The sequence below is a fragment of the Monodelphis domestica genome, chromosome 3 (assembly GCF_027887165.1).
Source record: "Monodelphis domestica isolate mMonDom1 chromosome 3, mMonDom1.pri, whole genome shotgun sequence".
NCBI lineage: Eukaryota > Metazoa > Chordata > Mammalia > Didelphimorphia > Didelphidae > Monodelphis > Monodelphis domestica.
Window position 1 is genome coordinate 255,387,761 of NC_077229.1, and position 576,716 is coordinate 255,964,476.

General features: G+C 36.5%; 6 protein-coding genes, 1 long non-coding RNA gene and 1 pseudogene across 16 annotated transcripts; 3 read left to right on the forward strand and 5 right to left on the reverse strand.

The window, feature by feature from the left end:
* Window positions 1–27,374: 27,374 nt before the first annotated feature.
* LOC130458379 (vesicle-associated membrane protein-associated protein A-like) lies at window positions 27,375–35,984 on the reverse strand (annotated as a pseudogene).
* A 127-nt stretch (window positions 35,985–36,111) lies between these two features.
* PSMG2 (proteasome assembly chaperone 2) lies at window positions 36,112–52,662 on the reverse strand. The gene is made up of 7 exons (XM_001365504.5): window positions 52,357–52,662; window positions 47,503–47,674; window positions 45,674–45,732; window positions 44,005–44,123; window positions 42,349–42,522; window positions 38,789–38,909; window positions 36,112–36,641 (listed from the first exon to the last, which is right to left on the reverse strand). Exons 1-7 carry the CDS (start codon window positions 52,411–52,413, stop codon window positions 36,546–36,548), a joined length of 798 nt encoding a protein of 265 aa, XP_001365541.1. The 5' UTR covers window positions 52,414–52,662; the 3' UTR covers window positions 36,112–36,545.
* A 300-nt stretch (window positions 52,663–52,962) lies between these two features.
* On the forward strand, window positions 52,963–77,585 carry CEP76 (centrosomal protein 76). Of its 4 annotated transcripts, none has more exons than XR_001628899.2 (13): window positions 52,963–53,096; window positions 54,620–54,772; window positions 56,318–56,396; window positions 56,967–57,191; window positions 58,496–58,681; window positions 60,888–60,985; window positions 62,413–62,541; window positions 65,620–65,808; window positions 67,800–67,966; window positions 69,168–69,501; window positions 70,435–70,652; window positions 73,920–74,123; window positions 75,340–77,585. XR_001628899.2 is itself a non-coding variant. In XM_001365434.4 (12 exons), exons 1-12 carry the CDS (start codon window positions 53,034–53,036, stop codon window positions 74,056–74,058), a joined length of 1,980 nt encoding a protein of 659 aa, XP_001365471.1. In that variant the 5' UTR covers window positions 52,963–53,033; the 3' UTR covers window positions 74,059–77,585. The 4 variants fall into 4 exon arrangements, 2 of the variants coding, with proteins under 2 accessions (XP_001365471.1, XP_056679599.1); XR_001628900.2 differs by having other exon boundaries at window positions 75,379–77,585; XM_001365434.4 differs by having other exon boundaries at window positions 73,920–77,585.
* A 47,581-nt stretch (window positions 77,586–125,166) lies between these two features.
* On the forward strand, window positions 125,167–407,515 carry SPIRE1 (spire type actin nucleation factor 1). Of its 4 annotated transcripts, XM_016431690.2 has the most exons (18): window positions 125,167–125,943; window positions 165,887–165,921; window positions 249,248–249,481; window positions 292,748–292,873; window positions 334,270–334,347; window positions 338,234–338,398; window positions 354,164–354,250; window positions 358,019–358,148; window positions 367,938–367,979; window positions 373,709–373,878; window positions 386,810–386,900; window positions 391,309–391,451; window positions 394,990–395,163; window positions 399,584–399,721; window positions 400,265–400,335; window positions 400,860–400,887; window positions 400,982–401,118; window positions 403,663–407,515. In XM_016431690.2, exons 1-18 carry the CDS (start codon window positions 125,505–125,507, stop codon window positions 403,919–403,921), a joined length of 2,547 nt encoding a protein of 848 aa, XP_016287176.1. In that variant the 5' UTR covers window positions 125,167–125,504; the 3' UTR covers window positions 403,922–407,515. The 4 variants fall into 4 exon arrangements, with proteins under 4 accessions (XP_016287176.1, XP_007487799.1, XP_007487801.1 ...); XM_007487737.3 differs by lacking the exon at window positions 367,938–367,979 and having other exon boundaries at window positions 125,190–125,943; XM_007487738.3 differs by lacking the exon at window positions 394,990–395,163 and having other exon boundaries at window positions 125,202–125,943.
* Window positions 407,516–423,068: 15,553 nt separating this feature from the next.
* Window positions 423,069–462,161, reverse strand: PRELID3A (PRELI domain containing 3A). Of its 2 annotated transcripts, XM_001365367.3 has the most exons (7): window positions 461,761–462,134; window positions 451,702–451,870; window positions 451,392–451,481; window positions 446,457–446,527; window positions 446,242–446,344; window positions 442,157–442,269; window positions 423,069–434,447 (listed from the first exon to the last, which is right to left on the reverse strand). In XM_001365367.3, exons 1-6 carry the CDS (start codon window positions 461,790–461,792, stop codon window positions 442,216–442,218), a joined length of 519 nt encoding a protein of 172 aa, XP_001365404.1. In that variant the 5' UTR covers window positions 461,793–462,134; the 3' UTR covers window positions 423,069–434,447; window positions 442,157–442,215. The 2 variants fall into 2 exon arrangements, with proteins under 2 accessions (XP_001365404.1, XP_007487797.1); XM_007487735.2 differs by lacking the exon at window positions 442,157–442,269 and having other exon boundaries at window positions 461,761–462,161.
* Window positions 462,162–476,980: 14,819 nt separating this feature from the next.
* AFG3L2 (AFG3 like matrix AAA peptidase subunit 2) lies at window positions 476,981–526,433 on the forward strand. Of its 3 annotated transcripts, XM_007487734.3 has the most exons (18): window positions 476,981–477,072; window positions 477,170–477,414; window positions 484,825–484,924; window positions 488,096–488,173; window positions 489,072–489,172; window positions 489,387–489,539; window positions 493,938–494,012; window positions 494,308–494,432; window positions 495,380–495,653; window positions 497,096–497,233; window positions 498,863–499,016; window positions 501,806–501,913; window positions 502,002–502,127; window positions 505,438–505,548; window positions 512,128–512,243; window positions 519,715–519,915; window positions 523,736–523,930; window positions 525,515–526,433. In XM_007487734.3, exons 2-18 carry the CDS (start codon window positions 477,265–477,267, stop codon window positions 525,761–525,763), a joined length of 2,454 nt encoding a protein of 817 aa, XP_007487796.1. In that variant the 5' UTR covers window positions 476,981–477,072; window positions 477,170–477,264; the 3' UTR covers window positions 525,764–526,433. The 3 variants fall into 3 exon arrangements, with proteins under 3 accessions (XP_007487796.1, XP_001371403.2, XP_056679602.1); XM_001371366.4 differs by having other exon boundaries at window positions 477,061–477,414; XM_056823624.1 differs by lacking the exons at window positions 476,981–477,072; window positions 477,170–477,414 and adding an exon at window positions 483,232–483,250.
* Window positions 526,434–528,367: 1,934 nt separating this feature from the next.
* TUBB6 (tubulin beta 6 class V) lies at window positions 528,368–543,168 on the reverse strand. The gene is made up of 4 exons (XM_001365295.4): window positions 542,834–543,168; window positions 541,850–541,958; window positions 539,328–539,438; window positions 528,368–529,669 (listed from the first exon to the last, which is right to left on the reverse strand). The coding sequence occupies exons 1-4, from the start codon at window positions 542,888–542,890 to the stop codon at window positions 528,606–528,608; spliced, it is 1,341 nt and encodes a 446-aa protein (XP_001365332.1). The 5' UTR covers window positions 542,891–543,168; the 3' UTR covers window positions 528,368–528,605.
* Window positions 543,169–543,732: 564 nt separating this feature from the next.
* Window positions 543,733–545,258, reverse strand: LOC130458380 (uncharacterized). The gene is made up of 2 exons (XR_008917661.1): window positions 545,017–545,258; window positions 543,733–543,803 (listed from the first exon to the last, which is right to left on the reverse strand). It is a non-coding gene; the product is annotated as an uncharacterized LOC130458380 (long non-coding RNA).
* Between the last annotated feature and the right edge of the window lie 31,458 nt (window positions 545,259–576,716).

Consider the following 576,716-nt stretch of genomic DNA (forward strand, 5'->3'; position numbering starts at 1 on the left):
TTCCAGGAAGGGAAAACTCCACCCATTGCGGATCAGTTATTTCTCCAGTGAAGGAAAACAAGGAATGTGGTTTATTTTACCTAGTTCCATTCTTGAGTGCAAGGCTGTTGGCCTCATGCGGACAGACTTCAGTTCTGGGATTCTATTATTTTCTATCATATGTATTCTGTTATTTTATATTATGTATATTGTTATATTATATATTCTGTTATTTTATATCATATATATGCTATTATTTTACATTATATATTTTGTTATTTTATATTATATATTATATTCTCTTATTTTGTTACATATGTTTTATTATTTTATATTTTATATATTTGGTTATTTTATACTCTATAATATATGTACTATTTTTATATTACATATTATATATAGTCTGTTATTTACATATGCATTTAAATGATTATTTTAAAGTATATATCCATGACAGGTAAATTCATGTATAGTACTTGAGAAAAATCAGAGTCATAAGTGAGGTTGAAAATTATAGCTCAAGTAAAACTGAAAAATCATTTTCTGATTCTACAAAACAAGGTATCTGTAACCTCTCTTGTTAAAGGTACCTGGACAGCAACGTCCCTTAACCCCAAGTAGCTTGTGGCCTTCCCTTCCGCCCCCTCTAAAATAATATTACATATTATATATATATATATATATAATATATATATACATACATATACATATATATGTATATGTATATATATGAAAAAATGTATATTTGTGTGCTTATTTATGGGCATGATGTCTCTTTCTCCTAATAAAAGTTACTTGAGAATAGGCAAGGAATATGTCATTTTTGTCATCCTATCCCCAGGGCTGACATTTTTTGTTGTTCAGTCATTTCAGTCATGCCCAATTCTCTGTGACCCCACTTGGGGTTTTCTTGGTAAAGATACTGGAGTGTTTTGCCATTTCCTTCTCCAGCTCATTTTCCAGATGAGGAAACTGAGGCCAACAGGAGCAAGTGACTTGCCCAGAATCCCATCACTAGTAGCTGTCTCAGGTCAGATACAAACTCAAGTCTCCTGACTCCAGGCCTGGCACTCTAACCACTGTGAAACCCCACTGCCCCTGCCATTACATGCATTCCATGGCAGGCACTTTGTTGACTGATTGATCAATCAGTGCCCCTAAATGAAAACCTGATGCTCATAAGTTTTCTCATCTGTAAAACGGAGTGGATGGACTCAATGCTCTCTAAGATTCCTTCCAGTTTTAATATCTTGTGAATGTGAAAATAGACATCAAGTGTGTATTAAGTGATTTCTGTGAAACAGTTGAGGAATAATTAAGGTAACTATGGGGTAGATGGAGAATCATTTTTTTAATTTAAATTTATTTATTAAATGTATTAAATTTAAATTATTTAAAATAAAAATAAAAATTATTCAGTTATTTTATTTTACCAGTTACATGTAATAATAACTATGAACATATGCTTAACAAAAAATTATAAGAGCCAAACCTTCTTCTTCCTTCCCTCCCTTCCCCCCACTCAGAGATTTGATCTAGGTCTTACATGTACTATCATACAAAACACACTTCCAAATTGGTCATTGTTGTAAGAACACACTCATACAGAACCCAAACCCCCAAATTAAACCCTAAATACACTGATGTGGAAGATAGCATGCTTTGCTCTGCAATGGAGAGTCGTTTTGAAGCACAAATTATTTAATATCCAAATGGGACCTTGGAGATCACCTAGGAGGTCAAAAACCTGGTTTTACAGGAGGAAACCAAAACCCACAAACACATGAGCTCTTCATAATTGAGCCAAATAATGGTAGATTTTATTTAGGCCATAGAAATTACCACAACTTTTATTCAGCAATATTTTTTTTAAAGTCTTGGGGGATGGGGACGGACAGTGTGGAGTTCCTCTTTTTCATAGTCTGCACAATTCTGATCTCAGACTGAAGGAAAAATGCCGGAAGTTTAAAATGTCTCCTTATAACCGAATTCCTCTTTGAAGTAATGAAATCCTGGTTTGCTGTTCTGGCAAATTCTTGTATTCCAAGGCCAGCGGGCCTCTGCCCTTAAGTTGTTGTCAGGCCTGTCAAGGTTGGTTGTAGAGACCCTTAGGGAAGTGATAATACTTGAATCACCTAGGCAAATATTGCCTTTCCTAATTTCTGAAAAAAATTAGGTTTTCCAAATACCGCTGTTAGAAAAGAATATGGGTTTGGAAACTAGCCATAAGAAAGGAATGATCAAGTATTTATTAAGTGCCTACTAAGCTTTAGGCCCATGATGGCAAACCTATGACACGCGTGTCAGTGCTGACACACGTAGTCATAGCCATTGAAATAACAATATTAATTTGGAGGGGTTTAGGATGGAAAGCACAGAGGGATTAACATACAAATATTTTGTTTTATTCCACAGAGAGGAGAGGTTTGGGATAGGAGGGAGAAGGAGGTCTTACAACTTAATCCCTTAGTTTAAAACTCCTAACTAATAATCCTACCTTATCTTATCTTATCCTAAACTCCTAAGGGCCAGTCCAAACTAAAGAGCAGAGATCTTACATATAGAGTCTTTTGGCAAGTAGAGGCTAGAGTCCAGATGAGGAGTCCTAGATGGTCTAGAGAATGGCTGGAGCTCCCAATCTTTCCCCAGGTCCACCCAAGGGTAATTGGGACATTCCTCTCCACTCTTGTCCAGAGGGCTGCTTGCAGGATGATCCAGAGATGTCCACAGGAGCACAGATCTGTAACCACCAGCTTCTTTGCCAGCTGCAAACCCCCAAGTCAGTCCAACAGTCTCCTCAACGGTTTGGAACCTTTTCCTTGCCAGCTCTGGAGATTCTCTGCCTGTCAATCGTTTTTATGCACTAGGTATTACATTGCAACACCATTTTCAATGACACACGGCTGCATGAGGGCCCAGCATGCCTCAGGGCCAGGAATTGCCAGGGGAGCTGCCTACTGGTAGCCTGGCTTTGGCCATACCCTGGCTGGCTGCTCCACACGTTGGCCGCAGGGGAAGGGGTGGGTGGGTGGGTGGTGAGCAGCCAGCATGCACCAGATGGCTGGGGCTCATGGGGCCCCCATGGGGTGGGGAGGAGGAGTGCACAGGCAGGCAGGCAGCCACAGATCTTTTTTTTTTCCTTTTAAACATTATTTTATTTGGTCATTTTCAAACATTATTCCTTGGAAACAAAGATCATTTTCTTTTCCTCCCCCCCTCCCAACAGCCTTCCCATAGACGAGGCGCGATTCCACTGGGTATCACATGTGTCCTTGATTTGAACCCATTTCCATGTTGTTGGTATTTGCATTATGGTGTTCATTTAGAGTCTCTCCTCAATCGTATCCCCTCAAGGCAGCCACAGCTCTTGCAGCACCCCTGGGCCAGCCAGCTAGGAGGGGCAGAGCAGGGTGGGCCAGGCCTGGGGAAGACTGGGAGGGGCTCCGGCCCACTTGCAATGGAGGAGTGCCTGGAATCTATTACCAGACACTTTTAGCACCCTGAAAAATATAGCAATGGCTTTACTCACAATTTTTCCCTCTATGTACTTTTGTGAGACCTTATTCTCAGTAGTACATATCAAAACCAACAAAAGAAACAGATTGACAGATGAAGCTAGTAGTGCTTGCTTGGGCTTGAAGTGTACAAAATACCAACCTTTAATTGAAGATTTAGCCAATGAAATTCAGCAGCAAAAAAGTCACTAATAGGCAGGTTAGTTAAAGAATTACTCCTTCTCCTCACTTATCTTAGTTCACGGCACCCCACACAAGTTAAATAATATCAAGACAAACAAAAAAAACTGACTGACAGATGAACAAAGAAGTCCCTAAGCAGGTAAGTTAATTAGTTTTTGGTTTATTAAATACAGTTATATATTAGTTATACATTTTTGTTATTTAAACTATAAATATTGTACAATTATGTTTTTTTTTTTCCTCAAAGTGATACACCACCCAAGTTATGCTCGGTTTTTTGGCGAATTTTGACACACCAATATTAAAAGGTTGCCCATCACTGCCTTAGGCACTGTGCTAAATTATTTACAAATATTCTCTCATTTGATCCTCACAACAACCCTAAGAGGCTATTATTATTCCCATTTTACAGCTGAGGAAACTGAGGGATTTGCCCAAGTATCTTAGTCTGGATTTTAACTCAGTTCTTCCTGACTCCATAACTCTATGCTGCCTCATTTGTCATAACAACATCAATATTCTTAAGGAAGAGTACTTGCATGACCTTTGGCAAGTTATTTCTCTTTCCAGGCCTGTTTTCTCATCTATAAAATGAGTAGAGTGAATAAGATGGTCCCTGAGGTTCCTTTTAGCTCTAAATCTCTGATCCTGTGATTCTAAGTGAATCACTCTGCCCTATTTAGCAACAGTGAAAAAAGAAGGCAAATTTAGCAAAAAGTCAAATTCCCATGAGGGAAAGTTGATTTGTAAATGAATGCAAGATCAGCAACTGAGAATGAGAGAGAAGACTTTCATTATTTTGCATAATAGAAGAGAATTTACTGCAACATTCCAAATGGAATATCAATGTGTGTGAAAAGAAAACCTTTTCAATATTTTCCAGTTTCTTATTCAGACACAGTTTAAGCTATTTAGTCCAATTAAAACCATTCTCACATCCTTACCTCTTGATATTTCATTCCCCTTATCTGAACCAGAAGATCCTTGGTACTTTTTTATCATTCCTGGAAGTTCTTGATGTACATAAATTGATTAAAATGTAATATACTTAGTGAATTTTTTTAACAAAAAATATTTGTTTTTCCAGTTGTTTGTAGAAAAAAAATTTTGACAATTGTTTTCTGTCATTTTAGGATTCAGATTTTCTCCCTCTTTCTGTTCCCCCCTCTTCCTGGTGGTAAACTGTCTGATACTCAATATATTTTTAAGGCTAAAAAAGCAAAAAACATTTATTTTCCATCAGTGATCTGGAGCACTTAGAGGTGCCATCAGCAATTATCTCCATGGTGCATTCAATGCAAACCTGGAATATTCCTGGTATAGAATTGAACCATCACTTTTAAATCTCACTTGAAATTCTGCTGGGGAAAAATATGCTTGGCACCCATTCTGACAAAAGGTGGTCCCTATGGGATAGCCCAGCTTAATGGATCTAAATTTTAAAAAGCTCCTGAGAAAGGTTTTTTTTTTAATTTAAAGAAAAGACCTTTTTGCAAATATATCCAAGTAGATCACTACCAAAGAAGGACTTCTTTTTGTAGGACAGAATATCAGTTTTCCAGTTCTGATGAAGGTGTGGATTCCCTAGAGGCATTTACACATATTCTGAAGCTGATGGAGAAGTCTCAACCATGCTCTCTACCAGAAATGCAGCCTATCTTGTCTCAGAAGACCCTGTCTTTGGAGTCTCATTTGTTCTATGAAATCTACTTGCAGCTAATGAGAAAGTGTCATGGAAGAGCTTTAAGTAAAACCCTGGATCTGGACAGGTTACCCTTGTCAAGAATGATAGACTCCAATAACTAGCTTGAAGATAAAAATAGAAATGTATTAATTTGGTAGTAATGTTGAAAGGTCGGGAGACAGACGCAAGAATGGACACTGTTTCCTAGAGGAGATGGATTCTGGGCTTCTTATACCTTGTAGACAACAGGGGCTACACGACCAGGGATGAGGGGATAGAATGAGGTTAGGCAGAAGTGGGGGATGTTTGTCATCTGACTGGGGCTAAAGTGATGTTTTGTGTCCTGAAGACACAGGGGATGACTGGGAATAGTTTAGGGGACAAGTAGATGTCCTAGATACAGCCCGATGGTTTCAGAGCATAACCAGGAGATGTGTATCTGTGTTCACCTCAAAATCTAGGAGAGAATCCAAGGGCAATATTTCTCTCAGTGCTCTTTCCTTTTCATGGGTCTCTAATGTCCAGGGTCACTTTTCCTCAGCACTACAAGAATGCAAGGAAAGAAAGAAATTTTCCTGCTTTCCTTTTGACCTGAAATACTTCTAGAGTTTGGGGTGTCCAAGGTAAACCCGGAGTCCCATGCCAAAAACACACCAGATGTCTAGAGACCTGGCCAAAAAAAAAAAAGTAAATGAGATTAATCCAGCATGACTTGTTTTTGATGATGCCATGCTAGTTCATTTTTCCTTTTCTAGATGTTCATTAACTACCACTTTAATAATTAGAGAATTTTGGAGGTAGCTGGGTGGTTCAGTAGATAGAGAGCCAGCACTAGAGATGGGAGGTCTTGGATTAAAATCTGATCTCAGACACTTCCTAGCTGTGTGACCCTGGGCAAGTCACTTAACCCCCATTGCCTAGTCCTTACCTATCTTCTGCCTTGGGACCAATACACAATAGTGATTCTAAGATGGAAGGTAAGGGTTTTTAAAAAGAGAGAGAATTTTGCCAGGAAAAGAAATCAAACTCACTGGGTGACACTTTGAAAACCCTTTCCTTTATGAAAAACAGGAATATTTGTTTCCAGTCCTAGACTGCCACTCCCATTCTCCACCATTTTTCAAGATCACTCACTGACTCTTCAATCTCATAAGTAAAGCATTTTGCAAACTTTAAAGCTCTACATAAGAGCGCGATTTATTATGATGATAATGTTGGATGAGGAGGACGAAGATCTAACCCTTCTTTTAGTACCTTGAGATGTTTGTTTGGGACCAGTGACTTGAACTCATGAAAGGCATCTAAGAGTTTTCTTATCATTTCCTTATTTATCTTGCTTTGTAGATTTTAGTGTCTGAGCTGGAAAAGCCTTTAGTCACTTTTGTTCCATCTTTTCCAGGTCAAATACTAGAGCAAACAAGCAAAATAAAATGTTAGTGGCTCCATTTTGCATTCCATCTACAATAAGAGTAGATGGTCCATGGAGGACCAATGAATGAAGCCTACTAAGACTGACTATCCCTGACTAGTAGCTGAGGGCAGTGACAGGGGTCAGTGATTGATGAGGCCTGGCTGCTGAGAAAGGACCAATGGAAGCCTGACATACCGGAGGAAACCTTGACCTTGTCCCTCCTCTCTGCCTCCTACTGTGGCCTCTTTCAGATCTCAAGTCCAGCCTTCTGCAGGGACCCTTTCCTAAGCCTCTTAATGCCCAAATGCCTTCCCTCGGATGCTTAACTCTATTTATCCCCCATAGTGTTCATACATAGCTGTGTGGTATTGTTTCCCAATTAGATTGTTAGCTCCTTGAGAGCAGGACTGTCTTCTCCTTTGATAACTTCAGGGTCTAACGCAGTGTTCGGCACACAGTAGACACTTAACAAATGCTAGTTTGCCACTTGGAGCCCCATCCAGGAGAATGCAGCAAATCCCAGGCTATACAGGCCTCCAGGGGGAGACCGTTTTGACAGCTGATGGGCACAGATGCTTACTATGTATCAGGCACCCCACTAAGTCCTGCAGATACAAGAAAGGGCAAAAAAACAGTCCCTTCCTCTAAAAAATCGCAACAGAAGGGGAGAGACTACATGCAAACCGTGTATAAACAAGATGTACCCCGGATAATCGGAGACGATCATAGAAGGAAGACGCTAGAAGTCACTGCGATGGGGATAAGAGGGGCGGGGCCGAGGTTCGTGCTGGAAAAATCTTAGAGAAGGTGGGATTTTCGCGCAGACTTGAAGGAAGCTAAAGAAGCCAGGAGATATAGATGAGGAGGGAGAGAATTCCAGACATGGGAGACAGCTGGGAAAATGAACAGAATCTGAAGGTGAGGGAGGCAGTGAATAGAGAGCCAGACCTGAAGTCCAGAGGATTTGGGTTCAAATTTGACCCAAGTTACCTCCTAGCTGTGCAACCCTGGACAACTTACTTAACCAACATTACCTAGCCCTTACTACTCTTCTGCCTTGGAACCAATTCTAAGATGGAAGGTATAAAAATGGAGATTTGAACCCCGGACTTCAATTCCCAGAAGTCCTTGGTAGCTCCCAGTTTCCCATAATCCCAAGTGAGGTCCTACCTGGGCCGAGAACAGAAATTGTTTTAAGCTGACTCTCGGCCTACTTAAGCTCTGGAGGCTTCCGTTTCTAGGGACAGGCGGCTCTCTACCTAGCCTGCAAAATGTTGGTTGCACGTGCTTTCTTATTTTGTATTTTCTTTATTTCTTAATCTCTAATAAACCTCTAAAAATATAACTTTTAGCAGAGAAACACATTTTAATCTTAATAAAGGTAAGGTTTTTTATTTGTTTGTTTATCTGGTTTTTTTTTTTAAGAATCTAAAGATGGAATGTTGACTGTAAAGAGCAAGTAGGTCACTGTCACTGCAAAGTAAAGTATATGGAGGGGAGAAAAGTATAAGAAGGTTGGAGCAGCAAGGAGGAGCCAAGCTATGAAAGGCTGTAAAAGCAATTCAAGGATGCCATGTTTGATCCTTGAGGTATTGGGGAGCCACTAGAATTTACTGAATGATAAGTGGGGGGGGGGGAGAAAGAAGAAGTAGAAGTAGGAGAGGAGGAGGGAGAGGGAGAAAAGGAAAAGAGGAGGTAGAAAGGGAGAGGAGGGGGGAAAGAGAGACAGACAGACAGAGAGACAGAGCACAGTGAGGACGAGAATTGGGGCAGAGAGACCAACCAGCAAACTATTGACATAGTCCAGATATGAGATGATAAGTGTCTGCAATGGGGTGGTGGCAGTGTCATGAGAGAGGAAAGCTTGTGAAAGCAGAATAAACTCAGAAATAGACTGGCTATAGGGTGGGTTGGAGAGGATGACATCTAGATACCAGGTTTGCAAACCTACAGGGAGGATGTGGTGCCCTTAGGAGTAAAGGGAGGAGGAAGAGAGTTTTTGAGGAGAGACAACTGGATAAGAAAAGAAACTATTCATAGGGGTAGGAGGAGAACCATGACATTAAAGTGTTATAAAAGCCAAAGAAGAGAGCTCTTCAAAAAGAGGTAGGCACAATGTCTTGATATTTGCCTTGTTAGAAATCAAAATACCTTACTGTTATTATTAAAATAGTTTTGACCTCACCCCCCAAAAAAATCTTGAGGACACTTTGGGGTCCTTTTCAGAACCACAGCTGGAAAGCCTTACTTAGATAAATGTAAACAGTTATTATTCTACTGCACTATGCCTTGTAGGCAAAATTCAGCAATAGTTGTGAGCCATGAAATTCTATGACTGTGTGTCTGGGTTTCCCCTCTACACAGGCTGGTAAATAGCCCCCGTTTTCCTCAGCTTTTAGCACTGTGCTGACTCTGCACAGGGATTTCTAATCTCTCGGATGTTTTCCTCTGGAGAGCACTGTCATTGACATCCAGCGCTTCCTGGAAAGGCTGTCTCAAGGACTTTTGATGACGCTGGCAGTCTATTGCACAAGAAGAGTTTCTCAGGACCTAGATTGTCTTTACAGCCTCCAGCTTCCCTTGTTATATCCTCTTGAGCACAGATATGTGAAATAGTTTGAATTAAAAGGAACATTTTGGCAACCAACTAAAGCCTGCTGATTAAACAGGACTCTGACTGCTCTGAGGAAAACAGCCTTGTCGTCATACAGAATCTAAGAGTCTCAGAGAAGCTTCTGGTTCATCAAGGGATGGAACAGTGGAACAGAGAAAAGGGCCCCTCCCTATATGTGGAATCTGACAATCTGGGTTAGCATCCAGCTTGGCCACTTACTATGACCTTTGAAAAATTAGTTTGGGTCTCATATTCCTCTCTGAAAAGTGAAGAGGGTTAAAACAACTGATTTCTAAAAGTCCCTTCTGGATCCCATTCCTATGGCCTCTTTGTAAGGAGTGTGTGTGTTTTGGGTGGGAAAGGGGGACAGGGTATAATTTGGGTAATCAAATGATCAAATTATCTCACCCGCACCAAAATGTGAGCCCTGATACATTAACCAAATAAGAAAACATCCCAATCAACCATTCAATCATGGGCTTTAGACTAACTGTGCCACCAAAAAGTCCTTAATCAACTGCGATGTAATTGCATGAGAAGAATGCTTGGATTGGCTGAGGAAACTTGGTCATGCACTGAAGAGCTCCTGTAAAACAAGGGAGCTAGTTCTAGTTAGTTAGAACTAGTTCATGACTGGACTCTAGCTAGCACCGAAGAGAAAGTGTTCCACCTAAACTCTCAGCCCTTGACTGGAAGACCTCATGAACTTCCGATGCCCACAGGACTTCCCATTTTCCCAACATTGCCCTAAAACAGCCCTGGGCCAGTTGATGGCAGTGTCAGCAGTTCTAAGTACTTTGCAATTATTATATCATTTGATTTTCACAACAACCCTGGGAGTTAAATGCTATCATGATCTCTATTTTATAGATGAGGAAACTGAGATAGAGGTTAAATGACTTTCCCAAGGTAACACAGCTAGTAAGTATCTGAGACTACATTTGAACTCAGGTCTTCCTGACTTCTGGCTGGCACTCTTCATACTGTATCACTGAGCTACCACACTGCCAACCCCTTAGGGGCAGCCCTGGAATCCCAAGAGGAGACATAGCCAGCCTTACTCCCAATTTACCAGTGTGAGTTGAGAGTTAGGAAAGTAGCTCTAGAGCTATGTTGGTAAAACCTATGGTACATGTGCCAGAGGGGGCTGCAGGCTGTTCTCCTTCCCCTCTCCACCATGCCTGAGGACATTTCTCATTTGCCCTGCCCCTCTGCCCAGCAGCCAATGGGAGCACTTCCTCCTTCCCCCTCCCCCATATGGGGTAAGGTAGGGGACTCACATAGGTATGAGTATTGCAATTTGGGCACTCTGTCTCTAAAAGGTTCACCATCACTGCTCTAGAGTGTGTTCTCTGTTATCAACAAATACCTACAGAAAGTCAAAAGCTGCTAAAACCTTCTGCACACAGGGAACCTTCTAGTAAACCTTTCCTAATTTAATTCTCTGAGCAACTGTCTTGCTAAAAGAGGTTACTTTGCTTCCAAATGAGTACTAGCCAAATAGGCCAGATTTCCTTTAAGGAATTAACTTTCTATTCCAGTGGTATTTTGGCCTTATTAACAATTAGCAAAGTGCCTGGACAGTTTCTAACATTATAAGTCCTTGCAAACTGGAACAAAATTGAATTTAAAAGTAAGATGATCTACTTTAAAAAAATTATGAACAAGACAAACACCAACAAATAAATATTTCAGCATATAAAAACAAAAGAGAACTGACTTGGAAATTGAATTTTTACTACATAGCTTTTTAAAGTGCATATTAAATTCAACATGAAATAACAAAACTGCCTTGTTTGTCTGTGACTCCTTCTGAACTTCCTTCTGCTTTCTCATGTGTAAAGTAAGGAAAATGTTTCATTGCAAGTCATCAAATATTTATTAAGTACTCACTATGTGCCTGGTATTATCCTCAAAAAAGGGCCAAAACAGTCCCTGCTCTCCTGGAACTTAAATTTTTAACAAAGGGGAACAATATATAAATAGACATAAAAGTATATATAGGGTAGATAGAAGGTAATCTTAGAAGTGAAGGCATTAAGGGTAGTTAGGTAGCACAGAGATAAAGCATCAGGTCTGTAGTCCAGGAGAACAGGATTAAATCTATCTATGTGACTCTGAGGAAGTCACTTATTTCTGAATGCCTAGCCCAGTGATGGCAAATCTTTTAGAGATGGAGTGCTGGGCCCTGCCCCACCCTGGAGACGGCATGTCATGCCCCTCTCCAATTGAGTGTTGGGCACACTCTGACCCTCCTTACCCTACACAGGGGACAGAGGAAGTGCTCCCATTGGCTGCTGGGCAGAGGGGTGGGGGATGTGAAAAAAATGTGAGTAGGCACTGTGGAGAGGGGGAAGGGAGCAACTTCCACCTGAGTCCCTCTGCCTTTCTGGTAATGAATTCAAAGGGGGGGGGGGGAGGAGCATACACACATGCTCACAGAGAGCACTCCGCATGCCATCTTTGGCATCCATGCCATTGGTTCACCATCACTGGCCTAGTCCTTGCCACTCTTCTCTGTTGGAATTGATACTGACCCAAGATAAGGGTTAAAAAAAAAGTGAAGCCACTAATAGTTTGGGTGAATTGGAAGGATCTCATGAAGAAGATAGGCTTTTAATTGAATCTTAAACAAAGCTAGGGACCCTAAGAGGTGGAACTGGGGCGGGAGGGAAGGGGAAGAAAGGACAGTTACTATAAAAACATGGAGATGGAAGATACAGAGAGCTGTATGTGAGGAATGTCGAGTCAGCCAAGGCAGCTGAATCAAGAGTACAAGGAGAGGAATAAAATATAAGTCAAGTGGAAAGATACAAAGAACTTTAAATGTCAAAGAGAACTTTAAGTTTGATACTGGAAGTAAGAGCCTTTGAGCTCACTGAGCAGGGAGAAGTTCAGGGTGGCAGGGAGAGAGAGTGACATGGTCAGAAGTATGATTTTGGAAAATCACTCTGACAGCTGGATAGAAGATGATTGGATCAAGAAGTGACTTGAAAGATTCTCTTTTCCTTTTCTTTTTTCTTTACATCATTGTCTCTATCCACCAATTCCTCCTCCTTCATAGAAGCTTCTCTTGTAATCATTAAATATACAAGTGAAACAAATCAATACCTTTCTATATCTGTTGATATATCTCTTTCTTTAGTCCATTATCTCTGCCAAACATGTTTCATCATCAGTCTTCTGAAGTCAGGATTAGTTGCTTCACTAATCAGAGCTCTGAAGGTTTTCAAATTTGTCTTCTTTTATATTATTGTAGAAATTTTGTAATTTGTTCTCTTGGACCTGCTTACTTCATCCTATATCATTTCATATGATCTTCCTAGATTTCTCTAAATTTATTACAGTTTTTTTTTTTCAAAACATATATTGTCCCAAGAAGCTATTGAAGGAGAAATTCATTCCTGCTTGCTCTGACTGGTTTCCAAACTTTCTATTTTATTCATGCTTGAGGATCAGACAGGGAGTTAAGTGTTAAAAAAGAACTAGTTAAAGAGACAATGAACTATCCGCATTGTACTGATGTGGTCTGACCAGGGCAGAGTGAGGGTTTCATTTCCATCATATTATGTTGTCTTTTGCCATGTGGAAAAGAAGAAACTATTTATTCAAGTCTGACTCTTTGTGACATCATTTAGGGTTTTCTTGGCAAAGATACTGGAGTGGTTTGCCATTTCCTTCTCCAGCTCTTTTTATAAATGAAGAAACAAAGGCAAACAGGGCTAAGTGATTTGCCCAGGATCACACAGCTACTAAGTATCTGAAGCTGAATTTAAACTCTGGATTTTTTGATGCCAGGTCTATCTTTCTATCCACTGCACCCCCTAGCTGCCCATGCAAATGCTAGCTATTATTATTCAGTGCATTTACATGGTTTGTCCTCTGTGCTTGAAATAATGCTCCCTTTCCAACTCTACTTCTTAAGAACCCCTACCTTCCTACAGGACTTTGTAGAACAATTATCTCCTTCCAAGATTCCCATAATTTTTCAGTCTATAAGTTCCTCAACTAGTGAAAATTAGGACCAGAAGATTAATTGTTCCTGTTACATTTTCTATCTTCTTAATTTTTAAATATTTTTTATAAAATCTTACCTCCTGTCTTGGATTCAATACTGTGTGTGGGTTCCAAGAATTCAGAGAAGTAAGGATTAGTGATTTGCCCAGGATCACACAGCTAGGAAATGTCTGAGTTCAAATTTGAATCCAGGACCTCTATCTCTAGGACCAGTTTTCTATTCACGGACTCACCTAGCTGCCTCCCTTTTTCTATCTTTTAAAGAAATGAAATTTATAAATATCAAAAATTTATCAGTTGCCTTCTGCTCTGATCAGAAAGACACATTAATAGATGTCCAGATAACTGAAGTCCCATTATAACTATATTCTTCTCTATTCTCTAATGAATAAGTGGCCAAAAGATATAATAATAACTAGTTCTGGGGAGAAATACAAATTATTCATAACCATCTGAAAAAAATGTTCAAATTCTCTAATGAGCAGAGAAATGTAAATTAAAACATTTTCTAGATACTACAGTATATTAGTTACATTGGGAAAACCAACAAAATTCAGTGTTGACTATGAGTAAGAGGCAGGCTATTACTCTATTGGTGGTGCTATGAAGTGATGCTATCTTATTGGATAATAACATGATATCATATGACAAAAGAACAAGGCTGTTATACCTCTTCCATTACTAGGATCATACCATAAGGTAATATATTGACAGGGGGGGAAAACCCATCAGTATACAAATATTCATAGTGTTATATAAATAGAATGGAATGTTATTACTTCACAAGAAGCAACAAATATAGAGACATTAAAGAAATACGAGATCTATGTGAAGGCACATGGGTAAGGGGCAAATCAGAATAACTACCCTGGATAGTTTGTGAAATCATCCAAGGAAAGGGTGTAGAAGAAGAACAGAAGAGGGCCCAGGTCAGATCCGTGGAAGAAAGCCCACACTTCCTGGTATAGTGGAGAATGATAATCTTCAAAAGAGACAGAGTATTGGTCAACCAAGAGAGAATAGTGTCACAGAAGCCCATAAACTAGTGCCTGATAGAAAGGTGGGGTCAACAGTGTCAAAAGTACAGAGGTCAAAAGGGGTGAAGACTGAAAAGAGGGCAATGGATTTAGTAATTGAAAGAATAAAAATAATCTTGGAGATATGTTGCACTTGAGTGATAGGGTTGTCAAACAGAGTACAGGGAACTGTGAGTGTGGACCACCTTTGCCTGCAGTTGGTCTGATTTCTTGTTTATTTATGAGAAAATACTCAGTCCAAGGTCAATAAGATAAGTTTGAAGATGTCAGTCATCCTGTAAGTAGTCTTACAACTAGCGGTGTGCTGAAATGAGCTGGTTGTTAAATTTTCAATGTAAAAGTGGACACCTTGGAAATTAATAAGTGTTATGGATCATTGTTATTGTTTAGTTATTTTTAGTCATATCTGATTCTTTGGGACCCCATTTGGGTTTTTTTTGGCAAAAACACTAGAGTGCCATTTCCTTTTCCAGTTTATTTACAGATGAGAAATCTGAGGCAAACAGGGTTGTGACTTGCTAAGTCACACAGTTAGAAAATGTCTAAGGCCATATTTTAATTCAGAAGGATGAGTCTTCTTGGCACTCTATCCATTGTGCCACCTGGTTTCCCTATAGATAAGGGCTTGATTGTTTTATTGATTGACTCCAGAGTGCCTTACCAACACAATGCTGCATAGCTTATAGCACTGGAGCCATGAGAGGTCCTACCTCACACATGCTTTGGTCATACATATTCCAGACTCTCCTATGTGCTTCCATTCTCCTGGTTAATGCTAGGAATATTTCTGAAAAATCTTCCTTAGATTTATGGGGGAAGATGATTTCTGGTGTTGCTTTTCTTACTATATAATGTTAGTAAATGCCTTCACTTTAAATTAATTGTGTGTTCTGGTTTATTATTGAAGGACAACACAGCTTTGGGGGCTGGTAAACTCTAGATATAGGAATACAAACTCAGAGTACTTTGAACCTTGGGTAGCTATTCTTTTTTTTTTTTAATTTTTAAACATTATTTTATTTGGTCGTTTCCATACATTATTCACTGGAAACAAAGATTATTTTCTTTTCCTCCCCTTTCCCTCTCCCATAGCCGACGCACGATTCCACTGGTTATCACATGTGTTCTTGACTCGAACCCATTTCCCTGTTGTTGGAATTTGCATTATAGTATTCATTTAGAGTCTCTCCTCAGTCATGTCCCCTCCAACCCTGTAGTCAAGCAGTTGCTTTTCATCGGTGTTTTTACTCCCACAGTTTATCCTCTGCTTGTGGGTAGTATTTTTTAGATCCCTGCAGATTGTTCAGGGATTGCATTGACACTAATGGAGAAGTCCATCACCTTCGATTGTACCACAATGTATCAGTCTCTGTGTACAATGTTTTTTTGGTTCTGTTCCTTTTGCTCTGCATCACTTCCTGGAGGTTGTTCCAGTCTCCATGGAATTCCTCCACTTTATTATTCCTTTTAGCACAATAGTATTCCATCACCAACATATACCACAATTTGTTCAGCCATTCCCCAATTGATGGGCATCCCCTCGTTTCCAATTTTTGGCCACCACAAAGAGCGCAGCTATGAATATTTTTGTACAAGTCTTTTTGTCCATTATCTCTTTGGGGTACAAACCCAGCAGTGCTATAGCTGGATCAAAGGGCAGACAGTCTTTTATCACCCTTTGGGCATAGTTCCAAATTGCCCTCCAGAATGGTTGGATCAATTCACAACTCACTAGCAATGAATTAATGTCCCGACTTTGCCACATCCCCTCCAGCATTCATTACTTTCCATAGCTGTCATGTTAGCCAATCTGCTAGGTGTGAGATGATACCTCAGAGTTGTTTTGATTTGCATCTCTCTGATTATAAGAGATGTAGAACACTTCTTCATGTGCTTGTTAATAGTTTTGATTTCTTTGGCTGCGAACTGCCTGTTCATGTCCCTTGCCCATTTATCAATTGGAGAATGGCTTGATTTTTTGTACAATTGATTTAGTTCTTTATAAATTTGAGTAATTAAACCTTTGTCAGAGGTTTTTATGAAGATTGTTTCCCAATTTGTTGCTTCCCTTCTGATTTTGGTTACATTGGTTTTGTTTGTACAAAACCTTTTTAATTTGATGTAATCCAGATTATTTATTTTGCATTTTGTAACTCTTTCTAATTCTTGCTTGGTTTTGAAGTCTTTCCCTTCCCAAAGGTCTGACATGTATACTATTCTGTGTTCGCCTAATTTTCTTATAGTTTCCTTCTTTATGTTCAAGTCATTCACCCATTTTGAATTTATCTTGGTGTAGGGTGTGAGGTGTTGATCTAAACCTAATGTTTCCCACACTGCCCTCCAATTTTCCCAGCAGTTTTTATGAAATAGTGGATTTTTGTCCCAAAAGCTGGGATCTTTGGGTTTGTCATATACTGTCTTGCTGAGGTTGGTTGCCCCCAGTCTATTCCACTGATCCTCCTTTCTGTCTCTTAGCCAGTACCAAATTGTTTTGATGACCACTGCTTTATAATATAGTCTGAGATCTGGGACTGCAAGACCCCCTTCCTTTGTATTTTTTTTCATGATTTCCCTGGATATCCTTGATCTTTTGTTCTTCCAAATGAACTTTGTTATGTTTTTTTCTAAATCAGTAAAAAAAAATTTTGGAAGTTCCATGGGTATGGCACTAAATAGATAGATGAGTTTGGGTAGGATGGTCATTTTTATTATATTGGCTCGTCCTACCCATGAGCAGTTAATGTTCTTCCAATTGTTCAAGTCTAGTTTTAGTTGTGTGGAAAGTGTTTTGTAATTGTGTTCATATAGATCCTGTGTTTGTCTCGTGAGATAGATTCCTAAGTATTTTATTTTGTCTAAGGTAATTTTGAATGGGATTTCTCTTTCTAGTTCTTGCTGCTGAGCTGTGTTGGAATTATATAGAAATGCTGATGACTTATGTGGGTTTATTTTGTATCCTGCAACTTTGCTAAAGTTGTTGATTATTTCGATTAGCTTTTTGGTTGAATCTCTAGGATTCTTTAAGAAGACCATCATGTCATCTGCAAAGAGCGATAATTTGGTCTCCTCCTTGCCTATTTTAATGCCTTCAATTTCTTTTTCTTCTCTAATTGCTACTGCTAGTGTTTCTAATACAATGTCAAATAATAGAGGTGATAATGGGCATCCTTGTTTCACTCCTGATCTTAATGGGAATGAATTTAGTTTATCCCCATTGCAGATGATATTAGTTGATGGTTTTAGATATATACTGTTTATTATTTTTAGGAATGACCCTTCGATTCCTATGCTTTCTAGTGTTTTTAGTAGGAATGGGTGTTGTATTTTATCAAAGGCTTTTTCTGCATCTATTGAGATAATCATGTGGTTCTTGTTGCTTTGCTTGTTGATGTGGTCAATTATGTGGATAGTTTTCCTAATGTTGAACCAGCCCTGCATCCCTGGTATAAATCCTACTTGTTCATGGTGGATGATCTGATCACTTGCTGGAGTCTTTTTGCTAGTATCCTATTTAAGATTTTTGCATCTATATTCATTAGGGAGATTGGTCTATAATTTTCTTTCTCTGTTTTTGGCCTGCCTGGCTTTGGAATTAGTACCATGTTTGTGTCATAAAAGGAGTTTGGTAGAACTCCCTCTTTGCTTATTATGTCAAATAGTTTGTATAGTATTGGGATTAACTGTTTTCTGAATGTTTGATAGAATTCACTGGTGAATCCATCAGGCCCTGGGGATTTTTTCTTAGGAAGTTCTTTGATGGCCTGTTGGATTTCTTTTTCTGATATGGGATTATTTAAGAAAACTATTTCTTCTTCTGTTAGTCTAGGCAATTTATATTTTTCTAAATATTCATCCATATCACCTAGGTTGGTATATTTATTGCCATATAGTTGGGCAAAGTAGTTTTTAATGATTGCCTTAATTTCCTCTTCATTGGAGGTGAGATCCCCTTTTCATCCTTGATGCTGTTAATTTGCCTTTCTTCTTTCCTTTTTTTAGTTAGATTAACCAGTACTTTGTCTATTTTGTCTGTTTTTTCAAAGTACCAGCTTCTAGTCTTGTTTATTAGCTCAATAGTTCTGTCACTTTCAATTTTATTAATTTCTCCCTTAATTTTTAGGATCTCTAGTATGGTTTTCTTCTGGGGGTTTTTAATTTGGTCGTTCTCAAGTTTTTTGATTTGCATTTCCAATTCCTTGATCTCTGTCCTCCCTAATTTGTTAATATATACACTCAGGGATATGAATTTTCCTCTAAGTACTGCCTTGGCTGCATCCCATAAGGTTTGAAAGGATGTTTCGCCGTTGTCATTTTCTTCAACGAAATTATTAATTGTTTCTATGATTTCTTCTCTAACTATCCAATTTTGGAGTATCATGTTATTTAATTTCCAATTAATTTTTGATTTGGCTCTCCATGTACCCTTGCCGATCAATATTTTTATTGCCTTGTGATCTGAAAAGGCTGCAGTTATTATTTCTGCTTTTCTGCATTTGAGTGCTATGCTTCTATGACCTAGTGTATGATCTATTTTTGTGAATGTGCCATGTGGTGCTGAAAAGAAGGTGTATTCTTTTTTGTCCCTATTTATTTTTCTCCATATGTCTATTAACTCTAATTTTTCTAAGATTTCATTCACCTCTTTTACCTCTTTCTTGTTTATTTTTTGGTTTGATTTATCTAAATTTGAGAGTGGTTGGTTCAAGTCTCCCACTAATATGGTTTTACTGTCTATTTCCTTCTTCAATTCTCCTAGTTTCTCTATTAAAAATTTGGATGCTATACCATTTGGTGCATACATGTTGATTAGTGATATTTCCTCATTGTCTATACTCCCTTTTAGCAGAATATATTTACCGTCCCTATCCCTTTTGATCAGGTCTATTTTTGCTTTGGCTTTGTCAGATATCATGATTGCCACTCCTGCCTTCTTTCTATCAGTTGAGGCCCAAAAGGTCTTACTCCAACCTTTAATTCTGACCTTGTGAGTGTCAACCCATCTCATATGTGTTTCTTGAAGACAACATATGGTAGGGTTTTGGGTTCTAATCCAATCTGCTATTTGTCTATGTTTTATGGGTGAGTTCATCCCATTCATGTTCAAAGTTATGATTGTCATTTGTGGATTCGCTGGCATTTTGATATCTTCCCCTAGTTCTGACCTTTCTTCTTTAGCTTTCTCCTTTTGAACCAGTGATTTACTTTAGGTCAGTCCCCTTAGTCCCCTCCCTTGAGATGCTTCCCTTTCTAGCCCCTCCCTTTTTATGCTCCCTTCCCCTCCCCCCTCTCCTTCCCTCCCTTTTTATATTCCCTCTCCCCTCCCCCTCCTTAATTTTCCTTTCTTTCTTGCCCTAATGGATAAGATAGAATTCAGGATCCCACTGGATCTAGATGTTCTTCCCTCTCAGATTTGATTTCACTGAGAGTAAGGTTTAAGTAATTCCACTTCACGCTCTCTTCGTCTCCTTCTCATATGAGAGTTCTTCCCCTCCCCTTCCCATGTGTATCTTTAAATGGGAAAGATTATTCTATTGAGTCCCCCCTATTTCTTGAAGTTAATCTTAGTATTATCGACGGTTCCCCCCTCCCTTTTCCTTTCTTTGCCCCCACTTTCCCCAAATCTTCTTAATGCCCCAATCTTTCCCTATGCATGTTTCTTCTAACTACTCTTATGATGCTACAATTTATGAGAGTTACACAAAACATTTTCCCCACATGTTAATATATATAATTTGATGTAAATGTAGTCCTTATAGAAAAGAGTTTGACTTAAAGAAAAAGATAATATTTATCTCCTTTTCCCTTTCTTTCATATTTACCTTTTCATGTTTCTCTTGCTTTCTGTGCTTGGATATCGAACTTTCCACAGAGCTCTGGTCTTTTCTTAGCAAATGCTTGGAAATCTTCTATTTTGTTGAATGCCCATACTTTCCCCTGGAAGTATATAGTCAGTTTTGCTGGGTAGTTGATTCTTGGTTGGAGACCCAGCTCTCTTGCCTTTCTAAATATCGTGTTCCATGCTTTGCGGCCTCTTAGTGTGTTAGCCGCTAAGTCGTGTGTGATCCTTATGGGAGCCCCCTTATATCTGAAGCTCCTCTTCTTGGCTTCTTGTAGGATTTTCTTGGAAGCTCTTGAATTTGGCAATTACATTCCTAGGGGTTGTCTTTTGGGGATTTAGTATAGAAGGTGTTCTATGAATCCTTTCTATTTCTATTTTGCCCCCTTGCTCCAGAACGTGGGGGCAATTTTCTTTTATAATCTCCTGTAGAATAATATCGAGTTTATTGTTTATCTCTGGTTTTTCTGGGAGACCGATAATTCGGAGGTTTTCTCTTCTCCCTCTGTTTTCGAGATCGGTGACCTTCTCAGTGAGATATTTTGTTTTCTTCTAATTCATTAATTTTTTGGGTTTGCTTTATTGATTCTTGTTGTTTTATCATCTCGCTTTCTTTGAGTTGCTTGATTCTGGTCGTTAGGGACTGGTTTTGCTTTTCAGCTTTGTCTGCCCTTCTATTGGATGCTTCGAGTTCTTTTTCCAATTGAGCAGTCTTATCTGTCAGACTGCTGATCTCTTTCTCCCATTTTTCTTTCCAGGTTTCCATCTTTTGGTTAAGTTCCAGTTTGAGATCTTCCAGAGCTTGTTGATAGTTTCCATTTTGGGAGGCATGTTCTGATTTTTTTGGATTTCCTCCTCATTCTCCTCTTTTCCTTGGGTACTTCCACCATAAAAGTTTTCAATAGTCACTTTTTTCCCTTTCTTCCTGGAGGCTTGATTTTGGGCCATGTGAGCCATCCCTTTGGGGGTTTTATTCCCCTTTCCTTTTTGGTCTGGGGTCTGGGTTATATGGGCAGTTTTTCTGTGAATTTAGGTTGCTTCAGACTAGTTCTTCCCAGCCTCTGAGGTTTCTTAGAGCGCTGGGTCCCTGATCACAGCCACACTGCCCAGGTGTTCAGCTCCGCCCAGATAATCAGCACGTGGTCCACCCCTGGTGTTTAGCTCCTCGGAGATGTTCAGCGCAGCCGCCCCAAGTACAGCTCCACTGTCCCCCGTAATCACGCCGGGTTCTCCAGTGAAACCGCCCTGAGACGTTTTTTCCTGGCAGTCCCCGGATCCCAAGGACCCTGGAGTGCCCCCCACCCCCACCCCAGACAGAGACGTTCCCCACTCACTCTGGTAGCTCACTCTGGTTTGGTGGGGGAGGTGGGGGGGGGGGAAGGGCGGCTCAGTTCACTTTTCTGTGCAAGCTTTTCCTCCTTCTTATTATAGTGTGGAAATGTTCAAGCCCCACGTACCTTTGCCTCTGTGGAGTACTGGGGAGTACTGGAGTGTCCTTCTGTTCCTCCAAAGGTGACTTTTATGCTCCTTTGATGTAGTCTATTTCGTTTGGTGCCGGGGAGAGGAAGCATGTGGCGTCTAGATTGCAGCCATGATTACCCGGAAGTCCTCAGGTAGCTATTCTTTGAGGGATATATCCTGCAAGTTTTCAGGGGGTTCTACATTGTGACTTAACAAAAGTCACACAAGTTGTAATAAAATCTAGTGTTTATATAGCACTTCCAGGTTTAAAAAGCACTTTACATATATTATATCAGTTGGTCTTCACAATCCAATAAGGTAGGATTTTACATTTTATAGATGAGGGAACTGAAGTTGAGAGAGGTTAAGAGGCTAGATCCAACAAACCCAGTTAATAAGTATCCGTGGCAGGATTTGAGGTTGGGTCTTCCAAACTACAGTTCTAGAACTGTATCAACTCTACCATCTAGATGCCTTAGAAGTTGCTGAACAGAGGTGTTATCTGTAGTTAAGTCTCCCCTTGGTACCATTCCTCAGGTCAAAGAAAGGAGTCAGTGGCTTTTTACTCTAGGGCAGTGGTTCTCAACCTTTCTAATGCCGTGACCCCGCAATACAGTTCCTCATGTTGCGGTGACCCCAAACGAAAAAAATTATTTTGGTGGTTACTTCAAAACTGTAATTTTGCTACAGTTATGATTCAGAATGTAAATACTTGATATGCATTATGTATTCTTATTGCTACAAATCAAACATAATTCAAACATAGTGATTAATCACAAAACAATATTTAATTATATGTTGAGAAATATTAATCCAGTAGGAGGCAGCCTGAGCACTGGGGAGGGAGGTAAGTCCTGCCTGGGGAGGGGGTCCGCAAACGCTGCCTTCTTCCTCCTGTCGTCTCCCTCCAGCTTGAGCTGAGGCTTCACTTTGCTGGGGTTACTGGGCTCTGTTATTGTGCTCCAGGAGTTATCTGCTCCAGAACTCGTTCTTAACCCCTCTGGAGCTAGCACCCAGGTGCTCTCTCTGGGTCTCTGTTTGAGTCCAGTCTCCAGGCAACAGGACAAATCCATTGCCCCTCATAGGGGGAGGGCTGCTGATAGGTAACTAATATTAGTACAATATGTGGGCAGTAGGGTCCCTGTTCTTTCAGAGATCTTGCTGTAAAGTAGCATGATTTCTCAGAGGCTAAAGCCATCGGAAATATGTATTTTCCAATGACTTTAGGTGACCCATGTGTTTTGGTCGTTTGACCCTGCCGGGGTCACGACCCACAGGTTGAGAATCACTGTTCTAGGGTAAACCCTGCAGCTCCGATTCCAAAGATTCTTTTCCTTTATTCTAGATAGTCTTGATTTTTTTTTCACCTCCTCAAAAAGAGAACCAGAACTGGAGATAGGCAAGGTAGACAGTGGCCTAGGGCACAACATGGAGACATGACTGAATTGGACATAATGAGAGAAATTTTCAGATATGGATTTCTGTAAAGATACATTTTTCACATTTAAAATAACATTTTATTTCTTCTCAAGTATGTATAATAATTTTTAAACATTCATTAAAAAAATTTTGAGTTCCAAATTCTCTCCCTCTTTTGCATCCTCCCTCTCATTCCTCCAATCTCTCTGAGTTGGTAAGATATCTGATAGAGATTTTACATATGTGATCATGTAAAACTTTTTTTCTATATTAGTCATTTGTGGAAGAGTTCTCAAACAAACATATAGTATGCTTCAGTCTTCTTTCAGAGTCCATCAGTTCTTTCTCAAAGGGCATCATTAGTCTGTGGAACTGGATCTCAAATCACTAGATTACCGAGAATAACTAGGTCATTCACAGCTGTTGATCAAAAAATATTGCTGTCACTGTGTACAGTGTTCTACTGGTTCTTTTCACTTCACTTTGTATTAGTTTGTGTAAGTCTTTCCTGATTTTTCCAAAATCATCCTGCTGAAGACACCCGTTTTTAATGTCTGAAAAGTATCTTATCTGTTGAGCAAAGGTTTGTATTTTATTTATTTATTTGCAGTATGTGAAATTGCATACATTATGGTGAAATGTTCACAATCCCTAGTAGGTGCGTGAGGTTGAAACTAAGAGGTTGCACCATTTTTGAAAATGTCATACCAAGCAAGTTTAGTTTCCTTTCCTTGTCTATGATGTTCACAACTCACTTCTTAAAGAAGAATAGTATATAGTGCCTTGAGCATGGTAAGCACTATATAAACATTTGGTGAATTAATTGAAATATGTTCAGGTTATAATCTAAAATTTCTTTCTCCCCCATCTGACCTGATTTTGATGAGAATGGATGGGTCATAACAGCCTTCCTTACTTAGGACAATGAAAGAATGTTTCTAATTTCCTAGAGATCTCTGGGAAATCAAGTATAAGGAAGGTTTCTATAGCCACCGTTATCTTTTTTTCTATCTTTCTTTCTGACTTAGTAAGGAAAAAGTTAAAATATTGTACATTAAACCATGAAGTTGTTATTTATAGTAGTATATATATATATGTATAAACATTTAAAATAATATTGCTTTTAACAAGAAAGTAACACAATTGCCTTGCTGTGTGTGTCCTCTACTGAATTTTTTTCGTTTGTTTGTTCTATGGATTTTTCAGGATTTCGTTACTGTTGTTATTTTGAGAAAGAGCCAGCCTTAAAGCCAAGAAGACCCAATCAGGTGTCATCTCTAACTGAATGACCTATACTGGATATGCAATCCTTGGGAAGGTCATATAACCTCTTAATGCTCTAAGCAAATTTCTAAGTATATTGAAAAAGAAGTTTTCAACCTGAACTGGTAGAAGATATTTCCTTACCTGAGAGTTCCCAATACCAATGAAATTAAAGGTCTAGTCTGTGTCCTTATCCTGTGTGAAAATTAAATTACCTCTCCCCTGTCCAATTTCTATATTTAATCACTAGAAGTGTAAACACCCTACTTTACACTTGAGTGGGGGAGGTGTGTGACCCATGAATGTGATTGTGGGTGATGAATCAGAATTGACTGACTGCCCAGGGAGTAAAGCTTGAGCTGTAATTGGTACATGTAAAAGTGGAGGAAGGCACAGGAAGTGATGCAAAAAAAGTGTCTTTAAAAATGAGTTACAACTTCCTGTGGGGAGTTCTTCTGGAATTCTGAGTTTGAGTTGGAGGCTGATGAAGAATCCGCTTATTGGCCCTGAGACCTTGGATTTGGTGAGACTGTTTTTAAATCTCTCCCTTTGGACTAACACGTGGTGAGTGAAAAAGGTTGACTCCTTTCCTGGATTTTGAAGAGACGAGCCTCAGGAGAGACCTACCCTCTTGAGAGAGGCTTCCTGCATCCTCAGGTCCTTGAGCCAGGGGCCAGAGAAAAATACTTAGTGTGTAGGTTAGATATCTTACCCTATCCTCTCTCTGATTTTCTTACTTTAACTCTTTCTATATTTTACAAATAAATCTCCTTGGAATTAATTAAATTCCTGGCAAACCGATTCTTAAATAACCCAGTCCAACTTTTTATAAAAACCCTTCACATTTCTACCCCTTATATTTGTTATTATTTATGAGAATCAGTGTGGCATAGAGGATGGCAAACTATGCTTAGAATCAGGTGAACCTGAGTTCAAGTTTCACTTTGAACATATATTGGCTCAGTGATCCTGAACAAACATGTAAATTCTCACTGCTCCTGGGCAGCTCTCTAAGACCAAAAGTTGCTGGGAAGGCTCTGATTTGCACTGGAAAAAATCTCCCTTTATTGAAGAAAAGACAGGTGTAATATTTTAGCAATGATTTAGTTATGTGTATTTTTCCTTCTTTTAAGTTCTTCTTTCTTCACTTTGCATTCCTTCCAATATTTTTTTGAACTCTCCATTGCAATCACTGTAGCCTTTACTTCATCATGGAGCATGGCAAGGAGCTAGATTTGCAGTCAGAGGGCTTGGGTTTGAATTCCTGATCTGCTACTTACTACTTGTGTGACCTTGGGCAAGACTCACTTAATTTTGGTTCCTTAGCGAGTTCTAATTTAAGGCTCATGGAAGAGGAAGTAGCTAACCTTTGCTGAGCTGCTATCAGGAAAACCTACCCAAGGCCTTTGCCTCTGGATTACATGGGTACCTGGAACAGTTTTTTTGTATCTAATCATGTACATGAGGCAATGAAGTAGGGCAGGGAGAGCTCAGGAAACCTTGATCATGAGGTTGGGGATATTCAGTGGAATTTTTTAGGTTAGAGAAATAATAAAACCAGTGTTTTAGGAAAATTCATCTGGAAGTAGAAATTCAATCATTGATGTCTACTGGCTCTATAGACCAACATTCAATTATTAGATGACAAGATTAAAAATTCTTAAAAGATTGAACATTAAGAAAATCAGATACAAGGAACATTTAATTTCCTTTAACTGAATCTGGTATCTGATTTTTTCTTCGGAAAGGCACTGACAAGCCCTGACAAGGACTTTTTGGTTGGAAAAATGCTGACCACAGCAATGATGTAGAATATTAAGAGGATGGAATGCAGGGAAATGATATGACTCTAAAGGGGATGTGGAAAACCATAGTGGGGATGTGGATGATAGGAATTGAGGGAAGAAACCACATTGTTGGCTTTTTTTTTTTTTGGTGAACCACTGCTTTTCCTCCCTCTTCCAAAGTTCAATGAAGAATAACTCCTCAGAATGTTGATTTAAAAATTTTAACTACTGTTTGTATAGTGGTTAAACATGCAACAATATGCAAAATAGTCCAAGAAACCATGTCTAACCAGTGCCAAAAAGTATTTGCACCTATGTCTACTTTTAAAGTTTAACATTATGCATCAAGCAAATAAATATAAAGTTATTTACCTACAAAGATTATGCTACCCATGTTAATACAGCCAAAAATAAATCATTTTTCTAGACATGGTGATGGGTTGAGTTTATGCTAAGGATAGTCACCCTTCATGGGCCAGTACCTCTTATGATCAGTATCATGCATCTTAAATACCATGAGTAAGTGGAATTATGGGTGCAATCCCTGACCTCTGAACTTAAAACTTTTGTGTGAGAAACTAACAGGCCTAGACTATGATCAAATCTCTTGTAAGTTTCCTTACCAACGTCAAGATTGAGCAGCATCTGGAATGATGACTCATCATTGCTTCCTAGTTCTCCATTTGGAACCTAACTTAGGTTCTTCTCTTGTATAAATAGTCTATAATCCCCTAATCAGTGCCTGCCACAATTTCTGGATTCCAAATACATAAGACCTTCTTTCTCCCCATTGTTGTAATCAAGCACATTCTCTTCACTTTTTCCACTAGCAGCTCTTCAGATGTACCATGGCAACTTAAAGAGCTGACAAATGGTCAATGGCAGTGTTGGCAAACCTTTTAGAGACTGTGTGCCCAAACTGCACCTTCAAGCCACCTGTGAGCCCACGCATTGCCCCAGAGAGTGGAGGGAGGAAATACTTGCATTGGTCTGTTCAACAAAGAGACAGGGCATGCAAAAAATGTCCTCAGGCATAGTGGAGAGGGGGAATGGAGTAGCCCTTCTGGCATGCCAGGGCACATATGTCACATCTTCATCAACACAATTCTATGGCATTTAAGAAAATAGAAAAGTCTACTCTAACCAGCCCAATACTGGAAATGTTCCTTATACATGTAGGCTCAAATGTTGTGAACACGGTACAAAATTATGTTCTAGCTAGATGTGCAAATGAGCTTTAGACAAGACAGTTTTCTTGAATGGACAAATCACTATTATTCAAATCAGCAGGAACTATAGTAGAAATAGAATTATATATTTTTATTTATACATTGTTCATTTTTATAAGGGAATAATCATATGAAAACAAATCCCACATAAATTAAAGTGAAAAACTATATGGTTTGATCTGCATTTTGACTTCAATAGTTATTTCTCTGAAGGTGGGGAGAGAATGGAAAAAACCCACAATATTAAACTCATCCATTGAGATATTTGTGTACTATCCACTGTGACATGCATGAGGCATGCAGACAATGAATAAGACATTATTTAGTCTAGTAGGGAAGATAAAAGGAATAAAAAAAATTGTATACAAATTAGAATACCTAACAGCATAAAGAGAGTTATCAAGTGCTATGAGCTACCTGAGTAGAATGAAATTGCTTCTTGTGGAGGGATCCAAGGAACACTCAGACTGATCTTAAAGGATTCATAGGCTATCACCAAGTAGAGATGGGGAACAAATAGTCCTTTGTAAGGTCAGGGAATGGTTTGAGCCAAGAGGCAGAAGGAAGAAGGCATGAATTTGGGGAATAGGTCATAGTCTTGTTTGCCTGGAATACAGAGCACATAAAGGAGGGTAGTAGGAGATAAAGCTGGAGAATTAGATTGGAGTCAGACTGTGGAAGGCCTTGAATATCAAGTTCAATGGTCATGCAGTGCATTGTAAATATTTTTTGTAATGAAATGAAATGGAAAAAAAGAAATAGTTATTAATCACTCAAAATAGTTTACATATTTTGAATAGTTCATTTAAAAATACAAATATATGATGTATGTATTTAATCTACTCTACTTTTTTATTATTTTCCTCTTTGGTTGCCATCCTGCCAAGTAGGATGGATTTCCAGCAACATTTTGTTCCTTTGGCTGCACCATCCTTTATTTTTCCCCCAATTGCTTTGATTGTTATTGGTTTAATTGCCAGCCCATTGTCTGGACTGCATATAGTCCTCTAGCAATGCCAGTTCCCTTTGACTCATTCAGCATCATTTCCTTGTTTTGAACAGGAGTAGGATGCCAGAGCAATCTATATCTATGACAAAAGTCTCATGTTTATTCTCATAGTGATGAGAGTACAGGCAGCAACTGGACAGTGCTGAAGAACCGAAACCATTTCACAAATTTTGATTACTTCTTGGGAATAAGATTTGGGAAGAGAAAATAGTTTGAAAAACGTAGTCTAACTATTGTTATACATAAGAGAAATTCTTAGCATAATACTACTCTACTTATACAGAGATTTATTTTCTTACAGCCTCAAATTTCAGGGATAGTTCCAAACTCTAACAAGTGAAAAGACTCCTTAGTGCCTGCAGTCACTGTAACAAAATCTTTGTATCAAAGTTTTGCACTTCCTTAGGGTCTCAATCAGATTCATTTAGCTAATAATTCCTTTTTTAAAATCCTGAACACAATAAATTTGTACAGAAAAGAATCAGAAATAAAATTTTATTTCCTGAATGTAGACTATATTCCCAAACTTAATTTCATTCATAGGAAAATATATGGATATACACAGAAGACACATAAATGACATTTAGATTTTATATAAACTAGATTTGGGGGTGTGGAAAGAATGATGTTCAAACCAATACAAATTCTATGATCTTTGCTGAAATACCCACGAACACTTCTATAAGATTGATACTCAATTATCTTTATATAATTGATAAGATTCTTAATGACTTTGGCTCATCTAGAGTTAGAATAATGGGTATAACCATTGACCAGTAACACAACTACACCACTATAGAGATTTTGAAAAAAAATGATTAAAAGGATCCATATGTACAAAAATACTTATAGTTGCACTTTTTGTAATAGCAAAAATCAGTAAACTAAGGGAGTGTTGAAAAATTGGGAAATAGCCCAACACATTTAGATATATGAATGCTTTATATATGTTGCTTTTTACATACATATTGTTGCAGACAATTGCTTATTACTTTCCTGGCTCTGCTTACTTCATTTTGCATCAGCTCATGTAAATCTTTCTATGCTTCCCTGTATTCATCAATTCCTTCTGCATAGCAACACATTGCCTTACATTCACGTATCATGATTTGTTTAACTATCCCCCAGCCAATGAGCATCTGTCTTGTTTCTAGTATCTCGCTACCACAAAAATGTTACCATAAATATTTGCCTGTATACGGAGTCTCTTTTGTCAATGACCTTCTCAGCAGTTATCCCTTCCAGTATGACCTTTGAGCCCCAAACCAAATTATTAAAATAACATTTATGAGATTCTGAACAATCCTTGAAGTCTTATTAAAACACCCAAGAATGTGCAGCTGGCAACTATTGCTGATGCTAAGATAACAGTTTGTCCACTTAAGCAGTTAGAATTTGATTTTATTGTGTTTCTAACCCATGAAAGATTATTAACGGGAAAGTCTGTTTATATAATATTATACATTTTAAAAAATGGTCTCCATGGGTTATGCTACCAATGAAATGTTGGGTAAATACATCTTTCTTTGGTCAAACAAACAAAAAAAGGAAAAGGCTCTTCCCACACTATATTCAACAAGATGAATTCCTTAGAATGTCCAATTACAGGAAGTAAAAGAAGAGAACTAGTCACATTCTAACTGAAAGACAGAGCTGAGTTTGGTCCAGATTTATTCACACATGCTGTATTTCAGAGCATTAAACCTTCATCTCTCTGCTGCTTTCTTCTGGTACTTCCATCATTGCACCCTGATGCCTTTTTGCACCAGTTTTCTTGTTCCAGTATCAATGAGTGAAACACTATGCAGTTTTGCTAGAGGCCCATTTGGATCAGTGAAACAGCTTTTCTAGGCTCCAAATGGATCAATTCATCATTTTCATTGAGCTTTCCAAATACGCACCTCCATGTGGTTCATTGGGTTTTTATTTCTTTCCACCCAAACTTGATAACTGATGTGTTTCATGGATCAAAAATAGTCCACACTACGAATCTGTTTTTCCTCTCATTTGGATCACAGTCAAAAGACATTACAGAAACTGTTAGTCAATGATGAATCAATAATTCCACTATTCATCTGTAGTCTTTAAATTGAAGCATATTTCTCTGCCTGATAGAATTCTAAGCTTATGATTCGTAGTGACTACATCCGTGAAGGAGCCTTTAATTTGAGACCTGTGGGTAGATCCAGGCCCAGAATCTGTCCATGTTTTGACACCGTCTCAAAAGCAGCTGCCATCCAAGACAGAGACAGTACAGTGAAAGGCGGCACATTACAGTTTTTTTAAACCCCCCTTTTTTGATGACTTCCTTTGCTTTGCTTCTTTATAGTACCTTGTTAGTGATGTGCTGCTTCTTTTTTGTATCTCGTGTAAAGCCTTCCTTTCTAGGGAGCATGGAATTTTCAAGGTAGCTCCATTTTCCATCAGTATCTCTGCTTGCTTTGACTCCATAGAGCATTATGCCTCAGGACCTAACATCTCAGCATCATGAAAATTGACTCAGCTTTTGGAGGTTTAGCATCCAAAAACTCATTGCCTTTCCCTCTGACTGGGTGCATTAAACGCCTCCCTTTTAAATATCTTCCTTTAAAGAAGGCTTAGACCTTTCTAAGTAATTCTCCATTTTTGGTGTGCTGCTTGGTTTTGATTACGGGGAACATCATATCACTCAGTGGAACACCGTCTCTTCCTCCTTCCAACTTTTCAGCTTCTCTTTGTGAATTATCTTCCTCCATTTGACTATAAGCTCCCTGATGGCAGGGTCTATGTTTTTCTTTTTTGTATCCCCAGTACTAGAGTGTCTGGAACATAGTAAGCACTTCATATACATTTGTTGAATTGAGTTGAACTATTATGAACCACTTGCCCTTCAAATGATTCTCAGTTTTAATTCTTCACAGGTTGTAGTTTCATTACTCTCAATCATATAAAACCATTTGGAAAAAAAAATAAAATTTCCATTTCACCAAAGCAACCTAGTCCATTTTCTTCCTCCTGTTCAGTTTTGGGTCCAACTCATTATCTGTTTGCTGTATCCTTTATAGAGGGCTTCGAACTTTCTAAGTAATTCTCCATTTTCTATGTGCGGCTTGGTTGGATACTGTTTGCAGATAGAAACAGATGAATTCTACCTGGTGTTCATGTAACATCTAATCTTAAGTGGACAACAGGCATCCTTCATCCATTTGGCTTCTGATGACACTACTCAACATAGGATCATTGCATGAGGGTGTCAAAGTAGTTCAATGCTTGGCTGACCATCTCAAGCAATATATCCAAAAGCCAGCTGGGGTTTTTGGTTCAGACCTAATTATGTTCTCAGTTTTTCAGTGCAAAAAATAAGCCTATGCCAAGTGACTGTAACAGAAATATATGACTTGGGATCAGAGGGTGAATGCCCAAACATTTTCCTGAATTTGACTTTCTACTTTTGCTTAGTTCTCTAGTTCAATTTCTTTTTTATTTTTGTTAAGCTCTCACCTTCTGTCTTGGAATCAATACTGTATATTGGTTCCAAGGCAGAAGAGTGGTAAGGGCTAGGTTAAATGGGGGTTACGTGACTTGCCCAGGGTCACATAGATGGGAAGTGTCTGAGGCCAGATTTGAGCCTAGGACCTCCCATCCCTAGGCCTGGCTCTCAATTCATCTAATTCTATTTCTGATACTACCCAAATAACTACAGAATGCTATGACAAATTATTAAAAGGCTACTTAATCAAATGAAACAAAACAACAAATTCAGATGGAGGAAATAAAAGGTCAATAATAGCCAGTGGTGTAATGGAAAAAAGTAAGAAGGAGGCTCTACCCTATCTCAAACTATTCTTTATTGCAATAATTATCAAAATTATCTGTTACTGAATCAAAGAAGTAACGGAATAGTTAAGCAAGATCTAAAAACCTAGGCATAGCAGCCAATAAACCCAGAACACAAAGTACTGTGAAAGAGATGTTTAATGATAAGGGAATATTTCTAACTAGACAAGAGAAGAGATCAGAAAAGGCAAAAGAGACAAACTGATTATATAGAGGCAAAAGGCATTTTCATGGATAAAATAAATGCAGCCAGAATCAGTGAATGAAGATATGGATTGGCATTAACTTTTTCCCATTGAAGACTGATATCCAAAATCTATAGGGAACTAGCAAAAAACATAGAATTAAGAGTCATTTCCTATAAAAACTATCAACTAATTAATACAATCAGTGTTCAAAGTCCCAGGAACAGGAGAAATGCAAATTAAAACAATCCTCAATGATCAGTTCACTTAGCTAGCAAAGATGAAAAAACACATTCTTGGACATTTCTTTGGCAATACGTTTATTCTGGTTCACCGCTGGTGGAGCTGTAAATTCATTTAAAAAGTCACTAGATTGAAAGTAATCCTTTGACCCACTACTAGGACAGTATCCTAACGAAGTTTCAGGTTTTGCTGTCAATATGTACAAAAATATGTATTGCAGCATTCATTTTGATAACAAAAAGTTGGGAACATAATATTTGCCCACCAATTGTGGAATGACTGAATAAGTTATGGTACAAAAATGTAATGGAATATTACGTCACAAAGAAAGATGAACATGAAGAGTTTGAAAAGGTGGCGGCCAGGTTTTTATGAAATGGTGTGATGGGAGCAATGTCCTAAGACCCTGCCATACACAGGTTAGATTAGCTTTTCCTCAAAAAGTATCGAAACTTTCCTGGAGAACTAATTGTCTCAAGAAACTAAAGGCTCAGGCAATTGACACGGCTTTCTGTACAGTAAGTGCCAAAGTCAGGTCATTAAAACATCTGGCTTTCCCCCCCAAACTTATTTTTAAATCCCACCTTCCATCTTGGAGACAATACTGCATATTGGTTCCAAGACAGAAGAGTGGTAAGGGCTAGGCAATGGGGTTAGATGACCTAGCTAGGAAGTGTCTGAGGTCACTTTTGAACCAGGACCTCCCATTTCTAGGCTGTCTCTCAATTCACTGAGCCACCCGGCTGGCCCTTGTTCCCAGTACTACAGCATAGGAACATGATACTCACTTCAATCAATGCTGAATCCTCATTTATTATCCCAAGTAAACCTTTTGTTAACTGTTAGATGGATAGTAAATGTCTCGTTTCGTTTCAGTCTCAAATCTGAGATGGTAGCCTGGCCTCCACTGGCCTGTCCTGTTACAAAGACAGAACAAAGAAAGTAAACTAGCAAGAAGAAAATATATACAAGGACCATGATGTAAATAGAGTGAACATGGAAAGGCAACAGAACTCTGACCCAATCATGGACAATTTTGGCACCATCCTGTCAAAGTTATGGGATATGGCCTTCCATGAATTACTGCAAATCTCTTCTTCCAAGCAATGTGGTTTGGGATGGAGTTTGCTTGGATATTTGTGCAGAGTGCCTGGGCTGGACCACCACCTCACTCCTGCCTCTGGAGGTCTCGTTTCCCTCAAGACCTTGCTGAGGAACTACCTTGCACATGAAGCCTTTCCTGATCTGCCCAGTAACTAATGACCTTTTTTTCCCTTTTGTTTTTTTCCTGTATATATTTTGCATACGCTCATGTATATACAGGTAGCCCCTCCCAAAACTGAGAAGAAGTATTTTTTAGGAATTAAATTAAAATTTTATTTTTTAATTTAAAATTTAACTTAAATTTTTAATTAGAAATTAAATATAAAATTTAAGGAATTAAAAATTGAAATATTGCCAAATGAATTGAAATAAAGCTCACCCAGAGGGGAAATAAAAAGCCTATCTTGCCTTGTTATGGTTGACTTGTCTTCCTCTCAAGGGACAAATGTAATTATATTCCTTCCTAACATGAGGTCTTTTTCTCCATACGTTTGTAGATAGTAAAATCCTTAAAAAAAAAAAAAGACAAATTTAGGATCAAACAGAAGAAAGAATATCTGGAGGAAAATTGTTTTGAAATGCCATTCTCCAAAGTGTAAAGCGGTTTCCAAAATAAATATTCCCATAAAGAAAAAAAAATTATGCCAGATAAGTAAATATGGCCCAATGGTTCCATCTATTGGAAGCTGTCATAAAACTTTAGACATATTTCAATTATACCTGGAAAACATGCAATTTTGAAACTGAGAATGTACTATTTTATGTTCCCTATACCAATGAGATTACTGCACCATTGGAGTATCTAAGTGACTAATGCTTACAAAGAAAAATATCATTGTAATACTAGAAACCAGATTTATGGCTGGAAGGAACTTTAAGAAATCATCTCATCCAATTCTCTTCCTTTACAGATGAACAAACAGGGCCAGAGGAGTTCAGCGACTTGCTTAAAGGTCACACAGGTAGTAAAAGCCAGAATTTGAACCCAAATCTTTCACTCAAAATAAAGGATGCTTTCAATGATACCTCTCTGCTTTTCTAAGTACCACCATCGCCACAACAAAAAAATGAAATGAAAAAAGGGTGAGGAACTAGAAGATTTTCAAGATTTATCATGGTAATTATATTATTGTAGAGATTATCATGGTCTTTTGTACATTTCGTACAATTTGTACAAATTGACATTTTCCACTAATTGCCATATTTCATTACACAAGGTATATATAGCTTTTTTTTCCCCTTGGTAAAAATATTTGCATCAAGGAAAAGCTTATTTATGCTTCCCAGTCATAATTAGGGTTTTGATTCACAAACAGGAATAAAGAGATTTTAAGAAATTAGTTATTTTTAAGCTACATATAAGAGTAAGAAAATGAAAGGAACAAAAAAAGCAAGGAAAATATATAATAGTTGCTTTAGATGGAATAATTTAGCAACTACATTAGGGTAAAAAACTATGGAAACTGCTTAGAACTGACTTCATATGGCACCATGTAAAGTTCTATGTAATGATATCTCATGGTTTTTCAGGGATAAGAACTTTTGAAACTGAACATAGCCAGTTTAATTCAGCTCCTGGAAAGCTTGGAACTTCTCCCCCTACTCTACACTTTCCCAAATCACTGCTCAACACACATCACCTAAAAAACTGCCTTGTGTAAGATTACATGATCACTTGGAGTAAAGGAATAAAATAGTCTGAGTAAAGAGCAGTTTCCTGGACAGCGACAGTGTGGGAGAGGGTGGAGTTACAGAAACTTTTATCTACAAAACGTAAGGACATGATGTGGGGACAAAAGAGGACTCTGGGGTATGAAGTCCAGGAGTACAAAGTTCTAATTACACAATTGCATTTCCTGAAGTCCCAATGATAACTTCATGTAGAGTAGGAAAGTCTTCCCTGAAGGCCACAGGATGCCAAGAGAAATTGCTTACTCTTGCCTGAACCTGTTTATCCCATTCCTCTACCCTGAAATGGTCTCAACAGATCTCAGGAATATGTATTGAGCTGGCAGGAAACAAAGGCCAATTTTTAAGACAAGCAAGGGCAGGTGTGTGTCAAAACATGGAAGGCAGAGCTATGGCTTGCTAAAGCTTCAGTAGCTTCAGAAGCTAGGACAGAAACTCACAAGTGCTCAGAATTCAGAGAGTGAAGGGGATTCTGTTGGTGATCTTAGTATGTAAACCTTCAGCGCATGTAAATGAGAACCTAATGTAGGACATTTATCATATGAGTAAAAAAAGGTCATTGACTAATGTATTCTTTCTTTCTTTATCAGTAATATTTTCAGTGAAAAAACAAAAACCACAATTCAGTCAATAATTTAAGAAAAAGTTTATTCTACAAAATTTGTTCTTGTTATATATTATTAAAGTTAGGGTTATTATTCTATTTCTTTGAGATTTTCTGTCAAACTGACAGAGATATTGACATAATACAAGTTGCTAGATGGTTGTATTTGGTAACCGGTATTTCAGGACACAAGAGGTATCTTGGACAAAGGCTGACTTGGGAGTCAAGAAGACCTAGTTCAATGTTTCCACTTTACTGGCTGGAGAAAGTAACTTGATCTCTTGGTGCTGTGTGCAACTTTCTAAGACTACAAGTCTCAGAGAAGCTGCCAATCTACACAAACAGAGGAAGCTTCCCACCAAGAGAGAGGGATCAAATCATAGGGATGGCCCCCAAACCTCAGGGGCACACATAACAGTATTGTCAGATTGTGTGAGTCGCTATGAGCAGTGACAAGTACTCAAAAAAGTGCAGGAGGGAGGCCACTGCCAAAGAGCAATCTCCAAGAACTCGGCATTTTCCACTGGGAAACAGATGTTGATGGGTCATTGCAGTCCTGGATTTAAAAACAAAAATACATTAGACTTCCACGCATAAACATTAGATTCCATTCTAACACTCAGGCACTATACTATGGTCTCTCTTTCCTTAGTCTCCAATCTCTGCTCAGGAACTATCAGGTGAAAAATGTTTCTTTTTCTTTGTGTGAACCCAGCAGCCTCTTGTCAGGGGATTTCTTCTACTTCCTTACCTTGCTGCCAAATCACAAAGAAGTGTTAAGGTGTCTCTGGATGGATCTTGTTAAGCAGGATTCTAAATGGGAGGAGGCTGTTAAAAATACAGCCAGTGTGCTGAATGCTTACTCAAGCTGCTGTGGGCCTGAACCAGTCTCTATTCTAGGCAAGAGGTAATACGACATACAAATAAACTTTCAAATAGATGTAACAGGGCTTTGGGTTGCCCAGAAAGGCATTTTTAAACATGAAGTCCATTTCCCTTCTCTCTGAAGATGTGTAGACTTTTACACAGAGGGCCAGATACAGTCCTAGGATGGTGTTTAAAAAAAAAAAAGAAATACAGCAATAAAACATTTATAGAACCTAGCATTTTTTTCATGTAATGTTTTTGTGTCATACGTTTCCTAATTATAAGAATTTAACAGCTTTTTGCTATTATTTAGTTGTTTCCAACTCTTAATGTTCCCATTTGGAATTTTCTTGGCCAGGATACTGGAGTGGTTTGCAATCTCCTTCTCCAGCTCATTTTACAGATGAGGAAACTGAGGCAAACAGGGTTAAATGACTTTTCCAGGATTTCATAGCTAGCATCTGAGGGTCTTTCTGATTCCAGGCCCACCACCAGGCAGCACTTGTGTTATAAATTATGAGTTGCTTTCTTCACAACCATTCTGGAAGGCAGGGAATTCAGATATTATTCTCCTTTTATAGTTTGAGGATGTGAGTTTGTAGGTTAAGTGATTTGCTGATGGGTCAGAGTTCTGATTTCACTGAATGAGCTCATCAGGACAGTCTCTCAGCCAAGAGAGCCAAGCAACTGCCCTGAAACCAAAAGGCTCAGAGTTGTCTAACACACTAAGAGGTTAGATACTTTCTACCTGTGTGACCAGAGGCAAGCTACCCAACTTTTCTCTGCCTCAGTTTCCTTACCTATAAAAAGGGAACAAAAGCACATATTTGCTGAATTACTGGGAGAATCAAATGAGACAAGATTTGTGAAGTACTTTGCAAACTTTGAAGCACTATATAAATTCTAGTTATTTTAATCAAGCTAGATAAACCTGGCAGAGCCAAGATCTCTGGCTCTAGCATTCTTTCCAACAAGCCCTGACACTTCGAGGCTTCACAGTGATGGAGTTTCTCATAGTGACAAAAAATTCTACCAACAGCTACAATAACCGCTTTCCAGTTATTTATTCAGAATTTCTCATAAAAAGTACATCTTTTGCTTCTTGAAACAACTCAAGTTTATTTATTTTTTTAATTTAAAACTCTTACCTTCCACCTTAGAATCAATACTATGTACTGGTTCCAAGGCAAGCATGGTAAGGGCTAGGCAATGGGGTTAAGTGACTTGCCCAGGGTCACAAAGCTAGGAAATGTCTGAGACTAGATTTGAACCCAGGACCTCTCATCTCCAGGTCCGGCTTTCAGTCCACTGAGCCACCCAGCTGTTCCTGAAACAACTCAAGTTTAAAAGAAAACTTTGCAACTGTTTCTATCTCAGTGATATCAAATTGAGGGTAAAAGAAAAGTGTAACAAGTTTTACTCTAGTATTGATATCTGTAACTTCCAAGTCTTAGATTTAGAGTGGTGAGACACCCCGCAGAAGAAAAACCAGAATTGATAATACTGTATGGGGGGGCATAACTCATTGAGTAGTTAAGAAAGCTGCTGGGAACATTTGGGTTTGTATATGGAAATATGGTAACATTTGATTAATTTATAAAAATTAAATTGTAGGCAGCTAAAGTTAATGGTTCTACTGTTAAATGTCCTCCATCATCCCCCTCAACTGGACCTCATCCCTGCCTCTGCCCCACTCTTCTTGATGAATGGACAGAACAACTTTTTATACTTTCTTCTCAATTTGCCAACATGGACAACAACCTAGAATGGTATATGAAATAAATGAGGAGACGACGAGACAACATTAGAGGACAAATGAAAGAAAGGAACACTTACTTGAGGTTTAATTATCTGAAGCCAATCATTAAGATATCTAACAAGGTCAAAGGCATCTGGGATATTATCTCCTTCTGAAACAAATTTCAGGACAACTGCCATTTGTATCCCTTTGGAACAACTACAACAAAGAGAATTAATCAGGAAGAAGAATTTGGCATATCCCCTTCCACAGTTTAACCAGTGAAGAAGCTCACATATTGTTAGGCAGATGATTTAATCTGTTCCTCTATTTTCTGGTAGAGAGCTTTATTTTAACTATGTATGACTAGGCAGTTAAAAATCATGTCACTACTACTAACTACTTCCTTCTCCAATGTAAGTTGGTCAGTCAATTAGTATTTATTAAGAACTTTATTATGTAATGGGCACTAGGCTAAGTGCTGGGAATATAAAGAAAAAGACAGTCCTTGTTACTCATGAGTTCACAATATTTTTTTTTAAATAACCTTTGCCTTCTTTCAGAATCAATGGCTGAAAAATGGTAAGGGTTAGGCAAATGAAGTTAAGTGACTTACACAGCTAGGAAGTGTCTAGGCCCAGATTTGAACCCAGGTCCACCAGACTCTACCTGACTCACTATCCATTGTCCTACTGGAGCTCACAATCTTAATGGCTGTGACAGAATTAACCAAATAAATGCTACAAACTAATTTGGACTTTGGTATCTGACATTTGGGCTCCATGATAGCCAAATTTCTGTCCCAAAGCCATGCCACGTGACTGACTGTCATCCAGCATCTTTTTTAGGAAGGTTGTGATTATCAGAAACATCATAGTCAACTCACTGGAATATGAAGTAGCATAGCTTTGTTATTAATAATATAAAGGGGCAAGGGAAGTTACAGAAGGGACTAGTATAATTAAATGCAAGAAAACAACTTGTAATGGGATAAATTAAAAAAGATACTTATAAAAAAAAAAAAAACCCCAGCCTTGTGGTCAGCTATTGGTACCAAACACCTTGCTTCTATGTTCCATCTGCCTCTGGAAGCAACTTCCCATTCTCTGTTTCTAAATCATGCTGAAACTATTCATGGTGGTTTGCAAGACACACTGTCCCTAAAGCAGGAACTATAGGAAAATGCTTGATCAAAACCCAGAGAATATAACTGATAAGTATAATAACAAAGCCAAAGAAACAAGAAAGATAAGTGTTGGGCTTGTCCCACTTATCTCATGGGCCATTACAAGGATTAATACATGAAAATATCAAGTGATGTCTAACCATGAGACCACAGAGAGGAACTAAACAGTTTTTAAAAATCCAATATGGAATACTTATTGAGTTTATTTATATATGTATTTATTTAGTTTTTTTCCACTGTAGCCCCAAACTGGAAACTAATGGGGTATTCTAATGAGGAACTACAACAAATTTTGGGATATGAGGGTAATGGGATGTTACCATGTTATAAGAAATGATGAAACAGATAATTTCAGAACTTTATGAACATATGCAGAATGAAATCAGCTGAACCAGGAGAACAATTTATATAATAAGAACTAAAAATATTTTAGAACTCTGATCAATGCAATAATAAACTCTGAGTCCAAAAAAATGAAAATGAAAAACACTACTCACCTCCTGAAAAAGAGGTGATGACCTTATAAGGCAAAAAGAAATGGGCATTCTCAGATATATATAAAGTGGGAATTTATTCTGTAGAGCTATATAGATATGCATCATGGTATTTGTTTCTCAGAGTTGTTTTCTTATTACTTAAAAAATAAAAATAATAAACTAAAAAAAAATTTAAAACTAGCAGCTGGCAGACTTCCGCACCATCCCTTAGTAAATGAGATGCTTTTTACACATTCATAATCGCTTCGTAATTTAAAATGAAACTAATGACAGATAACTTGGCTCATAATTGGCTAAATGAGCTCTGTATTCACCAGAGTTGAACTGGCTTTGCTACTGTCAAAATATTTCTGAAACTAACATATATGTTTTCCATGAATTACCTTTCTAAACAGATTCACTGGACACAGAAGAAGCCTGTTTGTGGCAAAAAGGCAATTAGGAGCCTGTGGTGAGACAGAAGTCGTGCTCACTCCCTGATATCTTCATGGTGTTTGCTGGCTGAACTTGCTGAGCTGTCCATCATAAACTCTACCTGGGTCGGCCTAAGCTAGCTTAAACCAGCCTTGTGGTCAGCTGTTGCTACCAAACATCTTGTTTCTATGTTCTACCTGCCCTGGAAGAGACTGCCCATTCTCCACTTCCAAATCCTCCCAAAACCTCTCATGACAGTTTGCAAGACACACTGACTCAACCCCTCTAGGACTATAGCGTCTCTCTCCACTCTGGATGTCCTCTCGTATGCATGTCTACATTTTGTCTTTTTAACTCAATCAGGACTACTTAACTTTTAAGGGAAGGATTTTTTTCTACACTACCATGGCTGTTGACATGTGTCAGTTTTCATGGTTGATATTACCATGGCACTCCATCTACAGGAGTTCTTTCCCTGAAAATAATTCTATTTTAAAGGTCTTAAGATTAGCAACTTAAAAATGAGAAGGATGGCCATATGCATGTATCTGACCATGCTACTCCCCTACTACAGACAGATGCTTCCTATTACTTTTGGATTAAACATAAACTGTACTTGCCATTTAAAGTCCTTCACAACCATCCCTTCCAGTCTCACTAAACATTATTCTCCATTCCTTACTCTATTTAGTCAAACTGGATTTCTAACTGTTCCTTGCCCATGTTCCTCCATCTTCCACTATCATGTTTTTGAACTGGCTGTCTCAACTATCTAGAATGCACCGCCCCTCCCTTCCCCCTCTTAGAATCTCTATTACATGAAGCCTTTCCTTATCCCTTCCAGCTGCTAGCATATCCTCTAAATATTTTTGTATTTATTTGGTAGATATGTATCTTTATGTATATGGCCCCTCCTGAGAGAAGGTAAACACTTTGGGGTGCGGGAGTATTTTATTGTTGATTTTGTCTCTCTCATCCCTAGCACAGTGTGTGGCACATAAAAGGTGCTGAATAAATGTATGCTCATTCATTGATGGAGATCTTAAGTACTTTATATAGTAGGAATACGAGATATTGTGACAAATATTTGAATAAACCACAAAATAGCACAAGACAAAAAAAGCCATCCACAGTATACATGAATACTGTGGGAGACTAAACTCTCTACCTAAGTAAATTTTTCCTAGGTTATATTTCCATAATCCATCTTTTAACTGGTGCCCAACTCAACCTGAGTTTCTGTGAAATGATAGGCAGAAAAAGGAAGTTAAAGGGCACTAAGTTTCAAATGTCCTAAAAATCCTCAGGTGATTCAAAGCATATGTGTTACTGAAACAGTTAAGTGAAAAAAAAAATAAGGAAACAAAGTTTTCTCTTCCTCCAATCTCCATCATCCCCTCAATTCTGTCAGTAAGAGTGGACAATAGCACCTGAGGTCAACTGGGAACACTTTTTGATGAATTACACCAAAGTTACTTATAGTACCTTTAAATGCCCCTTTTACACTATGTTTATGTTAAAATGTCTTCAAAATTTCTAGGAAGCCAGCTTATATACTCACCTCTCAGTGTATAAGGTTTTTGTAATACCACCTCCAGGGATACGGACACACAACCCAGAATCACTTATTTCAGGAAACAGTTGGCTTTTTTCCATTTCCTTCCAGTGAAGGTTCTGTAATGTTTCACCAACACTTTTTCCCATTTCAGGTGTAATTAAGTATCGGAATGGAATGCTGGAGACAATAATGTAATACATTCATTAAAAAAAATCACCATAAATATTAAATACTAAAGTAATATCAGCATTTGATCTATAATTATTTTGGCTTCCATCAGATGAAAAATTAAGTGATCTCTTTAATCAAGGAAGAGTAGAGTATTTTTTTTTTACCTTTCATCTTAGAATCAATACTGTGTATTGGATCCAAGGCAGAAGAGCAGGAAGGGCTAAGCAATTACTTGCCCAGGGTCACACAGCTAGGAAGTGTCTAAGGCCAGATTTGAACCTAGAACCTTCCGTCTCTAGGCCTGGCTCTCAATCCACTGAACTACTCAACTGCCCCCTTAGGATATTTTTAAAAGAACAACTAATTTCAGTTTTGTGGCTGCCAATCATCTACTCTATGTATGATACATAACTGAGGAAGAAAAACAAAAAAGAAATTTGAAACCATCCTAAAATTTTATCCTTTCTTGGCTGTTCTGTCTTTTCCTATTCCCATTTCTTATTAATACTATGAATTCTTTATATTGTAAGTCTTAGAAATTAACTCTAGTTAAGATGAGTCTTCCCCAACTATAACTGTTCTGCAAATAGCCATACAAAAGAATCTTTAGCACAATTTTTTTTTGGCATAAAATTATGATGCTTAAACCTGATTTCTTGGTAGAAGCAAATATTATTTCAAAACTGAATAACAGAATTATACATATTGAGCATCATTGCTTGCAAATTTTACCTGTTAGTCACATTCATACCACAGCCAAAATGGAAACAAGAGAAAGTGTAAAATCTCAAAATATGTAGAAGTACTCTGACACAAAGTTATCATCTGAGGTCATTTCCATTTCCATTGACAAAAAAAAATATGAAAGGGATTTAAAAAAAATACCATTTAATTCTCTCTGCTAGTACTCTACACTCTAATATAAATGATAATAAAAAATGTAATTTTTAAAGTATGTAATTGGTAATAAAAGACAGTACATTATAACTCATGACCTCCTTTGTCCTATATTAAAGGACTCATTCTGACACTCCAGAGAATTGTAATTAAAGTCAAATGAACTCCTTTCTGTGAAGATGAGTGGTCCCATAAGAATGAAAGAAAATATCAACTCAACCTTCCAGAAAGGCATTTATCTGTCGTCCCTGGTTAAATATCCTTCTTTATGAGCTTTCTTCCTTCCCCTTAATTACTAAGCTCTGTGATACACGGACACAGAACAAGGAACAAAGAATTCTGGCCCCTCCTTTCAAATCTCATTTGTTTGAGATCTTATGAAACAAATAAAACTTCATGCCATATCCCCCTCCAAGCCTCCTCTTCTTCACTTCCAGTAAGAAAAGGTCAAAATAGGTTGGATACACTAAAACAACCTCTTAACTACTATACTGATAATACTGGGACCAACTTCTACATTAAAACTGCAATGATGATAGAATTACAATATTATATCATGTATGTCATGAGAAAGAGGATGATTCAACATACCTGCGAAGCTGTTGGTCATCACACTGATAAGAATGACTGCTTGAAAGAACAATAACTCTGGCACATTTACTGCTTTTCACCCAGGAAATGAGTTTTTCACAAAATGGCTTTGATTTGTACTTTAATCACCATTGAAGGGAAGAAAAAAAAAAGCCATCAAAGTCAGATCTTGGTGATTTATTGTTGGCAAAAACTTTCAGGTCCAACTAAGGGTGTTTTTAATGTGATATTTATATGCCTAATTATATATACTAAAAGTAATATTATTTGCAAGCCTATTTATTGTCCTTAAAGATCAATAGCCTTAGCCAGTGTCCTGCAACTGCCGCCATCCAAGGGAATAGAGAAAGTGTACTTCCTGAAACCTCCTCTTTTATCTTTTCCTTTACCCCTGACTTGTAACCTTTAGTTCTGCATTGTGTCCCTAGGTTACTGTCCCCCATGACCTATGTTTGGAGTGCCCTCACGTGATGTCTAGTTATGTGACATAAAGTTAGCAGGCTGGGGACACAGGTAGGATGACCCCAGCATGTCGTCCTTGGGGAGAGGGGTTCCCTTCACACAATTCCCCTCTTTGATTCTTTGAGAGACCAGCATGTTAAAATCTCCTCCCTTGGGGTCTTTGGGAGATTAACATTTAGTTTTTGCAATATTAAAACAGAATGTATTAAACAAAAAACAAAAAACAACCCAGATGAAGGTAAATGCTTTAGAATAACAAAGTATGGGATAATTTTTATATTAACTTCCTGGAAAAGCCTCTGCTTTGTAAATAAATATAGCCCATTCAAGCTACGTAACTGATACAAAATTCAGAGGACTGCAGGACTGAAGAATTGGAAGGGATCTTAATGGTTTCAGATTTAATCTATTCCCAAATGCTCTTTTGCATATCAGGAAAAGGAAATCTGCAGAGATATCCAATATTATTCTGGTAGTTAAATAGCAGAGACAAGATTCAGGACCTTTTCCTCTAGTTATACTCATATAATGTAACTGTGGCAATGAGACCAGAAAGTTCTAGTGCTAATTTTTTGGTCTGTCACTGTTGGTTGATTAGAAACCACAGAAGGCTCTGTGATTCTGTAAGTATAGAGAACACTATACATGGGAAATAGCCTCATCAATGCAGATGGCAAGTCTTTATTACTTAGCAGTTAAGACCCAAGATGCTGTCAGAGGAACAGGGAGGCTGAAGAATCAGTTGGCAGATGTCTGAGATGGGATTTCACACTGGTACTTTTAACCACAGGCCCAACACTCTCTCCACTCTACATGCTATCTTTAGAACCAATTAGGGAAACAGATAAAAATTAGGGATATACTTGGACCAATGTTCACTTGCATCCTATTAAAGAGAAGACAAAATCTAACTGATAAAGGCATGTGATTCCCTCACTCTGTTGCTTTTTCCCTACTGGTACCAAATAAAGGTATTTAGATCTGAAAACTAAGAAGATCTTTATACGAACAAATTTAGAAGATATTGCTCTTCCCTAGAGCAAAAGTCTTGTTACAAACTTTTAGCCTGAGTAGAATTCTATTACCTATAAAATGGTGAGTGCAAATGACTTTTGAATCTTGATTTCTGGAACTACTGATTTGGATGCTTTCTAATTAAGTTTTATTTTTTAAGTCTTTAATATAGGCCAATAATAAAAATACTAACCTTAATAAAAATTGATCTTAGTTGGAGAGCCATCAGCTTCATTGAAGGCAATGAATATACTACAACAAAAGAGAAAAAAGAAACCAGAGATTAAGTAAATTCATAAAAACAAGGAAATACAACTGGTATTCTTTTAAGGTGATAAAACATTAAAATTAAATTCTATTAAACTTCTGTATAAATTATTTCCCCCAGTGATTAATTGATACATATAAAAGCTTAATCATTATATCTAAACATCAGTTCTCAGTAAATATGCACTAAAATGTACAGGTGAATTTTACAGACCTTTATATATCTGATACTGAAAAGAAAAAACTGCAATAGCTAATAAAACAGCAAAAGATAACACGTTACAACTTTTAAAAGCTTTGACTGAATTCCTCAGGACTTCTGTGAAAGCTCTTAGTTTTTTGACATTAATGTACATCTCAGATTGTTTAAAAAATTATTTTAGCTAAAGGGAAAAATGCAGAACATGCAATGATTCATTGGGCACTGGCACAAGAGACCTTGGTTTGGAATCCTGGCTCTGACATTGACAAACTATGGGACTATGGGGAAATCACTTAATTTCTGTAAGCCTCAGTCCCCTTATTCATGTCTTAAGGCAGAATGCTTTAAAGGAGAAAGCCCTCAACTTGCAGTCAAAAGACTCAAGAGATTTGGCTTTGCAACCTGCTAGTTATGTGACTTTGGGTAGGTCATTTCAACTCCACTGAATCTGTTACTTTATCTATAAAATGAGGGTTTGGACTAGATGGTCTCTATGGACTCTTCCAGTTCTAAGCTATGATCATAAAAAATAAAAATCAAAACTGACCAAGTATGAACAGGAAAAAAGAAAAATGAAGAGAATATCAAGTACCCCAAAGAAAATAAATGTACAGTTTCAAATTAAAGATACTGCTAAAAGTATAACCATATTTAAAAAAAATTAATCAACAAATTAATTTAGAATATTGTTCCATGGTTACATGATTCATGTTATTTCCCTCCCCTCTCTTCCCCACCCAGAGCTGATAAGCAAATTCCACTGGGTTATACATGTATCATTGTATAACCATGTTTTTTTAAAGGAGTTGCCATTTTCAAAAGTTTAGAAGTAAGAACAACCTTGTTTTTTAAAGAGTCAGTTTTTAAGATGTATGCTAGATCCAAGGTAAGAACTTTTTAGCAGTTCCAAGACAGAAGAGGAGTAAGAACCAGGCAACTGCAATTAAGTGACTTGCCCAAGGTCATACAGCTAGGAAGTATCTGAGGCCAGATATGAACCCAGGAGAACTTCCTTCTACCCCACTGTCTCCAGCCTTGTCTCTCTATGAACTAGTCACTTAACTGCCTCCCAAGGTAAGAAATTAATAAGTGCTTGCTTCAGAAGGAAAGTGTTATTTCTAATTCTCTGCTCAGTATAATTACGTAGAATAGAGTTGGCACAAATGGATTAAGAACAAAGCCTTTCACATAACAGGGTATTTTCTCTGGCTGTTCCCTAGGTCGGGAGTACTCTTTACTTTGCTCCATTTACTGATCTTTCTGGCTTCTTTTAATTCCAACTAAAATCTTATCTTCCACTAGAAGCCTTCCCCAGCCTCTAGTAATTATAGTACTTTCCCCCTCTATTAATTATTTCCTAATTATTCTGTATTAGCTCACTTGGTCTATATTTGCATGCTGTCTCTCCTGTTAGATTGCAAGTTCCTTGATGGCAGAGACTGTCCTCTGCCTCTTTTTTAATTTCTAGCATTTAGCCCAGTGCCTGGCACATAGAAGGTATTTAATGTTTACTGATAACTACGGTAACAGAAGCTCAGATCATATGCACGTACCTTCAGCATTTGTACTGAGTTCTGTTGAGTTTTCTTCAGCAGTTGCATAGGGATTGTTTCCAACCATTGGAACAAGGCAATCAGTGTAAAAGTAACCAACCTTACACATATTGAGTGTAGAAATAATCAGATCTATTGCAAGCTGGCCAACATTCCCGACTGATACTGCTGGCTGAAATCACAAAGAATATTAGATTATCTATTAAAATCATGTCATGATAAAATCTATGATAATGAGAAACAGGCATGAAATGTCCAAGCAAGGTCAGCAGTTACCAATAATAGAGCTTGATGATCCCTCAGTAACCAAAACTCATAAGAGTCAGAGTAGTTCTTTTTTCAGTTTGGTGGTTACATAAGGTCCAGAGATGCTCACCAATCTAAGATTATGATTGGGTCTTAATTACACTATTTGCCTGAGAGACTTCATCCATCATGGTGACCAGAAAATCCAAATTTGGCCAACATCCTCTTGGAAGAACTCTTGACAGCTAACTCTGCAGAGCCTTCCTAGATCAGGGATCTTCCAGAGTCCATGGTGTTTTAGAAGGGGGCACAGACTTAGCCATCTTCCTGAAACATCCTCTAGAAGGTTCTTTATCTACCATTCCTTATAACCATGGAGCCCAGGACAAGGAAAACATCTTGTGATCAAATTAAATCATCCTTCATCCATCCTTCTTATCTTTCTCAATGGACATGCTTGTTGTGCTCACTTATTGAGAGCTAGGTATTAAACTTGTATAATACTCTAAGCTTAAAGCTTAGTTATAATGGTTACTATTATGATTAACAAAATTCTTAACTACAAATCAATAATCAATTTTACAATTAGCAAAATACTTTAAAAATTTAGAGCTTGAACTTGGGAATGTATAACTTACATATACTTAATAAAATTCTAGCAAACTGTTTCTTAACTGGACAATAAAATAATTTTTATTATGATCTTATTTGATTTACTAGCAATTGTTCCTTCTGATATGTCCCCTAGAGCGGTTCTATTTCTAAGACTCAAGAAGGTTTAAAGAAACCCTATTAACAGGGATAAAGGGATCCTGCTGAAGAATATTTTAACCAAGACCTTGGCATCTTCAGACTTAAAGAGATTACAGGCAATCATCAAATATTCAAAGTTGAGTTGAACCTCTGATCTCTAATTCAACTGTCACATTACCCCGTGGAAAGGTTAACTGTGGAAGACCCTGAATGATAGATAAAGGAGTTTCAATTTTAATCAATTAGATGCTAGGGAGAGAGTGGAAATTTTTAAGCAGATAATGAACACCCCTAGATCTATACAAGAATCTAGCAGTAGTATGAAAACTGGATTGAAGAAGATAAGAGAGTAGAGGGGCAGCTAGGTGGACAGCACCATGGGCCTGAAGTCAGGAAGATCAGAGTTCAAATCTGGACTTAAGATACTGTGTGACAGTGGTCAAGTCACATATCTTCTATTTGCTCATCTGTAAAATGAGGAAAATAATAGCAACTACCTCTCAGGGTTGTTGTAAGAATTAAATGAGATAACAGTAAAGGATTTAGCATAATTTCTGGTACATAGAGTAATATAAATGTTATTATTTAGAGGTGGAAGATATGTTAGGAGTTCACTATAAATGTCTATGCAGGTAGTAATGAAGACTTGTACTAGGGTGGAGGCAGTGGGAATAGAGAAGAGGACAGGTCTTTCCAAAACAGACTTGGTTCTTTTAGAGTTATATGGTTATAGAGGATAAGGGTGACTTTAATGCATCAGAATTCAATTCAGTCGCCATTTATTAAACTCCTAATAGTAAAAGCTGGAAATTATATAGTGCCTTATGATTTACAAAACACCTTCTCTTTTGATCTTTGCTACCTCTCTCTAAGTTAGATACTATTATCCCTATTTTACAAATGAGGAAACTCAGGGTAAGTGATTAATAGACTTTTCCCTTCTTGTTACCTTTTCCATGGTAACTGTAAAGATTAAAATTGACATAAAAAACTAAGTATTATATTTTTTAAAATTTTATTAAAAATAACTAAAGTAAAAGAATGACCTAAACCCTGCCAGTCATGAGAGAAGAGATAGGAAGAAGCTACAGAACTTATAAACAATTACAAGAAGACACGAACATGCACAAAGGGAAAAGCATTCTGGGTAATGTAGTTTTAGGGCTTCAAGATTTTCTAACTAGCATCATTCCTACTTTATACCAAGTATAAGGTTACAAAGACAAAAATCAAACAGTATGTAAGGAGCTTATATTATATTTGGAAGGTTACAATATTTACAAAGGAAATATAATACAAGGTATTCTGATGAGGAAGAAAACATCAGTAGCTAGGGGTCATCAAGGAAGGTTGGTACCTGAATTGAGCCTTGAGGACAAACCACAGAATTTTAGAGTTGGTGCCTCAGTGGGCATCCAGTCCAATTGGTACCTGAAATTAAATACCTCACTATAAGTAGTCAACTAGCCTCTGCAGGAAAACTTCAAATGCAATAGAACCTTCTGTGGAAGCTCATTTTATTTGGGGACTGTTCTATTTTTTTGAAACTTCTTCCGATCATCTAGCCTAATAGGTTTGTCCCTTTGCAATTTTTGCCCATTGCTCCTGGTTCTGCCCTCTGCAGCCAACACCACAAGTCTAGACCCTTCATTCAAATATCAGCTTATTAAATACCTAAAACTCAATCCCTCTGAATCCTCTATTCTCTAGGATAAATAACCCCCTTCAGTCAATTTTCATATGATGTGGGATACCCAAGGCCTTTCATCATCCTAGCTGCCCTCCTCTGAATTCTCTCCAGATTAGTGTCCTTCTTAAATCTAGGCACCCAAAACTAATGGAAATGACTGTCCAGATGTAATGTGAACAGGGTAAAGAAACTATCACTTCTTTTGCTTCTTAAAATCTAACCCAAGATGGCATTAGTTGTTGGCTGACACATCACACTGCAGAGCAGTTCACTAAAACCCCCAGGTCTTATTAAGCCAAATTATTATCTAATTTTATCTCTCTCTAGATATTTGTGAACACAAGTGTAAGGTTTTATATTTATTACTAATTAATTTCATCCATTTCAATTTATTCCATCATTCTAGCCTATCAATATTCCTCTGTATTCTGACTATCAGATTTGTTTGAGAATTTTTCCAGGAATTAAAAGGTCAAGTTCAATGGCCTATATAGTTAGTAAACTTTGTTCTATTCCTATTTTTAAAAATGAGAATGATATTTGCCTCTCTCCAAAATTATGGTGGCTCTGCTATTTTTCATACTATTTCAAATATTACTGACAGTAACTCAACAATTATATAAGTTTTTAAGCATGGAGAATGTAGTTCATTTGGACCAGAGGACTTTAAAACATCAAGGGCAACTAAGTGTTCTCTTATTGATCATTACTTGTTTGAGTTATCAGCACTTTTTGGACATTTTTATCCTATAATTTCCAGATAATTCTCCTTAGAAGAAAAACAGAAGGAATTGAGTGGCTTTACCAATTTTCATCTGTCATATTATCATTCCATTCATCTTTATTTTGAAACATGGAGATGAGGAAGAAGTGAATTTCAGGTATGCCAGGAGCAAGGGAAAGAGATGACAGGATCCTATGTAGATATAGAGGGAGAGGATGTAGACAAATACTTAGAAGTCTACTTTGAAACAGAATACACGAAGGAAGATACTGTGAAACAAGGTCAGAAAGGTAGACCAGGCCAGAATTCCAAAGGCTTTGCATAGCAAGTAAGGACTGTATATTTTCCCCAAGAACCAATAGGTTTTTGATCTGGGGAGTAACAGTAAGATTATACTTATCTTTCATTATCTTGTCTCCTAAACCTTCCCATACTTCCCCATTACTGTCCAGGGTAACACTATCCTCCCAGTCCCTCAGGCTCACAACTCAAGAGTCACACTCTACTCCTCGTTCTTGATTCCTAGATCCAATCTGTTTGCCTAGGCCTGTTGATTTCACTTCTGCAACCTCTCCTGAATTGGCTTTACCTTCTCCTCTGACACTATCACCCTCTGGGTCCAAGCCCTATCACCTCACATCTGGACTACTGCAATAGCTTACTATTATGGCTGCCTGTCACAAATCTTTCTGTACTCTGATCCATTCTACATTCAGTCACCAAAAGGATTTTCCAAAAGTGTCGGTTCCGCTATGTCAACCCCACCTCAACCTCCCAGCTCAATAAACTTCAATGGCTCCCTATTCCTTCTAAAATCAAAGATAAAATCCTCTGGTGTTTGAAAGGCCTTTATAATCTAGCTTCCTGCCCCCACCCCCCTTTCCAGTCTTCTAACACCATACACCTACCCTGCCGCAAAATATACTCCAATCCAGTGACACTGGCCTCTTTGCTGTTCCACAAACCTAAAACTGCATCTCTCAGTTCTGGGCATTTTCTCTGGCAGCCTCCTATGCCGGGAATGCTCTCTTTCCTCATCCCCACATCCTAGCATCTCTGGCTTCTGTCAATCCTAGCTAAAATTCTATCTTTTACTGGAAGCCTCTCCCAATCCCCCTTCATTCTAATGCCATTCATTTTTCTTTTATTTCTAAGTTATCCTGAATACAGCTAATTTGTACATATTTGCTTGTTGACTCCCATTATTAGCCTGTGAGCTCCTCGAGGGCAAGGACTACCTTTTGCCTTTCTTCGTAACCCCAGTGCTTTAGCACCGGGCTTGGCATAAATAGTAGGTGCTTAATAAATGACAGTTGGCTCACTAGCCCAGGGTCACAGCAGTGTGTAGGCCCTGCACCAGGTCTCTGATCCCACCGCCGCACATCACTCCCGCAGAGCCCCGAAAAGGCAACGTGGAGTGAAGGGGCGGGGAAGGACTCACCATCAACAGGGTGAAGCCAGTAAAGTCGGGCTCTGACGTGCCGCAGGGAACGAACATCTTCACCCAGGAAGAAGGAAGCAGTACAGGAGAGAGGATTAGGAGACGCAACAAGAGGTTAGAAGGTCTGTGACACGTCCTACTCCGCAGCCCCTGGACACAGTTCCCGGCTCTAAGGAAAGGGGCGGGGCGGGGTTTGGGGGGGTCCTTTTTTTCCGTCGGCGCCGGCTCGAGGCACGATCCTCGGAGTCAAACGCCTGTCTAGATGGTGGTCAGATCATGGACAGACGGGGAAGGGATCACGTCAGGGAGGGTAGACTTCAAAAGAGTGGAAACTGAGGAAATCCAAGTGGGGAGGAGGGTTTAGAAAAAGACGAGACTCTAGGAAAGCAGGTGGGCAGGGATCAGGCAATACCCGGGACACCCTCACACCCTTGCTCTCCACCGCGGTTTGAAAGCAGTTGCCTGCCCGCGGCTGCCCCTTGGTTGCTGTCTTGGTTCCCGCCCAGAGTGGGGCGCTTACGCGGGCCGGGGAGTCTGCGCAGGGAGGTGGCGCGCGACTGGTCCGGGGTTCAGGCGTAGCGTAATATCTCGGGACGCGACGGGCTGGTTGCTTAGGGCTCCGGGCGGGCCAGGAGAGTAGGGGAGGGCAATTGGCAGCGGAGTCGCCGGTTTTCACCATGTCCCTGCCGCCGGAGAAAGCGTCTGAGCTTAAACAGCTCATCCACCAGCAGCTCAACAAGGTGGGAGCAGCTATCTAGGGCGGGGGGCCTGTGGAGGGTCCCGGGACCTGGGACCGGCGGGGAAGGGAGCCGCCTTCGCCGCTTCACGACCCGGCTGGTCTCCAGCCGGGCCTGGCCTAAGGGCTTTTCTCTGGTCGCCTGAGGAAAGGTTTGCGCTGGGCGAAGGCGTTGGTTGGGACGGTTAGCTATCTGAGTCCTTGAGAAAACGGAATCCTAGAGGCAAAGGGAGCTGTCCAAGGCAGGACTGCGAACTGTGGGGAGGGATGAATCTGCAGGCGGCTGTGTAGGGCCGGGGTCGGGGGACTAGAGAAGCCTGGGCGTGGTATTGCCACACCGGAATCCAACGGGGTCCATATGTTTATTGAGAAGTGCCCATTTCTTTGACTTATTTCAACAACTAGGAAACTACACCAACTAGTATAATTGACTATATATCATAGATACTAACTTTCTGAGACAGCATTACAGAAAAGTATATGTAAATTACATACATATTCATATATATGTACAAAGTGTCCCCCAAAGTCAGAATGAGTTTTGGAACTTTCATTTTCTCTGTATGTGTGCATGTATGTACACACATATATATACACATACACATTCGTGCATGACATGGATATATACACATACATAATAATTTTTTCCTGTTCCATCATTTTCGCCAAATGGCTATTTGGACTTGTTATTAATGAGGAAAGGCCAAGACATTATATACATATATATTATATATATATATATATATATAAATGCACACATATATGCCTACATCTGTATGTACACATGTGCATATACATGTAGGTTTGGAGCATATACATATTTGGAGTTTTCAGGTAAATTTTTGAGCATTGTGGTCTTGATAGAGACTTAACCATTGTCAGATTTATACAGCCCTGCTGCTGTAATTTTTGTATTTATTGGCACTTGCAGAAAGCTGGAATCAGCAGTGCAGTCCAGAAATAAGGGATGCTAGCCAAGACTTGAAAGCATCTGCCATCTGGTTAGAGAGATTAAAGGAGAGATCCACTTGAGGCAGCAGCTTAGGCTGGTAAGGGACAAAGACAAAGAAACATTAGAAAAGAAGTAAAGAAATTGCTTGAGGATGCTGACTTGGCACTAGATGAACAGTTTGATATTTGAGATGCTGAGAGTCAAGACAAAGGATGTATTTTGTTTGCCAAATTGTGGGGAAATTGAGATGAAGATTCCAAGTAGTAAAAAATAGTATTTCCATTAATTGGTATTGAATTAAAAAAATTTTTTTAAGTAGTTGAGGGAATCAGTTTTTACACTTTCTTCGTTTTCACAAATAAATTGCCTTATATTTATTATTAATGTGGAAAGGCCACGATTCCAACTTAGAGGTTTAGTCTTATCTTTTTTTTTCAGTTAGTTTTGCTTTACTGTTGTTTATCCTTTGTAAAACCAAACTTCTTTATTAGTAATGTTTAACTGTCATCATATTTATTGAAAATTTACTGGTTGCTTAGGGTAGGAAAAAAAATAACGTTAAGTTCTCCACATAGATGGATGTCCATGGCAGGATAAGGGAAGTCCTTGCTGAAACTATACGGGAAGAATTGGTACCTGAACAACAACTTTCAACAGAGGATTTAATAAAAGCTCTTAGACGCAGAGGAATCATAGATGATGTCATGAAAGAGCTGACGTTTGTTGCTGTGAGTAACCTTTTAGAAACAATAATTCTATCTTTTTATAAATATGTTGGAACTTCACTATAACATTGGACCCAAGGTTCATGTTATAGAAATACTTTATAGTTAAAATTACCCTAAGATAGGTCTTCTTGGCACTTTATTAACCAAATATCCTTTGATGACAGTTAAGCTACTTCTACTTCATGGTAAAAAGTATTCTAGTGTGGTTTCATATTATTGCTAATGTGTTAAAAAAAAATTCTCATTTCCTGAAGTGATAAAATTTTCTAATTATCCTTCAGTCATGTTTATGAAAATGGTTGTGTTTTAGGCAGTTACTTTAGCATTTCCTCCTGAAATAATTCTTATACTTTTTTACCCCTGTGGTTTCTTTGACTCATATACTCACCTAACTTGCTATTTTATTTTTTATTTATTTATTTTTTAAAAATTAAAACCCTTACCTTCTGTCTTAGAATCAATACTGTGTATTGGTTCCAAGGCAGAAGAGTGGTAAGGGCTAGGGAATGGGGGTTAAGTGACTTGCCCAGGGTCACACAGCTGGGAAGTGTCTGAGGTCAGATTTGAACCTAGGACCGCTTGTCTTTAGGCCTGACTCCCAATCCACTGAGCCACCCAGCTGCCCCCCTAACTTGCTATTTTAATTAAATTTATAACTTGATCTTTCATCAGAAACAAGCCTTCCCTAAATTTTTATTTTTCTAGACTTAAATCTGTTACTAACTTAATCAGACCACCACAAAGTTTTTATATTGATTCTAAAAATAACTTTATAAATTATGTTGTCTAAAGGTCAAGACAGAACCCACTTTTTAACTGAGTTTAGCTGTTGACATTAAATTCTCTTTTGTGAAACAGACTTAGTAACTAAATAAAACTGTTCATTTCTTTAAGTAAAAATTATTCAGCAACTGTTTAGTACTATAAAATCAATTGGCAAAAATAGGTCATTAAGTGATATAACAAACTCCCAATGCAAAAGTGATGATGACCAGACCTCATTTGTAAAAATAAGACATAAAATGAGAATCTGTGACCTAAATACTTGGTAATGTGTTATAAGAATTATAATGTTAATAATACACCAGAGACTAAGTACTTTAATACAACTTACTTTTTTTGAGGCTGAGACCTGTAAACCCATTTGTAATTAACCTAGTAATGGCTTCTACTGCGTAACTGTTACTACTTTATCAAAATTAGTTCAAAGAGGGAACAGTGTCAAAATTCTGTAGGGTGGATAAAATTTAAATTTTTCCCAAAACTTTAATACTTTTAAATTGTACTGATTCATGAATGAACTAGGCTTTTAAACCTGTATACATTAGTCTTAGCATGTTATTAGAGTATGTTTCTATATTATTGAAGTGCAAGATTGCTTTATTTTTTATTACAGAGATTATTAACACAATAAAGAGTGGTTTTGATGGTATCTAAAGTGCCATCCTTTCCATGTAAAGAATGGAAACAGATCTCTTAATCCGCATTTGTTGTAGTTTTCTTATATAATAATGACTTTATTTCTGTGTTTGTTTCCCTTTCTAGGACCTAGCTGATGGAGAACTGACTTCTTCTCCAAAACCATCTAATTTTAATGATAAGCAGGCAACCCTATTGAAAAAAAGTGTGTATTTTAATCTTAATCTTAATTTAGTTGCTGTTATATATTTATACATTATAGTATGCTTTCTTTGTGCACATCAGAACCATGTTAAAATTTGATTATCAATTAAAAATAAACTTCACTTTGTAGGAGGGTAGTATCTAATTATATGAAACAAAGTAAATGAATCTTCTTTTTCATGTATTATAGTGCTACCATTTTATATCAGGTGTGCAATCTGCTTTTAAAAGTAATACCTATACATGATTTTAAATACATTGGTTGATCCCAGAATAACTGACAAAACCTAAGGGGAAAGTCGGTGGTTTGGTGAAGCTTAAAACATTAAACAAATAACCTTAAAAAAAATAGGTAGTCCAATCTCTGAGTCTGTCTCCTTCTTTGAGCCAGAATGCTAGGAAAAGTTCACCTACTTCCATATGATCTTTACTCCTCATGAGAAAATGACTCTTAAAAGTTATTTTATATGTTTTTAAGTTTTATTTTTGTAAATTTAATATTCCTGTTGTTTTAAACACATTCCTTAAGATATGCTGGCAGTTTCCTCATATATATTGCTACACTTTACAGCTAATATTGATCCAACACGGAGGTATCTTTACCTTCAGGTTTTGGGTGGAAAAGCTTTCTTGGAACATCTTCAAGAACCTGATCCTTTACCTGGACAAATTTGTTCTACCTTCACTTTATGTTTACATTTTCGAAACCAACGTTTCCGCTCTAAGCCTGTCCCATGTGCCTGTGAACCAGATTTTCATGATGGTTTTTTGCTTGAAGTACACAGAGAAAGCTTAGGTAAGAAATTCCAGTGAATTAGCTCAGTTAACCTGATTTATTTCGCATGTCAATTTTTTTTTTATGTGTATGACATATAAAATTAAACAATTGAATTTTGCTACAAGGGAAGATTTACGATGCTCATGCCTTCCCTTCCACTTTCTTCCTCATTTTCTCCCTCCCCTTTCCAGCTTTGCCATTCTCTTTCTAGCCAATTCCACTTCACTATTTCTCTTTTGTTCTAGTTGTCACCCACCTTTTCCATCTTTTGTGTTTATTATGTAATTAGTGGTGAATGTCTGGATTTCTAGAATCATTAAGATAAATTTAAAGGAAATTTTAGGAGTAAACAGTATATTTTAAATATATTTCATAGTATTGAAATTATAGCAATGGAATCTTTTATTTTATTTTCTACTGGAGTTCTTAGCCTGTGACCTTTTATTTTAATATTTTGACAATTATTCAACATAATTTATTTCCTTTGTATTTTCTTTTTATACATTAAAAAATATTCGGAAAGGGGGTCCATAGGCTTTACTAGACTGCCAAATGGGTCAATGTCACAAAAAAATGTCATTTTTTTTCTTTAATACTGTCTTTTTTTAACCTTTTTAAAAAAAATACCATGTGCTTTTTTTCCCATCATTATTTTTACAAACTTTTTTGGATTCTTAACAGTAAAATAATTAATGGCATACCTGAAAAATAGGCAAAACTACATTAATATGTTCTTATGTAATAGAGAACTTGAATTTAAATGTTAAACTATAATTTTTCCCTAAGAAATATATTTATTTCATCATTTAATTGAATTTTTTTCTAAATCCAAAGTGACAGATTTTTCATTTTAGCTTGGATGAATTATTTTTGCCTATATTTGAATTATTTTTGGAATATTTGAAAGATTTTTGTCTGTTGAAATTTTGAATAGTACTTGCAGAATATATAGCAGCTGATATTACTTACATATTATGATGCAATCTTCTATATAGTGTTCTAACAAATATTCAACTACTAAGAATTAAATTTTCTCATCTCTAAAATAGAGATAATACAATTTGTTTAATATTCAGTGTTTGGATCACTTGTCTCAGTTTGACCTAAGCCTCTTAGATGATAAATCTATAATCAAGCTTTGCCAAAAATTTAAATTTATATAAAAATGCAACTGAAGGTTAGAGATTTCTGTGTTTTTACCATTGCATTTATTTTTTTCCTTGAAAACAGTATATAAAATCTTATTTGATTTTGTCTTTGTGAATGAAATTAGTAAGGCTAATATGAAGATATATAACTTTCTATTGGTTTGCTATTGCTAGGTGATGGAACTAGAATGGCTGATGCAACAACAATGTTATCAATATGTGATCCAGTACATATGGTTCTAATAAAAACTGATATATTTGGTGAGACCTCTTTAGTAGCATCCTATTTTTTGGAATGGCGTTCAGTCCTTGGCTCAGATAACGGGACAACCAATATTGCTGTGGAACTTCTAGGTGTAGGTATGATGATTAGAAATCAAGGTTATACGAGTTTTTCTTTAAAAAAAAAAATAGATTGCTATTGATATATTTTACCTTTACCTTTATTTCCTCTATATTCCTTTCCTTTGCCCTGTCTCAGAGTCATCATTTATAACAAAGGAAGGTGAAAAGACAAAAAAAAGTTCAGCAAATCACACATCAAAAAAGTATGGTGTTCTAGGAATTAATCTAACCATTTCCCTCTGCTTCTTAAAAGATGCTGGGACAGGTGTCTTCTCATATTTCATCCTTGGAACCATTTTTATTACAATTAGATTCTCATATCCTATTACTAGAAAATATCCAGAGGGAATGAATTTACCTTTTCATACTTAATCTGGCATCATAGATTTTCCTTTAAGATGAATATAGGAATTTTGGGTAATTTATTTCAGAGTATCTTAAACCATACATAAACAAAAGTAAATGACAAAAAAATTTTTTTGTGTCTGCCTTCTAATAAAATACTCCAGAATTTTGTGTGTGAATTATAATTTCAGTATTGAGCTTATTGAGTGATTCCAAAATTTAGCATGGCATTTGTTAAGAAAACTTATTCCAGAAGACTAAACTCTCAGTAATTTGGGTATCAATCATGGAAATAATGCAAATTTGGGAATTTGCTAAATTCAATATCAAGCTAAAAGTTAGAGATAATTGCTTTGTTTAAATATTTTCATTATTTGATGCAGAAATCTCAGTGCTAAAATTGGTAGTTTCTTTAAGGTAACTATTAATGAAATTAAGGATTCCTACAACATGTCTTCAGCTTTGGGATTTCATAAATTATGTTAAAGAACTTTTACATTTAAAATTTTCTTATATGATGTAGGCCTATGACAAGTTAATTTTTTTAAATTTAAGCCATTTTGGATATTACTATACATTTACATGGCCATAGTTTATGTGTTGCATGTTCTCTTACCAAAATTACATTTATACCTTCTTTTAAAAAATTTAAACTTTTTGCTAATTCAGACTGGATTTTAATGTGATGAACTTCTAGTCTCTGCATTACTGGTCAATTTTAATAAATGATACTGTTCATTGAAATCATCTGAGTGGTAGAACCAGTAAGTTTTATTGTGAATCTCTTCCCTTCTTTATAAATAATTCAATACATTTGTGATTATTCAGATTTTAGATAACTGCAAATTTTTAAAAAATCATTTATTTTTTGGCATTCTATTTTTAAATAAGAGCTAAATTATATTAAAAAAAGATGTCTGAATTTTTAAAAATCACTTCCAAATGACTTCCTATAAATTCAATCCAAACTTATATGTTTTGTAAAAATATAATATTACTTTTTAATGGTTCATATTTATAATGGCAACCCCTGAACACTACAAGATTCAGATTTGATGTCTGCTGAGACAACAACTAAAATGTTATTTTTTGGGGAGTGTGAAGTTTTTAGTATTCTCATCTTTTGAAAAAAATGGTAATTTGTTCAGTCAAACAATATCCTGCATACCAGTTTTGTAGTCAGAAAATCTAGGTTTGAGGCCAAACTTCACCACTTTATTAGTTATGTGGTCTCTGGTAAATCACTTAACTTCTTCAGCATCCATTTCATCATCTGAAAAATGAGGCTTTTTAAAGCACAATACAAATAAGGCCAGCATAGTACAGGGGAGTAAAATTGGATTTGAAGTCAGAGGACCCATGTGACTGTGGGCAAGGTATCTACACTCACTGAGCTTCAATTTCTTTATACTTTCCAACTGTAAATTAATGATCCTATGGAATGTAAAGATAATATTCTTTAACTCTTCTATGAAAAATAGGCATTTTCTATACATGCAAAATTAATATTAAAAGATTTCTTTCACCATTAGTTCAGGTTGAGGTCAGGGTATTTTTTTTAAAAAGCTAAATTTGAGTACCAGTATAATTTATTTTGTACTTATTTCCAAGACCAACATAGTCTATGTGTAATTTTGTACATATTTTGAATACCCTGTCAAATTACCTGGCTCAGTCTCTCAGATAAATGAGCTAAAACCTTAATAAAATAAAAAATAAAGCAACATTAAATTTGCTACTTTGTTTCAGTATTTGAATGTGAATGGTAAAGTTTTTTCACTTAAATGTTAGTCTAAATTCTACTTGAGGAAAACTTTTGTTATCTAGAATTTATGTGATGTTAAAATCTCTAATGTTCTAATACTTACATTTGTAGGTACAGAATCAAAAGTTTCTGTTGGAATTTTAAATGTAAAAGTTGAAGTATATCCACAACTTAATCAAACATTGTCCCAGGAAATAGTAAATACTCAGGTAAGTAATTGTGAACTTTTTCATCTTGGCACTCCCTTTTATAATATATATTTACCTTTAAGTTATTAAGGTTTTATGGAGTATCTGCTGTATGCTAAGTACCATAGAGATGTACCAGGGTGGGAGAGATTCAATAGATGTAGACTGCACTTAAAATTATATTTTACTGGGGAGACCAGACATTTCTTCCCTCCTTGCCCTCAACCCCCACACAAAACAAGATAAGAATTACAAATGGTAGACAAAATTGAATACATAAATTCAGAGGGGATATGGAACAGATTTGATTAAAGAAAAAAATAAGTAGAAATTAAAAATTGAAATTCATATTTGGAAGAGAAATCTGACTCCTTTGTTTGCATAGTAAATCAGCGGGTATTAGATATCATGGCCTTATGCTACAAAAAAAACAACAACTTATTTTTCCTTATGTGGACTTGCAGGTTCTAGCCATAATGTTGGGAAGTTACTATCTTCTCATGCTATTGTATTGTTGTTTTTCTGTTCTTATAAATGGTGCTGGATTTAGAGTTAGAAAACCTAGTTTTTAGTTTTGCTACTAATTATTTCTGTGACCTTAGGCAAGTCACTCAACTTTTATGGGCCTAAGGCACCTTAACAAAAGAATAAGAGATTTGGACTAAATAATTTTTCAGGTCCTTTCCAATTCTAATTTTCATTTTTAGAACACAAGTTTGAAACTAAAAAGTCCAAGGTTGATCTATATTTTAGCCCAGTATAAGACACCGCTTTCTTGAGTACTTTATGTATCCATTTCACAACTTTCTTCTTCAAGTTAATTTTATTTTGGATAGTTTCAAGTACAGAAGCCTTTATTTTCTAATTGAGCAAAAGGTAATTTTCTCCTTAACAATAAACCATTGTTGGAGATTATATGTGGAAAATCACATATAAAATAGTGATGTGTTGCTTGGTTTAATATAACAACTTTCCTGTTTTTGAAAAAAAAGTTCAAATGAATGATTCTGTAAAGTTATATCTGGAAATGAATTCAATATAAAAACAAAATATATCTGAAAACAACCCAGTAAATGAGTATATTTTAATAGTTATGTGTAAACTTTCTTCTTTGTTTTTTTATTCACAGTCTCTTCCACAAAATGACAAAAGTAGAAAAATATCTTACACGTTTGCACATGTAAAATCTCCATCAAATTGCTTATCATCTAAGGGAGAAGAAGTGATGGGAGGAGGGGAAAGAGGGAAAGAATTTGGAACTCAAAAAAAATTTTTAAGTATTAAATAGTTATGCATAATGTTGGAAATCAGTCTAGTGCATATTTTAAAGACTTTAAAATATTTTAATTTACTTTGGTATTAGCACTTAATAACCAAGTTACTTTTTTAATGTGTGCATGGATGTGTAAGAGTTTTTTTAAATTAACAAATCATATTCTTTATTAAAGCTTGCTTTGGAACGACAGAAAACAGCAGAGAGAGAGCGTTTATTTCTTGTATATGCTAAGCAGTGGTGGAGAGAATATCTGCAAATACGACCTTCCCACAACTCAAGGCTGGTAAAGATTTTTGCACAGGTTTGTGAATTTCATCAAAGTAATTTCTCAACATATATCCATTATGTGCTTTGATATTTAAGTTTCATTTAGCATATTCATGGAAGGAAAATGAAAGTTTGTACCAAACAAACAGGATATAATGCCAGTTTAATTTTCTTTTTCTATCTGAGTATCTGCTGGGTGGGAGAATAGGCTGACAAACTTGGTTTATGATTTTAGGTCATTATTTTGTAAGACTGATTTGATTCTAGCCTTTTCTAAGCTTCCTATAAATATTTACTTTAAAATAGATAAAAATCTATATATAATAAAAAATATAAAATTTATATTAAAAATTTAATAGAGACCTCTGTTTATTTGTTACTTGTTAACTTTGCAAATACTGCTTTGATAGTTTAGAAAATGAATTGGTGTTCTGTGTATACAAGTTAAATCCTGTTGGAACAAGTTACACAATCTAAGTGTATAATAGATTTCTTTTTGATGAAACCCAATTCCAGAAAGGTCAAATTGTTTTTGTTTTGTTTTCATTTCCAGGGGCTATTTAAATGCTTTTTTGTATAAAATCTTAAATAGATAATATTACTTCTAGTGTAGTATCCCACTCTGATTTATAACTCTTGGGCCCATTTTCCTCTATCTGCCTGCATGTACTTCCTAGATTAGAGATTGAGGAAAGGGGTATACACGTTTCATATTGGAAACTGGTAAATGTTTTGCTATGGTTGATTTCAAGGATCAGTTTACTTTGTTTGGCAGTATCGTTAGCTGTCACTTGGATGGCCTATAGAAATAAATGGTCACCAATATGTACCCATGTATTTGGATAGTTAAGTCTTTTTCTTTACCTTAAGGATGGCTGCTGCCCTGGAATTAATTAGAGGTAGGTGATAGGGAAGAAACTCTTCCAGTTCTATTAGAAGGTATTACTTACAGTATAAATGGAACACGTCTTCATATGTTATCTAAATTAGTTCTGAATTTATGACCAGTATGTAAACTTTACTTTGGGGTCTCAGTAAACTGACCAGAAAGTCAAAGGAAATAGAGGCTTTTGATTGTTGATAAATTAATAGACAATTGCTAAAAGATAATAAAGATCTCTATTTACACAATATCCTCTGTAACTAAGCCCTGACATTATAGTTGAGATTTAGAAAATATAGAGACTTCCAATAACTTTCAAAACTATTTGAATTAGAATCAAATCACCATTTCTTGAAGCAAATTCAATAAACAGAATTGATCCAACAAGAAATGAGAGCTATTAACTGTTTTTACATGTTAAACAAAAAGAGTATTGATATGAAAATCTCATTTATAATCTTTATTAGGATATTGGAATTGTAGACTTACTTTCTTTTTGGTTTTGCCTACTTCATTCTAATTATGTCTCTTATTACCTCTTGTCTGGACTTCTGCAATTAGCCTCCTAATTGTTTTCCCAATCTCCACTCTATCCTATCTTCAATCCATCTTCTACCCAGTATCAAATTGAAATTCCTAAATTACAGACCTAATAATGTCACTTTCCTGCTCAAAAAGCTACTTTTTGTCTCTAGGATAAAGTATAAATTCTTTTGTCTTTTAAAGCCCATCACAATATGACTCTTGTCTATTTTCTCAAATTTATTGCACATTCTTTTCTTTCACAGAAGTAGGGATAATGCCTAGACCTGTGTTTTCATTGGCATATAGAATCTCCTAGCTCGAAAACTGCTTCTACCAATGAAGATGAGTACTTTCTCTGTAATTTATCGTCTTAAGAGAATAGCCTAGCATCCTGATATGTTAAACAACTTGCCCAGGGTCACATAGCAAAAGGCTGGACTTGAACTGAAATATTCCTGGCATTGGGGCTAACTCTCTAACCTTATATATTCCACATACCAGCTAGAATGGTTTAGTTGCTATTTCCTGGTTCCAGCACTCCCTTTCCCATCTCTTTTGGGCTTCCTCCTTGCCCTGTGTTACAGAATCCATAGCTTTCTTCTAATCTCAACTGAAGTACCATGTCCAGCAGCAAGCTTCTTCAGATCTCTCCAGTTGTGAGTGCTTTCTACATAGAAATTACTTTGTGTATAAGTGCCTACTATGTACTAGCTTCTGTGCTAAGAGTTGAGAAACACTACTTTCAAAGAGCTCAGAATCTAGTAGGGGAGGCAACAGCCAAATTAATTATAATCAAGTAAATAGACAAGTTAAGTTGAAAATAACAGAGGGAATTAGAATGAAGAGGAATTGGGAATGACTTATAGAAGGTGGGGTTTTAGCTGGGACAGGATGAAAGCCAGGAGGGAGAGCATTCCAGGTGTGGGAGGAAGCCAGAGAAAATAACCTGGAGTCTGGAGGTGCAATGTCTTATTTTGTTTGAGCAAGAGCAAGGAGTTCAATGTCACTGGATTATAAAGTGGATTATGAGGGGTATAAGGTGTAAGACTACTGGAGAGATAGGAAGGAGCCAAATTTAAATACCAGGCAGATGATTTTATATTTGATCTTGGAGGTAATAGGGAGCAACTGGAGTTTCTTGAGTAGGAGAATGATATGGGCACCCCTGTGCTTTGGGAAGATCACTTTGGCAGATTGGTGGGGACAGACTTGGAGATCAACTCTCTGCTTATTGCAGTGTTCCAGGCATGAGGTAATGACTGCCTACATCAGGGTGCTGGCAATGTCAGAGGAGAGATAGGAGTATATATGAGAGATGTTAGGAAGGTAGAATTAACAGGACTTGGCAACAAATTTATATGAGGGGTAAAAAAAAAAGTGAAGAATTGACTAGTTAGGATAGTGGTGCCCTGTAACAGTAACTGGGAAGTTAGGAAGAAGGGTAGGTTACCCCCCTAACCCACCAAGGGAAAGGACTGTTTCATTTTTGCCTTTATACTCCCCATACCTTGCATGGTACCTGGCATATTGTAAGTGCTTAATAAATGCTTGTTGAATGACTAAAGATCTATACAAATAGCATTAGAAATTTATTTCTAAAGAATTTAAGTTTATTTTTCTTATTCATCTTATCCTGTATAGGTTATTCTAAAGAAAGTGATAAAATTCGATGGAAATTAATTATAAATGGTACCTTATTTTCAGGATGAAAATGGAATAAATAGACCAGTATGCTCTTATGTCAGACCCCTTCGAGCTGGGCGGCTCCTGGATACTCCAAGGCAAGCAGCAAGATTTGTTAATGTCCTTGGTTATGAAAGAGCCTCTGTTATTGGAGGAGGAGGTAAACACGAACAATGGTGCACTCTACTGGCCTTTCTCTGTAGAAACAAGGTATAGGATTATTATAGCAGTCCATTATAGTCATTCTGAACTTTTTATTTAAATGTTTACCCCCCAGAATGTTTAGATTGTCATCTAAACATTAAATCGTTATTCAAAATCTTAACCTTTTACTTTCACCTCTTGGGGAGGAATACATTTTAAAAAGTCAAAGGAAATAAATAATGATGAGACTGAATAATGAAGATGAATGAGTCACAAAAAAAATGTCAACTCCATAGCTCCCACACACAATCTTTAAGTACAACATAAATTATTAAGAAAAGCTGGATTTCTAACCTTAACTCTTTACAAACCAGCTGAATTCTGAACTGGTTCAGAAACAAAGAATCATGCCTTAAGTAATTATAGGATGCAGGCAAGAGCAAAATTTTGGTCCACAGCTTAGGCCTATGATTGGTCAGTTGAAAGCCTCTTCTAAAAACCAGAATTCTGCTAGGAGAATGGTTGGATTAAGTTCATTTTTCATAGTATTTAAGGAAAGATAATAGAAATAACACCTTGGATTTATAGCCTGTCCTTAAAATTAATTCTATTTTTATTTCTCTTAATGAGAATCCTGTAAAGTAGAGAGAGATAGCTATCTCATTTTAAGCACATAAAAACTGATATATAATGGTAAATGAAATAGTGAATTGTTATAGAACTCAAAACAAAAACTATGCTCTCCTCATCCTACTTGTAGTCCATTTGCTAGTTAGTAAATTAAAAAGATTTGATGGTTTTAAAATAAATGGAGGAAATGAAAATATCTTGAAAGTATAACATTTAAAAATTTCAAGTTTGGGGTAATTTTTATTATTTTTTAAACATCTTAGACTCAATACTAAGTATTGGTTCCAAGATAGAAGAGCAGTAAGAGTTAGGCATTTGGGTGTAAGTGACTTGCCCAGGGTTACAAAGATGAGAAGTGGCTGTGGCCAGATTTGAACCCTGGACCTTTCCTCTCTAGGCCTACCTGCTCCTAAATATTATTTTTTTATAAAAAAGTTATTTATATAGAGTGGGGTTGGGGCTGCCCTGTATTACATTTCATTCAGGTTGGCCAATATTTTAAATAATCATATGGTGATTTCTTTTAAAAAGCAAAAAACTTTTAAATTTACCTGTTTAGGTCTGCTTGGTTTTGATTAAAGTAGGGAAGGTATATGTAAAATTTGAGGTTTATTTTTTTTAAAGAAATTTTAGAAATAAATTTGTTAAATATGCCACATTAAACTCAGTTTTAGAACTAAAAATGTAAATGAAACATAGATGAGAACACCTTAGGGTAATAGTGTTATCACAAATGACTAACAGTATTAGTTGATAATACCATTGAAGAATTAATTTTATTTTTGGCTTAAATATATTCTTGCTAGAAATGAAAAAAAAAATCAATTTAGAGTTCATGTTATGTGGTCTTTTAATACCCTAAGTAATAGAGTAGTTTTCAAATGGAAAATGGCATTCTTTTTATTTGACAGGAAATGAAGTTCAGAGATTTAACAAAAAGATGACAGACAAAATCTCTGGCAGAATTTCCAACTCCTTGGTTTCCAAATTCAAAATATTATTTGTTAAAATAGAATTGCAGGGGCAGGTAGGTAGCTTTAGTGTATCAAGTGCCAGGCCTAGGTTCAAATTTGGCTTCAGACATGTACTAGCTGTGTGACTCTGGGCAAGTCACTTAACCCTATTGCCTAGTCCTTACTGCTCTTCTGCCTTACAACCAATACACAGTATAGATTTTGAGATGGAAGGTAATTAAAAAAAAAAAGAATTGCACATTAAGAGAATTCACATTTTTAACAGAATTTGTGTTTGACCCTAAAAGTGTTGATGACTTTTTAACCTCAGAGACACTTTTATCATCTTGACTTTGACTTTTGGGACTCATCAGAGGCAAAAAAAAAAAATTACTTATGGATCTCTGTTTTGCATTTTTTATATATGTTGGAAACAATTGCTACATATTTTAATGCAGTTTCTTCATTTCCTAGGGTGACTGTGAAGATCATGCTAACCTTTTGTGCAGCCTTCTCCTTGGATATGGATTAGAAGCCTTTGTTTGTGTAGGAACAAAGGCTAAAGGAGTCCCTCATGCATGGGTCATGACATGTGGTACTGATGGCACCATTACTTTTTGGGAAAGTTTAACAGGGCATAGGTTAGTAAACTTAATTTTTAAAAATTCATTAGACAAAGAAAACTCTTTTTTAATATGACAATTTTAATATAGTTTTTATATTGATTTGTGATTTGAAATTTCTTTAGTAGAGTAAGCTTAATTTTCTTTTTGACTTAAAAAAAATTTTAACAAGGTTACCCTCTCTTATCCAGGTATACTTTTGGTAAAATTAAATCAATATTTATTTCTGCTTACTTGACATATAAGTTGTTGCCATGAACAAATTTGCTCCCAACTATTCTTATGATTAGATAGAAGTTAGATTTTTAAGTGTGATATGAAGAAGTCCCCAAAAATGTCAGTCTGTCAAATATGGCTACCTTTATCTTTAGAAAAGTTTAAATGCCAATTTTGAAGTGAATAATTTTGATTTATGTGGTACATATACATAATAATACTTGGCTGTGGAGAAAAGAATACCTAGCTTGAAATTATAAGCTCTTAAAATAGTCAATTTGACTTTAGCTTCTTTCCATAGCCACATTACAACTTCTCTGGGCCCAAGTTTCCAGATATATAAAATAGGGAAAATAACATTTGTTATAGTATCTACCTCAGAGAGTTTGTAATTTTAATACCTTCAAGTGCTATATATAAATGTAAATTATTGTTGTTGTCTAGAAGAGAGCAGTAGTCTTAGTTCTGGTTGGTAAAACTGTCTTATTTTAATTGCATACTAAGTGCTTAATTTGACCTGCAAAATTAACAACAGTATTGGTTGAAAATAGTTACAACTAAAAGGAATTCTCTGAAAAGCAAAGGGAAAAAACAATTTATTGCCTGCATGCATATGTGTTTAAACATGCATGTATATGTATATACATCTATGTCTACATTATGTGTGTATATGTACACATTGTACAATTCATGTATAGAAAAAAAGTGATTTTACAAAAATCCATATTTAGGTCTCTATAAAGACTAATATGATACTTTCTTGATTAAATGATTATATATTGGCCATAAAATCATAAGAGTTGTTAGTTTACTTGTTATCATTTAAGTGAAGTGAGTAATGGAATTATGAAAAATATGTAAAAGAAAGGAAAACAAGTATTGGTTTTAGCACTGGGGAGCAGTTCTGTCTTTCAGTGGTAGCTAAATGTTTTTGTATCATTAAAATACCATGTTCTTAATTTTTAAAATCTTTCATGTAAAAGTGTGTCATTTTTATCTTCAGGTATATCCATAAGCCCATCAATCCTGATGATCCTCCAGCTGTGGAACAACCCAAACCACTCTACCCATATCGAACTATAGGGTGTGTTTTCAATCATCAAATGTTTTTGGGGAACTGTCAACCTTCTGACTCAGTAGAACTCTGTGTATTTGATCTGAATGATGAGTCCAAATGGAAACCCATGAGTGAAGAAGCAATCAAATCGGTTTGTGCTCCTGGTGCAACAACTTCACTTCCTCCCTTTCCCCCACTTTGTGCTTCAGTGATTGATTCTTCAGTAACAAGTAATGAAATCGAGATGCAACTGAGATTGCTGGTGTCAGAACACAGGCAGGTAAATATTTTTTTAATTTAAGTATCATAAATAAAAACTAGCTGTTAGCAATCATTAACCAAAATAGCAAGCTTTTTTAAAGGAACTTTACAGCCAAGGACTTTTTTTTTTAATATTCTGGCATATCAACAATTCATTAATTCTGAAGGACAAATTCATTATATTTGTCTTCAGTCTCAGAGTAGAGATGATTAACTTTTTTTGACTTTAAGCAAATATCAGAAATTTGAAACTTTATTTTGTATAGGTTTTCCTCATTGTAAGCTAGAAACTATAAAATCAGAGTCAATTATCATAAATTGTGTAAAGTTTTTTAAAAGCATAGTTTTTAAAAGTCAAAACTATTCTTTTAAGCTATTTTTCTGCTTGTTGTTGACACATAACCTGAACACATGTTTTATGCCTTGATGTTCAAAATTGCAATGGGACCACAGAATTTAAAGCCAAAAGAGATATCAGAAATCATCTAGTCTATCCCAACTCATTTTTCTGGTAAGCAACCTGAGGTCCAGAGAGATTAGTGGAACAAGCTAATTAATGGCAGAGCTGGGACTGGAATCCTATTCTCCTGACTAGTAAGCTAATTCTTGTTCCACTAAAATTATGTTACTAGTATTCTGCTTTTATATTGATAATATTCCATAGCATTTTCTTAGATGAATTATAAAAATATGTATATTATTTGGCACTACATTCTGTCATCTTTTCAGTATGTTTAGATTACTTAAAAAAGTAAACCTCCTGCCAATAGTTTAACTTTGTTATAAAGCTTTATAATATATTTCATCAAAATACTTCATTCAGTAGACCCTGATAAATTTATTTTCTTTTAAAACCTTGAGTATGTGTTGAAATATACTGGATTAAATTATTATTTTATTTCTGCTTTATAGGTAGAAAAATGTGTTCTTCATGGTTTACTTTCTATTATAGGACCTTGGCCTCACTACCGTTTGGGAAGACCAGCTCTCTTATCTTTTGTCACCAGCTTTGGCATCTTATGAATTTGAGCGTACAACTAGCATATCTGCAGGAAATGAAGAATTTCAGGATGCCATAAGGAGAGCTGTACCTGATGGTCACACATTTAAAGGGTTCCCTATACATTTTGTGTATAGAAATGCAAGGCGAGCATTTGCTACTTGTCTCCGGTAGGATATTTATAGAATCAAGCTTGTAAAGCTAGAGTAGATTATAAAGAACATTTAGCCCAAACCTATTTTATAGATAAAGAAAGTTAGTCCTGGAAAGATTGTGTGTCACATTCAGAATCCCATAGCAGTTAGTCCAGGATTTCTCATGTAGCTTTAGATAATGTAAAGAGCTTTGAAGTAAGAAGACCTGAGTACAAATACTGCCTCACTTCCCTGGGTAACTGAGCAAATTAGTTAATCTTTTTCTTAGTTTCCTCTTGAAAAATAAGATTGATGGAATGGATGATACCTAAATTACCTTCCAACTTTAAATTTATTATCCTATACACTATAATATTTGCAGGAAATAAAGAAATTCACTTTTCACCTGTTTTGAATATTTTTATCAGTGGGACAAGGTAGATCAGAGAGTAGGAAGCTGAAAGTAATATAAGACAACAACAATAACTAGCATTTTATATTAGTGGTATAAGGTCTGAAAAGCATTTTTATAGAGACCTCATTTTATCTTCACAACCACCCTGAGGAAGGAAAGGGGGGAAGTTTTATTATTCCTCATTTCACTTGCCCAGACTCATGCAGTACTAAGTGTCTGAATCAGAATTTGAACTCAGATCTTTCTAACTCCAGTACCAGACTACTCTCTATTATATTACCTTGCTGCTAGGAAATGCTAGAAGCATTTTTTTTATTATAGTTCAGTGACCTATTGACAGTTTTCTTACTAGAGAATCAAATTAGTTGTCATTTATTAAGCACCTACTAAGTGCTGGTTACTCCTAGGCACCAAGGATACACATATAAAGAATCAACTAATTGACTTTCACAAGGAACTTACATTCTAATGAGGGAGACAATAGTACATATTTGAATATATGAAATAAAAAACAAAGCAGGTAAACATTGGATGGTTTTGGAGGGAGGGTACCAGCAATAGTAGAATGTCTTCAAGAAGAGATTTGTGAAGAAAATGATGCTTGGGTTGTATATTAGAAGAAAAGAAGGATTTTGTGAAATAGAGATTAGGAAGGAGGACATTCTAGGCATTCAGAACAGCCTATGCACAGAGGTGTGGATACAGGAGGCAAGGGATAGCATGTCATGTCTGAGTAATGGAAAGAAGGCCTGTTTGGTTTGATTATAGAATGCAGAAGAAGAAATAATGCTCACTGATGTTAAATGGGACCAAGTTGTAAAGGTCTCTAAAAGTCAAAGAGAGAAGTTGATATTTTATACTGGAGACATAAAAGAACAACTGGCATTGATGGTTTAGGAGATTGACATGGTCAGATCAGTGTTCAAAGGAAATTTCTTTGGCTGCAGTATACAGAATGAACCAGTGGAGAAAGAAAGCAGTAAGGCCAATCAGGAGGCTATTGTGGTAAACTGGGCAAGAGGTAATGATTAAAAGAAATGTTGAATATCTTAGCTATTCTTAACAATACAATAATCCAAGACAGTTCTGTAGGATTTATGATGAAAAATGCTATCCACCTGCAGAGAAAGAATTGATGGAATCTGAATGCAGATTGAAGCATTTTTTTTTTACTATTCTTGCTTTTTTCTGCCTGTGTTTTCTCTCGCAACATGACCTACATGGAACCATTTTGCACGAATGCACAGGTATACTCTATATCATAGTTTGCCTTCTCAAGGAGGTGGAGGGAAGAGAAGGAGGGAGAGAATTTGGAACTCAACATTTTTTAAATTGTTAATTATTTGTTTGCTTAGAGCAGCCATTACATTGTAGCCTTCCTTTCCATCAAGACATCAAGTTAAGTCAGATGATTGGTACTACAAATCTAACATTTCACTCATCTCATTACAAACTAGTCTCCCCCACAAGCAAAACTCTTTCTCCATCTCTGACCCTGCAGTCAGTCTTTTCTTTATTTCTTTGCCCATCCTATTTCTTTCCCAGGTAGAATTCTCTAATAACATAGTCTTCCCTTCTTTTAAAATCTCACTCAAATTTCCTCACCCTCAGAGTTTTCCCCAACAAATTCACCATTGTCTAAATAATAATTTGTTATATCCTATCCCCTAAATACTTGTATTGTCATTGTAAATTATTTATATTGGTACTTGTTGATTATATCCTTATAAATGTTCTTCAGTCAAAAAAACCCAAATTGTTAATTATTGTTAATGTTGATAATATTAAAAATTGTTTATACATATTTGAGAAAAAATTAAAATTTTAATTGCAAAAAAGAGAAAGATAGATGATGATGAGGTCTTGAGATTTGGTAAAGTGGTTGGTTATATAAAGTGAAGATAATGAACTTAGAAAACTGGAAAGGTAGTAGTTCCTTTGATAAAAAAAAAATGTGACAGTTGGAAAATGGGTATGTTTGAGGGGTTTGGTTTTTTTTTTATTTGAAAATTTTTATTTTATGAATTTAGAATATTTTTCCATAGTTACATGATTCATGTTCTTTCCCTCCCCTCCCCTCTGTAGCCAACGAGCAATTTTACTGGGTTCTACATGTGCCATTGATCAAGACCTATTTCCATATTATTGATATTTGCATTTGTGTGATTGTTTAGAGTCTACATCCCCAATCATGACCTCATCGACCCATGTGATCAGTTGTTTTTCTTCTGTGTTTCTATTCCCACAGTTCTTCCTCTGAATGTGAATAGCATTCTTTCTCATAAGTGAGGGGTATGTTTTTTGAGAAAAGACATTAGTTTCTGTTTTGGACATGGTGAATTTGAAATGCATTTGAAGCATTCCATTTGAAATGTCCAAGACTAAAATTTGAAGTAGACTGGAGCTAGATACATAGAACCCTGAGTCATCTGCCTAGAGATGATGATATTGGAGCTGATGAGATTGCCAAGTAAGAGAATGCAGAGGAAACAGAAAAGAGGGCCCAGGACAGGAACTTTTGGTACATCTACAATGGATGTGATATGAATGAACCAGCAAAGGAAATTGAGAAAGGGCAGTATGAGAAATAGGCAGAGAACTAGGGGAGACTGCTGTCATGAAATCCTAGAACAGTGAGATTATCCAGGAGGAGGATGGTCATCAGTATCAAATGCACAGGTAAATTGAGAAGGATTAAGACTGAGAATGGCTATAAGATTTGGCAGCCATGTGACTAACTTAGTATATCTCTCAAACTAGCGCAATATTTAAGACAATCAAAGATCTGCAAGTGTTTATAAGAATTTTTATTTACTTAAAAATAGAGTGGCATTATTCTTCTTGAGTACTTAACTATGATATTAGCATTTTTATTTGTCTTTGTACAGGTCTCCTTTCTGTGAAGAAATAATCTGTTGCAGAGGAGACCAGGTGCGACTTGCAGTCCGTGTTCGAGTATTTACCTACCCTGAATCAGCTTGTGCTGTTTGGATCATGTTTGCTTGTAAATATCGTTCTGTGCTATGAGAAGAATCACATTTGTTTTCTTTTGAGAGGGACTTGACACACTGCACATCATTAGCCATTCACAGGTGCTTTCTTATAAAAATCACTATCTGGCTCATATCATAATTTCAATTTTGTATATAAACTTAACTAATAATGTTTGAAATTATTGGTGTGTGTATTTAAAAATTAAGGATAATGGACTTGTGTAAACTTGAGTGGGGTGTATAGATTAAGTGTATATTTTATTTTAATAAATGCCACATTGTTTACAGGTATTCAGTAGTATAAATATAATATTACTCAGTGCCCTGAAGTTCATAATTATTCATGCAAAAGGTATGTCTCTAAGGGTATGTATTGTGGTAAGATCAATAAGACTATTAAGTTTTACAAATAAAATTATTTAAAATTTACACAGGCAGAAGTAATGTAAGTTAACATTACAATAGCAATTATAGCTGAAAACAAGTGAGGAAAGTAGATTTTGATAATTCATTATAGGGTCAGCCAACCAATGGCTCTTTAGTATTTCCTCATCCTAAAGATCCTTTGAATGAAGTATGAAGAAAAACAATCAGTAACTCCGATGTTCTAAATAAAACAGATACCATGTGAAATGATTGAATTATGTAAATGTCAAATCTACTTAGTGTAATAAATGGTTTGGTGTTAAGACAGGGAGGTGAAGGGGCCTCTGTCATTGACACTGATAGATTCTATGATGATAGGATATTGTTAGGTTAGCCAGGCCTACATATTTTCCCTCCAAAAAAATCATAGCCATCATCTGTTCTTGGAAGAGCTCAGTGATCCTCACCATTTTATCTCATTTCCTTTCCACCTCTAAATATGTGGCATGTGTGATCTCATTTGTAAAAAATAATTTGTGAGACATGTGAAAATGAGTGGGTATGATGGATTTAATGTGTTCATTAGTAGTAATATGTAGGGGGGTGCAGTTAGGTGGTTCACTAGATTGAGAGCTAGGCATGGAGATGGGAAGTCCTGGACTCAAATCTGGTCTTAGACACTTCCTAACTGTTTGACCCTGGGCAAGTCACTTGACCCCCTATAGCCTAGCCCTTACCATTCTTCTGCCTTGGAACCAATACACAGTATTGATTCTAAGATGGAAGGTAAGGATTTAAAAAAAATTATGATCTGCAGGAAAGAGTATTTTACCACTGGTGATAATACCACATTACATTTTATAATAATACATTTTATAATTTTATAAACTGTACAGTTTTCAAAGCATTTTCATGTTATTTAATTTGATCTTTAAAATGATCCTTTTAGGTTAAACAAGACAAGTATTATTTCTTCTCTACTTAACAGATGGCAAAGCTGGGACTCTGAACAAGAGTAAACCCAAGGTAAATAGCTATTGAATTACAGAGATTGTACTAGAATCCAGATCTTCTGACTACTACCCCAGGTTATACCTTGTTACTTTCAGATAATCATTAAGGTAGGCACTTGAAAGGTTGTGTATACCTTCTTTTATGGAGTCAATAAGAATTTGAATGGGGCAAAAGATACGCTTGAGTTTTCTTACTTGAACACAGTGTTCATTGACTTATGCCCAATTCTACTTATTCCTATTTTAATCATCTTAGGAACCATGTGTACTTGAACAAAGGAACGAGTATGGTAAGGCTATAACCAAAATATGTCTACATATCTATTACTGGGGAAATAGTACCTTTAAGTCTTTTCAGGTCCATAATCACTGTAAAATTGTCCTGATAATTTTACCAAATTCATCAGAACACATATAATATTGAAGGTCCTTTAAATAATAATTGAAAGGAATATCTTTTCAAACAAAAGGAAAATTGCTTTTTCTTTTCCTGAATTTGTCCATTTCTTATCTTTTATATATCTCTAGAGATTAATGGTTTGTTTTAAAAGCATTAAAAATCTAGAATTATCTTACATTCTAAAATATACTTTTGGTTTTATTTTTCATCATAAGGGTCATTACTTAATTTGTGCTTTTTAAAAAATGAAGTGTAAAAATACCTCACTATGCTTTTTTTTTCTGCACCATTTTTACTGAAAAATTGAATGTTATTTGTGAGAATTATGAATTGCAGATTTAGTCAAATGGGATTTAAGAAATTTCTACTATCCTACCAAATGTGACAAATAAGCTGGGAATAGAATTCTTAAATGAAAATTGCCTATTTGCTTCACACTGAACTCATAGCAATCAAGATTTGGGCATAAATTTGGAAACAACTTAATGTTATCTAATTACAATTAGTGTATGCAGAGACAAGAATATTTCAAGACCAATGAATGCTATCACACTACTGGGCTAATAAATGAGCAATATAAATATATGATGATTAAAAGTATGTCTGTAATTTAAATTCTAGCTTAAGGTAAAATGAGTTTGGTTTTTAATGCATTGTAGTAGAATGTTAAATGAATGTTAATATGTTTTACTATTCGTTGAAAAAGCTCATTTGCCTAAGATTGTACCAATGCATTTCTTATTCCTGACTTAACTGCTGCTCTACTTCCAACTAGGTTTTTTTTTTTTTTAATTAAAGGTGTGCTCATCTGCTGGGCTACTAAAGTTGTTCTTCCTATTAATCAAAATATTGTTCTACTGCAATATCTAGCAATATTTTCCCTTTGATAATAGGTAATTTTAAAAAGTATATGTGTATAAACATATACACACACGTATATGTGTGCTTATTTTTGTATACATACACCTAGGTGATAAATACTTTTCATCTTTAGGGAAAAGAAATCAGGGAATTAAATTTTTCAAAGCAAAAAAAAATCTTTTGTTTAAAGTTAAGTGCTGTTCTGAAGTGGAGTCTAAGCCAAATAATTTTATTTATTCAGTAGTCGTCAAGTTCCTTCTATATGTAAGGTATTCAGCATGTTTTTTTCATGTTGTAAATGCCTTGTTATAAATATGATAAACTATATAACCAGGAATCTTCAGAAGTATGCACATTTTATTCTCTTCTTCCCAAAGAGCTCAGGCTGTCCTTGAGACAAGTAAAGGACTGTACACTTTATATTTGACCTTTTTACATTTGAAAAGAACATTGCTGATAGCATTATTCTATGCCAAACTTCCCACCATCAGTAGGAGTTAAAAATGAGTTGTTTATAGTGATTGCTTACACTAACTCATTCGCACTCTTTGGTTTACCCTGCAGTTTCCAAAGCAAGAAAAGTAGCTGAAGTTATGATGTAATCTGTATTTTGCTGACCGATTTTTCTGGGTGCCTTTTATAATCAAGCATTTGTTAGACCCAAAGTGAATGGGGAAAATTCTATTTCCAACAATCATTTAACTTTATCTTTGTAAACAACATTACTGTTTGCTACTATATCGTGTTTGTAAAATATCTTAAGATCATTAACCAAAGGCTAAGAAAATTGTAAGTCTTTAAAAAAATTTTTTGCAGGTTCATCATCTTTTAAAATTAGAAGCTTAATATTCATCAGTGAAACCAATTAAACTTGATTTCCAACTATTTCTATTTTAAATAAATGAATTTATATGCATAAAATGCTGATAACATTGTGGCAGTCACTCCTTCGGAAGCTTCATCTTCTTTGTCCATTCTTAACAAGTTTTCTTTTTTTGTGGTTGTAATTAGTGCATCTTCTGTTCTTCTGGTTCAGCTTTTAAAAATTACTTCATCTCTGAAAAACCTTTCCTGATTTCTTTATAATCCTTATATTCAACTGAATTACACTATTTCTGTGACTATTTAATATTTGACTTTATTTAACCATTTCCCTGTTATTGGACTATGGGTCACTTGCAGGTTTTTTTTTTACATTAGTAATAATGTTACTATAAATATCTTTGGGTAAATAACACTTTATTTTTCTTTTTGATAAAATTCTCAGGATGTATTCCCAATAATTCCTATTGAAATATTTTTCTAGTGTAATATCTAGTAATATATTCCCTTTGATAATAACTAATAAAAAGTTATTTTTAAAGATATGTGTGTATATAAACACATATATGAGTATATATGTATATTTGCATACATATACATTTGTGATAAATACTTTTCATCTTCAGAGAAAAGAAATTAGGGAGTTCCCAGTAATAATGGAATCATTGGTTCAAAGGGTGAAATGCTTTTGTAACTTACTGCATTCTGCAAGATTGCTTTCCTAAAGGTTCAACTAACTTACAAATTCTACCATTAATTAATGAATATATCAGTTTCACCATACTCTGTCAATGTTTTATTTAATAATTTTTACCAATTTGATGACTGAAGATGGGACTTCCATATTGCTTGAATTTGCAATTCTTTGCTTTAATTGTTAATGAGACTGAGCTTTTTTTCAAGTACTCACAAGTGTTTCTTTTTTTTTAAATAAATTCTTTATACCCTTCAACCATTTATTTGAGACAATGTTGTCTCAATAATAGATGTCAAATTTTTAATTTATCCTATTTGCTGTAAAGTTTTTCCAAATTGTTATTTTTTTTCTTGTTACCACATGTTTTTCAGAAAATGTATTCCTTATTTGAGATGAAAGAGTAGAAGTGTTTATTATAATGAACTTTGTAATAGATAATATTGAGGGGGTATATTTGGTACTTGATAACTAATGGATCAGGCAGCTCTCTTGTTTTGCCTACCCTCCCTTCCTCCCGTTTTCCTCCCTCTTGCAGCCTCCCTTCCTCCCCTCTTCTTCCCTTTAGCTTCCCCTTCCCCTGTTCTTCTTGTTTCTAAATCAGTCAGGGTGAGTTAATGATGTTTCAAATGAAAATACTTTCTATCTTCTTTTATATTATATTAAGTAAGGGCTTATTTGGGGAAGACAGGAAAGATGGAGGATGGAAGTAAAAAGGGTTGGGGTTTCCCTAATTCTATAATTAGCCTTAGATTGGAGGATATTGAGAGAAATTGTTGATAGGTCTAGTATTTCAGTCACTATCACCAACAGACCAAGTCAGAGAGATATATGGACTATTGTCCTTCTGCCTTCAGTCACCAGGCCACCTCTAGCTTGATTATCCCAAGTCCCAGAGATAAACCCAGCTTCTTCCTTCCCTGATTCAAAGGCAACCACCATCAGCCAAGACCAGAATTCAGCCAGCAGTTGGTTTGGCTCCAAACTGTCTTTCCTGGTAACATTTCAAATCAGAATCTTCATTTGATTGACAGATTACAACTCAGCCATTGCTTCTGTCCTTTTCAATGCCTTATAATTTCTCTCTTCCACAACTTCAAAAAGGGGTGTTTAAATTATTTATGCTAGAATTTTGCCATATTAACTATTGCATAAACAAGAAAATTGGGCCTTCTAACTAATTTATTTTGTGAGTTTGGGACATGATATAAAGTAAATTGGCTTGTATTTATTAAACTTGTCATTAGTATTGAAACATTTATGATGCTAAGTAAAAAGATTGTCACTTTTTGACAAAGAGTTTGTTAATTGATTTAAAAATATGTTGTAGTACATGCTGTTTGTTATTAAATAATGAAAGGAATGTGATTACTTGCATTCCAAAGAATTTTGAACTATATAAGGGTTATACTCATTTATCATTTTCCCCTGAATATTGATATTTGTAACATCACATTTTTGTTGCTTATTTAGTGCTAATTTTCTGGCAGTCATTTTTTTAAAAAACCTTTACCTTCTGTCTTGGAATTAATACTGTGTATTGGCTCCAAGGCAGAAGAGTGGTAAGGGCTAGGCAATGGGGGTCAAGTGACTTGCCCAGGGTCACACAGCTAAGAAGTGTCTGATGCCAGATTTGAACCTAGGACCTCCCATCTCTAGGTCTGGCTCTCAATCCACTGAGCCACCCAGCTGCCCCCTGGCAGTCATTTTCTAGTGTATACAGGTAAACCATTTCTCTCAAAACTGAAGACCTTATACTAGTACTCACATCCATAATCTAGTAATTATCATATTGTATAATGTTCATCATCAAAGGTAGTGTTAACAAGGAGTTAACTACTACAAAAAAGATATTTCAGCTATGTAAATTTCCATAACTATACCCTTAAGCAGAATTTCTGAGACTGATAGGTCACTGTGGTCCTTTCTCTATTGAAGAAATAATTTATTCCACAATCCCCATCCCCCCCCCCCCCCCCAGTCAAATGCTGTGTTGTGTGTGTCACCTTTCCTCTTGCTACCACGTGGTTAGAACTGCTTTAGGGGACAGCTGAGTAGCTCAGTGTATTGAGAACTAGCCCTAGAGATGGGAAGTCCTAGGTTCAAAGCTGGCCTCAGACACTTCCTAATTGGGTGACCCTGGGCAAGTCACTTAACCTCCATTGCCTAGCTCTTACCACTCTTCTGCTTTGGAATCAATACATAGTGTTGATTCTAAGATGTAAGGTAAGGGTTTTTAAAAAAAAGAACTGCTTTAGAGGGTAATCTCCCTATCTTAAACTCAACTTGTCTTATAACTCTGCCTTTCAAATAATGTGAAATTATAGATGAGTGCCAGATAGAGCTAGAATGGGTTGTGTGGTTGTGTTCTGGAAAGGAATGTTGTGGAGCTGGTAAATGGGTAGGTACTGATCCAAAGAGAGAAATCTAATAAGTATATTACATGATTATTTGCAAAAGGTCAAGGACTGATAGAAGCATGCCATCTGTATTCTGAATATGCTATTATTATATTATATGTAATTATTACATATATTACATAATAATATATTACATAATATTAATATAATATACATTGCATATATTATATAATATTAATTATCTGAATATATTATTAACCATTTTCATTTCACATTCATCTCTGACCAGTTACTTTCACCTCTTTCACGAATTTGGTGTTAATGGCCCGTGTTCTACTTTATCTTCATAATATCTTTTCCCTAGTTGAATATGGAGGATTTATGAGAATAGAAGCTTAAATGTATCACTTGAGTATACCCCTCACCTTTTGAACATTATACAATATGACAATTACTAGATTATGGATGTGAGTACTAATATAAATAAGGTCTTCAGTTTTGAGAGAAGTGGTTTACCTGTGTACACTAGAAAATGACTGCCAGGGGGCAGCTGGGTGGCTCAGTGGATTGAGAGTCAGGCCTAGAAAGAGGTCCTGAGTTCAAATGTGACTTAGCCACTTCCTAGCTGTGTGGCCCTGGGCAAGTCACTTGACCCCCATTGCCAATTATTCAAAATAAATGAGCCATGACTGCATTGTGAAAAAACAACCCCCCAAAACACTACACATCCTGCTATGTGTTTGTAGACAACCTAATATCTAAAAATTGTAATGTTCCAAGTCACATTCATAATATAACTAACAAATTAGGTTTGGGTAACCTTTATAGATAAGATGATGCACTAACCTAGGGAAGAATGGATTTGTAGATAGTTGGTTGATGGTTCCTAAATGTCAATCTGTAATGGCATGACATAGAGCTCTATGAATCCTAAACAGTCTTATTAATGGCTTGGGTGAAGACATGGCTTGCTCATCAAAACAATTTTGTTAGATGGCAAAACTAGAATCTTGGAAGATCTTGACCATCTATAATGATTAGCCAACTCTAATGAGATGAAATTTAATAGGGTTAAATGTAACCTGTACATAACTGAAATAAAGAGTTGCACAAATACAGAAAAAATTAGCATAAATATTTTGAAGAAAATGTTCTCCCAGAGCCTTCTGATATGGGGAAGTAATCTTTTACCTTTCTATGGGGGAAGAGCTTATTTATTAGTATTCATTTTTTAAAATTTCAGGTTGTTGGTTTTCCCCCCTTAGCCCCTTTTTCACCCATTGAGAAGGTAAGCAATGTCAGTCATGTGAAATCATACAAAACATTTCCATACAAAAGAAAAAGAAATGAAAAAAGTGTTTCAATTTGCACTCAGTTCATTGATTCTCTTTCTGGAGGTGGATAGCCCTTGATTTAAAAATTTTTTAATCATGAGTCCTAAAGAATTCTCTTTGATCATTGTATAGATCAAAGCAGTTACATCTTTCACAGTGATCATTTAACCTTAACTATTAAGTACCTTATGTAAAAGATAATAAAGAAGATAAAAAGATCATTCTTTGTCTTCATGGAGTTTATAATTTTGTAATAGTGCTTTATGTTTATAAAGCTTTTTGCTGACAGTAACTGTTAAGAGGTAACAGGATCAATATTATCTAATTTAATGTTAGCCTCAAATGTAACCAAAAATAAAACATGAGCCTCTAAAAGATTAAAAGGAAGAGGTGAGCATAATGAAGCATTTAAATTAAGCATTTAATAAAAAAGGATTTTAAGTTTGACAAAGCTATGAGTTTTAATGTGCATAGGATTGTTAAATGCTTTATCCATTGTTGGGTACAACATGATGAAGGAAAAACATTAGACTTGGAATTGAGAGACCTGCCTTCAAATCCTTCCCCTGACACTAGCTGTATGATAATAGACAGATGCTTTATCTAAGCTTCAATTTCCTCATCTATAGGAAAATAATGTCTACAGTACCTCTGGGTGGTTGTGAGGAGCAAGTGAAATCACTATGTAAAATGCTTTCTTAACCTTGACACACTATTAATTGTCTTTATTATCTGCTTAGCCCACTTAGAATCTGATTTTGAAGGCAATGAAAACAATTCAATTTTTTTTAAATTATGTTTTAGTTTTTGGTGCACTCAGGTGAAAATCCCCATTAGTATCCGTCTATACATTGGATTTCTCCAGCAGAGCTCATCCAGCTTATTTATACTATGAATCATGAAAAGGTTGACATAAAAATTATAGGTAAATGAGCTATAAGAAAATTTTATGATATCATAAAAAGAAAACACCTAAATTCTGATCTGGCTCAAAGTTATATGAGCCAGTTTTTAAAAGATTTTCAAAGCACCTAAAATGATGCTTTGAATTGTTTTGGATGCTCGCTCCAGTGTCAGAACTAACACAAACTGGTGGGGCTATAAGGTCACAAAATAAATTAGTCAATAAACATTAAGGCCTACTATGTACCAGATACTGCTAAGCTCTGAGGACGCAAAAAGACACAAAAAACCCCCAATCCTTTCCCTCAAGTACCTCACAAGCTGAGGGAGACAAGCAAGGAAACAAACTATAATATTGGATCAATAAGAACTAAGAAGGCACTTAGAATTAACAGCATTTAGAGGGCAGCTTACTGGCTCAGTGGATAGAAAGCTATACCTAGATAAGGGGGAAGATCCTGGGTTCAAACCTGGCCTCGGATAATTCCTTAGCTGTGTGACCCTGAGCAAGTCACTTAACCCCAATTATCTAGCCCATACAACTCTTTTGCCTTGGAACCAATACTCAGTATTGATTTTAAGATGGAAGGTATTTAAAAAAAAATGTTTAAATAAAAACTGTTGGAAAAGACTTTCTGTAGAAAATGAGATTTTAGTTGGAACTGAAAGGAAACTAGGAAAGACAGTAGAAGAGAAGGAGAACATTCCAGGAATAGGAGACAACCAGAGAAAATGCTCAGAGCCAAGAGATGGGACAGCTTGTTCATGGAACAGCAAGTAGTCTAGAGTCACAGAATTGAAGAGCATGTGGCCGGGAGTAAGGTGTAAGATGAGAGGATCAGGTTATGATGGCTTTTGAACACCAAACAAGATTTTGTATTTGATCTTGCCAAGGCCTTAGGAACTATTAGAGTTTGTTGAGTGGGGAAAGGGGTGGTAGGGGAGAGAAGGGTGTGACATGGTCAGACCTGTGCTTTAGGTGGCTGTGAATGGAGGATGTTTTGGAATAATTTCGTCAAGATGTGAAGAGGTGAGAGCCTGGACCAGAGTGATAGAATTGTTAAAAGAGTCCCAAGATAAAGGGAAAGATTTAAGAGATGTTGCACAAGTGTAATCATCAGAACTTGGCAACAGATTGGATGCATGGTGGGATGAGATATAGTGAGAAATAGAGGATAACTCTTAGGTTGTAAGCCTGGAGGGCTTAGGAGGATGGTGAATGAATGATGTCAAATTTGAATTGATGCTGATCAGCAGAGAGTCTAGGGTCATGTTGGTAAATGTACGGCACGTATGCCAGAGGGAGCCATTCCCTTCCCCCTCCATGCTCCTGAGGATATTCATCACACATGCACGCACACACATTATACTCTTGCCTAGCAGTCCAATGGGAGAGCTTCCTCTTTCTCCTGTCTAGGGTAAGGTGGGGGCTCAGATGCAGCATGAGGAATGCAGTTTGGGCTTTCGGCCTCTCAACGGTTCTCTATCACTGGTCATGGGGAAAAATCATGAGTTTGGTTTTGGACTTAATTGAGATTAAGATATCTACTGGAAATCCAATTCAAGATGTCTAAAAAGCAAAATGCAAGATTGGAGATGTAATAATTAAAAATTAAATTATGAGGTTGTTAGTAGCTTCATTACATCAAAGTAGAGATAAGAGGGAAATATAAGAAAGAGGTAGGGAGTTGCCTAGCCCTCCACCCTATGTGTCATTCTGATGGAATCCAGCTCACTACCAACAGGGTTCCAATCTTCAGCCAGAAGTCCACAAGAATCTTAAGCAAGAGTCACCAGAACAAGAATGTCTCAGAGCCACCAGAGCCAGAGAAGACCTTCAGCAAGAGTCATCAACACCAGAGTCAGAGTTCAAATGGGAATCCCAGTGGGAATGTTGGGAATGTCAATCTGAATGAGCTCCAGCAGTTTTGGCCACCCATTAGCTCTCCCACATCACATCTCAGAAACCAATCATAGTACCTTAATTTGCCTGGCACTGCCCAGGGGCGGGGTAGTGCTTGTGGAATCAATTTCCTATCTAGGTGTTTCAACTTCCTTTCACTATGGATGTTTGTATCCTTGCACATCTCAATGGTAAAGGACCCCCAGGTCCCTGATTAATTAAATTAAAACAAAGGAAGATGAATTCTTTTCTCACAGAGATCAGCAAAGAAGTTGAGTTAGAGATTTGAGAATTATCAGCATAAAAATGGTAATCAAATCCATGGAAGTTGATGAGATCAACCAAGTGAAATAGTATTGTGGGAGAGAGGAAGAAGGTTTCAGGTAATACAGTGGAATACATATGGTGGGAGGGTGTGTTCTAGGAAATCAAGAAAGAATAATCTGGTAGCAGGAGAGTGAGGAAAGAGTGGTACCTGGAGAAAAGAGAATATTAGGAGACAGGGATCAACAGTGTCACAAGCTGCAGAGAGGTTGGGGAGAATGCCTATTGAGAAAAGGAGAAAAATCAAGAAATTGGATTTGGCAACTAAAAGATAATTGGTACCTGGAAAGAGCAATTTAGGTGGAATGATAAAGTTGAAAGGCAGATTAGAAGGGATTAAGAAGAGGGAGAGGAGAGAAAGTGGAAGCAGCTTTTCAAGGGGATAACACAAAGGGCAGAAGAGATATGAGACAATAATAGGGATGGAGCAAAAAATGAGTGAATGAACTTGGGAGAAAATGCTTTGCTATAAAAACGGGTTAGGGATAAAGAAATTATTCAGCATTACTATTCTAACTTGAATGGGAGTATTGTGTCTTTCCTAGTAAGCTTGGTAGTTATAAACACCAGTTCTCTTCACTAAAGATCATGATGATTAGCTGGGTTTTCAGATTCCAAAGGGTACTGTTAGCCATGTAAGCTAAGAACTTGTGTAGCTTATCAGTCGGTTCCACTGGAGTTGAGTGGAACTGCTTTACCTGGAATAAAGTCCCTGAGTTTTGAGTAGACAATTACCTCTTTTTACTGGCAAGTCTAGGGATTTGATCAGTCAAGTGTAGGGGCTCTACTCACTTTCATTGAATGGGCTGGGCTAAGGCTTTCTGCCAGGGGCAAGTCCAATTCCAGTTGCTGCTATTTGCTATTTCATGTTTCACATGGATCAGTGATGTTTGGTAAAGCTCCCAGTCCATGAACATACATAACTAGATTCTTATAGGCTCCTGAGTGATTGTTATCTAATCCTTAGTCCCTAAGTAGATCCTAAAAACCCTCATCTCCATGATGACTTAAGGCTGGTGAAAGCTTAATACTTAAGTGCTTTGACATGACATTTTTCTTTTTTAGCTCAGACCCCAGAGTTGTTAGGATTCCATTGGGGTTCCTGGCATTTAAGGACACAAGGGTAGTCTCATTCCATATAGCTCTTCTTGCATCGACTACTGCCTGGCTTTTCTGTCTTTCTCCATCACTCCACCTACTCTTAGATACTGACTATACTCTTTTAAATCCTCCTACTTCTCAGAAGATTCTTTAACAATAGGAATTCTTGACTCAATATAGTTTCTCTAGATGCAAATAGATAAATAGGTCTTTGGAAGAGTCTTAGAAAATTATTGAAAAGGGTGATAATCTCTAGTCCCCAGGCATATGAAATAAAGTCTTAGGAAATTTTGTTATATCCTCTCCCAATCAAAGAAATTTGTAGTCCTTGCAAATCATATTAGTAAACAAGAATATCACATATACAATCAATACGTTTGCATATAGCAGTCTCAGGTCATTATACTACATACAGATATATGCAGATATATATTATATAACATTCAAATCAGACTTGCATGCAGTAGGCCAGATACATAGAAAACAAGCAAAAATAAGACAGGTTAGGGGTAGCTAAGTGATTCAATGGCTAGAGAGCTAGGAATGGAAATGGGAGGAGGCTTTCAGATTTGGCCTTAGACACTTCTTAGTTGTGTGACCCTGGACAAGTCACTGGACCCCAGTTGCCTATCCCTTAACTGTCCACCTTAGAACTGATACCTAGTATCAATTCTAAGACAAGAGGTAAAGGTTAAAAAAAAAAAGAGGTTAAAATCATTGAGTAGACCAAATATATAGGTTATATGCAAAGACATGAGTCAATGAATAAAAAATCATTTATTAAGCATTTATTATATTGTAAAGGGTGAATCCCAAATAATAAAATGCCCAAGTCAACTGCCAAATGTTATGGTGATTTAATTGATATAGTAGAGAAGATTTTAAGAAGAAGGAGGAAAGAAGGGGCTAATACTGAGCAGGAAGATAGGAGATCTAGAAAGTAAGGGTTTGAGTGTGAAGGAGGAAAGAATCAGCTTGACCTCCAAAGAGGCTTAGCTAAGAAGCCTGAACCTGAAGTCAGCTCCAGGGCAAACTCACCATCCAACATTCCAAGATGTTGGAACGCTTAGCATGCTGCCAGCCAGAGTCGTCTCTCCAGGGAAAGAGCAAAGAGGCAGAAACTGACATGCCTTATATGGACATTTTTACATCACTTTTCTGCGTCTCATCTATACCAATGAGGACTTAGATTGACTTAGGACAGCCCAGAGGTCTGTCCTTTTTTTGCACAAGTCTGTTGAAGGCCATCTCCTCATTTAATTAAATCTTGAGTTTGATGCAGATCTTTCAAAATCTTGTTAAACTGAGTAGGGTGGAGAATGTGGGTTTTCCAAGACCTGATTCTGTTATTCCAAGCATCTCCATTGTTATTGATCAGGAATAGCTAAATCAGATCTTCTAAAGAATGGTCTGATTAGGGTGGAATAGTTTTAAAATTCACAATATGCAAAGCACAAAATCAAGACAGTCCCTACACATACATAACACATGATACAACATCCAAATTAGAGTTGCATGCCATAAACAAGACATTTTAAGTCAAAATACTTAACTCATAGCAACATGTTGTTTTCACATGAAGAGTATACTTTACATACACTCCATCAATGGAAATCACCCAGTTACATGTATGTCCTCCATAGCCCTCAAAGCATATGTACCACATGCATTGGCACTTTGCAGTGAGACCACTGACACAGTCTTAGTCTCTGCCCTCCATGTCTGGTATACTCACGTTCACTGAACCCCTAGATGGCCCAGAATGAATGCTGCTATATACATGTATTATCACTCAAAGGCTGTTTCCATATTATTCATTTTTGTAATAATCTTTTAAAACCTGAACCCCAAATCACATACCCACATAAACAAGTGATAAGTCATGTTTTTCTTCCGTGTTTTGTAAAGATAATTTTAGTGTTTTGACTTAAAATCTAAATAATTGGTCCCCAGGGATGATTCCCAAATAATAAAATATCCAAGTCAGATTTTAATTAATATAGAGAGAAGGAATTAAGGAAAGGAGGGGGAAGGGAGAGAGAGAGAGAGAGAGAGAGAGAGAGAGAGAGAGAGAGAGAGAGAGAGAGAGAGAGAGATAGAGAATTAATTTAAACTGCTCTGGCTCAGGCTGAGCCAGGCAGTAGTTAAAGGCCTTGGCCAAAGTGCCCTCCCTGAGCCTAAGGGTAAGAGAGTCAGTCTTATCACTCACCACGAGACCATCTCCAAGCTGAGTTCCAGTCCTCCACTGATTTCGATTTCCTGAACTGAGTTCAGAATAATCCTGAACTAACTTTTAGCCTCTTTTTAAAGAGAATTTTCTCTTTGTCACCTCCCCTAATTTTTTATGTCTACCAATCACAGTAGATGCTTTTTTCCAGGACTGCCCATTCTTAGTTCTCACCGCTCTTTAGTTCTCACCTTCTCTGGTTAGATTATATCTTTTGAGTACTTCACACTTCTTTGTTAAGCTTGCTTTTTGTGAGTTACTTGACCTTTTTTGTGATTAAGTTAACCTTTACAGGTACTTAACACCTTTTTGTATTAGATCTAAAAATAGACCTAGCTTAAGGTTCTAGCTTCACTATAAGGTATGAGTAAAGTACCTTCATTGTTCAATCAGGAGTTTACAACTTTATCTTCCCTTAAAGTATGTCTAAGTATGGGTGGAGTAATGTAAAGTTCCCAAGATATTCCTGATTCTTGTATTTCCATTGTTACAATAAGGAAATATCTCCATTGTTACAATAACGAAATAGCAAAATCAAATATAAAGTACAATCTGAGTAGTTTTTAAGATTCACAGTTTTTACTCCCACAGTTCTTTCTCTGGATGTGGATAGTGTTCTTTCTCATAAGTTCCTTGGGGATTGTCCTGGATCAATGCATCGTTGCTAATAGCAAAGTTGATTACATTTGGTTGTTCCACAAGTAAACTTGGTTTTTGAAAAATAATTTATTATTCTATTTCCATATAATTGGTTTCTTTTCAATCTTAGGTTATTTTTATGCCACAAAATCTCCCTTTTCCCATTGCTAACTACCTCCTAGTTCAGTGATGGGCAACTTTTTGAGCTTGGTGTGTCAAAATTCTCCCCAAAACCGAGCATAACTTGGATGGTGTATCACTTCGAGAAAAAACAACAACATAATTTTGCAATATTTATAGTTTAAATAACAAAAATGTATAATTGTAATATATAACTGTATTTAATAAACAAAAAACCAATTATTTAACTTACCTGCTCAGGGACTTCTTTGTTCATCTGTCAGTCAGTTTCTTTTGTTCGTCTTGAAATTATTTAAATTGTGTGGGGTGCTGTGAGCTAAGATAAGTGAGGGGAGGGGAGATTCTTTAACTAACCTACCTATTAGTGACTTTTTTGTTGCTGAATTTCATTGGCTAAATCTTCAATTGAAGGTTGGTATTTTGTACACTTCAAGTTCAAGCAAGCACTACTAACTTCATCTGTCAATCTGTTTCTTTTGTTGGTTTTGATATTATTAATGCTGAGAATAGGGTCTCATAAAAGTATGTAGAGGGAAAAATTGTGAGTAAAGCCATTGCTATATTTTTCAGGGTGCTAAAAGTGTCTAGTAATGGGTTCCAGGTACTCCTCTGTTGCACGTGGGCCAGAGCCCTGCCCAATCTTCTTTTGGCCCCTCCCCAGCTGGTTGGCCCAAGGGCTCCATGAAAGCAGTGGCTGCCTCCAGCCAGCCTGCCTGCCCACAAGTGCTCCTCCCCACCCCAGAGGGAGCCCCATGCACCCTAGCTGCCTGGTGCTTGCCACCAGCCCCCACAGACATCATGTGGAGTAGCCCTCCACATACTCCCACACCCCCTATCCTCCATCCCTCAGATGGGCCAGGGCATGGCCATGGCCACAGCTGCGGGCACACAGCTCCCTGGGCAGCTCTTGTTCCTGAGGCACACTGAGCCTGTATGTGGCCACGTGTCATCGAAAATGGCTGTGCATGTCAGTGCTGACCTGTGTGTCATAGGTTCACCATCATGGTCCTAGGACCTCCATTTTGAGGAAGGATCCAGGCCAGTGATACTTTATTCTTCTACTGGTGCTGCTTGGAACTGTCCAGATTTCACCACCATATCCCACTGCAGATATTCTCCTTCCTTCCCCAACCCTATCACCTGGATTTTCTACCCCCTTTTGTGAATTGACTTACTTCATCAGAAATTCCCCTCTGAAAGGAAAGGGACTGTCTTTCTTTTGGCTTATATTTGTACTCAAATACTTAACATAATGCCTGCAACATAGTAAACATTTAATACATATTTGTAAAAATATTCTAAGTAGGGGCCTTTAGGGTTCACCAAAATGCCAGAGGGGTCCATGACCCCAAAAGGGTTAAAAATGCCCACCTTACAGGTTTGCTTATTTTTCATACCTTTTATCTTCAAATGGTACAATAGGTTCTATCCAGAGTGGCTCATTTTTCATATTCATTTTTCATTCTTCTCTATGATGGGTGAGACTTTGGAAGAAGATTTGAAGTGAAGATTGTATTAGGTGGTTGTTCTTAAAGGATTATGGTAATGAGGAATCAGATTTGTCACCCTCTTCTCTTTATCTCCTTCCTCCCTTCTCCCTCCCACTTCAGTTAATCTCTTTAGTTGGTGACAAACTGGATTTCAGTTCTGAGTAAGATTCCTGATATATCTAATAGATAACTAACTCTTAATGGTTGGAACAAGAGGTTTATTTAAAGAAGGGGGAGGAAAAGGAAATTGGATAGGAGAGAGGGTTTAGGGTTTCCCTAATCTTAAATAATCTTAAATTGAGAATAATATTGTAGAGTCTTGAATGAGGGATGTGGCTAACAGGGTTGAGGATATTTGAGTCACTTCCTGATACAACAGAGAGAAATCAGTAAGAAGAGGCTCTTCTCAGTCCTTACTCCTTCCTGTCTCAGGAGAAAGGGAGATCCAACAGTTTGGATGTTTCTTTTAACAGTCTTCTCCTGGTCACATTCTCCTCTGGAATACTCCTTGATTGACAGCTTCTGCAAACCTTCATCCATTGTCTCTGTTTGCAGATTTTCTTCAATTTACTCATCCACAGTATGTACTTTTGTTGCTGTTGTTAAACATTCTATTGATGCTCTTTTCATCTTTTTAAAAATATCATCACTTCCCACTGACTCTCTCCTTCCCCCAAGAGTGTCCATTCTTATAACAATATGTTAATTGAATTTGGCATAGTTCTTCACGATGTTTTTTTTTTCTCCTGATAATTTGGAAATGATTATTTGATTCACGCTTCTATGTTCTCAGGATCAATACTTCTTTCCTGCTGAGAGTTCATATGACCCAAGTTCTAACAGAAGATCTGGAGACTCTTGCCAAAAGACAGTTTTATACCAGTGGATTCTAACCGATGTAATATGTTTAGCAATTTGTCTTCCATTGTCTTTTCAAATAAGATGAGATCATCAAGTTATACCAATATCTCCAAGAAATTCCTGTCATCACTTTTTACATGAGCTACTGAAAACTGGCAGGATCCCCAGAAATTCCTGAAGGTATTTTTTTAAAACTCTTACCTTCCAACTTAGAATCAATACATGGCATTGGTTCTAAGGCAGAAGAGCCTGTAAGGTCTAGGCAATGGTGGCTAAGTGACTTCCCCAGGTTCATACAATTAGGAAGTGTCTTAGGTCATATTTGAACCCAGGACCACCTCCAAGCCTGGCTCTCAAACTACTGAGCCACCTAGGGATGCCTCCCCTGACTTAAGGCACATTTTTGAACTAGTGAGTCTCACCAAACATTCCAGAACATTTTAAACTCTTGGCATGTTGCAATAAACTATTTTACTTTTACTCAAAGTCTAGGGGAAACCAAGTGGCACAGTAGATAGAGAGCCAGGCTTGGAGTAAAGAGGACCTGGATTCAAAATTGGCCAGAGATACTTCCTAACTATGTGACCCTAAACAAGTCACAGCTTTAGGAAAAAAGTTGCTGGGGACCATCAAGGCATGATGTTTTGACATGGTCACTCGTGGAAACCAGGAGGTCACAAAGTGGCTCTTAGGAAGGATGGAGACATCCACTCATCCCCTTCCCTTTGTGTGACTTCTCTCACTAACATCCCTTACAATTGGAATTGCTGTGATTATTGTTTTCTCCATAACTCCAGGAGAAATAATATGAGAGCAAAATACTTGCAGGATTAATACTAATGTTCCACATTATCCCCCCAGAATATTACAAAAAGATCACACTCACAGAATCAAACCCAAAGACTCTTATGTTAAAACTTTTAGCAAGACTGCACTCAAAATTCCCCATCCAATATACAGGCCTGGAACAAGCTCTCCTGAGCAAGCTTATTAATTACCCTTCAGTATGCCATACCTCAATGACTTGTTTTACCAACAAAAATCTGTCTTGGAAACCCCCAATGTAACATTAGAAAAATGACATTTAAAACTGGATTGCTCCTGTTACCCTTTGATCCCTCAACTTGGCAACAGTGTTTGTTGATTGTCTTCTTTTTTTTTAAACATTATTTTATTTGGTCATTTCCGAGCATTATTCATTGGAGACAAAGATTAATTTCTTCCCCCCTCCCCCACCTATCCCATAGCTAACGCACGATTCCACTGGGTATCACATGTGCTCTTGATTCGAACCCATTTCCGTGTTGTGGGTATTTGCATTAGAGTGTTCATTTAGAGTCTCTCCTCAGACATTTCCCCTCAACCCTGGTAGTCAAGCAGTTGCTTTTCCTTGGTGTTTTTACTACCACAGTTTCTCCTCTGCTTGTGGATAGTGTTTTTCTCCTAGCTCCCTGCAGATTGTTCAGGCACATTGCATTGCCATTAATGGAGAAGTCCATTATGCTCGATTGTACCACAGTGTATCAGTCTCTGTGTACAATGTTTTCCTGGTTCTGCTCCTTTCGCTCTGCATCACTTCCTGGAGGTTGTTCCAGTCTCCATGGAATTCCTCCACTTTATTATTCCTTTTAGCACAATAGTATTCCATCACCAACATATACCATAATTTGTTCATCCACTCTCCAATTGAAGAGCATCCCCTCATTTTCCAATTTTTGGCCACCACAAAGAGCGCAGCTATGAATATTCTTGTACAAGTCTTTTTCCTTATTATCTCTTTGGGGTACAAACCCAGCAGTGCTATGGCTGGATCAAAGGGCAGACACTCTTTTAACACCCTTTGGGCATAGTTCCAAATTGCCCTCCAGAATGGTTGGATCGGTTCACAACCCCATCAGCAGTGAATTAGTGTCCCTACTTTGCCACATCCCCTCCAGCATTCATTACTTTCCTTTGCTGTCATGTTAGCCAGTCTGCTAGGTGTGAGGTGATACCTGAGTTGTTTTGATTTGCATATCTCTGATTATAAGAGATTTAGAACACTTTCTCATGTGCCTATTAATAGTTTTGATTTTTTTATCTGAAAACTGCCTATTCATGTCCCTTGCCCATTTATCAATTGGAGAATGGCTTGATTTTTTGTACAATTGATTTAGCTCTTTGTAAATTTGAGTAATTAAACCTTTGTCTGAGGTTTTTATGAAGATTGTTTCCCAATTTGTTGCTTCCCTTCTGATTTTGGTTACATTGGTTTTGTTTGAACAAAAATTTTTTAATTTGATGTAGTCAAAATTATTTATTTTACATTTTGTGACTCTTTCTAAGTCTTGCATGGTTTTAAAATCTTTCCCTTCCCAAAGGTCTGACATGTATACTATTTCAATAGACTCAGAAAAAGCCTTTGATAAAATACAACACCCATTCCTATTAAAAACACTAGAAAGCAAAGGAATAGAAGGGTCGTTCCTAAAAATTATAAACAGTATATATCTAAAAACCTCAGCTAATATCATCTGCAATGGGAATAAACTAGATGCATTCCCAATAAGATCAGGAGTGAAACAAGGATGCCTCTATTATTTGACATTGTACTAGAAACACTAGCAGTAGCAATTAGAGAAGAAAAAGAAATTGAAGGCATTAAAATACACAAGGAGGAGACCAAGTTATCACTCTTTGCAGATTACATGATTGTCTACTTAAAGAATCCTAGAGATTCAACCAAAAAGCTAATTGAAATAATCAACAACTGGGAATATTGGAAGACAGTGTGGGAGAGATTAGGTTTAGATCAACACCTCACACCCTACACCAAGATAAACTCAGAATGCGTGATGACTTGAACATAAAGAAGGAAACTATAAGTAAATTAGGTGAACGCAGAATAGTATACAATCTGCTATTTGTCTACATTTTATGATAATTCCTCATTGTCTATACTCCCTTTTAACAGAATATATTTACCTTCCATATCCCTTTTGATCTGGTCTATTTTTGCTTTGGCTTTGTCAGATATCGTGATTGCAACTCCTGCCTTCTTTCTGTCAGTTGAGGCCCAAAAGGTCTTACTCCATCCTTTAATTCTAACCTTGTGAGTATCAACCTGCCTCATATGTGTTTCTTGAAGACAACATATGGTAGGGTTTGGGGTTCTAATACAATCTGCTATTTGTCTACATTTTATGGGTGAGTTCATCCCATTCACGTTCAAAGTTATGATTGTCATTTGTGGACACCCTGGCATTTTGATATCCTCCCCTAATTCTGTCCTTTCTTCTTTAGCTATAACCTTTTAAATTAGTGATTTACTTTAGGTCAGTCCCCCTAGTCCCCTCCCTTGATATGCTTCCCTTTCTGGCCCCTCCCTTTTTTGTTCCCTTCTCTTCCCCCCTCTCATTCCCTCCCTTTTTATACTCCCTCCCCACTCCCTCTCCTTAATTTCCCCTTCTCTCTTACCCTGTTGGATAAGATATAATTCAGGATCCCAGTGGATCTAGATGTTCTTCCCTCTCAGAGTTGATTTCACTGAGAGTAAGATTTAAGTAATACCACTTCGTGCTTTCTTCCTCTCCTTCTCATATGAGAATTCTTCCCCTCCCCTTCCCATGTGTATCTTTGTGTGGGAAGGATTATTCTATTTAGTTTCCCCCCCCCCTCTATTTCTTGAAGTAAATCTTAGTATCATCAATGATTCCCCCCTCCCTTTTTCTTTCTTTTCCCCCCTTTCACCAAAATTTCTTGATGCCCCAATCTTTCCCTATGCATGATTCTTCTAACTACTCTTATGATGCATACAATTTTTGAGAGTGGCACAATACTTTCCCCCATATATTAATATGTATAATGTGATATAAATGTAGTCTTTATAGAAGAGAGTTTGACTTAAAGAAAAAGATAAGATTTTTCTCCTTTTCCCTTTCTTTCACATTTACCTTTTCTTGTTTCTCTTGCTCTCTGTGATTGGATGTCGAATTTTCCACTAAGTTCTGGTCTTTTCTTAGCAAATACTTGGAAATCTTCTATTTTGTTGAATGCCCATACTTTCCCCTGGAAGTATATAGTCAGTTTTGATGGGTAGTTGATTCTTGATTGGAGACCCAGCTCTCTTGCCTTTCTTTTTTTTATTTTTATTTTTTTAATTTTTTTGATTTATTTATTTTTTTGCCTTTCTAAATATGGTGTTCCATGCTTTGAGGTCTCTTAGCGTGTTAGCTGCTAAGTCATGTGTGATCCTTATGGGGGCCCCTCTATATTTGGAGCTCCTCTTCTTGTTTCTCCTTAGCTTGGAAGCTCTTGAATTTGGCGATTACTTTCCAGAGGGTTGTCTTTTGGGGATTTAGTATAGAGGGTGTTCTATGAACCCTTCCTATTTCTATTTTGCCCCCTTGCTCCAGAACATGTGGGCAATTTTCTTCTATAATCTCCTGTAGTATAGCATCGAGGTTTTTGTTTATCTCTCGTTTTTCGGGCAGACCAATGACTCTCGAGTTGTCTCTCCTTCCTCTGTTTTCCTGGTCTGTCACCTTGTCAGTGAGATATTTTATGGTTTCTTCTAATTCAATAATCTTTTGGCTTTGCTTTATTAATTCTTGATGTTTTGCAAGATCACTGTCTTCCAGTTGCTTAATTCTGGTCTTTAGGGACTGGTTTTGCTTTTTAGCTTGTTCTATCCTTTTGTTAGAGGCTTCCAGCCCTTTCTCCAATTGTGAGGTCTTGTCTGTCAGGCTGCTCACCTCTTTCTGGGTTTTTTCCCATTTTTCTTGCCAGAAGGTTTCCATCTTTTGGGTAAGCTCCAATTTGAGTTCTTCCAGAGTTTATGGATAGTTTCCATTTTGGGGGGCATGTTTTGATTTTGTTTGAATTTCATCTTCTTTCTCTTCTTTTCCTTGGGTACTCCCACCATAAAAGTTTTCAATAGTCACTTTTTCCCCTTTCTTTTTGGAGGTTTGATTTTGGGCAGTATGAGCCATCCCTTTGGTGGTTATTTTCCCCTTTCCTTTTTGGTCCAAGGTCTGGGTGATATGGGCGGGTTTTCTGTGGATTTAGGTTGCCTCAGACTCAGACTAGTCTTCCCAGTCTCCACGGTTTGTTCGCGTGCCCGCCCCCATGCTCAGCACACCTCCAGGCTCTGTGGTCTCTTCTTACCGGTGTGCAGGAATCTCCTGTAAAACTGCTCTGAGGGGTGGATCTCTGGTATTCCCTGTCAGTTTCTAGGGAGCCTGGCATTCCCCCCCTCCTCACTACAACGAGGGGCAACGCTTTGGCCTTAGGCAGTTTTTACAGATTCTTGAGACTCCACCCTGTTCACAGTTTGCGGGGGCCCCATGGTCTGCATGCTCTGCAGTGTGCAGGGTTCTCCCGTGAAACCATCCTGAGAGGTCGTTCCCTAGCAGTCTTTAGATCCCAAGGACCCTGGTGTGCCCCCCCCCCCCCGACAGAGACATTCCTCACTCACTCGCTGTCCCGGAGAGCACTCTGATCCCCTACTCTGGTTCCATGGGGGAGGTGGGGGCGGCGCAAGGGTAGTTCAGTTCACGTTTTTGTGCAAGCTTTTCCTCCTTCTTATAGTATGGCAATGTTCAAACCCCATGTACCTTCATTTCTGTGGGGTACTGGAGAGTCCCTCTGTTCTTCCAAAGATGATTTTTATGCTCTTTTGAGGTAGTCTATTTTGTTCGGTGCTGGGGAGAGGAAGTGATTGCAGCCATGTTTACCCAGAAGTCCTGTATTGATTGTCTTCTAAGAACTCCTGATTTACTATCTATTTTATTAAAAGTAACAAATGATTTTTCTTTGATTATATACAAGCCCAAGCACCTCACAGGTTAATGAAATAACTGACCTCTAACTATGTCACCTGTGACAAAATCATTTAACTTTTGCAAAAGCTTTGTGTAGGTTGTCAGAGTCAATAGTAATAATATAAGTATATAAAATGATCACAGAATTTTAATCAAACAATTTGTTAAAAGTTAATGCATCACTTATCCAATTATCTGTACTGAACATGTATGTTGAATAATGTAGCTGTGTGCCAAGAAAATATATAATCATTGGGGTATAAAAATAAAGCCAACCCTGGGCCTAGCAAAGCAGTTCCGTACGAAGTCTGGCCCAGGCTGCCACTCCCAACTATCTTCCATTACTCATTTATGCCTTCATCACCACACTTAGTTGAGGACACCTGAAGCTGTAGCCAGGGCAGGACTCAAGACCATGTCAAAAAACAACAACAAAGTCTCATGGTTCACGACCCAAATCTTCTTCCATGTCAGCAATAAGGGTGAGGAATAAGGAACTTCATGAATGATGCTGTCAGCTAACAAGTGGTTCCTGTATCTTTAAAGAGCAATTTCTTAGATATCAGAAATGTTGAGATAGATCATATGCATTACTCCTTAGGTACACCATGCATCTATTCAGGTAGTGGGAATAAACTAGCTCCCATTCCTCAAACAATGAAGAATCTTTAGCATCAGACTCATCTGAATCTACCCCTGAACCAGAGAATTCAGCACCTGCAATATTCTTCTAGGCTGAGTCAATTTCAACCAATGCTAAAACTTGATTTATGTTTGCTTGATTTATTCATATGAGGACCATGACATCCACCTTCTTGCTGATATTCATACTTCCTTAGGAACTCCAGACTACTTATTACATCACCTAGATATGGGTAGTCCAGAGATCTAATGTCTGCGTAGAATATGTTGAAAGCATCCTGCTTAACATGATTGAAATATATTTGTCACCTGGGATCCTCCATCCAGCAGAGCAAGACACACTACATTTCTTTTAAACCCTAAAAGTCCAAGATAGAAGAGTGGCAAGGCCTAGGCAATAGGGTTTAAGTGTCTTGCCCAGGGATTAAGTGTCACTCAGTTAGGACGTATCTGAGGTCATATTTGAACCCAGGTTCTCCTGACTCCCAGCCTGGTGCTCTATCCATTTTGCTACCCAGCTGATCCAACATGCTATATTTTTAATCTTCACCTTTCCTACTGCTTGCATTACTGGGAGACCAGGTAGAAAAAAACACAACAGGAGAATTTGGTAGGATAGAGATTAAATACTTCACAGGGTTTGTCCATCTCTCCAATTCCATCTCTTTCCTGATGTAAATCCTGTAAGAGTTTGTCTTCTGTCAAATAAATTCTGAATTCCTCTCCCAAATGCACCAATCATCTAAATGGCCATCTATGACACAATTTAAATAAAATACAGGGGCAGCTAGGTGACTCAATGGATAGCAAGCTAGGCCTAGAGACAGGAAGACAGATTCAAGTCTTACCTTAGACCCTTCCTGGCTAGTCACTTAACAGAATTGCCTAACCTTTACTACTCTTCTGCCTTGGAACTGATATTTAGTATTGATTATAAGACAGAAGGTAAACATAAAAAAAATACATTCTCCAGAGTGTGCCTTTGTAACCTTGGATCCCAAGTTTTCTTACTCTTTTTGGAGGAGTAAGTCTAAACATTGGTCCACCTCCCAGCAGTCTTGATCCTTCCTTATTCAGTGAGATATGACTGAGCTAGGTTGGTCTCTCTCCTTTCAGCTCTTTGACCCATATTTAAGGAGTTATAGTGGAGCCATGTATAGTTTCCTCTAGTCGCCTTAACTCCTTTCTTTTTCCATTGAATTATTTCTAGTTCCCTGATTAACCATTTCGATGATGAGAAACTGAGGAACTGTTCTTGGAACATCTACATTGAGAATGCACCCATACCATTTTGTTATGAATTGGGTCTTAATCACTTACATGCTCTGTTCTAGTATGGCACATAGGCTCCATAGAGGGGAGTCCCTTTTGATAACTGCTCTCCAAAGGAGGTCCTACAACCTTAACATAAATTTGGAGGCCATTTTTTAAATGTCTTGATGATCAACTGTGGGAATAGAAACATAGAAGAAAAACAGCTGCTTGATCACATGGGTTTATGGGGATATGGTTGGGGATATAGATTCTAAAGGATCATCCTAATACAAATGTTAATAATATGGAAATAGGGCTTGATCAATGACACATGTAAAACCCAGCAGAACTGCTTGTTGGCTACGGGAGGGGGATGGGAGGAGGGAAGGGAAAGAACATGAATAATGTAACCATGAAAAAATATTCTAAATCAATTAATTAAATAAAAACATTCAAATCCCACACACCCCCAAATAAATAAATGTCCTGATGATCACCAAGGAACTTGTGTAGTCTCAATGCAACCCATTCAACTGTTAGCATCTGTAAACTTGATTTGAAAACACTTGGCTTTAATTCAGTCTCTCCTTGTCTACTGGCTGTATCCCTACAAACATCCCCATGTCTCCACCATCCCCCAAATCCTCACTTAATCTATCCATCCCAATAGCTGGTGCTCTATCTCTTCTCTCTTTTGTGGCTAAACTTGAGGAGGCTGTCTATGATCAACATTTCCACTTCCTTTCCTCTCACTCTTTTAACTCTCTCCAATTTGACTTCTGACTTCATTATTTTTTCTTATTTTATTCTTATTGTCATGTAAAATACCCTTCCACATTGGTAACTGTTGTAAGAGCACACTCATATCTAACCAAAACCCCCAAATAATACTATTAATACACTGATGTGAAAGACAACTCCAACAGTTCTTTCTCTGGAGGTGAATAGCATTCCCCTTCATAAACACTGGTCCATCTTCTAGCAGACTTAGTCTTTCCTTAATCAGTGAGAGATGATTGAGCTAGGTTGATTGACCCCTCTCCTTTCAGCTTTTTGACCCATATCTAAGGATATGGAGCCATGTGTAGGCTCCATTAGTCACCGTTACCTCCTTTCTTTGTCCCAGATCACTGCATAGCTAGGAGTAGTCAAGTTTTCACAGTTGATCATTGTACCATATTGCTTTTATGTGTACGGTATTCTCCCAGTTCTACTTATTTTGCATTGCATCAGTTCCTGCAGATCTTTTCAGCTTTTTCTGAAATCATCTTGCTTATCATTTCTCACAGTACTTCTAACTTCATTATCCTGCTGAAACTACTCTCTCCAAAGTTACCAGTGATCTCTTAATTGCCAAAGCTAATAGTGGGTTGGGTATTTTGGGATTTTTTTTTTTTGGTCCTCATTCTTTTTGCCTGACTTGTCTGTAGCTTTTGACACTGTAAATCATCCTCTTCTCCTTGATAGAGCCATAGTCAATAAACATTTTAAAGTGCTTCCAATATGGCAGGCACTGCGCTAAGAACTGGGGATATGAAGAAAGGCATATAACAGTTCCTATTCTTAAGGAATCTTGATCTAATGGGAAAGACAACACATAAAAAAAAAGTTGAAAAAAGGAAGGACAAGATAGGGGAGGGAAAAGAGTAGGGTGATAAAATTTTGCAACTAGAGCAGCAAATTGTCTAAGAAGGTATGAATTTCCTGGTTGATTTCATCTTGCAGAATGGTGAATTTCTAGAAATCATAGAATGCAGGAAAATAGCTAGTAATAGGAAAATAGGAAGTAATGATGCCCTCTTTCCCCCTAGGCTTTCATGACAATGCTCTGTCCTGGTTCTCTATGATCTCTTGATTATAGACAACCTTCTCAAGGAGTTTGGCTGCAAAAGAGAGAAGAGATAGGACAATAGCTAGTAGGATTGAACAGATTAAGCGAGGGTATTGAGGATGGTGGAAACATAGGCATGTTTGTAGAGATACAGTCAATAGAGCAGGAGAGACTGAATTCAAGCCAAGTGTTTTCTCCTTAGACAGATTACCTGTCTAACTCCTTCTCAGTTTCCTTTGCTAGATCTTTTTCCAGATCACATCAGTTTTCTGCTAAGGACATGTTCTTCCCTACTCCCTGCCTTATTACTCAGGGTTCTGTCCTAAGCCCTCTTCTTTTCCACTTGAATACTATTTCACTGAGTGATATCAACTTCCTGTGAATATCATCTCCATGCCGATGATTCTTGGATCTACTTTTCCAACCTTAACCTCTTTCCTAATCTGCAATTGCCAATTAGCATGGCATCACAAGCTAGATGTCCCCAAATACTATACTCAATGTCCCAAACTGAATTCTTTCTCTTTTCCCTGTTATCCTCTCCCTTTCAGAATTTCCCTGTTCTTGCTGAGAGCACTACTATACATACTCCCAATTAATAAGGCTTGGGGCACTGAATACTCATTTTTCTCTGGCTCTCCACATATCTCAAATATTCTCCCTCCTTATCTATGCCTATTGCTTCCCCAGGCTTCCTTTTGGCCCAGCTCAAGTTCCACCTTTTGCAGGAAGTCTTTCTCCAACCCATGTAATTCTAGTGCCTTCTCTCTATTGACTCTCTAATTTATTTTGTATATAACTTGTTTGTACATACATAATTATGTGCATGATGGCTTTCCCATTAAACTGTGAGTGGCTTTAAAACTTTAAAGTGTTTTTTGTCTTTTTTCATATCCCTACCTAGCACATAGTAATTGCTTAATAAATGAATATTAATCCGCTCACTAAATTAGGGTAGTGGTTATGTGAATGGAGAGGAAATAGAGGCAATGTGAGAGTTTATCAGATTTGACAACTAACTAGATATGGGGGTCAAGGATATCCCTGTGGCTATGAATATGTGTGAGTAGAAAGCTGACTGGTGCCTTTAATAGAAGTAAAGAAATTTGATGTAAGGGTGTGTCTGAAGGAAATGTAATGAATTCTAATTTAGATATATATTAGTATTGAGATGTGTATGAGAGATCCAATTGTCCAACAAGTGATACAGCACTGGAGCTCAGAAGAAAGACTAGAACTGGATATATAAACCTGAGTTATCTATAAAAAGAAGACATTTGACCCTATGGGAGCAAATGAGGTCACCAAGAGAGAAGGAATAGAAAGACTCTCTTGTAACTGTACTAGTTGGCTGACCATTGTCCTTCAGAAGGTCTTAACATTGAGACACTTTCCTAGGCAAGATTTTGACATCCTTCTCAATCCATTCTGCTCTTATCATTAGCGTATTGACAGCAGTAGGGTGTTCAAGCAGCTAAATTCCAAGTACCTCCATCACCACATATCTTTTTGGGATGCCTACAGTTACAGACAACTCACACAGTGGTACCCATTGTTTCATCTTCCTTCCTCTATGCTTTCTCTATTATCTTATATACTCTCCAAAGGAGCCCTAAGATAGTATAAAACCTGTTTAATATCCTCATCCAATTCAATGGGTTCTCTCCAAATCAACAGTCCTTAACACGGTTTTCCTTCCAATACTTAGTACATATATATATATATTACTTCAATACCTACATAGCCATGACAGCAACTCCTCTCCCAGCATACAAGAATATAATATAAAATGATAATTCAACTACACTACTTGTGCAAAATATATAGTATCATGCCAAAAAAGTATATGTCACCTTATCCAAAGATATTTTATTTTCACAACTACATGTAATAACAATTTTCAGCATACATTTTCTGAAATTATAAGATTCAAATTGTTTCCCTCTCTCCCTTCCTTCCCTTCCTCTTCTTAGAGATGGTGAGCAATTTGATCTGGGTTACACCTGTATTATCATGCAAAATATACTTCCATCTTGGTCAGACAAAGTCATTTTAACATAATCATATACTTGTTCCTTCAAACAAGGCCCTTGAGCATGCATGGGGATGGAGCAAATTTGACAAAAACAGTGTCTAATTACAGACTAGACTTTGAGGAAATTCTCAATTGTACTAACATAAGCAACTTACTCCAAGTCTCCAATGGATCTATGATCCATGATCTCATTTATGTGGGCATTTCATCATTTCATCATTTGATATGGATTTAAAAAAACCACTCATAACACATGGTTAATGAGTGAAAGTAAATTACATATGCACATTTAGATTGACAATACACTACAAAACCTATATTAATCGTTGAATGTAATCAAACTTTATTGATTGTTCAATAATATAAATAATAAGCCTTCTGGGAAGAAACCACTACCCCAATTCCTAAAGATCTCAGTAAGCATGTTTCCTATTGATGCTCATGACAATTTTCCCTCTCTGCTCAGCAATAAGTCATGCCCCCTCTGAGGAAGGCATTCTGGCAAATCTCCATCAATTGGCATTGCTCTTGATCAAACATGGCATGCTCACATATCCAAGTTCAAGAAATGCCAGTTCGTCTTGAACCAGGAGCAGGCTGTTGGCTAGGGCCTCTTTCAGTGTGTTTTTTGTAATTTCTAATTAGTGATCTTATTTAAGTTTATAAAGAAAGGAAAATCAAAATCAAAATGTATCCTTAGCAAATTTTTATCAGTCATTTACTAGATTTGATACCCACATAAATGTTGTTAACAGTAGTTGGGATACATACATGATTACTACTTAAGTCTTCATCTTATTATACATACACACATACACACACACACACACACACATACACACAAAATACCCAGCTTATAGAACTATTTAACCACAAAGTAGAAGATTAAAACAAAATGGAGTTATGAATCCTAAATTAAGGTACTTGCTTCCAGTACACCATTCCATACTGTAATAGGGAAGGTTTTAGGAATGGGAAGGTTAACAGATGGGATCACACTAACAAAATATATAAAAACAGGTTTATTTAGCTAAACAGGGAAAAGGGAATTGGAAGGGAATTAGGAGATTACTTACTACTATTGACCCACCTAGGTATTAATTCTTAAGACTTTCTAAATAAACCTTAACTAACTGAACTAGAAGACACAATGGGTTAGTAATGTCCACTGGGTCAGATTCTTACAAACTCTAGAGTCCTTGGTTGGGTCAAAACAGCAGGATCAAGATGTAGGGTCCTCACAAGGTCCAGGAAGGGAGAAGGTTCACACCCATTCACAACTGTCCACCAGAGTGAAGGGGAACACTCACTCAACCTTTAAAGATAATCCAAGTCTTTGGCAGCTCCTAAAATGGTTTCTTCAGGGAGACCTTTTGACACACAGCCTCCCAGTCTGCCACCCAGCTTGAGAGAACTTCCCAATTGTCTTAGAATGCTGACCCAGCCAGCTCTGTGGAATCTTGGTTTTGCAAAATCCCAAGCTGTCAGCCTGCTTTACTATGCCCTGCTAGAATCCTTTCCTACAATACCAGCTGATCACAACCAATCCCATGCAACTTTCATCTATGTCTTCTTATAAGTTTGACACAGAGGTCCACCCTGTATCCTTCCTTGACTTCTCTTTACATTGCATGAATATCAATGGATTATACAGGCTCTCTGCCAGTTGTCCCTCATTCTTTTCTTTTTTTATTTTTAAATTAAAAATTTTTTTCACCTCTCATGCTTTTTTTTTTTAAAACCCTTACCTTCCATCTTGGAATCAATACTGTGTATTGGTTACAAGGCAGAAGAGTGGTAAGGGCTAGGCAGTGGGGGTCAAGTGACTTGCCCAGGATCACACAGCTGGGAAGTGTCTGAGGCCAGATTTGAACCTAGGACCTCCTATATCTGGGCCTGGCTCTCAATCCACTGAGCTACCCAGCTGTCCCCATCCCTCATTCTTGCTTCTTGATTGGTCCATCTTTTTTCCTAGTCATATATTACTTTAATGGTATTTTTAATATCAATTCTCCATGGTAAATTCTTATATGTCAAGGAACTTGAGGGATTAGAACAGTAAGTTCAAAATGCTCAAAAACTCAAACCTTTGTTTCCTCAGTCATTTCATCTTTCACCCACCACAATGTAAATGTGTCATAGTGGAGACATGCCCAATTGAGAGCATTTCCAGTACCCATTAGGTAATCCTCAACTTCAGTCTTTAGAATTTTAGGGTTCCATAATTCATAGTTGTGGAAACAGATATCACACTGTCCCCTTTCCCTTTTGGAAATAAAGAAGCATTTCCCCTGGATGTCCAATGGGCATCTCCAGGTTCAACACGTTCAAAACCTGTCCCCATCAAATCACTCTTTTTCTAAATTCTGTTACATTTTGTGAGGGAGCTACATTTTTCTAGTCACTCGGGTTTACAAATGCAGAATCATCCTAGATTCTTCAGTTTCTGTTAGGGTCAATATCCAATCAATTACTGAATCTTGAAGGTCCTATCTCTATAACATTTCTCACATCTATCCCTATTTATATGATTATTGTTATGCCATTTGTCATATCCAACTTCATGACCCCATCTGGAATTTTCTTGGCAAAGATACTGGAGTGGTTTGCCATTTCCTTGTCTAGCTCATTTTACAGATGAGGAAACTGATACAAACAGGATTAGATGACTTGCCCAGGGTTGCACCACCAGTGAGCATCTGATACTGTGTATTGATTCCAAGGCAGAAGAGCAATAAGGGCTAGGCAGTTGGGGTTAAGTGATTTGCCCAGGGTCATACAACTGGGAAGTGTTTGAGGCCAGATATGAATTTAGGACCTCCTGTCTCTAAGCTTGGCTCTCAATCCACTGAGCTACCCAGCTGCTCCCTCACTCCCTATTTATTAAATCCTAGTGCATCCTTGTTAAAGTTTGTAAGTGGTACAGTGAATAGAGTCCTAGATCTAGAGAAAGGAAGGTTTGAGTTCAAATCTAGCCCCAGATACTAATTAATTCTGTGACTCTGAGCAAGTCATTTAACCTCTGTTTGCCTCATTTTTCTTATCTGCAAAAAGGACAGAATAACAGTACCTATCTCCCAGGGTTGTTGTGAGGATTGAATAAGATAATTTATGTAAAGTTCTTGGCACATAGTCAATGCTATGTAAATATTAGCTATCATTATTATTATTAATTACCTATAGGATTAAATAAAATCCCCCTTTGCATTCCCCAAACCAGGTTTCAAAATTCCAGCCCCTACTCTCGATGGGAATGTATGAATGTAAGATTTCCCAGAAGTCTTAGTTCAGCTTTAGGTCTTGAAAGTTTAATAATTTTCTTAAATAGTAAAAGATTAAACTTTAATTAATAGCTTAAAGCTTCACTAAGACTTTTGGTACACCATACATAATTCTACTTCTTTAAATAACAGCTTATTTCTAGTTAGAAAAATCTAGTTACGTCTAGTTATTTATAATAACTGTAGAAGCACAATAAAGCCATACTAACTCATATATAGGTAATTGCAAATTTAATAGTTTGTCTCAACATAAATTTTATGGCTCTGGTAACCATGAAGTACGAATTAATCCAGTTTAATGTTCCTTGTAGCATCGTATTCAAAGGAAAATGTGCTTAGATAGAACAGGGAGAACACTGTACACAGAAAGAGTAATATTGTATAATGATCAACTGTGAAAACATGGCTCCTCTCAGCAGTGCAATGATCTGGGACCGTGCTGAAAGACTTTTGAGGGGGAATGCTATCCGCCTCCAGAGAGAACTGTTGGTGTTGGATGGATGGGGGGGATCCAAGCATAATCTCTTACCCATCAAGAGTATTTACGGTTTTATTTGGTGGTTTTGGTTATGCAGGAGTGTGCTCTTACAACAATGACCAATATGGAAGGAAGTGTGTTTGGCAGGATAATAAAAAGATTAAAAAAAAAAAAGAAAAGAAATCGTGCCAAGATTTGACAATTTATTTTGTGCCAGCAGTGATCTTAAACAACTAAAAGTTATTTTCAGTTTGCTGAAACTTCTTTGATAAGAGGTTGGGCAAAGGTCCCAAACTAAATATTGCTTCTGTGTTTGAATGAAAGGCAGCCTCACGGGGCACAGTACTAGACTGACAGCATGGATCGATAGCTGCCACTGATCGTGTGTGAGGAGGGAATTTGGAACTTGAAGCTTAAAGCACTTCAGCTTTAAATAGACCACCAAAGCATCAAAATCCTCAGGAGAGTCAACAGATAAATAGTTTTTGGTTCTTTTTCACAAATCCATTTCCATATTTATGAATCAGAGACAGAAAAGAATTCAGATTGCATTGAAATTCAGAAATAGCAAAAAGGTATAAGTGTTCTGAGGGGTATAGAGAAGTGGGCTCCTTCATATTGTTTTTGTTTGTAGGACTCTACATTTTGGAGAATAAGAATATGGCAGTAGATAATAAGTGGCACCAAACTAGTGATTCCTTTCACCCGGAGATTCCATTGTTAAGATATTATCCTCAAAACAGTATTTCTTTTTTTTTTTTAACCCTTACCTTCTGTCTTGGAACCAATTTGGCTCCAAGACAGAAGAGTGGTAAGGGTTAGGCAATGGGGGTCAAGTGATTTGTCCAGGGTCACACAGCTGGGAAGTGTCTGAGGCCAGATTTGAACCTAGGACCTCCCATCTCTAGGCCTGGCTCTCAAACCACTGAGCTACCCAGATGCCCCCTCAAAACAGTATTTCAAGAGAAAAAAGGCCTATTTGTATAAAAAATACTTATTACTGTTTTATTTAATGCATATATGTCTCTATGTTAATGTAATGGATATTATGGAACTATAAAAATGATGGGATACATTCAGAGAAATGTGGAAATATATAAAAGTGAGAGCAGCAGAAACAAAACTGCATTCATGTAGACTGTGGTTATTTTTTAAAAAGAAAAAGCCAAGGGCAGTGGAACTTTGGAGAGACTTGGAAAAGGGCACAGGAGAAAATATTTTGCATTTACTATCTGTTAATTTGTTTCATTATTTTTTGTTAAATGCTATAGGTTTTACAGAAAATGTTTGTGTTTTGTACTTACTGTCTTTGTAAATGATTTTAAAGTCTATATTAATGTAGAGGGTATACTCTAGAGTTGCTACCCAGAGTCAGATTGCTGGCTCTAGAGATTTCCCTGGGGGTGTCCCTTCTCCAAAGCTCAAGCCCCCTTTCCAGGTATGGTCCACCCACTATTGGTCACTCCTGACTAATATCCTAATATCTCAATTGTGTGTAATGTTATTGATTAAAATGATTAAGTATATAAATATAACATATAATTATATCTAATATTAACTATGAACATTAATATTATCATTACTAATGGAATATTTCACTGGAAAATATAGCAAGAATTAAAGTATAAATACTTTTCCCAATAGCTCAGGGGGACTCTCTCCCCCTCATCATATTAATTTCTGGGGAGATAGAACTCAGATTTAGCATAACTTCTACATAGAATTGGTCTCACCAAGTTCATATCCAAATGAGGCATTGCTATGTAATATTTCCACTGAGCTGGATCCTGACAGTTGTTCTTTTATCATTGGACCATCAATTCTGGAATGGCTGAAAAATCCCGCATGTACTTTATTCTTAGACTTCCAGACTCCTGGATTCCTGGACTTCTAAATGTTTTGCTTTCCACTTCTTTTGAAATTCTATGGCCTCCAGCTTTGCTTTAAAAAAAAAAAAAGAACACTGGGGCAGAGAACTGAAGCTCATATTTAGAGGACCAAATATTGACCTTGGAGGAGAGAGGGCTGGAGATCTCTCCCCCTAGCATTGTCTCTCTCTGCCTTCTAGCAGGAAGAAATCAGACAAAGTCAAACCAAGAGAGAGGAAAAGGCCAAATTTTGACGTGGGGATTTTGAAATCATCCCCATTTCCAGTTCTGCAACTGCAGTCTGTCAAAGTCCAGAGACTCCAAAGCATTTCAGTTGCTCATCATTACAAATTTCCCTGAAACAGGCCCCCCAACCTGGGAATTACTACATCAGTGACCCTCTTGGAAAAGCATTTGAAAAATTCACATTACAAAAAAAAAAATCTTTTGTAAATGGAACTTTAATGAATTGGTTACATTTCTTTTATTGACTTTCTGATGTAAAAACTATATCCATACAGCTACAATTTTCTTTAGTTTTTATGAGAAAGTTCAACTATTCCTTGATCCTACTAACATTTTTTAAAGCTAGTGAGACTGTCACAATATTGCATCACAGTACTCTGCTAACTAAATCAGAGCCACATCACAGATTTATTATGGTCTTTTCTCTGGTGTGGATGGACCTTGATTTTGGTACATAATAGTTTATTTGATTTCATAAGAGTGTAATTGATTTCAGAATCGTGAATTTGATTTCAGCAAGATGCTGAAGGAAGAAGGAAATGTAAACAGCACAGTTGCTTCCCTGGCTGCCTTTCCAAGAAGGTTGACTCAAGTGGAAAAATACTGAGGTCATCAAAACAGCCTCAGTTCAATTTTTTTAAAGCATGTGATAGAGCCTTGACCAAATCCCTTTCAATCTTGGCACAGCATTCTGTGGTTAGTTTTAGTGTACCAGCAAATGGAGGTAATGTTTCCACTTTTTTAGTATCCCAGCTGAATGCAATCTCAGAATAGGCAGAAATGTTCATGTACTCATCTAATAGCTTCAACTGCTTCTTTCTGCCCACAGCTGGCACCACAGCTCTGTTACCAGGATTTATATGCTAATAGACACCATGGTTCAGAATTCACCTTATTGTTAGTACAAAAATTTTAAAGAAATTTGATGGGAATGACCTTAAAGCAAGGAAATAATTTCTGATTTACCAAGGTATGTTCAAAACCTTCCTTTTATAGTGTAAATATTTTGAGAATCCCTTCAATGTACACTGCATATATCTTGTATGTAGAATTATTTTGCTTGTTGTATACACCTGTAGACTCTGAGCTCCTCAAGGGCAGGGACAATGTTTTTACCTTTCTTTGTAGACCAGTCTTTAGCCTAGTGCCCAGCACAGCGTAAGCATTTAATAAATGTTTGTAGACCGAATCAGAACTTCTGTTATTTGTGAACAGAACTATGCAACACATTTGTTTTCCTGGAAAAAAAAAAAGGACTTGCTGGCCCTTATTTCATTCACCCATCATATTTGGCGTATTGTCAACCTGATCTCTTACATTTTATTCCTGTAGCGTACTTTACAACTCCATCCAGTGGTAGTTGGTGAAGAAATGTCAACCCATTTACCCATCATTTTATGGACCAAAAAGGAGTTTATAGGGGGATTTTCTAGATTTGGAACTGGAGCTGTCCTCTAAGAAAATGGAGCTGAACTATGAACCTAATTCCTTTGCTCCCAGAGTCTGGGGGGTTCAAGGAGGCAGGGGATTATGGCTTCTCAGGGCTTCCACACCACAGTTCCTGTTGACAATTCTGGCCCCAAAGTCACTATGGTTCAAACTCCCTATCCCTGAAGATCATCCCTGACACCAGGAACTAAGGACAAACACAGAAGAGAAACAAACACCCCTGAGTCCATTTGTTTGAATTCTAGTAAAATCAGGTTGAGTTCATGGCAAGTACAGCAGTAATAAGCATGGCTGAGAGCGATCAGTCTTATCAATTTGAAGATGGTAGGTAGCCAATCAGAAATAAATGCCCCACCTATATGGTAGAGAACACATAAGGGCTCCATGTTAGGCAAACTGAGCAAGCTCAAAGCCAAGTTAGGCTCCATAAAGGCTCAAACCCTGATGTTTTCCCCAGGCTTTGTGGAAAGTCTGAATCTCAATTTAAAAAATCTTTTTATTTAAACATTTACTTTGTCTTTTAAGAGACAATCATGGTTCAAATTGGGCTTTAGATACTTCCAAGTTATTTGACCCTGGGCAAGTATAGCCCTTATTATTCTTCTGTTTTAGAACTGATTCTAAGACAACCTAAAGGTTTTTTATTTTTTATTTTTATTTTTTTATTTTAAGAGAGGCAATTGTGATTCACATTGTTAATCTGTGAGTATTATTGTTGGGATGACATTGAGAAGAAACAGTAGGCAAGTGTTCAAAGACTTGAGAGATATTTAAAACTTTGGCATTTTTCCAGAATTTAATCTCAGAATTGTTTAATGAATGGTAGAATGAATGAGTGAAACAAAGTAATGGCTAACTACATAAAATGTACTGGAGATTCAAATAGAAAAGGAAGTCAGTCCCTGCTCCCAAGGAGCTCACCACCTAAAAGGGGACATAATACATATAGGAGGACTCAGCTGCTTGGCTGATGGGAAAGGTACTGTAGTCCTTCTGGTGCAATAGCAAGGCAGATGGCACTTTGGTGCCATTTCTATCGATAAAATATGCATTGCTGACATTGAGCCGTTCAGTAATGCCAAGGATCTGAATGGTGAGAACTTTCTTTTCTGTCTCTTCTGTAGCTTTGGCTACTGATAAGCCAGGAAATGGAACACCTGCAGAGGCAATTGCTAGGCAGCTATTCTGCAAGGGTTGCTCCCTTGGGCAAGTACCAGGCTGGAAACAGGACCAGAGGCTCAGCACACTGCACTTTTTGTTGCGTCTTCATATAGGTCATGTTCTCAAATTATAGGTAGTCCCCAAGCCTCTGTCCTAGGTCCTATTATCTTCTATCTATTCCATTTGACTGGGTAATTTCATCCATTCTCATGGATTTAATCATTTTATTAAAATAAAAATTAAATTAAAAATAAAAAATTTAATTTAATTTTTTGTCCTGATGAGTCTCAGCTAGTCTTAGCTAACCTCTCTCTCGACTTCCTGTCTCAAATCTCCAACTGCTTATTGGACATATTGAAGTAGAGACATCTTAAATCCAGCATGTCCCAAATGGAACTTATTATCTTCCCACCTCTCCTCCCCTCTTCCTCATGTCCCTATTACCCTTGTGGATACCAGCATCCTCCCAGTTACCCAGGCCTGTGGTGTGACTGACCCACAGGGTCCTGGGTGTGGCCAGCCTTACACATGCTGCTGGCCTGGCTGGTGCAGTTATCAATAACTAGAAGACAGATAGTGAATACTTCTGGCAACTTCCCAGGGCCCAGAGGGAATGCTTTTTCCCAGGGTTCTTCTAGGCAATAATTCAGCAGTGGTTGGATCAGCGTTATATTTTCCCTTTTCAGAATGTAAGCTGCTTGAAATTAGAGGCCATTTCTCTTGTTGTTTGTATTTGTACCCCAGAGCACATAGCATAATGCCTGGTATGTAGTAAGCGTTGAATAAATGTTTATTGACTTGACTCCAGCCCAATAGAGGCAGCAGCACAGACAGGCCCATTATAATCTGGTTAGTGTAGTCTTGCCCTTCTACATTGCTGCCAGTGATCAGCAGTCAACTAACTCCTCCTTGGGCAGGGCTTGGAGAACCAAGAAGGTGAGCTACCTCGCTTTCTAGACATGAGGGGGAAGAGGACACTGTTGGCCCAGCCCTTCAGAGACCATTAAAGAAGCAGAGATTTGGTATTCTTCTCTTTCTCCATTATGGAGCTCTCAGGGAAAGCGTGTTCCTGGCTGGTGGGTCAGAGAACAATGAGTAGGAGAGGTACAGAGCGAGTTTGGGTACTGACCCTTGGGGCTGGGACAGACTGCCTACAAGGCAATAATAGCCTCTCAGCTGCCTTACTACAGCTGACTCTCATTCTTGAAAACTTCTCTAGACATGCTATCCTTTGCTCTGTAGCCCTACTTTTATTGGTGTTGATTCTGTTCATTATCACCTCTTTCCCTCAAGAAATCCACTGTGAAGTATAAAGATTTGGCACATGAACTCAATTAAGATCCAGAATTTAGTCTTTCCACAGGAAGAAAGAGAAGCCCAAGATTTCTGATCTTCATATTCCCTTATAGTCTGTATTCTGTCACTTTTCCGGGAAAGGATACTTTGTTTGCAGGGGCTGGGGAGTTGTTTTGGGCTGTTTTCTCCCTTTGGTGAAGAAGCTGAAACACACGTGAAAACCAGCAGATGGTAGCAGATAGTCTCACCATCTTCAATAAAGAGCAGAGAAATTTAGAAGTGGGGAGCAGAGAGCAGCTCAGTTCAGCTCTGTTTTTTGTTCATGTGAGTCAAGATTTTAAGGAATATGATAGCCAAGAGCAATGCAATGACATTACCAGAAGACATTCATAGCAGGAAGGCATGAATCTCCATGGCCATAAGTGCTCCCTGGACACACATGTTTACCATATATAACCCTTGCCCCATTGATAATAACCTGGGAGGGGTATATACTATTGTTTATATAGAAAATCTATCTGACAGTTTTTGTTATATTGTTGAGGGTTTTTTAAACCCTTACCTTCTGTCTTGGAGTCAATACTGTGTATTGGCTCCAAGGCAGAAGAATGGTAAGGGCTAGGCAATGGGGGTCAAGTGACTTGCCCAGGGTCACACAGCTGGGAAGTGTCCGAGGTCACATTTGAACCTAGGACCTCTCGTCTCTAGGCCTGGCTCTCAATCCACTGAGCCACCCAGCTGCCCCCCCAGTTTTTGTTATATTGTGCCATAAGACATGATGGAAATGGACACTTAGAGGAAATTGAAGATCGTTGTGAAATAATGCAAAATAAGCAGAAATATGAGAACAATTTATATGATAATCACATTATAGAGAATAATAACTTTGAAAAGCTTTAGGACTCTGATCAGTGCAATGTTAAACCATAAGTCCAAAAGAATAAAGATGAAATATGCTACTCATCTAACAGAGAAATGACAAACTTAAAATGCAAAAAGAGATGTATATATTTGGGCATGGCTAATATGGGAATGAGTTTTGACAGATTATTGGAGGATTTCCTTCCTTCCTTCCTTCCTTCCTTCCTTCCTTCCTTCCTTCCTTCCTTCCTTCCTTCCTTCCTTCCTTCCTTCCTTCCTTCCTTCCTTTTTTCTTCTCTCCCTCCCTCTCTTCCTCTCTCCTCTTTTCTCCCTCCCTCCCTTACTTCCTACCTTCTTTCCTTCCAATTGCCCGTTGTTTTCATGTGAAATAGTAGAACTCCCATACAATCTGCCTATTCAAGTTAGAACCAGAGAATATTATTTCCTTTCTGTGTTTCTCAGAATTAAAGGGACTCTGAATTGTGACTGTGTTTCTCTTTGGATAGCAAGAGGAAACTTGTTTCCATCACATTAGAAGAATAAGTAGACATTGATGAAAATCTGCCTCAGGCTTGACTGACTGACTTTTTGACTTTCAGCTGTCCCCTATCTCTATCTATAAAAAGTACTCAGATAAGAAGTACTTCTTCACAATGTGCCTCTTCCTTTTGTCCTTTTCTCGATTCCTTTTTGTTCTTTTTGTATCTCTACTTTGAGTAGCCTCATGGCAGAGTAAATAGAGACACAGACTTGAAGTTGGAGAGGGAAAGTGGAGAGAGGAAGGAGTATACTGAGAAATGATTTTGCTGTAGGAAGAGGGACATTAATAGAAAATATTCATTGGGGGGAAAGATGATTAAAAAGACATAGATAATTACTGACCTATATACCTACTTTCTCTATAATATCTCTGAGAATGATCTGTACATTTATTGAGGGCATCCTTGATGAAGTTATGAGAAGGTAACAGGCAATCTTTCAGTCTTCTGATTGGAGGGCTGAAGGGGAAAGCAAATAGGTCTTCCTAAAAGTTTCATTTAAAGAGGACTCCCAGGCTGTCCATCTTTTTATTTCCCACATAGCTTCATTCCTTTGAACTAAAATCCATAATGAGCCCAGAACTCATCATCAGGAAACATTATCCTGTGAGACTGTATAATCCTTGGTATTCATACCTCAATGGTTCCCTTCAAAAATTTCTAACACTTTGAGGCCAGAGGAAAGAGCAAAGAACTCCTTCCCAAACCTCCAATTAAAGAGGTTTCCAGGACAGCCATTTCTTCATTTTCCACCTAGCTGTACTCTTTTGGACTGGATTCTATCATTCCCTATGCTAGATACCTTCCCTCCTCTCTTCTCCCTTTTCTCCCTCTTCAACTTCCTTTTGTTTGTGTGCTATTTTGCTCCATTAGATCATAAACTCCTTGAGGATAGGAATTGTCCTTCTTTTTCATATTAGTATCACCAGCATGTAGCACAATTCCTGGCACATAGTAGGGGCTTAATAAATTATCAACTGACAAATGATTTTCTGTTACGAAACCAGATTTTTATAGTTGCACAAATGCCTGAAGGATATGAATACAAAATTCTACTATAATTATTGTTTGTTGACTATAAATGAATTTCATTTGGCAGATCAAAATTTGATCACTGCTCAAATACTCCAAAGACTAAATTCAACAAATGAAAGGGAGACAGGCATGCCTATATGCCAGCTTTGGACATCATTTCTCTCTCTCTCTCTCTCTCTCTCTCTCTCTCTCTCTCTCTCTCTCTCTCTCTCTCTCTCCTTTTAGCTTCACTATCTGCTCACTCTGATATATGTTCAATATATGCTTACTCCGATATATGTTCTATGCTACAGTCACCCTGTAAGTCCATCAGTCCAATGTGGGTTCACATTGAAGCAGTGTCATCAATTTCTTTGTTCTGTCTGCATGCATCTTGCTCTATCTAGAGAGTAATTCTACTCGCCCCTCTACAAATTCAACAACAGAGGGCAATTGTCTCAGTGATCCTGCTTATTAATATCAATTGAATCATAAAGCAGGGAAACATATATTCTTCAAAGTATTTGTTACATGAAGAATATATATGGCAGGGTTCAAGTGGGAGAAAAAATTCTCCACTGATGTGAAGTTTGCTAGACTTGTGTATTTGAAGATGACATTGTGCTTAGGGCATCAAGTCAGTCAACATTTATAAAGTGTTTCCACCCAGCTGCCAGAGATACTGGTGGCACAGGCATTGTGTTAAATTCTGGGGTATAAAAAGAGGCAAAAAATAATTCTTGCTCTCAAGGAGCTCACAATATACTGGGGGAGAAAACAAGTAAACAAATATGTACAAACAAGCTAATTAGAGGATAAATAGGAAATTATTAAGAGAAAGAAGTGTTGCAAACCTCAGAACACTGTGGTTCCTCTTAAATGAGATTCATAACTACTTAAAAGAATTGTAAACTTCTCAATAGGAATACTAAAGGAAAGAAAAATGATTAGTGCCTAGAATCTGAAATGCAGATAGAGTACACATTGTGCTGGTTCACCCATCTTGGACAGGTCTTGCAGATAGACACTGACTTGGATCTAGAATTAAAAAGAAGGAAAAAAAGCAGACTATAATTGCTTTTTTTGGGGGGGGGGTTACATTTTTAATGACCTTAAGTTTCTCTCCAAAGCAAAACTTCATTTTCTTTAATACCAATATTCAATATTCTTTCTGTGATGCTATTATATAGTACCACAGTCTCTAAGATGGAGGTTCATCTACAAAGTTAATTATTAGGACAAAATCAGTCCAAGTGAACCCTGCTATGTTTTCAGCTTGCTCAAACTACAGGCATGATGCTCAACTAGCCTACTAGAGGGCCCTAGGACTAATCCCATTTCCTGCAGACTTCTCCTATAACCTGAGGGTTACTCCTATCTCCCAGTGATAGGGAAGTAGCTGAGAAGACAGCAAAGGGGTAGTTAGTTGGCACAGTGGACAGAGTGCCAGACCTAAAGTTAGGAAGACTCTTCTTGAGTTCAAATCCAGCTCCAGACATACATGCTATGACCAGGTGGGATTTATACCAGGAATGCAGGACTTTCTAATATTAGGAAAATTATCAGCATAATTGACCATATCAATAACCAAACTAACAAGAAATCACATGATCATTATCTTAATAGATGAAGAAAAAGCCTTTGACAAAATATAGCACCCATTCCTTTTAAAAGCACTAGAAATCGTAAGAATAAATGGGCCATTACTTAAAATAAGTAGTGTCTGCCTGACTACAGGGGTGGAAGGGATATGACTGAGGAGAGACTCTAAATGAAAGCTCTAATGCAAATACCAACAACATGGAAATGGGTTTGAATCAAGAACACATGTGATACCCAGTGGAATCGCGCGTCAGCTATGGGAGAGGTGGTGGGAGGGAGGGGAGGGAAGAAAAGAAAATGATCTTTGTTTCCAATGAATAATGTTTGGAAATGACCAAATAAAATATTGTTTAAAAAAAATAAGTAGTGTCTATCTAAAACCATCAGCAAGTATCATCTGCAATGGAAATAAGTTAGAAGTCTTCCCAACAAGATCAGGGTGAATCAAGGATGCCCATTATTGTGACTATTATTTAATATTGTACTAGAAATGCTAGCATTAACAATAAGAAAATAAAAAGAAATTAAAGGAATTAAAATAGGCAATGAGGAAACTAAACTATCATTCTTTGCAGATGAAATGATGTTATACTTAGAGAATACTAGAGAATCAATTAAAAAAGCAAGTTTTTCATGAGTATAAATAGTTTTGATTTTGTCTTCTGAAGATTACCTGTTTATATACTGTGATCATTTATCAACTATGGAATGACTTAATTGACTCATGTCTATCTTCAGAAATGAGGCCCTTGAAAGCTGAAGTTTAAGAGAGAACCTCCTCTAGCCTGAGGATATAGCCCACCTTTAAGATAAAAGTGAAAATCAAGAAAAAGCCTAGGAAAATAAGCAAACAAACAAACAAACAAAAAACCCCAACCCACCTAAACATAGAAAATTTTTGTGGAGACAAAGAACCAGGTATAGACATAGAAGGGACAGTAAAAGCAAAGTAAACACATGCAAAACTTCAAAGAAAAATATGCATCATTCTCAAGCTCTAGAAGAGTTCAAAAAAGATTTTAAAAATCAATTAAGAGAGGTAGAATAGGGGAGAGAAATGAAAGCAATGCAAGAAGAAAATAACAGTAGAATTGACCGAATGAAAAAGAATGTTCAACAGCTCAAGAAAGAAAATAATATCTTAAAAAATTAAAATTGAGCAACTAAAAGCTAATGACTTCCTGAGACATCAAGAAACAATATAAAAAAATCAAAAGAATGAAAAAACAGAAGAAAACCTAAAGTATCTCATTGAAAAAAATAACTGACCTGGAAAATAGATCAAGTAGATACAGTTTAAGAATTAGTGGAGGGTGCAATTGGTTGGATCAATGGATTGAGAGTCAGACCTAAAGACAGAAGGTCCTGGATTCAAATCTGGCCTCAGTCACTTCCTAGTATAAAGGTGAAAATTAATGGTTGGACAATAATTTTATGAATTTATGTGGTTGCCAATATTTATTATATCTTGAGTCAGAAATTTATTTACAAGTATTTACAAATAAAGAGGAAACAATAAAGTAGAGAAAAGTGAAGAATTTAGAGAGGTTATTTATCCTATCAACCTAAAGGTTTTACTCCAGATCTGCTTAATCCAGGCAGAGATTAATTAGGTCTCAACCAAGAAGACTGGTGATGAATAATCACATGGCTTCCACCAAGATGGAAGCTAGTCTCTTATGAAACTAGGAAAGTAGCCAGCCTTTCACTCACCCAACAAAGTAATCGAGGAGTCAGAGTCTAATTTGAAGCCAAGCTCTAAGCCCAAGATCCAAGCCACAGTCTCCAGCAAAGTTCCCTTGAAAACTCTCCCCAGTTAGAAGACTATCTCTAGAAGACAATCTCTTCAGACTATCTTCTCAAAGACCATCTGCTCTGAGGGAGTTCAGGTTTGCTTTTATGGTGACTGCTTGTCTCCTTCTCTCTTCACAGGGAACAATCACAGTTTCCAAATTGTCTAGCACTGCCATGGGGGCAGTGTCTGTGGGATCAACTTCTCACCTTCTGAAGGGGAAAATTCTCATCAAAAAGGTTCACAGTTTCCTGATTGAACAGTTTCTGAGGGTATGAACTCTAAAAAATTCACAATTTTCTGACTGATTGAGTTTTTAAAAAGGGAGGAGCTCTCCAAGTATCTTGCTGGCTTCTCACCTGGCACTGAGTAGGGTGTTCAATAGTTTGTTGATTAAATTTAAAAGGTAGACAAAGGAGAGTTAATCCCGTCTTCAGTGTAGTGAGGTAATAAATAGGGGTACTTAAGTTAATGTTAACCAAAGTGAGAACTCCAACTAGGCAAAGAGAATAAAGGGTTCCCTTTTCACAACTGTAAACTCAGAATAGACAAAGAGAACAAAGAATTCCCTTTCACACTAGCTGTGTGATCCTGGGCAAGTCACTTAACCTCTATTACCTATCCCTTACCACTCTTCTGCCTTAGAACCAATACACAGTATTGGTTCCAAGACAGAAGGTTTTTTGTTTTTTGTTTTTTGTTTTTACTACCCAGGAATAAAGCATGAGTCAGGCTAAGTTTGTTTGCAAAGCAACCTTTTTTCACCTTCTCCTTCCCCATCCCCTTCACCTTTTATTTTATTATATTATATTATATTATATTTATTATATTTTATTAATTTTATTTAACTGATTTAGAGCATTTTTCCAGGATTACAAAAATCATGTTCTTTACCTCCCTTCCCCAGAATCCCCTCCTATAGCCAATGCATAATTCCACTGGGTTGGTAAGGACTTTAACAAAAAAAGAATTATTGAATTACCTGAAAGTCTGATTAAAAAAAAAAAGCCTGGACATAATAATACCAGAAATTATCAAAGAAAACTTCCCTGATATTCTTGAAAAAAGAGAGTAAGATAGAAATTGAAAGAATCCACAGATCACCTCAAGAAATAAATCCCTAAGTGACAATTCCCATTATATATATATGTGCATATATATATATATATAATAGCTAAATCCAAGATGTCCCAACTCAAGGAAAAACTACTGCAAGCAGCCAGAAAGAAACAATTCAAATACCATGGAACTATAATCAGGATTACACAGGACTTAGAAGGTTCTACATCAAAGAATCAGAAGACTTGGAATATGATATTCTAGAAGACAAAAAAAAATCTAGATTTACAACCCAGAATCACCTAACCAGCAAAACTGAGTATATTCTTCCAAGGAAAAAAAATGGTCATTTAATAAAATAGAAGATTTTCAAGCATTCCTGGTGAAAAGACCAGACCTAAACAGAAAATTTGATGTCAAAACACAAAACCCAAGAGAAGCCTAAAAAGGTATAAGAAAGAGAAATTTTAAGGGATTCAATAAGGTCAAATTATATGTATTCCTACATGGAAAGATGATATGTAACACAAAATTTTTATCATTATCAGAGCAATTAGAAAAATATACATAGATGGGGTGGTGGGAATAGGCTGATTAGGATGATATGATATGAAAAAAAATCAAGAGTTGAAAAAAACGATTGCACTGAGAGAACAGGGAAGGTCAAGGTGGAATGTTGTAAATTATCTCACCTAAAGAGGCATGAAAAACTATTGGGGGGTGGGGAGGAAGGTGGTGACAAGCAATGCTTAAATCTTATTCTCATTGTTCTTGGCTCAGAGAGGGAATAAAAATCGTACTCATTCAGGTATAGAATCCTATCTTGTCCTATTGAGAAATAGGGGAGGAATAAGACAAGGGTGGGGGTAACAGAAGCAGGGGAAAGTAACGAGTGATGATTAAAAACTTGGGAGGAGGGACAGAGTGAAAGGAGAAAGAGCAGAATCAAAGAGGGAAAATAAGATGGAGGTGAATATGCAGTTGGTAAACATAATTGAATGTGAATGGAATGAACTCACCCATAAAATGGAAGCAGATAGCAAGAGGTGCAAGCACACCAAGATGCCAAGACAACAAGACGTCCAGCACACTGCCACCAGCCATATCTCCACCGCGAAAGAGTGAGCCAGAGCCACCTCTCCACAAAAAGAAGTCAGAGAGAAGTGACGCGAAATCATAGACCATTTTTTACATCACTTCCTGCATCTCACATGTACCAATGGTAGTTTAAACTTGACTTAGGAGAGCCCAGGGGGTCAGTCAGTTGTTTCTGATTTGTCATTTGCTAACACATGTTTGTCATAGGCCATCCTTCTCATCACTTAATCCTTAAGTAGGGGTGTAGACATTCCTGTTTGTTAGAATTTTAAAGATTTAATCAGGGTGGAGAAAATCTAAAATTCACAGTAGAAGGGGAACTTCCAGACAACTAGTGAAACTGAAGGATCCATCTGAGTTACCATAGTGGTCTTCCTTCCAAAAACAGGAGCCAGAAACAATAAACTTAGTGTAGTAAAAAGTTATTGAAGCAACTGAGTATGGATGACTTGGCTGTGAACCAGCCACAAAGGGAGCAGTCCAGTTGAGCAAAGGAGTGATTTATTTCCCTTGGTGACCACTTAAATTTAGATTTTTTTTCAGTCTCAAACATAATTTTACCCTTTACAATAAGATGAAATTCAATAAGGATAAATATCAATTTACAATAAATATAGAATATATCAAGGTTCAATAATTAAGCTTCAGAAATATAGGATAAGGGAAGCATGGTTAAAAATATTATCCATAGTACATCTGGGATTGTTAGTGACTTGCAAGCTCAATATGAGTCAACAATATGATGTGGCAGTCCAAACACTTAATAGGTTGTTGGGTGGCACTGAGATTTTTTTGGGTCAAAACTTGTGATTTTGTTGGTATAGTGAACACCTGGTAAGTGTGTTCTCTGTACCAATGTAAGACAGCAATTTCTCTGCAACTAAGAATAAGATTAGTCTTAAAGAGTTATGTAAGGGTACTGAGGATAAGTGATTTGCCAAGTTTTACAAGGTCAGTATGGGTCAGAGGCAGAACTTGAACTCAGATCTTCTTGACTAAAGCCATCCCCTTATCCATTTTGTCTTACTAGCTCTTTAGAGAAAAAGTCCAAGAATTCCTTCCAGGAATAAAGGCGTGATAGTCCTTCTGTATTCTGTCCTGGTGGGATCACGTTTAGATATTGTGTTTAGTTGTGGATGCTATGATTTAAGAAAGGCAACTATGGTGATAAAGGATCATGTCATATGAGGATCAGTTGTAGGGATGAGACTTGGAGAAGACACCATGGGAGAGGGCATGGAGCAGGGAGTGGGAACATGAAATCAGTCTTCAATTATTTGAAAACTCTGTGGGAGAGATAGTTTTCTGCTTGGCCAGAAAAGGCTAAGAGTAATGGGTAAAAACTGCAAAAAAAGGAATTTAATTTTAATTTTGGGAAAAACTTCCCAAGAATTAGAACTATCTAAAAGTTGAATGGGCTGCCTGAAGAGGTGGTGGGCTCCCTCTCACTATAGGTCTTCTACTTAAAATAGAAACTGAATCACCTCTTGACCAATATATAGTGTGGGTTTTGGAAGAGATATGGGTTGGGTGAGGTGGCCAATTAGATCCTTTTATAAAGATTCTAAAATCCAGTCACCATATCCACTCATCAAAATACGATCCATTTTTTCAAAACTGAATTCAATACTATCTCCTTCATGAAACTCTGCCAATTATAATATGTATGACTCTAAGCAAATCACTTAATTTCTCTGACCTTATTTCCTCATTTACCAAATAAAGGAGTTGGACTAAATGACTTTTAATTTTTACCTCTGAACCTGGGATCCTATGAACCTTTCTAGGGCAACTAGATGGCACAATAGATAGATAAGAGTGCTGAGCCTGGAGTCAGAAAGACTCCTCTTCCTGAATTCAAATCTGCCCTCAGACATGTAGTAGCTATGTGACCTTGGACAAGTCACTTAATCCTGCCCCAGTTTCTTCATTTGTAAAATGAACTGGAGAAGGAAATAGCAAACTACTCTAGCATTTTTGCCAAGAAAACCTCAACTGGGGTCAAAAAGAATCATACATGAGTGAAAAATCATTAAATCATAATGAAATGAACCTTTCTTCATTCCTCCAATTGGAATTTCTTCTTCCTCTGTGTCCCCATAGTGGTTTTTATTTCTTCTATGGCACTTAATACAATCTTCCATGAAGTATATTTCCATCCCATCTCTTACTAAAGTATAAGCTACTTTTGAAGCAAGAGACCATGCTTTCATCTTTGTATTCCCTACTTGTGAAACATGCCTTTTACACAGTAGTTGTTCTAAAGTTTGAATTAAGTTGATGTTGCTTGTGTAAGCCCTCAATTAATTCCTTTCCCATTGATCGATGATTCTTTTTTTTTTTTAGTTTTTAAAACATTATTTTATTTGGTCATTTTCATACATTGTTCATTGGAAACAGATCATTTTCTTTTCCTCCCCGCCACCCCTTCTCTAGCTGAGAGGAGATTCATCTGGGTATCACATGTGTCCTTGCTCTGAACCCATTTCCTTGTTGTTGGTATTTGCATTAGGGTGCTCATTTAGCGTCTCTCCTCTGATCGATGATTCTTAAAAAATAAAATAAAATAAAAACCTCAATTCCTTTGTACTGTGGTGCTAACTTAAGACACAATAGTCTATGAGCTGTCATGCCACTTCAAAGATTTATGATTTCGGTGGTTTGGGCAGTTGAAATTGCTCTCTCTTCAAGCACCGCCATTTATACTGACCACTATGACTTAGTAGATAGTTTTTAAGAGTTGCTGTGGCTGCATAATTCATCATTCTGAGACCATCCTGGTGATAAGCTTTTCCACATTTAACTAAGGTGAATTTTCAGATGACATACATTCACTCAAAGTCTTTCCAGGTGGGTAAAGCCTGGGAGAGATTATGTTCCAGGGTCACAATCTTCAAAAACCCATGGTTACTATAATACAAGGAAAGAAGAGAACTTTGATGGAGCAGCAGGCTATATTCTCTTGCAATTTGTGACAAAAGATAGTACCATTTTGGGCAGAGTTCTTCACCTAGCAGGGCTGACATAAACAAAAGTGTTATTTAATATTGGTTGTATAATCTCTTCCCCTCAAATAATGACTTTAGCAGTTTCTTGTAGTGGCTCTTTATCAGAACTATTCTGTAGTCTTATAGTGGAATCTTTCTAACTAAACTAACTACCACATCTCATTGCTTTACCCAACAATGATCTATCTAATATTGCTGCTAAAAGCTGGATTATATTTATAGGTTTATGATATTGGTTCAGTGTGCTTTGGGTATATTTATTTGTCCCACCCTGTGACTAATTATCCTCCAGTTCACCACTTAACTACTTAGACATTGTGGTATCATCCATTCTTATCATATGAGTAGGCTGGGTTAATTGGGCTCTGATGAATGTTGTTGCGATGACTACGATTCCAAATTGTGTTACTGGAGACATTATCTTGATGTGAGATGTCACAGACAAAACTTGAACACGAGCTGAAAATGACAGATGTACAGGCAGCCACTGTTCTTGGTAGCCTTTATTTTGGGGAGCTCCCCAGCTACATACTATTCGGAATTTTACACTACTTTTGGGGGTGGGTTCCTGAATTTGTGATTTCATTGATGAGGGAATTTGGAGGGAAATCTTCCTCAATCAGGACAAATCATTAACTGCTTCCTGATTTCCCACAATTCTAGTTCCCTTCCACTATTGATTGTTTCCAAGTTATCCCATAAATAGCTTGTTTATACAAACATTTTTTCCCCTATGTTGTCTCTCCGAATAGGTGGAGAGCTCCTTTTGCTTTTGTTTGTATCTCCAGCATTCGGTACGGTGCCTGGCTGAGATTTTAATAAAATGATGACCGACTTACCAGGGAATTTTTCAGGGGCAATGATTTGCCCAGAGTCACAATTCAGTTATGTGTAAGAGATAGGATTAAAATCTAAGTCTCCCTGATTGCTGAGGCTTAAGAGTAACTTTATCGACTGCAACGATATGCCCCTCTTTTACAAACTTAGCAGGCAGTTAAGTGACACCAGCTTGCCTGCTGGATTCGGGGGTGAATGTGGAGGACACAAGGTTTTGACGGACGCTGGGCGGCTGGAGAAAAGCATGCCTTTTGCTAGGTAAATCTTAGCCGCTGAATCCACTTTATGCTTTTAGGCCTCACTCACCAATGTGACCTTGTAGTCAGATACACACACACACACACGCACACACGTGTCTCCTTCGTGGCCTCCCTTTCTGGGAGAGACTGGTGCTTTCCTGCCCAGGCCGGTGGCGGTTCCCTCCCGCAGGAGGCGCGGTGGTGATGCAAGTGAAGACTGGGCGGTAACCTCAACCGCAGCTGTTTCTGAGCCGCCGGGAGCCGGTAGCAGGGAGCAGGGAGCCGGGGGGAGGGGGTGTGTGAGAGGGGGCGGGGCTGGGCGGGGCTGTTGGGAAGGTTGGGTGGGACGGACGCCATTGCGTTGCTATGAGCTGGCTCCTGGGCTGCAGAGGCGCTTGTCAATAGGCGCGGAGGCGGTGGCGGCGGCGGCGGCGGCAGCAGCGACAGGCTGAGACTGCATCCTCTTTCTGCTCCTTTTCTTGAGTTCCCCTTCCCCCCCGAGACCTCCTCCCTTGGCTCTCGCCCGAACCCAGGCTCCCCGTCTCTCGTCTCGCTCGGTCTGGGCGGGCGGCGCGCGCAGCTCCCGAGGCTCTCGAACTGCCGAGCGGCAGCCACGGCGGTTCCGGGGATGGGGAGGCGGCGGCGGGCAGATGAGAAGATGCTCCTGGGCTGAGGCGAAGCCAAGGACGGAGAAGGAGAACCTGGCGGCTGCGGGAGGGATGGCTCATTCCGGAGCGGCCGCAGCTGTGCCCGGGGGAAGCGGCGAGCAGCGGGGGTCGGGCCCCTCGGCCTCTGGCCCGGGAGCGGCGGCAGCGGCGGGTTTGGACGGCGGGGGGCCGCGGGACTCACTGAGCCTGGAGGAGATCCTGCGGCTCTACAACCAACCCATCAACGAGGAGCAGGCATGGGCCGTGTGCTACCAGTGCTGCGGATCCCTGCGGGCCGCCGCCGCTGGAGACCCGCGTAGCCGCCCCCGCCGCGCGCCCCGCAGCCGAGTGGAGGCGCCCGCGCAGATCCGCGTCTGGAGAGATGGCACCGTCACCCTGGCCCCCGGGCCGGGCGACTCTGGGGAGCCGCCTCCGGGTGCAGGTAAGCACCCCCCACCTCCCCCGGGCAACCGCATCCCTCTTTCCTCAGGCGGCCGTATCCTCTCCCATCCCGGGCGCAGTCCTGAGATCAACCAGGAGCGAGAATTTCGGGGTCACAAAACCCTTGTTTATGATAGTCTTGGGAGGCCGGGGAGTGTATGGGGGGGGGGGAATGACCTGGATCTGCACCCCCTCCCTCTCTGCGGCTTCTCTTTGCCCTCCTGACTCCCTGGTCAGCCCAGTTCCGGCACCCACTGGGAGTAGCCGACAGACCCAGGGACTTGGGGTGCGGGGAGGAAAAAGCGGCGGCTTCTGGGGCTGCTCTCCTGCCTGATGCAGAGCTAGCTCCCATGTAGGTCAGCAGCATCACGAGGGGTAGGGGAGGGAGGAGAGGGAGAAGCCCAACAAAACAAAGAGAGGAGCTGTCAAGGGGAACTGTCCCATTTCTAACAAAACCGCTTGAGGGGGCTGGAGGGAAGAGGGGAAGAGTTGTCACCCTCTGCCCTTTGCTGTGACTGGATTTGGGGGTGGGGCTTTTGTTTTGGGTACCTTTTCATTTCCAGTTGGAGCGAAAGATCTAGCTGATGGATACTAGTTATTCTTCCTTCAACTTTATACAACAGCTGCTCAGTCTGTTTATAAGGTTGTGTGGGTTGGGCCTTTTTAAAAATAAGATATTTCTATATTATATTTACATGCCCTCTCTGAGCACATAACCTCATTGAGAACATTCAGCATTGGTTATTCATGGTGTGACAAGGCATTGTAAAATAGATTCATTATATAGTTTAAACATCCACATAAAAGAAAATAGTAAAATAGTTCATGTCCCTTATCTACTTGAAAAAAGCACTTGTATAGGATTGTATATTGGTCTTCAAATAGTACTTTTAATAAAATTCAAAAGATTTTAAGTTTTAGAATGTTAAGAGGAAATTCGATCTCTAAAGAGGATTCTATCCTTGATAATGTTTTAGGATGAGATGGGAAAGTAAAGGAACACAATGACCATTAAAAAGCAAGCTAAACTAATTGTGTTATATAAGAACACAAAGAAATATTTCTGAACGCAAGAAAAATAAGTGCTATTTTTCTGTTATTTAAATTAAATTTGGTCTGGTGATGAATCTCTATCAGTAAATCAGTACTGATGAGGGTAATATGTTACACCCAACACTTGAAAAATCAGAGCACTTTGATTCCATTAAATCTTTAAGCTTGAAATAATAATTTTGTGGGGAGGAGAAAGGAAGTGGTCTTAGATCTGTAATTTCATTGGTTGAGGGAATTTTCTCCACAAATCAGATCTGTACTTGCTGTGCTGTTTAAATTCTTAGAGAGTCCTAGGCAATTGAGAAGATGTGACAAGTTCAGTCACACAGCTAAGGAAGTTAATCAGTCACTCTTAAAGTTTATTATGTACTTATTATTTTTAAGTCCCTGGGTAATTTAAATGAGCCTTGAAGTTTATAGTACTGAAGAATATGACTTTTCATATTGTGTTAGGAATCCTAAAACCACATATAGTATTTTGGGATTACAATTAAGAAAAAAAAGGGATTATTTAAAGTTACTTGGTCACCACAGAAGTAAAGAGTACTGATTTTGAAAAGTGCACATTCTAGACTCCCTGCTTTGTGAGGCATTGTGGTATAGTGTAAAGAACCCTGAGCCAGGAAGTAAGGAGCCCTGGGTTATAATTCTTCAGCTCTGTGACCTTGGAGAACTCATTTAGCTCCTTTGAGACTTAGTTTCTTTATTTGTAAAATAAGACTGGACTAAATAAATGAAGATCCAAGCTTTAAAGTATATATTTTTGTATATTTCTCCGCCTGGTACCATTTGGAGTCTTAAATGATGTTTAAACTATTCTAGTTGGCAAGTCCATATAAGATATTTTATTAATAGTTTCTACAGTTGCCTTTCACTTAATGACCTAATCTTAGGAACCAATTGTTTTTCTTCACTGAGATATGAATTAAGTTCTCAGTGTAATAATATACTACCCACATATGAGGAGGACCTTATTAATATGGTGAAACTCTTAGTTATTTGTTTTTGTTTTTTTGCCAGTAGTGAATATATAAAGAGCTCTCTGGGTCCAGTGGCTTACCTTCCTGAGAAGGTTAGCTGGGTTCAGTAATAAAGTCCATGTTGTTTTTAAGCATCTGTTGATTATTGTTAAGGGAGTACATATTGGTACGTATTGTTGACATCCACATTCAAATCATTAGGATTTGGAGATTTAAAATCATTAAAACTTTGAGATATGGAAACTTGCTGTATGGAAGTATTTCATTAGAAGACTAAGTTTTATATTAATTTTTAGAAGCCATATTTTTCTCACTTGCTTTGTTCTTCTGGACATTGGTAGAAATCTCATCATGTAAGTAAAAAGGTGATATCAGGCCAATATTTTTGTAATTAAAAGGAAAAAAAGTTTGTGGATATGTACTACAGTATACTTACATGGTAGGAGATAATATTTGTTTTCTTCAGTTATCCATTCAATTGTTTTAAATGTTTTAACTTGTTAAAATAAGTATAAGTATATGCTAAGTATAGTAGCAATTTGTCTATGTGGTATTTAAAAAATAATTTTAGTTACTAGTCAAATTACACCAGAAATGAGGTAGAGCACCAGAACTGGGAAAAATCTTTAGCATAGACTAATTCCATCAATTTTACAGGCGAGGAACTTGAGATCCAGTGAGGTTGCCTAAGGTTACAACTAGAATCAGTGGAAAGAGAAATACATTTGGAATTGAGAGACCTGAATCTGATACTTAGTAATGTGACCACGGATAAGTGACAGCCTTTCTAAAACTCATTTTCTTCATCTTAAAATGGTAATAATGATACTTGAACTAGGTAGCCCATAGGAATTGTTGGGAAAAAACATGTTTTGTAAAATAAATGCTAGAAAAATGTGAAATGAAGATAATTTGTTTTTATTTAGTGATAGAACTGGGACTAGATTACATATTTCCTGATTCCTAGTAGTATAGCTTTCTTTCTTAAGTGATTTAGAATTGAAATGAAATATTTCAGGCAGTGTCCCAGATGGATAAATATCATTATTCTTGGCATTATTTTGGAGGGATTTTTACATGAATATTGTTCATATTCTCCTCATACCCTAAGAAGGAGTAAAGTGGTATAGGTCAGTACTATCATTTGCTTTCCTGTCACCAAGGAAAAGAAATAGGAAAACAGCAACTGTAGAAGAGATAGTATCTTATGTGCTTTAATGGTTTGTGCCAATAATCCTTGTTGGCCTTTAGCAGTGAACACCTGGAGCATTATTTTTAGTTTGAAGCATGAAAGTTTGTAGAATTATTCAAATAGCTTAAAAACATTAACAGGAAAATAGGGGATTGGTGGTCTTTAATGATAAGCATAAAGAAATCTGCAAATATTAGAGGATATAATTTGAAGGAAGCACAATTTATTTTAGCATAGTTATTGCTACCAGCATTGGAGAGGGAATGATGTGGTCCAGACTGAGACAAAATAGAGAAAAGAAAAATTGAGCCCAGTTGTGAATGAATGTCTGAAAATGATGAAATGATAAAAATAGAATCCTAAAAAGAGTGGTATATTTGATTGAGCCTACTTGTAGTGCCAGGGGAATAATTGACCCAAGGAAGAATGAATGGAAAGACCTATGGTTCTTCTGAGATGGCCTATTTAAAGCATTTTATTTTCTCAAATATTTATGTAATATAAGACCTAAGTCATCCTCTATAGTTCTCATTTTACAAAGAAATCGATCAATAATACTTGTTAAATGTCTATTCTATGCCAGGCACTGTGCTAGGCATTAGGTACACTAAAGAGAAAATGAAGCTGTCACTGCTCCTAAGGAACTTATATTTTATTGGGAGAGACATTATATACTTAAACAAATACAGCATATGTACCAGAAAGGAAGGGCACTAAGAACTGTGGAGAGGAGGGAAGGCAGAAAATTCTTCATGTAGAATATGGTGTTTGAGCTGAGTCTTGAAGGAAATATAGAGATCCTAAGAGGTGATGATTTAGAGGGAATATTCTGAAGTCATGGGAGACAGTCTGTGCAAAGGTATGGAAATGGGAGTGTCATGTGTGAGTACTACTAAGAAGGACACTATGGCTAGATTATAAAGTACTTCAAGGACTATAATAATGTATAATGAGGCTGGAAAGGTAAATTAGGACCAGGATGGGAAGAGTTTTTTTTCTTTTCTTTTCTTTTTTAATTTTTATTTGGTCATTTCCAAACATTATTCATTGGAAACAAAGATCATTTTCTTTTCTTCCCTCCCATCCCTCCCACCACCTCTCCCATAGCCCACGCGCAATTCCACTGGGTATCACATGTGTTCTTGATTCAAACCCATTTCCATGTTGTTGGTATTTGCATTAGAGTGTTCATTTAGAGTCTCTCCTCAGTCATATCCAGGATGGGAAGAGTTTTAAAAGCTAGAGTAGTTGATTTTTGGTTCTAGAAACAATTGGAATTAGCCATGTTTGAGTAAGAGAACATGGTCAGATCTATACTTTAAGAAAGTGGGGAGAAACTAGGTGGATCAATAGAGAGAGAGCCAGGCTTAGAGATGGGAGGTCCTAAGGTTCAAATCTGGTCTCAGGTACTTCCTAGCTGTGTGACCCTGGGCAAGTCACTTAACTCCCATTGCCTAGCCCTTACCACTCTTCTGCCTTGGAACCAATACATAGTAAGTGTTTAAAGAAAAAGAAAAAAGAAAACATTGGGAACTGTGTGGAGATTAGACTAGAGTTGGGGAAAAATTTAAGGTAGATCAACTAGTTGAGAGGCTAGCATTGAAGAAGTCTGAGTAAGAGATGAAGAGGGCCTGAATTCTGGTGGTCCTTGGATGAGTAGAGAGGATCTAGATGGGAAAGATCTTGTGGATGTAGACCATCCAGGGTATCCAGTCTGAAATTTCTAAAATAAGTTAGTGATTGGAGACTGGGGCTAATGAAAGAGAAGTGGACTGGACTTAAGGATCTAGGAGTCATCTGCACTGAAGTGAAAGATATTGTGATACACATGTAGGTAACTCTTTTTTTTAACTTCATATAACTATTGTGTAGACAGGGAAAGATTAGAATGTAAACCCCTTGAAAGGAGGAATTCTCATCCTTTGTGTATGTGTCCCAAACAGTCTTGAGCACATACTTAATATTTAAATGCTTATTAATTGATTGACTTATGTTTGTTACCTTGTCATCAAGCTAATCTTTTTACTGCCATTTCTAACCTATGAAGCATATTATGTAATATTTCAAACACAAACATGTCATAAAGATTAAATTATTTTTATGAGGTCTAACAGAAAATTAATATCATTGGGATTAAATATAGGAAAATTAGCTTAATTAACGCATAGGACCAAATGCTCATCTCATAGAAATTTTGTTGATTGAAATAATTTTTAAAAATCAGCTGTGTTCAATTCAAATTAAGGAGGAACGAGAGAAATATGTTTTATACTCACCTATTCTCCAAGCTGTGTTTCAAACTGTTTAAAAAGCTGATTTGAGTAAGTAATAAAGAAAAGAGAGATTTCACAGAAATTTGAGGGTCCTGGTCACAACCTTCATGGATTAGCCAGATTGTAAAGATAATTTTAGGGTTGTGACTTAAAATCTTAATTAATTGGTTGCCAGGGAAAAATCCCAAATAAAATACCTAAGTCAGTCTGGAAATTTGTGGTAATTTAAATTAATATAGTGGGAAGGATTTAAGGAGAAAGAGGGAAGAGGATATAGGATTTCTCCCGCCTGGCCTGTGCCAGGGGGAGTTCAAGATCTCTACCGCTGGGTCTCTGAAGGAGATTAGAGACTTCTAAGAGGATAAAGTTTGGAAAGTGAAGGAGGGAAAACTCAGCTAGAAACTCACCACCAAACCGGACAATAGCTTGTAGCTTGATGCTGAAAGGCCCAGCACACTGCCACCAGCCAACTCTTCTCCATCAAAGGTACCAGAGAGAGGAAGCGAGACATCTATATAGACCTTTTACTCTTGTGTCCCTCCTCTAAATGCTCATTCCTTAGTTCTCATCTTCTTTGATTAGATTATATCTTTTGAGTTACTTAATACTTCTTTGTTAAATTCACCTTTTGTTAGTTACTTAACCTTTTTGTGATTAATTTACCCTTTATAGTTACTTAACGCCTTTTTGTATTAAGATCTAAAAATAGACTTAGCTTAAAGTTCTAGCTTCACTGTAAAGTAAGAACCAATTACCTTCATTGTTCAATCAGGAGATTACAACTTTATCTTCACCATAAAGTAAGATCTAAGTAGGGTGGAGTAATTTAAAACTCATAGAACATAAGAAAAATTATTTCAATCAACAAAATTTCTATGAGATGAGCATTTGTATAGTTTAATTAAGCTAATTTCTGACTTGGAACCAATACTTAGTATCAATTCTAAAACAAGATAAGACCTTAAAATTTTTTGTTTGAATCATTTGCTCAGTTAAATTATATATATAAAGCTAAAAATAAATTGTTAAATGGCAGGGGGAGGGAAAGAATGTAGATTTGAAAATAAATAGTAGCATGTAAAAGTTTAAAAAAATTAAAAAGATATTATCATTTATGCCTATCCATATATTCATGCTGATACATTGGAGAAATGTACCTAGATTAATGTCTTTCTGGTTTTAAAGGTATGAAAAATGTTGACAAAAATGTTTAAAGGGTGAAAATACATTTAATATTGGCTTTTCCCCTTCTCTCTAAATTTCTTGAGCTCTCACATCCTGATATGTGTTCTGTTAAGATGAACAATTAGAGAGTGGAGTAGAGGATTCCTTATCACACATAAATATTGTCTACACCTAATCTCTGGTACAATATTAGTAGAGACAATCCTGCTTGACATTGTCTAAGTGTTAAGATTAAATCCTACCATGATTTTGATAATCCCTTTCTGGGAGGTGTAAATTGTCAAAGTTAAATTGGAGAGGTATACTCCATATTTTCCTGAAGCTTATAGTATAACTTACATAAGTTGCAAACAATGATGTTTCAAGGTAGTTAATACTAATAATCAGGGTTTTAGAAGTTTTAAATTATTTTTTTTTTGGATTTGACCTGTGTTTGCATTTATGTGTAGCATTTTAGATGAGGAAACTGCCACTGCAAATGCTACCTGCTCTTTGGGGATAGCTAGAAATTAAGTGACTTGTCCAGACTTACACAGCCATCATGTGCCATGTGTCAAGAGGCATAACTTGAACTCAGGCTTTCCTGATTGCTAGGTCAATTTCTGCCTGCTGTGTAATACTGATTCTCAGAAATTGCAGTTAAACTGAGAAATTTCTAATTTAGCCTAGTATAAACATGGTCTAAATACCATGTTTATTATTATTATATTTATTATCAATATTTATTATATTTATTATTATTAATATTATTATTATGATTTCTTCCCACTTAGATAATCTAGCATGAGACCTGAAAATCCCACAGTCCTTGGAATAAGTATATGAATTAAGGATTTTTGCAGAATTAAAAAAAATCACAGTATAATAATCCAATCCAATTTTTACACTTCTCATTTTCCTTATGTCTGTGTTGTTTCTTCCCTTCCATCTGTATATGCCTTTCTCCTCAATTTTTGTTTTTGTTTTGTTCTGTTGAGCCAGTTCACTTTGTGTCTACTTTTATTTCCTCTTGTTTTCCTTCTCAATTTCTTCATGCAGTTCTGGGAAGAGGGAAGAAGAGACAAGTATTTCATTCAAGTACGCTAATAGTCATAGCTGGAGCAGAGCAGAAGCTTGAACTTTATATGGCTTTTGGGGTAGATTTACAGTCATCTAATATTTTACAGTAAAATATGGAGAACATTTTCTAAGACTTTCTACATTTTGATAAGGATTTGTGTCTTAATTCTCATCCGGCACAATTGACATCAAGTATTTTATATGTTACTATTTTAAAACCTCTTATGTTAGCATAATAGTCTTCCTAAGTAACTTTTTTTAAATTAAATTTTTAGACCTCTACTCTTTCCCTCTTCCTGCAATTTCACAATTTACTTTTAGCTGTTTTTTTTTGGGGGGGGGTAATTTAATTGAGAAATGAATTAAACAAATTCTTAAAAACAAACAAACAACCCTTTATCTTCTGTTTTAGAGTTAACACTAAATATTGGTTCCAAGGCAGAAGAGCAGTAAGGGGTTAAGCAATGGAGTTTAAATGACTTGCCCAGGGTCACAACAGCTAGGAAGTGTCTGAGGCTAAATTTGAACTCACGACCTCCTGGCTCCATGCCTGGCTCTCTCTCCATCAAGCCACCTAACTGATTCCAAACCCTTAAATTCTTAAAATGTTACTCTTGATGCCTTATATGAGGATATAGTTATTAACTGCAATGTATGACATGTAAAAGTTGCCTCTAATATGAAATAAAAATAGTGTGAACTTTCCAGTTTTTAAATTACTAATGCTTTAATAATTGCAGCCTTAATGGTAGGAACTGGGAATGCTAAAATATCTCTTTTATTTTATAGTATCTTTTTAGTATGACAGTATTTTTACACATAGATTATAATATTTTTGTCTAATAAATGAGTCCCTTGATAAAGGAACTGACCTGGAAAAGTTGTTACTTGTCCAAGTTCACAGGGTGGTGGAATAGAGTTTGTTTAGCTGTCTTGCTTATAGTTTTGTTTGCTTTCCATCACAATATGTTTTTGATATCATTGCCTTTTAATTGATAATGAGTTTTTTCCCACTTCCTTCAAATGCCTGACTTAGGGACTAGGGAAATGCCTTTGCTCAGGAAGCCCTTTCTGTACTTTCTGTGTGATCATACTTGGGAAACATGTTGAATTTGTTTTTGAGGATTCTAATTTTACCTCAACCCTTTGGCATGCTTCTCTCTCTCTCTCTCCGTCTCTCTCCCTCCGTCTCTCTCCCTCCGTCTCTCTCCCTCCGTCTCTCTCCCTCCGTCTCTCTCCCTCCGTGTCCCTCTCTCCCTCTCTCTCCCTCTCTCTCTCTCTCTCTCTCTCTCTCTCTCTCTCTCTCTCTCTCTCTCTCTCTCTCTCTCTCTCTCTCTCATTTTTCCTTTTCCTCGTCATTTCTCTAGCCTCATTTTTCACTGATTTTTTTTTTAAAGGGGAGATTCATGTAAAGAAAAATTTTATTATTGATAGCAACTCACCTAAAGGGATATAGTATAAAAACCAATTACAATGAAATCTCGCAGGGGTCTTGCAGCCTTGGATTTGAGAACATTTTTTTTTTTGGTAATTGAGTAACTTGCTGTAGATAGTTACAGAAGAAGACAAGTATATCAGTTAATTAAATTAGAACTTTATGAGGATGTGAACACTTCTTCATTAGGCTGATTTGCTACTCTATATGCTAAGAGAAATTTTTTTTTAAGAAGAGAAAAATAAAAAGAGAACTTGTTCATTATAAAATATTATGTTTTTAAAATTTTCTTAGTAACTGGATTAATACCTGCCAATTATGACTATAATATTTGAAATAATAAAGGAAATGGAAAAATAGCTTAAAGTCTGCTAGTTGTCAGTGAACTTTTATTAAGTGCCTACCATTTGCCAGGTACTGCCCTAATCAATCAAGGCAGCAAAAAAGGCAAAAGACAGTTCTTGCTATAAAGGCATTCACAGTCTAATAGGAGAGAAAATATGTAAACAATCATGTACAAAAAAGATACCTACAGGGTGAGTTGCAAATAATCTACAGAAAGAAGGCATTAGAGTTAAGAGAGTTCTGGGAAGGCTTCTTTTAGAAAATGGGATTTTAGCTGGAACTTTAAGAAAAGCAGGGCAGCCAGGAGACAAAGATGAGGAAAAGCATTCCAGGCAGGGTGAACAGTCAGGGACTAACATAACAGCTGATGAGATCACCAAGTGAACTGGTGAAGAGAAGGAGATTCTTGTCCAAAGAACAACAAAGTAGTCAGTGCCATTAGATCGTAGAGCATGTGTTGAAATGTAAGGGATAAGAAGACTGGAAAGGTAGGGGCCAGGTTCTGAATGTCAAAAGAGGATTTCATTTTTGACCTTGGAGGTAATAGGATGATGCTGGAGTTTATTGTGGGGAGTGAACGGGGAAGTGACAGGGCTAGACTTGCTCTTTAGGATGATAACTTTTGACTTCTGAATGCAGGATAGACTGCAATAGAGAGAAGTTTGACTTGGGAAGACTGACCAGCAGACTATTGCAATAGTTCAGGTGTGAGGTCCCAATGGTCTGTGCTGGTGTGGTGGTAGCATCAAAGAAGAGAAGGGAGTATATATACAAGAGATATTACAAAGGTAAAATTGACAGGTAGCAGACTGGATATGGAGAGTGAGAGAGTGTGGAGTTGAGAATGACAGTTTGTGAGTCTGTGTGGCTGGGATATGGGTAGTACTATAGATAGTAATAGGAATGTTAGACTGGGGGGTTTTGTTGAGAAAAACAATGAGTTTTTTGGATATGTTGAATTTAAGAACATCTAATACAAAATGTCGAATAGGCAGCTGGAGATATGAAACTGGAAGTTAGTAGAAAGAGTAGGGCTGGATAATCAAATTTGAGAATCATCAGCATAGAGAAGATAATTGAATCCATAACAGCTCATGAGTTCACCAAGTGAAGAGGACTAAGAACAGAGACTTTGTAGGTCACCCAAGGTTAGCATTCTTGAAACTAGCATAGTACTTGTAAAATGGAATTTAGAAATTTTTCTGACCTTACAGATAGGTGAGCAGGTGTTCACTATATAGTGTGATTTATGTGGTTACTAACAAGTCTATCATGGCCTCAAAATACTTTCTGTACTAACTTGTCTTAATGTTTAAATGCCACCATTAGAGATTGGTCCTTTTAGGCTTAAAGACTTTTTAAGTCTTAAAAATTGCTTAGTACAATACAGAGAACACTATGGAGAATATCACCATAACAAACTGTTATCAGCTAATACCTCATAGTTTATCAGATTCTTTACTAACAAGGAGGAAGAAATGATAGAAACTCAGGAAAAAGAAAGGCAAAGGCAAAACTTGTTCTTATGGCTAACTTTCCAGGATCCAAAAGGCCAGCCAGGCACTTGGGCGGCTGCGCTGCAAAGTCCTCCAACACAGCGGTGTAAGCACTGCGACGAAGCTCAAAGTGTATAACGCAGCGGTCCTCAGCTCACTCCTGTATGGTTGTGACACATGGACACTGTACCGGAAGCACATGAAACAGCTGGAGCAATTCCACCAACGCTCCCTCCGGTCAATCATGAGGATCCGATGGCAGGACCAAATCACCAATCAGGAAGTCCTCGACAGAGCCAACTCCACCAGCATCGAAGTCCTGGTCCTCAAAACCCAGCTATGATGGTCTGGACACGTCATCCGCATGGACCCACAGCGAATACCAAGACAGGTATTCTATGGTGAACTGTCCGCTGGACTCAGGAAACAAGGCCGACCAAAGAAAAGATTCAAGGATCAGCTAAAGTCCAACTTGAAGTGGGCTGGCATCACACCAAAGCAACTAGAACTCGCTGCCTCTGTCAGAAGCAGCTGGTGAACCCACATTAACCGTGCCGCCACCACCTTTGAAGATGAGCGACGTCGACATCTTGCCGCTGCGCGTGAACGCCGACACCAGGCAGCAACCGCACCTCCCGTAACAACTGGTGTCCCAGGCCCCATGTGCCACAAACTGTGCGCCTCAGTCTTTGGACTCCAAAGCCACATGAGGGTACATCAATAGATGATAATGCACAAAGACAATAGTCATTCTCAGTCACCGAGAGACTACCACTGCTAGCCAAAAAATAAGCACAAACTTACTGGGAAAATGAATATATGAATGAAGAAATTTTTAAAAAGTATTTGTTGGCCCTTACTTTGTGCCAACCATGATGCTAAAAGCTGGCAATACAAATAGAAAATTGAGAGTTTCTGCCCTCAAGGAGTTCATATTGGAATAGAAGGATATAAACACCCTCAAAAGCAACACCAACACACACACACATACATACACAAGGTTTCAGTTGGAGGGAAGATGGGAAGGTTTAGTTGTCTTTAGGTGAAGTGGTAAAGTGCACCTGAAGGCCTAGGGGTCAAAGGGCACATTGATAGGATGGACGAGTGTTTCAAGTCATGGAGGACCTAGTGGCAGGTTGAAAGGTCATCTCTTTGTCCACCAGAAAATACATGTCATTCAGTGCCTTATTGCTAAAAAAGGAAAGTGAAACACTACTTCTTCCTGGGATCCATTTTATGCCAGTTTTAGATAGGCCCATTATGTAGTACTGACTATAGTCCATGGCTGGCCATAATCACTGCCATTGCTGAGCCTTTTTTGCTGACAGATGTTGGAAGAAGTGATGTAGACTGAGGGAGTGCTTTCTGGGTTCCTTGACTTCTACAGAGCAGTTATAGCTCTGATTTCCCTCAAATTATTTCACCAGCTATTCTTGAAGCTGTTTCCCATTCTTGAGGGGGCAGGATGATTGGGAAGCATACTGTTGGTCCTCTATATGTAAAATCCTCTCCAATGACTAGCAAATAAACATACTGCTGAATAAAGTGAATATTATTATTTCCATTTCTTCAGATATATAATTTGACAGACTTGAAAAAAAAGCACAGATTTCCAAAGAAATATTTAATTTTTGGTTATGCATCATCTACAGAAAAACTTTAATTCTTTAATAACTTTCCCCCTTCTCTTAGCACATTTCTGCTTGTTTCCATTATGTCTAGTTATGTGCTCAAAGAATAGAAATTATTTGAATAGTTGAATAGTAAGGCTATAGTTCTACTAATGAAGGAAATTGCAGTTAAATGGCAGGATAGCTCACATTTAAGCTTGCAGTTATCACAAAGAGGGAGAGACATGGGGAAAAGAAAGGTATTGGTAGAGTGGATTATATTATATGCATAAAGACAACAAGAACTTTTATTTCAAAGGATATTTGGTCATAATGTATTTGATGTTAATGATAAATATTTCTATAAAAAAAGGCAAATCATGAAAATAACTGCAGCTTGCACCCTAATATCAGTTGCTGAGGTTGAAAGGGTAAATTCTTCAAAGGAATTTATAAGACTCTCCAAACTAAATCATCATAAGCTCTGATATTTGCTGTCTTTAATGCAAGGGTCAGTAGTGTCCTTTTTTGTCTGTTAATATGTAGTCAATTTTATTTTATTGGTGATGTTATTTGGTGCTTATGTCCAATGCTCACTCTTACTTTTTATGAAGTATTCTGTGATTTGGAAGTTCTAGGATTTCTGTCTAATCTACTAGTCTTTGATTTAATTTCTTTCTTTCTCATAAGTCAGACTTTGCTAAATACTTCTCCTCATCCTTACCTTTCCCCTTTTTAAAAGCATGGAAGTAATCTAGAATCAGTGTATATTGATAAAACTTGGAGAATATAATCAAATTTTTAATATAGTTTCCCCATCACTTTATCCTCAACAATTAATATTGAGGAGAAAGCTGCAATTGTTTTCATAATGTTCTTTTCCCAAATTCTTTAGTACTATAATACATGGTGACCAAATATCTCTTAAAATGTTTCTTATCGGTATAAGGTAAAACTTAGTCCCTCTACTTATTCCTTTCTTTGCCTCTCCAAGGAGGCTCTATGAGTCATCCTTCCATGTAGTTTCCACTCCTTTTTTCTTTTGGTTTAATTTAAAGCAATAATGTCAAGATGTATTATTCATTTTATTCAGCAGTATGTTTATTTGCTAGTCATTGGAGAGGATTTTACATATAGAGGACTAGCAATAAAATTGAAGTTTGTTCAGATTTCTAAACTGTATACTTCTTTGTACCTTTCGCCTCCTATGTAGCCACCATTAGAGCAAAAAGGAAAAAGGATATATAGAACTTAAGACTACTTTTTATTTAGTTTTTATTTCATGGGTTGTCCTGGGTAAAAAAGTTTATCTCTAGATGACCCTTCTAATGATGTACTTTTACAATGATTAGTTAGATCTTTTACCAAGCTTAGATGATAATTTTTCATATATATTCTGCCTCATGCAAAGACAGGCATGTTTATGTATGAAAGCACTAGAATGAATTTAGTCATGCCTATTCTGGAGTATTTTTACAAATTAAAGTGATTACCTAGAAATTATTTCTGTCATTTCACAGTATTAGAGTCATTAAAGCCTCAACTGTATTCTTTCTTCCCTTTGTTCCCTATTGCCTTAATGGAAAAAAGAGAGAAGTGGCTGTCCAGTTATTTTAAAAACAAAACAAAAAGCTCAGGAAAAATGTTGGCTTATAGTTGCATTTAGTTTTTGTTTTGTATCAGAGGGGATATTTTATGGAGAACAATCAGTGAAGCATTTGTTAAGCCCTTGCTATGTGTGTGTCAGACACTGTGTTGGGGGCTGGGAGACTTTAGAGTGCAAGGGAATAGTTTTAAATAAATCTGGAAAGGTTGTGAAGAGATTGAGTTGTTGAATAGAAGATGTGTGTGTGTGTGTGTGTAAGTAAGTAAGTAAGGGCAGGGAGAGAGATAGAGACAGAGAGAGATTGTCAGATCACTTTGCCAGCTGATTTGAGAATGGGTTAGAATGGGAAGAGATTTAAGGCAGGAAGAATAATTAGAAGGCTATTGAAATAGTCCAGGCAAGCAGAGGTAATTAAGGCCTGATGCAGGGTGTGGCTGTGAATAGGAAAAAAAGGGAATCAGATACAACAGATATTTTGGATATAGAAATGATCATGAAGAATAAGGAAGATTGAGAACACAGAAAAAACCTGTGTGAAATCCTGGACAGAAATAAGGGAAGTCCAGAGGAAAGGTGGGTTTGAGGTTCTGATAATGAATTCTGTTTTGGATGTGTTGAGTTTGAGATGCCTATGAGTTAACTAGCTGGAAATGTCCAAAAGGAAGTTGGTGGTGAAAGACTAGAGTTCAGGAGAATGACTAAGGCTGTATATAAAAGACTGTATATATAAATCTGTAAGTTATCTCTATGATGTATGATGAGCCAGCAAAGAATGTTGAGGAGTGGTCAGAGGCAAGAGGGAAGTCTAAGAGAGAGCAATATCATGAAATCCTGGAGAATGTCAGTTCAGAAGCCAGATTGGAAAGGGTTGAGAAGTGAGTAAGAGAAGAGGAAGTGGAAGCAATGAGAATAGACAACTTTTTCTAGAATTTCATATAATTCAGCCTTTACTGATCCACAAATAGTGAAGATGAGAATTGTGAAGGCATTTTAGATTAGTCTAACAGTTTCATTTACAGTGTTTGCCTATCTCATGCTTGCTTATACAGTATTCCTGTTTTTCTGCTTCACTCCTGTTTTCACACTCACATGCATTCCTTTCTGCATATAATTATATTCCTCCAGGAAAGTAGTGCTTTGTAGTCATACCTTACTAATTGTAATAGTATCATTCTGATGCAGGTTATTTATAAGAATGTATCTCTATTTTACTCGTGGAGAATCTGAGAGTCAGAAAAATGATTTATCCACCCAGTGACTGTGGTAGAGCTAAGAATAGACTCTGGATTTCCTGACACATAAAGTAGTAGCATCGATAGTAAGCTTACATTGACATATTTTGCTAAAGCATACTTTAAAAAATTGGCCTTGTGATTTCACTGGTACAAGGAGTTACTATTAAGGAACTAAGTCCATCAGTGCAGATCAATGCCAAGGTTTTCAGTCTTATTCAGATGTTCTATGGTTCCTCAACCTTCTCAGCTGAGAACCTTGCCTCATATTTTACTGGAAAAAAAAAATCGAGGACTTTTGCTAAGACTTCCCTTTTCTTCCTTCTTCCTCATCTCACTCACAAATATACTACTTCCATGTTCAAGAATTCTGAAATCTCATCTGACCATAAGCTATTGGCTTTAATCTCTCCTTCTCCCTTCCCTTATATAAACCCTATTCTTTATCCACAGTGACTTCCAATTCCTTGACCCCTCATTTCTCTCCTAGACTATCTCCCCTGCATCAGTCATTCTCTCCTTTTCTCATCTTGACCTCTTAGTGAACAGATTCAACTCTATACTCTTCTCCTCTTGAATCCCTAGCCCCCTTATCTTCATTGCTGATTGTGTCCAGCCAAGTTTCAGCCTTGAATCACTCCCACTATTCATCACCTTTGCCTCTATACATGTGTTGCTGGAGGAAATCTTCAAACTGTTCTGACTGGGTCCACTACAAATTTATGCTACATAACTTCAACTGGGTCCTCACTGCTGGTAGGTAATCCTACTATTCTCTACACCTTCATTGTCCTATTCTTCATAGTGGTTCTTCCAAATCTCTTCATCTCTCCTCACTTCCCATGGCTCCCGGTCCTCTCACTCTCTCAGCTGAGAATCTTGTCTCATATGTTATAGCAAAGTTGAGACTATTTGCCATAAACTGCTTCTTCTCCCTTCTTCCTCATCTCTCACTCATGTACCTTCTACTACTTTCTCCTCCTTTACCCCTATCTCATATGATGCAGTGACCTTCCTCTTTACCAAGGCTAACCCCTTTACTTGTTTGAGCAATTCCATTACATCTTGTCTCTTCTAACAGATTGCCCCTTCTGCTATTCCCACTCTTTTACTTATTTTTAATCTCTCACTCTCTACTGGCTCATTTCTTGCTGTCTTTAAACATGTCCATGTCTCCCTATCTTGGAAAAAACTCACTTGATCCTTCCATCCCTGTTAACTATGGTCCTATATCTTTCCTGTCCATTGTAACTAAACTTCTTAAAAAGGCTATCTACATTAAAGAACTCTAAAACTATGCAGATCCTTTAACCCATTAATACCATTACTAGGTTTGTATCCCAAAGAGATCCAAAAAAAGGGAAAGAACCTATTTGTACAAAAACATTTTTTGCAGTTCTTTTTGTAGAAGGAAAGAGTTGGAAATTGAGGGGATGCCCAACAATCAGAGAATGGCTGAACAAATTGTTGTATATGATAATTGCGAAATCCTGTTGTTATAAGAAATGACAAGTAGAATGATTTCGGAAAAGTCTGGAAAGACTTATATGAACTGATACAAGGTGAAGTGAACAGAACCAGAAGAACATTGTACACAACTTGTGAATGATTTAGTTATTCTCAGCAATGCAGTGATCCAAGACCTAGTCTCAGAGACATTAAAAATTGTCCCAGAGATGAAAAATGCCCTCTGTCCTCTGAGAAAGAACTGATGAAGTCTGAATGCAGACTGAAACATACTCTATTTAATTTTTTCTTTTTCTTTATTTTTTATTTGAGATCTCTTCCACAAAGTGACTAATGTGGAAAAATGTTTCATGTAATTAAACATGTAAAATCTATTTCAAATTACATTCTGTCTCAGAGGGGGAAGGTCAGGAAGAGAGTGAGGAGGAAGGGAAAGAAGAGTTTCCTCACCTGTAAAACAAGCTGGAGAAGGAAATGTCAAACCACTTCCTTCTCTCCACTACAATCCATCCTCTACTCATCTGACAAACTGATCTTTCTAAAGGGCAGATCTGGTGATATGTTCCTCTTCCCTCCCTCAACTTAATAACCACGAGGAGCACCCTATTACTTATAGAATCACATATAAAATACTCTGACTTTTAAAGTCCTTCATAAACTGGCCCCTGCCTACCTTCCTAGGCTTTTTTCCCTTAAATTCTTACTTTCTGTCTTATAACCAATCTTTCCTTCCTTCCTTCCCTCCATCCCTCCCTCCCTCCCTCCCTCCCTCACCTTCCATCTTTGAATCAATACTGGGGAGAAGAATGGTAAGGGCTAGGCAATGGGGTTAAGTGACTTGCCCAGGGTCACACAGTTAGGAAGTGTCTGAGGTTAGATTTGAACCTAGGACCACCTGTCTCTGGGCCTGGCTCTCAATCCACTGAGCCACCCAGCGACCTCCCTTCCCAAGCTTCTTATATCTTATTCCCCTCCATGTGCTTTGTGATCCAATAGCAGTGAACTTCTTGGTGTTTCTCATGTAAGTCATTCTGTCTCTTGACTTTGAATTTTCATTGGCTTTTCCCTGTACCTGGACTACTCTTGCTCCTACATCTTCATCTTCTGACTTCCTTCAAAATGTCAGCTGAATCTTACTTTCTTTAAGAAGGCATTCCTGCTACTTCAAAATTTTAGGACCTTCCTTTTTAGATTATTTTCAATTTATCCTGGACACGTGTGGATTGAGGATTGTGTACCTATTACTATTGTCTAATAAGGGCCTTGTTGGGGGGAAAAACCTGAACTATTTGTTGTGACCCATACTTATTTTTAAACTATGTTGATCTTTTTCTCCAAATGAAAAATACAGAATTTAAAAAACTCAAATATTATTTCATTTTGTTTGAGATAAAAAAGAATCATAATTTTCATTTATTTTTTAAAAAATAGATCATTACTCAATAGTGATACATGTCACTGAAGAGATTTTTTATTAAATATTTTGTGTGTCCAAAAATTATTTTAGGTGATCATTCCACCATGAGACATACAAAATAAAATTTGCTTTATTATTCATCACATAACATTAAAACAATTACTTGTATGAAGACAAATGCCTTGTACATATTGATAGAACTTCTGGTTTAATTGTTATTTTCATAGAAAATAGTCATACATGAAATATTCCTGTGTTCCACAAAATAGAAAAGCATATGAATTTGTTTTATTAATATGTACATATATACACACTTAACATGTTAAATGATGAATAAAGTAAAATTCAGTGGTTTCCAGATATAATTATTGAAATATAAATTTGGAAATTATTTTAAAACTGTAGTTTGATATTTTGCCTCTATTTTCTTTGCCAAGGAGAATGACCTTTACCTTGGAAATAAAAGGACAATATCCACCAAAAAGGAGTTGGTGGAAAAGATAAGTGAGATAATAAGAGAATACCAAGTTGTCTTTGATGAATTCAAGGAATCTAGCCCAGATGAACTACACCCTTGGTACTAAAATAGCTAGCAGATGTGATTGCTTGGGTCCCTTCCAGTAATATTTGAGAGATCCATGGAAAACAAGAGAAATACCTCAAGATTTTGTAAAGGCACAGATGATATGTTCACACATTTGCATATGACACAACTAGTAGGGAGACTAATACTACATGACAGAATCTGAATCCAAGAAGATCTTGATAGGCCAGAGCATTGTGTTGACTGTAAAATGATGCAATTCAATAGGGATAAATGTCACATTTTACACTTGGGTCCAAACAATCAGCATCTTTATAAGTGCAAGATGGCAGAAACATGCTTGGAGAGTAGTTTGGGTTTTAGTGGATTGCAAACTCAATATTAGCCAGTCATGTAAAGTGGCAGCCAATACAATCTAATACCATTGTAGTCTAAATTAAGAGGTATGTCTTTTAGATATAAGGAGGTGCTATACATTCTGTATTCTAACCTGCTCAGATCACATCTGGAGTATTGTGTTTGGCTTTGGCCATTATAGTTTTAGAAAGACTTTGATAAACAAGAGAGTGTTCAGAGGTGGGCAACTAGGATGATGAAGGGCCTTTAGTCTATGTGTAATATTTTGTTGGGAAAGGAAAGGATTGGAATAATGGGGATAAATGGGAGGTGTGTATGGGGTATGGAGGAGTTAAGGGGAGAGAGGGTATATTGCTTGGTGATGCAAGGGAGGGAGATGTCCCCTGCTGAGAGGAAACAGCAGGGGTCTGATAAGGACTCTTTGTCCTGGAATGACTGAACTGAAGTTCAGCTCCCTCTATGATCAGAAAAGATAGTCTTCTTATCTGACTGTGAATTCAAATAATATAAAGTTTATTAACCAGTTTGGATTGGAGTTTTTCCTCAGCTTCAGAGCTGAGGCCAGGCCCAGAGACTGGCAGAGGGTTCTTCCACTCCCGTCTACTCTATATCAGTCCACTTTTGTCTTTTTAGAATCTTAGCCATAGACAGAAAGCAAACAAGAACAGATCTGACCTTCAGAAGCCTGTGTCTTCCAGCTAAACGAAGAAGAGGCTCACAACTCCAGACTGGGCTGAATGAGCTTCTCCTTCCTCCAACACCAGGAAGAAAGTCTCACCCAGCAGGAAGAAAGTGCTAGTCACAAGACCCAACTGCCACTCCCAGTTGGCCCCTTCCCCCACAAACTGTCAGTCTTGTTTCCTTTCCACATATATAATATGAGGATAACTAAAAGAATTGGGGATAGTTATCCTGGAGGAAGACTTAGGAAGTTGTGTTCAATATTTGAAGGACTATCTCGTGAAGAGAGATTCGGTTTATTTTCTCTGGCCCCAGAGAGAACTAGGAATGATGGGACAAAGGAGGTCAATTTAGGCTCAATGCCAGGAAAACTCTTCTACCAATTTAGAGCTATTTGGAAGTAGATTAGGCTATCTGGAAAGTGGTGGGTTTTCCCTTACTGGAGGACTTCAAACAAATTGGATGGCTACTTGTTGTATATGTTGTAGTGGGTATTTCTTTTAGAATGGTTTGGACCTAAGGCATTGAAGGTCTTTTCCCTAAAAATTTCTGATTCTTTGGTTTTTGTATGGGTCTGTTCAGATTTATGAACAAGTTTTTCTTTGAAACTATTTCTATCTTCTTGGGACCCACAAACAGGTTTGGTAACCAAGAGTTGAATTCACCAAGTTTTACATGATTGCCCCATAGGTTCTGAGATTCTCCAGGTAGTGATGAAGGCATAGCCATAGGCAGGATTCCTAAAGGTTGTTTGGCATGTTTGGATGCCGTGTCCACTGCCATAGTCTAACATGCATCTTCTCTACCCAAGCCAGACTTCTGATTGGGCAAGAAGTACCATGACTCTACTTCTGTCCAATAATTGCTAGGCAGCACAAATTCCAGCCCTGTAATGAGAAAGGTATCATAGCAAAAAAATAGAAAGCCCACACTTAAGATTTTGCCTTGTTGCAACTTGTCTGTTAATGTTTCATCAACTAAGTATGAAAATGCCTGTAGAGTATCTCATAAGTAATGAAGCTCTGTTTGTATTTTGTATAGCTTCTTTCTTTTATGTGAATTCAAGGGAATCCAAAAAACATGGGTGCTACAGCAAAGAATTTCTGCTGTTTTATTACTGAAATGTTTCAGTATTATCTAAATAGTGTGCTGTTAAATTTCCAGTTTAGTTCATGTCCATCAGTTGGCCCAAAATATTTATTAAGTAAGCATTTATTGTTTGCTAATCCCTGTAGTACTATGGGCAAAAAGAAAGGCAAAAAGAGCCTGTGTCCTAAAGACATATACAACACAGTGGGGGAGATACTAACTGGCTAACTGGGTACAGATAAGATCCTTGCAGAATAGATAGATCAAAGGTAATATGAGAAAGGAAGACTCTAGCAGTAAGGAAAGGGGGCACGACAGGGAAAAGCATTTCAGGCATGGGAGACAGCCAGTCAGAGTCAGAGAGATGGAGCTGCAAATAAGCCAGTGTAAGTGGATTGTAGAGTGTAAGAAGACACATGAGATGGGAAGCATCTAGATTATAAAGAGCTTTAAATGCCAAGACAGTGAATTTCTATTTGATCTTAGAGCCAATACAAAGCCATTAGAGCTCAATAGGTACTTATGGGAAAGAGAGGGATGATAGAATCAGACTTAAATTTGGGAAAATAACCTTGGTATCCAAGTGGAAGCTAGGCTGGAATGTGGAAAGACTTGAGGCAGGGAAATCTTTTAGAAGTCTACTCTGAAATTCATTTCCCATCTGGATGCTTTCTTGGATTCCTTGATCTCCAGAAGTTCATTATTCTGCAAGATAAAATCAAATCTGAAACTCGCATATAATCAGCACTCTTTGCCTCTGGGAACCCCCTCATTCTCTTTGATTGTAGGGGAAGGTGAACATGAGAGACCTCCTCCCTGATCTCTTTCATTTAAGGAAGGTTCTCAGGAATTCACCTTATCATTTCTCAGTTTGCTTTTCTGAACCAGATATCTAGGAAATCATCATTCTGTAAGATGAAATTAGTTCTGAAATGCTCTCACCCCTCATTTTTCTTCTATCTGTAGTACTACATCATCTTTCCCCTTCCCCAATTTTCTCCCTGTATATTGTGAGTTCCTTGAGGGAAGTGCCTAGCATGTGTTGTTGTTGATCAGTCCTTTAGTTATGTCTGACTCTTCATCATCTCTTGGACCATACCTATTCATGGGGTTTTCTTGGTTTGTAGTAGACACTTAATAGATATTTATTCACTCTGACTCTGACCCTGTGCTCTGTTTGCTTTAACTCTGTTAACCTCTGTTTGTCTCAGTTAACTCATGGGGACAGTAATAGCACTTGTCTCCCAGGATTGTTGTGGGTTTAAATGAGAGTGTTTGTAAAGTGCTCTGCAAACCTTAAAGGCACTATGTTTAGATCTTATGTGCTATTATTATTTTTTTTATTATAAGTGATGAGGGCCTGGACTGGGATCGTATTTATGTAAATGGAAAGAGATAGGAGAAGGATGATGTGAATGAGAGAAAGAGATATGAAACGATAAGATTTGATCATGGATTGGATATGTGGGGTAAGTGAGAGTAAAGAGCAGAGGATCACCAAGGTTGTAAGCTTTGGTGACTGGCAGAATGTTAATGCTATTGATAATAGTTGGGAGTTTGGAAGAGGAGCAGGTTTTGTGGAGAAAGATGAGTTTTGTAGGGATTTAAAATGATTGGATTGACTAAAATATTTGAAAATTATAAATAATATGGTAGTCTCCAATTTAAAGTATTATTGCTCAAAATCTAAATGACTTTTAATAGCTTTTATTTACAAAAGAGGTGGAAAGTGTGAAAGTAGAGAAATGCAGAAAGGTAGAGAAGACGTTTAGCCTATCTATCTAAATATTTCTCTGGTGCTTGACTTAGCCAGGCCTTGTTGACCTTCAGCCAGAATTAAACTCTCTCCAGAAGTCAGGAAAGGAAAGCCAGCTATTCACTCACTCAAGTTCCCTCGAAGAGGCAAGTCAAGATGATGATTTGAGCTGAAAGCGCTGACCTGTGGAGGATGACTCCTCAAGCCAACTCATCTCTGAAGTCAACTTTCTTCTGAAGCTGACCTCAAGCCAACTCTCCCCAGAAGACCATTCCAGAAGACTGTCTCCAGGAGACAGTCCCAAGCCAAAGGATTTCATGGCTTTTATGGTGACTTCTTGTCCCTCCCCCTCTTCATAGGGGCCAATCACCATTTCCAAATTGCCTAGACACTGCTCATGGAGGCAATGTTTGTGGGATCTACTTCTCACTTCTGGAGGGGTAAATTCTCATCAAAAAGTTTCACAGATTTCCTGGCTGATTGAGTTTTTGAGGGTGTGCATTCTCTAAATGGTTTGTGAGCTCCTCCACATAGTTCAAGCTTTTGTTGATTCAATCAAAAGGTAGACAAAGGAGAGTTAATCCTGTTTTCACAATCTAGTGAGGTACTCATTAGGGATACTTAAGTTATTGTTAACCAAAGTGTTAACTCCAGCTGGGCAAAGAGAATAAAAATTCCCTTTTTACAAATGTAAACTCAGAACAGACAAAGAGAACCAAGAATTTCCTTTCACAGTTTTTGTTATGAGTTTTAAAAACTTAAGAGACATCGAGATGTATAAAAAAAAGCAATTGGTGATTTGTGACTACTAGTTTAGCTGGATAGCTAGATCTGGGAATCATCTAGGGAGATAATTGAATCCATGTTAGGGGATGAAATCAAGTTAGATCAATTTTCTTTGAATTCAAGTATTTCATTTCAGTTATAAAAGTAAATCTTTTGGCAAGGCTGATTTAATTTAAGTGAATAATGGTTTACTACAGAACTCTGGTTCACTAGGCATAAAATAATAATGTTAAATAGTTTGTTATAATTTCTAAAATGTTTTATACTTTGTATAATACTTTGAAATTTTCACATGCTTATGTTTTATTTTCTTTTAGTTTTTATACACTAATTTTTAAACTTTGTGAGGATAATGAGAAAGACTGCTTATCTTTATATCTATCTGAGCATCTCTTTGCAAAGAAGAGGTTGGATTATTATGATGAGAGATTCCCCTGTGTCCTCTCTTTAAGATGCGTATGGTATAATTGTACCTTTTTTAGTTATTCAGTTGATTATGAAAATAGTCAGTTTTTTGAAGCCAAATCTAATTATCTTTCCCCAAATTTTTATGATTTGATAAAATAACCCTGGACTATGAAAACAGTCATTATTATTTTTTCTTTCCAGTCTCCAGAGTGGTACCAGTTAGACTTTCAGTTAAAGTGTTAATTGATGGCATTAGTCTTCATAATATTTATCATAATTATTATCACTTCATGTTCAAGGAAATGTTGTATTTGTTTTCCCTAATATGATCATTTGCCAATTTTCTAAGTTGCTTTAGGATATCAAGCTGATACAATGGTAGATTGATTAGGTTCTCTTTATATTCAAGTACTGGGAAATGAAAAGAACACTAAACTTAAATGTATAGAATTTCTGTAGTGATACTATTGTTAAAGATTTATTTATATTTTTAACTTTCTAAACAAATTACATTTTTCCCTTGAATCTTTGATGTTAACAAGTTTAGGAGGCTTCTATTGAAGAGCTCCTTTTACCAGTGCACCCTCTTGGCAACTTTTAGTCTAGGAGAGTTGTTTGAGGCACTTAGAAATTAAAGTATTATTTCAGGGTCTTACATACAGAAAGTGACTTGAATTCGGTCTTCCTGACTGACGTCAACTTTCTATTAATTATATCAAAGTACCTCTTACATGAAATAGGTAATTTGTAGAAAACATTATAAGAGACGGGTAGAATTTTATATAGAAAGATGGCATTGTGTATATTCTGTTTTTTTAGCTGTTTGTTTTTTCATCAGTTGATATAAATCTTTCCATGTTTCTGAATATTTATTATATTCATTGTTTCACACAGCACAGAAACATTCTATTATATTTATATTCTACAATTTGTTTAGCCATTCCCCAATAGATGGACACCTATTTGCTTCTAGTCCTTTGATACTCACAAAGAGTGTAGCTCTAAATATTTTAGTATCTGGAACATTTCTTTTTGTCAGTGATTTCTTTGGGAGTACATGCCTACCAGTGAGATCTCTGGGTTAAATGGAGGGGGTATATTAGGTACTTTATTAACATAATTATAAATTGCTCTCCAGAATAGTTATACTAATATACAACTCCACCAATAATGTTCTAATAATCCTATCTTTCACAACCCCTTTAATGATGATTGCCTCTATTTTTTATCCCAATTTTGCTGACTGCGATATAAAACCTTAAAATTGCTTTAATTTGTATTTCTCTTATTAGTGATTTGGAATATTATTTCATATGGTCATTGTTTATAGTTGTTCTTTTGAAAAGTATTTGCTCATATTTTTTGACCACATTTCTATTGGGGAATGAATTTAGATCATATTTAACAGCCAGCATGTCTGTTGCTCTTTGAAGTTTTTAAAGTGATACTAACACACACACACACATTCATTCTTCTCTGTCTCTCTCCCTATCTATCTCTCTTCCACAATATACCTGTAAGGTTGGTACTACGTACTATTATTATTTCCATTTTACAAATTAGGAGACTGTGGCTGAGAGAAGTTGTGATTTTTCTAAGGTCATTCACATAACTATTAAATGTCTGAGTGGGTACTTAAATTCAGATTTTCCTGGTGCCAAGTTCAACATTCTTACTGAACCACCTTACTATCTTTCCAATAACCATTCAGCCCATATAGGGGCTGTGATGATTTCCCTTTCCATGTAGCCATTATCCTAATCAGATAGAAAAATCATGGAAAAATCAATGATCAACCTGTGTTTTATTTTTAATTTTAATTTAATTTTTTTATTTTTAAATTTAAATTAATTTATTTAGTCAATTTATATAATTATTCCATGGTTATGTGGAAGAGACATGAAGAAAGAGTGAAGATACATACGGATGACATATGAGACAAAGTCCTAGTCATGAGCAGTAACACAAGTAGCCCAAGGAGAAGAAATCAAAATAATATTCTTGTGAATGAAAAACTACTGAAAAGAAAGCACTGCATATGTTGATATGATAAAAGATTAGCACCCCTGAAGGAATTCAGCCAGTAAAACAAAAGGAAAAATGCATTTGAAAGTTTAGCAGCCATAAGAAATAACAGACTCTATATAATTTCATACATAGCCTTTGCCTGTCACACAGTAACAAAACAGAAAGGAACAATGTTTTTATAAATGATTACATAATTTTCCTTTTTCCTATATTCTGTCTCCAAGAAATGATTACAGTAAACATTTAATGAATCTCCTAGTGAAAGGTGAAACAAGAATTAGCAAATTTGAAATCACTATTCTTATGCATAATGCTCACACCCATCTGTGTAAAACACATGTATACCTTACTTGCATTCACGAAGTTGTACATATGCAAAGCTTACCCCCATACATGAAGAAAACACATGTAATCTTACTTGCAGACATGAAGAATGATTGATACATTCTGGCATTCATGAAGATTTCAACTTCCATGCAAATGTACCTTTCACTCTTACTTGCACACACATGTAAAAATCTCACTTGTATACATTGTTCGTGTGTTCCCGGTTCCTGACTGATTTTACCAGTAGATCCTGATTTGAAGAACACATCTTTGATCAAGATTGGAAGATGAAGTGTGTGGCATGCTGTCCAGAGAGGAAGACATAGTTCTACAAGCAACATGAAAGGACATGGAAGGACTATGGAACTTTGAATTTTGGAACTTTTGATCATGAGGATATGTAAGAATGCATCGTACATGGTAACATCACATATATATGCATGCACATCCTACATAGCATAGGAAGATATCTCATGGAATGGGTAAGTATACAATGTGCGTAGTGGCATAACAAAAAGACACACTGATGAAGATTTCTGTGGAAAATTCAAACAGATAAAGATATTTCTTTTCTGCATGAGTTTGCACAGAAATCTACAAGGATGTACATATGTAAAGTTGTATAGGTCCTATGTACTCATGTAATTACTAATTGACTAACAGGCTAATTTTTTAGAGTAATTTATTAATATTCTAACTACTAATGATAGTGATAGCCTAGTGAATTTGTCTAAGGCTTAAGGAAGTAGAGACTTAGAAGTTCTGAAGTATAGAAGTAGATTGCATCATAATGGTAGGTTAGCATTTGTTAGTAGTAGATATTACTTAGTGAATTTATAGACTTTAGGAAATAGGACATTTGCATATTCTTAATGTTAGTGAAATTGTTTGAATGATTTGAAAAATTGTTAATTGATTTGTTGTGATGTGTAACTATGTTCATGTAAAACCCTGACCTAAACCATTTTCCTATCCCACTCTTAGCTTAGCACTAGGTAGTCAGAATAACTAAGATTAGTTTAGGATTTTGTTATTTTGGGGGTGTAAGAGAATACTTCAAATGGTACAGGGTTGAGAATAGATAGATAGGATTATTATAAGGTAAGTACCATTGGAAAATGCAAGTTGCATTTTTTGGAGAATAAAAGGGGGGATTGTGGAAGAGATATGAAGAAAGAGAAGTTTTGCAGGACAAGCCAAGGATGCAAGAAACAAAGCTGGGGACCTGATCTGCAAAATCAAGGTGAAGATTCCAAAAGGAATGTTCCCAGGAGGAGGCAGTTGAAGCTGGTCAGGGGGAGGAACAGATTTTCTCTCTCTGGGGTGGACTGACCAAGAAAGGAGAGAGAAAAACTCTTCTCTGGGGTTTTTTTCTGACCAAGGGAGGCAAGCCTCTGGAAGGGGAAGAAGCTGAACTGATCCTATTAGCTTCTGTCCCAGGCTGAAGTACCCTTGAAGCCCCGCTTCTGAAATTAGGCTGAGAGACCCTGGTAGTTTTATGAATTGAAAGAAGAAAAGAAGACTTAACAGTTATCCTCTATCTCTCTGACTGTCCCCCTGTCACAGCTGTGACTTCCTAAACCCTCATAATCTTCATTTTAGATTAGGGAAGCCCTCATTCCTCTCACCAGTTTTCTTGTCCTGTTATCCCAAAAAACCCCTTACCTGAGAAAAGAAAGGAAGAAGTTTTTCCTCATAAATATCCTAGTCCACTCAGGGGGAGGGGCGAAGCCACAAGCTTCAGAAGAAACTGGGAGGGAGAGGGTGGAAGAAGGGAGGGAGTAAAGGGAGGAGGAGGTTAGGAAATATATTGATCCATTAGCCATCAAATAGTGATCAATAGGCAGCTCCATAGCACCCCTCTAGCAGTATCTATCTCTCCAGTAGCATCTCTCATCTATCCCCATAACAAATAGGCATTCCTCAAGGTGTCCTTCTATTAGCAGCCTTCTAGTTTGCCAGAGTATCCAGATATCACAACAAGAAATAGTTACACACAGACTATCACTTCCATTTCAGTTACAAGAATCATATTTTTTTCCTCCCTCACCTACCCCTCCCCTTTCCATAGCTGATGTGCAATTTCACTAGGTATTAAATGTGTCCTTGATCAAAATCTATTTCCATGTTATTGATGTTTGCATTAGTTTGTTCATTTAGAGTCTGTATTCCCAACCATATCCCCTCAACCCATGTATTCAAGCAGTTGTTTTTCTTCTGTGTTTCTGCTCCCACAGTTTTCCCTCTGAATATGGATGGTGTTCTTTCTTATAGATCCCTCCAAGTTGTTCAGGATCACTACACTGCCACTAATGGTGAAGTCCATTACATTCGATTGTACCACAGTGTATCAGTTTCTGTGTACAATGTTCTCCTGGTTCTGCTCCTCTCACTCTGCATCAATTCCTGGAGGTCATTCCAGTTCACATCGAATTCTTCCACTTTATTATTCCTTTGAGCACAATAGTATTCCATCACCAACATATATCACAATTTGTTCAGCCATTCCCCAATTGACGGGCATCCCCTCATTTTCCAATTTTTGGCCACCACAAAGAGTGCAACTATGAATATTCTTGTACAAGTCTTTTTCCTTATTATCTCTTTGGGGTACAAGCCCAGGAGTGCTATGGCTAGATTAAAGGGCAGACAGTCTTTTATCATCCTTTGGGCATAGTTCCAAATTGCCCTCCAGAATGGTTGGATCAATTCACAACTCAACCAGCAATGCATTAATGTCCTGACTTTGCCATATCCCTTCCAGCATTCATTACTTTTCATTACTGTCATGTTAGCCAATCTGCTAGGTGTGAGGTGATACCTTAGAGTTGGTTTGATTTGCATCTCTGATTATAAGAGATTTAGAACACTTTTTCATGCGCTTATTAATAGTTTTGATTTCTTTATCTGAAAATTGCCTCTTTATGTCCCTTGCCCATTTATCAATTGGAGAATGGCTTGATTATTTTTTTGTACAATTGGTTTAGCTATTTATAAATTTGAATAATTAGACCTTTGTCAGAGGTTTTTGTAATGAAAATTGTTTCCCAATTTGTTGCTTCCCTTCTAATTTTGGATACATGGTTTTGTTTGTACAGAAACTTCTTAATTTGATGTAATCAAAATTACTGATTTTACAATTTGTGATTTTTTTTTCTGCCTCTTGCTTGGTTTCCTTTCCCAAAGGTCTGACATGTATACTATTCTTGTTTCACCTAATTTGCTTATAGTTTCCTTCTTTATATTCAAGTCATTTGCCCATTCTGAGTTTATCTTGGTGTAGGGTGTGAGATGTTGATCCAAACCTAATCTTTCCCATACTTTCCAATTTTCTCAGCATTTTTTTTTATCAAATAGTGGATTTTGGTCCCAAAAGCTGGGATCTTTGGGCTTATATAGACTGTCTTGCTGAGGTCACTTACTGCAAATATATTCCACTGATCTTCCTTTCTGTCTCTTAGCCTGTACCAAATTGTTTTGATGACCACTGCTTTATAGTATACTTTGAGATCTGGGACTACAAGGCCTCCTTCCTTCACATTTTTTTTCCATGATTTCCCTGGATATCCTTGATCTTTTGTTCTTCCAAATGAACTTTGTTATGTTTTTTTTTCTAATTCAGTAAAAGAAGTTTTTGGTAGTTCAATGGGTATGGCACTATATAAGTAAATTAATTTGGATAGGATTGTCATTTTTATTATGTTAGCTCATCCTACCCATGAGCAATCGATGTTTTTCCAATTGTTTAGATCTAGTTTTAATTTTGTGGAGAGTGTTTTATAGTTGTGTTCATATAGTTCCTGTGTTTGTCTCAGCAGATAGATTCCTAACTCTTTTATATTGTCTAGGGTGATTTTAAATGGAATTTCTCTTTCTAATTCTTGTTGCTGAGATGTGTTGGATATATATATATATATATATATATATATATATATATATATATATATATATATATATATAAATGTTGTTTACTTTTGTGGGTTTATTTTGTATCCTGCAACTTTGCTAAAGTCATTGATTCTTTTGACTAGCTTTTTGGTTGATTCTCTAGGATTCTTTAAGTAGACCATCATGTCATCTGCAAAGAGTGAAAGCTTGGTCTCCTCATTGCCAATTTTAATACCTTCAATTTCTTTTTCTTCTCTAATTGCTACTACTAGTGTTTCTAGTACAATGTTAAATAATAGAGGTGATAATGGGCATCCTTGTTTCACTCTTGATCTTATTGGGAAGATTTATAATTTATCCCCATTGCAGATGATGCTTGCTGATGTTTTTAAATATACACTGTTTATTATTTTTAGGAAAGGCCCTTCTATTCCTATAATTTCTAGTGTTTTCAATAGGAATAAGCATTGTATTTTATCAAAGGTTTTTTCTGCATCTATTGAGATAATCATGTGATTTTTGTCAGTTTGCTTGTTAATATGGTCAATTATGTGGATGGTTTTCCTAATATTGAACCATCCTTGCATTCCTGGTATGAATCCTACCTGGTCATAGTGGATAACCCTTGTGATTACTTGTTGGAGTCTTTTTGTTAGCATCCCATTTAAGATTTTTGCATCTATATTCATTAGGGAGATTGGCGTATAGTTTTTGTTCTCTGTTTTTGAACTGCCTGGCTTTGGAATCAGTACCATATTTGTATCGTAAAAGGAATTTGTTAGAACTCATTTTTTGCTTATTCTGTCAAAGAGTTTGTATAATATTGGGATTAGTAGTTCTTTGAATGTTTGATAGAATTCATTTGTGAATCCATCTGGACCTGGGGATTTTTTCTTAGGGAGTTCTTTGGTCTGTTCAATTTCTTTTTCTGATATGGGTTGTTTAGGCAGTCTATTTCTTCCTCTGTTAGTCTAGGTAATTTATATTTTTATAAATATTCATCCATATCACCTAGATTGCCATATTTATTGCCATATAATTGGGCATAATAGTTTTTAATGATTGCCTTAATTTTCTCTTCATTAGAGGTGGGGTCTCCCTTTTCATTTTGGATACTGTCAATTTGGTTTTCTTCTTTCCTTTTTTTTAATTATACTGACCAGTACTTTGTCTATTTTATTTGTTTTATCAAAGTACCAGCTTCCAGTCTTATTTATTAAATCAATAAGTCTTTGACTTTCAATTTTATTAATTTCTCCTTTGATTTCTAGGATCTCTTATTTAGTCTTCATCCGAGGATTTTTGATTTGTTCACTTTCTAGTTTTTATGCCCTAGTACATGGTAAATTTTTGTGAATATACCATGTGCTGCTGAAAAGAAGGTGTATTCCTTTTTGTCCTTATTTATTTTTCTCCACATATCTACTAAATCTATTTTTTCTAAGATTTCATTCACTTCTCTTATACCTCTCATTTATTTTTTGGTTTGTGTTATCTAGTTCTGATAGAGGAAGGTTCAGTTCCCCCACTAGTATAGTTTTTGTTGTTATTGTTGTTTATTTAGTCAATTTAGAACATTCCTTGGTTATAAGAATCATATTCTATCCCACCCTCCTCTAACCCCAGCCTTTCCGTAGCCCACACACAATTCCACTGGGTATTACATGTGTCCTTAATCAGAACCTATTTCCATGTTATTGGTGTTTGCATTAGGATGTTCATTTAGAGTCTGTATCCCCAACAATATCCCCTCGACCTATGTAATCAAGGAGTTGTTTTCCTTCTGTGTTTCTACTCCCACAATTTTTTCTTTGAATGTGGATAGTGTTCTTTCTCATAAATCCCTCTGAATTGTTCTGGATCATTGCATTGCCACTAATGGAGAAGTCCATTAGTATAGTTTTTCTATCTATTCATCCTTCAGCTCCTCTACTTTTTCCTTTAGAAATTTGGATGGTATGCCATTCGGTGCATACATGTTGAGTACTGATATTTAGGATGTAATAACTTTCCCTATCTCTTTTAACTAGATCTATTTTTTCTTTGGCTTTGTCAGATATCATGATTGTGACTCCTGCTTTTTTTTTTTATCAGTTGATGCCCAATAGATTTGACCCCATCCTCTTAATTTTACCCTATGTGTGTCTGTCTTCCTCATGTGTGTTTCTTGGAGACATCATATGGTAGGGTTTTTGTTTCTAATCCACTCTGCTATTTGCTTGTGTTTTATGGGTGAGTTCATTCCATTCACATTCAGAGTTATGATTACCAGCTGTGTATTTCCCAGCATTTTGATTTCCACTTCTATTCCTGCCTTTTCTTCTTTCTATATTTTCTTCTACACCAATGTTTCATTTTTAATCAGTCCCTCTAATTCCCACCCTTATTTTACTTCCCTTTCTACCCCCCTTCTTTTTCCCCTCTTATTTTCTTTAGTCTTTTTATACTACCCCCACACACATCTCATCCCTCCCTTGTACTTCTTCCCTCCCCACCAGTTCATTTGTTACCCTTCTACTTCCCTATAGGGTGCAAATCAATTATCTGCCCCAATGTATTTGATTGTTCTTCCCCCTTTGAGTCAATTTCAATGTGTGTAAGAGTTGAGTATTTCTCCAACCTCTTTACCCTTCCAGTGTATTGATATTCTCCCCCCCTCCCACCATGAACTTCTTTGTGAAATATAAACTTACCCCCTTTTGTTTCTTTTCCCTTTTCTTTTAGTATTAACCTCTTTTTTTTAGCTCTAGTTATATATATATATATATACACATATGTATGTATTTATGCATACATATATCTATATACATATTTATGTCTTGGCATTTCATCCTGTACAGTTTGTCACTGTTCCCTCTAAGTGTAATTCTTCTAGCTACCCAGGTGATATATATTTTTTAAGAGTTACCAATGACCTCTTTTCTTATAGGGATACATTTTTAACTTATTGGGTCTCTTAAAAAAAGTTTTTGTTTTTTTGAGGGTTTTGTTTTTCTTTTTTCCCCTCTTAATTACCTTTTGATGATTCTCTTGAGTTCTGTGCTTGGACATCAAATTTTCTGTTCAGGTCTTGTCTTTTCTTTACAAATGCTTGGAATTCTTCTATTTTGTTAAATGTCCATACTTTCCCCTGTAAGAATATGGTCAGTTTTGCTGGGTAATTGATTCTTGGTTGTAGACCTAGTTCCCCTTGCTTTCTGAGATATGCCATTCCATGCCTTTCAGTCCTTCAGTGTAGATGCAGACAGATCCTGTGTTATCCTCACCGTGTTTTCATGGTATCTGAATGACTTCTTCTTAGCAGCTTGTAATATTTCTTCCATGGGCTGATAGTTCTTGAATTTGGCTATAACATTCCTGGGTGTTCTTAGTTGGGGGTTAAGAATAGGAGGTGATCTGTGGATTCTTTCAATCTCCACTTTTCCCTCTTGTTCTAGAATATTGGGGGCAGTTTTCTAGCATAATTTCCTGTAGTATGGTGTCCAGGATTTTTCTTTTGTCAAGGTCTTCTGGTAGACCAATGATTCTTAAGTTGTCTCTCCTGGAACAATTTTTTAAATCTTCTGTTTTGTGAATGATGTGCTTCATATTTTCCTCAATTTTTTCATTCTTTTGGTTTTGTTTTATAGTGTCCTGCTACCTTGTGAAGATGCTTGCTTCTAGTTGTTGTATTCTGTATATTAAAGACTGAATTTCTTCCCTAGTTTTTTGGTCATCCTTCTCCTGGTCTGATTTTCTTTGGAGGTCATCTTTTATCTTCTCTGCCTCATCGTTCATTGTCTTTGCCTCATCTTTCATCTTCTTTGCCTCATCTTTCGTCTCCTTTGCCTCATTTTCAAGCTGATTAATTTTGGCTTTCAAGACACTGTTTTCTGTTTCCAGATGACTTATCTTACTTTTTAAGTTCTTTCCCCAGTTGTCTTCAGCCTCTCTTAATTGTGTTTTGAATTGTATTTTGAATTCTTCAAAAGCCTGTATCCAATTTGCTGGAGTTTCTGTGTTTTTGCTTGATGTTCCTGCATCCTTCTCTGTTCTGTTTGCTCTTTGTTCATTGCCTGTATAGAAGCTGTCAATTGTAATTTCTTTTTTCTTTTTCTGTTGTTTGCTCATATTTACCCTTTCTTCACACCCTGCAGTTGCCTGCACTTTTGCTCCTCATTTTTTTTTGTGGGTTTGGGCTTTTCTGTCAGCCTTCACCCTTGGAGTTGTCAGCAAATCTCTCAGTGCAGTCTGTGGGGGCGGGGTGTTGGAGTTTGAGCTTCCCTGTGCTCTGGAGGCCTTGATGGGATTAATTCTAGATTTTGTGTATTTTCTGCAGACTTCTTCACAGAGCCTTTATCAAAATACTCCTGTATTTGCCTTGTAATACTCAATAAACTCCAGTGCCTCCTTGTTCCTTCTACAATTATTTATAAACTTCTCTATTTGATATTTCAAAACTCATTTCAAACCGACCCTCGCCTACCTTTTCAGCCTTATTATATCTACCACTTCCCAGTACACACTCTATAGTTTAATCAGAATAGCCTGTTGTTTGTTCCTTCCATTTTGTTTTCCACCTCTAATCTTCATGTTTCACATGGACTGCCCCTTATGCCTAGAAGGAATTCTTGTCTCTCTCTCTCTCTTAGAATACCTAGTTTTCTTCAAAGCGTCACTAAAATGTAACCTCCTACATGAGACCTTTGTGGATCCTTTAAGGTACTATTACCTTCCCCTGCAAAGATTACCTTGCATTTTGTATGTCTTTATATGTGTACTTCCAATAGAACACAAAGTCTTTGAAGTGAAAAGGTTAAAATTATGGTTGGACTGAAATTAATTACTCAAGTCAGAATGACTTTTATGGTAGTTTATTTACAAATAGAAAGGGTGAAAGTAAGGAAAATGAGAGAGAGAAATAATTACTCTGGCCTGGTCTGAACCAGCCAGGACTTCAGAGGCCCCAGCAAAGGGGATCCCAGAGGTAAATTAAACAAGGGTTCTAGCCATGAGACCTCCTCCAAGATGAGGGGCCTCTCCAGAGACTAGTCCTTCAAAAAAGCCAGGAAAGGGAGTTAGCTTTTTTACTTGCCCATGTGTCAGTCCAAAGAGATGCAGTTTGAGGTCCCAAGCTGGAGCACCTCCAAGGCCAAGTTCAAAGGGGAAAAAGCTGGTCATGGGAAGTTACCACCATTTTTAAAGATAATTCTTTCTGTCACTTCCTGTGCCTTTGTTCCACTTTTACATGGACTAATTGCAGCTTTAACTTTGCTTCAGACTATCTAGGGGGCAGTCAGTCATTTTTGATTTGTCACTCGATAGCACACATGGGTCATAGACCCTCCCCCCACCCCCAATTTAAGGATTAAATAGGGGTATATACATTCCTGGTGGCTAAAATCTAAAGAATAAATAGGGCAGAGTTAATCCCATCTTCACAGAAGGCAGGGATGATATTCATTTTATCTTTCTATTCCTTGCTCCTAACAGAGTTCCTGACATGTTAGTTAATAAATGCTGATTGGTTGATTGATTGAAAGAGTCTTAATAAATAGATTCTTTAAAAGTCCCTGAGCATACATCTCCTTTCAGACATTTCAAACCAGATGCTCAGTAGACCTCTTAAACTCAAAATGACCAAAATAGAACTCATTTTCTTTCCCCTTAAACCTTACTCTCATCACCAATCCCACCTTTCCTAATTATTGTAGAGGGAAACAGGGATATATGGGGTGCTCAGGGAAGACTAGTACAAAAATAACAAATCTGATTCCCTGAAACTTTAGCCTATGACTCCTAGCTCTGTCCTCTGGGACCATGTCCAAGTCTCTCTTTCATCTGACAACTCTTCAGATACTAGAAGTCTTCTACACTGTCACCTCAAGGTTTCTTTCACTAGGCTAACCATTTCTAGTTATTCCAACCAATTCTCATGTAGTATCAACTCAACAGCCTTCATCATGGTAGGTGACCTATGGAACTCTAGTTTATAAATATTTACTAGAACATAGAGGCACATTTATAGTGGAAAATGCATTCAGAGGACTGGAGTTCAAATTCTACTTTGGACATTTATTACCAGTATGACCTTGGGCAAGTCACTTAATCTCCACAGGCTTTAGTTTCCTTATCTGTAAAATAGGATTAGATTAGATTATCCCTGTGATTGCATTCAGTTCTTAATCTAAGGTTTTATAATATGGTATCACTGGAACTGAATACAATATTGCAGTATAATTTGAGGAGGACAAAATATAGCAAGTCAGTGAGATAGTAGAGTTAGTGCCAGAAGGGATTTTAGAGGGAATTGATAAGTGAAGGGAATAAGCATTTATATAGTGCCAGGCTCTGTGCTAAATGCTAAAATCATTTGATTTTCACAACCTTGGAAGGTTAGTGCTATTATGATGTTTATTTTACAGTTGAGGAAACTGAGGCAAACCAAGTTTAAGTGATCTACCCACACAGCTAGTGGCTGAGACCAAATTAGAACTCAATTCTTCTTGACTCCAGGCCAATCTCTTATCTCCATTATGGCACTAGTTACCTTTCTTCTTTAGAAGTCATTTAGCCCAATATTGTCATTTTATAGGTGAAGAACCTGAGGCTTAAAAGAGATTAAACAACTTGCCCCCAACCATATAACCAGTTGACAACAGATGTCAACTTGAACCTATGATCTTGAATCTAAATCCAGCACTTTCCTTTGTTATTTGTTCAGTCATTTCAGTTGTGTTTTCTTGGCAGATACTGGAGTAGTTTGCCATTTCCCTCTATAGCTTACAGTTGAGGAAAATGAGGCAAACAAGATTCAATAACTTGCCCATGGTCATATAGCCACTAAGTGTTTGAGACCAGATTTGAAGTTAAGTCTTCCTTATTCTAGGTGTGCTTTATTCATTGTGCCACTTAGCTACCCCGGTACTCTTTCTGCTGTACCGTATTGCTTCTCTATTACCACTCTAGTTTTGTATACTGTAGTTGTATTAATGTAGCTGAAGAGAGCAATTAACTTCTTTGGCCACTATATTGGAGTTCATTAAAACCCTCTAATATTTTTCAGACTAACTTGTTTTCCAGTCATGTTTCTTTATCCCTTGTGGACTTGATTTTTTAAAACTCAAACATAAAACTTTTCATTTGACCCTACTAAATTTCATTTTATTAGATTGGGTCTAATATTGTAGGTCATTTTCAGTTTTGATTGTCATCTAGTATGAGATTTCTCTTGAGTTTTATATTATTTCTCTATGCAATGCAGTTCAGAATAGGCAATTTTTTTTCATTATCATTAAACTTTTTGAATACATTTGTAGGAGTCTAGACAAATAATTTTTTTCTTGGTAATTCTTATTAATAAATTCCATCCCTGTTCAGGAGCCTGTTATGTTTTAAGTCAAGCGTAAGGATATTAGAAAATAAGCATTGTTTTATTAGTTTAGGGATAAGAAGTAAAGTGGCTGACTTGAGAAAAGAACTGGAGTTTGAAGTAGAGCTGAGAGAGCATGTTAATTTCAACTGCTGACAGCTATAACCGGTTTTTTCTATGTCAGTTACTTTCTTTGGCATTTGGGAGTTGGTCTCTGGCAGTTGGCAGACACACATTCTCTCAGAGACTCTCTCTCAGGGCTGGAGGAGGTAACGTCTTTGCCTCTCTGTCTAAGGGAAAGATCTAAAGGAGCAGTGTTTTACTTTTCCAACTTGGGAAACACTTTTGAATATCTATTGAGGTTTTAATAGATTGGTTTATATCTGAGAAGACCAAAGAAAAACCTGGTTTTCAGAGTCCTAACTTGATTCTTTTTGAGACTCAACCAGCTAGCCTTTCCTATTTTATAATTTGAAGGCAAAGATAAGATTTATAAGGATATTAGTGGTAGTTTTTATTTAGATAGTATAAATTTGGGTTAGTTAGTTTTGGGAGGATTAGTGTATCCTGTGAAACACAGAAGTGGTTCCTTGCAGAACCTGGGAGTTTATTTGGGTGGATTTAGAATCCCTTAGAATTAGAAATCCGTTATTTATTCTTACATATTTAATAAACATTTTATGTTTATAATAAGAGTCTCTTTAGTATCCTTGCACCTGGCCCTGAAGGAATGTTCACATTTGAGCTTTACTTCCTCACTGTGGATACTTTTGATTACATTTATCAAAAGTATCCAAAAAGTTTGAACCTGATTGGTGAGTTAAACAGTTTTGAAAAGTTTTGAACCTGTATTGAATAGTTTTGAACTTATATTTGGATTTTTTCTATCTATTTTGTATAGCTCGCCATTATCATAATTTATTTTTACTAAAGATATAGAACTCTTGTCTTTCCTATACCTACTATATTGCTAGGAACAGAATCTGAAAGTCAATGGAAAGATTTCTAGTGCTTACTATGGGAAATGCTAAAATCTAGTTCCATATTGAGTTCCCTGCATTGATAAAATCATAAGTACAGGCCTATATTTTATATATTATGTGTATAATCTTATCACATGGGGGCTTCTTGTATAATCAATGTATTAAATACATGTACTCATGTTATGGAACTTGGAGCACAATTTTACAGTTTTAAATAATTATGAAAGTTTATAGTTATATCTGTGCTTTTATAATATTGTTGTACATAAACTATATAAGAGATATACTATCCTATTTCCTACCTTCTGTTTCCTATCCTAAATATAGAACTAGGCTATTGGGATAAGATCCTAGGTTCAAATCTGGCCTCAGACACTTCCTAGCTGTGTGACCCTGGGCAAGACATTTAACCTTCTTTGCCTAGTCTTTACTGCTCTTCTGCCTTGGAACCAAAACATAGTTTTGATTTTAAGATGGAAGGTAAGGATTTAAAAAAAAAAAGAAAAGAAAATATATAGAGGACTTTGTCAAATTTATGGAAATGAGAGCTATCCTCCATTTGATAAGTGGTGAAAGGGTATAAACAGATATTTTTTGAATGAGGAAATCAAATCCATATATAGGTGCATGAAAAAATGCTCTAAATCACTAATGATTAGGGAAGTGCAAACTAAGACAATTCTAAGATATCTCACACCTATCAGATTAGCTAAAATGACAAAATGATAAATGTTGGAGAGAATGTGGAAAAGTGGTAACACTAATATACTGTTGGTGAAACTGTGAACTGATTCAACCATTTGGAGAGCAATTTGTAATTATGCCCAGGGAGCTATGAAACTTTGTGTTCCCTTAAACCCAGAAATTTCCCAAGGAGATCAGGAGAAAAGGCAAAGAACCTATATGTTCAATAATACTTATAGCAACTCTCTTTGTGTTGACAAAGAATTGGAAATTGAGAGAATGTCTCTCAATTGGGGAATGGGCAAACAAATTGTGGTATATGATTTATGAAGGGAATATTACTGCACCATAAGAAATGATGAGCAGAGTAATTAAAAAAACAATCAAACATGGAGAGAACTACTTGAGATAATGAAGAATGAAATGAGTAGAACTATGAGAACATTATATACAGCTAGAGATTTAATATTTGAAGAATAACTTGTGAATATTCACCTCCATAGAATGAATTGAAAAGTAGAAACACAAAAGACATGACCTATCTATTTTGCCAGATGATGTCTTTTGTGGTGTTGGGAGGATAAGGAGGAGCTAAATGAAAAAATAAAAATAAAAAAATTTTTTAAAAGAGCCATGTGCAGAGTACCTTGAATTTTTGTCAGTGATGATTGTATTAAAATTTTTGAAATAACTAATCTTATTTTTGTTACAGGTACATTGGGATATTCACATTGTACAGAAACAGAGGTAAGAAAAAATTTTAATTTAATTAAATGATCTCAGCTCATAACGAAAACTACCTACAATCAGAAGTTTGTGAAGGACATTAATTTTTAATACTCTTGGATCATGATGTTGAAATTCAGTGCAATATTTGAACTACATTATGTGGTTTCTTTAAACATGCTTTGAAATATGATTTTAGAATAAAATAAGGAACATTTTTTGAATTTTGAAACTGAGTAGATTAATTTATCTTGTTAATTAAAGATCAATCAATACCAATTTTATCTTTGAAATTTAAATTGATTATTCTAATGGAAGTCTTCTCTAGCGTGAGAGATTGAATAGGAAAGCTATATTGTAGGCATTTTAAATCTTGTGGTATAAAGATATTTAAATGTCTTAATGGGAGAATATTTGATGTTCTATCTATACTTTTTTTTTCAATAGACAAAAAAAAAAAGAATCACTTGAATCCGATTGTGGAATGATTAAACTGCAGGGAGAAAGTTGGGCCTGGAAGCAGATAACAGTATACATATTTATAAAAATAAAATATAAAATTGTACACTAATAAAATATTGTGGAAATTGTTTTTTTTTAAATTAGGAGATCTATTTTTTCTTTAAAGCTTAAATTAACAAGGATAAACTTGAATTATATGTTATTTTCTTTGTTATAGCAGTTGTATACCTCTCATAATTTCCAGAGCAGTTCCTAGAAATTTTATTAGTGTTGGCATTTAAAGTCTTCCAGATAGCACTAAAATGTTCTTTAGTTTCCTTCCATTTTACACTTAGAAGGTAAGCAACGTTTAATTTTAAAAATAGTTCTTTCTGATTGTAGAAAAGTTTTTTTTAATTTTATTTTTCAAGGTAGCTGGTAGTTTCAGAAATCTGTAAGCAAATAGCAAAATATGGCAGGCTTTGTCTAGCAAGTCTTGTTCAGAATCAGAGATTTTATAACTTTTGGGAAGTTATAACTTTTCCCATAGCACTTTTTTTGATCCTTGCTGAAATATATAGGACATTTACTTAGCTTGATTGTTTCTCTTATTAATGTAGGTTAATTTTGCTTTGTTATATTGTTTTACTTAAAGACTCATCATATATTATCCCTTTGAAAATTTTCTGAATCTCCTTCTAGAAATTCAGTGCCTGGTTCACAATCTTTTTTCTTCCCCATCTCCTGCCCTCATATTAGAGAATTTCAACATAGATATTGATGCTCTCTCAAATCCCCTAATTTCCCAGTTCTTCACTTTACTCAACTCACTTGACCTGCTCTTTCAGGCTATATTTCATCTATATACAGAGAGCATCCTACACTTGATGTTGCTGTCAACAAACATTCTACTTCCTTGTTCATAAACTTTAATATTCTTTAATCTGTGTGAATGAGTAAATGCAAAAGAGGCAATGGATGAAGGTTTGAAGAAGTTGTCAATCCAGGAGCATTCTGGAGGAGAATGTGACCAGGAGAAGACTGTTAAAAGAAACATCCAAACTGTTGGATCTCCCTTTCTCCTGAGACAGGAAGGAGTAAGGACTGAGAAGAGCCTCTTCTTACTGATTTCTCTCTGTTGTATCAGGAAGTGACTCAAATATCCTCAACCCTGTTAGCCACATCCCTCATTCAAGACTCTACAATATTATTCTCAATTTAAGATTATTTAAGATTAGGGAAACCCTAAACCCTCTCTCCTATCCAATTTCCTTTTCCTCCCCCTTCTTTAAATAAACCTCTTGTTCCAACCATTAAGAGTTAGTTATCTATTAGATATATCAGGAATCTTACTCAGAACTGAAATCCAGGTTGTCATCAACTGAAGTGGGAGGGAGAGGGAGGAGGGAGACAAAGGGAGAAGGGTAGCAGATCTGATTCCTTGTTATCATAATCCTTAAAGAACAACCACCTAATACATCAGATAATAAACTTTTGTCTTCTAATATTTCCTTTTGCCTTATGACTATTAACCTTGTTCTTTGTTCACACTGTGACATTGATTTCTTCTACCTCTCAGCTCTTTCCCAGGTTCTCACCTGGGAGGTTACACTCTGCTCTCTCTTCCCTATGTTTATCCCTTGGTTAACCATTTTCACTTTATACTATCCTCTGTGTCTGAATCCTTTGCCCCCTTGTACTGTCACCATTGCTACTTTGCCAAACCTGATCAGTGGCTTAATCCTACTATCTGTCTCCCCTACTTTTCATGTACTTCTGAATGAAACCAGAGGAAATAGTGAAATTGGTTTTATAATCTTAGCTGAATCCTTACTATTTTAAAACAAACATTTTGTTCCTCCCTAATCAGTTTGCTATCACATTTTATTCTACAACTCTCCTCCCTTTTTGTGGCTAAACTACTTGAGAAAACTGTGTGTATTAGCTGGCTTTACTTTCCCTTACTCTCTTCTAAATTCTCTATTCTAGATTCTGATTTCACTATTCAATTGAAATTGCTATTTCCAAAGGTACCAGTGATCTCTTAATTAACAAATCTAAAAGCCTTTTCACAGTCCTCATTCTTTTTGACTTCTTGTGGTATCTAATCCTGTTAATTATCTTTTCCTACTTAGTCCTTAGAGTTTTTAATGACACCTTCCTACTCTCCTCTCTGACCCTTATTTTCCTTTGCTGGTTCTTCACCCATATTTTGTTGACTAACTGTAGGTAGGTATTGTTCAAAGCTGTCTTCTTTTTTCATTGTTTTTTATTCATACAGTGAAACTTCAGTTATTTGGCACTCTAAGTTAATTTACTCCCTTGTATTTGTCTTTTAAAGGAAAGAAAAATCACAAGAAAATAATCTCAAATCAGATTTGAAAAAAAAAGTTTGGGTATATCTTATGGAAGGTACAGAGAAACATGATACTCTTTGAGTCTGTTCCTAATCTTTAAAACTAGAGCTAACTTTACATTATTAGAGAGTTGTTGTAAGGAAAGTGCTTTGAAATTGAAATGCATTTTATAGTCTTGATTTTGCCCTGTAGTAAAAATTGATATTTATATGATGATGACCTTGAAGAACTGCAAAATCCTGAATTATCAAAGGAAGATTTAATTACATTTAACATTTCTTGTTTTCTTGTTAATTAAGGCAGAAAGACTAGTAATTTCTAGAAAGATTTTTGACAACACAGGAATGAACCAAATTTGTTTAACCCAAAATTGTAGCCAGAAAACATTCCTCCTTTCCTCCTTTCTAGTCACTTGAGATTTGCAATGGTGTTTTTTTTTCCCCTCATTACCTTTTGAAAAAGATTTATGTAGAGAAGGGAGGTCCTAGGTTCAAATGTGACCTCATACACTTCCCAGTTCTGTGACCCTGGGCAAGTCACTTTACCCCCATTGCCTAGCCCGTACCACTCTTCTGCCTTGGAGCCAATACACAGTATTGACTCCAAGATGGAAGGTAAGGGTTTAAAAAAAAAAAGATTTATGTATCTCCATATATTTACAGAGGAATGAAATAGGATATACTGTTACCTTAAATTTACTCCAAAATTTTGGCCAAGTCATGAGTATGATAGTAAATAATGCTTAAATGCCTAAGCAATCAGTCTTCTTCTTAGTCTAGTGACTTTTAAATTTTAACTTTTTATAACTTGACTCAGTATGGCATACAAAAGATAACACATACCTTAAAGAATTTATCATGTGTAAGCATGCAAAGTCTTTGATATGCTAACAATACTGCAGCCTTTTAAATAAATGTTAGCCAGTTGATGTTTTTCAGATTTAACTCTAAGGCCAGCCATTCATACATTTTTTATTGTAAAGCTTTTGAAGAAGAGTCTCGCTATACCACCTTTTCTGTGTTGTATAAAAGTGAAAACAAAAGGATCACTTCAAAAGCACTTAAAAAAATTTAAATAACAAGTTATATGTCTGTAAATTTCAGTAGTTTTGTTTCCTTTAACAAGGTTTATTAATTAAAAAAATTTTTTTTTTTGAAAATGGAAACATTTAGATTTGATCCCATGTGGCATCGTGAGGAAAGAGATACATTGAAATATAGTGGAAAGAATGCCTGACTTAAAAATCAGTAGCTGGGGGGTCTTTTTCTGCTTCTAATGTTGCTGGTCACACAATCTTAGGAAAAAATGACTTATTGGCTCTGAGTATAAGCTACCTAATTTGTGAGAAGCCTTGTTTACTTGCCAGGGTTATTACAAGAATCAGATGAGATAAGATGTGAAAGTGTTCTGAAAGCTATAAAGTACTTCATAAATGGTAGGGTAAGAAATGTATTTCTTCCTTACCCTTGTCTCAGAGAGTCTTTTTCATTCTTTAAGAAGCAACTTGAGAATAATCTTCTTCCGACTTTCTGTATTCCTTCAACTATTGGCACCCTTCTTCCCAATCTTTTTGCATTTTCTTCATATTTGTATTTATTCACTTTATGTCTATATTACATGTATGCTTATGATGTGTTTGTCTCTACATTGTTTTATAAGATTCTTAGGAATTGGTAATGCTTCATTCTTTGTACTTCAATCCCTGTGTCCTACCATTTTTCGTAGTACATAGTGCGTACTTAATAAACACTTGGTGAGGAACAGAAATCTAGGAGCTTAAATTTAAATTATTTTAATTTAAATCAAACAATTTAAGATATTTACAACTACTTAGCATGATAACATTTGTTAGAGGACTATTCATTTGTTAAAGGAGAAATGTTATTTATAGCTTTTTATTTTTGCTGTACCCAAATTTCCAAAAATATTCTTCCTCCTCACCTCTCCCAGAAGTCATTCTTTTTAACAAAAATTTGAAAAATAGAAAAAATCCAGTTAAATAGAACTAATAAAAAAGAACTGCATTATAGACAGAATTCTACACCAGTGATCCTCAGTGGAGGAAGGTTCAGTCTTAAAACTTTTCTTTGTGGTCAAATTTGATCATAGTAATTTTATAGCATTCATTGAAATTTGTTTTGTTTTTCTATTTACATTGTGTTTATTTTTTACTTGGTCCTACTTGTACTTTACATAGTGCCATATTTTCCCCATGCTTCTCTGTATTCATCATGATTATCATCTTACAGCATACTAATATTCCATTGCATTTATGTACCACAACATGTTTTTTTAACCTTCCCTCAAATAATGGTAACCACCTTCTTTTAATTTGAATAGTTCAAGCCACAAAATTAACTTTATTTTGCCAATTTTAGTTATATGATGATAGAAAAACATACAAAGACATACATTTATAAATTCCTTTTTCCCCTCCAAAATAAGAGTAGCAAAACTTAGAGCTTTATAAATATGACATGCATATTTTGATATGGATAGTATTTAAGGCTCTTGAAGTTATAATTTCATAGCTAAGTGATATTCTGCGACTAATTAAGTTAATTGTAATTATAACTTTCATTACATATAAAATTCATATTGCCAATATATTTTAGTTACTTCAGGATGAAAATCAAAATTTTAAAACAAAGATTCCATATTCAACACTTTTTTACTAAGAATTTTGCTCAACGTATGAATAAAACATATGATTTTAAGCAGATGAGTTAGCTGTATATCAGAGATTGAAAATATAGTCAAGTAATTTTTATGGAGTAAACACTAATTATGCTTTAGTGTCTGTCCCTGAATGTATTTGCCATCTACTAAGTATTGTCACACTGTTTCTCTACTAATGTATTTTAGCCAAAAATACATTAAAATTTGAGATAAGCTCTAAAATATCTTCTAATTTAGGATATAAATCCTGTCTTGTATAGAAGGTTGAGTATTAACACAATGGAATATTCATATGTGGTAAATAATTAGTAATTTTCACATAATATAGGAAATTTTGAAAACCATACACATATATAATATGTATATGCTTACATATGTACAGATATGTATGTATTTGTGTGTGTGTGTGTATATATATATGTACAAATCTCCCTTTTCCCTCTTACCCTCAGTGGTTAACAAGAATTTGTATGCCTTTATGCTTTTTACTCTGTGGATAGTAGTAGTAAAGAAACAAAGATATGTTCAGAATTAGTAGAAAATTGTATCCCTTACTCTTCTTTGTGTAAATTGGTAGATCAAATGTATATACTAGTTTGAATTATGGCTGTTAATTATTTCATTACTGAGTCAATTTCATCAGGGATAAATTTATCTAATTTCTTTCTTGGCACATTATCATCATTTGCAATCTTGTCACACTCATTTGATATTAGAAATCACCACCAGTTCATGAACTTAACATAGCCAGTAGAAAACCTCCATAATGTTGGTGATGCCCTGGTCATGTACTGAGGTTCAGCCACGTAGCTGTCAACAGACATGACTGAGAGGCCCAGGAACATGAGACTTTGTACTTAAGTAAGAGAGTATATTCAAGGGTACTTACCTGGGGAAAACACTTAACTGACTTTTGGACTTTTAGGGTGTTAATGTATATGCACACATTTAATCCCCTCCAAAATTTTGTTGTTTCATGCTAATTTTTTTTAAATTTAAGGATTTTTGGGGGGGGGTAACGAAGGATAGGCATTCATGTTATAGTTATTGCATCATGTAAAAATAGAAATTGTGTAACCATTAGGAGTTGTCATATGCTTTTAGTGGTATTTTACTGGGAAGCAAGTTTTATTTTACTCAGGAGTTGGATAAAATGACGAATTTAGGAAAATAGGGTGTAACTGATGACTAAGATAGGAAACATGAGGGCATGAGGCATGAAGTCAGACTGGTGTGATTTATCTCAAATTGAGCTCAGGGGAACTGAACCTAAAATTTTTTATTTCTGTTTATAGAAATTTAAAAATATTAGTATTATGGCATCTGCTAACATTTGAACATCTTGAAATTCTTTAAGATTATTCCTCTTAAGGATATATAAATCTACAAGTTGTGTTTCTATATCTTTTGAGAGTAGCTTACGGTTCATATTTGTTTATGTATGCTTTAGAATGGGTAATCTATATATGTGGGTTTAAGGCATCAGTTTAAAACTATAATTTCAGTGATTCTTGTCCCAGTTTGTACAATTTTCCTACAACAAGTATATAAATAATATTATGTGTTGTGATATCTGGGGAGAAGTTAAAAAAATGAAATAGAGCACATTTAAATTTATCCTTACTTTTTTTGAGGTTTCCTTTTGTTGAGTTTTCTTTTTAGGACTCCAGTTTTCATTTCATTCTGTGTTTTATTAACCACCACTAATTATTACTCTGGGGCCCTACCTGTAAGGAAGGTTAAATAAGTAACTAGGACAACCCTACTGCTTCCCTGGGTTAAACTGCTGTAGTTTGAGTAGAATAGGTTAAACAGAGTTAAATGAACTCTATCAGTTTTAGTGTTATTAGTGTTAAGTTTGTAGAAATAGGAACTCTAGCAGCATTCAACTTCCCTAGGGGAGGAAATTTTTCAGAGTGCTCAAGTTCACCTGTTTTGGAAAATCGTTTAAAGTTTTTACAACAAAATGTGTAAAACCTGTAAATGGATATACTTTCCCCCCTTTTGTTTGTGTATATATAATCTTTAACATCTATACCTCATATTGAAATAGCTGTCATTAATTTCACTATCCTGCCTATAGATATCTTCAAACACCCAAAATGTCCTAGTGTCATCTCAAATATATTTTCTGGATTTTTGAATTGTGTAGAATTAAGAAAAGAAAAGGTTACTGAGTGAAGGAGGCAAAAGGAGAGTTTGGACATTGATGTTAAAGTATTTTAACTTCCTCTCTAAGACCAGTGGTGGGAGTTAGTTGGGGGTTGGGGGTGGGGAACTGAGTGAAAGAAGATACAGCCAGTCCTGGAGAGAATTTGGAAACAATAGCTGGGGATGTAAGATGCTGTTTCATCAGCAGAGAGCCTGGTCTCCCAAAGGGCTAACAGATGGAAAGAGTGTGAGAGAGAGAGGCAGCATTGTTCACTATAGAAAGGGAATTCTGGAGAGCACAAAGGAATGGGTGGATAAGGTTGTATTAGGACATGGCTAGAGTTGGGTTGAGAGGAATGAGAATGAGGGAGAATGTGAGGAAGGATCAAGCCGTCATTTTTTCTAAATGGTTGCTGATTTTTTATTACAAGGATAGGAAAAGAAATAGGAAATCCAGAGGTAATAGTTTATGGCAGAGAGGGAGAGAAACTCACAGTCTCAAAGAAGTGTTATAGAGAAAGCCTGGGTTGAGTCTGGGTTTATTTCTTTACTTGTGAATCTGAGTGGTAGAAAGGGCTTAGATTTGAGGTGCTGGTAAGCAGTACTATCCTTTCCATTCTCTCTCCTCTAACTCCAGTGCCTGCAGCCTTCTCCAGTTTTAGATTTGGGTTTGGCTTGAATCTGATGGCCCTATTTGCCTTTTCCTGGATAGCTAGTGGAATTTAGAAGAGAGGAAATAAGTATTAAAAAAATTTTAAACATGAATAAAAAATATAAATAATACTTATGTATTGAAATTATAATTATATGAATTTACTTCTAACTAAACCATTTCATGATATGTAAGTCAAATGTTGCAACTTTAATATGTATCAAATTAAGATAGTCTGATGAAGCAATTATTTTATATTTTTACTTTTCTTCTGAGTATTTATAGCCCTCCCCAGTTACTTTTTCTTCCTGTCTATTTCTGCCTTCTTGCATGCTAAAGTGTTAATGAGATTATTATTCTATTCTCAATATAAAAATTCATTATTTTGTTAAGCAATATTGGCTCTTTTAATATTTTTTCTCAAATTTCTTTTTTCTGATTTTCATTGTATGCTCACTCAATTTTAGATAACATTTTTAATTTTCTGAATATAGTTGTTCAAATTTATATAAGAATTGAAATAATATTTCTACCCAGATATATATTTTATAAAGTTTATTAGAAAGGGTAGACACAATCAGTTTAAATCTCATTATTCCTTTAAGTAACCTGACCATGTGGTCCCTAGCCTGCAAGTCCCTTCCTCCTTCCCCCTTACCTTTCTGCTCTGTTCCCGTGTCTCTTCTCTGTTCCCTTCTACCCAAGAAGCCCCAAACTTTTAAGTAAATGCTTCCTGGTATGGTTTTATACTTTTTTTTTTAAGTATAAATTATGAAGAAAAGTTTCCAAAGATTTGGTGTCTGTGTGCCTCCAGAGTGTCTTAAACTACCAAAGAATAAAGGTTCTGAGAATGGTTTCTGAAGTAATCAAAGTTTTCTTAGAGGGAGAGTTTAGCTTTGCTATTGAGGTGAATAGAAATGTTTGCTACATTGATAAAATAGGACATTCCAATATTCAGCTAGAAAGTAGTATTAAACCCAAAGAAAACTAATTACTACATAATTTGCTATCCTAGCTGGTGGGAGGTCAGGATTGTTATTTAGCCTTAATGAAAAATCCATGGGATATAATTTTTACAGAAATGAAAATTTTTTACTTTTAGATCTTAGAGAGAAATTGCCAGTAATCTTGTGTGCCCTCACCTATCAAAAAAAATCTTTCAAGGGCTTAATAGAAAAAATTAGTAAATTTAACAGCATATTAACTATTCATATACAAATGGTTACGTACATTTAGAACAAGAATGGACTTTAAAGGTCCAACCCAAACCCTTCATTTTACAGATGAGAAAATTCAGCCCTGTCAGAAGCTGATTTGCTCAAGGTCATTCAAGTAATAAATAGTGGAACTGGGATTTGAACAGAAATCTTATGACTATGAATAGGGTACTTTTTCACAACTGCTTATCTCCTTGGCAGAATAATATTTTAAAATCCATAAAATGAAACACTTATAATTATAAGGGAATTATATTGAAATAGTTATCAAAATATTAAAAACAATTCACAGATCCATGAAATCTAAGAGGTGTATTGACTCTGTATTAAGAGCCCCATATTTTTTAGCTGTCATATCTTCCTGCTGTTAGTATGCCTACTTATATTTCTTTGTTTTTCCATTATCTAAGAGATTATTAAAGATTATTAACTACTTGCCATTTAATTAAGGACAAAAAAACTTCACATGTCTCAGTAGTTTTTAAGGGCATTGGTATATTGATTTGAATCATAAAAACACAGAGCAATAAATGATGTTTATCTTGATGAAGCTAAGTTCTAGAGAAAAGTTTAAATTACATTTAGGACATGAATTTCCTGAACAAAAGCAAAAAAATAATTTTTTCAGAGTACTAAGATCATCAGAAGAGTTTTGTAGAAAAGACATTTTGGGAGACAGCTAGGTGGTTCAATGGATAGAGAGCCAAGTCTAGAGATAAGAGGACTTGCATCTGGCCTAAGACACTTACTAGCTGTGTGACCCTGAGCAAGTCATTTACTCTCCATTGCCTAGCCCTTACTGCTCTTCTGCCTTGGAACTAATATGTAGTATTGATTCTAAGACCCAAGGTAAAGGACATTCTTAAATGTTTAAGGCCTTATCTAGCAAGTTGGCTTCCCTTCCCATTACAGAAGAGTTATAATAGACTTCTGGGTCACTTAAGCAACTAGATGGCTGACTAGACATTTTCTCTGATTCTCCACTTCTCATACCTCTTCAAAACAAATTATGTGACAAAGATAAAAGAAGTTGCAGCTGTCTCCATTGTCTAGCATATCTAGAATCCAAAAGAAGGTTGAAAAAACTGGAACTCAATTTTTATGCTTATTGAACCTGAGGTTACTAAGCACCCTCCCAACTTCCCACTCTGCTATGAGATTGCAGCATAGACAACAAAACCTATATCTGTACCCTGATGCCTCTTCCCTCTTTTTGGTGTGGTGGAAGCTGCAAGCTGCAGAAATTTCCTCAGAATTCAGCATAGGAGCAAAAGCCTTCCAGAGGCTGCAACCAAGAAGTACCAACACTGCAAAACTCTGAATTGCTGGTACCAGCCCAGAAGACTGAAGAGCAGAAGGAGTGGGATAGATCACTAGAACAGCACGCTGTTTATATATGATTGGGGAGGGGATATGCTGTGGAATACTTCACAAAGCCTGAGAGCAAGAGGAAAGCATACAATTGGTGCCAGTTCTGGCCACCGAAAAGTCAGTTGGAGCAGAGGACTAGATTGGTGAACTGTGAATTGCCCAATGTGAGAAAAGACCTGAGACTCTTTGAGATCCAGCCTCCAAAGAAACCACAGTCAGAGAGGAGAGAGTCAGAAAGTGGCTTTAAGAATGCAAAAAAGACTGAAATTACTAAAGATTTCAGGAAGAAGAAAACTCAAAGACCTTGTAAAAATAAAGTGAGTTTGCGAAAACTTATATAGGCAATGGATTGATTATGGGTTATAAACTGTCTTTGATACTCTGCTTGCTATGCTAACAAAGTGTCTTCAGTTTATATCAGTGAAGTGAAGCTCATAAATGAACTTCTTGTCAGGGCCAGGTGCAAGGATGCTAAAGAGGCTCTGGTTATAAAAAATAAACTATTTATTGAAAATATAAGGATTAAAAAAAAGAATTTCTAACTCTAAGGGATTTTAACTCCACCCAAATAACTCCAAATAAACTCCACCCTGGTTCTACAAGGAACCGCTTCTCCTGTTTCCACAGACTACCACTGATCTTTCCTGATCTGACTAGCCAAAATTTTTACTATTCTAAGTAAACTAATACTATTTTCCTTATAATTCTTAACTTCATCTCCAAGTTATAAAAATAAGAAAGGCTAGCTGACTGAGCCTTAGCAAGAACCAAGTTAGGACTCAGAGACAGAGAGAGAGAGAGAAACTCCTCACTGCCTCTCAGAGAATAACTCCTATCTCCCTCTCAGTAATAGTCATACCCCGAGAGAGTAACTGTCTCAGGAAAACCATTAAAATGTCAACATTTGAAGTTGACACTCTGTCTTAGATCTGCTTCAAACTCCAATTCTTTCTCAAGCCAGCTTCTCTACTTCTTATCTCTAAACTAATATAACAAGACCCAATTTCTAATTTCATCCTTATAACCTTAACATAAACAGTTAAATTGACAGGAACCATAGGAACTGCAAAAGGAAATATGGATTCCAGATTTAGTAAATTAGTTCAGACATCTATGAATAAATACTGAAAAATAATGGAAAATAATCCAACACTTGATGAGATAGAGGATTCTTTGGCATTTGAGGAGAATGTGGAACTATCGCAACATATTTTTCTTGAATGATTTAAAAGAGAAATTAGAATTATGAGAGCAGGATTTATGGTATATACAACAAAAATAATGAGCAAAATAGAAAAACATGAATCTGTGATGGCAAGCTTTACCAAAGAAATGAAAGAGAGAACAATGGACTAGGAACGCAAATACACAGAAGTAAAAGACATTCTAGAAGAGGAAAAACAAGAACCAGTAAAATGAAAAGAAAATATACTTGCTATGCAAGCAAAACAATATACTGATTTTTGGAGACAGGATGCCTAGAGATAACCTAAGGATAATAGATCTCCCAGAAGAATGTGACAGGATAAAAAAACTTTAACACCATGATGGAGGAAATAATAGAAGCGATCTGCCCCAGAACTTCTGAATATAGAACATGAAATTACAATTGAAACAATTCATGGATCATTTCCAGAAAAACAAGCAAAAACTCTGAAGGCTTCAATCTCCAAGACACATATGGTTTAATTTTCAGTTCTGAAACATGTTCTGCATGCAATCAAGAGAAAGACCTTAAAATACAAAAGAAAGGGCATTCAAATAATTCAAGAAAATTCTGCATCCAGTAGGAAACATTATAGGGAATGGAATAATGTGTTAACAAAGAATAATGGAGCTTAGGATATAATCCAGGGTTACCTACTCTGCAAATCTCAGCTAACCATAGAGGACTTGGGCATCCAGTTACAAAGAAGAGTTTTAAACACTTTTAGAAAGAAAACCAAAACAGCAGAGATTATTTACTTCTTCAAACCTCAAATAACAGAAATATAATAGGAATGAATAAATGCAGTAGACAAGGAAAACAGCAACAGAATGACAACAGAGAGAGCAGTAAGAGACTTCTTTCTAAATGTATACAAGGCTACAGGGCTAAAGGCAGAAATCTAGTAGAGGTAATAATGAAGAGGCAAATAGAGGACATGATGGTACAGAACTTGGATAAATCTTGCCTACAGATGAAGTAGTGCTTTCTTTTGTGTGTGTGTTTGTGTGTGTGTGTGTGTGTGTGTGTGTGTGTGTGTGTGACACTACAACATTGTAAATTAAATGGGAGAAAGGGAGCAAGGGTATAGAGAAGAGTGTGAGGTATGCTGGCATCAAATTAAAGGAATAGCAATGAGGGGAAGATGAATTCTGTGATCTCAGAGAGAGAAGAGCTTCTAGGGAAATGAGTAAGGGGAAAAAGATATTAGAGTTTGAGAATGGGGAGGAAGGAGACCATACTAAGGAAATAGGAAGAGTTAACACTGATTAATGTTCCTATGGGTTGGTGGAGGGAGAAGACCATACGCTGAGTGAGGCCTCATTTGAGGGAATTTGGTGCTTGAAAAGTCTCCTTATCCTACATTAGAAGAGAGGAAGTTGGAACTTCTGGGGGAAACTGGCACCTGGAGGAAGAGCATAAACCCATTGAAGAAAATTTCAGGTAATTGTGGGGAAAAATGGTTAACAGAGAAGGGTATCGATTTTTGGTGTGGTCCATAATCAAGGTCATGAGGGGGAGAGGCCCTACCTAACAGATAGCATTCTCTTTGACATCTGCAATAATTGTCATTGTTCCAGGAGTGAAAAACAGTAGAAAAGGGGAATTTATGTGGGAAGTTCTACAAGGCAGTGGCAGAAAGTATTTAGAAGGGAGAGTTTATACCTTGGGAGTTTTGATTATGAGTCACAAATCAGGGAATGAGGGTCTGGAGTAAACAGAAAGAGAAGAGGCCAGTTTAAAAAAAAAATTAAAGTAACTGTAGCAAGTATGTTTTATAGCAAAAGAGGGGGAAATGATAATTTTTTAAAAAACTCATCTTTAGAGACAGAGGAAAGATAAACCTAACTCATAACTTTGAATATGAATGGAGAAGTGGCTGGTTCCTTAGTGGATAGAGAACCAGGCCTAGTGATGTGTGAAAGGGAATTTTAAAAATATTAACTTAATCAAATACTTGGAGTGCTCTACCCTTTAAACTTTATCAGTCAGGAATTTGTAAATCCTTTTGATAAGAGTTCATACCCTCAGAGGATGGGAGGTGGATCCCATAGACACTGACCCCTGGGCAGTGCTAGACAAATTGAGAGACTTTGATTGGTTCCTGAGATGTGATAGACCAGCCCACAGTGAAAGGAAGGAGGAACCAAAGAGATAGGGAGTGACTGGAGAAAATTGCTTATAAAAGCCAGCCAAGAGAATTCTGAGTCACTTCTGCTGCGCTGGTGGCTTTTACCAAGGAAGGACCTCTGTGTTGGTGTTTCTGTATTGGATTCTTCTGTGTTGGAAGACTTCTGTGTTGGCATCTCTGCATTGATGTCTCTCTGTTGGAGGATTTTCTGCATTGGAGGACTTCTGCTTTGGAGGCTGAGACTCTCCTGCACCACTGGCTAGAGATTGGAACTTTGTTGGGGAGTGAGCTAGATTTCTTTAGAGCAGACTTAGAGTGGTAGGCTAGACAATTCCCCTATCATCTTTCTACATTTCCTTCTTTACTATCTCTACTCTGCTGTAATGAAGCTACTAAAGTTGCTAATGTCCTTGTGACGAGTTAATTTTATAAATGATGACCACAATAATTTTTTTTAAAAAATTCTTATATTTGTCAACCCAATTTTAATTATTACAAATGGGAGGTCTTGGGTTCAAATCCTAGCTGTGTGACCTTGAACAAGTAATTTAACCCCAATTGCCTAGCCTTTACTGCTCTTCTGCTTTGGAACCAATACACAGTATTGATTGTAAGACGAAAGGAAAGGGTTTAAAAAACACATGAATGAATTAAACAGTCTAATTAAAACTAAAAAGAGTAACAGATTAGATAAGAAAAAACTCTGTAACCTCTTGCTTGTAAGAAACACATACACATGAAAAAGGAAAACATGCATAGAATAAAATTGAAAGGATGGGGGGAAATGTTCTATTAAGTGAATCCAAAAAATCAAGAATTGCCATCATGCTGTAAGACACAGAGAAAAAAAAAACATTCCAAAAATAAAAAGGGATGAACAAGAAAACTGTACTATGCTGAATGGAATGATTGATAACAAACTAGTGCCAGTAATAAAAATATATGTTCCTAATGTCTTAGCATCCATATTCATGAGAGAACTATACAAATTTCTAGAAAAACTGGAGATAAAAAATTAATGGCAGCTGCGTGGCTCAGTGAATTGAGAGTCAGGCCTGGAGATAGGAGGTCCTAGGTTCAAATCTGACCTCAGATTCTTCCCAGCTGTGTGACCCTGGGCTTGACTTGACCCCCATTGCCTAGCCCTTACCACTCTCCTGTCTTGGAGCCAATATACAGTATTGGCTCCAAGACGGAAGGTAAGAGTTTAAAAAAAAAAGAAAATGAAAATGATGAAACAACATACTTCAGTTTCTGGGATGCACTTAAAGCAGTCCTCAGAGAGAAAATAATATCCTTACAATCATACATTAATAAAATAGAAAAAAAAAGAGGATTAATGAATTGAATATGCATAGAAAATCAACAAATAAACCTAGAAGTCCAAAAGATGAAATAGGAAAAATAAGAGGAGAAAAGTTATTTTGGAAACCAGAACTCCATAGAAATGATACATAAAATTAAAAGTTGGTTCTTTGAAAAGGCTAATAAAATTGATAAACCCATAGAGAATCTGATTAAAAAGAATAGAACGGGAAATCAAAGCAATAAAATAACAAATGAGCAAAGGTGAAATCACAACAAAACTAGAAGAACTAAAAAGAATAATCACTATTCAGTTAATTTGCTAACAAATCTGAGAACCCAAAGGAAATAGAGGAAATCCTTTCAAAAGATAAAATTCCAAAACTTTTGCAAGTCCATATGGAGAGGTTAACCTGATTTCAGATGAAGAAATACATCTAGCCGCAAAGGACTGCCAATGAAGTAAATCCCTGGACCTTATGGATTCATAGGAGGCTTCTGTGAACCTTTTAAAAAACAATTAGTACCCATGCTTCATAAGTTATTCTAAAAAATTGAGAACCCTACCAGAATCTTTTTATAAGAAAGATCTAATCCTACTATCAAAACCAGAGAAAGATAAAATGCAGAAAGAAAACTATAGGCTAATATTATTAATGCATTTACTGAAAAAGTTTAAGCAAAATTATATCAGACCACAAGTGTACATGTAGTGGGGTTGCTTTTAGCAAGGAGAAGGGCCATTTCATTAGAAGCTGACGGAAAGGAAGAAAGAGTAGGGTGTGCTTTCAAGGTATTTTGAGATGAAGAGGCTAGCAAAATAGGGAACACATCAATGTTCTCAGTAAAATGAGAGACAGGATCTGTAGCTGAATAAGAGGAGAGAGAGGAGATGTGGTCTCAAGAACAGGAAAATTTGGAATAGCTTCTGTGTGGAGTGCGATAGAGAATCAGAGGCATTAAAGAACTCGTTGCATTGAGAGCCCATATGAAATTAGTTAATCGGAATTTATATTGCAGTTGTATGACTTCCTTTAGATCATCTTATAGGAGAGGAAGTGTTGAGTATAGATGAATTTTCTAAGGAGTTTATCTATGAGGGAAAAGGACAATAACTAACAAGGATGATATGCTCTAGTGAAGGTTTTAAAGATGGGGGAGACATGTATATTTTATTTAGGCAGCAGGGCAGGTAGCTGTGGATAAGGATAAGAGAGGGAATGATAATGGGCTGAATCTACTAGGGCAGGTATGAGGACCTGAACTAAGGTTACATGCTGAAGGATTGGCTTTGGCTAGGAGAAAGAGCTGCCTTTTTCCCAGAGATTGTAGTGAAGGATAGAGAGGAGGGGATGATATCAGGAGGATGTGAGATGAAGAAAAGGGGGAGCTCTTATAGAATAGCTTTCAGAGAAGGGAAAACTTCAGCTGAGTGAATAGGGGAAGGGTGTGAGTTATGGAAGGCTTTGGGAGAAAAGGGAACAGTAGAACAACTTCTGAGGTGAAAGGGAAAGAGAAATAGAGGGAGTATAGAGATTGCTTTGTTATAGATGGGCTTAATTGGTGTTAAATAAAAAATTTACATTGAGGACCAAGGAGTTTCCTGATCTCAACCTGTGTTGAACAATACATGAAAAGGAAGGCAGGAAACAGATAGTGAAAATAACACAGAATTGTGGTCTGGCAAGAAATGAGTACGGGATTTAAGAATAGAGGACAGTACATAGAGGAACTGGTTCGTCAAGAGTTTGAGATTGGGAAGGGAAGATAGTGTAACCAGAGCAGGGGAGGCAGGCTAGGAAAATACTGAGTGATATAGAATTTAGAGGACACAGGTTGAATGAAGAGAGTAGGGTTAGATGTAGCAAGGCTTAGAGAAATGGAATAATAAAGTATAAAGGACTGTATAAATAGAGACAACTCCTTAAGACTGTAGGTTGCAGATTTGCCTTGGTAGAGGTTTTTGCCTTCCCAGTAGTTTTCTAGAGGAATGAAATCACAGATCTAGCAAAAGAAAAAGTCTTGTCAAGGGAAAACAAAATTGCCCTCTTGATGGGAGGTAGTGTAGTATAGCAGAAAAAACATTTGCCTAGAGTGAGTTGTTCAAGGTTTGGCTCTACTACTTATGAGCTGTTGACTTTTACATCATTCCCTCACTTTGCTGAGCCTGTTTTCTTTTCTATAAAATCAGATTAAGAGAGTATATTGCCCATGTTAAGCTTTGTACACATAGAATGTTATATGTAGGTAAGTTGTTTTTATTACCTTGTAGTTCTTTAAAGTTGCAAACTTAAAGGATTGTAACAAATGCGGACTATTTATGTCAACATATCTCGTGGTACCTGAGAAATGGTGTGAGGAAGCAAATATAGGAGATTAGTAGTAGTAGTCTCTTGGTAACCGAGGATGACTATTGTCTTTGTGTGTTTTTGTGCACAAAGACACTTGTGCATGAAGATTTAAGTGGAAAAGTTGATGCACAGAGACAGTCCCACTCTCTTGGCGCTGGAAGCCTGGGTCCATTGGCACGAAAAATCGTTACACCTGGAGACTTCCTCAGCTGCATTGGATGGCCATGTTGTCCTTTGTGCTCCAACATGCCCTAAGCACTCCACAGTGCCTTGCTGCGTCGCCCTCTCAGCTGTTGAACCTTCTTGTTGGTTTCTTCCGCCTGTTCAGCCGAAGCAATCTTCACATGCTGGGTGAGCAAAGCCCTGGTTCACCAGGGGTCGATGACCCGATGGCTACCCTTACAAGGTTTAGCCGGCCTGTCGAAGCCATTTCCTGGGGTGTGGCCGCTGCTCCATGCTAGCAGCTACTGGGAGCCACAAGTGAGAGCTGGGTGTCAGGTGAGGGTCAGAGGCTGGAGAGCTGCCCTAGGAGGGCACGACAAGCCCTCCATACCAAAGATATTACTCCTCCCTGAGCACCCCGTACACCTCCATATAGGAGATTACAGTGATGGCAAATGTTACTCTTACTGGTTTTACATAGACTGGCTTTATATGTGTTCTAAGCCAGCATAGTCCCTGAGTAATGGGCTTATTTTAATGAACCCATTGGCTAGTTCTTGGCAGGAGAGAAGCTTGAACTTAACATGTACTTAGAGTTTGCTTTGTATATATATATTTCTAGGGAGAAAAAGTGAAAAGTACAAAGAAACAAGGAAAGAATGCTAGTAAGTTCTTTTAGGTCTTTCTGAGTATGAAGAACCCGATTGGATTTTTATTAAATTATGCTTGGAGTTGGCTTTAAAGACTTTTTTATAGCAAAGGTAGAAACATAGCTTTGCAAGAAAACTATATTCTTACTTATGAAGCTGAAGGAGATATATAGTCCAGTTTTCTCTAACTTATGTGTTCCCAATATGAAACCATAAGTATAATTATTTGTTGTTGCTATTGTTCATTTGTTTCAGGCATATCTTCCTGACGCCATTTGGAGTTTTCTTGGCAAAGACACTGGAGTCTTTTGCTAATTCCTTCTCCAGCTCATTTTACATATGAGGAAATTGAGGCAAATAGGATTAAGTGACTTGTCCAGGACACATAGCTAGTAGGGCCTGAGGGCAGATTTGAACTCTGGGGGATGTCTTCCTGACTCATCCTAGGTCTGGTACTCTATCTACTGCATCATCTAGCTGCCATTATTATTTATTAAATAACAGTAATACTAATTAAACATATACTTACAACTCTTTACATTTTAAAGCATTTCAAGATATAGAATATAGCTAATAGATTTAGAGCTGGAGGGGGCTAGTTCAAGCCCTTTATTTTGCAGATCAGAAAACTGAGAGCCAGGGAAGTTGCACTTATTCAAAGACACAGAACTCATAATAATTTATTCATTATGACCTTTCCTTTTGTTCGCTGTATTTACTCCTATATTTGTATATACATTTTAGATTATATTTTTAATCATCATTTTTTAGCTCTAGTATATTTTTTAAATTGCATTAAGGAAGTATAGTTTTATCATATGGTGCAATAGCTTTAAAAATATTAATTCTGAAGAAATTGTTTCTGAATTTCATGTTTTAGATAATTAAAACACAAAATATTGTGATATGGTTTTTTAAATGGACAAATTGTTGAAGTAATTGTTATTTATCCTTTAGTTGGAAAACTCAAAGTAGCCTGGTGCAGAAAAATGTAAAATATGTGAATGCTCCTCCGCCTATGCACATGTACCACTTGACTATTATAGTTACGATCTCACCCTACTTCTACCCCTCCAATTCTTTTCAGCCACATAGAATAGATATGGGTGGGGTGGGAGATGAACCCACACATCCAACTATGTAGCCATGTGGTACTGTGTTCCATTATCTCAGTCCAGGCTGCATGTATAATTATGCCCCTTAGGGTCGAGTGCCAAGATGAAATAGCTACTTCAGGCTATTCCCAAAGGACATTAGAAGCCACATTTGCAGAACTTTTAAAGTATTCCCTTAGGAGAGAAGACTTTTACTTGGATTTAAATTGTTGATATCTTATTGTTTTTATTTAAAACATTGTTGATATTTGAATTCATGTAGTTTAGATTTTTCTGCATGAGTTTTTTGAATCATGTGATAAAAGGGTTTATTAGAGGGCATACTATTCTTCTTAATCATCCATTTGTTAACTGATAGCCTGGTGTTGGTTTTTGATAGCCTGACTTGCATGCCTGTGCCTTGGGTCTACTGGGATGATCCTGTAAGATTCAAGGTTTCTTTCTCTAAGTAAACTGAGGCCCACAGACACCCTATGGAATTCTAAAGGAGAGTGGAGAATCCTTTGAAGGCCAGTTTTGGTTCAGACTTGCTTTACCACCATCCCAACTTCATTACTTTCTTCATGCCTCCTTCCAAAAGAAGTAGGCCTTTTTAAATCTTGATTTTTCCTCAATCTCACTGGATTTTGCTACCTGTAGACCTGGACTCTGTTTCAGTATGGTAGACTGCCACAGGGGAAGGGATTGATGATTGCAGATGTCACCAGGAAGAGTTGATTGGAATTGGTAGAAGGACCTAGAAAGTAGAAACATACATAAAGAATTATATAGTTACATCTGTAAAATGGGCTCTTGTGAGAATAGTGCATGATAAACTTTATGGTATGTTGTCAATGTAAGTTGTTATTTTTATAGATGTGAGAGGAACAGATTTTGAGGAGGAAAGGTATCACTGGAAGCAGGGAGATTTGGAGTAGAAATCACCTAGAAGAAGAAGTGTGACTACTTTGACCCTAGGTCTTTGAATTGGGAAAGAGGTGGTCCAGCATGCACTGGAAAGAGAGACTCCCAACTTCTGTACTTACTTTGTGAGGTTTGGTTTCTCTATAACATAAGGATAACACTTAAGATGCCTATTTCACAGGGGTGGTACAGGGATCAAATAAGTATCTTCACATACTGTTTTTAAATAAATGTAAATCAAACAATGCTGATATGCAGTTCTGGCATGAGGTTATTCAAAATGTTATTGATTCAATTCAGTGTTTATTAAGTGCATGACTATGCACACGGCTTCATTCATTATATACTTAAGGTAATGTAACAGGTACAGGTACAAGGGAATTTGAGAATTTGAGAGAGCATTAACAATCTGGATGGAAATGAGGTTTCACAGAGGAAGTGGTACTTCTTGTGACCTCAAAGGAAGATAGATATTCTGAGGGGCAAAGATGAAGTGGAGAATGCATTCCTAGCATAGCAGATAGCTTATCTGAATTCAGTAATATGGGTGTGGGGGTAGGGACAGAGACAAAGAGAGGGAGAGGGAGACAGGGAGAGAGGGAAGGAGGGAGAGAGAGGGGAGAGAGAGTTAGTGAGTTGTGATCAGGGATTAACTCATGGTTGAGGTTCACTGGATCATGGAGAAAAAAAATGTGAAAGTAAACTGGGAAGGGTATATTGGTGGTAGATGGTGATGGGCCTTCTTTGCTAGACTAAGAACCTTATAGAGTGTGGCCCAAAAGACTTAGTACATTTTAAGCTTTAAGCAAAGGACATTCTATATTTTGTCCCAGAGGTGATAGGGATCTAATGAAACTATTTGAGTAGGGAAGTAATGTGGTTACTCTTATGCTTCAGATTATTTTAGGGTCTGGAGAGGATGGATTATAGATTTTGAGTTGAAAACAACATCAAAAGTCATAAAGACCAACCCCTTCTTCTTAGAGATGAATTTAATTGAACCCCAGGGAAATTAAGTGACTTACTCAAGGTCACATAGTAAATGTCTGAAGCAGGATTTGAACTCTCTACCTTCTTCTATACCTTCCTGTTTCTGTCAAAGGTACCACCATCTCTCCACTGTCTTCATTTCATGTTCTCAGGATGATACTTGACACCTGGATGTCCCTTCCCCAACATACCTAATAAGTACCTAACGCTTGTTTTTTCCACTTTTATATGTTTTCTTGCATCACATCCCTTCTTCCCACTCACACAGTTACAAACTTAGTTTATGCCTTTATTTCCTCTTGAGATGAATGCAAGTCTTCTGATTGCTGCCTCAAAGTCTCTTACTCCTCCAGCCAATCTAACACACTGTTGCAAATGTTATTTTCCTTACATATAGATTTTGCCATGTCACTCTGCTAGTCAAGTTCTGTGTGTTTTTTTTTTATTGACTCTAAGATAAAATATAAGTTCTACTTTTTTATCTTTAAAGCCCTACACAATTTGGCCCCAGTTCCTTTCCAGTTTTCACCTCTAATGTTTGGATTCAGTCAAACTATTTTTCTTTCTGATTCTCACTTATAATATTCCATATCCTATCTCTGTGACTCCTTCTATACTCCTGATCCCTCCAAACTGCTAAAGCCCTCCTTTTCAAACTGCCTTAAATTTAATTACTTTGTATGTACTTGTATTTTTTAATTTTAGATTTAGAACAGCTAAGTGGCCCAGTGGATAGGGGGCTAGGCCCAATGTCAGAAAACTTATCTTCCTTGTTCCAATCTGGCTTCAGATACTTCCTAGCTGTGTGACCCTTGCCAAATCATTTAGCCTCATTTGCCTCAGGTTCCTCATTTGTAAAATGAGTTGGAGAAGAAAATGACAAACCCCTCCAAATTTTTGCCAAGAAAATCCCAAATTGGATCATGAAGAGTTGTACTCAACTGAACTACAACACTTTAGATTTATCTCTGTAGATTTTTATACATAATTGTTGCCTCTCTATTAGAATGTAAATTCTTTATGAGTCAGGATTATTTCATTCTTTTTATTTTTATCTCCATCACCTCACACTCTGCCTGGCACAAAGTAAATATTTGATGGATACTTGTTGATTGATTGTTGAATATTAAAAAGCTGTGGAAAGAGAAAGTAGCTGTAGGGAGTTTTTTGAGACTCTAGTCAAGGAAAAATAAAAGTACTATTGTTCAGGAGTATTCACCCTGGTTGAGATTAAATAACATAATTTGTATTTGAGCCAGACAGTAAAGTGGCATGACTTCCTCCAGGGGCATTTGGCAACATGGAATTAGAAAAAAGTCCATCCCTATCCATTAGGCAAATCACAATAAAAAGGATTATAATGGAGTCATTAGTTTCCGCTTGCTCAATTAAAATTTTTAAGACATTATTTTTTTGAGTGACCTTTTGTACCTCCTTTTTCATTTATCAATTCTACTAATAAGTTTTTTCCTCAGTAAATTTTTGTACCTCTTTTTCCATATGGCCAATTCTGCCTTTTAAGAAGTTCTTTTCTTTGGTGAGTTAAATTTTTGGGGTAGAAGTTTGAACAAAAGCAAGCAGTTTATTAAATGCAAAACACTTAGTTTATTATTAGGAAATATGGGTAGGAAATAGGAAGGAGAAAGTGAAAGTAATCTTACAATAGCTTGTAACTATACCCAAAATTCCAATTCTAACTAAATTTCTCTAAAAAACCCTAATTCTATCTGCTTCAGAGGGCAATATTCTCTGCTAGGCTGAAGCTCTCACCTACTCTCCTACTTTGGCTATCTAATCATATAACCATTATCTATTTACCTTATCTACCCAAGTTATTAATAATCTAGTAAGGCTATTAAAGCCTTAATTCTGTTCTCTGTCTCCAACCAGAGAGAGTGCTAGCAGCACAAATTCTCCCCAGGAGACCCAGAGACAAAAAGAGTCTTTTGCAACTCTCTGCAACTCATCCACACCCTTCTGTCACTAACTGGCAAGTGGCATAGCAGGAGATCTCACTGAAATATATTATTGTTCCTTTTCCTCTTAAATATAAAAAAGGAAAAATTAATTAAAACTCTCTTAACAGAAGTTCTTTTCTTCAGCGGATTTTTGTGCCTCTTTTACCAATTGGCCTGTTCTGTTTTTTTAAGGTATTATTTCATCATTTTTTTTGTGACTGCTTTAGCAAGCCGTTAACTTTTTTCCATGATTTTCCTATATCACTTTCATTTCTTTTCCCAATTTTTCTTCTTTCTTTCTTGATTTTTAAAATTCCTTTTTGAGCTTATTTGTTGATTTTTGGGGGGCTTAAGACCAATTCATATTTTTCATGGAGCCTTTGAATGCAACAGTAATGACTTTGTTGTCTTTTTCTAAGTTTGTGTTTTGGACTTCCCTGTCATCAAAATAACTTTTTATATTAAGTTTTGTTGTTGTTGTTGTTTGCTTGTTTCTAGTCTTTTCTTTTTAACTTAAAAAGCTGTTAAAGTTGGACTCTGTTCCTGTGGTGAAGGGAGCACTTGTTCAAAACTTCAATCTTTGTGCAAGTGCCTTCAGAGCTAGCTCTAGAAATCTGTAAGTTTTCAGTTCTTCTAAGCTGATATGATGTAAAGAGAGGTGTGTTTAACACTCTCCTAGCTTGTGTTCTGGACTTTGAACAACCACTAGCACTTTTTTTTTTTTAATATATTTTATTTGATCATTTCCAAGCATTATTCGTTAAAGACATAGATCATTTTCTTTTCCTCCCCCCCCACCCCCCATAGCCGACGCGTAAGTCCACTGGGCATTAGATGTTTTCTTGATTTGAACCCATTGCTTTGTTGATAGTATTTGCATTAGAGTGTTCATTTAAAGTCTATCCTCTGTCATGTCCCCTCAACCTCTGTATTCAGGCAGTTGCTTTTTCTCGGTGTTTCCACTCCCATAGTTTATCCTTTGCTTATGAATGGTGTTTTTTTTCTCCTGGATCCCTGAAAGTTGTTCAGGGACATTACACCGCCCCTAATGGAGAAGTCCATTACGTTCGATTATACCACAGTGTATTAGTCTCAGTGTACAATGTTCTCCTGGTTCTGCTCCTCTCGCTCTGCATCACTTCCTGGAGGTTGTTCCAGTCTCCATGGAACTTCTCCACTTTATTATTCCTTTGAGCACAATAGTATTCCATCACCAACATATACCACAGTTTGTTCAGCCATTCCCCAATTGATGGGCATCCCCTCGTTTTCCAGTTTTGGGCCACCACAAAGAGCGCAGCTATGAATATTTTTGTACAAGTCTTTGTGTCCATTATCTCTTTGGGGTACAGACCCAGCAGTGCTATGGCTGGGTCAAAGGGTAGATATTCTTTTGTCGCCCTTTGGGCATAGTTCCAAATTGCCCTCCAGAATGGTTGGATCAGTTCACAACTCCACCAGCAATGAATTAATGTCCCTACTTTGCCACATCCCCTCCAGCATTCATTACTTTCCTTTGCTGTTATGTTAGCCAATCTGCTAGGTGTGAGGTGATACCTCAGAGTTGTTTTGATTTGCATCTCTCTGATTATAAGAGATGTAGAACACTTCTTCATGTGCTTGTTAATAGTTTTGATTTCTTTATCTGAGAATTGCCTATCCATTTCCCTTGCCCATTTATCAATTGGAGAATGGCTTGATTTTTTGTACAATTGATTTAGCTCATTATAAATATGAGTAATTAAACCTTTGTCAGAGGTTTCTATGAAGATTTTTTCCCAATTTGTTGTTTCCCTTCTGATTTTAGTTATATTGGTTTTGTTTGTACAGAAGCTTTTTAGTTTGATGTAGTCAAAATTATTTATTTTACATTTTGTGATTCTTTCTATATCTTGCTTGGTTTTAAAGCCTTTCCCCTCCCAAAGGTCTGACATGTATACTATTCTGTGTTTACCCAATTTACTTATGGTTTCCTTCTTTATGTTTAAGTCACTCACCCATTTTGAATTTATCTTGGTGTAGGGTGTGAGGTGTTGATCTATTCCTAGTCTCTCCCACACTGTCTTCCAATTTTCCCAGCAGTTTTTATCGAATAGTGGATTTTTGTCCCAAAAGCTGGGCTCTTTGGGTTTATCGTATACTGTCTTGCTGAGGTCGTTTTCCCCCAGTCTATTCCACTGATCTTCCTTTCTGTTTCTTAGCCAGTACCAAATTGTTTTGATGACTGCTGCTTTGTAATATAGTTTGAGGTCTGGGACTGCAAGGCCCCCATCATATGTGTTTTTTTTCATTATTTCCCTGGATATCCTTGATCTTTTGTTCTTCCAAATGAACTTTGTTATGGTTTTTTCTAAATCAGTGAAGAAGTATTTTGGTAGTTCAATGGGTATGGCACTAAATAGATAAATAAGTTTGGGTAGGATGGTCATTTTTATTATATTGGCTCGTCCTATCCATGAGCAGTTAATGTTTTTCCAATTGTTCAAGTCTAGTTTTAGTTGTGTGGCGAGTGTTTTGTAGTTGTGTTCATATAGTTCCTGTGTTTGTCTTGGGAGATAGATTCCTAGGTATTTTATTTTGTCTAAGGTGATTTTGAATGGGATTTCTCTTTCTAGTTCTTGCTGCTGAGCTGTGTTGGAGATATATAGAAAAGCTGATGATTTATGTGGGTTTATTTTGTATCCTGCAACTTTGCTAAAGTTGTTGATTATTTCAATTAGCTTTTTGGTTGAATCTCTAGGATTCTTTAAGTAGACCATCATGTCATCCGCAAAGAGTGATAACTTGGTCTCCTCCTTGCCTATTCTGATGCCTTCAATTTCTTTATCTTCTCTAATTGCTACTGCTAGTGTTTCTAGTACAATGTCAAATAGTAGAGGTGATAATGGGCATCCTTGTTTCACTCCTGATCTTATTGGGAATGCATCTAGTTTATCCCCATTGCAGATGATATTAGCTGTTGGTTTTAGATATATACTGTTTATTATTTTTAGGAATGACCCTTCTATTCCTATGCTTTCTAGTGTTTTTAATAGGAATGGGTGTTGTATTTTATCAAAGGCTTTTTCTGCATCTATTGAGATAATCATGTGGTTCTTGCTAGTTTGCTTGTTGATGTGGTCAATTATGTGGATGGTTTTCCTAATGTTGAACCAGCCCTGCATCCCTGGTATGAATCCTACTTGATCATGGTGAATGATCCTTCTGATCACTTGCTGGAGTCTTTTTGCTAGTATCCTATTTAAAATTTTTGCATCTATATTCATTAGGGAGATTGGTCTATAGTTTTCTTTCTCTGTTTTTGACCTGCCTGGTTTTGGAATCAGTACCATGTTTGTGTCGTAAAAGGAGTTTGGTAGAACTCCCTCTTTGCTTATTATGTCAAATAGTTTGTATAGTATTGGGGTTAACTGTTCTCTGAATGTTTGATAGAATTCACAGGTGAATCCATCAGGCCCTGGGGATTTTTTCTTAGGAAGTTCTTTGATGGCTTGATGGATTTCAATTTCTGATATGGGATTATTTAAGAATTCTATTTCCTCTTCTGTTAGTCTAGGCAGTTTGTATTTTTGTATATATTCATCCATTTCTCCTAAATTGGTGTATTTATTGCCATATAATTGGGCAAAGTAATTTCTAATGATTGCCTTAATTTCCTCCTCATTGGAGGTGCTGTCCCCCTTTTCATCTTTAATGCTGTGAATTTGCTTTTCTTCCTTCCTTTTTTTAATTAGATTGACCAGTACTTTGTCTATTTTGTTTGTTTTTTCAAAGTACCAGCTTCTTGTCTTATTTATTAAATCAATAGTTCTATCACTTTCGATTTTATTAATTTCTCCCTTAATTTTTAGGATTTCTAATTTGGTTTTCTGCTGGGGGTTTTTAATTTGATCGCTTTCGAGTTTTTTCAATTGCATTTCCAATTGATTGATCTCTGCTCTCCCTTGTTTGTTAATATGAGCTTTCAGGGATATGAATTTGCCTCTGATTACCGCTTTGGCTGCATCCCAAAAGGTTTGAAAGGATGTTTCGCCATTGTCATTTTCCTTGATGAAATTATTAATTGTTTCTATGATTTCTTCTTTAGCTAAACGGTTTTGGAGTATCATATTGTTTAATTTCCAATTGGTTTTAGATTTGGTTTTCCATGTACCATTACTAATCATTATTTTTATTGCCTTGTGATCTGAGAAGGCTGCATTCATTATTTCTGCTTTTTTGCATTTGTGTGCTATGTTTCTGTGACCTAATGTATGGTCAATTTTTGTGAATGTGCCATGTGGTGCTGAGAAGAAGGTGTATTCCTTTTTATCCCTATTTATTTTTCTCCATATGTCTATTAATTCTAATTTTTCTAAGATTTCATTCACTTCTTTTACCTCTTTCTTATTTATTTTTTGATTCGATTTATCTAAATTTGATAATGGTTGGTTTAAGTCTCCCACTAGTATGGTTTTATTGTCTATTTCTTCCTTCAATTCTCCTAGTTTCTCCATTAGAAATTTGGGTGCTATATTATTTGGTGCATACATGTTGATTAATGATATTTCCTCATTGTCTAGAGTCCCTTTTAACAAAATATAATTACCTTCCCTATCCCTTTTGATCAGGTCTATTTTTGCATTGGCTTTATCCGATATCATGATTACCACTCCTGCCTTCTTTCTATCAGTTGAGGCCCAGAAGGTCTTACTCCATCCTTTAATTCTGACCTTGTGGGTGTCAACCCGCCTCATGTGTGTTTCTTGAAGACAACATATGGTAGGGTTTTGGATTCTAATCCATTCAGCTATTCGTCTACGTTTTATGGGTGAGTTCATCCCATTCACGTTCAAAGTTATGATTGTCATTTGTGGACTCCCTGGCATTTTGATTGCCTTCCCTAATTCTAACCTTTTCTTCTTCGGCTCTACCTTTTAGTCCAGTGATTTACTTTGAATCAGTCCCCCTTGTCCCCTCCCTTGATGTTTCCCTTTTTAGTCCCTCCCTTTTTGTTCCCTCCCCCTCCCCCCTCTCTTTCCCTCCCTTTTTGTTCTCCCTCTCCCCCTCCCCCCCTTGGTTTTCCCTTCTCCTTACCCTTGTTGGGTAAGATAGAATTCAAGATCCCAATGGATCTGGATGTTTTTCCCTCTCAGAGTTGATTTCCCTGAGATTGAGGTTTAAGTAAACCCCCCCCCCTCTTCCTCTCCTTCTTATAGGAGTTTTCTTCCCCTCCCCTTCCCCTGTGAATCTTTGTGTGAGAACCATTATTCTATTTGGTCTTTCTTTACCCCCTATTTATACATTACATTTTCCCCACATATTAGTATACATAGGTTGATATAAATGTAGTCCTTATAGAAGAGAGTTTGAGTAAAAGAAGATAACATTTTTCCCCTTTCCTTAATATTTACCTTTTCAGGTATTCCTTGCTCTTTGATTTTCGGTATCAAACTTTCCACAGAGCTCTGGTCTTTTCTTTGCAAAAAGTTGGAAGTCTTCTATTTTGTTGAATGCCCATACTTTCCCTTGGAAGTATATAGTCAGTTTTGCTGGGTAGCTGATTCTTGGTTGGAGACCCAGCTCTCTTGCCTTTCTGAAGATCATGTTCCATGCCTTACGATCATTCAGCGTAGAACTTGCAAGGTCTTGTGTGACCCTGATTGGCATTCCTTTATATCTAAATTGTCTTTTTCTGGCTTCCTGTAGGATTTTTTCTTTTGTTTGATAGCTTTGGAATTTGGCAATTACATTCCTGGGAGTTGTCTTTTGGGGGTTTAGTGTAGAAGGTGTTCTGTGAGCTCTGTCAGTGGATGTATTGCCCCCTTGTTCTAGAAAATCTGGGCAATTTTCTTTGATTATATCTTGTATCACCATGTCCAGTTTGGTGTTTATTTCTGGCTTTTCTGGGAGTCCAATTATTCTTAAATTTTCTCTTCTCCCCCTGTTTTCCAGATCTATCACCTTGTCGGTGAGATATTTTATGTTCTCTTCTAATTTCTTGGTGTTTTGGCTTTGCTTTATTAGTTCTTGCTTTAAAGCCTGGTTTTCTTTTACAGTTTGGTCAAACTGGTTTTGTAGATGCGTGAATTTCTTTTGCATCATTTCCCACTTTTCCTCCCAGAGGGCTTCCATCTTTTTGGTCCTTTCTGATTCAAATTCTTCATGGGTTTGTGGAGAGTTTCTATTTCCTTTGGGAGATTTTGGAGAATTTTCTTGTATATCTTCTTCTATCTGCTCTGTATTTTGTATTTTGGCTCCATAGAATGTGTCCAGAGTCGCCCCTTTCTTCTTATTTTTCTTGGTATTTTGGGGCTTCTGTGCTTCTGTGGAGTTTGTCATCTCTGAACGTGGAGGATTGGCTTTTCTTGTCTTTGTCTGGTGATCAGAGGCTTTAGTCCTGGGCAGATGTTGGTTCTATGAGCGTTCCCTGGGTTAAACTGAATATGCCTCACTGGAACTGGAATGGAAGGGTCGGACCACGAGGCCACACTCTCCCCCTGGCTCGATTTCCGGAAGTTGCCTTCAGAATCCCTGGCCGTGAGGCTGTTTCGTCGGCCTGCGGGGGGATGGGCTGCCGCTTCCCCAAGCTCCGAGAGCACAGACTTTCACTGAGACTTGGATAGCAGGATCCAGCCCGTGAGGCTGTCTTGCCCGCCCTGAGGGTTGCTGTTGTTTTGACCAGCTCTCTGCAGCGGAGGCCCCAGGCAGTAACTTTCACCCGGAACGACCAGCTCTTTGCAGCGGAGGCCCCAGGCAGTAACTTTCACCCGGACTGAAGGGCTCTCTGCAGCGGAAGCCCCAGGCAGTAACTTTCACCCGGACTGGGACTTGGGTAGAAGACCCTGAGGGTTGTTGTTCCTCAGACCCTGCTCTCTGAGCCCGGCGCGGCTGCCGCTTCCGGGAGCCTTGGACTCTGCGCTCCTACCCCTGAGGTCCGAGGGATCTCGGGTTCTGGCTTTTAAGGGGAGCCGTACCTTTTGAACCGGGACCAGGTCCAGGAGGAGGGTTCCCAGGGTCTGTGCTGTTGATCGTTTTGAATTTCGGCGCCTTAGGAGCTTCTAGTTTGAGATCGGTCGGGAAGGGTTTTCCGGAGATCTGAACTTCAGCTTTCTCTAAGCCGCCATCTTAACCGGAAGTCTCCACTAGCACTTTTTTACATCTTGGAGCTGTAACCCAAGTCCCCAGCTTCTCCGTGGCCTCAAATGTTGGTATGTACTAGTGCTCTTCCTCACTACCCAGGACTGCAATCTGGATCTACATATTGGCACTGTGACACAAGTCCTACAACCAGTGCTAGCAAAGAGGACCTCTATAATCTGAGCAGTTGTCTAACTGTCCTTATTTGTGACTGAGAGCTTTGGAAGCCTTTGCTGCTGATTCAGCTGTGTCCAGGGCCCATTGCCATAGTGGGACCTGCCCTGAGTTGCTATTTTGTGCTACGTTTCCACTCTGGTGAAATAGATGTTTTTTTGTTGGTGGTGGTGGTGGTTTTTTGCCAATTTTCTCAGTTGTTTGGGATGGAAAAATTATTTCACCCCATCTTTTTTGTAGGTTATGCTCCTCAAGAATTCATTTTGAAGTGTTATATTGTAGTTGTTTAGACGGTAATTTGGTAGAGGTCAGGTGGGTCTGTATACCTTCTCTACCCTCTTGGCTCCACCCCACTTTGTCCTTAGATCTTAATTTGTTTCTTTGTTTTCAGTCTCTTTTTCTTCAGTCCATTTATATTCTTTTTTAGATCCTAAGGAAGACTATGTGGTTTTCAGTGGAAAGAGTACTTAGACATAAAAGGAAGGAAGGAAATGAGATTCATTAAGCATTTACTATGTGCCAGGCAATGTTCTAAACAATGGGGGGGCAACACTAGGGTGTAGGTGCAATTATTATCCCCACTCTGCTATTGAGAAAACTAAGACCAATAGATTAAGTGACTTATCTAGGGTTATAGAACTAATAAATGTCTCAGTCCAGATTTAAAGTTAGATCTTCCAGACTCTGAACCCAGTTCTCTATTCTCTGTGCCACCAACTGCTTGGTTAGAAGAGTTTGAGTGATGGCTGACATTTATTAACTGTATGATCTTGAGCAAATCACTTCTCTGGGCCTACTAGCCTTATCCTTTAAGGGTAAGTTCAAATGCCATCCTATTATAACCTTCCCATGCCAAGGAAAGGCAACAAGTAATTATTAATTGCTTACAGTGTGCCAGGCATTGTGTTAAGAGCTGAGGATACATATACAAGCAAGAAGAAAGTCCCTGCCATCAAGAAGCTTACATTTTAATAAAGAAAATGACCCATAAAAGAGAACACAAAAGTAAGGATGGAAAGGGGACGTACTCATTTCTTAATGGGAGTGGTATGTTGTTGAAGTCTGAAGAAAGTCAGAAGCAGAACCAGTCAAGGTTATTTGGCCTGGACTCCTTCCTAATATGGAGGTCTTGGGAGAAACTCACTAATTGTAAGAGGAGTCCGGCATTGTGGAGATATGTTCTGAGATGAAAGGGCTTCATGGCAGAATAGATGTTCCAAAAAGAGGAGGCCCTGGAAAATGAGGGAATTTTCAGGGTCAATTAGCATGGTTTTGAAGTCCAGAAAGTCAAAAACAAAACTGGAAGTGGTAAACTCTCCCATATCCAAATTCCAGGAGCACTTTGTATCTTTGTGACCCTTATAGCTTTCTATCATGTATAATAATAGTATTTTTAAATTAAGGTATAATTTATTATAAATTTAAATATTTTAATTTAAATATATTTTGTTTAAATAAGCTTCAAATTAACATTTTTTACATCACCATAATTTCCCACAGTAAACTTCTCCCTCCATCTTCCAGAGAGCTATCATAATACAACAAATAATATATTTTCTTTGTCAGATGAAAAGAGGGGGAAAAATCAATATATGTTAAATAAATTAAAATATGTTCAATTAATCCATTGAACAGAAGCTGAAGATATGTGTAATATTTAGTAGTCATTCACCACAGGGTGGGATGGGGTATCTTCTGATCTCTTCTTTTGAGTCATGTTTATTCTTTATCATTTTGCAACATTTACTTTTTTTTGTTGTTGTTCTTTGCCTTTTCATTGTTGTAGCCATTGTGTAGATATTTTTTTGACTCTGCTTACTCCACTCTGTAGCTGTTCATGTGGATATTTTCATTCTTCTCTATATTCATTAAATTTGACATTTCTTAAAGCACTGATATTCTATTATATTTATGCATCACCATTTGTTTAGTTATTCCCTAGCTGATAAAAATTTACAATTTATAATATTTTGCTATAATAAAAAGTGTTTCTATAAATATTTTGGTGAATATGAGGATTGTCTTATCAATGACCTCCTTGAGGTAGAAAATTAGAAATGCAACATGTAGTTCAGAGGGTATTGACACTTTGATCATTTTATTTGCCTTATTCCAAATTTCTTTCCAAAAATGGTTGCACTGATTCCTGGCACTACCAACAATGTACTACTGGATCTGTTTCCCCTCAATGCCTTTGATATTGACCATTCTTTTCCTTTGTCATTTTTTACCAATTTGTAGGGAAATAATAACAAAATATGCATATCGTATCTCTCCCACTAGATTGTAAGAGCTTTCAGGGAAGGAGCATCCTTTACTGGTCTTAATATAATCCTTTGCTTAGAATAGTAATTAATGCAGATTTTATGAATGAATAAATTAATTTATTGTTGGTCTGAAGTATTATGGTCCCTTTTTGGTTTCTTCAGTATTTGGAGTAAAGCTTGAAAGTGGTATGTCACGACAATTAGTAAGAGTACATGAAGAAGTTTAATAAGCAAAATAAATATAGGAGAGGACAATAATTTTACAAGTTGGGAATAACAGGAAGCAAAAAGCCAAAGAGTAATAATTGCTTTGTTAGTTGTAATTGACACATGAAAAGGTAGAAAAAGACTTTCCAAAATATATTTTCATCTTTTTATGTGACAGACTTGCAAGAAGATTTATTTGACAAAACAGAATGAAATAAGATCCCCATCAAAGGACTGGATAGATGTCCTGTTGAGGGGAGGGGGGACAAATGCCAGCAGGTTTTTTTGGGGGGGGGTGGCTTCCTTTTTTCTTCTTTGTCTTCTAATCAAAGAAATAACTGTTGGAGATTTCTTTTTCCATATTACTTGGCTTTACCTGAAAACTAGCAATTTATTTTATAATCAACTCTGATTACATATCTGACCTTGACTACCTAGATTCTTAAATAACAGGTGTAGAACATCTGATATTATATCTTTTGCTCTAGTCATTGTGTAGGAACTACAATTGGTTACTTGTAAAGCAGGTTTGGTACATCAATACTGCATTGTAAACTTAGTTTGTATGAATGGCATAGTTTTAACTTCTTGTTTTGTTTCCTTAGCAAATAGGTCAAGGTGATGTAGGATAAATGTGACAGTGGAATACTATCTTGAAGAGAGTTTTAAAAGAGCAAGTCTTTATAGTAAATTGGGAGTGTTGCAGGTTTATGACTGAACTGTGGCCTAATGTTTGGAATTTTCTTTTTTTTTTCCCCTCATACTTTAGGATAGTAGTTTCCAACATGCAGGATTGAGGCCTTATTCTCTCATTGAAGGGTGGCATAGTAAGGTTCTTTGCAACCTACCTTCCCCATAAAAGCCAACTGTGGCACTCATCTGCAATAAAATCACAATCACCCTCATCTTCCCTAATACTCCTTGTTAAAAATAATAGGCAGTGAAGGAAAACATTGTACACAGAGACTGATACATTGTGGTACAATCGAAGGTGATGGACTTCTCCATTAGTGGCAATGCAATGTCCCTGAACAATCTGCAGGGATCTAAAAAATACTATCCACAAGCAGAGGATAAACTGTGGGAGTAAAAACACTGATGAAAAGCAACTGCTTGACTATAGGGGTTGAGGGGATATGACTGAGGAGAGACTCTAAATGAACACTCTAATGCAAATACCAACAACAGGGAAATGGGTTCGAGTCAAGAACACATGTGATAACCAGTGGAATCGTGCATCGGCTATGGGAGAGGGAAAGGTGGTGGGAGGGGGGGCAGGGAGGAAAAGAAAATGATCTTTGTTTTCAGTGAATAATGTTTGGAAATGACCAAATAAAATAATGTTTAAAATAAAAAAAAACAACACCTGCAAAAAAATAGGCAATGAATTGATTACTTATTTATGTATTTATTATATATATAAGTAATATGTATTTATATATAATTTATAACATAATTGATTTATAAACTGATTTAGATACTCTGCTATGCTTACAAAGTATCTTCAGTTTATAATAAGTGAAGTGAAGCTCATAAGTTGTGGTAAAGGATAGAAAGGTTTGAAAATTGCAAACATTTCCATCCTTTATCACAAAGTGAAGTTCTCTTCAGGGCTAGGCACAAGGACTCTAAAGAGACTCTTGTTATAAAAAATAAAATATTTATTGAAAATATAAAGATAAAAAAGAATTTCTAACTCTAAGGGATTCTAACTCCACCCAAATAAAACTCCCTGGTTCCATATGGAACTGCTTCTCTTGTTTCCATAGGCTACACTGATCCTTCCTGATCTGACTAACCCAAATTTTTACTATTCTAAATAAACTAACACTATTATCTTTATAATTCTTAACTTAATCTCCAAGTTATAAAAATAACAAAGGCTAGCTGGCTGAACCTCAGCAAGAACCAAGTTAGGACTCTGAGCCTTAGCAGACTCAGAGTTCAAACCAAAGACCAGATCTTTCTTTGGTCTTCTCAGAGTTAAAACAATTTATAAAAACAGCAATAGATAGTCACTAGTGTTTCCTAAGTTGGGAAAGCAAAACACTTATCTCCTTCAGATCTTTCTCTCCTTTCCTTCTACCTCAGTGAGGAGAGAGGAAAAAGATGTTACGTTCTCCAAGCCCTCAGAGAGTCAAACCCCTAACTGACAAAAACCAACTGCCCCACACAGAGAGCAACTGTCACAGAAAAACCGTTAGACTTGAAACTGACATTCTATCTCAACTCTGTTTGAAATTCCAATTCTTTCTCAAGACAACTTCTTTACTTCTGATCTTGAAACTAATATAACAAGACTTATTTTCTAATATCGTCCTTATATCCTTCATCCACCCAGGCAAATCTGCAAGTTTCCAACCTCTTTCCTCTGAGTCAGTGTAACCTAATTACTCCCCAGGTACCTACAGCAGCAGCTGCACAAAGTACCAACAGGAAAATCCCTTCCTCTCCCCAGCATACCTTCTGCTTCGTAGCTTACCTGTTTGTATCAGCCATTCTTGAAATGGTAGCCTGTGCATTCTGAGGAGAGTGATTAGTAAGAGGAAATTCATTAAAAAAAACCCTTTTGTTTGAGAGGGACAGTGAATCTCATAACATGAAGGGGCTCTAGTGGGTTTTGGTCCATAGTTGAGCCAGATTTGAACTCTGAGAGATGAATCTTCCTGACTCTAGGTCCAGCACTCTATACACTACCCTTGATCCATGATACTGATCTCATATTATCTATTCCTCCAGAAACATCTGTCTTTCAAACTTCCCTGTTTCTTTGAGAATGTGGCACTACTATTCTTCTGGTTATCCAGGTTTAATACTTTGGTGTCATCTTCAACATGCTATTCTCATTCTACTTATCCTTTCAGTTGCCTTAATTTGTCCTTTCTACCTCCAAGATAACTCAAACAACAGTTTAGTTTCTTTCCATTGTAAATGTAGAGGACCTGGCATAGCAACTCATTCAATTCTGTTTCTAAACGACAACACAACCCTGTGGAAATTTCTGCAATGAGTTGATGTTCTACAATATACAACTTGTGTTGGATAATGGAATGCTCATGAGAGTAAGTTTTATAGAGAGTGTTGGGGGCAGGAGGACTAACCAGAAGCTCAGGAGAGAAGTGTCCAGCCCTCAGACTACTCACAAGAAGCCACTGAGGCACTGATAGCATTCACTAGATTTTCCAGCTTGTAATGAGGCTTCCTAGCACATATTGTGACTACCTGTTGTATCCTCTCACTGATGTGTTGGGAAGATATACTGGTTTATGAACTGCAAAACTAGTGTACTTGAGAGAGTCAAGATGGCGGCTTAGCAAGCAGCAAAAGTTCAGACCTCGGAAAACCCTTCCTTACCAATCACAAACTGAATGCTCCTAGGGCACTGAAATTCAAACTGAACAACAGGACAGAGGCATGGAACCCTCCTTCTGGACTCAAATCAAAAGGTACGCCCCCCAAAAGCCGGAATCCGAGAATACTCGGGTCTAAGGGGAAGGCCAGGGAAGGTCCCAGGACCCCTCCCCCACAACCCAGAGGCCTGAGCCCCCAGTGGCAGCGGGAACCTCTGAGTGGACAAAGGTGCTGGTTCAGAGGGTCTACCTTGTGAGCAGCAGGGTGCTGGGCTTGGAGCTTCCAGTGTGGACAGCGGGAAGGAAGCCAGGGAGAGACCTGACCGTGGCTGGGTCCCTCCATCTGGCTCCAGTCTCACCTTTGCCTCAGGGTACATCCAGACCAATCCAGTTGAACCTAATCCCATCAGGACTCCTCAGAGTTCAGGGAGGCAGGCAAAGGCACTGGGGAACCTTGTGGACAGTGGAGAAGCAGCTGGAGAGAACTGGAGAGAGCCTGGGCGGCCCAGCCTTCCAGGAGTCTTCGGCTTCATACAGCCAGACCAGTTGAACTTAATCCAATCAAAAGCCTCCAGAGGACAGGGAAACTAACATTCCTCCCCTAAAGACTGTACCAAGAGATCTGACAAAGCTCCAAGAGGGGAGACTGACAGCCCCAAAACAAAAAACAAAAAAAAAATTAGAGGAGCAAGAACACAGACAAATACAGGGATCAAAGAAGGGGTAAACTCGAGCAAACAACAGAAAACGAAGAAAGAAATTGCAATAGACAGCTTCTGCACAGGTAATGAGCAAGGAGCAAATGAAACAGAGGGGGAGGGATCAGCAAAGGAAAAATCAGAAATTGCAGCGAATTGGATACAGGCTTTGGAAGAACTCAAAATACAATTCAAAACACAATTAAGAGAGGCTGAAGACAATTGAGAAAAGAACTTAAAAACTAAGATAAGTCATCTGGAAACAGAGGCAATTGAACTAAAACAAGAAAATAGTATCTTGAAAGCCAAAATCAAACAGCTGGAAAAATGAGGCAAAGGAGATGAAAGATGAGGCAAAGCAGATGAAAGATGAGGTGAAGAATATGAGAGATGACCTCCAAAGAAAATCAGACCAAAAGGAAAAGGATGACCAAAAAACTAAGGATGAAATCCAGTCTTTAAGAACCAGAACACAACAACTAGAATCAAGTGACCTCACAAGGCAGCAGGACACTATAAAACAAAACCAAAAGAATGAAAAAATTGAGGAAAATATGAAGCATCTCATTCACAAAACAGAGGATTTAGAAAATCGTTCAAGGAGAGACAATTTAAGAATCATTGGCCTACCAGAAGACCATGACAAAAGAATAAGCCTGGACATTATATTACAGGAAATTATTAAAGAAAACTGCCCTGATATCCTAGAACAAGAGGGAAAAGTGGAGATTGAAAGAATCCACAGATCACCTCCTGTTCTTATTCCTGGGTGTTGTCAGTTGGGGATTGTTATAGCCAAATTCAAGAACTATCAGACCAAAGAAAAGATATTACAAGCTGCCAAGAAGTCATTCAGATACCAAGGAACCACAGTGAGGATAACTCAGGATCTAGCTGCATCCACACTGAAAAAAAAGAAAGGCATGGAATATGATATTCCAGAAAGCAAGGGAACTAGGTCTACAACCAAGAATCAACTACCCAGCAAAACTGACTATACTCTTACAGGGGAAAGTATGGTCATTCAACAAAATAGAAGAAATTTCAAGAATTCGTAAAGAAAAGACCAGACCTGAACAGAAAATTTGATGTCCAAGCACAGAACTCAAGAGAATCATCAAAAGGTAATTAAAAAAGAGGGGATAAAAGAAAAACAAAACTAGTATACTTGAACACATGCAAGAGGGAGGTGGTAGAAGCCATCTCATATCTGTATTAGGACTTTTAGTTACTGATTTAATTCCATTGTCATCTTTCACTGAAACTCATAGGATCCTATATAACAATGATAGCAAGTTTATAGGTATAGAATATCTAACTGTGTTGTACAGGTGATCACAAGAGACATTTGTTTTACAATCAGTTTAAGGACACAAACACACACATACAAAACACATATACTTGGGCAACCTTTGTAGAGACAACTTTCATCAGCCAAATAAGGATTACAAATGTTTGGATTATATCAGAATGACCTCACTAATCTCTATAAAAGTCATGTTAAATAAAAGGTGCATACTGTGGCCATGTTGTAGATAAAACTTGGTAGACATTCCTGGGATATTACCCTGGATACCTTCCCTCTTTGATTACCTTCCATTTAATCTGTATGTATTCTGTATGTACATAGTTGCTTATATTTTCTCTCTCTCATTAAATATGAATTCTTCTTGGACAGAGACTATGCTTTTGTCTTGCTTTGCATTCTAAGTGCTAAGTACATTTCCTCTTACAAAGTATATGTGTGCTGACCAGATGACTGAATATTGATTGTGAATACCATCTTGTAAAAGTGTTATATTGCTGCAGTCAGTGATCTAAGGTAAGGATCTGGCAATCAGTGCACCTTGTATGGAAGCTTATAAAAAGAAGAGAGGTCAGTGGTCAGTCAGTTATCACCATTTATGAAGTGCCTAAGGTGTGCCAGGAATTATACTAAGCACTGAGAATACAAAAAAGCAAAAGACAGCCCTTGCCTCAAAGAACTTATATTTTAATGGGGAATAGCAAACAAACAAATATGTACAAATAAGCTGTATACAGGATAAATAGGAAATAAATATGAGAGGGAAAGCACTAAAATTAAGAAGGATTGAGGGGTAGCTAGATTGACTCAGTAGATTGAGAGCCAGACCTAGAGATGGGAGGTCCTGTGTTCAAATTTGGCCTCAGACACTTCCTAACTGTGTGACCCAGAGTTGGGCAAGTAACTTAACCCCTATTACCTAGCAAGGGCTAGGCAATGGGCATTACCAATATATGGTATCCATTCTAAAATGGAAGGTAAAGGTTTGTAAAAATAAGAGAGAAGTGTACTCTCAAAGTATCAAGAAGGTAATGTTTATACTTTTGTTTTTGCTATTTTTAAAAATATCAATTCTAAGACAGAAGTTAAGGTTTGGGGTAGAGGGAGTGGTGGCTTAAAAGAGGGATTGGGAAAGGCATCTTTTAGAAGATTGGGTTTTAGTTGAGACTTAAAGGAAGCCAAGGAAGTCAATAGGCCAAAATGAGGAGGAAGAGGATTCCAGGCATGGGTGACAGTCAAAAAAAAATATCTGGGACCAAGAGATTGAACTTCCTGTTTGTGGAAGAGCCTGGAGGCCAGTGTCACTGGATCAAAGAGTACGTGTTGGGAATAAAATGTAAGAGGACTGGAAAGGTAGGAGGGGGCTGGGTTATGAAAGGCTCTGAATGCCAAATGGAGCATTTTGTGTTTGATCCTGGAGGCACTAGGAAGCCACTGGAATTTACTGAATTGAGGGGGAAAGGCGTTTGTGTGACATGATGGAACTTTCACTTAGGGAAGATCTCTTTGGTGACTGAGTGGAGGATAGGTTGTAATGGAGTGATTCCTGAAGTGGGCTGACCCTCAGTAAGATATTGTAGTAGTCCAGGTGTGAAGTGAGGTTTATATTAGATTAGTGGTAGTGTTAGATTAGAGGAGTGAAGGAAGCATATTCAAGAGATGTTTCAAAGGTAAAATCAACAGACACTGATAACAAATTGGATATGATAGGATGAAAGATAGTGCGGAGTGGAGGATGAATTGTAGGTTGTGAGTCTGAGAATCTAGGAAGAAGGTATTTTTCCTTAACAGTATAAGGAAATCAGGAGGTGTGGAGGATTTAGGGGAAAAGATAATGAGTTTGGTTTTCAACTGAACCAGTGTTGGCAGAGAACACTGAAGAAGCCTTTCATTTAAATGGTGAACATAGAAGAATTTACCTTTGTTGCTTCTCAAGTGCCTGAGATATTGCTTACTCACCTCAAGTCAGAGGTGATGAATTCAGGATTCATAATAAGACAGACAGCTTTGGATATGACCAGTATGAGAATTTTTTCTTCTTCTTGAGTATGTTAGTTACAAGGGTTTTTTTCCTTTTCTTCTCTATTGGGAAAGTGAAGGAGAGATAAAGACAGTGGTGTCATACAAAAAAAGAAAGAAACAAGAAGCCAGCACTAGTGCTGTACTCCCAATTCTTCTAATCCCCATGCTCTGATTGTTATCCTGTCATAGGCTAGGTTCTCTGAGTTTATTTTTAGTATTGTTATCCCCCCACAGTCCCTCCATTCTATTCCCTTAATTTTAATAGCATTCATTTATGCCACCATTTACTCCTTCTCTTCCTAGGCTATTGTGAAATATAATTTCTTATTCATCAACTTTGCACTTATATGCTCTTTATTTTATCTCCCATCTTAGATGAAGTTAGTGGAAGGCAAATCCTTGATTCTTCTTCCATCCAACCTCATATGAGGCATTATAGATATGTTTGTATACATATATGTATGTACTCAAAATATAGACACATACATACACAGACAGCCCTCAATAAAAGAAGGAAAATTTCTATATACAATAAAAATATAAGTTCTTTTCATAGTAACAAAAAACTGGAAAAAAAGAGTACCCACCTATTAGAGACACAGATGAAGGTTTATGGATGTAATGGAATATTATTATGTCATAGGAAATAATGAAATGGACAGTTTGGGAGACTGGAAGGGAGTGATTTAGAGTCAAGTAAGCAGAACTAAAAGAAAAGTTTATTTGATGCCATTGTAAATAAAAACAACTTTGAAAGACTAAAGAATTCTGATCAATGCTATGGCATGCTGCCTACCTCCTTATGGTGATATAGTGAAGAATGAGATATATACATTTTTGGACATGAATAGTGAGAAAATTTGTTATGTTTCTTGTGGGGGCTTTTTTTAAAAAATTTAATTGGAGAGTAGGATAAGTGGGAGGGAGAAAGAATAAATGCTTATTAACAAACGGTTGAAAGACATTCTTACCTCACCCCTTTTGCCTTCTTGAGCTATCTTTCATCTCTCAACAACTCTTTACTGCCAAATTTCTTAAGAGTAGTCAAGACCTAATTCTGTATCTTTCTTCCCTACTAACTTCTCAATCCATTTCAATTTGGCTTCCATAATCATCTCTCTTCTTTGTAAAATTGATAAGGAACCCTTCTCTTCTGTTTCTCCCCACCCCCACATTTAATTTTGTTTGGTTGGTTTTGAAGGGTTTTCTGCTTAAGGAGTCTCATTTCCAGAGAATATTCATTCCTAAAGGAGACTGGGTAGTTTGATAAAGGTTTCTCTATACTTTGTTTTAAGAGGTTTGGCCCTATTCTATTTTAATTCTCCACCCAGATAGTTTCTGTCCTAGATTCAGATATCTGTTAGAAGAGGGGCCTCTTTTAATTAATTAATTTGTTTGTTTGTTTTTTATAAAACCCTTACCTTCTCTCTTGGAGCCAATACTGTGTATTGGCTCCAAGGCAGAAGAGTGGTAAGGGCTAGGCAATGGGGGTCAAGTGACTTGCCCAGGGTCACACAGCTGGGAAACGTCTGAGGCCAGATTTGAACCTAGGACCTCCCGTCTCTAGGCCTGGCTCTCAATTCACTGAGCTACCCAGCTACCCCCCAAGAGGGGTTTCTTAAATATATATATATATATATATATTTGTGCAAAATGGAATTTCTTGTAAGATTTCTGTTGGTTTCTCTAATATTTAGACTATATTATTATGTACTTCTTTTTACATATGAGAACAAATCTGGTCCCAGTATTCTTCTATTGTCTTCCAAGCAGGATGAGAGAATAAAAGAATGCTAACTTGATTTCTTCTCATCTAAGTCAGACAATATATGGCTTGTCTTTTTCTTTCCCCTTCTATCAAAGTGATTTCTCTCTATTTTTCCCTAGCTCCTCTCCAGTACCCTGTCCCCACATGGAGTAATTTATGAAGGGATACAAGTTTTAGTCAAAACAACATTAATTTGATTTTTTTAACTCCCCCATATCACTTATAATTTAATCCCTTTATGTCTTTTGCCTTTATATTCTTTAGTCCCCAGGTGTTTTTTTCTTTTATTAACTTTCAACCTATGTAATAATTTTGGTTATTCTTTTTCACTGTAACAGGTAATTTTGCTTAGCCATATGTAAGAGTTAAATTATGTTTATGTTAAATTAATGTCCAATACTTCAAGTATTATTTTTATAAAGTTTATTATCTGACAAAAAGAACCACATGACTAAATTAATCTACCTGCTCAAAAAGGCCTGCTCCACCAAGGCCGCCAAAAGGAATGAAAGAGCTCTAGAAATGCAACTCCACCCAATTTATCTTCTGTCTACTTCAGCATGTAATGACAGGAAGTAAGTGGGCTTCTGGGAATTGTAATTTTGCTGGGTAACAGATTTCAATTTCACATATAGTAGCCTGAAAGCATAGATTTAATTACTTAGTCTTTTCTTATCTGTACTTATTTACTTGTGTTGTTCTTATCTGAAACTGCAGGTCAACTATCCTGCTAATGGTTTCTTTTGAAAAAATGATTCAGATTTCATTCTCTGCTGAAAGTCCCATCTAATTCATTAATTAGACTGAGTTTTTCAGGACATATGTTCTTTTGGAGTCTAGCCCAATCTCCTTTGATTTTTAGGAATATTATATTATAACCTCTTCTTTGATTTTTCTTAAACAAGACATTGATTTGTTCTAAACAAGACATAGTCTTGAATGATTTGAACTGGTTTTTAAAAATATATATTCATTTGTTTTTATTTGTCTATTTCAGACCTGCTTGACTCTCTGTGACCCCATTTAGAGTTTTTTTTTTTGTTTGTTTGTTTTTTAGCAAAGATACTGGAGGGATCTATTATATCCTTCTCTAGCTCATTTTATAGATAAGGAACTGATGCAAATAGGATTAAGAGACTTGCCCAGGGTCATATACTAATGAGTGTTTGAGGTCAGTTGTAAAATTTAAAATTATGTCTTAATAATAAAAATATATTTTAGAAGGTTTATTAAATGATTATTAGAAATCAAGGAATAAAGATGTGAAGATTGGATTTAGCTATTTCTTGATTGTAACAATGAAGGTACTTAGCTCTTCCTTTATAATGAAGCTACAATTGTAAGCTACAATCAATTTTTAGGTTTTAACTACAAAAAGGTGTTAAGTAACTACAAAAGGTGAACTTAACAAAAGAGGATTTAAGTAACCCCAAAAGATATAATCTAACCATAGAAGGTGAGAACTAAAGAATGGACAGTCCTGAAGAAAATCTAACCAAAGAAGGTGAGAACTAACGAATGAGCAGTCCTGGAGAAAAGCATCTGCTGTGATTGGTAGACATGAAAATTTAGAGGTGGTGACACAAGAGAAAAAGATCTTTAAATAGAGGGGAAAAAAAACTGAAGACAGTCAGTCACCCTGGGCTTGGAGTGAAGGATCAGTCACTTAGAGCTGAAGGGAAGACGGATATTTGGACAGTCATCTGGGGCTTGGAGTAAAAGACAGTCACCCGGGGCTTGGAGTGAAGGGCAGAGGAGTGATTGGAAGACCAACCAACACCCAGACTTCTTTTAGACTGTTACCATTGGTGAGTGAAAAGCTGACCTAGTGACCCTGCCTTTCTGGAGGCATGAAGCCTCCAGGTAAGGCCCATCTTCTTGAGACTCTTCCTCTGGTTTGGGCTTAGAGATTCTAACTGGTATCAGAAGAAAACAGAGTTTTCTCTTTCTCTCTCATTCCTTAACATCTTCCTTCTATTGTAAATATTGTAAATAAAACTACCATAAATTCCATTTACTTTAGTAATTCATTTTGGGATTTAGAATTAAATCCCTGGTGACCACCTAATTAATATATTATCAGTCCAACCACAAATAAAAACCATGTGCTGATTATGGCTGATTAGCCATTTCAAAATCCCCACCTTCCCATGCCACCATGATTGCTGCATCATGCCAAAGAGGGCATGGGAGGAGTAACAGCCAGTTAAATATCAAAATTGTGATCTCACCAATGTGGAGATGCAGGAGAGATTATAGAGAATTTAGGGAAATACTAAGGACTTCGGAGGAATGAAGTCAAAGGTTCAAAATCTCCATTTATATATACCCTCCTGAGACCTGCAGAAGACTAATCTCTCCAGTGGATCATGTAAACATACCAACTTTGAAATTACAATAATTTGAGGATAAGAGGAAAAGAGAAGAAAACGAATGATTGCTAGTCACATTAACAAAAAGCCAGTTAGGGGATAGTCCCCTTTGGCATAGTGTATACATACAAAACAAATGCATTCAACCCCTCACAGTTCAAATCACCACATCCCAAAGGTCATTCTGGATCTTCTGGTATAGCGTGTGGTCTGTGGAGGCATCTTCATGGTGCCTTCTCCAAACAGTTCATTTTCTGGATCGGAGAGGTAGCATGTTTCTTAACCTAAAATTACTCTCCAAAAAATTTAAACTTAGCATTTTAGAATAATTATACATTCCCTCCTAAAGAGGGTATTTAAAAACACAAGGATCACTTAGGAATGCATGGCTGAGTTATGAAGTATGTGAATCAATTGACAAGAGAAATAAAAAATATAAAAATAATCCAAATAAAAGAGAAAAGAGAACTTCTGAATGAAATATAGACTATCAACATCTTATGTGTAAAAAAATTTAAGTAAAGGAAAATAAACCTATAACAGATCCTTGAATCAGGGCCCAATTTAATAAATTTCTAACAGGCCCTTGTATTAGGGTCCAGTTAAAGTAATTTCTATCCCACAAGTCTGGAGGACAAAATGCAATAATATTTCACTTACCCATTTGCAACCAAGACTACAGGAAGTTGCCACACTATGAAAGACAGAATAGGAACTAGATTATAGGAGTCAGGTAGTAGCCGAATTTGAGATACTTGGTAGAATGTGGGACAAGGAAGACCTACCTTTGACATATGTCAAAACAGCCGAAACCTTGAACCCCAAACAAGTTCAAGTCCTCTTGTCTTGGCTCAAAATTTCATCAATCCCAGTGGGATTGATTGGTCTCTTTGATCTTATGCTCAATTGGCACTATTCAGTTTAGCTTTGTGCTTCTTTGGCCATGTGCAATGGCTCTTTTTGTATTTTCTTGTCCTGGAATCATAAAGAATCATTAAGCAAAGTCCCATAATTTTTTTTTAAACAATCAATATCATAATTTTTCTAGTCTGAAGCTTTTTGGGTATGAGGGCAAATGTATCTTAAACTTATATTACTGCAAAATAAAAACAAGTTAAAGAAAATCTCAACACTGGTTACATATGCTTCTAATACAAAAAGGAGAGAAAAAAATTAAAAAAACTGAAATAGTATATTGCACATGCAAGCAAAAGCAATAATAAAATTTTTTTAAAATAAAAAATATATAGCTTATACTCATTGACACACTGTGTCAACTAAGGAAAGATAGAATACAAAGGTTTCTCACCAAAAATGAGATCCTCTTCAAACCTGGCCATAATTCACTATCAGTGCAAGCAAATGATTTTCACAAAGTAACAGTTTTTTTTAATAAAGAACAGAATTACAGCATGTAATGCACATTCAAAAAGTATCAAAATCCCCAAAGTTATAATAGCCCATTTAATGACAATAGCAAACACATCCATTATTATATTTTACACGAGTCTGCTATATGACATGTAAAGAAAAAAAAAAACACCTTAGAAACTAATGGATACTTGTCACAAGTTTTTCAGGTGTAGCAATGTTTCAACTATGGCTGAGATATTTTAAAAAAAATATTACTGACATCATTACAAAAATGTGGCAGAGGAGTCTAGAAAAAAAACAAACCTCTGTACTGTTACTGTTGAGTCTAAAAATGTCACCAAGAATCTAGAGATCATTCTGGTGAAAGGGTAAAGTGAACTGAGGAGTTATAAATGAGAGATGCTCTCTTTTGGGAGCGATCCAGGGTACCATGCCCTAGGATCAACTTTCCAGCTCCTTTGGTATGAGATTCTAATGTCCCATCCATTCATATTTTTTTTTACAAATGCGGGAGGTGGGGATTATAATTGTACTTCACTTTAGCCACTAAAATGAACCTTACCTCTTTTTACAAATAACTCAAGAGGCAGGCAAAATTTGTCAGAGTTGAGAAAAAAAATCTAAAAATCATGTCTAAAGACCCTTTAAAATCAATTTGAGATATGTTAGCTCATTAAATTTTCCAAAGGTTGTTATACAATTGTAACCAGTTTTAATGAAGTCTATCCATCATCTATGTGACAATTTACAAAGCCAAAATGGATAAAAAAAAAAAGCTTTTTATATGGGCTTATTCAATAACATTTTTACATTATAGTTATAGGGGAAAGGTAACAGAATATAACAGAAATTTAAGTCACAGTAGATTTAAATGATTCAGTGTAACAGAATAGTATTGAATACATTAATATATGAACTTAAAACAACAAAATTAAATCTTAAAGCAGACAATCAGCAAAATACAATAAAATACAGAGGCTTTCATAAAATATTGGAGTCTGAAAATGCTCCAAAATTTCACCTCCAGACTCTTTAAAGTTCCTTTTTCTATCCTTTCAGATCCCTATTGTCAGTACTCTTGGATCTCCCATAGCTAGGGAGAACTCCTCGCTGAGCATAGTGTGAAGGAATCCCAACTTGAATGAATCTTAGAGACTGAGCAGGCCAGAATGGCAAAGGGTTGATTCTCTCCTGAATCTCAGACAAGATAAGTGAAAGGATCAGTGCACTCATGAAAAAACATCCTAAAGCTGAAAGCTGTTTAAAATAGGTAATGTACTGCTCTTTCATAGAATACGCCATGCTTGTTATCAACTTCCTGTTTGGAAGAGTAACTTCCTTCTCCCTGTCTCTCCCCACTTCTTTCCCTCCCCCCCCCCCCCCCCAATCTCCTGCCATGCGGAGGCTAATTGTCTAAGGAAAGTAAACACCAGTTTTTACCAGTTGGTTTGCTACCAGCAGCCTGGGACCTGGAGCTGGGGCTGGGACTGGATGAGTGATCTGGATTGGAGGCCAGAGATCAGGAACAGAGTTGCTGGGGGCCTGGAGCTGGGGCTGGGGCCAAAGAGCCATCGGGGTAAGGTCAGAAGTGGATGGCTGGGACAACCCAGGATGCAGGAGTGGGCAGCAGGAGCAGGTGCAAGAGTAGAAGTAAGCCACTGGGATTTAGCAGCAGGAGCGAGCAGAATCAGGAGAAGTGGCTTATCTCTTCTCTACCAAGAGTCCTTCAGCTAAAAATAGCGGGGCCAATAGGGTGAGTAAGTAACTGAGCAAAACGTAGGAAAAGAAAATGGCAGCAGCTCCAAAGAGAGTTCGAGTTCTCTTAGAGTTTGAGAGGGTGGGTGGGAGAGTGGGGTAGGCAAAAAGCCTTGGCAGGAGAAACATGATTTAAAAAAAATTATCTAGGCTATCTTTAAAAAAAATTGAGAATTTTTCTCGTTCCTTCTGGTCACCAACTGTAAAATTTTAAATTATATCTTAATAATAAAAAATGTTATATTTTAGGAGGTCATTTAGGAGATCATTATTAAATGATCATTAGAAATTAAGGAACAAAGAGGATACAAAATAAAATAAAAACCATGTGCCCATGGCTGATTAGCCATTTTTAAATCCCCTTCCCATGCCACCATTATTGCTACATCATGCCAAAGAAACACAGAGATTATAGGCAATTTTGGGAAATACTAAGGACTTCTGGGGAATGAAGTCAAAAGCTCAAAAAATCTCCATTTATACACAGGTGTGAATTTAGACATTTTGGTGGCTGTAGGTCTAGCACTCAATCCAGTGCCCCAGCTAACTGCCATTAAACATTTATTAAGTATCTACTTTGTGTGAGGTGCTGTGCTAAGCACTTGGGATACAAATGCACAAAAAGAAAGGATCTTACAATCCAGTGGAATTTTCAGAGAAGGTTTAGTTACTTGATGAAGGGGCATGGTAGAGAAGGAAGAAAAGTTCCAGAATAATGCAACCATGTGAGAAATGAAATGTGAGTTCAAATGAAAGTTGTAGAGAGTTTGTGGCTATAAAACCATGGGCCAGAAGGTAGTGATGAGGTGAAATTTGAAGGTTAATGGGATATTGAAAAATGATGAGCTTCTTCCAGTAATAACCTTCCTGGGATTATGATGGAGAAGTCCAAGATGGTAGGTGAAGACTTTGTCCTTGGCTGCCTATAATATTTATAATATAATTTATGATATAATATTTATTTTTTGATGATTAAGTGGTTGTTTGAGCACTGCATTTTTGTTAGTTTAAACTTGGGGTTAGGGTGTTTATCTGTAATTTTTCTGTGGATTTTATCAATCTTTACTCTGTTTCCATTATTTCTGGACAATTTTCTTGTATCCTTCCTTAGAGTATGTAGTTTGGACTTTGAATTTATAATTAAAAAAATTAAATCTTAGAATTTTTAATTAATCTCAGTACATGTTATCTTTAAGGTTAAATTCCTTGGATTAACACAATAATAGAACTCATATTTTTCTTAGTATTATTTTTTTCATTTTGTTTAGACTTTCTTTCACTTTTGTATTTTTGAGTTCCAAATTCTCATTCTCTTTTTTCAGAGTCTATATTGTTTAGGAGATATTCACTATTTTAATATTTTTAATTTCTTATTTGTTTTTAATATATCTTCTTTGCAATTTTTGCCCTAATTTCTATTCATATATCATCTTCTTGCAATTCTTTTATATTCCTCTATATGCCTTAATAGTCTTTTTTTTTTCCTGAGTCATTCTAGGGTCTTTTCGTATTGTACAGAAACCATTTCTTTTTGTACTAGATATTATTTTTACTAGCTCTGTTTTTATGCACCCACATTCACATTGGCTGTTTTCTTTTACTCAGATAGTTAGGGCTGAGAAAACTCTTCCAAAGTTCACAAAATCCTGCTGTAGTCAAGAAGGGAAATGGGAGAGTGCCAAGACTGAGGTCCTCTTCTTAGGAGCTTGGCTAGAGGCTCCTACTAGTAAATTACTAGATTCTATAATCCCCTGGTGCAAACTACCTGGATAATTTTACACAAACCCCACAGGGTGTGAACAAGCCTCTCAACTAATCTGAACAGACTTCCTGGTATTCTTAATTGAAAAATCTGATTCATTGCTCTAGTTAAGGTCTATTATATTCCTGTTTTCAGCTAGTTCCCATTGTTTCTGTCATGAAGTTTTCTCTCCAGACCTAGACTATTTCTTTTAACTAGGATGAGGTAATCAATGGACCCCTACCCTTACACTATTTTGTATCATCTATATAATAAAGCATTCATTTGACTAGACAAATCTGACTTGGATTTGTTCCTTGCTGATAGCTCTTCTAAATGTAATAAACCTTTGAGGTTTTTTTTTGTTTTTTGTTTTTTGAAATTATTTCTTGAATGCTACTTTCTTGTGGTGTCCTAAATAGGATTAACTGGTATTTAGATGGTGGTCACAACTAGATTGGATCCAGGAAGAATGAGAAAATTTTCAGTGCTAAGCTTGCAATAACTTTTCCTCCCTTTTGAGCTGATAAAGCAGGCTTTTACGTCAGAAATTGCTAGGAAGGATTTTCTCAGAGTAAAAAAAATTTTTTGATTGCTCTTAGGACAGTCAAAGAAAGTAGTGAATTGGTTTTTTAAAATTATTTTTTCTGGGTTATACATGTATTATAATATAAAACATATTTCCTTATTATTCATTAACCCCAAATCATATGTCCAAATAAACAAGTGATAAATTATCTATTTTCATCTGCATTTCTACTCCAACAGTTCTTTCTTTGGACATGGATAGTGGTTCGTTTTCATCAATCCCTCAGAATTGTTCTGCTTCATTATATTGCTGTTAGTAGGGAAGTCTATCACTTTTGATCAGTCCTTAGTATTTGAGTTACTGTAAAATGTACTCCTTGTTCTATTTATTTCAATCTGAATCAGTTCACATAGGTCTTTCCAGTTCTTTCTGAAATCATCTTGTTCATCATTCCTTATAACACAATAGAATTCCATCAACATCATTTACAACAGTTTGCTCAGCCATTCCCCAATTGAGGGACATTCCTTTACTTTCTGATTCTTTGCTATCACAAAAAGATAGCTGATTTTTTAAAAGGTTTTTTTCTGTCTGTTTTTATTTTGAATGAGAAGTTCATTACTTTTAATATTCTGTTTCCTTCAGTGATCAGTGGTCATTTTTTTTACTCCTTAAAATAGTCTTATTTAAGAGCTGACTTTTTACTCCTCTTTAAAAAATGTAACTGTCTATTCCCCTCTTATCTATAGCCCAGGTTGATAACTATAGCTAAATCATGTATGTAAGATACTTTGCAAATTTTCAGGTACCACAAAAATGCCAATTATTAGAGATAGTGTTATCATATTAAATATCTCTTTGGCTAGAAGCAGGTGAATTATTTTTTTTTCCCCATTGGTGTACTCTTTAGCTTAAAAATTGCAGTAAGAAATTGTGATGGAAGCAGGGATAAACTTTTAAGATGAAAGTAGGAGGAAAATTCTCAAGTGAAAGGAGATACAGGAAAAAACCATTCTAAGTTTACAGAACTTTAGAACAAAAGTTCTTACAAAAGCAGCAACAAAGTGTCTGTAGGGACAGTTAGTAGGTCAGCACTAGCCAAGTAAAGAAGTGAGTAAAAATTAAAAAAAAAAAAAGGTCTGTGAAGTAGGTTGGAACAAGTCCATGGAGGATTTTTAAAAACAATGAGGGCAACTGTGAATTGGATCCTCAAATAAAAGCTGTCAGTAATTTTCCATATAGCTTCTGTAGTTGGAAGGCCAAATTTTAACCAGTGGTCTTTTGAAGAAACAACAATAGAATGGAAAATTATGAACTTTTAGGAATGCTAATAATATGTGATCAAAACCATCTTTATATAACATATTGATTTTTAACATTATTTAATTTTACCTGGAATAATAATGTTAATGCTAATTGATATATACTTCAGTATGGCAATAAAATGTTATGCTGGTAAAATATAGGTTACATGAATGGTTGTCATTTTTGTTTAATTGTTTATATGAATTTGCGTATTTTCCCCTGTAAAGTTATAGTCAGTTTTAAAATTGGACATTTTCACTATATTTGAGAAAACAGAATGGAAAACATGTTATTTATCTTGAACCAAATGCTTCCTTGTTCTCTTTTGGAAGCAGAAGCCCCAGATATGCAGATCAAATTGAGACAGGCAAAATTTAACCAGTTAGATTCTGCTTGACTATATTGATTGAGATCTCTGCTCAAATGCCCCTACTCTCTAGCAATTCCTTCTGGTTGCACTGGACTTTTAAAGATTTTCATACATTATCCTCTACCTGTACTTAGTGCTGGGAGCATAGTTGTAATGCATGCCTTAAGTGCTGAATAACATGACATAGCATCTAAATTCTTAATATAAAGGTTATAAATGAGTTACAGACAGAAGTAGAGAGAATAATAATGGTGAAACCTCAGTTTTATCCGTCTAACATCTAGATTTATTTAACTTTTAAGAAAAAAGATTTCTGCAAAGTATATGATTAGATATTAAAAGGAAAATATCCCTTATTTCCTGAGACTTACTTTCTCCTCCCCACCCCCACCCCCCACCTTCCCATCAAAGTTTTCTTTTACCTCTTCCCAAATATTTGGTTCACCCATTCTAACCTCATGAGTGGAAGCCAAGAGTACCCACTCTTCCTATTCTCTACTTCAGATGTAGGCCATGGTTTACAGGGACAAATTCTTAGGCTTGAAACGACAATGGTTTGAAATGGGTTTAGGCCCTGGTGAACAATATTTTTTAATATCAATCTAATAATTCATTGACATGAAATTAATTAGGTAAATGTATTTACTTTTGATATGTTAAATGTATGATACCTCAACAACACTTTGTTTCTAAAACAGTCAATAACTTTTTTTAATCGACAACTTTTTAACCACTTATTATTCCAGACTGATGTATTTTAGAAAAGTTAAGCAGAATGATATATTTAGCTACTCAGAGCATAAACTATTGCTTCTCACAACTTTAGTTCATTTATGATTTGTTCTTTGACCCATTCATTCTTTATGATTGTTAGTTTCTAAGTAATTTTTAATCTTTACTTAAAAAACCCTTTATTGAATTTAACTTTTATTGCCCAAAGTTATAAAGCTAATAGGTATTATAGAAAGGATATGAACCTAGGAGTTCTACCTCTTTTTTCAGTCACATATGATTGAAAAAAGAGGTGGATGAGTCATGTAGTGAGGGGGGAGGGTTATGATTGGAAAAAGAGGGGAATCGTTTGTAGTCAGAAGGGATTACCTATATCAGCCTGAATGTTGGCATTTGTATTCCTGAAATACTAAAAGATTCGTAAGAAATTTAGTAAAATGGTTAATTCATCTTTTGAAGATTTATGGCAGGATATGGACAAGAACTGCATGGAAAAGGATGTATATATGAATGGGGTTGTATTTTTCTCAGTACTTAGCATAGGACTTTATGCAAAACAACCACCTAACTTTGAGTTTATAGTTTTATTATACAAGTTCTTGGATCATTTGAGGTATGAGATGAGTTATAAAAGGAAAGAATTCTATAATGTGGCATTTATGGACTGGAGCCCAGATAGGTATGCCAGTTTAGAGCATATAGAAAAAATAAAAGGTGTAAATAAAACTATATTTTAAAAATTAATTTCCTTGAGTGATATAAGAAGTCAAAAATTGAGGCAAGTTCTAAACTATTAAGATAGAGAAAAGTGGGGATGAGCATTGAGTTGACCATGCCACTTTGAGTTTAGTATAAGAGTATATAGGGTTCCTTTAACAAAGAAGCTGTTGATAGAGCAAAAGAAAGGGAAAATTTAGGACTTTGAATTGAAAAATGAATGGATTTGGGAATAGATCATTTTTACTAACTTTTGGTTGAGGAATCCTAACAATTTGTTATTTTCACATAGAATTCTACCTTTCCAAACAATAGAAGTGTCACTGGGTATGGATATGACATCAAGAAGTGCTTTATGCATTATATATACATGTAATACATATTATATTTTATTTTTAAAATTTTTTTTATTTACACACACATATGTATCATATAAATGAAAAAAGTGACAGGGAAAAATTCTGGCTATTGAAAAAATTGTAAGAATATACGAAATAATTAGAAATCTGAGAAGTCAAATTTCAGCCCATGTGATTGTATTATAAATTATACTAAATATGAAATTGGCCAATCTTGGCCTTTAGGGCAGTTAGGTGACCTCACAGTGGATAGAGCACAGGCCTTGGAATCAGAAGACTTATCTTCATGAGTTCAAATTCCACCACAGACTAGTGCCTCAGTTTATAGCTATAAAATGAGCTGGAGTAGGAGATGGCAAACCTCTCTGGTATTTTTGTCAAGAAAATCCCAAATAGGGCCATGAAGAGTCAGATGTGACTGAAATAACTGAACAGCTACATTTTTTACCTTAGTTAGAATGACTAAGCCTTGAAATTTTTTGGGAAATAGCTCTTGTTTGACTTCTATCCATTAATATCCTAACTTAGAAAACTCAGAGTAGAATTTTAAAAATATGGTTGATGCCATGATTAGGGTAATATCAATGTCAGACATGATTTATCCTTCAGTTGTATCTTCAGCATAAGTTCAGTGTAGTATTAAAAAAAACCCTAATTGTCAACTTCAGGAGATTACACATGTGCAACTGTTTTCTATATTGGTAAAGGAGATTTTCTGATTGGGGTTTCTCTGTACCAATGAAAGAAAAGAGGCCTAGTCTAAAAAATATGTATATAATATATTTTCAGATTTACTTCCCAATTATACTTTTCCTTCTCTTCTCACCCCCTACCACAATAGAAGAAATAATTAATGAAGCAGGCAAGTTGAAAATATGTAATCTTTAAATATGTATACACATACACCTGTAAATGGGAAATTCTCCTGTCTTCCTTGAACTTCATGGGAACTTGCATGTTTGAGAGTTGTAGACAGTTGTTAATGAAAATTATTAATGAAACCCATGATTGAAAAAGTAGTTATCCAAGTTCCACCTTACTCATACTCATCAAACTAAACATTCAAAGAGGCCTAGTCTAAAAAATATGTATATAATATATTTTCAGATTTACTTCCCAATTATACTTTTCCTTCTCTTCTCACCCCCTACCACAATAGAAGAAATAATTAATGAAGCAGGCAAGTTGAAAATATGTAATCTTTAAATATGTATACACATACACCTGTAAATGGGAAATTCTCCTGTCTTCCTTGAACTTCATGGGAACTTGCATGTTTGAGAGTTGTAGACAGTTGTTAATGAAAATTATTAATGAAACCCATGATTGAAAAAGTAGTTATCCAAGTTCCACCTTACTCATACTCATCAAACTAAACATTTTAAAGGTATTTTTCCCCTCGATGAAGATATTGTCTCAGATTTGCTGAAGAGGAAAAGACAGAAGAAATATATTCTGGAGGAAAATCAGGATATAGTAATAAAAGTGTTATGCTGCTAGTTTCTTAATCTAGTTTATATCATTAAATTTCCAAACTCCTCTCAGTTTTCCTATCTCAAAAACACAAATTATATGTACTTTGTAGCAACGTTGATCTTTAATTAATGGTTATTAAGTGCTTTGAGCTATTTGGATGAAAGTCATTTTAGTTCAAAGTGCTGTATTAACAATCATTCTAAATAAGTACTTTGAGAGTTTTCTCTGGATATGATTAATATAGAATTATTGATTTAGGTGTTATTATTGTTGATGATGTGTTCTTGTGATGAAATGAAGCTATAGAACTCTAGCAAAGGGGTTTTCTCTCCTATCTTCTGTTGGATGAATGGGGACTTCCTCTTAATTGCAGTCAGTCTTGGGCAAAAAGGAAAGAGGCTTCTTTCCACCTGGTAATGATGCCTATCCCTTTCCTCACTCTTTGACTTCTTTTTGATATTCCTTTTCTTTATCCTAGTACCATGTAGTCGAGCACACAAAATTCATATGTACAATTTTATTTTAATAGATTGGGAGAAAATTCTCATATTACAGATGAGATGTCTCAGAAATGCAGTTTCATATTTATTTAATTCAATTCAACAAATACTTTTTGAATATATGTTAGTATAAGGCACTGATTGAGGTCTTATATCAAGTTCAGAAGTGAATATATCATGTTTACTGTGTTCAAGGAATTTAGAATCCTTTTTAAAGAATGGAACAAGAATACAAATAGCTGGTGCAAGAAGGGACAGTAGGCACTTAATAAATGCTTGTTGGCTGAGCATTAAGTAGGACAAGAATGGCTTTAATGTATTAGAAGAGTTAGAAGAGTGAAAGTTCACATTCCACCAGGGGACTAATGAGAGCTTTGTAGAGGAAATTATATTTGGAGTGAGGTCACAGAGGATGGAAAAGATTTTTATTGGCAGAGATGTGGAAAAGAGGACAGTAAAGGGGCTGAGGGAAAAGTATAGGGAATACTCAGGAAACAGTGAGTTTGCTCAGGTTTAAAACACTTGATGCAACTGCAGGAGAATGTGTGGTTATTAAAAGAAGGCAATAATTATTCCTTCTAAACACCATCCATGTTTATTTTCATTTAGTCTAGTTATAGCCCTTCTGACTAGGCTAGTCTTTCTTTATAAAGAAGACCACTGAAAAGTATTTTAGACTGAAAAGTGAGTGGAACTATAGGACAATTGACTGATATGATAGGATTTTCTAGGTATGGTTGGTTTTTATTTGATAATCTTATTATTTTCCAATGTCTATTTCTATTTTTACTGGAAATATTTGCTCTTTTGTATTTATATTTTTAATTTGCCATCTCTTGAGACATGACCATTATTTTTCTGGCCCCTCTTCTATCATCTCCTCTTTCTACCTAAAAGGAGTTCTTTAATATTCCTCTACTATTTATACTACTGATTTACTAATAAGGAAATGAGAACCAACCCCTCCCTCCCAAAATTAATTCACTTCTAACTTATATTCAAGTAATTCTTCTAACCATGCTACTTAGCATCAGCCTTTTATCTTCTGTTGTTCTAGCACTATCCTACCCCATACCTAGCCCTTGTTGTTGTTCTGTGTTCTTTTAGAACTTTGATTTACTGAAGAGCTCTGGCCTGCAAACTGTGAGGGTAACCCATTGACCACATTGTCCCCATTTAGAATGTGAGCTTCTCGTGTACAGGGACTGACTTTTGCCTCGTTTTATATCCTCAGTGCTTGGCATAGTGCCTGGCACATAGTAGATGCTTAATGAATGTTTATTAGTTGATTGACAGAGGATTATGTTATGTTAGTAGCTACTACAATTGGGTTTATTCCCATTTTTCCAAGACCCATTATTCTAGATTTTACTTTCCTCTCTCAGTCTATCTTAAATTCCTAGGTTAGGAAGAATGGTTGAAAAGGGTTTGGGAGTAGGGCATTTGGGATCCTACTAAGGAGAAACTGAAAAGTATCTGCTTTTGGATCTCTTTTCCATCATTCTCTCACTACTTTTGTTGGTTGCCCATTTTTTCCTCTGCATTTTGGTACCAAACTACTGTTTAGTCTTTTCCACAGGGTTCCAGACTCCTCCACTATTGCCTCCTCTCTTCTCTTTTCCCACCCCCCCCCTTTCTCCTGTGGGTGCAACTACAAAGAAGTCAGTATCACTGGATGGTAGAATATATGGAGGGAGGAATAAAGTGTAAAAGACTGGAAATGTAGGTAGGGACAAGTTTATAAAGTTTTAAAAGCTAAACAGAAGATTTTATTTTATTATTTATTTTTATTTGGTCAATTTCAAACATTATTCCTTGGTTACAAAAATCATTTTCTATTCCTCCCTTCCCTCCCCCTCCCCCTCCCATAGCCGACACTCAGTTCCACTGGGTATTGCATGTGTCCTTGATCAGAACCCATTTCCATGTTGTTGGTATTTGCACTAGGATGTTCATTTAGAGTCTACATCCCCAGTCATATCCCCTTTGACCCAAGTCTGTCATTATGTAGTTGTTTTTCTTTGGTGTTTTTACTCCCACAGTTTTTCCTCTGGATGTGGATAGTTAAACAGAAGATTTTATATTTGATCCTGGAGGTAATTGGAAGCTACTGGAAGTTTTTGAATAGGGAAATAATATGGTTGGACCTGTACTTTAGGAGGATAACCCATAGGTTGGGAAGACTGTGGTGATTTCAAATGAATGATTATAGATGTAAGAATGTAGGCTAGAAGGGAGTTTAGGCCTGTAAGAATTGCATAGATTCTGCATAGAAGTGATAATTAGGTCCATGGGAGTTGATGAGATGACCAAGTGAAGTAGTAAAGTGGGAGAAGAGAAGTATGCCCACGACAGAACCTTTGGGGGGGGGGAGTACCTACAGTTAGTGGGCATGTCCTGGAAGAAGATATTCAGCAAAGGAGTTTTCAGACAGGTAGGAAGAGAACCAGGAGAGAATAGTGTCATAAGAGGAGAGAATAACTACAAAGAAAATATGATATAGCAGTTAGGTTAAAATGAGAAAAGACCTTCCGATTTAGCAGTTGAGTTACTTTTTTTTTTTTAACCCTTACCTTCTGTCTTGGAATTAATACTGTGTATTGGCTCCAAGGCAGAAGAGTGGTAAGGGCTAGGCAATGAGGGTCAAGTGACTTGCATAGGGTCACACAGCTGGGAAGTGTCTGAGGCCAGATTTGAACCTAGGACCTCATGTCCCTAGGTCTGACTCTCAATTCACTGAGCCACCTAGCTTCTCCCCAGTTGAGTTACTTTTGAGAGTGCAGTTTCAGTTGAACCATGAGATTTCCTGGAAGCCTAATCGCAAAAGGTTGAGAAGTGAATAAAAGCAAAGGAAGGAAAGACAGCAAGTGTAGACATTTTCAAGGAGTTTGAGAAAAGGAGGAGATAGGACGATAGCTGGAGGGAGACTTGGATATTGGAGGATACTATGGAATGAAGCTCACAAGAGTTAAATCATGTTGAATGATTTCAATGTCCTCAATAAAGTAAAATGCAAAATCCTTAGGGGAAGATATGGAAAGACTAAAGCGAGAAGAGAAAGTTTGGAATAGTTTCTGTGTGGAATCAGAGAGTAACCATTTAGGAAGGAATAAAAGCACTACTTATATGCAATGAGAGCCCTTTGGAATTGCATAACATGATTTATAATCTGAAGCACAAGTGTATGACATTTTCTAGCTCCATTCAGCAGCCGACAAAGAAATAGATGGTAGGAGTAGTGTAGGACTGAAGGTTAGCAAGAGTTGAGGACAGGTGGATGACAGATTCAAAAATTTAGCAAGCCTTTGTCTGTTATCTGCCAGGCATATTGTGTTAAATGCTAGGGATACAAAGAAAAGCAAAAACCAGTCCCTATTTTCAAGACTCATAGTCTAAGGGATGAGACAATGCATAAATACTCAATCATTTAGGATAGTGTAGAGTTGAATTGGACAACTCTAGGATCAAGATTGGAGAAGTTGACAAGTAGGGTCAGAGTGGGGGCTAATGGTCTGAAAAAGTCCCGAGGGGTAAAGGGATTGGTAACCTCAAGGGCAGATGAGTAGAAGGACTAGAAGTCTCAGGAAGGGCAAAGAGTAGAGTTAGGAGAGGTAAGACACAGGGACAGATCATAGGACCATAAATGACCATCTTTATAATATGAGGAGGATTCCATAGGTCATGGTATTTAAGGAGGTTGAGGAGATAGCTGTATGTCATATTGCGAGATACAATCTGGATTCTACTTTTTGCATAATTTTCAGTCATGTATACCATTTCAAGAACATAGGTAAAAATTAAACAAAAAATCAAAGGAATCACTGACATTATTGTTATAATGTCTGTGTATAATTAGGATCATACTTATTATAGATGTAAAGAAGACATTTTAAATTTGATGACAGTTTTCCTTGGAGTGATACAATTTAAATACTTAGCTTCATTAAGTTAATGTTGAGTTATTTGAACTCAAGTAGAATACATATATACCATGACCATATTCATTGATCTCTGTATTCTTCTAAGAGCTGATGGGACTTAATTTTGTGGTACTGGTACTCTATTTCTTTTTCAGTAAGGTGACTGCAAGGAGGATTCTCACATATAGTGTATAGATTTACATCTGGTGAAGTGATTTCTCTGAAAAGTTATGATAAAACTCTCATAACTATGGGGTAAACCAGAGTGTCTGACTCTCATACTAAGGGGTTCTATTGAAGTGTGAGGGGCTAAAAACTTTTTCCAGATGGAGTCTCAAATTATCAAGCCATGCCTTAGGCAATTAATATTTATTCAGTATACTATATGTAAAGAATTAGGTATTGTGGGGTTCCAGAAAAAGTAGTCAATATAATTCCTGCCTTCAGGAAGCTGGTTGGTAAAACAGAATTTAAACAGATTAAACATCATTTTAAAATTTCTCCAACAATATTTAATTTGAAAGCAAAATAGCACTCACTACATATGTAACTTTTGCCAAAGTTTTACTTTAGTGCCTACTTGTGGTTTAGAGATGACTAGGAATTCTTGAAGGATATTGCCTATAGGACACAAGCTCTGGAAGATCCTACTAACCTGAAAATTTTTCACATAAACAGCCCAGCAAGGTTGGGAGAGGGTCATCACCACTTAACAATTAGTTTGGTCATAGCAATTTATAAATTAATTTTATTTAATATGTGGAAGATTTTAGCCAACACAGAAGAGGAGGGGGTAGTTAGTACTCAACTCTTCCCACAACTGCCCCAACAGTTATCTCAGAGAAATACTGGACCGGGTATTGATTGGGAAATAAAATAAGAAACTTCAGTGGGTCATCTTCCTAGTCCAAGATCACAGATTAAATCTATAGGCAAATAACCAGAACAGGAATTCAAGAACTGTGGTCTAGGCCAGGATAATGAATTCAGTGTCCAAAACTCTTCTGTAGGCCAGCATTTTGGGGGATACTCGGATTCAGCTCCAAGCCAAGAGTGAAGGAAGTCCTAGAAGTTTAGACTTAGCACCCAGAACTCTTTAGTTAGGTCAACAGCCAAAGGACATCCAAAGCTAGGAATGGCCAATGCCAAAAATAGTCTCCTAGAGAGGCAAGGACATATTTAGCACATATAAGCACACATATTTAGCACATATTTAGCACACATAAGAGTTCAGTGCCCCTGATATCGAGGTTGTGAGCAGATGATTAACTCAGTCCCTTATCCAGAACAGCAGATCAGGAGGGTCTCCTAGAAGCATCAGATCAGAGATTCATTTGTGAAGGAGTTTGCAACTAAGCCAACATTTCTTCCTATATGTGGAAGATTTGGAAAATAAATTAAAGCTATGAAAGATAGAATTGGAAAGAGTATCAACAGCTAAGCACAAAAGGTATAAAACGTTACTCCTCTGACTGATTCCCTGAAAATATGAATGGACAAAAAGAAATTTTAAGACAAGAAATTATTGTAAAAACGTTTGTAAAAGATTTGTCCTGTTGGTCTTCAAATTACCATGACAGCATTCTCTTAAGGAAGATGTAAAGTTTTAGAATATATGCATAGGAAAATGTTGAAAATAATATTTTTGGAAGATTGAAAGAGCTGAATCCCCCAAATAATGTTTGTCAAACATCAACTTGTTTTTCACCAGTTTCTTGAATGGTGTTGTAAACTTCGAGTCTATTTTTTAAAGAAGAAAATGGAAATCAATGGTAGTTTGGATAAAATAAGATTTCTTGGTTAATGAGAATGGCATGCTTAGAAACATGGAGAAAAAAATTAGGAAGCTGTGGTGGGATTTGACAAATATAATTTGCCTAGAATGGAGAATCCCAATAGAAAACTAAACAGAAATGTGATTGGTGATATGTTGGGGATAGGGAAGTTGATGGTTTCAATTGAGGACTAAATTTGGAAGTTTAGATTTTTATAAAAGGGACATTTAGGAGCTACAAAAAATTTTTGTTCTGGGGAGGTCATGGTGAAGACAATTTTTGAACAAGGTAATTTGAACACATAAAATGGATTAGGAAACTGAGAGACAAGAGGCCAGAAGGCATACCATTTATGAGCTGAGGAGCACCTGAGCTATAATGGTAGCTGTGAAACTGGCAAGATGGACATAAAAATGAAAGATAACAGAGAAAAAATATTGGTAGATTTATGTGATGATTTGGAAAGTGCTTTGTATGCCTTAATAAGCTATATAAATATGAATGACTACTATATTGCTATTATTACATAATAGAAGTGATAACTTATATTTTTCTTAGGTTTGGAATAATGTAGTGTCATTGATGGCAATAAATGAGGGGACATTGAGAAAAGGTGACATTTTAGAGAAGAGATAGATGGTGTATCCAGGTATAAAGTTTAAGAGTTGTCCTGGTCTACCACAGAAGACAATCAGGCCATCTGTGCAGCTATACTGAGTAATTCTTTACTTTGTGTACTTTTCTAAGAAAAAGAGAGGAGAGGGGGCAGCTGGGTAGATCAGTGATTGAGAGCCAGGCCTAGAGATGGGAGGTCCCAGGTTCAAATCTGGCCCCAGACACTTCCTAGCTGTGTGACCCTGGGCAAGTCACTTGACCCCCATTGCCTAGCCCTTGCCACTCTTCTGCCTTGGAGCCAATACACAGTATTGATTCTAAGATGGAATGTAAGGGTTTAAAAAAAAGAGAGAGGGAGGTGAGAATTTTAAAAATTTAAATGGTTATTCCTCCACCAAAGACCTATATACGAGTACAGTTCTAGATCCCCTTACCCAAATATATCTCTGTGCTTAGTCTCTACATGTTATATAATACCACTGGAGTGGGACTTTGTTTCTTTTCCTTCTGTATGTGAACTTAATTATAAAAAATATTGTAGCAATCTCAGGTTTTCTCAGGCATTTACATGTGTAAACCTTAAAATTTCTTAGACTTATAAATGTTGGAAATTTCACCATTGGGAAATTTCATACTTGGAAAATTTCTTACTGATAGTCTATTGGAATGTGAACCCCATTGGCATGGGAGGTTCCTCCTTCTCCCTTCTTAAGATTACTTTAGGACAGAAACCTTTTGCTGAACAATGGAAAGGGCTTTGACCTATGCTTAAGCATAGAACAGGAAGTTCTTTCAGTCATGATTGATTTTAGAATTGATACAATCTCCACCCTACTCAGTCCTAACAGGATTTAGGAAGGGCTGCAGCAAAGGATCAAAATTTAATTATTTGAGAATATGACCTTCCACAGACATGTGCAAAGCCACAGACCTCTGGGCGGTCCTGGGTTAAGCTAGAGCCACCATTGGCACAGGGAAGACATGGACAGTGATTGGTAGATGTGAGAACTGAGGGGAGGGAACTTGGATGGTTTCCTTAAAGATAGCGGGTCTGAGGACTAGGAGGGGGTTGTTTGGAGTGGTTGTGCTCTGAGAATTGTTACACCTGGAGACTTCCTCAGCTGCATTGGATGGCCATGTTGTCTTTTGTCCTCCAACATGCTCTAAGCACTCCACGGTGCTTTGCTGTATCGCCATCTCAGCCGTTGAACCTTCTTATTGGTTTCTTCCGTCTGTTCAGCCGAAGCAGTCTTCACATGCTGGGTGAGCAAAGCCTTAGTTCACCAGGGGTCTACGACCCAATGGCTACCCTCACAAGGTTTAGCCAGCCTGTCAAAGCCGTTTCCTGGGGTGTGGCCGCTGCCGCATGCTAACAGCTACTGGGAGCCACAAGTGAGAGCTGGGTGTCAGGTGAGGGTCAGAGGCTGGAGAGCTGCCCTGGGAGGGCACGACAAGCCCTCCATACCAGAGATACTACCCCTCCCTGAGCACCCCATCAAATGAAAGTGAAGGGAGATAAAACTACATGTATAGTCAATCAAGCAAAGCAAATGTCCACATTGGCCTTATTCAAACATTATATATGTATGTTGTGAATCTTAAAACCTATTCAGACTGTACCTTAGAAGATTTAATTTAGGAGGCAGCTGGGTACCTCAGTGGATTGAGAGCCAGGCCTAGAGATGGGAGGTCCTAGGTTCAAATCTGGCCTCAGACACTTCCCAGCTGTGTGATCCTGGGCAACTCACTTGACCCCCATTGCCTAACCTTTGCCACTCTTCTGCCTTGGAGCCAATACACAGTATTGACTCCAAGATGAAGGTAAGGTTTAAAAACAAAGAAACAATAAGGAAATAGCTGAATTAAATCTTTTTTTCACATATTCAATTTAAAAAACTCATGAAGGAAATAAATTGAAGAATGGAATGCTCTGATCTGCAATTAGATTCCTATAGTTCCTTCTTTGGCTGTGGATAACATTTTTTTTTTTAATGACTCCATTGGGGTTATCTTGGAACCTTGTTTTGCTGATAATGGTTTAGTCCTTCACAGCTGATCATCATACAATATTTCTGTTATTGTTTATACTGTTCTCCTTGTTCTGCTCACTTCACTGCCTCAATTCATACAAGTCTTTCTAGGTTTTTCTGAACTCATCTTGTTTATCATTTCTTATGTTGTAATAGTTTTCCATTAAAACCATATATACCACAAGTTGTGAATTGATCCAACCATTCTGGAAGGCAATTTGGAACTACGCCCAAAGGACTTTAAAAGACTGCCTTTTGATCTAGCCATACCACTGCTGGGTTTATTCCCCAAAGAGATAATAAGGAAAAAGACCTGTACAAAAATATTTATAGCCACGCTCTTTGTGGTGGCAAAAAATTGGAAAATGAGGGGATGTCCTTCAATTGGGGAATGGCTGAACAAATTGTGGTATATGTTGGTGATGGAATACTATTGTGCTCAAAGGAATAATGAACTGGAAGAATTTCGTGGGAACTGGAAAGACCTCCAGGAATTGATGCAGAGTGAAAGGAGCATAACCAGGAGAACATTATTCACAGAGATAGATATACTTTGGCACAATTGAATGTAATGGACTTCTGTACTAGCAGCAATGCGATGATCCAGGACAATTCTGAGGGACTTATGAGAAAGAACATTATCCACATTCAGAGGAAAATCTGTGGGAGTAGAAGTCGAGAAGAAAAACGACTGCTTGATCACATCATTCAATGAAGATATGATTGGAGATGAAGATTCTAAATGATCACTCTCATGCAAATATTAATACTATGGAAAAAGGTCTTGATCAGTGATACATGTAAAACCCAGTGGAATTGCTTTTTGGCTATGGGAGAGGGATGGTAGAAGGGGAAGGAAAGAACATGAATCATGTAACCATGGAAAAATATTCTAAATTAATTAATTAAATTAAAAAAAAAAACATATACCACAGCTCATTCAGTCATTCTCCAGTTGATGGATACTCCCCCCATTTTGCAATTCTTTGCCACTACAAAAAAAGAGCTGCTAAAAATATTTTTGTATAGATAAGTCTTTTCCCCCATTTTTTTTTTCAGATATAGCTCCAGTAGTGATATTGCCTCGTAAAGGGCCCTTTGGTCATGGTTCCATTTTGCTTTCTAGAATGGTTGTATCAGTTCACAGTTCTACCAACAGTGCAATGCATTAGTACCCCAATTTTTCCCCATCCCCTCCAACATTTATTTTTTTTTGTCAGATTAGTCACTGATAGGTGTGAGGTGGTATCTCAGAGTTGTTTTAGTATGCATTTCTCTAATTAATAGTGATTTAGAGCATTTCCTTATAAGACTATAGTTTTAATTTCTTCAACTGAGAGCTGCCTGTTCATAGCCTTTGACTATTTATCATTTGGGGAATGCTTTGTATTCTTACAAATTTGACTGCATTCTCTATATATTTTTGGGAAATGAGACCTTTGTAAGAGACATTTGCTATAAATTTTTCTTTCCAATTTTTTATTTCCCTTCTAATCTTGATTGAATTAGTATACAAAGCCTTTTATTTAAAGGAATCAAAATTATCCATTTCATTTTTTGTTATATTCTCAATGTCTTATATAATAATAAATTCTTCCCTTATCCATAAGGTAAAAATTTTCATATTCCCCTTATTTGTTTGTGATATTGCCCTTTGTTTCTAGATCCAGTATTTTGACTTCATCTTGGTGTATGGTGTGAGAAATTGGTCTATATCTAATGTCTGCCATATCATTTTCTAGTTTTCCCAGCAATTTTTGTCAAATAGTGAATTCTTCCTCCAGTGACTTGGATCTTTGGGTTTATCAAACACTTACTATGGTCCTTCACTACTGGTTGCTGATTTTGTAACCAGTAGTAGTAGTAGTAGTAGTAGTAGTAGTAGTAGTAGTAGTAGTAGTAGTAGTAGTAGTAGTAACCTGTAACCTGTAGTAGTAGTAGATCCACTACTCTTATTTCTTAGCCAGTACCAGATTGTTTTGACGATTTTAACTTTATATTGTAATCTGAGATCTGGTATGCCTAGGCCTCTTTCCTTCATATTTAAAAAAATAATTCCCTTGATATTCTTGACCATTTGTTCTTTCAGAACAATTTTGTTATCCTTTTTTCTAGTTCTAGGGGAAAAAAAATTGGGTGGTTTGATTGGTGTTGCACTGAGGACATTTTTACTCATTTTTCTAGTTATTGCCTCTCCTCCCTTGTCTATCAGTTGAGATTGTGCTCTGCTCCTGAGGTAGAGAGAGCACCATTCCAAGCTTGTAGTGTAGCCTTCTCTTATGCTTGGGGGTAGATCTGCCTGTCTTTAGGTCTCTCGCTGTGCACTTCCAGGGAGTGGAATGACTGGTTTCTTATGGGAAGGCTTGAAGCATTTTTTTTCCCATCTGGATTCTGTTTTCCTTGCTGTTGGTTTCCCTTTTATCTCCTGTGTTGGACTATTCTCCACTTTGTGGGTTTGTTGCTCAGATCACATGGAAACATTTAAGGTTGGTGTTAATGCACCCCTGCTCTGCTCTCCTGTTTAAGGCTATTTGGCAACAAGTTGGACTATTCCTCTATTCTGCCCTTTTATTACCCTAGGTCATGTGGAAGTGGGTAGGGCTAATTTTAAGCTATTCCTTCTGCTTGTTTCCTTGCCTCAGGCCTCTTTAGAGCTGGTCTTGGGCTATTCCCCTTCTGCTCTTTGTTGCTTTAGGCTTCTTGGCACTCAGTAGGGCTATTCCAACCCTCCTCTCCCCACCTGCATTGCCTCAGGTCATGCATGTGGAAGTGCTCTGGGCCAGTACATTCTGCAAGTTCCCCCAGATGCTGCACTCATTGGGCTACTGTTCTCTCTCACTCCTGTGAGATATGCCTTTCCTGCTTTCCTTTGCTTTGAGGCATTTTATTGTCAATTTTTGTATATTTGGAGCATTTGGGCAAGTTGAATGTCCTTTACTCAAACAACTTAGTTCCCAGTATGCAACTCATTTCCCAGAAATTCTATTTGAATTTTTACCCATGCTATATTTTTCTTTGAAACTTTGCTTTTTGATGTTTTGGAGTCATTTTCTTCTGAGTTTGTGGTTCTTTTTGCTTATTTTTCCAGTCTGCTTCCTGCCTTCAGACTTGATGTTAGGGCCAAGCATTGTACTTTTTTTTTTTAAACCCTTACCTTCCGTCTTGGAGTCAATACTGTGTATTGGCTCCAAGGCAGAAGAGTGGTAAGGGCTAGGCAATGGGGGTTAAGTGACTTGCCCAGGGTCACACAGCTGGGAAGTGTCTGAGGACCTCCGATCTCTAGGCCTGGCTCTCAATCCACTGAGCTACCCAGCTGCCCCCAAAAGCATTGTACTTCTTGAGGGAAAGTCTAGGCTGGTCATGTTGCTAATTTATTGGGGCATTTTCTACCTGGCTATTATACTGTTGGTTTGAACTCTACAAGTTTCTGAGTGGAGTCTTCTGTCACTGAATTCACCTTTTATCAATCAGCTGGGAATCTCTGCTGTTTCAGAGGGAAAGAATTGCATAGTTCCTCTTGATCTGGAATTTTTGCCCTAGTTTTTTAAATTTGAGTATCAGAGCCATATTACATCTGTCTTTCCTTCTTTCCTGGCCCTCCCTATCTGGAAATAGCTTTCTCTTTCACTGGACCTTCCTCAGTCCACTCTTGAACTATGAGCCAGTACTGGGTAAAGGGTGACAAAGCTGCCAGTTGACACCTGCCCTCTTCAAGGTGCCCTGGTATGAGTCTGAGAATGCCCTTCTTATTTCTTACCTGATCTATTTTGGGACTTCTCTGACCAACATCTTCACCATTCCCAAAAGAGCACATTATTGAAATTACATTCATCAGAATATAAGACCTCTATCAGTCTTGGTACTTCAATATAATCTTCTCTACTTCTCTCCCCTCCCCTCCCCTTTCCTTTTAAGCTTCATTTTGTGTGTTGTATTCTCCATTAGATTACAAGTTCCTTGAGTGTGATACTGTCTCTCTTTTTGTATTGGTATCCCAAACACTTAGTATAATGCCTGGCACCGTTGTTGTTGTTAAGTATTTTCAGTTGTGTTCAACTTTTTTGTGACCCCATTGTAGACGTTTAATAAGTGTTTATTGATTGATTGATAAGTTTAGAACTTCTGCTTCTTCTGATGAACAGTCTCTTCCTATGCTACAGTTCTCACCATCTGGCATGTTTCTGGGTCAGTGCCTCCCTTAATATCCACAGAGCTTTTTGTTTCTCTCTCTATGATGGCATAGGTGAGAAAAGTGACTCTCTGTATCTTTGTCTTGGATTTCCCCATCAGGATTTGGTCTGGAACATTTTCAAGATCTGTTTAGAGGATTTTTTTGAGGGGGAGGGGAACTTGCTATATACTTCTTTCTATTCTGCTGTCTTGGTTCCATCCCTTGTCTTTTATTTTTCAAAGTTATCAAAAATACTTTCTCAAAAAAAGCGTGTATAGGTGGTCTTAGAGATTTATAGATCTCAGAAAAGACTCGGTATCTGTTCATTGTTCAGTTATTTCAATCTTATCTAACTTTTTGTGACTATTTGGATTTTTCTTGGCAAAGATTCTGAAGGTTTACCACTGACTTCTCTAGGTCATTTTACTGATGAGGGTACTAGGGTAGAGAGAGTTAAGTGCCTTGCCCAGGGTCACAGAGCTAATGCCTAAGAATAGATTTGAATTCCTGACCTCAGGCATGGTGCTGTGTCCACTGAGCCATCTAGCTACCCTAAATGATCATAAATTAAGCTAAAATTGATTAGAGGGATTACCTCAGAAACCACCCATGCAAAAGAGTATCACTGACACCCTTAAGATTATGATTCTTTAAATCTACTACTCATAATGGGCACTGACAAGTAACTTTGGGAACTATGATACAGTGGAAAGAGCATTGGACTTATCAGAAAATCTGGATTTACTTTTGACCTTGGGCAAGCCATTCTCTATCTTTGAGTTTCATTATTTACAACATGGAAATGACTTCTCCATGACTTATTTTAGTGAGGATCAAATAAGTATTTAAAGTGTTTTATAAATAGTAAATGATAATTTTCAATTATAACATATTAAAAGATAATCATGTTAACAGGTGAGTGGGGAAATAAGTCTACTATCTCTGTTAAATTGAGGACAGAGATGAAGATGGGTTGATGAAGATGAATAAGGGTTGCCCAATTATATGTTAAAAGCTTAACTACTTAAAAATTTTGTTTCTAAAATTATAATATAGCTTTGGTGTTTCTTTAATATTTGAATATAGTAATATAAATTTATTTTTCAATTCAATAAAATTCAATAAATATTAATTAAATGCCTCCCTTGTCCAAAGCATTGTGTTGGATACTGGGAATATAAAGATTTAAAAAAAAAAACATTCCTTGCTTGCTTTTAAGTAGTTTGTAAATTGCTAAAGGATATGACATTAATTTGGGTCCAATTTGGGAGAATTTCAATAAGATCTTTCTCTTTTCTAACATAGGACAGATATGGATCCCCTCCCCTCATTATGGTTGATTATGTTAGGAGCTCCTGGTGGCATTAAAGACAAGATCTGGGCTTGCTCTATAGCTTCATGATGCTACTCTTGTGGCTGTTTAATCTTAGTTCCTTTTTAGTTTAAAAATTACTTTGCTGTGTTTAAGGCTTGATCCAGTAACTAAATCTTGCACTAGTCCAGAAGCTCTCTTGTTACTCTTCCACTGCTTGAATACTTCTTTAGTCCAGAAACTTACTACTCTTACCTGCCTTAGTTCACTGTCATCCTTCAGGCTGTTGGTTCTATGGAGCACATATTTTCCTGGAAGAGTTCCCCTGGCTATGTAGGCTTCCCTCCAAGAAACCTAATCCATGTAGTGTCAAATGGGCATTTTTTTCTGGCTGATCTTCCAACATTTTTCTTTCTGCTCTCCTTTTTGAAAGCCATTCCAAGGGTGTATATGAACTAGCCACCAATTAATTATTGACTCTCAGTGTGCTATTAATTGGGCAACCTAGGACCTTGCCAAGGAATTTAAACCTTGAAAAGGGAATTTTACAACTTTAAAAGTCAGTATTATCTGTTTCCAATGAACAATGTATGAAAATGACCAAATAAAATAATGTTTAAAAAAATAATAAAAAAAATAAAAGTTAGTGTTCTGATTGTACACATCTAATTGGGAAATAACTCTCATGCTATTAATTAGACATCTTCTAGCCATTAGAATACAATTGATCTCATTTTTTATGAAAGGTTGTCATCCCCAACATTTTCTGGCTCTCTTGTTGAAGAAAGTGTTCTTGAGATGTGGGTGTGATGCTTCTGTACTATATATGAGTCTTTGATTTTTCTAAATTCATATTCTTGAACCACAATATTTACCAACACATTTTCATTCTTTCCATATACCCCATCTTTAAATTAAAATCATCACGTATTAAAGAAAATGTTGATTTAATTTGGAAAATCTCCAGTGCTTCAATGAATTTCTCTTTTTTTCCTCACCTACTTCAAGAGATGTGAGAGAATAAGCCACAAGTAACTTCATGGGTGTCTTTTTGCAAATGTTTATCATGAAAACTAAAGATGAAACAACTAAGTGATTCCCTTCCAAAAAAATATTTCTTGCCTTTGGACTTGTGATAAAATCAATTCCACCAACTTTTTTTATGCCTTTGAAAGGAGAACTTTAGAATGACCTTTCCATTCAACTATATCTATTTTTTCCTTTTGATTTCATTTCTAGGAAATGCTGAGATTGATAAAATTCAATTGTTCTAGTCTTATGTTCATTGTTCACTTTAGTATGATCCTTAGATTTAGAGAATCAACAATTAAGCTAATAAGTAGCCTATAAATTAAGTTATTTCTAACATACCTGACCCATTGATTGTAGAAATAGAAATAGGCAACAAAGGAGTCTCAGAAAGTCACTTAACCTCATTTGCTTCAGTTTCCTCATCTGTAAAATAAACTGGAGAAGGAAATGGCAAACGACACACACACACAAAAAGTCAGTATTAATGACAGAATATAGTTCCTATGAGTAGGGGCAACAAATATATTATTTAAATGACTTTTTTGTATACAAATCCATTAATTGGTTCATTAGTTCTTTTATTTTTTAACCTTCATTTAAAAAAATTTTGAGTTCCAAATTTTCTCCATCATCCTGCTATCCATTGGGAAAGCAAGCAATACAATATCAATTATACACCTACATATTCAAATAAACATAATGATATAGAATGTGATTAGAATATTGGAGAGATCCAAACAAAATACTTTCAGAACATGTGAAGAGAAAGAAAGAAATATAAGCTGAAAGCAAGCAAAGCCAGTTTCCTGGAGAAGGTAGAGTCAAAGCTGGACCTTGAAAGAAGGGAAAAATTTAGTAGGCACAGATGAAAGAGGGAATGTATTCTAGGTATGACCTTCATGAATTAATGGAGATGGAGAAGTTTGGGATAAGATTAGGGACAGTTTAGCTGAATTATGGTCTTTTAATGATAATATAAAAGAAGGCTGGAAAGGCAGTTTAGGGGCACTCAATATAATGCCTTGAATACTGGCTACAGAATTGAATTTTGTCTTAAATGTATTAGGGAGCTATAGGAAGTTTTTGAGGGAGGAATAATATGGTCAGATCCATGCATTAGGAAGATTATTTTGATAATTGCGTGAAGAAGATTAGAGAGAATATAGAATGAATATGGGAACACATTAAGAAACCATTATCATAGACTAGAGAGGAGGTTATGAGGAGAGGAGAGAATAGATTCTCAAATTCTAGTTCCTCAAAAAAATAGTTCCTCAAAATTCTAAGACACAAGGAAATCCTGATTTAGAGGAAAAAAATTCAGAACAAATGTCAAAAAATTGAAAATATCATGAGCCTCTCTGTAGGCAAGCTTCTCCAGAGTAACTAGAGAGGGGATAAACATCAGCTGTTAAACTAAAGCTGAACCAGGGGAAGCCATGAAGCAGAGCTGAATGGATCCCTGTCACCTGTCAGGAGTAGAAGATAGTGAGATCTATGCCACCTGCTGGGAGTAGGGAGCTGCTGTCTTGTGATAGAGTACCCACAGAGGAGATCAATTTTATCCTACAAAGAGTGGATTCCAAAGGGAGCATTGATGTGGCTGAGCAAACCCTAGCTGCCTACCTACCCTTTCTTGGAAGCTTTCCCAAGGTTATTACTGTAAACTTTGTAACCTGATAGGTCTCTGGAGGAGGGTGGAGGGAGGCAGATTTCATGCTTCAATATGAGCCATGATGTGAGTCTTTTATATGTCCTTTAATTTGTAAATCACATTTTTACATCTTGAACCTTATGAGCCTGAGTATATAAAGAAAATTGTTTGCTACCCTTTGGAGAGTTCCAGATACTGAGGTTCCCAGGTTCCACCTGGGCAGAAATGATAGGTCTCCAGAATACAACTAGGAACTTTGTAGCAAGGAGGAACTTCTATCACAAGGTTATAGTTGTAGGTCTCATGATAGAGTAGAGCTGGGCCAGAAACCATTATACTGTCTAATATAGTTTGCTTGGATATTCTTCTTTTGAGTCCTTCAAACTAATAACAGTTGTTCCTTATTTTCATGATGACCTATAAAGTCTTTGGCTTGGCTTTTATTTAGAAAATAACTTGCTTAGAAGAATGTGAATGAACTTAGGTGACCAGAAACTCTTCCTTTTCTTTAAAATTTAATTGCTTTTTCAAATATGGTTTGAATATTCAGTAATGTATTCAGTAAAGCCATGGAGCTGAAAAAAAATAGTATTCTCAAAATAGTAACAACTATCCCTTATGCCAGTTTTATTAGAATTTCAAGGCTTCATTTTTTAAAAAGTATAAATAATGTATGTGTTTACATCACATGCATTTTTGTAATTTTCAAATAGAACCTGTGTATGAATGCACAGTAGGTAGATAATATAAAATTACCAATGGCCTAGGGTAGCCATCTGTTAAAATCATTAACATTTCATAGATTTAGAGCTGAAAGGAACTTCTTAGGCCATCTAGACTGATGATCTCTTCTTGCAGATAAGAAAACTGAGGCCCAAGGATTTTAAGTGATTTTGCCCCACATCATACCAGTAAGAAGTTTCAGAGGTGGGATTTAAACCTAGGTTCTTTGACTCCAGAACTGGTATTCTTTTTTAGTTAGAGCCTACTAACTTATAAATATTTTTACTTAATTATTTATTAGATGAAAAATGTCAGATGACCTACTTGTGTCATTTCTCCCCTTCTTCCTTTCCATCCCATCAAGGAGAAAAGAATGTATTATGGACATTGTTTAATCTAAGCTACTCAGTACCTTTCATTGATTCAGCAGCTACATTCAATTTAATGAACATTTATTTATTAAATGTGTGAACTTCTTATAGGTACTGGGAATACAAAAAAGTTAAATGACTGTTCCTACTGTCATGTAATTTATATTCTTCATTCCCCATTTAGGAGACAAAACAAACATTAGTAGGTTATATGGCAGAAAATGGCAAATATAAAAGTAAATATCAGGTGGTCAAGTGGTAGGTATGATAAATTTGAGTAGGGGAGAGGCCACTTTCTTTTTTGTTTTTAAATTTATTTAAATATGATTCCATGTTTACATGATTCATTTTCTTTCTCTCCCCTCTTATTTCCCCCCTCCCAGAGCTAACAAATTACTCCACTGAGTTGTACAAATGTTATCACTATACTATTTCCATGTTATTCATTTTTGCTATAGAGCAGTCTTTTAAAGCCAAAACCCCAAGTCATATACCCATCACTTTACAAGTGATAAGTGATGTCATGTTTTTCTTTGCATTTCTTCTCCCATAGTTCTTTTGGAGTGGTCACTTTCAACCTGAGCTTGGTACTCAGAGAAGATTCATGAAAGAAATTATATCTGAGCTGATTCTTTAAAGTAAGAGGGAGTTTTCAAGAGGTAGAGATTTACCATGTCAGTGGTGTGCAAAGAGGAAAACCTTCAAGAATATATATATGGGAGAAAAGGAAGGTTGGGGAAACAGACAATAGTCAAGTTTGATTGGGAGTATACTGGGTGTTAGATCTTAATATGAAATAATACTGGAAAGGTAGGTTAGAGCCAAAGTATACAGTACTTTGAATGCCAAGCTCAAAAGCATATATTTTATTCTATAGCTAGTAAGGGGTCACTTAAGTTTTGTGAGCAGAAAAGAATATGATTAAATCTGTCTTTTCAGATTATCTTGGCAGTATTATGAATGATGAATTAGAAAGTGAAGAGCCTAGAAACTGGAAGGCCATTTAGGAAATGATTATAGTAGCCAAGTTGAAAGATGAAGAAGCCTTCAACTAGGAAGGCTGTGAAAAGGAGGGAACAGAGATGAGAAATATTGCAGAAGAATTGAAGAAGGAAGAATTAAAGAAGATTTCAAGATATCAAACTTGGGTGGTTGGGTTGCTATCAACAGAAGTAAAGAAATGAGGTGGGAAATGGACAGGTTTTGTGGGGGAAGATATTTGAGCTGAGTTTTGGAAATACTCTGAGAAAAATGGATTGCTTCATAAATATACATTGTGCTCTACCTACTAATTGTAACAGCATAAATATGAACAGCAAACAAGTCTAGTCAGAATCTTGTATGTATGTATATATGTATGTTACATATAATGTATAATGTATAGATGTATGTGTATATACACATATGCATAATTTTATAAAGTCCTACTCCTGTGCCTCTCAGAGTTGAGATGGCCCACATTCTCAAAGACTGTGCGGTGTAAGCTCTGGCAGGATATCAAGATGGAAATGAAAGTTTTAAGTAAAGTTCTTAAGGAAATGTAGGTGACTCAGTGGATGGAGAACCAGGCCCGGAGAAGAAAGGTCCTGAGTTCAAATGGCCCCAGATACTTTCTAGCTATATGATCCTAGGGGAAGTAACTTAAGCCCAGTTTTTTAGCCCATACCACTCTTCTGCCTTGGAAATGATACTTAGGATCAATTCTAAGATGGAAGGTAAGGGTTGTTTTGTTTTTTTTTAAAGAAAGAAACAAAAGGGACCAAAGTTTTACTAACTAATTAGAAGTTTTATGGTTATATATGTCATGAACAGTTTCCTTACAAAGAGAGTTAACAGGTGGTGAACATATGTACTGATCGATGTTAAAGAAAATGGGATTTATTGTATTTTTAACACACTGGAATTAACTGTTACAGAAGTCATTTTTGAATCAGCTCTCTGAGTCTGTAAGAGTAGGGCAGTTATAGTAGCTCTAAATAAAAAAAAAAAAGCTCGACACTAGAAAATGGGAAATAGATGAAAGAAATGAATCAACTAGCATTTATTAAGTGCCTATTATGTGGCAGTCATTGTGCTAGACACTGAAAATACAAAGACAAAAATGAAAGTCTCATACCCCAATGAACTTACTTTCTGTTAAAGCGAGGTCACGTATATATGCGTAGTGTAGAGAATGAGTAAAAAGATGATGACAGTAATTTTAGGTGGGAGGATACCAGTAGTTGATGGGGGTCTGGGGGTGGATCAGGAACATTTTTCTGTAGAAAGTAGAGAGAGAGAGTTGAAGAAAGTGAGAGATTTGAGGAGAAGAGCAAAAGGGAGAGCTCCCAAGCATTAAGGATAGCCAGTGCAAAGGCACACAGAGACAAGGTGCTCATGTTATGAACATCAGGAAGGCTGAACTATAAATATAAAGCACAAGAAATATAATAAGGTTAGAAAGGTACATTGGGGGCTAAGCTGTGAAAGTTTAAAAAAAAACTAATAGCAAGGAAAGTTGAATATAATCCTAGAGAAAATAGAGGGTAGCACTGGAGTTTATCAAACACAAGAAGAGAGACAGATAGACCTCTACTTTAGGAAGACCACTTTGGCTGCTGTGTGAATGGATTGAAGAAGAGAGAGACAAGACCATTGCAATAGTCTAGGTAAGAAGTGATTAGGACCAGAACTAGAGTGATAGCTGTGAGAAGTAGATTGATGCAAGACATCTTTCATTGTTATTCAGTCATTTTAGTCATGTTCAACTCTTCATCACCCCATTTGGGATTTTCTTAGCAAAGATCCTGGAGTGTAGAAAGGAAAACTGAATCAAGCTTTGGCCTTTCTGCCACTGAGGTAGAACAGACAGCAGTTGGAATGTTATAGTGAAGATTGATGGACAGCAATGACAGTTGGTTGGGGGGGGGGGGAGGGACAACTGGGAGAGTGACAGTTGTTCTTGAGGACTCTCTTTCTTGACCCTCTGACTGGAAGGAGAGTCCCTGTCTCGGGATATAACTACCTCTATTCCTGGGTTTTTCCCAACTTGGTGCTCTACCTGGATTCCTGGGGATTATGCCATTTAATAAAGGGATTTAAGGAGAACAGCTTGAACTTAAGGCCAGTCTTTAGGGCCTAAGCCCAAAGAGACAGGCCCAATAAGTTCTGAACATCAGAGTCTTTTTTCCTTCTTGCTATCTACTGCTAAGAACTTGAACTCAAGAAAGCTAGCATAGATTAGCATAGACAGGAATAAAAGAAATCCTTTTCAAGCCTGTGAGGCCTGACCTCAGCTCAAAAGCTGAGAGAGACTCAAACCCAGTCTGTGGAAAAGTATAGGGAAATCCCTCTTCCCTCTACCCTTGATACCTTTCCAATCCAACCTTGTTATTAAATTCGTCTTGAGTTAAATAACCTGCAGTCAGATAAGAGGAGGACTATCATTTCAGGACATAGAGGGAGCAGACCCTAAGAACAGCCATTCAACCATAAGGGGGTCTTTATCAGACCCCTGCTGGGCCACCTTGATCTGGGGGGGGGGGGAGACTTGTCCCTTAGGAGAGTTTGTGCTTACCTGCCCTGGGGTATCTTCAACATCAATTAATAGAGAAGACATCCCCTCAGGCTATCATAGTTGGCCATTTCTCAGGAACTCCATTTTCCAGACAACCTTTCAGCAGGGAGTATCTCTCTCCTTTTACCTCACCAGCATCCATATTCCCTCTATCCCTTCAACTCCTCCATTCCCTGTTACAAAACCTTCCTTATCCCCTGTACCTCTTTAGTCCTCTATAATTCCTTTAACTATTACAGGAATGGTTTGCCATTTCCTTCTCCATTTCTTTTAATATATGAGAAATTGAAGCAAACAGAGTTAAGTGACTTTCCCAGGAACATACAATTAGTAAGAGTCTGAGGCTGAATTTGAACTTATGAAGATGAGTCTTCTTGATTTCAAGTCCAGTACTCTATCCAGTACACCACCTTACCTTCCTATAATAGATATTTTGGAGGTGTAACTGACAAGATTTGGCAATTGTTTGAATAGGTAGGGTGAGGGACTGAGAATAATTCTAATGTTGTGAATCTGAGCTATTGGGTGGTGGTACCCTTACAGAAAGGGGGAAATTATGAGGAGGATTGGGTTTTAAGGAAAATATATAATTAATTCTGTTTTGGATATACTGACTTTGAGATATCTATAGGATATCTAGTTCAAAATGTTCAGTTGCTGATTTAGGACTGGAACTTAGGAGAGTTAGATTCATGAATCTGAGCCTTAGCTGTGCAGAGATGGTTATATAATTCATGAGAATTTATAAAAGCCTGCAAAGAGAGAAAGAGAAACAAGCCCAGGACAGAACCTTACTGATATATTCTCAATTAAGATTCAAGATATGGAGCAAAGCAAAAAAGACAGAAGGAAGAATCATACAGGAAAGAGGAAAACCAAAAGAAAATAGGTATAATGAAAACCTGGAAGAGAGTATCTAAGAAGAGAGGAGGGTGGAGAACAGTGTCAAATGCTATTTATGTGGGGAAGGGGATGAAGTTTGAATAAAGACCAATAGATTTGGCCATCATGAGACCGGTGGCAAATTTGGAGAGCTGTTTTAGTTTACTGATTAGATTAGAAGTCAGAAGGATTTGATAAGTGAATGAGAGAAGCAATAGACACCTGCTCTTCCCTCCCCTCAGTTTTTTAAAAAATTTGTCTGTGAAAGGAAGAAAGAGAGTTTGAGAGGACAATAGGATCAAGTGATATATATATATATATATATATATATATATATATATACACATACACATATATACATATATAGTGGTAGTCTCTTGGTGACTGAGAATGACGATGAATATATATATATATATATATATATATATATATATATATATATTTTTTTTTTTATAATTGGTGGAGACCTGAGCACATTTCTAAACAGCATAGTATGAGCAATAAGATACGGCTTGAAGAACAGAGAGAAGGGGTGATTGGGAGAATAATATGCCCAAGGAGATGAGAGGGGATGGGATCAGAGATACAAGTAGAGGAATGTCCTTTGCAAGACCAAAGGCCACTTCTTTTCTTAGAGGCACTAGTAAAGAGAGAGATGATGGATGGCATAAAAGGCAGCTAAGGAAAGGCTTCTTTTTTTTTTAATTTAAATTTATTCATTTATTTATTTGTTATATTAAAATATCCAGTTGATATTCCTCTCTCCCCATTAGAGAAGGTATTATTTGACAAAAAGATATATGTATATATAAAACTATGTCTTTTCTATTCATCAGTAGGTTAGCAAAGTATGAGGGGAGTTTTTCTGTTGAGAGTGAGTGTCAAGATAGAAAGTAAATGTGCAAGGTCATTGCTTAATGTTGAATGACATCTTTAAAACATTATCATGAATTAGCTACTTTCCATGCAGTTAAAGTGAGCCTTATAATATTATGTGTTGTTTGGAAATAATACATTGAGAGATGTGTTTCTATCATAATGCCAGATGTATTAGCTAACTAGTATATAGACATACCACCAGCAGACTAAATAAAATAGTCCAAATTCTCATGCTGTGCTGATTAATTTCATTTGCTTGGCCTTTTACTTTGATATTAGTAAAAAGAAACTTGGATGTAAGCATAATTATGTTAAAATGGAAAAACATAATCAAATGAACATTTTAGCTGTTTTAAAGTGAAAAAGATGGTGATATCTACATAAACTCAATAAGCAGACTTCTTTCCTCTTTCAGGCTTATTCTAATTTTTAACTGGAAGTATGTATACATATATAGATACACATATACATATTGAAAATTCATTAGTTCAGTACATATGACAAGTCTCCAGGTATAAAAAAAAATAACATTCATTATTTCTGCACTTTCAATCAAAGCACTGTACTTACCAACTTTGATGTCAAAGGTAAATTATTACAACCATGGAAAATGCTTTTCCAGAATCAGTTAAAAACATAAATGTCTTTTGAGTAGTATACAAACTAATAAAGACTTTTATTATTATTTTTATTTTGGTGCGATATGGACCTGTAATTTCATTGAGCTGAGGAACTCCCATTCAACTCTCTTCATTGATCAGTAACTGACCTATAATTTAAGGCTTATATTGAAGCCACTGAAAGGTTAAATAACATGCTTAAAGTCAGACAGCTAATATGTTCCTCAGGCAGAACCTGAACTTTTGTTTTCCTCACTTGATGGGTTAATATTTTAGTAGGTTTTTTCTTTTGATACTTTGAATGATTCATAATTTTATTGATTTGTGGATTTTTTTAGCTGCCTCTCATTTTTCTGACCATTAAGGGTCCATGTTGTATTATGAATCATCCATAGATAATCTAGCACACTAGACATCTTATTCTATTTTGTTGTGTGATTTGAGGGATATAGTAGTGTTTCTCAAGCTGGTTTTCTGTTGTCTCATTTCTGTTCCATGACCATATTTTCTCGTATTTCTGATCAGATCACAGATATCTTCAATTCTGCCTTTCACTCCATTTTTTGGATGACATTTGTCATTGGTCAAACTGCTGCAGCTTGAAGGCCAGAGCTGATGCAGGAACTTCTCCTCATTATTAGCTACTATGTACTGTACCATTGACAGTGGTAAATGTTGCTAGAAAGGAGTTAGAAACATCAACCATGAGGAAATAAGTAGGATCAGAAGACAAATACTAGGGAAGGCGAAGTGAACTGAACTATAGAGAACAGCCAAACAGAAAAACTGGGATGGAGAAATTAGAAATTAAAAAGTTGTTCAATGAATAGAAGTAAGTTCATAGCCTTTTTTTTCTTTTGGTAGCATGAGAGTGAACCATTCTTTTCCTTGTATCTTAAAGGCAACAGGAAACAGGAGGACTAAGTGACTACTATGGGGAATGATGACTGAGGGAGGGCTATTGTGTTGGGTGAATTAGAAGATACTCTTTGAGTGTGCAATCATAATAACATGTTTGTTTGTTTTTTTAAAGACTTAATAAGGCAGAGGGTTAAGAACTGAATGGTGGGGAAAGAAACAAAGTAGTATATATAGACTGATAGTTACACAGATTATTATAGGAAAAATGGAAAAGAAGGAACTCTGATAATCTGGAATATGGTGATATGTAAAGAAAGTAAAGTAGATCAGGAAACTCTAGTAAAGGGTATTCAATCCAAGGTGAAATCTAGAATAGAGACATGGTATGCTGGAAAGCAAGCAAAAGATTTTTAAAAATAGGAACTACGTACAGTATCTATCACAGCATTTTGGCATGTTTTGGTCCTCATGTCCAAATATAGTCTAGGTTACTGATAGAACTTATGACATTATTTTGTTCTTAGTAGTAGGCGAACAGATGGTACGTTGTTCCTTCCTCCTCATTTCTTATTTTGTGTGTTGTTTACTCCTATTAGAATATAAACTTCCTAAGGGCTAAGACTATCTTTATTTTTGTATTTGTGTCCCTAAAGCTTATGATAGTACTTGGTAATAATAAATGCCTTAATGAATGTATTTTTCATTAATTTATTCAATCAATATTTATTGTGCCCATTTTGTGCCAACCAGTGTGCTAAACCCTGGAGAAACACTCTGCCTCTGACCAAGAGCCTATTTTGACTATATCTTAAGCCATGGTCCAGAAATCTGAATCTTATTCTTAGATATCATATTGCTAAACTATTTACTTTTCAAAATGACTTTTCTCTTCTGAAATCTCTACTTTTAAGCAGCAGCAACTACTTGAAGCTGATAGATTAACTGTAATTACCTCTAATATAAAATGATTAAAATTTGTGGAACTATTAAAAATAAGAATTTGAGTTTCTAGCTACTTCTTACTTTTTCCTTTTTTAAAAAAAAAATCTCATTCCTACTTAGTTCTTTATCGTCCCATTTAGAAATACAGTCCCAGGAAAGAAATATAGATATTTTAGAGGTATTCAGGTTACAGTTAACTTTTTGAAAATATATTCCTGATTAGACTTTGAAGAAAAACTAATAATGATAAATTTGTGTGTGTGTGTGTGTGTGTGTGTGTGTGTGTGTGTGTGTGTGTGTTGTTTTCAAAGTATATTAGGTCAGGCCTAACCTGACCTTTGCCTTTTCTTAACAGTTGTAAACAAATAGCAAAAGCTTTGAGGGCAGGAGAGGAGGGAAAATAAAAGCTTTTTCAATCTTCCAAAGCATCCCTTTCATCTTTCCATCATTTCTCTTCCTTTCCTGCAACTTCTTTCCCTTGCCCAGAGGAGGAACGACAGTTCCATAGGAACACCTTTTGACTAGAGAAGATGAAGTGGAGGTTTGTTGACCAAGGCTGGATCCTGAGCTCTTCTGCCCAAAGCATAGCAGGATTGGGGTTGGAGAGCCTACCATCCACCTGTCCACATCAGCAGGTTCATTCATATCCAAAATTTTTACTTTTTTTTAAAAGTACAATTACTTAAGTTAAAGAAGCAGATGATTTTTGCTACATTTCCTGAGAAGTCTAGAATTATATCTACCATTTAAATATTGTGATTAGTTGAGAACTTTAGTTGGTATCTCTTAAAGGAGGGAGAGTAACCCCTAGCTTTCATTCATCAGTTTGACTCCTCACTAAATGCCAGTTCTATAAAAGGTCATCATAAATAGTGAGTAGTTGGGGGAGAGGAGAAATATACATATTTATTCAAGCAAATAATACACATAAATAGAAAAGTCATACAGATTAAAATTTCCCAGAAAATACAGAGTGAGTAAGTTCTTTCTTTGGTGCATATCTCAGCTTAACCAAGAAAGAGACCTCAATCTCTCTCAAGGGGAAATTCTTCAAAGTCTTTTGGGAGGGAAACTAGAAATCAGATCAGATTGAGAAGCCAGCTTCCTTTACATGACTGCATGAGTCTTTTTCTTTCTCTTCCCTGGAGTCAATCCTGAAGAAAATTTGGAACCATTTGGCTCTCTCTCAAGGAAGGAATGCAGAATGTCTCTCCTGTACCAACTCTGTCCACTTTATCTAGGCATACAATATTTCATCAACATTCTTTCTACTAATTAGAAGAGTTTCATGAAAAGTGTTTTAGGACTTGTTAGAAATCTAGGTCATATTTGTATTTATAATCTCAATGCTCCACAATCTGCCTGGAACATAGTAAGTGTTTAATAGATGCTCCCCCCCCCCCCCATTCATTCATTCAACCTAAAAGCAATAGGGAGCTCTTAAAATTTATTGAGTAGGAGAGTGGCACATACCTCCACTTTGGGAAAATCACTTTGGCTTTGTAGGTAGAATGGATTGAAAAGGGCAGAATTTTGAGTCAGGGAGACCAGTTTGGAGAATATTGTACTAGTACATATCAGAGGTGATAGTAGTTGTGAGTATAGTGAAGATATTATGGAGGTAGAAATATATGCAAGAACTGATTAGGGAAAGATTGAGGAGTCAAGGGTCAAGGATAGTGCCCAATAGCCTGGGGAATAGCAATGCCCACCAGATCATTTGTTATGCTCTTAACTTGTCCCCCCAGCAGCCATAGAAAGAAAATTCTTACACTGTAAAGTGGTTAAACATAAGAAACTGTTCTGGTTTTATTCATGGATATGACATTAAAGAAGTCTTGCTATTTGATTTGTTGTTGCTGCATCATAAGGACCACAGAACCATTCCATCTGAATTCCCACTGAAATTTCCTCTCTGTGTTGTCTTCCCTCATTAGAAGGACTCCTTTGAAAATAGAATGGTCTTGTTTTGTCTATTTGTATGTGTAGCACATAGTACTATGCTTTGTACATAGTTATACTTTAATTAATGCTCATTCACTTATTCATGCCAAGATTGTGAACCTAGGTGATTAGAAGGATGGTGGTGCCTACAGCAGAAATAAAGATGTTTGGAGGGTGGATGCGTTTTGGGGTAAAGAAAAGGAGTTTGGATTTGGACAATATTGTGAAATTCCAATAATTTTTATTTTCTTTTTCTCTCTCCTTTTTTTCTGATCATAGGTTATTGAATCCTTGGGAATTATTATTTATAAAGCATTGGACTATGGTTTGAAGGAGAATGAAGAAAGGGAACTAAGTCCTCCCTTAGAGCAGCTCATTGACCATATGGCCAATACTGTGGAGGCTGATGGTAGTAATGATGAAGGTTATGAAGCTGCAGATGAAGTCATGGATGAAGAAGAAGATGAGAAGAGAAAAATATCAATTATTCGATCATATAAAGATGTCATGAAGGTATATTATCTAGAAGCTTTGATCTTTGAGAAAGCTGTTAGTATTAAGTTCTCTAAACATTTTCAGTGATGGTCTCACTATTGTAGGCTATGTCCTTAGATTCTTATATATTTATGGGTGTAGAGCTATAAATATAACTGAAACAGGTGTTCAGACAACACATTTAATTCTGTGATATTCTGCCATCATGAAATGCTGATTTCAAGACTGAATTAAGATAGCCTTGCAGTGTTAACAATTTTTAAAATAGTCCTTACTAGGGGGCAGCTGGGTAACTCAGTGGATTGAGAGCCAGGCCTAAAGATGGGAGGTCCTAGGTTCAAATCTGGCCTCAGACACTTCCCAGCTGTGTGACCCTGGGCAAGTCACTTAGCTCCCATTGCCTAGCTCTTACCACTCTTCTGCCTTGGAACCAATACACAGTATACACAGTATTGATTCCAAGACGGAAGGCAAGGGTTTTAAAAAAAAAAATTAAAATAAAAAATAAAATAGTCCTTACTGCATTGGTTAAGTGAATGTACCAAATTTTTACACATTGACTTTTAAATTTATTCCTACTCCTTTCCATTTTAGCAAAGAAATGATAGTTCTGAGATTAAGAATCTTATAATCTATAAAGTTTCTAATGATTCACATTACTTCTTGTACTTGGATGTCTTAGTAATGTACTAAGTTTAAATTGTAACCTCAACAAAACTGTATTCGTAAATACCCTTCAGTAAGTTTTATTTAATTTATCCAACTTTCTTGAAGGTGATAACTTTAATATTGAGATCACTAGTTTTGGTCAAAGATGAAAATTAAGACAATCTCTGAACTAGAAATGTTGACCTTTTTAAAAACAAGTCTGTATATTGTTATCAATTGAATTATTACCCAATTACTTAAGTGAGTATCATTGGACATCATTAGTTCTCAGTTTGTCAATAGAGATTTCAGATGGTACAGATGCTGAAGAACTGAGATTAGTGTTTTTCAACAATAGTTTATAACTGACACTTAGCTACACTCTGCCTGTTAGAAATGTGTTCTTTTTCACTTTCTGAAAACTCAGAAACAGATGGTCAAACTATGGGGTACTATGAATTCATAGAACTTTGCTCAACTCTTTAATGCCATTATCTTCATTATCTTGAATCAATAGGCTACTGGAGTAAGATAAACAATCATTGCCTAATGAGATTAGCAAAAAATTGATTAATTTGTTTCTTGTGCTTTTGCCTGGATTGAGACTAAACTGACTGAGATTTGGAACAGCAAATAATTATCTTGCTCTGGAATACTGCTGACTCTTGTCATTGTTGTATTATAGTTTCTGATTTTTTTTTTTGAAAGTGGGCCATAAGATTTCTAAAGCCTCCTCTATCTTTAAGTTTCTTCCATAAGGAAGGGATAAAGAAGCGAAAGAAGCGTATGGGGAACTGTGGAGTACGGGCATATATTGAAAGAGAAGAGACAGTGTTTTGATCCTTACCCAATATTCAACCAACTGCAAATTTATATCTCAATATTGGATTTAGTTAGTTACCTTGTCATTTTTGAAAGAAAATTCCTGTACCTAGTTACTAGTGATGCCCATTGTTGTATACCTGTGAGAATTACAGAGTAGTTAGAATCACTTATGGTTCAATCGTAAGAGTAGTAATGTAGAATGTCTATAGGCTGATAGAACCATGACATTTAAGTGCATCCACAAAAGCCATTTTTATTTATAGCCAAATACTTTCTCAACTCATACTTGAATGAGAATCTTAAAAAAAAAAATCTCCTAGTGGCTTGCAGTGTGAAGATGTTGAATTATTTGTTTAAGATCATGTTAGGTAGTTAAGTGCTAGATCCAAGATTGAAACCTAGGTCTCTTACATCCATATCCTATGTTTTTCACACTGGTTCTCTCTGCTTTTAATCAAATTATGCTGCAACAAAATTCATAATTAAAAAATGCTTCAGTTTAGAAGAAGAATAGATCCAATTCTGGCAGATCTTTAAGGCAAAGAGGTGCTTGAATAAATTATTGATGGGAATTTTAGACTAAGGGAAATATTTTGGGAGAACATAGGTAGTAAACACAAAACAGTATATAACTTTTTAGGATTTTAACCCAAAAATAATATATAAAAGAAAAAAGAACTTAACTTCATAATTTTGATATTTTGATAGATGTTCTATTTCTGTCAAAAAAATCGTTCAACAATTGAAGTGTGTCGCAAATGGAGAATGGATATATTATGCTATAGTAATGTGATATAATTAAAAAATACTCTGATGCATCATTATAACATGGAGGTAGTTTTTGGTTTTCAAAGTCTGCCAATTTAGTAGAAACTCTGGCAGGCTCTACCATACTTGAAAAACTTTGAAAACTGTCCTGGCAAGGGTGAGTTGATTTTCTGAGGACTAATCTTATATATGTATGGGGAAGTTCTTTACCAGTACTCCAGCTATTTAATGATGATTACTTTGCCTATGGTGACTCATTAAACTAGGATACAATACAAAATGGTCCTTAGGCCTCTGCATTCCTCTTCTTCTGGAAGTTGGGGCATAGAGTGGTAGGAATCACACAGTTTCTAGACTATTCATAAATCTTATGTATTTTATTTTAACTATTTGCTAAATGTGAGATCCTTGTCCAGTCTTATTCCATACTGTTGGAGGAGCTGAATTGTATCTAGATGTTCTCACTTTAAATAAAGAAAGAAGTCTCTCTATAGGGCTCATACGTTCTGTTTGGGAAAAGAAAAGAGAGGGCAGAATTGAATTTTTTTGTCACAAGAAGCAGACTTTTATGGAATATTTTGGTCATTATTTAGTGCAATGCTTAGGAAAAGTATATTCCTCAAACCGCCACCAGCAAAAAATCAAATCAAGTCAAACAAAGTGTAAACCTTAAAATTTCTCAGACTTATGAATGTTGGAAATTTCCCCATTGGGGAATCTTCTACTTAAAAAAATTCCCTAGCAGATTGTGAGAATTCTACTTGAATGTGAGGGCTCCTTGCCTTGGGAATATCCCTACTCCACCCTACTTAGGACTGCTTTAGGACAGAGAGCTCCTTGAGAACAATGAAAGTGCTTTGACCCATGCTTATGGAAAGGACAGGAAGTTCTTTGAGTCATGACTGTTTTAGAATTGATACAATGGGATACTAAGTACCTATAAAGGTGGGGCAACTTGTAAACTATTTAAACCTAAAAGGGTGATAACTTATTCAGAGGTTTTTTCTTAATGAAATTTGTCGACACAGCAGCATTTTTTCCTGACTTACTAAAGAGATTAAAACTACTCAGCTGTGAATTCAAAATGGGCGGTCCTTTAGAAACATCTACAGTGATTGGTAGATGTAAGGACTTAGGGGAGGTGACAGAGGAGATTTTGCCCTTAAAAATAAGAGCTTAGAGAAGAGCAGAAATCTTGATTTCTGACTCTCATTCTGAAGGAGAGCTCCTTGAGGAGCTCCTCTGAGGGGCTCTGTCTCTCTGGAGTAGGAGCTCTGGAGGCTCTTGAGAGAGGCCCTTTGAAAAAATCTCTGGCTGGAAGACTCTTTGAGGAAGGATGCTGGCCTGGTGTCACTAGTATCCTTGTTTAGTCAGACCTTGTGGTGAGTGTTAAAAAACTGACTGATTTCTCTCTTAAGACTCAGGTCTAGGCCATATTGGCTCGAGGCCCTTCATACTTATTCCTTTCTTACTCTCTCTCTCTTTTCTTTGATTACTCATTGTATTGTTAATTAAAATCTCTATAAAACCCAATTGACTTGGGTATTTGAATAATCGGGAATATTTCCCTGGCGACCACCTTATATTTGATTTTAAAACCCAAGACACTGTAGTGAAACATATTTCTGGGGTCAAATTTACTCACCCTCTCTTATATCTATCACAATTTATATCTTCCACTATTTTAATCACTACAGTTTAAGACCTCAACCATTTTAAATCTCACAAAAGGAAAAAAAAAACAAAAAACCCCAACTAGTTAGTTTTTTTCATGCAAAGGATGAAGATGCTGAGAAATTCTATGAAGAACTCAGTAAGCCACTCTAGATTAAATCAGCATATATTTAGATAAATTGGTGACTTTAATGTAAAGGCAAGAACAATTGAGGATAGTAAAAAATTTGCTGCAAAGTTAATGTCAGAAATATAGAATGAGAGAAGCCAAAAGATTTGGAAAGTGCTAGACAGTATGGTGAAAACTTAAAAAAAAAAACCCAAAACATTAGAATTCATTATATTTTAACAGGAAGTAACCATTATTGATATTGGAGATACTTTGAATCAGATATCTGAGCCAAACCACTGACAGTTTTTCATTTTCTATTACATTAAAATGTTTTTGACAATATTTTAAAATCTTCATTTTTGTTGTTCAGTCATGTCCAACTCTTCATGACCCCATTTGGGGTTTCCTTGGCAAAGATACAGAATGATTTGTCATTTCCTTCTTGAGTTCATTTCACACATGAGGCAACTGAGGCAAAGAGGGCTAAATGACATGACTGGGATCACAGAGTTATTAAATATCTGACACCAGATCTAAACTCAGGAAGATAAGAAGAATCTTCCTGACTCTAGGCCTGGCACTTTATCTATGGGGCCACCTAGCTGCTCCATATTTTTAAATACCTTTCTTTAATTAATATTTCCCTTACTTCTCCCCATCTCAGCAAATCATTCCCTACAATAAAGCATAAAGTAGAAAAGCAAGTGAGTTTAGCAAAGCTAATCAGTATATTATCTGAGCCTGAAAGTATGTCCATTATTATAATTATAAAAATATAATTATATATATTTATAATTACAAACATAACAATAATTATTATTATTGACTCCCCCCCACCTTTATAGGAAGGAATTCCTTCCCACCTTTATAGGAAGGAATTGACTTTTCCTCCTCTCTTTTCCATGACAAGCTCAGATCACTAATTTGTTAAAGGTAAAGTTCAAGATTAGCACAAAGTTATAAGAAGGATTAAAAATAAGAATGTGATAAAACATTTATTAAATATTTATTATATGCCAGGTATTTTAGTAAGCCCTAGTTATATAATACAAGTAATTAAAACAGCCTCTTCTCAAATAGCTCAGATTTTAATGGGGAAGACAACACATAATGGGGAGAATGAAAGGAGGAAAGGATGGCATGGCCTGGAATTTCCTTATGCCATGTAAACATTCAGAGGGCATTTGAGAAAGAAAGTGATAGAAAGTCAAATCAGCAAGCATTTATCAAGCGCACACTGTACTAGGTATTGTGTTACACACTGAGGATACTGGGTAAGATAACATGTAAACAGCTATTTACAGACAAGGCATACAGAAGGAAAGCACTAGCATTAAGAGGGATCTGGAAAGGCTTCTTGTAGAAGGTAGACTTTTAGCTAAAACTTGAAGGAATGCAGAGAGCCAGTGAGAAGGTAAAAAATCCAAGACCAATAAATACAGCCAGTGAAAATTTATAGTTAGAAAACAGAGTACCTTGTGCAAGAAACACCAAAGAGGCTGGTGCCACTATCATGAAGTATGAAGAATAGAGTAAGATGTAAAAAGTCTGAAAAGTTAGGAAGGAGGTAGGTTGTCAAAGCCTTTAAAAGGCAAATAGAAGTTTTAATATTTAATCCTGAAGGTGTTAGGAATTCACTGAAGTTTATTGAATATGGGGATAATATGATGAAATTTGTGCTTTAGGAAGATTATAGAGAGAAGGGATAGAAGAGAGATTTTGAAGGTAGAATTGATAGGATTGGCATCAGATTGGATGTGGAGGGAGAAAGGAGTGAAAGAAGAGATAGCTGGGATGATGGTGGTATGCTTGAGAATAACAGGGAAGGAGATTTTTTTGGGGGGGAAAGATAATAAATTTAGTTTCATATATGTTAAATTTGTGGCTCTACAGGGCATCTAATTTGAGATGTACAATAGCTAATATCTAGCTAGTAGGTAGCATTTATATAGTGCTCTAAGGTTTACAAAATGCTTTACAAATATTTTTTCATTTGATCTTTACAACTACCTTACAAGTTAGATGCTATTATTATTGTCATTTTACAGATGAGGAAATAGAGACAAAGATTAAGATCCTTGCCTGTTGTCACACATTTGTTAAGTAAGGCCACATTTGATCTTGGGTCTTGAAGAACTTGAGAGCTAGTACTTTGTTCACTGACAGTTGGGGATGTGAGACTGGAGGTCAGGAGAGAGGTTAGGCAAGAAAAACCGATCTGAGAACTGTATGTATTGTAAAGGTTAAAATTAATCATTGGATAATAATTATATGAAATTATGTGGTCGCCAATATTTATTATATATTGAGTCTGAAATTTATTTACAAATATTTACAAATTGGAGAGGAAACAATAAAGTAGAGAAAAGTGAAGAAGTTAGAGAGGTTATCTATCCTATCAACCTAAATATCTTACTCCAGGTCTGCTTAATCCAGGCAGAGATTAATTAGCTCTCAACCAGGAAGGCCGGTTGTGAGTAACCGTGTGGCCTCCTCCAAGATGGAATCTAGTCTCTTCAGTAACTAGGAAACTTTCACTCACCCAACAAAGAAGTTTAGGAGTCAGAGTCCAAGTTGAAACCAAGCACCAAGCCCATGATCCAAGCCCCAATCTCTAGCAAAGTTCCCTCAAAGACGATCTCCAGCCAGAAGACTATCTCTAGAAGATAATCCCTTCAGACTATCTTCTCAAAGACAATCTGCTCTAAAGGAGTTCAGGGCTTGCATTTATGGTGACTTCTTGTCCCTTCCCCTCTTCACAGGGGCCAATCACAGTTTCCAAATTGTCTAGCACTGCCCCAGGGGGCAATGTCTGTGGGATCAACTTTTCACCTTCTGAAAGTTGTTCTCATCAAAAAGATTCACAGATTCCAGGCTGATTAAATCAGAAAGGCTCACAGTTTCCCAATTGCTTGAATTTCTAAAGGTGGGAATTTTCTAAGTACCTTGCTAGCTTCTCACCTAGTACAAAGTAGGGTGTTCAATCTTTTGTTTATTCAATTTAAAAGTAGACAAAAGAGAGTTAATCCTGTCCAGTCTAGTAAGGTACTAAGTAGGGGTACTTAAAGTTAGTCTTAACTTAAGATAGACAATAGAGTAAAGAATTCTCTTTCACAGTATGTAGGATGAAATTGAATTATTGGGAGCCAATGAGGTCACCAAGTCATGGGAGCCCTGTGGATGTTTGAAGAGGGATGAAAAGATTTGGAAAAAGCATTGTGGTGAGTGGAATCATGAACTGATAAGGAAGGCCAAAGTGAGGGCTCAGTTGAGGTTGTGTAACAAATTTATAGTACACAAAAACAAAGTAAAGATGGAAAATACTTGCTTCATATAACAAACTATTTTCACCTTTGAGCATATTAAAACCACTGTACTTGTGCTTTAACATGACAGACTTCAATGTATTTACAAAGTAGAGTTTCCAATATAAAAGAAAAAAATACAGTGAAAGCAACAGAATTAGTTCAAGTATTTTTACAGGAGAACTGAATTCTAGATAACAGTTGTGAGGATATTGAGGGATTGATTCATAGGATATCTGATATCAGAAGATATCAGGTGTCTTAAAAAAAAACATGAGAGGGAAGGTTTGGACTTTTGGTATGGAGAAGGGGAAAGAGAGAAGAACCCCCTTCTCAAAGTGGGGTTCAGAGGAGGCAGTAGATGTAATGGGTTGGCTCAGAGAGAGGAGAGGGGGGGTTTGAAGATTTTCCCTCTTCTGCCTTCCCTCTTTAGCTAAAGCTGCTCTCTCCAATTTTCTCTTGTCCCTCTTGTCCCCCCCTCCACTACTGTAGACCAAAGGGTCTCCCCTTGATCTGTTCACTCACACTCAGCTTGGGGAACAGATAACTTTTAATGTCAACTCAATCAGGTAATACAAAAGGAAATAACGAGCAGGGAAGAATTGGAAAAGGAATGTGGGAAAAGGGGATCCCTGTCTCTATATAAACTCTTTTCCTCCCTTAAGTTTGGGGGGAACTCAGGCCTTGGCAGCCTGAGCCCCCTGAGAGAAAGTCAGGTTGACTCACCCCTGGGCAATAAGAGCTGAGGAGAAGTCCCTTCAATTGGGAAGTGTTGTGGGGGGAAGATTTCCAGTCACCAGCAGGAAAAGTGGGTAACCCTGAGGAGAAAGTCTTTTTCCCACCTTCTCTCTTTGTCTTCTCAAGACCTAGAGACCCTCACTGCTCTCCTCACCAGAGTTTTCTCCTCCTCCTGATTTTACTCCTGGGACCACTCCCCCATCGAGGTGATCAATTTCACATACTCTTCAGCCTGGCATGTTTTCCTAGTGCCAGCCTCTGTCACACAGGAGAGAGAATATCAAAGGTATGGGGGGGGAGGGGGGGAATTGGACTTTATTAATGCCCAGAAGGGGACAACTGAGAGAACATAAACAATTAACATATATGTCCACTTTACTATCTATGTTAATTTTATGAGGATAGCATATACACACTGAAGACATCCTTGATGAAGTTATTAATAGGGAATAATCATTTTTTCTTAATGGATATTTCACAATAAGCCATGTTCACTATCACAGCATTGAAAGAAAGATATAGAAAATACAATGTTCCACTAGTTTTACTGTTGGCTATGAAACAGCGTTTTATTTTGTAGAACAGAACACTCCCTTAAAATTTAAAATTAAATTAAAGCTTCTCATTGTGGAATGATCAAATGTATTAGACTCTGCTATTAATAACAAAGTAATGATAAAGAACAATCCTATGGATTTTATGAAAAAGAATGCTATCTACATCTAGAGGAAAAAACCATGGGAATAGACACACAAAAGAAAAACATGATTTATCACTTGGTTATATAGGAATATGATTTGGGGTTGTGGTTTTTTAAAAAAGCTTTTGGGAGGGTTGTTTTTAAATGATTACTCTATTACAGATATGAATAATAAAGAAATAGGTTTTGAGTAATAAGACATGTATAAACCAGTGGAATTGCTTGTCAGCTCTGGGAGGGAAGAAGAAAGAGGAGAGGGAGAGAACATGAATCATATAACCATGGAAAACTATTCTAAAATAAATAATGTGGAAAAAATATAAAGTTTCTCTTTCTCTCTGTCTCCCATATATTCATCAAAATTATGCGAGACTTCCAAATATGTAACAAAGTTGTTCAGTGAAGTCTGAACATTAATATTAGCTGATGCATAAAACAGGGAGGCATATTAATCAATTATCATTTATTAAATGTATTCTATGTGCCAGGCACTGTTCTAAGTCCAAAGGATCAAAGAAAGACATAAACAAGTCCTTTGCTCTCCACAAAGGTAACAGTATCATAAATCTAAAGTTAAAAAGAACCTCAAAGAGAAATGTCAGGAGTTAAAAAGAACCTCAAAGAAAGGGGCAGGAGTAGAATCTGAATTTGGGTCCTCTCTGTCTCCAGACAGAACTTTTTTCACTTAATACCATTGTCATGGATAAAATTTGGCATAGACTAAAGAGAGATTACAAATAAATAGTAGTGAGGTCCTTAAAATTCATTTTTGTGTGGACCACATTGTGCTGATTAGCATAAAGCCCCTGCATCTTGTAGAACCTTGTGGATGAGATTCATAACAATTTGAAATGAATGAAGATGTCATGAATTTAGATTGACAGCCTGTAGAACTCATCAGCATTTTTTTTTTCTTGGACATGAATTGCAAATGGGGAAATTAGTCCCAGAATTAAAGAGGAATAGAAAAACAAGTGTGAATTGCCTTTGGGGAATTGCAGAGCCCCTTTAATGAACTTAAACTTCTCTCTGACACAAAACACCACAGTTTTTAGTATCTGAGTTCTACCAGTGTTATTGTGTAGCTATGAGCCATAGAATATCAGTCATCAAAGAAATAAAAAGGAGTGACAGAGCAGTGGAGACATTCATGATGGATGAGAGCAAACAGACTGTGACACATAATAAATAAGGAATTGAAGCAAATGATTTAATTAAATAAATGTATGATGGAAAAAGAAGATGGGGTGATCACATGATGAGAGTGAGAGATAACTAATGAATGGCCCTTGTACTTCGCTGTTATAATATCAAGTGATAGGTCCTCAGTATGTGCAGTGGCTCTCCTTTTGTGAATTTATAAGAAAATATGAACCAGAATCTCATAAGTTGGTCAGTCATGGTTTGTTTGTGACTTGCACTGTTCAAAGAAGCATCTACATAGAAAAAAAATTACAGATTAACTTTATGTAACCTTAGACAAGTACCTTACACTCTCTGGACCTCACTTTCCTTAATTATAAAATGAAGGAATTAGACTCTTTTTGATCTCTAATGTATCTTCTAACTCCAAATTCGTGAAATTATGATTTTTTTGTGCTGAAAAATATTATGTTTGTATGTTTGAGAGGTTGTACAAATAGAGGAGAGAGTGGGCCTCTAACTGGATTTGAATAGCTACTTGAACTGAGTTAGGATATCTTAATACTACCTGTCCATGTCCTTCTGCTTACTGTTCCACATTCTTGTTCTTTCTTTTCTAGTTGTTTAGTAATATATAACTGATACTAGGAGTGCCTTCTTACTCTGAAATCAATGGGTTTTTTTTTCAATGTCTAGAAATCTTAATATTTCGTATTTGTTTTACATGTTCCATCTTATAAAACTAAACACATTCAGTAAGCATTTACCAAGTGATTTCTATATGTCAGGTACTAATAGAGCACGTTTCTTTTTTTCTTATATGTATATTTGTTGTTTCCTTTGATAGCACATAAACCCCTTAAGGGTAGGAATTGTTTCTATATAGTCTTAGTATCTCAAGTGCCTAGCACATAGTAGGTCCTTAATAAATACTGGTTGATTAATTCAGTTCTTCCAAAAATTGCTTTTTAATCTATGAAATTGTTTCTCTTCATAGTTGATTCTTCTGAACTAGTGCAAGACAAATAATTTTAAAGGGAGTCATTTAGATGACAGGCTTCAAGATCTAGGAAGAGAATTTGTTTACAAAATCCTGTTCCTTTAACTCTTCTTTGTAGAATGTCTGGTCCCTCAGAATTCTTACAGAAGCTAAAAAGCACCTTAAAAGTATTTACAAAATCTCCTCTGTAACAATGTGTTCTAAATGTCTCCTTTAGTTAAACAAGTAAGAGTGTGACTTAACATTTAATTAAGATCAGTAACTGAAACTATAGAATATTAAAGAATTCATGACTTATAATAGTCGTGACATGGGCATTCATATTTTGTTGGTTAAGGTTTTGAATTGAAAGATAACATTACTATTGACTTACTGTTTACTTTTCCAGCAGAGAAGGAATTAAGAAGGAAAAAATTGCATTTTCCTTGCTGGAGATGGTTACATAAAAATAGTTTTGAATCACATTGAAACAGTAGAGTGTTCAGATACTTTGACACTACTTGCTTTCTGATCTCAGTAAATGAGAGTTGGCACTTCTTTTGTAAAAACACATTTTTATTGATCTTTTATTTTTATATTGTTTGGATGCCTCCCTTTTTCCTCTCCCAAAGAATTTTTTTAAAAGAGGAAGTATAGAAAAAAATTCGGAGGCAGAGTCAAGATGGCAGCCTAGAAAGAGCAGAAGTTCAGACCTCTGAATACCCTTCTTAACCAATCATAAACTGAATGCTACCAAAGGACTGAAAAACAAACTTGACAACAAGACAGAGCCAAGGAACCCTCCTGCTGGACTTAATTCAAAAGGTAGGCCCCCCAAAAACCCGGAATCCGAGAACACTCGGGTTTAAGGGGAAGACAGAAGGAAGGTCCCAGGACCCATCCCCCCTCCCACCCAGAGCGCTGAGACTCCCAGACCCCAGTGGCAGCGGGAACTTCTGGGCGGGCAAAAGTGCTGATCTGGAGGGCGTACATTACAACCAGGGCTGTGATAAGTTCAAAGTCTCCAACACAGATGGCGGGGAAGGAGCTAGAGAGGGAGCATAGACCTGGCAGCCTGGCCAGAGCTGTGGAGATCATCCATATTTGCTCCAGTCTTCCAGGAAGTTTTGGACTCAGCACCCAACCCAACTAAGCTGAACTTAATCCCATCAAAAGTCTCCAGAACTCAGTGAAGCCCAGGCTCCACACCCATCCTCATTGACTGCTGGACTTTAATCCAATCAAAAGCCTCCAGAGGACAGGGGAGCTCAAATCCCAACAAACCTCCACCAGAGACTACACTGAGATATCTCCTGTGAAAGTTCCAAGAGGGGAGACTGACAGAAGCCCCCAAACAAAAAAAAAATGAGAGGATCAAGAGCACAGACAAATACAGGGAGTAAAGAAGGGGTGAATTTGAGCAAACTATAGAAAAAGAAGAAACTACAATAGACAGCTTCTCCTCAGCAAATGGAACAGAGGGGGAGAGATCAGCAAACGATAAATCAGAAATCTAAGCGAAATGGATACAGGCTGTGGAAGAACTCAAAACACAATTAAGAGAGGCTGAAGAAAATTGGGAAAAGAACTTAAAAATTAAGATAAGTCATCTGGAAACAGAGGCACTTGAACTAAAACAAGAAAATAGTGTCATAAAAGCCAAAATCAACCAGCTGGAAAATGAGGCAAAGGAGATAAAAGATGAGGTGAAGAAGATGAAAGATGAGCAAAAGGAGATGAAAGACGAGGTAAAGAGGATGAAAGATGACCTCCAAAGAAAATCAGACCAGAAGGAGAGGGATGACCAAAAAGCCAGGGATGAAATCCAGTCTTTAAGAACCAGAATACAACAACTGGAATTAAGACCTCACAAGGCAGCAGGACACTATAAAACAAAATGAAAAGAATGAAAAAATTGAGGAAAATACGAAGCATCTCATTCACAAAACAGACAATTTAGAAAATCATTGGAGAAGAGACAATTTAAGAATCATAGGTCTACCAGAAGACCATAACAAAAGAAAAAGCATGGACATAATACTACAGGAAATTATTCAGGAAAACTGCCCTGATATCCTAGAACAAGAGGAGAAAATGGAGATTGAAAGAATCCACAGATCACCTCCTATATTTAATCCCCAACTGACAATACCCAGGAATGTTATAGCCAAACTCAAAAACTATCAGACCAAAGAAAAAATATTACAAGCTGCCAAGAAGAAGCCATTCAGATACCACGGAAACACAGTGAGGATAACTCAGAATCTGGCTGCATCCACACTGAAGGTCCGAAAGGCATAGAATATGATGTTCCAGAAAGCAAGTAACTAGGTCTACAACCAAGAATAAAATACCCATCAAAACTGACCATATTCTTACAGGGAAAGTATGGTCATTCAACAAATAGAAGAATTCCAAGCATTCTTAAAGAAAAGGCCAGACCTGAACAGAAAATTTAATGTCCAAGCACAGAACTCAAGAGAATCATCAAAAGGTAATTAAAAAAAGAGGGGAAAAAGAAAAACAAAACAACAACAAAAAAAATTTTTAAGAGACTCACTAAGTTAAAATATGTATCCCTATAAGAAAATAGGTCATTGGTAATGCTTAAAAACTGTTGCTATCACCTGGGCAGCTAGAAGAATTACACTTAGAGGGAACAGTGACAAATTGTATAGGATGAAAGGACAAGACATAAATATGTATATAGATATATGCATGCATAAATACATATACATGTGTATATATATATATACAATCAGAAATAAAAAAAAGAGGCTAATACTAAAAGAAATGGGAAAAGAAACAAATGGGGGTAAATTGATATGTCATGAAGTAGCTCATGGCGGGAGGGGGGTGAACATCAATACACTGGAAGGGTAAAGAGGTTGGAGATAGGAAATACTAAACTCTTACGTGCTTTGAAACTGACCCAAAGAGGGAAGAACAATCCAATCCATTGGGGCAGAGAATAGATTTGCGCCCTATAGGAGAGTAGAAGGGTAAAAAACGGACTGGTGGGGAGGGAAGCAGTACAAGGGAGGGAGAGGGTGAGGGGGGATTCTAAAAAGACTACAGGGGAAAATAAGGGGGGGAATAAGAAGGGAGAGGGTAGAAAGGGAAGTAAAATAAGGGGGGAATTAGGGGGACTGATTATAAACAAACATTGGTGTAGAAGGAAATAGTGAAAGAAGAAAAGGCAGGACCAGGAGTAGAAATCACAATGCTAGGAAATATACAGCTAGTGCTCATAACTCTGAATGTGAATGGAATGAACTCACCCATAAAATGCAAGCAAATAGCAGAGTGGATTAGAATCCAAAACCCTACCATATGCTGTCTGCTGGAAACACACATGAGGAAGGTAGATATGCATAGGGTGAAAGTAAGAGGATGGAGCCAAATCTATTGGGCATCAACTGATAATAAGAAGGCAGCAGTCGCAATCATGATATCTGACAAAGCCAAAGTAAAAATAAATCTAGTTAAAAGAGATAGGGAAGGTAACTACATCCTGATAAAAGGCAGTATAGACAATGAGGAAATATCTGTACTCAATATGTATGCACCAAATGGCAGAGCATCCAAATTTCTAAAGGAGAAACTAGAGGAGCTCAAGGATGAAATAGACAGAAAAACTATACTAGTGGGAGATCTGAACCTTCCTCTATCTGAACTAGATAAATCAAACCAAAAAATAAATAAAAAAGAGGTAAGAGAAGCAAATGAAATCTTAGAAAAATTAGAGTTAGTAGACATATGGAGAAAAATAAATAGGGACAAAAAGGAATATACCTTCGTTTCAGCAGCACATGGTACATTCACAAAAATTGACCATGTATTAGGTCTCAAAAACATTGCAAACAAATGCAAAAGGGCAGAAATAATAAATGCAACCTTCTCAGACCACAATGCAATGAAAATAATAATTAGTAAGGGTACATGGAGAGATAAATCAGAAATTAATAGGAAATTAAACAATATGGTTCTCCAAAACCGGCTAGTTAAAGAACAAATCATAGAAACAATCAATAACTTCATTGAAGAAAACGACAATGGTGAGACATCCTTTCAAAACCTATGGGATGTAGCCAAAGCAGTACTCAGGGGGAAATTTATATCCTTGAGTTAACATATAAACAAATTAAGAAGGGCAGAGGTCAATGAATTGGGCATTCATTGGAAATTAAAAATCTAGAAAGTGAACAAATTAAAAATCCTCAGATGAAAACTGATTTAGAGATCCTAAAAATCAAAGGAGAAATCAATAAAATTGAAAGTCAAAGAACTATTGATTTAATAAATAAGACTGGAAGCTGGTACTTTGAAAAAATAAATATAATAGACAAAATACTAGTCAGTCTAATTAAAAAAAGGAAAGAAAAAACCAAATTGACAGTATCCAAGATGAAAAGGGAGACCCTACCTCTAAATGAAGAGGAAATTAAGGCAGTCATTAAAAACTACAATGCCCAATTACATGGCAACAAATATGGCAATCTAGGTGATATGGATGAATACTTACAAAAATATAAATTGCCTAGACTAAAAGAGGAAGAAATAAATTACCTAAACAACCCCATAGCAGAAAAAGAAATTGAACAAGCCATCAAAGAACTCCCTAAGAAAAAATCCCCAGGGCCTGATGGATTCACAAGTGAATTCTATCAAACATTCAAAGAACAACTAATCCCAATATTATACAAACTATTTGACAGAATAAGCCAAGAAGGGGTTCTACAAAATACTTTTTACAATACAAACATGGTACTGATCCCAAAGCCAGAAAGATTAAAAACAGAGAAAGAAAACTATAGGCCAATCTCCCTAATGAATATAGACACAAAAATCTTAAATAGAACACTAGAAAAAAAGACTCCAGCAAGTCATCACAAGAGTTATCCACTATGATCAGGTAGGGTTCATACCAGGAATGCAAGGATGGTTCAATATTGGGAAAACCATCCACATAATTGACCATAGTAACAAGCAAACCGACAAAAATCACATGATTATCTCAATAGATGCAGAAAAAGCCTTTGATAAAATACAACACCCATTCCTATTGAAAACACTAGAAAGTATAGGAATAGAAGGGCCTTTCCTAAAAATAATAAACAGTATATATCTGAGACCATCAGCAAACATCATCTGCAATGGGGATAAACTCGAAGCCTTCCCAATAAAATAAGGAGTAAAAGACTGTCTGCCCTTTGATCCAACCATAGCACTGCTGGGTTTGTACCCCAAAGAGATAATAAGGAAAAAGACTTGTACAAGAATATTCATAGCTGCACTCTTTGTAGTGGCCAAAAATTGGAAAATTAGGGGATGCCCTCCAATTGAAGAATGGCTGAACAAATTGTGGTATATGTTGGTGATGGAATACTAATGTGCTAAAAGGAATAATAAAGTGGAGGGAACTCCATGGAGACTGGAACAACCTCCAGGAAGAGATGCAGAGTGAAAGGAGCAGAACCAGGAGAACATTGTACACAGAGACTGATACACTGTGGTTCAATCGAACATAATGGACTTATCCATTAATGGCTTTACAATGTCCCTGAACAATCTGCAGGGATCTATGAGAAAAAAACTATCCTCAAGCAGAGGAGAAATTGTGGTAGTAAAAACCCCGAGGAAAAGCAACTGTTTGACTACAGGGGTGGAGGGGATAGGATTGAGGAGAGATGCTAAATGAGCACCGTAATGCAAATACCAACAACAAGGAAATGGGTTCGGAGCAAGGACATATGTGATACACAGAAGAATCGCGCATTGGCTAGAGGAGGGGTGGCTGGAGGGGGGGGGATAAAAATAAAAAAATTAAAATAATAAATTCGGCAAAACTGATAAATAGATCAAAAGATTTGACATTATTTGCAAGTATTCCACATTCATGGAGACTCCTCTTGTCATCCCATCTTTTGCAAGACAAATGGAGAAGACTTATTCTGTTTCTCTTCTTTAGAGACACTTTTGATCTTTATAATTTTATTTTTATTTTAAGTTGTTTTGCAGTTGTTTATTCTATTAACATTATGGTAGTCATTTATTGTATATTTTATTTTCTTGACTGCTTACTTCACTTTGCATCTACTCAGGCAAATCATTCCATGATTCTCTGCATTCATTATTTTCATTTTTGGTTTTTATAACATAGTAACATTCCATTACATTCTTGTACCACAAAGTCATTCCACAATTAATGGGAATCTATTTTGTTTCTAATATTTTGATCTGTGATAAGCATTGTTTTAAATATTTTGTTATTTAGAGATTTCTTTTGTCCTAGACTTCCTTGAGATATATGCTTATCATTGGAATTTCTGGGTCAAAGGATATGGATATTTTAGCCATTTTATTTACAAAATTCCCAATTTTATTTCAGAATTATTGAGCTAATTTGTAGTTCTACCAACAATGGACTAGTGTGCCTGTGTTTCCATAATACCTCCAACATTGAGTATACCCACCTTTTATCCTGGATATGAAGCAAAACTTCAGAATTATCTTGATTGACATATCTCCTATTATTAGTGATTTGGAACATCCTTTAATATGGTTGTTAATAGTTTGCAATGTTGACTATTTTTCTTTTAAAGAATTACTTTTGGTTTTCTGTGTTTCTCTTAGTTGTCTATATACCTTGATCTATATGCCCTTATCTAAGAAATTTGACACAGAAATTTTCCCCTAGTTGATCATACTTTCTTATCCTATAAACATTAATTTTATTTGTGCTAATTGAATAGATTAAATTCTAAAATATTTCTTAAAGAAATGAAGACTAGCTTAATTCTTAAGTTTAATAACAAACTTAAAACCTTTTTAATTTCAAGTAATTAAAACTGTATGTTTTATCTGAAAACAATTTTTTTAATCCTTACTTTCTGTCTTAGTAACAACTCTAAGATAGACGTCTAAGGGCTAGGCAAAAGAGTTCAAGGGACTTGTCTAAGGTCACACAGCAAGGAAGTATCTGAGGCCAAATTTGAATTCAGGTCTTCTGGACTTCAGGCCTCTATATTTTATCTTTTGTAATTGCCTCTATTGTTTGATTAATTATCTTTTGCTTATCGCTGCAAAAGAGCTATGATCTCCATGTCTTCTAATTGTTTTTAGGATATGATATTTATTATTGACGTTGTACCCATTTTGAATTTGTTGTGGAACATATTGTAGAAAGTTAGCCTATGCCTTATTTCTGCTATTGGGAAATTTCCAATTTTCCTAACAGTTTCTTCTAAATTGCTAATTTTTTACTAAACTTATGTTTTCAGTTTTGTTAAACACTGGGTTTGACCATTATTTCTGATTCTCCCTTGTCCAATATGTTTTATTGACCTATTTTTCTATTTTTTAGAAAAATCAGTACTGAAATTTTTGGTTTTGTTTTGATAATTACTACTTTTTAGTGTATTTTGAGCCCCTTCATTCCTACCTTATTTCATTATTTCCTTTGTCAGACTATATCTGTGATGGCAAACCAATGGCATGTGTCAAAATGGGCACACAGAGCCCTCTCTGTGAACATGCCTGTAGTCCCCACTCCCATCCCCACCTCTCTGCCAGAGTTCATTACTAGAAAGCCAGAGGGACTAGGATGGAGCTATTCCCCTCCCCATCTCCATAAGCCTGAGGACATTCCTCACTGCAACCACCCCTTTCCTCAGCAGCCCAATTGGAGTGCTTCCTCCCTCCCCTGTCTGGGATAAGGCCCTGGGGGAAAGGGGGCTCACATGCTGCATGAGGGTACAGTGCAGAGGGTAGCCAGTTTAGTCTGTGGTGAAGATGATTCCCAAGGTGAGGCTGGAGAGGAGCCAGGTTTGAGGGGAGCAGAACTCAGCTTGGAACATAGCTGGAGGCAAGCAGAGTTCTGAGGCTATTCTCCCCCTCTCCACCTGCTCTTCTCATCACCAGCCCCTCTGTGGAGCAGCCAAATAACTCCTTCCCCTGTCTGGGGTAAGGGAGGGTTCACCATCACTAGTCTAGATTTTTCATTTCTCCAAAAGAATATTGTTATTTTATCTTGCTCTATTTTTCTTTAGTAATTTGATTGATATAAATTTAAATCTTTAAATTACTTTGGTAGTATTGTGATTTATATTATATTGATATGGTTCAGCCATGAATATTGAATGTTCCTCTGTATGTTTTAAGTTGTTCTTTATTTTTCTAAGGAATCCTTTGTGGTTAAATCTATTTAAGTATTGAGTGTTTTTGTTTTGTTTTTGTTTCACAGATTGACTCCCAAATATCAAATGCTTTTTGTAGCTATTCTGAATGGGATTTCTCCTTTTATTTCCACTTAGAATTTGTTACATAGAAATGCTGCTCACTTTTGTGGGTTGTTTTCTAGCCTGCAACTTTGCTGAAGCTGTAATTTTTTTGTTTCTTTGCCTTAGGCTTCCTTTTCCCTAGCATTTTCTAAATCATTATCTCATTAGCAAAACAAGGATAGTTTGTCTCCTTATTTGCTTTACTTTTTTTAATATCTTCTTGTTTTATTTCTATAGTTAGCATTTCTATAACTATTAAAATGTGGTGGGCAAAATGGGTATTCTTTCATTATTCATATTTAAAGCTTCTTGTATATACCCATCCCATAGAATGTTTGCTTTTGGTTTTAAAGAATTTTGATTTTTAAAAAATCCCTCTATCCCTATACTTTGTAAGGGTTTTTTTGCATTTTTAACATAAATGAGTATATTTTGTTAATTGCTTTTTCCACATGTGTTGAGATAATATATGGTTTTGGATGCTTTTGTTTTTAATGTAATTAATTGTGTTAATTGTTTTCCTAATGCTGAACCATCCTTTTATAAATATGACTTAGTCATAAGAAATAATTTCAATAACTCCATAAACATTTGGTGCCCGCTGCTTACCAGAATTTCATGAATTAATTGCTGTAGTCTTTCACAGGATTTTGCTTAAAATTTTAAAATATTAATTAATGAGATTAGTTTATAGTTCTATTTTTCTGGTTGTGTTAGCTAACACTGTATTTGTCTCATAAAAGAAATTTGGTAGTGATTTCTTTCTCAATGTTTCTTGAGAAAAATTTGTGGAGAATTGATATTAATTTTTTAAAACTTTAATAGAATTCTTCTGTATATTCATTAGTTTGTTTCATTGGTAGTTCCCTTGCACATGGTTCTATTTCCTTTTATTAAATTGACATACATAAGATCTCTGGCTTGTTTATTTTTTGGGTAGTTTGGATATTTTATATCATTGAAGGTAATCATTATTTTTTTCACCTTTGCACAAACTGTGCTTAGTAAAGTCTGATAGTTCTTTTTGTTTCTTCTAGTTTTGTTGTGATTTTACATTTGTTAATTTGTTGATTAGAACTTCTGCCAAGCTTCTTTAAAATCAGGTTGTCTAAAGGATTATCAGATTTTAAAATCTTATCAGCTTTAATTTCCTTGGCGTTTTTGTAGTCTTTTGGGTTCCAATTTAGTAGTTTCTCCTAACTTTCAAGATTCTTTCTCCTGTCCTTATTTTGGATTTGTTTATTTGCTGGATTTCTGTGTTTAGTAATTGAATATTTAGTTCACCCATCCTTTCCTTTTCTATTTTGCTAATATATTTTTCTGAATATAATTTTCCTCTGAGAGTTACTGTAACTGCATCTTAAAATTTTGGCATACTTTCTCATTGTTTTTGACATAATTATTTCCATGATTTTTTCCCTTTGACTCATTTTTAATATATATGTAAATATATACATATAGCCAATATATGTGATAACAAATTTCCACACAAGTTTTCTTAAGTTATATGATTGCACTTATCTCCCCCACCCTCTCCTTTCTCTTCCCCTACTGGTGCTGACAGGTAATTGGATCTGGGTTATACATCTATTATCGTACAAAACATATTTCCATATTGTTCATTTTTGTGAGTGATCTTAAAAACCCAAACTCCAGAACATAAACCCAAATAAACAAGTGAAAAATTATATACTTTTATCTGTACACTGACTCCTACAGTTCTTTCTCTTGAGGTGGATAGCATTCTTTGTCATAAGAATTCTTTGTCCCTCAGAATTGTCCTGGATTGTATTGCAAATAATAGCTAAGTCTATCATAGTTCATCATTCCACAACATTGCTATTGCTGTATACAATATTTTCGTGGTTCTGCTTATTTCACTCTGCATCATTTCATGTAGGACTTTCCAGCTGTTTCCAAAATCATCCTGTTTGTCATTCTTTAAAGCACAATAGTATTCCATCACTATCATATACCACAGTTTGTTCAATCATTTTCTTGATGGACATCTTTTAAATTTCCAAACTTTGCCTCCATAAAAAGAGCAGCTATAAATATTTTTGTACAAGTAGGTCCTTTTACCTTCTCTGACTTACTTTTTAGGGATTGTCTTTTCTCCAAGTGGGTACTTCTCCTTCCTGTTTATCCTCTTCTTGTTTCTAACTCCCTTTTGATGTGCTACTTCATCCCCATTAGAATGTAAGCTTCTTGAGTAGATAGACTGTCATCTATATTTTATGACTCTGGTAGTTGGCTGGCACATAATGAGTGCTTGATAAATGCTCTTTCTTTGTGGCTTTGTATTTATGCATCCATCTGTCTCATTGTTAAGTGTTAAGGGTAAATTTTTAGGGTTGAGACTGAATATAATTTTTTTAAACATTATTGCATTTGGTCATTTCTGAACATTATTCATTGGAGACAAAGATAATTTTCTTTTCCTCCCTCCGCCCCTCCCACCACCTATCCCATAGCCGATGCGCGATTCTACTGGGTATCACATGTGTTCTTGATTCGAACCCATTTCTATGTTGTTGGTATTTGCATTAGAGTGTTCATTTAGAATCTCTCCTCAGACATGTCCCCTCAACCCCTGTAGTCAAGCAGTTGCTTTTCCTCGGGGTTTTTACTCCCATAGTTTGTCCTCTGCTTGTGGATAGCATTTTTTTCTCCTAGATCCCTGCAGATTGTTCAGGGACATTGCATTGCCACTAATGGAGGAGTCCATTACGTTCGATTATATGACAGTGTGTCAGTCTCTGTGAACAATGTTTTCCTGGTTCTGCTCCTTTCGCTCTGCATCACTTCCTGGAGGTTGTTCCAGTCTCCATGGAATCCCTCCACTTTATTATTCCTTTTAGCACATTAGTATTCCATCATCAACATATACCACAATTTGTTCAGCCATTCTTCAATTGGAGGGCATCCCCTCATTTTCCAATTTTTGGCCACCACAAAGAGTGCAGCTATGAATATACTTGAATAAGTCTTTTTCCTTATTATCTCTTTGGGGTACAAACCCAGCAGTGCTATGGTTGGATCAAAGGGCAGACATCTTTTATCGCCCTTTGGGCATAGTTCCAAATTGCCCTCCAAAATGGTTGGATCAATTCACAACTCCACCAGCAATGAATTAGTGTCCCCACTTTGCCTCATCCCCTCCAGCATTCATTACTTTCCTTTGCTGTCATGTTGGCCAATCTGCTAGGTGTGAGGTGATACCTCAGAGTTGTTTTGATTTGCATCTCTCTGATTATAAGAGATTTAAAACATTTTTTCATGTGCTTATTAAGAGTTTCGATTTCTTTAACTGAAAACTGCCTATTCGTGTCCCTTGCCCATTTATCAATTGGAGAATGGCTTGATTTTTTGTACAACTGGTTGAACTTTATAGATCTGAGTAATTAGACCTTTGTCAGAGGTTTTTGTTATAAAGATTGTTTCCCAATTTGTTGCCTCCCTTCTAATTTTAGTTACATTGGTTTTGTTTGTACAGAAACTTTTAAATTTGATGTAGTCAAAATTATTTATTTTACATTTTGTGACTCTTTCTAAGTCTTGCTTGGTTTTATAATCTTTCCCTTCCCAAAGGTCTGACATATATATTATTCTGTGTTCACCTAATTTACTTATAGTTTCCTTCTTTATGTTCAGGTCATTCACCCATTCTGAGTTTATCTTGGTGTAGGGTGTGAGGTGTTGATCCAAACCTAGTCTCTCCCACACTGTCTTCCAATTTTCTCAGCAATTTTTATCAAATAGTGGATTTTTGTCCCAAAAGCTGGGATCTTTGGGTTTATCATATACTGTCTTGCTGATGTCACTTGCCCCAAGTCTATTCCACTGATCCTGCTTTCTGTCTCTTAGCCAGTACCAAATTGTTTTGATGAATGCTGTTTTATAATATAGTTTGAGATCTGGGACTCCAAGGCCCCCTTCCTTTGTATTTTTTTTTCATTATTTCCCTGGATATCCTTGATCCTTTGTTCTTCCAAATGAACTTTGTTATGGTTTTCTGTAATTCAGTAAAAAAGTTTTTTTGAAGTTCAATGGGTATGGCACTAAATAGATAGATAAGTTTGGGTAAGATGGTCATTTTTATTATGTTAGCTTATCCGACCCATGAGCAATCAATGTTTTTCCAATTGTTTAGATCTAGTTTTAGTTGTGTGCAGAGTGTTTTGTAGTTGTGTTCATATAGTTCCTGTGTTTGTCTCAGGAGATAGATTCCTAAGTATTTTATTTTGTCTAAGGTGATTTTGAATGAGATTTCTCTTTCTAGTTTTTGCTGCTGAGCTGTGTTTGAAATATATAGAAATGCTGATGACTTAAGCGGGTTTATTTTGTATCCTGCAACTTTGCTAAAGTTGTTGATTATTTCGATTAGCTTTTTGGTTGAATCTCTAGGATTCTTTAAGTAGACCATCATGTCATCTGCAAAGAGTGATAACTTGGTCTCCTCCTTGCCTATTTTAATACCTCCAACTTCTTTTTCTTCTCTAATTGCTACTGCTAGTGTTTCTAGTACAATGTCAAATAATAGAGGTGACAATGGGTATCCTTGTTTCACTCCTGATCTTATTGGGAATGCATCTAGTTTATCCCTATTGCAGATGATATTAGCTGATGGTTTTAGATATATACTGTTTATTTTTAGGAACGACCCTTCTATTCCTATGCTTTATAGTGTTTTTAATAGGAATGGGTGTTGTATTTTATCAAAGGCTTTTTCTGTGTCTATTGAAATAATCATGTGATTTTTATCAGTTTGCTTGTTGATGTGGTCAATTATGTGGATGGTTTTCCTAATATTGAACCAGCCCTGCATCCCTGGTATAAATCCTACTTGATCATGGTGAATGACTCTTCTGATCACTTGCTAGAGTCTTTTTGCTAGTATCCCATTTAAGATTTTTGCATCTATATTCATTAGGGAGATTGGTCTATAGTTTTCTTTCTCTGTTTTTGACCTGCCTGGCTTTGGAATCAGTACCATGTTTGTGTCATAAAAGGAATTTGGTAGAACTCCCTCTTTGCTTATTATATCAAATAGTTTGTATAGTATTGGGATTAGGTGTTCCTTGAATGTTTGATAGAATTCACTTGTGAATCCATCAGGTCCTGGGGATTTTTTTTCTTAGGGAGTTCTTTGATGGCCTGTTGGATTTCATTTTCTGATATGGGATTATTTAAGAATTCTAATTCTTCTTTTGTTAGTCTAGACAATTTATATTTTTGTAAATATTCATCCATATTGCCTAGATTGGGATATTTATTGCCATATAATTGGGCAAAGTAGTTTTTAATGATTGCCTTAATTTCCTCCATTGGAGGTGAGGTCCCCCTTTTCATCTTTGATGCTGTTAATTTGCCTTTCTTCTTTCCTTTTTTTGATTAGATTGACCAGTACTTTGTCTATTTTGTTTGTTTTTTCAAAGTACCAGCTTATAGTCTTATTTATTAGTTTAATAGTTCTATCACTTTAGATTTTATTAATTTCTCCGTTAATTTTTAGGATCTCTTATTTAGTCTTCATGTGAGGATTTTTAATTTGTTCACTTTCTAGTTTTTTAATTTGCATGCCCAATTCATTGCCCTCTGCCCTTCTTAATTTGTTAATATATGAACTCAAGGATATAAATTTCCCCCTGAGTACTGCTTTGGCTGCATCCCATAAGGTTTGAAAGGATGTCTCACCATTGTCCTTTTCCTCGATGAAATTATTGTTTCTATGATTTGTTCTCTATCTAACTGATTTTAGAGTATCATATTGTTTAATTTCCAATTAATTTTTGATTTGGTTCTTTGTGTATCCTTACTGATCATTATTTTTGTTGCCTTATGATCTGAAGAGGCTGCATTTATTATTTCTGCATTTGTATGCCATGTTTCTGTGACCTAGTGTATGGTAAATCTTTGTGAATGTGCCATGTGGTGCTGAGAAGAAGGTGTATTCCTTTTTGTCCCTATTTATTTTTCTCCGTATGTGTATAACTCTAATTTTTCTAAGATTTCATTCACTTCTTTTACCTCTTTCTTATTTATTTTTTGATTTGATTTATGTAAATTTGATAGTGCTTGGTTCAAATCTCCCACTAATATGGTTTTACTGTCTATTTCCTCCTTCAATTCTCCTAGTTTCTCCATTAGAAATTTGGGTGCTATACTATTTGGTGCATACGTGTTGATTAGTGATATTTCCTCAGTATCTATAGTCCCTTTTAACAAAATATATTTACCTTCCCTATCCCTTTTAATCAGGCCTATTTTTGCTTTGCCTTTGTCAGATATCATGATTGCAACTCCTGCCTTCTTTCTATCAGTTGAGGCCCAGAAGGTCTTATTCCATTCTTTAATTCTGACCTTGTGAGTGTCTACTCGCCTCATGTATGTTTCTTGAAGACAACATATGGTAGGGTTTTGGATTCTAATCCATACTGCTATTTGTCTATGTTTTATGGGTGAGTTCATCCCATTCATGTTCAAAGTTATGATTGTCACTTGTGCACTACCTGGCATTTTGATATCCTCTGTGAACCTTAAAATTTCACAGACTTATGAATGTTAAAAATTTTACTCCACATTGAGGAATCCTCAAATTCCCTACTGAGAAACATTCCCCATTTTGATGTGAGAACTCGCCAGGATCAGAAATGGGAGGACCTCGATTCCACCCATACTTAAGACTACTTTAGGGCAGAAAACTCCTTGCTAAACAAAGAAAGTACTTGGATCCATGCTTATGGTGGGGCAAGAAATTCTTTGAGCCAGGCCTGTTTTTAGAATTGATACAATGAGATGATAGGTACCTAAAAGGGTCGGGCAAGTTTTGTCTTAATGAGATTAGTTGACTCAGCTGTGTTTTCACTGGTTCAGACTTACTGAGGAGATTAGTTGACATAGCAACATTTTTTCTGGTGTTCAGACTTACTGAGGAGATTTGTCGACTTAGCAGGAATTTAGATGGGCAGTCCTTTGGAAAGCGTCTACAATGATTGGTAGATGTAGGGACTTAGGGGAAGTGACATGGGAGAAAAACCCCTATATAAGAAAAAGCAGAATCTCTTGAGGATATTCCTTTTGGAGAATTCCTTTTGGAGGATCTCTGATGAGGACCACTTGGAAAGAATCTCTTGAGAGAGGCTCTGGAGAAGGGAAACTCTTGGAGGACAATCTCTAAGGAGGTCTCCCTGGAGCTCCTCTAAGGGGATTCTGTCCCTCTGGAGGCTCTGGAGAGAGGCCCTTTGGAACAGTCTCTGTCTTGAAGGCTCTCTGGTGAAGCCAGCTGAGATGGAACTGGCCTGGTGTTACTAGAATCCTTGTTTAGTCAGACCTTGTGGTGACTGTTAAAAAACTGACTGATTTCTCTCTTAAGACTCAGGTCTAGGCCATATTGGCTTGAGGCCCTTCATACTTATTCCTTTCTTACTCTCTCTCTCTTTCTTTGATTACTCATTGTATTGTTAATTAAAATCTCTATAAAACCCAATTGACTTGGGTATTTGAATAATTGGGAATATTTCCCTGGCGACCACCTTATATTTGATTTAAAAACCAAGACACTGTAGTGAAACATATTTCTGGGGTCAAATTTACTCACCCTCTCTTATATCTATCACAATTTATATCTTCTACTATTTTAATCACTACAGTTTAAGACCTCAACCATTTTAAATCTCACACCACCCCTATTTCTGACCTTTCTTCTTTAGCTATAACCTTTTAATCCAGTGATTTAATTTAAATGAGTCCCCCTAGTCCCCTCCCTAGATTGGTTTCCCTTTCAAGCCCCTCCCTTTTTGTTCCCTTTCCCTTCTCCCTCTCTTCCCTCTCTTTTTGTATTCCCTTCCTCCCCTACCCCCTTTGTTTTCCCTTCTCCTTTACCCTGTTGGATAAGATAAAATTCAAGATCCCAATGGATATGAATGCTCTTCCCTCTCAGAGTTGATTTTACTGAGAGTAAGGTTTAAGTAAAAACTCTCTTCGTCTCCTTCTTATAGGAGAATTCTTCCCTCCCCTTCCTATGTGTATCTTTGTGTGAGAAAGATTATTCTATTTAGTTTTTTTTTCTATTTCTTGGAGTATATCTTAGTACCATAAATTGTCCCCCCTCATTTTTTCTTTCTATCCCTCCCTTTCTCCATATTATCTTGATGCCCCAAACTTTCCTTATGCATGATTCTTCTTACTACTCTAATGATGCATACAATTTTTGAGAGATACACATTACATTTCCCCACATCTTAATATATATAATTTGATGTAAATGTAGTCCTTATAGAAGAGAGTTTGAATAAAAGAAAGAGATAATATTTTTCTCCTTTTCCCTTTCCTTCATATTTACCTTTTCATGTTTCTCTTGGTCTTTGTGTTTGGATATCAAACTTTCCACAGAGTTCTGGTCTTTTCTTGACAAACACTTGGAAATCTTGTGTTTTGTTGAATGCCCATCCTTTCCCCTGGAAGTATATAGTCATTTTTGATGAATAGCTGATTCTTGGTTGAAGACCCAGCTCTCTTGCTTTTCTGAATATCATGTTCCATGCCTTACAGTCGTTCAGAGTGGAAATTGGTAAGTCCTGTGTGACCCTGATTGGTGTTCCTTTATATCTAAATTGTCTTTTTCTGGTTTCTTGTAAGATTTTTTTCTTTTGCTTGGAAGCTTTGGAATTTGGCAATTACATTCCTGGGAGTTGTCTTTTGGGGATTTAGTGTAGAGGATGTTCTGTAGACTCTTTCAATGCATATTTTGTTCCCTTGTTCTAGAATCTCTGGGCAGTTTTCTTTCATGATGTCATGTATTATGCTATCAAGATTACTGTTTATTTTTGGCTTTGCTGATAGAGCAATGGTTCTCAGATTGTCTCTCCTTCCTCTGTTTTCCAGGTCTGTCACCTTGTCAGTGAGATATTTTATGTTATCTTCTAATTCTTTAGTCCTTTGACTTTGCTTTATTAATTCTTGCTCTTTTGCAAGATCATTGTCTTCTAGTTGTCTGATTCTGACCTTTAAAGACTGGCTTTCCTTTTCAGTTTGGTCTGACCTGTTTTTTGAGGCTTCAAGCTATCTCTGCTCTTGCATATTTTGGTCTCTCATATTGCTGAGTTCCTTTTGCATTGTTGCCCATTTTTCCAGCCAGAAGGCTCCCATCTTTTTGATAATTTCTGATTTGAATTCTTCTAAAGTTTGTGGAGAATTTCCATTTCCTTTGGAAGGTTTTGGAGCATTTGTTTGTGTTTCCTCTTCTATCCTCTGTATTTTGTATTTTTTCTCCATAAAATGTGTCCAAAGTCACCCCCTTCTTCTTGATTTTCTTGGCATTTGGAGGCTTTTGTACTTCTGAACCATTTGCCATCTCTATGGTTTTTCTTCCCCTTTCCAGTAAGAAATCTGAGTGAGGGGGACTGGCTCTTAGTGTATCTGTCTGATGGTCCGAGGCTTTAGCCCCAGGAAAATTGTCCATTTTCCTCAGCTGCGCTGTCTTCCCTGGGAAGCCATGGGTCTGCCCTCCCCTGCCTGCCGGCATTTCGGGTGTTACTGCTCACAGTTCCCTCCAGTTGCTTCTCTGCTGGCTTACTTCCACACTCTGAGCCTGGCACAGCACTGTCCGCAAGGTACCTCAGTGCCTTTGCCGGCCCTGAGGTTCCTGTCCTTTCAGAGGACCCTGCACTCTAAGGGGGGAAGGGTTCTCGGCTCCTGATGGGATTAGGTTCAGCTGGGTTGGTCTGGATGTGCCCTGAGGCAAAAACCTCTGGTGAGACTCTGATGGAAGGACCCAGCCAGGGGGCTACAGGCTCCCCCCCGTCTCTCTCAGCTGATTCCCTGTCATCTGTATTGGATGCCCCGAGACTGGTCCAGGTTGCTTTCAAGGTAAGCCCTTCAAAAAAATACCTTGGTTGCTCCTGAGGTTCCTATCCTTTCAGAAGGCCCTGCACTCTAAGTGGGGAGGAGTCCTGGCCTCCTTGATCTCTGAGGGCTCCTGATGGGATTAGGTTCAGCTGGGTTGGTCTGAATGTGCCCCAAGGCAAAAACCTCTGGTGAGACTCTGATGGAAGGACCCAGCCAGGGAGCTACAGGCTCCCCCCGTCTCTCTCAGACTGCTTCCCTGCCATCTGTATTGGATGCCCCGAAACTAGCCCAGATTGCTTTCAAGGTACACTCTTCAAAACAACACCTTTGCAGGCCCTGAATTTACCGCTGCTGCTGCAGGGCTCAGTGCTCTGGGTTGGGGGGGTGGGGTCCTGCGACCTTCCTTCTGCTTTCCCCTTAGACCCAAGTGTTCTAGGATTCTGGCTTTTGGGGGGCATACCTTTTTATTTGAGTCCAGAAAGAGGGTTCCCTGGCTCTGTCCTGTTGTTAAGTTTGAATTTCAATCCCCTAGGAGCAGTCAGTTTGTGATCTGTAAGGAAGGGTTTTCATAGGTTTGAACTCTTGCTGCTTCTAAGCCACCATCTTGACCGGAAGTCGAAACTGAATATAATTTTAGTGGTCACCAGGGATTTAAATTCTAAATCCCAACGAAAAACTCAAGTCAGAATGGAATTTTATGGTGGTTTATTTACAATAGAAGGAAGAAATTAAGAATGAGGGAGAGAGAGAAAAAAGGGAAGATCTGCTCTGGCTTGGGCTGAGCCAGGGGGAGTTGAGAAACCTCAGCAAAGGGGCCTTCCCAGAAGATTAAATCTAGCTCAGCTTCCAGCCACGAGGCCTCCTCCAAGATCAAGGGCTTCTTTGGAGGCTGGTGCCTTTAGAAAGACAGAGAAAGGGGATTAAGCCTTGCACTCACCATGTGACAGTCTAAGGGAAGCAGTCTGAGGTCTCACGCTGCAACTCCTCCAAGCCAAGTTCTACCACCAAAGTCAGCAAAAAGTCCCTTTCACAGGAAGTGATGCGAAATATAAAGGCAGTTCTTTACATCACTTCCTATGTCTCACATGTGCCAGTGATGGCTTAAACTTAGCTTTGAACAGCTCAGGGGGTCAGTCAGTTGTGTTCTGATTTGTCACTTGCTAGCACACTCGGGTCATAGATCTTCCTCTCCAACACTTAATCCTTAAGTGGGGGTGTATACCTTCTTGGTTGCTAGAATTCTAAAGATTAGGGTGGAGTAAATCTAAAATTTACATAAGTACTTTGGGACTATTTCTTTTGTTTGTGCTTCCTGAAGTGGTTGCTCATTTTTATTATGTAATGATAGGTATAAAGTGTGTGAAATTATTCATGCATTTTACACTGATTTGCAATTTCTCTGACTTAATGGTTCTTTTTTGAAAAAAAAATGCCATGTAATGCCAAGAAATATGTTTGTTCATTCATTAGTGATATGATTCACAAGGTACCATATATCTTTTTTAAAACTCTAATTTTGCCAGTAGTTTGATAAGCTAAGTGAATAGGTCCTGGAATCAATAAGAACCTGAGTTCACATTTAGCTGCAGACACTTATTAGGCATGTGATCCTGGGTAAGGCACTTTATCTGTTCTATCTTAGTATACTTATCTTTAAAATGAGAAAAAAATAGCAACTATTTCCCAGCTTTGTTGTGAGAATCAAATGAGATAATATTGGTAAAGACCATTGCAAAATTTACTGCTGAGGAGGAATCCTCTTGTTACATAAATTAACACACTGCATCTTCTTCAGGAAGTAAATAATTTCAAGAAATTAACTTCACTCTTGTTGTGGGAGAGCTAGATATAACCTGGGCCTAGATAGGTTGTTCCCTTCAAGAATGACAGGCTCCAATGATATCTTAAAATAGAGAAATTTATTAAATTGAATGTAAGTTGAATTATTGAGTTGAATGGTTGGGAGGCAGGTGCAGGTGGAATACTGCCTCCCAGAAGAGATGGGATTTTGGATTCTTATATCCTTTTGACAACAGGGCAATGTGACCAGAGATGAATTGATGGGGTGATGTTACTACAAGACCAGGGATGGGGTGATGTGTTATGCTTTGAAAACAGAAAGGATGACCTGTGCAGTTCAGGGGATGATTAGATATCTTGGATACAAACAGATTCTTCTCAGAATAGAATGGGGAGGTGTTTATCTGTGCTCATCAAAAAGTTTGGGGAGAAGCCAAAGGGAGTGTCTCTCAGCTCAAAGTCACCTTCCTTAGGCAGTGAAGGAATGCAATGGAAAAAAGACCTGGGATACCACTTGGGTTTGGGGGTCCAGGGGAAGCCCATGCTTCCATATTACTATGATGAAAAGATTGAAAAGTTTGAAAGCTCACCTTTAAAATTAAAACATTGTGAAAGTTCTGCATGCACTTTTGAACCTGTCTCCTGCCAACTTTTCTAAACCAATTACCCTCACTATTTTTATCACTCTGTTATCTTTAATTTACTTTATCTACTGGTTCCTTTTGTTGCTCATAGGCATTCTCATGTCTTCTTCATCCTTAAAGCAATACAAAACAAAAACACTCATTGCTTCCTACCATCTCTACTAGCTATTGCTGTATATCTCTTCCCTCCTTTATCGCTATGCTTCTTGAGAAAGCAATTTATAGTGGGTACCTCTGTTCTCATTCTCTTTAAACCCTGAAGAATCTAGCTTCCAGCCTATCATTAAAGACAAACTGTTCTCTCCAAAGTTACTACTGATTTCTTGAATGCCAAATCTAATGACCTTTTTAAAATCTTCATCCTCCTTGACTTCTCCACAGTGTTACAGTATACTGTTGACCAGTTTCTGGATTCTGGCTTCTTTTTAGGTTTTCATGATACTGCTCTTAGCAGATTCCTCATCCCATTAATGTGGGAATTTCCAAAGTTTATGTCCTAGTTCACCTTTTCTTTTTGCTCTTTATAAATGCACTTAGTGAATCTTATCATTTCCCATGGATTTATTCTCATGGGTATTAACTACGTACGAATGAATTGTAGATCTTTATATCCAGTCCTATTCTTTCTGCTGAGCTATCATAGAGAGTTATATGGTTCAACAAAGGTAGACTGAGGCACATATCCTCTGAGCAAGATTATAGTTTATTATCAGGGTGTGGACTTTGTAATAAAGTGGGTCAATGACTGCCTCAGTTTTAAGTCAGAGACTCTGAGCAAAAGGACAGTTACCCTTTTATAGTTTGAGGGAAGTATGAAACAAAGAACAGGACTTCAGAAGAAGGGAACAAGTTATGATTGGTTGCAAAGTTGGCAGCATCTTGGGAGTGAGAAGAACATGATTAGTTACAGAGTTGAGGCATGGGGGATAATGTGATTGGTTGGAAACTGGAAATGAGAGACTAGTAACAACCCCCTCCTTCTATCCTGTGACTAAGAAAAACTCATTGTTTGAGTCCACCTGCAAGATTAGAGATAGTAGACCAGACTTTTTTGTATAGCAAACTAGACATCCTTGAAGTATAGCTTGTGGTATAAAGATACTCCCTGGTGTCCACCTACATCCCCCAAGGGCAGCAGAGTTCCTTGAGACAAAAATAGAATAGTGATAGCAAGATTTCTAAACTTAACTCCTTACAGACTAGCTGAATTTCTGAAGTAATCAGAAACAGCGAACCATAACATAGGAGCTATAGGATAAAATCAATTATTTGTAAATAGAATCAATAAAAAATGATACAGAATCAATTTAATCTTCTCACTGTATTTATGCATCTTCAACAGTCTTTCTGACATCTCAAAACTACATGTCCTGGGAACATCTCAGATGTCAAAAGTAGAATTCATTCATTATCTTTCTAAATTCTTCTATTTTTCTTACTTTTTTATCACGATTGAGAGTACCACCATCCTTCCAGGCATCCAGACTCTCAACCTTGGTATCATCTTCAATTACTCACTGTCAGACCCTCCCTCTGTCTCCTAATTGCCTTCATATCTTGTCATTTCTTCTTTCATAACATGTCCTGCATACATCCCTGTCTCTCTACTTATATAATTACAACCCTAATTCATGTCCTCATTGCCTCTTACCTGGACCATTGCAATAGCTTTTTAATTAGCCTCCTTCAAATCTCTCTTTGCTTGAGTCTATCCTTATTCAGGTATTGGGGTTATTTTTCTGAAGTGTTGGTTTCACCATCTCATTTCCCTGTCCAATAGACCCAGTTGCCTCCAATTCAAATATAAAATATCTCTTTGACATCTAAAGTTCTTCACATTGAGGGCCCTTCATACTTATTCAAGCTTCTTATACCTAACTCCTGTTCATGCATTCCATGATTCAGCTCCATTAGCCAATTTGTAACAGCTCTAACACAAAATTTCATTTCCCATCTCCATGCCTTTACACTGGCCACCCCGTGCCTGAAATTCTTTGGCTCCTCACCTCTGCTTCTTAATTACCTTTGCTTACTTCAAAACTAAACTCAGATCCCACCGATTTCAGCAATCCTTTCTTGGTCCTCCTAACTATAGATACTTTCACCTTTCAAAAACTCTTATCAGTGATAGAGTTTTACTATAAATAACATAGTTTACTAGAAAGAACGTTGGAGGGAGCAGGTAGGTGACTCAGTGGATTGAGAGCCAGACCAGAGACAGGAGATCCTATTTAGGCACTTCCTATTTGTGTTACCCTGGGTCAGTCATTTAATACCTCCCTACCACCATCTAGTTGAGTCTTGAATCTAAGATGGAAATAAGAGAACACTGTACTAGGAATTCTAAAAATATGAATTCAGGTACTTTTACTATTTACTACCAGCTAAGGGACCATAGGCAAGTTTAATTCACTAGATATTTATTAAGATTCTGCTATGTGCAAGTAATTATTTAAATATTGAATTTGTAGCTGTATTTAATGTTCTCTTGGATCTACTTGTTTCACTCTTCATTATTTCCTGTAAGTCTTTACAAGTTTAAAAAAAATGAATCTGTTTCTTATGATACAGTAGTACTCAATCACAATCATACCACAATTTGTTTAGCCATTCCCTAATTGATGGACAGCTTCTCAATTTCCAATTCTTTGCCACCACAAAGAAAGCAGCTATAAATATTTTTGAAAACATAGGTTCTTTTCCTTTTCCCCTGGAATCCCTGAGAAATAGACCCAATTATGTTATAGCTGGGTCTAAAGGTATATTCAGTTTTATAGTTCTAAGAAGTGATTCTTGAGCCAATCTTTGAAAGAAAGTAGGTATTTTAAGAAATAGAAGTGAGGAGAGAGTGAATTCTATGGAGATAGCTACTACTGCAAAGACATTAGGACAAGAAGATGGATATGTACAAGAAATAGAAAATAATAATGATGATGATGATAATAATAATAGCTAGCATTTATAGTCCTTACTTACAGTGATTAGTGCCAGGTTGAAATGTGCTGTTCAAAATGAGGAATGATATGTAATAAACCTAGCAATGGATCCTGGTGGAAAAGTTAAAGAAATAAGAATTATAGTAATGGCACATTTATTCAGCATCAGTAGGAAATAAGCCATTTCACCCTATTGAATTTTCTAGAAAATTGGTTTACCTATTTAAACACCAAGTTAAAAATGTTTTAATGGTAACACCTTCAAATTTATAATTTTCCTATTCTCTTAAACATAGTAATAATGGAACATTTCCCTCAGAATAGTCATAGTTTGAACATTACTTTGTATAATGCATGATTCTCTTAGAATTCTCTGTTTACATATATAGATCTGACTTCTCCTGTACTTGGTGAGTCCATATAGCTATGATTTTAAAAAACCCCAACAATTAATCTTCTGTCAGATTTTTAATAATTCCCTTCCAGTTTTGCTAACTCAATAACTTGTTAGGAATATGGAAGATGATAAAAATGTTCCTATTCTTAGCTGTACTACAAATATTTGCTACAAGTGGATTTAATTTATTTATTAAAATATCAGGTTATTGTAGATGTCAAAAAACAGAAAGAAAACTCACGTATGTTGGTGATTATTTTTATAGCAACTTTAAGGGAGGAAATAGAGAAGAATTGCATAGGATATACAAGCATGGATTCATTGTAGTAAGAATTGTGGTGCTATTCTCTCAGAACCATTAATTATTGAAGAATAGAAAGATTAGTCAAAGAATGTTTTAGAAACAGATCAAACAATTACTATTCAGCTACATATATATGTATATATGCACATATATTTAACTTATTTGGAGACAATTAGTGAAATGGCATCTAATTAGAAAAGTTACTTTGTTAGACAAAAAGAGCGCCCAGTCAATTTATCTAGAGTCCATCTCTCTATTGTGGGTTTCTGTCTTGTCTCATCTCTCATTAGGATGGCTTTCCTCCCCCTCCCCCCAGGTAATTTAGCTTTAGTTGTTATATTCCTGCTTTATAATAGGTGTTATCTTTCTGTGTAAAATAGAAATGTGTGTTTGTGTGTATGTGATCCCAAGAGGTATTAGCCTCCTAGGAAATCGCAAAGGTAGAGTGTAAACTTGTAGATATCATAAAATATATTTAGAATACTTGCTGTGCTCCCATTTTAATTTAAAAGTTGACTGTTGGAAACCAGAAATAATATTTCTAGCTCAAAGGAAAGTAATTTCTTTGATAGTATCTTTTAGAGCTAAATGCTCTGAGCAATTTTTATAAGATTATAGAACTTCATGTTAAATACTTTTAACAAACTTTGATTTAGTATATGTGACAGAGGCTAAAATATTCAGTACTTTGAAACAGTTTCTTCCTGCTTTGAACAAAAAGGATTAGTCTGTGAAGCAATAAAACTATTAAAGAGAGGCTTCATTTGACCTAATCAAAGAACCATACTGCGAAGTTAAAAATACTGTCCTTTCCTGGCCCTATTGTTGTCACTTAGTACACATATGGCGAAGTCTTTCACTGTTGATCCTCTAATATGGCTGTTACCATGCACAATGATCTTCTGGTTCTTCTCACTTCATTTTGCATCAGTTCATATTGATCTTGCCATCCCCCCAAAATCATTTCCCTCCTGCCATTTCTTATAGCACAGTAGTATTCCATCATAATAATATTCCATAACTTGTTCAGCCATTCCCCAGTTGAGTATCCCCTTGATTTCCAGTTTTTTGCCACCTCAAAAAAAAAAAAGAACAACAACCTTCCACAAATATATTTGTACACTGCCTTGAAGACACTTTCTTGTTCTTTGATTTTTGGGGAGAAAGACCTAATAGTGGTATTGTTTTTTGTGCTCTTCATGTTCAGTGTCATCTAATTAGTTTCTCAAAGGAAGTATTCATGATATATAGATGTGAGGCTTCTGTGTTAGTCTGTAAGGATCTCTGTCTCTTTATTGCTGATGCTTTTTTCCCCAACATACTTGTTATCCTCACTTAGTCTTGCTTTGCACTGAAGTTACCCAGTATTCAAAATACATTTTTAATTTGGAGGGACTTAGCATATTCTTCATATAACATCCTTATTTGATTTTCAACAGAAGAGACTCTATGAGCTCCATTATTTCTCTAGTTGACTTTCTGCAGAAACCTGTTGTAAAAAGTCAAATAAAAGACTATATGTCTTATAAAATGATGTTTCTTGTTGCTACTGGCTGTAAAATAAACTTTGCCAAGCTCTTTATCTCCAAGAAGAACCCAAATCATCTCTCTAGTTAATTTCAACTGTCTTCTGATTTTCTTATAGTAGTAAGGTTAATACTCTAGTTGTATGTCAAGTTGGTTTCCATAGAACAAGGATTTAAAATTCAGGGGACTTATTGTCCAAGTTAAATTTCATGTAGATGTAGAAATTGGAACAAGACTCATGATTTCACTGATATAGGCAACTCTTACAGGAGGAAACTTCCTCTACCATTGTAGAACCAGGCTGTCTCTTCTCTAGAGCTTGTAAACTTAAAGAATTGCCAAGAGTTCTGATAGGTTAAGTACCTTGCCCAGAAAATAAGAAGTCACTGTAAGATCCTTATATGCTTATAGAGGAGTAGAAATAGTACTAAAAAGAAAAAGTAAAGAATAGCACCTATATTGAGATTCAGGCTGGAAGTAACATAATTGTGTTGGCAAGGAGTAATTCATTCACAAAATAGGTAAAGAAAGAGATAATAGGGACATTTAAAAAAATTCAGATCTGATTAATACTTCCCCCCAAAAAAAAATTGACCAAGGGAATATCATTAATTACTGATCTATATATCTGCTTTCCTATCTATCAGAATAATCACACATCTAAGGAACATCCTTGATGAAGTTTTTCATAAGGAAAAACATGTTTTCATAGATAACATTTTAAAGGAGGCTAAATGTTTACCATACCACAGTTAAATGAAAGAAGCAAAGGATACAAGATACCAAGGCGTTTTGGATATAGTACTGGGTCTGGAGTTAGGAAGACCTGAGCTTAAATTTGGCCTCAGTATTAGATGTGTGACTGTAGGCAAATCATTTAACCTGCCTTAAAATATCTTAACCTCAACTTTAAAATGGAGTTAATAGCAGCACATATCGAACAGGTATGTTGTGAGGACCAAATGTGAAAATATAAAGGCTTTAGGACAGTGTCTGCACATTTTAAGCTTTTCTGTAAATGCTTATTCCTTATGTTCCCCTCCCTACAAAATCAACTATAAATATTGATTGGATAGCCTATAACATTGCCTCAAAGACCATCTTCCAACCAGGTATTTCCTACACATATATCCAAATTATCCAAATTTGCTTTGGGAAATAAAACAACAGAGAGAAATTTATTCTAGAAAAATCTGATAATTAAAATGGGATGAGGCAAAATGCAAGCAAGACTATGGTTTTCAAGGGTGTTTGCTACAGGAAGGCAAAAAATCAAAGTTGCAAGAGTTCTTATGAATGGGGAAAAGGGGAGGACTTCCAGATCTGCCTTCCTGTTTGCAGATGATGTTGAACTAGTCATCAAAAACCAGCAGATCCTCATGTCTATTCAAGAGTCTAATGTTACCATCCATACAGGATATTAACATAAGCTATCAAAATAGTTTTTCCAAAAACCTCTAGGAGAGCATATTGTTCTTTGTAATAGATGATTTTAGTTATCTGTGCCTGAGCTAAATAAGTCTCAACTAATATGATTGCCATGTGGAAAAGGCAATAATCACTTAATGGCAGCTACTTAAAAAGAATACTGCTACAGATCTTAACCATTTTTGTGTGTCATGGTGACTCCTCAGAATCATGTTATAAAGTACATAAAATATATAGAAAAATACCTAAAATATTTTTAAAACCCCAAAACATTCACAGACTTTGAAACACTTCCAGAGTGTCTTGAATTTGAAAATATCTACACTTTAGACTTGATCTGGCTATTTTATCCAAATATTCATTTTTTAAGAAGCCTATGTCTAATTTTCAGATACAATTTTTAGGAGATTAGAACCTGATGAACCAGAGCACAAAGTGTTCCTCAGAGCTCTTTTGGTTTTGTTACTTGTGAAATGCTAAGAGGAACCTATATCACCATCAAATGTCAGAGAGCCTGCTAATGATAAATGTTCTTTTTCCCTGGGACATTGAGAAGAAATGTAAGAGCTCAAATTCCTTTTGCCCTAATGGAAACAACCACTACCCATAAATGTTAAATAAATACTGTTTGCTGTGAATTTAAGCAAAGAAAATTCTTCAAAGAGGGTGACTGGGATTAGGGTTGGAATTTAATTGCCTAAAGGTATATTATATGCTACAAGTGTTTAGGGAATTTTCTAAAAGATGAAATAGATTCATCTACACTACTTATTTACTTGTTCATTTCACATGGCGTGATAGTTTTAGATCTAAAATTTGTAGGACAGATTGAATGAAGATAAAAGACTGTTTCTTGGAATAGCTAACTGTCTTGGCCTACTACTCAGCTCTGCCTGAGAATATTCCTGGTAGTGACATTTTTTCACTAATACATGGAAATTGGGATTTTCTCACAATAGTCACTCTGTCTTCAGACTATGCGCCTTATAAAAGAGAATAAAGGAATGAGACACTTAATGAGTATTTTGTTGCAATAGAAGCTCTACTAGTGGTGACAGATCTGTTACAGGATCTTGCTTTTCAGAATGCCTGTTCAGTTCTCACCCTATCCTTAGCAGGGGGCAAGCTAAAGTTAAAAGGAAAGCTAGTTAGAGAAATGGTTAAAACACCAGGAGTGGAGTTAAAGTTTATTGAAAAGCTGCACTTTTTCAGCTATTTTATTTAACATACAGCTTGTTTAATAAGGCAAAGGAGAGGGAGGGAGTTACCTAGATATTTTAATATAACAAACAAATACATTTTAAAAAACCTTTTAGCATGTTAGGGAAGCATGTAATATTTTAACTGTCAGATTTAGGGATAAGGGAAGAATTTCTAGCCAAAGGAGAGCTAGAGAACATTATAGTATATAAAATGAATAAATTGATTACATCAAATTAAAAAGGGCTTGCACAAACAAAATAAATGCAGCCTAGAGTAGAAGGGAAGCAGGAAACTGGGAGAAAATTTTACAGCAAGTTTCTCTGACAAAGGCCTCATCTTTCAGATATTTGGAGAAATGAACTAAATTTATAAGAATACAGTTCATTCCCCAGTTGATAGATAGTCAAAGGATATGAACCGGCACTTTTCAGAAGAAGAAATCAAAACTATCTATAGTCATAAGAAAAAATGCTCCAAATCATACTACCTCATACTTATCAGGTTGTCTATTATGACAGAACAGAAAATGATATGTTGGAGAGGATATGGAAAAATCAAAATACTGTTGCACTGTTGGTGGAGTGCAAACCAATACAACCATTTTGGAAAGCAATTTGGAACTGTGCCAAAATGTCTATAAAACTGTATACCTGTTGACTCAGCAATTCCAATATTAGGTTTATAGCCCAAAGAAATTTTTTTAAATATGAAAAGAACCTATATGTACAAAAATATTTATAGCAGCTTTCTTTGTGGTAGAAATGAATAAAAAAGTGAGGGTTGCCCATCACCTGGAGTGTAGCTAAACAAATTGAGGTGTATGATTGAAATAGAATACTCTTATGCTATAAGAAATGATGAGCAGGATGTTTTCAGAAGAATCTAGGATGGCTTACTGTGAACTGATGAAAAATGAAATGAACAGAACCAGGGGATCATTGTACATAGTAACTGCAGTATTATATGGTGACCAATTATGAATGACTTAGCTATTCTCAGCAAATAAATGATCTAAAATAGTTCTAAAGGTCTTATGAAAAATACTAACCACTTCCAGAGAAAGAACTCATGGGGTCATAATGTAGATTGGAGCACACTTTTTAAATTTTCTTTATTATTCTTTTTTTTGTTTGTATTTTCTTCTACAGCATGACTAATATGGAAATGCTTTACGTGACTGCATATGTATATAATCCATATCAAATTACTTTCTCCAAGGAGGGAAGAAAGAATAGAGAAAGAGACACACACATACACACACATGGAGAAAGGAATGCAAATTTCAAAAATATTAAAATTTTGTTTACATGTAATTAAGAAAAATTAACTTCAATGTTTTTTTAAAAGGAAAGATCTTTTAGCTTTTTAATGTTTATAGATAACTTAAAAACAAGAAATCTGTATTTAAATACAAATCATTTTCAAATAAAGATAAAGGAATCCTTAGCTTTTAATCATTAGAGTTGACTTCACATGGTAATAATTGGTAATGTTTTTCTATCAGTTATTCATAAAAGAATCTTTCGTCTCAAAGATTTTTAGTTTTTTGTTTTTTTTTTTAAAACCCTTACCTTCTGTCTTCGAGTCAATACTGTGTATTGGCTCCAAGGCAGAAGAGTGGTAAGGGCTAGGCAATGGGGGTCAAGTGACTTGCCCAGGGTCACACAGCTGGGAAGTGTCTGAGGCCAAATTTGAACCTAGGACCTCCCATCTCTAGGCCTGGTTCTCAATCCACTGAGCTACCCAGCTGCCCCCAGATTTTTAGTTTTTTTAAAGTATCTTCTGGGCAAAGGCAAATTAATTAAAGACAAATTAATTGTAAACTCATAACATGCAAAAAGCACTCTCCTTGGTAAAAATCATTGTGTATGTGTCTTATTCTTTAGCACATTTCTAATTCTTTTTTTTTTTAAAGCTAGTACCAGTATTTTCCTGTCATCTTCTGGTTGCTGTTCTCCTTCCCTTGAAACATTCCATTTAGGTTTGCTTTTTGAGGACAATGGTCCAGACCCTTCTCATCCTCTTTGCCACCCGGAAATTTTAGCCATCAAAGAGACAGCTAGCTAATTCAATCAATTAATCCATATCATTGTATTAATAAAAACCTACTTGTGTATGAGAAACCCTTCCCTTTTGATAGTGGTCTTGTAAAGATAATTCCTTAAGCTGAAATAATGAATTCTCCCTTTATTGGAATGTTCTTCCCTTTGCTTCCTGGCTTCCTTCAAAACTCAGCTCAAATATCATCTTCTCTAACAATCTTTAACACTTTACCTGCCTATTGGACATTTCACACTAGATCACCATGTAATATCTCAAACTCAACATGCCCAAAATAGAATTCATATTTCCCACTAAGCCCTACATTCTTACAAAGTTCCCTATCTCTGTTGAACGAGCATAATTATTCCTGTCTCTTAGGTTTATCATTTCAGTATTATTCTTGACTCTTCACTCTCATTCACTTCACATATTCATTCATATAGGTTGCCAAGCCCTACCATTTTCCCTCTTTTCATTGTCTCTTCTGACCTATTCTCTCTACTCATACAGTTGCCACCTTTGTTCAGACCTTTATCACATCTTAAATAGACCACTGGAATGGCCTCTCCTTGTCTCAAGTCTCTCCCACTTGCTAGAGTAATCTGGCCTTTATATAGCTGCCAAAGTGATTTTCCTTAAGTAAATGGAGCTTTCCCATCACCTTCCCTCAGGTATTCCCCCGACTCAGGATTACCCTTTTGTGTTAGATCTTTGGAGGGCAGCTCCTTCTAAACTCTAATGCTTAGCACAATGCCTGGCACATAAGAAGTACTTACTAATTGTGTAACTTCAGGTTCCAAAGATAAGTCTGTGGATGTTTACTTCTAACATTACAACTTTTTAGCCTTTATTGCCCTGCATCTCTATGTACAATCAGCCAGTTGACTTAGTAGTGTTGTTTTTTTTTGTTTTGTTTTGTTTTGTTTGTTTAAGTAAAGGCATTTATTAAGACAGATCCACAGGGTGTCAATGGAAAATGTGAACTCAAAGTACAACAGAGAAACACTTATGTAGGATACAGATAGGGGGAAGGATAACTCACCTTCTGGTATTTCATGAACTTAGAAGTTCTTTTTCTCCTTATAAAGTCTTCACATTGTTATCTAGAGGTGTAAGTCTATTGAGTGAGTTGCTCACCTGGGATTCTTAAGGTTGGCATCTTTTTTATTCCTTAAACAGTATTCCTTTTTGCCACCAGGGTTTGTTTTCCCAGAAATTGCCTCTGGTGACTGTCTCTCTGCATCTCTGACTGTTTATAGGTGTGTTTCTCTACTGGATACATTGCTTCCTACTGGTCTATTGGGTTTGATGGCATGGTTGGGAGTAGAGGTGAGGTGAGTCATTTCCCTGGCTGCCTTGTGGAACAGGTGAAATGATTTTGCCTCTACAAAGTTCTCTTAAGACTGGCTTACTATTTTTTATATATAGGCCCACAGGAATGATTAATTCAATCAATGACAGGATTTTTCCTCAGTGTTGTCACTGGACTCATCAGTGGCCAAAGCCATAAACTATTTTTGTATCTTGAGTTGGGCATTATTTCCAAATCCTGAGATTCAGTCTCTATGTGTCCCTCAAACATGACACTGTATCTTACCATCTGTACGGCTTTGAAATTAGCTGTTCTTCTCTGGAAAGTACTGTTTCTTAATCCCTACTTCATAGAATCCAGCATTTCTTTCATGATGCAAATGAGGCTTCACCTTCTCATGAAGCCTTTCCTGATCCCTGCACAAATGCTAGAGTCCTTCATCCTTAAGCACCTTGTATTTAACTACCTTGCATTCATTTTGTATATGCTTAAGAATATACATTTTTTTCTGATAAAATTTAAGCTACTTGAGAGTAGGGATTATTTCATTTTTTTCACCTTTGTGACACTAGCCATGGGTCGGGAACCTTGTAATAATTAATAAATGTTTATTGATTTTTTTAAGTTACATAAAAACATTTTATTATCTTATTGTTTTATTCCATAGGTGTGTGCTGCCCATCTCCCAACTCAATCAGAGGCACCAAACCACTACCAGGCAGTATGTAGAGCATTATTTGCTGAAACAATGGAGTTACACACATTTCTTAGCAAAATTAAGAGTGCAAAAGAGGTGAGTACCATTTGATATTTTACTGGGTTTTTGAAGACTAGATGATGTTAACCACTAAAAGAATCCTTAAAAATTCTTTTAATTTTTCAAAGTATTAAAGGAATTCATAGAAGGGATTCATACTTATGTTTGGACTAGACGACCCCTAAGGTTTCATTCAGCTATAATCAATAATATCTCTCATTTAGATAGTACTTTAAGTTTAACAATTATGTAAGATAAACAGTGCAAATATCATTCTCATTTTATAGATGATGAAATGGAGGCTGAAAAGTTAAATGGCTTGATGACAGACCTGAGGCTGAAGTTATGATATAGAAGCTGTATGTCATTTACTTACCTGGAACATATTTGTAGATTATGGGAGAGGGAGGAACTTTTTTACTGTTTTCTTCATGTATTCATACTGTTTTAAAATATTTGTAATAGGAACCCCATGTTTTTATTGAAAGCTTTTTAAAGCTATTTAAAAATATAAATATACCTTTAAATTGGAACTTACTTACCTAATGAATTTTCCATGTTCCTTATTCTTCATTTTGTCTTTTTCTTGCTTCTCTATTTAAAAAAAAAATCCTTCATGTAAGAAGGCAAAAACTTAAATCTTCTAATTAATTTTAGCAGTTTGGTTTAAAAAAAAAAACTTTGATGGATAAAGGAGATTAAAACTAAAAGGAAATAACCCCAAATTCTCATTTTAGCCATTTGATTTACCCATGATACTTCTCTCTCCTTTTGACACAGATTACGTAGTTACTTGTAATTTAATTCTGAGCTGAGCATTTAATATGAAAAATGCTTATAGAAACTTAAACAGAAGATTCTATTTGTTTAAGAAAGCAAATCATTATCTTTCATTTCTTTTTTGGCTAAAGTACATAATCCAAAATAAAACAGTACATTGACAATTATACTTCCTCTGCTCTGGTGCCACTGAAAAGGGATTTAGAAAACTGGATCCTAAGATTTCATCCACTCAGATTTCTCTGGGGTATTTAATCACAGAACACTAGGATCTGCATCATGTTGCTATTTATGAACTACATGTGATTCTTTGTCTTTGCTTCTTTTTTCACAAAATAACAGAGCTAAAATGGACTTTAATCTAGCCTTTTCATTCTACAGCTGAGCAAATTAAAGTTCAAATGAAGTTATTTTAATAACAATACATCATTAGTAAGTGGCAGAAGTGGTCTTTTCCACATAACACCAGGACTTTAAAAAAATTTTAGATTAATTTCCTCTTAGTAAATTTATACCTTACAGGGAAACTAAAATCAGAGGAAATGGAATTACACTTAAGATAAAGAACATATTACACAGAGGTATAAAGGTGAGTGCTGCTATCTACAGTTGGAATTGCTTTAACATTGTCACTAATAGGTTATCAGGAAGAGCAGTTAAGATGCTTCATCTGAATGAGACACCAGATGCCTCGTATCCTGAGCCAATAGATAAAACAACTTTTAAGACCCAATTAAAAACTGGCTTACTCTTTATACTGCATCCCTTTGCATATGGAATCTGTTTGCATCCCTCCACTACCAGCTTTTCATAGTAGCTTAGATTTCTATCTAGTAATATGAATTTTGTGATAACCCATAAATAGCTTATCTCTTATTTTATTAAGATTCGAGTCTATCTCCTAATAGTGTAAACTGAAAGGATTTCACACTTGCCTATGTGTATTTTAATAAAGTTTAATTGCAATGAACAAAATACAGATATAGCAAGAACAAAGCAGTTTGTAAAACTCCTAATTAGGCATTTTACATTTCACTTCAGGTCAGAATTATCTGAACAGCTGTCTGTTGGTAACATAGCCAAATTTGTGGTATTCCTCTTCTTCTTGATGACCATTTTATAAAAGTGCTAGAGTAATTGTCAGTTGCCAGTCCTCCTTGGTCTCTATAGGACCTTAGGATCTTTTAAGCTCACAATTCCTTTGGAATACTCTTTTGCTTAAAATCAAACCTAAAGAAGCAAAAATGGCCAAGAGGCCCTGGTGTAAATGTGGGGTGTATGTGCATTTAGTTGAGTCTGTGCTCCATTTGGGACTGATAATATGGTTGTCCTGATATAGAGAAGGGCTTATCCTTACTTCACTGGAGTTCCAACACACCACCTGGAGAATCATAGCCAAGGGCCCTAACCAAAAGTTGTCTTCTTTTTTTAAACCTTTTAACCTTTTTTAAAAGGTCCAAGTCATAGAACTATCTTTTGCCTCTTGTTATATCCCTGTAATCTTTATGATTGATTGCTCTGCTCTTCCAGTTCAGTAGCCAGTAAGGAGCCCTCTGTCTTAGAGTATGAGCCTTTTTCTTTTGAGTCACATGTGACAAGAAGCCAGCTCCTAAGATCTCACATGTTTGGCCTGAGCCAGAAAGGGAGATCTGAGCCCTTGTTAGGTAGTTAGAAATATAAAACCCAGAGTCACTACTGGACAAAATATGAAACTCAGTTTCCTTTTCATTCATGTCTATAGTGAAAATTAAACTAGCACTCTTGACTCTAATATTCTCAAACAGCAATGCCCCACCACTCCTAGTAAGGTTCAAAATCTCAGCTTCCCTTGTCCATTTTTTTGGGGGGGGGGCTGGTTTTTCTTAGGTACAACAGAATGTCTCTTTAGGGAAATTGCCAGCTTCCCATTTTATAGTATCCCCCATATTAGTCTTTAGTGCTTATTTGGATATAGCTTTAAGTAGGAGATCATCTTAAAGGGAGAAAAGAACTTATTCCTTCCTTTGGAACATGGACATTTATTGCCAGGTTCAGTCATACTATTTCCCACCCACTCCCAACAACTCTTACTACCTAGTCAATGACCTCCATCTTACTCCTTTTGAGAACTTTCTCTGAGAATTCATGCTGGATAAAGGAAGGAAAGATTGAAGGAGGCCATGTATTCTAATAGTCCAACCTTGTCCCAGATAGCAGGAATAGAGCTTTGACATTTTTAAGACATGGTCAGAAGAAAAAATCCATGTTTTCTTTAGTTCTACCTTTGGAAAGTTCTTTTTTTTTTTTTAATTTCAAAACAATCATAAGATTCTTATTGTGTGATTCTCAGCAAGTCACTTAACCTATATTTGCTTCAGTTTCCTAAACTGTAAAATGGGTTAAATAATAACATCTACCTCAAAGGGTTATGAGAATCAGATGAAATAATATTTGTAAAAAAATACTTACTATAATGCCTGGCATATAGTAGGAATTGTAAATGAATGTCAGCTTTAACATTATGACTGGATATAGAAAATAACAGTGATGGAATGGAGTGCACTAACAGCTGGAGGAATCAGGCAAGGTTTCATGAAGGAGGCGATACTTGAGCTGAGTGTTGAAGGGAGATGAGTTTTCAAAAGGTCAGATCAATGAAGGAAACCATTCTAGGCATGAGGGATAGAAGGTACACAATTTTAGAAATATGATATAGAAAGTAAATAAGTCAGTTAGATGGACTACAGCCTTGTTGGTGAAATTGTGGCACTTGGGGAATACTGGGGAGCCGCTCCATTTCCCCTCCTCCTAGCCCCTGAGGACATTTTTTGCATGCTCCACCCCTCTATCTAGCCAACCAAAGCAAGCACTTTCTCCTTCAACTTGCTCCTATAGTCCAGGGGTCACAGGCAGCTTGAATTTGTCCTTTGGGCACTCAAACTGGAAAAAGGTTTGCCAATCTAGACTATTGTATATGAGAGATAGAATATGGTCAAGTTGTGAAGATATTTAAATGCCAAAGGAAATGAATTTATATTCCTTTAGAAAAGATAGAGAACCAACCGTGGAGTTTTTTTGGGAAAAAAGGAGTAGTATGTCTTAAATTTAAGAATTATCCATTTGCCAGCTATGTGAAGGATGGGTAAGAGAGGAAAGAAATTGGATGTAGAGAACAATTAGGAATCTATTGGAATTCACTAGATCAGGGATGAGAAAGGCCTGAATTAGGGACATTTTAATTCAAGTAGAAAGTAAGGGATTAAATTTAAGAAATGTTGAAGTAGTGAAATTCACTAAACTTAATGCCTAAGTGACTGAATGTGGTGAGAGTGAGGAGTGAAGTATGACTGAGGTTGTGATCATAGGTGGAAAATAGGAGTGCCCTCAATAAAAATAGCCAAGTTAGAAAGAGGGGTAAATTTAGGAGAAAGGATAATGAGTTATGTTTTGTTTATGATGAATTTGAGTTATCTATGGTGTCTCCAAATTGAGATATCAAAAGCTAGTTGAAGAGTCTTGAGTCTCTGTGAAGAAGAGAACCCCCAAGGAGATGATATGATATAAATGGCAGAAATAAAAGTTAATGTTGGTAAAAAAGAAGGGCTATCTCATTTTCCAACATTGGAGCAAAGGAGAAGATGTAGGGTACAACAAGGTAGAGTTATTGAAAGTGGGAAATGTAGGAAGGAGTCAAAGCCTTTTCCAGCCTACCAGCCTAAGTGCTGATCTGGTGAAGTCCTGCTCATTCCTGGGCAAGGGCTCCCTCAAGTACCAATCTCCATGTGGAAGTCCAGGTGGCATCTTTAGCCAGAAATACACCAACACAAGCCTCTTCTTTCAGGCCCAGTCACTCACCCAGCAAGCCTCTCTAGCATAGAAAGCTTCAGTCAAGGATGAGTCTAGAACGTGACTGCTTCCAAGAGTCATCCTCCAGCCTATTCACCTACACAGAGTGAATCCAAGAAGAATCTCCCTTCAGCTCAGCTCACCTACACAGAATGAGTAAATGAATACTTGGGCTGGCCTTTTAAAAGCAGTTTTCTCAAAGTCACCTCCTGTTGCTCCCCCACTTCATGGGAACCAGTCATAGCCTCCCAATTTGCCTAGCACTGCCCAGAGGAGGGCAGTGACCTTTGGAGGTGTGAGATTTCTCCAGTAAATGACTCATGAACTCTTCTACTTAATGGTTAGCTAGGTGCTAAACAGGAGTGCTTTAAGTTCTTGATTTGATTAAATTAAAGGTTGCTAATGCATTGCATTAATTCTCTCTTCACAGAGGGAAGAGTGAGAGGTAATATAGATAGCTTGAGAACAAAGAATTGAAAACAGCCCTTGTGGAGAAATATGATAGAGTCACTCAGAGGAGGAGCTGGAAGTCACATGGCAGGGTGTGTGAGAAGAGCAGTGGAATGGCAACCATGAATGGTGACAGGGCAGAAGACTGAATTTCTAATGTTCACCCTGATGAAGCACTAAACTAGACAGCTTTTGCCCAACTTGCCAGGACCAGGGAGGACAATGAGATTTCTATCTTTCCTCATGTTTTTGAGATAGACCCATGCATGTAAGGAGAAATGTTCATTCTGATAATTTAGGTTTCTAGGAGATAAAGTCTAAAATAAACAGAATTTTTATTCCTACTGTAAGAGTTAAATTAATATCTAATACTTCAAGTATTATATTTATAAAGTTTATCATCTGACAAAATAGAACTATGTGACTAAGTTTTCTACCTGCTCAAAATGCCCACTCCATGTGAATTGATCCAACTATTCTGGAGGGCAATTTGGAACTATGCCCAAAGGCATAAATAAAAGATAAAGGCATAGATAAAAGACTGTCTGCCCTTTGATCCAGCCATAGCACTGCTGGGTTTGTACCCCAAAGAGATAATAAGGAAAAAGACTTGTACAAGAATATTCATAGCTGCACTCTTTGTGGTGACCAAAAATTGGAAAATATGGGGATGCCCTTCAATTGGGGAATGGCTGAACAAATTGTGGTATATGTTGGTGATGGAATACTATTGTGCTAAAAGGAATAATAAAGTGGAGGAATTCCATGGAGACTGGAACAACCTCCAGGAAGTGATGCAGAGCGAAAGGAACAGAACCAAAAAAACATTGTACACAGAGACTGATACACTGTAGTACAATCGAACATAATGGATTTCTCCATTAGTGGCAATGCAATGTCCCTGAACAATCGGCAGGGATCTAGGAGAAAAACACTATCCACAGGCAGAGGACAAACTATGGGAGTAAAACCCCCGAGGAAAAGCAACTGGTTGACTACAGGGGTTGAGGGGACATGTCTGGGGAGAGACTCTAAATGAACACTCTAATGCAAATTCCAACAACATGGAAATGGGTTCGAATCAAGAACACATGTGATACCCAGTGGAATCGCGCATCATCTATGGGGGAGGGGAGAAAATGATCTTTGTCTCCAATGAATAATGTTTGGAAATGCTCAAATAAAAAAAAAAATAAATAAAAAATGCCCACTCCACCAGAGCTGCTGACAGGAAGGAAAAGAGCCCCAGACATGGAACTCCACCTAATTTATATCCTGTCTACATCAGCACATAACAACAGGAAGTGAGTGGGGTTCTGGGAATCGTAGTTTTGCTGGTAATCCTAGTTTTTAGGGTAACAGATTCTAATTACACAATCCCCCTGAGATCCTTTGGAAGACTAGTCTCCCCAATGGATCTTATAAACATAACCAACTTATAAATTACAATAATTTGGGGACAAAAGAAAATAAAGAGAAAAAGAACAAAACCAATGATTTCTACATTTGACAAAAAGCCAATTTGGGAGTAGTCCCCTTTGGCATAAGAATATACATTCAATATCTACCCTTTGATCCAGCCATAGCACTGCTGGGTCTGTACCCCAAAGAGATAATGGACAAAAAGACTTGTACAAAAATATTCATAGCTGCGCTCTTTGTGGTGGCCAAAAACTGGAAAACGAGGGGATGCCCATCAATTGGGGAATGGCTGAGCAAATTGTGGTATATGTTGGTGATGGAATACTATTGTGCTAAAAGGAATAATAAAGTGGAGGAGTTCCATGGAGACTGGAACAACCTCTAGGAAGTGATGCAGAGCGAGAGGAGCAGAACCAGGAGAACATTGTACATAGAGACTAATACACTGTGGTATAATCGAATGTAATGGACTTCTCCATTAATGGCGGTGTAATGTCCCTGAACAATTTGCAGGGATCCAGGAGAAAAAAACACTATTCATAAGCAAAGGATAAACTATGGGAGTGGAAACACCGAGGAAAAGCAACTGCCTGAATACAGCGATTGAGGGTACATGACAGAGGAGAGACTCTAAATGAACACTCTAATGCAAATATTATCAACAAAGCAATGGGTTCAAATCAAGAAAACATGTAATGCCCAGTGGATTTACACGTCGGCTATGGGGGGTGGGGAGAAGGAAAAGAAAATGATCTATGTCTTTAATGAATAATGCTTGGAAATGATCAAATAAAATATATTTTAAAAAAAGAACACTATGAAAAAAACAACAAAAAAAGAATATACATTCAAAACAAATACATTCAACCTCCCACAGTTCAATTCACCACATCCCAAAGTTTACTCTTGATATTTTGGGGCTATGTGTGGTCTCTGTAAGCATCTTTATGTGCCTTCTCCAAACAGTTCACTTTCTCGATTAAGGGAGGTAGAAAGTTTCTCATCCTAAAATTACTCTCAAACAAGAAAAACTTTTATAAAACTAGAATTTTATGATAATCAAACAATCCTCCCTGAGGAGGGTGTTGAAAAACACACAGATCAACACAGGTAGCCACTGAAGCTCATGGCTTTCAATCTTGGGTTAAATGCTTCCTCTTGGAGGCCATTTAGGGGTACCACACCCCTCAACTTTCCCACCTCTCGTGTAAGACTATACCTATCATAGGGTAATCAAACCCTTTGGGTTTGCTCCCTCCTTTGGCATGAGACTGTAACAGCTCTAAAGGCATGTCTTTTATATGTCCCATCCATTGTATTTAGGAGGCAAGGACTACAATAGTGAAAATCATTTCAGATTTTTATAAATGCAGAAGTGGGGAATATAATGGGCATTTCATTACACAAGGCCCTTTAAAATCAATGTATTTTAAAAAAATTTTTTAGATCATTAAATTTTCCTGGATTTTTACAATGATATTTTCTCCAGTCTAGTCATATGGGGAGGTGCAAATAAACACAATCAGCATATATAGCTAATTGTCAAAACACCATAACTTACAGTGACATAGTATAACAGAATATATTAGATTAGAATCAATATGTGAACTTAACAAACAAAATAAAATTTTAAAACAAGCAATCAGAAAATACAATATATTTAACAGGGCATAGGCCGAAAGTCCCCAAACTGACCCGCCATTTATCCGGCCCCCACCACACTTCTGGAAGGGGCACCTCTTCCATTGGTGGTCAGTGAGAGGAACATTGTATGTGGCGGCACCTCAAAGAGCAGCATCACTCACGTACAATACTACTTCCAGTGACATAATCCTTTGTGTGACACCTTGTTCTGAGAGTAACTGAACAAGAACGAGGCATCATGCAAAGGATTATGTGGCTGCACAATGGAGGAGGTCAGCATGGTGTGTGGTGATCTGGGGGAGGGGATTCTGCACTGTGTATAGTGCCCTGTATAGTGGTGGTGGTGATGGGCCTGTGCAAGGTGTGACAGACCCGTCACAGCCAGCACTGTAGCCTCTGCTATCCCAGACAGCAGTATACAGATTTGTTCATACTTTTTTTATAGTCTGGCCCTCTAGTGATCTGAGGGACAGTGAACTGGCCCCCTGTGTAAAAAGTTTGGGACCCCTGGTATAGTCAATGAATTTGGGAGTACTTTTTTCCAATTCTGATTCAGAGACTTCCATAAAACAATGGAGTCTGAAAAGGTTTAAAAATTTCACCTCTAGACTCTTTAAGATTTCTTCCCCTCCCCAGTATCATTATCCATTTAGGTTCTTTTTCCACACCTATGGGATCTCCCATAGTAAGGAAGAATTCCATGTTGAACATAGTGTGGAAGTATGCCATATTGGATGTATTGTAGAAACTGGGCAGGTCAGAATGGCAAGGGGGTGTAGGGAGATGAATCTCTCCCTTGAATCTCAGGCAAGCTGATCCCAAAGACCAGTACACTGAGGAATGGTAGGAAGAAAAAAATCCTAAAACTGGGAGCTTTTTGAAATAGGCACTACACTGCTCTGTCATAGAGCTGGGCCATGATTGCAATTCTACTTCCTGTTTAGAAGAATAACCTTCATTCCCCTTCCCCTAGGGGTAAAACAGCAGGGAGAAGCATGTTTCCCTTGCCATATGGACAGGGAGTTAAGAGGGATTGCCTAAGGGAAATGTACCCAGGCTTCCAAGGCAAGCAGCAAACAAGCACTCAGCTGTTGGCAATGTAAGGGAAAGAGGGATTTTATACTTTCCAAGCCTCTGGAGAGCTGTTCCAATCAGGAGCAATAATAGCAACAGCAACAGCAACATTAAAAGAAGGAGCAGGAGCAGCAGAAGCAATGGCTCTGTAAGGACCACCCAGGCAGGGAGGCAGTATTGCCAGCAACAGGCAGCAGCTCCAGAGGTCAGGGAGGGTGTGTATGCAAAAAGCCATGGTAGGAGAAACATGATTTCTTTTCAAACTAATCTACTCAGAGAGAATTAAGGGTTCTTAACCCCACTTCTAGTCATTATAAAATATAAGATTTAAATTAATGTCCAATACTTCAAGTATTATATTTTTAAAGTTTTATTACCTGACAAAATAGAACCATGTTACTAAATTTTCCACCTGTTCAAAATGCCCATTCCACCAGAGCCACTGACAGGAAAGAAAGAGAGCTAGATATGGAACTCTACCCATTTTATATTAGCACGTAATGACAGGAAATGAGTGGGGTTCTGGGAATTGTAGATTTTGCTGGGAATCATAGTTTTTAGGATAACAGATTCTACTTTCTCTCTCTTCTATTTCCCTCTTATCTCTAATTATTGTAATTTCCCTTTAGAAACTGCAATATCATATCTACCTTTAGTTAAAAATCTTTAGCATTATAAGTTGATTCAAGTTTAAAATGATCCCTTAGGGAGACTGGTCTCCCGACATGATCACAGGGAGGAATGTGTAATTAGAAATATTATACTTTTGAACTACATTACCCAGCACCCCACTCTCCTTCTGTCATTACATACGGACATAGGCAGAATATAAATTCTCTCTTTTTCCACCTCTCTTCCTCTTTCCTTCCTGTTGCAGCTTTGGTGGAGTTGGCCCTTTGAGCAGTTAGATTAGCTTGAGCACATGGTTTTATTTTTTAGATAGTTACCTTTTTATTCCTCTACTTCTAGTGATTATTAATAAACATTATAAAATAAAATATTTGCAGTTATTGTATATTTTAATTTTATACTGCCTTGGGAATAATTGAGATTACTTCAAAATCTATATGTTGGGACATAAGTAGTTTCAAGTGATCAAAGAGATGGAATGGGGACTGGAATGAGTAAGTCACTAGAAATGAGGAACTGAGTATTGAGTGAGGTACAGCAACCTGTGGGGGTGCTTCCAGAACCATGGAATCTGCAGAGGCCTCTGTTTTTGGAGACAAAAATGGGACATTGGTTACTGACTTTTCATTTGGCTGAAGGTAGTACCAGATTGTGAAATATGATTTCTTTTACTCCCTTTTCTGCTTGATTATAGAAGCCAATTCTAATATTTATTCTCTTCTATTAAGTTCCTTTTCTAGTATCTGTTTAAATTTATTTTTCTAGCTAGTTACATCCAATTGATCTAATGACTTTTAATTTGTGTACTGCTTTATTTGGGGATGAGGTGGCTGCAACAAAAAGGAACAGAATTTGGGTATTAAATATAGAAAAGGCAATGGGTTAAGCTTTCATTCCCAAGAAGGAGAAGGAAATAAGTATTTGTATAATGTCTACTATGTGATAAGGGTTTTTTACAAATAGTATCTTCTTTGATCTTCATAACAATCCCAACAAGGTAGGTGCTCTTTTCATTCCCATTTTATAGATGAGGGAACTGAGGCAGACAGTCTAAGTAAGTTGCTCAGATTCAAAGTACTTGTAGCACTTGTCTCTAAGTTCAGCTGGACCCTCCAATGTGCTAATTAGCTGCCTATAAAAACAGTGTATCTGCCTTGTAGATTTAAAATCTCTTAAAGACAAGCACTTAAGAAGCAACTAGATATCTCAGTGGATAAAGTTCTGGGATTGGAATCGTGAAAACTTAAGTTTAAACGCAGCCTCATATACTTAACTAGCTTTGTGACTCTGGGCAAGTCACTTAACCTCTGTTTGCCTTAGTTCATTGGAAAAGGAAATGGCAAACTGCTCTAGTATCTTTGCCAAGAAAATCTCTTATTGGGTTATGAAAAGAGTCAGATCACTATCAAAGCTTAATTTTGTCATTGTATTCTTAGGGCCTAACAGGTTGCTTATCTTGTAAGTAAGTGTTTTGTAATTGTTGGGTGATTGAATTTAGTATTTCTGGCATTTTCTCTTGCTTTAGTAAGATATTGTGTTTACATGTTGAGAAGGGCAGTGGGACAAAAAGAGTTAAGTAACCACTCCTCTAAGCTTTCAAACTCTAGAGTCACTAGTTCTTTTCCAAAAATCAAGAGACTTTGAAGGATCTTAGACAACTGTATTGATGTTAAATTTCCTAGGCAAAAGCATCTTTCACACTTTCTTAAGCTTGGAAGAAGTTTTTAAAGCTAAGAATTGTTAGGAGAGAGGCAATATAATCCAGAGAGAGAGCTGACCCTGAATTTAGTGCATCACGGGCTTGTCTGTCTTGTCTTTTCCTGCACTAGGACCCTTAAATAGTCTTCCAATGCCCCTGGCAGTTTTGCTCTAGGCAGTCCTTTCAGATTTGTAAACCAGTTGCAGAAAAACTGCAGAATATACAGAACAACCACCCTTCACATTCCCCATTTCTTAGTAAAACATTGTTAAAATAATAAATGTGTATTTATTAAAAGAAGTATATTAAATTTAATTTAGACTACTTTGAGTTTACCATGATTCAGTTAAACAAACATAAATTACCTGTTATACTAGGAGCCAGAAACACACATACATAACACAAAAAACGGAAATGTTTCTGGCTCCCATGAACAATAGAGTCACAAATTTAAATCCAAAAGGGACTTTATTGTCTGTCTAGTCCTATGATGGTGAAACTTTTAGAGACCGAGTGCCCAAACTGCAACCCTCACACAGCATGTGAGCCTCCCCCTTGCCCCAGACAGGGGAGGGAAGAAGTGCTCCCATTGGGCTGCTGAGCAGAGGGGCAGGACATGTGACAAATGTCTTCAGGCCCATGTGAAAAGGGGGAGGGGAAGCCCCTTCTAGCCCATGTGCCATAGATTAACCAACACAGATCTAGTTTAACTCCCTAAATTTATCAAGAAGAAAATGAAAATTTCTGAGTGAATAAGTGACTTGTCAGAGATCACACAGAGAACCAAGTTCACGTTAGAACCCATATCATCTAATAGCTGCTAAAATTCATTTGGGGAAATACAGCATGTAAATAGGTAAGTAAGTGATATATAATATAAATTAATTTCAAGATGGAGAGAGAATACTTAGCCTCTCAGGAAAACCCTCATGTAAGATCTGTACTTTGAAGGAAGGTAGGGATTTCAAGTTTTATGAGTTAAGTACATTCTAGACATGGAAGACCACTTGTGCCAAGATGCAAAAGCTAATCATCTAGAAGGACAATTTGACTTAGGGAGTATTTGTAGGGGAAATAAAATGTAATTATCACTCAATCAGCAACTATTCTGAGAGATAACTACTACAACTGTATTGTTATCTTCAGTTTACTTAGGAAACTGCCCAGGGGTCAAACAGTTAAACGTGTGTAATTTTTATGATACATTAAATCACCAAAATCATCAAGAAATTCTTACTTTTGTTCTTAAACTATCCAGAGCTTAGCAGTAAAACATGAAAATACTTGAGTTACTGCATTATTTAAAGGGAAGGTGGTCCTTTTAAAAGCAGAAACAAAAATGCATCTACTTGTCTCAGCCTCATGTTTTCATCTGTCAAGTCAGGATAATAATATTTGCACTATCTCCAAAAGGCTATTGTGAATGAAGAAAACACTTTCAACAAGGGCTTATTAAACACATTTATATGACATTTAAAGGCTTTCAAAGTACATAGGACAAATCATCCTATGTGATCCTCACAGTAATCCTATGAGGTAAGTGCTACTATTATCCTCATTTTATGGATGAAGAAATGGAAACTAATGGAGATTAAATGACTTACTCAATGTCACATAGTAAGAAAGTATCTGAGGCAGAATTCAAACATGATTCTTCCTGACTAAGTCCAGTGCTCCATCCACTTGCTCTTAGGGAGCCTCCTTTCTCTCTCATCATGTACAAAAGCACAATACCAAGCCCTATGGCTACAAAGAAAATGTATCATTATAGAAATCAATAACTACAATGACCAGGAAGAGTCTAATTTGGGATTTCAGGGACATAGATATAGTAGTGATGGAAGAGATCTTGGAGCTCATGCAGTCCAAATCTTGTTTTGAAGGAGGCAGAGATGAAGATAGAACATATAGTCCATGGCATGAAGATTAGAGATGGAATACACAGTTAGGGGAATTGTGGGACAATTGGCATGGAATGTAGAGTACATGAAGGAGAGTTGGAGGAAATAAGCCTGGAATGGCAAGTTGAAGCTATGTGGTTCAGAGTTTTAAATGCCAGGCAAAGGAGGTTTCTAATTATAAAATTAGGGAATTAGACTAGATCAGGGGTTTTTAGTATCCTTGACCTAGGAGATAAATTGTGGGAAGGTGGCAGAGTAGGACATGAAGCTTTCATGCCCTCCTAATACCCCCCCACTCCAAATAATAAAGTGTAACAGAATTGGTGCTAAAAATAGCAAAAACAAACAAGGATTGAGAGTGAAGCTAAAGAGCATGGGACAACTATGGAGGAAGATTTCTGACTTCCCTGGCCTCAATCCCATCACCATAAGCCCTGGAGGCAGGAATAGAGCAACTTCACTGTGTTTGCTTTTCATCAGACTTTACTTCCCTGAAGTATTATATTATAATAATGCTGGGTGGCAGTGATAGAACTGCCTATAGTCTCTAGTTGGAATACCTGACGTCATTCATGGACTAGGTTTTGAGTTGGGGACTTGGAGAACATCTGACTCTGGACTATAAAAACTAGAATAATTAAATAGGACTTAGGAAAGAAACAGAAAAAAAAATTCTGAAACCAGAGGTAACATACCTTAACACAAGAAGAACCCTGGAAATCCAGCAAAAACCAATGACTCAGTCTTTTGGCCTGAATATTAAAATTTAATAAATAAATTAAAATGAGTGAGCAAAGGAGAAAACATCCAACTCTTGATAGCTATTATGGAGACAGAAGACCTCAGCCCAAAGTCAGAGGACAGTGAAAAACACCTACTTCAAAAGCAGCAAAGAAATACAACAAATGGCCACAAGCTTAAGAAGAGCTTTTGGAAGACCTTTAAAAAGATCTCAAAAATAAGATGAAAGAGATTGAGAAAAAATAAAAAAGAAATAAAAGAAATGCAAGAAAATAAAAAAAAATCATGAAATCACCCAAATGAAAAAAAAAAAAGAGAGAACCAGAAACTCAGAATAATGTATTAAGAAATAGAATTGGACAGGGAGAAGGTAACAGTATCCTAAGACAACAAGAAATAATAAAGCAAAATCAAAAGAGTGAGATAATAAAAGAGAATATGAAACATCTTTTCATAAAAACAACTGACCTGGAAAATTGAGCAAGAAGAGATAGTGGAAGAATAGTTAGTCTCTCATAAAGCTATAATCAAAAAAGGGCATAGACAGAATATTCCAAGAAATCCTTCCTGCCCCAAAATTCTAGAATCAGAGGATAAAATATATATAAAAGAATCTTCAGTTACCACCTCAAAGAGACTTAAAGTTTAAAATGCACAAGAACATCATTGCTAAATTTTGTAGCCCCCAAATTAAGGAGAAAATGCTACAAGTAACAACAACAACAACAAAAAATTTAAATACTGTAGAACTATAATCAGAATAGCATAAAACTTAGCAACTACAACATTAAAAGAGTGCAAGACGTGGAACACAGCATTTTGTAGAGAAAAAAAAAACAAACAAACTGGGCTTACAACCAAGAATAATATATTCAACAAAAATGAGCATAATTATAAAATGTAAAGAAAATGGATAGTTAATTAACTAAAGGAGTTTCAACTATTCCTTGGGGAAAACCCAGAACTTAACAGAAAATTTGATCTATAAGAAACATACAAAAATGATGAAAGACTAATCACAAACAACCCAAAATGTCAATTATTTTTATTCCTACATGGGAAAATGTTATCTGTATGGCTGCTGGGCATAGCATCATTGCCTGGGTATTTTGAAAGAATGGGCATGGTTAAGGTCAAGCTGACTGTAATGGAATGAACCAAAAGGATAGTGTAATAGACCAAGAGGAGGCAGAGTAGAATGGTTATCTGATATGAAGGAAGAATGAGTGGAGGAACTGACAATGGAGAAAGGGAGAAGATGGATGACTGGTAGTACTAGAAGCCTGCTTTCACCAGCCTGGGATAAAGAAAAAATAACATACACAATTAAAAGGATAAAAATTTTCTTAACATACAGAGAAACAGTGAAGAAGGGGGAAAGTATAAGGGAGGGTCTGGTAGTCCTGTTGGAAGACTGAGGGAATAAGAGAAGGAAGGGTGAGTTAAGAGGAGGAAAACAAGGGAATAAAAAAAGGGAGGGAAGAAAGGGATACTTAGATCAGAGTATATATCAAGAAATAGGGGTTTATGTTGAGGGAATAAGGAGGGACTCAGGACAAGAGAGGGAAAATTTTTTAGAATTGAACTCATTTCAAGTAGTTGTAAAGAATAATTGGGGGATAAGTAAGGGATTTTTGGTAATGTGAGTGGAATAAGAATGAAAAGGCAAGAAGGAAGGGACAAGAGAGGGACCTTTGGGAATATGGGCCGTTTTGGAACCCTAAGGGCAACGGAAGAGAACAAAGAAGGGCTTTTGGGAAAGGCCATAAATTGGAGAGGTATTGGTCAAAGGAAATTGGATATCTAAGGAGGAATACAGCAGAAAGGAAGAGGGGGACAAAGAGTGAGAAGGAACAGAATAGATGAAAATGCATAGCTAGTTACTATAACATTGAATGTAAATGGGATTAATTCACCCATGGGAAGAAAATGGATAGCAGAAATGGTCTAAAACCAGGACCTGACAATGTATTGTTTACAAGAAACACATTGAAAATGAGAGACATACATAAAGTAAAGGTGAGGGGTTGGCGCAAAATATACTGTGCGTCAGCTGATCCAGAGAAGGCAGGAATAGTAATCATGATCTCTGACAAATTTTGGGTAAAATAGACATTAGATGGGATGATTAGGGTAACTATATTATATTAACTATGGGTAATGAAGTATTATCAATATGGGACCTGTATGCACCAAGAATTATGGCATTCAAATTTTTAAAGGAAATTTTTCTAAATGAAATACAGATGGAAATAGATAACAAAATAATAATAGCAGTGGACTTAATTTTCCCCTCTCAGAACTAGATAAATTTAATTTAAAAAATAAATTAAAAAAAATAAGGAGATTTACTACTCTTCTGTCTTAGAACCAATATCCAGTATTGATTCTAAGGTAGAAGGTAAGGGTTTAAAAAAAAATAAGGAGATGAATAGAGCATGAGATAAGATAGATATCTGGAGAGCATCAACATACCTGCATAAGGCTAGTAGTAGATCTAACCCCAAGCATACACAGAATCCAAATATAGTTTCTGGAGATGATGGGTCAACAGTGGTTCAGAGAGTATAAATATTCTTTTTGTTTGTTTCTTTGTTTTTAATTTTTTTTTATTTAGTCCATTTAGAACACTGTTCCTTGGTTACAAGAATCACATTATTTCCGACCCTCTACTCCCTCCATTCTTCCTGTAGTGAATGCACAATTCCACTGAGTATTACATGTGTCCTCGATCAGAATCTATTTCCAATGTTGTTGATGTTTGCACTAGGATGTTCATTTAGAGTCTATATCCCCAATCATATCCCCTTCGACCCATGTGATCAAGCAATTGTTTTTCTTCTGTGTTTCTACTCCCACAGTTTTTCCTCTGAATGTGGATAGTTTTCTTTCTCAGAGATCCCTCCAGGTTGTTCAGGATTACTGCATTGCCACTAATGGAGAAGTCCATTATATTTGATTATACCACAGTGTGTCAGTCTCTGTGTACAATGTTCTCCTGGTTCTGCTCCTTTCACTCTGCATCAATTTCTGGAGGCCGCTCCAGTTCACATGGAATTCCTCCAGTTTATTATTTCTTTGAGCAAAATAATATTCCATCACCAACATGTACCACAATTTGTTCAGCCATTGAAGGGCATCCCCTCATTTTCCAATTTTTTGCCACCACAAAGAGTGCAGCTATGAATATTCTTGTACAAGTCTTTTTCCTTCTTATCTCTTTGGGATACAAACCCAGCAGTGCTATCTATGGCTGGGTCAAAGTGCAGAGAGTCTTTTAGCAACCTTTGGGCATAATTCCAAATTGCCCTCCAGAATGTTTGGATCAATTCACAACTCCACCAACAATGCATTAATGTCCCAACTTTGCCACATCCCCTCTAACATTCATTATTTTCCGTTGCTGTCATGTTAGCCAATCAGCTAGGTGTGAGATGGTACCACAGAGTTGTTTTTATTTGCATCTCTCTGATTTTAAAAGATTTAGAACACTTTAACATGTGCTTATTAATAGTTTTGATTTCTTTAACTGAAAAATGCCCATTTATGTCCCTTGCCCATTTATCAATTGGAGAATGACTTGATTTTTTGTACAATTGATTTAACTCTTTATAAATTTGAGTAATTAGACCTTTGTCAGAGGTTTTTGTAATGAAGATTGTTTCACAATTTGTTGCTTCCCTTCTAATTTTGGTTGCATTGGTTTTGTTTGTACAAAAACTTTTTTAATTTGATGTAGTCAAAATTATTGATTTAACAATTTTGTGATTTTTTTCTAACTATTGCTTGGTTTTAAAATCTTTCCTTTCCCAAAGATGTGATGTGTATACTATTCACCTAATTTACTTATAGTTTCCTTCTTTATATTCAAGTCATTCACCCATTTTGAGTTTATCTTGGTATAGGGTGTGAGATGTTGATCCAAACCTAATCTCTCCCATACTGTCTTCCAATTTTCCCAGTATTTTTTTTTTTTAATCAAATACTGGGTTTTGGTCCCAAAAGCTGGGATCTTTGGACTTATCATAGACTGGCTTCCTGAGGTCATTTACCCCAAATGTATTCCACTGATCCTCCTTTCTGTCTTTTAGCCAGTACCATATTGTTTTTTTTAATTATATTTTATTTGATCATTTCCAAGCATTATTCATTAAAGACATAGATCATTTTCTTTTCCTCCCCCCACCCCCCATAGCCGACGCGTAAATTCACTGGGCATTACAGTATCATATTGTTTTGATGATCATTGCTTTATAGTATAGTTTAAAATCTGGGACTGCTAGGACATATTTCTTCACATTATTTTTCATGATTTCCCTGGATATCCTTGATCTTTTATTCTTTCAAATGAACTTTGTTATGGTTTTTTCTAATTCAGTAAAAAAGTTTTTTGGTAGTTGAATGGGTATGGTACTAAATAAGTAAATAAGTTTGGTCATTGCTCATCCTACCCATGAGCAATTAATGTTTTTCTAATTGTTTAGATCTAGTTTTAATTGTGTGGAAAGTGTTTTTTGTAGTTGTGTTTATATAGTTCTTGTGTTTGTCTCGGCAGATAGATTCCGAAGTATTTTATATTGTCTAGGATGATTTTGAATGGAATTTCTCTTTCTAATTCTTGCTGCTGAGATGTGTTGGAGATATATATAAATGCTGTTGACTTATGTGGGTTTATTTTGTATCCTGCAACTTTGCTAAAGATGTTGATTATTTCCACTAGCTTTTTAGTTGATTCTCTGGGGTTCTTTAAGTAGACCATCATATCATCTGCAAAGAGTGATAGCTTGGTCTCCTCATTGCCTATTTTAATACCTTCAATTTCTTTTTCTTCCTTAATTGCTATTGCTAGTGTTTCTAGTACAATGTTAAATAATAGTGGTGATTATGGGCATCCATGTTTGACTCTTGATCTTATTGCGAATACATCCAGTTTATTCCTATTGCAGATGATGTTTGCTTATGGTTTTAAATATATACTGTTTATTATTTTTAGGAAAGGACCTTCTATTCCTATACCTTCTAATGTTTTCAATAGGAATGAGTGTTGTATTTTGTCAAAGGCTCTTTCTGCATCTATTGAGATAATCATGTTGGTTTGCTTGTTACTATGGTCAATTATGTGGATGGTTTTTCTAATATTGAACCATCCTTGCATTCCTGGTATGAATCCCACCTGATCATAATGAATAACAACCCTCATGATGACTTGCTGGAGTCTTTTTGCTAGTATTCTAATTAAAAAATTTTTTTTGCATCTATGTTCATTAAGGAGATTGGTCTATGGTTTTCTTTTTGTTTTTGACCTGCCTGGCTTTGGAATCAGTACCATATTTGTGTCATAAAAGAATTTGGTAGAATTCCCCCTTTGCTTATTATGTCAAATACCTTGTATAATATTGATATTAGTTGTTCTTTGAATGTTTGATAGAATTCACTTGGGAATCCATCAAGCCCTGGGGATTTTTTCTTAGGGAGTTTTTTGATGACTTGTTCAATTTCTTTTTTTGATATGGGATTATTTAAGAATTATATTTCTTCTTCTGTTAATCTAGGCAATTTATATTTTTGTAAATATTCATCCATATCACCTAGATTGCCATATTTGTTGCCATATAATTGGGCAAAGTAGTTTTTAATGATTGCCTTAATTTCCTCCTCATTGGAGGTGAGGACTCCCATTTCATCTGTAAAACTGTTAATTTGCTTTTCTTCTTTCCTTTTTTTATTATATTGACCCGTACTTTGTCTGTTTTGTTTGTTTTTTTCAAAATACCAGCTTATAGTCTCATTTATTAGCTTAATAGTTCTTTCACTTTCAATTTTATTAATTTCTCCCTTAATTTTTCGGATCTCTAATTTAGTTTACATCTGGGGATTTTTGATTTGCTTGCTTTCAAGTTTTTTGATTTGCATGTTCAATGCATTGACCTCTGCCTTCCCTAATTTGTTAATATATGAATTCAAAGATATAAATTTTCCCCTGAGTACTGCTTTGGCTATCATTGTCATTTTCTTCAATGAAATTATTAATTTTTTCTATGATTTCTTCTTTAACCCATTTTGGAAAATTGTATTGTTTAATTTCCCATTAATTTTTGATTTGCCTCTCCATGTACCCTTACTGATTATTATTTTTATTTTTATTACATTGTGATCTTAAAAGGTTGCATTTATTATTTCTGCTTTTCTGCATTTGTTTGCCATGTTTTTATTCCCTTGTACATGGTCAATCTTTGTGAATGTACCATGTGCTGCTGAAAAGAAGGTGTGCTCTTTTTTGTCCCTATTATTTTTCTCCATGTATCTATTAACTCTAATTTTTCTAAGATTTCATTCCATCTCTTACCTCTTATTTATTATTTTTATTTGATTTATCTAAATTTGATAGTGGTAGGTTCAGGTCTTCCATTTGTATAGTTTTCCCTTCTTACTTTCCCTGTAGGGTAAGATAGAATTCAATACCCCAATGGATATAGATGGTCTTCCCTCTCAGAATTGATTTCACTGAGAGTAAAGTTTAAGTATTACCTATTAGCACTCTCTTCCTCTCCTTCTCACAAGAATTCCTCCCCTCCCCTGTGTATCTGTGTGTGATAAAGATTATCCTATTTATTTTACTTCTTCACATATCTCTTGGTGCCATCTTTGATTCTCCTCTTTGTTTTTTCTTTTTTTTTTTGCATATCATCATATAGCACTTATTACCCCAATCTCTTCCTGTGAATGATTCCTCTAATTACTATAATAGTGAATATAATTTTTGAGAGTTACAAATAACATTTTCTCCATATACTAATATAAATAATTTGATCTCACTGAAGCCCTTAAAGAAGAAAAATTGAATAAAAAACATTTTTCCCTGTTTCCCTCTGTTATTTACCTGTTCATGTTTCTCTTGATCTTTGTGTTTGGATATCAAACTTTCCACTTAGTTCTGGTCTTTTCTTTACAAATACTTGGAAATATTCTATTTTGTCGAATGCCCATACTTTCCCCTGGAAGTATATAGTCAGTTTTGATGGATAGGTGATCCTTGGCTTAAGACCTAATTCTCTTGCCTTTCTGAATATCATATTCCAAGCCTTGCAGTCCTTTAGTGTGGAAGCTGCAAGATATTGTATAATCCTGATTGGTGGTCTTTGATATCTGAATTGTCTTTTTTTGGCTTCTTGTAAAATTTTCTCCTTAGCTTGGAAGTTCTTGAATTGATAATTATATTCCTGGGAGTTGTCATTTGAGGATTTAGTGTAGAGAGTGTTCTATGAACTCTTTCAATGTCTATTGCCCCCTTGTTCAAGAACATCAGGGCAGTTTTCTTGGATAATTTCTTGTAATATGATGTCAAGATTTCTGTTCATTTCTGGGTTTTCAGGTAGACCAATGATTCTCAAATTGTCTCTTAGTGCTCTGTTTTCCTGATCTGTCATCTTGTCAGTGAGATATTTTGTTTTTTCTATTTTTGTCAGTCTTTTGACTTTGCTCTATCAATTCTTGCTGTTTTGCAAGATCATTGGCTTCCAATTGCCTAATTCTGGACTTTAAGGACTGGTTTTCCTTTTAGGTTTGGTCTATCCTGCTTTTTGTGGCTTCCAGCTGTTTCTTCAATTGGAAGTTCTTGTCCTTTAAACTGTTATTTTCTTTTTGAACTATTTCCAACTTTTCTTTCCAGAATGCTTCCATCTTTTTGATAAGCTCCAATTTAAATTCTTCAAGAACTTGTGGGCAATTTCCTTTTTTTTTTTGGAAGGTTTTGGCACATTTGTATTTGTATATGTATTTCCTCTTCTATTTTCTCTGTAGCCTGGGTTTTTCCTCCATAAAAATTATCCAGGGCCAACTGCTTCTTCTTGTTTTGGGGGGGTTTGGGAAATTGTTGCTCCTGGGCACTGTTTGCCATCACTGTGTTGGTTTTTCCTTCTGTTTCCAGTTAGAAATCTGAGTGAGATGGGCTGGATCTTTGTGTATGGAGCTAAGGAGCAAGGATTTTGACTGAGGTCAGTTTTCAGGTCTCTGCATCTTTTGCTGCTTGCTACCCCACTCTGTGCTATCTCCCTGCCGGTGCCCACGGTTTGTGCTCCTCAGCCTGCTGAGGCTCAGGTCTAGCTGCTCTCAGTGGTAGGTCTCCTCTATGGTTTCAGTCAGCTACCAAGGACCCAGAGGTGCCCCTTGCTCACTCCAGAGGTATCCCTCATTCACTCACTGATTCTAGCAAGTGCTGACTCTGACTCTGGCTCTGTAGGTGGGATGGGGGAGGATAGATCAGCTTGTGTTTTGGTGGGAGCTTTTTCACCCCCTTATGATGTGGAAATGTCCAAATCCTATATATCTTCAATGCTGCGCCCTACTATAGAGTCCCTTCATTCATATGAATTTGGGTTTTTTTGGCTTTTTGAGGTAGTCTCTATCAGTAGGTGGGGAGAGGAAGAGTCCTGTGTCTAGACTGCCGCCATGTTTACCCAGAAGAGAGTATAGATATTCTTCAAAAGTCTTTAACACACTTCATACTATGGAGATAATTCTGCATTCCTGAGGGATTATAGCATTGGAATAAAAGTTTCACTGGGTATGACCAAGCTTGAATGATATGGATTTGGAAAGAATATGATCCTGGCAAGAGATTGTGTCTGTTATGTAAGGACCAATCTAACTAAATATGGCCTTGGTAATGTATGTTAACAGAATCATATGGGTTAAATTGATCAAATTAAATGCTAATACAAACATGGAGAAACAGGCATATTATTACATTGCTAGAGCAGTTGTAATTGCTTTTTAGAAGATGAGTTAGAAATATATATTAAGAGTTATATATATATATACATATAATAAGTATATAATAAAAAAAATTGAAAATAATTAAATGAATATAATCCTTTTGAATTTCTGTGAAGGCTATTGGACCAAGAGCATTTCAGGGATAGGAATCAGTAAGTGAAATGCCTGGAATCTGGAGATGGAGTGCCCTATAGGAGGAACAGAAAGGAATTGTCATCTGTGTTTATAGAACCCCCAAATTTGCCCATATCCCTTGTGAACTTGCCTTAAGAAAAGTTCTAGACTGATCTTGTGTTAGGCTGAGCAATAGACCACCAGGATACCATTAAGTATCCTGAAGAGGAGTAATAGAAACACTCAAATCTCAATCACCGTTTGTGTCTTTTCCAGGACAACGGGGTTGGGGGTAGGGGGGTGACTTAGTGGATTGAGAGCCAAGCTTAGAGATGGGAGGTCCTGGGTTCAAATCTAGCCTCAGAACGTTTCTAGCTGTGTGACCATGGGCAAGTCACTTAACCCCCATTACCTATGCCTTACTGCTCTTCTGCCTTGGAACCAATACTCAGTATTGATTCTAAGTCAGAAATAAGGGTTTTAGGGAAAAAAAAAAGTTTCTCCCGTTGTATCTTTGACTACTCCTTGGTACCCCAGCCTCTGGCTATTATAGTCTCTTTCCCAGGCCTGCTTATAACCAGTCAGTATATGTTTGATGACCTCAATTCCCCCAAAGGTTCTTTTGTTCTCAGGAAAATCTCCTTTGGCAATGTGTTTTCCCAGAGACATTGCTTCCAGAGTCCCAGAGCTTTGGCTCTGTGTAGTATTTAGCGCCTGACTCTATGTAGTGGCCAAATCTTAAGCATTGTCTCTCTTATCCTGATTAAAAACTTATTCTTTCGGGATACTTTAGTGGTTCTGTGTTTTTCGATATATATTGAGACATTTATCTGATCCCAAAAGCAGTAGGGAGTAACTGAAGTTTACAAAATAGAGGAGTTAGACCTATGCTTTAGAATAATCATTTTAGTAAAAGTGTGGTGAATAGATTGGATTGGAGAGATGTTAGGAAGAGAGGCCAGTTGGGAGGCTGTTGCAGTAGTCTGTCAGACATAATGAAGGCCTGAACTAAAGTGGTGGTTATGTGTATAGTTAAGGAATTAAGTTAAGAGGTAGTATGGAAGTAAAAAGAAGATCTGACAATTGATTATGTGGTGAGAGAGTGTGAGAAGTACAGCATGACACTGAGCTTTTGATCTCAGATAATTAGAAGAATGACTGCTTTTGTATTTTTGAAATTCAACCATAACATCAATATTTATTGTTCTGTATAATTGTATTTATCTACCAAACTTTTCCTCTAATACTTTATGACCTGGGTTCTCAAAGTTTTAACATTGGAGTGCAAGCTTTGGTAATTTCTACCAAAGTGCAAAGGCCTAGTTATAGTCTAGGTACTATTTATCTGAAGACTAGCTTAACTTAGTTTGGAAACTAGGTTGGCCACAGATTGATGAAATTTTTGTCTGTAGAAATTCTCTAAGTCTGTATACTAATTTGTAAAGATTGTACTCTGCATCAATGGAGGAAATCTCCAAATATATACATTATATGTTCTTGAAGAGATATCTAAGTGTGATTGGGTAAGAATTCCAGAGGCTATAAATCCTCTGGATTTATAGAGATGAAATCTTATACTGGGGTCTTACCTAACAGAGTAATTTTCCCCCCCTTAAATTTATTTGTCCCATTTAGAATTGCAGGAAGATTTCCCAGTATACCTATAGTGTATATCTCTCATCTAGGTCTCACTAATTGTGAGTAAAAGATCCATATCTCTAGGTACTCAGTGTATTAAATTTGTATCAACTATGCACTATTATTTCTAATTTGTCCTCCACAGAGTTTCCAAATTGTTTGAGTGAAGTTTTAAATCATTGTTCTCAGTAAACTCTACTTTTTTTCTATTGCTTTTAAAATTAAATACAAACTTCTCTTGTTAGATAGAGCCTTTTACAACCCGGCACCAACCTACTTTTCCTTTGTTATTCTCCTTCACACACTTCATGGTTCATCCTATCCATTCTATTGTCATGGATTGCCAATTTCATCTTTGCAGTGTTTCTTCAATATACTTCCTTCTCTCTTCTGACACTATCCTGGGATAAGTCCTCATCACCTCTTGCTTGCACGATTGCAATATTCTGGTGATGAGTCTTCCTGCTTCAATCTCTCTCTCTCTCTCTTCTCTCTCTCTCTCTCTCTCTCTCTCTCTCTCTCTCTCTCTCTCTCTCTCTCTCTCTCTCTCTCTCTCTCTCTCTCTCTCTCTCTCTCTCTTTCTCTCTCTCTCCCTCTCTCTCTCTCCTCCCCTCCCTCTCTCTCTCCCTCCCTCCCTCCCTCATCTTCTTTTTGATACTCAGAGCCCTTTATAACCTATTCCAGTACTCTTACCCTCCTCCCTAAAATGTACTCTTCAATCCTGTGACACTGATCTCTTTGCTGTTCCATGAACAAAACACCACATCTCTTAGCTCTAGGCATTTCCTCTGACTGCCCACCATGCCTGGAATGCTCTAGCTTCCCTGACTTCCTTTAAATACCAACTAAAATTTCATCTTCTACAGGAAGCCTTTCTCAACCTCTCAATTCTAGAGCCTCCTCTCTCTTAAATTATTTCCTATTTATCTTGTATATAGCTTGTTTATACAGATTTGTTTGTTGCCTCCCCATTAGATTGTGAGTTTCTTGAGGACAAGGACAACCTTTTACTTATTTTTTGTATCCCCAGGGCTTAGCATAATGCCTGGCACATAGTAAGTACTTAATAAATATTTATTGATTGGTCCTTGATAGCTTCTCTTTTCATATGGTTCTTACCATGGCAAAGGGCCATTGCATATGCTGCTTTGTGCAGGTCCTGAAATGTTTTTACATTTTTTGTCAAATACTGTGGGAAAATATGTTCACTCATGATGGGTACAACAGATACCAGCTTTTAAAAATTACTCTTTTTCATATAATTGGGCTGCAAGTTAACTTCTTGCTTTCAGACTTTAAAAGGACCATTTGGAATTCCAGTTAAATATACCCACATTTGTCATCATTTCATTTTTAAGTGTTATTTCTATATTTTGCATTACAGGAAGATTTTTAGTACCCTGAGGTGCTTCAGTTTTCTTCTTCTTTAGATTTTAGTATTTCTTCTATTTCGTAGATTATTCTGTGCTTACAGATATAAGTTTAAGATTTCCTTGCCCTGGGGGAATCCTTTGAGCTGAGGGTACTGTTGAGAAAAAGTGTTATAAAACCCTTGCCTAATGTTAGAAAGACCTATTTCCACTGTGATTGTTGTGAAATCTCTCTTAGTGTAGGTATTATGCCGCTATATTTAAGTAGGCTATCAGTTTCAGAATTACGGAATTTCTTTATTCTGGCCAGAAGGATAAAAATACCACTTATTTAACTAGTGTTCAGTATATAGTAAATTCTGGAAGTGAATTTACTTTAAATTAGCACAAAAGTAGGCAGAACCAAACCAAATTATAATGAACTTAAACCATAAAATTTTATCTGATTAGTTGATTATTGAGGAACCATAATTATATTTTTATAATGTTCCCGTTCTTCTGAATGTAAAATACTTAGCTCTTAGTGACTACTCAGATGTTTTCTCTGTTATTGGCTCTGGAGTTAGAGAACATAGATTCACATCCTAACAGTGATGCATTATTGCCTGTGTGATCATGGAAAAGTCACAATCTCTCTGGGCCTTTGTGCATCTCTAAAATCAGTTTTACTAAGTAGTCTGTGAGGTCTTTTCTGGTGTAGATCTATAATCCTATCATCCTGCTTAGTTTTCACAGTACTCTCATCCTTTGTCCTGGGGCTGATCAAGTCTATTGAGTGCCTTTACTTATCAGCTATCTAGTTTGGTTTATACTTAAAGTAGATTTGATGTACAATTCCTACCAAGAAGGGGCAGTTTAGATAATGATCTCATCAATATTGTCATTTCTTTCATGGGTGCTAATTATAACTCATCTGTATCTCCTGATCCTGTGTGATCTTTGTCTTTATCCTTGTAACTTGTGTATTTTTCTGGTCTCTCTTCCGGAAGCCTTTATGTAGTCTTTTTACCATTTTATTGGAAACAATACAGCTCTTTCTCGTTCTCCTTTACCCATCCTCTTTTCTTGTCATGAGTTTTCTGAATAGTATCACTTATGCTACTTTTGGGCAGGTCATCAAATGAATCAGCCTACTTGTACCTAATGTGCACCACTCCATTGAACTTTAAGTCACCCACAATGTTCATTCTTTTGAGATTTTAGTTTTCCTCTATTTGCCAGCTATACAGTTTCACTGGATAACATTTGTGTTATCAAGACAGAGTTTTGAGTCTAAGAATAATTAAGAATACTGTGTAGGTTCCCAAACATAGTCCATATTTTTTCCAGATTCCCTTTATTTCTGTTCATATTTATCTGAGGACCTTTGCTCATTGGCTATTAAATTGCTTTACAGTTAGGATAGGTTTTATTGAAATCACTCTAATTAGGAAAGTTCAGTTTAATCATTTTGTTTCTATAAGTACCTGTTAATAAATTTAACATATAAGCCTTCAGAACTGAGAGGCAAATGATAGATTCCATTTTTAGTGTAATTTGACACTTTAAAGTTTGTAGGACACTTGATATACATTATCACATTTTATTATTCTGCATTAAGTAAGTGATTCACCTTAATTTTCAGACTAATTTTGTAGTTGGCCAAAAAAATAGTGATTTGTTTATTTTATTTATGGAAGTATTAATTTTGCAAATATACACAAATTAATAGAAAAATCCTGATTAAATTTTAGGAATTAAAAAAATCTTTCTGAAAATTATTACAATCAAAACAAAACAAAAAAATAGGTATTTTAGTTATTTTATTTGGCTAAAAACAACAAAACATGCAATGTATTTTTTATAAGTTCCCATGATTATATAAAAGCTACTTCTCTTTAAAATAAATAGGCCTCTAAACTTAGAATTTTGAGTTATTTAATAGTTTTACCTTTCTTTTCCAGTTTATTTGTAGCCTATAAAGGCAATTTGACCTTTCCTGCTTTTTTTTTTGTCTTAAATTATTTTTAAATTTAGGTAGAATATAGTATGAAAAAGGAAAGCAGTTTTCCTCTCTGTAAGAAAAAGAAGCAATAGTTATTAAAAGATATACTATCACTTGTGCGGACTAAAACTGGAAGCCTTTGGCAACCCATTCTCTTACTGAATGCTTGCCAAATCCAGCAGCATGTCATAATTTCATTGTTATTTTAAGGGTTTGAATCAGATTGAGTGATTTATCTGTTCTGAATACAGACTATCTGTTACTTGAAATCATTTAATAGCTTCAAGTGGGAAAAGCTCTGAAAGAATTCTCTCTGCTAACTATTTAAAATATATCTTTTACTAGACCAATCCCCCATGAATTGTAAAACTATATTATCAAAGTCAGATAGAAACCTTTTCTTGTTGCCAGACTGGATTTAGATTCTGCCAATCTTGCAAATTCATCACTTGTAAAAGAAAGTGTTTACCACCAGATGTCTGTAAGAATGCCATTTGTTGAATTTTAATTAGATCATCTGTTATTCTGAACTTTCTAGGGCCCCTTTCAATCCCCATTTAGTCTCTTGTTTGAATTACTGGTCTAAGTGTTGGTGCCTTTAAAGGAATGCTTTGATTTTTTTTTTCTCATCTCATTAAAAACAACCTATTCCAAGTTCTTGTTCCTTTTTGCCTTTAGTCTTCTACTTCAATGCTTCTAACTGGGCTTTCCCCTTAAAATATAATCTATGAGCATTTTCACTCCAAAATTATATGATTATTTAATGATTGTTTTATTGTGTAGATTGCCTTCTAGAAAGGGGGAAGAAATCAGGATGAGTAAAGGATCTACTCAGGGGACAGATACAAGAAAGATCTTGACCACTCTGCTGAAAAATGGCAGAGGTCTTGCTGTAATCCCTGTCACTCTGTGCCCTTTTCTTAACAAAGATTATTGTTGACTAATTAATTGAGGACCTCCAGAAAGCAGACCAAGTAAGAGGCTATTACAATATTCTAGGTGAAATAGCTTAATTTTTTTTTATTTAATTAATTTAGAAATGTTTTTCCATGGTTATGTGATTCATGTTCTTTTCCTTCCCTCTTCCTTTCCCCCTCCTGGAGCCAATGAACAATTCCACTGGGTTTTACATGTATCGTTGTTCAAAACCTTTTCCATATTATTAATATTTGTGATAGATTGATCATTTAAAGTCAACATCTCCAATCACATACCCATCAAACCATGTGATTGATCATATGTTTTTCTTCTGCTTTTCTACCCCCACAGTTCTTTCTCTGGATGTGGATACTGTTCTTTCTCATAAGTCCCTCAGAATTGTCCTGGATCATTGCATTGATGCTAGTAGAGAAGTCCATTATGTTCGATTGTACCACAGTGTATCTGTCTCTGTGTACAGTGTTTTCCTGGTTCTGCTCCTTTCGATGAAAGAGATTTTGAATTAAGATGGAGGTTATGTGAGTGAAAAGGAGATAGAAATGAGAGATGATGGCTTTATTTTGGGGTAGAATATTTAAATTCATATTAAATTGATTATTTATCATTTTAATATTTTTAATACTTTCACTAATATATGTGATTTTTTTTTGCTTATAGTTTATTTCATATTTAAAATTTTTATCCAGAAATAGTAATAGTATTACATCTTTAGAAATGTATATTATAGAGAAGTTTGGGACAAATGCAAATTATACCCTAGAATCAGATAGTAGAAGCTGTCTATTGGGTCTTTAGTAGCCAATAAAAAGTTCTATTAACTTTTAAAAAATTGAACATGAGACAATAATATGGAAATGGGTTTGAATGTTTACATATATATAATTATTTGTCAACTCCAGGAGGGAAGAGGAATGAGGGGAGGGAAAAAAACATGAATCATGGAACCATGGAAAATTTTTTTAAATAAATTTAAAAAATAAGAAATAAAAATAAATTGATCATTTAAGAAGCAACATGACAGAAGATAGTCTCAGAATCATGAAGACTTTGGCTAAAGTCCCATCTCTTGTTCCATTTAACCTCAAAAGGTAGAATCAGAAGGTAGTAAAGAAGCAAACATAGGCCTGATATTGGGGAAAACTTACTACAAATTTATTGAAATATGGAATGGACTCTAAGGGTGAGATAGCAGACCCCTCTTACTTGAGTTTTTCAAAAAAAAGAATGACCTTTTGCAAAGTATTTTGTAGAATTGACATTTTCCTTTAGGCCTTCCATATTTATATTGAGAGAACCATAACTGACCTTCCAGTTGAGTGGAATAAAATGACTTCCTATTCAGATTATAATTATGGAGTAAGAAAGTGAGAGTAGAAGAAGCAGTCTTTATTCTTATGAGAAAGGGTAAATACCCTACTATGGCAAATGCAATGCATGGGCACAGAACTAAACATTATATAGGTTTCTGGGGGTCAGGACTCACAGAGTAGGTGCAAAGTCTAGCTCATCAAAAGCCCCTACTTGGGAGGAGTAAGGTTATGGGGAGGTAGCCATGTCCTAGGGGGTGACTCCCTTGGTTTCTAAAGGCATTAGGAGATAGTGGAATAGGATAACCTGATGGCTTTTCCTCCTTGAAGTGAGATAAGATGTCTCCTAACTTACTGGGCCCCTGGCAATAACAAAATGTTCTTGAGATCTTATTCTGAAAGCCTAAACAGGCTTTCATTCTTGAAGTGGGGTGGAATGGGTCTCCACCCTGAGAAAAAGCATTAATTCCTTTTTTTATTCCCCACACAGTCATCCAAGTTTGCAATTTTAAAGCACTCTTTTTTTTTCCCTTTCATCTCCTCATCTATCCTTACAGTATCCAGTCTATTGCCATGTTCTATATATTTTTCTTCATCAGTATCTCTCATTTCTTCCTTTTTTCACTCACATGGCCACCATCTTTTGTTCATAATCTCATTACTTCTTCCCTAGAACATTGTAATAGTCTCCTGCCAGATCTGGAAACAGGCATTTTCCTGGTCTCTCTCAACAAATCAGTCAACAGGCATTTGTGCACAAGTTCAGTGTTAGGGACAAGTCAAACTCTGTGACCTCCTAACTAATTCAGAATTTCTGATTTTTCTTTTTCTTTTGTTCAGAAGAATCAACTAATATATCATTTTCACCAGCATAAATGATTTCAAATTGCTGTGAACAATTAATTCATGGAAGTAATGTTTAAATGATTCTAGTAAGCAAAACCTTTGGCACGTAAAGAAATTATAATTACTAGTTGGAGAATGTGTCTGGAAAATAGACAGTTAATTGCCATGTGGTTTCTCTTGGATGGAACCTTCTCACCATCTTCCAAGTATTGAAGCAGCTGTCATTACATTTGTTCAGTCAGAAACCAACAATATCATGGTAGAAAGGCAAGAATATAATTGATAGGATATAATTTTCCACAGGCAGACCAGTAAATTTATAACTAACTTCCAAGATCCTGATTTAATTTTATTGCTGAATAGAAGTCTGCAGCTTTTAACCTTGCATTTAAAGATCTTTGTTTTGATTCAATCAATGTTAAATTTTTAATATTTTATAACTATTTACTGGTGACCTCAAATGAATCAAAATTAAAATTATATAAGGCCTGGTTGGACAAAGATTTTCTAAGAAATCTCATATTAATAAAATTTTTTGTAATTTTACAAAGAAATAAAAAGGAGGTTGTATTTGAAATTCCTAAACTATTTTTATAGCAAAGAAAAATTGAAATTAGAAACAGGTTAGATTAGTAAAACTTATTTTCTTAATTTTTATTGTTGTTCAAATTGAGTTCTAGGAGACAGAAAATCTTTCTTACCATTAGGATGAATATTTTCTCTTTTCATTTTAACTGTTTATGAAATCTGTGAATTACATCATGGACCAGGAGAATTCACAAGTCATTTGCTTTTCTGACCTATGCTCCAACTCTGAATTCTCCTAAGGATATCCCAATATAATTCGGGTCTTTACAGAAAATTTGTACCTTCAGGTTTCATACAAACACTCCAGACATTGAATGAATCTGAGAAAAGCTTTATTTAACGCTACAAAAACTGTCAAAACATAAAAGACACTTATCTGATTTGATAAACAATCAAAATAACTCTCCCATTCTGGGGACTTTCATATTTCTTCACTGGTTGAGAGGCCTGTCTTAAAGAGTAGGGAAAATACTTGGAATTGATAGGAATAAATTAGCTCTTGACTCCATTCATAATTAATTCTCACTAGTCCCTACCAATTATAAAATTCTCTGATTCAGGGCAAGATGAATAAACATCCCCATGAACATGGCATCAGTAATGTCAGTTTAAAGAAGATACTATAGACATGACAGAGGAGAGACTCTAAAAGAACACTCTAATGCAAATATTATCAACAAAGCAATGGGTTCAAATCAAGAAAACATCTAATGGCCAGTGGATTTACGTGTCGGCTATGGGGGGTGGGGGGGGGAGGAAAAGAAAATGATCTATGTCTTTAACGAATAATGCTTGGAAATGATCAAATAAAATATATTTAAAAAAAAAGAAGATACTATAAAATCACTTAAAAATACTTCTTTCTTTCCTCTATTTCCTGTCCTTCAGCAAAACTGTTTTCATAACCTTCAACCCTTTATGCTTTCTATTCACCTATTATGAACCTAAAACCCACTAAAGACCATTAGGTATGATTTTGGATACAATTTAAGTATCTAAGAAATTTATTCATATTTTCAGCCATTTTCAAACTATTTTTATAATGAGCCATTTTAAAAATAAATTTATTACATAAATTTATATTTTTATTTTACCAGTTTTACAAATGGGGCTATTCAAGTTATACATCATTTACAACCTATGTATAGTTTTGTGGGGAGCAGCATTTTGGATTCTATTTATAATAATTATGATAAAAAGAATAAAAACAACATTGGTATAACATTTTAACGGTTCCATCATGATTTACAAATATCTCATTTTATCCTCACAACAACCCTGGGAGGGAGGTGCTACTATTATCTGCATTTTACAGGTGCAGAAACTGAGGTAAATAGAGGTTGGATGGCTTGGCCAAGATTGAATAGCTTAGTGTGTGAGGCTATATTTTTGAGCTTCTTTTTCAGAGAAGGCATGAACATTTCTAGCATTCATTTCTCATTAATATAGCTCAGTTTGTGAATATAGAAAGACAGCATGGTTATTGTTTTTACCTAATTGATTTTCTCAAACCAGATATCTTTCACCCTTTTTATTTTTGTTGATGAAATTTTGTTTGTCTAGGTTAGCAGATCTTAAAGTGTGATTCATGACTCTTTCAGGGGTATCTCACAAGATCAAAACTTTTTTCACAATAATAGTTTTTTTACTTATTAAAATACTTTTCCCTTTTCCAACTACATATCTACATGAGACTGTATTTTATTCATATCCTTCAATCAAAACAACAGATTGTAACAGATTGAATTCTGAAGCAGATTTGAGAATCCAGCTGTTTTCTCCTAAGCAAGACATTAAAGAAGTTTTTTTTAATATATATAAAAAACAGCATAACTCCTTTTACTACTTTTGCTTTGGAAAGCACTTTTATAAAATGTCATTTTAACAGATAATAGGTTAATTAGTTATTCTAAATTAATTAATACACAAATGTTTTTAAATATGGTAAATACTAAAAGATATAACCCATATAAATGGAAGGTCTTTGAAGTCTTCAGTAATTTTTAAGAGTATAAATTTATACTGAACCCAGGAAGTTTGTGAACCACTGATCTAGGGCATAGACCTTTCCCATTTAAAGCCCATCTATTTCTTACCTTTGAGGGTTTTTAAAAGTCTTTAATGAGGAGGAACCACAAAAAGCTCATTATCAGAAATAATAAGTTCAGATGTTATGGAGCTGGTAAGGATGTTTTTTTTTTTCCTCTGGAATCTTGCAAATTTTATGAGAATGGCAAACTGCGAAGCTGGGTGAGAGGGAAAAACTATCTAAATTATATTTAACAAACTAACTAGATACCACATGGAATAGGCATAGTATTGAAAGAATTGCAGTAAAAATGTCCATAAATCCATAGAAAACAAAAATTCAGGAAATGAATTAGCAATTAAAACTCATGGCCAAAGATGCCTATGAATAAATGCCTAAGCCTGAGTAATGAGCAAAGTAAAATAAAGATGAACTAGTTTAAGGAGACAAGTTTGACCTCAGTAGGTACCACTAGCACTGGTGGACTGAAATCTATGACTACAATAAATGGTTCTGGAAGGGATGACCCTTTTGCAGATAGAATAGAACAGGAAAAGGGGACAGAAATGGTGATATATATGCTGTTGTATATTAAGAAGATATGCTCGTGAAGAAATTAAGGAATAAAAGGGTAGAGAGCATTTTGGTACAGATCTAGTGAAGTAATATTCTTATTGTTTTATACAAAATCTGCTACAGACTATCTGGACATAAAAGAAACAGATCATAGGATTGGAAGCATGATATGATAGTGATGAGGAATTTCAATTGTCTAGACAGGTCTTTGGCTTTCTCCTTCTGACTCTCCCCATTTCTGCCAAAAACAAGCAAGTAATAAATTCTTGACTTGTGTTAATGATAATTTTATTCTTCTAAAGATAAAAGAACTGACAAAGGGCAGTAAGGAGAATTGTGTGATAGGAACTTTGGGAAAAAGAGGCCACTCTTCTTAAAATTTGTGATGGTAAAGAAAAGTCAGAACTTCTGGCCAAGATGTGGGAGACTTCCTAGCTCCCACAATACCTTCTCCTTTCAGTTTACATTAAACTGAATAATGATCAAGAAATCCAGTGAAAAACCACAGTAAGTGACTTCTTCCATCCCAGAACTGTATAAGGGGCATCCAGAAGCCTATCTGTGGGGTAAGTACCAATTCACTGTAGCCTCCCAGCAGTTCTATAGAACTATATAGATATATAAATACATGTAGCTTGCAAGACTTTATGTTCAGATGCAGAGTGAAGGCCTCCTTGGAGAAAGCCCCAAGGTGGTCAGCAATTCCCAGAGTTGGTACCTTGCAAGTCCTAGGAAGTAGCAGCAATCAGTGACCAGCAATTAGTGGTTTGAAAATCAGAGGCTATTGAGTTTTATTTCAATTCATGGCACAATTTCAGGATATCTTGAAGAGATGTTTATATTAAGTGAATATCTAGAAAAGCAAATGACTATCACAAGTTCTGATACCTTTTTGTCAAGACCAGGAAATACCAAGCTAGCTCCTTTTCTTTTTTTTTTTTCTTTACAATTTTTTGACAGAGTTGCTAGATTGATAATAGATTTAGGGAATGCTATAATGTCGTTACCTATATTTTGGCAATCTTGTCTCATGTCACTTATGTAGATGAGATAGAAACATAATTTAGATGAGAATATAATTTGATGGGTTTAAAACTAATTGAATACCCAAATCCAAAGAGTGGCCATTACTGATCTTTCGTCAGTTTCTAAGCACAACTATTAGACAACTCTCAACCAACATAGCCAGAGATCTGACCTTAGTGCTAATGTATTCCAATTACTGCATTCTACAAATGATGAAATTGTGAGCAAATGATATTGCCATAGCCATGACAAAACAGCAAGCATTTATGAAGTGCTTACTCTTTGCCAAGCACTGTGCTAAGTTTTGGGAATGGGCATTCAGACAGATCTTGGTCAAAAGGGACTTATATTATAATGGAGATAGTAGCACCTGAAAAGGTACTAAAAAGTAGGTGGGGGCAAGGAAGGTAATGCTTGGGGGACAGGATGGTAGACAATATTCTGTATAAATGAGTCTGAAACCTGGAGAGGAATGAAGTAGTGTTGATAAGAATGGAATCCAGGTCTTTGGACTCCCAGTTTATTGTTCTTTACACTCTATCATGCTTTATCTCAGTTCAGGAATTAAACAAGAGTTGTTCAATGTCAAGATATTAAAGCTAGAATGTTATCCTAGATCTCTCCTAAAGAGTCATCTTCTAAGAAGCATCATAGCAGCTGTAAGGAACACCTCTTGCAGTGTGATTTCTTTTATTTTTTGGATAAACTAAGATTTATGTTTATTATTAAAGGATAAAAATCAGTACAAAGTAAACTCCATGAGAAGTTACTTTGTTTCTGATGTACAATGATCTTATTGACTAGCTATAGGCTTCTAACTTGAGAATCACATCACTATTTACCATATTTCCAGTATTGGGGGCTGATAGATCAAAAGGCTCTGATTGTTTTAAACTGAGGGAATCAGGAACTCCATGAGGTAGCCACCAAAGCTGGAAATGCCTTTCTCAGAAGCAGTGTTTGGGTTACTTATGTTCTGGGAAAGAAATATAGTAAAAGATGTAGTCAAGACTTTGAGATACAATCTCAGGTTCACCTTGCCAGGACAGGTGCTCAGTTCTGATGGCTCTCAATGGTCATTCCTTTTAGATTCATCCTTCTCCCCTTGCTCCATAATGGGAATGAAGGAATTGTTGCATCATTGCAAAGCCCGTTAGCACTAAGTACATCTATCTAGTGAGGTGGTACAGTAGAGTCAGAAAGATCTGAGTTCACATCCAACCTCAGACAACTACTAGCTCTATAACCTCTGTAAGGCAAGTCACTTAACTTCTGCTTGGCTTGGTTTCAACTGTAAAAATTAGCTAATAACAGCACCAACCTCCCAAGGTTGTTGAGGATCAAATGAGATAATAATTGTAAAATGTGGGCAGCTAGGTGGAGACGGATAGAGTGCTGGGCCTGAAGTCACAAATACTTGTCTTTCAGTATTCAAGTCCAGCCTCAGATGCTTACTAGCTGTGTTACCTTGGGAATGTTACTTAACACTGTTTGCCTCAGTTTTTTTCCATTATAAAATGAACTGCTAAAGGAAATGGCAAAGCAAATCACTCCATTATCTTTGTTAAGAAAACCCCAAATGGGATCATGAAGAGTCAGACACAACAAAACATAGTGTCTGGCATATAGAGTTATATAAATGTTTAAAGGGAAAAAAAGTATCCTTTGAAGTGACCAGTGGAGATCAGGCAGTTTCACAATACTCTAATGTACTTAATTAATAATTTTGTTGATGTGAATTTATGGATAGTTATTATTGTCATATGAGAATGTTTTTCTTAATGAAATTACTTGAAAGATGTGAATCAAATGACCTCCTGATGTACCGACTTAGAAACCTATCAATTATGATCATAATCAATCTCAATAGATGCAGAAAAAGTCTTTGGCAAAATACAAAACTCATTCCTATTGAAAACATTAGAAAGCATAGGAATAGAGGGGCCTATCCTAAAAATAATGAACAATATATATCTAAAACCATCAGCAAACATCATCTGAAATGGGGACAAACTAGAAGCCTTCCCAATAATCAGGAGTGAAACAAGGATGCCCATTATCACGCCTCTATTATTTAACATTGTACTAGAAACACTAGCTATAGCAATTAGGGAAGAAAAAGAAATTGAAGGTATTAAAATAGGCAATGAGGAGACCAAGCTATCACTCTTTGCAGATGACATGATGGTCTACTTAAAGAACCTCAGAGAATCAACCAAAAAGCTAGTCGAAATAATCAACAACTTTAGTAAAGTTGCAGGATACAAAATAAACTCACATAAGTCATCAGCATTTCTATATATCTCCAACACATCTCAGAAGCAAGAATTAGATAGAGAAAATCCTTTTAAAATCACCCTAGACAATATAAAATACTTAGGAATCTATCTGCCTAGACAAACACAGGAACTATATGAACACAACTACAAAAACACTCTCCACACAATTAAAACTAGATCTAAACAATCCACTGCTTATGGGTAGGATGAACTAACATAATAAAAATGACAATCCTACCCAAATTAATTAATTTATTTAGTGCCATACCCATTGAACCACCAAAAAACTTTTTTACTGAATTAGAAAAAAACCATAACAAAGTTCATTTGGAAGAACAAAAGATATCCAGGGAAATCATGAAAAAAATGTGAAGGAAGGAGGCCTTGCAGTCCCAGATCTCAAAGTATACTATAAAGCAGTGGTCATCAAAACAATTTGGTACTGGCTAAGAGACAGAAAAGGAGGATCAGTGGAACAGACTTGGGGTAGGTGACCTCAGCAAGACAGTCTATGACAAGCCCAAAGATCCGAGCTTTGGGGACCAAACCCCAGTATTTGATAAAAAATGTTGGGAAAATTGGAAGACAGTATGGGAGAGACTAGGTTTGGGTCTCACACCCTACACCAAGAAAAACTCAGAATGCGTGAATGACTTGAACATAAAGAAGGAAATTATAAGCAAATTAGGTGAACACAGAATAGTATACATGTCAGACCTTTGGGAAGGGAAAGACTAAAACCAAGCAAGAGCTAGAAAAAAATCACAAAATGTAAAATCAATAATTTTGATTACATCAAATTAAAAAATATTTGTACAAACAAAACCAATGCAACCAAAATTAGAAGGGAAGCAACAAATTGGGAAATAATCTTCATTACAAAAACCTCTGACAAAGGTCTAATTACTCAAATCTATAAAAAGTTAAATCAATTGTACAAAAAATCAAGCCATTCTCTATAGCGACCCCCCACAGGAGTCCTATATTATTTATTTGTGGGTAATAACCTGAGATAGAGAGAGGAGGCTAAGGAAATGGGTGAATTATAATAATGACTCAAAGGCAAAAGTTGAAACACATGGGGAGTAACACGAACTCTGAGGAAATAAGAGGAATAAGAGAATAGGTGGGGGGTACCAACTCCTTGATACTCCTATAGACAAGAGAGTCTGCTGTGGGGGTGACAGTGTTGCTAGAAAAAGGGGGGAGTCACAACTCCTTGGTACCTCCTATAGACAAGGGAGTCTGAGCATTAGTCGGAGGCAGTGGGGGTGACTGTGTTGCTAGGAAAGAGATACAGTGAAGCAAGAGAGTAAGAAGAGAGGAGGGGAAGAGAGAGAGAGTAAGAGTAAAAGTAAGAGAGCTAGTAAGAGAAGTTTCCCACTAGTTCCCCAGTATTTATTGAAGGTTTTAGGAATGTGGATTGGGAGGAGATCAATGAATATGTAACATGACATAGGTCTTAACATTGGTTGAATTGACAATGACGAGATCAAAGAGGTGGAGATTAATCCAACCTATGCTTTGCAAATGAATGTACTCCAAGCCAAGGCAGCCTGGCCAAGAAGGCCCAGCCTATGCTAGACCTTCAGACTGTCCCTTTCCATACAATGAACATCAAGAGGTCTGACCATGTGTCTACTAATAAAATCTCAATACATCAATCATATTTCCCAGATGCTAACATGCCTGGTATGCTACATATCCCCCTTTTTGTTTAAAAATTAAAACAAGAGTATATAATGTTTAAAAAATAAAATAAAGAATTAAAAATCAATCAAAAATAAAAATAGTAGTGAGTATAGCAAAAAAAAAATAGATCAAAATGAATTCCAAATCAAATAGCAAAAGTTAAATGTAAAGATTACATAGGATTAATAATAAAAGTAAAATTTATCTTAACTTAGTAGCAATGCTGTAAAAATGAGCAGAAAGAATGATCTTCATATCCACTTAGCAAAATCAAAGGTAAAAAGTTCATCAAAGACCAAAAATAATAAAAAATAAAATGATCTATACTCTTTAGTGATCCTGAATTAATGTAATATCAGTCCCATAGTCCACAGGACAGGTGCATTAATATATCATCTTACCCATGTACAGCCAAGACTATAAGAAGTTGTCAGACCGTTAATAGTTAAAGAAAAGGACTATATCTCTAGATGAGGGGGAATTCTTTTCTTACCCTTGTTCTGATCATGCATAGTCTTAGGGATAAAGAAGCCAAGATGCCTGCCATATAGATACATGGTTGGAATTTTGGTACCAGGCCGACCTGTGAATGAGGGTGTCAAAACACTACGTCCTTTTACCTCCAACCTTATGAACAACATATATCCATCTCACATGGAATACATATTTGTCTGTGGCTTAGGCTGTCTGGCCAAGTGTAAGGTATCCATTGCAATCCCTTCTTATGCAGTCAGTCACAATAACTCAGAATAGTCCCAGGAAGTTTAACAAATGATGTCATGTTCCTATAGTCTCGAGCTTTTGGGTATTGTGCAAAAATAAAAGTTCAGATTTATAGTTAATTCATAGTTCAGGATCAGAGTATTAACAGTACTTGCAATGTTCATACTTCCCAGATGCTAACATGCCTGGTATGCTACATTCTCCAACTGATAAATGGGCAAGGGACAGGCAATTTTCAGTTAAAGAAAACAAAACTATTAATAAAGCACATGAAAAAGTGTTCCAAATATCTTATAATCAGAGAAATGCAAATCAAAACAACTCTGAGGTATTACCTCACATCTAGCAGATTGGCTAATATGACAGCAACAGAAAGTAGTGAATGCTGGAGGGGATGTGGCAAAGTTGGGACATTAATGCATTGTTGGTGGAGTTGTGAATTGATCCAACCATTCTGGAGGGCAGTTTGGAACTATGCCCAAAGGGTGATAAAAGACGGTCTGCCCTTTGATTAAGCCATAGTACTGCTGGGTTTGTACCCCAAAGAGATAATAAGGAAAAAGACATGTACAAGAATATTCATAGCTGTGCTCTTTGTAGTGGCAAAAAATTAGAAAATGAGGGGATGCCCTTCAATTGGGGAATGGCTGAACAAATTGTGGTACATGCTGGTGATGGAATACTATTGTGCTCAAAGGAATAATGAACTGGAGGAATCCCATGGGAACTGGAATGACCTCCAGGAACTGATGCAGAGCGAGAGGAGCAGAACCAGGAGAACATTATACACAGAGACTGTGTACACTGTGCTACAATTGAATACAATGGACTTCTCCATTAGTGGCAATGCAGTGATCCTTAATAACGTGGAGGAATCTATGAGGAAAAACATTATCCACATTCAGAGGAAAAACTGTTGGAGTAGAAACACAGAAGAAAAACAACTGCTTGATCACATGGGTTGAAGGGGATATGATTGGGGATGGAGACTCTAAATGAACATCCTAGTGCAAACATCAACAACATGGAAATGGGTTCTGATCAAGGACACATGTAATACCCAGTGGAATTGTGCGTTCGCTACGGGAAGGATGGGGGGAGGGAAGGGAGGGAAATAATGTGATTCTTGTAACCAAGGAACATTGTTCTAAATTGACTAAATAAATTAATTAAAAAATATGATCATAATCGTAAAACTGCAGTTTTCTTGGCCATTCCTTTGATTCTAGGGAAAACTTCAAGCCATTTAAAGATTGATTATCCTTTTCAAGGGACTATGATTTCTTTGAAGAGTTCAATAGATATTTTAATTTACAAAGTAGCTTACCTAGATTTTCTTAGTTTTGCTTAATTGATTTATTTTTCTTTCTTAACTGATAGAATCTTAAGAAGATCCAGGAAATGGAAAAGAGTGATGAAACCAGTACAGACCTAGATGAGCTGAAAAATGCAGATTGGGTAAGATTCCTTTAAAAATAATTCTTTTTTTCTATTTACTTTTTAGGAAAGCGTTACCATATTTTAATTTATTTTTTTTCTGGAAAGATTTTCTATTGTGGTAGTTTGGATTGACATTATTAGATTGCATTCTGAATGCTCAGTCTGACCTGACACTCAAATATAACCACTAAATTTTTAAAAATTTAGCTTCCAATTTTATAGAAGGACCTTAGTGTTTGGCCTTTTTTAAAAAAAAAATTCAGTCATTTAAATAATAGCCTCACAAATTGCTCAATGAAGATCTAAACTTAAATTCTATTTTTAGTATAACAAGAATTAAATGCAGAATGTAACCTAATAGATATACCACAAATATTAAGCAATTTTTTATTCAATTCACTGAAGTAAAGTTTTTCTTTTATCTTTTTTTTTTAAGTATCCAGATTTTGGAGATACTGGCACTTTTTTACTAATATTAATGAATCTCTCACTTTTAAAAACATAAACCAATATTTTAATAGTATTGATTAGGTTGAAGATAACGATGATAGTTAAATATCTATATGAATCAGGCAGTGTATAAGCACTTTATAATTATAACCTCATTTGATCCTCACAATAACCCTGGGAGAGAATTGTTATTATTATCCCCATTTGTAAAATGGAGAAACTAAGCCAAGCAACGATTAAGTGACTTGCCCAGGGTCACTGAGCTAGTTTGTGTCTAAGACCAGATTTGAACACAAGTCTTCCTGACTCCAGGCCTGGTTCTCTATCCACTGTCCCACCTTGCTGCCTCAAAAGGAAAGGACTTAGAGCCTTGATCCTTATTTCCTTTGTGACCCCTAAGCAATTTACTTAACATTTCTGGCCCTCACTTTCTTTGTAAAGTGAGAGCTAAATTCGATGATCTCTAAGATCCTTTTAGCTTCAAATCCTATGATCCTACAATATTTGCTTTAATTACCTACACAGTAACTCCAAGAAATCAGAATTGTGTGAAGAACTTACTCATAGGTTCATAGGGCTCCAGCAATTAGATCTAGGAGGGACTTTAGAGGTCCCCTAATCCAATCTAATCATTTTACAAAGGAAGAAATTGAGGTTCAGATTTAAATGGTTTTTCCAAGGTTACATAACCTGTAAGTAGAAGATCTAGAATTGAATTTATTTCTTAACTATTCCAAACCCAGTGTTTCTTCCAATGAATGAATGAATGGAAAAGCATTTATGAAATATAAAAAGAAATGAAAATGTATTCAAGAACTGTAGCCATTGTTTTCAAGTATGTAGCAAAAGGAACCTATTCTCTCTCTCAAACAAACCTGATAATCCATGATAAAGGAATAATTTGTTATAGTCATAGGCAACAGGGTAGCACAGTGATTGGAGCACTGGGCCTGGAATCAGGAAGACCTGAGTTCAAATATGGCTTTAGATACTTACTGGCTGTGTAACTCTGGGCAAGTCACATAATTTCTGTTTACCTCAGGCTACTCATCTGTAAAATAGGGATAATAATAGCAACCTAACTTGCAAGGTTGTTATGAGGTTCAAATGAGATATAATTGTAAAGTGCTTAGCATAGTGCCTGTCACAGAGTAAGTGCTATAGAAATGTTAGCTATTATCATTATTTTTATTGTTATCATCATTATCTGCAGCAGAAGCAAGTGATGAATAAATTAATGAATGAAAAATCATTTATTAATCACTTAATATGTGTTAATGACTGTGCTAAGCCCTTAGGATAAAATAGAAAAGCCAAGATAATTCCTTCTCTTAAGGGACTTAGATTCTAATAGAAGAGACAATAAACATAGGAGAGTTGTGGCCAGGTAGAAGTGCTTTGACCAGGGAAGTCATGGAGAAAGCCAGGAGGATTAAAAAGGAGTGGATTGACAAAACTTATCCAGAAAAAAATAGCAAAGTTGATTTTATCACAATTTGTGTTTCCAGAATTGGAAGTGGATTGTGGAAGAGAGAGCAATGGGAAGAAAGTATTAAGCAGTTGATGAGCCTATGGAGGAGAAAGCCTGAACTGAAGTGATATTTTCTTGAAATAGTGGTCCATGTGAGGCAATCATTAATCAGGACAATAGGTCCCCAGGGCAGAAGTCCCACCATTACAAATGTTAACTCTGATAAATCTAGTAGTCATATCTTGAAACAATATAATTTAATTTAGAAATTGGTCTGACCCACTAGTAAGAGAAGCAGACTATACCTTTGGTTGTAATGTAACAAATATAAACTTCTACATTTTCATTGTGCTTTTTATAGCTCAAAAAAGGACTCCACAATCATTTTGTTTAACCTTTGCAATACTGTGAGGTAGGCAGGATTCAGGTATTATCTCACCTTTGTTTTCGAGGGGAGGTTAATTTGTATGAGAGGGGGAAAGAGTGAAGAACCTCCCTTCTCAAAGCAGGGTTCGGGGGAGACAGCTGACGTGTTTAAGGTTGGCTCAGAGAGAGGAGTGGGGGTTTGAAGATTTTCCCCCTTCTGCCTCTCCTCCTTAGCTAACGCTGATCTCCCAGATTCACTCTTGTTCCTCTTGTCCCCCCTCCACTACTCAAGACCAAAGAGCCTCCCCTTGATCTGCTCACTTAAACTTGATTCACAGCTTGGGGAACAGATAATGATTTTAATGTCAACTCAATCAGAATAATACAAAGAATAACTAGCAGGGAAAGAATGGGAAAGGGGGTCCCTGTCTCTATCTAAAACCCATTTCCTCCCTCCTTGAATTTGGGGGGAACTCAGGTTTTGGCAGCCTGAGCCTCCTGAGAGAAAGTCAGGTTGACTGACCCTGGGTTTGGCCCCTTGGCCACAGTTCAGACTCAGGGCAACAGGAGCTGAAGTAAAGTGACAGAGATTTAAAATGTCTTTATCAGGTTTCCTCTCAATAGTCTTTTCAATTACGAATTGTGGGGGAAAGATTTCCAGTCACCAGCAGGAAAAGTGGGTAACCCTCAGGAAAAAGTCTTTTGCAACCTTCTCTCTTTGACTTCTTCCAACAGAGACCAACTCCTCTACCAGCCAGTCTTCTCTTCCTCCAGATTCCAAATCCTTGGGGCTCCTCCCCGGGGAGGTGATCAGTTCCACACCCTCTTCAGCCTGGCACTTTTCTTATGTGCCAGCCTGTCACATCTTCCTCATCCTTCTACCCAACCCCAACCCATTTATTTAAGGAATAAGAAACAGATACATGTTCTTTGTTCTGAAAAAATAAGTTGAGATAGAGGTAAGGGAATGAGATGATACCTCACAGAGCTCTTATGGGAATCAAATGATGAGTTTGTGATATCCTTTAAATTTTGTGAAATTTGTGAAATCCATTTTATAAATCTATAGAGTACTACATGAATTTGACTTGATTCAAGTTTTAAAAGTAATATTGATTTTAAATTTGACTAAAGATTTAGGTTTTTGATATTGGCTCTGTCAGTAACTGTGAGGTTAGGATCCTAACTCCTGACTCCTAGTTGACTATTCTTTGCATGCCCCTACAGAATCTGATGAGAATGTTTTCTCCTTAATTTTCATTTCTCAGTTTGTGTGTTCTTTTGTCCTTTATCTTTTCTAGAATACAAATTGTCAGTATTGCTTAACTTGGAAAATTGATTGTGATTTACCAATGGTGATGGCAAGATGCAGGAATTTAAAATATGAAATAAAATATGAAAATGTGTTAAACTCAGTTTTTAAGAGAGAGAGAGAGAGACCAATCCCCAACACCTCATGTACATCAACCTTTTTCATCTTAAAATCTTATTGTTTCCTTTTGTGAGCTACTGCTAAGTCCAAGAATCTTTTTAGTTTATATTGCATGAACATTTCAGAAGAAAGCTAAATTAAGACATATATCTACTGGTGTTGGTTTTTCTTCTTTTTCTCTTTAGGCTCGATTCTGGGTACAGGTGATGAGGGATTTGCGGAATGGTGTAAAACTAAAGAAGGTTCAAGAGAGACAGTATAACCCATTGCCAATTGAATATCAACTCACACCTTATGAGATGTTAATGGATGACATTCGCTGCAAACGCTACACTTTGAGGAAGGTAATGGTAAGTAACTAAAGGGTTTATAATAAAATCAAATAGTTATTCCTTACTATCCTTATTTGTTATTTGAAAACAACTTATACAAATCATGTCTTAAGTTTACTTCTTTTTACTAAGAATTACATCCTTCTAGTGTTTGGTGAAATATATAGTTTAAATGTGAATTTAGTTTCTTTTATTATTCAGTCATTTTAATATTTTTTATGTTCTACTACTTTCTAACTGGGGAGAGTCTGTTTTACTTCCGTATTTTTTCCATATGCATTTGAGTGTCTACTAGATGCTAGGCACTATGCTAATTACTGAGCACATGACAAAAGCAAGCTAGTCCCAGAGTTAAGGACTTAGGATATACTCAAAAGGTTCTATGATCCCAGCAATTGGGGTGTTTTCTGTAGTGATGCAGAACATCCTACCAATACTTTAACATATGGGCAGGAGTTGCAACCCCTATACAGATAATTTCATAAATATTCTGCATTTTTTGTTTCTTGGGTAAACTAAAAATTATGGGAATCTGGAAAGACTTCTTGAAGAAAGATATTTTAAAATGCTGAGTCTTAAAGAGAGTTAGTGTTTCCAAGAGTTTAAATAGAAAGGGACGCATTTAGAAGAATGGTCAGCAGCTTTTACAAATTCATGAAGTTGTATACAGTTGTATACAGGGGCCAACAAGTAAACTATTCTGTTTGGAATATTGAGAGCATAAGGGAGAATACTGTATAATCTGCCTGGAAGATAAATTGGAGCCCCAGTAGAACAGTTTTCATTTTATCCTAGGCAATAGGGAGACATTGTAGCTTTTTGAGTCTGGAATGAGACTTGAAGGGATACTTGCAGAGAGATGCAATGGAAAGTGATAAGGGTTTGTGCTTTGCCACTCTCCCTTTGATAGCCATGTGGAGGATGGATAAAAGGGCATGATATCAGATGCAGGAAAATCAATTAGGCTGTTGACTCTATGCCCAGGTACAAGGTACTCAGAGCCTAAACCCAGGTTTATGACTGTGAGAAGAAAAAAAGGGGATGGATACAAAAGATGTTGTGGAGGCAAAATTAAGAGAACTTAACCACTAATTAGATACAGGTGAAAGAGAGAATGAAGAGTTGATGGTGACTGAACTTTCAAACCTGGGTCACTAGAAGAGTAGTGGAGTCTTCAGTAGAAGTAAAAAAAAAAATAGGGGCAACTGGGTAGCTCAGTGGATTGAGAGCCAGGCCTAGAGACAGGAGGTCCTAGGTACAAATCTGGCCTCAGACACTTCCCATCTGTGTGACCCTGGGCAAGTCACTTAACCTCACATTGCCTAGCCCTTACCACTCTTCTGCCTTGGAACCAATACACAGTATTGATTCCAAGATGGAATGTAAGAGTTTAAAAAAAAAAGAACTAAGAAAACTAGGAAAGAAAGATGGATTTAGGGTTTTGTTTTATATATTTTTTGAATTTGAGATTCCTGTGGGATGTCGAAGTTGATGTCTATATGTCTAGATGGACTGTTAGGAGAGAGATGAAGACTGGATATGTTAATTTGGGGTTCATCTGTATGGAGATGAAATTTGAATTCATAGGAACTGGAAAGTTCACGAAGAGAAAGAATGTAGAGAAAGAAGAGGAGAGGACCTCAAAAGGAGCAGAGCATAGTAGATGATCCTGCAAAAGATTGGTCTGACAGAAAGAGAACGTTGATAAAGCAGTGAGTGTCATGAAAATTCAGGGAGAAGAGACTATCCAGAAGAAGGGACTGTTGGCAGTGTCAAATGCTGCCTAGAGCTAAGGACTAGAAAAGATCTTTGAAATTAGCTGGGAAGCTCCTTGTTGGACTTTGAAGAGGTTGGTTTCAATTGCTTGTGTAGACATACAGTCTGTCTTCAAAGTGCTTAGAAAGTGGGTGGGAGATGAGAAAGTGAAGGCATCACATAAAGCAAGAGGGTTTTTTTTTTGTCTTGTCTTGGTTTTTTTTCCCTTTATTTTTTCTACAAGTTTGGTCATTGAAAGAGAGAAGGTTATAAGACTGTGGCTTAAGGGAGTTAGAGGGGTCCAGTGAAGATATTCTTAAGGATGGGAGAATGAAAGGAGTCAATTGAGAAGGATTGGTTTCCTTCTTGAAAAAGGTGATATGAAAAATGCTAGAAAAATCAAAATTATATTTGATCAAATTTAAAATAGTAACATTTCTTTGATGTAGTTAGGGTTCTTAAGAAATAGGCATCTACTCTTTGTTACACAATTACTAGGATGTTAAAAGGACTAAAAAATGGGTCTTATTGTATCCAAAGCTTTGGTTGTCTTTTGTTGATTCCTACCTTTCAATGTTCTCTGTTACAGTAGAGAATGGGCAGCTAGGTGACGCAGTGGATAGAGTGCCGGGCCTGGAGTCAGGAAGACCTGAGTTCAAATCCAGCCTCAGACACTTACTAGCTGTGTGACCCTGGGCAAGTCACTTAACCCTGTTTGCCTCAGTTTCCTCATCTGTAAAATGAGTTGGAGAAGGAAATGGCAAACCACTCCAGTATCTTTGCCAAGAAAACCCCAAATGGGGTCACGAAGATTTGGATATGACTGAAATGCCTGAACAACAACAACAAAACACTAGAGAATACCTCTATGTTCTCTTCTGAAGGACATGGACAACTTACTCTTTATTAAGACATATAAAATTGCAAATTCTGTTGAAAAAATTATGTTGTCCTAAAAGAAGGAAGAGTTTAGGAATATTTGGGTACATGTTAGATTGAGCTATCTGGCAAATGGCAGCAGTGTTTTCCCTACCTGCCAGGTCTATTCTGTAAATCCCCACAACCAAGAAAAGATGCATCCAACCAGTGCATATTAAATCTTTTGGAATTAGAAAGAGGAAAATCTGCATTCATATACTACATCCAGTACTTTATAGCTTTATAACCTTGAACAATTCACTTAACCCTCTGTGTCTCAGTTTCCTTATGAATAAAATGAAATAGTTGGGCTTGAAGGCTTCTAAAATCCCTTTCATCTCTAAGTCTGTTGTCCTGTTATTTCCCTTTAGACCCTTCAGTGAACTAAAGAGGAAACTTGGTATCCACTGTTACATTTTATAGTGTTGCATGACTCATATAAAACAAAAGAAACTTTGTAGAATACCCATCCCAAAATAACAAGCCACGTCAGTGCCCAAAGGTGTTGGAAGACAAAAGAAAAACTTTTTTCTGACTATTTCTGTCTAGGAGATAATGAAATTAATAATCATGTTTGAGAATATATTAAATCTCCAATTGTTAGACCTACTCCACATTAAGTCTGTGGTAGAGATAACAGAGTAATAAAACAATCAATCACCAAGCATTTATTAAATCCTTTTTCTATTCTAGGTACTATGCTAAATTCTAGGAATACAAGAGATACAATTGCTTGCCCTCGTGGAGCTTACATGTAGAGAGGGAAAAAATATGTATGCCTCTGCATATGCAAATTAGTTAGAAGGTAAATGCAATATAAATTCATGGAAGATAGATACAAATCCTTGAGGGGATCAGGAAAATCAACTAGTCACCAAGGATTTACAAAGCACTTACTATATGCCCAGCACTGTGCTAAAATACTAGGATACTAAGAAAGGCAGAAACAATTGTTCTCAAAGAGTTCACAATCTAATGGATGAGGTAATATGTAAACAATTATATACAAACAAGATATGTGGTGGGTATTTGTATAAACACACGTGGCAAATCGAAGGTCATCTGAGAAAGAAAACAGGACCAGGGGTAGGGACCAGGAGTCTCCTTCTGCAGAAAGTAACATTTGAGTGGAATCTTGAAGGAAGCCAGGAAACGGATGAGAAAAGAATTCTTAGCCTGGAGGATCCTAGATGAAAGTGCATGTGGAACCTTGAGATCTGGTGTCATTAAGAAAGCCAATGTCACTGGATCATAAATCTTCTGGGAGGGGAAAAGGGAAAGGTAGGTAGGGGCCAGATTAGGAAGGACTTTTATTTGACCCTGGAGCTAATAGAGAGGCCCCAAGTTTATTCAATTGGGGCGGGAGTGGGGAGAGACACAATCAGACCTTCACCTTAAAAAGACTGTTTTGATAGTTGAGTGAAAGATAGACGAGTGGGGAGAGGGAGGAAGACCAAAGAGTAGATATTATAGTATGAGGTGTTGAAGGCACTTCAGAGAAGGAGGCAATATTAGGAAGATAGAATAAATAGGAGTTGGAAACTGATTGGTATGGTGAGAGGAGGGTATGAGAGAAAATTAGGAATCAAGGATAACACCTAGGTTGAAGGCCTAGGTGACCAGGAGAATAGATGAGTCCATCAAAAATAATAAGGAAGGGGTAATGGTGTATGGGGATAGAGTGCTAGGTCTGGAGTTGGGAGGACAGGTGCTTCCTAGAGGTGTGACCCTTAGCAAGACACTTAACCCCACTTGCTTTTTTAAAAATACAATCAGAATCAATAGGGAAGTTGGGAAGAAGGAAATGTTTGAGGGAAAAGACAATGAGGTGTTGTAGGTATGTGGAATTTAAGGTTTTTTACAGGACAAGTAGTTTAAGATGTCCTGTAGACAACTGGTGATACAAGGTCAAAAGTCAGGAAAGAGGTTAAGACTGGATAAATCTGAGAAGCACATGCAATCAGTCAGTAAACATTTAGTGTCTAATATGTGGGAGATGAGCAAGGAAAGAAGATCTTTTCCCCATTTACAGAAATTTGCATTGCAAACTAAAGAAACTTTTTATATATGCTGAAATATCCTAATGGGCTTTTTGAAGAGTACAGCTCTCTAGGATTATTTAAAGTAAAAATTTTTGAAGTTTGTACATAAATAGCACCTAGACTCCACTGTCATTCTCTCTGTTCCCTGGAGAATAAATGTTTTTATTTCTTTAGTGTAAGAGATGAATGAGATTTCCCTGACCAGACAACACTCTACAACACTTTTAATTCCATCACTCAATGAAACTGCAGTCAATTGTCAGCTTCTTGTTTCTTTCTCCTTTCTTTTTATATCTCTACTGTTGAGAAACTCAAGTAACCAAATAGCTATGCTTCCTTAATTTACCTGTATAAATAATATGAGATAATTGCATTGTATAAGTTCTCATTGAGAGTCAAGACATCTTTGCCAAATCCACTCAGTTCTATCACCTAATTTTGACATAAATTGAATCTAGAATTGAGCCACAGACTCATGTCCCAAATTCTAGTTATTTGCAATCAAAACTCTTAAGACTTTGACTAGGGTTAAATGACCTTGAACTCCAATGTTAAAATCTGTTTTAAAAATGGAGAAAATTGAAATGAGGTCTTAAGCATACAAGTCAGCCAGCAGTGGGTTTTGAAGCAACTGAATCATCACCAACAGTTTTGAAGCTATCAGACTACAGATGATAAAGGAGTCAGATAACTAATTAGAAAGAGATCTTTTTATGGAATTGAGCACAAGACTCTGTTACATTGCCCATATGCAGTTCTGGGTCTCAGTTCTAAGGTGTGGAGGAGCATTAGCACACTAGATTGTGCAGCTGCAATGGAGCAGGGATCCTGATCACAGTTTCAGGGCAGAAAAGAATGCCTGAGGTTGCCCAAAGACCAAATCACAGGCCAGAAGAGCAATGACCATACCTCTCCTTAGATTGTATTACCTTGGAAGAATTAAAAACTTACAGACCCTCAGAACTAGATCTTAAAATCATGGTATAAAAAAATCTGACACTTGAGACACACCCCTTCTTCCCTGGGAATAGAGCCCAACCTTAAAATGAAGTTAAAAAATCAATAAATAAGTTTGAAATTTGAGCAAACCTAACCATATAAAGTTACTATAGTGACAGGAAGATCAAAACACAAACTCAGAAGACAACAAAATCAAAACTTTTATCAAAGCATCAAAGACAAATTTAAATTGGTCTCAGCCCCCAAAAGAATTCTTGGAAGAGCTCTTAAAGGATTTAAAAAGTCAAGTAAGAGAGGTGGAGGAAAATTGGGGGGGAAATTAGATTGCAACAAAGAAGTCCTGAAAAAGATTCAACAGCTTGATAAAGGAGAAAAAATACTGAAGGAAATAACATCTTAAAAATCAAAATAGGCCAAATGATAAGAGACACAAAAATCACCTAAGTGAAGAACTTCTTAAAAAGCATAAATGGCCAAATGGAAAGAAGATATTTTAAAAAATAATAATTGAAGAAAAGAATTTCCAAAAAAGTAGAATTGATCAAATTGAAAAGGAGGTGCAAAAACTCACAAATACAAATAATTTTTAAAAAATTAGAATTATGGAACCTAATAACTCCGTGAGCCATCAAGAAATAAAACAAAATGGAAAAAATAAAAAGAATAGAAAAGAATGTGAAATATACTACTGGAAAACCAACTGACCTAGGAAATAGATCAGGGAGAAATAATCTAAGAATTAGTGGACTAACTGAAAGCCATGATTGAGGGGAAAAAAAGAGACTAGATGGCATCTTTCAAGAAACTATCAAGGAAAACTTCCTCAATATCTTAGAACCAGAGATTAAAATAGAAATGGAAAGAATCAACCTATCACCTCCTAAAAGAGATGCCAAAGTGAAAACTCTCAGGAATAATAACCAAATTTCAGGGCTCCCTCATCAAAGATAAAATATTGCAAGTAGCCAGGGAAAAATAATTCAAATATCATGGAGCCACAGTCAAGATTACACAAGATTTAACAGCTTCTACATTAAAGGATCAGAGGTTTTAGAATATGATATTCTGGAGAGCAAGGGAGCCATGATGAAAACAAAGAATCATTTACCTAGCAAAACTAATTATAATCCCTTAGGGGAAAAAGTGGATATTTAATGACATAGAAGACTTTAAAGCATTCTTGATGAAAATACCACAGCTTGGTAGAAAATTTGGCTCTCAAAAGTAAGACTCAAGAGAAGCATACATAGTTAAACAGGAAAGCAAAATCATAAGGAACTCACTAAGGTGAAATTACTTATATTCCTACATGCGAGTGTAGATTGAGAGCCAGGCCTAGAGATGGGAGGTCCTAGGTTCAAATCTGGCCTCAGACACTTCCTAGCTGTGTGACCCTGGGCAAGTCACTTGACCCCCATTGCCTAGCCCTTACCACTCTTCTGCCTTGGAGCCAATACCCAGTATTGGCTCCAAGGCAGAAGGTAAGGGTATAAAAAGGGAGGGGGGGCAGCTGGGTGGCTCAGTATATTGAGAGCCAGGCCTAGAGACAGGAGATCCTAGGTTCAAATCTGGCCTTTTTTTTTTTTTTAAACCCTTACCTTCCTTCTTGGAGTCAATACTAAGTATTGGCTCCAAGGCAGAAGAGTGGTAAGGGCTAGGCAATAGGGGTCAAGTGACTTGCCCAGGGTCACACTACTGGGAAATGTCTGAGGCCAGATTTGAACCTAGGACCTCTCATCTCTAGGCCTGGCTCTCAATACACGCTTGTAACTCCTAAGAACTAAGAACTATTGTTATTATTAGTTAGACAATGTATACACAGACAAAGGACATGGGTATGAGTTGACTATGATGGGATGATCTATTTTCTTAAATGAAGGTATGAGAGTGGAATATACTATAAGAACTAGGAAGGGAAAGTTAGAATGGCTGTATTTTTCTCACAAAAAGAGGTACCAAAGAGCTTATGCAGTGGAAGGGAAAATGGAGAGGTGGCAGACAATGCCCGAAATGGACTCTATCTGAATTGGCTCAAAGAGGGAATAGCATATATACTCAGCTAGGTGTAGAAATCTACCTTATACTATAGGGATGTAGAAAGGGTAGAGGGTAGTAGAAGGAGAGGCACTGATAGAAGGGAGAATGGACTAAGGAAGGGAGTAGTAAGAAGCAAAATGATTTTGAGGAGGAAAAGGGAAATGGGAGAGAGAGAGAGATTCGTAGGGGAGAAAATAGTTATGTAGGGAAATACAGAGTAATCATAACTTTAGAAAAATGGTACAGCAAGTTTCTTGATAAATACTTATCATTTCTCAAATATATAGAGAACTGAGTCAAATTTGTAAGAAAATAAGTTCTTCTCCAATTGATAAATGGCCAAAGCATCTGACCAAAGTCAGTTTTCAAACAAAATAATCAAAGCTATGAAGGAACAAAGGGATAAGGGATAATGCAAAATGCAAAAGTTGTCTCTGAAAGGAAGAGAGGAAAATTTAGCCATGAACCCTGGGAAAATATTCTAGAAGGAGAAGGCACTGCAGAGGAGGGTTTCTGGGAGTTAATTGAGTTAACTGTCATTACATAACTGTCCTGTCTCTGAGCTGGAAAGGAGAACAGCTATTCCATCAGCTCCTATATCCTGACTAGTTTTGTGGAGAAATTTGGAGGGTTTGGGCTTGGAAGATACTTAGTAGGAGATCTGGGTTTCCCTGCAGTGCTGTGGACAGTTTCACTGTGGCAATGGTAAACCAAAGAGTTTAACATCTGGGACTTCAGATTTTTTACCTAAGAAGGCAACCCCAGACTTGGGAAAGGACTTAATCCTCTTGTGAGTCCATTCTTACTAACCCTTTTAGAGACAATTAAGGTTAGTTGATTTAAAAATCTAGAATTTCTAGTCTAGAAAGTTAGTCAGATGGTTTTTGGGTTTAGAAAGATGAGGGAGCTGATAAGAAGGGTTTACAAAGATCAGAAAGGCTTCTTCATGAGAGGAGCATAGAAGTGGGTGGATATAGAGCTCTATAGAGTCAGGGACATATTGAATCTTAACTATCGGTTCCCTAGCCTTAATAAGCAAAATAAAATTATGTTTTCATATGGTCTCAAGTGGTTTGTGCTTCACTGGCCCTGGGAAGGTCCCTAGGTGGATTTTTCATCACCAATCCTTCTCTATCCACATATCTTCTTTTAGGAATACGTTTCTTTTTCAGCTATCTATAGTCATGAAAAAAATGCTATGAATCACTATTGACTAAATGCAATTTAAAACACTCTGAGTTAGCACCTCATACTTATCAGATTAACTAATACAACAGAAAAGGAAAACAAGTGTTAGAGAGGATGTGGGAAAACTGGGACACTCATGTACTGTTGGAGTTGTCAATTGATCCAACCATTCTGGAGAACAATTTGGAACTATGCCCATAGGCTTATAAAACTGCATTATCTTTAACCCAGCAATGCCATTACTAGGTCTGTATCCCAAAGAGATTTAAAAAAAAAAAGGAAAAGGACCTCTATGTACAAAAACATTTCTAGCAGCTCTTCTGGTAGTGGCAAAGAATTGGAAATTGAGGGAATGCCCACCAATTGAGGAATGGATGAACACACTGAGGTACATGATTGTGATGGAATACTGTTGTGGTATAAGAAATGATTTGCAGGAGGATTTTAGAAAAACTTGGGGGGACCTACATGTACTGATGGAAAGTGAACAGAACCAGGACAACATTGTACATAGTAACAGCAATATTGTATGATGATCAGCTGTGAATGATTTAGCTATTCTTAACAATACAGTGACCCATGACAATTCTGAAGGACTTATTATGAAATAATACTATCCACCTCCAGAGGAAAAAAAAATAATGCAATCTGAATGCAAATAGAAGCATTCTTTAAGTTTTTTAAATTATTCTTGGGGTTTTGTTAGGGGGGTTTTGTTTTTGGTTTATATTCTTTCAGAAGATGACTAATACAAAAATGTTTGGCATTAGTGTACACATATAATCTATATCAAATTGATCTCAGTAAGGAGGGAGAGGAAGGAGGAAGGTAGACAATTTGAAACATAATTTAAGTAAATGTTAAAATTATTTTTACATGTAATAGGAAACATTTTATAAGGTCAAGAAAATTTTTGGCTTGCTCTAATATAGAATTACCCCAGGTATGGAATAAAGTCCATTTTTACTTTGGTTTAACTAACTTTTCATAACCATGAATGATTAGACAGATAATATAAAAAAACCTCTGTGTTTCTATTTTTATGTATAGTAAAAGAAATATAAATTCTGATCTTCTATGTATTTAAGTAGTGTTAATTTAATGATCAAATAATCTTGATAATCTTTAAAATTTTGTTTTCATAAGAACTGATATATTTACCCTGAGGCTTTGGATTTGACATTGCATTAAAATTGTGTAGAATATCCATGTGTTGATGCCTTTCCAAAGTACAACTGTAATAAGTAAATATGGCTTAAGTAAAATCAAGTCAAAGAATAGAAACAAATTTAGGTCCCCAAAATGTCATATATCATATACCTTGCTTTCCTAATTTCAAAGAATTTTAATAACTGACCTCTTGAATAACTGGATTTGTTTCTATAAATCTTGATTAACTTTCAATTGATAAAGATACATTTTGAATGTTTTTCTAGTATCTTAAAACTTAAGTGACAAAAAAATGTCAAACATTCATAAAAATTGAATATTTCTAGTGTGAGGACAGGGTTTAATTGCATTATTTGAAGTTTATAAGCCCCACCTTATGGTATTTGCTTAAATACCTTTAAAACCCTTTGCAAATTATAAAAAAAAAAACTCAACATTTTTAATTATCATTTGAAATTATTTCAATTATTATTCACTATTTTTAGTTAATTAAACATAGTACTTAGCCTAAAGCTTGCTTCATCTAGGAAAGTAAATATCATGCAATGTGAAATCTTTTTAAAAATACAAACTCTCATGTCTTTGTTTAACATATGTTATTGATTTACTTATATAATTTGGCTTATATATATATTATTGCTTAGATCTTCTAGTATCCAAAATTATTATAGTATCCTGACTTCATAGAAAAGCAAAGAATACTTAGTGTCTGTAGTAGCCAACCCAGAAACATTCCAATTCAAAGTGTTTCAAGCTCTTGTGGGGGGTGGGGGTGGGGGGAAAGGGACATTCTTTTATGTTATGCTCTATAAGATTATTGTTCATTGTGCAAGTATATGTATCTTTATACTTTGAGTCATTTAATTAGCCTTATGTCAGAGTTGTTTTACACTAAACACAAATGATAAATATAAATTAATAAAAGCAGAAATCAAAGGAAATGATGGATTCAGTATTTTTTCCAGTTCTCTTTACTCTTTATATTTTTTTAGTTGATAGTTTGCTTAAATAAGTCAGATTGGAATTATATCTTCTTATATATTATATCCTTTCTTCTGATTTGTTATTGATTTTGATCTTTACTCTCCCCAGCCCATAATTTGCTTCCACAGAGATAGCTGATTCAGAAATATGTCGTTTCTATCTATTAAAATACAAATAGTTTTACTAATTTAGTTTTTGTGGTGGTTTTAGGTATGGTTAACGAAATTTTAGGAAAAGTATTGCTCAGCTGGAGAGCTTAAGTGGAAACAACCAGGTTGGTGACGAGTCTGGAACTCATACCATATGAGAATCCATTTAAATAACTGAGAAAGTTTAACGTGGACAAGAAAAGACTATAGGGAACCGTGTAATTACTTTCAAATTTTGTAGTAGAATCATAGAGCTAGAAAGGACCTTAGAAGTTATCTAGTTTAAGCTCATTTTGTGATTCAGGAAAAAACTACAGAGAAATTAATATTAGCACAAGATTCACACCCAACATGTAAAAAACAAATAGAAAAAGCAAAGACATTTTATGTATACAATTTTGCAGTTTAAAAAAAAATCTATAGTTTGAATTTTCACTAAATATGGGCCCTTCTCACACTATCTTTGAATTGCAAAGGATTTTTTTTTACATAATGTTACCACCCACAAAAAAAGTATTTCTTAGTTCTTTTCTCCCTTTATTTCATTTTCAGTCCTTTCAGGAGGAGGATACCAGGAGAAATTCCAGTGATATAAGATAAAATCAATAGAATAAATAAAATTTACTTTAAAATATAGCATCTTCCATTACATTGCTCTTTGAGAGCAAAAAAGTTTTGTTCTATTAAGGAATAAATTAAAGTTTATTTTTAAAACATTCAATTCATCATTCTCAGTTTAATTTCTAGTTTGTGGATGTTTTCTAATGTTTACAATGTATTATTATAGTAGTACATATATATTATGTAGTACATGTATATTATGTAAAATGTGTTTATTAGGGCTCAATGCTCAAAAACTTTTTGTTGGGAGAGGTATAGGATTAAAAAAGTTACAAGTAGTGATAAAGAACTGAACTAAGATGGGGAGAGTGAAAAGAAAAGGATGGTTACAAGGATGTTTTGGTGGTAGGTTTGACAAGGCTTTGCCACTGATAACATACAGGGATTGAAGGAGAATGAAGAGTTTGCATGACTCCACAGTTGTGAGCCTGGGTGAATAGAAAGGTAGTATCACTCTTAACTCAAATGGAAAAATTGGAAAGAGGGTTAGGTGAAAAGAAGGAAGGAGTTTTGTTTTAAATTGCTGAGTTTGAAATGCCCATGGCATATGAAGGTGATGTTCAGAAGGCTATTGATAGTTCAGGTGAAATTTTAGAACTGGTTATATAGCTCTGCCTATCATCTGAGGTAATTGCTGAACCCATGGGAACTGATGAGATGACCAAGGAAGAGGTTATATAGAAAGAAGAGAACACAAAACAGATGCTTGGAGAATTCACATACTTAGTGAGTTGGAGAAGAATGAGGATTCCAAGAAAGAAGGAGGATGTTTCTTGAAAGAAACAGTAAGGTAAGTAGGAAGGAAACAGAGAATAATAATATCACAGATGTCAAGAGATGAAAGCATCCAGGAGGTGAGTAGTTGACAGTGTGAAAGAATTCTAGAGATGGACAAATAGCCTTTATTTATCATATACCTTATGCCAGGCACCATACTAAGCATTGGATATACAAATATAAGCAAATAAAGACAGTCCCTCACTTAAGGAGCCTACATTCTAATGAAGAAGACAGTACATAAGGTAGAACCTGAAAGCAGGGAAGAGAGGGGAATGGATTGGAGTATGACAGTACCTGCATGGTGGCAATATGGAAAAGGCATGTTTGTCAGGAGTAGAGCTGGGAGAGAAGTGATCAGTGATGAATTGGACTTAGAACTCACCAAAAACACTCACAGAGGTCTATGGGATAATGGACATCTTCTTGCTAAGAAAACTGTTGGAAAAGTCCTGAGAGAAGTACATCTGAGATAGAATTTATGTCAAGTAGAATGAAACCTGAGAAAAGACTATTGGAAATAGAATTTAAGTCATCAGTAGCCTCTGATAGAAAAGTTTTCATTGAGTGATGGGATAAGAAGCCATATTATTTAAAACTTAATAATGAAGGAAAAGTGAAGAAATGAAGATAACAAGTATATAGACTAGTGATGACAAACCTTTTAGAGACCTTAGAGACTGAGTGCCCAAACTGCAACCTTCACACTGCATGTGAATCCCCAGCTTTACCCCAGACAGAGGAGGAAGGAAGTGCTCCCATTGGGCTGCTGGGCAGAGGGATAGGTCATTTGATAAATTTCCTCAGGCACCCATGAAGAGGAGAAGGGAGAAGCCCCCTCCAGCACGTTGAAGTGTGCCATAGGTTCACCAACATGAATATAGACCAATCCTTATATGATTTTGGCTGTGAAAAGTAGAAAAAGTATGGGACAAAAGCTTTAGAAGATATAGGAGTCAACTGAAAAGTTATTTTTCAAAGGTCCAGGAGTTCTAGACCTAGTTGTACCCATTAGGGAAGCAGCCAGTAGATAATGAAAGATAGAAGATGAAAGAGGAGTGATTGAATTTTGACCTTATGCCATCATGAAGTATTGTTCTGTAAATAAATAAAAATAGAACCATAAATGTTGTTCTTTAGAAGATTACGTGATGTAAGTATATAACATTTAATGAGTTTTAGAGATTCTGGGTAAAATTTTATTCCCATTTTCTTCAGGCTCAGTTCAAGAATTACCTTTTTTACAGAAGCCTTGATTTTTTCCTCCTTTCAGTTGAGATTTTTCTCTCCCCTAAAAATTACTTTATATTTTGTTTCTATACATTTTGTACTTTTCTGCCTTCAGGAAATTTCCCCTTTCCCCACAGAATGTAAGTTTCTTAAAGGCAAGCATTTTTTTTTCCCTTTGAAGATCCAGGACAATGCACAGAGTCTAGTACATAGTGCCAGTTAAATGGTTGTTTCTTTTTTTGCAGAATAAATGCCCAAGGTTTATACTACCAGAGCTGAAATTTCAACACAGATCTTCTGGATTCAGATTCTCTGACAGCAAATTCAATGTTTTCTTTATACTATATATATATATATATATACACATACACACACACACACCTCAGTACAACCTTTATAACTTAAACTCTTGGGATAAAATAATTACAAACAGAAAAATACAGTCTATGGTACTAGAGGCTCTTGCAAAAAAAAAATATATATATACTTATCACTTATGAAAATATTTTGTTTCAAACCAAATATATTGTAACATTGAAAGAGGAAAATAAAAACTGTCCTTGTTTTGAAAAGCCACCAAATCTAAATTTTTAAAAATAAGAAAATTTCAATGAAAAATCTGGCATAAATTTTCTAAGTATATAATTTTAAATGATTATTTGTAATATCTCTGCCTACCATTTTCACCAATTCATTTATCTATAAATGATGTATTTCTTTGAACTTGAAGGTGGTGTTTAAGTGAATAAAATATCCTCATTTCTCTTCTACTCTAAATATGCTTATATTTTTCTGCTTTTAGGTTGGTTGTGGCAACTCATGCCAGTTTTTGAACAGTATTACTTTTCATTCTCTCATGTAATACAGAAATATTTTTCAAATTTTATTCATTAATTTTGTTCTTGGTTCTCATTAGGATAACTATATGCAAATGACTTTTACATACCATCTATAACATAGGAATAATTCTATTGCTTCCCTTACAGCCTTTATTGTAAGGAAACACCATATATAAGTTGTTATTCCTATTAGCTCAATCAAAGATTCCTGTTTTTATTACTTTTATTTACATTTCAGTTAATTTTCCCAGCATGATCTCTATGTATGAAAATAATAGTACTGAGCATTTATAGATCACTGACTTTTCCCCACCAATTATAATGGAATTCTTTTTTTTTAATTTTAAAATATTTTTCCATATTTACATCATTCATTTTCTTTCCTTCCTCTCTTCCATCCCACCTCCCAGAGCTGACAAGCAATTATCATCACTTGATACCTATTTCCATGTTATTCCTTTTTGCTATAGAGCGATCTTTTAAAGCCTAAACTCCAAATTACATACCCATATACACATGTGATGAGTGATATCATATGTTCTTCTTTTGCAATTATAATGGATTTCTTTAAATAATGCATATAATTCCATTTTCCTTTGTGACAAATGGTATATATTTGTGGGATAGTGGGGTTAAGAATTCAGACTGTTAAAGAACAGAGTAAAATTAATTGATTTATATCAACATTGTTCCCACAGCTTTGCCAGTGAAGCTGCTGTTCATTGAAGATCTTATTATAAGATATACTGTTATTTTTGTCCTACATTTATCCTTTATCTGTTTTTTAATTAGTGTGAGAAATCAATGTGTTAAAATGTATGTGTCTTAATATCATTTTCTAAAATTATAGAACTAGAACTAATTCTAAAACTTCTTTCCTTCTAAATAGTCCTCTTTGGAATCAACCATTAGAAAAACTAAAACTTTCAATTATCAGCATAAAATGAACACATGTAATTTTTTCTTTAATGTGTTTTTCCTCTATAACCTATCTGTAGATTATAATTAGATTCAGAACTCTTTGATGATTGGCCTGTAGTCATATGATTCTCTTAGAATGTACTAACTTGTAATCAAAGCTAAAACAGAATTTTCTTCTTTTTCTTCTTTTAGGTGAATGGTGATATTCCTCCTCGGTTAAAAAAAAGTGCTCATGAAATCATTCTGGACTTTATTCGATCACGACCTCCCTTGAATCCAGTATGTATTTTGACATGATTTTTACCTATAATAGTTGAATTGAAGGATGGGACTATTGTAATAAAATTTTTCTAGAGTCTCATCTCTGGAATTTTGTTGGCCTTACACTTAATTAAGCATTAGGCCACATAGGTTAAATAATTGACAGGAAATGTCTCCATAAACACAAATTTAAGGTTTTATTTATATGATTAGGATTTTAGAAGCTAATCTAAGCTGTGCCTGTGAAGGAATCTATTATCTTAAAAGGCTGCCTATTCTACTTTTGGATAGCTTGAGATTTTAGGAAATCTTTCCTTATGTCAAGTTGAAATCTATCTCATTACAACTTTTGTCTTTTATTACTAATATTATGAAATTGATTTTTTAAACACAAATGTTGAACATCATTTTTCCATGTTAAATGTCATTTTATTAGACTCAACTCAGTGTTTCTAGTTTCTCAAGATGTTTTTAAAATCTGACTCCCAGATGTTAGTTATTGCTCCTAAGCTGTCATTTGTATATCTGATGAGCAGCCTTTCTTTCCCTTAGTGCCTTTATACCTGTCCATGTTTCCCCCATCCTTAAAAAACAAATAAAACCTCACTAGATCCTACCATTCCTGCCAGCTGTCATCCTTTAACTCCCCTCTCCTTTTCAGTTCTTAAATAAGCCATCTAACACTGATGTCTCCATTCTTGTCCTTTACTCTCTTCTAAGTCCTCTGCATTCTGACTTCCTACTCCATCATTCTGTTCTCTCCAAAGTACCAATGATTTCTTATTGCTAAATCTAGTTGCTTCTTCATGGTCTTCATTCATCTTGTCCTCAGCATTATTTTTGATACTATTGACCACCTTTTCTTCTTGGATGTTTTTTACTCTTGACTTTTCATAAACTTTCTCTCTGTCTGTCTGTCTGTCTGTCTGTCTCTGTCTGTCTGTCTGTCTCTGTCTCTGTCTCTCTGTCTCTCTGTCTCTCTCTCTCTCCCCACACACACACACACACCCTACCTCCAGTACCTCTACTCTTTTCTCTAAATACTCTTATTTTTCTTCCAATTTTTAATTCCCTCTCTATGCCCCGCCCCCTTTGCTGGAAGCATAGTACTATGTTTCTTTAGTTGCTTTAGGTTAGTTTTTTTAAAGGTGGCTCTATTCCTACTCACTCACTTCCCCTCACTCTCAGATGCAGTTTGTTTTCCCTTTCCCTCTGAAGATTTATTAGGCCCCTTTTCTTTCCTATCTGCATCTTGTTATCTAATTTTTCCCATTTTCTTTTTTTCACTTAAGTAAAAATCTCTTTTCCTTTTCCCTCCTTTCAACTTGTTTTATTTATTAACTTTCAAATTTTCACTTTTGTGTGCCCTTTTCCAGTGAGGATCTCTCTCCTTTGCTCTCTTCCCTATCCATTCCCCCTTCTGTTTTCTATAGACCCTCATTTTAGACTCTTAACTTATCTAGTCCCTCTCAGTTCTCTGTATTTCTTATGGAGTTAGAATTTCTAAAGTACTCATTCTGAGCCCTTCTTTTTAATCAGTTTCTGTCCTTATCTTGGGTAGCTTGCCCTCCAATCCCATTTTCCGTTGTGCCTCACTCTCACAAAATTGCTAGTTCACATAAACAATAGAGAGAAGCCTACCCTTTCCTCTCCTCAGCCTTTGACTCAAAATCCTTGGTTTTCTTTAAGAATCAGCTCGAGGCACTTCCTCTGGGAAGCCTATCCTGGTCCTCCCAGTTACTAGTACCATCCCCTCTTAGGTTACTTTCCATCTCCTCTCTAGTTATCATGTATGGTTTTGTAAGTTCCTTGAAGACAGAAGGTATTTTTGATTTTGTGCAGTTTCCTCAGCTCTTAGCTAGTGCCAATATATATAGTAACAGCTTAGCAAATACTTATAGCATGATTAACATTCGGAGCACATACTTTAGGAAAACAGAAAAACTTTCTATTATTTATGTACGCTCCACAAAACAAAACTTTTGGTACTTCTGAGAAGGGATTCACTTACGCACTGGAATGCTTCTTCTCTGACCCTTTTAGCCAATCTCCCTCTTTGAATCCTCATCATCATTCTTTGAATTGCTGTTTCTTCTTGATGTTGGTACAGCTGCAAAATCTTCATTGCCCTCCATTTCTTATAAAAAGCAAGATAATAACTTATGTAGCTTTAATGTTTGAAAATTTGTAAGCAATATCTCATTTGATCCTCCCTACCATCCTGTGAGGGGGGTTCTTTTATGATTTTCTTTCCATTTAATAGATGAAGAAACTTATATCCAAGAGTTTAAATTGACTTGCTAAGGATCACAAAGAAAGTGTTTGAGGTAGGATGTGACTTAGGACTTTCTACCTCTTAATCCAGGGCGTTAGTATTGTACTACAAAGTGAAGTCCTTCTTTGTAAATAGTCCTCTTGATAAACTGTTGGATTGCTTTAACTTCACTGTAGTCTCTACCACAGGTTCAATGAGTGAGGGCTCTCATTGAGGCAGAAATTTGCCTGTGGCAAGCACCTTTTCTCAACTAGCTAAGCTTCTTTTGATTGGCAGTTAGTAGATTACTGCCATGTCCTGATACAGAAAGGTTGTTCCTGCATTATCCTCAAGCAGACAATCTGCCATGTCCTGATACAGAAAGGTTGTTCCTGCATTATCCTCAAGCAGACAATCTCTGTCAGATGAAATAAACCAAGTTTTCTCCTCTTCTGTGATTATTATTGCTCAACACAAGATTTCTCAGTAAATAATGAATTGGTGTTGTTCAGTCAGTGCTTATGCAACTCTTCATGACCTTTGAAGTTTTGTTGGCAAATACTGGAGTGGTTGGCCATTTCTTTCTCCAGCTCATTTTATAGATGAGGAAACTGAGGCAAACAGAGTTAAGAGCCTTGCTCAGGGTCATACAGTTTAGTGAGTATCTGAGATTTTTTGGATTTGAACTCAGAAATTCTTAACTCTAAGCCCAACACACTAACCACTGAGACAACTATCTGCCCAAATGATGAATTAGAAAGTGTTAAAAAAAAAACACCTTTCCACTATAAAAACTAAACTGAACAGCATCTTTCCAGTTATGAAACACTCTTCTACATATACTCTTTGCTATCTTCTCATTGATAACCTCCAAAGGTTTCATTAAGTTTTTTATCAGTTTTTTTAACCAGCCTCAATTCATGTTTGTTGCTATTTTACCATTTATGCTTTCTGACTTTGATGTACTTCTACTCAATTTCTATTTTCTTTTGGTTGTCTCATTTAAATTTAAATGCCCTTTTAATATACTGCCCTTCCTACTGACTTTAGGTTTATCTTTAGCAAAATGAATAACTAAAAGTTTAATGAGATTAGTTTAAAATTGCCATTTCATCATTGCTTTGGGAACCTTAATATTTTATTGTGGCATTCTATTTTATTGACAACTGTGGAGAACTTCCCTTCTAAAACTACCATGTATATTCATTTTATATTTATTATTTATATACTTATATTTATATGTATATATATTGTTTTCCTAGTAGAATGTAAACTCCTTGAGCACAGGAATTATTTTCCTTTTGTCTATATATTCCCAGTATTTAACATAGTGCAGGACACATATTAGGGACATAATAATTTGCTTGTTGATTGATTAAACACAAAATATTATTTTTTCAAGATACTGAAAAATATGTCAACTAATCATAATTTAACTTTACAATAATGTGTTATGTGAATAGACTGGTTTGAAATTAATTTTAAAGCAAATTACTTAAGTCTATAACTATTAGTTCTCTTTATTTTTCAAGGTCTCAGCCAGAAAGCTGAAACCAACTCCACCACGACCACGGAGCCTTCATGAAAGAATATTGGAGGAAATCAAAGCAGAAAGAAAGTTACGCCCAGTCTCACCAGAGGAGATTAGACGTAGTAGGCTAGGTGAGTCTACTTTTCATTACATTTTTCTTTTTAAATCCCCAGATCCTATAAAAGGCTATCATACAGAAACAAGCAAGGGGGGAAATGCACAAATTAGACCTAAAAAATGCAGGTTCATAAATGGAAAACTTTACTTTTCCTTGATCCTCATAAGAAAGGAAAGAACCTAGTGGAAAAAATATTGGATTAGGAAGTTAGAAGATCTAGGTTCTGTTCATGACTCTCATATTGACAAGTTATGTCACCTTGAGGAAGTTATAAATCTCTTCAGGCTTTATTGCCCCTCATGTGTAAAGTTAGGATATATATTTGTATATACTTTATATACACATACATATATATATATATATATGTGGGTATATATTTCCTGTCTACTTCATAGGCTCTTGTGAATTCCATATGAGTTATTATTATATGTGAAAGTGCTTTGTATGCTAGAAGATATTATATAAAGGTGGCATTATTAGGTTGTGGTTTATACCCAGGCTGTGATGTTATCAGTATAATGAACTCCTTGTGGTGAACTTCTTTTGGCAGTGAAGATCAGCACCTTTTCTCCATCTTACTACTTTAGAGAGTTGTTGGCTGGAACAACACACCGTCAAGGTGTTTTAGAGACAGGACTCAAACTTGGGTTTTTCTGAATCCAAATTTAGCTCTTTACCCACTATGCCAGAATGCCTCTCATTATAATTATTATGTTTTGGAAATTTGCTTCTATTACTTCAGTTACTAGATTCAAATATGTCAATGTTTTGTGAAACAAGACTTGGATTGTCTCATATCATTCAAGATCATTTAACTTCTTTCAAAGTTCAAGGTATATATTTGTGTTCCTTTTGAATTTATAGAATTTATTAATTTATACATTTTCAAAATATTAAGATACATCAAACTCATTTGTATTTTAATAGCTTAATTAAACTGCATGGTAAGAATTTTTTCTTTACTTAAAATTTTTTTCAATTATATATAGAAACAATTTTTGACAATCATTTTCTGACATTTTTCAATTCAGATTTTCTCCCTTTCTTCCTCCAAGAATCCCCGAGACAGTAAATAGTCTGATATAAATTATACCAGTACTTGCTTGCAATAAATATTTCCATATTCCCCATGAATGGCAAGAATTTAGGATATAGAAGAAAAAGCACTTAATTGTTGAAATTGAAATAACAAACTAAAAAAGAAACAAATAAAAAAAGAATGCCATTATGCACTAGAGGTTAGAAATATTCTGGAACCTGTTTTTTCTGAAGAATTGTAGACCTAGCAAAAAGTTATCTTCATTCATAACAGCTGGAAAATAACAACAGGAGACCTATTACCTGACAGATTCTCTTTTGTTAGACAAAAATGCTAAAAAGACAACCATTTTATTATTTTATTGTAATATTTTTCCCAATTACATATAAAAATCAATTTTTAATATTTGTTTTCTAAAATTTTGAGTTCCATATTTTCTCCTCTTTCTTTTCCTCCCCATGACCCTTCCACATTGGCCATGTTATGGAAGAAGGATCATTTAAAAAAATACAAAAGAAAATAAAGTGAAAAATAGTATCCTTCAATCTGCATTCAGACTCCCATCAGTTCTTTTTCAGGTGATGGATAGCATTTTTCATCATGAGTCCTTTGGAATTAAAAAAGACAATTAAAACAAAAAGAAAAGTAATATTTAGAAGTGCCATCATAACATGGAATACAAAAGAACACAAGAAATTCTTGTGAAGCTACAAATAATACTTTCATTCTGCTTTTCTCCTTCTTCTAATGAATCATTACAAGGGGGAAAGGGAACCAAATGTGGTTTAAAAAAATTGATAGTCTGGAGACCTTAAATCTTGTTCTAGCATTTCTATTGTGGGCTTTATTATCTTCTACAAATCACTTACCTTTTCCAGATCTCAGGTTCCTTCACAGCTATCTGGGTAAACATAGTCTCACATTTGTAAGGGAAGGGAACACTTCTTCACCATGGCAACCACTATCCCAATACCTTTCCTCAAGATCCTTATCCAACTTCTGCAGCATAACCCACTACTTCTAAAGTCTAGTTACTGTGACACTGCCAGGGTCCACCACTGCCAACAACCTCGTCTTCGGTATTAGGACTATCCTCTGTACTCCTGCCTTACCCCTCCCTCTCTGTGCTAGTTTCTGCTGTTTAGCCATTTCTCCCATATTTGTACTTATAGAGTTGATTTTTTCCATTCAAAGGATAATATTTTACATTTATGCCTTTTAAATTTCAATTTATTAATCTCATTATTTTTTGCAAACTGTTCATCCTTTATTACAGCTCCAAGCTTTTTTGTTATCTGCAAAATTTGTAAGCATACTGTCTTTGCCTTTATCCAAGTTACTAATAAAATGTTAAATAGCAAAACATATCTAGTTAGGACACATTACTGAATCCAGTACTATAAGTTGGCATTGACATGACTACTCTTGTTTCCAGCTTTTCCTTTTCAGTTTTCTTACATATTACCTTCTTCTACAGCCTCTATTATCCAAACATACCAACCTCTTTGCCGTTCCTCATACATAATGTTCTATTTCCCATCTCTGTTCTTTTGTACCGACTTTCCCATTCCTGGAATATTCTTCCTTCTTAAATACCATCTTTAAAAAAATTTTTTTAAATAACAAATTCTCATGTGTTTTCTGAAGTTATATAATCCAAATTGTCTCCCTTCTTCTTCCCTACTGCCTCCCAAAGCTGGCAAGCAATTCAATCTAGGTTATACATGTATTATCAGATACCATCTTCTTAATGAGTTATTTAATTCCCCAAATTGTCATTTTTTGTGGATCCCATTCCTTAAGTTGACAGCAGTAATGAAAATATCACTTGGGCTTCAAAGTTCATCAGTTTTGTGAATTAAAAAGACAAATTTCCCAAGTAATATCTCATGCCTATACAAGTAGCTCTATCAGATTAATTCTTCTATGTCTGTTTCTTGGACGCTTACTGAAAATACATAATCCACTGGACCTAAAATTTAATTAGAAGGGGAGATTAAGCTTACTTGTGTTTCTGAAATTTTATAGTTCTTTCAGTGACTTCAACTTATAGACACTCTATTTTCAGAATGTCATTAATAAACCATAATGTAGTAGGAAAGGGCGATTATGATACTGAAGGCACTGGAGACTGTGCCATATGAGGATCCATTGAATGAACTAAGACTTTGTATCCTTGGCAGGCAGGCTTTGAGGAATGATTTTTGAAGGATGTCATCCAAAAGAGGAATAATAGGCTTAGGTCATGGTGTCCTCAAGTTACTAAAAGAGGAATAGAGGCCTCTAGTGCTTTGGGTTGATCTGCTGTTGAGGATTTATGGGAAAACATGGGTAATAGTAGCACAATATAAAAAAAAAAGAGGATGGTAGTGTCAGAGAGAAGTAGGGAAGTACCAAAGCTGACAAAGATTCATTGAAATATTTTTTGAGTTGAGTTTCTGAAACTGTTATAGTATCATCATCACATGCTGTTGTTTGTGTATATTGTATTTTTTAATATTAAAGATTCCCCATGTTAAATATCATGAAGTATAATTTATTAGTTTTCCTAATAAAGAATTGTCTATTTCAGTTAAAGTCTTGTCAAATGGTCATGGTCAAATTCTTTTTTCAGGAATTTTAATACTTTAAAATTTGATACTGAGTCTACCATGCTTTTCTTCTTTAAGAAAATTCTCTTTGAGTTACCTTAGAAAAAAAGTTGAAGAAAATTAAGCAAAATTTTAAGTGGGCCTTTCACTAGACTTTTAAGGAAAAGTTCTGTGTCCTCCGTGCTGAGGCAGCATAGCATAGTAGATACAATCCTAGATTTTAAATCCTGCCTCAGAGACTCATTATCAGGGAGATCCTGGATAAGTCACTCTACTTCAGTGATCCAGGCAGTTCTAAGAGCTTAGTACTGAGAACTAATTTTTATTAACAAAAGAAGTATCTCACAAGGAGCACTTATCCTTACATTAATTAGTAAATAATAATTTATTACATGTCTTTTATGTGCCGGACACAATGCTAAACTTTTGGGATACATATGCAAACAAAAGATAGTCCTTGTCCTGCAGGAACTTACAATCTAATTGGGGAAAACTTAAATAATGGAAAGCTGAACTAGGGGAGAGTGCAGTGAAGGTACCCTGCAGACATGCTAGTGAAGTTACAGTGAGTGCTGCTGCAGAAGTCAAAAGACATCCAAAATAAGTATAGACCATCAGGAAATAGGAAAGTATATGTTCCCCTCCTTCAAGGGAGGAATTTATAGTCCCACCATTCAACCAGAGAGACAAGATACCAAGAAGATGTGAGTAACAAGGCTGGTTGGATCTTACAAGATGATGATGATGATGATGATTTTATTGAGGCATGGTGGAGAAGCCAAAGGTCACAAACTTACTTCTTTAGCTTCATTAGGATTTAAAGCACAAGAGAAAAATACTAATCCTGAAAAAGTCCCAGAGTTTGTGACTGACCTTTTTTTGGTTTTAATCACTGAAATTCTCTCAGCATTAATAAGTTAAAGGTGCTTGGTCACAATTTAACTTAATAAAGCTTACAATAAAGCCTTGGCCACCTCTGATGATCCCCTTAAGTCTTAGCACATTTGGCTATCTATTCTTGGTTGAGAAATGTTTTCCATAACTTTGCCCATGTTCCCTATCCTGTATGTTATTTATTTTTATTAACCCAAGAATGATATAGCACTGTATTCATGGATGCTTTGGCCATTTTTAGACTTTATCTGACAAAAAGATGATTGTTTTCTCTAAAATGTAATTAAACACTATCACCAAAACAAAAAACAAAAAACTTTCCCAAAACCCTTCTAAATATCCAAAAAGATCTGTGACCTTGTTGATGTGGGTTTTTCTTCTAATGATGCAAGTCAGAACCAATCCATACATGGCCATCATATTTGACTTTGTCCATGTCTTCTCATATATTTGCCTCAAGATTCCAATCAACATGCTAAGGACTTTCTTTGCTTTCTGTTGGCATTGCATGTATACCAAAAGACCCCACAGGCAGTGTAATACTTAACCCTCTTGCCAAATGACTGTCTTTTTTAATGATACGTTTTGACAATACCCTTTATTTGGGTTCTTAACTTTTCATATACTTGTTCTAATTCAAGTAACTTTCACCATATTTTACTATTTTGGTGCCATTTCAACAATAATCATTTATTAGATGCTTACTATGTGCCAGGCACTGTAGTCTAAAGACAAAAAAGGAAAGATAACTTCTACCATCTGAGACCTTATATATTCTGTTGGGGGAAGGTAGATAGAGACAACACATATACAGATTAAGTAAATGCAGTATATTTATATCTGTACATTTAAGAGTTAAATTAAATATCGAATACTTCAAGTGTTATATTTTAAAAGTTTATTATCTGACAAAATAGAACCTCATGACTAAGTTTTTCTACCTGTTCAAAATGCCCACTCCACCAAAGCCGCTGAGGGGAAGCAAAAACCCCTAGACCCAGAACTCCACCCAATTTATATCCTGTCTACATCAGCACATAACAACAGGAAATGAGTGGGGTTCTGGGAATCATCGTTTTCACTGGGGATTGTAGTTTTGCTGAGATTTCACAGCATATACACACATATAATGGGGAAGAGAATTACTAGGTTGATTTTGAAGGTAGGTCTTTACTTCAAGAACAATTATATATCCCAACTTTCTGAATAACTAGTCTGCCTGACTAGACATCAGAAACCGAATACTGGAGAGAAAGTTAAGAATATAATGATGATTAGCATATTCATTTACTTATTGTTTGCCTTCCACCTCTTTAAAGAATATAATGGTGAAAGGAAGGCTTTTTTCCCAGAGCAAACATTTCAAGCTCCTGTTTAAACATCCAGGACTGTGATATTAAATTCTAAGTGTGGTGACTATACATTCTTTGATTGTGAAGAGTTTCTTTTGAAAATCTTTTCAATGTTTTTCTTCTGTTCATACTGACTTTGCTTAGTTGGATCTCTTACTAAGGTTTATTAAAACTAGTTTTGCTCTCCTTTGCTACTCTCTGCTTTATTAGGAAATGCTAGTAAGGATCTTTGATTATTGTTCTCCATAAGATTTTACAAACAAGTTTACACTTTAAACCTCTTCTGCCTTTGACTCTCATATCTCTGCTTGGCAAGAAAGTCAAATGTTTATCAACTAAATCACCTTTTAGGTTCTTTTGGGCTTCCCCATTATAATGATTAATTTACATATTGTAAAAGAGAGAATCTACAGGGCAAGCCAAGCATGCAACACAAAGCAAAAGGATATCATCTGTCAATCAAAAAAGTAACATTCCATTTGGAATGTTCCCAGGAAGAGGCAGTTGGAAGTTAACCCCCACAGATGATCTGAGCTGTCTCTACTGGTTTTGGAGAGAGGAGGAAAGGAGAGACTTTCTTTTGGGGCTAGGCAGAGAGGCTTGTGACTGGACCCCCCTCTTAGCTTCTGACCTAGGCAGAGAGAGACCTTTGTGGCTTCTGACAGAGTGGTGGAGAAGAAGCTGGGATTTCTAGTTTTGAACTAACTCTCTTTGCTTTGGAGAGGGGAAGGAAGAAGATTTTGTGTGGCTGAGGGTGGTGGCTGAACCTCAAGAGCTAATTGTGTCTCTGGACTTGAATTAATCAAGCTGAGATTATCTAGCTGTTTGGAAGAGAAGAAAGAAGAAAATAATTGTTCCTGTTAGTGACTCCCTGATAGACTTGTGTCACAGTGGTGACAGAACTGGCATTTCCCAATACCCTCCTAACTCCTTGTGTAGATTAGGGAAAACCCCATCCCTCTTACCTTATTTCCCATCCTGTTCTATCTTCCCCAATAAACCTCCTTATTTGAGAAAGAGGGAAGAAGTATGTTCTTTAAACCTCACAGTTCACCTTGTTACATAGAAAGGTGGCTGACTAACAGGAGAGAGAAGGGAGGCAGGAGGGAGCTGGTGGAAAAATGGGTGGCATTTGAGGGAGGAGGGTAAGCAATATCTTGATCAATAAGCCATCTAATATAGATCTATTAGCCATCTAGAGTATTGATCCATAGACACCATCTGGTAGTATCTCTGGTAGTATCTCTCAGAAATATCTCTATCTCCTAGTATATCCTTTATTACTATAGGCAACCCCAATATCTCCTTTATTAGGACTAGAAGTATTTCAAGTATCTCCAACTATCATTTTATTATAATATGTTGAATTTCTGTATGAAATTATTGTAGTCAGTGTCCAGATTCTTCCATTAACATTCTAATTTTTGTCATGAATAAAATGTCTAAATAGGTAAAGATAGAATTGTTTTAATGGTATACCAATTTTTTCCCATTTTTTTAGCTCTGTACTAGACAATGAAGGGATCATTTACATCATTAAAATCATTTCCTTTTCTGTTAAAATATAACTAATTTTATTTTTTGCAGTATTAGTAGGTATCTAACATATTCTGATGGCAAAACCTGATTCTTTTTCTCAAAAAAGTATTTATAACAATAGGTATGAGACTTTTGGTAGTCTACAAATCTTGGACCTCTCATTCCTTATTGCTGAGCCATTATAACATGCTGACTTTTTTTTCAAACCTTACCTTCCATCTTAGAATCAATACTATGTTTTGGTTCCAAAGCAGAAGAGTGGTAAGGGCTAGGCAATGGGGGTTAAGTGATTTGCCAGGGTCACACAGCTAGGAAGTAATCTGAGACCAGATTTGAACCCAGGACCTCCCATCTCTGGGCCTGACTCTCAAACCATTGAGCTACCCAGCTGCCCCCAATATGCTACCTTTTAAGAAACAAGTCTCATGTGACCTTGGGCAAGTCACTTAACCCCCCATTGCCCAGCCCTTACCACTCTTCTGCCTTGCAGCCAATACACAGTATTGACTCCAAGATGGAAGGTAAAGGTTAAAAAAAAAAAAAAGAAAAGAAACAAGTCTCCTTTTATGTTGTATTCTGATTTCAAAAATATTTTAATAAATTTATTTGAATCTATAGGAGAAAAATATGAGGTATTTCAAAAGATTAAAGTTTACTTTGGGAAAAGTAAACTTGCTTTCCAGAATTTATCCAGGAAGCAATGGAATTTAAGATGAGTTTTGAATTGAGAAATGGGGGAGTGATGATTTTTTTTTCCTATTAGTATATAGGTTTTTCCAGGTAGTCAAATGAAAGGCATTCATTTAGAAAGCTTAGAAAGGATAGGGGAGAGAAGTTGAGGCACTGAGAGACACTTTGGCAACTGAAAGCAGAATACTTCTCTGGTAAGACTGGTCTGGTCAGTGCTGCTTATCTACATGTTGATGGCAGTTTGTCAGCAATTGTCATTGTTAGTGTGAAGAAACATACTGATATCACAGGAACTTGCCCTCCAGATAATACCCTAATGGGGTCCCTTGTCCCCAAGAACTAAAACTACCATGTCCTTATTTATGTACTACCATATGTTATCTCAAGTCTTCAGGTTTCACTGACCTGACCTAGGTCACTGACCGACCATATGTTAAAAAGAAACATTTGGGTACCAGGGACTAAGATTGATGTCTTCAATTCTGGTGCCTGGTTCTCAAGATGACCCCCATCCCTAGCCCCTCTATATAAACCAGACCTCTGCATTGCTCGGGGTCTTCCGTTTCTTGTGGAAGCCCAAGCAATAGCTTGAATAAAGTATCTCTTGTGTATTGCATTACCATGTTTGTCTCCTCCTTGGAATCTGAACCAGAACCGGACCAAACAAGTGATGAGAGAAAAATGGGCCCCTTTTCCACAATGATTTCTCCCCTCAGTAATGGCTGCAGAGTTTGGAGGCTAGTAGATTGTAGAATATGACTATTCCCAAGGCTCTTCTGAGTCTTGGACTGTCTCCATCAAGATCTGAAAGGAGATGATGGTCCAGGTAGTAGTTGCTGTTTTACTTGACTGGCACATGCTACCTGCTTTCCTTTTTTTGAATGATAATAAAGATGACCCATCACACAGCAATAAAAACATTGGACAAGGGAAAGTAATTTTTAAAAAAAGATCAGTTGTCTCTACCATATTTATCCTGAGATGTTCAAAATATAGTTGGAAAAGTTGGTTAATTTCTCATGTCTTTTAGATCAAGGAACATCAATATTTTTATTTTTCACAAAAGATAATATTTATAAAGTTCTTAGCATAGTGCCTGGATAAAAAGGCGTATGCTTCTCCCCTTCCCAAAAAAACAAAAAATAAAACAAATATAGCTAAATATACTGCTCAGTGTTACTCAGATTTGTTCTTCAGAATACTTATTCACAACTCCAAAGCCAATTTTTTAATAACAAGATTCTTTTAAGATAGCTATAATTTAGAAAAGAATAAATACTCTCCAGAAAATTCAATTTTTGGTCATTTAAGTTTGTGTGAAATATTGCTACATACATCTTGGTCTTATATGATTTTTTTAAAAATCAGAGTACATATTTTATGATTTTTCCCAGTCAGATGTCTATCTTTATCATACATAGATTTTAGGATTTAAAATACAGTATATTTTTCTTATTGTTACTATATTCCAAGTCTTATTAATGTTGTAACTGACACTACATTATATGTATATGTATTTTTTATATTTTATACATATTATATATACATAGTTGAAAATTTCAGTTTTATGCTAGCTAGCCCCCTGTATTAGCATCTGAAATATACTAAGAATTTTCTCTTAATTTCCTTTCCTTTTGTCTTCCCTGTGCTTTTCTAATGGCTGAATTACTTTCTTTATGCTGTTTTTCTTTTTTCAGCAATGCGGCCACTTAGCATGTCTCACAGTTTTGACTTGTCAGGTAAAAAAAGAAAGCACTTCAACACCTGACTTGGATTTTGTGATTTTTGTGAAACACATTTCACTCATCTGTTTGTCTAAACATCTATCAAAAAGAAAATTGGAGGCCTTCTTCCAAGCCACAGTCAATGAAATCAAAGATTCAGCCTATTTGAGTTGAGGGAGAAAAAAATCTGTTTCCTTCTCTATAGTCATTGTGTATATCTGGAATATCTATTACTTTTGTTACATGGAAAATAAAGTAAACAACTGCCAAGATTTGTTCATGTATTTGTCACAAAATTGAACTCTTTGATATAATTATTTTCAGGGGGAAAAAAAGTAAAAGGGACTTCTGTATTGAGTGAACAATAAATCTTCTAGAGAACAAACCTAAAAATAGAAATAGTTTAGTTCAGCAACTACTATTTCCTTTAGGATTGGATCATATTACTTCTCTTTTCTTAAAAGTAAACTTGAAGTGATTGCAGTATTGCAAAATTTGGAGGAAGATCTCTTTTATATGCCTTTACCCTGACAGGTTAATTTCTGACCAAATGTTATTACTAGAATTTTTTTCTCCTAATGCCCTTAAAACAGTAAAATCATAAAAGTACTGAAGTGATTTTGATCATCATGTGCCCCAAGTATGAATTACAAAGCTAGATATAGTTAATTAGATTTGATTAAATTCAGCGAAACTTAACTTTTGAGCTTTGATTTGCAAAATTATTGCTCTTTTTATAGTTTTTTTAATTATATATGTAGGATAAATTTTATTTACATAAACTATTATTTAATATATGTATAATATAATATAAACTCTAATTTACATAAACTATTTACAATTAACCTAGTTTCAAATCAGATGTTGCATTCCACATAATTTTCAAAATCATATCTTAAAAATTGACTTTTTTCCAATTATAGTATTTTCTAATCTTCTTAATTAATGTGAACAAGTTATTATTAAACATAAAGAGTGGGATGAGCTGTTGTCTCCAACAGTTTTTTTCCAGAAGTTCCTTTTCTTCCTTAGTATGTTAATATTCAAAGAATCCAATTATATTTTTGAGGGAGCTAAAATAGATGTGTTACACTCTTGTATGTCTTAGAGTGATACCACTATAAAACTCCTTACAATTTGTATTCTTGTAGCATTTTTAACCATTGTTTTTATACTAGTTTATTTTCATAATAAATTAGAGAAGCAGCACAAATTCTTTATTTGATAAAATCTTTATAGAAGTTCAAATTAAAATATCTCTTATATGGTACTTTAACTTGGACATTTGACTGACTATTGAAGAGCTCTTCCTGTTTTCTTTGTTCATTTGATAAATATTACTTTAGTAACCATTTTCCTGATGCTTTATCATTCTAGAAAACTTGGTTCAAAAAGAAGACTCCAATGCATTGAATGTTTGTTAAATGTGTCTGTGTTGCTCCTAATGTTCAGAGCTGACTATTCTCTAAAGCAACTGACTGAAATCCAAAATAATGAGGGGAAAAACATGCAAAACTTCAAATAACATTAATAATTGTTATTTATATCATTAACCACATGTATATGGTACACAGTACTGCAGAAATTCACACTAGACACAATGCAATAAATATTAGATATGGTCAGCTCATATGAACATCATATATATGTTTATATATTAATGAACATATATATGCACATTCATATGTATGTTTGATGTAGATAACTTGGAGAAAGATGTTCAAACCAAAACAAAAGCCTATATTTTCAATGCAGAAGAGTAGCAAAGATTTTTTAATGTCATTGCTTGACATGTGGGTTTATGCCTTCTAATGACTGATTTCTCCAGATATTTTAAAATGTATTTTCTATTATTGCTTTCTCTCTAAAAAAATTAGTATTGTAAGAAAGTAAACTGAAAAGGGCAGCTAAGTGGTTCAACGTATTGAGAGTCATGCCTAGAAATGGAAGGTCCTAGATTCAAATCAGACACTTGTAGCTGCATAACCCTGGACAAGTCACTTAACCTTCATTGCCTAGCCTTTACTAATCTTCTGCCTTGGAAACAATACACAGTATTGATTCTAGGATGGAAGGTAAGGGTTTTTAAAAAACAAAAGAAAAGAAAACTCAAAAGCATGACCCATTCTACTAACCTAAATATAAAATGAAAATCATTTCTTTTCTACTAATTATTTCAAAGTTCATGTTGAGTTTAAAGCTATAAACTCATAATTCTATTCATTCTGGGTGATAAACCTTTATAACATGTTAAGCAAATTATAATTTTGTGACTTGTATGTGTAAAAATATTTTCCCCATGTATTAAAAATTCAAATTACATATTCAAGTCTTAGAAATTACAAAATTTTGGAATTGGAAGGGACCTCAACATCCATCTAGTGCCACCGTTAGCCAAAAAAAGAATCTCTACTATATTTCTCACAAATTGTCAACCAGGCTGTGCTTGAACATTTCTATGAAGAAACATATTGCCTTCTAAGGCAGACCATTCTACATTTTGATAACTCTGATAACTCTAATTAGGAAAAAATGTTTTCAGTTATCATCCCAAAGTTTCTTCTTACCAATTCTTATACATTGATACTGGTTCTGTTCTCTGGGTCAGAACAAATTTTTTGCCTCATTCTCATGATAATCTTTCATTAACTTGAATATATCTCTTAGATGTCCCTCCTACAGCTTTGCTTCTGGCTAGCATCCCTAGTTTCTTCAACCAATTCACATATAGTCTTTTGCCATCCTGATTGCAAATCTCTGGAGCCAAAACTCAAATAGAAATGGAGGCCACTAATCCATATGTGAGGATTCTTGTGAACCCCATGTTGACTTAGTTTTAAAATGGTATATTATCTATGTTTTGTTAAGTATTTACATTTATTTTGTTAGATACTTCCCAATTCCATTTTTAATCTGGTTCCTGCCACACTTGAGAGTGTCATGGGTTACATGTGGCATCTGCATGTTTGACATCTCTCCTCCAGATAAGCCATACGTTATCAATGTCTTTTCTAAACTGGCCTGAACCCAATACTCCAGATGTGGTTGGACCAGGACAGCCTTTGGTTATGAAACCTCACTGGGTTTATGATTGTAAAAATAATATCAATGCGTTAAATAGGTTAGTAAATGAATGAAATAAATTTAAATTTGAATAAAAAGCTTAAGTGCACATCTCTTTGATATTGATCACATACATTATAATTAGGAGACCTTTTTTTCCCCCAAACAAAAATTAGAACTGTGATTTCATGAGTATTGAGAGTTCCTGGTGAGAAACTCTCCATAATAATACAGATCTATACCTTGTCTCAAATTTGTGGGCTTAGAGAGTTGCCATGGTCCTGAGAGGTTAAGTGCTCTACCCAGGTCACATATAGACAATGTAAGTGTGTATCAGAGGTGAGACTTGACCCCAGGTCTTCTTGACTCCAATATCCCTGACACAGGGATAAATATATAACTATACGCACATATATCTGTCATATCTAATTCTTTCACAAGTAATCCAAGACTGAGTATTAAACATCTGGAGTTGTTAATTCTTTTTTAATAAACTTAATATTTGGGTACTATACAAAATATCTATTCTAGGAATTTCAATCATGGACAAAAAGTTTATTAGCAAGTTTCTAAGCCTCTGTTAACGTAGTTTGCAATATTATAGAAGGAAAAGTAAAAGGCTTTAAAATTTGTATTTAGAATACAATTTTTTCTTTTTGAATTTCTGATATTTGCCATCATTTAATAGATTTAGAAGTATTAATTCAGGAATTCAACTCTTTAATTATAACCATCAGCAGCAAGTATTTTAACAGAATTTGTTATGTGTCAGTTACTAAGCTAAGCACTGGGAGTGATACAAAGAAAAGGCCCTATCTATAAGTCTAGTAACTCCCATCAGGTAAAATGGTGATACCTTTGTCTGGGCAACCTACAAATATTAATATATAGAGACAGGAGCTAAAGAATGTACTAAAACCACCCTTCCTAATGAAAGGGTCATGATGAAAGAGCTTTATAAACCTCAAAGTGCTACCTAACTATGAATTTGTACTATTAAATTTTCTTTTTTCTGAACATGCACTAAATCATTTTAAATGTATTTAATCATTTTCAAATTGTGTTTTTATCTTATGTTTACAAAATTTCTATGGCTACTCAAAGTTGATATCTAATCTATTAACCCAGAAAGTACATAATGAATTTTATTGCTGAGTTATATTTTTCCATGTTTGGTTCATCATTCAATTTACTAAAGAAGAAACTTAATTGGACCTTTATTTACAGTGACATTTCAAAATCAATATGTTAGTGTTTTATTTGTTCAGTGCTTTTTTCTTTGTAATCCTTACATGGGAAGCTCTATTGCCTTATTCCTTTAATGGATTTTCAGTCAGTCTGGCCTTAGTGAATGTATCCTATCTTCTTTTCACACTACCTTGTTTACCTATATATTTTCATATATTATCCTATATATGTATATAGTTATATACATGAGAAACAGAGTGATAAAATGAATAGAAATGGAGATATTTAAGGTAGAAAGTCCATGGTTCAGTTTCTACCTCTAATACACACTGTCTGGGTGACATGGGAAAACCACTTTGGATTTCTCAGTGCCTCAGGTAATTCTCAAGAGGGCTTAGATTAACTGGTAGTAAGGAATATAATTGGAATTTAAAAACAATTTTCTTTTCAGCACTCCATATTCTTCTAGCCAGCAAGATGTAGACCCTTTGTATTGGTAGAAAAGTTTCCTTCCTAGAACTCCCTGTACTTAATGGCATCGAAGACTAGTGTCTTTAATTAGAGACATCTACTCAAACAAAACATAGAGTGACTTTCCAACATTATGTAGTTATTAACTAGCAGAGTCAAGATTTTAACCAGATCTCTTTTCAGCTACAATATGCCATTCAGTTACTTCAGTTTGCTTATCTGTAAGATGGGAATAATAACAGCATTTACCTCCCAGGGCCATTGTGAGGCCCAAAAGAGATAATATTTGTAAAAAGTACTTAGCACATTAGCACATAGTAGGCTCTATATAAGTACTTATTCCCTTCCCTTCAGGATTCTTAAATGATTTAATTCAGACCTATTTCTCACTTATAAACTGGACACAGTCAGTTATCATTAAAAAACAAAAACTGGGGGCAACTGGGTAGCTCAGTGCATTGAGAGCCAGGCCTAGAGATGGAAGGTTCTAGGTTCAAAGCTGGCCTCAGACACTTCCCAGCTGTGTGACCCTGGGCAAGTCACTTAACCCCTATTGCCTAGCCCTTATCACTCTTCTGCCTTGGAGCCAATACACAGTATTGACTCCAAGATGGAAGGTAAGGGTTTCAAAACAAAACAAAAAAATCTCATTTCTTTTTCACTTATCTTCCATAGCTTCTTCAAATGGAATAAATTGAGTATTTCTGGGCCCAATGTCTATTTTTTTAAATGAAGAGGTTAAACCTCTTAAGGTCTCTTCCAGTTCTATGTTGTAACTTAAAATGTGAATAAGGTGGCCTAGCCAGAGCATCACCTTTTAAATGGGATTTGCCAGTTTTTCTTAAATATTATTATCTTATGTGGACAGTCTATGCTCCAAAAAAAATTTTAGAGTAATTGAGATTAAAATCTAAAATACTCTCTTTGAGAATTGTTTGTGTATACTTTCATGTGTATATATTGTGTTACTCTAATTGCCTTTTTTTAGATTACAACATGAGCTTTTCTGTTTCTCTTACTAGATGTTACCACTCCTGAATCTCCAAAGAAAGGGACAGAAGTCTCTGTGTTGAATGGTGGTTTAACACCACAAACAAAAACCAGTGGTGTAAGTGGCACACAAACAACAGTTCAACGGAAGAAACTCCTTAAAGCTCCAACTCTGGCTGAACTGGATAGCTCTGAATCAGAGGTAAAGTAGTCTTGTTTTCTCCAGCTTCAACATGAACGCTTTTCTCTTCAATTTGCTATTCTTAGACGCCACTAAAATAGAGTATTTCAACTATTACTCAACTTTTTCTTTGTTTTCTAGTCTCTTCGGTAAGGTTGAAAATTCAGTGCATTCATCAAGAAATTGAGTAATGGCTCATTCAGGTATCATTAACAACAACCAATTCAGAATAGCCATGGTATCTAGAATTTAAATCAACTAAGACATATCAGGCATTTACTTTGTGCTAGGCAGGGGTGCAAAGATAAAAATAAACAGTACCTGAACTCAGTGAACTTCACTGGCAGTAATGAGTAGAGCTAGAATTTAAATCAATATCTCTTTTTCCATACTAGATATTCCTTTAAACAATAAGAACCAGACATTCATCACAAACCAAGTTTTAAATGGTATTGGTCATTTAATCCAGCTATTTTTTTTAAATCACTAGGATATTTAGACAGTTGGAAAAATGAATACAGCAGAGTTCAACAAGGAGCTGTCACATAAAAGAAAGGAATCAAAGCCACAGAGAGAAACATGCTGGTATATGAGGGCACAGAAAGCATTTCATCATGTAGAAAAGAGAAGTCCTATCACTGGCCTAGACTGTGGATTGTAGACTATTAGATAGATGCTCTGCCCTTAAAAGCCAGCCCAGTAAATATTCATAGGTGCATGGGTTATATAGGTGCTGTACTATGTACTTTACAATTATTAACTCATTTGATCCTTCCAATAACTCCAGGAGGGAAATACTATTATTATCTCCATTTTATAACTGAGGAAACTGAGGCAAACACAGATTAAAAGATTTGCCTAGAATCACATAGCTAGTATTTGTCAGAGGTTTGCGTTTGAACTCAGTTCTTTCTGACTCCGAACCTAGTACTCTATCCACTGTACTCCAAGTGTCTGGCCTGCTACTTAATCCATTGTACCATCTAGCTTCCCTTAGTTTTGAAATAAAAAGCGCCTAAATAATAATTCACTACATTTGGTTATATATTTCTTCTCATTTAGTACATTCTCTTATTCATAAAAACATTAAGAAATATTTTTATCTTTATTCAAATGAAACCCAGCTCATACATACTCATACATGCTCTTTTTTTATTCTAAAATAGTAATGATAATGCCAATGAGCTTCTCTTTTTAAAAGTATTTATACTTAAAGGAGCAGCTGGAGAACAGTCAGCACTCATTCTTCTATTCCCAGTCAGTTGCTTTGAAATTTTTTTAAATCTCCATTGACTTTTAACTCTAGTTGTACGAGTTGATATGAAATGGAGGCATGGGGAAGAGGGTGGGCAGGTTGGGGAAGAGTGAATGGAAATTTCAAAGAGCATGGTTTGTTTGGTTTATCTTTTCCTGAATTAAAGACATTTAATAATCAAGCCTGAAACATGAAAGAAAAAATTAATTGTAAACAGGTTTCAGTCATTTGCAGATCACTTCTCTTTCCCATAAACACATAACAACTTGATTTAAGAAAAAGATTTTTTATTTTATTTACTTATTTTGCTTTAAGGAAGGAAATTTAACTCACAATCCATAATAAATCAAATTTGTCATTAAGATATGTATAGCTTGGGATATTTTTTAAATTGAGATATAACTATGAAAGATGAATGTGGACTATAAAGGATGACATGAAATCAGTACTTCCAAATTAGTGTCTTCTTTTTTGCCTTTTCACCAATTAAATGCCAGAGTAAAAGAGGGATAAACATTCTGAGTAAATATGATTGCATTTTTTAAACATTTATAAAGAGCTCATTTTTCATTGCTATTTCCAGACTCTCCCTTTACTACAATCACTCAGTAACCCCTTCTCCTTTGAGTTGCCTACTATTCAATTTTATCACTTAAACCAAGTCCTGGTAGCTATTATCTATTGATATTTTTATATTTTATTATTATTATTTTTAGTCAATTTAGAACATTATTCCTTGGTTACAAGAATCATATTTCTTTCCCTCCCTTCCCTCCCCCTATCCCACCCTTTCCATAGCCAACTTTGCACAATTCCACTGGGCATTACATGTGTCCTTGATCAGAACCTATTTCCATGTTGTTAGTGTTTGCACTAGGATGTTCATTTAAAGTCTACATCCCCAATCATATCCCATCGACCCATGTGATCAAGCAGTTGTTTTTCTTCTGTATTTCTGCTCCCACAGTTTTTCCTCTAAATGTGGATAGTGTTTTTCCTAGTAGATCCCTCCAAGTTGTTCAGGGAAATTGCATTGCCACTAATGGAGAAGTTCATTACATTCGATGTACCACAGTGTATCAGTCTCTATGTACAATGTTCTCCTGGTTCTGCTGCTTTTGTTCTGCATCAATTCCTGGAGATCGTTCCAGTTCACATGCGTAGCAGTTTAAATTAGTTTCTCTGCTAGAAGTATTATATTTTTATGAAGTTTTATTAAAGATTAAGAAAAAAAGGAAACACAAAATAAAATAAGAAAAACACGTGTCTAGGCCCAGAGAGCCCATTTACAATTACTCATCCTGCCTGGTAGAATCGCGTGAACCCAGACGCAGAAGCCAAGAGAGCAAGCAGTAGGCAGAGTCCCTTTAAATAATAATTTGTGATCTCGCACTCGGGGAGATTCAGGGAGATTAGAGGGCATCTTGGGAACTAGAGCAAGGACTTCTAGGGATTGAAGTCCGGGGTTCAAATATCCATTTTTACCCATGGAATTCCTCCAGTTCATTATTCCTTTGAGCACAATAGTATTCCATTATCAACATATACCACAATTTGTTCAGTCATTCCCCAATTGAAGGGCATCCCCTCATTTTCCAACTTTTGACCACCACAAAGAGCACAGCTATGAATATTTTTGTACATGTCTTTTTCCTTATTATCTCTTTGGGGTACAAACCCAGCAGTGTTATGGCTAGATCAAAGGGCAGACAGTCTTTTAGCACCCTTTGGGCATAGTTCCAAATTTCCCTCCAGAATGGTTGAATCAAGTCACAACTCCACCAACAATGTATTAATGTACCAACTTTACCACATCCCCTCCAGCATTCATTATTTCCCTTTGCTATCATGTTAGCCAATCTGCTAGGTGTGACATGGTACCTCAGAGTTGTTTTGATTTGCATCTCTCTGATTATAAGAGATTTAGAAGAGAACCAAGTTTAAATATCAACGATGCCTCTGGGCTCAGAATTGCCAGAATAGGCACTGAGGAATAAGTTGAGATAGGTTTTTATTGCTTATTTTAATTTAGCCTCAATTTGTAGTCTTCTTCTGGGTTTTAGACATTTCAGGTCTAGGGACTAGTGCTGAGAGCTGAAGAAATACTATTATCCCCTTTTTCCCCAAGACAGGAGATTAGACTAAAAACTTGTTGGAATGGCCTTTCTCTTCTGCCCAGAAGGAGTCTGGTTCTCTGTTACTCCAAAGAATGTTTCTCCTTCTCTTTTCCTCTGTCTATCTGTAGTTCCTTTCAGTTTCAACTTCACAGACCAAGAGGCTCTCACAAGAAAAACTGATCACTTCTCATCTCATCACTATGCTGCTAACTCAGATTTGGATACTTCTCACCTCCCTTAGCTTCCTCTCCCCACTTCCCCTCTGGAGTGTTAGAAGGTAGAGTCCTAAACTCTCCCAAAGCTTTCCTTTATAGAGGGCAGAACTATACCTTTGCTTAGTTTTAACTTCTTAGAACAATGCCCAGGCTAGGTATCTCCTGGTATCCCTCTTTTCTAGCCTCCTTTTGTGTGTGTTCATTCCCCATTGTAAGCTCCTTGAAGTCATGAATTATCTTTTAGGGGGTGGGGTAGATTTTTATCCCCAGGACTTACCACTGTGCCTGGCACATAGCAGACACATAGTAAATGTTTATTGAATTGAATTAAAATAACTTAGGAGGCAGGAGACCAGGAGACCAGGTAAGAGGTTTGTTATGATATTTTCTGGTATTTTCTCTCCTTACCTCAAAAACAAGAGACTAAAGTAAGTGTGGAATGGATGGGATGTAATTTCTCCTCTTCCCAGGAGAACCTGGAGACTAGGCAGGAGATTGCCTAGCACAGACGCTAGTACATAGTAGGTACATAATAAATGTTTTTTAATTCATTGTTTGCTTTATACAAAGATCTCTAAAGATTGAATAGAATTTTTTTATCTCCTTTCCATTATAACAAAGTAGACCAAAACATAAAACTCTAAAGTTTGTTGTTATTTTTATAAACAGAATTTTAATTTTTGCTCAGATTCCTTTGACTGTTAACCTCCAGTGCTTAACCTTGGTCTGTGACTGTCAGAAGTCTTAAGTCTTTGCAGAGGACTAAGATTTATTGTATTTGAGCTCTTCTTTCTGATCAGGAAGAAGTATAATTCTTAGGTATTCTTTCTTTCTTCTAACACTTACAAAATCTGGTCTTCTGACTCCTTTTTGAAAAAGAAATACAGTTCATATACTATTATAATTCTCTTCAGTTACAAATTTACATGTATGTAAATATATGGCTAAAAAGGTTGACCAATGATACTTGCTATAGAATTATAGCTTTAGAACTGAAAGGAAACTTTAGAAATCACTTAGTTCAAAATCATTTCAAGGATTAAAAAAATTGAGCAGCACGTTTTGTTATTTTTCCAGAACATAAAAGTAGCATGAATAGCATACAGGATTTGAACTCAGATTCTCTGATTCCAAATACAGTACTACTCCTACCTCTCTCTAATTACAAATATGAATGCTTCCTAATTAATAGTTGTGAGCATAACTTTGACTTTTTGCTGTTTAAATGCCATTAGCAATGACCAAGATGATTTTATTCATCTCCTTCCTATTTTGCTGCTACAAACTTGACAGTTGTGAACAGCTTGTAGCTATTAATCTTACCATTTGCTAACTGGAATTATTTCAGTCTGTTGTTGTTCAATCATTTTAGTCATGTCTGACTCTTTGGGATCTCATATGGGGTTTTCTCAACAAAGATACTGGAGTGGTTTGCCCATTTCCTTCTCCAGCTCATTTTATAGATAAGTAAGCTGAGGCAACCAGAGTTAAATGATTTGCTCAGGATTGCATAGTTAGTAAGTGTCTGAGGTCAGATTTGAACTCAGGAAGGTAAGTCTTCCTGATTTTGTGCCTGGCTCTCTAGCCCCTATGTCACCTAGCTGCCCAAATTTCAGGGTGCTGAAATTTTATCATTTTTTAGGTGCAAGCCTTTTCTGTTTGCCTTATCCTAACTTTAAAACTTTGGTGTTCTGGTATCCTATTTCTATCACTAACCTATAGCCTGCTCAGCTGAACTAAATTAAAAGCATGGCTTTGATGTCTGCAGGTTGACTCCACCAAAGCCTCATTATTAAAATTCTATACCACATTATTAACTATGTCCTGTGAAGTTTATGGTGTTAGGATGTGTGGGTTGAAGTACTTAAATTTTAAATGTCAGCTCTTCATTTTTTCATTTAGCTTTTAAATTAATTTTTCTAGTATGGCCATGTAATTAAATAAGGTAGTTATTCTTTTATATTCGTGCTCATTTTCTTTGTTTCTTTAAATAACAATTTTCCTCAATTACATGTAAAAATAATTTTTAACATTCATTTTCTAAAATTTTGTGTTTCAAATTCTCTCCTTCCCTTCTCCCTCCCCTCCCTGAAAGAGTAATCAATTTGATATAGTTTATATACCCACAATCATGCAAAACCTCTTTTCATATTGGTCATGTTGTGGAAGAAGACACATAAAAAAGAAATCATGAAGAAAATGAAGTGAAAATTAGTATGCTTTGATCTGCATTCACATCCTATAAGTTCTTTCTCTGAAGATGGATAGCATTTTTCATCAGAGTGCTCATTAATTTTCTCACAAAGCAAAATCTCTGAAAATAGTCATAACTAACAAGGGAAATAGCTGCCTTGGTAAAATAATAACTTTTCACATCCTTTGTTAAAAGTCAGTTCATTGGGGGCAGCTGGGTAGCTCAGTGGATTGAGAACCAGGCCTAGAGATGGGAGGTCCTAGGTTCAAATCCGGCCTCAGCCACTTCCTAGCTGTGTGACCCTGGGCAAGTCACTTGACCCCCATTGCCTAGCCCTTACCACTCTTCTTCCTTGGAGCCAATACACAGTATTGACTCCAAGACGGAAGGTAAGGGTTTAAAAAAAAAAAAGTCAGTTCATTTATAGGATTTTTGTCTGGCTTTACAATTTTCTTTGTCTTCAGATATACTATTTCATATGACACATATCATTATATATCCACATAGATTTTTAAAAAACCAATAACTAGTTATCTTCTGGATAATATCTTTTTTAATTTTTAAAATATTTTTTCATGTTTACATGATTAATTTTCTTTCTCTCCCCTCTTCCCTCTCCCCTCCTAACAAGCAATTCCACTGGGTTGTATAAATGTTATCACTTGGTACCTATTTCCATATTATTCCTTTTTGCTATAGACCAATCTTTTAAAGCCTAAACCCCAAATCACTTACCCATATATACATGTGATAAGTAATGTCATATGTTCTTCTTTTGCATTTCTACTCCCATAGTTCTTTCTCTTAATGTGAATAGCATTCTTTCTCATAAGTCCTTCAAGACTGTACTGGCTCCTTGCATTGCTACTAGTAGCAAAGCCCATTACATTGGATTGTTCCACAATTGAATAAGATCTTTTCTGAAGGTTCTACTGAAAGCATTATGTATGCTGACTGATGAATTTATTCACTGCCAGATCCTATATCTCCTTAATGTAGACTCAGTGATGCAAATTGTAATTTATCCAATAACTACTCATTCTATGAGACTTTTGTCCACTTGTTATAAATCTTTCAAAGAGATTTCATCCATTGTCTTAGTGCCTTCCTTAATTTCACATGGCATTATTTAGATGCCAGTAGAACACAGTACATCTGTCATTTAGCAGAGTACCAGTTCAGACTTACTGGACATTAGCAGGAAGGGATTCATTCCTTCACATATTTTACATACTAGTAATACCAGACTCTTTTCTATTAGCTGCAGGTTACTTTTACTAAACAGGCTGCCCTCTCGTGCTTGAAATATGCTCTCTCTGACCTCTGCCTTAAGATTTCTTTAAAATTCAGATCAAGAGTCACCCTCCTACCAGAAATCTTTTGTGATCCTGTCAGTTTCTAGTACTCTATCCCCAAAATTACTTTATTTATATTTTTTATGTGTATACATATTTTCCCCACACTAGAATGTAAGCTCTATAAAGACTGGGACTATTTGTTTTTTATATTTGAATCCCCAGTACCTAGCACATAGAAGTTTGCATGTAATAGGTACTTAATAAATAAGTGCTTTTCAAATTAAATTACTGACTCAAAATGCTTTTTTCTTCTATAACCAACAAATAATATGCAAAATATTCATAGTTCCTATATCTTTCAGTCAATTGGGTTAATATAAAGATTTGGTCCTTTCTCAAAACTTCAATGAGAATACCGTCTTTTCATGTGTAAATTATTCTCATAAAAATTTTATAGAGAAGACATGTACAAAAATTCATAGCTGCACTCTTTGTGGTGGCCAAAAATTGGAAAATGAGGAGATGCCCTTCACTTGGGGAATGGCTGGACAAATTGTGGTATATGTTTAGTGATGGAATACTATTGTGCTCAAAGGAATAATAAAGTGGAGGAATTCCATGGGAACTGGAACGATCTCCAGGAATTGATGCAGAGTGAGAGGAGCAGAACCAGGAGAACATTGTACACAGAAACTGATACACTGTGGTACAATCAAATGTAATGGACTTCTCCATAACTGGCAATGCAATGATCCTGAACAACTCAGAAGGATCTATGAGGAAGAACACTATCCACATCCAGAGGAAGCATTGTGGGAGTAGAAACACAGAAGAAGAAAAAAACTGCTTGAATACATGGGTCAAGGGGGATATGGTTGGGGATGTAGACTCTGAATGAATATCCTAGTGTAAACAACCACAAGGAAATAGGTTCTGATCAAGAACACAAGTAATACCCAATGAAATTGGACATTGGCTGCAGGAAGAGTCGGTGGAGAGGAGGGAGGAAAACAATGTGATTCTTGTAACCAAGGAATAATGTCCTAAATTGACCAAATAAACTTATTCAAATGGGAAAAAATTTTTATAGAGTTTAGAAAGTAGATTAGATATAAGTCAATAATGATGTTACCCATTAATTGGATAAAGACAAAACAAATTATGGTGCACGAAGGAGGAGAGAATGGAGGAAGGTATCTGAGTGATGTGAGATGAAAAAGGGAGGAAAAACAGGAACTCGGCAAATGTCCTCATTTTTCAAATGAAATATAAGGTAAGGTTGAGAAAGTTGTGAATGTGGGAGGGGGACTATAGGAAGTTTGAGAACAAATGAAAAGCTTTGGAAAAGGCCCCATTTGTGAGTGAGATAGTTGATTAGAGAAGTATAAAAGGATTGATTTGCTACAATGAAGGTCTAATTGAGATTCTGTAACACAGATTTTCAGTGAACCTGGTCAGCAGAGCTTTATGATTTTCCCCAGTTTTGTTCACAGTCAAGTCAGTGAGAATGATCTAAGACTGAGGACGAGATCAATGACAGGGTAAGGGGACACAGAATTCAAGAGAAGGTGAGACTGTAGACTGGACTGACTCACCAAAGGATCAGAATGTTAGAAGGAGACTATAGTCAGTTCAGGGACAATGGCCTGAGAAAGAACTGAGGGATAGAAGGATTGGAGTTTATGATAAGGATGAAGAATAGATTAGAGATTACAAACTGGAGTGTAAGGTAGAATAACAACAGATGGTGATCAGGTAAAGGAATTTCAGAGTTCCATGAACATGAAAGTAGATCATCCTGTTTTCTAGTTTTGCTTACTTTATGTGTCAGTTTATAGCAGTCTTTCTAAGTTTCTTTGAATTCTTCATATTTGTTCTTTCTTCCAGAACAATAATATTCTATTATATTCGCATACAATTTGATCAGCCTTATCTCATAGAGAAACCTATCTTATCTCCATGTCTTTACTAGTAGAAAAAGTGCCACTATATTTTCTCTCTCTTTGACCTTATATGTTGAACACATACACACATGTGCATGCACATACATACATGTCTAAGTAGTATTTCTAGGTCAAATGGTATGTAATTTTAGTATTTTTCCCAGTGTAATTCCAAGTTACTTTTAGAGCAACTGAACCAATTTATAGTTTTACCAAGTGTATTGTATTGCCCCACTTGCCACTTCTGTCACCAGCCACTCAGAACAGCAGCTGTCAATCTTGTAGAGATAAATGTGGAATAAGAAATATTGACTCTGCAAAGTTTACAGGGATTCATGGCCTCTGACTTTGAGGACCACCCATCTTGATCTAGCTTCTTTTCTTCTCTTTGTCTTCTCTGAATTCCTTGTGAACAATCCCCAGGTGACTCTTTATTCTGTGACATCAGACTGGAGTAATCCTGGGAAAGTGTCTATCTTCATGGTTATCCTGAGACAGGGCCAGATTACAATGCAGGGTTTCATCTGCATAATTAAACCCTTGGGAACTGATGAAGTCACTAAGTGAGAGTATAGCAAGAGGAAAAAAAAAAGATCAACCAACACCAGTCTATTAGAGACCATGATACAGAAGATAAGCCAGCAAGGAAACTGAAATAGAATGATCAGATAGGTAGAAGGACCTGGAAATCCGCTTCTGCTGTTCTTTCTTGAGGCAATATAAGTACCTAGACAGGTAAACTCCATCTGGTACTGAGGTCTCTTCTGGTGGATGTAATTCCTATTCCTCTATCTCCAGCTCTTTTGGGGTCCAATGATTTAACTGGCATATATGACTCTTTTATACTGACAGATTGGGGGGAGGGGAAGATAAGGGAGAGAGCTTTTTTTCCCCCTCATAAAGTATTATGTCCTGGATCTCCCATTACTGTCCAAATGATAAGCAAGGGAAAATGTACCAGATTGCCTAACAGAGATAATTTTTTCCCCATACTCCTTCCTTATATTTAGCTCAGCCTCTTAAATAGATGAGATCTTCAACCTCTTCAGTCATTACTGAAGAAAGGAAGCATTTTAGAAGTCGATAAACATTTAGAATTTTTTGATGATATAACTTACACAAAATTAAAGTTAATCTTCATTTTTCTCACATACTATCTTTACATTCACTTTGTCAGAATTTGAAAATTTCTTCCAAATTGTTTCTAGGTTCTTAGTCAAGAAGGAAGCTAAGTTGCCAATTCTTTAGAACTCCCAATTTGCCTTTTTCAAAGGGGGCCAAGGAAGGGTCATAGAATTTTAGACCCAGATAATAAGGGGACCTCTAAAATAAGGGGAATGGCCTAGAGGACCTAAGATCTCCCCTTAGAGGAAACAAACTCTTATAGAGAAAATCTTATCTCCAAGGTTACAAAGATCTGAATACTAGAAAATAATTGTTGACTCCAGGAAAGTGCACTATTATGCTTCCTTCCTTCCTTAAAGGGTTTTCAGAAAAACACACCTTTATCTACCTGCTTTATAGATAAGAATAGTTAATAAACTTAAGTTTTTGTTTTTGTTTTATAGGATTGCACTAGTGGAAAGAAGTAAAAGGGAAAGAGCTCTTCTTCAGAAATCAAAAGAAAAGTCTTCTATCAATCCCTACCCCACTCCACCCCCTCTGCCATCTTATCTTTTTGCCAGTTATAGATAGAAAGATAACTGTTAAGTATTCATGATAAGGGGCAAAAGCAAACTGAAAAATTGGTTTCTTTAAGTATAACATTAGATTTTTTTTAAAGGCATTTTAAAGTGGATCAAAAATGGAACCAAATCTTTAAAAGGACTTAGAACATGTTAATACAGTTCACCCTATTACCACTTCACTAATGATCTCTTTCAGGTATTTTAAATTTTATTCAATTAAGGGTAACTCTTCAGTCTAAACAGCAATCAGGAAGCTGCCCTAGAAGCTTTTATTATATCTCTGCCTAAATCCTGAACCTAGAATGGGAAGTTTATACTCAAGCCTTAAGTTAATCATGCCTATTCCTGAAGCTTACCTTTGTGAACCAAGTGGCCATAAACAAAACCCCACTGCCCACCTGGTGACAACACACCTGCATTGCAGACTAAGAACCTGAGAGGAAATAAATCTTTAAATGTAGAATTTCCAAGTTGATATATGCTGAGAGAATGATCTGCAGAAAAAGAGTGTTTCATATCCAATTATAAATTAAGGGGAAGAAAAGATAATTTGCCTTTAGCATCAATAAATTTAGTAATTTTTAACATCCCAGTTGAATGTCACTGGGATTATTTTATTGGGGGAGGGAGATAGGAAGGGAAGAGGCAGCTTGCCATAATGGAAAGAATCCTGGATCCAGAGCCAAAGAAAGTCAGTTTCTGTCCAGTCTCCTCTACTTACTACCTGTGCAATAGCAAATCATGTAGTCTCTGAACTTCATTTCCCTTATTTGTAAGGTGTAACTCTTAGATTAATTGACTGCAGTTGTAGGAATAATATTCAACCCAGACAAACTAATTCAGCATTTCCTCAAAAGGTACGGAGACTTAATTGGTCCAAGGGACTAGTGCTGGAACAATTCATGAAACAAGGAGTCAATTCCTTCCTCAGTTTTGACATACACATTTCAAGTATGTCCTGACCAGCCTGTCAACATAGCTAATGAGAAAAAGAAAAGCTGTTCTCAACCGAATCAATGTTGTTTGTTGGAGAAATATTTTTTCCACACAATATCTAAATAAACTGCCTTTTGCAAACAGTCCAATGGACTATGAGGGTCTCATTACTCCCAAACCTACACCACCAGGCTAGCCCAAGTCAGGTCTGACCCACAATAATTTATAAGGTGCCTTGTAGTTCCATATGACTTTTAAGGTGAGGCTTGGCATATTGTATACAGTCTTTCTTTGAAAATAATTTCAACCTTATTCTCACTCAACATGTTCTTAGTACTTATGGCTTAATGACTGTCCATACTCAGAAGGAGCATTAGTCTAATGTTGCTGGCTATTTCTTCCTCCTTGAAATTCATGTGACCTATACTGTATCTGGGATAAATATTTCACTTAAATTACTTGATTTGTTAAAGTTGTCCAAAGAGTGAGGAAGGTCACTGTTTGAGCCTCTTTTGTTTGAATTTTGTTGTTTACACAGCCTCTTTCTCCCCCTCCCCACCCCCCCACGTTCTTTGACTAGATTTTTTTTGTCCTAGAGCTTGTTTGAATCTAATGATTTCAGATTCCAGGAGGTTTTAGATAAAGCTAGTTTATAGTAAACAGCTAATTTTTAGAGACACATTAACTAGAAATTGGTCATTAAAACCTATGTCACCACCATTTATCTCACTTTTCAGGTAAAGATGTATGCAAAAACTTTTTTTAAATTAAGTTAAGAAAATCAACTGATATCTTACTAGTGCAAGGAGTATAACAGTTGGCAAAATTCAGTAGTATCATGCAAGCAATGTTTTAAAGTTTCATAGTACATCTAAAGGTACATTCACATTTATAAGTAAGTTGGAAATTTACCTTATGGTTTATGATATAAAGATACTGAAGTATCTACTTTTTAGTTTTTTGTACCAGATTCATAAGACACCCTGGCTTAGTGGATAAAAGAATGGATTTGGAGTCAGGACAACCTAGGTTCTAGTCAGGTGTTTGACACTTGGTAGCTAGCTTTAGGTAGCCCTCTAAGACTTCAAATTACAGATCTTTATCAGTGGAAGAAATTCTCACAGTGGCAAAATCACAAATCCTTGCCATATTGATATGTTCAACTAAAGTTTTAAATTCTTTGCTGATTTTTTGTCATAGTTGCTAATGTAATAAAGGTATTTGATAACCAGGTTTGTCATGATTTAACATTAGGCGGAAATGGTCTGGTTATAATTCTTGCTTTTCCCTCCATACCTTATTCTAGGAGGAAACAATGCACAAGTCAGCAAGCAGCAGCAGTGTATCTCCCTCCCTTCTGGAAGATCCCATATTAGAGGCTATGCCAAGCAGGAAAAGTAAGTATTAGTATTCAGATAGATATCCTACATCACCATCATCCTCATTGATAGAAATATATCATGCTTTCAGGTTAGTAGAGTGCTTTAAATATGCTACCTCATTTGATCCTCCTAACAACCTTGGGAGATAGGTGCTATTATTATCCCCATTTTACAGCTGAGGAGACTGAGGTTAAGTGAGTTACCCAAGGTCACCCATCTAGTCTGAAGACATATTTTGACCTTCAGTCTTGTAAGGATAATTTTAGCGTTGTGACTTAAAATCTAAATTAATTGGTCACCATGGGATATCCCAAATAATAAAATGCCCGAGTCAGCTAGAAATTATTGTGATTTTAATTAATATAGAGAGAAGGAATTAAGGAAAAGAGAGAGAGAGAGAGAGAGAGAGAGAGAGGAAAGAGTTAATTAAAACTGCTCTGGCTTAGGCTGAGCCAGGAAGGAGTTAAAGGCCTTGGCCAAGGGGGCCTCCCCTGAGCCAGTGGAAAGGGAAGTCAGTCTTATCACTCACCATGTGACTGTCTCAAGGAAGCTGTCTGATGGAGCTCCTCCAGGCTCTAGTTTCAGGATCGAACTGCCACTCAGGCCTGCTCACAGGAAGTCACCAGCCAGATCCACCTCTCCGGGGAAAGAGAGTGAAGAGAAGTGGTGAGCCCTATATAAACAGTTTTACATCACTTTCCTAAGTCTTACCTGTACCAATGGTAGCTTAGCTTAACTTAGGACAGCCCAGGGGTCTGTCAGCTGTTTCTGCACATGTCTATCAAAGGCCATCCTCCTAGATCTTAATCTAGGCCTTAATCAAAGGACATCTTAATCTAATCTAGATCTTAATCAAAGGCCATCCCTAGATACTTAATCCTTAAGTATGGGTGCAGACATTCCTGACCTTGTTAGACTAAGTAGGGTGGAGTAATGTAGAGTTCACAAGACATTCCTGATTCTGTTAGACCAAGTATCTCCATTGTTACAATCAGGAGGTAGCTAAATCAAATCTTCATAGTCTTCCTCATTCAAAGCCTAGGGCTCTATCTGTTATGTCACTTACTTCCTCTGAGTAAACCAGAATAGTTACATAGTAAATTGTATTTAATACTTCAGCAAAAGCAGGATGATTTCAGAAATAGCTGGAAAAATCTACATGAACTAATGCAGAGTGAAATAAGCAGAGCTGAGAACATCGTATACAGTAACAGCAATATGGTACAATGTCAAATGTGAAAGATTTAGCTACTCTCAGCAATGAAATGATCTGGGCCAGTTCTAGGACTTAGGACAAAGAATGCTCTCCACCTCTAAAGAGAGAACTGTTGGAATCAGAATACAGAGCAAAGCTTTTACATTAGTTTATTTACAGTTTTATTTGGAGGTTATGGTTTTATATGAGTATTCTCTTATAATAGTGACCAATATGGAAGAATGTTTTGCATCATAATACGGAAAAAAAGAACAAACCATTATATGTATTAAAACATAAAAAATATTTCATCAAAATATTTCAGAGTATCCTATGGTCATTTGAAAGTGGCATGAAGTAATAATGGAATTTTACCAGTCGGGATGACATAATTATTCTTCTTCTAGGGCTATGAAGAAAGTTGTCAGGTGGAGCTGACATTAGTCCTCGAGTCTCTTTATTGCTAATCCTTTGTCCTCTTGGTCTTACTGCTTGGCAGCTAGTATAGAGCACCAGACCTGGAGTCTAGAAGACCTAAATTGAAATCCATTTTTCCAATTCCAAATTACTAGCAGTGTACCCCTAGGCAAAATTATTTGAACTCTGTTTGCTTCAGTTTTCTCAGCTGTAGAATAGGTATAGTAATAGCACTTGCATCCTCCCAAGGTTGTTGTGAGGATTAGATTAGTCCAGTGCCTGGAAAACAATGGGCATGATAGAAATATTGGCTATTATCGTTATTATTGCCTAATTTTACCCAAAGAAAATTATTTCTATCCTGTCACATTTTTTCATTTCTGACAAATCAGGCATATTTGTATGAGCAGATAAATCTTTATAACTAACTGTAAAAAAGAAATCAATTCTTGTAGATTGAAGTTCCTTAAATATCTACATCTGAAGCCCAGCAACTTATTACACACATTCACAGACACCAAAAATATTCTCCGAATTATTCTAGCTTGTAAGAAGTTATGATTTTTGGTTATCTTTAGTTGGTATTTGACCAATTAAATTCTAAAGGGAAAGAATTAAATCTGATAAGTGCCTTAATTAAAGAACCTTTAAAACTATATTTCTTTTGCTTTCTTTTTTGTGATTCTTTCAGTAGAACGATCCAAATCAGTGAATCAATATGTTTGGCTTAAAAAGTGAATGTTATTTCTAGTTTATTTTGTTTTTAAAAATTAATGTACAATTATATTGGCCCTGAAGTGCTTCATTTTTAAATTAAATTTTATTAGAGGTTCAGACATGGAGTCATGAGACCATTGTTCAAATGTGAGTCACAATAATTACTTGGTGTCTATTTCTGAATGAGTCATTTCACCACAATAAGTCAGTCAGCTTCCCCTGATCCCTGTTAGAGGAGTATGAAGATAAAAAATTGTTTCTAATTTTTGTAGTTTCTACCTCCCGGCCTAGTTTGTTTGTTTTTTTTAGGGGGGAAACTTCATAAGCCTTAAGTGGCTATTGTGAACATTAGCTGGTGGCATCAAAACTCTTGTCAAGGAAAACTATGATTCAATAATCAGAATATAAGGATAAAAGTTTAGAATTCCAGATCTTATTCTGTACTTCAGTCTGTCCACTTGGAAGATAAAAGATACTTATTTCCTGGGGCTAGATATTAATAACTGGGTTTTTTGTAATGAAATAGATATATCACTTACCATTTATTTTGACATTTAAGCTTAACATAACTTTTCTATTAACTTTTTTTTTTTAATCCTTACCTGCTATCTTAGAATCAATACTGAGTATTGGTTCCAAAGCAGAAGAGGAGTAAGGATGAGGCAACGGAGGTTAAGTGACTTACCCAGAGTCACACAGCTAGGAAGTCACTGAGACCAGACTTGAACCTAGGACCTTCCATCTCTAGGCCTGGCTTTCAATCCACTGAGCCATCTAGCTGCCTCCTGTCATTATCTTATCATGTACCTATCTTGACTCCTGTATTGTTTATTGGTAATGAAAGGACCTTGATAGCTATTTATATAAAAGATCTACACACTCTATATTTAAGAAAGGGATACATTAAAGACTACCATTTTACTGGATGAGCTGAGAATCATTTTTGATCATTTGTGTTATTTTCTAAGTTTTTCAACTAATTTCTGAATGTTTATAGAAACAAAATTTAATGATCAATGATATTCTAATGTCTATGTGTATTTATGCCAATACATATATACTATTTTAACACTGTGGATATACAATGAAATTTTTTTAAGTTTTCCTTTATTTTTATTATATCTGTGCTACATTTATCTATGGAAGATTTTATTTATGTTCTCATATTCTCCCAAAAATCCCAGCTAAGGAGGACAACTTATGTACCTCTGTATTAAACACCCTAAATTTGAATACCACACTAATCACTAGCAATGCAAGGAATATTTCTGTTAGAAAACAACCAAAGGAGATTTTTTAAAATGCTTTCTTGCTTGTTTTTTCCCTTATTTCCTCTCTCTCTCTCTCTTTCATTCATTCTTTCTTATTTCTTCCTGTAAGGTTGATAATGACAATTATTTTAACTCTAAATTTACAGGTATTTTTTACTCAAAATTTTTTCTTTAAAATTTTTTCTCTTTTTATTCAAAATTTTACAAAATGAAACAAGCATTCCATATACAAAGAAAAAGAAGATAGTACACAAATGAAATTACAAATCTCTTATATGTTTAACTTACTTTTCTTCATATCTAAATAATTATTCCCATTCACAAGTATCTCAGCTCCTCCCAACCCTCCTTGTATTACAGTGTGGTCAACATGTACATATTAAATTGTTAATATTTCATCTTTCTGTTCACTTTCTGGAGGTAATATTCACAATTTATTCTTCCAGCATTAATTCTGTGTCTTTGAATAATATTCTCTTGGTTCTACTCATTTCACTGTTCATTATCTCATACAGTTCTTTTTTTTTTTAAATCAGTCTGTTCATCATTTATGGTCTAGTAGTATTCCATCACAATCATATACCATAGTTTGGTCAGCCTTTCCCCAATTGATGGGAACCTCCTCAGTTTCCAATTCTTTGTCACCATGGAGAGCTGCCATAAATATTTTGGAACATAGGGATTCTTTTCCTCTTTCCCAGAATGCCTTGGGAAAGATTAGATATCTGGATGTAATTCCAAACTGCAGATCATATGTTTTAAGAGTCAGGGAGAAGAGGTTGTTTCTGGTGAGAAAGCTAACTTATTTTGGTTAAATCTTTAGTGCCTCCAAAATTCTTGCCCATATCATCAACACCCCAGCCAGAGAGGCGGCAGCCACCCCAAAGACGACATTCGATTGAAAAAGAAACCCCTACCAACGTTAGACAGTTCCTGCCACCATCCAGACAGAGCTCCAGATCACTTGTAAGTAATTAAAAAACTGGATTCTTGTTTCTTTCCAGAGGGAGAAAAAACAATTCCAAAGATTAAAATTAAAATTAAAACTTTTTAATTTAAAATAAATAAAAGCAACATATAAGTAAAGGATCAATGTTCTTGATGAACTATATTAAAAGTTTTTCAACATTTTTTTCATTAGGAGACATGGACAGTCAATGAAAGAAATGTTTTTTTGTATCCTATGTTAATCCACTGATGCTGATTTTTAAAACTGTTCAAAGATTCTGTAGCAAAGTCCAATCAGAAGTCATCAAGTTCACTGATGCAGCACATTTTAACATTAAGTTTATTGGAGGAGAATGTTTGACTCATTAATTCCCATTGTACTTTGTTTCCCACTTCACGGGGTGAAATAGAGAATTGGAGGGAAAAAAAAACAACTGGTGCTGTCTGGAAGAAGTTACCAGATTTCTCCAAGAGACTGCCAGGCCCAGTGTAGTTTCTTATTTCTTGGGTCAGCAGGACATAGAGTCCAGGAGCACCCTGCCAACAAGAATTCAACAGTTCCACCAGCCAGAAAAAGTCTGAAAAGCTTCTTGTTTAGTTTCTCTTGGCATAAAATGGTTTCCTGTATGTCACAAGGCTTAAATCAATAATTCTGTCTTAGGATCTCAAATTTAATGCTTTGTTGTAATGCTTGCAAGTCAGTCTAGAAGAGACATACTTAAATCAGAAAGGAAGAAAATGGAGGAGACCTGGAGCTTCTTTTTTTGGTCCATTAAAATTTGATGATTTTTCCTCAAGAGGTACAAATGAGACAAGGATAGACTCTTCAAGACTGTGCTCCTCTTCTTACTGGAAGGGAAAAAAGGACATACAGGAGGAAATTTACTAACCTAGACTACAGACTTAAGTCCTAAAATTTAGTCAGTTCATTTCTATTCCAGGGAAAGACAACTGAGGAAAACAGTATTATGAAAATAATTTTTTTGTTCTTCTCCCTCTTTTGAGATTATTGTTTGTGTGAGGACCAAATGAGCTTTTATTTTCTTTAAATATCTTATTTGGGTTTCTAACAGGATTTCATTTCCATGTGGTGAAGAAAATATCCTTGTATGCCTCCTATAGAAAGAATCATTTTAACCTATGTATTTGGGAACCCTTCCTCTAGCAAAAGCAAAAGGTTCATAGTGAATAATTATTTTCACAGTGTACTTCAGCAGGATTGCCACTGATTCAAAGAGCAAAGATAAAACAATTGGGAGATTTTTTTCCTTTAGTGTTTAAGTTTTGTTCACCTTTGATTTATAAATATCATTCAGTGTCCTAGCTGCCCTTTGTTCCCTTTACAAATGAAATATACAAATGAAAATAGCTATGTAGGCACCTAGGTGGTGCAGTGGATAGAATTCTGGACTTTGAGTGAATCAAAAAGACCCCAGTTTGAGTTGTAGTCGCTAATTGATTCTGGGCAAGTAACTTAAACTGTCTCAGGCTCAATTTTCTCCCCTGAGAATGGGGATAATAATAATAACTTACAGGATTTTTCTGAGGATTAAATAAAATGTTTGGTAGTGTGGAAAGAAAACTAGAAATAAGTTCTGAACTTTCTGCCACTGTGTTGGAACAAGCAACAGCGAGAATATCAAGAGAGAAGAAATTGTCAAGACTGACAGTTGGCATCTCTCTCCTTTGCCTCATCAAACAATATTCCTCTCTCCCCTCAACTCCTCCATACCCTGCTACAAACCTTCCTTATCCCCCATTGTTTTCAATTCCCCATCTTCCTCAATAAATATTACAGTAGATATACATAGATATAAATTTTGGTATATATACATATACATTTATTTGCATACATACCCTCACATACATAAAATCTTTCAATAAACCAGTAATCAATCAATCAAACATTTAACTACCTGCACTGTGCTACTTTGCAAACTTTAAAGCAGTATGTAAATGTTAATTGTTGCTGTTATTATCATTATTATAGGGACCTTTGGGCAGAGCATTAGGTTAAGTAACTGTGAGAATACAAAGTTTAGATAAGATAAAGTCCTTTGACCTTCAGGAATTTCTTTTTTCTAGCATATCTATTTATATAAAAGCTCTTGAGGGCTAGACTATAACCATATATGTAACATTAAATTGAATGTTTTAGATGGATTGCTAACAAATTTCATCTCATTTGGGAATGCAAGTCAAAAGAATATTCCAAGAAAGAATCTCTACCACTGTAGGCAAGCATGAGTTAAGTCCTTTTCTAGATAACACATGCAAAGCCCTCTGCAGTCCTTATGGCACCAGATGAGTGGTAACTGTTATTTTTCTTCCTTGTGAAGCTGAATTATGGGTAAATGTACATAGTCTTATTATGTTGATGTTTTCTCTTATGAAGTAGGAAAGTAAGTGAAACCTATTTAGAAAAATGGTTGCGTTATGGGTAGAGTGTGAACCTTGGAATGAGAAGGCCCTGAGTTCAGATTCTTTCTCAACATTGTGGATATGGGCAAGTAACCTTTTCTTAACCTCTTTGTAAATTGAGCATAAAAACCACCTACCTCACAGGGTTGTTGTGAGGAACAAATGAAATGATATGTTTAAAGCATTTTGTAAATTGGATAGTGCTATAAAAATGTTATCTATCTTTATTATTGTTGCTGTTATTGATAATATTTAAAAGTAGAATGTGAACAGCTCTTAGGCTCTCAAATTTCTCTCATAAATTTTCAAAACAACATACATACAATATATATTTCATATACAATTTTTGCTCCCAAAAATTTCTCTTAAAATAACATAAAGCACATAGAAATTAATGTTTCAGCTTAAGTCTCTCAATAATGCCCTCTGATTTAGTAACTGATAACATTTTTCTATGAAGGGAGTGATGCTGATTAGAATATATACCCATATATATTTTATAAAATAAGCTACCCTTTTGTGTTTTAAATCCTTCTACTAAGACATGTAAAATGTTTTTGCTAATAATCTTAATTTGTATTATACCTTCTTTCCTCCCCTTTTTACAGGATGCCTGAAGTTTATTCAACTTTGGCCAAATGATGGTAATTTTCCATCAGATTGAAAGAAGCCTGGTGACTTAAGAGACTAAGCAGGCTGATTGTTAGAATTTCTTATCCATATATTCCATCATTCATATAAAGCAACTGATTGGCCTATATACACTTAAGTTCCATTTATTCTACCCCACCATCAAAGTCATTCATATTATGGATTGAACAAGCAATTTAGGAAAAGCCTAACTATAAATCTTTGCTGTGAGAAAGAAATTGATCTCCAGTAATTAGAAATTCAGAAATTTCTAGGTTTTTATTAATGGATACAAATACTGGCACAAGATATATAGAGAAATATATATATATATATATACATATATATATATATACACACATATCAAGCTTTACATTTTCAATTTAAAAAATTCATGACTTGGAATCCCTATTATGACATCATTCATGTTCTGCATTCATTTGTTTTTTTTTTGTTCCATCTTTTCTTTTTCCCTTGCAATTTTCTTTTTTTCCCTATTGTTCAGGTTCCTAGGATAACCAGTTTATGGCCAAGGACACCTTTCCGACCACTTTTTTCTACCATACAAACAGCTTCTCTGCTCAGCTCTCATCCCTTTGAAGCAGCCATGGTTGGGGTAGCAGGGGCTATGTATTATCTCTGTGAGAGAGCTTTTACCAGCAGGTGGAAATCCGCAAAGGTTGGCCTCTTTCTGCCGGTTCTGGGAATTATTTTACATTTCTCCACCCTCTTTGAGAGCAAGTACTGCTGAAAATATTTAACAGCTTAGATTGGCACTATGCTTCTGATTGTTGATTTCAGTCTTTTATAGGATTGATAAATCACTCAATTATATCATTTGAGGAGAAAATCAACTTTGAAAGGACAACAAACTAAAAATGCAGCATCAGATTAGGGGGATACTTTAGATGTTTTTCTCTTCAAGTAACCTCATTCTACAGCATGGAGAAGCCTTTCATTCTGTCCTCTTAGACTAGAAGTATATTGCTAATGCACTAAACACCTCCCCCCTGGATTGTTCCTAGTTGAGAAAATGGCATTAACACAGCCACTTTAATTGGTGTAGCTAATGTCCTACTGAAGACTATACTAATAGCTATGTAAACCACAGCCAGATCATTTGAGCAGTATGGCTGCCATCTTGTACTTAGGGTGCTTTAGGCCTTTCTCCATTTGGGGAATGTTCATGAATGTGCTGCCAAGAAAGAGTAGCACTGTGGAGGCAGCTGGGTAACACAACAGATAGAGCACAAGGCCTGGAGTCAGGAGGTCCTGGGTTCTAATGTGGCCTCAGACACTTCCTAGCTGTGTGATCCTGGGCAAAACACTTAATTTAACCCCCATTGCCCAGCCTTTATCACTCCCTTCTCTTAGAATTAACACTAAGAGATGAGGTAAGGGCTGAAATAAAGAAAAAGTAGCACCGTGTCTATGTTTACTGGAAGAGTGGTGTTTTTTTTTTAAGCTACCAGCCTCTCTTTAAAAGATATGTAATGATAATTAGGGTGTCATGGGACTTTATGCAAACCCACTTCCTTCTTAAACAGAGAAATGATGATTTCTTCTGTTTTTTAAACTGTTTGAAATATTTTCATTACTGATGTTTTATAATTACTTTTGAGATTTTAACACATGGTCTATCTTACCATTCTTGAATCCTCAAGATTTTAAAGCAAGGGGAAAAAATTCAAAAGCTCTCATATAAAAGAAATGAAAATTATCCTGGAACATACTAACACTGATTTTGACTGAATTCATCATGCAAAGTAGATCAACATATGTAAGCAGTCATTGTTTACTCTAGCAAAGGGCTGTAGTCTTGTATGCTGTACTTTGTTCTCCTAAGTAAGTATTACGTTTTATTAGCTGACCCAGTAGCTGGTTTCTGCATCAACTCTTTATTGGCTATTATGCTGTAGAAATGAATTCCCAAATGTAAGTGAGCTCTGGCCAGTTCCGTTCTCTGGTAACAAGTCATTGCATACAGGGTGAATCTCAATTCCTTTCCCTGTTTTGATGCTGGCAGTATTACTTGAATGACCTAATTTCTAACTACTACTGTTCCTACTGCTATCATTGAAGAGCTGCCAGCATTTTCATAAATAATACTTGGTTTTCTAATTCTCTGTTTAAATTTAGCTCACCAGATCTAAACATAACAATGGTTTAAAAGAAATGACTTTTTTTCTAAGTTAATTATGATAAAAGAGAGACTAGTCAGATTTAAATCTACTTATTTTCATTTTTAACTGCTTTTTTGTCATTTATGAAAACTCAGAATATGATGAATTTTTTGGGCCAAATTTTCTAGGTTCTACTATTTTCCTATAAAATGACAACTAAGAGCATAACTCTCTTTTTAAACTGTGGCTCAATAATGTAAGATATGTCTTGTACTTAGGTTATCACTACATTCTATTAGCAGATCTGATCCCTTTGAATGCTGAAAACATAATGAGAATATTGAACTAGTTCCTAATGCCACCACTTAATCTGAAAAATGAGCTCTAAAGAAGCACTGGCCCATAATAGCATATTAATGATAAAGTCTCCTCTTAAACTTTTCCACTCTCAGACTTCTCCTTGCTGACTTTGGAAGTTAGATCCAAAATCAAGAATTAAAAAAAAAATATGGTAGGTATGCAGAGGTTAGGTCTTTAATCCCTTTAGTGTAGTATCTGCTGATTAAAGTGAAGGTAAGATGTGCTATAAAGTAATTAGGGATAATTAAATAATTGGGGACATGGTTTTGGTTTATGATTAAAACTCTAAATGCCTTTGATGCTTTGGAGTTCTAGCTAGTTCATTCTCAACACAATCAATTAAAATTTTATTTAGCCCAGGAGTATTGAATTTAATTTTTCCATTAAAAATATTTAGAAAGCTTCTATTCAAATAGCATATTTGTTTTTCATTTCATGTTGCATTGAAGTTTTGTTGTCCTTGTGAAAGCTCCAGAATTAAAACATTAGCATTGAACCTGACAAGGATTATATTACTAGAGGGTAGCTTTTCTAATTAAAAAAAAAAATAATAAGACATTCAAAATATTTTCTTAGTTCTTCCATAGTCCCTAAATTAGCACACTTTCCATTATAATTTAAAGTTATTTGTTTAAAGTGTCAGCATTTTTGTTGATTTATGAGTGAAAAAATATAATAATGCATATCCTTACTACCTATATTAATATAATCTTGTTAAATAAACATACCATTTAGCCTTTAAAAAACAAGGTAGTAAAAAAAAAAACTTTGATGTTTACTGCCTACCTGGCATTCATAGTTATGTGAAATAATTTAATGAGTGGTTATTTACAGGCTAACACTAATATGTAGTTCAAAAGATTTTTGATAAAATTAATATCCTACACAGAAATAAATGAAGAAGTAGGTAGGAAAAGCTCTTATTCATATGAGATATTTTTTCTTTTTTATTCATATGAAATATCTAAACACCCAACAGCTCTATCAAATATGTTCAGCAAGCCCTGTTTATTTGATATAACACTTGAAATTTTAAACCTTTGAAGAGGAGTTCTGTTTCTTCCCACTTGATGCTATCCTCTTTCTCAAGATAAATCAGAATACAGCAGACTTCGAACCTAAATGTAAAACCACTTTTGCTATATTTGAAAATTTCTCCCTTTGGAAGTTGGAATTGTGTGATGAGTAATTGTATTTGCACCTTTGGGAGCAAGCCATGTATTTCTGAACTAACAGTTCATTTCCCCAAGTGACTAAGTAAGACCACATGCAGTTGTTGGTTTTTATAAAAAAAAAAAATTTAAACAAATTTCAGCAACTTTTTTCCTATGTTTAGAGGACAAAGGGAAGTTTGCCATTTGATTCCAAGTAAGGAAGGCAATAGTTCTTCAGAATGTGGTTCTTAAATGCTAATGTTTGTGGAGTCTATCCCACAGATTTCAATTTTTATTTTTCTCTGATTGAAAGACAGAACTGATTGTTAAACTCCATCAACTGACTACATCCATAGTCATCTGATTCTTCATCTGGCTTATTTGTTAGATTTCAAAAATGTCAGTATGTTGCAGTGAGCAATACTTATTGTGTGTGAGAGAGTGTGTATGTGTGTGTGGGAGTGAATTAATGTGTTTATACTGAGAACATTAAGTTTCAGTGTCACTTCACCACAATAGCGCCTGTGAAGCATAGAATGGTGGGAATGTATAATTGTTCTGTCTTTCTATTAGATTTATCCAATCAAAAGCAGAGCTGGATGACAAACAGATGGAAATGAGGGTTTTTTATTCAGTGGAATCAATTACATCAGCATCTAACCTACTATTTTTAAAGGATCAAAACCTGAACCATTAGCACTTAGAAGAAATTCATAACAATTTAAGTCTAGTCCCAACCTCTCCTAAAATTTTTTTCTGTATATTTAACAGTTCTTGTGGAAGGAAGAACAAAAATGCACATTAACAATTTCAGTCTGTAAAATTACCTTATTAATTTCATGTTCAAATTCCTTTAATAAAATTGGAGTTTCTCTATGATTGCTGATGTGACATGCCACTAAATAAAGCCTTTGGGAATAAATTATTAACCACTTTCTTTGGCTTTTCTGGGCACCACAAATGAACAAACATTTTTAAAAGGTACTAATGTTTCAGTGCTGCTGGTGGTCTATATCTTGCATGTTGTAAGGAACCCCAGCCCTAAATATCAACTTACAATATTTACCAGTCAAAAGCTAAAACTGCTGTACAATTGGTCTAAAACAAACACAAATTATTTTTTAAAAACTTTCACTATAAAAATATACATGTCTACTAAATGAAGTAGTTCCATGAGACAAAATATCCAAACCTGGAAACTTTGTTGTTACTGTTGTTGGTGTAAGTGGCACAAAGCTAGAACTAACCTATGTGGATGGTTAGCAATTATTATGCCACCTATTATCTCAGGATATCTGCAAGTTTATGTGCTGCCCAAAGATTAGCCAACTTTTTTCTAGTTTTCATGGAAAAATCTATCTTTCTTCTTTGAAGCTTCTACTAACCAGGTAAATGGTTCTCTGAGAGAGAAACCTGAAACGGACATAGGAATTTCTTATTCCTGTGGAATTTTGAATTTCAGGAAGAATTCTGTTATCCAGTGGAATGTTTGGCTCTCACAGTAGAGGAAGTGATGCACATTCGCCAGGTCCTGGTAAAGGCAGAGCTGGAAAAGTACCAACAGTATAAAGATGTCTACACTGCACTGAAAAAAGGAAAGGTATATCTGGGTGATGAAGCATGACTCTTAGAGTGTATCTGGAGCCTAGAATCTTCTCTCTGCACTAATAGTCGAGTATTCCTTGCTCTTTCCCTTAAAGGGGAGAGTCACCATGTCTCCTCTCTTGAAATAAAAAACAAACAAATAGAACAGTTTTGTTGAGGGCTTAAAAATAAACCTAGTAATTAATATGTAAAATTATATATACCTCAAGGTGGATTTTTTTTTTTTTTGCTGGATTTTGCAAATAAGAACTATCTGAGAATCAGAATATATGATTCTTTGAGATTCTTCACTTTGTTTCCAGGGCTTTAAACCTGTAGCCTTATTTTTTTTTGGTAGCCTGATTTGTGGTGAAACCACAAACATAATTGTGTTTTTTTAATGAAGAATGGGAGGGCCAATTTTAAAACCAATGTCTTAGTTCGCTTCTTCATGACATCCAACTGAACTAACTCATGTAATATTCATATCACAACCTCATTCCAGTGTTAGAAAATTAACTGTTGACAAAGTTCTTCCCTCTTCAAATTTATTTTCTAGCTTTGTTTCTGTTGCCGAACCAGGAGATTTTCCTTCTTTACTTGGTCTTATACTTGTCAGTTCTGTAAGAGGTAAGGCAATCTTGTACATGCATGATTAAAGATATTTACTAGTAAAAATCCCATTGTACTGGTTTTATTTAAAGCTTATCTACACAGGAAAACTATTGGTAATGTCCTATTTAGCTGTTCATATTTTCAAAGGGGGTAAGAGTATGGATTTCTTTATAATAATTTAATTTACCAAACAATTTATTATCAGCTAGAATAATGAATTTCCAGATGTCATTTGTTTGATTTAAGCAAGGATGATTCTGATGTTAGTATTTTATGTTTAAACTAGGCATGAAATATAGAAGCAACTAATGTGACCTTCTATAGAGAAAATGAAAATTTTATAGAAATATAAGTGATCCATTTATCTGGGTCTTTTTCTGAGATAAGTTGTATTTCTTAGTTGTATTTGTCTGGTCTACCATGTGCTTGAAGTGCATCTCCTGGTGGGAGAAAGTATAGAAATTATTCTATAAGCATTTGCTTATTGACAAGTGCTTCAAATGCCCTATCCTAATTACTGCTTTTGATTTCATACACAGGCCAGTATGCTCACAGTGTTGCAAAAAGGTAAGCTAAGACAAGTAGTTTACTCTACTTTTGGGGCACAGGTTCTTTATCTGTGACTATATTTTTCATTCTTGGTCTCATTTTGGGGTAACAGATGCGATTGCCATCCAAGCCATATTCCACTCTTCCTATCTTTTCTCTGGGACCTTCTGCCTTGCAAAGAGGAGAAAGTTTTATGAGACCTGAAAAACCCTCTACTAGCCACCATCGGCCACTTCGGAGTATTGCCAGGTGAGAATTCCTGGAACTTGATTAGTAATAAAGAGATGATCTTTTCAGATGTCTATGCTGAGGTTTGGATTTTGCCAGTAAATAGCAAAAGCTGACTTCACAGTGATTTTAGTGAATGGACAACCAGTGATATAAAAGCCACTTTTACTTTGAATTAGATTTCCTGATCCTTTTTGAAACTTAGAAGTAAGGCAGCATAATGGAGTGATTGGAGCGCAGTATTTGAATCTCTGCTGTGTAACTTTTACAGTGAAGTTTGGGGCAAGTCATTTAATGTCTCTGGGCCTTAGTTTCTTTATTATAAAATGATGGTGCTGGGCTAGGTCATCTTTAAGCTCTATCTCTTTCTAGTTCTAAACTAGTTGCCACAAAAGTGAAATCCATTTACAGTACAATTTTAAAAAGTGAGTTTACCGTTTAAAAATGAAGATGAAAAACATCTATAGAGCAATTCTGACCATTCTTTTCTCCCATTATTATTTTTAAGAAGAAATTAATTTTTATTCTTTGTGTAGAGTTTGGCCTTCAATGGTCTGGGCTAGTGATTTAAAAAAAAGAACAATTAAGTTCAGCAAGCATTACATGACTGCTTTGTGCAAAGCACTCTACTATTAGAGCTGTTGATTCAAAGACAAAAACAAAACAGTACTAGTGGACTGTGCTAGCTTATGCTGGGGACAGGGCACTGGGCTTGGAATCAGGAAAATTCATCTTCCTGAGTTCAAATGCAGACTTACACACTGTTTTTGTGATCCTGGGCAAGTCGCTTCACTCTGTTTGCCTCAGGAAAATGAGCTGGAGAAGGAAATGGCAAAAGATTCCAGTATCTTAGCCAAGAAAACCCTAAATGGGGTCACAAACAGTCAGACATGTCTAACATGACTGAACAGCAACCTAAAACATCAAATAAAGCTTGATATCAGAGATTGGTGATGTCATAAAATAGTTCAGTGTTAAAAGCTACTTCCAAAGTGGCACCTCATCTTGAGTAGGGTAGGATAGGTTAGGGAGTGAGTCAGTTTTGGTTAATGAGAAGGGAGATAGGTAGGACAACACTGGCCACAGACTTTCAGAGAAGAGAGAAAAGCCTGAACTATATTGGTACCAATTATTAACTCTTGCAACTCATTGCACTTCTACTGCAGGGAGGGAAAAAGGGTTAAAAAGAAATTACTCTATAAACTGCTTTTGGACCATGTGCTAGAGACTGAAAATCCCCACTTTAGATGCTCTCTCTTCAGATATTATATTTGAATCAAGCTTTTGCTTTTGAATAATTAATGAATTTAGGATATGGAATTCCATAAATACTTAGAATTTGTAGGATAGAGTATAGTACTCAAAAAAGAGTTTGCATTGAGCCCAGATTGAAGTCATTTTATTGCTGCTGTATTAATAGTTATATTCATTTTTACCTGAAATGAAATAATAAATACTTTTTAATTAAGCTCTGTCTTTGAAAACTATGAAACCATAAAATAGCTTAAAATATAAAAATAATTTTCATTATAAAGATAGAAGAGTAAACTTTTTCTCTAGATTCCAAACAATCAGAAAACTAAAATCAGCAGAATTTTTCAGAGGTGATATTCCCCATTTAGCACTCTTATTATGAGAAAGAAACAAATGTTGGGTGAACTAATATATCATGGATTTACTCAAGAGAACAGCTTCAGGTTTTGTTGATTACATCACATAGACAGTAATGCTAACTACCTTCTATTATACAATGATAACTAATATTCATAGTGAAGAGACTGTGCCATGGCAAGATTCTGAAGTGACATCTAAACAATCAAAGATTTTGAATTACGTGCAGTATGATATTAATATTGTATATTTTTTATCTTTGTTTTTTGAGTATTTGAAATACAGTAATCTATGTATTCCCATGTGTGGTAATTCTGTTAAAAAGAATATTCAGTTAAAGAAAGTATCCTATTTCTCTAGCATTCTAGTTTGAAGATACATTACATTTTACATATTGTGATTTTAAGATTCTCAAGCATTTTACATAGCAAATTTCCCAAGTTTCTTGGACTTTGTCTTTGGTGCCCGATACCTTGAAAATACTTCAGAACTTGAAGGACCCATGGTTTTCAGTCCGTTGAGGAAGATGCAAACTCAGTGGTTTTTTCCAGGGGATTATTGAGTTTCTATAGCTGAAAAACCTTACCATATGTTGACTGAACTCTTTGCAAGTGACTTCAAGGTATCCTTGTAGCATTTTTAGTTTTGTAAGATCTGCCAGAGGTTGCCCTCTGCTGGCTTAATCTTGAATCATCCTGGTGTTCCCCAACGTTAACCTCTTTGTCACAGTGAGGTTGGAGTAGGGATGAGCAGAGTGGACCTATATAAATGGGCCCTAATAAATAAAATGGATAAGAAAGTCCTTTTTGGTAAAGCAAATATAAAATTTTCCTTCTTATTTCAGCAATGTCATAAGTTTGTTACCTTCAGAATTTATATTTGATTCATATGATGCTCCTAATTCATATTAAGGTAATTCAAATAGAGGTATTGATTCTGGCTTTTTTTTTTAAGGTTCTCCTCAAAATCTAAATCTGTAGATAAATCAGATGAAGAACTACAATTTCCCAAAGAACTGATGGAGGACTGGAGTACTATGGAGGTGTGTGTAGACTGCAAAAAGTTTATTTCAGAGATCATCAGCTCCAGTCGGCGAAGCCTGGTGCTGGCCAACAAGCGAGCTCGTTTGAAAAGGAAAACACAATCATTCTACATGTCCTCAGCAGGTCCCTCGGAGTACTGCCCTTCAGAGAGAACTATCAATGAAATCTGAGCCTCGTGCCTTTCCAGTTGCTCTTGTTCACAAAGTCAGCATTGGTGGGAGAACACTAAGAACTGCATTGTCTTTCCTTTCCTTTCCGTGGTTTTATTTCATAGGCTTGAATTTGCATTAGATCAGATATGTGTCTCACCACATTGTTCTACTGACTGAATGCTGTGTTCATATCTGTTACTGATATGCAACAGGTCAGCCAATCAATCATTTGCACTGAAAGAAAACAGTGGTTTGAAACTTGCCTTCTTTTTAATTTGTACATTTGAAGGACAAAACAGTTTTCCCTGAGTTTAGTTCTTTACCATTTCTTAAATTGTTTTCTAACCAAGGCTGAAAGGTTCTTTAAGGAGAAACCAATCTAACAAAGGAATCAGTGTTAGCACAGTTCTAAGCAGTAAGTCATATTGGCATTTCCACCTAATAGTGTTCACATGTAGTGTATACAGTAATCCAGTGCCCTACTGGAGGACACTAAGCTCCTGGCGTGGGCCATAGTAATTATTGTCTCACAGCATAAAATCTAGGATTTGCTAATGCTAACAAATCGATTTTTAAATTTATTGTTAATCTGAGATTTTTGTTAAATAAGGGACTTTATGATGTCTGTGTTCTAGTGCAAAACACCAGCATAAGCTGTACACCCAGATGGGTGACTCTTTCCCTGAAGCTGCTGGACTTGTCAGCCCTAATGTAACTGACCAGTGTCTCTCATGAAAGTGACACCTTATTCCTTTGAATGTATTATGATTATTGGTAGTATTCGTAATAATAGACTGGGTGATAAAGGTTTGGCAGAAGTTTGGGGACTAAGATATATGGCAACAGCTTGAGTGTATTCCTGCAATGTCAAAAGAGCCTGTGATTCTGTTTGAAAGGTGGCTGGTCTGTTTTGAGACTCTATGGGTTGGCAACCTCTGACTACACTGGTACAGCTCTGGTAGCAGATATGTTATCAACTCTGTTTTTCATATCTTAGGAACTTGGCCATCAAGTCTAAACTCGGCTGTAATTTGGTACCTAAGGTCTTAGACTGGAAACAAATTTATTTATTTTTGTAAATGAACTTTTTAAAAACAAACAAGGTTGTTTAGCTGTTTTAAAGTTGCGAGAACATTAACCTGCTGACTGGCTTCAGATGCTTTTTTTGCATTTTTTTTCTCACAAATGGATTTATGTGTGTATTATTGGGGGGGGGGGGGTAAGGGGGACGATTGTGCACCTGAAATTTATGAGCTCATTTAAGATCATAAAATGGAATAGATTATTTTGGTATGCATAAAAACAACCATCCAAATAACCATTGATGTTTGTCAGATCAATTAATGCACATGCACTGTAATTTTCAAGAAACAGTAGTAGATACATCTATATTCAACCTGGTGACAGCACCATAGGTGGCATGATAAGTATTTGTTATTGTATCAAAATATAGTTAACATTTCTATATGAAATTAACATGCCTCAAAACTGTCCCAATACTACTTTAAAATGGACTAAAATTTGATGATTTCATAGCTTAAAATTTTCAAAATAAATTTTAACGATTAATTAAATGCACGTTAACAATTCCTCCATATTTGCATGTGAAACTATAATGTCTCCAGGGATTTCTGATTATGTAAAAGTTTAAAATTGTTTTAAGAGCTTTGAAAAATATATTCAATGAAACTTATTTGTAAGATTTTCTAAGAGACCAACTTGTTTGAAATTTATATTCAGGAAAAAAATTTTATGTGAGCCACAATATTTTGGGACCCTCTATTCAAACTTTTAAAATAATTGCTAGCTAGAGAAGGGGATGTGAAGGTCAGGGAAAAGGATAACTCCATTAAGTTCCTTACTTTGTGCGTGTGCGTGTGTGTGTGTGTGTGTGTGTGTGTGTGTGTGTGTGTGTGTTTATAAATATTCCCACAGCCATACTTGTCCAGTTTTTTGTTTGCTTGCTTGTTTTTTGGTCTGGACCCATAATTTAATCTTCATGGGGAGATTCTAGTGTAGGAACTCTTTTCATTGATTTAAATCAGTAACACAACCTTCATTTATAATCTTAGGTGGTTGCTAGGGCTACCAGAGTTTGCTCATGATCATACAATCAGTATGTTTCATCCCAGAGCTTCCTGCCACTAAAGCCAACCCAGTAGCCATTATACATTGCCTCCTCTCATAACAAGCTATATAAAAGTAAAAGAAGGTAGCATGCTAAAATTGAGGGATTTGCTTCCACTCTCAAAAATAAATAAAAGCAGATAACAAGAGGTGACTTTTCTAACCTATCTCCCTCCTTTTAGGCCCATGATATTACAGAAGTTTATAAAATTCCAGTCATATTCAAATGATCTCTTGATCTTTAGAATACAAATGGGCAAAGTCAACATAATAGGATACATGATGGAAAAAAAAAATTAAACAAATTTTAAAATGGTCATTATAAGAAAAAGGCCAAGTTGTCATTTGTATTAGTCCTATTGGTGTGCTCTTTTGGGGTGCCAAAACCAATCCTTGTGTTTTAACCCTTTGTTCTCCTTTGCTAAATTCTATAGTGAGTGCATTATTCCCATAAGAAACAATTCTTGGCTTAAAAGGCTGGAATTTAAAATCCTTTGCCTTATCTGGCTTTAAGAATGTGTGCCTATTTTTACATTTTAAATTGTTCAGCTTCCCTCTTTATAGTATTCAGCATTCACCTTTATTCAAGTTGTTTTTTTTTTAATTAAAGGCATTTGTGCTGCCTCTTTCATTTGGAGTCTTAAGGGATCTTGGAACAATGTGTGCTCAATGAAATAATGAAATATTTGGGTATGCTTAAAAATATGAAATGAAATAAATGACCTACTGTATGTGATGCCCTTTATAAAACCTGAAAGTGCTGTCTTCAGTGTTAGGTATTATTTCTCTTGGTTGGCAGCACTATCTGATTGATATTTCCCTATTTCCTGACCTCTTTTTGTTCTCATACCTCATGAAGTTACCCTGTGGAGAGGCCCATGTTTCTCTCCCTGTCGTTTAACTTCATATCAGTGTCAGAATATATGAGAAAGTCTGTAAATAAATGTAATATATTTATTAATATTTGAAAGGCTGCCATCCAGCAGATACTGGGAATAGATTTTCCCAAGATGATTTAAAATTAAAGCAAGTCTTATTGATATGCAAATTGATTAAATTATTTCACTAGATTTCAAGTTTTGAGCCTTTTAAGTCAAACCTTGGAGACTTTATGGCACATAGCATTTTAAGAATTAAGTTGCAAGAGGATATGTGACTAGCAACATGAACTCACCACCATGAACTTCTCATAAAGTTTTTATTTTTCTAATTGTATTAATAAATTTAGGACTTGGTTTTAAGGAACACATAGGAGATATGAAGGTTCCTAAAATGTGCCACCATTATTTGTTGACAATGAAAAAACAGAGAATTTGGTACTGAAGAACTATTAAATTAAGGCCATGAGGAATGTAGTCCCAGTTTTCTATGTGTACAAAATCCAAGGTCTTACTGGTATTCATGGTGATAGTACTAAGCATTTTTCATCAAGGCCTCTTATTTGAAAATTATCTGGGAAAAAAAATAAAAAAAGCCTTTCCAGCATAGCTTCTGTCTGTGTTCATTTTCCTGTTCTGTACTACTTTGTTCAACTAGATGACTTTTTTCTGTTCATAACTAGTAGGAATCATCTGGGCTAGAAAGGGAAGAGGAATTTTTATCACTGAAATTTTATCACATTTATCAATTTTATCACTGAATTTTTATCTTAAGAATACTTTGCACCAAGTACTACCTACTATTGAGTGGCAGTTCATGTTTCAATTACTAAATGTCTATGCTAACTCAGATCACCAATTTTTTTTAAATGCCACCTTATTTTTTTCTGAAAAGGGAGTTTGAAGTGTGTACAAAATGTATGTATATCTGTGTCAATAATTAGAATTAATGGTAGAACTACAGTTTGATCTCCCTTTTCCCATACCAAATGAAATCCCATTTTCCAAGCTTTTCTCCTTAAGTTTACCCAAAGAAATGAAATGCTGACTCTCTGATTGGAAACTCCACTTACACTAGAGTTTAATAACTAACAATTACTTGATAAATTACATTCAATATATATTTAATATTGCAAAAATTTCTCCCTTTCAGTATGATTGAACTACTCTGTTTTTAAATTTTATTTTAAAATTTTTTTCTTTTAGAAATTGTTATATTGAAATTGAGCTAAAATTTAAAGACTACTTGAGAAAAAAACAACATTATGGTACCTTTAATTTTAAGAAAAATAGATATTTTCCTATAGGAAAAACATAGAGGAAATAAATTTTTTTTTTCATTACAAAAAAAAAGGAAAGAAAAAGAAAATAGACTATTTGTGTCTTGTTAAATTAAAAGTGAAACACAGGCTGTTATTAATACATTTCTACCTTTTTATCTTTTTTTTTAAACCCTTACTTTCTGCCTTAGAATCAATACTGTATATTGGTTCCAAGGCAAAAGAGTGGTAAGAGCTAGGCAATGGGGGTCAAGTGACTTGCCCAGAGTCACACAGCTAGGAAGTGTCTGAGGCCAGATTTGAACCCAGGACCTCCTGTCTCCAGGCCTGGCTCTCCATCCACTGAGCTACCCAGCTGCCCCCAGAAACCTGATTTCTAATGTATGTAGGTATACTTTATATAACTCCTTCAAGGGCCTCCATAAAGTATTTTTGAACTTGACTTGACTTCCTTTGGAAGAATATGCATGGATAACTTGATTATCCCTGGGACTGAATGGGATAGAAAACAGTAGCCTAAAAGTAATATACAGCAGTTGTTTCCCCAGAACACTCATTATCCCTGTCTTCATCTCTTGACAATTCCCTTAGTCAACCTAAAGGTCCAGTCTATATGATCCAGCTGTGGCCAAAGAGATTATAGATTATACTAAAGCTAGCAATTAATAGTTGACTGTCTTTCTTTTATTGAAACATATAAAATACAATGGGGTTCCCAACAATTCTTTGTGGAAGCAAGGCAAGTCAGTCTTACATTCTAATCCTAAAGTTTTATTCCCTCTGCCCAAAATGTGTGGATTTTTTGAAAAGTGAAATGATAGAACATTTCAGGGCTCTAAACAACGTTGGTTGTTTGACACCAGTTCATCCTCATGACCATAGGCTTAAATGTAATCCTGTCTTAAATCACAACCATATATCCCTTCAACTCTGGGCATCCATCGTGCTTATACTTGACCCTGGGCACAAATGTAAATAGGCAAGAATATATAGAAGGAGGGAGAAAAAACTCTTCTAATGCCACTTCTAGGAAAACAACTGGGGACCTGCACCCAGCTGAACCCAATTACCAAGCCAATAAATCTTAGAGCCTATCACTTAAAATGAAATAGGACAGCTGGGTGGCTCAGTGGATTGAGAGCCAGGCCTACAGATGGGAGGTCCTAAGTTCAAATCTAGCTTCAGGTACTTCCTAGCTGTGTGATGCTGGACAAATCATAACTCCCACTGCCTAGCCCTTACCGCTCTTCTGCCTTGGAGCCAATATGTAGTACTGATTAAGAAAGGTAAGAGTTGGTTGTTTTTTTAAACAATGATATAGGAGGACCTGGAGAGGTCTTTCTCCCATTAAGCTGAGAATTGTAAACAGGTGGGTGAAAGAAGAGAAGAGGTTTGCACAGGTAGAACAGTGGCTAAGAGGAGAGACCAATGGCTTTGTAGCTTTTGTGGAGGTTTTCACAGTTCCACCCACAATAATGGGTAGATATATACATTTGTATATAAATGATGACACGTTCTCAGAGTTTCAGGCCTGAGGCACGTTTCTGAAATACTTACCTCTAGTGTGGCAGCTATTAATTATGTTAATATGACAAACAATTTAAAACAATTATAGCAAATATATAACTTTTCACAAAGTGCCAATTATTAGTCAAGTCATTAGATAGATTATTCCCAGTCATTTTGAAAAAACACAATAGGCAGACGGGGAGAGAATTGGGAGCTTACCTTTTATTTATATATTTGTAAATCTTTCCCTTCTCTCTTAGAATCAATATTAGGTATCTGTTCTAAGGCAGAAGAGCATTAAGGGCTAGGCAGTTGAGGTTAGATGTCTTGCCCAGGGTCACATAGCCAGGAAATATGTCAGGCCATATTTAAACCCACTTCCTCCCAACTCCAGGCCTGGCTTTCTATCCACTAAGTACCTTTAGCTACCCCTAAAGCTCACATTAAAAAAAATAAATGAATGCTAAATTTGTTTATGTGTAATTGGAAAATATTTAACAAAAGATATATTTTTTTTCATTTTAAAGAAAAAGAAAAACCACAGAAGTCAAGATATTGGACTTGATGATCTCGATGGTCCCTTCTAACTCTAATGATGAATTTCTTATCAATTCCAGATGAAAGAAATCCAAGAATGTTGCCTGATCCATATATGTAGCAGTGCCTTTGCTCTTTCTCTAGAAGTCTCTATCCCCACCTTATATAGTTTGGAGTTTGAACCCAGCCTCCCACAAGTCTCCAGAAGTACTATTATTCCTCCACCAGCTGACTCATGAAGTCTAGTCTTTCATCACATTTTGCCTGCCTTGAAGTGTCTTTCAGTTACTGCTCTGAAAGGCCAGACCTAAGAACAAGAAATAAATCTTTTCTACATAGCAATGACACTGGTAAAGAACCACCCTTCTAGGTGGCTGTGTGAACATTTCAACAAAAATTTCATCCATATACTTGCCATTCTCAATTAGTGGAAGGTGGGGGCAACTGGGTATCTCAGTGGATTGAGAACCAGGCCTAGAGACAGGAGGTCCTAGGTTCAAATCTGGCCTCAGACACTTCCCAGCTGTGTGACCCTGGGCAAGTCACTTAACCCTCATTACCTAGTCCTTACCACTCTTCTGCCTTGGAACCAATACACAGTATTGATACTAAGATGGAAGGTAAGGGTTAAAAAAAAAATTGCTGAAGAAGAACCTCCCCCGACCCCCCAGATCCTTTCCCCTGTCTATTTCATTTTTTAAAAGTGATAGATAGGATTATAAGATTCCACCAATTAACTTGGTAACATAGTGATATCAGTTTGGGCACAGAGTAAGAGATTAAAAACTTAAAGATATATTTTTCAAGTCCAAGGATCAAAATAAAAGGTACCATATCACTTTATGGATACATTTTCCATTCTATTATTCTTGGGAAGTCCAACTGTTAAAGCAAGCAAAATAAAATGACTTTTATATTCTTTGCATTATCATTGTATACCTGTATTATTCCTCATTCTTCCCTCCTCCTTCCCCAACATTTGTAACCACCTTAAGAGCAGAGACTGTCAACCTTATTTGTATCCCTGAAGTACATAGCATAGTACCTTGCACATAGGAAATACTCAAATTGCTTAGAATCAAATTGAAAAGTTTGTTTTAGATCATTGTTGAACTATTTATCTAACCAATAAATGGGAAAAATGGAATATTTGAAATAGAAAATATATAATTATATGTTAAATATAACTAATGGTATTAGTTATTATAGTAAATACAATTTAAAATTAATGGACTATTTGGAGGCTGAAGGTGTTCCAGGCTGAGTCCAGCATTTTCCTGGATGCCTGTGGGCGCTAAAATAAGCTAGCGGTTAAAGACTCCTGTATGAAATGTTGGATCAGGAGCTCTTGACATATCATCAGAAATCCATTCCCAGCCTGATGCAGTAAGTTTGGGCTGGTATAAGTGAAGGTTATCAAAATTGAAATTAGATTTGGGGCTGATCTATGATTTTAATGGAGGGAAGAAAGAATCTCTGATATTTGACCAATTGTTTCTTTCACCTTTGCAGTTGATGGCAATGGCAGTTTGACTGCTAGTTTCAAAAACTCCCCAATTCCCTCCTCTTTGTGTTGAAATGTTTAGTGTGTGTTTGATGACATTTTATAGCTTTTTACCAAAAGGCATTTGTTCTTTATCCACAGAAAACATTGCAGAGAGCATCAATCACATCCTAACTTCTCTCTGAAGTAACATTTGGGAAAATAGAAAATAAGAAGTGTATGGTACTATATTATCTGACAATGTGTGGAAAGGAAATAAGACTGACAGTTTGTGGGGGAAGGGGCAACTGGGAGTGGCAGTTGGGTCTTGTGACTAGCACTTCCTTCCTGCCGGGTGGGAACTTGCTTCCTGGTGTTGGAGAAGGAAGGAGCTTGTTCAGCTCAGTCTGAGTGGCATGCTCTTCTTGGTTCAGCTGGAAGACACAGGCTTCTGAAGGTCAGATCTGTTCTTGTTTGCTTTCTGTCTACTGCTAAGATTCTAAAAAGACAAAACTGGACAGATATAGAGTAGACGGAAGTGGGAAAACCCTCCGCCAGCCTCTAGGGCCTAGCCCTATACTCTGAAGCGAAGGATAAACTCCAATTCCAACTGGTTATTAAACTTTATATTATTTGAATTCTCAGACAGATAAGTGGATTATCTTTTCTGGTCATAGAGGGAGCTGAACTTCAGTTCAGTCATTCTACAACAAACAGTCCTTATCGGACCTCTCTCAGCAGGGGGCATCTCCCTCCTTTCCTTCACCAAGCAGTGTTCCCTCTCCCCTTAACTCCTCATTACCCCCATACAAACCTCCCATTATCCCCCATGTTTTCCAATTCCTATTTCCTTTCCCAATAAATATTACAAATGAATAGTAAGATTATTATTATTATTTCAACCTTTACTTTCTGCCTTAGAATCAATTCTAAGAATTGGTTCCAAGGCAACAGGAAGAGCTAGGCAATTGGGATCAATGGACTTGCCCAGGGTCACCCAGCTAGGAAGTGTCTAAAACCATTTTTTTAACACAGGATCTTCCATCTTTAGGCTTGGTTCTCTGATCCACTGAGTCACCTACTTGCAAGATTATTGATGAGTAAATCTGAACCTCTCATCTGTGGGCAGATAGAAAGGGAAAAGCTGCCAGAAAGGGTAACCAGCAAAACTCTCTGGAGGTGTGTTTTCAGTACTAAGAAACCACAGCAGGGCAGAATCTAATTCTTATGTAATGTGTCAAAGGATATAACTTCTGTTTTAACAACTAAAAGAATTAAGCTCAAATAGATAATATATAAAAAATTCTCTAAAGGAAGGCCACCAGATATAACCAAGTGAAAAAAAAATTAGCATCTCTCTTAAAGAGAATATTAAGGCAGAGAAAAGAAACAAATCTTGGAATTGTACTATCACCATTTCTAGATAATTCCTTGAATGCCAGATGGAGAAGTTTCATGCATTCCTCTGACAATAACCAATGATAAAGACAAACTGTGCCAGCAATAAAAACTAGCCACCACACCCACAAATAGGCAGGCAACAGGGCCTTTTCCTCCAGGCACTGACAAATTATAAAGGTCCTTCAGAAACCATCAGATTTCTGCAGTCTTCACCCCATTGAAACAATTCTGTCACTAGATAAGAAACTTCTCAGCAAAATCCTTTTCTGGTTTTTAGATGTTTTCATAGTTGTGAATAAATGATATCTTGCCTCTGCCGCCAATTAACTATGTGACATAACAAATCACTTAGCCCCTTTGGGGCTTCACTTTGTAAAAGGGAAAACATGTACAATATGACCTTTGGATTTTTTAACTCTAAAATTCTTTGAATCTGTGGTCAATAACAGATCACTATCATGCTAATACAGAGAATTTGGGTTCATGTACTCTCTAAACTTGTGACAAGTACAGGAAAGGAGATCTTGGAGCATTAAATCTATAGTTATTAGCAAGAGCTGATTGTGATAGTAACCCAAAAGAAAATTTATGATCAAATTTCTAAATTAGAGTGTCTAAGGAATGACAGGTCAAAGGAAAGTATGAAGACTTTAAAAATATTTGAGCAATATTTAACATTTATTACTAATGCTTTAAGATTAACAAAGCATCTTAAGCAATTATCTAGACCTCCAGAGATCGGAATTTACTAGGGGAAAAATATTCTGTTTTAAGGAAAATTTGAAAAAAAAAACTTAAACCTTAAAAATATATAATTTTGTCATTTTTAAATGCATCCAATAACTAGATTTGGAGAAAACTCTGCTGTCAAAATGGGTTCAACAGGCCTAGAGATGGGAGGTCCTAGGTTCAAATCTGGCCTCAGCCACTTCCTAGCTATGTGACCCTGGGCAAGTCACTTGACCCCCATTGCCTAGCCCTTACCACTCTTCTGCCTTGGAGCCAATATACAGTATTGACTCCAAGACAGAAGGTAAGGGTTTAAAAAAAATGGGTTCAAATAAAAACTCATTTTTTCATGAATGAATATCATGGTTATCGTAACTTTCCTTTCAACCATATGTACCTCTAAGGGGGTTGAGAATCCTCGAATATAAATTTGTTCTCTCTAGTAGTTTCAATGGTTTCCCTACAATAATTAATTTGCTTAGCAAGACTTTTCTTCCTAGATGATGCAAACTTTAGCCCAAAATTGTGGAAATGATCACAATTTCTAAACTAATGAAGTTCTACTGACTCTCCTTTTTTATACAGTATACTCTCTTGCCCGAACAAATCATGTCTCAAGTTCTTTTGTTAACAAAGTCATATCACTGGCTTCAAATCTCTGCAAAAAAGGCTTCCCAGATAAAATTCTTTTTCCTGATTTCTACTGTTTGTCTTCAGAGATTTTATAAGATTGTGTAAAAAATGAGCACAGGCAGATACTGAGGGCAAGTGTCCTTAGAAATTAAGAAAAGTTTCACTTAACAAAAATGATCTTATTACATGAAGAAAATGTAAGAGAGCTGATCTATCTTTCTTAGCAAGACTTACTTCTACTTTGATCATAAACTTTGTTATACACTGAAACAAGGCATAAACCTGGAAAACACCAGCTGCTTTATTTGTCACCTGGGACAAGCAGAGACTAAAATTCCTTTAGTTTTATATTATCTCTAGAGCTGTACGGTTCAGTATTCTATCAAGTTTAGGAAGAGAGGAGCTGGGCCAAATTAAAAACAAACAAACCCCCCTTTGAAACCTGGATATTTTAGCAGCTTCTGCTGCTGAGAAAACAACCTGCTGGTTTATTTCCCTGCTTGGTCTCATTTCATAGATAGGCATTGTCTGCCTTGGCAATAGCAAGCAATAGCCATTTCTTGGGAGATCTTACAACTTTTCGTTATTTATTTCCACATCACAAAAATGTATTTGTTGCAACTGCTTTCTTAGTAACCAAATAGCACACTTCCAGTCAGATGGCAAGTCTTCTTGGAAGATGCAATGCACATTTCTCAAATCTGTTCCCATCATCTCTCCAATCACGTGGCCACTCTCACAGCTCAGGTCCCCATCACCTCTTGAGTGTTCAACAGCAATATCTTCCCCATTGATCTCCTGGCTTCAGCTCTCTCCTCTCCAAAGCATCCTATACCCAGCTACCAGATCGATATTCCTACGTCTGATCATGTGTTCGCTTATCTTTAGAGTTCTTCCTCCGCAATGAGTTCCCTATTGCTACTGGAATTAAATTCAAACTCCTCTGTTTCGCTTTAAAACCCTTTATAGCTTCTCTCAAAGTCATTTTTCCAGCCATATTATGTATGACTTCCCTCCACATCTACTATGATCTGGCCAAACAATAAATATGTTGTTCCTTCACCTGACCCCATCTCCTGCCTCTGGGTCTTTGTACAGGCTCTTTCCTCCATACCTGAAATGTATTTTTTTTTAACTCTTACCTTGTGTCTTAGAATCAATACTGTATATTGGTTCTAAGTCCGAAAAGTGGCAACGGTTAGGCAATAGGGGTTAAAAATGACTTGCCTAGGGGCACACAACTAGAAAATTTTCGAGGTCAGATTTGAACCCAGTACCTACTGTTTCAAGGCTTAGCTCTCAATCCATTAAGCCACCTTGCAGCTGTTCCCCTAAATATATTTATTCTTCCTTTCAGTTTTTTAGAAACCTGACTTTCCCTCAAAGCTCAGTTCAAATACCACCTCTTACAGAAAGCCTTTCCTGATTCCTCTTCCCTACCACCCCATTTTTAAAACCAGATCTGTGGCTTTATTAGAATAGGGAGTTCCCAGTGATAGGACAGTTACAGCCAATGCAGCCCAGTACTTGTTCTGCAAATTAGAGCCTTAGAGTTGCCCTGAGGCCTTTAGGTCAAGCAGCTTGCCCAGGGACTCCAAACCAATATATAGTAGAGGTGGTGCTTGAACAAACCAAGTGTACTTGACTCCAGGGCTGGCTCTTTATTCACTATGCACACAGATCCCCAAATTACCTTGCATTTACTTGCATTCTTGTCTCCACTTTGTGTATACATGTCACCTCTGAACAGAATGGAAGTTTCTTAATGGCAGGGACTTTCTGACTCTTGTCACTGTATTGCCAACAGCCTGCACAATGCCTCGAACACCATAGGCACTTAATAAAAACTTTTGATTGCTTGTCAAGAGGAAAACAGATACAATAAATACTCCCGAGCAGAATCAGGTGTTTAGACCAAAAATTACCAGATAAACAGGGCTTCCTCAATGTAGGTAAACCATCAGTTTTAGGGCCATAAAAGGCCTTCAGACACCACTTAGTTCAGTCCCCTCATTGTACTGTTGAGGAAATTTAAGATCAGAGGAAGGAACTTGTCCAAGTGTGCACAGAGAGGAAATAGTACTTGACAATTTAGAATCTGAAACGATGCTGTGACTGTAAAACCAGTGCCCTTGCCACTATACATATGTCCAATATACATACCTTATGTACCAAAAAGTTACCTGTAGGCAAGCCCATCTTTTTATACTTTTTACACTCCCACTCCTGCTGCTTAAGGAATCTAACACCCTGCCATGCTCTAGAGCCTTCTCTTTGTCCCAGTCCCAAGGCCAGGACAGACAGTAGTGAAAAGAAAAGAGAGAGAGGATATGAGGGCAAATTTGGATGGAAAATCATCCCCATTCTTACAGCCTCCAGCACTAGTTTTAAAGTCAGCATCTCTGTTCTCCCTTCTTTCTCTTTTTCTCCCTTCTTTCCTCTCCAAAGTCCTATTCTAATTCCTACTACGCAAATAAAACAGGACCAAAAAAAAAACTACTGCACTTTATCATTGTGACAAAATAACTACTAAGGTATAGGATCACAGAATCTCCAAGTTAGAAGAGATCTAGACTAATCTGGACCCAAAGAAATAAACCAGACAAGTGACCATCCAGAATTGACTTGAAGACATCTGGTCATTGGGAACCATTCACTCCCTGGGCAGTCTATTCCATTTTGAGATAACTAATTTTTGGAAAGCTCTTCCATAAAACTCATCGTTCCTATGTCATCTGCCTTTTAAGGCCAGTGAAATAATGCTTTTTAAATTTTTTATTTATATATTTTAAAATATTTTTCCATGGTTATATTATTCATGTTCTCTCTCCTTTCCTGGGGCTCACAAGCAATTCCACTGGGTTATCCATGTATTATCACTTGATACCTATTTCTATATTATTCATTTTTGTAATAGAGTAATCTTTTAAAACCAAAACCCCAAATCCTATTCCCATATAAACAAGTGATAAATCATGTTTTCCTTCTGCTTTTCTACTCCCACAGTTCTTTCTCTTAATGTGGATAGCATTCATAAGTCCCTCAGGATTATCCTAGATCATTGCATTGCTACTAGTAGCAAAGTTGATTACATTTGATTGCCCACACTGTTTCAGTTTGTAAAAATTAAAATTAAATCTCAATGATAAAAATATTATATTTTAGGAGATTTATTAATGATCATTAGAAATCAAGGAATAAAAAAGATACAAAATAAAGAGACCAGGTGCCCATGGCTATTTAGCCAGTTCAAAATCCCCACTCACCACCACCACCATACTTGCTGCAAGTCAAAGAGAGGGTGGGACCCTTTACATCCTTGCCTAATATCCCTTGTCTATAGAAAGTACGTAAAGACAGAAAGTCACTGGGCTCCCGGGAAAGGTAGTTCTTTTTTTAGGGTAACATTTTCAATTATACATTCTCTCCTGAGATCCATGGAAGACTAGTCTTCTCCAATGGATCTTATAAACATAACCAGCTTTGAAATTACAATAATTTGAGGATCAGAGGAAAAGAGAACAAAACCAATGTTTGCTAGGTGCATTGACAAAAAGCCAGTTAGGGGGCAGTCCCCTTTGGCATAAGCTTATACATACAAAACAACTGCATTCAACCCCACACAATTAAGATCACCACATCCCAAAGTTCACTCTGAATCTACTGGTGCAGTGTGTGGTCTGTGGAGGCATCTTCATGGTGCCTTCTCCAAATAGTTCACTTTCTGGATTCAGAGAGGTAGCATATTTCTTATCCTCAAATTACTCTCAAAAAGAATTTAAACTTTGCATTTTAAAATAATAATACATTCCCCCTGAAGAGGGTGTTGAAAAATACAGGGATCACTTAGGAATGCATGGCTGAGTTATGAGGTATATGAATCATCAAAAGAAAAAACCAAAAACATGAAAAAAAAAAACAAATGGGAGAAAAAGAAAACTTTTGGGGGAGAAAAAAAAATTCAGAATCAAAATATTAAAAATCTATGTACATAAAATTCTGAGTAAACAAGTATAAATTCATAACAGGCCCTTGTATTTTGGGTTCAATTTAATAAATTTCTAACAGGCCCTTGTATTAGAGTCCAATTAAAGTAATTTCTATCCCACAAGTCTGTAGGTAAAAATGCAGTAATATTTCACCTACCCATTTGCAGCCAAGACTACAGAAAGTTGTCATACTATAAGAGAGAAAAAAGGACTAGATTTTTTTGTGTTAGGGAAGTGTCATTCCCTGGTCTGATTTTACCTTCACTCTCAGAGATAGGGGGAGCCAGGATGATAGCCAAACTTTGGTACTTGTCTGTAAGTATTTCACAGTGTGGATACAAGGAATCCTGCTTTTTAACATATGTCAAGCACCACAAGATCGAGTCTCACACTAGTTACAAGTTCTCTCATATTGGTTTAGAAGCTCATCAATCCTACCTGGATTGGTTTGGTCCTTTGACCTTGTGCTCAATTGGCACTATGGATTTTAGCTTTGTGCTTCCTTGGCACTGTGCAATGGGTCTTTTTGTATTCCCTTCTCCTGGAATCAGACAAAATCATTAATCAAAGTCCCATAATTTTTTTTAAACAATCAAAGGCATCATTTTTATAGTCTAAAGCTTTGGGGTGGGGGTATGCATTGATATTAGGGCAAATGTATTTTAAACTTATATTACTGCAAAATCAAAAAAGTTAAATAAAATCTCAATACTGGTGACATGTGCTTCAAATACAAAAAGGAGAGAAAAATAAAACTGAAGTAGTATATTGCACATACAAGCAAAAACAATAAAAGTTTTAAAAAATCAAAAATATATAGCTTACAATCACTGACACACTGTGTTAGCTAAGGAAAGGTAGAGTACAAAGGTTTCTCACCAAAAATGAGATCCATTTCCTCTTCAAACTTAGCCATGATCCACTCTGTGTGAGTGTAAATGATTTTCTCAAAGTAACAATTTTTTTATAAAGAACAGTAATACAAAAGGTAATGCACATTCAAAAATTCCCAAAGTTATAATAGCCCATTTAATGACAATAGCAAACAAACCCACTATCATTAGGATTTACATGAGACTGCTATGTGACATTTAAAACTAATGGGTACTTGTCACAAGTTTTTCAGGTGTAGCAATGTTTTAACCTTGGCTGAGATATTTTTAAAAAAATCTATTATTGCCACTATTATGAAAATGTGGCAGAGGAGTCTAGAAAAAAATAAACCTCTATACTGTTTATGTTGCGTCTAAAAATGTCACCAAGAATCTAGATCATTCTGATGGAAGGGTAGAGTGAGCTGAAGAGTTACAAAAGAGAGATGCTCCCTCTTGGGAGCCATCCAGGGGTACCATGCCCTGGGATCAACTTCCCAGCTCCTTTGGTATGAGACTGTTATGTTCCATCCATTCACATTTTTAAATGCGGAAGGTGGGGATTATAATTACACTTCACTTCAGCTACTAAAATGGACCCTTTACCTCTTGTTACAAATAACTCAGAGGTAGGCAAAATGATCAGAGTTGTTTGTGAACTTTAGATTACTCCACCCTACTTAGTCTAACACAATCAGGAATGTCTACACCCATAATTAAGGATTAAGTATTTAGGAGGATGACCTATGACAGACATGTGCTAGCAAATGACAAATCAGAAACAACTGACAGACCCCTGGGCTGTCCTAAGTCAAGTCTAAGATATCATTGGTACATGTGAGATGCAGGAAAGTGATGTGAAACCGTCTATATATTTGGTGTCACTTCCTCTCTCTGGCCTCTTTGATGGCGGAGAGGTGACTGGTGGCAGCTTGCTGAGCATGTAGGCATTTTGGCATGGCAGCTGCTATCAAACAGGTTTAGCAGTGAGTTTTCCTTGATACCATACTGGAGGAAGCCTAGTAACCTAGTTCAGTGAGGTTCTTCTCTGAGATCTCTCAGAGTTTAGGCTGATTTTTCTCTCCTTTACCTTCCAAACACTATCCTCTTAGAGAAAGCCTCTAATCTTCAAGGACCTCATGGCAGAGGACTTTGAACTCGCCTGGCACAGGCTGGGCGGGAAAAATCCTATACCTTTTCCCTCTCCCTTCTCCTTAATTTCTTCTCTATATATTGATTAAACCACCATATATTTCCAAACCGACTTGGGTATTTTATTTGGGATATCCCCTGGTGACCAAAAATCAAATTTAGATTAGGTCACAACCCTAAATTATCCTTATATGTTGAAAGAAAAAAATCTAAAATCATTTCTAAAGACCCCTTAAAATCAATTTGAGATATTTAGCTCATTAAATTCTCTAAAGGTTGTTAACCAGGTTGACAGAATTCATCATTACCTATGTGACAATTTAACAAAGTCAAAATGGAAGAAAAAGCTGGTTATGGGCTTTTACAATATTTGACAATATTTTGTTCAGTAGTCATAGGGGAAAAGTAATAGAATATATCTAATAGTTAAAACACAGTAGATTAAACTCATTCAGTGTAACAGAATAGTATTGAATACATTACTATATGAACTTAAAACAATAGAATTAAATCAGCAAAATATAATAAAATACAGAGACATTCATAAAACAATGGAGTCTGAAAAGGCTTTAAATTTTCACCACCAGTCTCTTTAAAGTTTCCTTTCTCTATCCATTCAGATTCTTTTTGTCAGAACTGCAGTATTTTCTATAGCGAGGGAGAACATAGGGTTGAGGAATCTCAAACTGGATGAATCTTAGAGACTGGGAGACCCAAATGGCAAAGGAGGGGGATGAATTTCTCCCCTGAATCTCAGGCAAGATAATTGAAAGGACCAGTGCACTCATGAATGGTAGAAACAAAAAACATCCTACAACTGGAAGCTGTTTGAAATAGGCAAGGTACTGCTCTTTCATAAAATGTGCCATACTTGCAATTTACTTCCTGTTTGGAAGAGTAACTTCCTTTTTCCTTTCGCCTTCCCCCTGAGGTAAAATGCTAGGGAGAAGTTTGTTTCCCCAGGCATATGGAGAGGGAGTTAGGAGGCTAATTGTTGCCTAAGGAAAACACATCCTGATTTTTACCATTGCCTGGAGAGTGGCTCCAAGTTTGTGAGTTCTGAAGACACAGTGGCAGCTACCAGCAGTCTGAGACCCAGGATGGGGTCAGGGGCCAGAAGATCAGGAGTAAGCAGTATCAGCAGCGAGGAACTGAGGAACATGGGCTCAAGCAGATGGGCAAGAGAAGTAACATATCTCCTCTTCGACAATAGTCTCCTGGCTAAAAATAGCCCAGCAGCTAGGGAAATCAACCAGGCAAAAAGAAGGGAATGAAGAAGTAAGGCAGCAGCTTGAAGAGAGTTCAGAGTTCTCTGAGTTTGAGAGGGGGGTAGATGGGTGGATGGGGGATGAAAAGCCTAGGCAGGAGAAATGTGGCTTAAAAAAAATTTATGTAGGCTATCTTAAAAAAATTTTTTTGAGTTCTCCAACTAGTGGTTGCCATCAATGTAAAAGTTAAAATTAAATCTCAATGATAAAAATATTATATTTTAGGAGATTTATTAATGATCATTAGAAATCAAGGAATAAAAAGGATACAAAATAAAGAGACCAGGTTCCCATGGCTATTTAGCCATTTCAAAATCCCCACTCACCACCACCACCACCATACTCGCTGCAAGCCAAAAGGAGGGTGGGACCCTTTATGTCCTTGCCTAATATCCCCTATCTACAGGAAGTACATAAAGACAGAAAGTCAGTGGGCTCCTGGGAAATGTAGTTCTTTTTTTAGGGTAACAGATTTTCAATTATATAAGTTTCTGCATATAAGGTTCTCCTGGTTCTGCTCATTTCACTGTGCACCAGTTCTTGGATAACTTTACAGTTTATATAGAAATCAAGTAGTTCGTCATTCCTTATAGCACAATAGTATTCCATCACCATCAGATACTACAGTTTGTTCAGCCATTCCCCAATTGAAGGGCATCCCCTCATTTTCCAATTTTTTTGCCACCACAAAGAGCTCAGCTATGAATATTCTTATACAAGTCTATTTCCTTATTATCTCTTTGGAGTACAAACCCAGCAGTGGTATAAGCTGGATCAAAGGGTATGCATTCTTTTAAAGCCCTTTGGGCACAATTTCAAATTGTCTTCCAGAATCGTTAGATCAATTCATAGCTTCCCAGTGGAACAATTCTAACCCATTTCCCCCATGCCATCCAATATAATACTTGAAGACACTGAAGACTGGTGAATACTAAGTAGTGTCCTTGACAGAAATGATCATACTTATTGGGAGTTTCTGGAGTAAGGTCAAAGCTAAACATAAAAGGTCATATGCTTATAGATGATTCTTGAAATTTGGTGACAAGACAATAGTTATTTCTTAAGTACTTGCTATGTGCTAGGCACTATGAGTAAAGTACCAAGACTTAAGAGTACCAAGGAGTTTCAGGAAAAGAAATAAAGAAACAGTTAAAGACAAAAGAGGAGAATTAGCATAGAACAGTCAAAGGGATACTGGACTTGGAGTTAGGGACATGGGTCTGAATCCTACCTCAAATATTCACTAGTCATTTAATCTCTTGAAGCCTTGGTTTTTAACCCAGGAAATAATGATAATATTCATATTATTTATTTTTTGCCTTCTTTTTTAATTACAGAAATATTTTATTTTACCAATTACATATAATAACAAATTTCCACACAAGTTTTCCAAAATTGTCTCCCTCTTCCCATCCAGTTAGCAAGAAATTTAATCAGGGTTATACATGTGTTATCATGCAAAACACATTTCCATATTGTTCATTTTTTGAGTGACTAATCTTATGAAGTCAAAACCCCAAAACATAAACCCAAGTAAACAAGTGAAAAATCATATGCTTCCATCTGCATTCCTGCTCCCACAGTTCTTTCTCTGAAGGTGTAGAGTGTTATTTTTCATATGTCCCTCAGATTTGTTCTGCATCACTGTGTTGCTGAGAGTAGCCAAGTATTCCCTTTCCTCTTTTTTTAAAAGAACAAATAGGAGGTGGAATTCTGAATTGGTCCAATCATTCTGAGTAGCAATTTGGAATTGTGCAAAAAAGTTAATAGACTAAAACATCCATTCTCTTTAACCCAGAAATCTTACTGCCTTGGCCCAACTGGTCCAAAGGCAAAGTTCCTTTATTCTTAGCAACATTTTTTTTTAATCAAAGAACTCAAAATGAAGTAGATACTCACCAATAGGAAATGCCTGACCAGATTGGCATACCTAAATGTTATAAAATATCACCATGTAGCAGGAAAATATGAAATTAGTAACTCAAAGGAGGATGAGGAGTGAAGTGATTAAAAGTAAAGTCAACAAAACCAGACAAAGAATATGGACGAAGATTGCAACAATATAAATGGAAACACAACCAACATAGAAACTGAAAGCTATGTAATTAGACTGGCCAAAGCTGGCCCTGAAGGCGGCATTTAAAAAATGGTCCTCTCTCCTACCTTTGCACAGGCTATGAGGCTGCAACAGGGCATCAACTTTCAGAATACTGACATCTGTGAGAGAGACCAACCCAGACTTTTGGAAATGGAAAAGCCTGGGGAAACTGCAAAGATTCCATCAGCAGCAGGGGGAATGGGCGGAGAAGGATTTGGAACTTTGGGAAAGGATCAACCCAGGTGTTGTCAAGTTGGTCTGCTCTCTCTCAGGAGACCTCCTGAGGAGAGGGTCAATATCTGACTGGATCCCAATCTCAGAAATCTTTCCTTTCCCTGAACCTAATCCCCATCCTCCCAGACCAATGAGTGGACAGAGAATTGCAGAGAAAAGGAGTCCACCAGAAGATTTATCCTAATTTCCTCTTACCCTGAACTTGGGGATACCTGCTGTGCAGGGTCAGAAGCCAGGGTTCAATGCTCTGAACCTCTCAGGAGCTCAGGCCACCAAACCTGGGTTACCTAATTTTGGGGGGAAGTTTAGACATCTAGGGATCCCCTTTTCCCTCTTCCCTCCTGACCCCAGTTTACCAGATATTCAACCTTATCCTTCATCCCTGCTGTTAGAATAAACTCATTAACAAACTCAACTGACTCAAGACTGAGGGAAGGGCAGGTACAACTGAGGGGGAAGAGAGAGGTGACCTCTCTCCCCAGATTAAAGAATCCTGTTATTTAGAAGAAACCAAACAGTGGGGAGTGGACAGGCAGGCTTAGTGAGGAGCCATAACTAAAGAGGACTGGAAGGGGGAAAACAACCGAGTCACCCTCCTTCTACCTATTGGTTCCAGACCACCATCAACTCTTCCTCCCTTGGCTCTGATCTTGAGGGAGGGAAGACTCCATTCTCTCCCCACATAAAACCCCTCTATTACACATCGTGGTTAGTTTTGCTGAACTGCATCTTCCCCCTGTTGTCTATTCTTTATGACAAGGGATAGATTGATTCATAGAGGAGGGGGAAGGACATATTAAGAAATGAAAGTGATCCAAAAACAAAAGAAATTAAAACATTTTTAAAGGAAGGAATAGTAATAGTCCTGCATGAGCAGAATAGTATGTACACTGACTATAAGTACAGGGAGGAGAAAGAAAACAGGGAGCCAACAATGGTGGAACTTGGATATAGGCATAGAACCACAGAACAAAAACCTTTCCTTTTTTTTTCTTTGTTGTTGAATACATTCGGTACTACCTTATAAAAGACGAAAAGCTTGGAGTTAGATTTCACTTCGTGTTTTTGTTTTTTTTAATGTTCCTTTGATTAAGATTAAGTTTATGATCAGATTTTAAAAAAAAAGTTTGAAAATGACCAAATAAAATAATGTTAAAAAAAAGAAAAATATAATCACTGAACCTGGGTTTTTCTGGGGAGTACAGATGACTTTCATTTCTATGTGCCCTAAAACTTACTATTATGTTCTCCATTGTCTTTCTGTATTTAATTAGTTCACCAATAAGCATTTTTTAATTGCCTTATACCTATAATATATAGTTTTCAGAAATAGGATTCAAGGCAAAAGTAAAAACAGTTTCTTTCCCCAAAAGAGATTACAGTCTAGCCAGGGGAGACAGTAAATACATTCTCATTCTCTCTCTCTCTCTCAGAATATAGATACAGATGCATAGAAATAGTTTGTCTTTGACTGTGGAGGTAATAGGGAGCCACAGTGATATTTGAGTTGGAGAGTGACATGGTGAGATTTGCATTCTTGGAAGATCAGGTTGGCAGTTGTGTAAATAATTTGAAGAGGGGAGAAACTTGAGGCTGGGGGAACAATTAAGTGACTACTGCAGGTAGTAGTATGTGGGTCAGTAGTAGTATCAAATTCAATTGAGTGGACAACTGTTCATATTGACTTAGAAAACCACAAATTAACTTCATCCATTCTGTGTCTACTTTTCTTCATTTTGTTAGATATTTCCCAATTATATCTTAAACTGGTTCTGGCTGCTTCTCTCCAAGTGTTTCAGGCCCCATGTAGCCTGTGAGCCAAGTGTTTGATATCTCTGGTGGAGGCAATAAGGACTGAAACAATGGTGGCGGCTGTGTGAATGGACAGAAATGTTGCTTCTAATCTAAAAAAAGAGGAAATGGGGCTTTTGGAAGAGATCTTCTTTATCAAAGGACTGAGACTCACTTTCTTTTCTTTTCTTTCTTCATTTAGCCCACTCCCACCCCCCAGTAATATTTTATCATATTTTTCCCAGTCACTTCTAGAAACAACTTATTTAATTTTCAAAGATATTTTCTTTTCCCAATTACACATAATAACAATTTCAAACATGCTTTCAAAAATTATAAAGTCCAAAGTGTCTCCTTCCCTCCCTTCTTTCCTCCCCCTCTCAAAAATAGTAAGCAATTTGATCTGGATTATACATGTATTATCATGCAAAACATATTTCCATATTGGTCATTGCTGTAAGAGAACACTCATAACAAAATTTAAAAAGATCACCAGTAAACTAATGTGAGAAATAGTATGTATGCTTCAATCTGTATCCAAATCCAGCAGTTAGAAATGATTTATAACATTTGTTTTCTGACATTTTGCAATCTAAATTTTTTTCCCTCCCTCTCTCCCCTCTCCCTTCCCTGAGACAAGTAAACAATTTAATATGGATACATGAAGACACATATTGCAAATGCAAGAAAAAACTTGGGGAGAAAATAAAGTGAAAAATGGTATGCTTTGATCTGCATTCAGACCATCAATTCTTTCTCTGGCAGTGGAGAGCATTTTTTCATCATGAGTCCTTTGAAGCTGTGGGACTGACTTTCTAATTTTTCTCTCCTTTCACTTTTATCATATCAATTTTCTATTTTATCTGCTCCAAAAATCATATATTACCAGACTGAAATGTGGTTGGAAGAGTGGCCCAGTTATACAATTACTAATTTATCTGGGATATTTTCTTTCTTTCTTTTTAAAAAACCTTTAGCTTCTGTCTTGGAATCAATATTACATCTTGGTTCTAAGACAGAAGAGTGGTAAGACAATTGGGCTTAAAGTGATTTACCCAGGGTCACATAGCTAGGAAGTATCTGAGATCACATTAGCACAAAGGTCCTCCTGACTTGAGGCCTGATTCTTTATCCATTGAGTCACCTAGCTGGCCCTCTGGGAAATTTTCAAAAAGGTATGCCATGAGTTCAGTTCAAAATAAGTAGGAGTAGTGGACTAGCCATGGCACTGAATGCCACAATGAATTAATTAAAAATCTTGTTAAAAGCCATTCCCCAATTGACAAATGGTCAAAGGACATGAACAAGCAATTTTCAGATGAAGAAATCAAAGCCATCATTAATTATATGAAAAATGTTCTAAGTCACTCTTGACTAGAGAAATACAAATTAAAACAACACTTAAAAAACATTCACCTCACATGTCATATTGGTCAGTGATAGTAAAGGAAAGTGACAAATATTAGAGGGGATGTGGCAAAATTGGGACACTAATGGATTGTTGGTGGAGATGGGAACTGAACCAACCATTCCGGAGGGCAATTTGGGACCATGCCCAAAGGGCTATAAAACCGGATACCCTTTGATCTAGTAATACCACTACTAGGTCTGTATCCCAAAGAGATAATAAACAAGAGGAAGGGACCTACTTGTACAAAAATATTTATAGTAGCTCATTTTGTTGTGGCAAGGAATTGGAAATTGAGGGGATGACCATCAATTAAAGAATATCTAAACAAATCTGTGGTACATGTTGGTGATGGAATACTGTTGTGCTATAAGAAAGGATAAGCAAGATGATTTCAGAAAAAGCTGGAAAGATCTGCAGGCACTGATGCAGAGTGAAATAAACAGAACCAGGAGAACACTGTCAGTAATTGCAATATTGTATGATGATCAACTATGAAAACTTAGCTACTCTCAGCAATTCAATGATCTGGGATAATTGTGAAGAACTTATGACAGGAAATGCTTACCCACCTCCAGAGAAAAAAGCATTGAGTTGGATGGATGCGGATCAAAGCATACTACCTTTTACATCAGTGTGTATTTATGGTTTTATTACGGGGTTTGGGTTTTATATGAGTGTGCTCTTAAACAGTGATCAGTATGAAAGTCTGTTTTTATATGATAATTTTTTAAGTCTTTTTAAATTCTCACAATACGCATAGCACTCTGTTAAGCATTGGACACTGGGCATATAAAATAAAGAAACAAGATGAACCTGGCAGTGATCCCAAAATGCTCACTTCTGCAAAACCCCATCTCTTATAAAATTATTTCCCCAGAGATGCTATATAGCTACAAATCATGAAATACCACAATCCTAGAAGGATTTTTAAAAATTCCCAATGGCACAAGAGATAAAGGAAAAGCATATGGAAGATGTTAAAAGACTGTCATATGTAGTTCCAGGGAATGACATAAGCAAAATGTATAAGACTGGCCCAAAAAGGAGGAAGGACAGGAATGTATTGAGATCAAGGAGTAACCACCTGGCCTAAGGGCAATGTTACTGCCCTCCTCCCAAATGAATGGTACTGCATATTGAGTCCTTCATAGAAGGGTTCCAGAAAGTCATGAATGAGAATGAGCTGCAATGATATACGGTGGAGTAACTTCTGGCTATATTTGGTGAAGAAAGTAATCATGTCAATTATCAATCAATCAATAAACACTATGGGCAACTAGAGTGCCAGACCTAGCATCAGGAAAACTTGTATTCCTAAGTTCAAATCAGGTCTTGGACATTAGCTGGTTGATCCTGGGCAAGTGACAACTCTGCCTCAACTTCCTCGTTTGTAAAATGAACTAGGGAAAGATATTAACTACTTTGGAATCTCCAAATCTGGTCATAAAGTCGTACGCAACTAATAGGACAGAATAGGAAAACAACAGGAACCTACTAAGTATCAGGCAATAGGGTTAAGAAAAAAACACCCTATGGACCCTGAGCTCAAAAAGCTTGCCTTCTATCAAGAGAAACAACATGTACATGTTTAATAAGCATGCACAAATAAAAGGAAAACAATTTTAAGGGAGGGCACACACCACCACCATTATCATCTCCTTTTCCCACCTCAGGGCTTTCAATAGAATAAAAACTCACTGTGAGTCTCAATAGAAAGACTTAAGCAATAATAACATCAAAGCAACATTGTTAGATTATGTGTCACAATTTTTAGTTCATAAAATATGGCTACTATGTTTATGGGTTTAGTCGAATTGAATCAGTTATTGGTATCAATAAAATGTTGAAGAAGTCAAAAAAGATTTCTAGTGGATAAAAAGGTAGATAAATCAGCTTCTTTGTATCTTGATTATACCATGAAAGAAACCTCAAGACCCAATTAGTGAGTGTTTTTAAACACATTCTTATTTTGGGTCAATATTGAAAGTAATTTATTTTTCTAAAAAATAGAGAGAAGCTATAGGCAAAAGGCTCTCAAGACTACACGATCTGAGAATTGTTACCCTTTTTTTTTTAACCCTCTGTAAAAGTAATGGGTGAATGAAAAGAATCGGTGAAACCATAAAGGTGCTGAATAGAAGAGTTGGAATCTAAAGCTGCTTGGTTCTGGGGTTCATGCCATCAACACCTTTGGGTATTATGGCCTAATAAACTCTACTATTCACATTTTGTTTCACACTACCTCTTACTAATTTATCTGGGACATTTTCTTTCTTTAAAAAAAAATCCCCTTACTTTTTGTCTTAGAATCAATACTACCTACTGGTTCTAAGGCAGAAGAGAGGTGAGAGCTAGGTAACTGAGATTAAGTGACTTACCCAGGGTCACACAGCTAGGAAGTGTCTGTGGCCATATTTGAATCCAGGTCCTCCCTAGTTTCTTCAACACTGGTATCTATTCTATTATTAACTGAGTTAGCCTTCCCAAATCATCAATCTTCTGAGGTAGCACTCCATTTTTAGCATTTCACTGCTGAGTTTCCATATATGCCTCCTCCTCTCTAGTCACTGATCCCAATTTGTAAATCAACAATTAGAGTTCTAAAAACTCTCTAGAAACTATAATTGAGGCTGTTGTGTAAATGCACAAGAGATTCTTTTTGTTATCTATATGAAGGCAGGATTTAATATGGCCACAAAGTTTATATGAGGGTACATATATGAAATAAGGTAGAATACTTAAAATGCAATTAAATTAGTATTTGGCATGATCTTTACTTCACGTTGAGGGCAATCTGGTCAATATAAGCATGCAATATACAGAGGCATTTTTTCATGATAATCAGAGATTCCATGTTATGTAAGTTGTGAATAAATTTCAACTTACTCCTTTCCAGTGAGCCACTAATATAATTTGATTATTCAGTCAACATGTAACTAAATGTCTACTTTGTACCAGTGTTGGAAATCTAATCCATACCCTTGAGCATCTTAACAATTTAGTTGCTACATAGTCCTTTTCCTCATGGAATTTACAACCAACAGAGGCATAGAACACATAAAAGAAAGCCTCAGCCTAGAGGCAGTATTTAAATTTCCTAAACCATTCCATCTAGCTATAATTCCTCAGGTCTAATGGCCCATGGCCTTAAGTAAGGCACGGCAATTGGCTCCCTCCTACACCCAAGAAAGTAGCGTCTTTTGCTACAGAATCTCCCATTACCAATTTTGATTTCACCCCATGGGCAACTGGAGTTGGAAGGTCCATTCAACAATATCAGCCTTTCATTTTATGCTCATCAAGATTCACTGGGAGGGTATTTAGGGTTTTGATGTATTCCCCTCATATCTCCATTTGCTCTCCAGTTGCCACCACCAAGGAAAAGAAATCGAAGTCCAGAACTATTCTAAGTAGTGTTTTCAGTGCCTCAGAATCAGAATAATTCAAGCACACTCAAGTTTTAAAAGGTCAAACTCCACAAAGAACTTTCAAATTTCAAAATTCTTTAATAGTTTTTCCAATACTGGTATCTATTCTATTATAAAGTGAATTGCCCTCCAAAAACATTTTGACACAAAGTCTTAGGTTTCAATATGGCCCAAAAGACCCAAATATGATTCCAAATCCAATTAAATTTACTCCTCCAATTGCAATTCAAGTCTGCAGAAGAAAGACTAAATGGAAGATTTTATCAGCTGATATTCACATCTAAGGAACTATCCAAAGTCTAACTCTTGGCTCTATGCTATTAACACTTCTTTGGTTTTCAACAACTTCAAATTTTGGGGTATACAGTTATTTTTTGTGGATGCTGCATTAAAAAAACACCATTTTACCAAACAGTAAGAAAAAATTTTAATTGGGAATTTAAGACAATTTACCAGAACGAAAAGGTATTTTTACACTAGATTATGAACGCCTTCCATTCTGCTAATTCATATCTCCAGCTCAATGCTTGGCATAAAACTCAGCTCATTTAGGTCTTAGCTTTCTATTTCTCTCTTCCTTAGGAGCTCTTTAGCATTTAAGTACTTAGCTTTAAGGCTAATTCATGACTGTTCGTATGTTCTTAAAAAAGATTATTGATTGTTCTATGTCTTGCCTATCTTCTCACTTAACCAAAGTTTTAGATAGTAAAGTCAAAATCCAATTTCTTATGTACTTCTTGTGATGTCTAAAAACAGTGCTCTGTATCCAAGCCCCAGATGGATCAACAAAGACCATGAGGAGGTCTCTATTGGATTGGAGGGCACTGAAATCTCTCTGTAGATTGGATCTCTGCTGCTGTTGAACATTTTTATCACCGATTTAGTAGATAAAGGTATATAGATGGAAAGCTTATCAAATTTGAAGGTAATCCCAAACTGAGAAGGATAGCTAACACACTGGATTAGAGTCAGCATCCCTAAAGATCTTGGCAGTCTAGAACTTTGGACTGAATCTCTGAATCTAAAAATATAAACTCGAATAAGGACAAAGGTAGAGACTTGTACTAAGGCTCCAAAAAAGGACCAAATTCACAAGTATTCGATGGAGGAGACACAACAAAGATAAAAATTCATCAAGAAAAGATCTAAGATTTTAGCAGATGGCCAACCCAAAATCTGTCAACAGAATGTCGTCTTTGCTAGGAAGGCTAATGTAATCATAAGCTGGATTAAGAAAGGCACAGGTTCCAGGATGAGGAAGATAATGACCCTGCTCAGAACACACTGGGAATATCAAATTTCATTTGGGGCTCTGTGTTTTAGGAAGAATAATGGTAAACTGGAGCTCATGTGAAAGAGGGCAAATATGTGTTGTGCCTCTGTGTGTGACACCCGCACCCACCCACCATATGAGGGTTTAATTGATAGATCTGGGGACAGGAAGACTTAAATGAAGGCATGATAGTTGCCTTCAAGTGTTTAAAGGACTGCCATAATGAAAAAAAAAGGCTTACACTTGTTCTACATGGCCCCAGAAGGAAAAACTAGGTGCAGTAGATAGAATAATAATAGTAATATTAGTATGAGAGTACTTATATAGAGAACTTTTAGATTTAGAAAATATTTATTCATATGTGCATATATATACATATGTATTATATATACATATATCAAGCATATATGTATATATACACAAATATGTGCATGTATATATAAAATATCCCATGTGATTCTTTTAACAGGCTATGAGGTAGATGCTATTATTAAAACCCATCTAACAGATAAGGCAACTGAACCTCAGAGAGGTTGACTAACTTTTCCAGAATCAAAGAGCTAGCAGGTGTCCGTGACAGGATTCAAACCCATTATCTACCTGATATTTGGTCCATCCAGATCGCGTCTTTGTTTCTGAAACATGTCTCTATGTTCTAGGTTTCTGTGGGGGGCGGGGATGTTACATGCACCTCAGACAGAAATATAGGAGACTCTGTTCTATGTTTTGAAAAAAAAAACATGATAGCAGGTATGGTAACACATGTCCATAATCCTGGCTATCAGGGAGGCTGAGGCTGCCCGTTCTCTTGAGCCTGGGAGTTCTGAACTGCAGTAGGTTAGACCTACCAAATCTTTGCACTGAATCTGTTTGAGCATCCAAAAGCACAAGGTTATTAGGCTGCCTACAGAGAGGCGCAGTGATGCCAATTGGAAATGGCAGATCAAACTTATGTGTAAGATCAAGTTCATGAGTAGCTCCTGAACTTCTAGCTTGGGAAATATGGGTAGTCTTTTTGTGTGTGTGTGAGAGAGAGACACACAGAGAGACAGAGGTGGGAGTGGGTGGGAGAGACAGGGAGAAAGTGAGGGAGAAAGAAACAGAGAGACAAAGGGAGAGAGATGGAAAAAGAGGGAGGGAGGGAGGGAGGGAGAGGGAGAGAGACAGACAGAGACAGAGACAGAGAGACAGAGAGAGAGAATTTCATGCACCCAAAGCAAAGAATACATTAGCAAAATAGTTCTCCTTGAAGTATCTGAAACAACTTAGCTAGTCATATTAATTATAATAAACATAAATTAAGAAAATATATTCCCACTCCCATTTCCAAATACTAGAATAAAATAATAATTTGTTATGCAAATGATTAATTATATAATTCTAGTCAAATCCCATCTCTTAAGTTCCCCCTAAATTCTGCTGTTAGGGTGAGGCAATGAAATCTCCTAAGTGGGGTTGCTGTATGTGCAAAATGGATATAGGTTCATGGAAGGTCAATAAGCCTGACAGGAAGATACTTGCTAGAGGAGGGGTGTGGAGACCTTCCAGTAATAGAACCCGTCTGCAGCCATGTTCAGTTGTGCTTTGCCAATGCCCCTCTCGCCTAGCATTATTTACCTGGAGTCTATGAACTTAAAAAAACAAAAACCCTTTTGAGAAATGGTGTTCAATCTCCTTGGCTTCCTTTGAAAGGCTAAATATTTTATTTGATGCATTAAAAATCTATCTTCTGAGAACTCAGAGCTCCACAGGCTTCATCAGCCTGCCAAAGGGACCTGTGACCCAACAGAGCTAAGCCCCCTGCTCTAGTCCATGAAAATGACTTCTTGTCTCAGTTAGACAATGGAAGCATTTCTGCCTTTGATTGCAGCGAATTTTCAAGATCTAAGGATACACTTTAATGAACTACTGTGTTACAATGTAAAGAAATTAGACCCTTTCTTACTTTGGAAATCACAGAGAATGTCTTTTTTCGTTGGTTTTTGAGATCTTAATTTCAACTTCGTGACTCCTAACTAATATTATTTTCATCCCTCTTAGGGGAAAAAAAAGGTCAAAGATTTACATTTAACTCACTTGGTGAAAAAGGTTAATTTTTCTTAGGAAAAAACCATATGACCCTCCCCACAACCCCCACCAAAAGCCATCATATGACTTCACAGGCTCCTTTAGAATTAATTTCCTAACCAAACTTGCAACGATGTTCCGGGCGTGTATTAATAGCTGATGGTCTGATGAATGGAGCAGAGCACAAATTGCACAAACAGTCCAAGATGGTACTAGGTAGGGAAAATGATATCCGTGACCTATCTAGGCTTCTGGAAGTTCCACATTGCTGGCATCTGGAGGCTGCTGCTGTTGCTGCTGCTGCATCCTTAGTCAAGGCGGTGCTGCTAGTTCCTCAAATTCTGCATTAAGTCTGCTGATCACCCACTCCAAGCCATCTCGACCCTGCCGGATAAAGGGATAGGAGTGAACAGCGTGCCAATGGATGAAATCCCCCAACTAATCAATGCTTCCTCTTTGGAGTCCATTAGCCCTCTATTCTAGTACCACTGCCAAAAAGCTTCTCAATAAATGAAGCCGTTCTCTAGGATCAGTCGCTAAAACTCATCTTTAGGTTGCTATAGAAACCACAAAGCATTAAGGCAACAGCAGCATGAAACAATCATTACAAAGCTTCATTATTAATGTTATTTAGGCTGATCAGAGGAATAGTGTCAGGAAGTCGGGACTTGGGATCAGAAAGACCTATGTTTGAATACTCAGATGCTTCCCAGCTCTGTGACTGTGGGGCAGTCACAGAATGTCTTTCAGCCTCAGTTTCCTCATCTGTAAGATGGGGATAATAATAACATCTACCTCATAGGGCAGGTATGAGAATCAAATGATAAAAGACAGATAAAGTGCTTTGCAAATATTAGAATGCTATATAAATACTAGCCTTATGACCTAAGGAAGTCACTTAACCTCTGTTTCCTTCAGTTTCCTCTTCTATAAAATGAGAATAATTATAGCACCCACCTCACAGGGTTGCTATGAGGCTCAAATAAGGAAATAATTTTAGCATAGTGCATGACACATAGTAAGTACTTTATAAATGTTAGCTACTATTTATTATTTTTGTCATTATTCTTTTGAATATATTCCCAAACCCAGAAACCTGGATGTTGGAGTCTATACAGCAATCTTGACTTTTCCTTCACGATTTCACTAATTTGTCATACAAAAATCTGCATTTATGCTTTTAATGGATATTACATATATGCGTAAATATATAACTGAAACTTACATTTGGATTTAAAGTTTTCAAAGTGCTAATCCACAAAGTACACTCCATGGAAGTGAAATGACTTGCCTAAGGTCACACAGCTCGGATGTGACAAAACCAGTTCTTGAACCAGGTCTCCTGAACCAAAGCCCAAGGTTCCTTGTGATGTCATGACGCTTCTACAACAAAGCCTTGGCTAGTTCCAAATTTTGTCATATGGAATTTTTAGATCACTAACAATAGTGTTTTGAACAGTCCTACATCAAAAGGATATGTAATTTCAGAGATACTGTTGTAGGGAAGAGGTACTAGAAATGTTTATGTAGATATAGCCTAATATTTCAAAAGAACTGTTGGGGACAGCTGGGTGACCCAGTGGATAGAGAACCAGATCTGGAGATAGGAGGTTCTGGGTTCAAATCTGACCTCAGACACTTCCTAGCTATGTGACGCTGGGCAAGTCACTTATTCCCCCTTACCACTCTTCTGCCTTGGAACCAATACATAGCATTGATTCTAAAATGAAAGGTAAGGGTTTTTTTTTTAAAAAAAGAACCATTTAAAAGTTTGCTCTGTAAGAGTTTAGGCCCTGCTCTAGACCCTCTATCTAGCCAAGGATATACAAATAAGAATAAATTAAGTGCAGAACCATTTCAATGAATATTAGTAGAAACCTGCCTCAGTCAGTTGTCTCAGTATCAAAAGAAAAGCCGTGTATTGATTCCTCAGTTGTTTTTGGTTTGTTTTTTAAAACTTTAACTCCTGTCTTAGAATCGATGCCAAGTATTGGTTCCAAGAGAAGAGAACAATAAGGGCTAGGCAATCAGGGTTAAGCGACTTGTCCAGGGTCACCTATCTAGGAAGTATCTGAAGTTAGATTTGAACCCAGGTCCTCCTGACTTCAGACTTGGCTCTCTAATCCACCAAGTCACCTAGCTGCCCCTAAGTATCAAATTTTTTTTAATTTTTATAAATAATGAGGATGGCCTAACCATTTAGGTGGAAGAATATTTAGAGTATAAAACTAATACTTGAAAAAACATTTACAATAGAAAATACTTCTACCCCTGACCCTCCAAAGCAATACTGCTAGTTACTAAGGAATATTTTTTTAAATTTTTCAAAAAACGTAAACCACTTTGAAGTTAATATGAAATAGAAAAAATACCAAAAGTTCTAAAAATCAAAATCTAATATGATGTCAGCTCCTTGAGGACAGAGAAGTCTCCCAAGGAGCCGACGTATCACAGTTTGATTTTTGTCCTTGATTGCCCAGTGCCTAACACAGCCCCTGGAACATTACAAAACCTTAACTGATTGATGGCTGACTTCAGTCATCACCAGAATTTGCTGCCATAACACTTCCTGGGAATTATAAGTTGCTGCTCATGAGCAGAAACAGACTTGCTCAACAGACCCTACCTGTTGGGTAGGGGTAGGGGCCAGAGTAAAATGAGGCACACAGTAGTTAAGTGGCCTGACAAGGTGAATAAAGTAATAAGTACCAGAGGGCAGATTTGAACCCAGGTCCTCTGCCTCCAGAGTAAGTGCTCTTCACTTTCTGTGTTCTAGGACTACCACTGATTTTCCAGTTATGTGGAGTTCAACTTCTTTTTAAGTAATCATTTCACTGACATCATTGTTGTTGTTGTGAATATATTGATTTTGGAGGTCCTATTTGTTTGACTTGGTATCCATTCATACAATTTCCATTATGTTTAAGAAAAAAAATCTAGGATAAGATGCCAAAAGGGGGTCATGGAAGAGGAACAGATGAAATTTCTGGATAGAAAGAAGCACTGGGAAGAAGAAAAAGCAATACTCAAACCCCCAAATGGCACAATTGGAATCGTCAGTGTAAGAAAGGCTATCTATGACCTTAGAAGGGCTTTCTGGCCTCTTGATGGCAATGCTGGAAAGGCCCTTTAGAAATCCGCTAGTCAGGAAGAACTGTGGGAGCAGAAACACAGAAGAAAAACAACTGCTTGATCACATGGGTTGAGGGGATATGGTTGGGGATGTAGACTCTAAATGATCATCTTAGTGCAAACACCAACAACATGGAAATAGGTTCTGATCAAGGATACAAGTAATATCCAATGAAATTGTGCGTCAGCTACGGGAAGGGTGGGGGAAGGGAAGGGAGGGAAATAATGTGATTCTTGTAACCAAGGAATAATGTTCTAAATTGACTAAATAAATTAATTTTAAAAAAAGAAATCCTCTAGTCAGTCAACAAACATTTATTAAATGCCTACCATGTCTCAGGCACTGCACTTGGTAAGCTGAGGCTACAAACAGAATAAACAAAACCATCTCCAACTTCAAAGAGCGTACACTTTACTAGGGAAAAAGACATGTACACCCACTCATCTAAGTTCGGTGGTAAGACAAAAATCAGGATGACTGACGATGGCCTGGGAGGCAATGGACAGTCTTGGTGTCTTTGGTGTCTGACCAAGTTTTAAGGGCTTCACAGCACCTGCTTCAGGGCTTTCATAGACTTTGGAACAAATTGTTCTCATCTACCCATTCCACCAGCAGAATCTTCCCATGCCTGGGGTGGACATCCCCAAAACTCCTTAATAAGCTTAAGACTGATCTGTTATCCTCAACCTGGTTTAACCTGTCTGCCAAGATAGTTTTATCAATATATATGTAACCCAGTGGAATTGCTTGTTGGCTCCAAGAGTAGGGAGGAAAGAAAGGAGGGGGAGAACATGAATCATGTAACCTTGGGAAAAATACTTAAAAATAAATCAATTTAAAAAAATAAAACTTTTTTAAAAAGGTAGTTTTATCAGCATGTGGCTGCTGTGCATGCTACATTTTCCTGGAGCCACAGGTGAGCGTGAAAGGTGGATGAGCCATTCTGAAGAAGACTTGGCCAGAACACACACCAGAGGTGTTAGTCCCCCCTGAACACTGGGGGTGATCAAAAATAGCCAGAATGGTTGCATCAAAATGGTATTTCCAGACTAACTTTTTAAAAAATTACTAGGTGAAAGATCAAGGGGATGTCAAAGATATGGTTTACCTCGCTATTTACAAAGCACTTAAAAAACTCTCCTGCTATTCTTGTGGATAAGACAGGGAAATGTGGGCTAGATAATACAAGCGTTAAGTGGATTTGGAACTAGCTGAATGGGCAGAGCCATAATTTAATACAGACTTATTTAGAACATCTCCACTGGAGTGACCCACAGATCAGGCCCTCTTTTTTTTTTTCAGTAACTTGGATTGGGAAATACATGGTATATGGACCAAAATTTGCAGGTCACAAAAAGTTGAGCAGGGACTGTTAATACAATGAATATTAGACAGGATCCATAAGGAAGCTCCAGGGTCATCTAGTCTAACTTCCTCATTTGACAGATATAGAAACTGAAGCCCAGGGAGGGTAAGTGACTTGCAGTAATTGGCAGACATGGGATTTGAACCCAGGCCACTGACTTCTGAAACAGTGAGCTTTTTTCTATACCAGGATGCCTTCCTCAGGCCAGAGTTTGGGACCAAAGCTTTGAAAATAAATTTTTTTTAGAATTATTGTAAACTTTCATATCTAGGTTAAATATATCCATGTCGTAAGTATAAGATGAGGGAAGGAGACGCGGTTAAATGGTCACTTATCTGAAAAAGATCCACAATTCTGGAAAATTGTAAACTCAATACAATACAATACAATATAGTGCTATGGCAGCTCAAAGAGCTCACATGATGCATTACTCCCGAGAAGTATTGCTTCTAATACAAGGGAGGAGATCATTCCCTTCTCTTCCACTCCAGTCAGAACCATCTAGATTGGGCTATATGTTACCACACATAATACTATATTCAGTTTGGGGAGCCACATTCCAAGTGGAATACTCATAAGCCAGAGAGCATCCAGTAAAGGATTGGCTACTATGGTGAAAGGCCTTGAGAAAATATGAGATGAGAAATATTTGAAGAAATTGGGGCCATCAGCCTGGAGAAAAGAGCTCTTGTGGGTGGGCAAGTGATAGTTACCTCCAAGTATTTGAACTGATGTTCAACAGAACCAAGAGCAATGAATAAAAATGATAAAGAGGGGAAATCAGGTAGCACTGTGGATTAAATGCCAAGCCTGGAGTTGGGAGGATCTGGGTTCAAATCTAGCCTTGGACACTTCTTAGCTGTGTGGCCTTAAGCAAGTCACAGCCCCAATTACTTAGCCTTTACTGCTCTTCTTTCTTAGAATCAATCCTTGGTGTCAACTCTAAGACAGAAGGTAAGAGAAGGAAAGAAGGAAGGAAGGAAGGAAGGAAGGAAGGAAGGAAGGAAGGAAGGAAGGAAGGAAGGAAGGAAGGAAGGAAGGAAGGAAGGAAGGAAGGAAGGAAGGAAGAGAGAGAGAAAGAGAGAAAGAGAGAAAGAAAGAGAGAAAGAAAGAAAGAAGACTTGTGCTTTTTTTATAAAATAAGAAAAAAACTTCCCAATGATTAGAGCTATCCCAAAGTGGAAGAGGCTGCCTGAGGAAATAGATGGGCTCCCCATCCATCACTAGAGGCCTTCAGGCAAAAGCTGGATGACTACCAGTTGGGTATGCTAAAGACAGGGTTCTTATTTAAGTTCAGGGAAGACAGACTATCTTCTGAGATCCTCTGCTACTTTGAGATTTTATGATTATACTCACTTTTTTGGAGTTTCCTCTTAAAGTAAAATTAGGGCACTTAAATATTTAATGAGAAAATGTAAAGCTTAAGTTTATGCACTCTTTAAAACAAGAAATCTGCTTTAACTGGGCAAACACATTAATAGGCAAGCATGATATTATAATTTTTGCATATATCAAAGAGAAGAGCTCACAAATCATAAAGCTGGCTTCAGGAAAAAAGTATTTGACCACCATAAGCAATCTAAGCAAGAACTTAATGAAATAAGCCATGGAAACTGCAGAGCTTCTGTTTTTAACTGATGGGATGGCACACACACACGCTGAACAAACAAGTCCTAGAAAGCTTGGCAATCTCAGAGAACGTGGCTCAGAAGGTTATTACAGGTGTGAAGTTGCATGGCAGGAATTTGAGGGTATCAATTCATCTAGAAAAGCAGGAAACTATTCTGTTTCCAAGCCACTATGCAAAAGTGGCACAAGCTACCTAGTAAAACAGAGTCAAAAAATAAACCCACTCTCAGACCAACTGCTATTTCAGTTGTCATTAGACTGGTTAAAAAAAAAAGGCAATTGTTCACCACCATAAGAAATGATAAGCAGGTTAATAAAAAAATAAACAACTTAAAATCTACATGAAATTATGAAAAATAAAAATGAGTAGAACCAAGAGAATATTATATGTGGCTACAGAATTAATGTTTAAGAATGATTTGTCAATGTTCACCTCCAGATAAGGACTTATAAATAGAAACATGAAAAACATAATTTATATATACTTTTTTAAATCAAGTTATGCCTTCTTTAGTGCAAGGAAAAGGAGGGAGAAAGATAACAGAATTTTAATGTAACCAAAAAACAAATACATTAATGATAAAAAAAAATATCAGCAGTTGGCACCAAATTTGACTAAGAAATGTGAAAATCAGGAAAATTATAAATGACTATTGGTTATTAAAAAGAAATTTGATGGGAATCACAGAACTAAAGCAATGGAAGCCTTGGCAACAGAAATTCATGTTAAGAGACCAGCCAGGTTCTTCAATGTTGAAATATTATTCTACTGAGCTAAAGCTAAGGTATATAAACATTTACACTTCAACTAAAATGGAAGATTTCCCCTCAACAGTTTATAACTCTGCCTATAGTTAATATTATGTAAATTTTAAAAAGAATAATTATTGAAAGTAAGAATCAAAGTTGATTTTCAGAGAATGAATTGCCTTTTAGAAGCTGCAAAAAATGATCTAATATGGTTTTCATCTAGAAATAAAATCTTGTCATGAAATAATACCTCACATTTGTATAACATTTTAATTTTTGCAAATGCTTTCCCAAAATTATTTCACTGTTGTCGATCAATGAATAAACACTTATTAAGTGCCTACTATGTGTTGGGCTCTGTGCTAATAAGCACTGGATCCTTCCAACAACTCTGTGGTGTTATTATTCTCATGTGATAATTGAGAAAACAGAGGCTCAGACATGTTAAATGACCTGCTTATGATCACAGAGGCAGGAATGCTGGATTCAAACTCTGATCTCTCCTGATCCCTTCTTCCCATTGAACCATGTTGCTTTTAAGTAGAAAATGCTGAGTATAAACCTGCATGTTCTTTTTTAGCATTGCTTGACAAATTTACTCTCAATTCAGGAACCAACCTCAACATTTAAGAACCAGATTACTTTTTCAGCTTTTGAGATTATAAAAGTGGCAGCATGCTTCTCTAAGGTACTTGCTTTGATCCAGGTTGGTTCAAATCAGATTCCCAATAGGCTACAGCAGTGATGGCAAACTTTTAGAGACCAAGTGCCCAAACTGCACCCTCATGTTGCATGTGAACTGCCCCCTTACCCCAAACAGGGGAGGGAAGAAGTGCTCCCATTGGGCTGCTGGGCAGAGGGGTGGGTAATATGAAAAGATGTCCTCAGGTGTAGTGGAGAGGGGGAAGGGAACAGCCCCCTCTGGCATATGTGTCATAGGTTTACCAACACAGGGCTATAACAGGATTTGAAGAGATCTAAGAAACAGTTGACCCCATCTCAACAAGGTCCCTATTCTAGTGAGTGGAACTGCCCAGGTACAATGACTACCTGAAACCTCAGACTTCTAACCCCCATCTTAGAATATGCGTAAGGGTGCCAAAAGAATGGTGTTACACAATTCATGCAAAGGAATTTTTAAACTCCTCCCTTCTACCCCTTCTCTCCCCCAAAACATACCATGCAGACATTCAATAAAATGGTAAGATGTAATACCAGGGCTAATGAATGCTGTAGTTGCCACTACTTATCCCAAATGGTAGGTGTGGATGCAGTTAGCTTACAGTATTTTCTGAATTTTGAATTATCCACTCAATAGCAGCCCACCCCTGGAGCAACACAGAAAAGATTTACAAAATGGAGTGAGATTCTCTTCATCTATCACTCTAGACCTCTAAAAAGACCTGCAAAAAAAAAATTCTTAGAATGAAAAAAAAAATGCCTCTCACAGTTAAATGAACAGTAAAAGCTTTACTTTTCCCCAGCAAGTTTTTAACATCCATAGATTCTCAAGTTCAGAAATAAGATGCTGTTCATTCAGTACTTGCAAATTCTTCCCTCGGTGAACAGACCATCTGTTGATTCAAGATCTCTTATACCAGGGGTCTTAATTATCAACCTGAATTTTTATTCATTTCCTTGAAAAAACTGAGGAAGATAAAGGAGCTTCCTCACTTATGACATGCACAGCCAGTTAAGTGAAATCATTGGCATAGCTTTCATTGGAAAAACTCTGATCTGGGAACAATGTTCCCACAGCTTTTATAGAAGTTAAGACAATGGGACCCAGGATACCTAGGAAGGAAGGGATGGGTGGGAGGGGCAGAGATCTGAAGGAGGCTTTCTACCCCCAAAGCAAATTCCCACCCCTCTCCATGACCCTGATTAGGTTCCACTAAAAGTCAAAACACAAGTTTTCTACCTTATTACATACTAACAATTTTTTTCTGTGTTAAGACCCATTTGGCAGTATATGAGGCCTATGGAACCCTTTTCAGAAGATTTTTAAATATGTAAAGTAAAATACACAGTATTACAAAGAAAAGCAACTGTATTAAAATATAATTATCAAAAACTTTTTTTTAAACCCTTACCTTCCATCTTGGAGTCAATACTGTGTATTGGCTCCAAGGCAGAAGTGTGGTAAGGGCTAGGCAATGAGGGTCAAGTGACTTGCCCAGGGTCACACAGCTAGGAAGTGGCTGAGGTCAAATTTGAACCTAGGACCTCCGGTCTCTAGGCCTGGTTCTCAATCCACTGAGCTACCCAGCTGCCCCCTCAAAAACTTTTTAAAAAATAAGTTTATCAATCCCCGAGTAAGAACCTCTCACTGCCCTACCTTAAAGCAAATAAGGTCATTATTACTATTTATTATTATTATTATTACATAAAATCACTAAAAAAAGAAAAACACTTCAGCCATTGAGTTTAATTGCCAAATGAAAGAAATGTTTTCTGTACCAAGGCTTCAGTCCAGCAACCCCTAAAACAAAATGGATGGAATTAGAAACAATTTGACATCCTTCAGTTTTCTGAAGTATTTCCAAGCATTCATAGGACAATGTTTAATCCAATTCTTTGATTGTAATTTCCCAAAGTCTCTCTGGACAAAGCTCACCTGACTATTGCCTGAATTTCTCAAATTCTAATCTCTCTGAAAATAGAGTAAACTCTATTTTCAGAGAGATTAGTTGGTCAGTGTGGTAAGGCGGAAAGAACCTTGCATTTAGAGTAAGGAGACCTGAATTCAAAGCCTAGCTTTCTCTATTTACTGCCTAGATAAATCATCTAGTATCTCTGAGCCCAATCTGTAAAATAAAAGGGTAGGGCTAGATGCCCTCTAAGTTTGTCTCCATCTCCAAGACTATGTGCTATGATCCTAATATTAATGCAAGCTATTGTCTTCAACTAGCTTGTGACTTGGGGGTTGGTGAACACAAAATGTGATTGGCATTCCACTGACCTTTGAAAGAAGAACATTATGATTTTTATATGGCAAGAATCAAATAAGCCTAAGAAAGTAACCAGGAGACAGGACTGAAAGCATGGAACCTGAGCTACTAAGATTACCTCAGGTTTCTAAAGTTCCTCTCTTCCAATGAGCTCAAGGCACTTTATATGTGATAGAAGATTATTGCTATCAACCCTCATAGCCATTCCTAGCTATTTTTCCAGTTGTTGTCCTAGAAATATTTGCTTTTAAGCGGGAGAAAGAGAGGGAACCATGAATGGCATACTAGGATTTCCACTCCACCATCCTTTCAGTCCTGGTGCTACAAAGTGTATCTTCTGCCTTAACAGTTTCATTCTCACCTTCATTCCTGTCTGTTGTTACTCTCATTCCATGAGAATTGAGATGCAATGAGGTCTCAAAGGATATTAACAGGTAGTTTTCAGATTAAAAAAAAATCAAAGCTATCTATAGTCTTCTGGAAAAAAAAATTCTAAGTTACTATTATTAGAGAAATGTAAATTAAAACAACTCTGAGGACCACCTCACGCCTACAGATTGACTATGACAAAAATGGAAAATGGGAAGTTGGAGGGGATGTGGGAAAAATTAGGACACTAATGCACTGTTGGTGCAGTTGTGAACTGATCTAACCATTCTGGAGAGCAATTTAGAACTACGTCCAAAACTGTGCATTCCCTTTGACCATTAATAGCACTACTAGGTCAGTCTCTCAAAGAGATTTTTTTTTTTATGTATAAGACCCTATCTGTGCAAATGTATTTATAGCAGCTCTTTTTGTGGTAGCAAAGAATTGGAATTTATGGGGATGAACAAGTTGTGGTATAGGATGGCATGCTGTTCAGTCATACCTGACTCTCATAACCCTATCTGGGATTTCCTTAGCAAAGATACTGGTGTGGCTTGCTATTTCCTTCTCCAGTTCATTTCATAGATGAAGAAACTGAGGCAAACAGAGAATACTATTCTCTAATGATACTATGATGAAATTTTTTTCATCAAAATATTGTGCTACAAGAATCGATAAGCAAAATGCTTTCAGAAAAACCTGGAAAGACTTGCATGAACTGATGCAAAGTGAAGTGAGTAAAACCAGAACATTGTACACAGTAACAACAATATTGTAAGGAAAAACAATTGTGAATGACTTAGCTATTCTCAGCAATACAATGATCTAAGACAACTCCCAAAGACTCATGATGAAAAATACTCTCCATCTCTAGAGAAAGAACTGATGGGGTCTGAATGCAGACCAAAGCATACTTCTTTTTATTTCTTTCTTTTTCCCCTTTTTTTGTCTGTGTTTTCTTTCACAACATGGCTAATGTGGAAATACATTTTGCATGACCTTTATCAAATTGCTTGCCTTCTCAAAAAAAAAGAAAGGTGAAGATGGGAGAAAATCTGGAATTCAAAAGTAAAAAAAAAGTTTAAAAATTCTACATGTAATTGTAAAAAGAAATAAAACATTTAAAAAAAGATTCAATGGGACAGGGGCAGCTGGGTAGGTCAGTGGTTGAGAGCCAGGCCTAGAGATGGGAGGTCCTGGGTTCAAATCTGACCTCAGACGCTTCCCAGCTCTGTGACCCTGGGCAAGTCACTTGACCCCCATTGCCTAGCCCTTACCACTCTTCTGCCTTGGAGCCAATACACAGTATTGACTCCAAGATGGAAGGTAATGGTTTAAAAAAAAAAGATGCAATGGGGCAAGCAATCCTTAGGAAAATTATACCACGATAGCCTAAAATGTAGCAGAACAGACTTGATGGCATTAAATATGAACCTATTGGAAATCTATATTCTCCTTTTTGGCTTGGTTAATGAAATATTAATTCAGTCTGTAACATTTCAGTAGAAGCTGATTTGGTATGATTTATTTGCTAACTTTACCTGATACTTGAGCTGAGGGGCACTAAGCCCACTGAGTCTCCATATTGACTGAAATACTCTCACCTAAGCCTGAATCTATAGATATCCTTCCAGTTGTTTTTTTTTTATCTTTACCTTCTGTCTTAGAATTGATACTAAGTATGGATCAATTCCAAGGCAGAATAACAGTAAGGTCCAGGCAATTGGAGTCAAGTGACTTGCCCAGGGTCAAATAGGTAGGAAGTGTCTGAGGTCAGATTTGAACCCAGGACCTCCCATCTCTAGGCCTGGCTCTCACTCCACTGAGCCACCCAGCTGTCCCCACCGGACCGACTTTTAAGGTAACTAAGGCATTGATCGGAACTCAGTGCAAGAGGAGAACAATGATTCGGGTATTTCACACGTTTCATTTCAGCCGCCCAGCACACGCGCCCATGGCCCTAGGGTTTGCAGTACCTACCTTCCGTGCATTGGATGAGATGGTGTTTGCCATAAGACTTTCCAAGTAGCTGCCTAAACTAAATCCCTTCACAGTGATGACTGCTTCGTGTGTCAGCACCGTCCTGTGGAGAAGCAAGCCAAGAAGACTTCACAGGCATTCAAAGCAACATGTCCCTCCCCCGCTGCCCTCACCCTTGGCATTTGACTGGCAAAAGTGAAGTGGTGACTACTTACAGTTCAGGGTTGTCGGGATGAGGTGTGTACACCAACCTCTCCTTCACCAACACCAAATTTGTGAGTGTGATCTTTAAGAAACAAACAGTGACTTCCATTTTTCATTCCTCTTTTCAGTTCTCCCCAAGTCCTAGTCCATTCGCTGCCTAGGCTCTGTAACTTTACATAACAGCATTTATTGACGCCAGAGCAAAGGCAGCATCTGGTCATTGGTTCCTGAAGCCCCAGGGAAGCTATTTCCTATGTGTTCCTCGCTGCTGACTTCCACTTTGAGAAAGGTTTCCAGACTATACCCAAGAGGTTCCAACCACTTGTGGAAGAGGAAAGAATATTCTTCAGTTAATTCTCCAGGGAATGAATTAGATATTTTTCACCACATGTATCCAAAACATCCATTCTGTAACACAAGTGCTCCCCAGGAACTCAAGAAGGTATTTTAGACCTATAAATAAAGCTCGTGACGTCTGGGATAATATCTACATTTGAAAAGCAGTTAAGTGGTTCAGTGGATAAAGAGTCAGGCCTAGAGATAGGAGGTTCTGGGTTCAAATGTGGCCTTGGCCACTTGCTAGCTGTGAGACCCTGGGCAAGTCACAACTCCAATTGCTTAGACCTCATCAATACTCGATATCAATTCTGAGACAGAAGGCAAGGGCTATTAAAAAAGTAACATGCTTTGTATCAGTTACGTCAAGATTTATCAACTACCTATGCAAAACTTTCCATTAGTGAGAGTCTGAAAAACTAGAGTTTTGGAACTGATAGTTTTATGAGCTTTTCAACTCCCTTAATGCCAACTCCAGAGCTCATTTTCAAAAGGTTTTTAAACCCTTACCTCCTCCCTTGGAATTGATACTCAGTATGGGTCAGTCCCAAGGCAGAAGAATAGTAAAGGCTAAGAAATTGGGGTTGAGTGATTTGCAAAAGCAAAACAAGCTACTGAGGTCGCATATAACCTGCAATTATGGAACTTTCACAGCCCTAATAAGATCAAAACCACCCTCTCGAGGAAAGGAATCAGGTCTGAAATCTCTAGTGAGCTTAGAATTGCCCCATGGAAATTAAGTCCTCAAAAATGAACTTCTGAAGATGCAAAAAGGAAATTCTGATGAAGAGGAAAAGGCACAATTGACTAAAGAGACTAACTATATATCCAGGGAACTCACTGGCCAACTGGAATTTTGAAAAGACATAAGCCAGGGAATGAAATGGAGGATTCAGACAAAGGACTGACTGTGTGAAAAGAGAGAAACTCGGGAGCAGAGAGGGAGGAAATCTAAGAACCACAAAACTGGATTTTTATTTTCTATTCTGATGAGGGAGGGAAGGAAAATCAAGGAAAGGAGAGCAATGGTGCTGCTCACTGTTGATGGAATGCTAACAACAGAGAGAAGGCAGAATTACAAAATTCTTTTGTTATTGTTTTCTCTGCCAAGAACAACTCTTGGACTGGAAAGGGCAGAATAAAAAATGATTACTAGGAACCTGAAACCATAATAACTGAGAAGACAGTGAAAGAACACTGAGCTGCCCTTGAGGAGCTCAGATCATTGGGTCTAACTGAGCCATGACTGTCCAGCTACTTTCTGTGAGATCTGAGAGTTCAGAGAAAACCAGAGTTACAACAGGCTAAAAGAGTAAAAGTCCTGGTTTTCAAAGAATGGATAAGAGTGGTATCTATAAAGTATAATTCCCTGCCTTTGATTCCTGATGCCACTCTACAATATATTCTAAAGGGGGAATTACTAAAATTTTGAGAAGAATGAGAGATGGTTACATGGAGCCAGCATGGATTTATTACAAATAGGTCATGCCAGACTAATTTCATTTCCTTTTTTTTTAATAGGGTTACTAGACTCAGAGATAAAGAGAATGCTATAGGTAAAATTTACCTATAATTTTAGCAAATTGTTGACAGTCACTCATGTTATTATTCTTGTGGACAAGATGGAGTAGTGCACTACATAATAGAAGACTGACATGATTCATTAGATGACCAGATATAATAAGCCATCAATAATGGTTGGATATAAACTTAGAAGATGTAAAGTAGAATTTGTCCTTGGATTTGTTCTGCTTACCTTTGTGTGTGTGTGTAGAATTGAAGAAGGGAACTATCAGTATTAATAACCAAAAAAGAGAGAAATGAAAGGAAAAAAGTAAGTGAAGCATTTCTTAATAGACAAAAGAGAATAGAAAGAAGTTCAGAGGGAGCCAATGACAAGCAGAATATTTGAAATCATGATGTTGAATTTATTATATGCTTTAAAAAAAGCAAACTGTTCATTAAAAAAATTCACAATTTTGTATATAATCCTTTCTGTTCTTCTTTGTATATGGAAATGTTCATGTTTGTCCAAGTTCAGAATAATATAAAATAAAAATTATCTTATAAAAACATTTTTAGCAGAGACTTAAATGAAGGCCTAGATGGCACAATTATCAAACTACCACATGAAACAAAGCTAGGAGGCAACACTAACTTGTTAGATAATAGTCAGGAGCTAAAAAGATTCAGATAGACTAGAACACTGCACCAAATATCATAAGAAAAAATTAAAAGGACTCAATATTAATAAAGTTTTATGTAGCCACTGAGAAGAAAATCAAATTTCAAAAGAACAAGATGGAAGCAATAGAGCTAGATAGCAGTTTAGCTGAAAAAGATTTGAGATTTAATATAGTGCAAGATTAAGAAGAGTTAACAGTGTCCTATCAGATTGGTGAATATGGCAGTAAAGGAAAGTGGTAAATGTTGGAGGGGATGTAGTGAAATTGAGACACTAATGCATTACCTACCAGTGGAGCTGTGAACACCAACCATCCTGGAGGGCAATTTGGAATTATAACCAAAGGGCTATAAAACTGTGCATACCCTTTGATCCAATACTATCATTACTGGATCTGTATCCCAAAGAGATAATAAAAAAGGGGAAAGGACATAACTACAAAAATATTTATAACAGCCCTTTAAGTAGTGGCAAAGAATTGGAAATTGAGGAGATATTCATCAATTGGGGAATGGCTAAAGAAATATTGGTACATATTGGTAATGGAACACTATTGTGCTGTAAGAATAAGCAAGATGATTTCAGAAAAAGCTGGAAAGATCTGCAGAAACTAATGCAGAGTGAAATAAGCAGAACTGAGAGAACATTGTGTACAGTAACAGCAATGTTGTACAATGATTATCTTTGAAGACGTGGCTACTCTCAGCAACACAATGATCTGAGACAATCCTGAAAGATTTATGACAGGGAATGCTATCCGCCTCCAGATAGTTTTTCACATCAGTGTATTTTTGGTTTTATTTTGGAGTTTTGGTTCTATATGACTTTGCTCTTACAACAATGACCAATACAGAAGTGGGTTTTGCATGACAATAAAAATAAAATTTAAAGAGTTAATGGCATCAATATAGGCAAAAAAACAAATTTGACCTTAGGATAGGTAAAGAAAAGATATAGTCCCTAGGGCTAAGGAGCTAAAAGTTCTACTATTCTCTGTCACATTTGTCACATTTCATATGGAAGAATATATTCAATTCTTGTTTCCACATTTTAGGAAAGATATTGATGAAGTTGAAGGTGATAACTGATGATGACAGTAATATTTATACAGGAATTTAAGTTTAAAAGTGCTTTATATATATATTAGCTCTTATGAGCCACACAACAAACCCCAAGAGTTAAGAACTATGTGTATTAGGGATAGGGATAGGTGCGCCATCATTGACATAAGGACTTCCCAAATGAGGAAACTCCCTCTGCCAATGAAGTTAGCATTTTTTTTTATCAACTTAGATCATTGCTTGGGAACATTAAGAAGTTAAGTGATTTGCCTGGTATCACACAGCCAGTAAATGTCACAGAGGGAACTTGAACCCAAGACCCCTCAGCTTTGAGACTGGTTCTTTATTTGCCATACCACATTGCCTCTCATCTGATGAGTATTATCATCCCAGTTTTATAGATGTGGAAAATAACATGCAAACTTGCCCATGGTCACACAGCTAGTTAAGTTCAGAGGCAAGATTTCAATCAAATGTTTTCTAAGTCCAGCACTTGATCAACTAAAGATCTGGAAGAGAGTGACCATGATGGTCAAAGGCCTTGAGACTAAGTCACATAAGGAGATGATAAAGGAACTGGTAATATTTAACCAGGAAAAAAAGTTAGATGGAGGACATGAGGGCTATATCTTCAAGTATTTACAGGGCTGTTTTCTGAATAAGAGATTAGACTTGCTTTGTCTGACCCCAGAGGGAAGAATGAGGAGCAAAGACTGGAAGTGACTGAGAAGTAAATTTAGTCTGGTTGGATGGAGAAACCTCCTAACAATTAATGTTCTTCTGAAGTGGAATTGACTTCTTGAGAATTAGTGGGTTCTCTCTGACAAGAAATTTTCAAGCAAAAGGCTTGTCAGGCACATGAAGGAGATTCTTGTTCATGCATGAGTTGGACAAGTTGGACAAGAAGGAACAAAATGTCCTGTCCAATTCTGAGATTCGGAGATTTCATAATTTATAGTTACTATACTTGGAACTATCAGACTATTAAGAGTAATAAGAGCTTCTATAATTTTTTTATTTTATCTATAGCATTCTTAAATTCAAGACTCCTGTAAAGATGTGTACTTTTCATTGCTTGCCCAAAAGCAAGGACACAGTTACTTCCTCTCTGCTTTTTCAGAAAAAAACAAACTGTACCCCAGCTCATGTACTTTTCTCATGTTTTCTGCCAGAAGGAATATAAGGTCACTATTGTTTTTCAAAATGAAACAACAAAAAATAGCCCTAAAATACTTATGCATATCTTGTCTCAACTAAGAAGGAAAATCATCTAAGATCAAAGTCTGAGAGTATTTGGGAATAAAATAGCAAATTTATTCTACAAAAATATTAGGATCCTTTCCAAATGCAGTTTATTAACTTACATTGGTAGAACATAACTCCATCTTTTTTCCAACTGGATCTACAACAGAATGCTCTTGAATGTATGTCAAAGTTCTATTGGTTCCCAAGACCTGAAAAACAAAAGCACTGGAGTGTTGGGGAAATGCATGAAAGAAACTTGGAAAGAAGGTCAATGTGTCATAAAGAACAGAAAATACTTGAGAAACCAGGATTTATGTCAAGATAATCACATCCTTAACTGTTTACCAGATGACTTGACTATCACCTGTAGAGCAACAGAAACAGTGAGAGAGAGAGATTAAAAGAGAATATTTTCATATGAGAACTTACCGCTTTCACCAGAGCTGGGAGTCCCCACTCAGTGCTGAGAAGACGATGGCTATGTAACCTGCCTCGGTTATCAAGGCTCCTATCCAATACATCCACTCCTACCACACAAGGATTCATTGGATTTGGATATTTTCTCATAGCAGCTTTGATGACAGTGTCCCATGGGTGGCTATGGGGGAAAAAATGCAATTGACCTATACAAAGAGGCATACCAGAATTTTTCAAAATATGCTTACAGGTGAGCATGTTTGGACTATTAATATGCCCAATTCCCAAATCAAACCTACATCATAATAGCTAGAATTTGGGTAGTGCTTTAAGTTTTGCAAAGTGATTTACATATATTACTTCATTTGATCCTCATAACAACATTGGAAGATGGGCGTTGTTATTGTCTCTATTTTACAGAAGAAGAAACTAAAGCATATAGGTTAAATGAGTTGCCCAAATACATATAGCCAGTAAGTGTCTGAGGCTGGATTTGAACTAAGGTCTCCCTGACTCTGGGTCCAGCATTCTCTGCCCTGGGTCATCTAGTTGGCAAATTCCATAAATAGTAAGATGTTCTCTCTGCCTGACATGTCTTCAACAAATTTTGGGAATCATCCTTGCTTTATTTACTTTTTATTTTTTACTGATACATATTCATATATATAATTTTTTTTCAATCCTTACTTTTTGGCTTAGAATCAATTTTTTTCCCAGGGTCACACAGCCAGGAAGTGTCTTTAGACAGTTTGAACCCAGGACTTCCTATCTCTAGGCCTGGCTCTCAATTCACTCAACCATCTCATTACCTCCTTTATCAACATCTTTTGTTTTTGACATTTCCAAATATAGTATTCCTTTTATTCATACAATTTAGGCTATTCTTATAAAAAGAATAGAAAACAAAAATTTTAAAAGGCAATTCAACAAAATCAGCCAGTATATGAACCAAGTCTGACTTTATATGCATGTTCCACACCCAGAGTCCCCACCTGTACAGTGAAGAGAGAAATACATTTTCTCTACTCTTCTCTGGGACCAAGTGGTGCCATCATAATGACTGTGTACCATTTCAGGAATTTTTGTTTTGTTGTTCTTTCCATATACTGTATTTAATCACGCCTTCCCTGGGTCTCCTTATTTTACTCTGTACTACTTTATATTTTTTCATACTTCTCCAATTTCTTTATATTCAGAATTTTTAAGCATAGTAATAGTCTCTTACATTTATGAAACAAAATTTATTTAGTTGTCCCCCTAGTTAATAGGCATCTACTCTTTCTGCTCCTTTGCATCCAAAAAAAAGGCTAAAATGTATATTTTGTCTTGGAGTATATGATTAACAGTGTGATTTCTGGGTCAAAGCAATATGAACATTATAATCACCTCCTCGTTTTGCACAATTCCTCCTGTTTTCAATATAGTCATTAGCAAAAGGACTATTAATTATACAGATTCATTTGATATCCTACTAAAGCCATTATTTATTTCAATCAGTTTCTTTGCTGGTTATATATGTTTTTTTAAAGTAATTCATTACATCAGCAACAGGCTTTGCCTATTTTTATGTTTACTTTTTTTGATTGTTTTTCTTCTCTTTTCTTATTGTTATTGCTGGCATTTCTAGCACAATCAAGAACCAGGAAAAGAGGCCTCTTTATTTTACCTGTGCATTTATTTGGAAGTCTTCTAGAATTATCTGAGCCCAGTACAATGGAAAGAGTGCTGAATTTGGTAGCAGAGGGTCTGAGTTCAAATTCCATCTCTGTCACTTACTACATAAATAACCTTGAGGAAGCATCATAACTTTCATAGGCCTCAAATCCCTCAGTTATAAAATAGGCAGTTAGATAAAAAAATCTCTAAAGTCTCTTCTGAGTCTAAATCCATGTTCCTGTGTGTGATTCTATGATCCCATTGTAAATAATGCTAGTTTTTGGTTTTAGATATAGACTTTTAAGTCATATTATTATTTATTGTATTTGTCATTTATCCTATCATTTAATTTTTCAAATATTTGTCATGCCAATACTATCATCTTAAAATGGCCTTTCTAAGGTTTTTATTTGTAGTTTTTAAAAAAAATATTAATGTATTTTGTTAAAGTTTTTTACTGAATCTATTGATATAATCATATAATTTGGATATTTTTGTTTTTAATACAATTATGTTCATTGCTTTCCTAGTTTTGAATTTATACAATGTGTGAAATTAAAAAAAAAACCCTATCCCTCAACACCCCAACAATGGGACATAGGTGTCATAGAGGAATGTCATATCTAACAGCCTGACGCTGGCATCTCAAAGCATAGCGTCTCTGCTGGTTAGGTTGCTCAGTGAAGCTCTCAAGGTCTGCCCCCTCCAAGGGGCAGCTCCTTTCTACTAGGCATAATTTTCCCTTGAATCCATGGTTAGCTCTCTTTTTTACTAACATGAATCACTAACCTTGAATCTGCTCCAATAACCGTGTGTGTCTGTCTGTGTCTGTCCCCTGCTGGAAGCAGTGTCTTTGTCGAAGAGTAATTCTACTGCAAAAAAACCTCCAAATAACCCAATCCCTACTCCCAAGGCACTCTGGTGGAGACACAACACTCCACAAAACTGCTCACCAAACTAGACCAACTTGACCTACTAGGTGGATAAGCATAGCTATCTTTTAAATGTCCCCTCCAGAGACATGACCACTTTTTTTAGCTTCTTGGCTTCTCCTAGCTAGCCCCTCCTGAGTCATTCAGAAAAAGGTGTGTTCACATTCAGCAAAAGGATCATCAGCATATAGACACATTAGCCATCTATGATTACATATGGGAGGAAGGGGAAATCATCTGGTCAGGGTCTAGTTTCCCTTCTTAACAAAGCATTTCATTCATTGGAATGAACTAAAGTAATCGGCATAAGAGTCCTTAAACTCCCTGCAAGTAGAGATTGTTTTATTCAGTGTATTTGAATTCCCAAAGCAGATCACAGGAACTTAATAAAAACTGAATGTTGGATTTATTAAAATACAGCATGCAGGATCCAGGGGAGAGAAAAATTAAGCAAATGAATAATTATGGTATAATGGAATACAGAGGAAGTGAGGCATGATGTACCTCTGCACTTGATATAACAGGAATATGAAATGCCAAAAGTTTAAAATTTAACAGACCACAGTTACTTGTATTTATTAAAGAAAATAATTTTGAAAGGAAAAAAGTTGATGAGGAAGCAGAGGAATGAGATTTCTGTGCAACTAAATGTTCCATTAGGAAGCAGCATGGACTGTGGGAGAGTTCTAGATTTGAAAAAGTTCTAGATTTGAAACCAGAAGACCTGGAGTCAAATACTGCCTCTGTCTCTTGCTACCATGAGCAATTCTCATGATCTCTCAGACCTTGATTTCATCCTCTGCAAATCGAAGGGGCTATTCGAAGAGCACTCTAACATCCCTTTTAGGTTAAAATCTAAGATCCCACAATCTCATGATCACTCAAGTTTTCAGCATGGTTGGACTAGTTTTTATTTATCTAAAAATATTCAGAATCAAGCATAAGCAAATTGTAAAGCAAGGGGAAAGTGTTTAATGGGTACCACCTACCACCCTAACATCCCCTTTTTTGGTCCTTATCCGGTTTCCCTTTTCCAGCAACCCTTGAGCCCAATCAAAATAGGAAAGGATCTGATATTTATCAGTGATACTATGAAATATTGTACTATGGAATTAATTTTCTTCAATTTATCTCTCTAATTCAAGGAATATTAATTAATGTTGGAGAAAATTGGAAGCACAATTATTTTGCAACATTTTGATGGACTAATCTCTCACCCATCTACTGTCCTAAGAGTTGAAAGACCCCAATCCCTATTGGAAGGATAAATAAAATGCAAAGATACAGTCAAATGGATGGCTTCATCAACTTTCGTAACAACTATTTGTAGTCCTTGGATAAGTTTTGTCTACAAGGACTTCTTTTACAAGTGTAAAAGTATTTGATCATTTTCCCTTTGAACAGGAAATGTTTTCTTACAATAAATCCTGCCAGTTGAATTTAAAATAATCTTCTTTTCTCCCTTAGGTGATCTCCTTCTTTCACTACCTCCCCCTTTCCTCTAAAATACTTTACTTATTTAATCTAAATTGACTCAGGATACTGCTGATTAGCTGTGTACTCAAAGTGGACATGAAAAATTATAAAGCTCAACCAGTATTCTAGGAAGTTAAAAGTTGCTATTGTGTAAGAGCAACCTTCTTTAGCGTGCTAATAAATCTCTGCTTTCAGTTTGACCTTTTCTCTTTGACATAGTATCATCAGAATCCCACTGATAGGCACACTTCTCCCAAATATTCCCATTCCTTGCTCAAAAGAATTCCTTGATGCTAAGCATTTAATTACACATTGAAAGCACTATGCTAGTCCTAGGACACAAATACAAACAAAAAATAATTACACGATTCAAGATTTTTAATCCAACTTCATCAAATGTTGTATAAAAATCTCTGTTTCTTGATGGAGAATTTTTAGACATTTGGAGAAAAGGAAAATTGAGAGATCTGGGAGCAGAGCAGAGCAAGGCAGCTATTCTCATTGTCCCAGGAATCACAGGATGCTTAAAGGAAAACTTGCTATGGGTTGGCTATGGAGTGGGTTTAATAGTCTGCAGTCTCTACCCCAAGAGAAACTTCTCTGCTTCTCAAAGGGAAACATAAGATGCCAGAGGCCTTTTCCCTAAGGCAAAAGGACCAGGTGTCCTAGTATAATTGATTTCTTCTTGCTATCTAATTAGGGCACATGGAGTAACCCATGACCAAGTATAGCTACCCTTTGACCTGTTTCACTACATCCTCTCCTTATAGAGCCTTCTTTTCCATTTAAGTTTTAATTTTTAGGTCTTTAAATTTTAAGAGTCCCAGAAAATGGAAATGTCAAGTCAGTTCTCAATGTGTCCTCACCCCCTCACCTGTGCTGCTGCCCCAGATTTGGGTATGGGTATCTCCCACTCAGTCCCACAGCAGTGACAAGGCTTTAAGGAGTAAGTTCCTACCATCTTGACTTGATCTCTCTAATCCTTAGAATGCAAGTATAAATGATATCACTGTGCTCAAGAGCCCTTCAGAATAGATAGGAGCATGAGGGATGTCACAGAAAAATTTAGACCTAGTATATGGTAGGGCAGGTAGTTAGAACACAGAGTGACCCATTTATTGAGACATATATCGTATATGTATCCCCTTTCTCTCCACTCACAGTCACCACCCTGTTAGGCCTTCATCACCTGTCCATTTTTAAAAGGTCTAACCATCTTAAAACATGGCTAGATGGCCCCTCTTGTTAGTGTTCCTAAAAAATTCTAGATTTTTATGAAGACTTATTCTTCAGATTATCCATGGATATGAATTCCAGTTTCCATGGGCTTTTCGCATAAATGCTAAAAAGGACACTTGACCATATCTAACTTATTTAGATCCCATTTTTTTCTTTTCCTTCAGGATAAATTGTGCTGATCAAAAGTCTTTATAATAATAATAAAAAAACCACGAAGAGAAAAATCTACATAATGAAAACAAAGAAATATCCATCATCTTAGAGAGAGAAAACTGAGGTCTATTAGACCAAAGTAAGTCTCAGAAACACAACCAGAAAGTTGTACCTCCAGTTTTTACTGTTATGCAGAAAATTATGTTGACAGTATCGTGTCATTCATAAACTAGACCTATGGAACAGGATGTAAACAACAGCTAAGTGCATATCTGTCAAATTCCATTTAGCTTTTGTTCTAAAGCTAGAACTCAAAGACAAGACAGTTAGCTGAAACAATTTCCAAAGCCATCAATAGCAACTTCGTTTCTAACTGACAAATCACTTATACCTATGACAAACACTTAATGTATTTCCACAATGTACTGTAAAATCTATACGAAACTAAAATTAAACTCAATCAATCACTCAAGAACTATGCTAGGTACTAAGGATAGAAAGGCACACACACACAAGGAAACAATTTTTTAAACACTTACCTTCTGTCTTAGTAACAACTCTAAAACAGAAAGGCAAGAGTTAGGCAAACAGGGTTAAGTGACTTGCCAAGAGTCACCCAGCTAGGAAATATATGAGGTCACTTTTGAATCCAGATCCTCTTAACTCCAGGCTTGGCTCTCTAACCACTACATCACCTACCTGTCCCTAAAACAATTCTTAATCTCAAATAGCTTAAATTCTATAGGTTTAAAAAAGTGTTTATATATGTTTATGTTATACATATGTATATATGGGTATACATATTATACATGCACATATATATATATATATATATACTTTGAAGAAATACAAAATAAATATATCAGTCAATAAGCATGTATTAAACACCTATTGTGTGCAGACACTGTGTTCAGTACTAGGGATATAAAATACAAGGTAGTTAAGTATAAGGGAAGGAGGGCATTGGTAGTTGTAGGGCTCAGGAAAGACTCAATATTGAAGGTGGTGTTTGAGCTGCCTCTTGAAGGATGTGAAGGATTCTCTGAGATGGAGGTGAGGAAGATGTGCATTCCAGGCTTGAGGGGAAAATCTATGCAAAGACATAATGGATAGTGAGATAAGGGAGACAGAGTTGGAGCTCCATGTGAGAGGAATAAAAGGAAAAGCAATTTGGCTGAACTACAGAGTTTGGGAAAGTAAACAATGTATAATAAGTCTGGAAAGATAGGTTGTGACCAGGTTGTAAAGGGCTCAAAAGGCCCCCAAAAAGGTGTTTTTATTTTATCTTAAAGGTAACAGGGAACCACTATCTTTTACTGAGTCTCAAGTAGTAACATGGTCAGATCTTAGCTTAAGGAAAATCACTTTGCAGCTAAGCAAGGATGATAGTGGGAAGAGGCTAGAAAAAGGGATGTCACTGCAATAGTATTAGTAGCAGCTGGGTGGGTGACTCTTGGCAAGGTATTTGCCTAGTCTTTACTACTTTTCTGCCTTGGAACCATACTTACTATCAATGCTAAAATGGACCTTTGTGAATAGAAAGAAGAGTTAGAAGTGAGAGATGCTATGTACAAGATTTAAGAAATGATTGGGTTTGTGGAATGAGGAAGAGTGAGATTACTAACATGAGAGCCTAGAAAAATGGTGGTGCCCATTGGAACTTGTACAAGTAGACTTAAGGAGGAAAGATACCAGTACTGTTTTAGCTCTGCTATTGGTGATACAGAACTGGAACTCAGGAGAGAGACTGGAGCTGGATATATAGATCTGAATATAGAAATCTGCATTGAGATCTATATATTAAATACATGGGAGCTGGTAGTCATTAATTAACCAATCACTAAATATTTCTTAAGCACTCAGAATGTTGATGATATAAGAAATACAAAGGAAAAATAAAACATTTACTGCCTTTGAGAAATTGTCATTCAAATGGTAGAAGACACATGCAGGCATATGTGAGTATATTTTTAAACATATAAAATATGTATAAAGAAGAAATCTGAAACTGTCAATCAATAAATATTTAAGCATCTACTAAGGCACTGTGCTAAACACTAGGGATATTTTAAAAAAGTGTGGGGGGGGAGCCTTTCTGCCCTCAAGGAGCTCACAGTTTAAAGGAAGAGCCAAAAATACTATTACTAGGTTCAAACAAGATGTATACAGGAAGTAATTTAAAAGGAAGGCACTGGAATTAAGGAGACTGGGAGAGGCTTCCTATAGACTGTAGGAATTTAGTTGGGAATGGAAGGAACTCAGGAAATCTAGGATGCAGAGATAAGGGAGAGCATTCCAGTCTTGGTGAGAAGGGAAGAACAGACAGTGAAAATGCCTAAATTTGGGAGATGGATTGTCTTGTCTTGTTCAAGGAATAGTATGGAAACCAGAGTCCTTGGACATGTAGGAGTAGGTGTAAGAATATTAGAAAGATAAGATGATAGAAATAAAATTTGGCAACAATTGCCAGGTGAAGGAAAATGGCAGAGCCCAGGATAACCCATAGGTTGTAAATCTGAACGACTGTAAGAATGAGATGGATTGTGTTGGGGGTGAGGAAGAGATAACATGTTCTGCTTAAGTCACATGGAGTTTGAGATGTCTTGTGGGACATTCAGTTCAGAATGTCCAATGGAGAGTGGTGATGGGGGAGGTAAAGGTCCAGGTAAAGAGTAGTATATATGTATGTAGATTTGGGATTCATATACATAGAAATTATAGTTGAACCCATAGGAACTGATGAGATCACCAAGAGTATATAAAGCAGAAAAGGTCCAAGACAAAGAACTTGGGAAACACCTACAGTTAAGGGACATGGTATGGATACTGATCCAGCAAAAGAAACTGATAACAGATAGGTAGGAGGAGAACAGGAAGAGAATAATGTCTTGAAAAACTAGAAGGTGGTCAATAGGTTCATGCAGCAATGATATAAGAAAAGATTCCAGAATGAGAAATGAGCTTCAAATTTGATAATGAAGAGAATAATGGTAATATTAGGAAGGCTCAGTTTTAGGTGAGTTATGAGGTCAAAAAGTAAGGGTTCAAATCAGCAAGATGGAGAGCAAAGGTACAGAGGTCTTTCTAGGCATTTGCCTGACAAAGAGAGGAAGGATATAGGATGACAGTTTAGGTGAGTGATAGGATCTTATTAAACTTTTTAAAGATGGGGATAGTCATAGTCATGTTTGAAGACTGTAGGGAACCATTAAGTAGGAAGAGATGAATATGAAGGGATAGGGAATGGTTGAGGGAGAAATCTGCTTGAGAAGACAGAAGGAAATTAAATTAAGTGGTGGGGGTTTTTGGCAAGAAGAGTCACCTCATCATTGATCAAGAAAAAAGGAAGAGAATGGAGAATGAAGAGATTTTGAGATAAAAGAGGAAAAGGAGCTTACTGAATATCAACTAAGTTTTCTCAGCAAAGTAGGAAGTGATAGTTTAGAAAATAGTTCATAAATAGAATTACTTCTTAGATTTTCAAACCACTTAAATATAATCATTTAATCTATTTTCTTTTTTTTTTTTAACAAAAGTTGTTAAAGAAGAATTCTGTTGCTGAGGTCCAGTTCATACATTTTCTATCAGAAATGGATTTGCCTCTCCTAATTTTAACAGCTTAATCATTCTTATTTTTAAAGGAATACTGTAACACAGTCTTCAGGTGTCATGACTGGTGGGGTTTGATTTCCAAAAGCACATTATCATGTATCATAATATATCTTCTTTCCTTCACCATTCCTTCTCCCACCAGTTCATGGTTCCTCCATTCCTACCCCCTCCGTGAGGACTGAATGGAGACAATAATTGTGACACTCTTAACCAAGCATTTGGCACATAATAGGTTTTATATAAATGTTAATGATTATTATTATTCCTTCCAAGTCACCGAAACATTAAATTGTAATATTTACTATATGTAGATAATAATTGATCAAGCATTGTGCATACTAGCTCCCTTACTTATTTACTGTGTTTGCTCAGAGAGGCTCATCTGATTTCCCCCAAAGTTGGGGGTGTATGGGTATATGTGTGAGGAGTATGAACTAGGGAGAAAGAGACACTCTACTTAACAGACCCTTTAACCTTGGATCTGTATCGGTAGACAAGCTTTTTTAAGGAAAGTCAGATCTGATTTTCTGCCCTACTTAAATTAAGCCCTCCCAAAATAATTTTCAAATGGGCTGCAGTCATGGGGTTGAAATAAAGAGGGTACTAGGCCTCTTATTCCTTGTATTTGCTTTTTGGTTTATTAATATAACACTAACCCCTCTTCCCAAAGCCTCATCCATCTCGAATAGATAAACGTTCAAAATGAATTGCCAAGCAGCTGCCTTGACGATATGCACATCACATGCAAGATTCTTAATCTGGTAAACTACAGGAGAAATGTATGTCCTTAAAGGGCATTAGACAGCTCCCTGACATTTTTTCTCCCCTATAATGAAGGGAGCACTAAAGCCCTGGGCAAACGCCAGCGGAGCTCACAAGCAGATAACACAGAGAGGGAAGACCGGCAGGCGTCTGCATCTCCAGAGATCCAACTTCCCTGGGCCCCAGCTTGGCCACTTTCTGCACCCCACTTCCCTTCCACAAGCCAGGTCTCCCTCTTTACCCAAACACGTGCTCCGAGCTCCAGATCTTCATCTCTCCCCTGGGGCAGCTCCAGGGACCTCCAGCCTCTGTGCTGGGTCTCAGAGCCCGTAGGAGCACCAATCCAGCCAGAAGCTCTCTCGGAACTGTGTGAGGCTGCTCTGCTCTTCTGCACGCCTCTCTCCCGCACTGGGCCCCGGAGCACTTGTCACTCACTCGGATCCGGGGGCCCAAGGGGCCATCATGGTATCTGCGTCATGCGCTCCCGTTCTGAGAGTCCCTGGGTATCTGCAGGGCCCGAAGGAGTCATCCTACTCTGGCTCTGGACTCTGGATTCCACAGCTGCCAGCCCCCCGGCAGAGGCGTGTGCGTTCTCCCAATCTCACTCTCTGCTTCTCTTTTTCCTCTCACGTGACCCGGGCCGACACCCCCCCCCCCAACCCCCGCATTTGCCCTCCCTTCCCCAGCCTTCCCAGGGATGCTTTCCTTAATGCATGTGTCAGAACCAGGGCTAAAAATAGGGATGTCGCAGCAGTGTCCCGTTAAGGAATGCAAAGAGAACTATGGCTTGTACGAAGGATGAGGCGGAGGCGGATTTAGGATCGGGGTGCAGGGACTCGCTCCGAGCTGCAGGGTGATACTGCGCTACCAGTAAAAGGAAAGGGGACACTTCGGTAAAATCACCATCAAAAACCCTCCTATAAAAGTGATCCATCAGGTGCCTTATTGACCTTCCTCGTAGTCATTGCTGTGCACTAACAGTTTAATTTTGTAAGCTTCATCCACATAAGGGAAACCCTTAAATCTCATTTAGACTCACCTATTTTCCTGGTACTGTCCTCACTGTGGTTTATCTTTTTTCAAGCATGGAATTAGCTAATATAAACCCTCTGATAGAGAAAGGATGATGGATACAAATATGAGAAACCCCTGAGTTATGACATTTACTCATTTCTTTATTTCTGAAGTCTAAGAGATGAAGATTCAAAAAAGTTTTATGTTTTTCATCTTGTGGGAGACCCAAGTTCCAATCTTGACTGCATCACTTCCTCTCAGTGGGATCTTGGGTAAATCACTGTGTTAAGGGTGGGGGAGCTTACACATGGTACCCAGAAAACTATCCCAGGACTGAGGCCCTTAGTGGGTCAGCTCATTCAAGACTGTGGCACACATGATGTTGCCAATGTGTTTGTGCCCAACAGAAAAGTCATATTACTTCAAAGAGAAAAGCTTTTAATCAAATAGCAATGTAAATAAAATAGTAAGAAAAGATGCTCCTTTCCCAAAAGTTACCACATTATCCATGGCAGAGTGCATAGCACTGTGTGGCCAGGGAACAAGAGGGGCACTGATGTTAGGACATACCATCTCTACTAAATGGTCTCTAGCTGTGGTACCCACTAAGGGGCTATCAGCTGCCCATCAGCTGATCTATTATTCAGTGTCCATTTGTTACTCTCTACTACCATCTGCTGGGGTTTGGCTGCTAAATCCCCGCTCTTGAAAAATCAAGTTAATCTCTTTTAGTCCATATCATTGCCCCAGACCATAACAGCAATACACATGTCAGTATGTTTGTGACCCCATTTGGGGTTTTCTTGGAAAAGATATTATTAGGGTTAGAAAATTCCTTTATAATTCCTTTCTGGTTGACAGGCATATTGCCCTAGGTTGAGAACAAAAGAACAAGGTGAAGCCTCTGGGCCTCTACTTGAAATCCTTTGTTCTATATAATAGAGTTGATTATGTGTACCTGTCATTAACAAATTGATCTTTTTCTTAACACTATTATCACTGATCAAACTTGGTGGTCTGGGATTCAGTTTCCTGAAGAAACTTGGGCTATTTAATAGAAGCTCCATTTACCTATTCTAATACCCCAAATATCTGTTTTCACCCATCCTCTATGCCTTTGCCCCACTATCAGAGAATAAGTGGTTCTTTTTCTTTTTCCACTAATCATCATTGAGCATTGCTTGATTGTAGCCTTCAAGAACTCCAACCCTTCGTTTATGTCAGGGAGCCCTTTGAAAATCCTCCTAAGGATGCTTTTAAATGCATAAAATAAAATATATAACATTACTAAATAATTTCAATGATATAAAAATAAAGATGTGACCCCCCCCCCCATGCTGACCCTGGAATTTATTCATTAGTCCATGATCCCCAGGTTAAGAACACAATTTAGGACATGCCTGTTTCTTCGTGCTTTACAAAATACAGTAATACAATATCTCTAATCTAGATTATAAACTCTTTAAAGGCAAGAACCCTATCCTACTCCTTAGAGAAGGAAGAAGATAGTCCACATAATTCCTGAGCAGTGTTACTTGAAACACAAAGCTGCCAGGGATTTCAGTTCATCCAAAACTGGAGTTGGTAAAGACTAAGACTAAGCAATGCCCACTGGATCAAATGGTGACTTCAAGACACAGTGAGTAGAAGCACTATTAGGTCTTCAGAGGCCCTGAGGGCAGGGGTTGCCCCTTCTTGCATAAGCCTTAGTTTTATGTTTTCACTCTGTATGCCTCTCTTCCTCACCTAGATTTTTTCTACCCCTTTATGTGTGTCTATACTATTAGCTGATCTTGAATAGAGATTTATTGGGAAGATGTTTTGTTGCTACTTTCTTACAATGTCATTTCAATAAATTCCTTTGCTTTGGGGTGTGTCCTTTGACTGATTCCTGAAGATAAACACATTGATGGGGGCTCTTGATATATGTAGTTTACAAATGTTGTCCCACAGAGTACTTTGATCTTGAGGTAGCCATCCTCCAAGGAACCTAATCTCTGATTTGGGAGTTAGGCAAATGGGGTTACATATAAATTATAACTAATATTATAATGAAATAGATTGTTAGATTCTAGCTCAGTAAAAGTCTCCATTAGTACCACTGACATTTCAAATCATGACTCAGAAAATGAAACAGAAGGATAGATTTGTATCCATTATTTTGTAAAATATTTTGTTAAACCAGTCTCATATCCACTGGCAACTTTTTGTTTATTTGTTTATTAAATGTAGGATTCCCCTCCCCCCCCCAGTACTGACAGTATACACCAATCAAATAATACAATACAAATGGTTTTGTTTCTCTTCAATGATATCTTGCAATGGATTTGGCAAACTCATAGTGAATACAGATAGGGATCTATGGGTATAAACTGATGAAATTCCCAAAAGTCACATTTTTGCAATATGATTACTATAATTTCCTTCTACATATATTTTTTATAGAAAACTAACAAAGAAATGGAAATACAGGTCTATGTTCCATATTAAGAGATCAGTTCTTCAAAGAGCAGAATAATTAAAACTGTAAAGCATTTAAAATTTATGTATTTTATTTTTATTTACCATTATTTATAGAGACCCTTTCCCTGTCCCTCTTTAGTCATCTCTTGAAATAAGAGGAAAAAAAATCAGAGCAGGGTAAAAGAGTTCAGCAAAACTACCCAACAGATTAACAAAAACTGACAGCATGTCAGCTTTGTACAGTATGGATAATATTCCATATCCACAATGCCCCAAGTTCCCAGAATTTTTCTTTTCTTTCTTCCTTTTTTTAAACCCTTCCTTTCTGTCCTAGTAATAACTCCAATACAGAAAGATAAGGCGAGGCAAATGGGTTAAGTGACTTGCGCAGGATCATACTTCTAAGACATATCTAAGGTCAAATTTGAACCTAGGTCCTCTCTATTCCAGGCTTGACTCACTATTCACTGTGCCACATAGCTACCCCTGCAGCACATTTTTCAATGGAGAAAAAAAAGGAAACAACTGAGGAAAAATTCCAGTTGACAGTTTTTTTAAAATGTGAAGTTATCTTGGCAACTAAGAATGATAAGGAAAATGTTATTTTATAGTTTATAATGGATACCTACACAATACTGGATAAACTATGAAATCAGCTAAAGTTTAAATATCTAACATCATATAAACTCAAGCTGGCTATTCATTTGTCTTGCTTATTGCTAAAAGGATTTGTCTTGCTGGCATGTGAAAGAAGGTAGCAAAGGCCTATATAATAAGTAATTATCTATATAGCAGTGTCAAGGGAAGGTGAATTTTGGTTAGAACTTACTCAGACATGCACATTTCTTCAGTTTATGCTTGATTTTTGTTCAAAGCTAAATCAGAAAACCCATGTTGACAAGTTTTCTTGTAAACTCAATTATTTTTTAAATTAAAAAAAAAATTTATTTTCAGTCTTAAAATTAATAGTAAATTTTGATTCCAAGGCAAAAGAGTAGTGAGGGTCACAGGGTCACAGATATAAGAAGTGTCTGAGGTCAAATTTGAATCCAGGACCTCCTGTCTCTAGGCTTGGTTCTCTCTCCATTAAGCTACCTAGCTGCCCCTAATTATTTTCATTATTGTATAGTGACAGGCACAGAGTAGGCATTTAATAGTTGACTGACTTGTATATTAGAGGTATCCAGTGAGCAAAAACCCTGCCTTTACCTAATTCCAAAGTGGCAGAGACAGCATTTTTCATCCAAGTAACTGACCCTCATCCAGATTATTTATAATAGAAATGTACTAGAGAGCAGTCTCTAAATTTGTTTTGAAGATTTGTACCAAAATGTTCATAGCTGCATTCTTTGTGGTGGCAAAAAATTGGAAAATGAGGGGATGCCCTGATTGGGGAATGGTTGAACAAACTGTGGTATCTGTTGGTGATGGAATACTATTGTGCTCAAAGGAACAATGAACTGGAGGAATTCCATGTGAACTGGAAAGACCTCCAGGAACTGAAGCAGAGTAAAAGGAGCAGAACCAGGAGAACCTTATACACAGAGACTGATACACTGTGGCACAACTAAATGTAATGGACTTCTCTATATGCAGTGATCCAGAACAATTCTGAGAGACTTATGAGAAAGAATGCTATCTATATCCAGAGAAAGAACTGTGGAAGTAGAAACACAGAAGAAAAACAACTGCTTGATTACATGGGTCAATGGGGATATGATTGAAGATAACAATCACCCTAGTACAAATATTAATAATATGGAAATTGTTCTTGATCATTGACACATGTAAAACCCAGCAGAACTGTGCATCACCTATGGGAGGGGGCTAGAATAAGGTGAGGGAAAGAACATGAATCATGTTACCATGGAAAAATATTCTAAATTAATTACTTAAATAAAATTTTCCAAAACTTGGGGGAGGGGGGATAAACAAATACATTTGCTTTGAAGATTTAATCTTTTTAGGGAGTTCAGAAGCTTTGAAGAACTCTCATAATACAGGCCATCCTTCAGTTGACAAATGGTCAAAGGATATGAACAAGCTATTTTCAGATGAAGAAATCAAAACCATCAATAATTATATGAAAAAATTTTCTAAGTCACTCTTGATTAGAGAAATGCAAATTAAAACAATGCTGAGGTATCACTTCACACTTATCAGATTGGCCAATATGGTAGTAAAGGAAAGTAGTAAATGTTGGAGAGGATGTGGCAAAATTGGGACACTAATGCATTGTTGGTGCATTGGAACTCCAACCATCCTGGAGGGCAATTTTGAATTATACCCAAAGGGCTATAAAACTATGTATACTCTTTGATCCAGTAATACCACTACTGGGACTGTGCTGGGGGCCATCAGTCCATGATGCCTTGACAGAGTCATGCATGGTAGCTGGGGAGATCACAGAGTGGTCCTTGGCAAGATGTGACTGCCCACTCTATCCCCTTGCATGACCTCTTTCATCAATGCCCCTTACCTATGAATTGACATGATTATTATTCCCCCCTAGTCTCAAAAGAAATAATGCAAGAACAAAACACGTGTACCCTTATTCCCCAAAACATCACCAAAAGGTCAGACCCTCAAACCCAATCCCAAAAGACTATCATGGGTTAACTTTTACTTAGGTACATAATTCACAGCAAAACCACAGCTACAGGCCAAACCCAAAACTTTCTCACACAAATCAGTCATAGAGGCCCAAGCGATAAGTACAAGTATATCAAGCTTCAGTATGCCTCAGTGACTCAGGAACTCCCTAGAAGCCACCAGTCTAAATTTGAATTGGGTTCCCAGACCCCTCAGCCCCTCTGGTATGATTGTTGAATTGTCTTCTAAGAATTGCTGATTAATTATTCCATTTTATTAAAAGCAGTATGTACTTTTCCTTGATTGTTTGTAAGCTCAAAACTTCTCACAGGGTAATGAGAAAATTAATCCACCTGTGAAGAAATCATTTATCTTGTGTGTAACCTTTATTCTGTCTGTAATCACAATACAAAAATATAGAATGTTAATCAAGTGATTTGTTAAAAGTTAATGTATCACTTTTCCAGTTATCTCTCTTTGATTTTGTATACCTGCATGCCAAGAATATGGATATAAAAATAAATCCCAAGCCTGGGAATGTCGGAGCAGCTGTCAGATGCAAAGCAATCCCATGGCTGTGTAAAAATAGACTCGAATCCAGGACTTCAATCCCCAGAAATCCTTGCTCCACTTCCCCAGAATGCCCTCTAATCTCACTGAATTCTCACCTGGGCCAAGAGCAAAATGGGGTATTTAAACCTGGTTGTGAATAGGCTTGGCCTCTGTTTTGGACTTCCGTTTTGGAGCAGCCATGTCTCTTTCATGATGTGAAGTTATCTTGTCTAGGCCCCTCTGGCCTAGGCATGTGCTTTCTTATTCTGTATTTTCTTTAATCCTTAACCTTTAATAAACCTCATAAAAATATAATACTCCTTGCAGAGAGAAACTAATTTCTACCTGCCTCAGTCTCCCCAAAATTTTAATCTTTACAGTTGTTATGATTAAGCTGTCTTCTGTTTGTTATTTTTGTTGACTGATTGTTCGCCACCAATCGGGATATCCTAGAGTCTCGGGCAAGGCTGGACTTTGCCTGTGACAGGACTGTATCCCAAAGAGATGATAAAAATGGGGAAAGGACCTACTTGTACAAAAAAAAAGCTCTTTTTTTGGTGGCAAAGAACTGGAAATTGCGATGTCCATCAATTGGTGAATGACTGAACAAATTGTGGTACATGTTGGTTATGGAATACTATGGTGCTATAAGAAATGATAAGCAAGATGATTTCAGAAAAAGCTGGAAAGATCTGCAGGAACTGATGTTGTGCAAAATAAGTAGAACTAGGAAAACATTATACATGGTAAATGCAATATTGGACAATGATTATCTGTGAAGACTTGGCTACACTCAACAATCCTGAGAGACTCATGACAGGGAATGCTATCTATTCTCAGTGAAAAAAACTGTTGGAGTCATTTTTCACATCAGTGTATTTATGGTTTTATTTTGGGGTTTTGGTTATGTATGACTTTGCTTTTACAACAATGACTAATATGGAAGTATGTTTTTCATGTCAATAAAAATAAAATGAAAAAAAAAAGAACTTTCATAGGTTGTAACTACTTTTATATGATACTGATTTCATTTCTTCAGCTCAGAAAGGACATCCCAAATGGGAATATATTTCTTTCATTTGTTCTTAAGCATACTAATAGAATTTGCTCTTATTATTAAAAACTTTTCCCCCACACTGTCAAAAAAGGCCCATTGGAATTTATTATTCAGGGTCCAAATGCCACCAGCATATGGATCTTTTATTATCATCATACACACAGCTGTTCTTTACTGAAATCAATAGTTACTTTCTCTAGCAAAATTAGGATTCTTGATGAACCTCAGATTGTCTAAGATGAAGTGGCAGGCACATTCCTGAAAAATAAAATAAATTTCAAGAAGCTCTTTTTTATCTTCCCTGATGTGTATTCTGGCATAATTCCTCTTCCACCCTGCACCCCACCCTTATTTCTCTATTTGCTCTCTCCAGTAAAGGATATCTTCTGCGTGTGTCATTGAGTCTCTTTGTTTTGTGATTCAGCCTGACACGTTTAAAATGGCTTCCTCCTAGCAATTTAGCAACTGATCTTCTTACAAATTCCATAGCCTTAAAATTGGGACACTATTGCATTGTTGGTGGAGTTGTGAACTGATCCAAAGGCAGTTTAGAGTTATGTCCGAAGGGCTTTAAAAGAATGCACACCTTTTGATCCAGCAATGCCACTACTGGGTTTGTACCCCAAAGAGATAATGAAAAATGTTTGTACAAAAACATTTATAGCCATGCTCTTTGTGGTGGCAAAAAAATTGGAAAACGAGGGTTTGTCCCTCGATTAGGGAATGGCTGAACAAATTGTGATATATGTTGTGCTATCAGGAATGATGAATTGCTTGATTTCTATATGAACTGGAAAGAACTGATTCAGAGTGAAATGAGAAGAACCAGGAGAATGCTGTACACAGTAACTGAAACATTGTGGCATGATCAAATATAATAGACTGCTACTACTAGCAATGAAATGATCAAGAACAATCCTGAGGGATTTATGAGAAAAAAATGTTATCCACAAAGAGAGAAAGAACTGTGGGAGTAGAAAAGCAAAATAAAAACATGATTCATCACTTGATTATGTGAGTATATGATTAGGGGCTTTGGTGTTAAGAGATTCCTCTATTACAAATATGAATGATATGGAAATAGGTTTTGAGTAATAATATATGTACAATCCAGTGAAATTACTTGTCAGCTCTAGGAGGCAGATAATCTGAATCATGTAACCATGGAAAAATATTCTTAAAAAATAAAGTAAAAAAAATTAATAGCCTTTTCTACAAAGCCTTCCTAGGTCTTGTGGAAGCAGGGAATATGAGTGTTTTGTAGGAGTTTTTCTCAGCTAAATGCAAACATAGCTGAGGGGCAGGGTAGATAGAACAAATATTTTATCTTCCTCTACTATTTAACTACCTGTGTGACTTTGAGGAAGTCACCACCTTTGTGGGCCATAGTTTCCTCATCTGTGGAATACTGCATTTAGAGTAGGTAGTGCAGTTGAGAGGAGACTGAGCCTGGAATTAGGAAATCTTAGTTCAAATCAAGTTTCAAAAGTCAAGGAGTCCATATGGCTTGAATTCAAAGCTGACCTCATATTTTTACCAACTATCATGTACATGCCATTTAATCTCTTTGCTTCAGTTTCCTCATCTATAAGATGGGGATATTGTTTAAAAGCTGCAGAGAGGTCAAGAACAATGATTGTTCTCTCTCTCTGAACCTCACATATAGTTCCTTGATTTCCCAGAGTTGTTGTGAAGATCCAACAAGATAGTAATTATAAAACTCTTAGCCCAGTATCTGGCACATAATAAGTGTTATATAAATGTTAGCTATGATTATTAATAGTTGAGGCAGACTTTTTTTTAGCTTTAAAACTACAATATTGTGATCATTGATGGCCTAAGGCCATTCACACTTTGTCATCTAGACTCTCTACAATCAGTGACCTGTATATGAGTGCCTAGAAGATTTTAGAGGCTCAGTGGGTGACCTGGATTATAGTTTAGTCTGGGGCTGAGGCTTAGATGGTATGGTGGGTAATGAGCAGCTCCTCATCACTGGAGGTCTTCAGGCAGAGGTTGAATTAGAAGGGCTTCCTTTTCAGGCATGAATTAGGTTAAATATCAGTGGTATCGTAGGTAGTGAAATGGTTCTTTGTGTTTTTTTTAATTTTTTAATATTTCATTTTATTTAATTAATTTAGAATATTTTTCTATGGTTACAAGATTCATGTTCTTTCCCTCCCCTTTCTCCATCCCCCTCCCATAGCTGATGCCCAGAGAATTGGCTCTTTGATGGGTGGTTCTGAGTTTAGATCCTGATTCTGACATAATACCTAGTATTTATATAGGTCTTTATATTTCTAAGGCACTCTTATCTCATTTGATCCTCACTACAATCTTGTGAGGCAAGTATTATTATTCCCATTTTTCAGATGAGGAAACAGAAAGAAATTAAGAGACTATCCTAGGGTCATACAGCTAAGAAGCATATGGAGCAGGGGGAAATTCAGATCTTCCTACTTCCAAGTCCCTTACCATTATATACAATGCCACTTAGTAGCCAATAATGATAGCTAGCATTTACATAACACTTTTAGATCTGAAAAATGCACTATAAATATCATCTCATATTATCCTCCCAACCACACCGGATCATACAGCCTAAAAGACTTTGGTCTTTCACCTACTGATCATTTCACCCACCTGTTCCTCAGGTTTCTCATCTGTAAAATAATGAGGTTCCTTTCAGTTCTAGATCTATGATCCTATGACCAAGTTCTCTGGTGACCAATCAGACACTACCTTTCTCCTGGGGTTACTTTTCTTGATATTCCAGTAATTCCATTTGGGGATCATCTAGGAGGTAAACTGGTGATTTTAAAATATCAAGTAGTTAAAAGAGAAAAGGAATGTGCTTTGGTCCTCTCTCTAATCCATTTCTCTCTCTTTTTTTTTTAAGAATTGTAAACAGCATTTTAAAATTCAAGAACAGATTAGCAACATTAAGTATGAGTTCAATTGCTCATACAAAAGACAGTAAAAGGTAGGCTCACAGGGAGACCAGGGGGAAGAAAGGAGTATTCCTACTACAGAGATAGGAAGATCAGATCTGCTTCTGAGATAGGGGTTGATTCTGAATTCTGAAATGCATAAGAGGAAGTCAGGGAATTGTGTGTGAGGCTCAGAGAGATCTAGTTTTAGTTTTTAGTTTTTAGTTTTCATTCTTGACCTCTCAGCAGACTTTATTACTACTGACTCTCTTCTTGCTTCTCTCTTCTCTCTAGGTTTTTGGGATATCATTCTCTCCTGGGTCTCCTGCTTTTGGGATTTCTCCTCAGTCCCTTTGATTGGACCCTCATCCTGATCACACTCTCTAATTGTAGGTGTCCTAATTGTAGAGCTCTCTCCTGGGCCCTCTTCTCTATTCCTTATACTTTACTTTGTGATCTCTGGAGCTTCCATGGATTTAATTACCATCTCAATGCTGACAATTCTCAAAACTACCTATCCTACCCTAACCTTTCATCTCCAAGTGCCTTTTAGACATCTAAAATGGGATATCCAATAGACATCTTAAATTCTACAAGTCCAAAATGGAAATTATCTTTCTTCCTTAACCCTTCCCTTTCCCTACCCCATCCCCCAACTTCTCTATTACAATAGAGGAAATACTATCTTACCACACCTTCAGGCTAGAAACCCAGGTGTCATCCTGGACTCTTCTCTATCTCTCATCCTCCATATCCACTCTGTTGTCAAAGATTATTGATTCCATCTTTGCAACATCTCTTAAATATACCCCCTTCTCTCCTCTGATACTGCCACCCTTCTAGTATAGTCCCTCATCTAGTCAAGCCTTGATTACAGTAATAGCCTGCTGGTGGATCTGCCTGCCTCAAGTCTCTCCTTACTCCAATCCATCCTCCATTCAGTCACCAAAATGATTTCCCTTAAAGTGCAGGTCCAAGGCTGGCATACTCCCCTCCCAATAAACTCCTGTTTGGCATTCAAAGTACTTTGTAACCTATCCTCTTCACCTTTAGCTATGACTTGATCCACAATTAACAGGATCTGATCCAGATAAGGCTGAAATGCTATATAGTTCTGGTTTAAGTCCTTCATTTTCTACTGTTTTCTAAAACAGCTTTCATTTCCAGATGCTCCAGGCTGTTCAGTTTATTCATATTTTCCCAAAATTTGTCTTCACTAGTAGCTATCTGATCACCTCTTCAGTAAGTGGCCATTTTGTTTTTGAAAATTTTATTTAGTCAGTTTAGAACATTATCCCTTGGTTACAAGAATCATTTTTTCCCTCCCTCCCTTCCCTGCACCCCTTACCATAGCCAACAAGCAATTCCACTGGGTTTTACATGTGTCCTTGATCAGAACCTATTTCCATGTTGTTGATGTTTGCACTAGGATGATCATTTAGACTCTACATCCCCAATCATATCCCCTCGACCCATGTATTCAAGCAGTTGTTTTTCTTCTGTGTTTTTACTCCCACAGTATTTCCTCTGAATGGCAGATCATGTTCTTTCTCATATATCCCTCTGAGTTGTTCAGGATCACTGCATTGCCACTAATGGAGAAGTCCATTACATCCAAATGTACCACAGTGTATCAGTCTGTGTACAATGCTCTCCTGGTTCTGTTCCTTTCACTCTACTTCAGTTCTTGGAGGTCTTTCCAGTTCACATGGAATTCCTCCAGTTCATTGTTTCTTTGAGCACAATAGTATTCCATCAGTAAGCAGTCATTTTGGAGAATATACTCTGGCATAACTCAGTGATGTCATTCTCTGGAGGCTCTGTGACTCCTCAGCTATATCTACTGTGTCATCATCTCCACCCAGACCTATATCTTTATAGGTTCAATAACCCCAATCTCTAAATTCCTATAAACAAATGCCACTGCCATTTCATGGGCAATATTCCTAATACAACATTGATCCTTTACTCAGAAAAAAATTTTCATTGACTTTCCATTGTTAGCTGAATAAAGAATGAACTCCTGATCCTGGTGTAATACCTCTTCCTACTCAGATTGGGAAATGCCCAGAAAGATAATACTGTGACATGCTGTGTATATGTAAAGGATGTGAGTCCTGATGGCTGAGAGAATGCTGAGCATCGATGCAATGCACCTGTAAACGTGAATGAAGACTGGAGATGTTCAGAAGACTTTCAGAGAAGTATCATGAGAGAAAAATACAAACTTTTGAATGACTAATAGGTGTCCTTAGAATCAGAGAAGTGAGGAACTGGACTCTAACTTGTCCTTGATTTCTAGTCATTACCCTCTCCCATCTCTTTGCCTTTCTCCTCCTATTCACCAGGCATACATGGCTTCCTCCCTCAAACATCACTTTCTCTACCCATTAAAATTCTTCCTTTGACTAAAGAGCCAACTTGGGTTTTCTATGAATCTTTCTTTGATCTACAAGCTGATAGTGCTTCCTCCTTCCTCAAATTCCTCTTATGTTGCCTAGGCCATTGCTTTGCATTGATCATATTCTCCGTTGAATCATAGTAATTTCTGTACATTTTTCACTCCTATTAGATTATAAGTACCTTAAAGACAAATTCTATGTTTTCTTTTCTTTTCTTAAAATTCGATTTTATTTTCAGCTTCAAATTCTGTCCCTCTTATCTCCCCTTCCCCAACCATTGAGAAGAAAATCAAAACCCATTACAAATAGTCAAGTAAAAAAAATTCTCACATTAGTCAATTTCTATGCTTTATCTGGCCTTATATTCTCAGTGCCTAGCACAAGGGCTTCATCAGCCTTAGTTAAATTAAATTGATTTCTATATAATTGTCATATATATGTAATCAAAACTAGTGTCCCTGTTAGAAATCATTTTTCATTCAATGAATATTAATGAGGTTGTCAATGTGGAATCTAGAAGTCCCCAAACTTGTAGTTTAGAGGGATTTGGTGATCCCCAATTTATTTAGTTTGGAGGTAGAAACCTCTGGTTTGACCTTGTCACAAGAATTTCCTCCCGGGTAATTCCTACTTCACTGATCTCAGACTAACAATAGACTTTAAGATGTTAAGTATCTCTTTTGTCCCAATGGTTTCTCCCCGTAGGTTAAAGTCCTTTATCTAAGTGGCCCTGCCCTGGGCTGGGTCTTTCCCTTTTGTGTCCATTGTAAAGCATTTTCCCCTTACAGTTATTCTGTCTGGAACTCCTCATTTTCCTTTCTAATAATTGTAAATTCTATCAACTGTTCCTCTCATCCTCTGCCCCCCATGTTTCACCTAGAAAGGTATTTAAGTTCCCCAACTTTAATGGCTCCCTGGAAAAGCATAATTGGCTTTCCCAGGGGTCAGTGTCCTGAGTCATCTATTTGTATTGTTTGCCTGGCTCATTCTCTTGGTGAAATATAACTTTTATCAAGTTTATAGTTGTGTCAAGGCCTACTCTTGCATTGAACCCCTTTCCCTTAATTAAAGAAATGATTTTGACTATTTAAAAGTTCTGTGTTTTTTCCCAGTCAACAGGGTATAGGGTCTTCTTGGGGGAAAAAATCTATAAACTTGATAAAAGTTATATTTCACCAAGAGAATGGGCCAGGCAAACCATACAAATAGATCAGATTGAAATTATCCTCTTGACTGAGAAATTTAAAGCCTCCGGTATAATGGAGTGTGTTAGGGTTTCTTTACATATGAATGAAGGCACTCCTGAGAGGCAATCTGCACTTGTGTCCACCTCTATGTTATGCAAATAACAATTTCAAAAACCACACTGGGACAACCACTCACAAAGTGCTTATTGGCACTTGGAGGTAATCTTTCCTAGATGGTCTTTAATATGAGAGAGAGGGAGAGAGAAAGGGAAGGAGAAAGATGGAGGGAGGGAGAGAGGAGAAAGATGGAGAGGAAAGATGGAGAGAGGGAAAGAGAATTACTGACACCCAGTGGACAAAAACATGTAACACCAAAATAAATAGATCTGTACCAGGGTCCACTCTGTACAGTTTAGCGATCCTTTCTTAAGGTATTGAGATATTTAGCATTTATGTACTTATGTACAATTAAGAACTACACCATGATATCGTGGTGTGGTGTCTCCACTGGTGCAGTGCACAGCTCCTCCACATCTTATCCAGTGGCACTCAGTTCTACATATTCAATGAATCCTTCATACAGGACCCATCCAATACACTAGAACAATGGTTCTCATCCTAGGTGTGGGGGAATATTACAAAGCTTTTGTAAGGGCTCCACAAGTACAAAATAAACAAATATATTTTTGTAGCCTGAACAATGTCTTGCACCTGTGTAAATGATTCTTTTCCAAACAAATATAGGTATTATTGTGGTGTATAAAAACAGAAATGTACTTTACTCTTAGAAGCCTTTCATCATCATTAAACATTTTCTCATTTACTTTCCAAATTTTTAAATTTTTAAAGCCACTTTATGTGGGTATTCAATTTCTTTTTTTTAGTGTTTGCATAATTTCGGGGCTGGCTTTGGCTCCTCCCACCAAAATCCAAAGGATGGAGATCGCAGGCGGTGCATACGAAGACAGCCAAAAGTAAGGAGTCCCCGAGGTTAGGTCATTAGCATACCACGTGTGTTCCAAAACTATCAGTGATTCGGCCTGAGGAAAGGGGAAAGGTAATGCTGCTTATCCAGAATATGCACCTATCGAAAATCTGACAGTGCAATAAACCTCAATAAGTTTTGCGTGATGCCGTAAGACGCACTTGGGCCGGGTGGAGCAAAAGGAAGGTAGGAGTGATCTGAAATTATGCTCTACGTGAAGACGTAAGCCGCACCGCGGACCGGGTTGAACAGAGGGAGGTAGGCGTGGCTTGGCGTAATGCCTTACGTGATGACGTATGAGCAGGGCCGGGGGCGGAGTTGTGCTTTACGCGATGACGCAATGCACTGGGGGCGGAGTTGAGTCAAGGGAGGTAGGTGTGATCTGGGAATAGTGAAACCGTACCTTGTCTGTGCGCGCGAGACCCTGGTGAAGGACGTAGGCCGTAAAGTGTTTGTTTATTCTTCTAGGCTGATTCTCGGAGCCGCTGACCAGCTAACAGGTAGCCAGGCGCGGGGTCCCAGTGACCCACGGCGCCTGCGCCGGCCCGGACCCCACGGCGGCCATGGCGCACCGCTACCTGCTGCTCTCCGGCCGGGGGTGCTGCTGGTCCCGTGGCTTCCCTCTGCTCCCGCGGCAGCATCCACCCTCCCTGCTCCTCCTTTCTGGAGGTGGTCGTGGCCGGAGTCGCGGCGAGGGGGCCTGTCTTCGGACGGTGAGTCCCTGGGTGCCCTGGCCCCTCCCGCTGCCGTCCAGCTTCTCCTCTTAGCTTGGGACCCGGATCCTCCACCCTCAAGGGTCGAGAACGGAGGCGACGGCGTCGTCAAGGTCACCCGTAATTTTCTCCCCGCTTCAATCCGACCACTCCAGCCCCGTCCCGGTCTCCTAGGCCGTACGTTCTTCGTCGTTCCCTCCATCCCTGTGCCTTTTCCTCTTCCCCGTCCTGGCACCAGGACTGTGGAGTGAAAACGACCTTAGAGGCGGGGTCCAGCCCCTCCCCCTCCCCGCCACCTACGGATGAGAAAACAGGGCTAGGAGGGCCCTCATCGTTAACCATTTAGTCTGTAGGGAGAAAGGTGCCCCAAATTTGGGTTCTAAGAGAGCCAGTGTGGACCGCTGAAATCTCCCAAAAGGAGAGCAGTGTAGGTGACCAGGAAAGAAAGTTGTGTTGAGGAAGCCCTTTTTTTCCCTTCCTGTCATTCATAGCCTTGGCCCCATTCATTTCCTAAGTGGTAGGAGCCCATTGAATTATAGACCTAATAGCTTGTAAGTGACCTCAGTGGGTAGAGTCTTGAACTTGGAGTCAAGGGGTAATCCCTGCTGTGTGACCTGGAGTAAATCACTTATATTTGGGAGGACCTCAGTTTCTTTACATTCCAGGGCCTACAAGGTTAAGTGACTTGTCCAAGGCCACCTAGCCATTAGCTCTCCTGTTCATTAGCTCTCCTGAGTTTGAGAGAGTTCTCATTGTTGTATACTTTAGTTTTGTCCACTTGTTATCCGTTAAAAAGCATATAACGGGGGGCAGCTGGGTAGCTCAGTGGATTGAGAGCTAGCCCTAGAGACGGGAGGTCCTAGGTTCAAATCTGGCCTCAGACACTTCCCAGCTGTGTGACCCTGGGCAAGTCACTTGACCCCCATTGCCTAGCCCTTACCACTCTTCGGCCTTGGAGCCAATACACAGCATTGACTGACTCCAAGACGGAAGGTAAGGGTTTAAAAAAAAAAAGCATATAACCTCATTTGTAAAGAACAAGTCTTCCTATAAAAAGATCCTTCATGAGAAAATTCACTTAGTTTTCTTTCAGTGAAGATAGATGAGACTTTGTATAAATGTACATTTTTGCAATGTTTTTATGTAGTTATAGGCAAAGTGAAAAGGCAGATTAAAGCTAATGCATATGTGTTCTTTTTGCTTGGTATGGGTCAGACATGCACTTTAGGTAAGTCAGAAAGGGGCAGTGAATCAGTGTTACTATCTTTTATTTAGTTAGTGGAACTAAAAGCTTTCCTAGTCTCTAGTTCATCCTTTAAGTTCTGCTTATCTCTCCTTTTTTTTCCTACTTAAAAACCTCCTTATTTCTACCCCTTTTCGAATTTTTTATTTCCATCTTAATTTGCTCTAATTGCTGTCCTTGTGAATATTGAAAATCTCTGACTGTCAGTAAGAAAGACCGTGTAGTGTTGTGGCATTTAAAAGAGTGTGAGCCATAAACTCTAATATTTAAAGTGGTTGAAGGCTATAAATTGTAGTGAGTAAAAATAGTTGAAGACTTAAATTGTAGTAGATATAAGAGTGGATGAGTAAATTTGTGACTGCAGAAAATATGTTTTCACTACAGTGTCTTGTTTTAAAATCAAATATAAGGTGGTCGCCAGGGAAAGATTCCCAATTATTAATATACCCAAGTCAACTGGGTTTTATAGAGATTTAAATTAATTAATACAATGAGTAATTTAAGAAAGAGAGAAAGAGAAAAAGGAAATAAATGAGAAAAGAATAGGTCGGCCCAGGTAGCCCTGGCCAACCCAGGCCTAAGTCCTAAAAGAAAAGATCAGTCAGTCCTTTATCACTCACCACAAGATCTGTCCAAGCAAGGGTTCTAGTGACACCAGGCCAGCTCCATCTCAGCTGACTTCACCAGCTCAATCCTCAATCTGAATGTTCCAGAATGAGTCCTTTGAGCTCCTATCTGAGCTCCTATTTAAAGGGCAATTTCTCCTATGTCACCTCCCCTAAGTCCTTACATCTACCAATCACAGTAGACATTTTCCAAAGGACAGCCCATTCTTAGTCCACACCTAAGGTGTGGATTTTTGAGTAATTCACACCAGGAAAGCTCTGCCTAAGTTTCCCAGTTCTTTGTTCCTTGTAAATTCACAAATTGCCTGACCTTTATAGGTACTTATCAACCTTTTGTATTAGTCTTAAAAATAGGCATGGCTTAAGTATGGGTTTAAGTATTTTTCATTGTTCAGCAAGGAGTTTTCTCCCCTAAAGCAGTCTTAAGTAAGGTGGAGTAGAGGTCTTCACATTTCTGATCTAAGTAGAGATCTCACTGTCCAAATGGGGAGTGGTCCCAATAGGGAATTGTCCCAATGGAGAATTCCCCAATGGGGAATTTTTTAACATTCACAAGTCTGAGAAATTTCAAGATTCACAGTGTCATTAAAGTCTATTTAATCTTCATAAAAGTGATCTCCTTTCTTGGTATCAGGAGTGTGAATCTTGACGAGTTTCCCTCATACTTTAGCTCCAGAGCCTTCTGGTAAAGAACTAAGATGTCAAAATGGTATTTCTAAAGCATAGGTCTAACTGTATCTCTTGACTGTTCAGTAAACTCCAATAGTTTCCTATCACCTCTAGGATCAAATGAAAAAATCTGCTTGGCATTTTGAGCCTCTTACACAACCTGTCACCTTTCTACTCCTGTATGCATCACTCTCATGAATTCTGTGGTCTCACTCTTAGGTAAAACTGGTTTTCCTGCTGTTCCTCACACATGACATTACAATTCCCATTGCCATGCCTTTATTCAGCCTTGTCTTCCATGCATTCCCTCCTGACCCTTACCTCTTAGAATCAATAACTTAAAAAAAAGACTTCATAGAGGAGGCTATAACTGATTTTTTTCCTTGAAGGATGGCTGGAATTTGGATAAGATGGACAAGACAACAGAATTTTTGTCCCATAGTGTTATTACAAAGAAAGAAAATGGATTAAGACATATTTGGAAGATAATCAGATCAGCACATTTTGAATGGATGCTTCCTGTCAGGGAACAGAAAGAATTTTTGTACAGTCATAAAAGCCCTTAAATCCCATGCATTATCCCATTATATTATCTTTTAGTTAGTGGGAATCTGTTAAAGGCTTTTGAACCAGGGAGTGACATAACCAACATAGAATTTGAGAAAATTAAATTAAGATGATGGTGATTTGGAAGTTTGGAACAGTGAATTGGAGGCAGGGAAAGGCCATTTCAATAAACTAAGTATTAGGTGGTAGCCTCTTGAACTGTGGCAGTGGGAATGGAAAGGAAGGGATAGATTTGGGAGACACAAAGAATAAACAAGATTTGGTGACTGATCTGAATATGGAGAATTTAAGGCAAGAGAAGGACCAACTATAACTTCAAAGTTTTGAGCCTAGGTGACTTGAGTATCATTTAAATAGTACTATGATAAACACCTCTGACCTCTAGAAACTAATATCTAAAATGTACAGCATAAATGCCATATTGGGTCATACCAAAAGTCCATCAAACTTAATAACCTTACTTTTCCAAGTGCACCAAGCAGTGTTTTGTGGGAAATTATGAGTGGTTTCCACATCACCTTAAAAGATTGATTATATCACTAAATTTCACTTTCTTTCCATCCTAAACTGATATGGACAAAATTTGCATTAAGATATCCAAACCCTCTTGAATATTTTCATATTTTCAGCTTGTCTAGAATGAGTAAAAAGGTAATGACTTTGCCCACATTATGTAAAAGTAGTATTTTTTGTTTGTTTTTAAATTTCATTGTATGATCTCTAGTTCTAGTATTTAGTATTTGCTAAGAAGGCTACATTCTCCACAACTGTAACTTTATTGCCCTACACATTTTTTATCACAATTCTTGTCTTAACTAATGATCTAATCTGGGGTCCAAAATTTTTAGTCTGCCGATATAGAAATCTCTTCTTAAATATGTGGTTGCCTTTAACTGTAGTACGTAGTCTTTTTTGCTGATCAAAAAGTCAACAGTAAAACAACATCAATAAATGACATACTTCCCTAAGTTAACTGTACTTTTTTAAGTACCTCCACAGCTTCATGCAGAGGCTTGGTAAATTGGCCTACGTTTCAGCAAAACTACAAATGGCAAACAGCATATCTTATTTGATCATTATAGATGGTCCAGTTGTACCATGACCACAGCATATTATAATAGCATCAGTTTACAAGGGACATACTCTATGATGTAGTACCAGCACAAACCTTCATTTTACAAAGGAGGAAACTGAACTTGAGAGATAATGTAACTTGTCCAAAATCACCCACCTTGTACATGTTTGAGCTCACATTGAACCCAGGTCTTGACTCCAATTCCAGTGCTCTTTCTCCTGCTTCATGTTAATGACTATTAAGTGAATCTAATAAAGAAATCAAATGGAAGGCATAAGTTTTTGTATTCCCTTCATAGTTTGCATTAGAAAGGTATAAAAAATATTGGTTAGTGGTACTAATAGCTAGAATTGCCTCTTAGAAATTAATAAATATTCTTGTATAGAGAATAATTTTATAAATCTTTGTGGGATGTAATATCAAACAAGGGTTTGCAGACTTTCAGTCCAGAAAACAAAAATTATTAATAATGATTAAAGTTAACTTCCTCAATATTTTTAATTGAATTGGTTATGAAAAAGTTTTAGAAACTACATTCTGATTTACTATGGATGTATGACTCTTAAAGACTAAACTTTCTTGGGCTCCGAGGGATTGCCATGAAATTATAAATGTCAGTGTATTAGTTCCTGATATAGAAAGAATTTTGTCTTTACATCAACCTAGTGAAATACTTAAGTAGCTCCTCTAGTGCATTTAAAATAAGTTTTAAGTTATATACTCTTCAGTGTTTTGGATTTTGTATTACAGTAAGTACAATTTAATGATACATGCCATTAAGTTTTTTTTAAATTACCACAACTAGTTATTGTCATAGTTACAATATATCTGATGGTAAATGTAGCTAGTTATTGTTGTTGCTTGTTTTTCAGTTGGGTCAGACCCTGTGATCCCATTTGGGGATTTTTTGGGCAAAGATACTGGAATGGCTTGCCATTTCCTTCTCCAGCTCATTTTCCAGATGAAGAACTGAGGCAAACAGGGTTAAGTGACTTGCTCAAGTTCACACAGGTAGTAAGGGTCTGAGGCCAGTTTTCAACTCAAGAAGATGAGACTTCTTGACTAAGGGCTCAGTGCTCTTATCTATTTGCAACCTCACTTCCCTTTTGTTACTGCTATTGGATTATAACTCCACATTGAATTTATTCAACTACTTTTTAGTGAGGTTAATGTATATATTTACATTTTAGGCCTTACCAGTGAATCAGCATTTGGTGTATAGAGTATGTCTTCTCAGAGTAGTTAATCAAATAGAAAAATTAAGTTATTAGAAACACTAGTAAATAGTGATATATAGAACACTAAATAATAGTAATACTATATTGTTTGAATTCTGAACTACTCTTTACTTAAAGAAGATGATTTCTATTTTTTTTTCTAGTCCTAGAAAATCACGTTACTCCCATCTTACAAAAACAATAATGGTGCAATAAAATATGATTTAACTTATGGTTTCAGAGAATACTGGGAACACTGATAAAGAGTGAACAGAACTAGAAGAATTTTTACAATGATAATATAAAGAAAAACAATTTTGTAAGACTTTAGAACTTCGATCAATGCAATGAGTCCAGAGAACTGAAGATGAAATCTGATGCCCACCTCCTGCCAAAAGAGCATTTATTCTTCACTTGGCAGGAGTAGTGGGCATAAAAGGTAAAAATACTTATAAAATAAAGGAACTAATTAAGAATAACATATACTCATCCATTGCTGGCAGAATTACAACATATAAAATCTTTTTTGGAGAACAATTTGACAATATACAAAAAAGATTTTTAAAATGCCCTTTTTTACTGTATGTTATTACATTAGTGCACCACATATTAAAAATTCACCTATAATTTCTCCTTTTTTTGCAGTTTTTTTTAAAAACAGACTTTTTTTTAAAGTTCATTTTATGTGTTCCAAGATTTTCATATTGGCATTATATGTAAAAAGAAGTAACCCAAACTGAGAACAACTGAATGCAGTTAAAACTTAACAAATATGAAAAATACAAAGGAATCTGGAAATCTTTGTGGAATAATTAAAAATGAAAAAAAAAAGTAGAACCAGAAGATTATAATACATACTTATGACCATTTAAGGGGAAGAATGAATAAAAGTGAATGGACTAAGAATCCTGAATAGGACTTAGCAGGAGTGAATGAATAATTGTCAGGATGCTTTATGCATTGAAATAAATAAAAATGTAATTAGTTACTAAGTAAGTTTAGTTGTATTAATGTTAAGCTTTTAATAAAAAATTTTATTTTTATTTTTTAAATTTTATTTGGTCAATATCAAACATTATTCTTTGGTTACAAAAATCATATTCTATTCCTCCCTCCCCTCCCCCACTTCTCCTATAGCCGGCGCGCAATTCCATTGGGTTTAATAAGAAATTTTAAAACAACAACAATAACTAACATTTATATAGCTTTTTTAAGGTTTTCAAAGTGCTTTACATATGTCATCTCATTTGATCCTCATAGCAATTCTGGTAGATGCTATTATTATTACATATTTTACAGATAAGGAAACTGAGGCTGAAGGAGATGATTTGCCCAAGGTCATAGCTAGTCAGTTTCTGAGGTAGGATTTGAACCCGGTTCCATCACTATCTGCTGTACCACCTGTCTCCTATACCATCTTACATTTGTATAACAGTTTACAAAATGTTTTTCATGTGCATTATGCCATTTGATGCTCATAGTTTTACTTTGAGGGCAGGTATTGTCTCTATTTTATGAATAAGAAAACAGATTAGAGAAGTTTAGACTTGCTAAAATTGATATGTACCCCGTAAATGAAAGATCTGGAACTAGGGCCCTAGTTATTGAAGAAGCCCTTTTCATTCTAAAAAGTTGTATCTTTTTGACTGCTCTGTTAATCATTCTCTTCTAGTCTTTACTCACTGTGAGAAGAGAAATCATAGATTTTGAGCTGGAAGAAACCTCAGAGGGTATTAAACCAATATCTTTATGTTAGAGATAAGGACACTTTAATCCAGAGGTTTAAATGACTTGTCCCAGGTAGTACAGCCAATGAGCATTTGAGGCCAAATTGAAACTTCAATTTTCTTGCTTCCAAGCCACTTTATCTTATTATTGCATCTCATTTAATTAGCTTGATGATACTAGAAAATAAGTGTCCTTTTATCTATTTGTTTTCTTTATCTTGATTGGCAATATTGGAGAAAATGTATGTGGCATCATTTTCATGCATTATTATATTTCCTATTTCAGCTCTATCGATTTGCTACCACTCAGGTGACTCCCTGTAGAGGTTCTCTCTTGACAAATGTGATTGCTGTCTATAGAAGATTCTGTTCTCGACCTCCAAAAGGTAAACCCTTATGCATCATCACTGAGGTACTACACTATTGTCCTTGTCCTTATTTTTTTTTAGGGCTATATTAGTAAGTCTTAATGAGCCACCAGAAGGACAAATAATGTAGCAGGTATTTAGAAAAAGAAGAGGAAAAAAATGCAGCAAAATTAACTGACTGACATAAAGATTAAAATTGATATACAAAAACTAAATATTATATTTTATAAAGTTTTATTATTAATCACTAAAGCAAAGAACTGCCTGAATTCAGCCTGGTTGCAGGTCAAAGAGGGTGTGGAAGGAGCATACATCCATTTAAATACCAATAATATGATCTGGACAACTGGGAACTTAGGAGAGATTATAGGGAATTTTGGGGAATACTAAGGACTTCTGGGGAATGAATTCAAAGGTTCAAAATCACCATTTATACATCGATCAGAAAAGTCTGATATTAGGGGGCAGCTGGGTGGCTCAGTGGATTGAGAGTCAGGCCTAGAGACGGGAGGTTCTAGGTTCAAATCTGGCCTCAGACACTTCCCAGCTGTGTGACCCTGGGCAAGCCACTTAAACCCCATTGCCTAACCCTTACCACTCTTCTGCCTTGGAGCCAATATACACTATTGACTCCATGACGGAAGGTAAGGGTTTAAAAAAGAAAAGAAAAGAAAAGTCTGATATTATATATAAAATCCCATACCCCCTGGTTCCCCACCTCTGCAGAGAAACAGAATGTCAGTCAGTGAATAAACATTTATTAAACACTTTCTATATACCAGACTCTGCTACGTGCTTGTGATTCAAAGAAAGACAAAAAACAATTCCCACCTTCAAGGAGTTCACTTTCTGATGTGGAAAATATAATGGAAATGACTACATATATATAAGATATAGAAAGAGTGGATAGAAGGTAATTTGAAAAGAGAAGGTGTTAGCAACAGATGTGTCTCTAACCATTTTGCAGAAGATAGAACTTGAGTTGAATGTTGGAGTAAACTAGGGAAACTGAGAAGTGGAGAAGATGGGGCAGAACATTCCAGACTTGGAGAATAGCCAGTGCAAAGTCACAGAGATGGATCAGTTCATGGTTCCACCAATTGTGTATTAGTGCCCCCATTTTTCGACATCCCCTCCAACATTCTGATAGGTGTGAGATATCTGAGTTTTTTTGATTTACATTTCCCTAATCAATAATGACTTAGAGTGTTTTTTTCATAGTTATATAGCTTTGATTTCTTTATCAAAAAACTTTCTGCTCATGTCTTCTCACCATTTGCTAATTGAGGAATCGCATATTCTTATATATATTTGACAAAGTCCTTTATATATTCTAGATATGAAGCCTCTATCTAAGAAACTATGTATAAAAATCTTCCCCATATTTACTGCTTTTCTATATTAGTTTTATTTGTATAAGAATTTTTCAATTTAATGTATTCAAAATTCCCATTTTACATCTCACTGCTTTCTGTCTCTTGTTTATTCCCTAAATTGTTCTCCTGTCCATAAATCTGATAAGTAATATGTCTTTGTTCTAATTTGCTTATGATATCTCTTTTAATGCCTAAATCATGTATCCACTTTGAACTTATCTTGGTAAATGGTATAAGATATTGGTCTATATGGGGGGAGAGAAGAAAGGGAGGGAGTTAGTTACTTAAATGTAACAAGCAATTTTTTGTTAAAAGTCACAGAAATGGGAAATATGAGTGTCTTGTTAGAAGAATTTCAAGTAGACAAGCATTGCTGGATTATAGTATGTAGAGGGGAGAAGACTAGAAGGGTAGGAAGGGGCCAGGCTACAAAAATCTTTAAATGCCAAAAAGAAGGGTTTATATTTGATCCTAAAGTTCATAGAGACCTACTGGAAACTCAGAAAGCCAGGAGATGGGCGACTCAGAAGTTTTCACATTAGAAAAATTACTTTGGTCGCTGAGTGAAGGTTGCATTGGAGTGGGGAGGGATTTGAGGCATTGGCACCAGGTAGCAGACAATTACAGTAGTCCAGGTGATTGGTAATGAAGTCTTTAAGAGTCTTCTCCTATATTTTCTTTGGGACCAAGATTGGTTATTATAATTTCATGGCATTCAGGTTTAATTGTTTGGTGATTGATCATTCCATTTTCATTTTTTGTAGTCATAATGGAGCCTACCTTCTTACTATATAATAATTCATCTTTTCATCTCCCTTTTTTTTTTTTTAAATACCCTTACCTTCCGTCTTGGAGTCAATACTGTGTATTGGCTCCAAGGCAGAAGAGTGGTAAGGGCTAGGCAATGGGGGTCACTTGGTGACTTGCCCAGGGTCACACAACTAGGAAGTGTCTGAGGCCAGATTTGAACCTAGGACCTCCCATCTCTAGGCCTGACTCTCAATCCACTGAGCCACCCAGCTGCCCCCATCTCCCTTTTTTTTATCATGTTTTTTTTTTTTGGATAATGTGTACTCTTCCAGAACTATTTTCCCATTATTGGTCTCTTCTCACCAAGTCTCAGTGATATGTCTGAGGTAAAATTTGCCTCTTTGCATTATCTGGAGTTTTTCCTTATTGTTAGCCATATTTTGTTCATTTGTGTTTATTCATCTTAGGGCTTAGGTTTTATTTTCAGCTTCTTTTTTGTACTGTCTCTGTGAACTTCTCTGTCTCAACTGCTTTTTTTCTTCCTACATTGTAGTTACTTTATTGCCTTACTGTTCATTACATAAGCAGAAATCTTATCCCTTTTTTGAACCTTAATTTTTGCCAATATTGCTAAATAAAACCCTTTTTTATTATTTTTTATTTTCCTCATGAATCTCAGTTTAACCTATTTTTAGTTCAAATGTAGTCCCTGACACTTATTGGCTTTGTGACTGACCAAGTCACTTGATCTTCCTTGCCTCAATTTTCTCATTTGTAAAATAACAGCATTCACCTTTCAGAGTTCTTGTGAGGATCCAGTGAAATCATATGTGTAAAACATACATGATATATATGTGTATATATGTATGTGTATATGTGTATACATATATACACATATAAAGGCAAACTTTAAAGCACTATGCAAATGCTAGCTATATTTTGAATTTGACATATACAATTTTACAGTTACTAAAGATTGCTTGTATTTGAGTTCATGAAGTACTGCATGCTAGTAGATAATAAAACAATTCAGCTTGAGTTTTCCTTTCTCTTTTTGTAACAGGATTTGAAAAGTACTTTCCAAATGGAAAGAACAAAAAGAAAGCAAATGAATCTAAAGAGCCTGTGGAAGAAACAAAAGGTGCTTTTTTAATGATTATATTCAAATGAATATTTTACTTATTTACTATTGTATTAGAGGTGTTGTCAAACTTGGGAAGACATGAACAATATGGCAGGCATAAGTGGGGGTAGAGAGAAGGTCTATATCATTGGAGATAATGAGAATAAAGATCTGTTTGAAAATCTGATTCCTATAAAACTCTGTAGTGTGTGTCAATGGACCATTTATAAAAAGTTACTAATGGCCAATTTGCAAAACTTATATGTAAGGATATTTAAATCATTTTGGAAAAATTAATGAGTATTTTGCCTAACTAGATCTGGATACTAAATCAAGTTTTAAAAGTTTGTGTTATTTATTTATTTTGCATCTGTGTATTTTATTAGGTGGGACATATGGGGCAATTTAAAAATGGCTTGCCCGTGTTTCCTGTACTCTTTTTCTGTATGGAATTAGAAATATTATTATAAATAATACCTGGATTAAGCTCTCATATTAACTAATTAGCTTGTTGAAGTCCCATAAGCCCTTTTGAAACTTAATATAAAAGGCATGGTCCTCTTGTAGGAAGTAAATGTGGCTGAGCATTTATGAGAACATGTTTTCTCATTTCATCATGAGAGAAAGTGGATGGAAAATAGAAGAGAAAGTGTAAGAGAAAATAGAGAATTTGTTGGGAAGGGAAGAAACGTTCCTCGCACATTTTGAAGAGATGTTATATGTGGCAACTTTTGGCCCTGAAAACTGATTTTAAAACTTTTTGACCATTTAACAAAGTAATGTTTTCTCAATTATACTTAATAACTGTTGGGCTATCATGAAGTGTGTTTGACAAATGAAATGTAATATTATTTAAAATATATATTGTACATGGACTCTAAAATACTTTTGGGTTTTTTGTTTGTTTGTTTAATAGAAGCAAAGCCAGCTAGTACACAACGCCCTTCTGGAGGAGGAGGGGGTGGAAAACGAGGTGGCAAGAGAGATGACTCTCATTGGTTCGCCAGGTTTCAGAAGGTCTGATTTTATACTCTAGCCTCAGTTCTAAACCTCTCCCTTTGCCCTTCTTTTAAAAATAGTGTTATAAAAGTAGCCCTGGAAAAGATTTTAAAGCATTCATAGTATTTGGAGGAAACTGTGCCTAACATATTGTATTTTACCTTTTATTCATTCTTCTACAGAAATTTTCATTTGAGGGGCTTTCGTTTTCCCTTTTTTGTTTGCATTTCAGGGAGACATTCCATGGGATGACAAGGAGTTTAGAATGTACTTCATTTGGAGTCTTCTATCTTGGGCTGTTATCATGTTTTACTTTTTCTTCAAGAATTCTGGGAGAGAAATCACTTGGAAGGATTTTGTTAATAACTATCTTTCCAAAGGAGTGGTAAGTAAGATTGAGGATGAGAATAAATATAGTGATTGAAATGTGTAATAAGAAAATAAAGTAAATTCCTCAAATGAATAAAAACGATAACTGAAAAAAGAACCAGTAAGGTAGCTTTTCTATTGGAAAGTAGCCTCTGTCTAGTGATTGAACTAATACTGATAATGTTATAAAGTTTTTAGGAAAGCTAAGATGTGATAATCCAGAAATAAAGATAAAACAGTGTTTTTTTCTCTACATGAGTCTTTACTTTAACAAAGTACTTACCATAGTATTTCCTTAAGGCATAAACCTCTTTAATTCATTTAAAATGATTCAACTTAGAAAAATTCATTTTAAGCATAGCTTCCCAGAAACAAATGCATTTTACAAAGATTGAATAAATGGTGTCACCAGAGAAAAATCTGCAGATTCATATAAAATCATAATATTTAACACCTCACTACTTGCTTTCCTCTGTATACCTCCTCCTGCCATCTTCTTTTGTGGTTTCATTGCTCACATTGATAGCCTTTTAAGACTTATATTCCTCAACTAAAATTCCTCAGCTCCCTCAATTTTAGTCACCTTCTTCTCTCAACTTCTAGGTGGTTGTTTGTACCTTAGACCACATTATATATATATATATATATATATATATATATATATATATATCACCTCCACAATCTCATGAATGAAAGGAACCAAATAGCCATCCAATCTAATCCAACCTAACCAGGAATCTTTCTGAAACTTCTTTGAGTGTTCATACAAACTCTTCTTTTAAGATTTTCATTGAGAAGAAACATACCATACTTTAACTTAAGCTCATTCTACTTTTGACCAGCTCTTTGTTTAGTAAGGCTTTGCATCCATCATTTAGCTGCCTTAGATAAGCAATTAGCAAATTACTGCAAGCCCTGGTGGAAACAAATGCTTTCCACGTTTTCAGGGCTTGGTGTCAAATTTCTCTCTTACCTACCACCTTCTGTTTCTCTCACTTCATTATACTGAGGCTGCTCTTCATTCTCTTCATAACCTCCTTGACCTCTTCCTTTTTTCTTAATCCATCTCTCTCACCTCATTTGACTTTCATACCCAACTTTGACCCCATAGGCTTTCATTTGAATAATACCTTGTTGATTTTTTTCCATTCCCAACCTCATTAATTCTCATTCCTTATGAAATCCTCTTTTTTGTTCTTTGAGTTAGAAAATAGAGCTGAATTCATTTGTTATTAAATTATAGTATATAACTTCTTCAGGGCTCTTAACTGCTACTTAGTAGTCCCCACATTTACTGACTTCTTCACACCTTTTGAACTTTCCTTCTTACAGTTTAGTTTGTCATTTGAAAATGCTCTTTGAAAGGTCACTAATAATCTCTTAATTGCTTAATCCATTAACCTCTTCAGTCTTTAACTTCTTTGACCTTTTAGCTATTTTTGACTGTTGACACCTAATGGATACTCTCTCTCCCTTGACTTTAAAGATGTCATATTTAGCACACTCTCCTATCTCTTATGGCATTATTCATTGAATCTCAGTCCTATTTTAGTAGACTCTTTAGGTGAGGTGAGTGTTCCCCAAAGCACTAATCTCATCTCTCTTCTTTTTCCCCATCCCCTATTTACTTTTAGGGCTTCATTTCACTTCTTTCTTCAACACTTGAGGCTGTCTCCTTAATCCTAGAACATTCAAGTCTTTTCATCACATTTGTAATTTCTTATAATACAGTACTATTCCACTAGATTCATTTATTGTAATTTAGTTAGCCATTCCCAATCAGTGAGCATCTACTTGATTTCTAGTACTTTACCACCAAAAAAAAAAGTACTGCTGCAAGTATTCTGTTTCATATAAGGCGTTTCTTTTTGTTGGTGACCTCCTTGCAATATGGCTAGAGATACAGACTTTGGGGCAAAGAGTCTGAACCTTTTAAAAGCAATTTTATTTGCATAATTTCAAATTATACATTAATGGGTCCAGGTGGTATAACAAATAAAGCACCTACCCTAGAATCAGGAAGATCTGAGTTCAAGTATGACCTCAGACCCTATTTATGTGACCTCTGGCCAAGTTACTTAATCTCTCTGCCTCAGTTGCTAATGCTCATCTCTTTTAGGATGATTTAAAAATATATTTTAGGATCTTGCTGTAATTACTTTAATATGTTATTGTTCAGTTTAATTTTTCTCTTGGCATTTCTTTCAGACCACATTGATGCTTCAACTTGGTTTCTGGAGAAATTTTACTAATTTTTTTATGCCCTTGGATTTTTTCATATTAAGTTTGTAAGGAGGAAAAAAGGTGTTTTTTTTTTTTATAAAAGGTTGGATTGGATATTCAAGAGTAGGGTCTCAGGAATTTTGTGAAATTCCAAAGAGATTTATTTAACAATTTAGTTACAAAATATAGAAAGAGTGAAGTAGGAAATCAGAGAGAGTGATTGGTTAATTTAGTGTGTCACATGATATGCTGGTCTTAGAAATAGTCAAAATATTCCTGAGTGTAAGTATTTAAGATAAGGCTTCTCTTCTTAAGAATATGTTTTCTAAAACCTTCTGATGTCTAGAATTTTGCCATTAGAGAATCATTGTTTTGGGTCAGGCATTTGTACTTTCCTAGTTGAAATACGGATATTCTGAGGAGAAAAATTATCACCAGTCAGTGATGCCTCAGTGAGAATGGTTTTGTTAGATATTGTAAACTTACTTAGATGCATCTATAATTTCATAGTTATGCATTCTTGCTACAGTCCTTTACCATGCAATTTCACTCTCTGTGATTCTTGTCCACATTTTCCTCTAAATCTTAAGATGATCTATCTGATGTCTTAGAGGCCTTTCATTAGTTTTTATAGGGCTATTGGCTGATCCATTTGTCATTTATTATTTTCACTATCTGACTTGTGTGCCTTTTGCTGTCATTTGTGATGTCTTTAATGCTGTATAAATTTGGAAAGTACTTCATACAGACATTTAAAATTTTTCAATTGATTTAAATTTTAAATTGATAAGATGGAAGTAATTTAGTTTATGCATTAGTGTTTATAAAGAATAACCATTAATTTTGAAGTACAAAGTTTAGGAAAGAGGAGTAGAAATAGGGATCCCCTTGGATGACTGAAACAAGAATTTATTTTGTTAAAAAAAATACATTATAAAACCCCCAGGCAAGCTTTCACATCCTTTACATATAGTTGCTTCCACTGCTTGGGCTGTGATGGTAGATGCTTCAGAAGTGTTCTATTGTGGTTCCCTTCTTAATGTAGGTGTTCTTTTGGAGTCTGTTCATTATTACTAAAATCTTCAATGGCGTGCCGATAATAATTCCTTTTCCTGAAGAGATGACTGGTGAACAGCCTTATTCCTAGGGGTTCTATTAGAGCCAGCTTGTTGACACAATGGATAGAGTGCTGGGCCTAAAGACAGGAAGCCCTGAATTCACACACTTATAAGCTATGTAACCCTGAGCAAGTTATCTTTGTCTGCCTCAGTTTCCTCAGCTGTAGATAATAATAGTATCTGCTTCCTATGGTTGTTATTGCCAAATGATACAATATTGTAAACCACTGATTAGCTTAATATCTGACACCTATTAGGTGCTTAGTATTTAATAAATGTGAAGCAGCTAGCTGGCTCAGTGGATAGAATCAGGCCCAGAGATGGGACGGCCTGGGTTCAAATCTGTCCTCAGACACTTTCTAGCTGTATGACCCTGGGCAAGTCACTTAACCCCCATTACCTAGCCCATACCACTCTTCTGGCTTGGAACTGATACTTAGTGCTGATTCTAAGACAGAAGTTAAGATTTGAGGGGAAAAACATTAATAAATGCTTTTTCCTTTCTTCTCTTTTCCTCCACCCTTCCATTTAGACCCCCTTTATAATAATACTAATCATGATAGCTGATATTTATAGCATGCTTTTAAAAGGTGCTTCCATTTGAGCTTCTCAACAACCATATGATGAAGTATAGGTTCTAGACATCTTACTCCCATTTTACATATGGAGAAACTGAGGATAATAGAGGTTATAATTTACTTTACTGTGTTCACACAGCTAGTGTCAAAAGTGGAATTTGAACCCATGCACTCCTTATTCACGGTCTAGCATCCTATCTATCCTGTTTCTCTTTTTAGGGAAGTTATATTTCTAGAGATGTTCTGTGGGGCTCTATCCCTGTGAGACTCTTAACTTTCTAAACATCATCTAGATTCATTGACAATAACAATAACTTGCTGCAGAAATAAGAGTATCCCAAGCCAATCATGCTCAATAAGTAATTATTGGTGATGTTAAAAGCAAAGGTAGAAGTTTGTAATAAGTTGTAGCTCAAAAAAAGCCCAAAATAAGACTATATTTTCTAAATTAATATTTGAATGTATATAATATTACTGTTTTATTTTTTAATATAGGTGGACAGACTAGAAGTTGTGAACAAGCGTTTTGTTCGAGTAACTTTTACACCAGGAAAAAATCCTGTTGATGGGGTAAATTAGCTTTTTAATTGATTTAATGAATTAACCACATAGTAATAGTTGTTCTTACTTTAATAATGAAAAGAGCTGTGATTTTGACTGTTAGTGATCCCTCACTGATGCTATTAATTCTTATTTCATTTGATAAAGTCTTATATTTCTTTATATGAAATAATAATAAATATTATTTATTTATATAAAAATAAATAAATAAATACTAAACCATTACTTTTTTATACAAAAGTGAACTAAACTTTTTTTCTTTCATCTCCTGACAGTCATGATCTTTTGTTTTCCTTTTTTATAGCAATACGTCTGGTTTAATATTGGTAGTGTGGATACCTTTGAGCGGAATCTGGAAACTTTACAGCAAGAGTTAGGCATAGAGGGGGAGAATCGATTACCTGTAGTCTATATTGCCGAAAGTGATGGGTAAGAAGTAGTAGAACTTTAAACTGCTAATATCTCTATTTCACTAGATGGCAGTATCTACAAAATTAACTCTCAAAAATCACCCAAATTTTGCTTGTATGTTAAACATTTCTTTTAAACGTATTTAAATACCTAGCTTTCCCTCACCTTTTAATATTTTTTTTATCAGCTATTTAAATAATCCCTTGCTTGGGTATTAATTTCTGATTCCTATTACTTAAGAAAAAACATTTTTAACCCTTACCTTCTGTCTTAGAATCAATACTGTGTATTGGTTCCAAGGCAGAAGAGTGGTAAGGGCTAGGCAAATGACTTGCCCGGGGTCACACAGCTAGCTGTCCCACAAAATTTTGTAAAACATGTGATAGAGACTTGGACAAGCCATGCAAAACCTCTCTCTCTTCAAGTTTCTACCACAAACTACCATTCACTTTAATTCTTTTTTCCCCCTTTATAATCTCAAATTTTTTCTTTTGACTGCTTAGAAGCTACTTTTTTGAGGGGTCAACTGGGTAGCTCAGTGGATTGAGAGTCAGGCCTAGAGATGGGAGGTCCTGGGTTTAAATATGAACACAGATGCTTCTCAGCTATGTGACCTTGGCCAAGTCACTTAATCCCCATTACCTAGCCCTTACCATTCTTCTGCCTTGGAACCAATACACAGACAGTATTGACTCCAAGATGGAAGGTGAGGGTTTAAAAAAAAAATTGTGACAGTACCTGGATTCAATTAGAGATAAAAGTTCCCTTTTTGCCCTCAAATATAAAGATGAGCATTCTTGACAATTTATATAATATATAATTACTTTATCATAAATACTAGTGTCTTTATTTCCCATATGAAATATGTACAGTTGGATTCTAACTAAAGTTCTATAAATTAAGGAGAGCATTAAAAAAAATGCAACATGAAAGAAACTAATGTTATTTCTTTTATTTGCTTTTAGCTCATTTCTACTGAGCATGTTTCCCACCGTCCTCATAATTGGATTTTTACTATATACACTAAGAAGAGGGCCTGCTGGTATGGGTCGGACAGGCCGAGGAATGGGAGGTCTCTTCAGTGTAGGAGAAACCACTGCCAAGGTCTTAAAGGATGAAATGGATGTAAAGTTCAAAGATGTGGCTGGCTGTGAGGAGGCCAAATTAGAGATCATGGAATTTGTGAATTTCTTGAAAAACCCAAAGCAGTACCAAGACCTAGGAGCAAAAATTCCAAAGGTAAAGTTAACTTTCAGAAGTTGAGTTCTGGTGTGATGACATTAAAATCATTGTGAATGTTGTTTTTCAGTATGTGGAATGTATTAGTTGAATAGATAGAATAATTTTTGATTACTTGTGGTTAGAGGGTATACTGAGAAAATAGCTGTCACTGTTTTTCTCTTCTTTCCCTAAAACTGTACTGCTGAATGTTCAACAAAATATCTTTTAAAGCTTTAGAATAGATACAGCTACGTTTTGTGTAGTACATATATTCCTGAAACACTGTGTAAAGCTAGTTATTTCATGCATTAGGAGAGTTTACTATTGAAAGAGATCCTATTAGTAATAATTCACATTTTTATAGTTTTTTTAGATTTCTATCATACTTTCCTTACAACACCTTCATGCTGTAGGTTATACAGGTATCATTAGCCAGATGAGAAAATAGGATCTGAGAGGTTAAATAGCTTTCTCCTGGTCACAACAGCTAGTAAGGATCTGAGATGGGATTTTAACTCAAGTCACTTAGGAGGGAAGGGAATAAGTATTTATATAGCACCTATCACATGCCAAGCACTGTGTTAACTGCTTCTTACAAATATTATCTCATTTGATGCTCACAGCAACCCTGCAAGCTAGATGCTATTATTACCCCCATTTTACAGTTGAGGAAACTGAGGCAAAGAGATTAGGTGACTTACCCAGGGTCATTTAGCTAGTAAGTGTCTAAGGTCAAATTGGAACTCAAGACTTCTTATTCCAAACTCAGCACTCATTCCTTGTGCCACCAGCTGCCAACTAGATATAAAGACAATGATAAAGTTTACCTAGTTCTCAAGGAGGTTATCATCTACTGGGGGGAAATATGTAAAGATTAGTAAAAATTTGAAATACAGAAATAATTTGGAGAAGAGGTGAGGAAAAAAACACTAACAACTGAGAGAATAAGGAAATGTCATGAAAAAGGACTAGAGGATTTAGGATAGTTATCCCTTTGAGCCAGAATCCTTTACCTCAAATATCTAGACTTTTATTTTTAATTGCTTAAGTTTAACACTTATTCTGTTAGATTGTAAATTTCTTGAGAGTAAATCCTATCTTATCTTTCTTTACATTCCAGGGCCTTGTACCTACTTAAACAATCCTAGTTAAATCAAAATGAATTTGTGTAGACCTAGACTTACTTGCACTTTAAATAACTGCCCCAAAGACCTAGGAAGAAACTTTTCTTTGAAACTAAATTCTCATGATATCACTTAAGATCAGATATTTTGAACTTATACATTCTTCTAAAAACTAGTTTTTTTTATTGCCCTTGCTAATAATTGCATTCTGATTTTATAGCATAACTTAGGTGTTTGAGAAACATATAGTTCATTTAACTTGTTTTAAACATATAATTTATATATTATAATTTGTGAAAACTGAATTAATTTGATTCCTTTTTTTTGTTTTTGAAGGGTGCCATTCTAACTGGTCCTCCAGGTACTGGAAAAACACTTCTAGCTAAAGCAACAGCTGGAGAAGCCAATGTCCCTTTCATTACAGTAAATGGCTCTGAGTTTTTGGAGATGTTTGTTGGTGTGGGTCCAGCTAGAGTAAGTTTTTGTACTCTGTATGAGGACTTTATGAAATAGCAATATGAATTATAATTTTGAGGAATCTATTACATATAGATAGGGGATATAGGCTTCAGGATTTTTTTTTTTAACAGGAGTCTGAGTGAACCACATTATAGCAAACTATTATATGGTTCCTCCTCCCCCCCTCAGATTTAGAGTTTTATATAACCAAAATAACATGTAGCTATCTCTTTTAAGAAATAATTTTAGTTTATTGATTGGTTGATCATAACCATGAGTAAATGCCTAGACTTTTAAAAGTGTAACTCTTCCTGAAAATATTTGCATCCTTTAGTTAAAAGGAAGGGGAAATATTTTAAACATTTAATGGAAATATTTCAGGATAACTAAACAGATGGAGATAGCATCTTTTTCAGTACACATTTCTAGGTGCCTCTGAAATATAACAGTGGATATAGATCTTCTGTGCATGAAATTGGTTCTGATTAGAAATGTCTAAAGTCCACAAGTATCTTAGTTTATTCATTTACCAATTTAGGAGTTTATAAGGAAAATAAATCCACAATTTCATTGATGTAGAGACTTTCATCCATACAGATGGAAATTTCTGTATACTTTTATAGCTGATCTTTATAGATTGTTGTGGTGGACAGATATCACCTTGTAGCCAGCCTTCTGATGATGGATCTTTCCTGCTTTATCTTTGTTGGTTTTTAGATGACAGACATACAGTCTATCATTCAGCTTCTGCTAGAAGCCTGCTTAATTTGTTAGGACCTATCAAAGCTTATGTTTTGCTAATTATTGAGAGTTTAATTATTTCTGTGTCATGATGTGGCATTAAAGTCTGACTTTAATGGAGGTTAGAAAGAAAAAAAGCAAGGAAAAGCTAGATTTATCTTTCCTTCAGTTGCTTTTTTTTCTTTCGATAAAAATGGTAAATTTGAAATTATGAAATTATAAAATAATCTGAAAGTCTAAACCCTTCCTTAATCCATAAAAGTAATATAACATGGAAAAAGTGTTTTTAAGATTTCTGAATACTTGATCATAAAAACTGTATCTACCAACAATAATATTAAGATGCTGGACTTTTAGTATTTATGAAACTATTTTTAGAAAACATACTGTAAATCTTTTCTTTTTCCCTTAGTTTTTACAATAGTTCTGTCAAAAAGGTTGACCATTCAGCATTTTTACATGGCCAAATATGATGCAAATTAGTAGAAAGTGAAATTTAAGTCATTTTTGATTTGTTAAATTTTTTTAACAGTTAAAAGTGTGATCACTACAGAATAGTCTGAATCTTTAAAATGAAACTTGAAAAATTTGCCCTTTGTAGGGTAAAGATATTATATTTTCAACTTGCAGTTATTGTAAATGATAATTATTCTTTTATGATGTACACATAGTAATAAAGAATAATTTTGTTCATTCACAAGCTTGAGATCTTAAAACAATTTAATTACCATTTAATATATTCATTTGTCCCCTAGAAAGGATGGGTGGCTTATTCAAATATATACCAATATATCTTTGGAATATTAATATTTTGTGAAGTATAAAGATCATAACTACAGATGCTTTTTAAACATACTGTACCACTGACTAAGGTTAATACTAGTATTGTGTTTTCTTGTTAAGGTCCGTGACTTATTTTCTGTTGCTCGTAAAAATGCCCCTTGCATTCTCTTCATTGATGAAATAGATGCAGTAGGTAGGAAGAGAGGACGAGGCAACTTTGGAGGCCAAAGTGAACAGGAGAACACACTCAATCAACTCCTTGTAGAAATGGATGGTAAATAGTCACATTTATTTTTATTTTAAACTGTTCATGTTCTAATATGGAAATGTGTTTTGCTTGACGGCACACACACACACACACACACACACACACACACACACACACACACATATCAAATAGTTTGCCTTCAGGGAAGCAGGAATGGAGGCAGAGAGGGAGAGAATTTCGAATGCAGAATTTTTTTAACTTTAAAATTATTTTATATGGAATTGGAAAAATATATTAAAATATATTAAATATGTAATATATGTAAATATATAATAAAATATATTTTAAAAAACTTTAAGTTCTCTTCTGTATCTAAAATGAGAATATCCATGAAGATAGATTAATACTATGCAAAAATACTGCATTTTACTAAAACTTAACCAGCTAACCCTTCATGTTGTGATTTATAACTTATATTGTTACAAAGACAACATAAAAATCAAATTTTCCTTACTAGTTTACCATAATTTATTATTTGATTCAGCTAATAAATTCAATACTGATTTCTGTGCAAAAACAGTATGCTAGTCATCGGCCAAGCTATAATGTATGTAGATAGGACACAGTTCTTGCCCTCATGAATATATATATATATATATATATACATATATATATATACTGTGTTTTGGTTCTAAGACAGAAGAGTGGTAACGGCTAGGCAGTGGGGGTTAAGTGACTGGCCCAGGATCAAACAGCTGGGAAGTGTCTGAGGCCAGATTTGAACCTAGGACCTCCCATCTCTAGGCCTGGCTCTCAATCCACTGAGCCACCCAGCTGCCCCCCAAATATTCTTTTATTGATTAAATAGTGATCTTTTTCTGTTACTATACAACAGCTTACTGGAAATTTTTACTTTTTTCTTTTACTTTCTCAGTCAATTAAGGTTGCGTTCTGTTTCTCTTCTTTCATGATAAATTTGAACATTTTCAGCTGAATATGTAATAAATAGGAGCTATGACCTTTGTAGTCTTTCATAGTGTATAAATTGCCATATAAAATTTCAGATATACTTATAATTGTGAAACAGCTTGGATTCACAGGCTCCAATTCATAGCTTCCTTACTGTATTATTTTGAGTCTTTATCCTGACTTGTGGAGTTGGGAGGTGGGGTGACCATTTATTTCTTATCTGTGTTTAGTTTTTCAAATCATCTATATTTTACTTAGATACTTATTTCATATTTCATCCTTTATTTGCTCTCTATCCTCAAGAAACTGATTCTAAATGTTTTAAATTATAGCTGTAACAATTTTACCATAATTACTAAACTATGAGGAAGCTAGATGGCACTGTGCATAGAGTGGAGCCAAGGAAATCTAAATTCAAATTCTATCTTAGATAATTACTAGCTTTATGTGACCCTGAGTACAACATTCTTCAGCTTCCTCATTTGTAAAATGGGGATGATAATAGCATTTACTTCTTAGGGTTATCTCATATGAGATAATATACTTTGCAACCTTAAAACACTATAAATGCTAAATATAAGATGAATGGCAGTTTCTGTTTCCTTATATATAAAATCAGAATAATAATACCCATAGTATCTCTTACAAAATTATTATAAGAACGTTCATTAAAGAGAAATTTGCAAGCACAAAACACTTTAATTATATAATTAAAGAGATTACATTGTTAGAATATAAGGCATTCTTTAAATGTCAGCTATTATCATTTATTCTCTTCATCTTTTTTGATGAGATACATGTAGAAGTAGTCCTGTAACAGGTTCCTATCTTACTGTTATTCTTATACATTTAATTCTTTGGACTATTGAACAAGTAGATAAAGTAATTTCTTCTTGTAGTGAAATATGAGTATTAGGATGTAAGCTCATTGGAAGCATCTTTACTTAGTAGAAGAAAAAAATGGCAGAGATGATATGTGCCTTATCTTTTCCCTACATGATTGTGATCTCTGCTAGCCACCTGTATTTTGAAAGTTTTTCATCTCATAGAGCTTGGATATTATAAGTCTTTGATAAAGTGTTATATTTTTGAATTTTTTCTTTTTAAAGTTTTTATTGGAACAGCATTATATCTGGACATTTACGGGAAACAGGTCTGTGATAATACTGTGATTCTAGCACAGTTTATTGGTTTAGGACTCAAGCATATCTTGAAGTCTATTATATGGTACATAGTGAATTTGTTATCTCTTAGTTCATGAAAGATAATGAGTTTCTAACATATAATTCTAACTATGAGGTCATATCTTTCTAGGTATTTGGTAGATACTAAAATTTTATGTCTTCAGAAATGTGATGAAGAGTTTTTACCTTTACATTATTCCCATTGATAACCAAGCCTGGGCTTCTTAAGAGCAACCCTCTGATAGCAATAATCTGTTCCTGAATTATTATCATAAACCTCCATTTCTCTAAACCAACCTATACAACTTAATCATTTATTCAGTTCTTCTTTAGATATTATAGACTGAGTTCATGTAGGTGTCACCTGCAAAGACCTTTTGATTTCATTCTTAAATCTTATTTAATAGACACGGTCTGCAAGTAATTTACTTTTACTTCATCACATTCAATGAATCCAGTGGTTTGTGCCTGTTACCAGCCTTTAATATTACTTGTTGAAGTGATGTTTTCTTGTTCCAAAAGTTTTTATATATTTTTAAACTTATTTATCATTTTGCTATAATTTTATTATCATTATCGGATTAGTTGCCTAGAGATTATTAGATAATAAAGTATTTTGATAGCAAACATATTCCTATTTTTTGTTGTATGACAATAATTCCTTTATTTTTTTTATTATCTTTTTTATTTATTATCTTTCAGGTTTTAACACAACAACAAATGTAGTCATTTTGGCAGGCACCAATAGACCAGATATCCTAGATCCTGCATTATTGAGGCCTGGGCGCTTTGATAGGCAAATCTTTATTGGTGAGATTATCTTCATTGTGGAATATTATTTCTCATAAAGGATAAATGAAAATGATAAATTATAAAAGTCTTTTCTTTCTTAAAATAGGTCCACCAGATATAAAAGGAAGAGCATCCATTTTCAAAGTTCATCTCAGACCTTTAAAACTAGAAGTTGAACTGGATAAAGAGAGATTGGCAAGAAAACTTGCATCCTTAACTCCAGGGTTTTCAGGTAAATAGAAAATTAACTTTGGTATTGTTCATATACATTCCTTATACTCTGATAATTGCAAAGTATACAGTAATTTCTTTTCCTTCTACCTTGAATTCATTCTTGGTCTACTTAGAATTTATGTAAAATTCAAACCCTAAAAATCAAAATGCAAATTTAAATGATAGTTATGGAAATGAGTTTTGATAAAAAAAAAAATTGTGGAGATTTTAAAGAAAGAAGAATGAGTCAGCAAGAAAGATTAGGCAAAATGTTTGACTAAGAAATATCATTTTCCAAGGCCAGATTCCCCCCCCCCCCCTCAAAAAATAGCCAAATAAAGTAGTAAACATAGTGGCAACAGAAAGAAAAAGGAAGAAAAAAAGTTTTTAAAAGGTAATGGCCATGGTAAAAAAATTAGCAAAGGTAACATGAAGCCAGTTCTCCACTCTGTGTTGAGTCAAGATTTCATGTCCTCTTCCATTTGGTGCGACAGTGGTGACAGAAGCAACTACAGGGACATAAGGCTGCCAGGAATATTAGCAAGTGTTATGGTTCCATACCAAGGGCTTTCAGCAGTCAGCTAAGTCTCTGTCACTACCTCTTAGTCTCCAGTTAGCAGTAATGTGACCAGATTCTATTGTCCTTAAATAGGCTATTTCATGAATTTGTCCAGTAGTGATGATATAGATAAGAAGGATTAATCAGTTATGGGGGAGGGGCTGAGCAGTGAAGTCTGCTCTATCACTACCTGGGGATAGAATTTATGGTTATAGATTTAAGGATCAAGGAAAATTTAATGGTCATCTAGACCACCTCCTTTTCCTCATTTTTCATGTGAGAAATTAACTTGCCCAGAGTTCATACAGATTACAAGTGATTGCCTGAACTTGAATACCTAATACGGTGAATTTTCTACTGTCATTCTGACAAGACTAAGTTGAGATGTGTGTAAGTCACACACTCTTTCCACAAAATATCTGGAAATATACCAGATAAGATAAAACCATTAAAAGAGGGAAAAAGAAATTCCCCTATACAGAAGTCCCTCCAGTGTGGAAAAAGACAACAAAAAAAAAAATAAGAAAAATCCCCAGTATAAGAAAATAAGGGAATCCCTGGTTGAGATTTCAGAAGAAGAATATAATTCAGTAATAACTCCAACTAGAGTCTTCAAAAAGAGATTGGAATGTTTATAAATATTCCAAAGTGGTTCAGAAGAGTACTGAAGGAAGTGAAAGGAATGAAATTAGAACTTTGAATGAAAAACTTAAAAGGAGATTTATTGAATTAGAATGGGAGTTAGGAAACTTTAACAAAACAGGACACACCCTAAGGAAAACAAAAGAAAATAGAAAATGTTATCATTGGATTTCCTGTTTTAATGAAATAATATTATAGAGAGGAGTCAAAAAACAACAAAACTAGAAGAACATATGAAATTTTGATTGCAAGTCAAAAACAATTGGCCAAGAAAAACAGGATTTGAAGAGACACCCAGAAAAACTGACCTCCCAGAAAAACATGATGAAATAAAAAAAACACCTGAATGCCATCTTTCAGATTATTCTAAGATTATATAGAAGAATGGTCAAAGAAAGCCACGAACAGATTGAATCCCATGGCCAGAGGAATAACCTCAGAACTAACATTATCAATAAACATAATTGTCAGACTCTCAGATCAAAGAGAGAATAGCATGATTAGAATAGTTATAATATAACTAAAGAATCATTCAGGGCTACAGCGTCAGTGCTGAGAAAGGAAAAGAAAGATTGCAAAATTATTTGTCATAATGTAAAGAAAATGGTTTCCACCCAAGAATAATTTAAAAGTTGAAGATGAAAAAATCAATTTTAATAGAATTAATGATTTGTAAGTATTTTTGTTAAGAAAACCAAAGTTAGGCCAAGTCTTTGAAATGCATGTAATGGACAAATGAAATTCTGAAAAAGATAAGTATGTATAGTTCAAAGGGCTATGAAGTTAACCAGTGCTTATGTTCTGAATAAGAGGAGAAACAGCAGGTGCAGCAATTATGGTGTTGTCCAAGGCAATAGTAAAAATAGATATAATTAAGAGACAAGCAGGGAAACTACACTGTGCTTAAAGGTGCCATATAGATTATGAAAGCAATATCAATATTAAATCCATAATCACCAAAAGGCATTGTGTCTAAACAGTTAAAGGAAAAACTGACAATCAGAGAAGAATTGTTAGTAAGAGGGTATTGCCTGCCTACTTCATTGTGTCTCTTTAAAATTTAGTCTAAAAGAAAAGTGAGAAAATGAAGGATAGACTTTCTGATGATACATTTGTCCTTTGTAAATTGTTAAATGGGAGTCATAAGCAATATACAAATAAGTACATCACAGGTATGTTTACAAAAATTGTTTACATTCTTGGACATAATTTCAAATGCAGGAAAGAAAAAATGTTAAACATTTTATAGACTAAAACAATAAAAATTATAATCACTAAAGAAAATATTAACAAAGAACACAAAATTAAATGAAAATAAAACAATGTTAGCCTAATGAACTAGTGGGCCAAGTATCATGTCATAACAGTACAGAATGAAATTAGAGAATAACTGTAAAACAATATTTTTATAATTTATAAGGTGCAGTTAAAGCTTATGAGAAAATAAATAGCTTTGAACTTTTATATTAAAAGAGAAATAAAGGCCCAGTTAACTGAATATGAAACTTAAAAAAATTATTTGTCCCCAAAGAAGCACAAAATATTTGTGACTTGGTATAAATTCCAAGACAGAAGGTAAAGGTTTAAAAAAAAAGAAAAGAATCCCAAAGAATGGGATAAGGAGTTGATGATTCAACTATTTCATTTATATACTGATCTTTTACTAAATTGTTATATTTGGATTTCAGAATTAGTGCCATTTCATGATCTGAAATTTTCTGAATTTTTCCGAAATTCACATTTTCTGAAAATTGATTTTAAGGAATATGTCACATGGAAATATTTTGCAAGTCATGCATAAATTTAAAACATAAATGCTCAGAAATCGATTAGTTATTTCAGTGTTTACCTTTGTAATCCTACTTTTGCTTTTAACAATGTGATTAATGTTGAGCATTAAGGTAAAAGCGTTGCTGTTTTTTTATCTGTTTATGACAGTTCAAAGTGAACCTACCTAAATATTCTTTGCATTAATAATTTACTAAAGAAGTCATTGATCATTTTGAAAAACCAAATATTTTTGGGGAGAGGGAAGATATTGGTCTTAAAGGACTAAAATCTGATTAATTAAAACCTATTTTGTATTTGTGAGCTGGTGGGACATTTGTTTTGCTCCTTTGTTTTGCAGGAGCTGATATTGCTAATGTCTGTAATGAAGCTGCCTTGATAGCTGCAAGGCACCTTTCAGATGCCATAAATCAAACGCACTTCGAGCAAGCCATTGAACGAGTGATTGGTGGTAAGAAAATGACATAAGACTTCAGTCACAAGATAAAAAAAAATAAAATGGTTGTAGGTGACATTTCTGCATCAGCAGAACTGGGATGGGGAAAGAGGCGAAATAAAGTCAGCCCAACATCAATGATGGCAAATCAAATGACAAAAAATATTGTCAGAAAAATTTTAGTTGAATAAATTTTTATCAATTGCCTTTTCAATGCAGAGCACTTTGAATATAAGGACAAAAATGAAACAGTGCAGATAAAACAATGTAACTAACATTTTATATACAACTTTAAGATGTATAGAATGCTTTCTATGCATTATCTCATTTGAGCATTGACAGAACCCTGTAATGTAGTTACTACAGATTTTATAGCTAAAACTTAGGCTGAAAGAATTAAATTACTTGCCTGTGGTTGTGTAATTAATGAATTGAAGAGAGGTAGGATTTGAACTCCTGACTTGAAATCCAGGACTGAATTCACAATATCATGTTTCTCTTATCAGAAGTATGCTCAAAGATAAGTTAATTAAAAGATAGAGGGAAAATACTAGCAACATGGAGGCTCTCTAGAGAAAGTGGTCCCTGAACTGAGCTGCTAGAATTCCTGGCTAGAAGATCATATGTGCAAATGAATAAAGGTAGAAAAGAGAGATTCAAACTGGGCTAATAAATCAACAAAGATTACATATTGGAGAATAGTGTGAAGTAAGACTGTAAGGTAGATTGGAACCAGGTTGGGAAAGATCTTGAACACCGGGGTCAGGAGTTAGTGATATTTTATCAAAAGGCACTGGGAAATTACTGACCTTTTTTTTTTTATCAGAGTTGTGACATGACCAGATCTATCTTGCAAAGATTATTTTGACAGCTTTATGGTAGATTCATTGGAGAAGAAAAACATTACAATTCGGAGAACAGTGAGGAGACTATTATGTTAGCTCGATAGGAGAGATGAGAAAAGGGGGCAGATGTAATGAGATTCTGTGGAGGCAAAATTGATAGAGCTAAAGCGAAGGAACTTTAAATTTGAAGGGCGAGAAAGACAAAGCTAACAGTGGCTCTGCATCATCCTGGATGGCCAAGAGGATAGGGATAACTTTAAAAGATGAAGGGAAGATTCAGTTTGACATTCCATAGCCAGCAGGCATTTAGAGAGACTGATAGAAATTAGGGCTGGATATATAGATTTGGGTGCCATTTGTGTAGAGGTGACTATGGAAGCCATAGGAGTGGATGAGCTCATGAAGAATATATAAATAGAAAAGAAGGGGACCAAAGACTGAGCCTTGGAGGACAACAACACTTTAGGAGACACAAAATTGAAAAGTATAGGAAAAAAAGAGACTGAAAAAGAGAAGGGATGATAAAAAGGAGAGAGCAGTGCTGTGGAAGGGGTAGAGTATGTGTAATAATATCTAAATCTGCCCAACAGTAGAATTGTCAGGGAGGGTGAGGATCCAGAAAAAAACAGTAGATAAGTAGTTGGGGTCTGGTACTTTTTTAAGGGGAAGCTTTAGTCAAATGGTGGGATCAGAGGCTACTCTTTTTAAGTTGAAGTGAAGGATAGGTAGGAAAGATGTGGTTCTAGCTTGGATGGCAGGGTCAAATGAAGTTTTTTTGCTTTTTGTTTTTTGATGCTAGGAAGGAAGGAAGGAAGCAAACAAGCATTTATTAAACACCTACTGTGTGCCAGGCATTGTGCTAAGAGCTGAAGGAAACAAGCATTTGTTAAACACCTACTTTATGCCAGGCACTGTGCTAAGAACTTTACAAATATTATCTCATTTGATCATCACAACAACCCTGGGAGGTAGGTGCTATTATTATCCCCATTTTATAGTCGAGGAAACTGAGGTAGACAGGTTAAGTGATTTACCCAGAGTCACAAGCTAGGAAGTGGTTGGATTTTAACTCGGGTCTTCTTGACTCTAGGCCCAGTACTCTCATCAGTGTGCCACGTAGCTCATAGGTAAGATCTGAGCATATTATAGGCAGCAAAAAAGGGGAACTAGTAGATAAGGAGAAATTAAACATGAGATTGAAGAAGTAATAATTGATAAAACAAGCTACCAGTGCAGGTAGTTGGGAGCAGTATTCAGGGAACAAGTATTGCGATTAGTGTTGGCAAAGAGAATGGCCATCTCGTACTCAAACTGGAACAGAGAAGGAGAGAATAGATATAGAGGAATTTTGAAATGTCAGGTAGATGGATGAAGGAAAGGGTAACAGTCATATCCCCTGAGTGGGAGAAAGGAGAGTATCATTAGGGGTTTAAGAAGAAGGGAGAAGGTTTAGAGTAGTTGTTGTAAGGTTCCTCATAAGGAGTCAGACAAGGAAGATCACCATGCAGCTGTGAGGACTTGATTGTTTTTAGGTAGCAAAAATTCTTAATGGACCAAGTCTGCATAGTTTTATGATTTCCTCCAGCAGCATTCAGGAATTGGACAATAGGAACAAAGATGATAGGTGGAGAGATTTGACCCAGAGTTGAGGTTTGGCAAAGAATGAACAGTGGAAGAAGAGAGCAAGAATTCAAGGATAGAGAATAGCACTATTGAACTAACCAAATAAAAGATTGAAACTGGTTTACATAATAAATTGCTGAATGTTAGACATTTCCTGATTGATGAAAATACTAATTGGCATACCCTTTCAGATCTCTGAGTAGAATGAAAGTGATGAGGAAAGCAAAGGTTATGGAGAAGAAAGACACAGTGCCTGATAGTAACTGAGCAGTAGCTCATTCTGTACTAGCCCTCACATACATCGTACACACTAGGGGCTGTTGCATGAATGCAATCTAGATTTCAAAAAGAAATCTCATTTCTAAAACTTAAACACTTTGAACTAAATAACTATTAACTACAAATAGTAGATATAAAACAGATGCAATGAAATCTCCAAAGAATTATTAGCATAATAAAGAAATAACCAATTCTTTTCTACCTTATTTATATATATAATATATATATATATTATTATAATTTGATAAAATATTATTGAGTGCATTCTATGTGCAAAGTACTATGGGTGTACAAGAAGTTTGATACATAGTTTGTGTTCTGGTCTTTCTTAGGGAGGGGTGTAGTTTGAGGAATAGACCTGAGATTTTGTCAATGTGGGGAATTTCTGATTCCCTCCAGCAATGCATATCAACAACTTCTGCAATGTAGAGTTTTCTAATTAGTAACTTGCCTGGATCCCTGAGAAATTAAGTGAGTTGATCATGGTCTAGTTAGTAAGTAGCTAGTATATGTCTGATGGGACTTGAACCCACATTTTCCTAACTGCCAGGTGGCTCTCCATAAAGCATGCCATTCCAATTCTAAGTGTATTACCTTAAGGACCATATAATACAGTAGGAGTGTATACACAGAAAGACAATTTACAAAATACTGCATTGAATATGGTAAGTGTCAAATGAATTCTATAAAGAAATACTATGAGAATTCTGAGAAAGATTTCACTGTGTTTTGAAAACAGTCAGGGCAGACTATTAACCTAGTAAGAACAGAATTAGATTTTGAAGACTAGATGGAATTCAAAGAGGGTAGGAAGATAATCAGGATAACATAGTGTCATGAAAGTCAAGTATGTGGCAATCTAGAAAAAACTCTGATTTTCTTGACCAACCTTTCTTGGAGCACACCTATCTCTGCTGTAGATAATACAATAAAATCTCTCCTTTACCACTTTCCTTTTATGAAATCTTTCCCTGGAACCTTCATCAGTGGAAATTTTGTGCCCTATGCAACCCCAGGAATTGGTACCTCCTTGTCAATGATATCATAAGAGTAAAACCTGGCAGACATGCCTTTAAAAATTTCTTCCTTCCTAAAAAACTCTAGGGAGTCCTCGTGTCTTTTGTGTGGGATGAAATCTAGGCATGCCTTAGGAAGTATGGCAAGAGCCTGGCATGATGTAAATGCCTAGTCTAGATGGTTCCTTTCTCAGGACCAAAAATCCTCCCTTCCTTTTCCTTATGTGTCCTGAAGATCATCTCACCCAGGGCCTAGACACCAGTTATTGTACCTGCCAGAGATGTGTGGTTGCATCCTTGTCATATTTGGTGATTGTGATTTGAATGTATCCTTTATCTTCCTTTCCTTGCCACTATACTCCTGATTATTTTTTCAAATCTATGAATACCTTTATTTCTGTAAGTTAAAACGCTAAATGCCAGTTGCTTTTAGTTTTGTTAGCCAGGCTGCCTAGGACTCTTCCCCTGTTCCGCACCCAACAGACTAGAACAACCTGGCAAGAGAGTTTCATTGAAGGCTAGTTAGTAGTGCTAAGCTACGGAGAGATCATAAAGAATGATCCCTGAAAAAAGCTAATGGATCGTGAGTAGAGTGTAGGTACAGCATCCAGATTATAAGAGATTAATTAATTAGAGGATATGGACACTTTAGATGTAGCTCACCAATTCTAGGAGTTTGAGATTTAAAGGAAGCACAGCCAGTTAGCTAAAGAGGTAATCAAATGATTTGGCTTTTCCAGAGAGGGACACCTGCATACATTTGTTGGTAGAGAGGAAAAAGCCAGTGGAAAAAAAAGATGAAATAAAGATGCGAGAGAAAATGGATGGCAATATAATATGCCTATGCATTATGAGACACACAAAAACTTAGAAGATCAAATTTCAGCTTTCCTGAAGCAGAAGCTGCCTTGTTATAGGCTGTCATTTCAAAATGAAAAACCCTTGGATCAGACCTTTATGGGATTTCAGGTACTTGGCAGTGTGGGTCTCAATTCATCAAGAGTCCCTTTATTAGGCCAGAGTAACAAGCACTTCTTATTTGTTGGAGAAAACATGAGAGCTTTGTACCTCATTCTTCCCTTTTTATTTTTGCACTTCTAATATATGTTTCTCTTTACTTTTGATACCAGGATTGCTTTTATTGTCACAAATTAACAGTTCCTTTGTGTAACTTAAAGGACATAATAGCCTTTTATCTCCCATATTTTTTTTTGTAGTAAATTATCAAAACTGCTATTCCCAGGCAAGTCTTCTAGAGTCAAAACAAAATGAATGTCACCCCCATACTTATATACTGCAGATGTAAGGATTTATAAAGGTACAACTTCTTTTTAAATAGTCAATTATAAGTATGTAGAATAGCTTACATGATCTAGTTTGCTTAAAATCCCTCACTAGAGTTCTTTAAGCAAAAGTTAGATGGCTATTTGTTGGGAGTATTGTAGACATGGATTCTTTATCAAGAAAGTTTTAGAGTAAATGGATTCTGAAGTACCTTCCAACCTTGGTGATTCTGAAATAACAGAACCTTAAAATCAGTTTTTGTTTGGCTTATGAAATATCTTAACAATCTTTCAGTTTGGGGTTTCTGTCTAACTGTTGAAGTAGAATTTATTCTTTGCATTCTTTTCTTTGGAAGTCTGTATTATCTTTTTAGTTTAATGCTTCTGCTATTCTTAAACCAATCTGAGGTAGCTTACTGAATGTCCAAAAGTGCTGTTACTTTGCCCAGATCCTATTTCCAACTATCAGCTAGCTCCTTTGGCTATCGAAGCAATAGAAATTTCCTATTTCAAAATGCATTCCTCTTTTTTCTAAGTGTCCTTTGTCCATAGGTGATTCTTGGATATCCAGTACCAAATAATTTTCAGCATCCAGTAGGGTGCTGAAACTTTTCCATTTCTTGGTCCATTTCCAGAAACATTAAAGAAACATGTATTAAGTGCTTGCTATATGCAAGGAACTGGTCTGTGTACTAAGGTTACAGTGACAAAAAGAAAACAATCCCTTGATTGAGAAACTTACATTCTACCATATATAGCATGGACAGAGATGAATAAAATACAGAGTAATTTCAAGAGGGAGAGCTAGGTAACAAAAGGGAGGATCAGGAAAGTCTTCTATAGGAAGTGCCACCTGAGCTGTGCTTTGAAGAAAGATAGGAATTCTCTGAGGGGGATATGAGGAGAAAGTGCATTCCAGATAGGAGGAACATTTCTACAAAGGCAGGAGCAGCCTGCTTCAGGGAGAAGGAACACTTAACTATGGAGCCAGAGGATCTGGTTTCAAATCCTGATCTGCTAGTCACAAGCTTTCTAATAACTACCTCCCATGTGATTGTGAACAAGTTCCTGACCCTTCCTGATTTTCTTGTTTATAAAATAAGGGGATTAGACTAGATGGCCTCTTGACATCCCTTTCAGCTTTAGATCTATGATCCTGTGAATGTTATATATGGGCATCTGCTACAAGGCCCACTTAACTAGATTAAGAAATGTCTGAAGGGGAATAATATGAAATAAGACTGGAAAGAGGTGGTGGTCAGGTTGTCAGCAGTGATTAGGCTATATGTTCAATTTCATTTCTTTGCAAAAATAGTTTATGAGGAACAGAAGTGTATGTTCGTGGGTTTGAACACGTTATTGCAAGAATTTAGTGTATTTTTAAGTTGACCTTTTGCTTTTGTAAGGCAAAGGAACTTTTGGTTGGAACTTTTCAAATGCCAGAGGCAACTAAATCTCTAAACCAGTGTTTTCCATAGTTTATTGGAATACATAATTATCTTATACTAGTGTTATTAAAATGGTAGGTTTTGATTTTTTTTTTCAAAGGTTTGGAAAAAAAAACTCAAGTGTTACAGCCAGAAGAGAAAAAAACAGTAGCATATCATGAAGCAGGGCATGCTGTTGCAGGCTGGTATCTGGAACATGCTGATCCACTTTTAAAGGTAAAGTAATTTTCATCATTATAGACACCAGTAAATCGGTCAGTGTCTTCAAAGGAAAATCCCATACTTAATAAAGTATAAAATATAAGTTTATTTTATCTATGGAGATGATAGTATTAAAGGAAAAAATAATGAAAAGAAAGCCTACTTTGGAAAATAATTGTTTTTTAAGAATTAGTTTGTGGGTTTAGGAAAAATAGAGAAAATGTAATGGAGCAATATGACATCTTTATATTCTTTGGAGGAATTTTTATATTCTGCTTTCTAGGTTGTAGGAATACTTCTCTCATTTTTATAAAACTTGTGAGGGATTCTATGGGAATGTAAGTTAGAACTCCTAAAACTCCACAGTGCAATTAGCTCAATTGGGAACATATAAGTCTCTGAATCCCAAATCCATTTTGAACTTGGAAGGTTTTGTGGGTTAGAAGATTGCTTTTATTTCTGGGGCTGAATTAGCCAGACTTTTCTAGCCAAGGGTCTTTATATGAAAAACTAACATTCTATTATGGAAATACACTATGTACAAGCATAAGTTAATACATAATATATACAAGATATTGTTGAGAGAGGCAGCTAACAAGAAGGAGGATCAAGAAAAGTGTGTAGGAGATGCATCTGAGCTATGCTTTCAAAAAAGATAAGAATTCTCTGAAGGGAAAGTGAGGAGAGAGGGACTGAGCAGTTTTTTAAATGTATTTCTAATAATCCTATATTGATACATTATTTCTTAATTTTTAAATCCTATTTTCCCCTGTAAATAAAGCCTAAAAAAATACATTACTGTGCTTTAAAGAATATAGGAGCTAAAAATAAGAACGGGGAAAAGAGAAGTCATTTCTAGATCTAAGCACTAAGATATTATGTTAATGACAAAAGTAGAGGGAAAATGATTAAAATTCAGGTGTGTTATGAAATGGAAACCAAGGGAAACATTAAAATACGGAGTAGAATTCAGGGCAAAAACTCAATTGAGGGAGAGCAGGAGAATGTTGAAATTAATCCACATGGAAAAATAATGAGTTTTGGGAGGGTTGAGAAGGTAATGATGTTCCCCAGCCTTTGTGCTACATGCTTTGCTTAGTTGTGAAGATTACTTTTTGTTCGTCAATGTCAGGAATAATAGGTGGGGTGTTTTGTTTGTTTTAAAAAAAAAAGGAATAAATAATACTCACATGTGTGGTAGTGCTTTACCACTTTCAGGGCAGGTTCATGTACATTCTCATTTAATTCACCCAACAAACCTTTGAGGTAGGCAGGACATGTGTTGGTATCTTCATTTTACAGATGAGGAAACTTGGTTCTGCACAAAGTTACATAGCTAGTATGTAAGTTGACAAACCTAGAACTAGAACTCAGGTTTTCTTTACTTTATGTAGATTTATATATATTCTTTACTTTATACAGATTGTATATCTATAGTATACTTAAAAAATAACCTTTTTTTTTGGTCACCCTAAACTCCTTACTAACCTTACTTCTCCCTTTCTCAGAAAGCCATCCCATGTAACAAATAGTATTTTTAAGACAAACAAAAAGAAAAATAAGGGGGCAGCTGGGTGGCTCAGTGGATTGAGAGTCAGGCCTAGAGATAGAAGGTCCTGGGTTCAAATATGACCTCAGACACTTCTCAGCTGTGTGACCTTGGGCAAGTCCCTTAACCCCCATTGCCTAGCCCTTACCACTCTTCTGCCTTGGAGCCAATACACAGTATTGACTCCAAGATGGAAGGTAAGAGTTAAGGGAAAAAAAAAGAAAGAAAAAGAAAAATGAGGGAAAAAATAAGCACAAATGGTCAGAAAACCTAGTCCCCTCCTAACTGCCCTGATCTCTCATACTTTGCTGCCTGCCATTTTCTCTTTGATCTGATGACTGTTCCATAAACAAGACACTCTCAGCTTCAAGAATTTTCTCTAGCTATCTTCTATGGCCACAATGGTTTACCTCCTCCACCTTAACTACTGACTTCCCTGACTTCCTTTTGTTTTTTTTTTTTAATTAAGTTTAACTAATTTAGGATATTTTCCCTTGGTTTCATGATTCATGTTCTTTCCCTCCCATCCTCCCAACCCTCTCCCATAGCCAATGAGCAATTCCACTGTGTTTTACATGTGTCATTGATCAATACCTATTTCCATATTATTGATATTTGCACTAGGGTGATTGTTTAGAGTCTATATCCCTAATCATATCCCCATCAAACCATGTGATCAATCATATATTTTTCTTCTGTGTTTCTACTCCCACAGTTCTTTCTCTGGATGTGGATAGCATTCTTTCTCATAAGTCCCTCAGAACTGTCCTGGATCATTGCATTGCTGCTAATAGAGAAGTCCATTATATTCAATTGTACCACAGTGTATCAGTCTCTGTGTAAAGTGTTCTCCTGGTTCTGCTCCTTTCGCTCTGCTTCAGTTCCTGGAGCTTGTTCCAGTTCACATGGAATTCCTCCAGTTCATTATTCCTTTTAGCACAATAGTATTCCATCACCAACAGATACCACAGTTTGTTCAGCCATTCTCCTATTGGTGGCATCCCCTCGTGGTCCAATTTTTTGCCACCACAAAGAGCGTGGCTATAAATATTTTTTTACATGTCTTTTTCCTTATTATCTCTTTAGGGTATAAACCCAGCAGTGCTATATGGCTGGAACAAAGGGCAGAGAGTCTTTTAAAGCCCTTTGGGTATGCCAAATTGCCATCCAGAATGGTTGGATCAATTCATAACACCACCAGCAATGAATTAATGTCCCAATTTTGCCACATCCCGTCCAACATTTATCACTTTCCTTTGCTGACAATATTAGCCATATTATAAGAGATTTAGAGAACTTTTCCTGTACTTATTAATAGTTTTGGTTTCTTTATCTGAAAATTGCCTATTCATGTCCTTTGCCCATTTATCAATGGGGGAATGGCTTGATTTTTTTTTTGTACAATTGATTTAGCTTCTTATAAATTTGAGTAATTAGACCTTTGTCAGAGATTTTTGTTATAAAGATTTTTTCCCAATTTGTTGGTTCCCTTCTAATTTTGATTGCATTGGTTTTGTTTCTACAAAAAACTTTTTAATTTAATGTAATCAAAATTATTCATTTTATATTTTGTAATATTCTCTATCTCTTGCTTGGTATTAAAATCTTTCCTTTCCCATAGATCTGACAGGGAAACTATTTTATGTTCATCTGATTTACTTATAGCTCCCTTCTTTATATTTAAGTCATTCACCCATTCTGAATTTATCTTGGTGTAGGGTGTGAGATGTTGTTTTAAACCGAATCTTTCCCATGCTGTTTTCCAGTTTTCCTGGCAGTTTTTGTCAAATAATGGGTTTTTGTCTCCAAAACTGGGATCTTTGGGTTTATCATACACTATCTTACTAAGGTCATTTATCCCAGATCTATTCCATTGATCCTCCCTTCTATCTGGTAGCCAGTACCATATTGTTTTGATGACCACTGCTTTTATGCCTGACTTCCTTTTAGTCCCAAATAAAATTCCGCCTTCTATAGGAAGCTTTCCTCAACTCCTCTTAATTCCAGTGCCTTCCTCCTGCCATTTCCCATTTATTCCCTATTTATCTTGCTTTGTACATTTATGTTTGTATGTTGTGTGTCCCTACTGCCCTACCCCCAACCATTAGATCATTGAGCTCTTGGGAAGCAAGGACTGTCTTTTACCTCTTTTTGTATTCCCAGAGCTCATCCTGGTACCTGGCACCTGGCACCTTTTGTTGTTATTTAGTCATTTTAGTCATGTCCAACTCTTTGTGATCCCTTTTGGGGTTTTCTTTGTAGAGATACTGGAGCAGCTTGCTATTTTCTTTTCCAGCTCATTTTAGAGATGAAGAAACTGAGGCAGAGTTAAGTAACTTACCCAGGTTTGCTCAGCTAGTAAGTGTCTGAGGCCAGATTTGAACTCAGAGAGATGTTTTACTGACTCTAGGCTTGGTACTCTATCCATCTCACCACCTAGGTGCTCATCTGTCTTGTATCTAGGAGGTGGCTAATAAATGTTTATTGATTAATTGAAAAGGCCAAAAGTATGTACAATATATACAACTTGTAAGAACCTCTTCTGCAAAGGAGTTAGGGGAAAGAAATGTCTTCTTATATCTCTTTCAAGTCATGCTTGTTCAAAGAATTATTCCTTTCTTTCCAAACTATTGGTTAATTTTATTTTACTTTTGTTAGTTAACATTTCCCCCTCAATTACATATAAAAACAATTTTTAACCTTGGTTCTTTTTTTTTTTAATTTGAGCAAAATTCTCCCTCTCTTTTGTTCATGCAGGTCTTTCCAGGTTTTTCTGAAATCATCCTCAGAGAATCATTCTTATAATCTCTCTCTCTCTCACACACACAATACACACACACACACACACACACACACACACACACACACACACACACACACACGAAAATAGACCACAAAGAACAAGGAGGTACCTGATGATTTAAGCATATTCTAAAACTCAAGTAAGAATAGCAGATAACATTGAATCATAGATTGAACAAGATTCTGAAGAAATAAGAATTTTGTTGTGAAAAAAATGCAATCCATGGGATTTTGATCTTTTGTGACACTTGTATAGAGCCTTAATCCTACACTTAGGCAAATTCCAGCAAATACAGATTATTTCATGTACATATTTACTCTTTCAGAAAAAACTCAGTAAAATTATGATTAAAAAAAGTTAAACCTACAAGACCCTTTCTGGCTGTTTTCTTAGTTATTGGTTACAGTCACCTTTTTGAGAAAAATGATTATATTTAGTATACAGCAGTATGTTTTAGTTCTCTTTAATGTGGTTTCAGTAACTTAGTAATTAGAAATATATATATATACATACATATACATATGTATGTATATGTATATGTACATACATATATATATATATATAGTGAACTGTTATATGTACTTCCAGAAATGTTCTAAGAAATAATGTGCAAAAGTTATTTACATCCCTAGGGTGTGTCTTAAGAGGTTTAACCTGCTTTCCACAGATGTAGAATTGTGCTGACCATGAGGTATAGAAATATGTATTAAAACCTTTAATAGCCATTTAATAACTCATTTAATAACTCATTTAAATGGAATCCTCAAGAAATAGGAATTCTATCCCAACCCCAAACTTTTATAAAAAAAGGTGGGGGAACAACAACAAAGTGATAATCAGAGCTTTAGTCCAAATTATAGTTGTCCTTCAGTCAACATGCATTCAACATAACTTCCTACTTTTTAATCTATGTTTAAGTACTGTTCAATTATTATTGTGAATAACTATGATCCCAAAGCCTTTCAAGATTTTGAATCATCCAAGAAGGATTAGATTTTTTTATCAAATACCATGCTTACAAAGGCAAGAAACCACAAATATATTTTGCAAAGACTTTTAGAATTAAATTAATTTTCAAAAATAAGAATCTGTTTTCTTCCCTTTCGCCTTTATTTCCTACCCTGTAAAAAAAGAAAGAAAAACAAGAGCTTAAGGGAGCAATGAGATAGCTCAGTGGATTGAGAGCCAGGCCTAGAGATAAGAAATCCTGGTTTTAAATATGGCCTCAGACATTTCCTAGCTGTACGAACCTGAGCAAGTCACTTAATCACCATTGCCTATCCCTTACCACTCTTATGCCTTGGAACCAATATATAATATTGATTATAAAATGGAAGGTAAGAGTTTTTAAAGAAGAAAAGGAAAAAATAAACTAAGAGCCCTGTAACAAATATGCATTCTTAGGAAAGGAAATTTCCCCCCATTGGCCATGTCTAAAAAATATAGATTTCCTTCTACACCCCTGAATCTCTCATCTCTCTTTCACAATATAGTTAGCATCTTTTATTTTGAATTATCAGGAATTGTGGTTGTTCAACATGTTGATCAAAGTTCTTATCTTTCATTGGTTTTTGTCTTTACAATATTTTTATTAAATAAGTTATTGTCTTTGCCCTGCATACCTCACACTGCATCATGTTCATGTATGTTTAATGAGATTCCTCTGTAACATCCCCTTCATCATTTCTTACAGCACAATAATATTCTATAACTTCATATATCATAATTTGTTTGCCCATTCCCTAATTTATGGGTACCCCCCTGGTTCCCAGTTCTTTTCTAGTAAAAAAAGAGTTACTATAAATATTGTTGTACATATAGATTCTTTTTCTCTTTCTTTGATTGCTTCATGGAATTGGCCTAATAATGGTATATGAAGATAGAGAGGATATGTTTAGTTTAGTAGCTTTTCGAGAATGGTTCTGTTTCTTTCCAGAAGAGTTTTATCAATTCACAGTTCTACCAGTAGTGCATTAATGTGGTTATTTTGCCAAAGTCCCTCAAGTGATTATCATTTTTCCTTTTTGTTAACTTTGTTAATCTGATATATGTGAGAAGGAACCTTAGAATTGTTTTAATTTGCTTTCATCTTTGTAAAGATTTTAAAAAGCAAAACAACTTTCTTGTAAATGCTGGTAATGTTTATTAACTCTAGTATGTCATTACCAAACCTTTACAGTTAATTAAAGTTTTACCACAATCCTTAGTTTTCCATAATGTTCATTACCTGTACAAGCAAACAATATCCAACAAGAAACAAATGGAGAACAAAATCCAAATAGAGTGGTTGATTCTAGGGTACATAAACAAATTAAGGGCAAAGAGAAAGCCTTTCCATTTCTATATATTCTCCAGAACAGTGTGTCAGGCATAGTAGTTGTGTGAACTTAACTATAAGAGAGTCTAGTATTAAAGGTAAGCATTTCAATAGCAATTGTAGGGGCATATATGAATCTCTTCCTCTTCCATTTGTCCCTTCATTCATGGACAACTGGCATACAACATTAGAATCCATGTTAAGAAGGATCCTCTTGCCCCCCACATGCTGGGTATTCCTTTTATAACAGTTTGTCAGAGTGCAGGATGAGAAAAGTATAGCTAAGTTGTGATCTCCACCTTGGGAAAGAGTACTCTCATTAATAAGAAGACAAACAATATTGTGACATTTCCAACTAGTTTGCCAGAAAAAACATTTTTTTTCCTTATTCTTTTCTAGAAGTATGCAGTATTAGCTATGACATGCAAGCTTCAAACTTTTCTAGTTAAATGAAATTTTGGTGAGCTCTCAGGGAAGCTTCCAAAAGAGATCCCAACATACCCTGAGGTGTGTGAAATGATTGGCACATTTTACAAAGTAGTAAGATGGTTCAAATTTTATCAGAGAAAGCAAGAATGAAAACCGTTAAGTGTCACTAATGTGGAATAAATTAAAAAGAACTCGAGACTTCTAAAAACTATCAACTCTGCTGCAGCCATATAGCTAGCAAAGGTAGATGGATTTTTTTGTTTTTATATGTACTTGTTTTCATTTTTTCATGAAGAGAGATTTTGAAATCTATTTATCCAGAGGGAAATGTTTTGTTAAAATCAACATGTTATAGAGTTTTTAACTTATCTGTTTTTCCCTTCCAAAGGTATCCATCATTCCACGTGGAAAAGGTTTGGGTTATGCTCAGTATTTACCCAAAGAGCAATACCTTTATACCAAAGAACAGCTCTTGGACAGGATGTGCATGACTTTAGGAGGACGTGTATCGGAAGAAATCTTTTTTGGAAGAATTACAACTGGTGCTCAGGATGACTTGAGGAAAGTAACTCAGAGTGCATATGCACAAGTAGGTGTTTGAAATAAGGTTACCCTCCTTAAATTGTATATGAAATTGACATTTATGAAATTATCTTTTGATCAGATTTTAAGTTTATATACTTAAATATGTGAATATTTGGGTCAAAATTTTGCAAAGAAGAATGATTTAATTTCAAAAATCAAAACTTGTGGCCTGATGAGAAATTTGTCATGTAATTTAGATTATGGTCTAGACAAATCCTTGGTCTAAAGTTATTATTACCTTAAGAGTTATTGTAGAAATTTGTGCAAATAGCAATATTAATTTTAATTTTTTTTATTAAAATCCTTTTTATTAAAAAAAGAATCATTTTATAATTGTAATATGGCATGAATTTTTAGTGCATGAAATTAATACAGCAATATAACTGAAATATCAGAGTGAATGTCATAGTTTTGTTTAGAGCAAATCTTTTTATTAATAATGCTAATAACCTATCCCTATGTAGCACTTTGTGGTTTACAAAGTGTTTTCCTCAAACATTCTTGTGAGATAAAGGGTGAAATTATTATTTCTGTTTAATAGATAATAACTAAGAGTCAGATTAAATGATTTGCTCAAAGTTATGTGGCTAGTAATTATCATAGCCAGGATACAGTCTGTGGTCTTTTGACTCAAAGTTCATATCTTTAGAATTCATTATGCTCCCTCAGAAAACAAAAACATTTACATAAATAATCCTCTTTTTGTATAATTTATTTGGCAATTCTTATACTTCAGAGATGATTGGAAAGAAAAGTACTTCTTTCTCTACTCAGTTGTGATATTGAATTAACTTTATTATTTCTTCCTTTTTAAAATTGTCCTTTGAGATGATTCAAAACACTCTTTACTTGCTTCATGGTAATGTTGCAACGAAGTAAATGCATTTAAACATTAAAAAAATTTTTTTTCAATTAAGAAGAATTTATTTTCCCTCCCATATCCTGTATCCCTTCCATTGGAAACAAAATAAACCAAAAACCCAAGAACAAAACACTTAAAATATACATTGTGTACAGTCAAAAATGTAGCTGGGGGCAGCTGGGTAGCTCAGTGGATTGAGAGTCAGGCCTAGAGACAGGAGGTCCTAAGTTCAAATCTGGCCTCAGACACTTCCCAGCTGTGTGACCCTGGGCAAGTCACTTGACCCCCATTGCCTAGCCCTTACTGCTCTTCTGCCTTGGAGCCAATACACAGTATTGACTCCATGACGGAAAGTAAGGGTTTAAAAAAAAAAAACCAACTCAAATTCTCTCATTGACCATGTTAAAAAATTATATTTCTTCACCTGAAGTCCATCATCTCTGTCAAGAGGTGAGTAGCATGGTTTCATCATCAATCCTCTGGAATTATGTAGGATTGGTCATTATGCTTATCTTAAGTTTTTCAAAATTGGCTTTACAATACTGTAGCTATTATATGAATTATATAAAACTAGAAAGTTCTACCTCTTCAGTCTTCATCAGTTCTTAAAAGTCTTCCCTGGTTTCTCTGAAAAATCATCCCTTTCATCATTTGTTGTAATAGTATTCTATTGCATTCATGTACCATAAATCTGTTCAGTGATTTCTTAGGGACTAAGCACCCCCTTGGCTTCTAATTCTTTGCCAGTACAAAAAATGCTGTTAAAAATATTTTTTTACATATAGGTCCTTTTCTTTCTTTTATCTCTTTGGGGTTTAGGTCTAGTAGTGGTGTAACTGATTATATTCAGTTTAGTAACTTTTGGGACATAGTTCTAAATTGCTTTCAAAATGGCTTTACTAATAGCTCCCACCAACAGTGTGTAAATTTATCTGCTTTCCCACAGCTCCTTAAACATTTATCATTTTCTATTTTTATCAGCTTTGTCAGTCTAATAATGTGATGTTGAACCTCAGAGTTACTTTAATTTGCATTTGTCTAAGGATTAATAATTTAGAACATTATTTTTTATGGCTATTAATATTTTTTATTTTTTTCCTTAGAAAATTGCCTGTTATTTCTTTTTTTCCCATTTTTTATTTAATTAATTTAGAATGTTTTTCCATGGCTACATGACTCATGTTCTTTCCATTCCCTCCTCCCAACCCCCTCCCATAGCCATCAAGCAATTCCACTGGGTTTTACATGTATCATTGTTCAAAACGTAGTTCCATATTATTAATATTTGCAACAGAGTGATCATTTAAAATCAACATCCCAAATTATATCCCCATCAAACTATGTGATCAATCATGTTTTTCTTCTGTGTTTCTACTCCCACAGTTCTTTCTCTGGATGTGGATAGTGTTCTTTCTCATAAGTCCCTCAGAATTGTCCTGGGTCATTGCATTGCTGCTAGTAGAGAAGTCTATTACATTCAATTGTACCACAGTGTATCAGCCTTTGTGTACAATGTTCTTCTGGTTCTGCTCCTTTCACTCTGCCTCAATTCCTGGAGGTTGTTCCAATTCACATGGAATTGCTCCAGTTCATTATTCCTTTCAGCACAATAGTATTCTGTCACTATCAGATACCACAATTTGTTCATCCATTCCCTAATCGATGGACACCCCCTTATTTTCCAATTTTTTTGCCACCACAAAGAGTGCCTTCCTCTTATTTTCTTTGATCATTTATCAGTTCTGTAATAATTCTTGTTCCTATAAACTTGTATCATTTATATATCTTGGAAACAAAACTGCTACTACATCTTATTTGACTTCTCCTGATCTTTATATTATCTTATATTAAAATATAAATATATTTATATTATCTTTATATTATTATTGATATTATTTAATATCATCATATTAGGGTTTTAAGGAGACATTTTTCTCCATTTACCCACTTATGTTTCTATTGATTCCCATGTTTGTATTTCAAGATTTCTATCAAGCCTGTTCATTTCATCAAGGAATAGTTAGATATCTTCTTGGATTAAAAGTTCATTTTACCTCTTGATTACACTCAGTTTTGCTAAGTATCTTATTCTTGGTTGAAAGCATATATAGTTTGCCTTTGGGAATATCATATTTCAAGTTTTCTATTACTTTATAGAAGCAACTTCTAAATCTTGTGGGATCCTGAATGTAGCTGCTTAATACTTGAACTTTCTTTCTGGCTGCTTGCAGTATTTTTTATTGGACATGGAAATTCTGGATTTTATCTATGACATTTCTGGGAGTTTTATTTTGGTTTTCTTTTAGGAGGTGACTAGAAGATTATTTCTATTTTCAGTTTGTCCTCTTGTTCTGATAGATCTAAGCCATTTATTTTCATAATTTCTTGAAATATGATGGCCTGGTGCTTTTCCTGTTAATTCTTCTTTTAAGTCTTTCCTAAAAATGCTATTATTTTTCCTTTTCCACTTTCATTTAATTTATAAAATAATTTTTAAACTCTTGATTTATTTCTTCCAGGAATTCTAGTAGACTTTTGTCTTAGCTATATTTTTCATTGAAGTGTTGCTTTTGGATGTTTTGAAGTCATTCTCTTATTTTAGGTTTGCATCTTGGACATCTCTAGCATTATTTGTTGTAAAAAACATTTTTTTAATTGAATTGTTCTTACTTCCCCAATTGGGGCTTTGTATCAAGGTCACATCCAGCATATTTCTGCCAAGATGATGTTTGGGCTGTATCTGATCTTGATTTTTATTTTCTGGGTTCCCACTGATGACCCAGAGTGATTTTTTCCTTATGTTTTCTTTATCATAGTTCAGTCTGGTGCTTTTTATATGGTTGGAGTAGATGTGGGAGAGATCTAGACTATACTGCTTTCTCCTATCCTGTTGTCTTTGGTGATCTCAAAAGTAGATGCATTAAGATTTCAGGCCACTCACGTTTTTGTTTTTCTCTTTCAGATTGTTCAGTTTGGTATGAATGAAAAAGTAGGACAGATTTCCTTTGACCTTCCACGACAAGGAGACATGGTGTTGGAGAAACCATATAGTGAAGCTACTGCAAGACTGATAGATGATGAAGTACGGATACTTATTAATAGTGCTTATAAACGGACAGTAGCTCTTCTTACAGAGAAAAAAGCTGATATAGAGAAGGTAGGTATTTTAGGAGGCAATACTTCTGAAAATTTTTGCCTAAATGAAAGTAATAAACTGAATATTATGTCTTTCTTAGATTGAAAAAGGTATGACTCTACACTTTATACTTATGTTATCTATTTTTCAAATGTGTACATAAGGAGTGAATGATATTATATGGGCAACTTTCATTTATTCATGAGAATAAGGGTTAGGGGTAACTTGGATAGATGAAGTCCATAGGACAAAATCAAAAGAACCCTTATATGTCCCCTTATATCTAATTTCTACCCACAAAGGTACAGCCCTAGTATAGTCTCATCACCTTTACTTGATAGCTTCCTAATAGTCTCCCTTCCTAATGATTTTCCCAAAGTGCAAGTCTAACATTGGCATTTATACTCAGTAAACTGTACTGTTTCCCTATCACCTCTAGGAGCAAAATATACTCTTCTCTTTGGCGTTAAAAGCCCTCCACAAACTGGCCCCACTTTCTCTTCTCATCCTTTTTTCTCCTGTCTTGCATCCTCCAGTCCAAAGAAACAAACCTCTTTTCTGTTCCTTAACTATAACGCTCCATCTCATTTCTCTCAATGTCTGTGTACTGTCATCCTCATACCTGTGTATTCTCTTCTTATGTATACGTCTTGGAATCTGTTTTCTCCAAAGTTTAGTTGAAGCACCATGTTCTACATGAAGTCTTTTCTAATACTTTTCCCTAGCTGTTAACAGTATCCTTCTTTAAATTTTTTTTTATTTTGTACATACTTAGTTGTATACATGTCTCACGTAAGAGAGTGTAAGCTCCTTGTGTGGAGGCATTTCATTTTGTCTCTAGCCCCAATACCTAGTACTGTGCCTAGCATGTCATAGGCACTTAATAAGTGCTTACTGATTGAAGATTATCCTGGATAACATAGATTGTAAAAACTCCCACACTAGAGTAGAGTATAATATCTCTTGGGGACAGAAATTGTGTTCTGTACTTCATTATGTAAGACTCCATCTATAGTATTTGGCTCCTGCCAGATACTCAGCAAATGTTTTGTTGAATGAGTTAATCCCATTTTCCTATGTAATAATAACTGCTGTTCCTAACAATGACCCTGATATACTCTATGATACCAGGGTACTTTCCAAATTGTGAAAGACGGATTAGAGTATATTAAAAAATGGTTTAATATTGTTTTATCTTATAGCCTTCATTTTAAAAAATTGGTTAATGGACATATGCTAACTCTGATTCAGTTTATTGGAATGTCTAATTTCTCACCTATTCTGAATGAGATAATTATTCAGGTATGTAATTATGAGTTCCATCTGGTAGAGGAAGACATCTTTAATGCTTGTTTTTAGTTTCCACAAATCTTATATTAACAATAAAAGCTGTGATTTTTAAAAAATTTAATAAAAGCTCAGGTAGTCTAAAGTAGAACACAGGCGAATTAAAATTACAGAGTAGGTGAAGGTCACAAACTTAGGCCTTTGTTGTGGGACTTATAGTGTGAATTAAATCTGTTAAAAAATTTTACTTGTGCATTATTAAGGCACTTCTCTGTTCCCCTAATCCTATGTTTTTAATAGAAATTGTTCCTGTTTCAGGTTGCTCTTCGACTACTAGAAAAGGAAGTATTAGATAAAGCTGATATGGTTGAACTTTTGGGCCCCAGACCCTTTGCAGAAAAATCTACCTATGAAGATTTTGTAGAAGGCACTGGAAGCTTGGATGAGGACACCTCTCTTCCAGAAGGACTTAAAGACTGGAACAAAGATCGTGAAAAGGAGAAGGAGAAAGAGGAATCACCAGATGAGAAGACAACGAAACAAATCAAAGGAGAGACGCCATTTTAATTTCATTTTGTCTTGTGTTCCCAATTTGCACAGTACTTCAACTTTGGCTTTGTCAGATCAATGGAATCCAGTGCTTGAAGCATTTTGTTAGGTTGGTCTTAACCTACTCCTTATCCAAAGGTTGAAATGGTTAACAAAAAAGAAAGCTGTGATTTGTATACAAGACAGGCTCTTTATCTCTAGGCCACAGGAGTCATTGTCAGTGGTGATGGTATGACTTCCTGCTCACACCAAAGGACTAACAGAGGGGAAATCATTAAGTAAAGATTCCAGTAGAATTGATTTGAAAGATTCTTGAACTGTGCCAAGTTCTAGTCCCTTTTACCTAGCTAAATGTGTCTGGACATGTTGAGTATAATTAATTAATTTATAAAATTTTACAGTACTTGAGCAAAGTCAGTCATTCTCCCCCCAACTTACCTACCTTTAATTAACTCTCATCATCCTTCAGTGGTTTCCCTTGCACCTGCCTAAGGCAGATAGAATGTGAAATAAATTGGACACTGAATGAGGAAAACATTCTAATTGATGTATTTTTTTAAAAATCCAGATCATTTGTTGTGTTTTAATCAAAAGGTTTTCTACAGGGAGCTGTAAGATATTAAAAATGTGAATGTATTGTGTAAATAAGGCTTCTTTGAAACAAAAAGAATAAAATACATACAATGTCCTTTTTTGAACACAAGATTTGTTTACTTAAAGAAAATATATTTCTAGTAAACTTAACCCTGGGAATGGATGATCTTTATTATAAAATCCTGACAGCATCCTATCTCTTCTTACTTTTATAATAGGAAATGTTGATAAAGCTTCTGGTGCCCTTGGGAATTTTTTTTTTTTATAAAATCCAGTTTATTAATGCTTCTTGTTAAGAGTTCATTTGTAATCTGTTAGTTTCAACAGAACTTGGGATAGCACACTAAATCCCTTATACAATCCCCCTTTTAGGACAAGAAGTCATGCCTAGATTAGTTCAGATTTAGGATGCCTATTAATATTAATTTGGATCTCAGCAGCAAGCCCATCATGCAAAAAGCTATGCTACTAGATCTCCTAGTGCTGAAGATCATTATTTTTCTAGTCCAACAGAATTTTTTATGAACTGTTCAGAACTGTAAAATTTTAAGTTCTATTAGAACGGCCTGGCTTGTAAAATAGAGAAACTTCCCAGTTAAGCTTTCTAAGAGGCCAAGCCTGAAATATTTCAGTGTTTATAAAAACTGTATGTGGAACAATTCATTGGATCATCAGTTGATTAATTCAGCAAGTTATCACTTTTTTTTGTATTTTCAATTAAACTTGGTTATTTTAAATAAAATTTTAAAATTTTCCTTCCATATCCTTAGTATACAGGATTGTAATGACACTTTTGAAAATTCATCAAAGGAAGAACAACTTATCACATCCTTTTTTAAAAAAAAAAATAAAACCTTTTACCTTCTGGCTTGGAGTTAATACTGTGTTAATACTGTTAATACTGTGCTCCAAGGCATAAGAGTGGTAAGGGCTAGGCAATGAGGGTCAAGTGACTTGCCCAGGGTCACACAGCTGGAAAGTATCTGAGGCCAGATTTGAACCTAAGACCTCCTGTCTCTAGACCTGGCTCTCAATCCACTGAGCTACCCAGCTGCCCCCAATTTTTCATCCTTTTGAGATTGTGGGAAGAGACTTTCTGTGGAAATCCCTAGCAAGCTATTTGGGCTTATGTCAATTCTGAAATAAATATGTATACCATGACTATTATCCCAAGAAATATCTGGAGAGGGCTTGTGAACTCCTCTGGTTTCATGGAGCAGCATATGACAACTACTGGTCCAAGTGAATGTAGCAGAGAAATAAGTATAATATCTAGAGTTCTTATGGTAGGCAACCTTTCCAGGTCTTAGTTTCCTTGTCTTTGAAATGAGAGCCTATGGGGGGAATGAGTAATAGATTTGTAAAAGAACCCAAATTTGAATTATGATTTTTTTTTCTATTTATTGTTTTAGCTTCAGTTTCCTCTATAAGATAGAGTTGAACTAGATAATGTTGGGTTCCTTCCATCTGTAAAGTTTATAGACTAGATCTGGGATTTGTGCATACTATGGCCCACAGGCCAAATCCAACCTGCTCCCTGTTTTTGTACATTATAAAATACAAATAAAACTTGATTTAGAAATATAAAAATCAGTTTTAGCTCTTGGGCTTTAGTTTGTCAATCCCTGGATTAGTCTTAAGTTTCTTTCAGCTCTTAAATTCTATGATTGAATTTATATCATCAGTTGTCTTGAGGAAATAATTTAGTCAATTTTTGTTTCAATTATTTAATTTCTTTTTATTTGCCCTAAAAAACTACCATCAAGCTTTGCTGAAACACAGAAGCTACCAAAAATACTAAGATTTAACTTGTTGATAAAATTTCTGCCTTGAAGCTTATTTCTTCCATGTCTGGGACTAGCATTTTGTACAACCCAGAAGAGATGAAGCACAAGCCCCCCCTCCCCCCCAATTACTATAGTTGTAACTTTGTAGAGTTGTTCCTTTTTTCCTTCTATAACTTGGCTTTATTAAAATAAGTACTTAGTATGCCCTGCCTACCCCCCCCCCCAAAAAAAAAGCCAGGGGTAATAATGTTCCTCTTTTATTATGAATAGATTTTTTTAAGGTTTATTTTGCATATTTAGTATAACAATATTTCATAGCCTGTTTTTTTCCCAAAGGGACAAAAAAAATTCTTATTTTCCCAACTACCTTCCATGTCAAATTTCTACCATTTTCAAGACTTCAAAACAAAAGACAGTTTATACATTAAAGGAATTTCATTAAGCTTTCATTTATGTTTTAATGTAATGGGAAATTTTCTTCATTCATTCATCTCTTCCTCATCGTCTTCAAAGGTTTCTTCTCCATCATTGGCTGTAGCTTCCTGATACTGCTGGTATTCTGAGACCAGATCATTCATATTGCTTTCTGCTTCTGTAAACTCCATTTCATCCATCCCCTCTCCTGTAAACCAGTGAAGGAAAGCCTTCCGGCGGAACATGGCAGAGAACTGCTCAGAGATGCGTTTGAAGAGCTCCTGAATTGCAGTGCTATTGCCAATAAACGTGGAGGCCATCTTGAGGCCACGAGGGGGGATGTCACATACCGCTACCTTGACGTTATTAGGGATCCATTCTACAAAATAGCTGCTGTTCTTGTTCTGAATGGCCAGCATCTGCTCATCCACTTCTTTCATGGACATGGGGCCTCGGAAAACAGTGGCCACAGTGAGATACCGTCCGTGTCTTGGGTCACAAGCAGCCATCATGTTCTTAGCATCAAACATCTGCTGAGTGAGTTCTGGCACGGTGAGTGCTCGGTACTGCTGACTCCCCCTGGCCGTTAAGGGAGCAAAGCCTGGCATGAAGAAATGAAGGCGTGGAAAAGGGACCATGTTGACGGCCAGTTTTCGGAGGTCGGCGTTGAGCTGCCCCGGGAAGCGCAGGGAGGTGGTTACGCCGCTCATGGTGGCAGACACCAGATGGTTGAGGTCTCCGTAGGTCGGGGTGGTGAGCTTCAAGGTACGGAAGCAGATATCATACAGCGCCTCATTGTCAATGCAGTAAGTTTCATCTGTATTTTCAACCAGCTGGTGCACCGACAGGGTAGCATTATAAGGCTCCACCACCGTGTCAGACACTTTGGGAGAAGGCATGACACTAAAGGTATTCATGATTCTATCCGGATACTCCTCTCGGATTTTGCTAATGAGCAGGGTTCCCATGCCAGAGCCCGTCCCTCCTCCCAGGGAGTGAGTGAGCTGGAATCCTTGCAGACAGTCACAGTGTTCACATTCTTTCCTCACCACATCAAGCACTGAATCCACTAGTTCTGCTCCTTCCGTGTAATGTCCCTTGGCCCAGTTGTTTCCAGCACCCGTTTGGCCTGCAATAAAACACAAGGAAAATGCGTGTGATTTGAAAAGGGAGGTCTCATCTCCGAAAAGCAGCAATACCAAACGAAGGTTCTTTTTCCCCAGAATCTGGGTTATAAAACTTGAAGAAAAAATGAAGACTTGTTCCTGGATTCATTATTCCACCAGGGGCTGCATCTGCAGTATTACTCTTGACACCGTGACAGTTATCCAAGAATTGTCATGTGCAGAGCTTGAAGTCTGCTTCGGGAGACAAGTTTAACAAATGGAAAAAAAAAGTTATTGGATTTCTTCTGAGGCATTCAAGGAATTGGGTTGGGGGAAACTTTCCTGCTTAAGTTGGGGCTTTGACTACGAACAGGAATCCACTTTTTCAAACAGATGTATCTCATTTGTTAGAAGACATTTATTTTTGAAATGTTTCCTAGGAAGCAAATATCTGGTCACTCCCTGTGGCTTTTGTTTTGAACATGGAGAAGTAGTCTACCTTTTGTCCTAATATTTCAAATATCTATGATTCTCAGTCAGATGACAACTATTCAAACTTTGGTAGATGTTAGTTTTTGTCACCAAAGGAACTATTTCTTTTCACTCAAGCTCCATGATTAGCTTCTCTGAACATCAGCCATATAAGCCATCATTGGTCTATGTTCTTAAGCATTCCAGCTTGTTAAAAACCAGCTTTTGCCTGCGTTTTGCTGGCCCACCCTGGGAGAATTCAACCATTTCCCTGCTGTGATGAGGCATCACAAGTAGAATTTTAGTAAAAAGGTGATGTGGAGATATAATTTGCATTTAGGAATAAAGGCCTTTTAAAAAAATTAACACATTTGAATAAATTTTTAAAATTCTCTTGTTCAGTCATTTTTCATTGGTCTTTAACTCTTTGTGACCCCAAATGGGGTTTTCTTGGCAAAGACACTGGAGGGGTTTGCCATTTCCATTTCCAGCTCATTTTACAAATGAGAAAACTGAGGCAGGCAGGGTTAAGTGATGTGCCCAGGGTCTGACAGCAAGCTCTGAGATCATATTGGAACTCAGATTCCAGGCCTGGTATTCTGTCCAATATGCTACCTAGATATACTTCCTTCCACCTTTTAAAAATTTTACCACCTTTTATTTTTCTAGTTAACAGACATTCTCTCTCCTACCTCTTCCCTATTGGAGAAAAAAAAAGGAAACTAAGAAAAAGGAAAACTAAACCTCTGAAACATATATAGTTATGCAAAACAAATTCTGCATTGGCCATGTTCAAAATGATGTCTCATTCTGCATATTTAATTCATAAACTGTGCCAAGAAGTGGAAGGGCAGCATTCTTTATCCTCTGGACTCACATTTGCTCACAAAGTCTTTCAGAGTTATTCACTTTAATTTTCTAAGAAAATATAAAATAAAGGCAAAATGGTCATCACAAAATTGAGTTCTTTTGAGCCTAAAGTTCTGACAGTTTACCTAAACAGCATATATACTACACTGGAAAGTCACCCAACCTCTCTATAGTCTTCTCTCCAGAGAATCAAAATCCTCTGATTTCTCAGGTCCTGTTACTGATCCTTGAGAGAATGCTAGTTGGAAATAATAGTTTGATCTAGGGCAGGGGCAGGAGAGGCAAACCCACATCGGAATAAATGTTTTAAAATGTGATCAGATGATAAGAAGGGAGAAAAGTGCACTCGCTTTTAATGGGAAAAGTACTGAGAACATATTAGCAATATAATTGAAGAAATTTCAGATGGAAAGGTCCCATAGTCCTTAAGGTTCAAGAGCAAAGCAAATGCATTTTCTTTAAAGTGATAGTAACATATATTTGCATGTATAAGGATAAGTACCAGAGCTATGATTTCCAGCACCTTCTCTGCAATTTGTTCTTAGTTACCTAGAACAGAGCGCTCAAATGTGGTCCTGACCCTATTAAATATAATAGGAAACTGTTCTTAAAAAATTTAAATTTAAATCATTTAAATATTTTTATTTAATTTAAATATTTAAAATTATTAAATTTAGAAATTTAAAATATTTAAATTAAATTTAAATAATGTTCATTTGTGGTTTCCTAAGTCAAGATGCAGTGTTTCTTTTTTAGTTTGAGAAGACAGTGACTTGCCTAGGGGTCATGCAGTCATCATGTATCGGAGTCAGGATTTGGACTCACGTTTTGGCTTCCAAGATGGCATCCGATTTACTATGCCTTGATGCTGTATGTGGGTATATTTTCGTAGCAGCATTATTTATATTGGCAAAAAACTAGAAACAAATTCATGTCCATTGGTTGAGAAATGGCTGGACTAAATTATAATATAGGAATGTGATAGAAAATATTTAATGCTACAAATAAAAAATGGAGAATTCAAAGAAATATGTGAAAGTTGCATGTGAAGAGAAAAATCAATGGGATACATACTAATTACTAATATATAATTAAAGACAACAATAACAACTATCATCTCTTCTTATTCTAGATACTATGAGATCACATGAACTTTTAAAATAATAATAATGTTACTACAGTTACTACAGTAACATTATTATTATTTTAAAAGTTCATGTGTTGAGACTTTTCAGCCGTGTCTGACTCTTCGTGTGACCCAATTTGGGCTTTTCTTGGCAAGGATACTAGAGTAGTTCGCCATTTCCTTCACCGGCTCATTTTACAAATGAGAAATTGTGGCAAACAGGGTGAAGTGATTTGCCCAGAGCAACACGACTAGTGTCGGAGGCCAGTTTTGTTTTTTTTTTTCTTTTTTAAACCCTCACCTCCCATCTTGGAATCAATACTGTGTATTAGTTCCAAGGCAGAAGAGTGGTAAGAGCTAGGCAATGGGGGTCAAGTGACTTGCCCAGGGTCACACATCCAATACGTTTCAGAGGCCACATTTGAACTCGGGTCTTCCTCACCTCATTTCACTGTTTACTTGTGGTGAAATTTCAGACCACTCTAACCCATAGGAAAAAAAACTTCATTCATTCCCATTAGCAGCTTTCAAATACTTAATAGATATTGACTAGAACAAAACATTCTCCATCTTACAGCTGATAACAAAATTCCACAATGAATTCCAAAGTCCTACTCTGAGTCAGTGGCAAAGGAAGGGAGCAATCCCTTGATTTTAGCCAACTTTCTTTCCTACCAATGAATTGGGAAAATAGGAAGTCAAACCCCAAAGGAGGGAATTCTAAAACTCTCCAGCTCTCTGCTATAGCTGCTGCCCTGAGACAATCCAAATGTGATTTTTGGGTGTGGGCTGGCTGCCATGCGAGATCTAGCCACAGGCTTCTACTGACTTAATCTTTATTTTTACTGGTTTGAAACCCACTACCTAAAAGGATGAGCTACTATGTCTGAGTTTTCACCAGTTGATGAAAATTCACAAACTATTTAAAAAACTATAAATCAAATGAGTGATCATGAAATCACGAAAAAATAAAAGCAATAAAAATTTAAATAAATATATTATATATAACATCATATATAATAAACTAATAAAGAAAAAAGAAAAATTTAAATATACGAAAGAAAACAAGAACAAGGGCAGAAGGGTACAAAAAAGGAGCAATGTTGTACTACCTTGCTAAATATATGTTTTATAGGTATATATATCTTAAAAACAAACCCAACTGTACATCAGGTCCCATTTGACCTCCCTCCTATTTTTGAATGGCCCTATGAGCTTAGAATGACTTTTACATGTGGATGATTTACATGTAAATAAGTTTTTACTAATAAATGGATTACATGTAAATGCTTGTATGTTCTTGGCTCACGGACAGTAAAAAACAGGCAACATCCTGCCCATGAACCCTGGTCTGCCGTCCCCTGCTGTACATAATTGAAATTCAATTTCTTATTTTTAAAAATAATTTTTCCCTTAAAAAAATTATTTTCCCCTAGTACAAGTAAAATCTTTTTAACATTCATTATTTTAAAGTTTTGAATTCCAGTTTCTCTTCCTTCTTCTGACCTCTCCCTGTGATGGCAAACAAGTCCAATTTCTTACTATAATAACTCTTTCCTGGTTTGTTTTGTATATATTTACATTTATAAATAATAATAGTATATATATGATAATATAATAATAGTGTAAAATACTAATAAAAGTGTATAAATGCTTATTTTTGATGAGTGAGTACAAAATAAAACATAAATCATGAACCAAAATACATATCTCTTTGGGATATTAGAGCTCAGTGCCAAGTCAGACAAATCAGGATGACAGATTTTTAGGACCAGATGGGTCCTTAGAGACCACTGAGGTCAACCTTCTCATTTTACAGATAAGGAAACTAAGGTCTAGGATCAGTAAGTGACTTAAGTAGGATTTGAACTCAGGTCTAACTGACTCTAGGTCTCCTGGGCTATCCACTACACTAATAGAATCAAATTCAAATAAAAATGGGGGCCACTAAATCATACATAAGGATTCCCATGAGTCACACATTCATTAATACTATCTACATCTCATTGTATTTTTATTTTGTTAATATTCCCCAATTACATTTTAAACTCTTTCAGACCTGCCCATGTGTTTGCCACCTCTGCACCCCTACAATCTCTGTTCTTTTTCCTTTTTCTCCTGTAAGTTCCTTGAGGTTAGAGCCCACAGTGGTTCCCTCATAGCATCTAGCCCAGTGCTGGTCAATTAGTAGGTGCCTATTAATTTTTTGCTGATTGGGAGTTTAAATTTTCTGTTATTCTTTTCTATTTTATTATACTTTTCAACTCAAAAATAGAGAAATAGGTGGTGGGGTGGGGGTGGGGGGAAACACATATCTCAACCACTGAGCCCCTTCTCAAGGCCCTGGTCAATATAACAAAAAGCATTTAAATCACTGATTTGTTTCTAGGGTTCCAACAGATGTCTCCCTGATAGATGCCACACCTGCTGGTGGCAGCTCCAAGGATAACTCAGTCTGGGCCCAGACTTCCTTTGGTGAAACAGGTATGATGACCGTTTATGTAGCAGCATCCGATTGATATTTTTCAAGGGATGGATCAGGCCAAAACAGACAGAAATTGACGTTTTCCACTTTTTTGCATAGGGATCCAGGCCATGCTACAATTACTGACCATTTCAATTGTTTCAAGTGAACCTTTTCCTTATTCTGTTTTCCCTTGACTCTAGGCACTATTTAGGATGTGACTGGCCCCTCCTGAGGATACAGAAATCACCATGCTTCCTGCACAGCTGTGTAACTACATACAAACCAGCTGCTTCTTTTCTTCTTCCTTCCTTCTCCTCCTCTTCCTCCTCCTCTCTCTCTCTCCCTTCCTTTCTCTCTCTCCATCTTTCTCCTTTCCTTTCTCTCTCCTTCTCCCTCTATTTTTCTCCTTCCCTTTCTCTCTCCTCTCTCTTCCTTTTCCTCTCCCTCTCTCCATCTTTCTCCTTTCCTTTCTCTCCCTCCCTCTCTCTCTCTCCATCTTTCTCCTCTCTCCTCTCCATTTTCTCCTTCCCTTTCTCTCTATCCCTCTCTTCTCCCCTCTCTCCTCCCTCTCCATCTTTCTCCTTCCCATTCTCTCTTCTCCCTCCTCTCTCCTTTCTCTCCCTCTCTCTCCATCCCCCCCTCCCCCTCTCTCATCAGTGCCTTTGCTAAGATGACCAGCTACACTTGGCAGGCAGGCACCAAAGCTAATCAGCACCCAACAGAAGACAGGTTGTCTCTAAACCCCAAACTCTATTGAAGCTACAAGGCTCAGAAAGAGTTATGGCTTCCCCTTTATTCAGTGATTAAGGATTATGCTTACACCCCCCCCCCAAAAAAAAGTTAACAGCATAGCTACTTTTTAAAAATAAAGCAAGTATTCCTTCATTAAAATAACAAAAATCCTAGGTTCAAATCTGACCTCAGACACTTCCCAGCTGTGTGACCCTGGGCAAGTCACTTGACCCCCATTGCTTAGTCCTTACCACTCCTCTGCCTTGGAACCAATATATAGTATTGATTCTAAGGGGAAAGGTAAGAATGAAAAAAAAAATTAAAAGGTGGGATTGAAGACAAATAGGTGATTTTAGAGAAGCAAAAAAATCAAACAAAAAAAAACAAACCAAGAATAAATCAACACAAAGAGCAGAAAGAGCAGACTCCAAACAACTCCTTTTCCTGATCTTAGGCCTTTTGCTTGGTTCCTAAATATTTACAGTAGATTGATTGGTCCTGAAGTTCTCTCTGTGTTCTTGGAAAAAGAAGGAAGCTGGAGACTTCTGAAAATATTTTGCAACTGTCTCATAGCAACTGAAGCTCCTAGTTAAATATTTGGGAGTTATGAAGTGAACATCGCCGGTAATAATGTGTTGTGATATTGCAGTCACTAACTCCCGACTAGAAAACGAGACTATAATTTACCAAGCTTTGGGCAAGCAAGCCTCGACAGATATCCCTGAGCTGTCTTTTCCTAGCAAAGGACACACCCTCTGATTTATCTCTGGTTCACACTTCTCTGAAGTCACCGCTGCACTGTGTAGATTGCTAACACCCAGATCTGCCAGGTCTGAAAATGGAGAAAAAGTTACAAGTGGGAGAGAAGCTGAAAGAAAACTCCACTGCTCTTTTCTCCTATATGCATAGGGCACATTTGACCCACTGAGTTTTCTTCCCAAGGGTGCCACCCAAGCTACAACCTGGAGTCAATTGGTTCACCTTGCCAGTTAGGAAGCATGGGATTTAATCCATATTTCCCTCATGAAAAAGTGCATTCCTGTTCTTTGATATAATCTTCCTATATACACATGTTTCCCAATTCAGGTGTAGGTTTCATTATGAAATGGTGCCTGCTATTAATTTTATTTTAAAACCCTTACCTTTCATCTTAGGATTCTCATATTCTCCCTCCCTCCCTCTTAGAATCAATATTGTGTTGCTTCCAAAGAGAGTGAGTGGTAAGGGCTAGGCAATGGGGGTTCAGTGACTTGCCCAAGGTCACACAGCTAGGAAATGTCTGAAGTCAAATTTGAAGCAAGGACCTCATCTCTGGGCATGGCTCTCAATCAACTGAGCTACCCAGCTGCCCCCCCCCCAATTAATGCTTAATAAATAATTTCTTCCTTTTGATGGAGGCTAGTTTACATGGGAACCCATTCCTTCTAACAACCTGTTTGAAATTCAGTTTCCTTATCTCCAAAGTAAAGATAATACCTATAATCATTATCTCACACGACAATGTATATAATAAATAGCTTTGCAAACTGTAAAATGCTACATAAAATGTCAGCTATTGAATCAACCAGCAGAAGCTCATGTGATATAAGAGAAACCAAGAAGATGGGTACACACAAAATCACTCCCAGAAAGAGATAGGAGTACTTATTTTTTCATCAAGAAAGCTGCGAGATTGTTAAACTGATATTCAGCTATTAAATAAGTTATATAGGAATATAGAACACAGAATAGGATTATAGAAGATTACAGTAGGAAGAGACCTTGGAAATCTAGTTCAAGACTTTTAGTGCAGGGGCTGGCATGATTAGACCCATTTTTGGTTAATAGATCACCTGCCCTATTAATTAACCATATTATTCTTAGGAGAATGGTCTCCTCTTTTTATTGGTCAAAATTCTGGATGCTATCAGAGAATACAGTAAATCCATGCAAAATGTAAACAAGTCAATTTCTAATGGGAGGATGGGGATGGTAGGAATCAGGATGTGCTTTCCATAGGGTACTAGATCTCACATTTAAAGGAAGCTAAGGAAACTATTAGGCAGAATCAGGTGGTAATGCACTGATGATAAATGTCTTATGCAAAGTCCCTTAGGCTGGAAATGCAATATTATGTACAAGGAAAAGGAAGTACCCTAGTATGACTGGAATATAGAGTACATGAAGCCAAGTAATATAAAAAAAGCCTGGAAAGTTAACTCAGAATTGGATTTTGAACAGCTTTGAAAACAAAATGGGGAATCTGAATACTATTCTAGAGGCAAAAAGGTGCCCCTAGAGGTTTTTAAAGTTGTCTATGTTTAGAAATGTCAGTTTGGTAACTATTTGCTCATGATATATTAATGAAAGAAAAAAAGCATTGGTGGTAAAAGGACCAGTAAAGAGACAAGAGAAAAAAAAAAGAAATCATCTAATTTAGTTTTCTAATTTTATAGTAGAGGAAATTGAGGCACAGATAGGTGCAGTTATTTGATCCAGGTCAGACTAGTAGAATCTAAGTAGCAGATTATTTTAAAAATCCTTCTAAAAGGTATTCCTGGGTGTGTATCAGATTTGAAACTCTAGTTGGACACTGGATATTTTTTATTTTACAAAGCTTTTATTCCAGAAAAAAATGTTACTCCCTATAAAATTTCCTTCCTTAAAACAATGGAGTTTGCTATTGTTTAAAGTAAAACTGAAATGTTACTGGCTCTCCCCAAATGAGAATTCTTCTTTGGACTCAGGCCATTTCTTTGATACATTCTGTGAGGACAATGTGGCCAAACCTAGGCATCAGTATTTCCCCTAGTAGGGAGAGAAAACGAAGCACGGGTATCTCTTTGATCCTTGTGGTGTCATAAAGATAGTGGGAGGTCCCTGAAGCTAGGCTGTCAAAGCTGAGGGGAGCTGGTTTGGTTTCTGCACTGTAACCTTTTCCTTTTACAAAGAGAAGCACTTTGAGGGTTTTGGCTGCTTCCCTAAATAACTGTAGTTCCAGAAGCCAAACTTAGATACCAGCCCCACCCAAGTTGCTCCCTCTTTTGGCCAACTATGTTCTTCCAGGAGTTATTGCAGCCATACCAGAAAGAGCCCTCTGGTACCTGCAGCTGAGGAAGCTGGGCACATGGCTTTCTTAGACCTGTCAGTTACTTGTTGCTCAGATTTCATAAAAATTCTGCTCTAACCCGGAGCCATTATCTCAAGGTGGGGGCTACTAGTGGAGAGAACACTAACATTTGAAACAAAAGATCTGGGTACTTTCAATACTAATTGTGTGTATTCATCCAATCAGCAAATCACTTTGGTCCTCTCAGTTTCCTCATTTACAAAATGGAGGTTCAACAAGATGATTCCTTCTAGTGCCAAGTCCTATGTTTTGTAGGATTCTGTAGGCTGCTCTCCATCTAAATCATCCCAGTCTTTGCCACTTAAACAGGAGAGAGCCAGATAAGCCCTGAAATCTGTTCTGTGTTCAACAATAATTCTGTACAAATATGTAGAAGCACATCACTCTTTGGCTTAAACACCGTTGGGGATGGGAATGGAATGTGGGGTTTCTCTTGTCTTCTTATGACAACAGACCAAGCTCATCCTACAGACACTGTCTAATCTATTTATCATATATCACACCTAGATTTGGATCTTGTGGTAATATTCACTATGGATCATTTTAGCTCTGCCCTGCCCTGCCCTCCCAACATTCCCTTTAACTGACATCCCACACTTGCCCCATTTCCCCAACACCAATCCAACTAGTGGGGCTTCTGAGAATATTTGTGTCTACGTGTTTATCAGCTTCAGTTTTAAGGTCTTAATGTTTGTGAGTACATGTTAACATGTCTTGAATGTAAATTCTCTTCTGTAGTCAATGACATTTTAAAAAATCCTCAGGTTTCCTGAATTTGAGCATGAGGTAAATCATTCCTACCCCCACCCCCATCTCCTATTTTACAGTGAGAGAAGGAAAGACACAAAAGCTTAAAGTGATGATGGTCAGCAAGTGAAACAGAAAATTGGACAGGTTCATACATACCAAAGATGAAATTGTCAGGCCGGAAGAGCTGACCAAAAGGCCCAGATCTCACACTGTCCATGGTTCCTGGTTCCAAGTCCACTAGGATGGCCCTGGGAACATACTTCTGGGCTATAAAAAAAAAAAATCCATCCCATCATGTTCTTTTCTTTTTTAACCTTTAACTTCTGACTTAGAAGTGATAAGGGTTAGGTGTTTGGGATTAAGTGACTTGCCCAGGGTCATACAGCTAGGAAGTGTCTGAGGTCATATTTGAAACCAGGTCCTTCCAACTCAAAACCACTCTTCCACTGTGCTATCTAGCCTCCCTACTACCACCCCCTAATCTTATTTGCTAGGGCTCTTTTCAAGGCAGGAGTTAACTTCTCTCTGGTTAATTCCATTAAGCCTAACAACCTCCGGGGATGTCACCTGGGTATTGGGTCTCATTTGGAGAGGCTGCTATTACTTCCTTGTTTCCAAAGGTGCTGAGAGCCATCAGACCTCAACACCTTGACAGAGTCACACATGGTAGCTGGGGAGACCAGAGTGGTCCTTGGCGAGATGTGATTGCCCACTCAATCCCCCTTTACATGACCTCTTTCATCAATGCCCCTTACCTATGAATTGACATGATTATTATTCCCCCTAGTCTCAAAAGAAATAATGCAAGAGCAAAACACCTGTACCTTAATTCCCCAAAACATCACCAAAAGATCAGACCTTTAAACCCAATCCCAAAAAAGACTATCATGGGTTAACTTTTGCTTAGGTACATAATTCACAGCAAAACCACAGCTACAGGCCAAGCCCAAAAAACTTCCCCACTCACAGAAACCTATTCTCCCGAAGCCAGCACACAAATCAATCACAGAGGCCGACACAATAAGTACAAGTATATCAAGCTTCAGTATGCCTCAGTGACTCGATTACACAAATCAGAAACTCAAACTTGGTAGAAGCCACCAGTCTAAATTTGAATTATGTTCCCAGTACCCTTCAACCTCAATGATATGATTGTTGAATTGTCTTTTAAGAACTGCTGATTAATTATTCCATTTTATTAAAAGCAATAAGTAATTTTCCTTGATTGTTTGTAAGCTCAAAACTTCACAGGGTAATGAGAAAATTAAGCCACCTGTGGCAAAATTATCTTGTGTGCAACCTTTGTCTTTAATCACAATACAAAAATATAGAATGTTAATCAAGTGATTTGTTAAAAGTTAATGTATCACTTTTCCAATGATCTTTCTTTGATTATGTGTAATTGAGCACCAAGAAAATGGGATTAAAAATAAAAATCAGAGATTGGGATGGCAGAGCAGCTGTAAAATGCAAAGCAATCTCATGGCTGTTATGATTAAGTGGTCTTCCGTTTGTTATTTTGTTGACTGATCGTTAGTCACCTGTCCAGAAACCCTGGAGTCGAGAACAAGGGTGGACGTTGCCAGCAGCACAAAGGGAAATTTTCCATTTTTGGTTCCATGGGGGTGGGGGTGGGGGAACTGTTGTTGCTGTTGCAGCTGATTTGGTGCTCTTTGGGTTGGCTGGTCAATTTTTCTCCTCTAAAAAGTTTAATCTATTGGTGTTAGTTCCCCAAATAGTCCCTTTACAGTTCCAATGAAAGTCATGTAGTCCTCTGCCTTCCTGACGATTGGTTTCATTTCTATGGAGCCCTTTCATTCCATCTGGACAAGAAAGAAATTGTTTCCATCTACCAAATGAGAGGATAGCTAGCTCTGAGGTGAAGTGTGGGGGTTGTGATCAGAAACTATCCTAACTGACCCCAAGCAAAAAGAATTCAAGATGATCTAAGTCTCTAGAAAACCAGTCCCAAGAAAAAAATTCTGAACTGAACTCTACCAATCATCTTACATTCTAACTTTTATCCTCTAGTATTAACTTACTTCCCTATAAAGACTTATCATTGTGGTCTGAGCAACAAAATGGACAGATTTGAATTGAGCTATTCTCATCCAACAAAAAAAGAAATAAACCCCCAAAGGTCAGGGAACAAGAGGAAAAAAGAAGTCCCCAACCTCAAAGCTAGATAATGCAAACTCCTATCCAAGAGTTGGCAATACTTTTTCTCCTAAATGTGTAAAAGGTGTTTTTTTGGGGGGGAGGGGGGTAGTAGTGGGGGGAGACTGGGATAGAATAAGGGAGGGGCAGACTGGCTCCCCAGACAGCAGATTCTGGTTGGAATGTATTTAAATTAACAGCGGATTTCCCGCCTCTGAAGGGGAGGAGCAGCCGCAGCAGCAGCTCCCATTGTAACTTTTCCGAAAACATAACTGTCTTCCGGGCCCTCTTCCTTTCCCTCCTCCTCCACTTGGGCCACGCCAAAAGAGCCGTTCAGAGGGAGGGCCGGGATGGACCCTACCCAGACAGGGCGACTAGGCTGACCGCCAGGGAACCATGCCCTGGAGGAAAAGTGCTGGCTTCTCCAGCAGGTCTGGCCAGGCGGGGTGGGGGATTCGCGGATGGGAGGAGAGAGTCCCTGACCCCCTTTCCTGGCGCACCGCGCATCGGGCACAACTCACTGGATGATTCATTGTAGTAGACGTTGATTCTCTCCAGCTGCAGCGCCGAGTCACCCACGTAGCCTCCCGCTGGGTCAATCCCGTGCTCATCGCTGATCACTTCCCAAAACTTGAGAGAAGAGAAGAGCAGGGAGGAACAAAGCGGGGTTGAGTTGGGAGAGAAAATGAACACTTAGATGGAGTGGGCTGCCTCTCCCCGCCACCCAAATCTCCCTCCTCCCTGATCCTCACTCTTTATCCACCAAGGGTGTGCGGGCAGCCTCCCCCCTCCTTTGCGGAGTCCCAGGGAGGGGTGGGTAGCATATACTCCTGGCGGGGTAGGAAGGGAGGTTGGGGGGGGGGGAATTCGTGGGTGGGTGGGTAAGTAGTGGGATGGGGGTGGGGGGGAGAATGTGGTACAGCAGCTGCTGAATTCCTGGCGCGCCAGAGCGCTGTGCTGAACCGCTCCCTCTCTGCCCCGGGAGGGAGTGGACTGGAATGGACGAGCCAAACCCGGATAGGGTCGGGGTGGTCTGTACTGGCTTTTGGGGTCATGTCTCCCCGGCTGCCTCCCACATGCTTCCATCAGCTTCATCCACTGCCTCGAGTTCATTTTTAGGGTCACACGCGGTCGAGCTGGGTAGGGTTTTGTGTATGTAACTTTGGATGCCCAGAGTGGGGCAGAGGGCTGCGGGAGGGTAGCAGGAAAGGACGCCAGGAGAGGAGGAGCTCCAGAGGGAGAAGCTTGGGGTAGATAGGGAGCTGTGGGAGGGGAAGAGGACACAGCCTGACCCGGCTGATGACACTTTAGAGGGATCGCACAGCTAAGTCATTTCTCCTGAGGCCAAACTAAAACAGCAATTCTTCCCCGCCACCCAACCTCATCATCATCATACTCCAGCACACAGCCTCTGAGAATTGGTCCCCACAGAAACGCAGACAACCTTCCTCCGCCCCCCCCCCCCACTCCAAACCCCGATTCCCATTGCCGCTCTACTCTCCCACCTTGGTGCCAATTTGATTCCCGCATTGTCCGGCCTGGATATGGACTATCTCCCTCATCACGCACGGCGGTACTGGGTTCTGCTGAGCGCTGCTGCCTCCTCCGGCTTTTGGACTTGAGGGCGAGTGGTTTGTGGAAGGGAAAGACGGGAAGAGTGAAGGTCCCGGGACACTGAGGGGCTTCGGGTTCCACCACCTCGTCTGATCTAGTTTCCCCCGGTTTCCTCTCTCTTCTCAACAGCTGCAGAGGTTCGTGTCCCCGACTGCCCGAGCCCAAGAGGGACCAACTCCGGACCCCGCCTTCTCTACCCCTAGCTATCTCCCACCCCTGGCCCCGCCCCTGGGGCCCAGAGGAGGTCCCCGGACCAATGGTGGCGGGCCTCATCTCTCCCCGAGACGCCCCCATTTTCTTCCTCCTCCTTCTCTTCCCTCTTCAGCTGTGTCCTACAAACCCAAATCGAGCCTTTGGCCATCAACCACACGGCAGGACTCTTTGCTAGCCTACCAAAGTGCTTGCAGTCCTGGTGGAGGCGCTTTGCATGAACCCTAGAAATAAGAATTAAACCAACTTTGTTCCCCTTCCAATTTTTGGGATAGTAAAAAGTGTTCTAGATAGGGTGATCTCCCCCCCCCCCCCCTCCCCGCCCCTTCTATTAAAAAATGAGTAGCTGGGTTACAAGGAGGCAGAGTTCTGGCTTTGGAGCCAGGAAGAGCCGAATTTAAATTCTGCATCTATAAATTGGTATCAGCGCTGTCTACCTGGGGCGGGGGGGGGGGGGGTCGTTGTTATTTTTGTCTTGAGGATCAAATGCAATGATATATGCAAAGTGCTTCGCACACATGTAAATGTTAGATGGTTTCTTAGGTCCATTCCTTTTCTAAATCCCTGCTTCAATTTCTTAAATCTGAATCCCAGCTCATTTTCTTTCGACTTGGATTGCCACATACACTTGGGTGTTGATCAAGTGTCCACCTGCAAGGATAAAGAGAGTTTCTTCTCTGAGTGGTCCCTATATCAATGAAATCACAACTTCTGTCTACCCCCCCCCCCCAAAAAAAAAGTGAGACGATCAGAATAGATCTTAGGTGAATGGGTTTTGAACTAGAGATCATATAGTCTCAACTCACTCATTTTACAGAGGAGGAAATCAAGACCAAGATTTAAATATATCTTCCAACTTTTGAAGCTGCCATGCATATCAAAGCATTCGATTTTTCACTTCAGTTTATTTGGGTTGTTATATGGCTAAACTGTCTCCTTTCCTTCCTTATCCCTTTCAGAAGCTGGCAAACAATTTGATCTGGATTATATATGTATTATCATGCAAAACATTTCCATAGTGTCCAATTTTTTTTAAAGAGAATGATCATATAACACCAAAACCCCCAAACAACAACCCAAAGAAACTGAAGTGACTTAGTGGATTGAGAGTCAGGCCTAGAGACGGGAGGTCCTAGGTTCAAATCTAGCCTCAGATACTTCCCAGCTGTGTGACCCTGGGCAAGTCACTTGACCCCCATTGCCTAGCCCTTACCACTCTTCTGCCTTGGAACTAATATACAATATTGATTCTAAGAGGGAAGGGAAGGTTAAAAAAAAAAAGAGTGACTTGGACACTAAAAGGGTAAGCCATGTGTCCAAGGTCATACAGCCAGAATGTTTCTGAGACAGATTTTGAACCTATTTTTCTTTACTCAGAGGGAACCTATAATGATTTATCAGGCATTAATGGGAAAGGGAAAGGAAGGGAAGGAAAAAGGGCCAGGAGAGTCCATCTCTACTATCTTTCCTAATTCAGTCTTTGTTTAGTCTTTCTTAAGAAAATTTATTGTTAAAATTGTAAAGGTATGGGTTTGAAAAGGCATGGTGCTCTTTCAGAATTGTTTAGTAAAAAGACCTTGGGTTAGAAGTTTGGAAATTTTGATCCTAATTCTGGCTCTGTAGTGACTTGGACAGATAAACTCCCTAATCTCTTGCTGCCTTGATTTTTCATTTATTTAAATACCAGTTTCCTACTTTGCAAGATAATAAATAAGAAATACGTTATCAATAAAGTCACACTACTTGTTATTATTGCATAACAGTATTGATTTGCTTCTTCTTCCACCCACTCATTCACCCATGTGTGTGTCCTTCCCTCATCCTTTTCAACCTTGAACACATGTTGGAAATAGAAATAATTTACCTTCAGAATTCTAACTGGGTAGAGAAACGAAGGATCTGAAGGGCAGATATCCGAGCAGAGCTCCCAACGATTGAGTTTAAAATTGTGTGTCCTGGTTCTTGACAACCATGTAGAGCTTTGAGGTCTACTTCCAGACATGTGGTGATGTAATACTGGCAGAACTCGATGTTTTGGTAAGACATAGGAAGTCCTTTAGGGTCACTTGATTATCCTCCTGCCCCTTGATAGTGACAGGGATGGCATGCCACCTGTTAAAAGAAGTTAAGCTTTTGGCTCAACGTTTTTGTTTTGTCTCTCTTTTGGCAGATAGGATGTTCTGCCTTCACATTCCCTGTGAAGAGGGAATGGGAAGATGGGGGGGCATGCTCTTCTCCTCCACCCAGGTAACATGCCCAAATGTTTGAACCTTGTTTTTGGAGAGTACATCTCTAGATTTATAGGCAAACTTGTGAGGTCAAGAGGTCTGGAACTGCTTAGTCCATTGGGATGGAACTAGTTATGGGCCAGGGAAGCTTCTGAGTCAAAGAAGAAGCCACTAAAAAGAAAATTGACCCAAGCCTGACCATTTTGCCAATAGAAATGTACCTGGAGCTTTTTAAACAGTCTAGATAGATTCAAGGTGAAATGTCAAATGCCTAATTAGTAGCCTTTACAGCTTCCCAGTAAAATGCAACAAAGCTATATTAAACTACTGAATCCTCTTTTAAGACATTTGGTTGGAATATGCATTCCAAGTTTTTTTTAATTTAATATTTCTTTCTGTGTAGGAATCGAATACCTGTGCTCTACCTGTTTTTGTTATATTTCCTCCTTTTGGGGGCCCTGGATATGAATCACAACCAAAGTTCTTAGTAAATTTGCATCTAGGACGTCAGAGCTGGAGTTTAATGAGTTGAAGAGTGTGAGAAAAAAGAGTCTATCCCCTCTCAATAAAAGCAGGTTCCTTAAGGGACACAGGGACACAATTCTGTAATCCCTGCTGGCAGAGAGCTTGAGCTACAGTTGGGCTAAGTGAACTCGTTTTTATACTAAGACCAGCATCAATATGATGAATCCCCAAGAACTGGGTGGGAGGAGGAAGAGCCTGGGGGGAACCAGGCTGCCTAAAGAGGGATGGATGGGCCCAAGTCAGAAAAACAGCAGGCTAAAGGTCCTGGATGAGTAAAACCTGTGAACTTCAAGACAGGGTAAGGAGGGGAGGTCCAGTCTCCAGAAGAAAAAAAAGGGGGAGAGAGAAATAAGAAAGAAAAGGCTTCTCTCAACGGAATCAGATTCGTGTCTGGGAGTAGACACAGTTCTCCGTCCCTTTGGGCTCAGCAGCATTGCCTTAATGTTAGACAAGTTGTAGTGTTTTTTTTTTTTCAGACCTACTTTCATGTATTAAAAAGTTGTCATAGGAGAGAAGGTTTGGGTTTACTTGTTCCTCAACAGTAAAACGAGGCACAAGGGGTGAACGTTTCTGAGAGGCAAATTTTGGTTTGATATAAATTTCCTAACAATGAGAACTATCCAAAGGTGTATTGTGCTGCAGAAGAAGAAAAATTGTTCAAAAGGCATTGCCTCCCCCCTCACAGGACAGATTCAGTTATATGCTACATGATACCTTGTAACAGAAATCCCAGAAAGGATTCCCTACAAATCTGAAATTTGACTGCGATGTTCCGGTTACATGATTTGCTATATATTAGAAGACCAGGAAGTCCTGGTCATTCCCAGGTCTCCTTTTCCATCTTGCCTCAACTAACCCATTTTATGGATCTCTAATCTCTCACTTTTAGTAAATAGTTTTTTAAATCAACTTTTAAATTTTTAAAATTATGTGTAGAAACAATTTTTAACAATCATTTTCTGACATTTTGGAATCTAGATTCTCTTTTGTCCATTTTCTCCTCCCTCCCCCTTCCTCAAATGGTGAATAATCTGATATAGGCTATAGGTTATATCAGTTCTAGCATGTAATTCCTATTTCCATATTCTTTAGACTGTGAAAGAAGATGTATCCCACATGCAAGAAAAAACTCATGAAGAAAATAAAGTGAAGATGTTATACTTTGATGTACATTCAGACTTAGACTTGCTTTTCATCATGAGCCCCTTGGGATTATTTTGGATCCTTAAATTGCTCATAATAATTTAGTTTTTTCACAGTGGATCATCATATAATATTTCTGTTACTATATACAATGTTCTCCTGGTTCTGCTCACTTCACTTTGCATCACTTCATATAAGTCTTCTCAGGTTTTTCTGATTCTTTATTTCTTATGGCACAGTAATAGTCCATTACAAACATACATCACAACTTATTCAGCCACTCCCCATTTGATGGACATCCCTTCATTCTAATTCTTTGCCAACACAAAAAGAGCTGCTATAAACATGTTTGTGTGTATATATATACACATCTTTTTTCTTTGATCTCTTTGGGAAACAGACCTAATACTGGCATGGTTTTATGGCCCTTTGAGTATAGCTTCAGATTGTTCTTTAGAATTGTTATAACAAATCATAGCTTCATCAACAGTGTATTAGTATCCCAATTTTGCTCCATCCCCTCCAACATTTATCATTTTCCTTTTTGTTTATATTAGCTAATCTCATAGGTGTGAGATGGTATCTCAGAATTTTAATTTGCATTTCTCTAATTATTAGTGATTTGGAGAGGCAGCTAGATGATTCAATGGAGAGAGAGCTAGGCCTAGAAATGGGTGTCCTGGGTTCAAATCTTGACCCTAGATACTTCCTATCTGTGTAGCCCTGGGCAAATCACTTAACTCCAATTGCCTATCTCTTACTGTTCTTCTAGAACCATGACTTAGTATTGATTCTTAGATGATTTTAAAAAATAGTTATTTTAAAAATCAGACTATAGTTTCAATTTCTTCATATGAGAACTGCCTGTTGTATTCTTATACATTTAACTCCATTCTCAATAAATTTAGGAAATGAGCCCTTTGTCAGAGGCACTTGCTATAAAACTTTTTTCCAAATGTTTCTTGATTAGAGAAATGCAAATTAAAACAACTCTGAGGTACCACTTCATCCTTATCAGATTGGCCAATATGACAGAAAATGAAAGTGATAAATGTTGGAGGAAATATGGCAAAATTGTGACACCAGGGCATTATTGCTAGAGTTGTGAAATGATCCAACCATTCAGAAGGGCAATTTGGAACTACACCCAAAGGGCTACAAAACCCTGCATACTTTTCATCAAGTAATACCAGGTCCATATCTCAAAGAGATTTTTTACAAGGGTGGGAAAGGACCTACTTGTACAAAAATATTTAGAGCAGATATTTTTGTGGTGGCAAAGAATTGGAAATTGAGGGGATGTCCATCAATTGGGGAATGGCTGAACAAATTGTGGTATATGATGGTCATGAATACTTTTGTGCTGTAAGAAATGATGAATAAGATGATTTTATAAGGAGCTGGAAAGACCTACATGAACTAGAAGAGATTGGCTTACACAGTAACAGCAATATTGTTGATCCACTGGGAAAGACTTGGCTACTCTTAGCAATACAAAGATCCAGAACAATTCTGAAGGACTTATGACAAAGAATGCTATCCACCTCCAGAGAAAAAACTATTTGAGTCAGAATGCAGATTAAAGCATAATGTTTTTCACTTTAGTTTATTTGAGTTTTATTTTGGGATTTGGCTTTTATATGATTAATCTGTTACAAAAACGAACAATATGGAAATATGTTTTGCATGATAATCTGTATATAACCTATATGAAATTGCTTATCATCTCTGGAAAGAGGTAGGAAAAAGAAGAAGGGAGATAATTTGGATAATATAACTTTAGAAAACTTATGTGGAAATTTGTTATTACATATAATTGGCAAAATAAAATACCTTTACCAAAAAATTTCCCCCCAATTTTGAGTTGCCCTTCTCACCTGGTTGCATTGTTTTTATTTGTATAACCCTTTTTAATTTGATGTAGTTTAAGTTATCCGTTTTATCTCTTGAAATTTCTCTGAATCTTATTTGTTTTAAATTATTTCTTTATCCATAGTCTGACAGGTAAACTATTCTTTGTTCTTATTTGTTTATAGTATCACCCTTTATTTCTAGATCACACGTCCATTTTGGCTTTTTCTTGGTATATGAGATGAGATGTTGGTCTCTGCCTAGTTTCCGAAATACTGTTTTCCAGTTTACCAAGAAATTTTTGTCAAATAGTTCTTTCTGACAAAGCTTAGATATTTGGGTTCATCAAACACCAGGTCACTGTAGTTATTACCACTGTATATTGATTACCTAATCTATTCCATTGATCCACTACTTGATTTCTTAGCCAATACCTAAGATTGTTTTGATGGTTGTTGCTTTGTAATGCAGTTTGAGATGTGGTACAGCTTTTAGTTGATAGTTAAGGGACATAAGAAATTCCTCTCTGTGTCTCTGTCTCTCTCTCCTTTATTCATCCCATGTAGTTGCTTCCTTATTCCTATCCTTCTTATACTTCTGCCTGAGAATATCGGTAATGTGCCAGTTATTCTGGGAGGCAGTGTGGTAGCCCTACCCTGACACATGTGATTTGTGTATGATTCTGGGAAAGTTACTTTGTCAGTGCTCTGGGCAATTCTGTAAGACTAAGTTGCAGAGAAGGTGGCAATCTACTTCAGTAGAGGGAATTTCCTCACCCAGAAACTCCTTAAGCCAGTGAAAATCACAAGCTAGTCCCCATTTGGGGCACCTGACTGGCTCAGTAGATTGAGAGCCAAGCTTAGAGATGGGAAGTCCTAGGCTCAAATCTGGCTTCAGTCACTTCCCAGCTACGTGACCCTGGGCAAGTCACTTGACCCCTATTGCCTACCCTTACCACTCTTCTGCCTTGGAATCAATACACAGTATTTCTTCTAAGACAGAAGATAGGGGTTTAAAAAAATAAATAAAAATAAAACAAGTTATTCACCATCCTTATGATGAGCCCTCATTTGTTGAACTGAATTAATTTCATGCCAACCAGGACTAGAAGAGTAAAGTTTTGTTGAAACATGTGGACAGGGGAAGCTAGGTGGCACAGTGGATAGGGCCCAAGGCCTGGAGTTGAGAGGACTTGGGTTCAAATCCTAGCCATGTGACCTGAGGCAAGCCACTTAACCCCAAATGCTTAGCCCTTGCCATAATTCTGTTTTAGAATTAATGCTAAGACAGAAGGGAAAGAAAAGGAAAGGAAAGAAAGGAAAGGAAAGGAAGGAAGGAAGGAAGGAAGGAAGGAAGGAAGGAAGGAAGGAAGGAAGGAAGAAAGGAAGAAAGAGAAAAAGGAGGAAGGGAGGAAGGAGGGAAGGAAGAAAGAAAGGAAGAAAGAGAAAAAGGAGGAAGGGAGGAAGGAGGGAAGGAGGGAGAAGGAGAACATGGGGGCACTTTAAGAGCCAAGCTAGTTCAAGTAGATTTACCTACCCATCCTTTTTTTCCCCTCTCCTTCCATTCTGCATTTAAAACTAGATGCCTCAAGTTTTCCATTAACCTTTTTATTTTTAGAGATGTGAAGACTTGAGGTGAGGAACAACTCAAAGAAATGTATATTGGAAGCAGCCTTCTCCATCCCATAGCTTTTTTTTTCCCTTCACTTTTTTCCAGTTGGACTGGAAGAAACTGGAAGAACATATCTGCAAGAAATCCCACTTTCCCCCCTTTTAGATGTTCTCTTCAAGCTCTTTCATCCTTATTTCTTTCCAAACAGTGGAAATGATGATGTCGTATTCAGGCAAAGCTGCCCAAGAGAAAGCCTTCCAGTGCTATGTTTCCAGATATTTTGGAGCCTGGGTGGAACTCAGCTCAGTTCAGCCAACCCTGTCCTCACTGCACACAGCTGTTTGTGTCATCCCCTCAAATCGGTGATTGACTCAAAGTCAATATTGTCCTTGTCAGGCTGGCCCAGACTTGGGCATTTTGCAGGGAGTTGAGGTTAAGGTGACTGCTGTGACAGGCTGTTTCATGCATATCTCTTGCTTTGGAAAAAAAAAGCATTTCCATCTGATTTATTGCTGCTCCGTAAGGACCACGGGGCCTTTCCATCTGCCTTGCAATCCGCCCCTTCCCTATGTTCTTTCCCCCTTGAAAGCAGGGACTGAGCCCCGGCACTTAGCACATTTCTTTGCACATAGTAAGCCCTTTATACTTTGGTGTTTGTTTTTTTTAATATATTAATTCCCTTGAGTTTTAGTTACTCCCAGGAAAATGGCATAAACATGAAAGCAAGGGGCTGGGCTCTGTGGTCTTTGGCTCCTTTTTAGAGCTGACATCTGTATCAGGGTTTGAGCCACAGTGTGTCACATCCAGCCTCTAATCCAACCTTGTCACTTTCCTCATATTTAATTAAGCTGGAGTGATTTCTATTACCTGTAGGACCAAATCCTCGCCTTGCCATTTAAACTCCCCAAGTTGGCTCCAGCCTTCCTTGCCAGTTAAATTATGTCATGTAGATAGAACTCAGGCCGACTCTTGCAACTCAGACTAAGGTTTTACTATCAGACATATTTGCTTACCCAGAATTTTAAGCCATGATAGTTTCTGATGAATATGTATTTCATATGAATACTGAACTTTTCTCAGTCGTCCTCCCCAAGCCCACACACCTTACTGTAGTCATTCCTGATTGCTTACCTTTGTGTGTCCCCAATATTGAATTCACCTTTAGAATATCCAGAATGTACTAATTCTTACTGAATTAAGACTATACCCAGAATCACAAAATATAACATCCCGGGAGTTGGAAGGGATCTTAGAAATCATCTCCTCATGCCTGAAGAGGCGTCCTCTCTATATCATCCCAATAAGTACTCATCTAATTGGTTGTCCTGTCGCATTTCCCCTTCTTCTATTCGACCTGCACCTTGATGTCAAAATAAGATTCCAAAAGCACAGGTTTAACCACGTCACTTCTCCGTTGTTAAATAAACCCCAATGACTTCTATTACTTCTAGGACCAAATCCTCTGCTTGATGTTGAAATTCCCCAATCTGGCTTCATTATCAGATGAATTATACATCACTAGTCTTCTCTAGGAGATAGCTAGGTGGCTCAGATCACCAGGCCTGGAGTCAAGGAGAAATTATAAGAATACGAAACATTCCCCAATGGGCAAATGGTCAAAGGATATGAACAGGCAGTTCTCAGATGAGGAAATTAGATCTTACAGGTAAACTATTTTTGTTCCCCTAATTTACTTATAGTATCACCCTTATGTTTAAATCATATGCCCATTTTGACCTTATTTTGGTATAGGCTGTGAGATTCTGGTCTATACCTAATTTTTGCCATACTATTTTCCAATTTTTCTAGTAGTTTTTGTCAAATACTGAATTCTTATCTTTGAGTTTATCAAACACCAGATTGCTGAAGTCATTTACCCCTAATCTATTCCACTGATCCACCCTTCTATTTCTTAGATTGTTTTGATGATCATTGCTTTATAGTATAGTTAAAGATTAGATGAAGAAATTAAAACAATCTTTAGTTTTATGAAAAAATGCTCTAAGGGGACAGCTGGATAGCTCAGTAGATTGAGAGCCAGGCCTAGAGATGGGAGGTATTGGGTTCAAATCTGGCCTTGGATACTTTCTAGCTGTGTGACCCTGGGCAAGTCACTTATCCTCCATTGCCTAGCCCTTACTGCTCTTCTGTCTTGGAACCAATACCCAGTATTGACTCCAAGATGGAAGGTAAGGGTTTTTTTTTTAAATGCTCTAAATCACTACAGATTAGATAAATGTGTGATTTTTAAATCTCCACCTTGCTTGGTCTAGCACCAAAAATTGTGCATACCCACACTACACAGGTATGTGCTAGTCGATGACAAATCAGAAATAACTGACTGCCCACCTGGGCTGTCCTAAGCCAAGCTTGAGCCATCATTGGCACTTGTGAGGCACAGGAAGTGAGGTAGAGAACAGCCTCTGGAGTTTGCTCACTTCCTGTGGACAGGGCTAGGCGCCAGTTCATTCTAGGAGCGTGAGCAGGGAGGAGGCCCACAGACAGCTTTCCTTCAGATCGGTCACCTGAGTCAAGGACTGATTCCCTTCTCTATCTTGGCCTTCCAGGCCTAAGCTCCCTCTGGCTCTGCCAGAAGGTTGAGTTAACCTTTTTCCTTTCCCCCTTCTTTCCTTCTCTCCCTCTCCTTCTTTCTTACTCCCATTGTAATTAAACCACAATAAAACTCCATACTGACTTGAGTGTTCATTTAGGAATTTCATAAGTGAATTCCTTGGTGACCTTAAATTAATATTATATCAGCCTTTAAAAGTGATTTCACTATCACAAATGTGAATTAAAACAGCTCTGATATACCACCTTCCCCCTATCAGACTGTCTAATATGACAAAAAGGAAAATGGAAAATGTTGGAGGGGATGTGGTAGAAATGAGTCATTAATAAACTGCTTGGTGGAACTGTGACCTGATACAACCATTCTGGATAGCAGTATGGAACCATGCCTAAAGGGCCATAAAACTTGGCATACCTTTTGACCCAGCAATACCACTACTAGGTTTGTATCCCAAAGAGATCCAAGAAAAAGGAAAAGTCCTGTTTCTGTAAAAACATTTATAGCAGCTCTTTTTGTGGTGGCAAAGAATTGGAAACTGAAGGGATGTCCATTCATTGGAAATGGCTGAACAAATTGTGGTATATGATGGCAATGGAATACTATTGTGCTGTAAGAAATGATGAACAGGATGATTTCAGAAAAACTAGGAAAGGCATATGAAGTGATGAAAAGTGAACTGAGAAGTACCAGGAGAATGTTTTACACAGTAACAGCAATAACATATGATGATCAACTGTGAATTACTTAGCTAATATCAACATGGCAAGGTGCTAAAACAGCATTGGTGAACCTATTAGAGATCACATGCCCAAACTGCACCTTCAAGATAACTGTGAGCCCCACACATGACCCCAGACAGTGGAGGGAGGAAGTGCTCGCATTGTCTTCAGATGTGGTGGAAAGGGAGACACATACTATGCTTTTGCCAACATAGCTCTAGGACAACTCTACAGGACTCATGATGAAAAGGGATATCCAGGGGGCAGCTGGGTAGCTCAGTGGATTGAGAGCCAGTCCTAGAGATGGGAGGTCCTGGGTTCAAATCTGGCCTCAGACACTTCCCAGCTGTGTGACCCTGGGCAAGTCACTTGACCCCCATTGCCTAGCCCTTGCCACTCTTCTGCCTTGGAGCCAATACACAGTATTGACTCCAAGATGGAAGGTAAGGGTTTAAAGAAAAAAAAAAGAAAAGGGATATCCACTGCCATAGAAGGAACTGATGAAGTCCAAATGTAGATTGAAATATACCATCATTTTATTTGTCATTTCTTATGGCACAATAGTATTCCATTACAATTATATAACACTATGGTTATTCAGCCATTTCCCAATTGATGGACATCCCTTCAGTATCCAACTGTATTAATATTTTTGTATCCTTGCTGCTTATCAAAGTGACTGAAACAGTAGGTATTTAATAAATGTATATTAATTGATTGCTCTAACCTGAGCTACAACTCCAGCATTAGGACACACACCAAGTCAGCTCATTCTATTTTGGGGCAGTTCTAATTATGAATAAGTGCCTTGCATGTCATGGATAATTAATAAATATTTGTTGAATTTTAATTTAAGAAGGTTTTCCTTTTATAGTGCTGAACTCTTATTTATCTTCAACTTTGACCCATTTTTCTTAGTCCTACTTTTTTCTTCATGCAGAGCAAGTCTAATGCCTCATCCATATGATAGCCCTTCAGATCCTTGGAATTAATTCTCAAGTGCCCCTCTTCATTTTCCCTTCTCCAGGCTAAACATTCTCAGTTCCTTCAGCCAATCTTTATATGGCATAATCTTGAGTTCCTTACCTAGTCACTCTCCTCTAGCCTGCTTTTATACTTACCAACACCATTCCTTCCTTCCTTCCTTCCTTCCTTCCTTCCTTCCTTCCTTCCTTCCTTCCTTCCTTCCTTCCTTCCTTCCTTCCTTCCTTCCTTCCTTCCTTCCTTCCTTCCTTCCTTCCTTCCTTCCTTCCTTCCTTCCCCCATTTCTCCCTCCCATCTTTCTTTGCTTATTTCCTTTCTTTGTTTTTGCTTCTTTGTTTCTTCTTACCCTCTGTTTTAGAATCAATACTAAGTATTGATTCCAAGGCAGAAGAGTGGTAAGGACTAGACAATTGGGGTTAAGTGACTTGCCCAGGGTCACATGGCTGGTATATAAGGCTAAATTTGAACTCAGATCTTTGCCAGTCCAGGCCTGGTGCTCTATTTACTGCAATGTCTAACTGCTACTCTGACAATGACTACACTCCTCTTTGGGAGAGAAGGGATTTTTCTTCCTCAACCTTCCAGTGGCCAGAGCATCTTGCAGTTGTATTACTCAGCTTGTTGAGATTGAGCATTTACTGAGCAATTAATTACTCTAGGCCTGTAGAAGACACTGTCTATTCAGAAGGAGATGCCCGTAGCCCAGTGGAGTTCATCCTATCAGAGAAGCTGTGTCTAGTGGGAGTAACAGAAAGAAAAGGCAGAAAAGGACTTTGGAACCCTGCAGCCCCAGATCCCCGAATCTCCTCGGACACTTCTATTCCCTAAGTGAGGGCTTTTCACTTTCCCCAGTAATGATGGGTGTCTTTGTGGAAGAGAATATTGCTATTATGAGAACCCCTTGGTAAATGCCTTTGCTTTGAGCTAATTGGGTAGTCACTGACTATTGAAGGTAAATGAGCAGGTGGGGGCTTATGAGCCAGGAGTGCCAGGTCAGAGTATCTTAAAACTCAGGTAATCGTGTCCCCACAGAACTCAGTATGCAAATTTGAGTTGAAGAACATTCCAGAAGGGAAGTCAAGAAAAGAGAACGTGTGGAAGTCCATAGCAACAAATATTACAAAGAGAAGGAGGAGGAAGACTGAGAAAATCCCAAGTAAGTTTACTGATTGATATGGCAGAGAGAGCTTCAGTAGGTATCTAAGGAAACTCCTAAATGTCACATAATCAAAAGTGACCATTTTTTACACAGTTTAGAATTGGAGAGACTTTTTTCTTTTGAGCATTCCTTTATCAGAGAGTTTCGAGATCTGATTGTAAATAGCTTCTTTTTTTTCTTTTCAAATAGACACATAGACATGACAGGGAAAGGGAGTTGACTAGTTCTTCATCTCCTACTGAAAAGATGAGGATCCAAGCTAGTTACATGCCATCATGATTCTTTAGTAATATTCTTGCCATTAATGAAGACATGCCATCTCATTTTTCTCTACTATGCCACAGAGGCATCCTCACCATGAAAGATAACTCCACCCTTATGCTTCTCACACTGGATGTATATCCAGCCCCTGTTGTCCCTTCTTTGATTTATTTTCAATTAAGCACCCAGGCCAGTCATGTCTTCTTTCCTCTCCAGGCTCCACTCCTGACTCTGTAGATTATTCTCTACCATGCCATGGTATCTTCCAACTTTCTTTTCAGAGTTATTTTATGTGAGATCTTCCTCAGTTTGAATGTAAACTCATTATTTGGTGCCTTTGCTCCTACTCATGTTGCTGAACGAGGCTGGAAAAAATCACGAAACTCCACTATGAATGAGCCCTCTGACCTGAGCCCTCATTGTGGCAAAGTGGCTTTTCCAAACTTTTTCATCCCTGTGACAGAGGCTGGCACATAAGAACAGTGCCAGGCTGAAGAATTTGATCATTATGATGGGGGAGGGGCCCCAGGAGATTGGAATCTTGAGGAGCAGAAGATTCTGGCTGGAAGATCAGTTGTGAGAAGCCGGAGGATGTGAATCTTAAAAACTACTCAGACTGTACCTTAGAAGATTTGGTTTAGCTATTCCCTTATTGTAACAATGGAGATACTTGGTCTAACAAGAATCAGGCATGTCTTGGGAACTTTACATTACTCCACCCATACTTAGACATACTTTAGGGGAAGATAAAGTTGTAAACTCTTGATTGAACAATGAAAGTCCCTAACTCATACCTTATAGTGAAGCTAGAACCTTAAGTTAAGGTCTATTTTTAGATCTAATACAAAAAGGTGTCAAGTACCTGTTGTGAACCTTAAAAATTCCCAGACCCTACTTCATAAGATTGGATTAAGACCATTCCCCATTTGGGCAGTGAACTCTACTTAGATCAGGAATGTGAGAACTCTACTTCACCTACTTAAGTCTGCCCTAGGGGAAGATAAAGTTGTGAACTCTTTTCTGAACAATGAAAGTACTTAAACCCATATTTATAATAAGGCAAAAAGTTCTTAAGATAAGTACCTATAAAGGTCAGGTAACCTGTGAATTTACAAGGAACAAAGAGCTGAGAAACTTACTCAGAGCTTTCCTGGTGTGAATTACTCAAAAATTTACACCTTCTTAGGTGTGGACTAAGAATGGTCAGTCCTTTGAAAAACGTCTACTGTGATTGGTAGATGTAAGAACTTAGGGGAGGTGACATAGGAGAAAATTCCCTATATAAGGAAAAGAGCAGTCTGTTGAAGAAAGAGCAGTCTGTTGAAGAACAGTCTCTAAGGAGGCTGTTGGGAGAGAGCTCTGAAAACAGGCTCTTGGGACAGTCTCTTGAGAGACAGACAGAAGAATCTCTCTTTGGAGAAGGATGCCTGGCTGAACTGGTGTCTATATTCTTGCTTGGACAGATCTTGTGGTGAGTGATTAAGGACTAACTGATTCTCTCTCTCTTAAGACTCAAGTCTAGGCCATGTTGGCTTAAGGCCCTTCATATTTATTCCTTTCTTACTCTTTCTCTCTTTCTTTAATTCCTCATTTGTATTAATTAAAATTTCTAAAAAACCCAGTTGACTTGGGTATATATTCATAATTGGGAATATTTCCCTGGTGACCACCTTATATATTTGATTTAAACAAGACACTGTAGTGAAAACATATTTTCTGTGGTCACAATTTACTCATCCACTCTTTTAACTGCCTCAATTTAAGTCTTCCACTAATTTAATCATTACAGTTTATGGCAACCAACCATTTTAACTCTTACAGTTTATGGCTCCCACTCTTTTAAATCTTACACTGTAAAGGTTAAATTAATCGCAAAAAAAACAAAAAGCAAGCTTAACAAAGAGGTGTAAAGTACTCAGAAGATATAATCTAACCAGAGATGGTGTGAACTAAAGAGTGGTGAAAACTAAGAATGGGCAGTCCTGGAAAAAAGCATCTACTGTGATAGGTAGATGTGAAAATTTAGGGGAGGTGACATAAGAGAAAATTTTCTTTTAAAGGAAGGGTAAAAAGTCAGTTCAGGAGGTAATTGGAGTTCAGGAGATTCAGTGGAGGACTGAGCCAGAGCAGTTTAAATTAATTCTCTCTCTCCTTCCCTTAATTCCTTCTCTCTTTATTAATTAAAATCTCCATAAATCCCCAGCTGACTTGGGTATTTTTCATATTTGGGAATTTCCCATGACAACTGCTTATTTTAGATTTTAAGTCAAAACACTAAAATTATCCTTACAGTTTTGGTGTTTACAAGGGAGAAGGTGGAATAAGATTTTCTCCTGAGGGTTACCCAATTTTCTTGTGACTGGAAGTCCTTCCCCCCAACATTTCACAATTGAAGAGACTGAAGAAGAACCCGACAAAGGCACCTCAGCTCCTGTTGTCCTGGGTCTGAACTGTGGCCAAGGGACCAAACCCAGGGTCAGCCAACCTGACTTTCTCTCAGGGGGCTCAGGCTGCCAAAGCCTGAGTTCCCCCCAAACTCGAGGAGGGAGGGAAAAGGGTTTTAGCTAGATAAAGGAACCTCCCTTTTCCCACTTTCCTTTCCCATTCTTTCCCCTGCCGGTTATTCCTCTGTATTACCCTGATTGAGTTAATTGCCTTTAAAGTAGTTATTTTCTCCCCAAGCAGTGAATCAAGTGTTAGTGAAGGGGAGAGACATCTTCCTAAGAAGAAACCCTTTGGTCTCTAGTAGTGGGGGTAGGGGGGACAAGAAGGACAAGAGCAAATCTGGGAGGGCAGCCATAGCTAAAGAGGGAAGGCAGAAGGGGGAAAATCCCCAAACCTCCTCTCCTCTCTCTGAGCCAACCCTAAACACCAGCTCTCCTCTCCTAGATCTTGTTCCCTTTACCATCCTGAACCTTTCTCTATTACAGTGGTTCTCAACCTTTCTAATGCTGTGACCCTGCAATACAGTTCCTCATGTTGCAGTGACCCCAAACCAAAAAATTATTTTGGTGGCTACTTCAAAACTGTAATTTTGCTACAGTTATGATTCGGAATGTAAATACCTAATATGCATTATGAATTCTCATTGCTACAAATTGAGAGGGTGAGAACCGCTGCTCTATTACATCTGCTGTCTCCCCTGAACTCTCCTCTGAGAAGGGAGGTCTCCACTCTTTTTCTCTCTCTATACTGAAAGACTTCTTGAATACATCCCTCATCAAACCTCTCTCTCTCTACCTTCTTCAGCTGAGAATCTTGCCTCATTTAATTAAAAAAATCAAGGCCATTCAATTAGAGTTCCTTCTTCTTATATCAGTCAGATCCCTTCCTCCAGTCTTCTTTTTCACCCTTGTTTCAGAAGTGCTTTTCTTTTTGCCAAGAAAACCCATCTATATTGCTAGCAATAGCAATAAAAGAAGGAAAAAAATTGAGGGAATCAGAATGGGAAAAGAGGTAATAAAACTATATGTTTTGCAGATGATATGATGATATATATGGAAAATCTTAGATCCAACTAAAAGGTTAGTTGAAACTATCAATAATTTTAACAGAGTAGCAGGATACAAAATAAACCCACATAAATCATCCGAATTTTTTATATATCACTAACAAAGTCTTGAAAGAAGAGATAGAGAGGCCCTATTTAAAATAACCATAGACAGAATAAAATATTTAAGAGAATATCTGCCATGACAAATTCCAGGACTACAAAAACATAATTATAAAATACTTTTTCCACAAATAAAATCAGATTTATATAAGTGGAGAAATAATAATTGTTAATGGGTGGGCAGAGCCAATATAATTAAAATGACAATCCTACCTAAACGAATTTATTTATTCAATGCCCTCCTAATTAAATTACCAACATTTTATTTTGTTTAGCTATGAAAAATAAACAATAAAATTCCTATGGAAGATTAAAAGATCAAGAATAAAATGAATTAGTAAAAAAATGTAAAGGAAAGAGATCTAGCAGTACCAAATTTTAAACAGTAAACAGCAATTATTTAAACTATCTGGGACTGGCAAAGAAATAGAAAGATAGATCAGTGGAATAGAACAGATAAACAACAAACTGTAATGACAAATTATAGTAACCTTGAATGTGACAAAAGTATAGAACCAAGTTTTGGGGATAAGAACTTAATGTTTGGTAAAAATTGCTGGGACAATTGAAAAGCAGTTTGACAAAAATTTGGTTAGGTCTTATACCATATCTTATACCATTCACTAAGAGAAGATCAAAATGGATACATGACCTAGACATAAAAGTATATAAAATAAACAAATTAGAAGAACAAGGGAATGTAATACCTATTAAATTTATGAATAGGAGAGGAGTTTATGAATAATCAAGGGATGGAACACTTGTGAGATGTAAAGTGGATCATTTTAATTATATTAAATTTTAAAGTTTCTGTACAAATAAAATTAAAATGGCCAAGATTAAAAGGAAAACAGAAAATCAGTCTGGGGATGGGATTTTATAGACAGTTTCTCAATTAGAGGTCTAAAATACATAGAGAAATTTGTCATATTTATAATGAGTCATTCCCCAATTGATAAATGGGCAAAAGATATGAAAAGACAGTTTCTGTATAAAGAAATCAAAGCCATATACAGGTACATGAAAAAATACTCTAAATCACTACTAATTAGGAGAATGCAAACTAAAACAATTCTGTGGCATTATCTCACACCTATCAAATTAGTTAGAAATGATAAAAGGGCAAAATGACAAATGTTGGAGGAGATGTGGAAAAATGAGAACACTAATACACTGTTGGTGGAATTGTGAATAGATCCAACCAATCTGGAGAGCAATTTGGAATAAAGTCCAGAGAGTTATAAAATTGTGTATACCCTTAGATTCAGAAAATCATTGACAGAAAATTAAAAAAAAAACCCATTGATCTTGTCTAGTTCTCAAGAGCAAGAAAAAATGAAAAAATCTATATGTTCTAAGATATTTATTAGTAGCTCTCTTGGTGGTGGCAAAGAACTGGAAATTGAGGGATGTCTATCAATTAGGAAATGGCTGGACATATTGTGGCATATAGTTGTGATGGACTATTATTGTGTGATATGAAACAATGAGCAGGTTAATTTTTTTAAAGTTGGAAAGATCTACATGAAGTAATAAAAAGTAAAACAAATGAAACCAAAAGAACATTATATACAGCTGTAGAAATCATATTTGAAAAATAACTTGTGAATGTCTACCTTCAGAGAATGAACAGAAAAATAGAAAAATGAAAGACAAATCTATATATACACATATCTTTTTGTCAGCTTAAACCTTCTGTGGTGTGGGGAGGAGAGGAAGAGACTGAGATATTTGGGAATAAATTCTATTAAATAAATAAAATTTAAAATTAAGAATGGCTAAATAAATTATGGTATTAACAAGTAAGGGAATATTACTGGGCCTGACAAAGGACATTATTACAGGGGATCTTGGCTACAGGGGATCTGACCTTGTGTGAGACGAGTTGAAACAGGAGAACAATTTATACAAAGACAACACTGTTAATAAAAACAATTTTCAAATGCTTAAGAATTTTGATCAAAGAAATGGTCAACCATGCCCACAGAAGACCTATGCTTAGGTGTGTTAGCTATCTCCTGACAATAGGTTTGGAAAGATACATTTTTAGGGATGTCCATTAAAAGATTCATTTTGTTTGACTACACTTATTTGCTATAAGGGTTCCCCACTTTCTTTTTCTCAGTTAATAGGGAAGGGGAATAAAGGGAGAAACCAGGTTAGCAATAGTGATTCCAAGAAAAAAAAAGTGCCATTATAACACTAGAATCTGATACTGGCTAAGAAGTAGAACAGTGGTTCATTGGAATAGATTAGGTATGCAAAACATAGTTGTAAGTGACCATAGTAATTTAGTCTTTGATAAATTCAAAGATTCACACTTTTGGAGCAAGAACTCGCTTTTTGACAAAACTGCTGGGGAAATTGGAAAACAATATGGCAGAAACTAGGCAGAGACCAACATCTCATATCATATACCAAGATAAAGTCAAAATGGATGCATGTTATAGAAATAAAGGGGGAAATCATAAACAAATTTGAAGAGCATAAAAATATTTTACCTGTAAGAACTATGGATATGGAAGAAATTTATGACCAAACAAGACAGAAAAGATTAGGAGATGTAAAACAGATAACTAATAAAATAAAATTTAAAAAATTTATGCACAACCAAAACCAATTTTAGAAAAGAAACAAAAACTAGGAAATAATTTTATAGCAAGTATCTCTGATGAAGAATGTCTATTTATAAGAGTGCAAGTCATTTCCCAATTGGTAAATGGTCAAAGGATATGAACAGGAAGATCTTAAATGAAGAAATTAAAATGATCTTTAGTCATATGAAAAATACTCTATTCCTAGCTATGTGACCCTGGGCAAGTCACTTAACCCCCCTTGCCTAGCCCTTACTACTCTTCTGCCTTGGAACCAATGCATAGTATTGATCCTAAGGTGAAAGGTAAGGATTTAAAAAAAATAATCTAAATTAGTATTAATTAGAGAAATATAAATTTAAACAATTCTGAAATACTATTTATCATTTATCAGACCGATTAATATTACCAAAAAGAAAAATGATGAAAGATAGGTGCAGATATATAAAACCACACCAGTTCTTTCTTTGGAGATCCTTTCATACGAAGGATCCTTCATAGATCCTTTGTAGCTGATCTAAATATTAATAATAATCAAAATAGCTTAGTTGTTCACAGTTATTCTTCAAACAATATTGCTGTCACTATATATAACATTGTCTTGGTTCTGCTTGTTTTACTCTTCATTATTTCATGCAAGTCTTTCCATGTTTTTCTAAAATCAATCTCATCATTTATTAAAACATAATATTTCATTACATTATAGTAGTATTCCATCAGAGCAATACTCACTTAAATTTTTTTTCTTTTTAAAAAAACTCTTACCTTCCATCTTAGGATGCGTGTTGGTTCCATGGCAGAAGAGTGGTAACAACTAGGCAATGAGGGTTAAGTGACTTGTCAAGGGTCATACAGTTAGGAAGTATCTGAGGCCAGATTTGAACCTAGGACCTCCTGTCTCTTGGCCTATATCTCGATCCACTGTACCCCAATATTCACTTTTGGTTGTTTTGTGATTAGTGATTTCCATTTTTTAGTCATTGTGTATGCTTTCTTGCCTCTGAATACTTCACTGATTTCAATTAATGTAAATCTTTCCAAGTTTCTCTGAATTCATCATTTTGTCTTTTTTTTTTTTTTACAGAACAGTTTGTTAGCCAATCTGCAGTAGGTGGGAATCCAGTTGAACTGAGTCTTGGAGAAAGAATGAAACTAAGAGGTGTTGGGGGGAGAGTATTCCAAGACTGGACTACAGTGAAAAAAATATACAGTATATAGGTACAGTAAAAACATAGATTGGAGAGAAAGTAGCTTCTAGATCAAGGAGTTGCATGTAACTAGAGTGTGCAGTGTGTGGAAGAGAGTACAATTTAAGAAAACTTATAAAGAGGTTAAATGCCAAACAGAGGACCTTTTTATTTTCTTCTGGAGGAAATAGGGAGCCACTGGATCTCAGTGAGCACATATGGAAGTAGTCGGAGCGATACTTTAGAAAAATCACTTTGTTGGTTGAATAGAGTATGGATGGCAATGGGAAGAGACTAGTCAGGGTGACTAATTAGGAATCTATTGCAGTAATCCAAGTGAGAAGTGAAGGGGCATCTGAACTAGGACTGGAACTGTGTGAACAATGAAAAGGGTACATATTCAAGAGATATTATGGAGATAGAAAGAACAAAATTTGGTAATGGATTGTATGAGTAGAATGAATGAATATGAGGAATCATGGATGAAGATCAGTAATAGGAAAGCTTTGGTGGGGAGCATTTGGAAGGAAAGAAAAGTTATGTTTTGGACATATTGTGTTTCAGATGCCTCCAGGATATCCAATTGGAATGTCCAAGAGGAAGTTGGAAATGCATGATTATAGCTCAGCAGAAGGGCTGACGATATCATTCTGAGGATCACCTACATTGAGATGATAGTTGAACCCATGGGAGCTGATGAGATCACCAAATGAATTAGTATAGAGTAAAAAAAGGAGATCAAAGAGAGAGCCTTGGACAACATGGGGGCATAGATGATGAACTAGCCTGAATACTAAGAAGGAACAACTGAACAAACAGATTTAGGAGAGAACAATGTCAAGAAAATCTATAGAAGGAATATACAGGAGAAGGTGATAGATATTGTCAAATGCCTCATTGAGGTCAAGGAGGAACAGGTTTGAGAAAAAGCCATTACAGTTATTAATTAAGAGATCACTGGTAAGCTCAGTTGAATGATGAAATCAGAAGTCAGATTGTAGAGGATTAAAAGAGTGAGACATTAGAGGCAATGATTGTAAATGGCTTTCTCAAGAAATTTCACTATGAAGAGGAGAAGAAATATAAGAAAAAAGCTACTGGGAATGTAGTGAAGAGTGTTGCTTCCTGGCTTTTGATAATAGGATAAAACAAGCAGTTTTTAATTCAGGGGGAGTCATGGAAATATATATTCAGTAGGAAAACATTCAGCAAATCAGCAGCTATTGAAGATTAATAAGAGAATGGGAATGAGTGGGGGAATTTGCTGGAGAACCAGCTAGAGGAGGAAATCAAGGACATATTTAGAGAGTTTTGTTTTAGAATTAATTTCTTCAATAACCTTTTGATCCTTCTTTTCTATTTGCTTTCTGTTTTTCATGGAATTATTTTCTTCGTAGGATTCCTCTCCCCCCCTCCCTTTTCCCAGTAGGTCAACTCTGTTTTTTAGAAAACTCTTTTCTACATTGGATTTTTGTGCCTCTTTCCCCAGTTCACCAATTTTCTTTTTGCATTATTTTCATTTTTACCCATTTTTCTTTGACCTGTTTTATTCTATTTTTGAATTCCTTTTTGAGTTCTTCCAGTGCTTGAGACCAATTTCCATTTTTCTTTGAAGTTTTCCATGTGGTTGCTTAGATCTGACTGTTCCCTATTGATTCTGTGCTTCTAGGGTTAGGTGTTTCTTCTGCCATTTGTTCATTTTCCTAGGTATTTTTTGCTTATGGACTGAGAATTCTGAAAGCTACTGTCTCATTTGTTTATGGCTTCCTGTGATATCTTTTGCCTTGGGGCTAGGTCTTTACCTCAGGCTTGAAAGGGTCAAATGCTGTAGAATTCTGGACCTTGCTGTGGAGCAGTGCCAAGGTCTGGGACTTCAAGGGTAGGGTGCTCTATTTTTGGTGTAGCCAGGATTCCAGGATTCCAAAATTGGCCTATGCCCAGTCTCAGAACCTGGAGCATTGATGATGGGGTGGTGAGCCAGCACTCTGTGTCCATAGATATCTATACTACCCACAAGATAATTTTGGCTAGACTAGCCCCTAATTCATTGGAGATAGGAGAAGAAGGAAAGGAACTCTCCAGGGATTTTTGTTTCCACACATTCATATCATATTTCTTTGTTGTTGCAGCATCTATGGAAAGTATCACCACTCCTGCTGGCCTTCCTTATCAATTCAGCAAGAAGCTCAGTCAGTCTGAACATGGTTTAATCCTCATGACATTTATTTTCTAGGGCAATAGTTGTTTAGTCAGTCAACCAGCATCTGTTGAATCATCCATCTATTCATAGTTCCAAAGGCTTGTAAAGATGGCCTGGTTTGTTTATTATAACTACTGTATTTCATTCATTCATTCATCTCCTAAAAGTCATTTATTAAGCATCTACTGTGTGCAATGTGTTCTGCTAGGGTCTGGGAAAGATACAGGGATAAACCAGACATGGCCCTTACCCTCTAGAAGTTTATATTAATTTAGACTCACATATGAGGAACTTCTTGTCATCTCTGAATTTTAAAGTGCACAATTTACATCCATTTTATAAGCTAAGATGTCTGACTCTTCCAATTATATAAGCAAAGGATGAATTGAATTCAAAGTTCCTCATAGCTGTTCTTTTCCAACTGAACAGATCCTGGTAGCTTAGGAAGCATTACCCAAAGAGCCTTCAGTAGCTCCATTAGTGAGTGTCCTTCTCAGGAGTTTATGCCCTGCCCACTAAGGTTTAGAGGGCCCAGAGGTATTTCATTTTGCTTTTTCAGCTTCCAAAAATCCCTTGAGGTGACTTGTTGGGGGATGATGATTTTTTTCTCCTTAAAGTTCATTCTAGTTTCTGCTTCATAGGTCCCAGTCATTTGACCAAGGGTCAAACAAACAAACAGACTATAGAGAATTAGTGAACAAATAGGTTACTTCTGCTGGCCTGGGAGCAGTCTTGCAGGAATAGGAGGTCAGAAGCATTTCCAGTGACCCTTTTGATTTATTTCTATTTTGATCTTCACATAAATTAAATTATGAGGCATGTGGAGAACTTGGAGAGAGTTCAAAGGAAAGTCAAAGATGATTAAAGAGGAGGATAATAAAGACATAAAATGAAAGGCTAAGGGAACTGAGATTATTTAACTGGTTGAGGAGAAGGCTAAGAGGCACCTCAATGATGATCTCCAAGAACTATAAATATAGTGCTGTCTTCAAAGGGAACATGAGCAGTTCGCTGTCTGCCTTCACCACAGTAAGAACAAGAATAAATGGATATAAGGAACAGCAATAAAAGTATCTATCATCTTAGCTCTGAGGAAGAACTTCTGGTTGATACTTTCCAAATATTTGAACAGGTTATTGATGGTAGTATAATTCTTTTCTTTGAAGGTCTTTGAGAAAATACCAAAGTTACATTGTCTCTGGCATAGTTTTTCTGATAAAGGGGCAGAGAATGAACAAAATTACATGAAGAGTTTCCCTCTGATTCTGGAATTCCATGAAGCTTATGTTAGGCATTATTAGATTTTTTTTTATCATGGTTGAATTGAATAATTAAATTGGTGGTCACCAGGGATTTAATTTCTAAATCCTAACATAAATTAAAAATGTTTTTTAATTATTAAATTTATTATTAAAAAAAGTAAAATGTAATTTATGGTAGTTTATTTACAATAGAGGGAAGCTTTTAAGGAAGAGATAAAAGGGGAGAGAGAGAGAGGCAGAGCTCCAACTTCCTCTGAGCCAAGTAGAAATTCTAAGCTCCAGCTAGGGAAAAGGAGTCTCAAGACAATGGGCCTTTCTCAGAGGTTCACACCTCCAGAAAGGGCAAGGAAACTAAGTCAGCATATCCACTCACCACAGTGACCGTCTAACAGGAAAGCAGTCTGAGGTCTCCTGTACAAGCTTCTCCAGGGGTCCAGTTCTACAGCCAAGTGTCTTCACTACAAGTCTGAGTGTCTGTTTTCTAGTCTCTCCTCAAGTGTCTGTCTTCCAGTCTCTCCTCCAAGTGACTCTTCTTCTCTATATTGATTGATCCATCCTTGTGTGCCTCTGTTTCCTCTATTTAAAGACCTTTTTCTCTTGTGTCACCTCTCCTAAATTTTACGTCTATCAATCACAGCAGACGCTCCTCTCCAGGAATGCCCATTCTTTCACATGGCAGGTGGGGGTGAGTGGGGGTGGGGTGGAAGGTGGGTCACAGACCTCCTACTCAATGTATGAAATGGGTGTTCACATCTTTTTGTAGTTAGTTCACACCTTTTTGTGGTTAAAATGGGTAGATCTACTATAAATACTGGGTTTATACTTTGGGGGATTAAAATCTAAAAACAGACCAGAGATTACAATTTTATCTTCACTATCAAGGAAGAGCTAAGTACCTTCATCGTTACAATCAGGGAGAGCTAAATCCAATCTTCACAGCATGTACTTTATATAAGTGGATGAGATGGGACTGGTAAACATTTATAAGGTGCTCAACTGATCTGATCACCCTGTGGAAGAGATGGAGAGCCTGCTGCTGGATAAGTATTAGGACATATGTATGGAAGGGCCTCTGTTCCCTGAATTGGTGCATTTGGCTGGTATTCTGTACCTTTTTCTAGTCTGCTAACCACATGATGAAAAGATAGACTATCGGCTGGCTGTGGGATCTAGAACTGAGATACATTCAGACACTTGCTGGAGCCAGCTCCTACAGGCTCTCAAGAGTTGATTGTTCATTTTGGTGTGAACATTTACACCTTCAAAACTGACAGATTCTATAAATCAGAGCTTACTAGTTTGTCCTGGTTTTCTGGAGAGCCAGTTATTAATTATTGACCAGCACACTCCTGGCTGCATTCAGGTTACACTAACCAGACTCTTGAATTGGTCTTTCCTTCCTGGCTAGTATTTCAATAGGAGATAGAACCAAGGAGAATAATTATAGTGGACCACTGGGTGGGGAAATGATGTCTAGCCCTCAATATCTCTATTGGTCAAATTTTCCCGATTTTAGGTGATCTATTTGAGATAGCTATGGCCTTACTAATAATTATATTATTGATAAAAAAAAGAGGAATTTTATGTTCAGTTCTGAGTGCCAGAGAAGGACTAGCAGGATCTTGAAGATCATTGAGTTTATGACAGGATTATCAATTGAAGGAACTAAAGATGCTTGACCTGGAGAAGAGAAAACTGAAGCAGACTTCAAGGATATGTGGGAGAGTGGTTGGACTTGTTTTATTTGACCCTCAAGGACAGAATTAGGAGCAATTGATGTAAATTGCAAAGAAACTAATTTAGAAGCAATCTAAGGAAAAATTGCTTAATAATCAGAGCTATCTAAAAGTGGAATAAGCTAATATTACTAATAATTAATTATACTATAATTAATAATAATAAAAGTGGAATAGAGAATTGGTCCTTCTTCTCTGAAAGTCATTAATCCAAGACTCTGTGACCACTGATATAGAATGTAGGTAGACAGGATTCTTAGTTAGCTAGGGGTTAGTTAGCTAAATGACCTCTCAAGATCTCTTCAACTCTGTGATTCTGTGAAATTTCTATAGAAGTTCGTATAACTTAGATACAATATTTTTGATCTTTTGGACTTAGCAACTGCCTTTTTTTTTTCAAATGCCAATGGAGTCTGACTTATCAACTATCAATTCTCAAATTTCAGCAGTTTTTAATGACTTAGTAAATCAGATGTTACAATGAAATGTCTAATATGAAAGTATGCAAACAATTGGTACTGAGAACCTTTCTATTTTTCCTCATTTTTTTTCTTTTTCAAGGGAAGCATTTTTGCTATTTGTAACTATTTGACAAGAGCAATGAAGTGAACTAGGCTTCCAAATTCTGAAAGCTTATGGATTTAAACTCATTTGGAAGCAAATTTATTTCTCCATCTATCTCATACTTTTGGTGCAAATATGAATAGATCTGATGTTGTTTAAAAATATTTTTTCTTTTTGTGTTATCAAACTGATGACTTCTAATAACTCATCATTTAGATATATATCATGCCTTCTTTAAAAAGTCTTGATGCAGGTTATAGGCATTGTGATAGAGTCAGAACCTGAGATTTTCCAGTCTTCTCCCCCTTTATTTGAGTTAGCCTCTTGTAGTGTATTCGAAACTCTTTTTTCTACCCCAAATAATGAAATCTATAATTTTTACTGGCTAGCAAATGTGAAAATTCAATTCATGTTAGATACTTGGGTAACTTCAGTTACATAATTTGAAAGAGAAATGTAATTTAGTTCAACATAGGCATCTTATTTAACTAGATCTTTACTAGCTTTGGAGACATTTGGAAAAGTGAATAATTTGGAGAACGACTATAGCGAGCTTCTGGGGTGGAGAAAAACTTCTAGCTCTTTCTCACCTGGAACTGAATGGAAGCCAAGAGCATGTACTTCTGCTATTCTTTCTCTGTTGATCTATTTTTCCTGATTTTAGGTGAAGGGATATTTGAGATAGCTATGCCCTTGTAAAGAATTTTATTTTTGTTAAATAAGAGGAGTTTTGTTTTCAGTTCTGGGTGCCAGAGAAGGACAATAAGGATGTTGAAAGTCTTTTATTTTATGATGTAGGACCTTCAATTGAAGGAACTGAAGATGTTCCACCCTGAGAACTTAGACTTCAACGGTATGTGGGAGAATGATTAGAGTTGTTTTACTTGGCTCTAAAGGAAAGAATTAGGAGCAATTGATGTGAATTGCAAAGAGATCCATTAAAAATGATATAAGGAAAAATTGTTTAGTAAGATTGAATTTTATATGAATTCTATTACATTATTTTGCATAAACTTCAATCATCCAAGTTTCCTCATTTTAAAAATAAGGGAATTTGAGGTGATGACCTGTTTCCTCTGGCTCAAAAATTCTGTAAATTTTGTGAATCTCAAGAAAGAAACTGGAGGTTGAAGGGAATACATAAAAATCACAGAATCTCAGAATTGGAAGGAAACTCAGAAGCTTTCAAAAGTCTAGACCAACCATAGTTGGCTGAGAATCTCTTGAATACTATCTTACCAAAATGGTCACCCTCCTCCACTTGAAGAACTCAAGTGAGGGCTAAAACATTGGAAAATTTTCCATATATTGCTCCTAATTGTGTTCTTTGGATCAAATGAACAAATTTAATCTCCCTATGAGTTAAGACTAGATAACTCATTTATTAATTCCTTATTATGTTCCAGACACTGTACTTAATGCTAAGAATACAAATATCCACACACAAAAAAACCGTTTGCCTGTCCTCAGAGGCTTATATTTTAATGTGATACGACAGCACATGAAAAGAAACTGAAATCTGAGGGGATGGTACCCACCTAGGAACAAAGGTGAAAAAGTCCAGAGGGTCAGGAGTTGGGTTAGCAATGAGCATGACTGAAATGGACATTTCCTCAAATGGAATCCCTTATTCAGGCTAAACGTTCCCACTTCCTTCCACTAATACTGATGTATCATGGTTCTCAGTCCCCTACCAAATCTGGTTATCCTCCATGCAATTCTCACCACTTTATAATGGTCTAAATGTAGTACCTGGGAACACACTCCCCATTCACAGGCTGGACCCCAGCATACTCTGTGGATCTGAATTCCCTAAAGTTATACCTCACGAGCCCCTACTAATGACCTTTAATAGTCACACTAAGGTCCAATTAGTTCAAAACTAAGTCATTTAAACAAATGGCATAGTAAATAGCAACCAAATATTTCCCCAATAAACCTGGGGGTCTTTTTGCTCAAAAGCATATATGGTGGCATCACACATAGGGTACAGGCATAGGCTGCTCATGCCTCCGATGCTGCAAGATCTCTGGTATCTTCTAGTCCTCATTGACACATAATCTGTACTGGACGTATAATTTCTACTTACAAAAATGAATAATATGGAAATATGTTTTGCATGATATGTATATAACCCAGAAAAAAATAAAATTATTTCACACATTAAAAAAAATCTTGAATGATTGTGATATATGGACAGGAGTCACCTTATTGTCAAAGAGCCTGTAAGGCTGTATTTTATCTTACCCAAACAAATGATTTTTCATAGTCAGCAAACAATAAACATAATGGTTATATTCTTTACATCTTTTAGTTAATTGCAACATGGTAAAGATGTGGTCCATTATTGAATATCACTTTCAAAGGCTTGCTTATTCCCTACTTATGCCTTTATTAAGGATGGTCTCAGTTCATGAATAGATGACTCAGACTGATTTTGCAGAGATGGGAGAGTAAACATAAAGGTTGGCAGTTATGGACATTCTCTGAGTCACTTTTTCCCACAATTAAGTTCTTGCTTATTTTTACCCAAATTTGTCTACTTATAGCTTTGAACCACTGGTCCATCCTCTCTCTCACATACTCACAGTCCCTCTCTTTCTGTATCTGGGTAGTGAGTTTTTGCCAAGACCAGAGAGGCACACTAAGTCTTATAATATACTGGGGAGAGTGGGCTCAGGTTTTCCACAGCTTCACATAGCTTTGTCCTCATCAAGTTCACATCCTGATATCTTTTCTACTGCTAGTATGGGACTTTCAGGTTGCTCCTCTGGGCCTCAGGGATGAAATCGACTTCTTTTGAAACCTCACATGGAGTATATGCTTCTATACCTTTCAAAACTCACAAGTTCATAGCCTTCAATTTTTCACTTTAAATAAAAGAACAAGGGAGTCAAGATGGTGGCTTAGAGGAAGCAAAGGTTCAGACCTCTGAAAACCCTTCCCTACTGATTACAAACTAAATGCTCCTAGGGGACTGAAAATCAAACCTAACAACAATACAGAACCAAGTAACCCTCCTGCTGGACTCAACTTAAAAGGTACGCCCCCCAAAAGTCTGAATTTGTGAACACTCGGGTTTAAAGGGAAGGAAGAAGGAAGGTCCCAGGACCCCTCTGCCACCTAGAACTCTGAGCCTCCAGCAGTAGCTGGAACCTCTGGTCAGATAAGGGTGCTAATCTGGAGGGATTAGCTTACAGGCAAAGCTGGGCCAGGTAGGCTCAGAGCATCGAACACAGGTGGTGGGGAAGCAGTTGGAGAAGAAGGGCAGAGAGGGCAGCCTAGTTGCAACAGCAGAGACTCTCTGTATTGCCCCCACCCTTCCTGAGGTTTTGACCTCAGGGCACATTCAGTTCTACAAGTTGAAACCAGTTGGACTTAATCTCATCAAAGCCTCCAGGGGGCAGGGAAGCTCAAGCTCCAACACCCCTCCCCCACAGACTGCACTGACAGATTTGCTGACTAAACTCCAAGGGGGAAGTCTGACAGAAAAGCCCAAAACCACAAATCCAAAACAAAATGAGAGGAGCAAGAGTACATGCAACAACAGGGGGAAAAGAAGGGGAAAATATGAGCAAACAACAGAAAAAGAAAAAAGAAATTACAATTGACAGCTTCTATCCAGGCAATGAACAAAGAGCAAATGTAACAAAGAAAGATGAAGAAACACCAAGCAAAACCACAGAAACTCCAGCGAATTGGACACAGGCTTTGGAAGAACTCAAAATACAATTCAAAACACAAGAGAGGTTGAAGACAACTGGGAAAAGAACTTAAAAAGCAAGATAAATCATCTGGAAACAGAGGCACTTGAACTAAAACAAGAAAATAGTGTCTTGAAAGCCAAAATTAATCAGCTTGAAAATGAGACAAAGGACATGAAAGATCACAAGGAGAAGGATGACCAAAAAGCCAGGGATGAAATCCATTTTTTAAAAACTAGAATACGATAATTAGAAGCAAACAACTTCACAAGGCAGCAGGAAACTATAAAACAAAAACAAAAGAATGAAAAATTGAGGAAAACATGAAGCACATCATTCACAAAATGAGAAGATCTTGTTCCAGGAGAGACAACTTAAGAATCATTGGTCTACCAGAAGAACATAACAAAAGAAAAATCCTGGACATCATCCTACAGGAAATTATCCAAGAAAACTGCCCCGATATTCTAGAACAAGAAGGAAAAGTGGAGATTGAAAGAATCCACAGATCACCTCCTGTACTTAATCTCCAACTGACAATACCCAGAAATGTTATAGCCAAATTCAAGAGCTATTAGACCAAGGAAAAAAATATTACAAGCTGCTAAGAAGAAGTCATTCAGATACCAAGGAACCACAGTGAGGATAACTCAGGATCTGGCTGCATCCACACTGAAAAAAAGAAAGGCATGGAATACGATATTCTGGAAAGCAAGGGTCTACAACCAAGAATCAACTACCCAGAAAAACTGACTATATTCTTTTTTTTTTAACATTATTTTATTTGGTCATTTCCAAACATTATTCATTATAGACAAAGATCATTTTCCTTTCCTCCCCCGCCCCCCCACCTCTCCCATAGCCGATGCATGATTCCACTGGGTATCACATGTGTTCTTGATTTGAACCCATTTCCATGTTGTGGGTATTTGCATTAGAGTGTTCATTTATAGTCTCTCCTCAGTCATAGCCCCTCAGCCCCTGTAGTGAAGCAGAAAAATTGACAATATTCTTACAGGGGGAAGTATGATCATTTAACAAAATAGAGGAATTCAAAGCATTTATAAAGAAAATACCAGACTTGAACAGAAAAGTTGATGCCCAAACAACAGAACTCAAGAGAATCATCAAAAGGTAATTAAGAAAGGGGAAAAAGGAAAAACAAAACAATAACAAAAAAACTTTTAAAAAGAGATTCAATAAGTTAAAATGATATGTATCCCTATAAGAAAAAAGACATTGGTAACTCTTAAAAATTGTTATCACCTGGGTAGCTAGAAGAATTATACTTAGAGGGAACAGTAACAAACTGAATAGGATGAAATGCCAAGACATAAATATGTATATGTGGATACATAGATATATATGATATATATGTATACATATATATATATATATATATACAACTAGAGCTAAAAAAGGAGGTTAATACTAAGAGAAATGGAAAACGAAACAAAAGGGGGTAAATTTATATGTCACAAAGAAGTGCATGGCGGGAGGGGGTGTAAAAATTAAATTTGTCTCTACTGATAAAAATAAAGCACATGCCTAGGGCTGATTAGCCCATTCACAATTCATTTACTACATCTTGGACGTCGAGTAGAGAGATGTGTGTACGTAGAAGCGGAAGAAGAGAGCACTTGGGAGGCAGAGAGCCCTTTAAATATTAAATTGTGTTCTTGCACTCAGGTGAGATTATAGGGAATTCTGGGAAGTACCAAGGACTTCTGGGGATTGAAGTCTAGGATTCAAATCTCCATTTTACCTGGGGGAGAACATCAATACAGTGAAAGGGTAAAGAGGTTGGAGATAGGAAATATTCAATTCTTACATGCATTGAAATTGTCTCAAAGAGGGAAGAACAATCAAATACATTGGGGGCAGAGAATTGATTTGGGCCTTATAGGGAAGTAGAAGGGTAACAAACGGACTGGTGGGGAGGGAAGGAATACAAGGGAGGAAGAGGGTGGGGGTAGTCTAAAAAGACTATAGAGAAAATAAGAGGGGAATAAGAAGGGAGGGTGGTAGAAAGGGAAGTAAAATAAGGGTGGGAATTAGGGGGACTGATTAAAAACAAAACACTGGTGTAGAAAGAAAAGGCAGGACTAGAAGTGGAAATCAAAATTCTGGGAAATACACAGCTGGTAATCATAACTCTGAATGTGAATGGAATGAACTCACCCATAAAATGCAAGCCAATAGGAGAGTGGATTAGAAACCAAAACCCTACCATATGCTATCTATAAGAAACACACATGAGGACGGTAGACATGCATAGGGTAAAAGTAAGAGGATGGAGCCAAATCTATTGGGCACCAACTGATAAAAAGAAGGCAGGAGTCCCAATCATGATATCTGACAAAGCCAAAGTAAAAATAGATCTAGTCAAAAGAGATAGGGAAGGTAATTACATCCTGATAAAAGGCAGTATAGACAATGAGGAAATATCTGTACTCGATATGTATGCACCAAATGGCATACCATCCCAATTTCTAAAGGAGAAACTAGTGGAGCTCAAGAATGAAATAGATAGAAAAACTACACTAGTGGGAGACCTGAACCTTCCCCTATCAAAACTAGATAAATCAAACCAAAAAACAAGAAAGAGGTAAGAGAAATGAATGAAATCTTAGAAAAATTAGAGTTAGTAGATATGTGGAGAAAAATAAATAGAGACAAAAATGAATATGCCTTCTTTTCAACAGCACGTGGTATATTCACAAAGATTGACCGTGTACTAGGGCATTAAAAACATGGCAAACAAATGCAGAAAAGCAGAAATAAATGCATCCTTTTCAGATCATAATGCAATAATAATAACAATAATCAGTAAGGGTACATGGAGAGGCAAATAAAAAAATTAATTGGAAATTAAACAATACAATTCTCCAAAATTGGTTAAAGAACAAAACATAGAAACAATAATTTCATTGAAGAAAATGACAATGATGAAACATCCTTTCGAAATCTATGGGATGCAGCCAAAGCAGTACTCAAGGAGGAGATTTATATCCTTTAGTTCATATATTAACAAATTAGGGAGGGCAGAGGTCAATGAATTGGGCATGCAAATTAAAAAACTAGAAAGTGAACAAATAAAAAATCCTCAGATGAAGACTAAATTAGAGATCCTAAAAATCAAATGAGAAATTAATAAAATTGAAAGTCAAAGAACTATTGATTTAATAAATAAGGCTAGTAGCTGGTACTTTGAAAAAACAAATAAAATAGACAAAGTACTAGTCAATCTAATTTAAAAAAAGAAATAAGAAAACCAAATTGACAGTATCCAAAATGAAAAGGGAGGCCTCATCTCTTCATTAGAAGAGGAAATTAAGGCAATAATTAAAAATTATTATGCTCAATTATATGGCAATAAATATGGCAATCTAGGTGATATGGATGAGTATTTACAAAAATATAAATTGCCTAGACTAACAGAGGAAGAAATAGACTACCTAAAGAACCCCATATCAGAAAAAGAAATTGAACAAACTATAAAAGAACTTCATAAGAAAAAATCCGCAGGACCAGATGGATTCACAAATGAATTCTATCAAACATTCAAAGAATAACTAATCCCAGTATTATACAAACTATTTGACAGAATAAGCAAAGAAGCAGTTCTACCAAATTCCTTTTACGACATAA

Coding starts and splice junctions, on each gene's coding strand:
- PRELID3A (XM_007487735.2), bottom strand. CDS start 461,792: ATGAAGATCTGGAGCTCGGAGCACGTGTTTGG. Junction 451,482..451,701: donor TCCCAGCTCTGGTGAAAGCG/GTAAGTTCTCAT, acceptor TTTGTTTTTCAG/GTCTTGGGAACCAATAGAAC. Junction 446,345..446,456: donor CATCCCGACAACCCTGAACT/GTAAGTAGTCAC, acceptor GCTTCTCCACAG/GACGGTGCTGACACACGAAG.
- TUBB6 (XM_001365295.4), bottom strand. CDS start 542,890: ATGAGGGAGATAGTCCATATCCAGGCCGGACAATGCGGGAATCAAATT. Junction 541,959..542,833: donor GGAATCAAATTGGCACCAAG/GTGGGAGAGTAG, acceptor TCTTCTCTCAAG/TTTTGGGAAGTGATCAGCGA. Junction 529,670..539,327: donor GCCTGACAATTTCATCTTTG/GTATGTATGAAC, acceptor GTTTTATTGCAG/GCCAAACGGGTGCTGGAAAC.
- SPIRE1 (XM_016431690.2), top strand. CDS start 125,505: ATGAGAAGATGCTCCTGGGCTGAGGCGAAGCCAAGGACGGAGAAGGAG. Junction 334,348..338,233: donor AGCTGAAAAATGCAGATTGG/GTAAGATTCCTT, acceptor TTTTCTCTTTAG/GCTCGATTCTGGGTACAGGT. Junction 400,336..400,859: donor ACTTGTCAGTTCTGTAAGAG/GTAAGGCAATCT, acceptor TTTCATACACAG/GCCAGTATGCTCACAGTGTT.
- AFG3L2 (XM_007487734.3), top strand. CDS start 477,265: ATGGCGCACCGCTACCTGCTGCTCTCCGGCCGGGGGTGCTGCTGGTCC. Junction 502,128..505,437: donor CTTAACTCCAGGGTTTTCAG/GTAAATAGAAAA, acceptor TTTGTTTTGCAG/GAGCTGATATTGCTAATGTC. Junction 512,244..519,714: donor ATGCTGATCCACTTTTAAAG/GTAAAGTAATTT, acceptor TCCCTTCCAAAG/GTATCCATCATTCCACGTGG.
- PSMG2 (XM_001365504.5), bottom strand. CDS start 52,413: ATGTTCGTTCCCTGCGGCACGTCAGAGCCCGACTTTACTGGCTTCACC. Junction 45,733..47,502: donor ACTCAGTACAAATGCTGAAG/GTACGTGCATAT, acceptor CTTTTGTTGTAG/TATATTCATTGCCTTCAATG. Junction 44,124..45,673: donor TAAGATCAATTTTTATTAAG/GTTAGTATTTTT, acceptor TGGTGATTAAAG/TACAAATCAAAGCCATTTTG.
- CEP76 (XM_001365434.4), top strand. CDS start 53,034: ATGTCCCTGCCGCCGGAGAAAGCGTCTGAGCTTAAACAGCTCATCCAC. Junction 60,986..62,412: donor AGGAAATAGTAAATACTCAG/GTAAGTAATTGT, acceptor TCTTTATTAAAG/CTTGCTTTGGAACGACAGAA. Junction 62,542..65,619: donor TGGTAAAGATTTTTGCACAG/GTTTGTGAATTT, acceptor CCTTATTTTCAG/GATGAAAATGGAATAAATAG.